Source organism: Maylandia zebra, linkage group LG8, assembly GCF_041146795.1.
Source record: "Maylandia zebra isolate NMK-2024a linkage group LG8, Mzebra_GT3a, whole genome shotgun sequence".
Classification (NCBI taxonomy): Eukaryota; Metazoa; Chordata; class Actinopteri; order Cichliformes; family Cichlidae; genus Maylandia; species Maylandia zebra.
The window spans coordinates 7,901,459-8,383,574 of record NC_135174.1 but is presented as its reverse complement, the minus strand read 5'-3'; the positions used below and the strand labels follow the sequence as shown (position 1 = coordinate 8,383,574).

General features: G+C 40.3%; 7 protein-coding genes, 1 long non-coding RNA gene and 1 pseudogene across 14 annotated transcripts in view; 3 read left to right on the top strand and 6 right to left on the bottom strand.

The window, feature by feature from the left end:
• Window positions 1–154,047: 154,047 nt before the first annotated feature.
• spata20 (spermatogenesis associated 20) lies at window positions 154,048–211,048 on the bottom strand. 2 transcript variants are annotated; one of them, XM_076887259.1, is made up of 16 exons: window positions 210,762–211,046; window positions 209,658–209,786; window positions 209,503–209,567; window positions 209,262–209,416; window positions 209,026–209,169; window positions 208,647–208,848; window positions 208,400–208,530; window positions 207,186–207,290; window positions 206,032–206,106; window positions 204,468–204,680; window positions 204,073–204,265; window positions 200,409–200,577; window positions 190,709–190,917; window positions 181,015–181,214; window positions 177,589–177,669; window positions 154,048–154,952 (listed from the first exon to the last, which is right to left on the bottom strand). In XM_076887259.1, exons 1-16 carry the CDS (start codon window positions 210,956–210,958, stop codon window positions 154,758–154,760), a joined length of 2,463 nt encoding a protein of 820 aa, XP_076743374.1. In that variant the 5' UTR covers window positions 210,959–211,046; the 3' UTR covers window positions 154,048–154,757. The 2 variants fall into 2 exon arrangements, with proteins under 2 accessions (XP_076743374.1, XP_076743375.1); XM_076887260.1 differs by lacking the exon at window positions 209,658–209,786 and having other exon boundaries at window positions 210,762–211,048.
• Window positions 193,568–289,148, top strand: LOC101477581 (uncharacterized). 2 transcript variants are annotated; one of them, XM_076887261.1, is made up of 5 exons: window positions 193,568–193,801; window positions 286,210–286,324; window positions 287,050–287,323; window positions 287,472–287,594; window positions 287,722–289,148. In XM_076887261.1, exons 2-5 carry the CDS (start codon window positions 286,224–286,226, stop codon window positions 288,073–288,075), a joined length of 852 nt encoding a protein of 283 aa, XP_076743376.1. In that variant the 5' UTR covers window positions 193,568–193,801; window positions 286,210–286,223; the 3' UTR covers window positions 288,076–289,148. The 2 variants fall into 2 exon arrangements, with proteins under 2 accessions (XP_076743376.1, XP_004557580.1); XM_004557523.4 differs by lacking the exon at window positions 193,568–193,801 and adding an exon at window positions 285,358–285,449.
• LOC112431157 (PI-PLC X domain-containing protein 1-like) lies at window positions 212,909–216,508 on the bottom strand. Of its 2 annotated transcripts, XM_076887258.1 has the most exons (8): window positions 216,420–216,508; window positions 216,257–216,323; window positions 216,033–216,138; window positions 214,762–214,886; window positions 214,536–214,667; window positions 214,012–214,176; window positions 213,687–213,870; window positions 212,909–213,292 (listed from the first exon to the last, which is right to left on the bottom strand). In XM_076887258.1, exons 3-8 carry the CDS (start codon window positions 216,136–216,138, stop codon window positions 213,063–213,065), a joined length of 942 nt encoding a protein of 313 aa, XP_076743373.1. In that variant the 5' UTR covers window positions 216,257–216,323; window positions 216,420–216,508; the 3' UTR covers window positions 212,909–213,062. The 2 variants fall into 2 exon arrangements, with proteins under 2 accessions (XP_076743373.1, XP_076743372.1); XM_076887257.1 differs by lacking the exon at window positions 216,420–216,508 and having other exon boundaries at window positions 216,257–216,396.
• LOC143419950 (uncharacterized) lies at window positions 220,214–221,426 on the bottom strand. The gene is made up of 4 exons (XR_013099976.1): window positions 221,054–221,426; window positions 220,850–220,967; window positions 220,681–220,718; window positions 220,214–220,259 (listed from the first exon to the last, which is right to left on the bottom strand). It is a non-coding gene; the product is annotated as an uncharacterized LOC143419950 (long non-coding RNA).
• LOC101478512 (pepsin A-like) lies at window positions 232,128–236,468 on the bottom strand (annotated as a pseudogene).
• On the bottom strand, window positions 243,426–276,065 carry pkd1b (polycystic kidney disease 1b). The gene is made up of 40 exons (XM_076887256.1): window positions 275,996–276,065; window positions 275,497–275,615; window positions 275,198–275,345; window positions 274,416–274,681; window positions 273,557–274,318; window positions 272,365–272,496; window positions 272,038–272,213; window positions 271,776–271,912; window positions 267,367–271,034; window positions 266,727–266,879; window positions 266,448–266,588; window positions 266,000–266,276; window positions 265,690–265,792; window positions 265,436–265,564; window positions 265,165–265,315; window positions 264,521–264,658; window positions 263,543–263,687; window positions 262,779–263,465; window positions 260,213–260,366; window positions 259,862–260,117; window positions 259,565–259,760; window positions 259,266–259,433; window positions 257,653–257,793; window positions 257,279–257,489; window positions 257,056–257,179; window positions 255,347–255,490; window positions 254,936–255,257; window positions 254,649–254,760; window positions 254,401–254,558; window positions 253,741–253,943; window positions 251,132–251,329; window positions 250,896–251,050; window positions 248,684–248,884; window positions 248,075–248,249; window positions 247,779–247,961; window positions 247,601–247,705; window positions 247,379–247,513; window positions 247,097–247,299; window positions 245,437–245,548; window positions 243,426–245,336 (listed from the first exon to the last, which is right to left on the bottom strand). The coding sequence occupies exons 2-40, from the start codon at window positions 275,569–275,571 to the stop codon at window positions 244,458–244,460; spliced, it is 11,823 nt and encodes a 3,940-aa protein (XP_076743371.1). The 5' UTR covers window positions 275,572–275,615; window positions 275,996–276,065; the 3' UTR covers window positions 243,426–244,457.
• Window positions 281,815–284,506, top strand: LOC101477864 (ankyrin repeat and SOCS box-containing 12a). Of its 3 annotated transcripts, none has more exons than XM_004557524.2 (3): window positions 281,815–281,909; window positions 282,767–283,537; window positions 284,167–284,506. In XM_004557524.2, the coding sequence occupies exons 2-3, from the start codon at window positions 282,775–282,777 to the stop codon at window positions 284,316–284,318; spliced, it is 915 nt and encodes a 304-aa protein (XP_004557581.1). In that variant the 5' UTR covers window positions 281,815–281,909; window positions 282,767–282,774; the 3' UTR covers window positions 284,319–284,506. The 3 variants fall into 3 exon arrangements, with proteins under 3 accessions (XP_004557581.1, XP_004557583.1, XP_004557582.1); XM_004557526.2 differs by having other exon boundaries at window positions 281,853–281,909; window positions 282,770–283,537; XM_004557525.5 differs by lacking the exon at window positions 281,815–281,909 and adding an exon at window positions 281,950–282,269.
• A 4,988-nt stretch (window positions 289,149–294,136) lies between the features above and the next one.
• On the bottom strand, window positions 294,137–468,079 carry slc39a11 (solute carrier family 39, member 11). 2 transcript variants are annotated; one of them, XM_004557522.4, is made up of 10 exons: window positions 468,036–468,079; window positions 465,168–465,285; window positions 463,018–463,056; window positions 435,149–435,307; window positions 367,223–367,364; window positions 312,123–312,290; window positions 296,561–296,630; window positions 295,064–295,162; window positions 294,822–294,980; window positions 294,137–294,715 (listed from the first exon to the last, which is right to left on the bottom strand). In XM_004557522.4, the coding sequence occupies exons 2-10, from the start codon at window positions 465,273–465,275 to the stop codon at window positions 294,637–294,639; spliced, it is 1,023 nt and encodes a 340-aa protein (XP_004557579.3). In that variant the 5' UTR covers window positions 465,276–465,285; window positions 468,036–468,079; the 3' UTR covers window positions 294,137–294,636. The 2 variants fall into 2 exon arrangements, with proteins under 2 accessions (XP_004557579.3, XP_076743370.1); XM_076887255.1 differs by having other exon boundaries at window positions 367,244–367,364.
• A 12,158-nt stretch (window positions 468,080–480,237) lies between these two features.
• LOC101477013 (somatostatin receptor type 2) overlaps window positions 480,238–482,116 on the top strand; it is a 3,892-nt gene continuing 2,013 nt past the window's right edge. The window contains exon 1 of the mRNA XM_004557521.3: window positions 480,238–482,116. This exon is cut by the window's right edge and continues 2,013 nt beyond it. Coding sequence (XP_004557578.2) covers window positions 480,647–481,660 — 1,014 coding nt within the window. The 5' untranslated portion in view covers window positions 480,238–480,646 and the 3' untranslated portion in view covers window positions 481,661–482,116.

Here is a 482,116-nt window from a genome sequence, read left to right as displayed (position 1 = left end):
CCAATCACCAATACTCAATGGAAGCTAAAACAGCTTGAATATTGCTTACTTTGTACATTGCAGAACTGGGACGATTTTCTTGATGCAACCTAGTGAAATTCAGGCTTCACAACTCTCCATTATGCTCATGAAAGGAATTCAGATCAAAGTCAAGAGTGGCTCTGAAAGAGGATGTGAAAAGCCACGTCGCCTTGATTAAAACTCACTCTTCCCTGAAGTTCAAGTACGGCAAAGGCCAAGCCCGACATCAGCAAGGTGTTAGGCACAGGAAGCAGCTGAGAGACGGAGCGGGAGCTGGGCCAATGCAGTGACATTCAGCTGAACATGTGCGTTTGTTCCTTCATTAAAAGGTTCCAGCGAGGTGCAAGAAAAGGCAGTCGGGATGGAAACAGCAGGAGAAAGTAGAAAGGAAAGGAAGCAGATAAGGTAGGTGAACATGAGAAACGGGGCTAAAGAAAGGGAAAGGAGCCAGGTGAGAAAAGAAAGCCAGATACTGCTTTGAAATAAGGCTCGATTTATTCTGTACTTGGAAGAGGAGGAATAACAGAGTTGAAGGAGATGATAAGAAATGGGGAGTCTACCATCTAGATTTGTGGACTGTTATCCACCCATCCCTGACATGCATATTTTTATGTCAAGTACAAGAGGATATTCAGAGCCATGAGGAAATAATACCACAGGACTGAAGGATGCAATTATTATTACTGACATGACCACTATCATGAAACAGAGGCAAATTAATCAACTCTTATATGTCGCGGATCCCTGAAGGCGAACATGAGGTCTTGGACTCTTATTAATGTGAATCTAAAGGCTACAAAGACAGAACAAACCAGTAGCTGGGCAAAAACAAATTAACTTCCTGGGAACCCCAAACCTGATCGTGTCAGTGATGGGTCCCCCCCCCCCTTTACAATAGGACTCCTGTTCTAAAACCTCAATTGAGGATTTATGTCAGATTTTAACAACCTCAAACATACGAACTCATGAACTCTACAAATCTAAAAGTTTAAATTCAGCCAAACTTAGTTGGAACGAGGTGAGAAAATAGAAACTTTTCATGTCTGACAGGAAATCACCAGGGAGATGATTATAAAATGGCCGCTGTGAAGAGAAATGCTGACATTAAAATCGCTCTCTCCTTCCTTGGTTTTGCTTAACTTCAGTGGCCTCGCTATATTACGAAACCATTTTCGCCTTTACCAATCATGACAACCAGCCTTGTTTTTGTCTTTGCCTCCTTGGGGTTGCAATGCCTTTTCTTCCAAGAGTAAACTTTACAAAGCCGGCACATGTGAATGTGCACAAAGCAGGAAGGAAGGTATCTAAGCGTGAAAAGTGAGGTTCATCTGTGTTCAGAGACAGCCGCTGCTACTGCCTCACCTTTTCTGCTCGTCTCCCATCAATCCCCCTTTCTCCAAATGCGTCAAAGCTTCTTTTTCTTTCTCTGTGATCACTTTTTTCCCCCTTTCCTGTCTGCACTCCCTTACCCCAGCTTTTTTCAGGGAGGAGACTGACAAAAATAAAACCTTTTTTTGGAAAAAAGAGTGCTGAACATGTCAGAATAAAAAAAGAGAGAACTGAAAGTGAAAGGATGTTCATGAAATATTGAGGGTGACTGCTGCAGCCCTTTGTAATTCACAATCCATCTCCGTCATTGTGCATAAATATGTGCATGCATGCTCACGGATATGCATGCATTTATACATCTTTATTTATTTGTCTTCCTTTGCAAGATCCTCATGAAAAATGCCACTTTGTGAGAAAAATCGATGACAGTTCTTTGGCTGTTTTCCTGTTCCACATCTGAGCACGGGAATGTTAATGTAGTGGTGTATCTACAAAAGCCTTTGTCTTATATGAAAATCTGAGATTATAGTTTCCTTAAAGAAGGAATCTAGAAGTGGTGGTCCAGTAGTACACTGCACAGTATCTAAGACAAGCAGCTAAACAGGACAGGTGTTTTAGAGAGAAGTCTTGGATTTGCCATTTGTATTTTTAAGGTTTAGAAAAGATTAGGCAGAACAATGTCGTGTTAAAAGTTGGAGAAAATTCATGGTCATGAATAAAAATTACCCACAGTTATTGATCTGTAGAGGCAGAGATGATCAAAGATCCAGATTTTGGACAATAATAACGATTGCTGGCTTCTTTGAAGTTTCAACAATTTCAACTACAAGTTTAGCATTAGCACATTAGGATGTATTCCAAGATAGTAGTTTTTGCTGCCTGGAAAGGGTAGTTAAAAATTCCATGTTAAGCATAAGTTATAAGGTAAGACACGATTCATCAAACTGTGAAATGCCTGAATAAAACAATATCTTGAAACATTGGAACAGCTGTTTTCAACTTAGCCTCCATCTTAGAAAAAACAGGCAGCTAGTCTCTAAGAAATAAAAGAAGTGTCCACAGAAAAAACAAAGAAGATTTGGTTCTATCCATCCATCCATTCGCCTCCGTTTGTCAGGGTCACGGGGGGCGCTGGAGCCTATTCCAGCTGTCTTAGGGCGAGAGGCGGGGTACACCCTGGATACTTGGCCAGTCTGTTCCCGGGCTAACACATAAACAGAGAAAACCATTCACACCTATGGGCAATTGTTTCCAGTTAACCTATCCCCGTTAACTGCATGTCCTTGGACTGTGGGAGGAAGCTGGAGTACACGGAGAACGCACATAAACGCCACACAGAAAGAACTCAGGACCTTCTTGCTGTGAGGCAACAGTGCTAACCACCGTGCCGCCACAGATTTGTTTTTAAAAGCTAACCAAATAAGGGCTGTAGAGTTAAGAGGTTTGTAGAAAGGACGGGTAACTTTTGCAGCTTTATTTGCTTAACTTATGAGTAGAAATTATACCAGAGGGTCATCTATATCACTGGCACCTGGGTGTTTTCACCATAGTGATCAACTTCGATGTCTGATTCAAAACACCACCATACTTTAAACCTCCACCTCCTCCACCTGTCCACCATGAACCATTCCAAATCGAGCCCTTCATTCGAGAGTGCTATTTGGATAATAGCATTATGTCAAAGCTTTTGATGTACCACAGTGGTGCACAAGTTTTCCTTTGGCAGTGTGTGTAATGCATGGGATTCTGGCAAGTGAGCACAGGTCTGTCACTCCTAACTCCACTCTTTTTGAGCCCCTATCACTAGACTTCCGATATCCTAATGGAAAGCTTGTTATTGGGGGCTGGCATCAGAGAAGAACAGTCATAGAGGACTTTCCGGAATGACAATATATTCTACTTTCATTCTGAATTGTTTTCAGGCTGTCAGCGCTGCCCTTTGAAGAGGTTGTGGTCATCTGAAATACTTCCACGAGATCGGGTTACAGGTGGGGAAAGTTAATTAACAACCTGTCTCAGTGATGAGTAACTGCAATCATTTGACGCTGCAGGTTAGTGCAGGTTGCTTTTAATAAATGCATTTTGTAAATTTGTCCGTTTTGCTGAACTGTTCCAATGTCTCCAAACCCAGAAAGACAAAAAGTTAGACAAAACAAATCAAACAAGGTCATAAAATACTTTGCTCTGCTGCATGCTGTCAACATGTTTTTCTGAGTTATTAGTTAAAATGAGCACTGTGCTCGTAAATGTGTTGCTTCGGGCATGACTCCTAGCGAAAGGCTAATGTGTTAAAGAGTAGCGTCCCGGCTCACAGTGTGGAAAATCCTGCTTGTGGAAAATCCTGCTAGTGTAACACTGCGGATCCCAACCGCTTGCTGACAAGCTTTATCAGTAGCCTGAGTCAGGAGGTTAAGAGAAATAGGAGCATATTGTTGCACTGGCTGTATCAGTGGTTACCACGGGTTGTAAAAGAGCTCAGAGAGAAGGATGGATGGGGGGGATAGGATGGATTTCTGGGGTTGGGTTGTAACAAAAAAAGTGGAGAATGAAAGAAAGTGTACATGGGGCCAAATGCGAAAGACTAAGAAAGAAGAAGGAGGCAGCGAGGAAGTCGGGGCCAAACTTATCAGTTTAATGTCCCTACAAAGCATTTTGCCGCAGCACCTCAGCAATCATTTGTGTGCGCAGGGGAGAGTCGAGGGCTTGACAGCTGACCAAACAATTTCCCATGAGGGAATATGGGTGACAGCAAACAACATGAAAGTTTTAGTAGCTTACATTATTGATAAATTCATCCCTCGCTCCAACTTGCTGTCTATTTAAATCCGCTGCAACTTTCTTCCGAGCTCCTCGCTCATGAATATGGATGCGTTCAGTACACCAACTATTATACTGAGACAACGCAGACTCAATTTTGATGTGAGAGTGGTGAAAGAAAAGGCTGAGTTCACTATCTGGTTGCCTCGTTAAGATCCGTACCAAAACCAGCTCGTCTTCCAAAATGTCCCCTTGTGGATATGCACAGCATCATTTAAGCTGCAGTCAGCCTGTTACATGTGAGTTTTACATTGAAAATGCGGGGGTATAGGGTTTCTATTAAGCTCGCAGCACAAGCAGTTCCTCCACATGCATACACACAGACACACACATATATAACTCTCATCAGCCAGGAAACACCCCTGTATCTTGCCACTGCGGACTGCGAGTTGCTTAGCAACGCAGGCTTTCATTGGGAAGTATTGTGAAGTCACATCTCTATTGCTGTGGTATCTGTAGCTGAGGCGATGGGCAGAGTTGTCGCAGCTACCGAGCAGAACTTTGAGGGAGGTGTTGGAAAGTCTGAGATGTCTAACATTTTTTTTTAGCAACATCTTCAATTACCATCTAGAAAATGAACTATGCTCCATTAATTTTTAACCTCAACTATCTGCCAAGGCTGGTTTATTGCATTTGTCATATAATTGGATTTATAGATGATCTACTTGAAATAACCATGAATGACTAGATTTACTGTTTTTGTGCATCCGGCCATAACTACCACACAGAGAAGAAAAATATTAGTCTTCTGTCCAATTAAATAAAACTAAGCAAATGTTTTTTTAGAGTCAAGGAAGAGAGAATAAAAGGAGTGGGAGAGAGATTTTACACTACTATAGCAGCTGCCTTGGTGACGCAATGGGAGGAAATATCAATATCTTCAGTACAGTCAGGGTGCAGGCAGAGAAAAGACTACACTGTACTACAGCACACCTCAGGTTGGAACAGTATTTCGTTCCACTGCTGCTTCAGATATGCTAATTTTTGCAGTATACTTTTATGATGTCCATTATTTTCTCAGTCAAAGGTTGGTTTTTTTTCACCCACACATCTAAGATTGTCAAACCAGCAGTTATCCAAAGGCAGAGTAACCTCTCGTGTGCCACTTATGTAACAGGGAATCTCTAATGCCGAGTGTAATCGCCATCCTTGGCGGCGATTACGCCACTTTGCTGTTCACGCTTGGAGTAATGCAGAGGGATTATGCTGTTGAGTTCACCAGTGTGAGTAAGCACAAGGTGAGAGCAATATAGTTAAATCGTCAATCTCTTAGAATCTTCCAGGCAACTGGAAGAGAAACACATTCAGAGAAAACCACCTACTGCCACATAAAATATATGGATAGTTAGACTGAACCCTAAACTGGAGTGACAGAGTTTTTGTTGTTGTTGTTGTTGTTGTTGTTTCTTACTAAAATATCCTGTTTGCTGATTTATACTCTGGACAATCTGGACATCATAAAGATACAACAGCTCTGTGTTAGAGTCACACCCGTGCAATTGAGAATTAACAAATAACCTAACAGGCACAGGCACAACATCCAAACTCCTCCAAGAAAAGTGCCAACCACCCGAGGGTTCAGTCGGCAACGGCTGCGCCATAGTGATTTTTCTAATATATGTAATGGATTTAGTGAGAGTTTACTTCACCAGTTCACCTATCAGTTGTTCTCACCAAGATATTGCTTTCCACCACTGAGGTCAGCTTCCTAGGCCAGTGTTTCCCAACCATAGGTGTGCCTTGAGAAATGTTCAGGTGTGCTGTCGAAGATTATCTGGTTCCGCCTGATTAGTACTCTGAGCGATCTGGGTGAGTAACAACAATTACAATCTCTTCCACTAGAGGGCAGTAGTAGCGGTTCTAATTAAATGGGTTGCCGACTGCCAGTCAAACAGAAGAAGATGAGGAAGAAATTACATAATAGTCATGCTGTGAGCAGCGTGTAATAGCAATAGAAAAATATTTAAAAAGAAAAAGTAGACAATCTGACCCGCGTCCTGGAGAAAATTCCAACCCAGATGAAGGCCCTAGCATGAGTAGTGGTCAAAATAATCAAAAAAGGTATACTGGGGACAAACCGAGCCAATTCCACTTTGCCTGGAACGCGGGGGAAAATTCTCAATATGCTTTTCGTGACATTTTTGTTTGGTGGTGTGCCGTGTGATTTTTCAAATGTGAAATATGTGCCATGGCTTCAAAAGGTTGGGAGACACTGATCTAGGCTCTCAGAGATCAAATGTCCAAGGTCTAGGGTTAGGGGTTAGGGTTCTTCATACAAAGATAAGACAAGGTTTTCAGTCCTTTCTAAGCCCACCATTACATCCATAACAAAATAATAAACTAAATTTACAGGAATGTATTATAACTTTCTATATAGGAGGCAAACTGTATAATTTAGTCAAACAATTTAACAAAAGAAGAAACTCATTCATATGACTGCAATGATCCTTTGATGGGAAAGTGACAAAAACCTCACACAGAAAACAACAATATAGTCAAATCTATTAAAGCACAGGTAAAATAGACACCACACTTTACAACTACCACATGCATGCACACACACAGACAGAAACATCTGCGGTCAGTAAGCGCCCTTCAGACTATGAACTAGCAGATGTGTGTCCGTCGGGTAAGATGCAGCACCATCTCTGTCATTCTAATTGACATGATGCACTGGCTCATTCGCGAGTACGGTATGAGTGAAGGCAAAAGCTTTCGCACACCAGGGGAACAGAAAGCACATATACAGAGAGTATATAAATTTGTTTGAAGGCAGAGTGACCTACAGAAAGCAGAGAGCACACACATACGCACACATACGCACACATACGCACACACACACACACACACACACACACACACACACACACACACACACACACACACACACACAGAGGTGGATCCTTTCCCAGTCCTTGGGCTTAAAGAATAGCTGCAGTTCCTTGAGTTATCACTTGAGACTGGTTTCAAAAACAAGCCTTTCTTTATAGATATGTTTTCATGCCTTTCATGTTGTTTGAAAAGTAAAAATGTTTGGTCTCTGTGACTAATTTACCACTTAATACCTCATACCAGTCAGCTCCAGTCTTGAAAGCTGAAAAAATTTTCTGCAGACTGTTACAATCCGTGCAACTGTCTTATGATCAAAAATGGCTGCCAAATTTAAATCTTTCTCTATGAACAAGTATGAAAACAAAGCCAGCAACACAAAGCAAAGATGCAAACCAGCGTAATGGTGATATTACTGTAATAAAATCACTAACCGGTTAAGACAGAGGATGGGAGTTAACAAAAGGCAGGCTGGCTGCTGGGCTGGGGTCAGCATGCACTCAGCTTTAACGTTACTCTGGGTTCTGGGTTCCTGGCTAGCTCTGTGTTAGCATGCAGTCTTTGCCAGTTGCAGTTAGCAGCATAATGATTGGTTGTTTCTCTCCTAGATGCAGTTTGCACCTTACCATCATGCTCATCCTTTTGTGCAATTATAATAAAAGTAATGTCAATATCTCCAGTCTTCAAAAGCAATAGTCTAACCACCATTTTTATCCTCCTGCACAGCAACTGAAATGATCTGAGAGTAGCTCATCTGTTTGATGAGGGGTTTTTTCTAACCACCTAGCATGTAGAGAACTGATGAACCCAACTAACTATATAATTGTAACTGTATTGTAATTATTGAATGTAGTACAGTAGTGTGTTAGGTTACTGCATTGCTGAAAAATATAATGTGATTACTGTAACACATTACACCCAACACAACTACATGCAATCAGTCACCAAATGCAGTTCTAAGCAACCAAAACCACTTTTTCCTAGAAGTAGGGAGGTCCACATTCTACTTTTATTCTGGTGTTACTGAACTAATATTTATACTAAAAGAAGTCTGTTCTTCAGTTTTGGTTTGTGAAATCATTCGTTTTTCTGTACCCATGCCTGTTTATGCAGATTTCTAAACAAGCTTGCTAGCATTAGCCAGTAACTTAGCACTCCACTGTTTCCAAACTTGGTCACTTCTGGCTCCAAATAAAACTAAAGACTGAGGCTTCGAAACATGGCTACACCAATTTTGAAAAACAGGCATAAAAACAGAGATGGAGAGCTGATGAAAGATCACATAAACAGGCAAAAAGTGATTGAGATAAATCAAAATGAACAACGAATAATTGATCTGAAGGCTAAATAAAGCTTTAATCCTCTTGAGGGAGTTTTCACATACACAAATGCAGAGCATATGCTTTCGCCACAAATAGCTGAAATTGAAAACAGCCTTTTGTAGGCTGACATCCAAACATATCCTCAGAAGTTTTAAGATGCATCTGGTATGGAAGGAAGTTTAAGTGACAGACAAGTGTGTTAAACGAGGCAAGAGGTCAGGCAGTGTTTCAGTTTCCTGGAGCTTCTCGATAATTAAGCATTTACACAATCATTCCCTTGGTCCTTCTCTGTCTCTATCGCTTGCACCCGGTCACTGCTATTGTATTCAAATATATTTAGAGCCCCATCTCCTTCACTTCACTGGAATTAGCACCAAATGCACGCACACACACATACACAAACACACACAAAAACATGCACACCTTAGGAAACCCATTTAAATGCCACAGCAAACAAATAGACCCTTAATTCTGAAAGGGAGAGAAAAAGGAAAACACACCTTGTAAAGCACAGACAGGTTAGCGAGAGGTCAGCTAGCAAGAAAATGAGAGAATAAAAGGCCTACAGGACAAAAAGGAAAAATAGAAGTGAAGAATTGAAAATATGCAAATGGAGGGAAATGACGATATGAGAAAAATGCAGCACAGTGCCAGAATCAGCATGATTAACAGGAGGTCAGCTTTATCAATGCAGCTAATCTGGCCCCGGAACAGAACACAGGCTAATAGCAGGGAAGTTAGCGGAGGCACGCTACTGTAATCTGCACAAACGCACACAAACACACACACACACGCTCCCTCTCTCTCTCTCTCTCACACACACACACACTTAATAAAAATTAGCACACATGAAAGCTTTCATAGGCAGGATATCGAGGACGTTCATGTGTTGAAACACGGTCCAAATATTTAGAGGGCTAGGAAAAGCTAATTAGCAATCAGTTCTAACAATGGGAAATGATATTTAAGCTTAAAAACTGATGTAACTCCTCAATAGAAACAGTAAAATGCTTTGAACAGAAACCAAAATTGTATAATGTTGATTAGAAGATAATTCTGTATTATCCCTGGTACCTGGGGCTGGGTTTCCAATGCCTGACCTACTTTTCTGAAAGAACAAAGTCCAGTAAGTGGACCTGAAGTGAACCACTGCTTCAGAGGATGTCACGCTGTACTTCATGCTCACCTACTACACTGCTTTCCTCAATTCCCTTTATTTAACTTGACAAAGATTGTGACTTTAATCCTGAATACATTTTTTTTCTATGACAAGGTTGAAGTCCCTCTCACACCTGTGTACCAGCAACAATGTGCACTGTCGCTCCAATTTCTCAGTCTGTGCCTTCCTCTCATGTGAACATTATTAAAGGAGCCCAGAACAGCTTGTTCTGCCTGTCTCCTGCTGTCATGTTCAAAATAAGGATTAAAGGAGTATTAGAATGGTCTGTCGCAAATCACGGACAGTAGCATCTCTTTCTGACTTTGATAACGGCGATGTCCCTGTGAGGTAGATGGAGGCTGATAAGCTGGTGAATCACAAGGAAACATTTTTCAAACTGCAGACGCTGGGGGAGAGGTAATGGAAAGGTTTAGTACTGAAATATATTTCTAATGTTGAGAGAGATGTTAAGTTTAGTTCTTGGGTTGTAGGCACACTGCCACACACACACACCTACAGTACAGATAGGTGCTATCTTACTCAGAGCGGAGCAGTTAAATATAGCTACTAAGCAGCTACATGGGGACCAGAGCTCATTTCAAGGTGTTTTGTTGGAAGGGCAATTGTTTTTAACCATCTTTATGCAAAACATAAGGCTCCTCCTCATAGCAAGTGCCTGTTGCTTTGCCAAAACCTCAGGTTTCGACAAAATGCCCCTTCATTTTTGCTAAGGGATACAAAGATGTTTCTATCCCTTTAGAAGCTGGAACATTTCAGAACCTTATTGAGAATGAAGGAAAAGGAGCCTTTGACTAACAACATGGGAAAATGGTAAATGGACTATTTCTTGTGTAGCTTCACTCTGCTTGAGCAATGAAAACATTTTATACATCTAAAAGAACTGGGAGGATCATAAGTTGTTGCCTGCAGCTGGCTTTGTCTACTACCACAGTCTGCTCTAAACAAAATAAGTTTAATAGCTATGAAAGCATCCTGTATCAGTATGAAATTTCCACAACATCAGATGTGATGTGACTGCATCAGCATTAACTTACTTTAAAGACACACAGCTAACACGTGCTGTATTACAACACCAGCGTAAGGTAACCCACGCAACAATCACACCATTTAACTTAGTTTTGTTACTAAGGAGTGACTTAACTTCATGTGTCTGAGACTTTCCCTACCTTGACTGTAACCACTACAGACTTCAAATCAAACCTTAAGCAAAAACCAAGCCTTAAAAACCTCATATTTACTGTGGCCAGCTTTTCCTCCCCATACTTCAAACGCATGGGTGTATTCTCATCGCCAAGACATTAGCAAGAGAGGTAGACCCTTTCTTGCCATCAAAAAGTATATAATAAGTGGGGCAGGCAGGGTGGTTTGATGTCTGGTGGGCACTGAGTATCCCTAGTCTCCACTTGGTTGCAGCTCGTGACCACTACTTCATGCTAATGCACACAGATACAGTCATTACAATAGAGACCTGGGAAGCCACAGGCCCAGAACAGCAGTCTTCACAGAGCAAAGCTCTGCTTTGTCTCCCCCCCTTGACTCTACTTTCTCCTCTCCTCCGGTCTCTCCTTCTAGCCAAGCCAATCCTCTGGCACTGAGCAGCCCATTATACAAAGCAAATAAGCCATGGCTATAGGCTCCAACTGCTTCTCAGAAAGGGGAGAGCAAGGTAGGCGAGGGGAGCGAGTTTGAGGGAAAGAAAGAGCCTATAAACCCCAGTGACTCTAAAAGCTTTGCCAATCTCAGAGAATGCCTTGTGGATATTAAGTGTTGGATGACTCAAAACTTTCTCTGTAGCTATATAAAAATCCCAGGTCTGTGTTGTTGTTGGCCCCTGCCAGGATCAGAAAGGGAAAGAAAAGGAGGAAGAGAACAAGCCGACTTCCATAAGGAGGTTGCGAATGCAACAACAGCAAATTTAAATCTTTGAGCTCACAAGCTCCTTTTGAATGTCTTCTCCCACTGCGGTGGTGCTATCTTTGTCATAAAGTTCAAGCGTGTGGCAAAAGCCAAGCGAGAACAAACAGTTATTGAAGAGCAACCCTAAATAACCTCTCCCCCAGACCTGCACGCCAGTACAAAGCCAGCAGCCATCAGCTGTCAGCTCCAAACCGCAGCCGCCAGCCAGTCCAGAACACGTGGTGTCAGCTGGAGCATCTCTCCACCTAAAAGCACACCACACTGTGAGTGCCATAAATCTGTGCTGGTATTAATACACCACCAAGGCCCTGATCTTCTCTGGCTCTCTCCTGTGCACCCTCGGGCAACGCGGCGAAGGTCACACACGCACAAATCAGGAAAAAAACAAAAAAAGTTACGTGGCATGCAAACAGTATCCATTTCTCCATGACAACAAACAAAATGTTTACACTCCCGAGAAGGCTGCTTCTAGTTATTGGCTAGGATCCGGTTTCTATGGCAACGGAGTCGGCATCTTTGTGTTTGGGCATGCGAGTGTGTGTTGATGTTATGTACAGTACAGGAATGTGTAAACATATGGCTGTGATTAGACAAACACACACATGCAGAGATGCAGCAGGAATATCATGTGTCTCAAAATTGGATGTTTGACCAATGGCATGTCTTTAAAGCGGCATCGAGTGCTTTGATTGGCTGTTTTTTTTTTCCTTCTTAGTTTAACAAAACGGAAAGCTTTTTCCCTCCCGAATGGAAAGGGATTTAATAATAATTAAGTCATTCATACAAAAAAGACTCTTCTTTTAATCTTTAGACATATCTCTTTAAAATGCCTCTTAACTCGTGACAAAAAGAATAAAAACAAACTAAAAAAATGGCTGGAAGCAATATACGATTTTTCATTTTTTTCCAGCCAACTGAGCTACGACAACAACACCAAGCACACACCCAGCGAGACGAACACGTGCACACACACAGAGTCTGTGTGCAGCCCGCACAGAGAAGTGCAGCGGGGGGAAGCAGCCACCGGCGAGCCCCTGTAATGAGGGAACACCAGCAAGCAATAGGGGAAAAAACAGAAGTGGGTGGAAAGAAAGATGGATGGAGAAAGAGCTGGGGAAAGATTAGGTGATGAAGGAAAATCCAAAGAATAGAAACAAACAAGAAGCAGTCTTTAGAACATTGAAAAGACGTAAGGAGTTCACCACAGCTGTGGATTTTCAATAAGTATCAATAAGGAGTTCCTTGTTCCTTTGCTAAGTCACTTTATGCAGACCATACTGAATGGAAACCGGTGGCTTAAACTGACTGCCTGTAATATCAAAACCTGTATTTTGGGGTCTCTTTTGGTAAAATCCATAAAACCTTCTTGGACTGAGTCAATAGCCTGATGTTAATTCCAGTTTTGGCATCCAACGATTATGAAAACATGGATATGGAAATAATGAAGGGCTCACGTGCGGAACAAGACAAAAACAGGAAGTCAAGTCAACTGAGTAATACGAGGAAAATATTTTCAAAATAAAACAGGAAACAAACCCGCAAAATACAAAGGCCGTGGAAATGTACGCCTGCCCTCAGTGCAAGGCCGCGTAGGAGTTTTACCAACATGCACCAGAAAAAGCATGCGCAAGCACCAACCAAACCCAACCATCTGAACCGAGACCAACACGAGGGCACATTTCTGCATTTTTGTCACAGGATACTTTAAATTTATGGAAGCTCCAGTAGGAAACACACTTGCTGCTTCTGCAACACACATGCCCCAAACAACCATTTTGCAAACATCTGTATCATAAAACAATGATACACACATTAACTGAGCCTCATCTGTAACCAGGGGAATAAAAGCTGTGGGAATTATGAGGAGCAGTCAGCTCTCTGGGGTTCCCAGGGCTGCACTGTGTGAAGTGGCCGATGCCTTCCCAGGTGTACGCGGCACAAACAATGTGCCTTTGACACAGAAACAGAGACTAGCAAGAGGGGAGCGAGACAGAGAAAGGGAGATCTACAGCACAATTAGAGCATGCATTTCTTTGTTCTGACAAACACTGGGGAGCCAATACTCCCTTTTATTCATTTATTTATTTTACGGAAAAAATGGAACCAGGACATGATAGTGAATAATTACATCATGACTTATCTTTCCTCAGTGTTCAGTCTTCACTTTTAATGTGACAGGGTAATGAGTCTGCTTCATATTTGAAGGTCCCTCTGGTGGCTTTGTGAAGTTTCTGATTCAGCTGCGTTTGAATGAAACTGAATGCTCAAACACTTCCATAAGCCCATCACTACTAGATCCTTTGAAGGCATTTTGTTTCATGAGTTTTCTATCACATATCTATTTTCTGCTTAGGTGTTACTACCCAAACTGCCGGGCACCTGTTTGATTTGCATTTGTTTGATCTGTTTCTCAGTGAAACAGACACCTGCTAACGGGGACAACAATAGTTCTGACCATAGTCAGAACCGTGTAGGAAGTGGGTTTTTGTTCTCCATCTTTATGAAGCTTTAACGCTCATGGCAAATACAAGGAGAAGTTTTCATGAGCCTGGTGGTAAAGATCAAGATTGATTACAAGCAGCCTTGAAGTGATAAAGTCTCTGGACTTGTGTGAAGATCATTAGCGATTCTGCTAATAGCCACAGAGCTAAACATGGAAGTCAGTTAGATGGGATAGATGCACATTACAGATAGATTTCTGAGTGTAGCGCCTAGTGGATAAGAGGGCCCTAATAACAGAGTGAAAGAGCCAGCTGGGGAATGCTAATTAGCCACATAGGCTAACAATCAGCCCTAATGGGTGCTGAGTAAATACCAGCGGTTGGCTAATAGCCATTAATGTCCTGCAGCAGTGCGAGATAACTGTAGCATCACGCGTTTATTTGGAAGTATGTGTGTGTGTGGAAGTGTTTTTGTTCTCCTGAAGCCCAAAGAGCCTCTCAAGCATGATGAAAGGCAATATTGTGAGTGCATTTTCCTCAGTCTTTTATAGCAAGAAAATGAGCATTGCATTATTTAATTTGTCATTGGTTTCTATTTTTTACTACATTTACTAAGTCATTTTAAATTCTGTTTTTGCCAAAGTGACTGTATATTTGTTACATATTATTAACTGTCTGACTTGTTTTTAATATTTGGGCATAGAACACCAATGTAATTTTGTGTATCACTTGGCAGCATTGAGCTAAAATCTCTTTTTAAAATTTGAAAAAAAAAAAAAGATAACTCAGGAATTCATCAGTGCACTCACAGAAATACAGAATACCTTCTTGAGCAAATGACTGAATGACTGATAATTTACCCGATGATGGCTTTTATTCTATTTAGTTGCAAACAGATTTTTATAAACTTTAACCAAAAACATTAGCCAGGAGCTGATTCGCTTAGCTTAGCAAATTGGAAGCAGTGGAAAAGAATCAACCTGGCCCAGTCCAACGATAACAAAATGTTGCATAATGCAAGGACCGACTGCCAGGAAACTATTGGAACCTGGAAGTTCCTGAAATTGGCCTAAGAAATGGTCCCACATATAATCATGGTAAAAACCATTAAAACTTTTTGCACTGAGTCACCGAAGAAGGTTAAAGAATTTAAGTAGAAAGTTTTAGATGTGCTCCAAGAGAGAGAGATTGATTAGCCACAAGTTGCATGGCTAATCAAGCTAGCTGCTATTAGACTATTAAACTAGCTTCCGCCATATTTACCATACGTATACTGTACGTATACACATACATATATGAATTTGCACTAACTCCTTAGGTAAACAAGTGTATAATACACCAGTTAAAGTCACACAATGACCCTTTTTAGCTTTAGCATGTTTAACTTGTCCATTCTTTGCTCTACAATAATTTTGTGCCTGTTGAGTTAAAAGGACGTATTTATCTGGAAATTCTTGTTCTATGTTGCCCTTTTTCTACCATTTCTGTACAGCTAGTTACTCTATAGATTACCTTTAGCATCCAAATATTTTCTCCAATGGCTCTATAATATATTTGCTATTGGGAACCAGTGCAAGCCAGTGCAACGTATATTTCCTTCTGTACCCTAGAAATTGCCTTTTGAATTGCAGTATTGAAAGCTGTTTAAGTGACTCACACGACTCTTAACTGAAGTGCCGGCAGCAGCTAGGCTAACCTCTTTCAGTTGTTCCAGATTAGCATCAGTAAGACGGCTTGATTGCAGCTAATTCACTGGGATCACACAACACAAGACACTAATGGAGCTCCTAATGAGTGATCTGTCCGCAAATGAGAGCTGAAGGCCACTTTGTTAACTTTTAAAGGGCTCTTGGCTTTGAGAAATAAAAAATAGGGGGGGAGCAAAGATGACAGGATTTGACTGAGCTGTAGGATGTTAATCTATAAAGGACGGTTCATAAAAACGAAATTTTACGAATCATTTACAGGCTACGCCGGTGTTAACGGTTAACAACATCTCTGACCTTGATTGACTGGTACTTTTTGGCATTTTCATTACCGCCGTTAATTTCTGTCAATGAAAATGACCCTTAGTCTGTTTCTTAATAGCTGTGTGTATCCTCTTACCTGAATAATTGCTTTCTTAAATGCTTTTTTCACAGACATGGCACCCCAGGGGCGCCATATTGCTATACTGTTTTGGCCTAGGGAAAGAAAGTCTGTTTATTTGCAGTGGCACACTGGAGTATATCGATCAACAGGGCCTTGCTTCTTCGCCTTTTCTAAATGTCACACGCGGTCCCTCAGGAGCCATAGGTGTGTGATTCTTACTCTGAATCTGAATAAGTACGCGGGACCACTGTGTGCGGTAAGACCATCTCTTTTACTTCCTGTATTACCATCTACCGGCATGCATTGCCAGTGCGTAACACGTAATTACACAATCAAACAGTGAACACATACTGCCCATACAACAAATGTACCAGAGACAATTATGAATACACCACATCTCCCCTTTTAAACAAAAACAGAATATTCCTTTTCTCAGGACAGAACTTCTCTTTTTCAAAGCCATACAAGAACATCTGGCAAACAATCTGCATTACATTTTTAACCTTTTGTTTTTGTTTTCTTGTTCTTTTCTTTTCTTAACAACTCTTTTTAGCTTTATTTTACTGTGCTCTACAAAACCCTTATAACACAGTTACATAACAACAACCTTTTTTTTTTTTCTTACAGATCTAACTTTTTAGGTTTAACTATTGGCCTCCCTGACTTGGTTCTGACCACATCAGTGTTAACAGGTGTAGCAGGGATCACACTGGGTGTTTGAGGCTTCTGCAACACAGGCACATTAGCAGGTTCATGCACAGGTGAACTTAAAGGAATCAAATGCACACGATTACGCCTCACAGTCCCTTGTGGTAACTCCACTGTGTATGATCGGGGTGTAGAGTGATTTTGGATAACAGTGCCTGTAGTTTTGACGTCAGTCACCCAAACTTGCTCTCCTGGGGACAGGCTGCATAAAGGTTTTGCGCGGTGGCGCCTGTTGAAGTTTGCCATGTCCATCATCCTCTTCTCCCTTTCCTTTCGAGCGAGCAGTGCGTTGTCCGGCAGTGTGGGCTCCAGCTGCGATGGAAGCATCGGCAGTGTGGTTCGCAGACGTCTGCCCATTAAAAGCTCTGCAGGGCTGTATCCGGACTGCAGTGGTGTAGCTCTATAGGCAAGAAGAGCTAGATAAGGATCAGCTGCTTTTTTCAGAAGATTTTTTACAGTCTGCACAGCACGTTCTGCTTCTCCATTACTTTGCGGAAACTTGGGACTGCTTGTGATGTGTTTGAAGCCGTATGCTGCTGCAAAGTCTGTAAAGATTTGACCTGAATACTGTGGTCCATTATCAGACATGAGGACCTCTGGGATGCCGTGACGGGCAAAGAAAGATTTCAGGTGAGTAATGACATCGTTTGATTTTGTCCTGTTTAACAAAGCAATCTCAACAAATCTAGAGTGATAGTCAACAGCGAGAAGGTAAGTTTTCCCTCCCAGCTCGAAAAGATCTGTGCCCACTCTCTGCCATGGGCGGGCAGGGTATTCTGTTGGCATGAGTGGCTCACTGTTATTGTGTCTTTCTTGAATACACGTTTTGCACTTGAGCACCATCTCAGAGATTTGTTGACTCAGCCCGGGCCACCACACTGTTTGGCGTGCACGAGCTTTACATTTTACAACACCTTGATGTCCTTCGTGTAGTTTTTCCAGCACCTCGTTTCTCATTGCTGAAGGAATGACAAGCCGTGTGTCTTTTAACAAAAGGCCGTCTTCAACAGTGAGCGTGGCTCGGTCAGGCCAGTAATTTCGCAGTAAAGGCTCTTGTTTTGCATGTTCTGGCCAGCCTTCGGTGCACATGTCCATGACGCGAGCACACACACTGTCGCTTTTCAGTTGTTCCTTCAGTGTTTGCATATATGATGAACTGACAGGCATGTTTGCTACAATACTGTCGACATATATGTCTGTGCTTTCCATTAGCTCTTTGTCTGACAGGTTCATTGGTTTTTTCAGAGGTGAGCGGGACAAAGTATCTGCTGTCCAGAGCGATTTCCCTGGGGCGTACTGCACAGTGTACGAGTAACGCATGAGTCTCATTCTGAATCGCTGGATCCTGGGTGGCAAGAGATCCAGAGCTTGTCCTCCCAGTAAGGAAACGAGAGGTTTGTGGTCCGTTTCAAGACAAAAATGTTTACCAATCAGGAAATCACGAAAACGCTCACACGCCCATGTAGATGCCAGTGCCTCTTTTTCCACTTGTGCGTATCGTTGTTCTGTAGGAGAAAGGGACCTCGATGCATACGCCACTGGTCGCCATCCTTCTTCCCACAGCTGCAAAAGAACACCTCCGAGACCATAGGATGAAGCATCTGCTGATACTTTAATGTCTCTGTTGGGGTCATACATTGCGAGCACTGGGGGTGAGGTCAGGGCATCTCGTAATGTTTTGAAAGCTCTCACTTGGTCAGTTCCCCAATACCATGCGTTCTTTTTGGAAAGAAGATCTCGCAGGGCTTTGTCTTTTTCAGCTAAATGGGGGATGAACTTGCCCACTTGATTCACCATGCCCAGAAAACTGCGCAACTCTGACACATTAGTTGGCTCTGTCATTTCTGTAATTGCCTCCGTTTTCTTCGGGTCAGGACTGATTCCTGTATCCGCTATGATGTGACCCAAGAAAGCAACCTTGCTCTGGGAGAGCTCGCATTTTTCAACATTCAGCGTTATGCCTGCTTTTTCCAGTCTTTGCAGTGTAGCATGGAGACGGGAATCGTGCTCCTGATGGTTACGTCCCCACACCAACACATCGTCAATGTGACACACCACTCCTTCGAGACCCTCGATGACCTCCGCCATCATGCGCTGAAAGTGTTCGGGCGCTGAGTTGATCCCAAACGGTAGGCGGTTAAAGTGGAACCGCCCAAAGGGTGTGATGAAGGTGGTGAGTTTGGCAGACTCATCGGACAGGGGAATCTGCCAGAAGCCCATGTTGGCATCCAGTTTGCTAAACACTTTGGCTCCTGCGAGCATTCCGAGACTTTGTTCAACCGATGGCAGCACATATTTTTCCCTGCACACATACTCATTTAGTCCGGTAAAGTCTACGCAAAGTCTTAGCCTAGGGCTGTTTTTCTTTGGAACAACAACCATGCCGGCACACCAATCCGTTGGTTCCTCAACTCGGGTAATGACACCAAGCTCTTCCATTCGTTGGAGTTCCTCTTTTACCCTTCCCATCAGAGGCAGAGGAAGCCTTCGAGGAGTTTTGAGTGAGTACGGCACAGCATTCGGTTTGAGTTTAATGTGATAGGCCCGCTGCACTTTCCCTAGACCATTGCAAAGTTTAGGGTAAGTAGTCTTCAGAGTGTCCATTGAAACCGCGTCAACTCGCACCAGCAGGCCAAGAGCTGTAATGGCGGGCAGGCCTAGCAGTGGAGTGCTCAGGTTTCTTACAACATAGACCTTCTCTGTTGTCTGTTTCGCTCCGTAGTTGAGCTGTAGCTTTGTAAAACCTGCAACGTCCAGTGGTGTTTTTCCAGGGCCTAACAAAGGTTTTTCTGGCTGCTGGAGAACTGGTCTGTGTTCGTTAGCAAAAATCTTTGATAAGTCCGAGTCAGCTATTACAGTCACATCTGCTCCAGTATCCAGTTTGAAAGTGATTTTTGCATCTTTCACTTGTATGTTGGCTGTCCACGCCTGGCCGTCACTGGAAACTGAGCCTAGGAAGAAACCTTGCTCCTCTTCCTCCTCAATACTTTGCACTGTCTTGCTTTGTCTGCAGACTCGCTGGTAGTGACCTTTTTTTCCACATAAATGACATTTTGCATCATTTGCTGGGCACTCAGGTTTCGGATGTGGAGAGCCTCCGCACTTGTAGCATTTGTTACTTTGTCTCTTGCTATATTGCTGTTGTGTTTTGACAGTTTTATTTTTGAACATGTTGAACTTTGTTTTGTCGTGCTTTTGTATCACTCTGTCAACTGTTTTCGCATTTACATGCATTACATTTGTTTCACTTCTCAAAGCTGACTGTTGCTTTTTGATTTCTTCTGACTGCCTGGCCATATTTATAGCTTTATCCAAGTCCAAGTCTTTTTCCATCTGCATGCGCTCAGACAGCCTCGTGTCGGCCAAGCCCACTACTATTCTGTCTCTTATCAGCTCATCGTGGAGCGGTCCGTAGTTACAGTGCTCTGCTAATGCATGCAAGGCAGTCACGAATGCATCAACAGTCTCATTCGGCTCTTGTTTGCGCATATTAAAACGTGCGCGCTCATAAACAACATTTTTCCTGACAATGAAAAAGTTGTGGAAGCTATCTCTCACTTTAGCATAGTCCCGTTGGTCTACATCACTTAACTTTAGTCCTCTCAGGACGTCATCCGCTTCGTCTCCCATACAATATATGAGAGTGTTCACTTGATTTTCCTCCGAGCTCGCAGACAGATTACTTGCCTGACGGAATCTCTCGAAGCGACGGACCCATCTTGTCCATTCGTGTGGTTTGGAAAAATCAAAGGGCTCCGGTGGTTGGATGCTAAACGTAGCGCTGGGAGTGCTAGCCGCGGTGCTAACTCCTGCCCTCGGACGATCGTCTACGTCGTCATTCGGCATTTTGTTTCCACCTTTCCCTTCTCCTCACACTCGGCAGATGTATGGAGTCTTACGAGTCACACAGCACTTCTGACACCATGTGTGATTCTTACTCTGAATCTGAATAAGTACGCGGGACCACTGTGTGCGGTAAGACCATCTCTTTTACTTCCTGTATTACCATCTACCGGCATGCATTGCCAGTGCGTAACACGTAATTACACAATCAAACAGTGAACACATACTGCCCATACAACAAATGTACCAGAGACAATTATGAATACACCACAATAGGTACTTCTGCTAACATGAGATGATAAAGCTAACTCACTAGGTTTCGTACAATAACACTTGTAGGCTTCATATTCTTTCTTGGTGACTCTCAGTGAAGAAGGAACCTAAAAAAAAAACAAAAAATAGTAATATGTGTGCGTAAGCAAAAGTGTCAAAAATCCATCAGCACTGACAAAAGAATAACTGCATGTTGCTCATAAAGTGACAAGTAAAGGAGATGAAAGCAACAACGTGGTGACCATAAGATAGACAAAAGACAAAAGCACATCCTTGCCCACACATTCACACACAAACCCTCTCCTCCTGTCAGAGTTAAGTATCTCCTGACACGTCAGCAGCACCAATCAATTCCCATTTGCATTGGAGCTAGGCTTCTCATTAAACCGCCGGTCTACTTTTTCTCCCTCTGGGACTTTACATCAGTCTATCACACACTTCATCTCTCTCGTCTTCGTCTTTCTCCTTGGTTTAGAAGTGGTAGTTTAATCCCTGAATCTTTTCATTCAGAGGCAAACACAAGGAGGACGGCATTGATCTGCAAACAAACACTCAAACAGCGAAGGCTATTTTAAGACATAAATGTGCACGCTCGTATCTGTAGCGTGGTAACAGCTTTATTTTCTTCTCAAACCCAGCATCTATGATCCGGGATGCTGACATCTGCGCGCATGTCCCTATCCACCTCACTATTAATGCATTAAATTATCAGCTTGCATTCCATGTGTGATCGATAAGACTATCTCGACGTTGTGCACAGAGTTAACAGAGCTGCTGTGAAACCGAAAGGCTTTATGGAAGCTGTTGCCTGCCACCATTTATATGCACCGCTGCATCACTACAGTCGTCTTGTTGTCTTTTCCACAAAAGTAGTAAATGTGTGTGGGCAGCTACCTGGGAGCAGTGATGTGGAGGCAGCAGGTATAAAGCTGCAGGGGCCCGAGGCGTACAGCGCTCTTCCACTGCAGGGATGGAACGTGTTTAGAGACTAAGACTCTCTGTTCCATTAGCTCAATGAGCATTTCTTTCCACAGTGCCATCCGAAAAAATCCGCTCCACACAAGGTGAATCCTAATTAACAGAGGATTCCTGTAAAGCTTTGGGATTTACCATCAGGTTTGTTGGAAACTCTGAAACTATTCTGGGTATTAAGCCAAAAGGTGAGTGCTGGGATGTGATAGCAAGATGGGAGGATGGTGAAAGATAATCTTTTGTTAAGCTCTGTTGATTTTCCTTTGTTTACTTTTTAAAATTCATCTAAAACCTGAAACCATCGAGACTTTCTTTCATTTTCTGGAAAAACTAAGCTTAAAATGTGAGCCTCTCTGGGTGACAGGGCCACAGCTGTCCGTTCTTAACAACGAATACGTGCAGTTTACTAAAAAGATCCCAAGCCCAGGGTATTTTGTCATTATACTAGTCAGGCCAACACAAAAGGCTTTAAGAGACCACTGCAGTTCCTTTAGTGGGCACCTGAGGCTCCAACATGGAGTCAGTCTATGTTTAAATGCCCGTGCCATACCATGAAAGCAACATGCTTACATGATCTCTGTGGCTAACGCATCCATTTGATATTGTAAAGCAACAACATCAAACTCATTTTACAGTGTCGGCCATGTACAGCCCACATCTTTAGGTCATTAAATCACTCTGATATATTAATATTAATATAAGATAAAGAAGTGCAATTACATTAGTACATCTTAGTTTTTCTACATTACAAAGAAATGTTGCTGTCGTAAATTAAAGAAATGTACTAGAACGACTATTTGGCTTGTAAAAAAAAACACTGTAAAAAAACAGTATCAATAACTTAATTACTTTGGTGCAGTATAAATGACCATGAAAAACTGTAAAACATAGGAAAATATGGTTAAAAGTCCAAAATTGGGACTGGGCTAGATCTTTGATGGGCTGATTCTGGGCCCCGGGCCTTATGTTTGACACTCCTGTTGTAAAAAACAGCAGTAGTTGGCTCCTGTCCGCTCAGCTTCGCCTCGGTTAAACTACCTTTGGGACCATTTTTTATGAAATTATCTGATAAACTATCCAAGACATTTGTGCTGCAGGTTTTGTGAGGCGGTCTTTGGTGATCTGTGTACTGTTTCCTGATGCTTTAGCACTTCACCTTCTCAGGCAAATATGGTAACTTTTAGTGCCAAAACAACAATATCGTGGCAGGCAGTGTCTATGTATGGCACTGTCCAGGATGGGTATACAGTGGGGCAAAAAAGTATTTAGTCAGCCACCGATTGTGCAAGTTCCCCCACCTAAAATGATGACAGAGGTCAGTAATTTGCACCAGAGGTACACTTCAACTGTGAGAGACAGAATGTGAAAAAAAAATCCATGAATCCACATGGTAGGATTTGTAAAGAATTTATTCGTAAATCAGGGTGGAAAATAAGTATTTGGTCACCTCAAACAAGGAAAATCTCTGGCTCTCACAGACCTGTAACGTCTTCTGTAAGAAGCTTTTCTGTCCCCCACTCGTTACCTGTATGAATGGCACCTGTTTGAACTCATCATCTGTATAAAAGACACCTGTCCACAGCCTCAAACAGTCAGACTCCAAACTCCGCCATGGCCAAGACCAAAGAGCTTTCGAAGGACACCAGGAAAAGTATTGTAGACCTGCACCAGACTGGGAAGAGTGAATCTACAATAGGCAAGCAGCTTGGTGTGAAAAAATCAACTGTGGGAGCAATCATCAGAAAATGGAAGACATACAAGACCACTGATAATCTCCCTCGATCTGGGGCTCCACGCAAGATCTCATCCCGTGGGGTCAAAATGATCATGAGAACGGTGAGCAAAGATCCCAGAACCACACGGGGGGACCTGGTGAATGACCTGCAGAGAGCTGGGACCAAAGTAACAAAGGTCACCATCAGTAACACACTACAACGGCAGGGAATCAAATCCCGCAGTGCCAGACGTGTTCCGCTGCTGAAGCCAGTGCATGTCCACGCCCGTCTGAAGTTTGCCAGAGAGCACATGGATGATACAGCAGAGGATTGGGAGAATGTCATGTGGTCAGATGAAACCAAAGTAGAACTTTTTGGTATAAACTCAACTCGTCGTGTTTGGAGGAAGAAGAATACTGAGTTGCATCCCAAGAACACCATACCTACTGTGAAGCATGGGGGTGGAAACATCATGCTATGGGGCTGTTTTTCTGCCAAGGGGACAGGACGACTGATCCGTGTTAAGGACAGAATGAATGGGGCCATGTATCGTGAGATTTTGAGCCAAAACCTCCTTCCATCAGTGAGAACTTTGAAGATGAAATGAGGCTGGGTCTTCCAACATGACAATGATCCAAAACACACCGCCCGGGCAACAAAGGAGTGGCTCCGTAAGAAGCATTTGAAAGTCCTGGAGTGGCCTAGCCAGTCTCCAGACCTCAACCCCATAGAAAATCTGTGGCGGGAGTTGAAAGTCCGTGTTGCTCGGCGACAGCCCCAAAACATCACTGCTCTCGAGAAGATCTGCATGGAGGAATGGGCCAAAATACCAGCTACTGTGTGTGCAAACCTGGTAAAGACCTATAGTAAACGTTTGACCTCTGTTATTGCCAACAAAGGTTATGTTACAAAGTATTGAGTTGTATTTTTGTTATTGACCAAATACTTATTTTCCACCCTGATTTACCAATAAATTCTTTACAAATCCTACCATGTGAATTCATGGATTTTTTTTTCACATTCTGTCTCTCACAGTTGAAGTGTACCTCTGGTGCAAATTACTGACCTCTGTCATCATTTTAGGTGGGGGAACTTGCACAATCGGTGGCTGACTAAATACTTTTTTGCCCCACTGTAAAGTTATTTTGAGCTTGCTAGCTTATTATTATATAGGTCCGTTTAAATTCTGCTACATTTAGATTACATCCAGTAAAGTGAGTACAAATAGAAGTGTAATGGGAAAATAAACATGGATTGTGGGAATATTATAAAAGAAGAAAAAAAAGGAGTTTTTAATAGAAAAAAATTACATTACATATTTTGATTTTGGACTTTGACCCTAAAACAATTGCTTGAAAATTATTTCCAGAGGTAATAAGTCATTATACTACATCTGTTTTAGGATAAGCCTTCAGCTGCAAAATTACTACTAACTGTAGCTGTCAAACAAATCCAGACGAGTCAAAAGTGCAATATTTCTCCCTAAAACACAGAGGGCTATGGGAGCAGTAGTAGAAGATGAGAATACTCAAGTGAAGTACCTCAAAATTGTATATGAGCAAAGTACATGAGTGCTTATTTTCTACCACTGCAGACACTACAACCTTCACATTTCCACTTGTAGCTTCTTCTCAGATGGGCTCTGAGACATTTTCCAGCATTAAATGCCTAAAGAGGTTGAAGTGCGATGATACTAGGAGGCATGTTTTCTTATTTCCAGTACTGTCAATTACATCTGGTGAAACCAGGGCCATTAGTGTTTATGAAGGTTGAGGTGTTCATAAATAATAATGTTTGACTTCCGAGACTTGAACTTCCATTTTGACTTATGTAATTGTAAATATCATGTTATTAAGAAATGTTTTCAGGATCACCATATTTTGGAAAGCTGTTTGGTGAGCATACATAAAGCATACAGGTGAACTGTACTCACTAAAGAGTAACTGATCTGGGTTCAGTATATTACTTAAGCATTGACAGCAGACTGGAGCAGCCTGGGATTCGCTCCAATGTCCTTCTGATTGGTCGACAACCCATTCTACCTCCTGAGCCACACCCACCCCAGATAGAAGGTCAAAGGTGGACAATTTTCACAGAAAACAAAGCCATTTTTTATCTAAGCTTTTCTTTTAGTGTTTTTTATTTTGGCCCTTTAGCATGGGAGTCTATAGGACTTGCTTTTGAGTCTCATCAAGCTATTCTAGGAATTGCAGTCTTTCCCCTTTATCTTAAACTTTTAGCCTTTGGGTTTGCTGATTTGTGTGTACCATTGTAGAGAAATTCTTTATGCATTCTTTACACAGAGTCAAAATGTCAGCGTCCACGCTCCCATTATACGCGCCACAGTTATCTTTCTGTTAACTACACTTATCTATACATCAGAGTTATTGGAGAGAAGACCACATACCCTTGAGCATATCCGTACCCCTAAACCTACCCGGGTCACACAAATGCAAAGTGATGGATTGTTATAACAGAGATTAGATTAATATCTAATCTACTGCACCACCATTCCTTTGGTAGTAGAAAAATTGGAGTTTAGAAAAGTCAAAATGAAACTCGGTGACATTTCCACAGGTGCACAAAGTAAAGAAAAGCTGCCAGCATCACTTCCCAAAGAGGCAGACGCAAAAGCAATAATGCTCTGAATAAATACAATTTCGTCGCTCTCACAGATCATGAGTTCTTGTATCCAGAGACGGACAACGAAGGCTGAAGTCCCTCCGCCCCTTTGTCTGACTGTCACTTTCTATCTGCGTCTCCATCCATCCCTCTCCCTCCTTTTCAACGCCTGTCTCTTTCTGTCCATCCCTCTCTGCATCATCCTTCCTGTGCAACTTCTCCCGGCTATCGCGGGACAGGTCGCTGCGTATTTCCACGTATCCTTCATCCCTGTGCCCCACCTCTGACTACCTCCTCTGCCTATAACTCCCAGACCATTGATCACAGAATGAAATGTGCCACGGTCGGTCAAAGCTCCTAAATGAGGTGACTCAGTTCACGCGTAGAGCTAGTGAGACCCGAGAGGCGTCGCCGTTATTCATCATGCTCATGGTTTTGGTTTATTTGTGGAAAAATCTGTGCTTACACGCTGAAAGAAAAGACAATCAAACATCATGATTATCATTGCGGATTGTGCGGAAGTAATCAGAAACAGCTCTCCCTATTTCCCCGAGAGCTGTAGTACGTCTGTTGTGAGGCCAACAGACAGAACCAAAGAGCAAACACGTCCATAAAGACGGTCGCACATGCACAGATTGATCCACTTTATCTCTTCTTCTTGCGCCTTGTGGGATGCTAAGATCCATCATATAGCATACAGCTGTTGTGCGTGTGTGTATCTGTTTGTGTATTTGTGTGAGAGTAAGTGTTTAATCATCCCTAAAGTACCGCAGCGCTGAAAGCATCTCCAGACACCATCTTGGTTTAAATTGCAAGTCTGGAGGAGATGCCAGATAGTTTCTACAGCCAGTCACGTCCTCGATAAATCTGAAGTGTCGCAAGATTGACAAGTTTAAGAATAAAGGTTGGAACTACTTTGAACTCATTCATCTCTGCACGGCTACATGCTCACAATGATGATCCTAAGATGCTGATGTTTAGCAGGTTTTTTAAGTTCACAACTGGCTATGATGTGATCCTGAGGCTGACAGGCGTGTACTTAGTACTGGAAGTACTAAGTACGGTAACTTTGCGTACATTTGAAAATAGTCGTATTGCACAAAAGTCTAAGAAAATGGAAAACAGACTTAAATTGGAATATAGTATGTATATGTGACAAGTACAACCTGAAAACACCAAGGAAACAAGACAGCTTAAATTAGAATGTAAGACGAAAACAGACTCTAACAAAAAGCTTGAAAACTCAACTTTTGTTATGGCTACCTTTATTCTTCCACTCTCTTAGGCAAGTTGTCTTGCAGTTTCTTTAAGTAGTATTCAGGAAAAGTTCTCTAGGCTCTTTGAAAGACATTCAAAGGACACTGAAAGACCTTCAGAAAGCTGAGAGCTGTTGCTCAAGACCAGTTTGAAAGATATAATGCAGTCAGTCTAAGTGGACTTCTGCACAAATTTTGAAACACACTATGGAACTATGGCCATGATAATCTTTAGGCCATAGGTTTTAAGATCTAAATTCAATATATTTACTGTTTTTTTATGATCCTAATCCGAATATCAGTAAAAACCATCCTTATAATTTTGCAAACTCTGTAGAAAACTGTTAGTATGATTGGGAAATTCTGGTCATCCTATATTTCAGACATGCTCACTGGTCAATGGATATGAATGACAGGTTGTTAACCAAGGAGTGTGCCGTTTCAGTCAGAGCCACCCATCACCATCATCATATATCATCAGCTCGTCTGACTGGTAACCAGACTTCATAAACCGGTAGATGACGTCACAGCGTCCACCTTTTATTCTGTTTATGATCAGAACCTTATAAAACTGTGAATGAAAGCTATATGTAGCCAATTTAAAAAAATAAGAAGCAAAACAAAGGTTTGTTAAGTTTTAGAAATAGGGTTTCTTTTCACACTCAAACTTCAAAAGGATCAAACAGCATAAAAGGATGAAATAAAAAGTCTTTGAAAAACTTAAAAGAAAGCCATAACAAGACATCACTTTGCATGAAATTACCATTCAAAGCTGTCAGCGCAGGATAAAAGACGGATGATGTGTTTTAGGTGATGAACGTCAGAACTGATTGTCAGCCAGCGCAGCTCCAGTGTGTTTGTGAGATTTCAGAGGCAGGGGCTGTTGTGCTTTTTGGGATAGCTTTGGGAAGAAAGAGGGAATACCTTTCTTTCTCATCCCATGTTTTTGTTATCCGAGCCTTTTTTGTTGCACCCCTTTGGTTCTCACATAAATAAAACTGCAAGCTCTGCAACTCCTTTTCCAAAAAGGTAAAGATTTTCATTACGTGCACAAGCAGAAACTGTGTATCAGCAAAGAGGTATTTGCAAAAACACATACAGTAGACTTTAGCAAAGACAAACACACACACACAGACACACACACACACACTGCCCAACTGCATCTGGTTTGCGTTACCACATTGACGGTGGGGAAGTGCATTGGCACCCTGTTCCCATTGGTCCTTCGCTGCCGGCAGTGGTTTTAATTGGCCATCTTAGTGCCAGACCCTCAAGCTCATGACACACGCACACACACACACCAACACATACACACCCCTAGCTAGGGGCTGCAAGGGGAAACTTTCTAGAAAAAAAAAAGAGCAAGAATAGTGGCCAAAGTTTCAAAGTTGAGCTAATTGGGAGCCATTTTCTCCTCCCTCTCTTGCTCGTGTAGACACAGGCGTTAGACTAAATATTCTGCACAATTAGCAGAATTATTAATGCCCCATGCGCATGAGCGTGCAAGAGAGAGCACATGAGCGAGAGAGAAAAGGTTTGTAGTGAGAAAGAGATGCAGCGGGTACGAGCTGAAAAGTTAAAGTATGTCAGGGTTACCCCCTATTAGGTGCACCTACACACACACACAAACACAAGCACACGCAGACACGCTCATTTGGGGTCTCCCTGAGTCAGAGCCAGGCACAGTTTTTGCCTCTGGTCTGTGATGGAATACACACAGCTGGAGACCACATGGCCACTGGTGAAACACCAAACCAGCAATGCGAGCACCAGAAATTTAGGTGAGAGATTTCATTTCAGCAACATGCTCCTTTTAATGCATTTAATTTCACTCTACTCATAAAGAAATATTTGCAAACTTCAGTTTCAGCAGTACATCACTGCTGCGGGTTTTTTCTGTGTGTGAGTTTTGTTTGTTTTTCCAGGCTTGTTATCATGCAAAACTATGAATCATTGCTCTATGAATCAGCACAGAAATTCATCAGAAAAGCCTCGTGCATGCTGAATCATGGCCATAATCTACAAGCTCCCAGTGAAACTTTTCTTCACTGCAATAGCACCTTCTTGCACAGCTGCAGCTAGCCTCAGCAGGGCTATATTTCCCTGGGAACAATACATGTGACAATCAATCAATATCTGGGATCTGATAATGCTCCGTTACCACCCTGCATCCCTCAGACTGGGATATATGGAGTGTGAAATGGCATCCCTCTCTCTCTGTGCTGCGTGTGTGCTTACTGATTGTTTAACTGCAGAAACCAGAGGAAGACACAACAAAGATAATGAAAGGATGAGAATATGAGAAAACTCTATCTTGCTTGGCACGCTGAAGAATATTACTCCATTTGTGCTGAACAATACCGATTCCAGCCGTGTGTCTCTCTCTACATGCAGTCGACCGCTACCAGCAACAGAATTTAATGAGAAAATTATCATAAGTACAGTACATGAAGTATTTTTAATATATCAAATACTGCTCACCTGTTGGCACAGACTGTGGGTCGGAAAACAGACTGCTCATCCAAATCTAAAATGCTTTTATTTTCACACGAATTATAAATATTCAGCTACAGGTGCTAAAATTATCATATAAAGGCCTGGAAATTTAAGAAAAGGCAAGCTAGGGTCTGTCCAAAGGAAAATACATCAAATACCTTCATTAGATATTTTTTCTGTCCCAATAAAAAACAGTGTATTCTACAAAAGTTTCATAGGGGTCAAACAAACAGCTTAGAGAAATCACAAAAAGGCGAGAGGTATATCTCAAACCTCAGTTAGCATGTTACATTTTATGGTTCATGACAGTACAAACAGAAATACTTTGATGTCACAGGACATGTGTATCTCAGTCACTGAGTCCAGACCTCAACAACCAATGCTGTTTTGGACCAATATAAAGAAGAGTGGGGCGAAATTCCTTTACAATGCTGTGAAAGACCGATATCATCCAAAAATGATATTTCAAGTTATTGCAGCTAAAAGTGGTTCTACAAGCTACAAAATCATGGGTGTACTTAATTTTTCACAGGACTGCAAAGATTCCTGTCAAAACTCTTTGTCATATTTATGTGAATATGTGTGAATATATACATATAGAGCTTCCAAATTAGGCAAATGTTTCCTTATTAGTCTGAAGCTTCAGCTGAGATCTTGTATCAAGCAGTTTATTGGTGATGTGGAGAGTGCAAGACTCACAAACAAACCAGGTGAATGTAAAACTGACCTTTCTGTTCAGGTATGAAAGCACAAGAAGAAAATGCACAAAAGGACGAGAATCCAAGAAAGTGCAAAACATTAACTAAGAGACACAAGGGGACACAGACTGAAGGGAGACCAAGTACAACCTGGAAACACCAGGGTAACAAGACACAGCTGAAATTAAACAAGGTAATGACAAAAAAAAAAAAAAAAAAGACAGTGACTAAACGGAAATCAAACTTTAAGGAACAATTATATTCTAACACCAGTAGAAACTGGAATGAAGAAGCTTTAAAGACATGAAAGTCAAAATGTGAATAAAAAATTGAGAAAAAAATTATCAACATTCAAAGTCGTAAACTCAAACCCTGAGTCAAAACCATGGACTGTGACAGAAAGTCAGACATTTAAGTGTATTTGCTCCTGGTAGATGAGTCATGATATGAAAAAACATGTTAAAATTGGTCGACTTTGATGGACACATTTACCCAGATTATTATGGATCACTACTGTTTGTCTAAGAAATGCCATAAAATAGCTAAAAACCAGTGAAAGATCAAAAGCAAAGGAAAACATTCACAGTTAAGCAGGTGGAACCAGTAAATTTCTTAAATAAATGAAGCCATTAACTGACTAAATATACTAACTAATTAACCTACAAAGAATTAGAGTTTTGGTCTATATGCACAACATCATTTTTAGAGGCAAGAGACAGCAAAGTAATCTAATACAAAACTGATATTTTATTAACCTGAGCACCTTCCATTTTTATATAATTACAAGACATGCTGGCGAACCTGCACTGAGTTATAAGAAAGGAGTGAAACAGCAAAAATCAATTATTTTTATTATTTTTTCATCAAGATATTGACAAGCTCACACAGCCTCCAGTTCCATCTATTTTATGAGAAAAGAATTTGGTTCAACCCAGCACAACCAGCTTTGGATCCAAGTTGCGACAGGTGCTGCTCTTCACAAAGGAGCAGGCTACAAAAAGCTTTCAGAGCTACCTTTGAAGCCTACAAGTAAATGCAGGTAGTTTTTACAGCACAAGGCAAGATTTTCATTGGGGCATTCCTCTAAAAGATCACAGAGAGCAAAGTATAAAGGTTTTCCCTGGACTGGAGAGAGCAAAAGAGAAGAATGAGCAAGGCAGAAGAAAGACAGGAATTGTAAAGTGGAGTGGAGAAAGTGGCAAGAGGAAGAAAAGTCCCAAAAATGAGAGAACGAGCACAGGGTAGAGACAAGAGACTGAGAGAGCGAGAGAGAGCTCTTTGAAGTGTCGAGCTGCTGGCTTGGCTACTGGTGGCACTTCTAATGAAGGCTGGGCTGCTGCTGATGTGTGCGTGCGCAGTGTGTGTGTGTGTGTGTGTGTGTGTGTGTGTGTGTGTGTTTGCGACGCGCACCGGGTAGACTGAAAGGTCTGTGCGGCGATTGACTCGCCATAAAAGTTCAACAGCCACAGGGCTTTGGAGGGAGGCCATGCTACACCACAACACGCTGGCCCCAAAACCTGCCTCATGCCGGCTCCAAACACCCACCCACACACCCACACACACACACACAACATCAACACAGGCCCACAAAGCATGCAATGCTGAGATCATCTATAAAGCCACAAATATGGGCAATCAAACATCAGGAGTAAAACACATTGATACTGACATGCACACAGACCCACACACACACGTTCTCAAGCTGCAGCCACAAACTTGGCGAGCTCGGGCAATCTCGTCATACGGTCAGAGCCATAACGCTAATGCGAAAAAGATGGAAAGTATGACAATCATACATCCCAATGGGTAGGATGCAAAACAGAGTGAATAAAAAGTAGCACATAAAGCATTAATAGAAGAGCAGTTTGAGTTAAAAACAAACCAAACCAGCGCCGGGGCCAAGCTGCGAAACTGGGAGTAAAAGGGGATCTGGACCGCTGCTAATTAGTCCATCATTTACCGGACACTCCAATGTGCCGTCACCTCTGTCTTCAGCCATCACACCACTATATTTATTCACACATGCACACGGAAAGGCACATTAATGATGCTCTATATTCTCTAGTTCAAAGGTCACGCTGCGATACAGACACAGCTGCACATTTTAAGGATTGAGCCTATTGCCCCAGCTCAGCACAAAGTGCAGCATTATTAAGAGCCAACCATAACAACGACGAGCTTAGTTGGAATATCGTACTAGACAAGTAAAATGATATCTGAGTCTTTTACCACCAAATATAATACTGGGGCGTACTGGGTGGTGGGGTTCTGGGTTTGGACCCAGGCAAGGCTCTTCTGTTTGGAGTTTTAATGTTCACCCTTCTGTAGTTTCTCCCTCCATCCAAGATGGTGCTTATCCTGGTCAAGTACACCCTGGCAAATGAGAATTGTAATCTCAGGGGTTTTACGAATATAGCCTTTGAAAGCTCCATTGGATCATTTTAGTCGTCACCATCTTTGTTTTTGAAACCAGAGTTTATGATCATAGACTGAAACTGAGGGGCACTGCAAGTTCATACAATAGTGACTCGCCAATCGCAGTGCAGGCCTCCCTTAATGAATAATCAGCTTTATTGTCCTCTATTACCAAGGTCGTAGAACAAGGGATTGAAACTGTGCTATTCCCCCTACCACTGCTCTTCTCCTCTAAAAACGATGGTTTAGGTCAGCGGTCCCCAACCCCCGGGCCTCGGACCGGTACCGGTCCGTGAGTCGTTTGGTACCGGTCCGTGAGAGTTGAGGCTCAGGTGTGAAATGTATGGTTTTTAGGGTTTTTATCGGTTTTCAGCGTTATTTTGTTATCGTTTTTATCGTTAACTTGGTTTTCCTGGGTCTTTTCATGTGTGTTATGAATAACTCTTCTATTTTTCGGTACCGGTACTAGTTTTATTTTGTTGTATTTATCCGCGACACCCTAAAGGCCGGTCCGTGAAAATATTGTCGGGCATAAACCGGTCCGTGGCGCAAAAAAGGTTGGGGACCGCTGGTTTAAGTCATGGAAGCAGCCAGGTAAGCTGAACTACTCCTGAAAAGTTAGAAATTTCGCACATGTACAAACTGGATATGTATCAACACCGTTGCCATTTATTTCTGAGTATAGCAGCCCCTCAGTGGCTGAACAACAATAGTTTTCCTACAGCAGATACAAATGCCTTATATGTGATATAAGGCATTTAAAAAAAAGGGGGGGGGGGGATATTGCACAGGAATGAGCAGCAGTTCAAACTGAACAGTACAAAAGGGGTTTTTTTGGGGTTTTTTGTTGTTGTTGTTGTTTTTTTTACTACATCTTATTAATATTTTGCTCTTTACTATTTTTCTGTTTATTTTTGTTATTATTATTATTTTTTCTTCTACTGTACCATTCTGCTGAGTGACTGTCTTCTGCTTGTCAAATACATTTCATTGCGATGTTGACCCTGTGCTAACTTGCATATGACAAATAAAACTGAAAACTGAAACTGATATAAGAGGTCACAGAGTTAGTAGAATCAGCAGAATTCAATTCAGTTTTACATAACATCAAATTGCAACAACAGTCACCTTAAGGTGCTTTATATTTCAAAATAAAGGCTCTACAATAAAACCCAACAATCAGACAACCTCCTGTTTAGACAAGCATTTAGTGACAGTGGGACGGAAAAACTCCCTTTTAACAGGAAGTGGAAGACGGCTCAGGGAGACAAAGCAAAAGACAAGAGTCAGAGATCCATAATAGCTTTTTATTAAATGCAGAGTTATTTATAAACACAGAGTGAAAAGAGGTGAGTGAAGAAGAAATTATCAGTGCATCATGGGAAGCTCCCAACAGCCTAGGCCTACTGTAGTGTTTAGGGTTAACTGATCCAGACTAATTTTAAGACTAATCTTAAGACTAACCTTAAAAGTAGACCAGGTGTCTGTCTCCCGAATCCAAACTGGGAGCTGATGGCTCTTCCTCCCATTCTACTCTTAAATATCTAGGGAACCACAAGAAAGCCAGCAGACTGATCGAAGTGCTCCATTGGGGTGATTCGGTACTATGAGTTCTTTAAGTTAAGATTGGGTCTGATTATTAGTCTTTTATATGTCCATAGAGATTTAAATAGAAGCTACTGCTGCTACTTTTCATATTACAACAGGTATCATCAGAGTATCCAGTTAGAGAATATAAAACTGATGTTTGTCATTCTGGTCGATCTGGAGAATCTAAAAAACAGAAGACGTTCTGGAACAATGCATTACCGAGATACTTCCTTAGTGTCTTCAATTATTCCTTATTTATTATTTAGCACTGCAAATCTTTTTGGTAACGTACACTACTTATCGCTCATGATCCAACATGTCACATTTTATGCATGGAAAGAAATTACAGCTGTCAGCGATGACACAAAGCGGTGATGAGTAGTGTCTGAGATCTCAATTTACAGCTCATTAAAGGGAAAATAACAGAGAACAGTAGAGCTAGAGGATGGCACAGGCAGAAAACAGCGATTTTTGACACGGCTCCATAGGTACGTGGTATTTTAAAGCTGTGAGGAGAGAGCTGAAAGAAGGAATAAAGACTTTGTGAGGTGTAATTTTTCAATTTATCTACGTGGTCAACACTTGAAGCAGCAGCAGAAGGAGCAGCAGCAGCTCACTCCGAATAATAACTCTATTCAAATCTGAATACACAGACGTGATGACTCTCGCTTCCTGAGGATATCATTATATGCAATTTCCAGTCGCAATTGCCTATAAATCTGCTTAGAAATTGTATAAAAAGGGATGGTCCTTGTAGCTCCAGACCTTGCCTGAAAATGATCATGTTTAAAACTTGTATTTCAGCATCAGAGTAAAAAGTGAAAGCCGCCTGCACATGAGTCATTGTAAATAAAGGCCTTGAATAACAAATTCAGCTTTAAAGTGAGCTGATTACTTATTTGCTCACATTGAAAATGGCTAAAGCCTTAAACAATAAGGCCAGAATATGTACAAGTAAAAATGTTAGACTGCTCTAATTGCTCAATTTTTGTAAATCTCTTGGTGAAACAGTTTAGGCTGTGAGCAGCGAAGCTATACTTGACTGCTTTTCAAATGTTCTAAAGCAGCAGTCCCCAACCTTTTTTGCGCCATGGACCGGTTGATGTTCGACAATATTGTAACAGACCGGCCTTTAAGGTGTCGAGGATAAATGCAGCCATCCCTTGCTATATCGCGCTTCACCTTTCGCGGACGTGCTGTTAAGCGAATTTTTTTTGTGCAATTTTGAATGCTTTTTTTTTTTTTTTTTTTTTACAGCACATTGTGTTCTGCGTCCCGATTGGCTGTAGACCATTGTCAATTAATCTCATGTCGTGTCTCCTGTACAGTACAGAATGCGTTCAGCTTGTCACATTTACATAAATCTTCTATCGCCTGGTTTATTTATTTTATTTCTTATTTTATTTTTTTATCACCTGGTTTCATTCTATAATACTGCACTTATATATCTACAAGGTTTTAACATTGAGAGCATTTAAACAAGAGAGAAAAGTTTGAAAATGTTCATGCCTGTCTGAGAAAAGTGTATAAAGTGTGTAGTGAAGGGTTTTACAGCCTTAAAACATCTATAATAATTGTAAAAAATAAAGTTGGCTTCTTCACGGATTTCACTTATCATAAATAAGATAAATGAGGGACCACTGTACAACAAAATAAAACCAGTACCAGTACCAAAAAAGAAGATTTATTCATAATACACAGGAAAAGAACCAGGGAAACAGAGTTAACAATAAAAACGATAAAAAAAAATACTAAAAACCGATAAAAACCCTGAAAACCATGAATTTCAAACCTACGCTGACCGGTACCAGTCCGTGGCCCAGGGGTTGGGGAACGCTGATCTAAAGCAGCCAATCAAAAGAAACATTTATAAAAATATAGACTTGGAATTGAGCATACGACTAGAGCCTAGAAAATAGGCAAAATCAACACTGTTAACATGGTTGAACAGCGTTTTTTCCCGTCACTACCTTACTTTATGGGCCATTATAAAGGCGAGGACTGATATATAGTTGGACAGGCCTTTCAGTCGTGCCACCCAGAAAGTGTTAAATTGCTCTGCCAATCACTCAAAGGAGTTCTGTTTATTTCTGGTGGTACAAAATAATTTCCAAGAAATTGTGCACTAGAAGAAGAAGAAGAATAAAAGTCAAAGAAAAAAAAACATACAAGTTGGACTTAAATAAATTTTCATCTTTTCTCATTGCCAGCATGCTCACAGCCACGATAGTTGATGCCTGGTTAAAAATGATGACACTGTCGCTGCATGTCACAATCAATCAAACTCTTTCCAGATTTTTATGATATCTCTTATATACACGTAAACACAGTCACTGTAGGACAACAGTACAACAAGAACAGGACAACAAGAAAGAAAAGGTGGACTCAAACAGAGCAGAAGAGAGGAGGAATGGAGCTAATAAGCAGAAAAAAATGTACAGGCTAAAACAACTGAAGATGAGAGGGAGGGAACAGCCAGCCATTCCCCATGCCGCTGTTTACATGAAGTCTAATGCATCTCCAGGGAGTGGAGGTAATTAAGATAATTTGTAATCAGTCACCAAACACAGCACCATTTCTCCTCCTCCTCCTTTACAGCCATTTTTCCCTGCCCTTTCATTAACACCCCCACTCTTCCTCCTCCTCCTTTTCCTTCACCTGCTATGTTTTTGTGAATTGCTTTGACAACTGAGCTTTTGATAATGATTATAACATCGTTTTGCCTCCTTTGCTGCGTTGCCACGGTACAGTCCCAATGCATCAGCCTTCAAACATGTAGCCTAAAGCTCACTGTAACGTTATCATGACTGACAAATCCGCCCACAGATAGCGGGGAACTAAGTATCATATTAGCTGCATCCACCCATGTTGGCCAGTTGGGCGCTGACTTCTTTATTTAAACCGTTTTGTATATCCTTCCTCTACAAAACCGATCGGCTCTGCGAGCAGTGATGATATCATTTGTTCCTAGAATGCTTGATGCTGGGAAAAACAGCAATCATAGAAGAGAAAACAAAACACGTGTTTTGACCATGTTTTTGAGGCACTGGCATGTTAGTGGAAGGAATTGACAGAAAATCCATTTAAAAGTAGATTCGGAATGAAATACAAATAAACACAAGTCTGTCTTTAGTTATTGGGGCTTGAAATGAAGATCAGCATATGATTCATAAACCACAGTAATGGATCCTTTCCTTAGTACTGTTTGTTCTTTCAATAAAACTATGCATGCAAAACCAAACCACCCACAAGTTCTATTACTTACTCACCGCTCTGATTTGGTCCCTTCAGTCGTTTTAAAACGGGGGTATTTACACAGAGTGAGAGTTTGCAGGTGGGAGTCAACGGCAAGGCCGCAGCCTGGGACATCATTGATGAAAGCTTCCCACACAGCAAGGCTGATGACTGGGTCGAAACCCTGCAGGCTGTCGGCACATTAAGCTCCGTTTTCACCAGTCAATCCAAGGCCAAACAGAGCGCGACAACTTGACTCTGGAGGTCACATGACTACACTTAAAGTTATGTTTACCATCCAAATTTAGTCCATTCATAGGCTGTTTCCAGATATTTCCAAAGATCCTTGATCCTTGTTTCTCCAAAATGAGGCGTCAAGAAAAGATAGAAGAACATAATCATTTTGCTTGGAGGTAGATCAATAAATATAGAGACTGACAATGTCCAAAGATAAAACCTTTAGACATCCAACAATAAGCATAAGTACATATATTCTGATGGCATAGGGTTAGGATTAGGTTAGGACCCTACAATAATAAAAAAAAATCTGAAACAAAATCATACGATTTTTGAGAGAGACTTTGCGGAAGCTCTCTGCATTTGTAGAGGACATCAATTAGACCATGAAGAGGGATATACTAAAAGTAGGTTAACGAAATACTCTAAAATATCTATATATACCATTTTACCATCACATATTTGAAAGCCACTGAATGAACGGTGGCTCTGAAACGTGTCCTCCAGGTGTCCTGGCATTGTGGTAGCCTAGCTAAGCTACTAAGAGCAAATATTCAAGATAGAGTCATATGATTTCCAAGAGAATGGCAAATGGACTATGTCTTATATAGCGCTTTTCTACTCTATCTTGAGAACTCAAAGCACTTTACACAACTTGTGCATTCACCCATTCACACAAGCATTTTATTCCCCCCACTGTTTCTGAGTACCTAACTAACATTCACACACATGACCTGCTCTACCACCTGATCCACAGCCATCCCGATTATGAGTTATATGATTATCAGCGAGGAATTACAGCCATTTTCATACACAGTCCACTGTTTTCAGGGGATGATCAAAGCATCCTTTCCATGACAAACAAAAAAAACACTGAAAGTGATTTGCAGCAACCATGGCAACCATAAATCATAGCGAGTAAATGATAGTTGGTGACTTCAAGTGCTGAAGGACAAAACAACTGCTGGCAAAGCCAAATGGGCGGGACCTGTGGTGAACCAATAAGGGTGAAGAACACCATTAAGTGATGTATGACATTTGAAGCTGGCAGTAGGTTTCAGTCTATATGCAGCTTACTGCATGCCCATGAAGACCACTCAAAATGACACATAAATGCGGGATTTTCTCATAGCCTATTTCCTTAAAGGTTGCACCTGGAAACAGAAGGCATGGCTAATCCTTCGGGTCATGGTATATCGTACAGTAAGGTGGGGTAGAGGAGGCTCGTATTTAAAGCAGTGGGGAATAATAATGAATACATAAAAACCACGTGCCTCATGTAGGAGGGTACTGCAGAGCTTTTGACAGTGGAGGTTGATGCTAAAGCACCAGCAGACATTGAGGGTAAAATTGACGGTATTTCTCTGAAAGAAAACAATATTGATATTCAGTCTTTGCAATTCAACCTAACCATTTTTTTTGTCTTTACACCCACCCTCCATCCTTTCTTCTCACTCCTTCATACCTCACTTCCTCCCCTCTTCCCACAGCTTTTGTCAAACTCGTTACAAAACTGTCAGCGAGCAGCGTTTTTGGAAGCAGCAATTAGAAGGGAGCAAAGACTCTTCAAGGGAGGGGGCACGCGCAGGCGTCTCTAGTATTTTCCAGCAGGAGCGACCTCAAAAATTGTCTTCATCGCTTTGGATAATGCGTTCTTAGAACAAAAATAACTAGCTGGAGGTTTGTGTTCTACCCATCGGATTTCCATAAAACTCCACCGGTGAAGCACGACGACTGATGTCTGGGTTTGTTTCACCTTTTTACGGGATGCTGCAGTTGTATTCACTTCTGTCTGAGCACATGCAGTGCTCCTACATGCAAATCTCTTTATGCGCACTCGCATTTCTGCAACTAAGCATACCTTGTCGCCATACAGAAACAGGACTCTCCTCCCACACTGTGTCCCTGTGATGTAACATTAGCCATCAGTCTGCCCTATGTTCGACCACTTAATCCGTGATTCATACAGCAGCTGGGCAGCGAGCATGACCGTGCATATGACACAAATCACATCCTGTGATCCCAGTCTCGTGCGTTAGTGAGATGTCAAATGGTTAACAGTGAGGGGATCAGCGGTGTCTGCACCAAGCCATTTTTCTGGAAGCCATTCGGCTGCCACCACTTTCTGGTCGTTTATTTCAACTCAGAGGTGAAGGTGGATGAATTATTGATCTCTCTGGGGACAGTGGGCCCCAAAGAACTGGAGGTCAAGATGAGAAAGAATAGACTAATAATGAAAGAAGAATCAAAAACAAAGGTAGGATGTTACAAGAAATAATTTGCTGATCTCCACTTGTAGGTGAAGAATTGTATACAGTATCCAAATGAAAGATTCTCTATTGATTATATCCACGTGTCTACAGGGATCACTAGATAAATACTTGGTGCCTATATGAGAGACGCCTCAATATAGGAGAGAAAACTCAAGACAAAGACAAGGTTTTTTTCAGCCAGAAACAAATAATTTGTTCCATCAGCAGTCATGTTGTTCTTGAAGCTAGCCAAAGAAAAAGCAGAAAGCATGACACTTCATGTGCCCCAGAAGGGAGCGGTGCTGTCATGGTGTTATCATGCTAATGGTCTCACTTCCCCAGTCGCACCTGTGCTTGACACTCACACACTACTTACATAGGCACACACAGAGCAGAAAGCAGGCAGCAGGGAATGCACCAATCAGCAGCCAAAATAACACTAGCTTAGACCGAATAACAACCTGCTCTTTTAACAGCCTCAAACTTCTGAATCTGAAGGATTTCGTTGACTTTTATTAAATGTGCATATTCACTGTATTTGATCATAGTCTGTTACATTATTGCCATTAGATACAATTGTGTAAATAGTTATTTATGGCCGTATTGCAGATAATGACAACAACAAAGAGGTATAGCTAATGCAAAAATACATTAATCACATGGTTGTGGTGTCATAGTTTGGCCATGTGGGGGGGGGAAAGGAAAATAACTCTTTCCTGGAATAAGTGGTCGTCATTTCAAATCAATTCTTCATCAATTTATACAATGCAATACATTTATTATCAAGTTAAGTTTGCTGTTAGCCAGATTTTGGTTATTCATCTTTATTTGCACGTGATAGCATTAGCCAAATTTTGTCTAATGGCAAACAAATGCTCAGACAATGTCATTGGTCAGTGTCGATCCCAGACTAACATTATTGTTATGGATACGAACAACACCGACATTGGGATATCAGATTGTGCATAGAACTACCTTTAACCTGCCTTTTTTCTAGTGGCCAGCAGGGGGCGATTCCCCAAGTTGCAGAATGAAATCTAGTTGTATAGAAGTCTGTGGGGCATTTTCCTGTCTATGACCTCATTAAACACTGTTGGTGAATTTATGGTATTAACTGTTAGTTTCATGTCTAAGTGAACTCAAAATGCTGTTTATTCTGTATGTTATGGTCCACATTAGCATCTGCCGTGTGACCGACAAGCAGCTGCCTGTGAGTGTGCAGTATCTCCCAGCTTCAGCACTCACTCATCACGCTTGATTTCCAAAAACAAGAAAGGCTCAGTGTGAAGATTCACAAAGGGAAATCACTAATAAGTGAGTGACATAACGGTGCTCAAATTTTATTTGCAATCCATATGCACAACACCATACGATAATGATATTTTGGTCAACACTTAATTAAGACCAAAATTTGATTCACTGGCAGCTGTTTTGACATGTAAAAGTGGTTAATACTATTCAAAACTATTCAAAAAGCTGCTCTCTCACAGAAATGACTGATCATGCTAATCCATTATTTCCCCTCTTTCACAAGTGTGAACACGACAATTTTCTGCACACAGAAGAGGGGAGGCAGATGAACACGGATGAGTTAAATGGAGACAAGTAGGGATTCATTTGTTTTGGTTCAGCAGGGGAGGCAAGACCTTGGCACACAAAAGATTAAAGCCCACTCCAGCGTGATGAGCTATAACCAATTAGAGCCATTAAAAATCATGAGATTCATGTACATGCTAAAATATGCAGAGTGCTTCCGAACATGAAGAGCTGAAGAACCTGATGAGGGAGAAGAGAGGCTGACTCTCCAGTAGAGCTCAGTGATTTATTTATTTATTTTGGCCAAAAAACGATAGAGGAACTAAAGTCAGAAGACATTGTTCCACTGCCAGTCCACGGCTTTGTCAGCCAAAAGCTATTTATTCATCTGATTTCCCCTTCAACCCCGTCAGCTAACAAATGCAAACAAATACACAACACAACTGGCGTCTTTTATTGCTGCCACCCACCCTGACAAAACCACTCCTGCATTTTTTTGTGTGTTTGTGTGTGTTTTACTCCAAGTCAGAACATCCAGTTGCCATGTATGAGGCAGTGTTCTGCATTTTCTTACAGGAAACGGTGGAGTGAGGCAGGAGCGAGTAAACAATGTTGGCAATAGAAAAGAGTTTGAAGTGGGCCAAAATGAAGCCATGTAAAAGTTAAGAAGGGCAGGTGGAGGAGGCTGATGTGAAAATTGTAATGATTTTATCTGAGCTGAGTTTATAGAGCAGGTATGGAAGAGAATCCCTGAGCAACTCCCTTTCATGTTGTACTGAGATTATCCTGGAACATAAACACGCCCCCTAATGAACAGCTAGCTGCTTAAAAACAAAGGCATCAGTTCATTAGACAGCAAGACATGAAACCCTTGCTTTTAATATTGTTTCCTCTAGGAAGTACAAATGCACTGGTGGATTTGATCTTGGATATTGTCTTTCTCTGTGTGAGATTGTAATTTTGTGGCGCATTCTGTAATCATTGCTCTTCTTTGTATTTTCATGTTGAAGAGTCATTTTGAGTCTGGCCGCTCGCTGTTCTCAGTGGATAATGGTCTTTAATATTCTGTTAAATTGAGCATAGCATTAATTTAGACGAGCTCAGCTTCCACACATTCAACTGGCAAAGCCAACACAGCCCTCAGTTGCTGCAGGCCTCTTTGCAACCCACTTTCACCTAAGCTCCTAAACCTGTTTCTGACCAAATCGCTGTCATGGCTGCTGTCACTGATGCCTGCTCTGTTCTGCACCGAGTCTAGCCTCGGCTTCAGCTCAGAGCGTAATTTGATGCAAAAGATGCTTCAAGTGACAGATATGTGACATTCAATGCACTGCTGTAGATCCCTACCTACCCTATGCCTCCTTTATATCATGAAATTTACATGACATCAACCCAAAGATACCGTGTGTTTTGCAGGTGCTTAAATGTTTTATATCCACAGGCAACAATATAGTTCAAAATCACAAACCTAAAGTAAACAAACAGTTGTCGGAGCAGAGTAGAGAGAAAGACCAAAATATAACCAGCTTTATGCATTATGTATTAAGCACTGACTCTGTTTTCTGAGATAGACCTGACAGTTCAGCTCAGAGGTCAGGGCCATAGTCCATAGTAATAAAAATGGATATAGAATAGGCCACAATAGCAAACCATAAATGCAATTAGCAAACTTATTTTTTAGGGCCGTTTTAAATTATTAAAACATAGCAACGCTTGAGAGTTATTCATAAGTTTGTAGGAGGACGATAAAGAGAAAAAGTTTGGATCTAATATAGCCTAACACTTTTTTTCTTTGGAAGTGCTGTAAAGTCTGGCAGAGATCGTATTGACTGTGTTTGCAGCTTTGATATTTGACAGGAAATGTAGAAAAAGTAAATCCATCAGTCCCAGGAACATTGTTGTGTGAGACATTATTAAATGAGCACAGCAACAGTTTCCCCTGCCAATAATTCAACCCCACCGAGGCTAATCAGGTGTCGAGTAAACAAAAACTTTCCTTTTAAATGTAAGAGGCAGAGATGAATAATTCATGAATTAAGGTGTTTGTGTGCGTGTATTGTTGACCTAGTTACCACCGTCTGTTGTTTTCAAAGAGTTGGTACCAAGTACTCCACCAACATCTGAACCTTCTCGTGAGTGCGTGTGTGCTCTTGAACTGGTTTGATGTGTTACACAGTTTTTCCCTCTCAGACAAGCCCCAAAAGTCCTGCCAGAAAACTAAAGTGATTGATTGATTGAATCTTTATTTTGAACATGTTGAAAAAGTATAAAAAAAAATAGAATTAAAAGAGACAAATGAACAAAGCAAACAAAAGGAAAACGAGCAACCACAACTCCAAATAACGTCCATGTTCAAAAAGGAGCAGGAAGAAGCATAAGCTTATTTAATCCCACCCCTTTTCCACTATCTAGTATCAATAGACTACAGAAATACCTCCTTGTAATTACATTATATGTTATGTGTAATTTTTTTTTTTTTTTTTTTTTTAATATATACACATATATGTTTCTATCTATCCATACCTACGTATATACACACATACGCACATATACACATTTTCAATAACCCCATTAACACCTGAAGGATACACAACCTACAATTTTATATATATTTAATATATATATATATATATATATATATACACACATACATACACACACATACATACACACACATACATATATATATATATATATATATATATATATATATATATATATACACATATACACATATATACACATACATACATACATATACACATACATATATACCCATACCAACAAACCCGTGCATGCGGGAACATGAAAATATTAGACAAGAACACCCTATCAAATCTCTACCTTTTCCCTGTACCCTGTAAAAACCATATCCTTAAACTGCTTTTTAAACTGCGCCATGCTTGGACATTGCTTCATATCTTTACTTAGTCTGTTCCACAGCTTCACTCCACACACAGAGATGCAAAAACTTTTTAATGTTGTACGGATACGAGGATGTTTTAAATTTAATTCCCCCCTCAAATTGTATCCCTGTTCCCTTTTAGAAAACATTTTTAGAATATTGTCAGGAAGCAGGTTATTTATTGCTTTATATATAATTTGTGCTGTGAGAAAATGAACCAGATCTGTGAATTTTAGAATTTTTGATTTTAAGAATAGTGGATTTGTATGATCTCTGTAACCAGTTTTATGTTTAAAGTGTCTTTCAAATATGTTCTTTTATCTGTTTTTTTAAGTAGTTGCTATTTACCAATAGCACATACCCCTAATATTACAACAATGGGATTTTTACACTTCAGCTCTGGACATAATACCAGTTTATAGTTTGGTTAGACTAAAGCTCTAGGGACAGCGGCTTGGATGTATGTAGCTTACATACCATTTATATGTTACTTTTAGCTATTTCATGCATTTATTGATTTTTTAACTTCAGCAATTACGTTGTTTATTAGAGGGTTAATCATTACTTTGATTTACTATAGATACTGTTATTATATGCTGTTACATTTCATCTTAATAATATAACTTTTGTGCACTATGTTTGGTGGCTTTCTTTTGAGCAATTTATTTAATACTAAAAAATAATTTAATGCTAAGTCATTTTTAAGTATGTATTAATTAAATCTATTTGTGTTTAGGAAGTAGAATTGGCTATATTATCTATTTCAACTACTGTATTTTTCAGATGATAACGTAAAATTCTTTAATTTTTTTGAAAATCGGCAGCTGCGAGAGAATTCAACATTAATGAACCAATGTTACGAAAGTGGAGAAAGCAAGAAGATGACCTGCGCCAAGTAAAGAAGACCGAACAGAGTTCCAGAGTGAACAAAGCGAGATGGCGACAGTTAGAGGACAAAACTGAACAGTGGGTTATTGACAGAGAACAGCAGGTAGACGCGTCTCTATTCATCTCTATTCGTCTCAAGGCAACAGCGGTAGCAAGTGACATGAAGATCAAAGACTTCGAGGAGGTCATTCCTGGTGTTTCCGTTTCATTAAAAGGTATAATCTCTCCGTCCGCACAAGAACTACCATCTTTCAACAACTGCCAAAGGATTACGAAGAAAAGCTGGCAATTTTCCCCACCTACTGCAAGAATTAGATCACTGAAAAGAAGAGAGTTATTGTGAATGAGTTGAATAAAATTTGACTAATCTGATTGTTTTGTTTCGCTTAATGCGCCTTATGCCTGAAAATAGACCCATTCGTTGATATTGCGCCTTATAATCAGAAAAAAAAAATCTGATACTTTAGCTAATAATGTCAACCATTTATTGGTCATGTATAGCTAACAGTTTAAATTATTAGCAATTATCGGATTTAGCCACTTTCCTTTCTGCCACATGGTAAAATAAAGACTGTTCATTTAGTTCAGTGAGATTCCAACAGCAGATGGGTGTCATGTATCTGAGGAGCCTAATGCAGACCAGTGAATTTCAACACTTAATAGTTATGGAAGTATACACAATGAGCTTGAAAAGCTATAAAAGACTCTGTAAAAGTAATTGTGCATTGCCTGTATTTGAAGTTATCGATTCATTATGGTTGTGAGGACACTTATACAAGTTCGTGGAAGTTATCAAACTGCACAGCTGATGCTATGTGTGAGTTTGTGTGTCTGGGTGCCATTTGCTCCTCTTTCTCACGACAGCTGCTGTACAAGTTCAAGATTTTGTTTTGTGTGAAGTGTTTGTGGCTTGGCATTGCGTGCTGTGAATGCAGTGCTTTTGCCATTACCTTAAAGCCAATTCTCTCAGCAGTTTAGGTGGGCACCGTGCCTTTACATACATGTAAAGCTCACTGTGTCCCTCCACTGTTGGCTTTGACTGCAACAGTGACTGCTCAGTGACTCGGAGAACGATTCCAGCATTATGTTTTTGTCTTTCAGGACTATCCACGGAGCTTAGCCAGAGGATATTTTCATACCTTCCTTCATATTGGAGGACATACCTCCAATATTTTTATCTCCATTTTAACATCTTCCTTGTTAAAAACATGCACTTGTTTTATGTTGACAAAGAAAGTGAATCCTCAGAGTTTAAGGCAGTAAATGTTGATGATACCTGGAATATGACAACTAAAATATAATCATTGTACCAATGGTAAAGGCAACGACAGTATTAAAGTGCCAATACTCAAGTAATACTTAGCATTACATTTATATTTTTTGATAGCACAACTTAAAATTCCTATATTGTAATTGTGATTGTGGAGGTCTGGGTGGTGCATGCTGAGAAATCTTCCAAAGACAACCTGCCACAAACCTGCAGCCTCTTATCTACCATTATCATGACCTGTTGTAGCTACCTAATCTAAATCTAACCCACATCACAGTTGGATTATAACTCAGAAACCAGTTCAATCCTATTTAAGGCTAAAGTATTTTCATAAAACCATATACTACATAGCAACCACAGATAAGGCAGAATGATAGATTTCATGAAGGCCAACAGACTTCATTAAGAAAAAATTGAAAAAAATTGAGATATTTAAACTTTTTACTTTGACTTTTACTTTGAAGTTCCACTGCTTTACATTTCAACACAGGAAGTGCGTGCCTTTGGTTTAGCGTCCAATGATGCTTGGGAGAACAGGCCGACTCATCCGCCCAGCAGCCTGGAGCTGAGGCTGGGACTGAGGAGAGTGAAGATTTCTGCGCTTTTTGTCTGAACGGAGGAGAGCTGCTCTGCTGTGACCGCTGCCCCAAAGTTTATCACATAGGCTGTCATATACCTCCTCTCAGCAGCTTCCCGCTGTAAGTGCTGTGTGAACATACAAATCTGGATATATGACATATGGGTTTAATGTATTTTTTCATGGACTGTGGTCCTGTGTATTCCACAGAGGTGACTGGGTGTGTACTCTGTGTAGAAGTGAGCAGGAGCCCGTGGAGGTTTACGACTGTGAGATCATGGACTCCTGCGAGGGAGTCAAGGCACCTTATACACTATCCAACCTGGACCAGAGGGTAAGGCTGGTTTAATTCCTAAATTAAAGCTATAATGCTTATTTTCATTCTTATTATAGCGTCAATTATTATTGTAGCGTCCTCATTGGACCTTTTCCCCAGAACTGTTCAAATACACGTAGGTAAAGAAATGAACTTTGTGAGGTCTAAGTCATCATAGGTGATGATGCCAAACCCTATGATAGCACAATACGTAATTTCTGTTCTTTTAAAATTGTTGTCCAAGCATTGGCAAACATGGGATAGAAAAAAAGAGAAGTAATTATAACTATCATGCTCAGAAATGCTTCCAAGAAAAAGCATTTTTTGCTGTTCTCCAGTACAGAGGGTTAGAGTTGTGGCTTCAGACCTCACCGGGTATAATGTACAGTCTTCAGATATGAAGTAGATTACATTTGTTTCCTTATGGATGCACACAACTCTTAAGTAACCGTACGATCTACTCATCTTCAAACCATCTTCCAACGGCTGCTGACTTCATTAATTATTTCCATAAATCTTTCTACTCAGTAGCTTCCTGGCAGCTTCACTATATGTCATTGGTCTCCAGTTCGCCAATTTATCTTCTTTTTTTCCACATTACATCCTCTTTAATGCCTCAGTTCATGTATGCTTGACTCTCATCAATAATTTAAGTCAACTGTATCATTTGGCAGTGTCAGCTCCTTAATTATGAACAGCATTCATATGTTTGTAACCCTTAACAACGGAGCCTGCACTTCCTCTGAGGGACCACAACAAGCTTCAGGCCACCGCAGTCCTCTTCGGAGTTTTGAATATCCCAACAAAGAGATGTCACAAGCCATTAAAGAGAGCAGTGATCCTGGTTCCTCAGTTGTAATGTATAGTAGTCAGTGCAGGTCTATTAAAGTAATGAGCCCATGACCAGCACGTGATTTATAATCAAGGAAACTCAGTAATGGCGCACTGATCATGCCTGGCAATTAACTGCAAGATTAGCCATCAGGAAGTGTGGTCAGAATGGCAAAGTTGTCTTATATACAATGCTTTCTATTGTGTGTGCGTGTTTAGGATGCATATTTCTCTGTGTTTGTCTGCATGGATCTGCATGTGTGCGGCTGGATGTCTGCGTCTGTGCTACAGCTCGGGGAAGGGAAAAAAAAGAAAGGTAGCCAAAATCAGAACCATATGCGCTGTATTCACAACATGCAATAAAGTCCCCCATTCTAACCAATCACAGGTCTCCAAAGTAATATATTACCCAATTTTGTGTCTTGTCTTTGCACAGTGGCTTAGAGAGAAGCAGAGAGACACAGCCACAGCTACTGACAACATGTTAATCAACTGGGACTGCACCACAATGCCACCACGACGAGACGAGGCTCTAAAATGGCTGCCACCAGAAAGGCGGATTACTGCGCCGAGCTGTTCTCCCTTTATGCTGAAAAAAAAAAAAGACGTTCACTTTGTGTGGGCTACAAACTACATTTGTAGTGGGAGGATTTTCTGCAAGCGAGGCTTTTACTCCCCGGGTGCTTCGATAGTTGCTGTCAACAGGAAAGATAGTAAAATTGTCTCGTGAATGTGGAGTGAGGCCATGCTCGTCTTCATGCCAGCTCTTTGTCCTGTTGGTCCTTTCTTTTTCTCAAAGACCCCACACACACACATGCACACATCTCTCGTGTACCCACGGTGCACACAGACACACACACTCTCAACCATGGCGGCGTGAATATGATGCTACACTCGAGGGTGGTGTATACACACTGTCCATCCTTGTATCCACTAGCCCTCTGAGGAGAGCAACAGATAACATAAGAAGAGAACAAAACAAATCACAGGCCAGAAAGGGAAGTCAAACAGAGGGAGAAGGGAGGGGAGAAAAGAGGGACAGTGAAGCGTAGCAGAGGAGTGCAGAACAAATCTCTCCCTTAGGACTTTCCCAGTGCTCGGGACTCGGACTTCGCTACCATCTGTCTGCCCATCATTCCTCCACCTGGCATCTCCTTGAATGCTTCTTAAGGAGAAGCAGTAGTGATTACCGGTCATGATGGCATGATTGTTTTCACTGTGGGGAGGGTTTTAGTGTGTCTGTGGATGTAATAATGGGAAACTAGTCCCGCTGTCAAGGCAGGAACTGTCATAAAGTCTGACAGTCTCGGGACATTGCGATCAAGAGAACGTGAGATACATTTGCAAAATTTTAAAGGTCTGTAGATGTCAACCAGCTGAAGACAGACTTCTAAGCCGGGTCTCGTGTGAATCCTGTGATAATATAATAATTCCTGCTTCATTCTCATGGGTCCGATTTCAAGATGCGCGCAGTGTTGTGACTAATGTGGTCCTGTACATGACCTCGGCCTGCACTTTCAGCTGTATCTGACGCAGCGCTAGGAAAGGGGAAAAGCAGCAACAGTGGATGGGACTGGTACAAATTCCAAATATGGGGTTCCAACTGAGTACTTGATGCTAATAATAGGAGCGAAAAGTTTGATAAACACAAAACGTACAAAAGTATCACAACACAGTTCATCCACCATCCAGGGAACCTTTGTTGGCCAGTACAAAGTCCACGTGTGCTGCACTGCATTAAAATAAGACCTGAGTCTTCAGAGAAGAGAATCATTTGCAAACCCTGAGACCGGGACACAGAAAAGCACTGACCCAGTCATAGTCAAGCGCATACAGTAGTTGTTTAACGCAAAGTTTTGTTTAGTTTCTGATGGTGTGAAGATATTCAGCTGTATTGACTCGTGTTTTGTGTCCCTGTTATAATCAGGCTCCCCCCCTAGCAGGTGCTTTCACTTGATGTCCCTGATATGATTTGTCTTACTTCCTGAGTTTAATTGTGGCAGCAGGGGCAAAAAACTCAAACACAGCATCTTGAAGACATATCGCATAACATGTTTCATATCATAGCAGAATTAGCAGAGAGGGGTGGATCTACTGTGGTGGCATGTGGCACCCTAAAATAATCCCTTGCCAGTCCTTATGCCAGCCTAGCCTAGCTAGCATAAAGACTTTGAAGCTAGCTAGTTAACAATGAATATGAATTATAAAACTAAATATATTGCATATATGTCCACCCTAAACACTTCTTTGAAAAATCGAAACTGCTTTAGTTATTGTTGTCAGTAGCAACCAACGTCTATGACTGGTACCATAGCGCATGTTGAATCAATTGATTGGTGGTTATACCCTGGAAATGGTGTTTTCAGTGCTGTTAACCCAATAAATTGTGAGGTTTAACATTTTTGTTAAAAAAATATATCATTTTGTTCATGACAGTGTGGATCTTGGGGATGATACTAAACCCACGTTGCACTCCGATGCGTCCATCAGAGTGTGAATGTTAGGTACAAAGTGCTTGGGCATAGAAAACTGTGCTTGTATGAATGGATGTGAATGGGGCAAGTTGTATAAAGCACTCAGAGGACTCCAGTAGAGTATAAGAACCACTCCATTTACCAGGATATAATCGGTGTATATGACTTGATATCTTAAGGTCTGATATTTAGCTCAAAATGTTTTTTAAATCTTGGTCATTTGGTGCCATGACTGCAGTTTAAAGCTGTGCTAAATTGCATTTTTTGTTCATTACTTATAATTTTATAACTAAGCTGCAGTTTCATTCAGTTCTACACAGTCTATGATAAAATATGAGGATATATTTGGTAACAGAAGCCTTCTTGTTTCTTGTAAATGTTTTAGACGCCAGCGGTTCGGGGCAACATTTGACCGTTTTTGTGTAAACACTCAAAAAGTTCTGTGGTTAATCCACAATAAACTTGACAATTCTTTCCTATTTTTACATAAATATATCTTCAATTCTTTTTTATATTTTATACTTTTAGATTTAGATTTATTTATTTATATTGTATTAGCCCGATAATAAGTCAGTGCACTGAAATTTTGTTCTGATGTGCACTAACTGGTATATGCTCATAACTGTAAAGTGGCTGCTCTATTGTATTCTCCCCCTCAGGAATGAGCGGACTGTGGCTGCATTTAAACAAACACTGCGTAAAAGAACAAAAAAGATGGTAAAAATGTTCAAATCTCAACCAGAGCCAGGGTCAACTGATCTCAAATTAGTTAGCTCTGGTCCTACAAATTGACAGGTGCACTAAACAGGAAGTCTTGGCCTGGTTATCAGTTGCCCATTCAAACATTCACCAGCTACATCGGAAGCCACAAAACACACTGGCTGTTACCCACAGAGGTTACATCATCAGAAATCAGCGGATGGGTTTCAAGATTGGCCTCCGACCGTTTTAACTCATTGGTTTTGTTTTCCAATCCAGCTGTAGGGAACCCGCAATGTGTAAAGTAATAAAACACTAAAGTTAGCAACGAGCAACAAAAAAAACCCCAAAACATATTCATTCTAAATTAGCAACATTCTGGTCTTACCCTGACTGCCCTCAAGTCTCAAACAAATATACAACTGAAGACAAAAATCTAACTTTGTGACTGGCTTTAGCTTGTGCTAACGTTGTGTGATCCAACAGAGCGAGGATGTGAAGCGAAACATAAGTCAGTCCTCCCAAGCATGATCAGCTGACACAGATTAGATATATCCGTGAATATAATATCGCCCGCTGGGTTCGGAAACTAAACGAGACAGACGTGTGGGGACGGAAAACAAACAGAAGGATCTGCCTTTTGCTCCGTGCACGGACCCCAAATTTGCCCCCGGCCCGTCATGAGCTTAGCCGGTCCTAATGAAATGCACATACAGTGTCGAGACAAAATACCACTTTAAAACCGGCTCCAATAACGATTTCAATTAATTTGCCGTCTCTGCTAGCACTGTTAGTTTTCCTCCTGGAGCGGCGTTTAGGATTAAAGCGTTTATATAAAGATGTTTAAAGCAGAGAAATGGTGAGCATAAATCCTGGCGAGCTGTAAGCATTGTCAGAGGACGAGAGGGAGGAAGGAGAGGCCGAGTGAGTGATGAACTTTATCTAGATTACTGTGGGCGCGCGCTGTGTGTACGTGAGCGTGTGTGTATGTCAGATGAGTCATCCTCAACCTTAAACACCCCCCCCCCCCCCCCCCCCCCCCCAATAATCACAACATCAACACAGCACAAGACGCTCGCTGCTGGCACAAACATTCCCACACTAATCTGACTGTGGACGGGGGACGCGAGTGTGTGTGTGCATCTAAGTGAGAGTGCATGCAGTGTGTGTGTGTGCGTGTGTGTAGGAAATAGTTTTGGTGATGATAGCTCTGTTATTGTTACAGTTTGGGCTTGCTTCAGGGATTATCTAATGCAGTTTTCACCCAGCACAATCTCTTCTCTATCGCTCTATAAACAATGGCGAGGAGCTAAAATAACTGCCCGTGTGTGCTTTTCTCTACGTGTGAAATTTCTAGACGTACTTTGGTCGCGTTCGTTGATTGCGTGGTGGTTAAAACCATCCATTTGTCTTGCTTCTATTAACCGTGTACATGAACTAAGCCACGACTTCATGAGCTTTAAAATAAAATCAGTAACAATAAATGCCAAAAAGCTGAAGTTTCTCTAAGGCCGACTTCACTCTGGCTCCAACGGGGAATCAGTCCTGATATAAAATAACTTATAGCTTATTTTTCCTTTCATCACAGCTGAATTCTTTATAACTTTAAACCCATATTTTGTCAAGACTGAAACTCTGGGTGAGGCTGCTTTGACTGACTGCAACTCATTTCTGCTAATTTGAATCAATGACCTGAAGCTCTCTTGTTAATAACACCATTGCCTTTTGAAGCATTTGAAATTGAATAATCTAACAAATATTATGACTTCCTGGAAGGTACAGCTTGTACAAGACGTTTAGGTTGCAGTTTTGTGTAGCCCTGTCTGCAATTATTCGGGCTTGCAGTATAAAGAAAAAAGTCTACTGTTATAAAAAAATGGTTAAGATATAAATAGTTGATAAAAGGTTTAAAAATCATATGTTTTGGTACAAATGCATTTCATTTACAGTTAAGAGTCCAATAATTAAAAGGGTTTCATGATTTAGAGTTATTTTCTGTGCACAATAAATATTGTGGCATGCAGAGGAAACTTTACAAAGAAGCTCACAGAGAGATTGTTATTCAACCCCAAGCTGGTAGGGGGAGCTCTTTATTACAACACACACTGATGCTACACTGTGCTTCGAGGGTCATCAACAGCATAACAGAACTCACCCATGGTTGCATTCATTCTATAAAACAACAACTGTAAGTGCCTTTGAACCACAGTACAAACACAACATTCAGGATAACAGTTAAAAGTAGTGTAACTATAAACAACAAAACAAGAACATCCAAACAGCAGCACACGTCCCAAGGCATGATGGGAGAGAACTAGCCGCTCCCCCAACACGCCACACAGCCCCCACCTGAGTGGTTAGCTGTCCCCAGCAACCGGCATGTCCATAGCAAAGTCTCTGAGGTGTTGGGGAAGGCGACGGCTTCGTTGAGGACGTTCCGTGGGTCCCCCAGCTGCCTCCGAGGCCAGGTTGGGGGCCTGCAGTTGAAGCTGGGACCCTGACGTCTCCCTGGATGGACTCAAGGGCTGATAGGGTGCCAGGCGATCGCGATGGAGTACGACCACCCTGTTCCGTTTGACCAGCCGCACCCTGTAGACCACGTCGGACAGCCTCTCAAGAACAGTGCAGGGTCCAACCCACTGGCTCATCAGTTTGGGAGAAAGCCCTTTCTTCCTCTCCGGGCTGTAGACCCACACATGCTGACCGGGCGAAAGTCCTTCCCCCTTGCAGCGGGTATCATAAGCTCGCTTCTGCCGGGAACCTGCATCTCGGAGAGCCTGCCTGGTCAACTGATGCACCTCTCGGAGCCGGGCGAGGAGGTTGTGGAGGTAGTCCAACCCGGGGTCCCCGCACACTTCCGGCCCGGGGGGAGATCCAAACACCAAGTCCACTGGGGTACGAAGCTCATGACCGAACATCAAGGCCGCTGGAGTGCACTTAGTAGACTCCTGGACTGCAGAACGGTAGGCCATTAGGACCAGGGGAAGGTGTTGATCCCAGTCACGCTGCTGGTGGGAGGTCAGGATAGCAAGCTGGGTGGCCAGGGTGCGGTTGAAGCGTTCCACCAACCCATCGCGTTGGGGGTGCAGTGGCGTCGTCCGGGTCTTCCTGGTACCCAGCCGCTGACAGACCTCCTTGAACACCGCCATGATGTGGCCATGATGGTCTCTGACCGGCTCCAATCCAACACTGAACCTGGGAAAGGGCAGGGTCCTGGTTCTGGTTGTGTTGCAGCTGTTGGGGATCCATGGCCTCCAGACCCTCAGTATCCCCCGCGGCAGACTGGACCTGAAGACTGCTACAATGCCCACCTGGAACAGAGTCATTCTCAGGGCCGCCCTGTGGTGACGCGATCACTGAAGTCATGCCCTCCCGGTCCTCCAAGCGTTGGCAGTACCTGCACTGTTTTTCCTCACAAGGGCGTCGGGAGAGGGCATCTGCATTGGTGTGGAGACGTCCCGCCCGGTGACGGACCTCAAAGTGGTAATCTTGCAACGTCTCCAACCACCGGGCTAGCTGTCCCTCCGGTTCTTTAAAGCTGAGCAGCCAAGTGAGGGACGCATGGTCTGTGCGCAGGAGGAACTTCTTCCCGTAGAGGTAGGGTCTGAAATGGCGGAGACCCAGGATGATGGCCAGCAGCTCTCGACGGGTGACACAATAGTTCCTCTCCGGTCTGCTGACGGAATGGCTGTAGTAGGAGATGACCCGCTCCCCCTCAGGGCCTTCCTGCGACAGTACAGCCCCCACCCCTGTGTTGCTGGCATCGGTGTCCACGACAAAAGGGAGCTGCAGGTCTGGGTAGGCTAGCACCGGTGCCTCAACCAGTGCAGATCGGAGCCGATCAAATGCCGCGGCACTGTCCTCACTCCAATGGAACTCCCGGCCCTTCTGTGTGAGCCAGTGCAGGGGGCTTGCAATGGTAGCAAAGTCCTTGACGAAACGCCGGTAGTATGATGCCAGGCCAAGGAAACTCCGCAACTCAGCAATGTTGCCCGGAATGGGCCAGTCTTTCACAGCGGCCACCTTTGCAGGGTCAGTGGAAACCCCTGCTCCGCTCACAACGTGACCCAAGAAGGTCGTCTCCTTTCGGAAGAGATGGCACTTTTTGGGGTGGAGGCGAAGGCCAGCCTGGCGGATAGCGTGGAAAACAGCAGTCAGGTTAGCCAAGGCTTTCTCGAAGTCTGTCGCGTGGACGAGGAGGTCATCCAGGTAGACCACACAGCGGTCGTGGGGGATGTCAGCCAGAACCCTCTCCATTAGGCGCTCGAATGTGGCTGGGGCATTGCAGAGGCCGAAGGGCATCACCTTAAACTGCCACAGTCCCTGGCCAATGGAGAAAGCAGTCTTTGGGCGGGCCTCTGGCGTCAGCTCCACCTGCCAGTAGCCACTGCGCAAATCGAGGGAACTGAACCAGCAGGACCCAGCAATGTCGTCGAGGGCATCGTCAATCCGGGGCAATGGGTAGGAGTCCTTGCGTGTGATGCTGTTGAGTAGACGATAGTCGACACAAAACTGCCAGGTACCATCCTTTTTCCGAACCAGTACAGCCGGGGCTGCCCAGGGGCTGTTTGAGGGTTCGATGATGCCCGCCTCTGCCATTTCCCTGATCTTCTGCTCTGCTGCGGCACGCTTGGCAAGGGGAAGGCGACGAGGGCGGAGGCGGATGGGCCGTGCAGCCCCAGTGTCAATGTCGTGTTGTACCAGGCTGGTTTGCATGCAGTCCTCATCCTTGGCTGCAAAGATGTCGGCAAACAAGTCGAGTATCTCTCGCAGCTGCCATCGCTGATCAGCCTGGAGACCCTCGCAGCTCCTTTGGTATAGGTCCTCGACAGCTTGCTTGGTCTCTGCAGACAGTTGCGGTACTGCTGGTGAAGGGGAGGCCCCTTCCCCCGCCAGCGGCGACAGGTCCTCAGGCTTCCTGACGCTGGCTGAAAAGGTGGAGGCAGGCAGCGGGACTTCCGTTGTGGTGTGGAGCTTCACAGCCTCCGTGCCCAGGTAAAGGATTGCTCGGGACACGTCCACTGTGGCCTCCCATTTGGCTAGCAGGTCCAGGCCAATGATGCATTGGTCCTGGATGCTGGCTAGCCAGAACTGGTGGTCCACGGTGCAGTTAGCAACAGTCACCGGGAGGGATCTTTCCCCCTTAACTTTGGCACGCTCCCCCGTGACTGTGGTGATGTGGAGCTGAGTAGGCTGCCAACCCTGCGGTATTGGGCCATCAGAACCAGGGAGGACTCCAGCCTGTACTAAGGAGAGCGTGGATCCAGTGTCTATCAGGGCTCTACAGGTGGTGCCGGCAAGGTCACAGTCCAGATACAGTCCCCGTGTCTGGCCGAGCCGGCCAACCCGCAAGTGTGATTTGGAGGACAGAGTGGTGGCAGGGGGCAGTTCCTCCGTTGTGCCACCCCGCCTTAGTTTAACGGCAGCTGGGGTGCCAGGCTTTGTGGGCTTGGTGCTGGACAGTAGCGTGCGATGTGGCCTGGTTCTCCGCACCGATGGCAGTTACCCCTGGATTGGCCTCCTGCTCGCCTATTCCCTCGCCGAGATCGCCAGGGTGGTGTGTTGGTGGTTTGGCGGGCCTCCTCCGCCTGGTCGCTCCTTTCGTAGTCCGTTTGGCGCACTTGGTGACTTATGCCAGGGCTGCGTGCACCTGGGCTGAGCACATGCTCCACTCTTTCGGCCTCAGTTAGAGCTGCCGCCAGGGTTTCTGGTGCATGCAGACGGATGTGCTCTTGTAGTCTTTTTGGCTGGAGACCCCGGACAAAAGCCTGGAGAGCAAGCTCTTCTTGTGCTGCAGCATCAAAAGCAGGGTACCCTCTACGTGCATAAAGACATAGGTCAGCAGCATAGGCACCCAGACTCTCCTCTTGTCTCCGTGGGCGGTTAGCAAGTTTATCTCGGGCATCATCTGCATGTGTACGGAGGCCAAACCTGCTCTGCATTGCTCTGGCAACAGCAGGCCAACTTAAACGCTCTTCTGGCTGAAGATCTGTGAGGATCTGCAGGGCCCTGCCTTCCAAGGCGAGGGCAACTTGGACAGCTGTCTCCTCTGTTGACCAACCGTTTAGCTGAGCAGCCAGCTGTACCTGGATAAGGTAGGTCTCTGGAGGTGCCTCCCCATTATAGCGTGGCAGCTTCATGCTCCCCCGGACAGGAGCCCCTGATGGCAGCGGCGGCTGGTCACTCGTGGTCTTGGAGCCTGCAGCATGCCTTGGCGGCTCCGACAGCTCCCCAGTGGGCGGGGGTGTGAGGCTCCATCTGGTAAGCCCCACAGGTCTTCCCCTGGCTGGCTTGCTGCTGCCCGGGGATCTCCCCGCTTCTTCGATTGTGCTCCATTCACTGCTTCCAGGTGAGTGATAAGCTCCTCAATCTTCCTCAGCTCCTCTTCCTCTTTCAGCATAGTGGCCATGCTCTTGGAATCCCACTTCTGACACCAATGTGGCATGCAGAGGAAACTTTACAAAGAAGCTCACAGAGAGATTGTTATTCAACCCCAAGCTGGTAGGGGGAGCTCTTTATTACAACACACACTGATGCTACACTGTGCTTCGAGGGTCGTCAACAGCATAACAGAACTCACCCATGGTTGCATTCATTCTATAAAACAACAACTGTAAGTGCCTTTGAACCACAGTACAAACACAACATTCAGGATAACAGTTAAAAGTAGTGTAACTATAAACAACAAAACAAGAACATCCAAACAGCAGCACACGTCCCAAGGCTTGATGGGAGAGAACTAGCCGCTCCCCCAACACGCCACAATATGTTGGGGTGTAACCTAAGATTATTTACCCATCTAATGTCAGTTATCTCAATATTGTATTGTCATTGGTTGTTGTGCTGACGAGCCAGTCAATGTCACTCTTCTCTGTTATGGGGGCGGGACGAGTGGTAAGTTTGTGTGAATCTGTGGGAGCGGACACAGAAGCTAAGTCTGAAGAGAGAGATATCGTAAGGCAACCGTGGTGTGGATTTTGCATCTAAGTGTATCATTGAGGTCGACTACCCGTGGTCCTGATATTACTTATTTGTGATCTGCAAGAGGTAAATGAGACTGTGTGCCTTGACATTTGGACTGTAACTATTCGTTATAGTGATAAAATAGCGTGATATGTGATGCTAACTAGCGCAGCTTACCGCGTTATGTGCTGTGATGCCATGCTGTATGTTTAGCTCTGTGATTTTCAGTCAAAGCATGCTAATGCTAAATCGTTATGTGATAGCATTTGGTATTGTAGCTCAAGTGTTTTAATATGTTTAGAAGCCGAGGGACGCTCTGAAAGGAGAGGGAGAGAGAGGTTTCTGCCCGGATGGACCCTGCTGTTTTCTCACCCCTGGCTGTTTCCTCGCCCCTGACTGTTTTCTTACCCCTGACTGTCTTCACTACTGGTGAACTAACTGCCCGTTTCTGATTGCCCCACTAACAAACTCATTGGACTCGTGAGTACTAACTGGAACTAAAGTGCACGTATTTTGTTTATGGCTCAGTTTGAGTGAAGCGGCCATCAGTTTTAGGCCTCACCGCACCCGAACTTCGAATCAGGCCTGCAACAAGCACGTGCTACAGGTGTAGTGTGGACAGGTTAAAGTGTGTGTGTGTGTGTGTGTGTGTGTGGGCCCACTGTTACAAATTCGGTTTAAATTGAGTAAGTGTGTAGTTTTAATCAAAGTTATTATCAAAGGTTGAAATTCATCCATTTTAAAGGTGTGAGCTGTTGTAACTGAAATAACAGTTGGCACCTAAGAAAAAGGTATTTTGTGTGGATAATCTTTTATTTATAATCCATGTAGTCACATTTACAGTGTTTTTTTGTTTGTTTATTTTAATTCAATTCATTTTATAAAAGTAACTGTTTATATTAATTTCTTTGCTGTCTAAATAAATACCCGGTGAGGGATAAATTTGTGTAAAGTACAGTTGTGGTGGTCCTTATTAGTTAAATTAGAGGGTATCAGGTATCATTATTAGTAGCACTACGAACCCAGGCCCAGTCTCATTGTACTATATACTCTAGCTTTACCATAGCTACGTGGGACCTGGGTTACATTTGGTAAATGAAATTCTACTGTCACCTTGGTCTCTCAGTGCTAACAGCATTACAGTTTATGGATACACCTTGCTAATCAGGCTCGCTGTCATTACCTGATGCCCAAGCACACCACCTTCTCACCAACATACATCGTTCAGGCATATAATTATGACCACCTGCCTAATATTGTGTTGGTTTCCTTTTCTGCAGACCTGTCGACGCATGGACTCCACTAGACCCCTGATGGTGTGCTGTGATATCTGGCAGCAAGATGTTAGCAAAAAATCCTTTAAGTTCTGTAAGTTGTGAGGTGGGGCCTCAATGGATCAGCACATCCCACAGATCCTCAACTGAGAGGCAGCTCAAGCAAAGGCGCTTTAGCACGCCCCGTCTTATCTACTTTAGCATCGCTTGACCATCCGATATGAAAGTAAAAGACATCACAAAGTTCAAAGCAATACACCATCTGACCTTTTAGAAAAGCAAGTATTTATGACTCTCACAGATGATGCAGCTCATCAAGCCAATTACTGCTGGAGTTTTCATCTCAGCTCCTCATATTTTTATATGGTTTTAAACTTTTAAACATTTAACAGCATCTTAAACCCACATGTGAACCAAGAGCTGAAGGTTTTTATAACAAGTGGTCAGCGATATATACCAAGAGATATGTTAAAAGAAAGTGAAGTTAAGATTGCAGCGTCCTCTAGTTAGTCATTTTTATTATCTTTATTTTAAGTTATTTTATTGACCGATTAACTTGCCCACAAATCGGATTCTTTTATGTTTGGAGCATTAACATTCTCAGCTGCACATTCATACATTTTTATTTAGCTGACTGTGTTAGAAACCTCAGGATTTATAGGCATAAAAAGAGATTTTGCATGTGAGTATTCCACAAAGCTGAACAAATAGGGGCCGTATTTTAAACAGCTAAAAGGCTTCTATCACCCCACTTTAAATCAACTTACATTGCCTGCCCTGGTGCATACAACAGTGAATGTATGAACTGCATGTAAGTGTCTCCTAAAAACACTACTCAGCCTGGGTAAACTGTTTTTGAGTGTCTTTAGACTGCACTGTACTTGTCTCTGGCTGACAAAAACACCACATGCAGTGGTGCTGGTGACAGGTAGGGTATATCTTATGTATATGTGTGTGTCAGTGTGAGTGTGGCAGCATTAGTGTGTAGATGTGTAGGGGCACGTCTGGACAGAGTAGGCCTGTCTGCACTGTAAAAAAAAAATCCTAAAAAAACAGTAATATTCCAGCAGCTGGGGCGCCAAAATAATACCAGAAAATAACAGAAAATAACTTTCTCATAAAAATACGGTTATGTTCAGTAATGACAATACAGTTTGTTGCCCTAATTTTACATGGGATTTTGCCTTTTTCAAGTGCTTTTAAACATTAAATTAGGAACATTTTAACGTGATTAAACAATGAAATTACCTATAAACAAGGTCAATGAATGCGGCAATATGAATAATAATACTTAAATGTACAGAAATATACAGTTAACAGTTGGTTTAAATAATAATGGATTGCATTCATATAGCATTTTTCGAGACCCTCAAAGCGCTTTACAATTCCACTATTCATTCACACACTGGTGAAGGCAGCTAGAGTCGTAGCCAGAGCTGCCCTGGGACTGACTGAAAGAGGCGAGGCTGCTATATCGCACCATCGGCCCCTCTGGCCATCACCAGTAGGTGGTAGGTGAAGTGTCTTGCCCAAGGACACAACGACCGAGACTGTCCAAGCCAGGGCTCGAACCGGCAACCTTCTGATTACAAGGCGAACTGCCAACTCTTGAGCCACGATCGCCCCAAACAACGTTATTTGATGTAAAGTTTATAAGAATCATTTTATATATTTTTCCATAGCATTACATTTGAATTTAACAGTTCAATCTTTCAAATAACGGACAAATACTTGTGAAATTATGATACATTTGTGAATGTATTTTAACAATCTACATATGCACATGTACAGACAAATACATTTAAAAAAACAAGAAAATTATGTTTTATTACATTTACAGTGGTTTTACGTTATTTTACATTTGAAATGTGAAATCACAGTCTAATTATGTGAATTTAATGATATTCTAGAAGAACAGTACAAAACTGTAAAATACTTTCATATAACAAATTTTTTTTACAGTGTGGTGTTTGTGAAGAGGGTGCGTGTTTGTTGTGGAGATGTGGCGCTGTGCAGAGTGGACGGCGAAGAGAGCCATTAGTGGAGGACGGCTGCTGATTAGAGTTGAACTTCTACTCTCCTTCACTTATCGCACACACACAGACACACATACCCTGCTGAGATAGCAGGTGGGCAAGAGGCTAAGACATGCCAAACATGTATGTGAGTGTGCGTATATGTTATCTGGGCTGTTATGAATCTTCTTGAGCCTGGACAGCGTGGCGTGTGACTGAAGGGCTAAAGTTTTAGAGGTTGTAGTGATTAGGAAGAAATAAACAGTAGCAGCGGGCAAGAGATGGCACTGCGACAAGGCCACAGCAACAGAATGGACGCCTATGACCCAGGCGGTTTAAATAATTTAAACTCTAAATTTATAACAAAACATCTAAATGTTTCCACAGACAATAGACAGCGTCCTTAATGGTATCTTCTCCCAGAAGGCTATTAACCACCTAATGTGAATTTTTTTTTAAAACATATTATATACAGAACAAATCTGAAAGGTCTAGAAAGGGCCTTACACTGGTTTCTTTCTCAATTCCAGCAGGGAACAAATCCTCTGGTAGCAAAAATAAGGTTTGGTGTACCGAAATCGGTAACACTTTATAATATGGCCCAAAACTAAGGAATTAATTCCCCTGCAACTAACAGGAAGTTTAGTGTATTATACTTGAATTTACGATGTAATTATATTTTCCTACAAATATATAAAGGCAGGGACACTAGGAAGAGGTTCACAAGTCAGGTTTTTACAGGAAACAAAGAAATAATTAAACTAGGAAATTTAAACAAGTGTGCAATTTCATGGTAATTTGGGGTGTGGGCATTTTAAGGAGTGGTCTTGCCTTTTTACATGTGCTACTTAATACCCATTATGTTTGTATGTATGGTGGGTGTTCTATTAATGAACTGTGCTTTTATTTTACCAATGTAAGGGTGATAAGGACTGTTCTCTACCAACTAATGAGACAAAATAAATCCCATAAAAATTTGAAGGCTTATGTAACCTCATAATGATGGAGCCAAGTCTAACTTATTATTTTTTCCTTCATAATAACTGTTCAGACATAGCTTTCAAAAGGAGTGTACAAGAAAGTAAAAATACTAGTTAGGCAAGGTGAAGCCACTCCACAGTACGGCCTGCAAGAAGTACAGTGTACTTACGATGTAAAATGAGAAAATGCTGTTTGTTTATCAGCAAAATTACAAACCAACTTTACTTAAAATTACTTACAATTAAATTATTTCTTCATTCCTGCAAACTTCATTAAGTTTTCCAATATTTAAAATTACTGGTTTAAATTACTTGACACAGAAGTTAAAATGACTTACAAAGTACTTAAATGTTCATTATAATGATTTCCTTGTTTCCTCTTACCCTCCTTATTCTAGTGAACTTACCTCTGATTATTTGTTGGTAAATATAATTACATAGGGATTTCATATAAATACATATATATTTAGTTATTTATTTATAGGCTGTATTATAAAGTGTTATCTAGAAGTGTATGGGAAAAAGACCCAAATACTCACTTGATTTACAATATCAATAAACACTTTACTGATATGTTAATGATCTACTTTGCTAGTTTCAAGTCGCAGTTAATAAGGCATGATGTCAGTTTTTCATAAAACAGGATAATGAAGGGTTAATGTATTGATTAACTCGTGACTGAAGAGCTGCTACCATAAGAGTGTGCAGTGTCCTTTGTTTCTCAGTTAGATCAACACCTTGCTCGTCTGGTTTCATAAAACAACATGGGTGACATCAGAGTGGCTAAGCCAATGTATTACATACAGTCTATGCTCTCTAATAGCAGTGACAAACTTTTTTGCAGTTACATCAGCACAACATAAAGAAATAAAGAGGAGATAAGTGCAGACACTTTTCCCCCTTTTCTTTTTAAGCATTATGACACTGAAGAACAGATGAGCCAATTACTGCTTTACAATCTTGGTCAAAGACAGGAAGCTGCCACTTTTGCTGTATGAAAATATGTCTTTTCTATATGCAGAGCCTCCCAGGTTATGAATCGAGCTGTCCTGTGTCTCCCTGTTGCCTGACAGGAATGATCAAAGAAGGCGTTCACCTTTCATACATCGAGTCATATCAGATCACAGATTTCTGTGTCGGGAGCAAAGCGCTGTCACAGCTCCTGCGGCCTTCCTTTTAATATTCATCCGGCTTCAGCTTCAACTCGTGTCGTGCCATTTGATGTGCTGAAGCAGAACCCGGGGAGCGCTCTGGCACCTCGGTGCAGAAACTTTATTTAAAAACTTTGGCTGTCTGCGTGGGCGGGAGCTGTTCCCGCCCGGCCACAGCTTCGCTGGTCTCTTCTCAGAGATCTCCGGGGGGAAACCAGAAATAATGACCCGTGACCTCAGAGGCAGATGATGGAGGTTGTGGGACGGCTCTGTGACGTAAAATGTCTTGATTAAGTACCCCTGTTTACTCAGCTGACTGCCAGAACACAGAATCGGCAAATGGAGGCAAAGCGGGAGAAAAAGATGAGGGGAGAAAATCCTGAGATGTGGACGGGGGGCAGAAATGCAAATATAGTAGAAAAACCGAGCCAAATAGCCAGGCCAGAATGGGAAGGAGGTGGGAGGACCAGAAGATGAAAGAGAAAGTGGCTACGATTCAATTGACCCTCTTAGGGACGAGACTGTGACTGAACTTAGTGCTTCCCCTTTGATCATGAGACATGGCGAAAATCGCTGCAATATGGGCTATGAAAATGTAAGAAGAAGTTGCAGCGGAGACGGGGATAGACGGTGGTAGAGAGAAATCAGAAACCAGCACAAAGCCAAGCAGAGCGGGAGTGCTGCACTTTCCTTTTCTTTTTTTTTTAAAGGAGGGGGAATAAAAAGAGTAATATAAGGAAAAAGAGGCAGAAATGGAAAGTATATGATGTCCCGCTCAAGCAAAACTCATTCATTTTAGTCACCATATTGTAAATTACACTACGGATCTGCGAGAGCCGAAGTAATGAGGAGCTTCTGAGAGGTTCGTAGGAAAAACATACTGAGTTAATTAATAGAGAAAGAACATTGCTGGAAAGGATTTTTACGGCTTCAAAAAGCTAAAAGGACAGAGTTCAAACCATATTGTTTTAAGTGGAACAACTGGAAATTACAAAATGCAGAAAGTAAAGCCAGATTTTTGTTCTTGGCAGACTAACCGCTCTCTGGTAACAGTTCCAAAGGTTTGGTGCCAAAATTTTGATGCTTGTGGAAAAACATCAACACTTGTATTAATTATCCAACGTGATCCTAACATAGTCAATAATAAGCTGTTACTGACACAAATGCTGATTGATCGGCTAAAGATGAGAATAAATTAAGTGAAGCATTCTAGTGTCCTCAAGAATGGATAAAGATCAGACCGTCACACGGCACATCAAACAATGTATATTTGGATGCCTTTTATTTTGAAGGAGACTCAAACTCTCTTCCTAGGTAAGAGGGATAGGACTGTTTAAAGGTCCACTTGTCACGAGCCACGCGAATTCAAATTTTTCAGTCTAACATGCAAAGGAAGTACGAAGACACGAGACATGAAGCAGACGTATGCAAACCTACAGTGTCATACTCTCTCATATCATGGCCACAATTAATTTTTATCACTGTCACAGAAATCACACAGTGTGATTTGTTTAATTTGGTTCATTTGTTTCAGCCCTTTTTCTTTTATTTTTACATTGTAATCCAAATAACGGTTGAATCATGTGATTCAGATTGTTTTAAAGGTGCATTTTTCCCTGTCTTGAGTTGACTGAGTTGTCTGTCTGCTGCTCCACTCCTCCCTGGTTAAGCAAAAGAGGAGGCTGAGGGTGCAGCCAGTCTAATACATAGGCCTAAACCATCTAAATAAACACCATGAAGGGGAAAGGCTTTCTCTGTATCAATTTTAGTTGGTGCACATTTGACCTTTGACCTCTCTCAGTATATTGAACTAAAGGTCAAAGTGATAATAATGCTATAAAGAGCTATTTAATACCATGTTACTTACTGCCATTGTTTGTATTGACAACATATAGGCATATATGGAGTGATGATGGGGATCATCACGTCACTTTGGACCTCTGACCTCTTCTTCGAGGTCAAACAAGGTCAAGCTTTCATAAAATGTCTTTTACCTTTAAAACTGTGCGTAAAGTTCTACTGCTTTTTTTGTAGTTTGCATCAAAATGTGTCACATTTGACCTCTGACCTCACTTTTACACTTCATGGCTGTCTGTTTCAGATTTACCCCAAAATGCGTTTTATATTTAAAGGAAGTATCGAGGGAAAGAGAATGAGCTGCCTAGTTATAAACTGCTCAAGTTATTCATGTCCAGTTATTTACAAATCAGTAGCTGTTATTCATGATCTGCTCCTACATAATGTTGGTGAAACCAAAGTAAACATCTGTCATTTTTACTGTGCTACAAACTTCTTCAAGTCAGTTTAAAAAGATCAAAGAAAACAAAATTAATATATGGAAAATACAAAACTAAAACTGCCCAAGGTTAGCTTCTCTGTTTCCAGTGCTCTGTGGTTTTTATACTTTGAATATTTTGTAACTTTTTTGGGTTAAATAAAACAAGTTGTTTGAACAGTGCACGTGTCAGAGTGTGCGCTGAGAGCACAACACCCCAACTTTTAAAAAGAGATGGGTGACCTTTCTTACAGTGCTGTTGCATCTTAACACAAAAGCTGCGTTAAGTAATATTCTCATGTTAACAAAGAAACAAAAGAGTTTCTGTGATGTTTCTATGACGCAGCAGCAAGGATTCAGCTCACGATTTGGTGGAGAACGAATTGGAGCTAAAAGAAGAATGAACACATTCATCAGCTGCACGCATATTCAAACCACAAATAAATGTTAACATTGCTCTGTGTCTGCTTATTGGTGAAGCCATAAGAGAGTGGGGTAAGGGGTTAAGAAGTTATTTAATCATTTGTTTTGAGTGCTAGTCGGTTGGCCTTGATCTCTCAGCAATCTGTGATGAAAAGCTAAAAGTCTGATGCTTTTAGATCAATTCTTCTTTTGATCTCTGAATCAGAATGCACTGCGAATGAATCAACAGCAAGAAAAGCAAAAACTGAAGACACGGATGTGGATGTTCCCATTAAAGCTTTGGAACAATGTTCTGTCATCTGCTTTTTTGCCTCTTTTGAATAATCTTTGCAGGCTGCCATCTGTAGCTTTAACATGGTTCTCACGCCACACACGGGGACCTTTCTGGGGGTTTTCCACAACCTCCTGACACAGGGCACTGCCTCCCACTTCTTTGTCCATACATGTATGTTTGGAGATGGACCTGTGGTCCACAAGGTACAAAGTGAGCTATCGTTCATATGCCACTTCCTCTCCACTTCATCTTCTTTTTCTCATTCTCTTGTGTTTCTCCCCACAGACACGTTTATGTCTTTCTGTTCTTTATGTCTGTCTGTAGTGTCTTCTGTGCTGTTTCACCCTCCTCTCCTCCCCCTGCCCTCTCTTCTCCCAGTGCCCCAGTCCTTCAGCCTCTATCTCTATCTATATAAGCACATCAAAACAAACTATAACTCAAGATGGACCACCGCAGCCTCCCACCAGTTCCCATTAAAAGACACAGGCACGGAGAAGAGAGAAGATGGGAAGGATGAGGATGGGGACAGAGTGGGAGTTCTGGGAGGGAACAAATGGCCAGATAACACTGACATAATGAGAGAAAATGAGAGAGATGACAGCAGAGCGGATACAGGAGGTGGACCGGGAGGGGAAGGGAGAGGGAAAAAAAACAGGCGAGGTGAGATGGGCTGCGGAGCTGTGTAAAAGTTAGGAAATGAAGCACATCAAATAGATTTGACACTATAGAAAAAGGAGGAAGAGGAAGAGATGGAAGGTGAGAGATTAAAGAGAAATAGAAGCGACTGATTCAGGTGGGAGTTGATTAGTGGACTGGAAATTAGGAGAAATTCCCGCACAGCTAGTGAAGCACAGCAAGAAAGGGAAAGAAAGGGTGGATAAGGGGAAGGAAGGAGCACTGAATGAAAAAAAAGAGGATCCAGCATGGCCGGGGGGAAATGTAGAAAGTGAGATGAAAGAGTAAACCGTGGAAGAGTTGGAGGGAGGGCAGGATGAATGCATTCAGTGTGGTCTCCTGGCAATTTGTGAAATAGTGACGAAATGTGATCTATTTGTTCGGCTACGTGGACACACATTTTCCGTTTTGTTGTGCCACTCGGCTTGACTTTGAAACTAATGTATTACAAGTGGGAATATGTCTTCTGCCAGAACCACATATGTTTGGTTTGGTTTTTTCAAGACTGTTGTCTGATCACCAGGAGTGCAGTATTTTAACCCGAACCACATTTTTCTAACCCAAACCAAGTAGTTGACCAAAACTAAGCATACATACACTGGATACACACATACAGAGTAGACAGTGCTTTACTTTTGTTATAAAAGCAGTGTGATCTGATGCAGAGCTGCCCTCAGACAAAGTACAGCCACCCCCACCAGTCAACCAGGAAATGTATCCAGGCACAGGATGCAACAACAGCCAAGACTCTACAAACCTCAGCTCTCAATATCACACCACATGCACTCGATAATGAAGTTCAAGTTCACACTGGGAATGGATTACTTTCTATAAAAGGCTTTAACTAAGAAATCCATGCACATTTACGATTTTAAAGATATTGTTCATCTTCTAAAATTATGGATGGATGAAGAAACACAGCAAAGACGTCTTAAACTTCATTTTTCTAGCTTGATAGGTAAATTTGTTGACCAATAGTATCGAACGACGCTGTCCTTTTTTGAAAGGTTTTCTGAATAACTATCCATACAGTGTTTTCCACACTCAGAGTTTACTCCAGGCATATTTGATAGTTAAGGTATAAATTATATTGTGATCTTTTTTTTATCCTTCTGAGAGAACAACACCTCCTGCAACTGATACAGGGAAAAAATCCCCTCACTTTCCTGACCGACTTGTTTGCCAGCCAAGTAGATGTTCCATCAAAATAACTCAGCTGTACAAATGTCGTAGTTCGACAGACCCCAGTGCTAACCATAACCTGCAGATAGAGTAGAATTAGATCGCCTCACAACACTAACTAATGCTATGGTGCAGAACAAGGACCAGAATTTCTTAGGCCGTTCAAAAAGCCAGTAAAATCCAGTATTGATCAAGTGCTACCAATTGGTAAGATATCTACATAATGCCTTGTGCTAGACGTGCTTTTTGATTGATACGTGTTTTTGAATCTTTGTGTTATCTTAATTCAACAAAGATATGCAAAGAGTAACTTTTTGTGTATGTGTGTCCAACAGAGGTGTAAAAATCTGTTCTAGTGCTGACTATTCATCAGGATATAACTGTAATTTTCATTTGCATAACAGGACAGTATATTTCCTGAGACTTTATCAATGCAGCCTTGTTGCTAAAGGGGTGGCAACATAGTTGCTCAATCAGTCAGTCTGTTTTAGTCCAACAGAACCTGGTTGCTTTGCAATACAATTTTTCACAACTCCTGATCACTCCCACAGGAAGGTTTCGGAATGTAATGTCTCAACAAGTACCCAGTGTATTAAATGGTCAATACAGCAACGTCAGGACAGAAACTCATGCAATTGCAAAACTAATAGCATTAGTTTTGCAATTGCAGCTTTAGCTGTACTTTTTGTTTTTTGCTAAAATTAACATGCTAATAATGAGTTTAACATAATCAGCATGTTACATTCCCATGCCAAGTCATGCCAAGATGATTTAGCAACACCTAACCTGCATCAATGCCTAATGTTGTTTATTGCGCCATGGTATTATAGATTCCTGTATGCCAAGTTCTCTGGTCTACAGACGTACGACACACAGTCACCATAGAAACTTTGTGTGTTCACAAATATAAGCACATGTCTAATGGATGTTAATACAGTATAAAACCGTGTTATGCAACAACCTGCAGAAAACCTATAAAAGTTATCGACTTCCAGCCTCAGCGAATCATAATCCTGGGCAGGGATGTAGCTTTAATGGCTGCTCCTATCAGATTATGAAACTGCAGCCAACATCCCAACGGTAGTCTCATGCTAGTGGAGAGGCGAGGAATGTAAAACGATTCAGTCCAGGCTATGAATGAAGTTGAAATGAGGCTGATTAGATCCCTTCTGCTTTGTTCTGCCCTCTAGCCAAGGAAACACCAAAATGACTTGTTATTCTTGTGCTGGAGCCAGAAACCACTCAATGTCTCTTATTTTGGACTTCGAGATATCACAACAGGGTATCGGATTGTCTGCGTCAATCAGAGGGCTCAGAAGTATTTCCTGATATCAGGATACGATTTGATCACATTGCGTGTGTGTGTGTGTGTGTGTGTGTGTGTGTGTGTGTGTGTGTGTGTGTGTGTGTGTGTGTGTGCGTGTGTCTGAGAAGTGGCCCTAAGTGAAGATGAGGGGGAATATAAAAAAAGAAGAGAAAGAATATAAAGGAGAAGAGGCCTATTTAGGGTAGGAGACTGCCAGAGCCCTCATTTAAAGACAGCAAGCAGGTTTTACAACCAGCTAAGGAATGCAGACATGAATCGGCTTTTATTATTTTACACAGAGCAGTGGTGAGCTACCAGCAGCAAATATCTCTATCTCACCACATTTAAAGCTTTCTTCGCCCATTTAGCCTAATGTTTTTAACCAAACTTCAGTACTTCTGTTTCCATATTTTTTGTCATACACCTGTATGCATGCAAAAACCTTATTCTTCCACAACACGGTCTCCTCAAAAATGTAATAAACTTGTGATCCAATCTCCATCCATGTATCCATTCATCTAGTCTTCTAAGGCTGGGTACATCCTGTACAGGTCTCACTATAGTACTATAGCGAAGTCACATCACAGGAGGTGGCTCAGCTTTGCTTTCATTATATATTATATTCATTATATGCTAAAGACCATATCTTATTAGTTGTTAGCAATGAGGCTATGTGTCACTGCCTGCTCACTCAGCCACTGCGATAACTTAGAAAGTCAGTCATTAGAGTACCCTTAGCCACTTCCAAATTAGCTACCTAATGTGGTGAGACGTCAATCTGACCTTCCAGTTCTGAGGCTCACACATTGTTATTAGTATAGGGTCAGGCTACATGAGGCAGAATCCTTCAGGCTTTTTCTATTTTCACTGGTTGCCTTTACTCCTACCATTTTTGCTCGGTGCTAAGCACCGTGTCTCTGATTCTTGCTTGATTGTTGTTCAGTTTGTTGGTAGGGTGTGTCTGCGAGAGAGAAATGTTGTAGCAGAATGTTAAAATTAGTCTTACTTTAGCATGTTAGCACAGTAGCTAGCATTAGCCTAGCATTAGCCTAGTCTTTATATCATTCCGACAAAAAGAAATACTCTTGCATTGCATTTTTCTGTGCAGCTGAAACACTGGGCATGCTTTCCTATATATGTGATGAACTTCTTACATATAATATTAATACATGTATATATAATACACACATATATGCATATATAATAATAGTAATGATACATGTAATATGTAAAGAACTATCTCATAGAGATAGTAAATTAGTAGTTACAGCTTTCCTTTATGCCCTTTAAGGAGTATAAATTCATTATATTTTCAGTCTATAAAGTCCAGTAGAGTTTTTATTGTTTCTGGCAGAGTGGGACTCATCCACTCAGGAGTCTCATTGTAAACCTACACAAAAGTGATTTGCAACAAATGGTTGATGAGTGAATTTGTTGCAGCGTGGAAGACAACAATCAAACATTAGGCCAGTATTCAACAATACACATTTAAAATGAACTCTGAGTGATTAAGCTGGGACTTCAATTTCAATACAGTTAGCTTTAGAAGCAAAGGAAGCGTAACATTCCCTGGTTAAAGTTTTTCATACATGGGCAGCAAATGCTTTTTTCTCATTAATGTGTGCCGATAAAAAGATTACACAAATTTTTTGTGGTTAGGACTGCAGTATATTAGTATGCTCTATGGTGCATTACAATTGCCATTTACACTGTTTCCTGATATTCTCCACACAAATGAATGATTCTACTATTACTGGATATTTAAAAAAATAGATATACAAGTCATTGTACTTCGTTAGATTTCCAAAAGAGTAAACAGCTTAACTTTTCAACAACCAGCATTAAAACTCCTAAAAGCTAAAGTTAAGAAATCTGATCCATCTTTTTTTTAATAGCATAGGGTCCATCAGTGGTGTATTTAGGAAATAAGTATACAAACAGAAAGTCTGCTAACAACAGGATCATAACTCTTAGCTTATAATGAGAAATGGATTGATGAAGTGAGGGCAAACATTTTTGGTGGCTTTTAGGTACAATCAGCAAACTCAAAAAAAGCTCAAGGGTCATGACCCATAGAGTCTGATCCCAAACTATATGAATACCTTTAATGATGGTGATGATGAAAAGGTTTCATAAGACAAGTCAAAGTATCCACCCTGTGGATGTGTGAGCATCAGAAGTGGACCATGTAGCAATGGAAGGTGGTCTGGTCTGATGATCGATGGCCTCATGTTTTCTTATACCTCATGTGTTTGCATGCACAATATTAGACAGATGATTGCAAAAGGGTTAGATAACATTACCCAGTGAAAATATGCCCAAAAAATAGTTGCTACGTTCCATATTAATACCCCATTCACGCTTAAGCAAGTTGCTGATTACAAAAATGTTGGTTCAGAGTGTGCATGATGGAGTCTTCCTCTGTCTGTCTAAACGAGCTGCCTTCTTGTCGGACCTCAGGCAAGCTAATAGCCTGCAATAATTAACTGAATACAATATTCAAATTTTATTCAGCCTAACAAGAGTTAACAGGAGCTAACAGTCAGTTATTTATAATTCTCAGATAAATATTAATTTATATTATTCAAGGATATGCTTGAATAAATGAAGCATTTTAGGGACAGTGTAAGTCAGATATCTAGCACTGCTCCTGGAAAAAACACGCCTCTAAGACCGGAACTTCGTGACCTACGATAGAAATGTTAAAATTAAAACTCCTTTATGTAATTTGCACTGATAGCACTAGTGCTGCTACAAATGGTGAAGTTGCAAAAAGTTGCAACATAAAATATTCACACTGCAAAGTGCCCATCAGACTGTTAGCGCTCACGTAAGAAAGCTGAATAGCCTGTCTGCAAAAACAAATAATGCTACTTGTTTATGTACTTCTATGTACATCTTAAGCCTCTGTGAGTGTATCATCATTACAGACCTCACTGTATATGATATACGTTCCCCTCCACTGGTGCATGTGCATAGTATATATCCATGTGTGAGTGTGTGTTTGCGTGTAAGTAAGTGTGATGGATGATTGTGTCTGGGCAGCAGCATTGAACGCCGAGCCAAGAGAGTCTGTAAGGGGTCGACTCAGGCCGTCTGCTAGGGGTGTACTCTCTCTCTCTCGTTCTCTTGCCCTAAACACATATAGTAGCGTGTCAGCGATGATAAAGCGAGGCTACACAATGCAGAGTTCCCCCAGGTATACTTAGCAAGGCAAACCCAGCCTCACAGACAAAACGCTGTCATTTCGCAAGACAACAATAGAACGGTATAAAAACAAGACAACGCAGACTTCACTGGCAAAATAACTGAATGAGGAAGTAATCCATATTAACCCGACTGTGTCGGATTTTCAGTGGCAGTAAGTTACATACAGGGAATCCCACATATCCACATACACACAGTATAGATACTCCAGAGTTCTTAGATGACACAATGCCTCCGTTGAGCAGGAGTACCTCTTGGATTCATGTCATTTTTGGTCATGTTTAACAAAAAAAACATCTCTAGTGCAGTTTTATGTACAAGACCCTGTCAGGGATTCAATCATATCTCTTTTATACCTTTATACCGATGTAACATAAGCAGCACATTTCTACCTGAGGTGAAATAGGTGTGTCATTTCTTGTTCATCATTCAGTTGTTCCTGTTTAGTAAAGTTTTACAGTAGGTATAAATTGTCTGAAGCCTTTTTTAAACTAGCCAAAATTAGTATCCACGTGTTAGTGATTTATTGCTGTTTCTTGTTAATGGCTCAGTCACACTGGAGTAAAAATAGGACAGCAACCTCTGTGTGACCAGGAAAGATCAGTCATGGCACAAGTGATTTTTTTTCCTGTCAAAGACCAACTGCAAGTAGTAGTGAAAACTAGGTGATTGCCCAGAACTTGAGTGTGCAACACTGTAACCTCCTGGTGACCACTTATGATCACAAAGCGATTGCACAGGTTACCTGGTGGTAAGCAACCTGTCTCCAAACGACTCAGACTGACTGCAATCACTCTCAGACAGTTTGCAGACAATTTGCAAATAACCACCATCTAATTTATAAACAAGGACAGGTTGCCAGCTCGTTCCAATCAGTATGAATGAGCCTGTGTTGATGGGTGCAACTCTTCTTCAAAAATTCCTATTGGTTGTATTCTGATTATATGAATAAATATATAAAATAAAGATAGCAATAGTGTGTCAGGAGCTAGCACTGGTCATCTACTAATTGGAGGGTTGATGGTTTGATGCCTGGCTGCTCCAGTCTGCATGCCAAAGTATTCCTGGGCACAATACTGAACTAGCATTACATAGCTAGTTAGCGTGTTCCACCTTGAGCAGATAACTCGAACATGTTACTCTCATGCCCAAACATGGTAACTTGTGGCTCCAAAAAAATAAAGATGGCGACAGTGGAAATGGCTAATTAGGCAGTAGTGCTATAAGGATGTCTGAGATTCAAAAAGCATGGCGAAAAGTTATGGACACATTTTGGTTTCTACACAAAAAGTAATGAGCTCATGTTCCCAGTCTGCAAATAGTTTCCCGGTAATAATGTACTGCAGCTACTTTCTACAAAAGTAACAGTCACACCAAATTAAATTTCATTCACTTCTATTGCAAACTTTAAGACGGTTATTTCAAAACCTTGGTAAATTAAAGCCAAACTATTTCTAATGCTAGGATACCACTGAGCAGTAAAATTTGTGCTCTTTGTAATGTAGCTGAACCAACCCTCTAACCAAAGGAGATAAGTTGCAAGGTCTGTTCTTATATAATAATTATAGCATACCATGGAAAATTTTTGACAGCCTAAACACACGTATATAAAATCACAGCTTCTGCCCCTCACGTCTTACTTCATCGTCCAAAAATGCATCGGAGCTGGCCTGTTGCTAATCGTTGGCTTTTGTAAACCACACTTCAGAAACAGCAGCAGTCAGGCTACGTTCCCCTCAAAGACTAATTTGTTAAAATCACTGTGTAGCCATGCATTTAACACAAATCCTCCCGTTCATTTAACACAAAGCTCTTCCCATCCATCTCTACCTTCGTTTTGTCTGTCTCTCATGAACCATAATTTATGCCAAAACAGATGCTGCTACGTCTGCTGCTGCTGCGGCGTTTTACGTGTGTCTTTGTATGAATGTGTGTGTATGTGCCTGTGGGAAGTGGAAGTAAGCAGAGCGAATAATAAGCATAATCACTAATACAGGAAAATAAGGAAATTCTTTGACACACATGCCTACAAAAGTTAGTCCAGTCCCAAACACACACACATAAAGACATCCTATCAAACATGTATTCAATCATTCTTGAGTTTACATGACAACAATATATATTTCATGAATCTTGTGCAACCACTCTATAACACACACACACACACACACACACGCACATAGCATCCCCCCACGCATGTGCTCTAATATTCCTGAACCTCATTGACAGTGATGTTGCTGACACAGGCCTCTGTGGGGGTTAAAGGCCTTTGGTGTTGCTGAATGGGCTCCTGCAGGACACAAATACCCACGTACACACAATCGCATGTAACACACAGACGTGCATGCAAACCAATTAGCATCACCTGAAGGCGTGGAAGGATGTGCGTGCCCTGTACCTGCCATAATCTCACCCCCTTATTCTTCAGCTTTTGCTTGCACGTGTATAAGAGCAGATGAACAGACGGCTTTGATCGGAAGCATCGTGAATGCTAGCTGACTCCTGCATGTGTATATATGTGTGCGTGTATACACGTGCGGGTGTCGGTGCATGTATGCGTTCGTCTGCAGGGCTTTTCATGTTCTTCAGTTGTCTGCACAGCAGAGCATCAGCAGAGATAAATATAGTGAGCAGAAAAACGTATACGGCAAACAAAAACATGTCAGATGTGCACAGACCAACGTAAACGCTGCAAGATTCTGTTAATAAGTCAATTAAGTGTCAAAAAGCAATTGTTTTTCAGTTACCAGTGGCATTGTGTCTTTATTTTTTATTGACTGAACACCTACTTTAAAGGTTACCAGCCCAATGAATGACAATTGTTATTAGACTACATATATGACCATTAAGTGGCCTCCAACACCTACTAACAGGATCAGTACCAGTTAACAACGCATTCAATGGTAGTGCATCGAATGCATTAGGAAGCAGCAGGGTTGTTAGAGGAATTATTGCAATTATTGATTATAACACATTAGTTGGAGGCTCATCTTTTGTTCTTGCTCTTCATTTTGAATCACTTTTGCTAGCTCCGTTTTCTAGCTTATCACAATTTGTACCACTGAAGATTTTACATGCATTCTGCTGTGTGCTAAAATTCTCCTATATAATCAGTCATTTTTGTTTACCAGTTATTGCAATCACTGCCTAGCTAGCATATAAGTAATTCTGCTAGAATTTAAAAGTATGGGACAATCCAAAACATCTATGTAATTCACACTTGGGATCTGTTGCTATAGGTTACTGCTATTTTATTCTAATGTTCATTTTTGTATGAAAGTCCACTGTTAGGACAAGCTAGCTTTTAGGAGAACAATACTTTTGGTTTTCAGTGTTTTAGACCAGTGGCCCCCAACCTTTTTTACACCATGGACTGGTTTAAGTCTGACAATATTTTCACAGACTGGCCTTTAAGGTGTCACGGATAAATACAACAAAATAAAACCAGTACCAAAAAAAGAAGATCTATTAATAACACATGGGAAAAGACCCAGGGAAATTGAGTTAACGTTAAAAACGATAAAAAATAAATAAATAAATAACTTTAAAAACCAATAAAAACCCTGAACCTCAACTCTCACGGCCCAGTACCAAACAACTCACGAACCTACAGTCACCGAGGAAAAAATGTGTATTCACTGACCGACTGGAGGCTGCTAGCTGTCATTAGTGAAAATGGTGTTAAAGAAAACATCCAAAATCAACATATTTCAAAAGGAACAACTTTTATTTTTGAGCCGGTGAGTGTTTGGAGAGAATTCACTCAAATTACTCACAACCTCGGCAAGCTGCTGGTGACCAAAGCAATGACGAGGAAGCTTTCGGTGCAACACTGTAAATCTCCTTGTGACCAGTTTCACACTAGTGACTGCTAACAACCTCTAGCCAGCCACTTTTATCTAGCAACCAGTGACTTCCTGGGGTAACTAAACTGTCAGTAGGCAGCAATCAATTTCACAGCCAGAAACCTTCAAGGTCCACTTTCAACTGGTAGGACAATCCACATGTTGCCCCAATGACCAGTGGTTGCTAGTGGTTTGGCTTTTCTAGCTTATCCTGTGGCGGACTGTAATAGAGTGAGTTCTAAATATGGGTCAACAGATTGAACCCTTTGCCGTGTTCCTCAAGTAGCTTTCAGTGGTGATGCGGTTTTCTGCTGCCTGTAAGAGCATTATTTAAGAGTCTTTTCTTCTTTTAAAACCAGTCAGCTAGGAACAAAATAACAAGTCACTCAGAGACATTATATGCAGCCAAGTTCTGAATTAATTAGCACATTTGCTATAGCTAATAATAACATTTGCCAGTCAACAAAACCTACGCTTTACGGATTAGAAAGGAGAAACTGCTTTTCTTTCTCTGTGTCCTATATGGATGTTTCAATAAGCATTCTAAGTCATTAATATGCCACCAATCAACTGTGTGAATGGCCCATAAGTCTCATATCAACTTTTATTTAAAATCAACTTTAAAATCAACGCATACATATAAATGATCCCAAACCCATTTTTAATATTTTATTACAGTCTAGCAGACTGTTTACATTTCATTTCTTTCTCTATCCACTGCATCTGGAGCTGAGATTATATCGTTCTGTCATTGCCTTGTTTTTAAAATTAATTGTGCTGCTGGTGGCAACCATATCTCCCCAAAGGGAACAACTAAGTTTCCTAATCTTATCTCTCATGACTCAGATCACTTTAGTTCATTTCAGCTTCTCTTGGCCAAATCGTGTTTCCCACATTTTTCCCCAGACAGGGTTTCTGTCTCATCCTGAACACTTTCCACAGCCTTAAACTGTGTTTTCCCTTTTCCCCTTGCTGCTCGTCTTAGCTCCTTCCTGCCTCCCCATGTGGCTGCATGCTGCGCCCACAAAACCCTGACAAATACGGGAGTGCTAGACCACTGTGCGTGCACTTCTGCGAATTTCACACACACATGGACACCCATGCAGATCATCTCAATGAGAGAAATCTGGTGTTAGGTGGGCAGACTGATGAGAAGACTTGAAGCGTATAGAAGGGTAGGAAGCACAAGAGAGGGACAGGAAGAAGCTAAAACAGAGGGGCAATAGTGGTGCACAGAAAATAGGAAGAAAGGGAAAGTAAGGAGTTGATTGAATTGTTTAAGACAAAGGAAAATAAAAGATACCTCTCCGCTCAATACACAACCAATCCACCCTCCAGCGCATTCAGAGAATGAGGAGGCTAATAAACACACAACTAAACACCTCAGCTCTCAAAGCCAAAACAATGGCTGCATCCTCTGCATAGGAAAACCTACAAAAGAATGCTGAGGAAGGAGGAAAAAAAACACACTGGAAGAACTCCCAGTATGTACATATATATATAAAGTCTTCCATCACCATAGCAACCCTGGCTAAGGAGGGAAGGTATCATACCATAAGGTCGGAAAACAAAATCTATTGCAAAAGGAAAGCATGGAGGGGAAAAGAGCAAAATAAAAGTGCCTCAAATTTGGGGAATTAATAGATTGATTGATAATTGAAAGAAGGAGAGAAATTATGGCATGTCAGCAAAAAGATGAAAAAGGCCAAAGGGGCGTCGAGTCTGAAACAAAGTTGAAATGTGACAGAACCAATAAAACATGAGTCTGTCAATATACTGAACACTGTGTGCAGCTTTACTGCTCAATGTAAAGAGAAAATGTTTGTGAAATATTCACAGTGTGTTTTTAATCTTTAGAAAATGTAATAATGTAGTTGAAGAGCGGGTCACCAGAGACCATACAAAGCCACTAAACCACCACAGGCAAAGAAATGCTGGCAATGTAAAGTGGGCTGGTTCCAAGAAAAATTAGTCTTAACTTCAAAGCAAGTGATTGAAGCAACTACCAATGGGACTGCAGGGTAGTAAAAACATTTGAGGGTTACCTGGGCAGCCTGCGCTTTGAAGGCTTATACTAGGGATCAACCATCAGCTTCAACATGATGCACGACAAGTGAATTGCTTCTCATGTGGATGCAGATAAAAGGTCTTTCATGGCCTACAAGAGATGGCAAAATAGACCTGACCCATTAAGGACTCATGGGGTTTCCTGAGGTGCCTGGGATCAGTTTTTAATGGATCATTTTCGGTCCTGTGGGGTTGCAGGATTGAGCCTCTATGAATCTGGTCTGTTGCAGTGTTCTTGGTAAGAAGCCTCTTTTAGGCAAAGAGTATGCCATCAAAGTTACGTGCAGATGCATCCTCAGGTTCTGAAGAGAATACTGCATTGTAGCGAGGTGATTGTTGTTATTTGCTTCTGTTACCCAAGGTTTTATTGTTGTGGCCAAGGGCGTAGATTTGGTTTTGGCATTGGTGGGGACGGATGATTCAACCACCAAACCCTGCCCTGTTTCTTTTTTTTTTTTCCTTTTTATTTTTGTTTCTTGATAAAAGGAGAAATATACTTGCCTACATATGCTATTCTACATGCTTTTAAACCATTTAAAATTACAATTCATAGTTTTATATGTGAATTATATAATGTTAAATTACTATTAAGCAAATGACTAAAGTATTTTAGACTTTAGTTTACTTCAGCCATATTCCATACAAATCAGGTATCATACAAAAATAAAAATAGCTTCAAATACAGTCATGACAATAAAAGAATATGACTTTAAGGATTTAACATCATTACTTCAGTTATAGTACACCAACATGTCTTATACATTAGCACTAAGGGAAAACTGAATGATCTGGTGGTTTTTGTTAATAAAACTACTCATCTAAGATTACCACAAAGTAACAGATCTCTCAGCAAAATTATGCAACATTTTAGGCACACTATCAAATCAGTGAGCTGGGATTTTTTATTCTAAACATGAACTACTGTTACAGCAACAGACATGGACACAACAACTCAATGTCCACTATGTGAAGGAGCCAAACACATGCTTTCTCCTCTCGTTAACTGAGATAAACTGCTGGCATATTTGTTTTACATCTATACTGTCCAGTCTCTCCTGGTGGACATGGTACAGCCTCTGTAAACTAATATCCTGGCTTGCTCGAGGCTGCCGTTTTCTCTGACAGTTTCAATCAAAATTAGAAATGCTACTCTGAGATTGAGATAACTAATAGTGCTGCCTGATGTGCAGTTAGTTTCCAAATCACGTTATTAATGGTTACATACACTTTTAGACTGATGTGGGCCAAAGCCTAGCATGGCCTGTAACGTTATTATGACACATCTTATGAGTGAACTTAACTTTAAGTGACTTACAGGTTTCTTTGAAAAATACTTTCTCATATCCAGGTTCTTCCTTTTTGCTGCCATACTCCTCTCCTCCTCGCAGCGCAGGTTTGCCGCTGCTAAAACTAAACAGAGCTCCCTGAAAGGCACAGCCAATCACATTGGCCATATTTGTCACATGAGGTAGGACTCTACATCTGACTCAGTAGAGAACGTAATTTAGCTCTTTCTGCACCGCTGGGTGAATGAGACGCTGACAGATCTTTTTTTTTTCTTTCTATCGGGTTTGATTTCTTTACTCGAAGAGATCAAATTATTGGTGGGGATAAATTCAATAATCGCTGGATATTGGTGGGGACATGTCCCTTCTGTCCATGCCAAATCTACGCCCTTGGTTGTGGCTGATCAGCATGTATGAGGATCTTGTCGTCAGCATAGAAGTGTTATGAAATGTATGCGCTAGCATTAGAGTTCCTCTGTGTAAGAGCAGCAAAGCTTAAAGGATAAAGGAAAACATGTGCCAACATTACACATCAAAGTCTCCTCAGAGATAGAAGGGAGTACTACTGAACATGTGAAGTAGATCGTGTTAAAGCTTTAGTGCAAACCTGATTGTGTCAAGTGATGAACTCAAAAGAAAAATCCAGTGTCGTGGAGTTAGAACCAAGTAAGCCAACTCTATAGTCATCTCTATAGAGGTGAACTGTTGGCGGTCAAGAGTGTGATGTTAGGTATTCTTTTCTTCACAATGAGGCATTTGATAAGGGGTGGCTGCAATCAGCACAGAGTAAAGTCTGACCACACGTTTGTATGACCACCTTTGTGCATTTGAACTGAAAAGTCAAATGCAAAAGTCAAATTTTAAAAAGTAGCTTTTTTCAATTTTCTGGTGTTGTCTTAACTCGCAGTGTTTTTGTCCTCTCAGAGCCACCGTACTTTTGGACAATCCACAGAAACAGTCCATTAACGGACTAAGGATGTATCAATTATCTGACCAACACAGATTAGCTACTAAGAATAAAGCAATGCAGCAATTTCTATGGCACCCCAATATATGAAATGTCAGGTCTTGCCTCTGTTGTGAGATTTTTTTTACCGTTACTGTTGTTATTAGGTTTTCTTTCTTCTATTATTGGTACAATTCCTAAACTGTTTAACCGTTGTCAGTGTTTTATCACTGATACCAATTTAGTTTGGTGTGTCAACATTTTCAAAATTAGCCTAAAGTGCAAAGAAACTGTGAAGGCTCATGGTAATAAACCAAATTAACTTTACAATGTAAACATTCAGACTCACTGAGAATCTCTGTGAGCCACCCAAAGTCATAAAATCAGCAGATTTTAAGCATGCTGTCTAATAGTTTGTCATCCCATGCTAGCAGTCCAGTCCCATGGTTAAAAAAGAACAAATCACGAACACTGAAAGGTTATTCTGCTTCAAAGACTAACGCTAAACGTAAAATTCTGATTCACCTTCCAGCACTTCTTTGCCTTATAAACTCTTACTGCTGCCTTTTTTCTTTCATTCCATTCCTTTTTATCCTTTCCTCCTCCGGTGATCATATTGTATCCTCCCCTTCCCTTTTCTTATTTTCCCTCTCCATCTCCTTGGGGTAAGGACGTATTGAATAATTCACAACGGGTCCTGATTTATAAGAGTGCTTGTAGTGCCCAGACGCTTCAGTCTCGCTCATCAGTCTGTCAGCTCATTACGGCTAAAGAACGGCACGGCGGCCTAATCTCGAATGACACGCCGCAGTTTCCTAACTGGTGTACAACATCAGCACAGTGTGTTCCAAATGCACTGGTGTAAGCAGTTGTGGCTCTGTGGCGGATGAAAGGCCATGATCTGGCTCTTCATAGTAATGTTATCGCACTCAGACAGCCAGGCACAGTTCTTCTCGGGGAGCAGAAAAGCAACTACTGTTACGTGAAAGAATATCCAAACTCCAAGGTTTGGCAGTTTGAGCGCTGATTGAGGTATTTCATGGTCTTAAATATAACCACCCAGTCTGTGAAATACATTAATGAAAGAGGAGGGAGTGTTTCCCATTTCGTCTCTCCCCCCACCCGCATTTCACCGGCCGCGCTGTACATCAGAACAAGCACTGCTGCAATTACAATCCCACCTCTTCTGAACACCAAAATAGAAATACATTTCATAGATTCTAGCTCCAGGGAACACTTGTATGGGAAAATTTGTGTTGCTGACTTGTAAATGTCTACACCAGACATGAAGAAAGTATAGTAGTGGGAGGCAAACTTATGATTACACCAGCCAATCTTATACACACATCAAATGGGATAATGTGGACTTAATTGAAGTATAGGGAAATTGAACAATTACTCATTATAATGGGGCTCCCTCTTGAGGACCACTGAGAATCCCAGGACTCTAACAAAAGCACTGCACACCTTAATAACCTCTTGTGAGCGAGATGCAATAAAAATGCATCTCGTATAAGTATGCAATGTAAAGACGTGGCTGGAGGATGAACAACTGTATTCGGCTCGTATATAAATCTAGCATCTAATACATTTTCTAAAATGAATCCATTTAAATCGATTAAGGAATCTATTTCAATTTAGTGCTCAAGAAACGAGCGATTCCACCGAGGTCTACCTAAATAGAAGACAATGTTTTTTTTTATTTCTTTTTCCAAATGGGTCACAGAATCTTTTGTTTAGTGAACGGTATGGTAGCCTGTTCACCGCCTAAGAAAAAGATGAGCAGCATTAATATGAAATGAAGATTAAAAATGTACCTGAAACATTTAGAGCTATTTGCTTCAAGTACTTTGGGTCCTGATTTAATACTACTAAGGTCAAAAGCTTAAAGGAATAGGTTCATAACTTGGGAAATGCACAGATTGTGATTCTTTCCAAGAACTAGACAAGAAGACTGATAGTAGTTGAATAGCTTTAAGCTAAATGTGAAGCTGTGGCCAGCAGAATGTCCTATAGTAATAAAGTCCAAATACCAACTATCTGCAGTTTCCTCGACATGTGCAATAAATTCTCGGTGTCTTCAGCATCTCACCACATCTGCCCACAACATAATCCACCACATATCTTTCACGTTAGGCTAATACCAGAAGGTAAAAGTAAGTAACTAGCTTCTTATAGCATAGCATAGCATAGCATAACAAATGATAAAACAGCTATCTTTGCTCTGTCCAAATTTAAGAGAGAATTTCTCAAACAGTATGTCTAAATTAGATTAACATAAATTAATGTGTAGTCCTTTAAAGTTGCTGTTCTTCATGGAGCCTTTAAACATGGATCACATGACAGCCTGCCACCCGAGAAGTTAAAATATCTTGGCTAACCCCCTGGTGACTGTTTGCAGTATAGGCAATGAACCTTATATTTCGGTTGTCTTGTACAATGCCCAAGCACAATTGTCATGCCTCCCAAAAACCCACAGGATTAAAAATATGGCAGTTAACCTGTGCATGTTTTTATTTTTAGAGTAAAGTAGGAGTTCAAAAATCAAAAACAAGGCAAATATTCATTTATTTTATCCAGTGCCTTGTTGCACTCCTTCAGATACCAAAACAAGCCATTTTAGCCCCCCCTCCATCCCTTTAAAACCACAGTCCTCATTGGCTACTCCTTGCAAACAGATGTTTCTATGCTCACAGCTTTATTTAGGATATCTCTTGCACATCATACAGAGCCAAAAAAATGGGGGAAACATGGTATGAAACTCAACATGAAGCCAAAGCTTTCAGTTCATATAGATTAGTCTTAAACACACAATGGCAGTGTTTAATATGTGTTAGGGCAGGTATCATAGAAAATTGGAAAAAAATATTAATATTAATAAAATATCCCATCATCATAAAAATATTATCAAGTTAATGTAAGTGTTAAAAAGTTGGATTCTGATTAGTTATATTAATCAGAATAGTTATTATAACTGACAAGTATAGTGGGGAGGGTACCTGGAAATGCATAAGAATATTCATTAATAATATTAATTATTGCAGCAACTATTATTTTAGAGGTTTTGATTAGCCTTTTCAGTGTTTTTGGTGATTTAGGTGTTTTAAAGACTAAGGATGCTTACTAAAGCTACAGTAAGCTCTAAGAAACATATCAAGCACATTTCCTTGATCACAGCATGTTTGCAAAGCCATTTGTTGTTGAATTTTACGTGAGTGGAATGACACAGTGTGCGAGCATGAAATAAACAAAACCACAACCCACTCACACAAACCTCCATAAAGAACCTTCAAGCCCTGCAGATGCTGCATGTGGTGCGCATCTGTGCGCGTAGTGGGACAGGTCAAAAGGTCCTTTTTGCTAAGGTCAAGATATCGTGTTTAGTCCAAGGAGGACTGGATCAGATATCAAATGACTCATCAAGGGGTAACCATTTCCCTGTTAATCTCAAGGGATGATATGTAATAGGGGTGGATTAAAACAGTAATTCAAGATGCGGACTCCATCCCAGGATGCTCTGTTCACACAAACAGCATCTGCTCATTTTTAGGCTAAACTCTAAAGCTGGCTAACCTTTTCACTATATCAACATATTGGCCTAAAGTGTTCAGAGCTGATGTTTACCACTGATTGGAATGACGGTTTTAAAGAAAAGTGCACTGGAGCTAAAACAGCTTCAGATAGTAGATGAATTGAGGGGTCGCACAAGGGCGAAATGTATTTGGAACTATTATTTTATTTCATACACATATATGCTAACAGTCTGATCAGTGATCAGTTTAAACACTAGCTTTGCTAACACAGAAAAACTCAGAGAACGAGGGTTCAGCAAAGGACTCACTTACAGTACTGTCAAAAACTAAATGCCCCTAATAGAGATACAACCAATGAGCTGCTCTGCTGAACCAAACCAGCCAATCAGAAATGAAATCTAGTCCCTGGATGAACAACATCAAGACCGTATTTATGTAAGTGGTTCTCTACCTTCTGTTATCTCTGCTCTCTATTCCTCAACACAGCACTTCTTCCCCCTTCTCCCACCAAAATTTTTTTGCCTCAAGTGTTGGAATTTGCTGAAAACATGACTTTTTCACTGGTGGGGATTTTGGAGAGAAAAGCTTAACAGATGATGCTTCCTAGATGGCTGACTTTGTCAGTCTCTCAATTTCCTTCAAAATGTTCAATCAAAGCATTTTGACTCCAGTCACAGTAGCTGAAAAAACCCAAATGAGCAAAGAGGGGGGAGGATAACGTAATGAGGGAGTGATCGATGAAAACATCCTGAGACACTGGTAGAAACAAAAGCCATATATCTGAGGGACAGGTGCGCTGTGCAAGGAGAACAGCAGCAGTTTGCTTTAACAGGTTTTTTCACCAAGACAGATCGAGGGAATGAAGCTTTGGGGCAGTTCAATATGAAAGAGACCTCAAATCTAACCTTTCACAAACCTTCCAAGTATAAGCAGATAGTCAACCCTCCGTAAACTATTCTGGGATACATACGCTGCATCTTGACTGGTTCCTTTATTGGCCCCATCATGCTCCGACATTAGCATTAGGAATGCAGGCTCAGCATGTTCATTCACTTTAAGCCTGTTTATTGTTCTGACCTTGTGCTTGTATATTGTCATGGTTGTTTATTGCAGATTCTGCTTTAGGGAATGTTGTGAGTGATGTGTTTGTGGAAGTTTATTCTGGAGCATAATAGGGGCAAAGTAGCTTTGTCATATGAAGATTAAAAAAAGACCAAAAACAGCTGGATTGGATGCGGAAAAGTAGACGGAAACATTATGCCATGCCAGCAGAGGGTTGGCTGATCAAGCAGAAATATTTGACAACAAGTAAGATAGAGTTACAAGATGTGTATTTAATTTTTTAGATCCCCTAAGCACACCACAGGAGTGAAACGCCAATTAATGTAAGGTGTTTAAATTAATTTGAGCGAGAAATATTGATTTTTGTAGTTGGAAACTACAGAACTAAAACACACCTAATATTTTCCTGTAACACCTAGAAATTGCATCTATATAATACTAATTTGTTACTGCTGATAGGGTTTTATTAAATGGGAACCTTTGGGGGAAACATGCTACTATATACTAAATACCACATGGAAACACGTTAACAAGTTAAAGTCACACGATAAAATAGCAATAGAAAAATGCATCTTACTATTACACAATTGCACATCTTGCCGTTGGTGCTGCAGTATGGCCAACCGTGAGATGTTGGCCCCGTTTTAGAGATGGTGTTGTCATAACTCACTGGCTCTTGTTCAATTGGACCTTTGGGTTTTGCACTTGGTTAGACTTCTCTCAGCTTGCTTTTCATATGTTTTTATTTTTACCATCGTTATCAACAGTGTGAAGGAAAAACTCCCTTTTGACAGGAAGAAACCTCAGGCTAAATCAGCCATTCATTGGGTGTTAGGGGAGGGAGACAGAAGACAAAAGGACAAAAGACACACTATGTATTGGGTTGAAATACACTCTCCCTAAGCAGTAACCCTTCATGTTGAAAAATCTCAAGTCGGCAGCAACAGATATGTCTCAGTGCTATTATAACTTGATTATGGACCAAAGCTAAAAGACAATATTGCGTAACTGAGGCAAAATTGTATTATTTAAATGCCCCTGGAACAAAAAGCTCTGTACCACCAGACATGAACTACAGTTCAAATGTGCAACTGAAACAGAAAGAGGGTGAAACCTTACATCAGTAGCTATCAGTATCTTTCCAGGTAGGTAAAATTGCACAAAAAAAAAGCTCCGGGAGAGGACTTGAGAGATGTCATTGTGTTTTATTGTCTAAAACTGCACTTTCTAAGTTTGTATATAAGTAGTAAGATTAATAAGAGGGGAGGCAAAGTTTAATTTCCAACTACAAGCCCCTACTCCTTATTCCCCGGTCTTTGAGGGAGGGTTATGAAGTTAGTTGTGTACAGGCACCTTAATTAACCATGTAACTCAAAAAAACTGATTACATCTATAACTTGTTAGTTCCTCACCCTGATTTATATGGAATTTCCCATTTACAAGACATTCAAGCAATCAGCTTAATGGAGAACGATAACTGTAAGCTGTTGCTTTTGTGCATGTGTCTTTGTAACAGCTCTGATTGTTTTATGCAATTACAGAAAATCAATGAGCAGCCCTCCTATATGGGAATACTGGACTTAAAGGATTATGGTATTAATGTGATGAATTGTCTTCATTTACTAGATTTATTTCACTGAAAAACAAACAAACTTTAAAAAAATTGTATATTATTGTAAATTATCAATTCAGCTTCTTGCCTACCCTGAAGCATGTTTCAGTTATGCTGCTATAGGTCTGGGCTGTCGGGGCACTTCCAGTGATGCACTAAGCATCGTCTCTTCTCTCCCTCTCTGCTCCAGCCGGTCAACGCAGACGGCCGCCCACCCCACGTCTAGTCCTGTGGGAGGATTCTTCCTGTTAAAAGGGATTTTATCTTGTGCTTCCTCATGGGGGAGTCAATTGTTTAGTCTATATAATATTTAACTGAATATTGAGCAATACTATAAAACCTGATAATACCATATCACCCCAACAGAGCATTTAAGGTATTTAAATGTAGAATGGGAGGCAGAGTCTTCAACTTTGAGACTCTTCTGTGGAACCAGCTTCCAGTTTGGATTCAGGAGACAGACAGTCTCTCTACTTTTAAAGTTAGACTTAAAACTTTCCTTTTTGATGATGCGCATAATTAGGGTGGGATCAGACGACCCTTTCCTTATTTACACTGCAATAGTCCAAGGCTGCTGCAGGTTTCCAATAATGTGGAGTGTTTCTCTTTCACTCTGCATTTCCACAGTGTCTCTTTTGTCCGGTATTCCTCCCCTCACTCCCAACTGGTCGTGACAGATGGCCTCCCCTCACTGAGGCTGGTTCTGCTGGGGGTTTCTTCCTGCTAAAAGGGAGTTTTTCCTTCCTACCATCGCCAAGTGCTTCCTCATAGAGGGTCATGTGATTGTTTGGATATTCTCTGGATTATTGTAGGTTATTTACCTCACAATATAAAGCATCTTGAATTGACTGTTGTTGTGATGTAGTGATCTCTATACATAAAATTGAATTGAACTGAATTCAACTGAACTGAAGAATATAAGAGCTTATATATAAGCTTATATGTAATACATAAAAGTTTAGTATGATATAACACTATACAGTCATAAAACAATATAGCGTGTACCATTATCACGCCACAATAATGTGATGCACTGCTGCAAAGGCAGAGTTATGACAGAGTCATAAAAGATCATGAATAGAGCAAGTGAAGTTAGATATGTGGAGCTTTTGTTCAGCACACACACACAGGCACATAGGAAAGGTAAAGGCAAACAACTGGGGCTCCTGTGTGAGCCACAGGCACACGGTTTTATTTCATGAATTTAATTTGTGTTATTTCTTAAAGATGCACTTGGTTGCCTGCCTCACACAGAGGGAAGCTAGGACCCAGAGCAGGACAGCGAGGGAGCGTTTTAAATTAGAAGCAGACTTCTCTCTCTCTCTCTCTCTCTCTCTCTCTCTCTCTCTCTCTCTCGCTTTCCCAAAAGACAAAGAGACAAGGAGGAAGTGAAGAGAGAGGAAAGAAGAGAGAGAGAAAGAGTCTGGAACTGGTTCTGTAGCCACATCTTGTAGGAAATCCTGAACAGAGCAAGTTAACGAGGGACACCGAAACCACGAGCGCCGAGGCTCCCCTCCCTGCATTGTGTGTGTGTGTGTGTATCACAATGCACAATACAATCCCTCAGATAGTCTGCGTGTGCCCAGCGAGACACTACTGATAAACACACAATAAAAACAAGAAAAAAATTTCTGGCAGGAATTATGCACAGTACAACCTCACATATGGGAAGGACTGGCAAATTACACAATACAGACAAATACACCAACAGAGGATTACATATCACACAAACATACAGTGCAACAAACATGAACGTCACTGAACAAATCCGGCACACACACACATACACCTCCAGGGAACAGACAGGGTTTCCCTCTCAGTCTACATCTGCAAACTGTATGTATGGGACCATTGCAAAACTTACAGTGAGACCTCCCTGTGTGCCCGCATGTCAGGCCCAGCTATGCTGTGTTGGCCTATGCTAATATAAAGCCTAATAAAGACCAGATATTACACATTCATGCAACAGTATGCACACTTGTTCTAAACACACACACACAAGGGGTGGAAATAGACGGGTTGGGGGGTGATTGGGTAAAGCAATGGTGACTAAGAGAAAATATTAATCAAGACGAAAAGCAGATCCCGCTGTCTTCCTCATCCTGCATGTGGGCTGGTCGGCACCCTCGGGTGGAACACAATGCATTTTTCTCCCTGAAATGATATTGTCACATTTATGAATGTGTGGGAGCCACAGAATGCAATATGTGTGATGGAGGAAGAGGGTCGAACTGTTTGCATTTAGGTATCATTTGTATCCGTGTGGGAAGCAAGCACTGTCGATTTTTGGCATATTCTATTGAACTGTTGTTGCTGTGTGGCTGTTTCTGCTGCTGGTGGGGTTTCAGAATATATAGATTTTTATATTACTTTGTCACTTCATTATACTGTTATTAATCTAGTGTGACTTCATCTGAAGGAACACAATTATGACAAGCAGTATTCCCACACAGCACCATACTCCAGACAATGGATGTGAATAATATACTGTAATATAATATAAAAAGATAAGCAAACTTTTTCAACATTTTCGAGGTAATACATTTTAAAGCTAGCCTCAGTTGTCATAGCATAAACTAAGGTATAAAGACTTACTGATAGCATAATGTTAGCACTGTTCTTCAAATGTTTTTGACAAATATACAGTTCTCCTGCACATAGCAACTACATTTTTAAGCAGAGCAGACAGCTGTTTCCAGAAACTAAGGCTTTAAAAAAGGATATCGACGCTCACAGTACCTGCTCAGTATCAAACAGGCTAAAGAAGGCTTAGCTGTTAGCTAGTAAACAATATGGAAAAGACTGAAAGCCACTCTCGTTAGCAAGTGCTAGTGTTAGGTTTCCTAATGCCAGCATCTTATTCAAATATGATAACCTATTATAAAAAGTGGCAACATCAGACTTCAAAGCAGATTCACAAAGCAACAGGTGACAACACAGAGGCTACAGCCCTCTTTGCTTTATCAGTAGATACATTTTTTAGCTGGTGTCTTTTGTTACCTTTATATGGATCCGATTTCACCTATTATGTTAGCTAAGCTAACCTCCCGCTGGAGTACATTAATTAAGTACATTTAAGTTATGTATTTGTCCTCTTTCTTATCTGTGTGTGCGTAGTTCCTATACATATATATATATATGTATATATTTTTTTTTAATTCCCCGCTCACCCATGCGGGCGGTCAATCCTTCAAGCTCGGGTCCTCTACCAGAGGCCTGGGAGCTTGAGGGTCCTGCACAGTATCTTAGCTGTTCCTAGGACTGCGCTCTTCTGGACAGAGCTCTCCGATGTTGTTCCCGGGCGATCTGCTGGAGCCACTCGCCTAGCTTAGGAGTCACTGCACCTATATATATATAATGTTTCAAGTCCTCACATTTAATAATATGGCCATTGGGGGGGGGGGAAGCTAGTGACTACTGTCACTAGCTTCACATACAAAGCCATATCTTACACACAGACTCTATCATCAGGTGCTAATGTGACATTTTCTCTTTTCCAGTTTAACAGATTACACCTGTTTCACATAACCTTGCAACCCCGTTTAAATCTGGTAAGCTCTAGGCTCATAGGACATGATCCCATTCCCTTCTCAGCTGATCCCAGCGCAGGTGTAGTGCTTAAAAGGATGCTGAGGCTCAGCACTTCCACAAAACTCTGTGATCTGATTCAGGAGCAGCCATCACACAGTCGCCCCTGGGACATTAAACTCTAATGGCTGCAAACTGTAAATGTCACAGTGATTTGGGCCAAGCACCAAGGAGAGATAGCCTGATAGGGTGTTCGCTTGTGTGTGTGTGTGTGTGTGTATGGGTGTGTGTGGGAAAGAGAGAGACTGTCATGTCAGTGTCACTGCTTGTGCAAAACAGGTCACACGCAAACACTTTTCCATATATTTGATAACCAACAACACAGTCAAATATGTCTGCAGTAAGTTACAACCTACATTTGCTCATTCAGTGAACTGAACTGAAACTGTGTGTTTCCAGAATTATTACATCGGAGTAGCACACAGGGATCCAACCACCAGTGAGGGAGCGGTGATTTAGGAGAATTCAGAAAAATTGATTAGAAAACCCCCCAAAATGCACAATAAGTTATAATTACTGTTTTTAATGTGTACAGACCTCCTGCCTCTATAAATACACATTAGAAGACGTAGCTACAGTCTAATAATATAGCAGGTGCACAGAAACACAAGATTTAATGTGAGATAATGGAGCTAATAAGATATTAGCTCCACTACTGGTTACAACATTAAATATGTTTAATTTTACTGAGTCATAGAAGTAAATAACATTATGTCTGGGAGGGGACGAGGAGCACTCCTCATTTTAAACCTTACCAATGTATTGTTTTCTAACTATACCTTTAAATGTTATTTAATAGTGAAGGCTTTTAGGTTTTGAATCTATGGTAGGCAGAGGTGGACAAAAACAACATCTTATTCTTTTAGAGTTAATTGAAAACAGCCTTTTTCCCCCCAAAGAGGGGGGCTAGAAGTATAACTTCCAAGTGTAAAAAGCTTTCTTAAACCTTATTCTGGGGCACAGTTAGCATACGCCAAAGTCTCTTTCTAATTAGATTTAACAGGTGATTCAATATGTGCATTTTCTATGTCCCAGTGACCATTTAAATTAAAGTTAATTTAGAAAATCCTTAAAAATAGGTGCTTGGAGGCATAACCAATAAAGCAGTGGGGTGGTGAGATTTGTTCCTAGAATCGAGTATTTCTGGAAATGGATCAGTGTTCCAAGCTAGCTAGATATTATGCTAAAAGATTAAGTGTCTGTCCCTGGCTTCACTCTTCATCCAAAACTTTGGCTTCAATTCAATTCAATTCAGCTTTATTTATATAGCGCCAAATCACAACAACAGTCGCCTCAAGGTGCTTTATATTGTAAGGTAGACCCTACAATAATACATGCAGAGAAAAAACCCAACAATCGTATGACCCCCTATGAGCAAGCACTTTGGTGACAGTGGGAAGAAAAAACTCCCTTCTAACAGGAAGAAACCTCCTGCAGAACCAGGCTCAGGGAGAGGCGGGGCCATCTGCTGCGACCGGTTGAGGTGAGTCACTGTTTTAGTCAATGACTGTTCCTGACTTAAACCTAATTTATGGAAATCACAAGGTAAGTACCATCAACTTGAGTTGATTAGCATTTTCATTTAGGTTTTTTCTGGGGGGGTTTTTGTACCCCCATAAGGACATGCAGAAGTAATGTTCATTAGTCTTAGAGGGATTGCAGGCTTGGGTCAACACCCGAGGCTGTATTCGCTTTAGTTTTGTTCTCTTATGTTTGGCTTTGAAAATAAAAAATGTTTTAGCACGTGCAAATAGCTATGACTGAACAGTTGCTGTTCGGGGGAGGGGTTTAGGGAATGGTTCACTGCGATGACCGAAAACTCACTCGAGCTCACGCGACACATATGCTCGTCAATACTACACTTCATATGAAAAAACTATTTCTGCAGGTTTTTAATTACACACACCATAGGGGGATTAACCACAACAGCTACTCAAAAGAATTGAAAACACACACACACACGTGGTCAACCCACTATGAAAAGTTCATTAGCCTCCACTCAGCTGCATGTATCTATATGAACCGGAACAAACCAGACTTGCATGATCTGCTGAACGCAACAACACGGCTTTCGGCACAGAATCACAACGGTAATTGAGTGAGTTACTATCAGCCAATCTGCTGTCGTACAATGATGTTGTGTAATGAGTTAAATTTACATTAATGGGAAAGTTTTATTAAAGTAGAAGGTGGAGCTGTGAACACCCCGTGTGCACAGATGCAGACTTGCACACACGATCTCACGAGGCCAGCAGACATATCATGACTCTTATATAAGCTTCCTGACCCCAGAGGTATTTATATCCCTCGTTTGTTATCTATAATAAGACATCTTTCTCTTTTTTTCCCGCTCCTTCACCAGACTCCCCAGACCTGCTGCGGGAAAATCCTGATTAGTGTCCCAATGACTTGACATAGAGCGATTGAGATAGCGATGCAGACAGAGAGGGAGGAGCAGGGAGGAGGAGGGAGGTGGAGCGGCGAGACAAAAATGTGCAGAAAGTGGCAAAAGAGACGCGTTTCGGTGTGTGGCTGTGCGACTTATTGACAAAACTGGCAGTTTTGCGGCGGGCTGATTTGACAGTCGACTGATTTGGCGCTTTACGTGTTTATCCCTGAAGTGTGCATGAGTATGTGTGTGAGCTGGTACAGAGATAAGGTCAGCGCTCAGGTCTGGAGTGTGTCAACAGCACCAGATTCCTTTTTTTAGTAACACAACCTAAAAAGGGCACTTCTATCAGACATGGCATCTCCTGCTGCTCATCAGCTTATCAATCTGTCTGGAGAAAAACACAGCTAGGAAAGGGGGGAGGTGTAATTATCAAAAATAACTATGAGAAGAAGGTGGAGCAGAGATGGGTAAAAAAAAAGAAGAAGCAAGAAACAACAGACCTGAGAGGAAAGAAGCTGAAGAACCAGGTCACATATTTTGTCAAAAAATAGGTTTTTAGAAAGCTGGGCAGCTGAAATTTCACAAAACTGGGGCGATATATGATGACTGAAGAAGAGGGTAAGATGGAGAAGGAAGTAGTGGACACCAGTTAGCAGAAAGGTGGAGGAGAAAAAGATCAAAGCATTTGTCATGACGTAGACCAGACGCAGCGGCAGTAAGACAGCTTAATAACTCGGTACATGTGTCCAATAAGATTTTGCTGTGTAAGAGTAAATATATAGCTTACCCATGCCATTCTCATCTCTCTTCTGTACCCCCACCCCCTTCTGTTGCCACTCTGTGCAGCCAAGCTCAATTCTTCTACAATACCCTAATGAGAAAAAGCTGGTAGGAAAATCCTGGACTCAGTCCTACATAAACTTACAGCCATCTCACGAAACAGCCCAAGAGAGACTGGGGGGAAAAAACACATTAACAGTGCAAAATCAAATATATACTTTCATTATTCTGATAAAGTAACACGTCTTAAGTATAGAAAATACATTATGTTAAACTCTATATTTGCTTCTACAGTACCTATGAAATTTCCGTAACAGGTGAAGTTCAATTCAATTCAATTTTATTTATATAGCGCCAAATCACAACAAAAGTCGCCTCTCGGCGCTTCATAGATACAGAGAAAAAACCCAACAATCATATGACCCCCTATGAGCAAGCACTTTGGCGACAGTGGGAAGGAAAAACTCCCTTTTAACAGGAAGAAACCTCCTGCAGAACCAGTCTCAGGGAGGGGCGGCCATCTGCTGCGACCGGTTGGGGTGAGAAAAGGAAGACAGGATAAAAGACATGCTGTGGAAGAGAGACCGAGGTTAATAACAGATATGATTCAATGCAGAGAGGTCTATTAATACATAGAGTGAGAAAGGTGACTGGAAAGGAAAAACTCAATGCATCATGGGAATCCCTGGCAGCCTACGTCTATTGCAGCATAACTAAGGGAGGATTCAGGGTCACCTGGTCCAGCCCTAACTATATGCTTTAGCAAAAAGGAAAGTTTGAAGCCTAATCTTGAAAGTAGAGATAGTGTCTGTCTCCCGAATCCAAACTGGAAGCTGGTTCCACAGAAGAGGGGCCTGAAAACTGAAGGCTCTCCCTCCCATCCTACTTTTAAATACTCTAGGAACAACAAGTAGGCCTGCAGAGCGAGAGTGAAGTGCTCTAATAGGGTGATACGGTACTACAAGGTCATTAAGATAAGATGGGGCCTGATTATTTAAGACCTTGTATGTGAGGAGCAGGATTTTGAATTCAATTCTGGATTTAACAGGAAGCCAATGAAGGGAGGCCAGAACAGGAGAAATCTGCTCTCTCTTTCTAGTCCCTGTCAGGACTCTTGCTGCAGCATTTTGGATTAGCTGAAGGCTTTTCAGGGAGTTTTTAGGACATCCTGATAATAATGAATTACAGTAGTCCAGCCTGGAAGTAATAAATCATCAACAATATTGCTAATGCCTTAACAAACACACTCTTTAGCCATAGCAAGTTATCAGCATTGCCTAAAGAAGCGAGACCTATCTTTCTATAAATAAAAATTAAGTTGAAATTTATATCAATAGCTTTTAGGAGACCCACAGTCATTTCCTACAGTGTGTGGGAATGGGAATTCAAATACTCTGTGGTAAATTTTCTATTGACCTTTTCCCACATATACACACATTGCAAGGATCAATGTAGTGGTCCACCTACACATTACACATACAGGAGCTGCTGCGCCATGGAAACTCATACCATGAAGCTCCTGGTGCACAGTTTTTGTGCTGATGTTAATGCTGATGCATGTTACATACTATGTGCTTCACTACTCGTGACCTCACAACTTTACATGGTCTGTCACTTACTGGCTGGGTTACAGTGGCTCCTCCTATAGCTAATCATGGAATATCTCGAGGGGAAGAAATTTAGCAAATGGATTTATGCAATAGTGCTATGATTTTACTGTACGACACTGCGAACTCTTTGAAATGACTCATTTTATTCCCAAATGTTTGTAATGCAGACTTTGTACACATGTGGTAATTGAACTGGAAACACCTGAATTGAAAAATTAAGAGGTGTGGCCCAGTGTAGTTCACCAATGAACGCTAAATATTTGTTAAATTTTAGCAAATTGAATCCCTCTTTGACTCTTTTACTCATCCAGTATACATTTTTATGTGATGTAAAAGTGTCCTAGTGTGCACAACACCAAGATAAGACCAGACTTGGAAACAACAAACCTATTTCATGACAAAAACACACCATAAATACAACAAGGCTACAAAGAACGTGAGCAGTTTCAAACAAATAACAAAGCGTTGCTAGCTCTACTCGCTAGTTGCACTCATTATGACAGGAGTAGCAAATGGTGGATGTAAATTGCTGTTGCGGTTACATAAAACCAGGGTTTTAAGCTACAGATATAAAAAAAAAGATAAGATAAATACAAGTGCTTTACAAGTTACAGATAACTTTAGCTAATATTATCGTTCGCGTGTTAAGAAGTTATCTTATAACACAACAAAAATCATGTTTGCTGCCTACACACTTTCCGGACCAACAAACCAACCACCATCAAAGCAACAAGAAAAGCAGCCAGTTACCCTTGGACTTGATTATTCAACAAATGAATCACCCACCCAATACCCAGTTCACAAAAGCTGAACCAAACAAATCATTCATTTGACTACTTAATTATGCCAGTTAGCCCGTCTTTCATTGTTGAGGGGTCATAAATGAGAGTAATGTTTCTAACAATTAAAAGAAACTGAAAAAAAGAAATGGCTAAATACTAATAAATTATCAAAACAAAACACAAACAGTCAACCAGCTAACCATTTAACCAACTAGTCACCACTTAAACAAGCTGGTCAACCAACCAGGAAAATGGCCAACTAGTTAACCACATAAAAAACCAATACAACAGCCAACTAACCATTCATGCAACCAACCAATTAACTCCACAATCCTTCAACAAATCAACCAACCAGCCAATGCGTCAAGCGGTCTTTGATGGAACAGTCAAACAGGCATAAACACAACACTCCAATCAGACAACAAACCAAGTATCCACACAACCAGCCGGTCTAACCAAAACAGCATTCCTGACAATTAAGTGCAGATGACAATGACAGAACTGTTTTGTTTTCATACATCTTAATTGTGTCGGGACGCATTCTGCAGCAGCAGTAATTAACTGCGGGGTTTTATCTGCACTAATTGTTCTCTCTGTACAAATAATTGATTGAAAATCAGCGATAAATTTGTTGTCTGGAGACAAACACATGTGACTGTGCTTCTCAAAGCAGAAACAATATGACAGGGGAACTACTGTTGCTGCGGGCAAAAACAAAAGATTATGAGCGGGTGACATACACACACACACACAAACACACACTGTGAAGTGACGAGCTCTCGAAGACAGCACATCTGTAAAAGTCTAAGCTCCATCCCTTCCATGGATTTCACTACCTCCTGTCATCAGACCCTGCTGCTGCTCCTCTTTTCCTCTCACTCTCCTTTTTTTCCCTCTATTGAGGAGCTAGCCTGTGGTTTTTACAGGATTCACATTAATTTGTTAACTAGGCCACCAGAATCACAGGGGTGGAAGAGCACAACACATGTCTGACAAAAGGAATGAAGCAACACGCACATTAGAAAAAAACAAAAACAAAAACCCAAGCGAGTAAAAGCTGGCCGCTCCATCAGAAAGTTGCACAAAAAAAAAGAAAGGAGGAAACTGACGTTTGCTCTTCCATTCAGAACAGTAAACACATTCATATAATAAGGCAGAGGCACAACAAACACACACAGACAGTGAGTGTGATTCTTGCTGCTGTTGTCAGTCTACAGTAGAGTTTGTGGTTTGCTCCCGAATCGCTGTGGTCAGAGTCTCACCGGGTGTGTATCAGGTTAGCCGGCCCCTCGGCTGCCAGCACGCACACCGAGGTGGCTGCCAGGCCCGAGCCACAAGCACATTCATTGCATTCACATATACTTAAGTAACCTGGTACTCAGAGAAACCGAGTTACGCAGGTAAGTGGAGAAGCTGTGATGGTTCTAGCAGAGAACGGTCGAACCACAGCTCACAATTACAGACGGCGAGCAGTCAGACTCTGTTCTGATGTTTAGATTAGACTGCTGTGGTTTCTCACTGGACGTAAAAGACAGGCAGAAATGACTTCCCAGAGGTCAGGTGATTTTTTACTAACATATTAATTAGTGTCTGCGTGACGGCTAGTCTAGCCGTCATTATCTGCACCTTTGCCTGATCATCCCCTAAAGTGAATTCCCCCGTACGTACGGCGACTCACATAAATAAATTCATTTTGCATTTCCACTACTCCAGTTTCATCACTACAACATAAGAGTTTTGCACGTGTGTATAAGAGTTTTTAAAATAAAGGGAAGGGTTTTAATTCTAATCTTGCAAAAACAAGGTTAATATTTTGAGTTTTCACGAGAGCAGGTGATGTTAAGAAATAAAAGTATGTATTTATTTTCTGTTTCAAATACAGGCCTTGGGAATCTAAAATATATCTTGTGAACAAAGTGGAATATATTCCAAGGATGTTCTATTGATTTTACAGACAGAGGAGCACCTTATTATAAGGTATTATCCAGCAGAAGAAAATATGCGCAATATATTCGATAATCTATAAAGAAAGCTTGTCTGATTGTCTCACCTGGTTGGTGAGCAGTTTCCAGAGGTTGCTGTGTCAAAAATCTCCCTGTGATTGCTGTGATCTCTAGCAGATTGCCGCAGCCACCCATGGATTGCATGGAAGACACTGACTTGCCTTTACTCTTCTAGAAATACTGAAAATAGAAAAAGTGCAACGCAAACCACAAACAGAGGCCATTTAACAAAGTACCAAGTTGCTGGTTTGGCTGCAACCTGCAGGCAGCCAAAGCAATCTCCCCCTGCAGCAACCAGTAGGGGAGTACACCCAGACTGGTTGGCGACTGGTGGTTGCCAGGCTATAGGCTGGTGTGACTGAAGCCTTACCCTAACCTAAAAAACAACAGTTAAAATTACTGTCTTTGATTTCAGCCTAGAATTTATTGTTTATAAACTGAATAGAGCAATAGCAAGAAACATTGCTCAGGGTTCCAAATATACTTTAATACAAAGTACGGTGCATTTTGTAACCGTAAATCTAGATCAGATGCTTATACTTCTATGATTTCTGCGAGATTCCTTTGAAGAGGAAACCATTAACTGGGAGTAAGAGTAATTTTCTAATGAAAAATGAAATAATCACTTTCTGTGCCCTAAAGGAAAGCTTTTCCAGGAAAAAAAAAACCCCAAAAAACACACCAGCTGTTTAAAGCAAAAGCTTTAATAATCCGCCTATGTGAAACTATAGAAGTGCAGCAATCAGCAACAGAGCTGAAAATGTGTTGCGGGCCAAGCACAAAGAAGGGTTTTCTTTGTGTTTAACAGCTTAAACAAAGCTCTTCATTAAGAACAGACCTCATACCGAGTCGTCTACTCACACCTTAGTGCAGTCTGAGCTCTGCCTCGGACTCGCTCCCTCTCTCCTCCTCCTGCCATCTCTTTCTGATTGTCGCTCCTGTTATTCGTCAATAATTGGCACTTTCAGTGTGGCGGTGGCTGAATCACTGAATTTCACACACATACTGCAGAGTGTGTCGGGAGTTTACCATTGCCAGGAAACTGATCTATGGCTGTTTTTCAGTGAATCAGTGTTTGGAGCGGGTTCAACACATTATGCTAAAAGAACTGTCACTTACTTCAAACAACCTTGGTGCCTTTCGAATGTGTGTCGAGTGTGTTTACAACAGATGTTAGCCGAACAGTAGGTCTGTGTGATACAGACAACAAAACAACGCTGCAATTATGCCGGTAAATATTGCAACTGATATTTGGACAGGGATACAATAAACGCTCAGTCACTTCCTTCAGCCGAAGCCAAGAGCAAAGACTCGGTGACTAAGAGCGATAAATCCCTATCAGCTAACATTAAATCCTGAATGTAACAAAGACTTTCTCGCACAATAACAAAGCCCTACACCCACATGCACACGCCTACATAAATACCAGCCACAGCGCTGAATGATTTTGACTGCTCTCATTAGAGTTCTCTGGTTTGCAGTTATGTAAGTGTTCGTTCTAAAGCTTAGTTTCCGTCTTAAAAGTGAGACCGAAGAGTTCGCTCTCATGTCGTCCAAAACTTTTGGCAAATGTAACGGTGAGTTCAAAGAAAGGTATCAGAGGAAACATATTTTCTGTAACCACTGCACCTCTTGACTGAACTCCTCAGCAATTTTGTGTGAATTTTTCCAACAGTCTTTTGTTCACCAATAAAATATATTGGAACGTGGCCAGTGACAGAGAGCGGTAGAAGTACAGCAAGAAGATTTCTGGACAGGAAAAGAAAACCAAAAGATCAGATCGGGAGATTCCAGTGCAATCTGTGTGAGCGTCTGCAGTTTCCAAAGCACACAGACCACGTTTGGAACTAGCTAGTCGTCCATCTATCCTTCTGTAAACTTGAGAATTGCTTCTAACCAGTACCAGAGAATTCATAAACTGAACCTAAATCAAATACAACTCCAAATGAATGCTAATTCCACTCTGTGCTTCCTAAAGATTTCCCAGTTTGTTCAGAAAAAACTATTTCATGAGGGGATCATCAAATATGTCAATGCTTTTCGCTTGCACTGCTGCCCCAAGTGGCCAAAAATCAATTAATGCAGCTTTAAATTCTAATTAGACTAATCAGGAAATTCTAATCTAGGATTAGAAAGATTATTGTTGGACTGAGCTGAGCATCTTGTTACGTGGCATTAATTTAAGGTGGCAGCTGTTTCATAAATGTCACGGTTCTGGGTCGGTTCGACCCAGCATTCTGAGTTTATTATGTTTTGGTTTATTCTCGTATGATTGTTTTGTTACCTTTGTGATTTGTTGGTTATTATTTGAATTCTATGTTTCTGTTTATTCGTGTTTAAGGATTTGTTCTTCGGTTGTGTCTCACGTTTAGTTTAGTTCAGGTTCCATGTGTTATATTCTGTCTGTCTCGCAGTGTCGAGTCTGCGTCTTTGTGTAGTGATTTCTTGTTTCCTGTTTTATTGTGAAGGTCTGCGTCTCATGTGAGTGTGTTCAGTTACCTCCCTTGTCTCGTCTCGTTAATTACTCCCAGCTGTGTCCCCCACCTGTGTGTAATCTCCCTGTGTTTCTCTGAGTGTATTTAAGTCGTGTCTTCTGTCATTGTAGTTGCTGGTCTGTCTGTGTATCCACCATGCTTCATCTGTGTGTTCTCCCCTGCTGTCCGTCGTCATTTACCGCCGTCGTGTTCAGGTCCTGGTTTGTGTTCAGTAGTTTAGTTGTTCTCAGTTTAAATAGTTTTCAGTCCCGTTTGCCGTTTCTCCATTTGCATTTTGTGTTCAATAAACCACCTCACCTTCACGAGTGCCTGCGACTGGATCCTCCTTTAATCTTTCCACACGGCTCATCTCACTCGCCGTGACAATAAAACTCTAATTCTAATGTTCGATTGAACTTAAGGAGCTTTGCATGACTTTCAGTTCAAAATAATCCTTATTTATTTTAAGCTAAGCACCCGCTGTTTGAAACAAGCCATTTTGCCTCCCCAAGTCTTCCGTTTAACCCAGCTTTCTTTTGATTGGCTACACCTCACAAACACAGGGTTTGAAAGGTATTTATGTGGGCTTCTGTGCTCATAGTTAATATAAGTTTAATCACAAAACACTCAGCAAACACAGAACTCTCATTACTGATCACAAAATCCTGTGTTCTTGTTGAGGTTATAAGCTGTTGCTGCTCACCAGCTTGCTAATGTGTCACATTAGTGTTCCTGTTCGTACTGGTACAAATGCAAACAGAAACCAGCTCCTGAAGTCGGGCTGGAGTATTTTAACATTGTGTGGTGATATTGTATTGATACAGAGAAACCAAATGTCAATAATAATATTATTAAATACATTTAAAAAACAACATTTTCCAGGCGAACTTAGATTAAATCGACTCAAAACTGGACACGCTTAGCTTGACAAAGCTACCTCCTAATAAACCACTGTAGATTTCAAGGTGATTACATGCATCACCTAATAAGAGGCAACCTTTCTACAAACAGTCTGACTTGGACTTACTGCAGTCAGTTTCAGAGACTGTCAAAGGTTTGCAGATAATTGCTGTGTGGTTTATAAATGCAGGCAGACTGCTGACATGAGTATTTGTCGATGAACACGAGTACGAGGACTCAACTTGCTGCCAGCTGTTTGTATTCTGGTTAAGCTACTATAGAATGGGAAGGTTGCTCGGCATAAAAATGGCTATAATATCATATTGTCGGTGAAGTATCATAATAATATCATATGGGGGACTCTCTGGTGAGTTCTAGCCATACCCTGAAGGTAAGTCATTTTCTGGGGAGCTCCCAAGTAGGCGATTACCCTCTGGAGGCCCTAGAACTCTTTGGACTTAAAGTCCCTTAAGAGTGTCGTGCTCTACTGACTGAGCTAACCAGGCTGCTATGTACGTGCTACAAATCCACTGTGGATCTGTCCATTAGCGAGCTGCATTCTACATACAAACTTTTAAGCTACGTTTAAGCTTCAAACACACGCTAATACGATCACGTGTGCAGCTTTGAATATGCATACAAATACACACTCTGACAAACACACACATCCCTTGCAGTGAACAATTCACATGCAAAATACATGCAAGTTACATCACATGGTCCCCGAGATACATGACTCACAGACTAAAGATCCCTGCACAACACAATAAGAAGTTTTTGCACTGCTGAGTAAATACTTCATTAAACACGATGAGTGAGTATGTAAGAAGGGTCCAGTGAGAGACAGCACATATTCAGATTCTTTACACACAAATGTATGTTCCAAGTGTCGACACAGCAACCTAACACGCCTATGAAAGAAGTTCTGATGGGATTCACAAAGAGCATCAAACTGCCAGAAGTTGGAAAATCCTCCAAGCAACTTAAGAGATGGTAGGTTTGGGTGTAGGAGCAGAGGGAGAAAATATGAAAGCTGTGTTTCTGGCGGGAGCAGGCCAACTTTTTCACCTCTTAAAAAATGCTCTCTGAAATCGCACACGGCTCTTCAGCTTAGCCTCCCTCCACCTCGCGCTCTCTCTTTTTTTTTTCTTCTTCTTTTTTTTTTTTGCCGGTTTTGGAGAAGATGGCATACACCCCTCCTCGCTCCTCCAGCCAGCGTGAGACTTTTAGCTGCAGAGAGGAGGGGAGAAAAAAAAAAGGAGAAGCAAGGGGGGTCTGCGAGAGGGGAGGGGAGGGCGGGAGACATTTTCTGCTGATTAAGTAAGTGTGCGCTTCGGCTTCCATTATTAGACAGACGCATCACATAAGACAGGCAACAAATGTGGAGAGTGAAATCGGAAGAGAAACATGAAATTGGTAGCATGCTTTGTCCAAATCCTTCCACTCCTTTGAAGCGCAAGTGGTTTATCAGGCTGCTAGTGATGCCGTTTCAATGTGATGACAAACACCTAGCCTTGGCCAGGTGTCCTCCCTCACTGTTCTGGGCTGTGTAATCCTCTGCTTAAATCAGTGTGAGCAAAGGATAGAGAGCACTGGACCAGTTCCCAAACTCTCCCCTCCTCCTCCTGCATCTTGGCACAACATCCAGCTCCCCGCCAGAGAGGAGACACCTACGGGAGTCCTGGGGAAATGTGTGTGTGTGTGTGTGTGTGTATGTGTGTCTGCGTATGTGCACTGCTTACACAATCTCGCTCTCTCTCTGTCAAACATACACACACACATACAAAAGCTCTCACTCTTTATCATACGCAGATTCTGCAGGAATCATTAGCAAAACCTGCAGAGGGAATTTCACACAGGCAAGCAAAACATCACTCAGAGCGTGCACCCCAGGGGTCTTCAATTAGACCTTAAATACCTCAGCGAGCATCCAGGGGTCCTAATTACCCCTCAGACTGTTGAAAATGGCCGCGGGCCACCTGAGACCGGGGGCTTAGTGAGGATATGTGTGTTTAGAATAGATTCTGGCCCTGAGATCAGTCAGGCTTTCCTGTGTTGTTGGTCTACAGCGTCAGACAGAGGAAGCAGTCTTGGGGCATCCGAGTTGGCTGCTGCTGCTGCTGCTGCTGCTGCTGCCGCTGCCGCTGCTGGTGGTGTGCTGTGGATGTATTTATAGCAGGATAGAGACGGAGAGAGACTACTGCAGGATTAATTCTCGAACCAAGAGCACAGAAAGAAAGAAAGCGAGACCCCGGTGTGGAGAGGCTGCTGCAGAGGAGGACCGCAGATCAACAGAGGAAGAGTTAAAAATATGGCCAAAGTTACATCTGCTTGCCTCCATGCAAAGCACCAGGGTACGCACTGATTCACACACTGCAGTGCACACAAACACACGCGCAGGGGGAGATGGATCGATCGCAGTAATGTTACACTGCATTACAAAAGCAGTGACCTTTTCCTAAATCGGTACAAATACACATTAAAGGGCAAACGGGAAGCCTGAGAACACCTAAATACAATCTTTGGGGCCTGAGGGATGCCTGTGCACACCCGTACAGGGGAGCAGTCAAACATCACTGCAAATCACCCAGCAGTTCTTTCAACACTTTAAAATCCATACTGCAAAACAGATCCATCAAACCACAGACCTCACCGGTTCGAAAAGAGCCAGTCGCCATCAGGATGAACTTTTTTTCTTTTTTAAATCAGTTAAAATGACAGTATTTTAATACCGTAACCCTAAACCACAGTGTGACACTTTACTGAATAAAATTAGTTTGTTTTGTTTTGATTGCTTCGATAAATTAAGTATTGCATTCGATAGTATTGATCCCAGTGCAGGTGTTGGTAACTGATCGATACTTTGTTTCTATCTTATGAATTCAGGTTTTTTTGGGGGGAAATTCACTTAAGTTTTTTTTATTTATATAACACATTTAAAACTGAAGTTGTCCCAAAGTGTTTTAGAGACAGGTGCATTTACATTCTCCAAAAGAACCCAGTTTCCAAATTTAAAAAGCTGAAAGGTGTGTTTTGTTGTGTAACTAAATATAACATTGATTCAGATAATGTGTTCAGAATTTGCAAATTGATGATAATTCATCTCAAAAACCATGACACACTGCTCTGCTCTTCATATACCTTTTTCGGTAAAAAGCATCGGTACTGGTGACTATTTACGTGGTATCGGATCAGTACCAAAATATGCAGCAGCACACAGCACTACAGGCCACCAAGTCAACCTCAACACTTGCTATGTAAGCTGCTTTAACCTGGCCACATCTGCAAGCCACTTTGCAACCCACCTCCAGCCCAGCTCTTCCTAATACTTTATGACTGTCATATCCATTGTTACTGATCTGTGTTGCAGCTGTCAAAGATAATTTCGTAAAGAAATTATCGCAGTCTTCTTAGGACTACGGTGGTCCTGGTTGATCTGGTTATTTTGGTGACTGGTTACTTTGTCTGTTTCAGACAAAGCAGCCAAACATATCTTCACCATAGACTCTGAGCTAATGATACCAAACTTGATTAGCAAGCTGTATCCATAAACTCCAGCTCACAGACAAACATACTGAATTATTAGTGCTAAGTACATTAATACACCAAGGAAATATTGAGATTTAATTCACCAAAACATCTTAAATGGTTACTGTAACACAAAGAGGCTGTAAATAACAATAAAAGGAGAAACAAATGAAAATCCCAACTGGAATTTCTTGGAACCTCACAATTACAAAACAGAGAAGTATAGAATAATGTTGCTCAAACTTTAATTTCTCCCAACTATATGACATCAACGTCAGATAAAAATCCAAAGAAGGTGGGTTTTTGGATCCTTTTTTCCTATCAAATAGGAATGTGCTGCTTTAATGTGGAGGTCTCACTGGGAGGTCCACGAAAAGTAAATGTTTGAGAACCCATGACTTGGATAACAGTATCAAGGATCTCCACTGCTCCCTGTGGAGTCACTGAGGACTCTTGTGCCCCCGCTGCTAAAAAAAAGTCTATTTGTAAGCCCTTTTTAAAAGATTTGACATTTACAGACATGGAAATTAGCTGTGATCTCTGGGAGATGGAGACACACACAAAAAAGGAAAGGAAAAAGGAAAAGAAAGATGAAAGAAAAGCGAGAGAAGGAAACATGAAGGGGAGGAGGGGATAAAAGAGTACAAACAAGTGCGAGCAGCAGCATCGCGGGCCAGCGTTCCTGGGAGAGGAGGAGGACAGGCTGCCACTGCGTCTCAATTAAAACAGTGACAAATTAGGAAGGGGGGTTGGGATGAAATGCAACAGACAAGGCTGAAGAGATGGATGGATGGGAGGGAGGATGGAAGGAACATGACACCTAAAAGAAACAGCAAAGGCGGTCTGAAACCCCCTGAGCAGAGCGGCCAGGGAAACATTTATTCCCATAGCCCACTCACACATATAGACATACACACACACACACGTTACCTAAACTCTAAGCGAGACAGACAGACAGTGGGAGACAGAAAAGAGCCTCCTTTCTCTTCCTCCTCCTGCCTCCTTGCTAGCAGGAGAACGGAATCGGTGCAGGTCCTGTCCATTTATGAATCAATAAAACCCTTCAGTGGCAGGAAGGGTTCAATAAGGCTGTGTGACATGAACCGACTCCACCCCTCCACCGCTATCCACCCCAAGGACGGGGCCACCGCTCAATAAACACCCACTCCAGGTGTGTCTGTGTATCAATAAACACATTACAACTTCCAGACTCCATCCTCTAACCCCACCCATAAGAAATGGATTATTAACAACCAACTTGTGTGTGTTCTTAATAATCAATCAAAGAATAACACCCAACTCGGAGGAATCAGAGCATGATGTGGGAACACACACACGTCCAGTCAGGTGTGAGAGGATGCGGTTCCACTGGGACCCACACACACATCTGAGTCACAAAAATAAATGTGACGCTTTGTTTTGTTTTGTGTGTGTGTGTGTGTGTGTGTGTGTGCAAATCAGGCCATGACGCTTGCTCACTCCATACATCAGCCTGCACACACACACACACACACACACACTGATCTGTGTGATCTGTCTGAGCAGGCCTGTCCTGACTCTAGCAGCCTTGTGGTCACTGGATAAACCCTTGTGAGGTGCACAGCAAAGCAGGTGTTTCTTACCTGCCACAGGTGAATGCGCGCATATGCAGACTCCAAACGCGTTGAGTTAAAAGAAAAAGAAAAGGATATGGGTTGCAGACCATTTTGAGGCACCAGCTCCGGGGCCGGGTGGTTTGTTTCAGGTAGAAGAAGACCACGGGGGCCAGGGTGGGGTAGGGCAGGCTATCCCCGCCGTTCGCCGACATTTCCTCCCCGGCTGCAGAGATCCCATCCGGTGCCGGGGACGCCGGCTCCACCGCAGATATCTCGCCGCTCTCCCCGCCTCCCGTCCCGAGCCCGGACAGGTCGTTGAGCCGGATGAAAGTCCTCGGCAGAGAGGAGCGACCCTCCGAGGCCCCGGCGTCGGGGACCCCGGAGAGATTTCCCCCATCCTCGGCCATCATTCACCTCCTGCAAGCAACGGGGTCGATCACAGACATATGATTAGGATCCATTAGTCAGTGGAGAGCGCGCAGAGAGAACAGAAATCGGCAAAATAGATATTTTTAAAAAATAGCTGATTAAAAAAATAAAAATAAAGGTACCAACTTTTGGCTACAGTGAAAAACACCTCGCTGCTCATAGGCGCACAATTAAATGCACAATGAAAGGCGAGCAACAGTATGGAACAGCTAGGTGGTGTTGGGGGGGGGGGTTATTTGAGGAAATATGGCCAAATATTATCGAAATGACTGCTCAGATATGATCGTTGTATTGGAATATCATCACAGAAGCCGCTTCATTTTACATGGATTAAACTCGGATAAGTGAATATCTACTGTTCAAAGCTGGAGGGGAGACGAATAGATCAGAGCTCCTAATGTGCGGGGCTCACATTCCTTCAAATCAAAAAAAAAGAAAGAAAAAGAAAAAAAGAAAGAAAGAAAAGAAAAAAATCTTGCAACGACAGCGCTTGCTTGCTATTATTGGCTTCCAAACTTCGGCAGCATCACCGATCTACCGACAGCAACACTTCCCACTCCCCCGAGCTCCTGCTAGCTCTCGGAGAGCGAGAGGAGCATCTTTCCCTTCCATTCGTTACCTGTAATGGACTCGGGTAGATGTTCCCAAAGCGCGCTCAGTCATCGCATGATCAGTTTCTCTCTTATTCTTTTTGCGTGTTTGTGTGTGCCGTGGCTGTAAAGTCCACGCCGGTCTGACGGAAAGAAAGCAAGAGAGAAGAAACGCGAGGGATGGAGCAGACGAGAGATGTTCTTGTAGGTTTGTGGAGCGTATAGTTTCCAGCTGCTGGTGCGCTGCAGTGCTCCTTCTGCAGCTCGGGGTCCGTCTGAGACACGCTGCGCCCCCCTGGGTCGAGTCTCCGGTGTCCAAGAAGCCTCTCCGGGGTCCTCAGGCACGCATCATAATCCTAAATCGTAAAGATTGGGAGGGAGACAGGGAGACTTTTCCCTACTTTTCAGTTCTCAGCCTTCTTTCTTTTCTTTTTTGTCTCTGTTTGTGTGAAATTTACTGACGCCGCGCACAAACTTCTCTTCGCTCCCCTCCTCCTCCCCCTCCTCCTCCACAGCGCTGATGGGCAAACCCCTAAAAAGGGAGAAAATCCTCCACCGAGCTTTGCTTTTCCCCTCCTTTAAATGAACGATCCCGGCACTTTCATCCACAGGCGGCTTTCTTTCAAACGCAGATCCCGCTCCGGAGTTTCAGCACATCCATGGAGATGCTGCTGCTGCTGCCACTGCGCATCCCGAGCGCAGACAGCCGTCCAGCCTTGTTTCTTTTTTAATATTTCCTAAATATCACAAACACCTCCTTCCTCCACTGTTGCGCGCATGATGAAAAGCACCGGGCTGCTCCCGCTCCTTGCTCTCGTCTCTCTCTCTCCTTTCTCACTGTACTCCGTCCATCAGCGAGGTTCACACAGCTGGATGGGGGGTGGTGGGGGGAGTAGAGGGTGGAGGAGGGAGGGTGGTGGTGTGGGGGGGTGGGAATCCTAACTTCTCACTGCCCGCCCCAAAGAGCGCCACTCTAAGCCAATCGCTGCGGGGCTTGACTCGGAGGTGCCCGCCCCCACTGGTCGAGCAGGAAGTCGATTAACAAGTGCTGGGAGGGGGCGGGGCGAAACAGCTGGATTCTTAATATCGAACGCGAGCCAATGAGAAGCGAGGGAGTGATGGCATCTGCCTTGCGATTGGTGGTGGGCTTTATTATGGGAGGATTTTTAATGAAAAAAGTTACCACGGTGCAATGTTACCTGACTGTGAAGGCATGGATGGTCAGACAGACACACAGACCTGATGAGTCACTTTAAAATTTCATTAAAATGTTACCTGGAAACCAAAATAAATGCTGAAAAATTCTCTTTATACATTGAAAATTGGAGTGCTTGTTGAGCCTTCTGACAAATTAAAAGAAATTGAAAAATTAAAAGAAAAAACATTTTTTTTATTCTATATTACTGATATTTTGAAATGTTTAATCATATTTGCCACACCTACTTCATTTTTGTTTTGTTTATTTGTTTTTTAAATCAGTTGCTTAAAAATGTTTTTTATAGGCAATTTTGTTTTTTCAGTGGTGGAAAAAAGTCACACTGTTTTTCAAGAAGCCTCAAAACCTCATATGCGCACACACACACCATTTTTATTTATTTATTTATTTCGTTAAGAGTTGCATAACTGTATGAAATCTGTCATTTTGCACAATAACAACCCCTTTCTTGAACAAAAGGTCCCTTGAGTAAAAGTTTTATGTATCCTAGTTAAAACTATCCCAGAACTGGGACTCTAGACCCAACTCAGGGTCCACACGAATCCCTGCAAACTTGGTCTGGAAGCAGCTGTTTGCAGAGAATGAGCAGACTCAGCTATCAGGCAGCACATCTTTTAAAACAAGACAAAGACATCCAGGATTCCATCTTTTGTCTACAAAAAGGAAGCATAAATTAATATTAATAGATTATTCATGAGATGATGTCTTCATATATTTTGGCATCTGCTGACCAGTGTGTGCTGATGGCCACTAGAGGAAGACGTTTCCCTGGGCCGTCTGTCTTTCACATAACTACAGAAATACACCGGGTATTAGACCGTGATGCAGCGCTCAGTTTTACACTCCAGTTTTGTTCCCTTTTTAAAGTGCATCAGTAAAATTTAAGAACACTTGTAAAGCTAAAATAAATGTTTAGTGTGAGTATTTGAATCCTAAAACCAGGGACTAGAATTGGGACTGTTTCAAGTATTTTCTCAGTTATGAAGTGATAAAAATCCCCCAAACCCTGTGTAAAACAAGAGTTTAGAATCTTCAGAAATCAGATTTTTGGTCACAACATTTCAGAAAAATTGCATTCTGAAGAATTTGTAATGTAGATAAACTTCTAAGGTGGTTTGGTGATGATGCCTCACAGCTAAAACATTTATCTTCATCATCTGCACTCTGTCTACTCTGCACTGACTTACGCTTCTTTGTATCTTCTCTCATCCAGAGACCTAAAATGATCTCTTCCACCTTCACAAAAGAACTCCCAGTTCCCTGAATGGACCCGGAGAAGATGCAGAAATAGGAGATTTCTGGAATGCACAAGTCTTTATCATCAGGTGAGTAAATGCCACATCTTCTAATGTGACAGTTGTTGTGAGAGTTACTGTACATGGTAAAATGCAATCAAAGTCTTTATTATAATGTTTCTGACTCAAAATAATACAAAGTAAATGTGCCACCTCTTCGGTGGAATCAATCCCATTAGAAACACATTAGATATCAGTAGCAGTAAGTCAAGTAGAAAAGTAGCCAAAGAAATCCTCAACAAAAAAAACGCTAATTCAGAAATGAATCACCAGATTTTATTGAAATGTATCATTATATAAAGTACTATGTATACAAACTTTGGCACTTTATTTTTTCATTTTTATGGCCCAGTGATTCACATTAAAAACGATTCTACACACTTGTATTTTTCAGTATTGTGTAATTCAACTATACATCATTAACTAATTGGTCACCAATTGTGTTTTGCAAGATTTTTTTTATTAGTGTGTGCTAAAATATGGGACTTTGCAGGAGTGCAGGACTTTATTTTCATATTCTATCCCAAATTACTGACCCTGATTCATTTTGATGGCAAGAAAGACCAGTGAAAATTTCAGGCTTTTATCCTTAATAGTCATTGAGATATTAATATTGAAATGCTAGCAATTTCAATATACCAAAAAAAAAATTCTAATATAAAATTTTTATTCTAATCTAAGAAAAAAAAACTGAAATTAAATGATACAAAATTGTTTCAAATTATTTTCAGGCTCGTCAGAAGCACCACTGCCACTGATTGGCTGTTAACACATCGAACAAGGGGGCAACGCATCTGGCTAAAGAAGAACTCTGTAGGGAAACAGGCACATGGCTTCAGTATGCACTTCCCTGATGACCTTCTGGGCTCAGTCTTCACTTTCAAGTTCAAATTTTATTCGCCACATGCAGTGGCAGGTTGCCCTGCAGTGGAGTTCAAGCCATAATGAATAGAACATGAAATCCATTCAAAAGGGGGATAAAGTAACCAATGTGGTCACTAGACTGAGGATACCAACTGGTCTGGTTAATCACAAGCCTTCATATCCATTTTCTAGTGCTGTGCCATATTGCAGATTTTGGTATTGATACCAAGTAAATACAGGCCAAAAGCTCGGGACTTCTCGTTTGGCAGCTCCACCACCTTTTGTCCTCTCACATCCTCAGGGGGAGGAGCTAAACTGTGAGTAAGAGACACAAGTAAAGAAAGTGAGGAGATGCATTAGCATGAGCTAAAGCATCCTTAATGTATCTAAATTACAAAGCTGTTTCTGCTTTCACCGATTTTTTTCTTCTTTTGTTTTTTTAGTGAACCACAAAAAAGTCTCCCGCGCATACCAGCACACACAAACACACACAAACAGACACTTCAAAACGTTATTCACTACTTCCAGCAGCATACTTTATTTTCATTACAGTGCATAATCATCGATCTGACAGAAAGCGCAAATCAATGAGGAGGACCAATTTCTTTTTCATAGAATCTGTTGCAGCTAGCGCTTGCATGCGGCAGCGGCAGATATTAATCCCCTGGGCTATTTACGCACAGCTCATTGGGAAGGCATGAAGACTAAGTATCACATGCACACACACGACCTAAAAAACACCTTCATGTGTGCACGGGGCGGAGGGGGATAACAAAGAGAGAACAATTGGGAGCGCAGCAACTTCCAGCATCTGTCAGCAGACCTTGTTTGGATTGATAACTTAACTGTGTGCTTGCTTAATTGTGTACCCATTGGTATTGATCCAGCACTGCTTGTACTCATTAGGCGGTAATGACGTTTGGCCTGGGCACACATCTTTAAAGGCACAATTACGACCAGGTTCTTGGTAAAGCGCACCTAAAAGTTTAAACACAATATGCATTAATAATAAGCAATACAGTTATGCATTTATTATTCATAAAATGGAAGAAACCACTGGCAATACAGCACTGAGTGCACCGTGAACACTTCCCAAGGCGAGCTTTTATGAGTGCTTGATGAATGATGTTTGTTAGCGCCGGCCACTTCGAGGTACGACCCCAATTTATCAGAGTGAGTGATCTCTGTTCTCCGGAGAAAACTTTCTCTCGTGGCTCCTCCACAGGCCTCCTGACCAGCAGCACTATTTGAACAGCCACACAGCTCACTCGTCACCTTTAGCAGACTGGAGGATTACAGAAAAAAGAGTCAGGAGGAAGGTTATACTCAGAGATAGATTGTGTCAGCAGGGAAGTTGGAACATAGAAATCGTTTGACAGTGAAAAATGTGTAAAGAAAGGGTTACACTTTATTGGAGGCAGGTAATAAAATCAGGTTAAGCCACTTGACAGAGTCAATCTATAATGTAATTCTATCAGCTTTTTATTAGCCACGCTGGTGAAGTGCCTTTTAGGATCTTTTGTCGCGTCTATTGTCTTGTCCATCAGCAAGTCCCCCACCTTGGCAAAGGCTCAAAGTCCCAAAAGTGAGACTTGATCGCTGGCCTTTACATTAACTAGTAGTTGCTTTTGTCCAAAGCAGCATACAAATAATGTAAATGATAAGATGCATTAAACTCATTTTTGAAATGCTATGAAGAAATGTCATGGTGTCCTGCAGTGGATTAATCCTGCTGACTTTGATGGATTTATCTGTAGACATGCTATGAGATGAAAATCTTTGGTTTTCAATTGAAAAAAAATGATTTACGTGGCTATGAAAGAATTTGGACCTACACTCATGGTCCTCAGAGGATGAATCCTAACATCTTTAATTACAGAAACTAAAGTTTCTGGTGAACTTTGTGTTTGGTCGGAATTGCCCTCAAAGATCCAATAAAGTTCCAAATGGAAATTATATTAAAGCCAATCATGTTGCGCTTACACACGTCTAAGGAAGAGGCCTGGGGTGACTGGAGTCCTTGATGATCCTCCCCGCTTTCCTCAGGCACCGCTTCCTGTAGATGTCTTGGAGGGAGGGAAGCTCACCTCCAAAAAACTTGTTTACGTGCAGCTCTCTTAAGTTCCTGCCCAGAGCGTTATCGTTCCCAACGCGTAACATACTGACAATTTTTCACGCCCCTAGTAACGCGAAAGATACCCTTCCGCATTGTCGTGAAACTCTCTCGGTTGTCAATTGAATCCAATAAAAACATACAATTGGAGCAGAGGCTCCAGCCGTCTATTCCAGCCCTAACCCTAAACCTTAACCCTAGCCTTAACACTATCACATAGTGTTTTCCAAAGTGATTCAGGATCTGAAAGTGAACAGATTTAACGTACATAATGCTTTGTTAGGTTGATTTTCATGTCACACGTAAAACACATTTATAGATTCATTCCAAACCACTCTCATGCCTCCCAAAGCATATCATACCAACGATTTGTCACAGTTGCCGGGTATGTTACCCGATTTTGCTTTATCTCTTGAATAGCTGGCCTTGCTTTTTAATCTACAGGGTGGGCCAATTATATCGATACACCGTAATAAAATGGGAATGGTTGGTGATATTAAAGTCCTGTTTGTGGCACATTAGTATATGTGAGGGGGCAAACTCCTCAAGATGGGTGGTGACCATGGTGACCATTTAGAAGTCGGCCATCTTGGATACAACTTTTGTTTTTTCAATAGGAAGAGGGCCATGTGACACATCAAACTTATTGGTAATGTCACAAGAAAAACAATGGTGTGCTTGGTTTCAATGTAACTTTATTCTTTCATGAGTTATTTACAAGTTTCTCTTTGTTCACAGCTATTGACATGTCGAAGAGGTTAACACGTGAGGAGCGGATCGAAATTGTGTTGATATCTGGTGAACGCAGTAACCGGGTCATTGCAGCAGATTTCAATGCAAGACACCCTACGAGACCACCCATCTCCCATGCTACAGTTAGCAAACTGCTTGCTAAGTTTCGTGAAACTGGTTCAGTGTTGGATTTGCCAAAATGTGGACACAAGAAAACTGTCACTAATGAAGAAACATCAGTGGCTGTCCTAGCTTCATTCAGCAAGAGCCCACAGCGTAGCACTCGCTGCATGTCACTGGAGAGTGGCATTAGTCGAACATCCCTTCGGCGGATATTAGCTACTCACAAATGGCACCCTTACAAACTCCAGCTACTGCAGCATCTCAACAAGGATGACCCAGATCGGCGCACAGAATTTGCAGAATGGGCAAAACAAAAATTGGAACAGGACCCTCAGTTCACGGAGAAGATTTTGTTCAGTGATGAGGCAAACTTTTATGTGATTGGTGAAGTTAACAAACAAAACCACCGCTATTGGTCTGACACTAACCCACATTGGATGGATCCCTCCAAGACTGTTGGAACAACAAAAGTGATGGTTTGGTGTGGTATATGGGGTACAACGATAATGGGTCCATTCTTCATCAATGGAAACCTCAAGGCCACTGGATATTTGAAATTGCTACATGATGATGTGTTTCCCTCTTTATGCACTGAAGCTGGCGCGTTCCCTGAGTTTTTCCAGCAAGATGGTGCACCACCACATTATGGGTGCCTGGTCCGAGCATTCCAAGATGAACAGTTTCCTGGAAAGTGGATTGGTCGTCGTGGGCCAGTTGAATGGCCCCCAAAGTCTCCCGATCTGACCCCCTTAGACTTTTATCTTTGGGGTCATCTGAAGGCAATTGTCTATGGTGTGAAGATACGAGATGTGCAGCACCTGAAACTACGGATACTGGATGCCTGAGCTGGCATTTCTCCTGCGGTGTTGCTATCAGTATGTGAAGAGTGGGAGAAGAGGGTTGCATTGACAATCCAACACAATGGGCAGCACACTGAACACATTTAATAAGTGGTCAGAAACTTGTAAATAACTCATGAAAGAATAAAGTTACGTTGAAACCAAGCACACCATTGTTTTTCTTGTGACATTACCAATAAGTTTGATGTGTCACATGGCGCTCTTCCTATTGAAAAAACAAAAGTTGTATCCAAGATGGCCGACTTCTAAATGGCCACCATGGTCACCACCCATCTTGAGGAGTTTGCCCCCTCACATATACTAATGTGCCACAAACAGGACTTTAATATCACCAACTATTCCCATTTTATTATGGTGTATCCATAAATGGCCCACCCTGTAGAATACTTTGGTATACAGAGAGTTCGTGGTTGCAAGGTATGCTGTTTGTGTAGCTGTAAAACAAGCCCAAATCATCACCCCTCCACCGCCTTGCTCCAGAGGTGGTATGAGGTGATTGTGTTCATATGCCGAGCTTGTTTTTTTTTACTAAATATGGTGTTGTGCATCATAGTAAACATTTCCAGCTTGGTCTTCTCTGTCCAAAGGACATTATTCCAGAAGTCTTGTAGTTTGTTCAAATGCTGGCAGGCCTTCCACACAAGCCAGACTTGTTCAGTCTTTTATCGATTGTACTGTCATGCACTTGATTTAAAATGTTAACTGAGGCCTGTAGAGTCTGTGATGTAGCTCTTGGGTATTTTGCAATTTCTCTGAGAACTGAATGGAGTGACCTTGAGGTGAATTTGCTGGGATGTCCACTCCTGGGAAAATTTGCAACAGTCTTGAATGTGTTCCCGTTGTGAATAATCTTTCGCTCTGTTGAATGATGAAATTCAAATTGTTTGGAAATGGCTTTATAACCATTGTGAGATTGATGGCCATTGTGCTAACACACACCTGAATGCTCCAGACCAGCAAACTGCCAAACCTTTTGCTTTTATAGAGGTGCTCACAGTTGCTGATGATCTATTATTCAAGTCCATTTGATTATAAGCGCCTGGCTGCTACTTACTCTCTTAATTCCAATGGAAACAGTAAAGGCATTGTCACAGCGGCACCCACCGGTATATTTATAGAACGTACCCAAAAGGAGACACGGGAGAAAAAAGACTAAGGTTTAACAAAAAGCGAGCCGTTTATTTGGCTGAAAAAAGAAGGCAAGGAGATTCGGGGTGAGAACTAAACCAAAACCTAAACTGGGAAAATTAAACTATGAAAACTAAGATATGAGACATGAACATGGAACCGAACAGGAACATGCAAACATAAATATGAAAAAGTCTAAACATGAACCTGAATAGTAGCAAAAACGCTGTGACCTGATAAGATTTGACATGGAGATAAACAGGCCACCCAACTAATGGACTTAAATACACAGAAGGGTAATGAAGGAAGTGGAAAAACCTGGGGAGACACAGCTGAGACAAATTAACATAACACCTGAGGGGGAAGTAATACAAAACACACTGATCATGGAAACACTAGACCCTTCAAAATAAAACAGGAAACATGGAGAGATGTAAACATGACACATGAGCTTCACAACGTGGACACAACACAGACATGAAACACATGACAGACTGAACAGGAAACATGACACATGAACCAGGGGACAATATTGGCTGAACTAAAACTGAACTAGACCCTAAATAAAATCACAAACTTAACATAAGAAAATCAAAAATACAGAATAAATTCAAAACGCTGGGTAACAGACCCAGCCCCTGGGTTTACATGCGGCAATAACAGCACACTCTAAACACAGTGGAGATTTAATGCCAGTTTTTAGTTTGTTTATTGAAATTGTTCCACTTTATTAGTTTCATTTATTTTTGTATTTGAGTAAATGACCCAGCCTTAGCACACAGGCTAATGTTCATCTGTTTCCTTAGGCAGTCTTAAAATGGCAACCTAAATATAGAATAAAAAGAAACTTTGCAAATATCACAAAGAGCCAATACATACATTAAAACAGACAACATACCATAAAAAATAAATTCAAAATTAAACACAATAGAAATCACTAACATGGAGACAAATGACGGAAAGCAGAAGAAAAGGTCAGTAAGCTGTTATGTTCATATGTACGACTGATAAAAGTGAAAGTATTACCAGATCAGTAAATGAATGTATTGATCTCTCTGATAGATCTCTCTCTGGTTAAAAGCAGTCCTTCCTGATGTCTGCCATAATATGTGATCATTGACTGATCCTTGAAAATGACCCATAATAATTTTGACCTTTTTTACTCCCAGTTTGCAGGTCAAAATTTCTCCTTGACCAAGATTCTGGCCCTTTAAAATCCAGCTGGAAAACTAACGGCTCAGCATCTCAAAAAGGTCAACCGCTCCCGGTCCTCACAACATGAATACTAATCTCACCATCAGCCAAAGTGTGTACACTACAAGTGCAACTTACATGACATATCCTAGGGTGAACTTTTTCTGTTTAAGGGACTCCAAGTACTGACAACAGGTCAGCTGATGTATTTCACACAAAGCTTCTCAAAGTAAGGACATCAAAGGTTAACTATCATCATTCTGATATTTAAAAAATATATATATTGTTTTTATAAGAATTTCATAAACATCATAGATTTTGTTTTGGTCACATTATCTTAAGACAGTGTGTCAGACACAGATACTGAGTCCTTTCTGCCATAGAAGCTGAGCTCGCCTCCCTGTACACACAGCAAAACAATTCCTTATTCAATAATCTAATACCTGATAATCACTGATTATCATGCACTGTGCTATAGTGTGTGTGTGTGTGTGTGTGTGTGTGTGTGTGTGTGTGTGTGTGTGTGTGTGTGTGTGTGTGTGTGTGTGTGTGTGTGTGTGTGTGCGCGCGCGTGATTGCACTCTGTGGTATTGAACCTTCGTTAGTATCCCCCCTGGAGTCTCTAGGTCTAAGAAATATCTAGAGGAGGTAATTACTATATTGATCCTTAAGCTTATTATTCCCTTATTCTTGTGTTGTTCTTATTGTTAACCCTTTGCTTTATAGGAGAGGAGACTGTCCAGTCACTCAATATGACAACAGACCTTTGTTCCAAACAAGCAACAGGCGCTTAGTGGAGCCCAGCATTCAAAATAAGGAGTTTGCTTGTTTTCCTTCTGCCACACAGGCACTTAAAAATAAATGAATCCAGTAACAATAGGCCTGCACCGGGAAATGGAATTGCTAGATCAGTTTCATAATAATCATTTGTTTACATTCCCAATGGCACAGCTAGACATTTAGTGGTTGTACACTGATAGCCAACAATAATAAAAACGCCTAACTTAAATGTCTTCAATGAGTCACCAGCTTGTGAGAATCTATCATTTTTGCCTAGGACAAACACTGAAGAGTTGCAACAATAAATCCACATATTATTAAGATTTTTGACAGTTTTCCTTCATGCCTTCAAATAGACTTTAATCATATACAGTGCCTCCAGAACGTAGTTGCAGCGCTTCATATGTTCCACATTTTGTTATGTTACAGCCTTATTCCAAAATGGATTAAATCCTTTTTACACACAATTGCCCATATAGACAAAGTGAAAAAGGTTTGCTTGAAATTTATTAAAAATCAAGAATATGACAAATATATGAATTTACAACCTTTGTAATGAAACTGAAAACTGAACTCCTGTGCGTTCTACTTCTACTCATCTGTCAGATGTTTCTACAACTTGACTCGAGTCCACCTGTGGTAATTTCAGTTGATTGGACATGTGTATGGAATCTGACATGGACACACCTGTCTATTTAAGATCCCATAGTTGACAGTGCAGAACACAAACCAAGAATGAAGTCTAAGGAATTGTCTGTAGACCTCTGAAACCGGATTGTACCGAGGCACAGCTCTGGAAAGGGTACAGAAAAATTTCTGCAGCACTGAAGGTTGCAATGAGCACAGCGTCCTCCATCATCTGTAAATGGAAGAAGATTGGAACCACTAGGACTCTCTCTACAGCTGACAGCCCCGCCAGTTAAGCAACTGATGTAGAAGGCCCTTAGTCAGGGCTCAGACTTGAACCCTGACTCTGGAGAAATCTGAAAATGGCTGTGCACTAACACTCTCCAATCCAACATGGTGGAGCTTGAGAGGTTCTGTGGAGACGAATGGGAAAAACCTCCCAAAAGCAGGTGTACCAAGCTTGTAGCATGATACTCGAAAAGACTCAAGGCTGTAATTGATGCTGTAGGTGAATTTAGATAATGGAAAGATACTGCTGTTGGGGAGATCTAGGTTTGCATTAATATTAAGATGGTCAGTATGTCTAAGGAGCTTGGAAAGAAAAGGGTCTGACTTCTTTAAGTTTCACCTCTCATTCGAGAAGCTTCTTCAGTTCTAAGAGCACCAACTGTCTGCCATCTATAATCCAGTTTTGAGATCCCTTCCCAGACGCTTTAACCCCCACTTACATCCTGGGCCATTTGACCTCAGTAAATCATGACAGGGTGGGGATACCTTTCATAATGGGTTAACCCGAAACCTTGGCTGATCGTGATCCACACCCGTTTTCACACTTTGGCTCGTGTGATTCAAGATTTAAGATTCTTTATTTGTCACGTGCATAGTTATACGAGTACAACACACAGTTAAATGTGACCTGATACACTCCTCCACTGTGCAAAAAAAGAGACAACATTATGTACAGTAAGTGAATATATACGAAGAGGACATTATGTGCAGTAAGTGAGTGAATTATATACATTAAGTTAATTTAATTAAATAAAACAATCTGGAAATTTACAGTTCAAAATCTGAGAATGTACATTGTGTGAGTTGGGTGTTAAAGTGTCTTGTGCCGTAGTGAAGCCAGAAGCATCAGGCATGATATGAGAATGTGATTACAATCCTGAGTCCTGTCTCAGTCACTTATGGATGATGATGGGGTGTGTCAAGCTGTATCTTTGACACAGCTGTTCCAATACCAGGATGTGATATTCTGTGTGAGGATGCTCTCCACAGCGCCTGTATAGAAAGTCCTGAGGATCTCTGGAGAGACCCTGAACTTCCTCAGTTGTCGTAGGTGGTACAGGCGCTGCCTAGCCTTTTTGGACTGGACCTGAATGTGGGCAGACCATGTCAGGTCTGAGGAGATGTAGACACCGAGATACTTGAAGGACTGCACCCTCTCCACTGGATCTCCATTGATGACGATGGGCTGTGCTCACTCCTTCTGAAGTCCACTACCAGCTCCTTGGTCTTGCTGACGTTCAACTGGAGGTGGTTGTCCTGGCACCACGATGCCAAATTCTTCACTTCATCCATGTAGGCCGCCTCATCGTTGTTGGAGCTGGCGCCCAACACCACTGTGTCATCAGCAAACTTCATTAGGCAGAGGATCAGCAGGGGGTTCATGACCCTCTTGGGGACTCTCCACCCATTGCACTTAGAACTGAAGAAGCTTCTCGGATGAGAGGTGAAACGTTTTCAAAGAAAGTTAAAGAAGTCCAGACCCTTTTCTTTCCAAGCTCCTTAGACTACGATGACCTGGATATGGACATGGTCAATATGTGTTTTGACTATGAACACCAAAGCAGAACAACGCATTGTAATACGATATTCAATATTATTCATGCCACCTGTCAAAAATGCAATAACTGAATATCCAATGAATGTCTGCATGTCATGTTAATCGACAGAGCTTCTCGACCGCCTCCTGATAAGAACAAACCTAATAACAAAAAGCATTATGGAAAAGAAAACTGTTATGAAACCTTTTTGCTGTCCTTTTTTCCCATGCAAAACCTAGCAGAGAGACCAAAATCAAAATAAAAACAATAACAGTTCAGTTTAACTGACAGCATGTTGAAACATGTCAAACTGGTTTCTTTTAATCACTAAAATCAAGCTGAAGTTGACTGTGATGTTTGTGGTTGCTGTGAAATCCAGGAAGTTGTTATTCACATTATGCTGTTTAACTTTGTGGTATTCATTTCTTTCCTTCTTTTGTTTTTCTTTTTTTCCTTTTTTTGCAAGACAAGCAGCCCATTGCTGTATTTCATGCCAACAAACCTGTAACCATTTAGAGTTGGCAATTGATAATATTTCAGTGCAGGCCATTAAAGGCCCTGCAAAGGTACTTTTAAATCATAGCTATTTTCGCTAAAGATTATTCTCATGGGCAAATACGTTCAGGGAGGTAAAAATCTATATTACTTATAAACACCAAGCAACCTTAGCAGGAATATGTGGGGCTGTTTCATCTGGCAGGACTATTTCACTACAGCCATTCTGACGTTCAGTGGTAGCTAAACACAGGTGTTTCAAATAGCATTAATAAGGTTCTGTATTTAAATACACCAAAAGCTTAATTAATGTGATTACTAACACCTGTGTTTACCTGCAGTTGCAAAGAAAGACACAGAGTCCTCTACAAACTAAGTGCTACTTCCATAGGACTTCAGAAGATGAGTATCGGCCAGGTGCGGCTGATTAAATTTACTTGATTAATTGATCATCAGTGAGTGGGACTGCTTCTATAAAATCTGAGGTTTCTGCAGTTTCTCAGGCTGGAGCATTCAGGTTAACACAATGCTACAAGCTTTCAAGAAGTGAACATCCCAGCAAATCCAACCAAGGTCAACAAGACAATGATCTCGAGCACAGCAGCAAATCTCTAACAGAATGGCTGAAAAGGAAAAGAATTAAGATGTTGCAATGGCCGAGTCAAGTCCAGACCTCAATCTGATTGAAAAGCTGCGGTGGGACCTTAAGAGAGCTGCACACAAACAAATGCCTGCAAACCTCAATGAACTGAAGCACCATTGTAAAGAAGAGTGGGCCAAAATTCCTCCACAAGGATGTGAGAGACTGATAAAGTCATACAGAACACAGTTACTTCAAGCTATTGCTGCTAAACTTTGTTCTACAAGTTAGTGGATAATGACATGCGCTTGAGTTTTTCACCTATTGCTTCTGCATTTTGTCTTAATTTTTGCTAAATAAATAATGACAGTGTAATATGTCATGTTTTAGACTTCATTTGAGGTTGTATTTGCCTGATTCTGAGGCTTGTTAGGGAGTGGATAACTTTTTATGTTTTGATGCATAAATCACTTATTACCCAAATGACCTAGAATGAAGTTCTAGGTCATTTGGGTCATTCTGGGTCATTTGTCAAGATAAATAAATTAATGAAGTTTAAATCAAAGCAAAGTCTTTCTTAAAGACTTCCTCTGGGTCACTTTTACGGCAGTGCTTCTTGACAGTTATTTGGACATAAATACAGCAAGTATAAAATCATCAGTGAAATTTTGAACTTAAAAAGCACACTTACCTATTTTTTTAGGACTGTAAAGTTGGTCATTTTAACATAGGGACTGGTTTGCCTATGGAGCCAGTCAGATGGCACCTAGAAGAACTTCAATGTTTACCACTTCAACATGGGGGAAGTTTCCCCTATCGTCAGTCCTCTCAGAATCCCATGTTAAAATCCCATACTTTACCTCATGAAGAAGGATGCATGGTATGAAAACAGTTTTGCCCTGTATTGATACTCTGTCTCATTCACAACAACTCTAAAGAGGATGACTATTACATAACTCATCCATGTTTAATTATCTGAGAACTATTATAGCTTGCTGTGTGGTACAGCCTGTCCAAAGAGTTTGTGCTTTAGTTTTGGCAAGAAAATTTTTAGTATTTAATCAGTCTATTACTTGGCAGGACTTACTACATATCTATGACTGTACTTGGCACCCATACAGTTTATGGAAGAAGCTTGCTAACTAAACTTGCAAAGGTTAGCTGATAACTTGGCACTCTTACAAATATGGTTACAAAAAACCAACATGACATGGGATTTAAAAACTGGAGTCCAAAACCAATGGGCTAAATCATGCTGAATACACAATACATTGTGAAGTACTGTTTTCTTGGTGTTTTGAAACAGGATGTGACAAGGATAGATCTGACTGTGAACGTGCACGTTCATTGACTAACAATGTGATTAACAAATTGTACCCCAGGTAATCCTCCTTATTGAATAACCAAAATTAACAAAGTTAATTTTTTGTTTTAATCTGAAATGAGTGACCCATAAACTCATTAGCAAAGTGTTCAAGTCAGCTGAAAGGATACTTTCATATAGACTTCTACAGGACTAGAATTAGAGCCGTGCAGTACTGCAGATTTTGTTACTGATCTACTACTCTTACCGATTCTTTAAACGTATAAAGGCAGCTTATGTTGAGAGCAGTGTGTCATGATAGAGCTGAAGCATTATTAATTTCCAAATTCTGAATACATTTTTAATGACCATTATATCACTCTGATTTTTCACTTTTTGCAATAATTAGTTAAAACAACAAAACACATCTTTTAGCTTTTCATGTATTTTTATTTTTATTTTATTTTATTTTTTTTGGAGACCATGAATGAACCAGGACTTTGGGTCAAATGTGTGTTTAAATGTGCTAAAAAGATGTTTTTTATAGTGCATGTTTGAGGTATATGTTTTAATTTCCCAAAAACAAGTAATTAAAAAAATTTGTGGCATACATACTAAACTAAGAAGATAGAAACAGTATCAATCATCCTACAGCACTAGTATTGATCTGATACCAATGCTAGCGTTGGATTCGATACTGTAAATATTTTTGATCGACCCACCCGCCTATAACTGGAAGTCCTTTTGCAATCACAAGAATTACGAAATCAGGACTAAGGCTTTTGTTTTTTGGCTTCACATTTCAGACTGTGAAGCTGTATCCTCCTTTAAAGGTATCTATGCCTCAGGTGCTGTTGAAATTTGACCTCTTTGCTAACAAGGGTGTAAAGCTGTTTTGAATCTGTTCATTATTTTTGAATGAACTCTGTATAAGATAAATATGTGCATGGGCTTAATAGTTGGTTAGCATATCATTGAGAAAAAGGAGGGGTATGTCTGTGTACGAAGCACTTTCTGTGCTAAGGGCAAAGTTGTGCTAGTCAGATTAGCTTATGCTACACTAAGCTAACCGCTTCATTTAGTGTTATTATATTAACATACAGACCTGATGAGGAAGGTTCAACTTATCATTTAATGCTCAACAAGAAAGCAAATTAGCTCATTTCCCAATAAGCTACGCTTCTCCTTTAGGCGCAGTAAGTTACATTCTTATGATGTCATTCATGTACTCCTGGACAGTGGCTCGACTACCACACACAGTGACCAAACACACGCTCATCTGCTGGGGAGGCCAGGAAAGGAACAGGCTGGCAACGGAGGGCAAGAGGTGATTGCCTCTGGTCTCACTTTTCTATTTATTTGCTGAATGATAAATAGAAGAAAATGAGCATGTCAGTTTATTTTAGCCCACATGCAATCCAAACAATAAAGTAATACAATGCACTCTGTGTGACTCATGTGGTGTGTCCATGCGTGTGTGTGGGCGTGTTATGGGAGCCCAAAAACGGTCGACAACAATATCAGTCATTTAGAAACAAAAATCTGTTCTAATTGAGAAGTATTAAACAAGAGAGCCCAGACTATACAAAACCTGAAAAGGTCTGAAGCTTTTCCATCCCTGCTTGCCCACCAAAAAAAAATTACACGTGATTTCACTGATACTGATTCACATGTTGGTAACCTTGGTTACAGAGCAGTACAGCAGAGAGGAACATTCGCAACACTTCAGAAATTATATGCCTGTAATGACATGGAGGCAAAAAGAAGGAAGGAGAGGAAACTGCAGGGGCAAGAGAGAGATGAAAAATAGCAAGAGATAAACGAGAAGATGGGAGGCAGAAAAAAAAGAGAAGAATAGGAAATATGAGTATTTGAAGGATGAGATGGTGCATGAGGAGGGAACGACGGGGTTTAAGGAGGAAATGGAGTACGAGGAGGTGCGCGAAGTACGAGAACGATTAGAATAAGAATAATGGGAAATGATAAGTAAAGGCATCAGATGAGAGGAGAAAGAGACTGCAAAAGAGGGGGAAGATGTAGATGGTGAAGAGAGAAGTAGACGGAGGGACAAGAGGTTTAAGAAGAGTAGTCGAATGAGAATTGCTGTGGCAAGGCTGTGATGACTAATAGATAGGTGCTGAGACAGGAATTCCTCATTCTGCTTTTTTCTCTTTGATTCTCTCACCCTTCCCCTCTATCTGCCTAATTAAGACTGCATCTTATTTTCCCCCTAAATATAAGCCACCAACACAAAGTCACATTTGCAATATGTCAGAACTGAAGAAAAAGTTGAGACGAACTAGAGGGAGAAACAGAAGGGGCCCTCAGCGCTTCCCTCCCTGCCTCCGTCTTTCATCTTGTTCCTCTTTGAGCATCCTCCAGCTCTGTCAGTGTCGGCTCCCGCAGAGCTCCACTCTCCCGCTGGGGGTCTTAGAGAGTCAACCCAGGACGAGCAGCTGTCCCTGGGGTGAGGCAAGACTGTGAAGGGGCCCCTGCTCTGGAGCCTGCGCTACTGATAGCTAAGGGCACAAACTGTCTCATGGGAATACAGAGATAGTCCAATGCTGCCAAAGTGGCAAAACTACACTAAAGCTACCAGAAGATAAAAAAGAATTTATATATTTGCTAATCTGTTGGGTGTCTATTGCATCATGTCAGTTTATTATGCCTGTTCATGCATGTTATAGATATATTGTTATGAGTGTTTAAATGCACTCCAATAGTTTCTGGGTTAGTTTATGTTGTGTCTAATCCTATATTGCAGGATACGTGAATAAAAAGCTGTGTAGTGTAGGCAAGAAAGAAACCTGTGCCTCAGGAAACCAACTACAATATTTTACATTCACAAAATTATTCCATTACCATCAATTCTCACATACAGTGTGTGAGCAAATTCAGATAAGAACAGCACAGTACTGGTCTCGAAAACAAAAAGCTTCAATGCTCACGTTTTCTGAACTGATAGATGGACATGGACATATGAAAGTCTCTTAAATCTGTAGTTTTCTTTAATAGCCTCCAGGGAACGAAGCAAAAAGAGGTTCAGATGGAAATAAGGCTCAGCATCCTCAATTAGTGGTCTCAGTAAACACTTTCATGATGACTTTATATTTGATGGTGCTAGGTTCAAGTTTTATTGGATACTGAATTTACAATGTTTGCTTAGCAATACCACAAAGTACAGCTAATGCTATGCTGCTGTTAGTTTGAGAAAGTATTGTAAAGCATTCAGTATTTTTTTATCTGATGAAAATTTATACAGGAGTGTATTCAAAGAAAGAGGTGGCAAAGAATATAGGATAAAGATGAAGGCTTAGAGTGATTTGGCTGTGAAACCGGACACTAAGAAGGAGGAGAGGGCTTACATCGACTGAAAGGCAGCAAGATCAAACCGGAAAGGATGCACAGCAGATTAGGGTGGTTAAGGGTGAAGAGGGAAATGTACTAATGAGTGAAGAGAGTGTGCTGAGAAGATGGAAGAAGTGTTTTGAGAAGCTGATGAATGCAGAAAATGAGAGCAAGAAGGACAGTTAATCCAATCAGGAGGTGCAGGGGATTAGTAAGGAGGAAGTGAGGACACCTATGAAGAGGAGGAAGAAGTGGTTGGTCCTGATGACATACCTGTGGAGATACGTAGATGCCTAGGAGAGAGGGTGGTGGACCTTTTGACCAGATGTTGGATTGTTCCTAAAAGTCTTGGAAAGTGAGGGAAATGGAGAAGTCTAATGGTACAAGGTTTCATGAACAAGCTTTCACAACAATGTCACAAGCCATACAAACAAACTCTTTACATTCACCAAAACCACCCCTGTTCCCATCTTATGGGGACTTTGTTGTTGCTCTAAATAGAACTGTAGCTTGTTGTGTCAAACCCCAACAACACCTTGTATCTGAGTGCCTCCAGCAGCTTCTGACATGTTCTGTTACTCCATGTAAGTTCTGTGGGGATTTTTCACTTACAAAACAAATATCAGCCTCATTATATAACTCGAGGATGACTGGTCTTACGGTTGCACTAGAAGGATCCTCAGGTGACCAACTAGTTCAGCCTGTACTTGTGATTGGGCAAACAGTATGTTTCATTTCTCACAGCTAATCCAAGCTAATACCTTGGACACCAAGTCAAAATGTAATATTAACAACCTGACACATATTTTATTGCAATTATTGCATGTCTACACTCTTACACGTGGCAGCAGAGACCATTCTTGCCCCGTTGGTGTCAGATTGGCAGTGAGAGAAATCTCAGTGCAAGTCTCACCCATTCAGTGACGGTCACAGTCTGGCTATGTGGGTTAAAAGCTGGCTGTGCCTGTTCATTCAGGGAAAGGAAAAGCGATTGGACCAATCGATCACTACCACAGGGGGTAATGTATTGACAGACTAACATTTTTCATACACACACATACTCTCTCAGAGACATTATTATCTTTATTAAAGTCTGTCTTTGAAATTCTTTCTTTCAAAGTCGGGCTTTAATAAAGACTATAAATCTCACAGTTTTAACAGTGTCTGCAATCCATGCACTACTTTATAATTTTGTTTAAAATGAATCCTTTTTCAGTTCGTTTACTACTAGGTAGCACTAATTAGGTAGCCTAACTTTGCGTGTGCAGGTCTGTGTGGGTCATCTGAACCTCTCTCCCCACAAATGATCCACAGCTGCTACCGACCAACTGTATCTGACAAGGTGTCCGTTCACCTGCCTATCACAGGTGATCATCCACGGCAACCACACAAAGAAGCACATGGTTCAACACACAGACACAGACAACAGAAAAAGAGAAGACTGCACAGAATCCTCACTTTCACACAGCCATTGAGAACCAAATCCTCATGACTAGACCGTCCCGTCTTCCTCAGCCTAAGAAACGATCTCTCTTCATCATGAGATGAATAAAAACAGATGGAGGTGTTTACCTCCCGCACGTGATTGAAAAGCTTCTCAGCGGCCTTCCCCGCAGTTCCTAATTTAACCGCATATTTTGGTTTTCCATCCCGCATATCGTAAAAAGCAGGCAGCTTTTTATGCCTCCCTGTGAAGATTAAATAAAAGACCGGGGCCCCTCGCCATTTGTCTCCAACCATTTCCACAACCAAAAACAGCGAGTGAAAGAGAGATCGATATTTCCATTTGTGTGATGGCTCGGGTGGGTGTTTTGAATTATTTGATGATGGAAATGTGCAGGGGGTAAGGCATGTGTTTGTGAGAGAGGGGACAGCAACATTTAAAGAACAGTTTCTTGTTTTACAGAGCTTCTTCGCTGGCTTTGGACATATATGCTACATTCCTAGATAATTTAATTTTCATGTCTCCATTATGGTTCACAAACAAACTATTCTTTTTGCCTTATCGTAATTCTTACAGTCTTACAATGTCCTTATAAAACTTCTTGTGAGACTTAAAACACCTTTACACTGAACAAATAAAATGAAAACACTTCCAACAGTCTGCAGCCACATGTTGGAATCCAGCCAAGTCTCAAGTTTAGTGCCGTGTCCGTTACCATGTTGGTTTTTGAAGCCCACAGTGACCATACTGGACACATGGAAAGAGTGCTAAGTTATCAGCTACCAAGCTACCAAGCTCAGTCAGATTAGGGTAAAAATTAAACAACAACTCCTTGAGATGACGAATAGTTGGTGGTTGTCTGGAGATTGCATTGATATTTTTTTGCAAGTGACTAAGGGATGAGCCAGAGATTGAGTGTGCAACCCCCTCAACCCCTGAGTACCCACTTTTGGGCAAAGTGATCGCACAGGTCACCTGGCGGGAAGCAACAATCGCATTCTGGCTCCGACTGACTGAAGTCACTGTCAGACAGCTTGAAGTCTATATGAACACAGACTGATTTCGGTGTGCTAGCAGTTGGACTGAGTCAGTCTGCACCAATGAGCACGATTCATCTGCAAAGAAATTTCTTTGGAATAGGGGACTCAACTCAGCTGGTTGTATTCCGGTTTTATATTCTATCCATCCATCCATCCATTTTCTTCTGCTTATCTGGGGCCGGGTCGTGGGGGCAGCAGCCCAAGTAGAGAAGCCCAGACCTCCCTCTCCCCAGCCACCTCCTCCAGCTTATCCGGGGGAACACCAAGGCGTTCCCAGGCCAGCCGAGAGATATAATCTCTCCAGCGTGTCCTGGGTCTGCCCCGGGGCCTCCTCCCGGTGGGACATGCCCGGAACACCTCGCCCAGGAGGCGCCCAGGAGGCATCCTTGTCAGATGCCCGAACCACCTCAACTGGCTCAGTTCGATGTGGAGGAGCAGCGGCTCTACTCTGAGCCCCTCCTGAATGGCCAAATTTCTCACCCTATCTCTAAGGGAGAGACCAGCCACCCTTCAGAGGAAGCCCATTTCCGCTGCTTGTATTCGCGATCTCGTTCTTTTGGTCACTACCCACAGCTCGTGACCATAGGTGAGGGTAGGGACGTAGATCGACCGGTAAATTGAGAGCTTCGCTTTGACGCTCAGCTCTCTTCGCCACAACAGACCGGTATAGCGTCCGCATCACTGCAGCTGCTGCACCAATCCGTCTGTCGATCTCTCGCTCCCATCACTCATGAACAAGACCCCGAGCCACTTAAACTCCTCGACTTGGGGCAGGGTCTTGACCCGGAGAGGACACTCCACACATTTTCCGGCTGAGGACCATGCCCCCAGTTTTGGAGGTGCTGATTCTCATTCCCACCGCTTCACACTCAGTTTTATTTCTATTTAAAAGCAAAGTTGCTGAGCACCTTTGTGATTTGAAGTTATATTGCTCTCCTGCAACAACTACATGATTATTTGTGGAGGTTTCTGAATCTGAGTCAAATCTATGAGGGTCGGAATATCAGTAGTTAATGTAAATTTCTGTGCACATAGAAAGTAACAGATTTGCGACAGTTTTTTGATTTTTAATGATTTATCACAGTTAGTCATTGTGTTATCATATTATGTTCAAGTGTAAACTGATAGCAAACTGTAACTTTGTCTTATTGTTGTTTTATTGATTTTGAAGCAACCATTTCAAAGGCAAAAAGTCCACAGGTTCACTGTACATGGTCACTATAAGCATGAAAGTAGTGTGTTGCTACAAAACCTGCTACATAGTAAACAATGGAAGAGAGACAGACCATCATAACACTTAAAAATGTGGGTCTTCCCTACAACTGAGTACAGTTTCCTTCACCATCAAAATGCACTCAGAAACTGGGGCAAACTCTGACAGGAAGAGGTCCGGCACACCCAAAGCCACACCTGAATCAGAGGACAAGTTAACAGCTTGCGTGATAGGCGGCTCAGAGGACAACAGCTTCAAGCACAGCTTAATAATGGTCGTAGTAAGCAAGTCTCAGTCTGAACTGTGAAGAGAAGACTTTGCAGGATCACGCAGGATCTTTGTACGGCGTGGAGTAGGTGAAAGGATGGTACCCCAGTGTGTGGCATTAACTATCAAACATGGAGGAGGAAGTGTGATGGTCTGGTGCTGTTTTGCTGGATCCAGGGTCTGTGACTTCTACAGAGTGAGGGGCACCCTGAACCAAAACAGCTACCACAGCATTCTGCAGTGCCATGCAGTACCCTCTGGCATGCGTCTAGTTGGTCAGGGGTTCATCCTACAGCAAGATAATGACCCAAAACATAAATCTAAGCTATGCCAGAGCTACCTCAGGAAAAAAGAACAAGACGGTAAGCTTGAAAACATGGAGTGGCCAGCACAGACTCCAGACCTAAACCCCATTGAGCTGTTTTGGCATGAACTGGAAGAGGCAAAGCAACCTACTGCCACACATTTATGGGAACTTCTGCAACAGATATTGTAAGAACTTTCTGAAGAATATTTGATTTCTATTGTAGAAAGAATGCCACGGGTGTGTTCAGCTGTTATATCTGCCAAAGGTGGCTACTTTGATGAGTCAAAAGTTTAGAATACATTTTGGTCTATAAGTTGATTCCATGATTTTTTTTTCTTAACTCCAATTGCTTATTTCTACTATGCTTTCATCTCAGAGTGCAATGAGACATTAAACTGCATAATTTTCAAAGAAAATGGAAAAATTGGGGTGTTCTAAAACATTTCACCAGTAGTGTATTTCTGAGATCTTTTTGTGTGTGTGTCATTAGGATGTTTTTTCCAGTGGAATGATGCTACCTTTGATCCTGTGCTGCATTTCACAGCAGTCCCCTAAAGCTGTCAAATAATTGAATCATTATGTTATACTTTAAAGATCTAGATGTAGCCTAGATGTAAATAAATAAATAAATAAATGCTGGTGTTGCTGGTTACCCTCACCCCTGTAAAGTATCATTCTCTGGAGACTAGCTCCCCATCAGATATGTATGCTCATCCTTCCTGATTTGCAGGATACTGGAGGCTGTCCTGTCTGACCTTGGATAAATCCTCAACCTCAGGGCTCACACAAAGAGGAAGACAACAATTTTCAGTGCATTCTGTGTAATTACAGCCACTTATTAGCCTAATCTGCATATTTTTGGACTGCGAAAGACAACCGGAGTAGCTGGACTTGATTCTTTCTGGAGTTTCTTTGGGAAACTCCAGAAAGAATCAACATATCCAACCCAAAACTTTGTTGCTGTGAAACTGCTAACCGCAGCAGCAGCGTGCCACCATGGGACTAAACAGACAAATATTGTGGCACAACCACCGTGAAGCAAATCGAATGTTACGAGTACATTATGGCATTTAAACCTCGAGCTAACTTTCAGCATCGCAAACAGCCCGTGCTTGATCCCTTTCTGCAATAAAAACAAATGTATCATGAAATAAAAATGAACTGGAGAGCAAATGTGGCTTTTTCACCCCAATGAGAAACAAAAAATTTCTCATATAGTTCAAACGGGCATCCAGAGTTCAAGTGGTTTTTCTTTTGTTCCCGCGCCCCCATCTCCAGCAAATTATTATGTAAATGAGGCCATCTCATTCATCATGGGACTGTGAAGAGGCTGGCTAGGCAGGAATGTCATCTGGACAGAGATCAGAGAGAAGGAGGGGAGTGGTACCAGGGGAACAGATGTGTTATCGTAGGTGGGAGAACATTTCCATAAGCCACTGAAAACCTCAGGGCTGTCGACACACACACACGCAGAGAACTGACTCCATCAGATATAAAGTCTGATTCGAGGTAACCCTGGATTCATGTGTGTGTGTTTTCTTTGGAAATATGAAGGGTGTAACCTGGTCCTCAGCGGGTCTCTCCTGTCAGAATGGTCGCACTTCATTAACCTGCGAGAGAGGTAGACAGGAGTGTGTGTGTGTGTGTGTGTGTGTGTGTGTGTGTATGCACGAGCATGCGTGTGCGCGTCTGTGTGTATTGACAATTTGGCTGGCCTTCGGCGTTCTTTAATGGTCTGGACAGAGTTACGGCCACAATAGCGAGAAGCCACGCAAGTTTTCGCTCTCTGCTGCAACATGTCCAGAAGAAAAATGATCTGCAGCTTTTATCCATGTTCTTTGTGGTCACAGCACTGTTTGGAGTTTAGATGTCTCATCAAAAAGGAATTCCACTTCCACTTTATCAATCTTTTTTCAAGTGGCCGGGAGCCTGTGAAGCAGCTTGCAGATGTGACATGCCTGCTGAGGTTTAAATCATGCTTCTGTCATTAAATATATATATATTATGTAATGAGTTATGGGTGAAATTAAGGGTTCGTGTAACTTGGTGGAATAATGGAAACACCCACTCAGCCACATGAATTTAAAGGATGCTTCTGGTTCATTCTAATCTAAATCTTAGTTCTGCCTAAATCTTCTCTCCAAATGTTGTTTTCTTCATGAAAAAATGGGACATTTGCATTAGAGTTCAGAAGTAGATATTAATGTAGATACAGTGCTGTGCAAAAGTCTTGAGCCACCCTTCATTGCTTTATGTTTTGAATCCAAGGAGCCAGACTATCTTGTGATTTAAAAAAATGGTATTCAGTAATAGTTCTCTTGGATTTCTGGAAGACTTTTAAGGTTTTCCACTGGACATTGGCTGTTTTTAACATTTCCAGAAGAATAAATTTTTGGGTTTATTTGTTAAGTCACCTAGGACTGGCCTATATATCATTACAGCATAAAAAAAGACACCTAACTTAAGGAATGAGCTAGAATAATGCTCATAGGCAACCACTTAACAAAGAAGCAGTTTTTTTAATTGTATATATCTAAATTCCAAAGATAACACAATAAGATGATTCCCAGAGAGCTGAAAATGTGGTATAGCTGCATGATGTGCAGTGTGTCTAAGAAAACTAGTGAGGTAGAGTACAAAAGAAGAACTGTATGTGAAAATGATGTCCTCTGAAAGAGGAAGAAATACAGCAAAGACCTGACACAGGACCTGAGAGATTTACCTGACTTTTCACCAAAGCCTCATCAGAAATGGTCTCAGTGAAAGTGTGGCTGTCAAGAACTCATTCATGAGGAAATGAAATGGGGCAAAAACACTGAGGTATGTCAGTTACAACAGGTCTATAAAACGATGAATCCAAATTGGAAATTTTTGGTTAAATTATCATCAATACGTGCACAGGAGGTTAGTCAATTTGATGGAATTGCAACACAGAAAAGTACTGTGAGATTTTGATGCAGTACTATCTGGAAAGTGTCTGACTGGCAACAGCTTTGTGTTTGTAGCATGACAGCAATCCTAAACACACTGCCAATGCAGTAAGAGTGGAGCCATTACTGAGGAGTACTTAAAGAAATTGCAGGAAAGCTTATGTAAGAGAGTTCAGGCTGTGCTGAAAAATAATGCTGGTCATACCAAATAGTGACTTTCATTAGAATTGTACAAACTCTGGTTTTCCATGTATGTTTGCACATTTCCATAAATTGCCTCCATTTCCTGGCAAAAATTAAACAAATGAGGGATGTTTCCAGATTTTTTGTACAATACTGCCTTAAATTCATAACATCAGATGGAGTTTTATTTTATATTTAGCATGTATTTGCCCAGTAATATTTAGTAGTCTAATTAAAAACACAAGCAGCACAACTAACATAAAGGAGAAATGTGACTGAACTTTATATCAACAAAGTCAGCTTTACCCAATTTTGAGGTTAAATGCACATAATTTAACATCACAAAAAGTCATTATGAAAACCTGTTTGTAATTTTCAGAGCATTTTTACACAGTAATAATATTTCATGTGAGATGAAGGCAGTGTGATTTGTTGCATTGCCCCACACACTGCACATAGTTTCAACATTTTAACAGCAACACTGCACATAAAACCAGCCGGAAGCCATTAATCTCTACAGGAGTCTAGTGGCCCTCTGCTATCTATGTTGCAGCACTGTTCTCAGCCCGCCAAACACTGGAAACCACATCACAACAATCAAAGCCTAAACAAACACAGCTCAAACAAAGATCACATTACATCTGTGGTAATAACTTGAACTTATAAGTCTTTGCCATAACAACTTTATAGGATGATTGTTGTGATTTTTCAGTAGTTCCTAATGGACCAGAATTAGTGTGAGCATGGAGGGAGATTGTCAGTTATTAAACTAATCTTTCGTTTTACCGACTTCAGGAAAATCTAACAAATAGCGCTGAACAAGCATTCAAAATAACACTGAATTTAAAAAAAAAAAGGAAACAGATACCATGGCAACGTTATATTAGAATTGTAGTATTATACTTTTTTTTTTTACCCTTGATTCCCATAGTAGAACATAGGAACAGGTAATCTGGTAAATCTGGTAATATGTAAATAGCCTGCTATAACAAAGATCTTCTGTATAGACAGGCATTTCTGTCCCATACATGACATTTTAGGGTTAGACTGTTAGCTGGCAGATACAAGGACAATTTAAGAGTAAAACATCTTGCTGTTGTTTAAAGTCATGCTTCCACAGCAACGTATCGAGGAGTGTAACAAATTATTTTCTGCAGGGAGAAAATAAGTAATGCCATACTTTTCTAAAAATTAAAAGAGTAATATGTGATGCATTAGTTCGCTAACATGAACTAATGTAAGTCTATTGACCATAACCAACAAACCATCCCAGTGACATCTGTACTGCCAGAAGATGCAATGTTCTAAAAACTTTAATTTTAAGCACATATTTCTCAAATCCGGCTTCACAGACAGGGATGATTCCATGTCGGTCCTTGACAGCAGAGCTTTATACATGTAGTGTTTCATGTCTACTTTAAGGGCTTATGTAGAAAAACGCCTGTATCAAAATGTAAGGTCCTTCAACAGATGCTGAAACTCGTCAGCCTCATAAATAGAATCAAGTAAAAGGGTTATCTTAGTCATTACGATTCATCCTCTAGCAATCATAAATCTCCGTGCCAAACCTTAAAGCAATCCCAAATGTTTCTGAGTGATTAAAGGTGGGACCAAAGTGGTGAAGATCATGACCATCATACAAACTAATTGCATTACTGAAAAGAAAAAAACAATATGTCTCTTATCTGATGGTTGTTCTCTTCCCAGCGCAGTATATCTAAGCTTCAATCCTTCCTCTTTTGTTAGCGGCTGTTTGTGGGATATGGCTGTGCAGATTGTCTATACTGGTCTTTCACACAGCCAAAGCAAGAATCAAACAGAAAGTGCCATATGCTAACAATAATCATCCGTCTTGGCATCTGTCATACAAAATCTGTTCATATCGTTCCCATCAGAGAAGCTTAGCTAGTTGCAATTTCACTGACAGTGTAGGAGCAACTTTTGAAAAGGAATGGTGCTCTGAGGTGATTTGCTGCTGATAAGGAATCTTATATGGAGCTTGCATGCAATGCTATGGTACATTAACTTCTGTACAATTGAAATGACTTTCACAATCAAAAGTTTAAAAGGATGCCAGACCAAATGTGTGCACACATGTATGGTAATGATATGGCATCTCTTAATGTTGCAGAATAACCTTTTGAGTTTGCTGTTCAATGTTTATTCACTTGATACTGGAATCCTTCTGGCCTTCCTCCTTTCTCAAACAGTATGTGTTTGCTTTACTTTGCTGTACTTTTCTTTAGAACTCCTTTTTGGTTAAACAGTCTGAGCTCTTGGACTCTGTCAGTGAAATGATCTGATTTAACTTAAAGTTTTGCAACAAGCAAAAACAGCCAAAACAACAGATTGAATATAAAAGATGGATGCACTCATTGTGAGGTCACACACTGCCTTTTGGACTTCAGCATTTTGGCCATAGTTGGATGCATGAGCAGAGTTTTCACAACACGTTCTCATCCCAAAACGACGATACCAACAATTTGTCACATAGCGTCAGTATGTTACGCTTTTGGCCCAACCCACCTGTATGTTACTCGTTTGGAAAATGAGAACTGTTTGGAATGAATCTACACATGTACATTTATTTTCCTATCTCATCATGAATCGCTTTGGAAAACACTATCTAATATGATTAAGGTTGTGGTTAAGGTTAGGCATAAGGTTATGGTTAGCATTAAGATTAGGGTTAAGGCTGGAATACACGGCTGGAACATCTGTTACTGCCGCGAGCATCATTCTATTGGATTCCACCCACAATCTGGCGTATATCATAGGGACAGGGGAGGTTAGCTTTCGCATTCCTATGGGACGCCTCGGTACGTCACAAATCGTCGGTATGTGACACATTGGGAATGAGAACAGTCTCAGTTAACATCAAGCAAAAGCTGGCTTTGTTGTCAATGTGCATTTACCTATTAATAAATGCCTTCATGGGTGTTGCTGTTAGTACAATTAACCAGACAGCAGAACACATTATTTGTTAGATAATACAATCAAAAATTCTCAAAGGGACACCAACACCATGAAGACAGGTAACATGTCTAGTCCATCCATCCATCTATCCATCCATCCATCCTCTGCTCATCTGAGGTAAGGTCACAGTAGAAGCAGGGTGATTATTATTACTGGCATCTTTCTCCCAGAAGCACTTTCAAGCTCCTCCTGGGAAATCCCATAGTGTTCCAAGGCTGAATAAAATATATATTCCAATAAGGCATAACGTTATCAATACTGTGATGGCCTGGTAGCACTGCTTTTGGCACCTTTGTCTTCCCCTTCCTGCAGCCCTGTGGTAGTGGGAATAACAGGAGTATATAAAGCTAGCTCCTGCAATGTCTCACACTGTGAGGGTTTGCTGTGTGGCAGGCAATGGTAGGACCCAAATGCAGGACTTGGACACAGAAACTAAATTTAAACAGCAGCTTTATTGTTAAAACTCCTGAAATCAGGAAAACATAACCTTGGCATGAACAGGAATTAAGAAACAAGGTAACCTGGAAATACTAGGGAACATTAAGACACAAGATGTCTGTGAAGGTTCTCAGTCATCCAGGTCATCGTAGTTGTCATGGATCGCTGCGTGGCAGGCGGGAGGAGGACCCAATCGCAAGATTCACAAACACGGGGATGAACTCAAAAGCAGCTTTATTGCTGACAGGCAGAACATAGGAAATACAGAACTCAACTAAACTGGGAATCAATAAACTAACACTCGTAGGGAGACACAGGGAATCCACACAGGAAAGTGGGAACACACGGGGAACACAGCTGACACAGATAACCATAACGAGACAGGGCGGGGTGAACATAACACTGACGGGAGACGGGCAGAGTCAAACAGGAAGTACAGAGGTTCAGACAGGAGGAGAGAGAGCACGGGGAAAACACAGACATAACGGGCTGGGGAAACATGGAACAACCACAAAGGGAGACGAGGGCTCATAAATACACAGAGGGCACACAGGGGGGAGAGAGAGCACGGGGAGAACTTAGACATAACGGGCAGGGGAAACATGGAATAAAACATAAGGAGAGACGAGGGCTCACAGATACACAGAGGGGCACACAGGGGGTAAAAGCCACGAAGGGAAAACACTTAGGGAACAACACAACAGGGCAACTCAGGAAACATGGCCTAAATAGGGAACAAAATACAAACATACAAGAAAACTAAGAATACTGGGCCAACATGGCCCAGGACCATGACAGTAGTCAAAGGAGCTTGCAAAGAAAAGCGTCTGGACTTCTTTAAGTTGCTTGAAGACGTTTCACCTCTCATCTGAGAAGCTTCTTCAGTTCTAAGGTCAAATGGTGGAGAGTCCCAGATATAACCTAGTGGGAGTAACCCCCCACAGAGGGACAAACGGACCCCCTGATGATCCTCTAATCGCCTGAGCCAAGGTGTGAAACTGGGTGTGGGTCCCAATCAGCCAGAGTTTCGGGTGTGTTCATTGTGAAACCTGGCCCCACCTTATCATGCGAATTCCTGAGGTCAGATGGCCCAGGATGTGAGTGGGCGTTAAGGCGTCTGGGGAGGGAACTCAAAACTGGATTATAGATGGCAGAGAGTTGGTGTCGTAAACCCCCGCCTCTGTTCAAAGATGGCCGCTCACAGTGGACATAGATGGCTTCTTTCACTCCTCTTTCAAACCATCTGTCCTCTCTGTCCAAAATGTGAACATTGGCATCCTCGAAAGAGTGACCTTTATCCTTAAGATGCAGATGGACTGCTGAGTCTTGTCCTGTGGAGGTGGCTCTTCTGTGTTGTGCCATGGGCTTGTGAAGTGTCTGTTTGGTCTCTCCAATGTAGAGGTCTGAGCATTCCTCGCTGCACTGTACAGCATACACCACATTGTTAAGTTTGTGTTTTGGCGTTTTGTCTTTCGGGTGAACCAGTTTCTGTCTGAGCGTGTTGCTGGGTCTGAAATGCACCGGGATGTCATGCTTGGAGAAAACTCTCCTGAGTTTCTCTGATACACCGGCTACATAGGGGATGACAATGTTGTTGCGTCTGTCCTTCTTATCCTCCCTCGCTGGTGTCTGGTCTTCTTTTCTGTGCCTCTTTGCTGACTTTAAGAACGCCCATTTAGGATAGCCGCAGGTTTTGAGTGCTTCCTTTACATGTGTGTGTTCCTTCTTTTTTCCTTCAGGCTTAGAGGGAACATGTTCTGCCCGGTGGTGTAGGGTCCTAATTACTCCAAGTTTGTGTTCCAAAGGGTGATGGGAGTCAAAGAGGAGGTACTGGTCCGTGTGTGTGGGCTTCCGGTAAACTTCGATGTTGAGTTTGCCGTTCTCTTCAATGTGCACGGCGCAGTCCAGGAAAGGCAAACAGTCGTCCTTTGTGTCTTCCCTGGTGAACCTGATGTTTTTATCCACAGCGTTAATGTGCGCAGTGAAGGATTCCACTTCTTGTGTCTTGATTTTGACCCAGGTGTCATCCACATATCTGTACCAGTGGCTGGGTACTCTTCCTTTGAAAGAGCCAAGAGCCTTCCTTTCCACTTCCTCCATGTAAAGGTTGGCTACAATAGGTGACACGGGGGAGCCCATGGCACAGCCATGTTTTTGTCTGTAAAAGCCTTCGTTGTATTTGAAATATGTAGTGGTGAGGCAGACACAAGGAGCTCACACACAGCCAGGAAAACAATGATGACATGACAGGGACAGAGGAAGACTGAGGACTTAAATACACAGGACAACGAGAAGATCGGCAACAGGTGGAAACACAGCTGGAACAAATCTGACTAACGAAACAGGGGAAGCAAAACTGAACATAAGACACATGAGAAGAGGTAGCATAAACAAACAAACAAACAAACAGGAAGTGACACACAAACTGAAATCCAGACAAGGACACATGAGCTTGACATTAGGACAGGGGATAAACATACATGGAAGTACATGACAGACTGGGGAGACAAAGGCTGAAATACTAAAAGAGGAACATGGGAACAGGTAAGGGAGACGAAACACAGGGACACGACTAAGACACAGAGCAAGAGGAAGAGGGACATGGAGAGAGAGGGAGAGTGAGGGACACAGAGGGAGAGGGAGCAAGAGACAAGACCTGCTGGGGAGACTAAGGAGCACGCTGAGGACAGAACACAGAGATGAATACTATGGTGGGACAGGACATATCAACAAGACTGGCATACACAGGAGACACTGAGGACAAAACAAAAGGAAAGGGAAACACTAAGAGAGCTAAACCAGAACCACAAGAGATAAACACAATAATCAGAAAACTCACAGATGTAATAACACTAAACTAGGAAACTTAAGACACTATAGGTATGCTACAATAAAGATTAACCAACATTCAACGGCCCACAAACACAAAACACTGGGTCAAAGAACCAGATGTACTAAGAACCACAAAAACACACACACACACACACACACACACACACACACACACACACACACACACACACACACGCACACACGCACACACACACACACACACACACATTACACAGTTAACTATTTCTTTGTTAAATAAACTGAACCAGCTAAACCTTGTTTGTGTACCTGTATAGCCAAAATAACCTCGACACATCAAAGCATGGACTCAGCAACAGATCATGTAAGTTGGAGCCTCCATGGATCAGACTTCTTTGTCCAGCACATTCCACAGATGCTCATTTTGTATTGAGACTGGATTGAGATTAGATAGAGATTTGGATTGAGTAATTTGCTGTGCTGTGCTCCTCTAACCATTCCTGAACCATTTGTCCTTTGTGGCAGGGCGCATTATCCTGCTACAAGAGGCCACTGCCATCACAGAATACTGTTTCCATGAAAGGTTGCACATGGTCTGCAAAAATACTTAAGTAGGTGGTACTTGTGAAAGTAACACCCGCGTGAATGGCAGGGCCCAAGGTTTCCTAGCAGAACACTGTGCAAAGGTTCACACTACCTTCGCCAGCTTGTCTTCTTCCCATAGTGCATTCTGGTGCCAGGTTTTCCTGGCAGCTGGCCACAGAAAACATAAGTCAACAGACCAGACCACCTTCTTCCATTGCTCCGTGGTCTATTTCTAAAGCTCATGTGCCCACTGATGGTATTTTCAGTGGTGGACAAGGGTCAGCAATGGTACCCTGACTGGTCTGTGGCTATGTAGCCCCAAAACACAACAAATTGTGATACACTGTGTATACACGGACCAACCTTCGCTCCGCACATGAATCTGTGAGCCTTGGCCATCCATGGCCAATGTCATTGGTTCACCTCTCCTTCTTCCTTGGTATAATTTTGATAGATACTGACAACTGCAGGCCAAGAAAACTGCACAAGAACTGCATTTTTGGAGATGCTCTGACCCAGTCATCTAGCCATCACAATAGGCCCTTGTCAAAATTGCTCGCATCCTTACGCTTGCCCATTTTTCTGCTTCTAACACATCTACTTTGAGGATACAAAGTTCACTTGCTCTCTAATATGCCACTCACCAACAGGTACCATGATAAAGAGATAAACAGTGCTACTGACTTCACCTAATAATGTTACGCCTGATAAGCGTTCTTTGTTCAGCATTCTGGCTCTCTTCCCAGAAAACCTCCAAAGTCTTGCATCCATGCCCGAAGCACCTCAACTGGCTCCTTTTAACACAAAGGAACAGCAGCTCTACTTTGAGCTCCCTGCAGTGTCTGACGTCCAAGTCAAATATTGGAGACATTGTTCAACACCTGGATTACTGGCACACAAATCTGCCAGTCTATCTAAAGCTCCATCTTCCTATCACTCATAAATAAAATGTCGAGCAACATGAATTCCCTGATTTGGGGCAGTCTTCCTCTCCAACTCACAGGGAGCAATATCCAGCATATCCTGCCACTGAATAACTTTTGGAGTCATCCTCAAGTGGTCATTGGAGGAATTGGAATTTTTTGACCCTTCTTAATTTTACAAGCCTGGACACATCCACTCCATAACACTGGAATAGATCTGGAAAAAAATCTTAGACTTTCTCAGGGCTACAAAGTCACAAACTGCCCCTTAAAGCCACAATGCAGCATAAGTGTCCAGCGTCACACTGTCCCACATCGCATTTCCCTTCAGTTCTGGTCCCATGATAACAGATGGCCAGAGCCTGGTGACATGTGTCCACAAATGTCAACAAATGTCGTGCAAATGTCAAGGCCGCAGACAAAGAAGGCAAGCAGGGATAGTTGAGTTTGTGTGTGTACGCACTACATGAATGTGGAAGGGAGATCTTTTTGGGAAGGCAACAAAAAAAATGGCAACATGACAGTATATATGATATAGACAACACAAAGAAATCATGAGCCCCTTACGACCCCTCACCTCAGCTTACAGCAGCTCAGCCGACCCCTCGTCTGTGGCAGGTTTAAGCCGATAATGATCACACACCATCATCAAAAGTGACAGGTCCTACCGTACACTGACAGTGATTCCAATTAGGAGGACGAAATGAGCAGCAGGCAGTAGAAAATTACCAGACTGTCTTGTGCAACAGATTGATTTTTTTTCCCCCCCTTACCAAGTATGACGCAAGACCATGACACTGAGTAAGAGGAAAGAGGACAGAACTGTAGAGGACAATGGGAAACCACGGAGGCTTTAATGAGCACCTCTTTCTTTCCACTTTCATCTAACTGGGCTAACATGATGAACTAGTCGTCCTGTTCCCGCTTAGCCTCCATCGCTCTAGTTACCTCCCTACACGCCGCACAAACCAGGCCTGGTACCTCATGATAAATTTACAGCGGAGCAGGTGAGAGGGAGATGGAGAGCACGAGTTTGCTCTGTTGTAATGAATAAATGTCGATTTGTTCTCTCTGGTTTCTCTTGCACTCTTTGTCTACCAGCCCACCAGCAGCCACAAGCTGGCATATGCACTGTTTTTATTGTCCTTTTACAACAAAAAGTGAATTAAAACCTGGGTTAACCCTATATATGGCTGGAGTTTAGTGTGCTTAGCCACGTGATGAGTAAAAAAGGATCATTTAGTGCATTCAAGTTAAATGCGGTCAACTTTCAGTAATTTAAAGTCTCTTTAATAAAATGGGTTTTCAAAAAGAGCAAACTCTAATCAGCAGCAGCTCTAACTGAACTTGTCTGACTGTGATTGCACAGCAGGCCTTGCATCAATGGGCATGCAAACAAGCAACAGGCTTTGTCCAGACAAATGAGCTGAGGAGAATTTAGCCATCTCAGGCCCACCCACCATATCTACTGTGGTGGTTGGGCCCACTGGGGCCCACTGTCACACTATCTACTGTGGAACTGCTCCTATGTGGTGTTTAAGAAACAGTCAGCACTTAAAAATTAATAAATTAACACAACTGCTCAACTGCTTGTTAGCGCACATATCTAATTACCCAATCACCCAATCACAAGGCTGCTTACTTAGTACATTTAGCAATGCAAACATGGTCAAGACTGAAATTCAAAATGAGCATCAGAATGAGGAAGAAAGGTGATTTAAGTGACTGTGGCGAGGTTGTTGGTGTCAGACATGCTGATCTCAGTATTTCAGAAACCCGTGATCTGCTGGGATTTACCCACACAAACATCAGTAGCTTTAAAGAGGATGGACTGAAAAAGAGAAAATGTGCAGTGAGTAACAGTTTTCTGGGCTGAAATGCGTTGTTGATGCCAGGGGTCAGAGGAGAATGACCAGACTGCTTCAAGCTGATAGGAAGGCAACAGTAAATCAAACAATAAAATTCAATAACATTTGGTTCATGGGTTCAACATAGGGCCAAATAATAACAAAAGTCATCTTAAATGCTTTACATTGTAAGGTAAAGATGCTACAATAATACAGAGAAACTCCAACAATCAGATGACCTCCTATTAATAAGCAGTTGACAAAATAATAGGAAGTAACCCCTGGCAGCAATCTGCTGTGTGTGGTTGGAGGTGAGGTGATGAACACAGGACAACAGACACACCGTGAACGAGAGCCTGAAATGAATAATAACTAATGATTAAATGCAGATGGTGTATAAACACACAGTGAATGAAAGGAGGTGAGTGAAGAAGAAAAAATATGTGCATCATGGAAGATCCCTAGGATTATTGCAGCATAACTAAGGGGGGGTTCAGGGTCACCTTCTTCAGCCCTGACTACATGCTTTATCAAAAAGAAAAGTTTTTAGCCTCATTTTAAAAGTAGAGGAGGTTGTCTGTCTCCTGAACCCAAACTGGGAGCCGCATCCACAGAAGTGGGGCCTGAAAACTGAGGGCTCAGCCTCCCATTCTACTTTTAAGTATCCATAGAACTGCAACTAAGCCAGCAGTCTAAGAGCAAAGTGCTCTATTGGGGTGATACAGCACTGTGATGTCTTAAGATAAGATGGAGCCTGATTATTCAAGAAAGGGATATTTTTTGGCACACTTTGGACTTATCAGCTGAGCAGTGTTTAAACACCACAGCCGACCTGAGTATTGTTGAATATGTCCGTCCCTTTATAATCACATTGTACCCATGTTCTGATGGCTGCCTCCAGCAGTATGCAACGTCACAGAACTCAAATCACCTCAGACCTTTTTCTTGAAATCATTGTCATGTGGCCTGCAAAGTCACCGCTTGTCAATCCAGTTTTTGGGATCAGGTGGAATGGGAGAGTCGCATCATGGATCTGCTGGAACTTTGTGATGCCATCATGTCAACATGGACCAAAATCTCTGAGATTAGCGCTTTGTTGAATCTGTGCTCTGAAGAATTAGGGTAGGTCTGTAATTGAGAAGAAAAACAAAGGCGTTCCCATAATAACAGAATGGATTTAGGAGTTTCATTGCTCACAGCTCTTGCATGTTCTGTCTGAATGATGACTGGTTGATTATGTGTTCTGCTGCTCCTACATTCAATGAAAGCATATTAATCAAGAAGACCGATGAAAGACTTTTTCAGTCTGCAGAAGAAGTTAATCAGATGTTGGTTATATCAGCTAGGGTGGTTATATGACACTGACATATGGCAACTTTTTCATGAGTAAAAGTAGACAAATAAATTAAAGTTATTAATAATATTTTATATTAATTGTCTTTTTTCCAGGCATTAACAGGTTTCCATTGGAGAACCCTGTCTGAGAAACATGGGGTTTCATGAGATAAATTATAGACTGGTGTAGAAACTCAAAAAGATTTGTTTTTCTTGCTGTCATGAGGGAAAGGGAATCTTTGCTCACATTCTTTAATGATATCTCGCCTGGAGCCGTGCTTTATGTCCACTGGGCAGCTTTATAGTGCACTGTAGCAGCTGGAAAAGGCAACACAACAACAGAAGGGCAGTGATAACATTCACACAAAGTGACTGAATGGGAACAATAAAACAAGTTACTGAATTTCACACCTCACAAAGACGACAGTCAGTGTTCTGCCCAGCACTCCAACCATAATAATCTAAGGTACAACAATAAAACATCTATATGTGGTCAAAGTCAAAATGTACAAAAACTGAAATATTTTAATTCCTTTTTAAATGGATTGTAGACCCACCAGTGCTGATCCAGCCAATTAAAAATGATGGAGTTAGGGAATCTTGAAACCATAAAAGCTGTACATGCCAGGTCTGTGCAATTATTTGTAATAGAACAATAATGTCAGCATTTAAAGAGGACGTTGAAACTGTACCAATAACTGTGAGCGTTCCCACTGCAGTTGCCAAGGTTCCAGCTGGAAACAGGAACCTGCTGGTTTTTGGAGAGTCCTGAGGGAATGTCAGAATGTTAAAAGAGTAAAAGAGCATAGGCACCATGTGTCTATATATAGTTTACACTGTTTGCATAAGTGCATTTTAACTATACAGGTAGGCGCTTCTCCTGCAACGCTCTTGGTTTGGTACACTTTGCTGGTGTTTCTTCATTCAACTTTTGCCGGCACGTTTATCTCAGTTTTCTACTTCCTGTAGTATCTTTCTGCGTATCCTGTGCATGCAGTCTGATATTCTTCTGTCTGTGTTGTTCCGACATCATCACAACAGTGTTGGTCCAGAATTAGCATTTCAACTGACCACCCACATTTTCTGAGCAATCAGTTAGCGTTAGCAAAGAAGTTAGCTAATGCTATTGAAAGCTACCACTACCAAACCAATGTGAGTAACCTAAATTTGGCTAACCACAAACCCAAGTTGATAATAGTATTATTTATACATTGTATAAATGGATAATGAATAAAGAAAACACCTGGGATGATTACCATTTGTTCCAGAAGAGAGATTATATAAATAAAAGCATTTCTTTTCTTTTTCCTCCACATTCTAAAGCTTGACATTGCAAAAATGGGCATTGTTGAGCCTGGATTTTTGTAGTGATGTAGGAACAACACAAACAACACCGTCAGGCTGGTAGCCGTTAACCTCTGGTCTTTCAGCTGAGCTGCCAGCCAAACTTCTTGATAAAAACTTTGCAGTGCAAGACCTCATGGTACACTCGCTTTCTCTCTACCTGTGACCCGGTAGGTGTAGTTTGTTCTCTCGTGTAGTTTGTTCTCTCCACCCTTCATCCAACATGACGGTCTAGCAGTAGCCTACAGACTTAACTGTTGGGTAGGGAGGCAGAGCAAGCCATCTATTAATCAGAAGGTTTGTGGTTTGATCCCTGGTTTTTCAGTCTGCATCCTAAATATTCTTTGGCAAGATACTAACTCCAAGTTCCTCTCCACTGGATTCATCACAGTGTGAATGTTCATATAAGCACTAAGAAAAAAGTGCTTGTATGAATGGGTGAATGAGCCATGTTGCATTAAGCACTTTAAGTACTTGGAGTGGAAATGCACCATATAAGAAGATTTAGACCGCAATGACCTGACTAACTGAGAACTTACACGGCTTTATGAGAACCAGTCCGTTACCCCAAAACACACACAGACACACTATGGTTTGCTGAGCTAAGCTGCAAATCTTAACATGGCTTCGTCCTCCATTGCACCTTAATAATTTATTTACTATTTCCAGTTTTTGTAAAGCACTTCTGTGGTGTTACCATGAGTTTGCGTTGACTTAACGCAGCCCCAGAGATAGAGAATGACACTTGGTGGATCTGGCACACTTCTACCTCTCCGAGGCTTGTGGGGTGCTCGGACTAACCATGCTAAATTCTTGGAGACAGTGGTCTGAGGGGGCACAAAACCTGAAACGCTGACTACAAAGTGGGACTAGCCTGATATGCAGTGACTCCATCATACTTGTAGACTGTTTCTACAGATGTGGTGTCAGTTCCATGTATTTCCATATATAAAATAACTGGTGGTACCAGCATGGCACCACAGAAATGGTGGGCCCAAAGCTGGGACCATTAATGCTAGTGTCTAGGTAAGAAATTTGCTCATTATTGGAAGATGGAGCCCATGGATTCTGCCCACCATAATTCAGTTATAATGGAAATTACCTGAACTTCTGCTCGTAAACCTGTTGAATAGCAGGTTTGATCTTGAAAGACACCAAAGCAGAACTAACTGCACGAGTAATTTTTGGTGGAAATGATTTATCACATCGACTTGGATAATCTACCTTTCAGCAGATCCTAACAGTTGTTCCCTTTATGGGCGGTCCAAGTTGTTTTGGTTGTACACAAATGAATACGGGAATGACAATGATGGCTGGCTTTTGTCTTACCAATGTGTAACAAAGTTTTCATTGCTATAATATCAGCACTGACATATCAACATCAGTAGTGACACTGCTATTAAGAGAAGCTAGGTGCTGCAACAGATGTTGTGTTCTGTGTTCTCACGTTTAAAGGAAATTCATACATTCTGGGAAAAAACAAACAAACTGTGTGACACCATAAATAACCAAAAATACATGGATGCATGCTGTTTGTGCTGAAATGTCAAGATCAAGTATGTTGTTTCCCATCTAGGCTGTGTCCATGACTCTATTATCCCTCCACCTCCAACCCAGCCATCAGTTGGCCTGACAGTGTCTGGCTGGATGCACTCTGCTGCCCATGACTGCTTTTGACATGCTGTTGCCTCTGATATAGTCTGAGCCATGATCCAACACTCCTGCCTACACAATTCTGTCATGCACATAAGTTAGCTAAAATGTCAAACTGAGAAAGCAAGGAGGAGCAGATACAGAAAGGTAAAGGAGGTGACACTGTGGCAACAACTCAGTGTTTGAATGTAATGTTTTTCATCCTCCTGCCTCTTGAACTTTGGATCAAGTGATGATGAATTTTGAACAGAGAACTCTTTCTTCATCACTAGACTAGACTAACTCATCATTGCAGAACATCCATCCAACCATTTCCACTTATCAAATTTACAGCCTGGAGAGGTCACCAGTCTGTTACAGGACAAACACAGTTCCCATACAGACACCCATTCAACCTATGGCTAATTTAGAATAACTAATTAACCTGAAATACAGGAAGCTGGGTTATCCAAAGTTTGGCTGGACTGCTGAGAGAAAGGTTCATCAGCAGCTTTAAATTTCTCCAAGTATGTAATGTATGAAAGTGTGTGTGTGTGAACATATGGAAGACGTGTTTGTTTTTGGGACATCTACGCTTATATTTTATATCTGAGGATCTTTGTAACTATGTTTAAAAATCTTTATACAAATAAAGTTATTATCGTATGATTATTTTTTATTGCATACAGCCTCTCTGAAATCCTGAAATGGACAACCAAAGTTCTACAAAAGGATTAGTGAGCACTGCTCCACACACTAAAACTTTAGAAATGAAGGAAAACAAAGAAGCAAAGAAAGAGCCAGAAAATACATTGAATCAATTGATGGCGTTCCAGGGAGCTCTTGATGAGAAGAAAAAGAAAATGAAGAAGGCAAACAAAGAAACTGAAAAGGCAAAAATGGCAATGAGGGAAAGGCAGAGAGCACTAGAAAGGGGAAACATGCAGTAAGCAAAGAGGGAAAAGGAAACAGCAAAGAAGACAACTGAATAGGCAAAACTGAAAATGAGGGACTGAAAAGTCCAGTGAGCTCTGGAAGAGGAAATACAGAAGGCAAAGGAGGAAAATGAAACAGTAGGGAAGGCAACAGAAATGACAAAGAAACAAATGATAGAAGTTTAGAGAGTGCTGGGAGAGAAGAAAAAAGAGATCCAGAAGCAAGTGAAAGCAAGTGAAGCAGCAAAACATGCAACTGAAATTGCACAACTGCAAGCTGAGGTAGCAGAACTGAAACCCGAAGAAGCAAAGATGGGACTGATGGAAATGCAGACTGAATTGGAAGTAGAGGACAAGGAAATAAAAACAGGCAAAGATGCAAACTGAAATCACAAAAAAAGAACTGATGGAATTCCAGAGAAAGCTCAAGGAGGCCAAAAAAGAAATCCAAGAAGCAAAGACAGAAAATGTAAAAGTGAACCAGGAAACTGAAATTGCAAACAAAAGGAAGTCATGGAAATCCAGACAGCACTGAAAGACGAAAAATTAGAAGCAAATATGGAAACTGGAATAGCAAAGAAGTACTGAACCGAATTTAAAGAGAAAAAAAAACTTTCTCCTGGCAACACATCCAAAGCATTAGATGGATTGCTGCAGTCTTTGATTGTACTTAAATAAATGAACTTCATTTTAATGCGTTAAAATCTTTTGTATTAGCTTTATTAGTTAAAAAACACTAACTTTCAAGTCCACCTCACTTGGCACATGATCTGGTTCTTATATAGTGCTTTTCTACATTCATACTCCAATGAGAACACATTAAGCAACTCAGGGCTCAGTATTTTGTACAAAGACACCTTTTGCATCAGGATACTCTGGCAAACAGACTGGAGCAGCTCGGAATCAAAACACCAACCTTCCAGGTTAGTAAATGACCTGCTCCGCCTGCTGCCTGAGCTATAGCCCCCCTACCTGCTCAACCTTAGCACCTCAGCAACTTCCCTTGTAGTGTGAAATAATGGTGCATCAGCTCGTTTGAATCCTTGGGACCCCGCTCTCCCAGTTTAACTCTATTTTTGCTTTGTGTAATCAACAAAGTACCAGCCTGGGCTGATAAGCGGTACTGATTTTCTCCAGGAGGTTTAGGTCTTATCAGACAAGTTCCAGTGTTGTGATACCTGTTTTGACTGTCTCTCTCTCTCTCTCTCTCTCTCTCTCTCTCTCTCTCTCTCTCTCACACACACACACACACACACACACACACACACACACACACATTTACAGTGTTGATTCCATATTTCAGATATCTGAAGTGTTTTCACAGATTCACATAAACACACAATGCACGTATCTAATTATTTACAAGTGACAACAACATTTTTATTTTTATTAAAAAGAAAGTTTTTTCTCAAAGATTTTTCTTTTCCTTTTAAACAAAGCATCTTAAACAGTTTGAGAAATGAAATGTCCTGTAAGAACACATCAGGAGTGGAGAGAAAACCTTAAGACTCGTGAGCTGGGTGACAGAAAGTACGCAACACCTCCCCCTCTGCTGAATGTTCCTCCTTTCCTCCAAGTTGGTGTGTTGCTGTTCCCGGCCCCCTGTGGCCTCATTATAACACAGACTGAAACACAGCAGCCATGTCTGATAGCAAGGACAACAGCACACGCACACACACACAGACACACATAACCTGAGAGAGCCTTGTTTTACAGACACTTGCTTTCATCTAAAACACAGATCGTTCCACACACTTAATGTCCGTTCAAAAACCAGAACGGAGTCACGAAACACATGCACGCTAAATAATAAGGAATTATATAACAAGACAAATACAGCTCTATAATTTTAGCTTCACTTCATTGTTTACATCCAACCCACACAAAATGTAGGATATACATCAATTCTCTCTAAACATTTGGAAAATGCAAATCGCATTCAAAACAGGAAACGCAACTATGGCAGCAATGTACATCATCATATTTTCCAACAGGATCTTTGAGATGGTTTCAGCTCTGCTTGGTCTTACCATCTTCATGTTCATATCCAAACTTTTATCAGCTTTTATCAGTGGAGAGGCATGTCACCTGCTCTAATAAACCTTTTAGGAGGCTAGACTGGTTAAAAATATTTACAGGTTCACTGCTTTCCCTCTTGATTATTACAACTCTCTTTATATAGCATTTGGTTAAAAAACATACCAATAAAACACTCAATTTTAAATTGTTCCACAATGCAGCTCGACCCTTTTATTAAGTGGTTGCAGACATGCAACCGCTAACCACATGACGTTAACTTATCTGTCATTTTGGATGTGCGACAATCATGGCAACAATGTGAGCCCCAGTCCTACAAACCTTTTTGTAGCCCTTTGCTAGCTCAGATTTTTACTGTTGCTAGGCTAGTTGTTAGCAATTATTTACAGATAAACATGAACATCTACAGGCAACTGTGGAAATGTGTATATACGTATACATGTATTTTATGTTCACGTATGTGTGCTTATGTGTGAATGTGTACATTTTTGTACATGTATGTGCATATTTGCATGTACACATATTTTTTACAAACATACATGGATGTCTTATAATGTTTTCATCTTATCTATTTTAACTCTTTTTAATTATATTATCCCTCTGTTCAGCACTTTGGCCGACACTTGATGTCTTTTAAATGTGCTATATAAATAAAGATGACTTGACTAGATAAGGACTAGGAGGTTTTTGCTGCAGTGAGAGACTCTCTAGGAAGCCTACAAGAACCACTGCCAAACAGTCGAGGAATATGCATTTTAAGCTAGCAACTGGTGGCTGTATCATGGCCAAAACAGCATGCAACTTTTGAGCAATGTGCATGACATCGCGTGAACATTTTTGTTGGAAAAACCATTGTTGGCATGCAGAGCAGGAAGACATTTCTTGAGGTTGACCACCAGGTGTGCATTCATTTCAGGTGAGATTTTGGCTAACTCCTCTTTACAGAAACTTTAAATCCTTTCATGGCTATCACTTAGCAACTTGAAGCTCCCTCCAAAGATTTTCTATAGGATTGAGGTGTGGACACTGGCTAGCCTACTCTATAACTTTAATGGGCTTCTTCTTTAGTCATGTTAGAAGACCCATCTTTACGCCACATGCTGGTCCATTGGCCCCTTAATGCGGTGAAGTTGTCGTACCCTTGGTGGAAAAACAGCCCCGACTTTAGATGTTATTCCAGCTCCGTGCTTGACTGTGGGAATGGAGCTCTTTGTGTCATAACCTTTATGTAATGTGTTTTTCCTTCTGGATTTTTGGTCAATATTCTTTCTCTTTCTCTCTATTAAAATGAAACTGTCATAAAAATTAGAGACTGTTCATTTCTTTGTGACTGAGCAAGTTAACAAATTCAGCAGGTGATCACATAATTGTTTCCTCCCTCTGTATGTGCAGACTTAGAAACCAGTCTTCTTTTTTTGTGGATTTGAAACTAAATCTCATAAATTGTGATATATTATAGAAATTAAATTAAAATTTAATTAAAAAGTGCAGATTAAGTATTTTTATTTAAAAATGAGTAAAATATCTTTCAAAAAACGATTAACAAAAACCTTATTAAAACATCTCTTCCTTTATGTGCACAGCTGTATTACTGTGTCATGCCTTTTGCGTATGCACTCCATTTAGCCTCTTTCTACAAAGGTGCTGCTCAAAATGTACAAGTTTATCATTCATATCATGACTAAGATCTGAGGCATGCAGATTACAACTTCATAATTAGCGGGCCGTCAGGTTAGCTGGGGTCAAACACTAATCTCAGTGCTAATTAAAATTTAGCTTGTGCAGCTCATCAAAACAATTAGTGGAGAACAATAATGAGAGGAGTGATGGAAGGAGGGGGACTGTGTGTGCTTGTAGACTAGGATTCAATAAATGAGACAGAGGCTCCAACATGCTTTCAATGCCAATGGCACAGCAGTGGAATGGCCAGTGTGTATATGCCACCAAGACAGAGGGGTCCAATCCTGGGAGAAGATGAGAGGAAAGGGAGGAGAAGGAAGCAAGCGAGAGAGAGCGGTGTGGAAATACAAGAAAAGGAGCATCCAAATGTTTCAACAGACAGAAAGAACAACCGCTCACAATCTGATAAGTTAAGAAAAGTGATGCTGGGACATTTCATTCAAATCTCTCTCCCTCTGCCTCATGTTCTTCCTCCCCACAGCCTTGTTTTCCTCTTGGCTACTTCTTCTTCCACAGAAGCAGCCGTCTGCCAATATGATCCCTCCTCAATCTTAAGGTGACACGAAAAAAAGGAGGGGAGGGCGGAGACTTGGCTGACAAAATACAGAGACAAAAGTAAACAAGTGCAGATGGTCTGCGTGTTGTTAAAGGACAGCGGTGGATGCGAGGTGAAGGACACGAATCTGCCGCCACCATTGCGGAAACTTTGCATTTCTCCTCTCGTCTTTTTCTTCTCGCTTTGCTTCCGCAGCCCAGAGGACGACCCTCAGAGACTTGCCTGCCTCGACATCGGCGGTCCATCTGTGTCTCCCTAAAACACACGCAGTAATACACACACTCCCAAGTGTTTCACACAATGTTTACATTACATTGGCCCAGCCTACAGCGGGAAACAGACAGCAAGAGAATACACAACTGACGGCTTCTCTCTGTACGAGTATTTATAGTACAGAGAAGAAAAACGCTGCTGGGACAGACTCACTCACTCCTTCATGGAATTTCCCCATCTTGGACGTCACAGACAAAAACGAACACCACAAAAATGACACTTATTCTGGGCACCTTTATAGCTGCATTACATAACGCAGCACATTCAAACAAAACAGAAGCATCAATCCAAAAATCAAACACCCACTGCTTGTAGGAGAAATAGATTTATTATTCGGGGGTTGTGAATATACATGCTCTGTTTTTTTATGATGTCTAAAGGTAAAGACAACATTCACAAGGCGGATCTTTTGTGCAACAGTTTCAGTAGACTCGCTCCTCACAGATAAAAGCATCATATGCAATGGTTTTTAAAATGTATGTACACGGTTACACACAAATCAACCGCCGCCAGGCAGGTCTCCTCTGTCAAATCCGTGTGTCGTGAACACAGGAGCTGGAACGCATGCCGGAGAGGTCCCTCTGCAAAATGTTATCGGCCCAGTTCATTTAAAGGGCTCTCAGCTTATCCTCTATTAGGGATCTTCTGGGGTAACGGTAAAGCTACAACTTTTTGCAAAGTTGCTACAGGTTTTTCAGATTGCCACTGTTGCTTAGCTCATCTGAGCATTTCTACACATTGATTTGAATTAAAACCTGGAGCTGATATTTGAGGTAATACCTGGTATTGCTGATAAAGAACAGGCTGGAGTAACAGATGTGGAATGGCTAGCAGGACGACACCCTCAAGATTCCTTAGCCCTACCCCTACCAACATCAGCTGCTAAAGCACCGCCATCCAGTGATGGCAAAGCCGGACTCACTAGCCACATCCAACAAAAAAAGAACTAGGCTTGAGCTGCAGGTCTTAGAAGAGCAGTTTTTGAGGATAACATGCTCGGTCAGTTTATTCAGCTGTCATTCTATCTGCGTGTTTGTAGTTCCGTCCAGGAGTAACCGGCGGAGCTCCTGTGGGTCGGTGACGGGCAGAGAGCACGTGAAGTCCTGACAGACGTAGGCTGTGGCTACACCGCGCAGCTGCGACATGGAGGAGAGGACGGGCAGGCGCTGGCACAGGAAACTCTCCGTGTCCCCATCAGCGAGCATCAAGACCTGAAAGAGCCAAGCAAAAAGTATGTGGCATCAGATTACAAGGACAGAACTGATCAACAAGGTGCAGTAAACATTTCTTTGACCATAAATCAGTTCGCCATTATGATAACATTTATGCTTCAAGATTAGGATAATGTTTGCATATAGAAGCGTACGTGCTGAATCTCTAATTAACAAATCGGGATTAAGAGAGGTTAATTAAACTCAATCCAAGCTCCAGTTAAAATAGTTAACATCTCATCTCCAGCTAGTACTTGGTAGACCATCCTCTGTCTCAAACAAGCCACTTTAACTCCTATGGTCTTCGCTTTAAATCAGGCTTCTTTTGATTGGCTGTCCCTCAAAGACAAAAGGTTTGAACAGCAGGTGGGTGTGGCTTCTACTCTGGGGTGTGGCTTCTATGCTGACATGTGCCTGATATGACCATATTAGTATGCTGCTCTCACTGACATCAAACAGAAGACATGCTGTTATGCTTGTAAATTAATAAAAGTGAACTGAGTTGAAGTATTGTGCATCTGCTCAAAGGCAGTGATTTCAGTGAAGCTAGCCCCTCCTGTATGCTAATTCCTAATGCATACACACATTTTGTTTTAGCATCATGGAAAACTGGAATTCTGTGTGTGGGACACAGGAATTACAGCTGAGAAGCAGAAAAATCAAACGAGTGCTGGAACAGTAAATAGAAACCATTTGTTTTAATACAAAAAAAAGAAAAAAAAGAAAGTCAGTTGTCGCCATTTGGCCAAGCGTGAAAATGGTTTGAGTAATTGGATTGTCATTTTTATGTTACTTCCATCTGTGTGGCAGCAGTCCAGTCACTAAAGAAGAGTGTTACTGTCCGGGAGAAAGATGTTCAGTGTAATTACATCTTTAAACCATTTCTGTGTCAACGCATCATCTCGGCACACAGCGCGGCCTCGTGCTGATCATGATTGCTCTCTTTATTCCTTTAATACAGCTGTACTACTCCCATACACTCACCCAAAATAACCCACCCAAAAACACCACATTCAAACGTGGGTCAGTGGCTGCTATGCTGTCATGCCCACACCAAGTCAAGAAATTATTATGTGTGTGTCTGTGTGGGGGATACATGCGTGGTTCACCAGTCCTGCCTGCAGCAATGACGCTTTAAAAAAAAGACAAAAACCCAAACAAATAATTTAAGTATGTATTCACAAGAATGTGAATTTGGGCTTCAGGTCACCAGAGAGAGAAAAACCGGCTGCCTGTCTTTGTGCATGTCTGTGTGTCACTGCAGTGTTGGACAGGCAGCAGAGCGAAGTTAAAGAGAGCTGCCCTGTCTGGTCCCTGGGCGGTTTCCTGTCAGACACGTGTCATTTCCTCCTGGCCCTGCACCACCTCTGGTTCACAACGGAGCGAGAAATGACAATACAAACAAGGAGCGGAGGGAAAAATGAGAAAAGGAAGGAGAAAGGAGACGAGATCGGACGACTGCAGGAGGGTAGAGGTGAAACTTCTTGAGTAGACTGACATGACCGTCGGTATAATAAGCTGACAACCAGAGGCAGTATAGGAAACAAACACTGGTTACAGGTTTGAATGATCGACAGAGTATCTGCAGTATATAAACATCTAAGACAAGCTTGAGCCAGGTAGGTTAAACCTCTGCACTGTTTTATCCACACAGCAGATGAACTTAATCAGGTCTTGTTTGTTTTTCCAATAATAAATTGTACGTTTGCTAGTAAGACAAATGACCACCTTATCCTTTAGCACAGCCTGAACTATCTTAGGAAAGCTTTCCTGTTGTTTGTTCAGGCAGTCTTCAGGAACATCTTGATGTATGCAAAATCATCCAGGTAAGGAAATCCCCCAAAGTAGTCTTATGGGTCTTCAGGAATAGTTCTCCAGACGTCCCCTTTCTCTTCTTTGGAGGTCGACTGCCTTTCGTTGTGTTCTTTGTCGAGATGCCGCACTGCTTCAATAGTGCTGAGGTCCAGGCGGGGAGGCCAATCCATGACTGACAGTGTTCGATAGTGTGCTTTTCTATCCAGATTCGCTGTTCCTGCACTGACCGTGTGTTTACACTGTCATGCTGAAAAATGCAGCCATTGCGATTCACATCCTTCCCAGTTGGTATTGAATGGTGGGTCAAAATCTGAAAGTACTTTCCTAGATTGATAAATTGCATCAATTTTGACAAGTTCTCCAACAACAGCTCCAAACCATGACAGAGCCTCCACCGTGTCTTACAGATGGCTGTAGACACTCACTATTGTACATCGTTGCTGACTTCCTGCCGACATTGGTTTAGTCCTGTTAGTCCAGATCTTGTGTAATGTGGGATACCTCAGCCTTTTCTCCCAGTTTCCCTTCCTTCAGAATGTCTTCTTGACAGCCACCATTTGACAGAGACCATTGTGCTGAATGCTCAGTAAACAACTGATGCATCTCTCTGATATTGTGTCAGGTCTTTAATAGATTTTTTCCTAATTGTTAAGGTCGTCACTTTCAGATACTGATACAATTCACAGAGATGTATAATTCCTAGATGATGCATCTTAATGAGTCCAGTTACCCTCCGACACTTCCCTTTTGCACAACTATATGGTTGACAATGAATATCATTCCCATCAAAGTCAGCTGTACTTTGCATTTAGTCCAAATTTGCTAACATGCTCAACTCTAATGGCAAACCTGTTAAACACAAACCTGCTAATCATCAGCATTACCCAGCTGTCCCTGTGATTCCTTAAATGCTGCTGTGCTGCAGTACTAACTCTTAGAGCTGCTAGCAAAGCATTTAATAAAAAGATCGAAACACTGTTTTGGTATCAGTGATAAAACAACATTAATATATCAGAACTGTGATCTGGGAATATTAGAAAGGTCATCCCTTCACAGAGTACATAATGATCAGTATGAAGTATGGATTAAACATAAATAATGATACAGTAAAATATCACGGTCCTTCATCTTCCTATGGGTTACCCAGTGACTAGAAACATCCATATTTAAATTGAAATAGGCAGTAACTCTGAAGTGCATACAGCAATGTGAAGCACATTAATCAACTTCACACATTATTAACACTGATTAATAATGCTAATACACACACTGACACTGCACTGCAATATACAGTATAGATATAAACAGAAATCCTGCTCTTTGCCTTTCAGATGTATGTTTCTTCTATCTACAGCTGTTTTGACACAGTCATCAATAATGTATTGTTATTATTCCGATTAATTCAACCTGTAGTATGCGAGTGCACGTGGGGGTGTGTAGGACATGTTAATGTGAGCTTATCCGTGTACTGTGATCCACTCCGTACAATAACGCTGCACCCTGTTACATGTCCACATGTACAGGTGGCTGTAATAAACTAGAGCACACAGGTACTCCCGATCCTGCTTTCATCGCTAATTGTTCTTTAGTCATTAGACAAAATTGTCTGCTGGAGGAGACTCTCCTCTTCTGTAAGCGTGCCAGCCAGCACTCACCCGGGCCACCATGCGGAACTGTTTGCATCCTCTTCACCCCGTCTCAATGAGCCTTCTCATTCACTGGCTGTCTCAGAGCTCCCCAAGTGCTCCACTCAGCCATTTAGATGCTCATTTGTGCCGATAGCCATCTGCACTTCAAAAGCCAAAAAACTATCAATAGATTACGCCGCTCAAATCCATCCATCCATCCATTCGCTTCCGCTTATCCTTTTCAGGGTCGCGGGGGGCGCTGGAGCCCATCCCAGCTGTCATAGGGCGAGAGGCGGGGTACACCCTGGACAGGTCGCCAGTCTGTCGCAGGGCCAACACACAGGGACAAACAACCATTCACACTCACATTCATTCACACATTCACACCTAGTGACAATTTGGATTATCCAATTAACCTATCCCCACAAGCTGCATGTCTTTGGACGGTGGGAGGAAGCCGGAGTACCCGGAGGGAACCCACGCAAACACGGGGAGAACATGCAAACTCCACACAGAAAGACCCCGGCCTGATGTTGGAATTGAACTCAGGACGTTCTTGCTGTGCGGCAACAGTGCTAACCACCGTGCCACCGTGCTGCTGTGTTGAACTACTTCTGTGTCTATTACTAAATATGCTGTGTGGTAAAGAAAATTCTTCCTTAAGGGGAGCATGAAAGGATGCTGCCCACATCTTATCTTCTCAAAATTCATGCAGGCTTACGTGTTTGAAGAAGCTCAGATGATAAATAATTTTGGCACTAAAAAACAGAAAACTGTGGAAACATCACACCGAGCACCGGAGAGAGCTGTCTACAAACATTTTTGGGCATTAAATCAGGGGAAGACTGGGAAGAAGCATGATGGAGTGTGTTCATATTGGTGTGACCGTTGTCATAGCGACCAGAGGAGGATTTCCCTGCCAAACTGAACCTTTTCCACCCTGACTTGATTCTTCTTTTGGCTTCATGCCGTCCCTCCCTGGGTTCAGACCACATCCAGCCACGTGGCCTCAACTTAAAGGTCGCTCAGTAGTCTGTCTGTGTCACAACAACACGATCTGCACAGACCCCTCGGTGCTGGAAACGACGCGCGCGCACGTGTGTGTGTGTGTGTGTGTGTGTGTGTGTGTGTGTGTGTGTGTAGCTGAAACAAAGAAACAGAGACAGACAGATCCAGATTACGTGTGAATGTACACACGAAGGCTTGTGGATGTGACGGACTGAACGCAAAGTCTGTGTGTGTGTGTGTGTGTGTGTGTGTGTGTGTGTGTGTGTGTGTGTGTGTGTGTGTGTGTGAAGCTGTAGCAGACAGCACAGTTGGCTACACATGAGAGTGCAAACTCCCACAGGGTTAATCCCCTCATACTGGGCAACCCTGAAACAAATACACACACACACACACACACCTCCCACCCGTTAAATGTCCCTACACTGACAGCTCCCTCCCACTCTACATCTCTCATTCTGCCAAAGCAGAAGAGCTCAGACATTTAAAAAGAACATGCCGTACCTGTGCTGACAGCAACTCGCAAACACACACGCAGCTTCGGAAATCATTTTATCATACTTAGCATCCGCACAACTTGGGGGCTAAACTCACACAATGATCGCATCGAATGCGTGCTTTCAGGAGCCGCTGTCACACCTGAGGAAGAGCAATCACAGTTCTACACGCAGTCAAGCGTGAAGAGAATTACTTCCCCCATCCCTCTCACTTTTGTTTTGTCCAACTTGCACGCACACACGCACACACACACATGCATGCATGCTCACTGTGTGCTGCTCAGTCATCACTGCAACCTGACATCTGGACTTCTGCCCCAGGACAGAAACAGACAAATTCACGCTTTTACGTACATTCTGTGACAGTGTGCTGCTCATATCACCAGTCATCCAGTGACTTTAACTTTACCCTTGGGTTCATTTATTTATCTTTTCAACAAGAGAGAAGGATGAGAGGAGGTGAGTGTGCCAGAAAGAAAACTGGACAGGAGACATTTGAGAGGAAGGAGAAGGTCAGAGAAACGGGAACGGATTCGGCTGATTTGGGAGCATTAAGCAGGATTGAGCTAAAACTCTTCACAGAGATCAAAATCTGCCTTTTTCTACACTTAACTATATAATATCCAGAACAGTTAACACACTTCAACTAAGTGCACATTTTAATGCAAGGCTTAATATTCAGTTTAAACTCAGACTCCAAATATGATCACCTACACCACATTAAAAGCAAGAATCTGGAAGCTTTCCTTATCCTTCCAAAAACAGTTATGACACACAAGGGCTCTGACGAGGATCTGAGGCTTTCCTATGGATTAAAATTTTGGACCGCCTCATATTTGAGGTGTTTTGTCTTCTTCAAGCTAACGCTTAACAGTTTTTACAGTGTAGAGTTCCCACTGTCCTGCTCACAAAGACCACTGCTGTCAAAGGAAGGGTGTGTTAAATGTGCAGAAATGTTTAGGTGGGTGGCAGTGGTGGGGGTGTAAATCAGCTTATCATGTGCATGAATATCAGGAGTTTCACAGCAGGTTACTGAAATGTGACAATATCATTGATGTTCTCCCAGTTTGTTTTTTTTTAATCCAGAGAATTAAAAAGACTGACACGAAAATGTAGAATCAAGCTAATGTCCAAAATTATGCACATTACTTGACACAAGAGCTACGAATACAGACATAAGGAAAAAAACTACAAAATAAGCCTGCGCACGCACGCACACACACACACACACACACACACACACACACACACACACACACACACACACACACACACAGTCTGACCCGAGTTAGAATGAGTGGGCGAGCCTGTTCTGGCAGTGTGTTCTGTCTTTTGTCAAGCTGGGCATCAGTTTTCAGCTGCTGACAGTCTCTACAGGACCCTCTTCACTAAATCAAACTGTGTCTGCAGCAAGATGTGAGAATGCCTTGGGATCTGAGCAGAATTAACAGCCTCTCTCTTCAATCAGGCCCTGACACCTACGGCACACTTCATCAGCTTCTGTTGTGTTTAAGATGAAAGAAGATTCTCATTTTTTAATGTCGTAAAAGTCACGCCAAGTTAGAAATGCTAAAGCGATAAAATCTGACATATGAGTGATACAAGGACGAGGCCAGTAGTCTGAAATATCCCAGATATACAGGCGGGTGACTAATGAAGGAAAAAGACTTGAACCCTTGACCCCTGTATGGAGAGGATCTTCTGGCTCTGTTATGCTGGGGTGGGGGTCTGTCTCCTTAGAAGGAAGGATGACTGTAAATCCATACAAAGATGTTCTGAGGAATCACCTTTACCTTTTTGGAAGAATGTCGTTCATTACTCCAGTAACATTTCAGCGATTGGGTGATCTTTCTGGAGGAACAGTGGAGCAGATCTGGTTGTATGGAAAGGCCCAATCAAAGGTCCTCCCTTACTAATGTAACGGGGAACATTATATCAAAGACATCACAAAATGCATAAGTGTCCTACTTCACATTTAAAGAAGAATGTTAAGCACGGCTCCACAACACGGGTGGAGAATCATCCTGGTGCTACACGTTTGAAACGGCAACGGTTAGCTTTAGTTTGGTTAATATTAGAACCACCAAGAGGGTCATTTATGTAGCTGTGTATAAAACTCATCATCTCATACTTCATTACTTATCCATTTAGTGCTGGCTAAAATGACAAATTATTACAAACACCTCTACTTAAAGCCGCCAAGAGAATTTGACCCCCAACAGAAATCACTGTAAAAATGCTGCACTTTACATTTACAGCACACCTGCATTGTTGACAGCTAGATGTGATTGATAGATGAATACACAGGGCACTGTAGTTAGATAAAAGATGAATGGTTACTACGGTGCTGACCCGGGGCTGGAAGTGTAGAGAATTGGGCAGATTTCTACTGTCAGAGCAGAGAGTCCAAAGTAGTAATCAGAGCAAAAAAAAGTGAAATACACAGCAGATCAGCTGAACTGATTTCAGGCCTGAGGAGCAGAGCCGAGGAGGGCTGCAGACTGAGGTGGAGCAATGTGGGTGGTGGTGAATGAGAGAGGCTACAAGTCCACTGAAGGAAAAGCAGACATGACAAACTTTCACTGTTTTACCTTTATAATAATTCATTTATTAAAATTAACTTAATATTTTGCTGTTGCAACAACTGGGTTATCAGTGAGCGCTCCGTTTTCGATCCTGTCTTTATATTAATTACATTCAGTTTCCAATTCAATTCAATTGAAGTTTATCTATATAGCACGAATTCACAACAAAAGCCGCCTCAAGGCGATTTTTATTGTAGGGTAAAGACCCAACAATAAGACAGACAAAACCTCAACAATCAGACGGCCCCATTTCAACAGTAGCAGAACCAGGCTCAGGTAGGGGCCATCTGCTGTGACCAGTTGGGGGGGTAAGAGGAAAACGATACGAAAAAGAGAAGACAAATGAAACCACAACATAGGGAGACGGGACAAAGCAGGGTGAGGGAGAGAGGAGACTACAATTAATGCTGCAGTGGCGTAAAAATATGTGAAGAGTAAAAAAGGTGAGCGGAGAAGAAGTGCACAGTGTATCCTATTAAGTCCTTCAGCATTCTGAGCCTGAAGCAGCATAGCTAGAAGATGGTTCAGGGACATCTGATCTAGCCCCAACTACAAGCTCTATCAAAAAAACCTAATCTTGAAAATAGAGAGGGTGTCACACTGGGAGCTGGTTCCATGGGAGAGGAGCTGACAGCTGAAGGCTCTACTTTTAGAAACTCTGGGAACCAGAGTGCTCTGTTAGGATCATGTGCATGTATGACAGGACCTGATTATTCAAGATGTTGTATGTGACGAGAAGGATTTTGAATTCAATTCTGGATTTAACTGGGAGCCAATGACAAGAAACTAATATGGGAGAAAACAGAAACAAGCAAAATGAACTCTCATCCTCTCAAAGCTGGGGGCTTTTTAGGGAATTATAAGATCGATAAAACCTGATAATAACAAACATCAATAGTCCAGCATAGAGATAATCAGTCCAACATATTTGTTTATGTGTGCACTGAAAAACATATCCTGATCAAAAGTGTACTGAAGGTTATTCTAATATACTGTAAATTATTATATTTATAGATTAAACAAAGCATATTGTGGTGAATTTTACCTGCTCAAATCTGTATCAACTTACATCAACAATATGTGGTTGTTGAATAGTGGTATTGTAAAGCGCTTTGGGTGCCTTGAAAAGCGCTATATAAATCCAATCCATTATTATTATTATTATCAATCAGAATACTACAGATGTCTGCAAATTATTATTATATAATAATAATTATAATAAAAATATTATATTATCATAATCGGCCTTTGTCAATACTCAATATCGACTCATAAGAAAAGATTTACATTCTGTTTTGCTTTTGCAAAAGCAGAAAAAATAATAGAGATGAACTTTTTTTTGAACCAAAAGAAATCTAGATTCTTGTCAGATGTAACTAATTTAATCCTTGACAGAGAGCTTGGCTCTTGTTTCAGGTGGCTTTACACTCAGGGTCACTGGAAGGCAGATGAACAGTACATCTGTGCCCCTGAGAACCACTAGCCACTAACTGGATGTGTGAGATGAAAGACTGCTGGACTCCATCTGAGGTGTTTCATTAGCTCTCAGTCGTACAGTGGGCCAGAATTGGAAATAAGGTCTAAAATTTTGCTTCTTTCTAATTCACTATGGGAAATTGTGTGAATTTCAGCACGTGTATGGATACTAGCTCTGTGTGTGAAAGATTGATCAGCTAGAACATATTTGTATGTCTTTTAATTTCAGCACAAAATGAACAAAGTGAGTTTTCAATTATTTTTCTTAGCCTTTCCAACAACACCATTCTGTTTACAGGATATCTTTGTATACTGAGATTTTAGCTTCATACTGCTGTAAAAAATGTGAGCAGAACTGAATTATTCAAGCGTTATTAACCCTCTGGGGTCCAGGGTATAATTGGCCGTTTTTGACTACTTTTGATTTTACTTCTATATTTCACCTTTAAAAACTGTTCATCTTGCTTTGTTTGGTATCATTCTCTTCAGCACAGCCCTCATACCTCATATCTGGTGTCATTCCTAAAACTTACCCCCTCTTCCTAAACAACCAAATGCCACATATAATTTTGTGATTCGTTGACATGGTACACTTTAACACCAATAGGAAAGGGGTGTTTTTCTTTAAAAAAAAAATTTTTGCTCCAAAGGGGAGAGTGGTTGCTAGCACTGTCCTTAGAAAACACTGTTTATACCATTTTATTCAGACACAAAGATAGCGTGTATTTTTCTTTTATCATAACTCTCGTTTTACATGGCCTATCAACACAATTCAAAAACTGGTATATAGTTTGCAGTCCACACTTTTGACAAGTTGAAATGGAGGCTGTGCATCGTTCCATCTTGTTGTCTTAAATTGGTCATGTGATTTTGACGCACTTGTGCATCCGTCGACCCTAGAGGGTTAAAGAAAATAACTACTAATTTCTAACTTTAGTACTAATAACTACTTCATTCTTCTTGCAACTTCACAAACTGACTGTTTTAATTTTATATAGCTAATTTAATGTCTAATCAAGTGTGTTAAACATAAGGCCCAGGGTCCACAATCAGCCCAGCAAGGACAAGGACAGCAAGCAAGGAAAATATGAAGAGGGCAGAAAGTTTTAGAAGTTATACAACTGATAAAAATCTTCTCTATAGCCATTCTTACTACACCAAAGTAGTTAAGTAACAGATAAACAATTAAATGACAGAAAAGTTCCTGTTTTTTTTACTTTCTACCATAGAAGTTTCAATTAAAACAAGAAAACTTTCATCAATCAATAAGCTGTAAGTTCTATAAATATGGGACAGTCTGGGCAGTGAGCTGCCAGAATCTTTTCTGTATTTTTAGATATTTATCGTGTAGAAAAACTGAAATTGAACTTCTTTATTTTATAGTAAGATGTCTCAGGAATTAAATGTGTAGTTAAATGTGTAGTTAAATGTCTTTACACAATGTATGTTTCACTCGGCGATCAAAGTGGCCTTCAATGGAAAATGAGTTTGACATCCCTAGTCTAAATGCTCTTTTATATCCTCTTACGCTGCTTTTGTAAATTACCTTTGATGTCTTTTGAAATTTTATGTAAAGCACTTTGAATAGCCTTGCTGTTAAAATGTGCTAAAGAAATAAACTTGCCTTGCCTCCTCGATAGAATGTTACAAGGTCCAGATACTAGATACCATTCATCAGTTTCAGATAAGAGATCCAAGTGAAAATTACATGATACTGGCTGAGGCAGATGAAGAAGTACACCAGTACAGGAAGGAGACACAGGCAGCCAACAGGAACAAAATCCAAATTGTTGCTTTGAAAATAAATTATCTGAAAGAGACAGACTAAGACTGAACTGCTTGTAGAGAATTTGCTTGCAGTTCGGAGTAATGTTGATGCAGGATTTTCTTCAACACAGTTCTCCACTAAATGCAAATTGATTCTTGGCACTGTCAATGAACAAAATGCTCAGAACTGCTTTCCTTCCTTTGACTGCCAGGGAGATGTTGGCTCAGCTTAGAGTGCTTCCAACTATTTATGGGCACACAAACTTTCGTTAAAGCAGTTTTCTACTGTTCCTTTCAAAAGTTTACATGAAAGATTGAGTTTTCATGTTTGGAAATGTTGTGCTGAAATGCTACTTTTTCATATCTATACATGCTACCACAGATGATGTATTTTTTAAATAATTAAAATAAAAATGATATCACAATAGAAATACACTGTAAAAATGTGATATTAAGTTTTTTAAACTGGCTTTTGAGTTTTTTTTAAAAATGTAAAAATGTATTATTACTTAAATCCACCACCGCCAAGCTTGGGTGTGAGTAGAGCCCTCTAGTGGGTTGCCACACATGCCCAGCCCCCCGAACACCCAAACAAACAGTCCACTAGTCCAGGACCCGGGGCTTAATCAAATGTCCAGAACGACTGAAACGCGGAGTCCGAGAACTGGCTGTGGGCTCACCAGGCCGGGAAGGACAGGCCGAACCCTCCGCTTGCCGGACAAGCGCCGACGGGCACGGTGGGATCACAGAGGGAGGGTCAGAGTCCAACGTTCCGGCAGCAGGTGGGCGGCTGCGGCGGAGGGCTGGCACCACAGGCGCATCCTGCAGAATGTGTGCAGGCTTAAGTTGGTCCACTGAAACTACCTCCTGCCGGCCCCCAAAATCCAAAAGAAACCCCCTGGCCACCACCTCTGCTGTCGTGAAAGCCAGGGGAACCACCCCTGGCCACCTGGTGGTGCGATCCACCACAGTCAAAAGGTGTGTGAAACCCTGTGACTGTGGGAGTGGTCCGACCAAATTGTCGTGCACATGGTCCGAGGGGCACCTGAGTGTGCCTGTGGACCTTCGAGCGTTAGCACAGAACACACGCAGCAGCCCAATTCTTTACCGCTTTCCGCAGGCCCGGCCAAACAAACTTGTCGCTTACCAGCTTGACCGAAGCCTGTAAGCCCGGGTGAGAGAGAGCATGGATGGAGTCGAAAACACGACGGTGCCACGAAAGGGGAACGACGGGGCACGGGCGACCCATAGACACGTCGCAAAGCAAACGCGGACCGCCATCCCACACCGGCGTGTCTTCCAGCATGAGGCTCGTCTTTCTTTATAAGTTGCAATAGGAGAACCGTTAGCCGCAATCAGCTGCAGTCCGTGGCCTGCTGCTAAGCGGTCCGCGGCGGTGGGCGTGATGAGGCTCTTCTGGGAGCCAGAGTCCAGCAGAAAACAGCGCCCGGAGCGTGAGTCTTCAATGAAGAGCAGCCTTTCCATATCGTCAGCGACTGCGGCAGGCAGCAACGCGCTCTGGCGCCAAAACGCTGATGGTAGAAACAAAAATCTTTCCCGCGGTGTGTAGCGGTTCCTGCCGTTAGTGCCAGCTTGTCCGCTCTGGAGAAGGCTGTTGGGGGTGTCGCCGGCAGATCCACGGCCGAGGCATGCACTCCAAATGTGTGGGAAACCAGCAGGATGCGATCTGCCTCTTCAGCCAGGGAGCGGTACTCCTGCGCCGCTAGAAACGGGGAGCTGGCGAGGCCAGTTCTCACAGTGACAGGCAGTTGTCTGGTAAAGAGATGGACGAAAAGGAATCCTCCGTCGTCCGAACCGAGCAAGGACAACATGTTTTCCGTGAGTTCAAGAGCCGTGCCTCTGCCCAGCCTGGAGAGGGAAAGAAGTTTCTTGGCTTGCTCCGCACCGGAGAGGGTGTATCGCCGCGGGAGTAGGTCCTTAAGGGCGACATATTTCCCTTGCACGGGCGGGTCCCGGAGGAGGGCCATCGCACGGCGGGTGGCTAGCAGGTTGAACGATGCCACCACATGATGAAATTTCGTGTCGTCAGCCGAGATGCCGGGGAGAGCAAACTGAGCCTCCACGCGGACAAACCATGACGAGGGGTCGTGGAGCCAGAAGTCCAGCAACTGGAGCGCCACGGCAAACGTAGCCACAGCAAACATAGCCACAGCAGGAGCTAGAGGGCCGGCAGTAGCTGGCCGTCCAGGGCGAACTCCATGGTTCGATGCGTGTTCAAGGTAGGGTCACCAATATGGAGGCATGGGACACACAAAGTTGTAGCATTTTCAGCACAACATTTCAAAACATTATTTTTGATTGATTTAAACTAACCTAGACTACAAAAGGAGAGTGTAAGTAACACCAAACAAGATGTGTTTGTCAGCTTTAGTCTGCAACTGTATTGCAGTCTACCTAGTTCCAGGTTTGGAAACTTTAACTAAAATTATTACATTTTGTCGTAGCATGCTGTGTAGAGGAATCATTTACTCAAAAAAAATCTCAGAAGTTAAATTTATGCTGCGAGTTTTCCAAGACAAAAGCAAATCTTGAGTTTTATTTCAATACAGGAAAGATACACTGATGGGTATCAAGTGTCAAAGTAAAACTTGCTAAGGGAGATTTAACCAAATATGAGTGAAATTGCATGTATATATTTGAACATGTAAGTATAGTTTTGACCTTGTGTGCATTAGAGGAAATTCTTAATAAATTCAAACTTGTGAACACAATACTTGTTTTTTTTAAAGGTAATTCTTTGGAAAGAAAAAAAAAGTTCAAAGAAAGTATTAAATATATATATGCAAACTTCTGTCCACAACTGTGGGAAAAATCTTTTTACAAGCATAAGAACGATCAAACAAAAAAAATTTTTCATCTTGCTACACCTGTGATTACATGAGAAAGAATTTCACAGCTTATAGAGAGGGAAAGAATGACCCAAAGGGATATACAGTTGCAAAATGCCTGTATTTATGTATGTGTAAATGTGTATCCACACACAGCATAAGGATATTTACTGAGCTGAGATATGGACAAGCACGAAGCATCAAGCATGGCTACAGCACTCAAGATACCACGGGCAGAGGATTATATCGCACACATGCCACTAAAGCTGTCAACTCTGCTGAATCATGAGTGTACATGCAGCTTCACCGTTGCTTTATGAAGATGAAAAGAAAAAAAAAAGTAACATTCACTTAATGGATGAATGTGTAATGCTTTAGATTAACAAATATTAGAAGAATGGAAGGAGGTGAATGTAATGTGAAACTGAATATCTAAAGGATGTTCATTTGCAAAATAGCAGAGACAAAGCAGGAAAAAGAGGATAAGTGGCTACCTGAATGCATTAAAGTAAGCATGAAATGCACTTTTCCTCTACATGAACCATCTGGGGCCATCTGGGGCCTTTCCCAGACCTGTCAGTCAGACTGTTTTCTACTCTGGATGGTTACTGGGCTTAACAGGTCATCAAGGTATTGGCGGCTCAGGTGGTAGAGAGAGTTGCCGAACAATCAGGAGGTGGATTGATTCCTGGCTTTACATGTCGAAGACGCTGAAGATGCCCATGTTGCCTCTGACGCATCCATTAGACTATAAATGTTGGCTAAAAAGTGCTTAGGAATAAATAAAAGCACTGAAATTGTGTGTTTTTAAGTGGCTTGTGGTAGAAAGCACTTTGAGTGGTCAAAGTGAGCAGAAAGTTGCTACAAGTATGAGTCTGTTTAACAGAACAGAAGAAACAATTCTTAGCGGACATATGCAATCTTTTAAGGAGCTTTCATGAGTGACCGAGGCTCAGCGAAACAAAGAGACACAACAGGACACAGAGTGAAACAACGGAGCTTAAAGATCACTGAGGACCCTGGGCATGCCTAACTCTAATCCTCTTTTTTACAGTCGTGTTACCATTGCAAGTTGGCTAGTAGATACTGTCTCTTATCTCCACCCATCCCCTCCTTTCCCTTTCTCTACTCACACTCCATATCACCCTGCTAACTGTTCCCCCATGTCTCTAAGGTCTTGTTAGGGATTCCCAGTTGTTCGCAGACATTTTCAAAAGGACTCTCCTCTTAATAGGCCACGGTCCATCCTTCTACTCTACGATTTGTCCTATTCTCTCTGCCTCACTCTCGTCTTTCGAAAGGCACAGGGAATGCGAAATATATCCATCTACATTTAATTCCATTTAATAATTCTTACATGGTATTTCTTAAACCATAAAAAATCTCTCTGTCCTAAGCATATTTTCTAACGCTCACATTTTACAGTCCTCCATAAGACGTGCCACAAACACTTTCCAGATTATGGGACACATATTGCTGAAGTTTTTACTTAAATACACTCGAGAGAGGAACAGCAACTCTATTGCTCTCTGTGACAGTTTGCTTATAATAGAGTTACACAAAGTTACTTGGCTAGTTTTCTGGGGGGAAGGCTGATGAATAAGCAGAGCTGACAAGACACAGTCGGGCTCAGTGGGAACTCACAATGGGAATTACAGTTCTTGTAAAGCATTATTCAACTCATAAAAGATCATGTGTAAATCTTGGGCTGACAGAAATTCATAATTTGAACCACTATCAATGCCACTGCCAACATGCTTTGTTGCTTACATTACTAAGCAGCCTTGAGATCACAGCTTGATGAATGTAAATCTTCATGTTTAGTGTTGAATGTATTCCATTTTCTAGAAATGTATTCTAAAAATGCTGATCAGACAGACCAATGGAGAAATCTTGATTTTTCTTTTTTAACCACCAAGATTAACCAGCACACAGTTCAAAATGAAGCTTTCTTTCAACAATTCCAACCCTCTTTCAAAAGTAATGTTCCTAGAGAACTAAATTGCATTTACTTACCTTACTTACCAAACATTTTTCTCTATAGCAATAAAACCTTAAAATTTTAAAGAGAGACATTCATCAGGTTGATAATGGCTTTTTGACCTTGAACCCCCATCCTGTCTCATTGCCTTGATCATCTACTCTACACCTATGTCTAGTTTGCCCCAAGTGTATAAATAGTCCTCTTTTCTCCTTTGTCCCTGGGTCTGTTAAATTCCCCAAGTATGTTTGAACTGTACGATCTCGTGGGTGTTTTTGGACTTTGTTTTGACAATTCTCATCTCTGCATCAGCCCTAATAAACGTTAACTCCTGTTTAATCAGCCACAAACACAGTGAAGAAATTTAGTTTAATGACTCAAAGCAGTGAATGGACCCTAGCGAAGACCTTCTAGTTTCAGCTGCCTCTGTTAGGACATCTGCCATAAACACAGCTATGTGTCTAACTCCAGCACCCAGGTGGATTTGTTTAAAAAATGAATTAAACAAATAAATAAATAACTCAGTAGTCATAGATTATTGTCATTGTTATGAAGGGAGAAACTATCAACAAAAACAACCTTTTGGTACCAGGTTGAAACATGTTTTTTTAATCCTGAAGGTGCTCAAGTGGCAGTTTTTGGCACTTGCACACACGTTGCCTCTTGGGTAAAACATGTTATCATTTTGATAATGTCATCTCTTTGTTATAAACCACAAAAAGTCTCGGTAAGCATTACTATGTGGAGATTTGCAAAAGACGCTAAACCATTCTGACTCACAAATGTGCCCAAATGCAGACATGGTAAAAGAAAAAGGACGCGAATTACTCAGTACAGGTTGAACATTATTGGAGTGCAAATATGGATGTAATGCTTTCGAATCAGTGACTCACAGAGGTCACTAACATGAAGATGATACAACAACTTTGCAAGTGTTGTTAGAATATTAGCCTTATTTTGAGAACACATTCTGACTGCACACTTTTAGAGCAAAGAAATTCCACACGTTGGTGTTTTCAGTCCCAACGTGGCTTTGAAGAAGAAAATTTAGCCACCATCAATTTATCATTTATACCTGTGTTTTTCACACTGTTAACATATTTTCCACAAGATAGACCTCATGTCCTAAGTAGAGGAGGCACACTAGAAAAACTGTTTCTAGTCCTACCAATGTAAGACTAAGATTCATGTCACAAAACACCACTGTAACACTGTAGTGTCTATCCCTATCCTTAGGCCCAATTGCTAAAAAAGACTGCATCTCTATTTGTATTGCAAATCCCATACTACAATTCCTGTACTTACACAATCAACAAACCCTAACCCGACTCTAATCAAGCTAGGTTTCTGTGTAATAGAAAAATTAACCACAATTTATTGCAGCAATTACAATCAAGAGCGATGTTTCGGTTTAACGGAGGCCTATAATTGATTCCAACAAGCAAAAAGTGAAGAAGCAGCTCCGAGTGCTGGAGTGAATTGAGAAGTGCAGACTCTTGCGGTGAATTAAAATAGTAAGTATTTTAAATGAAGTGTGAAGAAATAAAAATGTGCGTGTGTGTGTGCGTGCATGCTCTAGATTAGCATGAGTTGAGTTCTGAGCACCTCATTCACCACAATTAGTTTGTGGCGGTCTAAAACCAGGAAAACAGGCAAGGAGTAATTGGATTTAAATTAGACATGTTCTCTGCTCATAGCTACCTAATGTAACGTGGAGCACAGTCCTCTTACTCTTCCTTCGACTTCTTCCCTTTATCTCATTTACCAACCCTCAATTTCTTCCCACTCCTGATGCTTATATAACCCACCCAGCTGACTCCATCATGCACTTTACCCCTTACTTGCATTATACCCATTCCCTTCCAGTTCATTTGGTGTTTTTACGTGTCATCTTGTACATTATCTGTTTTAGATCATGTTTTCTACTTTTCCTTGTTCTTGCTACCAGAAATGAATTACTTTAAAGGAACAGATCAAAGAATGTGTACCAAGAAAGTGTCGAGGTTTTTATTATTTCATAGGTTTTAAAACATTTCACAGAACAGAATCATTTCTCTTAAGAGTTTTTAAATGATCTTTTATTAGCTAATGACTCTGTGGACAGCATTATTTTAGTGCTTTAGATCTAACCAGTTTCACAGGGTTCTATTCTATTACTTTGCCAGGTATCAATTCTGTGCTGATGATTTCCAAATCTACCTGCTCCTAAAAGTATTACATATTTTGTCAAGTGACATTAAAGTCTGAATGACCTTAATTTTTTTTTTTTTACTTTAATGAGAAGTATGAATTACAATAATAAAAACCAATTAGTTCCAGCGATGATCCAAAACTGGACCTGTGTCCAATGTCTCCAAAGGTTGATTCTGTTGATCTGGACGTAGCGTTTTTAGTTTCCATTATAAATAAGCTTGGTGTGAAAATGGGCTGTAACTTAAAGACTGAACAAACAATTCTTAATTCATTTGTTCAATTAGGTTTTTACCAACTAAGGCTTCTAAGGTCAAGCACTTCTTATTTATTATTAACTTTTGGAAAGTTATACATGCTTTTATTACTAAGAGCCATTTCGTTCGTGACCGACACAACACTACTTTTGTCAACTTTTTAAAAAAAATAAAATTGGATTGGATTGTTAAATTGGATGCTCAAATTAGACATGGCTAAAGTTTCAAGCCATATTTAAGCATATGATAAAGTAACCCCTGTAAAGCCAAAACTAAGGCTTTACGTTCAGAGTTATTTAGTACGTCAGCACTAAATCCACACCCATCTGCTGCTCAATCCCTCTGTTTAAAAAATGTAACCAATCAGAAGGAAAGCTATGTTAAAAGTAAGTGGAAAGGCGCTAAAAAAAGCTGGTTTCTAACAGCAGTGAAGGGCTTCACAAAGGTTCACTATAAAATAAGCATTATTCTAAACACTGAACCATTAAACTGGAACAGTTTGCAGCCGAGAGTGAAGTGGTGGGAATGAGAATCAGCACCTCCAAATCTGGGGGCATGGTCCTCAGCCGGAAAATGGGTGGAGTGTCCAGTCCGGGTCAGGGACGAGTTCCTGCCCCAAGTGGAGGAGTTTAAGTATCTCGGGGTCTTGTTCACGAGTGACGGGAGAAGGGAGCGGGAGATTGATGGTCCATCATGTTGAAGAGAGAGCTGAGTATAAAGCGAAGCCCTCAATTTACCAGTAGTTCTACACCCCTACCCTCAACTATGGTCACAACCTGTGGGTAGTGACCAAATGAACAAGATCGCGGATACAAGCGGCGGAAATGAGCTTCCTCCGAAGGGTGGCTGGCCTCTGCCTTAGAGATAGGGTGAGAAGTTCAGCCATCCAGGAGGGGCTCAGAGTAGAGCCGCTGCTCCTCCACATTGGAAGGAGCCAGTTGAGGTGGTTCAGTCATCTCATAAGGCGGCCTCCTGGGCGCCTCCTGGGTGAGGTGTTCTGGGCATGTCCCAGCCAGGAGGAAGCCCCAGGGCAGACCCAGGACAAGCTGGAGAGATTATATCTCTCTCTCGGTTGGCCTGGGAACGCCTTGGTGTTACCCCGGACAAGCTGGAGGAGGTGGCTGGGGAGAGGGAGAGGTGTGGGCTTCTCTGTTTATGCTGCTGATTAAATTGCTGATTAAATTTCTTGATAATCAATTAACAGGCGAACTGCTTGAGCACAGTTTTATTTTTTCTTAATTTCTTCCTTTTCCCTTCCTCTAGTTTGTAATCACATCACGTACATGTGAACTTTTGTCCTCACTTATTTATCTTATATTTGCATGTGAAACTGTGTATCTCCCAGAATGTGTTTATGTGCTCCAAGTGTTGCTTGTGAACAAACTGTATCAGAAAGTCCGTGAGTGTATTTTACATCTGCTGTAGGCAGTGATGCCATTCCTCTCAAAGTGTGATGTCTCATCTCCAAAAATAGGTTTATGTGCATGTTTATTGTTGTGCAGGACCATCAAATCTCATCCTGGCTGAGACAGCTTCTACTGCCACTAAAGTTGGCTCTTGCCACTATATCTGGACACACACAGATACTATGTGCACACACACTCTGTCCTCTGCCTCATTTACTCCCTCTCAGCCTCCCCCTTCATCTCACTCTGAAGGCTCATTAGAACAAAATCTGTATCTGACGTGTCACTCAAACAGACTCCAGGAGTCTTTGTTTCTTTGCTTCTAAAAGCACAAATGCACAGTTATACTGTAAACTGTTCCATCTTTACATTCAGTATCTAACAAGATACCAGTGAAGCCTCTTTTTTTCTATTCCATGTCTTCGAGATAAAAAATAAATACATAAAATTTCCTCGACTATAATGTTTCTACTTCTTTTCTGTATTCTTTTTAACCATATTACTGTTTTCAGTCCAAAGAACATTTTATTCTTTTACTCTAAGTGGTGTAGTGCTGATCACTTACTGCCTCACAACAAGAAGGCTCCTGGTTCACCTCTCTGTATAAAGTAGGACATTTCCAAGTGTTGGATTGATTTTTGAATCACAGTGTAATTTGACAGTGCATTTGCGGAGCTTCTCGATTATCTCATCTCCTTAACTTTTTCCCCACCGGGCATTTTTGTCAATGAAAAACTTGAAGTGTGCTGAAGAGCACAGGAGTGACAGCTGAGTCATTTTACACAAGAAAAACAAACAAACAGGGACAAATTTCTCATACGTCACTACACAAGGGCTCGTCTGTGAGATGGCCTCCTCATGCGCGATTACAATACGAGGCTACAATTTAGCCTACATAGTCACTGCTGCTGCCAGCATTTATCCACCCACCCGGTGGGGTGACCATGATACCCCATCAGCCTTACGTGGCTAAGGGGTAAAAAATGGTGACAGAAAGAGAAGCTGGAATTGCACAGGAGGAAATGACACCACCGAATGGGCCGATCACAGCTGCACTGACATGACGTGGTTACCATTCTGAGGGGCTGCAGCGTAAAATCAATGAGCAATAAAAACTAAATTTTTCATGACCAACTTTCTCATTTAAATGAACCCAACTTGAAAATAAACCTGTCTTTATTATTGATGTGACCATTTCTCCTGACTGAGACAGTACCCCATCAGAGAAATCACTGTCATTACCCTGAATATAACATGGCTGAGCATGTGACAGTACACAGTGTACATCAAGCCTTAATAATACATCCATCCTGATAATGGCTCCATCCAGCTCGGTCCTGATCTGTGTCTCTCTGCGGGGATCTGGAATGGCTTGATGTTACTGCAGCCACTGCCTGATACTGCACAACTCATCTATATTTCAGTAGGGCAGTGTGGAGTGTGTGTGTGTGTGTGTGTGTGTGTGAGAAAAGACAGGGCGAGAGATGGAGTGGACAATCACTGCTTTAATTTAGTAGTCTAATTCTGGTTGCAAGCTGGGCAAATAAGTGAATTTAAAGAGAAGTGTTATAGTGAGAGCTGTGAATCTGTGCTGGAGCCCTTTCTTTGTTGAGTTTCACTTACTCAACAAGCTTGTAAAGATTCTTTTTACAATTTAACCCAGCGGTCCCCCACCCCCGGGCCTCGGACCGGTCCGTGAGTCGTTTGGTCCCAGGCCACGAGAGTTGAGGCTCAGGTGTGAAATGTATGGTTTTCAGGGTTTTTATCGGTTTTCAGCGTTATTTTATCGTTTTTATCGTTAACTCGGTTTTCCTTGGTCTTTTCACGTGTGTTATGAATAAATCTTCTTTTTTTCGGTACCGGTACTAGTTTTATTTTGTTGTATTTATCCGCGACACCTTAAAGGCCGGTCCATGAAAATATTGTCGGGCATAAACCGGTCCGTGGTGCAAAAAAGGTTGGAGACCGCTGATTCAACCCACAAAGTGACAAAAGCAGCAGAAAGCTACAACACCAAGGAGCTTTCCTGTGGATGCACTCTGGACCTTAACATCCATAACAGACAGTGACTGTCTCCGACCTCACCCTCTCAAAGTCAAAGCCACGCAGAAATTTTTCTTCCATGCTGTCAAGATGTTCTGAGATAGAGGCTGGCACCAAATCACAGGCATGTGTGAAAGCATGGCCTTTTTAAGTCAACTCAGATCTGACCACATCAGACGTAAAGGCAAATAGTCACATGAAATTTTCAATTTCATTACACCCACCCCCCCCCACAGAATGACACAGAATACTAGAAACTAGTATTTTCACCTGAGATTTTTTATGTATTTTTTTGATAAACAAGTTACAGTAAGTAAAAGGTCTCTTTTATCTACATTCTGTTACTGGCTCATCTTCTAGCTTTGTTTCCTTTTGTGTCAAAATTTTCTAAAAAAGACATTTTTTTAACGCTCACAAATTGGAAACCTCTGGTGCTTGTTTGACAATCTTTTAGGTTTTACTCTAACATGTTCAGTTTACAAAGAAAGCAGGTTAAAGGCACTCCCACACTGGATTTTCACCACGGGTAACCTGCCATTATATACAATTTATGCTGTTGTTGTTTTTTTAACATTTATTATATTTAGTGTGAAACACAGAGAAACATTTTTTTGTCTGAAAGCACTGAAAAATGTTGGCTAGCCACAGTGAATTTAAGACTGACTCAGACTGACAGCTGTCCAGTTCTTAACTACCAGCCTCCATCAGGGCTAGCAGGAAGACAAGTAAGGCCTTCACCGACTGCAGAGTTAAGATTTAGACCTACTGGGCCTTTCAATGTCAGCAACGGGCTTTAAGGTCAACTAATGCCCCCAAAGAGATAGCTGGGAAGTTATTACACTGAGGAGTGGAAAAGAGAGAAGCTCAGGCTGACCTTTAAAAAACCACACTTAAATCAGCCAACGCCACAGGCGCTGTTCTACGTTGGGCTCACTCTGCTTCTGTGTGTCAGTGTGTGTGCACGTTTAGAAGGTTAGTGCAAATCTGCTGCCTCCTTAAAGACACTGACGCTGGAGTAAATCAGCATGCGTCTACAAAGCTGAAAGCTGATCTTTGCTTTAGCGATTGGTGATATATTTTTCTCAGTTTGTCGAAATGATGCATCACTTTCAATCAAACATGATGTTGAAAGCTTACCTTATACGGGAGGAAGAGGGACTTGACTGCTGCTAGGAGACTTGTGGTATCTGGAGCATCCCTCTGGCCACAGATCACAATCTAAAAAAGATAAATAAAAAAAAATAGAAGAGGGAGGGTGAGGAAAAAAAGATTATGTGGATGAAAGAAGAAGGAAGAAAGAGGAAAGAAGTATAATAAGACCAAAGCAATGGGGGGGAAAGGTGACACGTGGGACGAGGAGATGGAGAGGAAGTGATATAGGTCAGTACTGTATTTGTAGCACTAACAAGGGAGGCAGGTGTTTTCTCTGGGATTGCCTTCCCCTGCTTTACTTCTCAGTTTGTTACCCTCGCACTGTTACCCTGACCTGTCACCCTGTCATCTATGACAGACAAACCCCTAACTAATCCTGTTTTAGGCTCCTGTTATTCCCTTCTCTCACACGCTTTCAAACTTAAAATTTTCTTTGAGTGTTACAGAAACTTTGGGCTAACTCCTGCTGTGCCTGCTAGTTTTGGTGGTTTCAGGCTAAACTGAGGGTGTTAATATTTCAAAGCAGTTACATAACTGAACAGCTGAAATAATCCCTTAAATGCACAAGTCCTGTTTAAAAACAGGGGAAAATGATTAAGAGTCTGTGTGTCCAGGGATTAGATGTGCAGGGAGCTTAGAGAGGTGCTGTCCTCAGATGACCTACGGGCCATGAAATGGGGTGAAAAATATGTATCAACAAATTAGCTGCTTGCTTAAGGAGGACTCTTGTAAACAAATGTTTATCCAAACAGGGTTTATATGATGGGCGCTGAGCTTCCAAGTTAATAATGAAAAAGTAGCAGCGAGAGGAGAAACAGCACAGGACATAAATATTGTGAATGGTGAGGATATTGAAGGCTACTTGGCTCTAACTCCACTTTCATTAGTCAGTAAATTACACACACAGCCACTTTGTTGACAGTCTAACTCATGATTATTACTGGGATCGAGGTTTACCAATGAAGCAAAAGAAATACAACATTGTTTAAAAAAATTCTTATTTTTTTAATTACTGCAAAACTTTCATACATCCCAGTTTCATTATATATAAAGTGAAAGATTTTTCATCCTTCATTTGATTTAGAACACTTCCTCAGCTTAAGGATGTGCGTGACTACTTGACTAGATGACTAACTGTCGCTGCTGGTTGGTACCAGACATTCTGCTCATTTAATCTAATTGTTAACATTTCAATCGATGCCAGCAATTTATTGTGTCGTAAAGGTTATGCATCCATGAGCCACCAGATGGAGCTGCAGCCCCAAGATCGCTGTAGAAACCCCCATAAATCTGTAAATCTAGGCTTGATCCTTTATTTAAGTCACTGCTAGTCAAGCTGGTTTGATAGTCTGATCGGACAAAGGAGGGAGAAAGGTTTCACCCACCACAGCAGGGCTGTAACTAAAGATTATTCATGTAGTGATCTAATTTGCCTTTTTCTTTAACTTTCTAAAACGGACCCATTCAGACCTGGCGTCACAGCTCCAGGGTGCGGGCGCTAATCACGCACTGCGGTAGTGCTGTTGTGGGAGGAAATCTCCACTTTGCACAATCTACATTTAATGTTTATCTTAATCTCTCATTTCCATTTTCTTCCGTCCTCCTTGTTTTGCGGTCAGTTACAAAAACACATTTACGTGGTACTAGCGTCTGATGCGTCGACAATAAATTTCTGCGCAGGCGATGTCGTCGATTATGCTGAGGAATAGTTGCAGCCCTACACCACACGCACACTCCTGTGCAGCCCCTCATTTAGTCGACTAAGAAATTAGTTGCCAGGAGCTGAGATCAATCAAAAACTGATTTACAATACAAAAACAACTTCTGAACACAATGTTACTTATTACTTTAAAAGCAGACACAAATGTGATATAAAAACAAAATGGACTTGACTGAACTAAAAAGCTCCCTGCTATCTTTTTTCATTAAATGAAAAATCGTTTTGATTTCAGGGAACAAAAATCGTAACTTTTTTTTTTTTTTTGTTCAGTAACAGATGTTTAACAGTGATAACGTAAATGTGGGTCACAAACTGATCCAGGTGGGCCGCGCAGCATAATTTACAATAAATACCTAAAAAAATATATTTGATTCTTTCAAACAAATTACATTTCAAGTGCACAGAAAAGCATCGTTTTAAAAGTCACACCTTTTAGACTTTTATACAACTTAATCCTGTTTGATAACTTTATAAAATTAGATGCACTTATTATTTAACCCTACAGGATAAAATCCTTTAGGATTGGTTTCAAAATCAACACATTTTTATTTTAAAAGTTTTGGGATTCTAAAGAACTTCTGAGGGTTTAAGGGGTTTCAAAATAACTTATTTTTTATTATTATTATTATTATTATTATTATTATTATTATTATTATTATTATTATTATTATTCAGGTTTTCAGACCATTTCCTGATCTTGAACTCATCTCACATTTCATAGTAACCAGGAAACTTAATTTGGAAAGAAAAACTAAGATTAAAACAAATGAATGACAAAACACGCACAGGAAACGTTTCATTTTTCATTTGTGAGACGATCAGAGTGACTAAAAGTTTTGTGTGTCCCATTTCAAACTGTGCCGTGGAAGTTTAGGAATGGCTGAAACACAATACAGTAAAGTACAGTACAGTAGGGCTGCTTGCTGTGATTTGCAATCGGAAGGAATAGTATACGTTATCTCTGTCTTTCACTTTTTGCAATATTTGTTATTATAAAAAAAGTTAACAAACAGACATGACTTTAGGCTCTGGTTGCTTCATGGCATCTGTAGTTTGACCAACTAAAGAGAGAACTTTATTACCCAAATATGCAAACATCATCAATCAATAAAACTTTATTTGCAGTGCTGTGGAGAGATGTAGTGGAATAGTTTCATACTGATTCACGTTCACTTTACTGCATGGTTACTGAGTATACAAGAGAATCAGTTAAATCTGTTTCACCAGCTTCTTGTTCAGCTTTTGTTTCTGCTATGCCACATCATTTTCTTCAGTTTTTGTTTACCGCTAAATGCAAATTGCATGACAAACTGTGTTTGCACAATACATCATTCAAGCAGAAACCTTTGCCTTTAGTGGGTGGATGCAAAAATCAATTTGGGCTGGCAGCCTGGCAAACACCTGCTCTCCAAGCCAACCTGGCTTTTAGGACAACTGTCTTTGGCTAACACCAATCAACAGTGGCACTTTAAATGCGTAATATTAAATCAAGACTACTTTGACTATCCTACCAATACCAATTGTAAAGTATTATCTGGTTGTCATAGTAACTAAAACCCACCAGTAGCCCTGATTCCTACATGCAAAACTCAAAAGACTTTAATAACCGGTGAACTCACAGGACAACATAAATCCTTCTGGTGCCTGAACTTGTTCCCCTTCATGATCATGTGTGTTAGTTTCAAACTCACCTGTTTAAGTGTGTAGTGCTGGGCCATAAGAGCTCGCACCATTTCAGGCAAGGCTATGGGAACAGTGGTCAGACGGTCAGAGAATGCCGTCAGTAGCTGCTGGGACTTCTGGAGCCACTCCTGTCTTCCAGTGTAGTGGGACAGACGAAGGAGGTTGAACGCTGAGACTGAGTTAGCACTGGGCTCAGCTCCATCCTGATCTGAGACGCAAAGACAAACAAAAGATGCTCAACAGTTACAGTCTAAGACCTTGAATATACTCTGAATCAAGAAAACAGAGGAGTTATTTAAATGAAACCGAGTATAAAGTTATAGTCACACTAAAACCGTGGTCAGAGATTTCAGCATGAGCATATTTATTGCACAATTGTGCAAAGAATTTGCAAACTCACTGGCTTTGAACGACTCCTCTGAAGATACACTTCAGTTGTTTGGAGACAGGCTGCTTTTCACCAGGCAACGTGCAATAAAAATACTCACAGCAACTACTTGCAAATTGTTCACCGATAGCAAAAAACTTCAATGCAATTACCAGGCGACCAGTGATTATTCCTAGTTACAGAGATGTTGCCATCCTATTTTTACTCTAGTGTGACTGAGCCATAAGACGGGGATTAGGACTTGATACAAAACAGACTCACTCACAACACAACTCATTTATTGTTATCTGAAACAAGGTCCTGGGAAGGTGCACAAAAAACAATAATCAACTTAAGCATTATTTTGTCTTTTAGATATTCTTCACTAAAGTTGGCTTCAATTTTTGCCCAGTGACTGCATTGAAGTCTTTTGCTGTCGGTGACCGACTGAAACTGAATGTTTGAACATTCAGTTGTGGAAACACAGGTATTGCCCACTAAGTTCAGCAAATTGTCCTCTTTTTTGTTGTTTGTTTGTTTAAAATGCCAACATCAATCAACAAAAGCTTCTTTTTTATTTTTCAATTTTATTTTTAATGAAAAAAATCATTTTAAAAAAATAATAAAAAATGAATGCAGGTTTAGGAAATTTCATGCTTAATTTTTCAGACTCAGATTATGCTCAGTGTTTTATAAACTCTATGGCATAGCAATGCGTTGTACGTTATTTTTAACTAATGTGATTTGTCTAAACATGAACAAACATTAAAAGTTTCGCTTTTAAATCCAGAATGATGCCATGCTTGTAATCCAAATGTGGATGCAATGCCTTTCTGTGTGATGTGATGGACACAACAGATAACCCTATGAATGGCTCTGTTCAGTGACTGGTCCTTATCATTCATATCAGTGTCTAATGAGAACCTGGAAGGTGATGTTCCCATAACCTCTGCCCTTGCTACATGATTGCTTCTCAGGCCTGAGTTCTGTGTTTCTGAATGTGTGTGAGTGTGCTTTTTATTGTCCAACACAATTTACTCTTTAAGTTAAACTGCACATTTTGAGCAAAACCTGGAAATGTAGAGTTGTAGAGTTCTGACTTCTAAGTATTTACAGCAAAATGGCCCTACACAGCCACACAGCTGTCCTGTACACTGCATATTCAATATGTTTTATAATGAGCACGAATTACCATCATCCATGCGTGACTGAAATGCAGAAATACTTTGATTTGCATGTTTCTGGACTCCACAGCAAGGAAGTTTCAGCACACACACACACACACACTGTAAACACACACAGAGGTTTAACCTGAGAGTCTGTTTGCTTTCAACATTTCACATCTCATCTCTTAAGGATCCCCATGGAAGGAGGGCAGATGAAGGCGTGACAGTACTGCTTCCAAACAGACACACACATAGAAAACTTGCTGTCAGCACAGAAACACACACTCACTGCAGTAAAGCACTACTTAAGACTTTTATCAGTTTTTTAAAGTCTACAAAAACAGCTGAAGCAGTCTCAAGTTGATGTATCCTGTATTTTTCTGTCTTTTTAAATGGGAATACATCTGACAATGCACTGTGACCACGAGAGACAAAAAGTGTTTTCACAAACAACTGATTTTCAACTACAAAACAAAGACGGATATTGTGCATAATTGCAACCTTAGTCTTCAAAAACAAATACACACAAGGGAGGCTGAGGCGAGGGGATGTAGAGTGGCAGCATAGTGGGGTAATCCGTCTTGCGGTGACAGGCCACGCTGCTGGGACCGGCGTCCACACTGCAGCGGGTGTAGCGTCACTAATGGGCTTCAACCCCACACAGCGCCGCCACCATAATGGCTCCGTCAATCCTCTCAGATGAGAGAGCTCTCACGTGTCAGCTTCGATAAACACACACAGATGCAGGTGTGACGGCGCGCAGGGACAAGCGCTCCAAAACACACAAGCTCAGGCTGCCATCATCTCTGATCTGTCCCACATTTCATAATAAAAATAACAATCACCAAAAGATCTGCATTTCCAACTGAAAAATGATGAATCCTGTCATGGAGGAAAAGAAAAGATGTAACGTGAGATCCATTTGGAAGGGAGAAAGACGAGCCTACTGACTGTATTAGTAAGGAGAAAAAAAATTAACTGAGTCGAGATGACAAAAGAGTTATGAATAAAAATACAAGTGGGAGTAGGAAGCTGTTGAAATAGATGGTCCCTGTCAGACAGAGCAGCTTGGGAGCAAAAACAAATAGGCAACTACATCCAAATTGGAATCTACAGCCTGGCAGATCAAAGGTGCATGTCAGCACGTAGACAAAGTGTCAGTTTCTCTGACATGCCAGCAGCCATCAGTTACAGAAGTGGATTGGCAACTGAAGAAAGGCTGGAGTGCACATCCAGGCCAGGACCATTTATTTTTATATCCCCAGTCCTTTGGTACAAAAAAAAATCTCCTTTTTCTACAGATTTGCAACATTAAAGAAGTTCTTGAGGAAAAGTTTTTTTGTTTTTTACGAGCTAAGCAAAAAGTATAGACCAGGGATCGGCAACCTGCGGCTCCGGAGCCGCATGCGGCTCTTTAGTCCTTGTACTGCGGCTCCGCGTGGTCTGGGAAAATAAATTAGAAGTATTTAGCTGAAGTGTGTTTTATTTGTGATTAGTTATTTTTTTAACTTGTAGTTCTAAATTGGAAGATTATTGTGATATTGAAATATAAAATAAAATTATATTTTATTATTTTTTCATCGCTCAAAATAAGCGTCACACTCGCGGAAGCCGGTATACCCGCCGAAGCGCCGTGCATTTATCGAGACTTTCAACCCCAGGTAGGCCAATTATGGATCTTCGGATCCACATTATGTCAGCAGCTGTTCTCCACCGTGAACTATGTTAAAAACAAACACCGCTCACGCCTCACAGATGACAGCTTACAGTCCTGCGTAAAGATGAAAGTGACTTAATAAAGCCCCGATTTTCAGACGCTGTGCGCGGAGGTTCAGGAGCGGAAGTCCCATTGTAAACATACCACGCAGACCCGACGATGTTTCCATGAACGTGCTTTTCAGCATCTTTTTATTGACCACTTTTCACACACGGTTGCTGTACGCATACAGCCGGCTGTAGCTTTTCAGCTCACAGCCCGACACACACCAACACAACAGCCGAGAGCACAGACGTTAAGGCGGCGAGGCGAGATTGCGGGTGCCGCTCAGGTGCGTCCGCCTCCCCTGCAGCGGCATTGCAGACGATGCCCCGCCACACACATCAACCTGGTAAAATACATATTTAGGCAGAATTTTGCAAATATCTATTTTTCATCTTTTAGCAGCATAGTGCTTTTTTTCCAATTGTTTTTTCAAAGTCAGGTCAAGGCTCCAAAAGCCCAAAGGCGATATAAGGGGGCCTCACAACAGTTTTTGTTTGCTGGATCATTTTAGTTCAGCTGGGTGTCTTTCCTTTTGTTATATTTCTTTAAGAGTTCAAAATGTGTTAATTACATAAATAAAATGTAATTTTCTCTGTAGCACTTCATGGATTTCATAAGCAACACACCTTAGTTGAAGCATAAAGGTAAAAAACAAAACAAAATAATATATGCAGTGTTATCTTCATTTTAGATGTCAAAAAGTATTTGCGGCTCCCAGTGTTTCTTTTGCGTGGAAACCGGGTCCAAGTGGCTCTTTGGGTGTTAAAGGTTGCAGACCCCTGGTATAGACCATTATATTTTCAGACACTGTACAGAATATGTATATATGCGGATGGGTTTCTTGGACATTTGTTTATATTTAACGGCGCAGCGAGTCTCTTTACAGAAACTCTTTAAATCTTTTAGCTTTCTTGGCTAACAGATTAGCTACCTGCTTAGCTACCTGAAGCTTGAGCTCCTTCCACAGACGTTTACAGGACTGAGGTCTGGAGACTGGCTAGCCTTGTTTGGAAGAACAGATATGTTGAGTGTGACCCAAAGAACATATCTGTTCTTCCAAACATGGCAGGTTAGGTTGATGTGAGTGAGTTTCATCTGACCGCAGCACTTACTCCAAGCCTTCTCTGAATTATTTAGCTGTTCAATGGGAAAGTTAAGATTTGGTCTTGCCGACCATGGCGGACAGACTGGAATGGAAGAAACTAATTCTGTGGACAGGTGTGCTTTACACACATAACACATTGAGATCAGGAGTATCTGTAATTGACTGATTGTTTGTAACGTGGCACACAACCAATCAGTGGGAACCAGAATTCTGGCTGGGCTGTAGGGAATCAAGTACTTCACTTTCACTTAATGAGACGCAAATCTATTTATAACTTTTATGTAATGTGTTTTTTCTGAACTTTTGGTTAATATTCCGTCTCACTTAATTAAAATGAAACCATCATAAAAAATAGAGACTGTTCATTTCTTAGTAAATGAGCAAACTTACAAATTCAGCAAGTGACCAAATAATATTTTCCCGCACTCTAAGTAACAGCTAAGAAGGCACTAATATTTTAATCACCAAAACTAAGCACAAACTTCTGGGATGGCCAGCAACCCATAATAGTAGTTACATAATTCATTTAAAAATTCTCCAACAGCACACACACTAAGGGGGGGGGGGTCAGTAGACACTATAACTGTCTGTCTTGGGACACCTATCAGTCAAAGTGACTGTGCCCCGAACGTGACTATCCAGCTGGAAAAGTTGGAAAAATTCACCCAATTCAGGATTGAATCTCTGAAACAGCAGGCTGTCAGTCTGTCTGCACAGTGCTACTTCTTCTACTTCTATAGTAATACACTGTTTCATCACTACCTTTTACATAAGAAGATTTTAATTAGCAAAACTTTAGGCATCTAAAGGAATTATTTCTACAAAACTCCAAACTTTCCACTGCAGGAAAGGTTTAAGTTCTTAGTGGAAAACAAGGTTAGACAACATTTTTCATTTTTAGTGGCCATTCGTGTACCTTGTTCAATCTATTTCTAACCTTTTTAATCATTCAATTTATTCTCTACAGTTATATGCCAATTTTAGATTAGATCAGATATTTTCAGTGCATTTGTGATAAATAACGAACAAACACATAAATACTGGCCTTACACAGCTTGTCCACTAGGGGCCTGGCCCAAATGTCCCACATCTCATCACAGCTCCATCAATCACTTATATTATGTTAGATATTGCTGAAAATATTGTCCTCAAAGGTTTCCTGCACCATGCTGATGCTAGTCTAATGCAATGCCACCTGTTTTGTCATTTACCAGGTTCAAAATCATTGTAAAGCTGAGGCACAGGACCAGGTCAAAGACAAGACTTCAGTCACTGGGAAATCAGTAGGATTGTTTCTGGGTTGGGTTTCATTTCCTCAAGCAGAAAACAGATTTTTATTTATCGAATAGCCTGAAACAAAACAACACTCTAGTACTGTTTGTAAGGAAAACTATTTGCGGCCCAATTGTGCTTATATTTGTAATCAACATGAAAAGGCCCATACTGAGGAAGGAAAAGAAACAAACCCTACAAGGCTAAAAGGTAAGTACGAGGGCAGCAAGGAAGAACATGTAATAATTGGAAAAGAATGAAGATGTAAGCAAGATGAGAGCAGGCAGAAGCAGAAGGTGGGTTTGAGATTCCCACTGCAGATTGTCGTCCTGTTCCAGCCTGTCAGGAGCAGATGGACTGAGAGACAGAAAGAAGACATATTTGACAGGCCTGGTGATCAAAGTAGCCGAAGAATCAGAGCATCAGTCTTTGAGTGCTTTCAAGTTGAAGAGGTTCAGCTTGAATGAGTGAGGCTTTTACAGTGCTGAAGGTAGATAGGAGGAGGTCAATACTCCTCTGCTCCCCTCTTTTATCCTCCAGCTATTCATCAGTCTATCCACCAATCTGTGCCTTCTTGCCTTTTCACTAACATTTAAAGTGTAGCAATAGAGGGAGACTGACAGAGATATTACAGACGAGGCTTCCATCGTGTTAAGATCCAAATCGATCAATAAGGTGGAAGATATACATAGGCGAGAAAGAGATGGACGGTACATGAAAAGATGAGCAATTAATGATTACGCTCATCCAGTAACTCAGCATCCATTCATGCCTCCTCTGTTTGTTTAACTCAGTGTGGTCAACTTCTGCCAATTTCCAATTCTGCAGACACATCTCAAACTTAGTATTTATTCATCTCTCTGAGCTACATCCTCACACTTTGCCTGAGCCGCAGCGGTATTCTGCAGTAGTGCTATTAATCTTTCACCTGTTTGTCAATCCAACCTGCATCTTTAAACACACTTGCCACATGCCCCACAGTAGCAGCACCAGTTTGTTATTTATGTTCTAACAGCTCAACAGAACTTCCAATATTACAGCAGATGTGTGTACATGCCTGTAGCACTTTCGGCCTGTTGCTTAGTCGACTGGCATCATTTTCTGATGTCACATTTGACTCCATGTGTATCCAAAGCTTGAACCCTTCTCAGTTTGTTAATCACTTGACTTATTTTTCTACTGCTTGACAGGAGCAGCTGGAAGTAGGGCTGAACGATATATCGCATTTGCGATAATATCGCGACATGATCAAGTGCAATTTTCTAACCGCAAAGGCTGCGATTATACTGCGATTATAAGGCTGTCCAAATTACTACCATATCCCAGAATACATAGCGTGGCCCAGCCAAACTCCAGTTTCCAGCAATGGCGGCCGCTACTAAGTTTTAAAATTACTCATACTAATCTTTCTGGGTCACAAAATAAACTTTTAACATATTTTCAGGCGAGAAAGTAGTTGTGTAAACATCAAATATCTGCTCGGTTTATCAAGATATCCCATATTTGCAAAAGTGCTTCGACGTTTTCAGAGGCGTCTGCTACCCACCAGCTCGACAGCTAGCCGGGAGCTCGAGGATTACTGATGCGGCCGAGAACGGCACAACTCCCGGCACATCATTTTCAGATCACCGCGGAGTTTCGCTGCTCGGGTTAAACGTAATATATATAAGTCACTTAGACAACCTAAAAATGTTATTGTTGGGCTTTTTGCAGTGTTTTGTTTGTTCGTGAGTAAATCGGTTTGGCTGAGATTAAAGTTATTAGATTAGATAAAATAAAACTTTATTAATCCCCCGGGTGGGTTCCTCCTTGGTTTTCACACAGCTGACTAAACGTCAAACAGAAAACTTATTAAACAGAAGTATGAGACAGTCGAGAATTTACACCAGTGTCTGGTTATATTTTAGATAGCAAGAAGCAGACGGCCGAGTTTATTAAACTCCACCGAGACAGCGGTGACGCTAATCAGAACTAGACCGTCCAATTTCACGCCTTTAAACTTTAAAGGCGTGTTTGTGTGTGTGTTTATACAATTGCTATTATGTTTGCACTTTATGTGTAATGTTACTGACTGCAGAGATCAGTAAGATGTGTGTATTTTTTATTTATTAGTTTTATTTATTTAATATTATTTTTTAATTGAATGACTGTCTAGTAGTTCACAGATGTCGAAAAACTGAGTGTGGTAAAGCCACTGATTTTTTTTATGTATATTTCTGCAATCTGCACATTGTACTGACTTTCATTTTAATGTTTACACCAGGGTTCCTTGTCAGCACTTTATGCTCAGATGTTTGTAAGCTAAAAATAAACTATTGTGTATGTTCAAATATACTGTTGTGATTGAAGAAGTTAAATAAAAATGTCAGTCATCAATTCATGCATCACCTCATGTCATCATAACAGAGGTCTGTCTTCCAGGAAAGAACAGTTTAAAATTAATGTAATATAGTATTGGCCATACTATATGATGTATTGCTTGTCTTTGTTTAATAATACAGAAGACAAAGACCTTAAAAAATAATCGCATATCGCATCGCAATCGCAATATTGGGGCAAAAAAATCGCAATTAGATTATTTTCCATAATCGTTCAGCCCTAGCTGGAAGCTTAAAAAAAAAACATTACATGACTGCTTAACAAAATTACCCTAAGTTTTCTACAGACATTTGTGAGCCCAGGAGAATGGACGTTAAAGACTTTTCCTGATCACCTCTGTGCTCATCTAACAACACAATCACTGCATTCGAGCACTCGTGCTCCTTTCAGTTACTAATCTGGGCAAATCTTCAGGTCTAATATCAAAACTGTTGTTCCTTGAAGACCCACTTAAAGCTATTCAAGACCACAGACTTCCATTTAACACACTTTTGACTCCATGGCTAATTTGCCTCTTTGTATAAACTGTATATTATCCATAGGATTTAAAGTCAGAGGAGCTGACTATAGGGTTCATATAGTGGTTATAGATCGGTCGGTGTGTGTGTGTGTGTGTGTGTGTGTGTGTGTGTGTGTGTGTGTGTGTGTGTGTGTGTGTGTGTGTGTGTGTGTGTGTGTGTGATCATTAAGGTAGCTACATTATATCTCTTATATGTAGTGTATGTTGAAACTTTACAGAGCAGTTAGATTTCTAGAGGGTTAAAATACAACATTCAAAAACACTAGCAAGTTTTTAAACAGAAGAAGTTAGTTATTCAGTATGAGTCACAAAAAATGCTAAATACAAACTGTGATGTTTTTGTTGGCTTTCATATTTTAGAAACAAAAGACGTATGAATCACTATAGCTCAGAGTACAATCACTCAAATTGTCCGCTCTATGACACTGTAAAAATCACACTCCTTGCGGATTCCTAATTGCCACAGGCGACATTACCATCATGCTCTGACATGATGGTAATGTCTTCCAGAGTTATGTATTTAAATTCACTACTAATATTGTAGACACAGGTAAGATAACAGAGATTTCAGATATCTAAGTAGTTTATTTTCATTTTATAAGAAAGAAATCATGTTTGCCTCAACACCCATACTGAGATGATCTACCAATCTATCAGCACCTACATTTCCACTCCAGGTACCTATTCTGTCCCTGAAACTTCAAAGAAAGAAAAGGTTCCTTTACACTGTTGTTCATATGTGATTCCACTTCAGTCTGAAGAACCTCAGAGATTAGGCAAATTAGTTCACTGATGTAGAAACAGCTATTCTGACAAGACTTTCTAAAAACATGGCAAACCAGACGTTCCAGCTGTGTAAGCCTCTCTTGTCTTGCTCAAACAGAGCAATCAAAAGCTGTGCTTGGGCCAGATTTAAATGTTATCTTTATAAAAAGTAAGTTATCCTAACAAAAAGCAGTCACCACTCACACATCCCTAAACTTCCAGAATGTGCCAACCCCCCTGAGCAGGGACTTTGCTGGGGGTAAGATATTGTAGTTCTTATTGAAGTTAAGTGCATTGAGCATCTTCAAATGTTCCTATGGTAAAAAAAAAAAAAAAAAAAAAGCAGCTAATGCATCCATCCCTCACCCTCTTTCAGCTGCAGCAGTACTGTGCTGTCAGTGGGATCACTGCAGAAGTAGCCTCCGCCCTGATCATCCCAGAACAACACGTCCTGCCTCAGCTGCAGCTCCTCAGCCCACTGCAGCCACTCTGTTTGTAGCGTGGCCTCGTACAGGTCCAGCAAACCACATATGATGAAGGCATAGTCATCCAGGAAGCCAGAGATAGACGGAGATCTGCAGAGCGCAGAGGGAGAAAGTGAAAATCAGAGGAGCAGGAGAGGAGAGTGGGAATCAGGACAATTTTCATTAAGAATTTATTGATCGATGCGTTGACATGAGTTACTTTTAGTGAACTAGTTTTGCTTTGTTTTTTTCTCCATTCCATGCTTTACTTTTTTATACTGCCTGAGGAAGACAAACAGCCAGATGCTAAAGAAATGTGGAGGGACTGCCTTACAAAGGCATTACAAAGAGCCTGAAGGAGATACTTGGGACAATCCACGACTACATTATAATACACATAGTTAGCTGAGTATAATCACTTCCTGAAGCATTTTTCTCAATGTGTAATTATTCATCTGTGTTTCTATAGTAAAGGCAAAGACATTCGCATAGGCACACAACTGCATACATAAGATGTCTGACGTTTGAAGTAACTCTTTTTCCTCCTCCACTTCATTCAGACGAGTTCTTTTGTCCTACCAATTTCTCCCAATTTTACAAATCATTCTCTGTCAGTGAAATTGATTCTGATTTATTGTTCAAGACTTGTCCTTCACAATGTTGCTACTGAGTCGCTGCAAATCAGCTTCTAAATTCGAGGGTTATTCCACCCCGTGCTACTTTTCCCCTCCAATTCTTATGACGGCACCCCGTCTGAGTGAGTGCATGGGGACAGACAGTGACAGGAGGCCAGACAGTGCTGTGACATGAGAGGCTGATGGCTGGCAGTCAAGAGGCTAAAAACAGGAGGTGCACTTGGAGAAGATAAAGTGCATGACTTTAAGGTCATGGAGAGGTGAGGAGTCAGAGAGCAGCTTTTCTTCCCCAGAAAAAAGGTTGATTCATGAGCCAACTCATACACAGAGCAAAAGCACTTGTTCTAGCCAACTCAACTCAGTATAGGACTCTGCAAAAGTCCTGACCCACCCCCTCTTTTCTTTTGTTTCCATGGAGCCAGAATTTCTTGTTATTTTTAAATTGGCCTTAAGCAAAAGTTCTGAGGCTTTCTGAAGTGGCTTTGGCCACTTTATTCACTCGTTTCAGTCCCTGTAAACTTACAATTATCATATAGATTATTATGTAAAATCTGAGGCCATGGTTCTCAGCCGGAAAAGGGTGGAGTGCCCACTCCGGGTCGGGGATGAGTTCCTGCCCCAAGTGGAAGAGTTCAAGGTTCTCGGGGTCTTGTTCGCGAGTGATGGGAGAAGGGAGCCGGAGATCGACAGATGGATTGGTGCTGCGGCAGCAGTGATGCAGCTGGTCGAGCTACGTCCCTACCCTCAACTATGGCCACGAGCTGTGGGTAGTGACCGAAAGAACGAGATCGCGGATACAAGCGGCAGAAATGAGCTTCCTCCGAAGGGTGGCTGGCCTCTCCCTTAGAGATAGGGTGAGAAGTTCAGCCATCCGCGAGGGGCTCAGAGTACAGCTGCTGCTCCTCCACATTGGAAGGAGCCAGCTGAGGTGGTTCGGGCATCTGACAAGGATGCCTCCTGAGCGCCTCCTGGGTGAGGTTTTCCAGGCATGTCCCACCAGGAGGAGGCCCTGATCTATGTTTACACATAGCAAATAAATGATTTTTCTTATATTTTCTATATAATTAAAGGAATGTGATTTCTTTTTTTGTCAACAAGGAGGCCGTTGTTTTTTGAGTTTGAAACATAAATAATTCCTTCCAGCAACTTGATGTAAGTAAGTATCCAAAACATACAAGTTTCATTTATATAATTTTTAAGGGATCTTATACCTGTTTTCACTCTTGTATACTTTTCATACAAGTTTCACACAAGACATAAATCTTATAAAGTTTGTATCTATATATCTTTTCCATATGGGGTACACGTACTGGAAAATTATTTACTAGGACTCACCTATCACGCGACTGGAGAGCGCAAACTCCGCCATTGTCGTTTTCCATCAAACACTCGTTAAAACAGCAACCTACAGGTATGTTAGCGCACTCATCCCTGACTGTCCGAGGGAAGGGCGGGGTCACACGTTGAAACAGACGCAAGGCAGCCCAGGCGGGGAAATTTTTCTTTTACATTTTGCGACTCATATTATTTCTCTATCTGATAAGAAAACTATTCAATCAGATAGTTATTTGTGGTGAATGAAATACAGTTACACTTTCAAGCACTTTTAAGCGCCACATCTAAAAATTCAAGCACTTTTCAAACCTTGAAAAGACAACATTAAAATTCAAGCATTTTCAAGTATTTCAAGCACCCATACGAACCCTGTTACAAGTCCTTTAAGATGCCCAGACAAATATTCCTTGAGATTGATAAAGAAATTATAAGAAATCTTGACCATAAGAATTCAAGCTGTGCTGAAGAATAAATCTGGTCATTCCAGTTATTGCTTGACAGAACTGTGAAAACTCGTTTTTTGCCTCATATTCTGTACTTCCATTTATGCTTGCACGTTTCAGTAAATCGCTGCATTCATTTCCCACTTTCCTTACAAAATATAAAGAAATTTTACACTGGCTTAATACTTTTGCACAGTACTGAGCTTATAAAGCAGATATATATACAGTAGGGGTGCAACGATATTCGTATCGATATTGAACCGTTCGATACAGTGCTTTCGGTTCGGTACGCATATGTATCGAACAATACAACATTTGTAATTTATTTTATCAACTTTCCTTCTGACGATGCTGTCTGTGTGGAGCGCTCAGTGAATCTGCGTTCGACTACTCCGCCTAGGCTGCACTGTCGAGCGCAGATCCACTGAGCGCTCAACACAGACAGCATAGTCAGGAGGAAGAGCGCAGGGCAAGCTAGCAAGACAGAAGTTAAGCTCTCCTTGCAAGATGGACCTCCCCCACCCTCATTCAGATCTGGCGTTTGGAATTATTTTGGTTTTCATGTGACGTATGACCCTGAAGGTAAGCGAGTCATGGACTAAAGTAAAACAGTATGTTGGATGTGCCATGCAATGCTTAATTAACTAGTGTGTTAGCGCAGTTAGCTCGTTAACGTGTTGGCCGTCTAGCCCCATGCACGGGGCGATCGGCGGTAGCTCGTTAACGGAGATTTGCCGTGTTGTGGCGTTAAGGTCATTTCAACGAGATTAACCTGAAAGCACTAGTGGGAACACAACGAATATGACTGCACATTTACGCCGACATCATCCTAGTGCAAAGACAAAAACAACAAGCATGCTACTAACTTTAGCCGAGTCATTTAGACAGCCGTTAGCACAGGATTCTCCTTATGCTGCTGAGAATATAGCCCAGAAGAAGCGGATAGTATAGCTTTTATTTTGGAAAGAGACATTTCTCTGTAATAAACTCTCTTTTCCAAAGATGAGTGATTCCTCAATCAGATACAGGGCTTGCAAAATCGCTAGCCCGACGTCCCGGAGCTAGCGATCTTTCCAGTCGGGCTACAAAAATCTCTCTGCCCTGCCCGTCGGGCTATTGTAGGAAAAATATATGTCAATGCTTTTGCATTCTTTCAGAAATGTAGCTGGGTAATTATGTCATTGGCATCGGTGAGCCACTGTCAATATGTGACATATTGAAATCGCGTTTGAATTTGCGCTTGTTTTTTTGCTTTCACTTTGCAATGACAGCACTGATCTGTGAGTGATGATAATTTGTGCACCAATTCCTCTGACATCGTCTTATTAATCGTTAGCTTACTATGCAAACATGACAAGTGAAATCTCCCGCAGCAAGCTTAAACATGTGAGAGGTTGATCGCGCAGAGAATCGCTGAAATTATGTGAGTGCGTGTGTAAAAGTAGCAGGATTTATATTTCAGTTCTGCTGAGCCAAATAAGACAGGTCGGGGTGAAGAAGTGACAGCCAAAGAAAAGCTTACCACAAAACGGAGAAGTTATGACAAATGAGACTATAAGGCAAAAAGAAAGTGCAGCTTTATGGTTTCATGGACAAAAGAATTTCTGTGGCTGCAATATGACGAGCTAAATAACCAGGGCTGCACATAAGTGGTCCGCAGGTGCGCATTCGCTGTCAAAATAAAAAACGCGCACAAGGGTTAGGGTTAAATTTAAAAACTGTACTTTTGAGTTAAAATATATATTTATAATTTTAATAAATGACAAATTAAAAAGGCATGAACATTTTTTTGTATCGAAAAAATATCGAACCGTGACACCAAAGTATCGAACCGAACCGAACCGTGAATTTTGTGTATCGTTGCACCCCTAATATACAGGGCTCTAGAGTGCGACCAATTTGGTCACAAATGCAACCAAATTTTTCAGTGGTGCGACTAAAAAAAACAAACATTTGGTTGCACCTGTGAGACCAAATGTTCGGGTAGCAAAAAAAAATAAAATAAAATAAATATGCAACCTTCCCTGTGGTCAACAACAGACACACATTTTGCCCCTATCGTGGACTAAACCAATCAGAGATAGTCAGGGGCGGGACCTCTCTGAATGGCCGTGGTCCAGTTGAAAGTGCAGGTGGAAGTGGGAGGTGAGTAGCTTGAATAAAGCGATATCAATTCATTAAATCCTGACTTTTAAATATAACTGTGTTTTGCCAGAAACGCCACAAAACCATTTCAACAACAACCAAACAGCAGATGAGAGCAGGTACACGGATTCTACACAAAGACGTAAACACAGAGCGGACCGACGCATCAGAATCAGCTTTGTCTTTCTCGGCTTTCTCACCCGACGGACCGTAGACGGACACGCTGTCGGAGCTTAGCGATTCTGATGCGTCCGGTCCGCGCTGTGTTTACGTCTTTTTGCGCTGATTCTGAGCTGCAGGTTTTGTCTCTCCAACCAAAATTCACCAAAGAAGCAGCAAACTACGCTTCACATTTGATCAATGTCGTCACAAATTTTGCTGTTTTGCTTCCACGACTATTAAAATCACACTTTATGCACGGCTAGCTCTCTCTATCTCTTTCTGTACTTCAAGAACAGTTTCTCGTCTCCAATCTCTGTTTTCTGTATTATTCATTCGCTTATTGCCCACCAGTCTACCGTTGTTTACAGTGCTGTGGCTGCTGTCTTTTTCTTTTCTTTTTTTCACTTTTTTCACTTAAATGACCTCGGACAAGAAAGCCTGTTTTTTCTGTTGTTCAATACTGAAGAAATTGAAACTTTATATGCAGAACATTGTAGAATATTTTTAAGGTTATCTGCTATAAAAAGCCAGACCAGGAAAATCTCCTTCATGTTTTTCTGTGTTTTATTCTCAGTTACTTTCACACAAAGGCATCTGCTGTGATGTTCACAATTGTGATGAAGTCAGTACTGATAAATGATCAGAATTATAATATTTCTGACTGTCTGAGGCTAAGTTGAATCGAATCGGGACTTTGAAAACCGGAATCGAATGGATAATAGAAATCAGTGATGATACCCAGCCCTAGTGAGCAGCCTAGCCACGACAGAAGTGGATGTAGCTGTAATAGGAAAAGAACTATTGCTAACTTTTCTGTTAAGTTAAGGCCTGATCCTTCTGAAATTCATAGCCAGTACTCTGACACGGTGTCATCAATCTTTGAATGCTGAAAAAGCACAGTGTATCCAGAAAAACACATTATATTATATAAATTATTATACAATTTGTGTGCGCCTAACTTTTGTGCCGGTACGCCCATGGCAAAAAGTTAGTCTAGAGCCCTGATATATAATAATGAGAAGTTTATTTCCCTAAAATCTTTGTTGCATGAGCCTCATGAAGTCTGGGTCTTTAGAAACACCCACACTATGCAGTGATTTAGAAAACTACTGCAGTATTGGCACAGAGTGTCTGCTGGTGCAAAGTCTTTAAATTGAAAACTTAAAAAAAACAAAAAAACATTTTAAATTACATTTAACATCAGACACATCAAATATTGTTTTTCAATAGAACACAATCTCAACCTTCCCTACACTCACACACAGACATTACTAAGCCAGCTTCTGAATCATTTTTGTTTTCTTAGTTTAAAATACAAAACAAAAGAGGACAACAGCCTTTTCAGTCACACAGCAACATGTCATCTGGCTGGGGTGACTCCAGCCACAGGCGAGCGCTAAAGACGACCTCACTAACACACAAACACAAAAATGTAAAAAGCCTTTCAGAAATACTCGACAGCCTTTTTATTCACACCTTCAACAGCCCGTGTTAAATGAGTCATTTCCCTGAGAGCAAAGATAAAACACCTTGTCAGTCTACTGTATCATAGCACCGCGGGGGACACTTTTAGAATGATGGCTTCATCATGGTTCCCAGATACACAGGCACTCACTTCCCACTAAATAAAGCTTAGATGGAGGAACTTACTGGGGTGATGTGGGTCACAGAAAGGCAACGGGTCCCATCGTTTTAACAACAGCACTGACCTTTATGTTCGAGTCTAATTTAATATGTTTGCTCGTCCCACAGAACGTGCTGCTTGAGGAGTCAATAACATATGAAAAAACACAATTGTGAACAAAGGAGAGACAAAAATAAAACACACAGAAGGAGATTCCCCTTTCTGAGCCATTAATAAAACAATGTAGCTAACCCTAACAGAAGCCTATGATACTCTGCAGACCCTTGAAATTAATTTGAATGCCCTCATCTAATTGCTCTTTATGCGCCAGCCCATCAGCGTGTGTGGGATTGCATATAAAACTGTAATTGAACGGCAGTGAGGTGGAAAAAGAATAACTGCTTATGACACTATTAGAGTGCAGTCAAAATCACATTTGATTATTGGCTCAAAAAGTTTGAATTTGCATTACTACATATTATTGTGATCTTTGGAAAAACAAGCAAACAGACCCACACAGTAATGACAGGCTCATGCTTAAAAAGCCAGATTCATTTTAGCACAAGAAAATAACATTTAATTTAAACTGCAACAGTCATTGAATGAAAACAAACCATCCTTAAAACTAACATCATTAAAAATCAAATCAAATTGGTGGGCATTGGGGGGGGTGGGGCTTGGAGCCTATCCCAGCTACCATAGTGCGACGGGCAGAGTACACCCTGGACAGGTCGCGAGCCTGATGCAAGGCTAACATTAAACTAAAACAAAATAAAATAAATTAGGGGGCTCCACTATAGGTCAGCTGGTTGACCAGGCAATACATATGCCCCAACAAGGGTCTGGGCTCCATTTCTCCCCACACAATTTCATCTGGCCCCACCCTTTCTTCCTACTTTGGATAGTACAGAGTAGACTGCAGTCTAATAATTCTACAATGCCAAAAAAGAAATCTTAAAAAAACAACTAATTGAGAAGTTATCTCTGCTAAGTGTAGTGCTGAAGAGGCTACAGCAGCAGCCTGAGTAATGAGTCAACATCACCAGTGACCCACTTGCCATGGCTATACTGGATCCATTGTCATGCCTTCCTTTGGTTCCTAAAGACCTTGGTGATACTCTTCATGATCAGCTCCTCAACATTACCACGGCCTATTAACCCAGTTAGCCCGAGCACCTACTATTCCTCCTGGTAAATTAGCGCACGGCCCATATGTGCCTGGCCTGGTGTGACAGAGTGATTTACCAATGTACAGAAAGTAAACCAGCCCTGAGAAAAGGGCTTTGGTAAGCACTCTCAGTGCCGACCCCATCTTGAATTGGAACATTATGAATGAGACACAGGCTGTGGAAGACAGAGGCTCGTGGTGTCTATCTGTTTATATGTGTGTTTAAAATTGCATGCATTTCATGCTGTGATGTGGGCTTCCTGGCATATTTTTCTGCTGATTCGGCCATACTGCATACTCACTCATTCGTAGTAACTAGGACATAGGGCTAGCCAACAGAACGGGGACACCTGGAGTGATGGTGTAGAATCAACAAGAGACTCTGTTCGTTCCGCTGTGTTTGTCACACTGATGAGAAATTCTGTTTGTATTTGGTCGTCTTGGCCATTTCAACACAAAAACCAGAGCTTAAGCTTAACAGTATTAGCTTAACTCTGTGCCATCTTCCACTTCATGTTAGGCTTAACTGTAAAAGGTTAAAAATCAAACACGGCACCCCGTAAAAGAAAACAGTCATTCTAAGACAAAACAGATTTTGTACTGTTGCTATGTAGGCTGAAAAAAACTCATCACGAGTCATTCAACAGGCGTCTTTAACCCAGTTAACACAGGGCCAGTCTTGTCTCAGATAGACAAAATGATAGAAACTAAAAGAGAAAAACGAATTACTGACCTGCAGCATGTAAATGTGGCTTTGCTATAACCAGGTTACTAGAATGCATGTGAACATGTTCTCTGATTTCTCAGAGTAACCTGATTTATCCAGATATAACCGTTTCCTGTTTGCATATAAACAGCCATCTCAGTACAGAACTACTGCGTACCGCTCCTCTACTACAAAGTGGAAAAAAAAAACATTTTCCACATCCTATTTAACAATGTCACACAGTACAAAAGGGACAAAGCTGTCTGTCATTTGGCATTGAGAAGCTCAAGATTATAACCTCATATCATCTCAATCATCAACATCTGGAAAAATCCTGGTGTGGAGGATCATCCCTTGCAATTAGGCCTGGGTCTCCAGTTCTAACAGGACAGTCTTCAAAGACCACACAGTCATCAGCCTGAAGGTAGAAAGACTGAGATTCTAGACCACAGAGTGAGAGATTAGAAACCTGACGTTATGATGTGACGTCTAAAGGCCCCTGAGAGAACTTCCAGCGGAAACAACCAGAACTCTGATGTGTTCCAGCAAACTCAAACTTTTTCTGGCAACGCGTTGATTACAACTCGGCCACCTTGGGAACTCTGTCTGCCACCCAAAAATGAAAATCAAGTTGAAGGATCACCGCTGGAGAAGATCCAGTAGATGAAGGCACAAGTGTCCACTAAAACCTAAAAATAGCAAAATGCTCAAAACAGTCTAGAGGCACAACAACAGGAATATGTTAAAGGAGAAATCAACCAAACCCAAAATCAGCTAAGGCTTTTCATTTTTGTGGGCCCAAATACTGGATCAGACCTTATAAATCTAGCAAACACTTCAAGAAAGCGAAGGAAACTCAGACAAATACAGGAGTATTTCCTTTGTGGTCTTCTGCTTTCTCATAAGAACTAAAACATTCAACAACTCTCTCGGCCGAGGAGGACTCAATTTAGCACAACTTGTTTAGTGCAGTGGGTTCAGCAAACCTTTACTTTCCATAAATCATATTCATTTCATTTTGGTTTCACTCCATAACCTTCCCGCCTCACCTGCAATGACTCTATGCCCTACCCGTGAGGCTCGCTAAACTTCAGGAAAAAAGCACACATGCAGTGTCTCTGAGAGAATTTTGTACTACAGATGCATCGAATCAGGAATAAAATTCTGAGACTCTCAAAAATCCAAATCAAGGTTAGGACAAACATCCTCTGACAGCTTTCAGTCACAGTTAAATATTCAAAAACTGCAGGACTGTGTGGGTCTAGTCTGACATGTATGTGAACAAAAGCATCAAGCAACCAGCTGTCATCAGATTCTCATTCTGACTATGATCGCTGAATTAAAGCTTTTAAAAACTGAGCCATCAAAACTTTCTCTCGCTTACATCTGTTGCACCTCCATCTGGTCTCCACGGTAACAAGATCGAAGGATGGTCTGCTGCTTAGCGTCCCACAGGTGCTCCTTTAGGAAACCCCCAGCCTTCACTGCTCTCTCCACCAAGTCCTTGTCTCCCAGCACAGCTCCGACGCGAGCGTAGGCCGACAGCATCAGGCCTAACAGGGAGAAAGTAACGGTGATGTCGTTGAGGGTGAGTGTATTGAGGTCACCAAGTAATAAAATGACATACTCACTGCTTAGGTATCAACATGTAGCCCCTGCCACACTTCCAATTTAGTTATCCCCCCCTCTCTCCTTTGAAGTCCCCCTGTTCCTCCTCTTGTCCCTATCTGCATCCATCCTTCCTCCCGCTTTCCCTCCACCCGTCTTTTATGTAGTAAATCAAAGCCTAGTGAGTGCACAGCCTCGCCTTCAAAGTTTTGCAGCAGAGGACAGGTGATTAATGGCAAGGTTTCTTCATTAGAGAGGAGACAGAGAGTCTTGCGTCTAATTGGAAAGTTCTCAGGATCGCCGAGCTTCATTACCTCACTAACACACACTGTCTGAGACGTCAGCCCCGGGAGCCAAATTCGTGGGTGCACTTGTGTATGTGTGCTCTCTTGTAATTAATCGAATCTGAGACAATGTGCAGGACAAACAGTGCTAAGGAGACATCACATTAATCCCAAATGACAAGTGTCTGTAATAATCTACGCACACTTTGACACTGCAGAAAAACGGCGTGCTCGTGAATATGAGCGGTATTTACTGTAAATATATGACAGTCTGATAAAATTGCTTGTGCTAACTTGACATAATCAGAATCAAACTGTCTTGTTGAGAAAAGAAGACGTGCTCATAATCTATCAACTAATATAATGTAAGGTGTCTGTTTCCGTTGTGGAATTAATGGTCACATTGTGAAACATCCCACAGAAAAACTTCTCCTTTCTGGCACGCTGTGTTACACTTTTGATCATGTCTGCAACCTGAATCCCTGATCAGACAGATCACTGCCTCTGATTACGAGGCTGAGCTGTCTATCGATACTTAGCTAATCCAGCCAAAGGATCGATGAGCTCATGCCACAGCCGTGCACAATTTACAAGACCCGCGACTCCTCCTGTGTTAATGGTCAGAATTTAATCAGACTTACACACAGTGATCAACTTATTGGTCTTAACCCAAACTGTGCCCAAAGGTCAACATCACTTTTGTCATTTTGAGGCAATAAGCTCAGAACTGTGACCGATCGTGAAACGCTTGAACTACTACGTCACTGACATTGTTTTTTGTGCATGTCCTTCATAGTGACATAGTTTGATGTTTAAAGTCACAGCTTTTCCAGTGGTGCACTCTAGCACTGTTACCTAAAGGTCGCTGTCCAACTTTCTCCTGCAGCATGGAGGGAGACACAGTGCAGGTCCAACAATAAATAGTAACTCTAAGTTTGAAGCTTTATATTAAATTAATGGCTAAACTTTGTATGTAACAACAGATGACATTTGTTGATTTGTGTTAAGAAAGAAAGTGTAGGTTGGCAGTTACTCTGTGGGACAGATGAAATTCAGATGAAAGGCCCCTAACTCACCAGTCACACAACACTAACTGACCAATCAAGGTAGGAGCACACAAATAACTGTGTTTACTGCTGTTTTGGGAGGTAAAATTACTGGTTTTGTCAATGGAGTCTGACTGAGTGCACCGCCTTCTCTTCAGGTAAAAGCCTGGAAATGTCCTAAACATAAAGTACACTTAAACAGATATTGATCCCTTTTTGTGGCTGAAATCCATGTTGGCGCTGACTGTGTCCTCAGCAGTACATGGCTATAGTTTCTGTGCTGTGTGCTGTCTGTTTGAGTTTCTGTCACTGGCATCTACTGAAGAAAACAAACTGACCGTGGATCACAACCTCAGCCAGCCTTACTTCAGATAAAATTATCTATCCCCAGCTAAACAGGCAAAATTACTTCTGATATCTCAAATTTGGTTTTGTACAAAATGCAGACATATGTATTGGGTATCACCACTCTAGGAGTGTTTGGTCCATTTAAGGTACAAAAAAAAAAAAGATTAAAGGACTAAAGAGGGGGGCTGAGAAGGGAGTAAATTTTCTATCGTCCAAAAAATGACCATATTTAGGCAAATTTATGAGAACAGGAAGTTACTAAATGAATTTCTAATTATTTCTCATCTTATCTTACAGAGCTCATAGTGCTCCAATAATGCTCTGCATTTAATCATTAGTTATTACTAATCTGTGGCTCACTTTCAGTCTGTCTTTTGTCCCATCTTCCTCCCCTACTCCCAGCCAGTCACAGCAGATGGCCGCCCTTCACTGACCCTGGTTTTGCCAGAGGTTTCTTCTGGTTAAAATTGAGTTTTTCCTTCCCACTGTCGCCAAAGTGCTTGTTCGCAGAGGGTCGTCTGATTCTTGCTTTATTCTCTATTATTCGTAGCTTCTTTACTTTACAATATAAAGATCCTTCAGGGGACTGTTTTGAGTTGACAGCTATATACTGCTCCTTAGTGGAGAGCATGCTCTCCTGCTGCCTGGCTGTTTAGTACCCAGGGGCCACAAAAGAGATCAGGAAGGCTGTACAGAGGGTAATTAACACCACCTCAAAAAAATCACTGGCTGCCCTCTGCCACCCTTTGAGCCCATCACCAGCTCCTCCCATCTCAGGAAAACCAGATCTATCACAGGTGCACCCCGACCACCAATTTCCTGCCCCGCTGCCCTCCCGCACCTCCAGACTTACAAACAGCTTCTTCCCCTGGGCCATTCTCACATGCAGTCTTTTCTTTGCTCTACATCCAAGCACTTTGCAACTATTTTGTTCTCTATTGTGTGCCTTTCTCTTGTTTTGTATAAATCCCTCTTGATTGTATATATTTCTCCTGTTTGCTATTTATTCCTGCTGTGTACAGTTTAGATTTTGCTCCAGCACAGTTGGTGTGGAGCACCCACAATTTCGTTGTATGTGTACATTAACAATAAAGGGCTATTCTATTCTATATAAATATAATTGAATTGATTAAAAAAAAAAAGAAAACAGGAACAGGTTTTCACAAACAAAGACTTGTAGTGTGCCCAAAAAGGATAAAGTGATTTCAGTGACACTTCACTGTATGAGTGCAAAGCTAACACAGCTGAGTGTTGCACTCTGTAGACGGTCGCAGCACATTCCTCTCACAGTCAGCTACATATGACTTATTAATGTGTATTATTGCTCCAGGTCTGCCTCGTTTTAATAAAAAAGAACTTGTGGTCTGTTGACGTCCTGAATAAAATGATTGAAAAAGGTGCTGTTGGAGTTCTAAAAACGCTCCTCATGAGTTATTGATTCCAGAAAATGGAAAATGTGAATTTCTTCCCTACCTAAACCTGAAAAGTAAAGCGATATAGTTCCTTGACTAAAGTGAACGTGTGTTTTTAGTGGTCTTTTGTTCCCTATAAATTTGCATACATTTTTAACACTCAGTGGCCTTAATATATATAAAGCTGCACCATTCACCCTCAAATGTTTTTGTTCATATCATCAAGCCCTATTACTGCTGTCACTCATTACGATTACTCATCTATTAAACAGAAAAATCAATGATGCTGAGCCTAAGAGCCATTTGAATGACTGGAAGTGACCATTTCAGTGCTGTAGTGTAAACTTTACCATTCCAGGAGGCCAACATCTTGGTGTCCAGATGAGGGCGTGGCCGACTCTTTCTCACTACGGCCATTTTGGCTCTGGCAGAGGCCAGGAGCTCATTGACTTTCTCGACAGTGATGCCAAAGCGAGCAGCTGTTAACTCGACTGAATAACGCACGATCAGCACATTCTGGCCCTGCAGCTCCCCGTGGGGGTCCTGGCAACACACAGTACAGGGAATAAGAGGGTGTTCACACATACTGATCCACACTGACTGCAGCATTTTTCATGTTAATGGTCACTGACACTATCAAGTCACCTTAAAGTCCTCTGTGACTGAAGTATAATAAACCATTATCATTCTGTGCATATTCACTTTCATTCATTGAGCAAGACCAACACAACTAGAACAAAAGTACCTGTTCTGGAGCAACATTGCCTTGCTCTTTGACCCCATAGTGATGCATAAAGATGTCAGCCAGCGTAGCATTACCAGCGGTGCCCTCCACCACGTCTGGTAAGAGCTCCCGAACTTCAGAGGCTGTCCACACGCAGAAAGCCCCCTCTCGCTTTTCTGGTCCCCCCGAAGCCGGGACAGAGTCTGCATCCTCTGCACTGTAGAAGCCCCCAGACTGTTTCAGAGAACGCACAAACACACAGAGAGGGCAGGAGGAGGGAGAGGTGCTTTTTAAGGACGAGAGACAAAATGCACTGTTGTAGATCAGTTGAGAAACATGCAACAGTATTCACGACACTCTTTCTGTTGCTGTGACATGATGATGAAAAACAACTATCTGAGAACATGAAAAAATTATTTTAGACACTGAAATTTCACAAACGCATTAATTCGGAAAGCTTCGGAAAGTAAAAACACATGAAAACCTAAAACCGCGGCAGTTGGTTGGAGGAAAAGCAGGACGGTTTAGCATCCTTTTCCTAAAATGAAGACTTAAACACTGCACTGCTACTGCACTTTTTTAAGATCATAACTGGCCTATTAATGTGGTTGGGAAACACAGAGATTTGCCAACCACAAAGTTTAACAGGGTTTTAATAGATCTACTGTAAAAAACACATAATGACTCTCAATTAATTTCAACCCCTATGATGCAAGATAAATCAAGCTTCAGGTAGTTAAAAAGGAAATACAGAGACTGAAGATCACTGGGACCCACACAGCTCACAGGGAACCAGCTGAAGTAAAAAAGTACTCCAGTAATTTAGCCTGAGGACAATCACGGAGTCTCCCTCACTGTGGGAAGATCCCACCCACTGTATTACAAAAAAGCAGCATGAAGTCTGTAGAAAATGATCTTTGCAGCACCAATTCATTAGCCTGTAATTGCATAATAAATCTTAGGGAATATTATTATTGCAACAAGTCTGGTTTTAATTGTGTGCCCAATTCACTTCTGTCGCCTCATTTAACAAAAGGGGGGGAAAAAAGGCTTGACCCTTAGACGAGAAGCAAGAGTTTAAGAGGCTATTCATCAACGGGGTCCCACCTCGTGACCTTGAGGATGCATGAACAAAAAGAATCCATAGAAAGGAACTTAATACAGTGTTGGCTTTAATATGCCTGTGCATTGATTCTCCAAGTCTGTGAAAGATGTCTTGACACATGCTCAATCATGCAGGTAAGAAAATCCCCAAAAAGTTTTTTGGGACTGTAGAAAGATAAACATGGTTAGTGTCATAAATATCTCCCTTAGCTCCACAGTGTAGGGGTTTACACATTTGCTCAGCTGGAAACATAAATCCTCTTTGGGGTTATATCAGGAAGGACATAAAAGCTCTGCCAAACTAAACCTTTAAAGTTACCTGCTGTGATGACCCTTCATGCCAAAGAAGCAGCCAAAAGAAACTATTTCTTGTGAAATAGTTTCTTTATTTGCTGATTTACAAAACCATCACAATGACGGTGAAGTTCCCATTACCACAAAAACAACACAGCAGTTGTGCACACAGAAATGGCAGACTCACCTTGTCGCTCAGGTCTCTGGAGACGTAAAGCAGTACATCCTTAGCCACTTCTGCAAAAAACTGCTCACCTGAAACCTGGAAAAACAGAAACGCACACAAGTCACCTCCCAAAGCAACATGATTTAACCTTAACATGACCTCACAGGTACTGTCACGTGGAGTGGTCTGTGCAGTATGCAATGAGAGTTCTATTTGTTTGAGTTTGTATGTTTGTGTCCTAATTAGGGTTTGTTTTTCAGTCTCTGACTTAAAAGCAGGCCAGCCCAGCAAGCACTCACGGGAAAACTGAAAACTATGGCATTCAGATTCTTAAGTTGTTTGCTGCATCATAACTCAGTGCTGCCCACTGCAGTGAAAAACACTGTCAAGTGTTTGAAGTGATGTACTAAAAACAGTAGAGTACAGTCATTTTGACTGAGGGCTAAATAAATAAAATGAAAGTTACAAAGTACAGTCTGACCACTCCTGGATTTTTAGGACCTATGTTGATACAGACTTTGAGGAAGCAAAAAAAATTCCAGCATTACATCTACAATACTTTTTTTACTGTACTATATTAGCGATGTGTGAAACCACTTGAGATGACTAGATGTTTAATCACTGCTGCCCTTGATAGTGATCATCAAAATTACTGCGTAGTTTAAGAAATTCATCCATTTCTTATTCAATTCTGGGTCACAGGGCGCCTGACCCTATCCCAGATGTCATAAAGTGAGAGATGGCGCATTTGCCGCATTAATTAATTTTTTTTTTTTTTTTTTGCTATGTCTGGTTTTATTACTATGTGCATATTAGTATTGTACAGCACTTTGGTCTACCAGGTGTGTTTTTAAAGTGCTAGATAAATAAATAAATGATGATGAAAGAAATCTGTTATCACAACTCTTTGGGCTCAAACTGTAAGAAATAAATGTGTAAAATTACAGAATATGTTCTGGTAGGCCATTGCCCAAACAATAAGCCTCACAATAACAGCACATGTGTTGTCACTGTGAGTGTTTGATTTGACTCTGAAACAAAGTAAATGTTTGCCATCTCTTATGCTGGAGATTTTAGGTTGGGGGGTAACATTAATTATGCAGACAAGAGAGAAAGATCAGAGCTAATTACACTGTCAGATACACAAACAGCCACACAGAGACAATTGCACACACCTGGGAAGCTGTTATGTAGGCAACAGCCAGCTGAGCCTGGTCGTACAACATCTTCTCAAAGTGAGGAACATGCCAGGAGGAGTCTGTGGAGTAACGATGAAAACCCTGAGATAAAGAGACATAAAGAGGGAGGCTGCTTAATTTTACTCACTAAAATTAGTTGAAAGTATCAGTACTACAACATAAGTATATCTGACTTGAACTAAAAACACGATTATATTAAAGAGACCAAGAGTACATCTGTGTGTTTTTGTGTCTGACATGAACAAACCAGGCTTGCACATTAGAGAAGCACCACTTCTGACAACATTCTGACAACTTTTTATTTAATTTTCTTGTTACTTGATGAATAAAATGTCCTAACCGTACAAAATGCCCTTTGTAAGAGCTTTCCTCTACAGTTTTGATTCAGTCTGTCATGCATCTCTATGACTCGCCACTGCATTCTGTATGATTTGATGGGTTGGGCATCACTGACCACATGCACAAAATAGCACTAACATATTTTGGTTTTCTGGGTAAACTTCCAGGTTGTCTTGGTATCCTTGTCTGTTCGAGCACAAATGCCCTTTTAAAACTGCTTTTTTGATGAGTTCTGACAGATGTGGGAAAAACAGCATTTTATTAAAACACACCTAAACTTAAACATGCCAGTTTCTACTAGTGAATTTAAAATGATCATAAAATGGAATGGATTGAAAGAGACCTGTGGATGTTTTTCATGAGAGGCTTCTAATATTTTATGTTATGGATACTTGTATATAGTACGTTATGCTGCAGACCTCACAGAACAGAGCAGGCCTCAAGGACATTGGATGTGGCATTAATTATGCTAGAAAAAGGTTGAGCCAGGGTAGAGTTGGGTTGCAAAGCAGCATGCAGAGTCAGCAGAAATGGTGGGGACAAGCTACATGACAGCTGCCAGTGTCACAAACTGTATCAGCTGAGCATCAGCTGAACTAAAAGCATCTGCCCTGTCAGCCAGAATTTAGGGTTAATTTATAAATTTTTCTGACAGTTAATTTACTCCCTATTTTTCATGAATCTTTACCACTCAACCTGGTGGTTTGAATTTTGTTTTTCTGTGTTTAATATTTATTCATATATCAATTTTTTTACAATACTTTGCCATTCATAATCCTGTTACAAAAAAAAAACAACAACAACAAGAAAGAAAAACCCTGAATTACAACACTAGTTTGGTTTGTTTATACCTGTGCAATGTGGTCATGGATGCCTCCCAGTGCCATCATGCGAAGCGTGTGCAAGGCCATCTGGAGAGCCTCGACCCCTTCCGATGTGGAGCGATTCACAGTCCAATAGGACATGAGGAACATCAGATTCACTACAGATGCATAGGCAAGAGAGAGAAACAGGAAAAGACTTGCTGTCAGGTAGTCAAATAAAGAATTTTCTACAGGCCTTAAAGCTACAGAGCTGACCACTTGGGCTCATGTCGACCTGGTGAGGGGAACTTTGGAGCGTCTCTAAAGCCTCCATACTCTTCCTCATAGGAATGGGCGAGCTGCTGGAAGCAGCGATTAGCCACGTCTGGAGCCAGTGGAGGACTTTGGCCTGCGTTTGCAGTGATGGTTGTGCCTTTTTTCAGGGCCTCAATGATCCTCTCCCCACTGGACTCCAAAGCAGGACGATTATTCTGCCACTTTAGAACACAAGTCATACTTTATGTCATTCATACACTTCCACAGAGACAGCACAGGAGGGTAAAGAGAACAAACAAAAATATAATTTAAATCTCTTTAACGACTTTTTTTCATCCCTACTAACAATGCATGAAATCTGATATAATAATGTTCCCTAATTCTTGAAGTTTTACTACCTGATCTATGATTCTGGTGAGGACCGTCTTGAACCCAGGTCTACCTCCACGGTCTCTGGGAGGGAAGTAGGTGCCTCCAATGAAAGGTCGAAGTTCAGGAGTCAACCACACACTCATAGGCCAACCACCACCTCCACTTGTTGCCTGGAAATAATTCCCAGGCAAAAATTATAAAGGGGCACTAGCAGAGTGAAGCTGAAAGAGATTTTCATGTGAAAATGTAAATGTATACAAACCTGCACAAAGGTCATGTAGACCTTATCCACATCAGGCCTCTCTTCTCTGTCTAGCTTGATGCAGATGAAGTTTTCACTAAGGATTTTGCCAATTTCCTCGTCCTCGAAGGACTCCCTCTCCATAACATGGCACCAATGGCATGTGGAATAGCCCACTGGAGGTCAAGCAAAAGAAAATTCTTAATGTAGTGATCCAGATATCTGTAATCTATGTCTCGGAGATTTTTTTTTTAACTCTTACCGGATAAAAAGATGGGTTTGTCTTCATTCTTTGCTTTGTCAAAAGCATCCTTCCCCCATGGATACCTGACCAAAAAAGGAAAAAAGAAAAACAAAACGTGGCATTTGGCCGTGCTTTCAGAAAGTATGTCCATCTGAAGTTTAAAAAGCACTCACCAGTCGACAGGGTTGTGCGCATGTTGTAGCAGGTATGGTGACCTCTCCTTAGCTAACCTGTTGGAGTGTTTGTGAGAAGTGGATGATGGCCCTTCACTCCCTGACGCCATACTCATGAAGACAGATGGACTGGACACACAAGATGCTTATGAATGTGGATCCTGATTCTTATTAGCAAAACAGAGCAATCTTGATGTTGCTGCCTCGGTGTGGGCCCAAATACAGTGACTAAATACCTTACACAATGTTAAGCCAGCCCCAGGATGTCATTGTGTTACCCTTGAGTAATACGATAAAAATACAGCTACAACATTCAGTTCAAATTTCTCTATACATACCCGTTCCTTACAGAAACACTGTCAATACCCTGTGTAGTATATCGACAAAAGAATATATAAAATAATATACTAATATTGATAGGTAATTTTTTTCTAATTACAATTCTTGAGCGTTTCTGGGGCTGTACAAGCTTGTTCAGCAGCTCATTAAAGCTGCAGTAGCTGTCAAGCAGCTGTTAGTCCAGACTGGCAGCCGTGGCGAATTCCATTTGAATATTCTCCAATTTATTATGACTTAGCTAAAAAATAAAAGTTCATACCCCGGAAAACGTCAACAAACAGCTTTCACTTTATGAGTCATTTTTGTTGAATTCGGGTGGAAAAGCTGCACATATGTGCGTGATTTTTCACGTGTAACTTAGAAGCACAATGCTAGAATTTTCATCGTTAGCGGAGGGTGGTCGATGAGTTACCAAGAAACCAGCAAGAAAAGCTAACCAGTTAATAGAAACCAAAACATATTGTCAGCCTTTGTACTTACACCGAATTGAAATGCGTGGCATTATGATTTTAATCAAATGTTTGCCCCTACGGGGGAATGTCTCTGGCCACGAGTTAGCCTTAGGGACATATTAATATGAATGATTTTATATGGGAGTATGGTGTGGTTCGACACTCGTTAGTGCTATTGTGCCACAAGCAACAACCGTATCATAATACAACAGGTCGTGACTTTTATGCTAAGCCCGCTATGCCTGCTGTAAAATGTCAAAGCAGTGTTTACGTACAGCTAGCATTAGCTACACATTAGCTGAGGCAGCGTTACCTGAGGTAGCAGGCCGCCCGGGGATGGAGGAGCGGTGACCTGTCGCTTGGTGGGTGGGGAATTTGTCTGAAACACCTTAAGTCACCCTGTGATTTCTGCTGTGGACTATACGCTCCCGAATAAGCTGCAGTTAACACGCATGTAGGTCCCGCGCGGCTATGTTTGGACGCCGAGCGACGCCATGCTAGTCTTAACATCCTAATCCACCAAGTGCGTCACTTTAGCAAGCTAACGTTAGCTAGTTTGTGAAGAGACAGCAGTCAAAACTTCCAGGCATGAGTTAAACACTTTTTTTTGCAATACCCTCACTTGACAGATGGAGGCGCGACAACAAAGCAGGAGTGGGGATCACAGGAGATAATGTATTTGTTTTGGTGATACAAAATAAAAATGACAAACTGTGCAGTAACGTCTTCTCCCAAGTTTGTTATTTTCGTAAACGAATTTAAATTAAATATAAAATCTTTACATTACCTAAAGGAAATAAAACACAAATTCTAATGTATTATAAACCATCTTCGCATTGCATTGGATATGTGAGATAAAATATATATCTGCACTTTTTTCCTACCTCCTTGTGTATGTGGCTTATAATTTAATATTACACCCTGTTCATATGCTTATTTTTCTACACATTTTTTATTTTATTAATTGTTATTAGTCTTGAATTTATACAACACAAAATGTGTTTGTTTTTGTATTTGACACATTAAATAAAAATTTAAAAACAATTTATTGTTTATTTAAAAAAGCAATACAATACTTATGTACAAGCAAAATATTTAAGCCTCTAGTAACTGTACAATATTTATATCTTTTCAATGAACCGATGAGTTATCTATGGTTTAAAGTAGAGATGGACCGATCCGATATTACGTATCGGTATCGGTCCGATACTGACCTAAATTACTGGATCGGATATCGGAGAAAAATAAAAAATGTAATCCGATCCATTAAATATCACGAAAGCAGCTCACAAAACTTGCCACACGCCGTAACTCACCTCAGAACGTTAGCATGTCGGAGCAGTATGCATCACGTGATAGAGCAGCTGTGGCATGCAGGACCTGTGGTGGTCTGGATAGCATTTGGAGCTTCGCTAGCAACCCGGCATTTCATCTCCGACAAAGTTATCCCGAGAGAAGTAAAGCAAGTGTGTAAGTCCATCTCTGAATGTTTGTAAAGCATTCCTGCATTAAGCTTAACAAGCGATATATGGAGCGACTGCCTCTTCTTGCTGCTACTTCAATCATGAAACTGCTTAACGATCAGCTGATCGGCTTTTCTGTCGCGAGTCCGTGTCTCTAGTTTGCTTTTGGCTCACTTTGCACCAGAAAGAGGAAACCAGCGGATAAACAACAGCAGCACGTTTAAGCTTGATCAGCTGTTGTTAGAATTTATTTAATATTACTTTCTACTCCAGGATCTTTTTCTACGTAGCTGACGCTGGTAACTGTGCAGGGGCGGATCTAGCAAAGTTTAGCCAGGGGGGCGATAGGGCATTAACTGGGAAAAGGGGGCACAAAGACATACTTTTCTTTCTTATTCTCATTTAAAATGTCTAGCTTTTAATAAATAATTATCTGACACCCAAAGTTTTAATTTGATGCAAAATGAATAGAAGTCCATTACTGTATATAGTAACTATTAAGTCTAATATATATACCCTAGTAAGCTATAGTACTTTTTCCTTTGGGAAGGTACCATCTGTGCAGTCTGCAATTTTGTTGAAGAAAGATGTTGAATCTATTTAATATTTCTTGAAAAATAATTGATTTCTGTGCATTTTTTTTTTCACACTGCATCAAATTAAGGTTGATTACGTCGATTAAGCATCATGAGGTGGAGCGTGAGGGGTGGTTCCCTATTTTTTATTTATTTATTTTTGTTGTTGCTGGGAGTTGGAACCCTATTAGTTAGGTTGCTTAATATTTATGCTAAGTACTCTTTAAAATACCAGAATAGGGAGGATGGTGTAGGTTTAAGTTTATTAGATTGATCAGTATTGCTGAACTATGAAATTTTTTTTTTTGCATACAGGTATAACAGAATAGCTTTAGTGTAGTTGTTGTTTTAAACTTGAGTATGAACTTATACAAAATGCAGCAAGATATTTAAAAAACAGCTTTGTTGATTAAAAAACACTATATCGGATTCATATCGGTATCGGCAGATATCCAAATTTATGATATCGGTATCGGTATCGGACATAAAAAAGTGGTATCGTGCCATCTCTAGTTTAAAGAATAAAACACACACACACCGTCATATTCAAACTAAAGAAACACAATACTTTTTCAGTTATGGTTTCATTAGTGCAGAATTGAGCTCAACAACTGTTGACACAAAGTCCTTGCGAGTTGCCAAGTCTGAGGCAACGATGTTCACACCTGATTGCTGCTTCAGCCATTTCAGGAGCTTAGGCAGACCCCTCCTAATAACGTTGGGGAAACTGTCGCAGAGACGAAGGATGTAGATGAGTATCCTATGATCTGCTGGAAGAGTCATGTTCAAACCACATACAAAGAAATCTGTGGGGAACAAGTTGAAGCTTAGTAATTATCTCAAATTATATTGTGTATAACCTGGCTGTTTAAAACTTTTTTCTCTCTGAATAGATTTTTTTTTTCTTTTATTAGTAATATAAACATACAAACAAAATGCACCATATATTACAGATTCAGAGAATAAACATTTCTTACATATTAGCAACTTTCATATATAGTGAAAATAAAATATAAAGATGGGGTCACATAAATTAACAGATTATTAACTCACTAAATCAAAATCTTCTACAAAGGAAACAAAACTCTGAATAGATGTTATTTTGGATATTTACATCCCAAGTAATATTGTTTTTTGATCACCAAAGATGAATGTCTTGCTGTCTATAACTTATAACATGGCATAGTTGAGAAAACTCACAATTGGAAGTCTTTTCCTTTCCCAAGGCTTCAGATATTTTTGATTTAACTTGTGCACGGTCCATGCTATTGGCGTAGTAATAAGTTATTTTTTTCCACATTTCAGGATGGTAGTTTGCTGGATAGTCATATGAAACTATGACATTTTTGCATTGGTCCCAGCAGTTCTGCAGTGTGGGGATGCCCTGTTGTAAGATAATGAATATCTTATTTTGAAACTATAAGCAAAGGTTACAGTAAGTACTTCAACAATGAGACTTATTTGACCTACTGATCTAAGAATAAATGAATACATTTTTTAAAAAAGAAGAAAAACTGTACACTACCGGGGGGACGAGTGTGCTTCCAAACATGGTCTTAATGAAGCCGATAAGATGGTTGTGAAGTTTATCTTTAATGTTTTTCTCAAAACCATTGAAGTTTGAAAAAGCCAGGATGATGACTTCTTTAGGATGGGCCACTGTCCAGGCATGTATTTCCCCGAGAACAGTCTGAACTCAGTGGGAAAATTAGCTGGCATTAGATAAAAGAAATCTTCTTTATAGGGTTCCTTCATGACACAGTAAGTGAGCACATGTGTTATAAATCACATTAACTAAGGCTAATTACCAAAATAGAACAGACACTTCATAAAGGAAATCAGTAACACCTGTGTTTATTTACCTTTGGTCATATTTTAAAACTTGAACTAGTTTTAAAACAGGTCTTGCCTAAAGCTTAGTAAAGGTCTTCTTAAGTTAAAAAAAATCTGCTAAAAGTTCAGTTATTTTTATATCAAAAAATTTGATATTTTAGTCTTGTACTTTTGTATATATAGTCTTGTACTTTTACATAATATGCTTATTATTACCTCAACATCAGTGCTTGTGTACAGCCCATGGTAAAAGTAAAGCCTAGTGGGATGGTGGTCATTACGTTTGCGAGCGATCCTCAAGTCAAAGTAGCGAACTCCTGCTTCCAGTTGCATTGTGATGTTGTATTCCTGTGATAAAAACCAACATCAGTCAAACATTCCATTCTCTGTTTGTTACGTTCACCTATAAATTTGATAGCGGCAGGTCAGAAACTCCCCTTACCTGGGTCATTCCCCATGTTCGTACTATTCTGCGTAAGCAATAAATCCAGCTGAATCGTTTTAGATTGTCAGGCTCTATAATAGCAGAGCTGGCATCCAAATCATAACTCACAGAGTCATGGCTTCCTACGAATGAAACACACAAATGCCTTACCAATGTTGTTTTAAAATGCTGTACAGATTTGGGAGTTGTTTTTTTATGGTGTATTTATGGGATTTTTTTTCTCATGTAGCTCTATAGTCCTCTTTTAAATGTAATGTGTATGGGCACAAATTATGGTCATAAATATTTTGTACTTGTAAATCAGGATTTGTATGTGTAAAAAGAATTTGTGTGTGCATAAAAACATTTGTGTGTGGACTTAGCCAAAACATACAAGTGAAACTCTGCACTCAAGTTTCAAGTTACTAGTACAAATTTTGACCCTAGTTTTCTTCCTTTCATCTGATTGGTCATTGTCATGTCAATCACAAATTTAACAATCCAATCAGAGAACAGATGGGTTTGGCTGTGGAGGGGCGCTTTTTTGAACTGCAGGTCCTTGAAGGGTAATACAGTTTGAAGCTGGAAGATCTCTATATAAATATCCGATAGAAACTAGGTCCCCTAAATTTCAGTAGCTGTTGAAAGGATAAAGTTGTGGTATATCAGTGGTTAGAAATACCATTATTACTTTAAAGGTTAAAGGTTAATTAAAGGTCCTTTCACATTGGATGCATGTGCTGCTAATGCTAGCTGCTAACTAAAAGCCAAGGATCCAAAATTTGTTGCGCTGGCTGCTGAGCTCTGTGGGGTTTTGCGGCAGCTCTACCTGTACTAGATGCACCTGCTCCTTGTCGTTTCTATCTCTGACTTTATGTCCTCTACAAGAGTTTCTGTTTTTTTTTTTATCTTCAAATGTTCAATAGAAACATGTAACGCTAATTCATAACGAAGAAAGCTTTGTAACTATCCCCACTAGTGAAGACTGTCATTTCCACAACACTGCCATTTGGGTACAGTCTCCACACTAGCCAAGTACAACTACTGTATTTCTTGCAAATAATTAACAAATTAATTAACAAATGCAGCAGAAACCACAACCTTTTTCATTCATTTTGTTTGTTTGAATTCTGACTGAATAAATGCTACCACTAAATGCTATTGGAGGTGCCCCAAAAAAATCTGCAGTGTAGATTGCAGAAAAGTATTTCTGTTAACAAAATGGTCCGATTTGACACACTGTACATGCTGTGTTTGATGTTGGACACAGTTGCACTGTATACATTTACCTGGTATGGCTAGTTTGAAGAGAGGAATTGTCCAAAGTTCAGATGGTAGTTGTGACATCCAGTCAGTGTAGTTCGCGATCTTTATATTCCCTTTCTTTGCAGACATCTACACAAAACATTTTTAAACTTACAGGAGAGTCTCTTAGAAATTCAGTGGTTCTAGGCAACAGTGAACACATTAAGCACAAACATAAAGGTCACAAGTTTTAAGAATTAACACTTACCCTGCCAAAGTCATGCACCAGCTGTAGTTTACTTCGTTATTCCTTCAGATTTGACAGTGTACACAAACTGACACAGTCAGACAATCAGAGGCTTAGCTTTGTCACTGCTCCTCAGAAGGACTTCATTGTTATGTTGTAAGAGTTAAAACGTCAGCTGTCTTACCGGTTTTGCAAGGATGCAATCAAAACAAGGAATGTTTGATCAACAAGATATAACGCCCCAATGAAGCTTCCTCATACCCTCAGTATTCACTAGGAAAAAAACAAAGGCTTTCACTACACTTTTAATTCTGATATTAGTGCAGACTTCAGTAGTGGATTTCAGTCTGCACTCAAAAAAGTAAACTAAGGCACTTGTTTGATGAGTTCGTTGATAAGTTTAACCGATGTCTCTAGCAATAAGATCTCTGGAAATTATTGAGAAAAAAACCAAGGGCTGAAACACTTTTTTGTACTAAAAAGGTTTGCAGGGTGCATATTTATCAAGAGTACCATTACAAACTGTTCAGAAAAGAGATCATTACCTGCAGGACAGACATCAGTAACAATATTTAAATTTTTTTGATAGACATGCTGAAGTGACGAAGGAAGCCTTAAAAGAATCTTTAATACAAATCAGTACTCTGTCTCCTTTGGTTTTCCTGTCAGTTTGACAAATGCCGCCCAATGTTATGTCCAAATCGGAGAGATTTTTGTTTAGCTAGACTACAGCAAGGACAAAAATATTGAAACAGCATTCACACATTATTAAATGTAATAATCCTTTTCTGTTTTTTGAAATCATGTAGGCAAATTATTTCAGTAGGGCTGCTTGGCACTTGTTGTCTCAGCAGGCTGTTTATTGATCTTTATGAGAATATCTGAATTATTTTAGCTAGACAGGCAGGCAAATGGCCTGTTATTGCCATTAATTTGATCTATATATGTCTAAATATTTGCTGAACACTGCTAAGAAAAACTATATTAGAGAGAAAACCTAGTCAAACTATTTCTTGGAGAAGTAGCACTGTTTTTTCTTTAGCTTCAGAGAGCTACTCCTTGAAGCTTCTGCCTCCCTCTCATTCACACACGTTCTGTCTTGCTTCTATTGACTTTCATTCCTCTTCTCACCAGAGCATGCCTCCATCTCTCCAGGCTCAGCATTATGATCTTCATAATGCTGTCTGCAAACAGTATAGTTTACAGAGACTTCTGCCTGATTTCATCAGTCAACCTGTTGCTACTGTAAAGGCTCAGAGCAGATCCCTGATGTTGTCCCACACCGCCTTAAATCCATCTGTCTCTGACCGAGATCACTGTCTTGTTAACACTGAAAGTCTTATGCCACCCTCACATATAGTGCTTCTCTGCCACTCCTGACTTTCTCGTGCAATACCACAGTTTTGCCGTTGACACCCTATCATATGCTTTCCCTGAATAACAAAAGACTTAGTGCAACTCCTCCTGACCTTCTCTATACTTCTCCATCAACACTCTCAAAGCTAACATCACATCTGTAGTGCTCATTCTAGGCATGAAGCCGTACCGTTGCTCACTGATGGCCACCTCTGTTCTTAAAAAGAGAAACTAGCTGTCAACAGGGTTAAACCACTGAGGAGGAGGCCATTCTTAAAATGTATTCAAACATTAATTTCCACTCTTGTAAATTACAAAGTGAACTCATGCGTAATAAATCACATATTTTCTCTTGTCTGTACACAGATTGTTCTCTGCGACATTCTTAAGCCATCTGGTTTGACGAGTAGTCTAGCCTACTGTTGACATGACTCACCTTAACTTGTGCTACCGGTAGATCATGTTTTTAGCATCCACAGCTATCAGATTGGTACATATGGGCAAAGTAGTTACTGTTTTGTGTAATGTATTGTGTTGTAGGCTACAGATTTATTGTAAAGGAAACAGGTTGGAGGAGAGATACACCGGAGCCCTATAAACACTGTTTATGGAGTAATCAAGTTAAGATAAAGTTATTCTGTTAAATGTAAGTTTTGCATAGAGGGGTTACTATTTGGGAAGCATTTTAGATGAGGTGTTAGCAGCCTATAAAAGACAGATTTGAAATGCTTTGTTCTATATGAACAATGACCACAAAACAGAAACAAAATATTTTAACTTTTTTTTATTAGACTTTTGATGTTGCAAAGCCGACTATAACACAAAAATTTATAGGCTTTTCAAGGACTTGACTTCAGGTTGATTATCTAGCCTTGGCCAGACCCAACATATTCTGGCCTCTTTTGTAGATTGAATAATACTGTTTGAGGAAGACATCACTCAGGGTCCACATGTTGCCACCTGTAGCACCGAAGCCTTAGCCTAAACACTACCATTTGCAACATCCACATGTAATTGATTAAAAATATTTACTTTGTTTTCTGTTTTTTTTTTCTGTGTACTTTTACTTAGAAACTGTGATCACACTGATCACACATAAATTATTGCAAAGCTCTGCATACCAATAATGTGAATGCTGAAAGAGCATTTGGGTCTTTGGGTTGTGGTGGAGTAAGATATTTACATCATGGTAGCTGAAACGTGCAGCAAATGTGTGATGCTGTCAATATGGTAAGGTAAGCTTGGTAAGCAAGCTGCCCCAGTCTAAGTTTACTCCTAATGGGTAATTGCTGAGTGATCGGAGGGTGAAATTAATGCCTTTTCATGCTATTATTAGCATTTTACTCCCTAATATGTCTCCCAGAGCTGATAGTATGACATTCATATTCATTAAAGAAGGTCATCATTTATGAGTTGATATCATTCACCCCCAAAATTTTGTTTTGGAGACACATGTTTTTCACACAACAATTACAATACCAGTTGGAAACAACTGCACTGTTATTATTTACTCAGCATGGCTAGTTTAAACAGAGGAAGATGGCCTTTGTGACAATCCGCCATTGAAGCATTTATTTTCCCTTTGCCTTTTTCTGCATAGATCTATAAAAAACATTTTTAGTCTCTTATAAATTCAGTGACATTAAGCAAAAATGAACAAATTAAGCTCAGGCATAAAAGTCAAAAGTGTTTGGGAATAGCACTTACCCTGCCAAAGTAATGCTCCACTTGTAGCTTAAATCTTTATCACTTTAGATTTGAGAGTGTACATGAACTGACACAGTCAACCAACTGAAGATTAGTTATTGCTCCCCAGGAGCACCTCATTTATATGCTTTGAGGGGGATAACGTCAGCTGTCTTTCAAGTTTTGTTGTGAAGCAATCTGAAAGAGGAATCTGGTAAAATCTCCTTATGCCATCATTATTCATTAGAAAATACAATGAGATCACAAATGCTTTCAACACACTTTTAACTCTCTGACTGGAGTGGACAAAAAGCCATAAATCAGTGGTTCATAAACGGTCTCTTGAATGCCGCTCTGCAGAAGCCCAAAACAATCTGAAGCGGTCGTCAACAATAAATTATGATCTACACTGAATTTGACTCTTAATAGATTTTTATATAACCATGAGCCCATTCTTAAATCCATAATTAGTGTTTTTATATAATTATGTGCCCCCAAAACATTAAACACCTTAGTTACACCACGGATGACTTCATCCTAGATCCTAAATCAGGCACACAGATCATGTTTGTGAGTTTCGTTCTCTTTCGACAAATACAATAAGAATAAACAAAAACAAATTTGTTCCTACAGACATGTGAAAACAGCACCGCGGTCAGTGGTTTCATACACAGTAACCTGCATGTCAAAGTGTTCTTGGGCAAGAAGCTGAACCCTGAATTTATCCAGATGGATCCACTGGAGTGCGGGTGTGTGAGTGTTGTGTTTAAAGTGCTTAGACATTTAAAAAAAAAAAAAATACTTGTATAGATGTGTGTGAGTGAGGCTTGTAGTAAGGAAAGCACTTTGAGTCCTCACATTAGTAGAAAATGTGTACAGTAGTGATGGGCAGATGAAGCCCCATGAAGCACTGAAGCTTTTCATCCAATTGGTTCACCCCAACGCGAAGCTTCATGAAGCTTCATTTGCTCTAGCAGGACACCTACTGGACGTAAAAATAATAGCTGGCATGAATTTGAAGAGTGTGGCATTTTGCACACAGCCTGTAAATGTCAACAACAAAAGGAGTGTGTAAAACATGTATATTGTAGTGATGGCAGTATACTGTGTATATTTATAGTGGCAGTATGGGAAATGATTATTTGGAAATGCTTGAAATGGAAATGATCATTTACTGTGAGGTGAGGTGTGGTTGGGGTGTGGACAGTGGTTGTGCTTTTGTAACGTTGAGGTATGGACAGCTACACAGTCCTGCCTGTTCACATTTTATTCTGTAAAAACTAAATTTTCACTGCTTTTATGACCTTTTTAGTGGGGAGAACATAGCTAGGATTTAATGATTTAACAAATCTTTTGAATCCTTTGTCCTCCACAATGCTAAATGGCTGGGAGTCCTCAATCACCATGCTGACCAGGTCTTCATCTATTTGAGATTGTTCTCCTGAGGAAAGACAATAAAGACAAAGCACAAATATAAATATCACACACGTAACTTATAACAGTTGTATAATATTGTTATATCATTTAGTAACATTACTGCATCCTATATTATCATTGCATTTGATGGCTCACCTGGTCTTGCTCCACGATCGGTGTCCCCCTTATTCTCATGCAAAGCTCTGTAGTGCCTAAGCATGGATGAGGTGTTGCTGTTATATCCCAGCTCCCTGGCACATAGCAAACACTTCACCTTGTACAAAAGTCAAGACAGCTCAACATAAATTGTATTGCACCATCAGTATCATGAAAATACATCTTCTGTAGAAATTTACATACCTTGTTGGGAGGAATAAGATCAAAATGTTCCCACACAGGGGAGGACATCCTCCTCTTCTTAGCTGGCTCCATTCTCTCCTGACTTTCTCTCCTCACTCTCATAAACCTCCATACGGTCTCCAAACTCTCACTAACCGCAACTCTCCATCAAACACCCACATTTTTGAATGAAGTCTGAGGGGTTTATATCGCTGTCATATCTCGCGGCAAAGTTCGAACCACTTCATGAACCAGTCACGTGGTACAGCCGGGCAGCGAGGCTTCGGACGTCATCATTTTCAGCTCCTCCCATAAATGAAGCAAGCCTCGATACGCGCTTCGCGGAAACGCCCCCTCCATTACTCGACACACGCTCCGAAGCCTCGATACAGAACGTCCCATCACTAGTGTACAGTGGCTTGCAAAAGTATTCTACCCCCTTGAACTTTCCCACATTTTGTCACATTACAGCCACAAACATGAATCAAGTTTTTGGATTCCACGTGAAAGACCAACACAAAGTGATGTACACGTGAGAAGTGGAACGAAATCATACATGATTCCAAACATTTTTTACAAATAAATAACTGAAAAGTGGGGTGTGCGTAATTATTCAGCCCCCTGAGTCAATACTGTAGAACCACCTTTTGCTGCAATTACAGCTGCCAGTCTTTTAGGGTATGTCTCTACCAGCTTTGCACATCTAGAGACTGAAATCTTTGCCCATTCTTCTTTGCAAAACAGCTCCAGCTCAGTCAGATTAGATGGACAGCGTTTGTGAACAGCAGTGTTCAGATCTTGCCACAGATTCTCGATTGGATTTAGATCTGGACTTTGACTGGGCTGTTCTAACACATGGATATGTTTTGTTTTAAACCATTCCATTGTTGCCCTGGCTTTATGTTTAGGGTCGTTGTCCTGCTGGAAGGTGAACCTCCGCCCCAGTCTCAAGTCTTTTGCAGACTCCAAGAGGTTTTCTTCCAAGATTGCCCTGTATTTGGCTTCATCCATCTTCCCATCAACTCTGACCAGCTTCCCTGTCCCTGCTGAAGAGAAGCAGCCCCAGAGCATGATGCTGCCACCACCATATTTGACAGTGGGGATGGTGTGTTCAGAGTGATGTGCAGTGTTAGTTTTCCGCCACACAGTGTTTTGCATTTTGGCCAAAAAGTTCCATTTTGGTCTCATCTGACCAGAGCACCTTCTTCCACATGTTTGCTGCGTCCCCCACATGGCTTGTGGCAAACTGCAAACGGGACTTCTTCTGGTTATCTGTTAACAATGCCTTTCTTCTTGCCACTCTTGCATAAAGGCCAACTTTGTGCAGTGCACGACTAATAGTTGTCCTATGGACAGATTCCCCCACCTGAGCTGTAGATCTCTGCAGCTCGTCCTGAGTCACCATGGGCCTCTTGGCTGCATTTCTGATCAGCGCTCTCCTTGTTCAGCCTGTGAGTTTAGGTGGACGGCCTTGTCTTTGTAGGTTTACAGTTGTGCCATACTCCTTCCATTTCTGAATGATGGCTTGAACAGTGCTCCGTGGGATGTTCAAGGCTTGGGAAATCTTTTTGTAGCCTAAGCCTGCTTTAAATTTCTCACTAACTTTATCCCTGACCTGTCTGGTGTGTTCTTTGGACTTCATGATGTTGTTGCTCCCAATATTCTCTTAAACAACCTCTGAGGCCGTCACAGAGCAGCTGTATTTGTACTGACATTAGATTACACACAGGTGCACTCTATTTAGTCATTAGCACTCATCAGGCAATGTCTATGGGCAACTGACTGCACTCAGACCAAAGGGGGCTGAATAATTATGCACACCCCACTTTGCAGTTATTTATTTGTAAAAAACGTTTGAATCATGTATGATTTTCGTTCCACTTCTCACGTGTGCACCACTTTGTGTTGGTCTTTCACGTGGAATTCCAATAAAGTTGATTCATGTTTGTGGCTGTAATGTGACAAAATGTGGAAAAGTTCAAGGGGGCCGAAAACTTTTGCAAGCCACTGTATTCTCCTTCTGTATCCCAGTTATGAGATCCAGTTCTGGCTTTGGATTTGAGTATGAAGTATGTATCCATAGAGTGTTTTTGAACTACTTTTTTTTTGATAGACTCACATATTATGTCACTTCATGACATATGACATCACTCTCCTGTGTGTTAAATTGAAATAGTAATATCAATAAAAGCAGGAAGTCTAAGAATTGACTGTTTCCTTTACAACAATTTCATCCACTTGCAGTTACTCTGTTACATAAATACCGTTGCATTTCTTCCTATCTGTTAAAGTTTCCATCACATTCCACATTCATCTCCATAGCTCGTGACTTTGTGAGAATCTTCCTGTTGAAGATAAGCAGCAAAAGATGCGACCCATGAAAGCAATGTGACCCATGACTAAAGCCTTCCCACATTTCTACACAGCCGTTTAAAGAAAACCAGAGTTTAGAAAATTGCTTCCCTGCAGTGTATTGAATACTAGAGTCAATCCTTGAATACAAGAGTCCATTGACTAAAAATGCAATACATGTTGATGTGCAACTTGTCACAGTTTGAGATCCACTGCTATATATAAATACAGCCTGGTGGAAAACTGTGCTATACTAAACAGTGTGCTCATGTTAAACTATCTTGTGAACACCATCCACTGCATTTGAGTTTAATGGGGCAAAGGGGTAAAGGGCTGGAACATTAAATCCCTTTCAGGTGAGATAAAATAAAAATGATGGTCATTTCATCCATGAAGGAAAATAAAAAGTAAAGAAAAAATAACAATCTTATTGTTCTTTTGGCTGCTCCCTTTAGGGGTCGCCATTGGCCTCTGTTTAAACACTATCCATATCATCCTATTCTGTCACACTAACCATCCACATGTCCTCTTTCACTACATCTTCTCTGTGGTCTCCTTTTGTTCCTCCTGCCTGCAAACTACATGTTCAACATATCCAACATCCAATATATCCACTTCCGCTGCTCTGCATCAAACCACCTCAGCTTTGCCTCTCTAACTTTGCCTCCAAACTGCTCAACCCGAGCTGTCCCTCTGTTATACTAACCTCTAATACTTTCTCTCACGGTCAGTGCCAATAAAACTTAACATCTATAATTCTGCCAGCTCTAGTTTTGCCTGCTGTCTTTTTTGTTAGCGTCACTTTTTCCAAACCATACATCACAGCACATCGTTACAGAAAATGGTTAGTCTTACCCTCCACATATGTTCTGTTTTCTACTTATGGTGCATATCTGACTCAAAAATACATTCCTATTGTGTAAATCTGATGTTTTAAAATAGGAAATTAATTTTATTCTTTTGCAAACGACAACATGAACTCCTTAGTAATAATTCACATCCTTCTTGATTTGGGGACACACAGATTGTCCTCTGCTACAGTCTTGAATCATCTGGTCTGACCAGTAGTCAAGCCTACAGTGGACACAATTTGGTGACCTTGTGACTGCCCTTAACTTGTGCTGCTTGTAGATCATGTTTGTTAGCATTCACAAATATCCTATGCCATCCCATTGCTGTTTCATAACTTCAGCTGTTTTGCTTAATGTTAATCATTGTATATTAGGCTACAGATACAGCTCAGCCTTGCAAGATAACTCACATGAAATGATCAATTTTTTCTTTTTTATTAACTGTTTTGTAAGTTAAGTCTAAAAAAGTCTTTGGTAGAGTTCTTCGGGTAAGTAGGTCTCAAACTTATAGGTCAAGTAGGTCTTGAAAATTAAAAATACAACAGTTTTGTTCTATTCATTGTACACTATTTACAGATATTTTTCATTTTGTCCGGGCTTTTATGTTTAATGGTTTTTGAAATATTCATGGTCAAACACTGCCTCACATTTCAATACGCATAAAAAAGAGCACCGAAAATGGGTAGATGTAAAAAAAAAAAAAAAAAAATTCACAGGATTGAGGCTCTGGCATGAACTCTGGATGTGTGTTTTTTCTATGTTTTCGATTCACTGGAGGAGCATGACTTCTTATATCTCAACAGCGCCATGTGCTTTTATGGCTGTCATTATATGTTCTTGCTCCTTGTCTGCAAGTTAACCAGGACACAGTAACAACAGAACAAATTCTGACAGTAAATCAGATTTGCTAAGTTGGACAGATACTTGCTGGTAGGCTTTTGGATCACTTCAAGCTTGATCCTAGTCTTTATCAGTTGGGTGTTAGACCAGGGGTGGGCAACTCCAGGCCTCGAGGGCCGGTGTCCTGCAGGTTTTAGATATCACCCTGTGTCAACACACCTGAATCGAATGATGAGTTCATTACCAGGCCTCTGGAGAACTTCAAGACATGTTGAGGAGGTAATTTAGCCATCTATGTTAGATCAAGGACACATCTAAAACCTGCAGGACTCCGGCCCTCGAGGACCCAGATATATTAAAATGTTATATTATGTTATTATATGCTGTCTTTTGTAAATTAATGTCCAGAAGATTGAAATGTCCCAAATTCACTGGGAGGTCAGTGGCTTTATTCCTGCTTTCCACGTCAAACTGGAACTACCCCAGTTCACTAACAGAGAACCAAATGGAGCTGCTCCAGGAACACATAGAACATATTAAACTGCCTAATGACTTATATTTAAACAAAATACATGACAAATAGAGTTAACTCCTTGTGGGCTGTTGTGAAATTTATACCTGGAGAATGCTGCTACAGTCTTAAGACATGTGGTTTGACCAGGAGTCTACCCTACGGTGGACGAGGTTTGCTGACCTTATGACTCTCATTAGTTTGTGCTTTTTGTATTTTTTGGCATTCACACGTATCTCATTGACACATTGGCCTGTTTCACAATTTCAGGTGTGTTACCTAATTTTAAATGTGTTGCACTGATTTCCCCTTCACACTTTAAAAGATTCCCAAATTCTGGAAGAACCCAAGGCTCATTTGTCTTATTTAGATAAGCCAGCCAATCAAGATATTTGAAGTCTCATCTGTAGCGCCATCACTAAACCTGACTCCTTTCCACTCTCACATGGATAACTGGATATACAGGGAGTGCAGAATTATTAGGCAAATTAGTATTTTGTCCACATCATCCTCTTCATGCATGTTGTCTTACTCCAAGCTGTATAGGCTTGAAAGTCTACTACCAATTAAGCATATTAGGTGATGTGCAACTCTGTAATGAGAAGGGGTGTGGTCTAATGACATAAACACCCTATATCAGGTGTGCATAATTATTAGGCAACGTCCTTTCCTTTGGCAAAATGGGTCAAAAGAAGGACTTGACAGGCACAGAAAAGTCAAAAATAGTGAGATATCTTGCAGAGGGATGCAGCAGTCTCAAAATTGCAAAGCTTCTGAAGCGTGATCATCGAACAATCAAGCGTTTCATTCAAAATAGTCAACAGGGTCGCAAGAAGCATGTGGAAAAACCAAAGCGCAAAATAACTGCCCATGAACTGAGAAAAGTCAAGCGTGCAGCTGCCAAGATGCCACTTGCCACCAGTTTGGCCATATTTCAGAGCTGCAACATCACTGGAGTGCCCAAAAGCACAAGGTGTGCAATACTCAGAGACATGGCCAAGGTAAGAAAGGCTGAAAGACGACCACCACTGAACAAGACACACAAGCTGAAACGTCAAGACTGGGCCAAGAAATATCTCAAGACTGATTTTTCTAAGGTTTTATGGACTGATGAAATGAGAGTGAGTCTTGATGGGCCAGATGGATGGGCCCGTGGCTGGATTGGTAAAGGGCAGAGAGCTCCAGTCCGACTCAGACGCCAGCAAGGTGGAGGTGGAGTACTGGTTTGGGCTGGTATCATCAAAGATGAGCTTGTGGGGCCTTTTCGGGTGGAGGATGGAGTCAAGCTCAACTCCCAGTCCTACTGCCAGTTTCTGGAAGACACCTTCTTCAAGCAGTGGTACAGGAAGAAGTCTGCATCCTTCAAGAAAAACATGATTTTCATGCAGAACAATGCTCCATCACATGCGTCCAAGTACTCCACAGCGTGGCTGGCAAGAAAGGGTATAAAAGAAGAAAAACTAATGACATGGCCACCTTGTTCACCTGATCTGAACCCCATTGAGAACCTGTGGTCCATCATCAAATGTGAGATTTACAAGGAGGGAAAACAGTACACCTCTCTGAACAGTGTCTGGGAGGCTGTGGTTGCTGCTGCACGCAATGTTGATGGTGAACAGATCAAAACACTGACAGAATCCATGGATGGCAGGCTTTTGAGTGTCCTTGCAAAGAAAGGTGGCTATATTGGTCGCTGATTAGTTTTTGTTTTGTTTTTGAATGTCAGAAATGTATATTTGTGAATGTGGAGATGTTATATTGGTTTCACTGGTAAAAATCAATAATTGAAATGGGTATATATTTGTTTTTTGTTAAGTTGCCTAATAATTCTGCACAGTAATAGTCACCTGCACACACAGATATCCCCCTAAAATAGCTCAAACTAAAAACAAACTAAAAACTACTTCCAAAAACATTCAGCTTTGATATTGATGAGTTTTGGGGTTCATTGAGAACATGGTTGTTGTTCAATAATAAAATTATTCCTCAAAAATACAACTTGCCTAATAATTCTGCACTCCCTGTAGTAGGGTTGGCCAAACAAAACTGGACCTCCTGAAAGGATACAGGCAGGTGCCTCATTTCCCATTATACATCTGAAATATCTTTCTTTGTGACGCCTGATCACCTACTACAGTATACTGTAAAGCCTTTAAGAGTCACTATCCAAAGGCTAATCAATACTGCACTGTCTAGTGCCTAGGCATAACAATATTACCACTGGTCAGGTCAGGGCTGTTTTGGTAGCAAAAGAGGGACAAAGAAAAATATTAAGCAGGTCGTCAAAACGGTTTGCCTGATCAATGTACTTAACTGTGACACTGTGACTTATTCTTCAGCATGGTGAGATTACACAGATTTTGCAGGAATTTTTTGATAGATGTGAAAGTGCATGTTAAATGTGAGTTTGGCAAGGGTGTTGTCACCTATTTAGGGAAACAATGAGGGCATGGGCATGTGTGTGCCTTGCTGGCCAAGGTTCAGGCCATTCTGGACTTTTCTGTGCCCAACACATGATGTTAACTCTGCTAGTTTCTAGGCATGTCTGGATACTATTTCTGCAAGGACTTTGTGAATGTGGTTGTGCTTTTGACTGATTTTCAAGCCCTGACAACCCTTTTGTGTGGACTTCTGAGTGTTGGGATTAATTTAATTCAGCCAAGCATCTTCTATGCAGTGTCCCAGTGCTGGCTGCCACTGATTATGCTTGTGCTTGTGTTAAACTAAAGGTTGATGTCAGTTGTTGTTTCATAACTTTGGCAGTGTTACCTTAATATTGATTACTGTGTTGTAGGCTAAGATTTATTTTATTTATATACATATTTTATACGTGACTATTATCTGTTAAGTAAATAAAAGAAGAAAGCAGTTTTGGATTCAACCAATTCTCAAGAATAGAAGCAGCAGGGAGAATTTTATGGTTTCATCCATGGTTTCATGTGTGTGACATTTTAAGATTTCAGTGGGGCAGTTTGGTACCAGAGAAGGTATACAAATAATTTCAGAGAGCCAACTGACCCAGAACAGCATGTAGCTGTGTATATCATATATAACAGTGCACATATTGAGCCACAAGCACACTTGTTGCCAAATGCAGTGGTCTGTTTGGTCAGATTCAAATCTAACTTGATTGAATAAATAAATAATGCGAATTTGTACATCACACCACTGAAGAAAAAAAGATGCCCAGTGTTAGACTAAAGTTTGCTATTTACCAAAGATTTTGGCTTTGATTTTGGTTTGTACAACCTAAACACTCAGAAAATGCCTAATAACAGATGCAATAAATGTGATACCTTAAACACGTGCTGCACTGTACTGGATGAAATGAACTACTGCAATACTACAAAAGCTACAAGTGTGAAAAAGTTGGCTACTACTGTTTGTACAACAACACACTTTCCACATTGTTTGTCTGCTTGCCTTTACCCCACTGGGCCTGACTTGTAACTGAGAGCGAAATTTAAAAATGACCAGTAGGTGGCAGCAAACGTTAAGAATCTATCTACTTTATCTACTGTTATTAGCTTTTATAATTAATAATGGGTTTTTTATGTCTTGAATTGACACAGCTCATGGTTTATTGAACATTTTATTGATTACATTACATAGTAAACAATAAAACCTACAATCATACATCCTGCAGTAATACGAGATTAATTATGACTAATTAACAGCCTGACCTGACATCATTTGACTGAGCCACACCCAATCCAAACAACAACAAAACACTCACTGGCATGAAAAAGAAGCACTGACCATGAAGTCCTTGTCCATATAGGGCAGGATATTTTTGTCTCTGTTATTGATCCGTTTTTGGTCATTTTTTTTCTTCATCCCTACCTATCAAATCAACATTACCAGCACCAAAATCCCCACAAAATAATAGATCCTTAATTAATTATGTTAAGTTTGATATTCATAGCTATTTTGTGACATTTTACATTAGAATTTGTTTTTATCAACAATCCTGTTTATCTTACCTCTTTGTGTTTCTACCGGGACACACTTTCTGCATTCCTTGCCTTTATGGTTTAGTCCACTGGGCCTGACATGTAACTGAGAAAGAAACTAGCCAGATGATATCAGCAAACAATATGAGCATTCACTTAGATTTAAGTTTTTAATGGTTTAACTATTATCACCTTCTTAATTTATAACCATTTTCTAAATTAAGAACTTGCTTTTACTACATAGCTCATAGTTTATTGTTTATTTAACTGTATGTATCTAATTTAATACATCCATATGATTTTAATGACTAAAACCTCAAGTTCTATATATAAACTGTAGGTTTCATGCATTTCAATGCATCATAAAAAACTTACAGAATAAGTATATGAAAATTATTATAATTATTCTTATGTAATTATACCACTCAGTTGGTGACTGTGTGGGGATGGCTGGTTATGGTGCACCTGAGTTTATGCTTGGTATTCCATATGATGAAGCAATTGACATGTGGTCTCTGGGGCTGGTAGCTGTGGAGCTTTCTATAGAGGTGCCACTCTGCCCTGGGGATATGGATTATGATGTTTTGAAATTTATCATAGACATCAGGGTCAGCCACCAGATTATGTTCTGGACTCTGGCTTGTGCACTGATGACTATTTCATAGAAGACAACTACAACGAACAGCACTGGACATTTAAGAGTGAAAAACAATTTCAATACGAGACAAGATTACAATCCCAGAATACTCGATGTATTGATAACCTCGAACAACTACTGAAAATGTTCAACATTTATTTGTCAGCCTAGTTAAACAGATGTTGGCCTTGGATGCAAACCAGCACATAACACCCTCAGAGGTTCTCCAGGATCCCTTTTAGACCCTGGCCTCTCTGCGAGTTCCCCCTGCACTGACATGAGTAGCACAGGGGGAAAAACTTTGTGGTCTTTCAGCAGCTTTCAAGCTGGAAAAGAGAAAGACCACAAAAATCAATCTCAAGCACAGTTTCTTTTACCCCAGATAAAAGTGAAAAACACACAAATAGGGGTTGGAAAAGGCAACTAACAGCAAATTACACTCCAAAGATTAATTAACCTGCTTTGGCTGTTTGTTTGTTTTTTAATTTTCACTCCCCCCCCCAAAAAAACCTCTATGGGAACTAACAATTCTTGTGAAAAACAACAACAAACAACAATGAATATGGTCTTGAACTTGGGCACAATTTTTCTTAACATCCATTTAGTAATCTCTATGTCAAGTTCTTACTAATATTCAAAGCAGAGCAGCAGACACCTTACCATCACATTAGTCCTTCAGTCAGACTCACACCACCATGTTCACACTGATAAATTCGATGCAAATTGGAAATAAATTGGATATTAATTAATAAACCTGCTTTAAGCATCATATAATTATTGTTTGTAATTCTTTATAAATATATAAATAGTGCTAGGGCCCAGAATGCAGCTAAATCTATTTTTGGTTAGTATGTTTAGTTATTTTATTTTAAAATATAACATTTTTTAAGACTATTGTTGGTTTTAATCTAGTTTAAACCAAACCAGCCAATCAGAATTTTTGCATCCAAGTATGTGATTGGTTGGTTTTGTGGCACACTTATAACGGTGTACAGAGAGTTGAGTGTGCATGAAGCAGAGATGTTGTGAGCGCGAACGACACACTGAGAGCAGGTCCGCAGCTGTCTGTCAGCACACAGAGCAGAGATCTGAGGAAGAGCAAATGCGAACAAATGAGCGAGAGGGGCTGTAATTATGTGTGCATATGAATAATAGCAAACACTGAAATATATGTCTTGCACATAAGAATGAATTTTGTTCGCTCAAATTAAAATTCTCTTCACTCAAAATAATTTTCTCATCAAAATGCAAAAATTGTGCTCGCATTTTTTTTTAACATGCGCTCAGAATAGAGGCACAAAAATAACACCATAGACTTCAAAGCATTTAACACTAAAACTGCCAAGAGGGTCTTATATTGCATGTTTTCTCTCATTTTAAAAGATGAAAATTAATGTAATTATTTTACAAATGAAAAAATGTTATTAAAGGTAACAAATCACATTCTAACTCCAGTACAAACAGATTGTTTGCTGAAGTGGACAAAGTTTGCCAACTTTAATACTCTCCTTGACTTGTACTACTGGAGTATCATTTTTAATACATTCACATGTATCCCACTGACACACGTGACACAAAGTATTTGCTGTCTCATAACTTCAGCTGTGTTGCTTGATGTTGGAGAGATACACTGGAGGCCTATGCACACTGTTTATGGGGCAGTCTGGTTAAGACAGTGTTATTCTGTGATATGTAAGTTTTGTATTGTAGAGTTGTTGAACTGTGTGTTTTTATTTAATTATCATATCAAATTAGATGTTATCAGCCTACAAATGGGAGATTTGAAATGCTTTGTTCTTCATGAATAAGGAAAAAACAAACAAATACAAAAAAAAAACAAAGACAAAATTGTTTTAACTTTTTAAAAACTTGATTTATTTATTAGACTTTTGATGTTACAAAGCTGACTATAACACAAAGATGTATGTTGAAGGACTTGACTTCAGGTTGATTATCTAGCCTTGGCCAAACCCACCGTTTTCTGGCCTCTGTTGAAGATGGAATAGTACTGTCCGAGGAAGACATTGCCCAGGATCCACAGGTTGCTACCTTGACCACTGAAGCCAGTGAGGCAGCCATAGCTCTGGGACTAAGGAGGAGATGTAACAGAAAAAAAATAAATACAATTTAGGGAATATGTAGAGAAGTTATAAAACATACAGTGGGGCAAAAAAGTATTTAGTCAGCCACCGATTGTGCAAGTTCCCGCACCTAAAATGATGACAGAGGTCAGTAATTTGCACCAGAGGTACACTTCAACTGTGAGACACAGAATGTGAAAAAAAAATCCATGAATCCACATGGTAGGATTTGTAAAGAATTTATTGGTAAATCAGGGTGGAAAATAAGTATTTGGTCAATAACAAAAATACAACTCAATACTTTGTAACATAACCTTTGTTGGCAATAACAGAGGTCAAACGTTTACTATAGGTCTTTACCAGGTTTGCACACACAGTAGCTGGTATTTTGGCCCATTCCTCCATGCAGATCTTCTCGAGAGCAGTGATGCTTTGGGGCTGTCGCCGAGCAACACGGACTTTCAACTCCCGCCACAGATTTTCTATGGGGTTGAGGTCTGGAGACTGGCTAGGCCACTCCAGGACTTTCAAATGCTTCTTACGGAGCCACTCCTTTGTTGCCCAGGCGGTGTGTTTTGGATCATTGTCATGTTGGAAGACCCAGCCTCTTTTCATCTTCAAAGTTCTCACTGATGGAAGGAGGTTTTGGCTCAAAATCTCACGATACATGGCCCCATTCATTCTGTCCTTAACACGGATCAGTCGTCCTGTCCCCTTGGCAGAAAAACAGCCCCATAGCATGATGTTTCCACCCCCATGCTTCACAGTAGGTATGGTGTTCTTGGGATGCAACTCAGTATTCTTCTTCCTCCAAACACGACGAGTTGAGTTTATACCAAAAAGTTCTACTTTGGTTTCATCTGACCACATGACATTCTCCCAATCCTCTGCTGTATCATCCATGTGCTCTCTGGCAAACTTCAGACGGGCCTGGACATGCACTGGCTTCAGCAGCGGAACACGTCTGGCACTGCGGGATTTGATTCCCTGCCGTTGTAGTGTGTTACTGATGGTGACCTTTGTTACTTTGGTCCCAGCTCTCTGCAGGTCATTCACCAGCTCACCGTTCTCATGATCATTTTGACCCCACGGGATGAGATCTTGCGTGGAGCCCCAGATCGAGGGAGATTATCAGTGGTCTTGTATGTCTTCCATTTTCTGATGAATGATCCCACAGTTGATTTTTTCACACCAAGCTGCTTGCCTATTGTAGATTCACTCTTCCCAGTCTGGTGCAGGTCTACAATACTTTTCCTGGTGTCCTTCGAAAGCTCTTTGGTCTTGGCCATGGCGGAGTTTGGAGTCTGACTGTTTGAGGCTGTGGACAGGTGTCTTTTATACAGATGATGAGTTCAAACAGGTGCCATTCATACAGGTAACGAGTGGGGGACAGAAAAGCTTCTTACAGAAGACGTTACAGGTCTGTGAGAGCCAGAGATTTTCCTTGTTTGAGGTGACCAAATACTTATTTTCCACCCTGATTTACGAATAAATTCTTTACAAATCCTACCATGTGAATTCATGGATTTTTTTTTCACATTCTGTCTCTCACAGTTGAAGTGTACCTCTGGTGCAAATTACTGACCTCTGTCATCATTTTAGGTGGGGGAACTTGCACAATCGGTGGCTGACTAAATACTTTTTTGCCCCACTGTAAATAAGGAAAGGAATTCTTATCTGACTGATGTAGGCAGAGGCTGGGAGAGTGAACTGCTGTCCATTGATGTTAAAGGTCACATCAGGCATTTGGTCAATGTTGTTGCAGCTGACCATGTACTGATGGAAAAGGAAAGTTAAAATAAGCTGCCTGTAAAATATGTAAATTTTGAAGAGTATCAGTTTCACCAGACCAAGTGGTACTTCACTCAACATATTTCTCCATATTTTTTGTTTTTTAGCACTGACCTCTCCATTCTGACTTCTTGCTCCCAGCCAAGCATTGATGTTGTCAATGTCACTTTAAGGTCCAACAATCAGAGAGGTTCCAGTGTCCACAATAGCCTCACAACCACCATTACAAGCCACAGCCTGACCATTACCAGAAACACTGTAATGGACAACACAGTATGCATTAGGAAAGAAACTTCTTTGGCAATATAGCTCTATCATGATTCTGAAACAAATATAGGGCTGTAACTTTTGGTTTTACCTGTCAACTGTGATCTAACAGTACAGTTCTTTGGAGAGAGGAATCCAGGTGGAATTGAGTACAAATTAATATATGAGGCATCTATAGATAATTTCCAGAGTCAGGTAGAATCCCGCATAATACTTATGAGCTCAGATACAGGGAGAAGAGGTTCTGGTCAGTCAAGCCTGCATTCATGTTATCAAACACAGGTGACGCACCAGAGGCAGACTTGGGTAGGCCAGACCAAGGATACCATCAGCCTGCATGTACTGCATGAAAGGGGCCTCAGTTTGGCTCAAACTAAAGATCTGATTTGTCACAGTCAGACCAGCAACCTGCCAACCAAAGATGAAGCCAGTACAGTTTGAAACCAATGGTGATGGTTTTTTGAAAAGTTCTTTTTCATACCATTCTATTGATCTCCATTTAAAACCAAAACCACTCCAAATGTTATTTAAAGAATCACATGTGAAAAACCCCTTCATTTGTGTTTTATATGTTCAGATTTCACATTCATAAATACTTTTTGAGGCAATCGCAGTTTTTACTGTGAAAGCACTGTAATACCTTTACAATTACTATTAAACAAGTGAAAGTTCTTTTCCCTGGTTTATAAAAATATTTTGGAGCAATACTTTCAGGCTAACATAGTTTTTATTTTGTAGGGATTATCATGGCGTTTTTTCATCTTTACATTTACTGTTAAACAGACTGATGTTTTGGGGTTGTTTTTGCTTGTTTTAAAATTCTCACCGTCACAGTGTCATATCCCAAGAAGCCAGTCATGCTGCCAGTGCCATACGTCATACTGAGAGGTCTGCCATACTGTCTGTATGTGCTGCTCCTACCAGGGTCAAAAAGAAAACACAGTTTATGGCAAAATGCTGTACCTCAGTTCTATTACCTAACTACCAAATCCTAAATATAAAAACCATCCATCCATAATCTGAGTTCTGATAACGGGGGCAGCAGTTTGAGCAGAGAAGCACAGACTCTCCCCACTCTGGCTACCTCTTCAACTCCAAGCCAGCCAAGAATTATAATCTCTCCAGCAGCTCCTGGGTCTTAACCAGAGTCTCCTCTTTGTAGAAGATACTTGAAACAGTTCACCTACATTGTGTGTCTATTAGAAATGTCTCAATCTTGCACACCAGATCAGGCTCCTTCCCCACCAGAGAAATAACATGTACCACTAGTTAGTTTATTGGAAGTGCCAGTCATCGTCACCGAACCCCTACGGCCCTAACCTGGGCCAGACTCCAGGGTGGGACCTTGGTAACTCAGTCTTGGGAACTGTAAACTGGACCCTTGACCCTTATATATTTTTTTGTCATTATAAAGGTTTTCAGAATCACTCTCTGACTTTGTGTGGAAATGCATTATGTAATCATAGATTTACATACTGCAGGCTGCACTGTTGCAGTAGATGGAGGGAACCCACAGGTTAGATGAGCCAGGGTCAAAGATGACTTTAAAGGACTGAGGTGGAGTTCCAATTGAGATGACTCCATAGTAAGACAACTGGAGAAGAAGAGGAGACATGAAGGTATACTCTCAAGACGTTTGTCATGTTCTCTGTATGTTGATATGCATGTTCAACGTTTAGATGATGTTACTCACACAAGCATCATTGGTCATGGATTCAGGGCCCACAGCAAAGCTCCTATCAAACTTGGCCATGGCATTGTATGGGTATTTTTGCCTATACTCCTCCCATAGACCCTGTTCCTCCAAGACCACCCTGGCCCTCTTACCCTTTTCCAGAGGGATCCTAGGAGTCATCAAAGGGAGCAAATTACATTTTGCCCATTAGGATACATTTAGAAAACTTTATTGAGCTGTGAACAGATGTTTTTTCATACCAACACCCTCTTAGAACTGCATATATAAATATTTTATACTATACGTATCTTATATTGCATATGATAGATGGCCATGTCGATCTATTACTATTTTTATTTCAAATAGTAAAAGTAAAAAATAAATAAAAAGAAGAATGAAATGAATGAAATATAGTTTGGCTGACTTACTGAACGAGGCAATCAGACAGTGCCACCATGGCAAACACAGCAAAGGCCCACTTTATTGTTTCAACTCTACCGTCTACTGCAATAGAAGATAATGTATATAAGAACAACAGAACACTTTACTCCTGTAGTCAAATATTAGGTGTACAACCCTGTTAATGGACGTGTATGTAGACTCTAAAGCATGATTGCACAGAGATGCACTCTGCATAACCCTAACCCATATTTTTCACATTAGGCTAAATCCTAAAACTTTCTATTGAAATGTAAAGAGGTGTTTTTTCATATCAGCAACCTCTTAAAAGTTTTACTATTTATGCTTCTTTTATTTTAGCGGACCTGACAGTGTGTCATATATGTCTGTAACTGTTTAAGAGAAGGCTGTAAATGGATGATTTATAGTCTGACTTACTGAACGAGGCACTTGGAGAGTGATACCATGGCAAACACAGCAAAGGCCCACTTCATTGTTTTGACTCTGCCCTCAACTGCAGTAGAAAACGATGCATATCAGACCAGAAAACTTTACTAAAATAGTAAATGTACAACTTTGTGGAAGGACCTATCTGTAGACTCTAAAGCATGAGTGGCATATATTTTCATACAGGTAGAATGATATTTTTATGTAATCCAATAAAATAATTAAAAAATAAATAAATCTCATAATATATAGCGCTTTTATTTACTACATTTATTTAAAAAGTGAAACAAAGTCTACATATGTATGTGTGCACCAAGTCTCACCAAGTCTCTGTGAAAGCGATAGCCAATCCTTTTTTTTAAAGGTCATCATCATTGTTCTGAAGTCCATAGGAATAGGACTCCCCAGGAACCTACGCCAGGATCCTGTTTGTGGACTTCAGCTCTGCCTTCAACACCATCCTTCCAGACCATCTCCGAGACAAGCTTTCCCAGATGAATGTGCCTGATCCCATCTGCCGGTGGATCACTGACTTCCTGACGGACAGGAAGCAGCACGTGAGGCTGGGAAAGAATGTCTCGGACTCCCGGACCATCAGCACCGGCTCCCCTCAGGGCTGTGTTCTTTCTCCTCTGCTCTTCTCCCTGTACACCAACTGCTGCACCTCCACCCACCAGTCTGTCAAGCTAATCAAGTTTGCAGATGACACCACCGTTATTGGGCTCATCTCTGACGGGGATGAGTCTGCCTACAGGAGGGAGGTTGAACGTCTGGTGTCCTGGTGCAGCCACAACAACCTGGTGCTGAATGCCCAGAAGACAGTGGAGATTATTGTGGACTTCAGGAAGCACACAGCCCCACTCCCCCCCATCATCCTGACTGACACCCCCATCACCTCTGTGGACTCATTCCGCTTCCTGGGTACCACCATCACCCAGGACCTGAAGTGGGAGCCCACCATCACCTCCGTCATCAAGAAAGCCCAGCAGAGGATGTACTTCCTGAGGCAGCTGAAGAAATTCAACCTGCCAACACGGACGATGATGCAGTTCTACACTGCAATCATCGAGTCCATCCTCACCTCCTCCATCATGGCGCACCGTGTGGTACGCTGGAGCCACTATGAGGGACAAACAGAGACTGCAGCGTGTTGTGCGCTCTGCTGAGAAGGTGATTGGCTGCAGACTCCCATCTCTGCAGGACCTGTACATCTCCAGGACATTGCGGCGTGCAGCTCGGATCTCAGCTGACCCTTCTCACCCTGGACACAGTCTGTTTGACCTGCTCCCCTCAGGCAGGAGGCTCCGGTCCATTCGCACCAGAACCTCTCGCCATAAGAACAGTTTCTTCCCCTCTGCTGTTGGACACATGAACAATAACCATATGACTGTTCCCGCTACTAACACATGACCCTACGCTGTGTTCACTGCATCATTCCATGTTTGGCACTGATCACCACCTGCACTCATGTATATATCTTTCAACGTAGCACTCTTAATTCTTATTCTCATGTATATATCTCATGTATAGCTCATGCACATATCTTTCTACGTAGCACTTTTAATTCTTATCCCTACTTTTATTTTTTCATGTCTATTTAAGTGCTATTTATGACACTATGTTTGCACTGAAGCACCGCAGCAATTTCCTAATGTTGTAAACCTGCTCAACATTTGGCAATAAACCCCTTTCTGATTCTGATTCTGATTCTGATTCTGATAAAATGGAGCATGATAAAAGGCCAGTGATAAGTAGCTTTGGTTTTTAGGAGCTTTTATTTTGAATATCTAATCCACTTCCTTTAAAACCTGTAAGCCCTCAAAACTTTGAATGACAGTCATATAATGAAGTATTGGCTTGAAGATGTGAGCATGTTTTTTGTGATGAATAATAGCTGTGTTTGAATGGTCCTGATAAACAGAGGGCACACTGACCCTCTTAAACACTCACAGAATCGGCCTTGATGAGTTTTAGCCTGAAAAAGAAAGGGTGGCATAGCCAAAAAGCTATGTTGCTATGGCAACCACAATCAGTGAGAAGAGGGAGAGGTGCGAAAACCCCTCGTCTGCATGAGAGGGAGACACAAAAAGACACAAACATGGATTTCCCTCTCAAACAAAAGGTTATGAAGAGAAAACTACAAATCATAATGAAATATTCTTTCACGTGGCAGCAACTTCCCGAGTACAAAATACTCTTGATCAGAGGGAAGTTGAAGCAGCACAAACATAGCACAGTTGATTGACACCAGTTTTGTTTGTTTCCGTTAATGTGGGGGGAGCTGGTTGACCTCTGATGACCTCTAGAAACTTTTATTAATATCTTTTAAATGATAGCAGCACAAACAACGATTTTTACAGCACAAACGTGTGACACCACTTTTGTTGGATTTGAAGGTGGGGCCAACTTGACTCTGAGTCGCAGTGTAAAGACAGCCAGTGCTTCTGATTTTCAGCTGAAATTTGTGGGCTACGTTCTGTAAGAGTGTGGAGAATGGAGGAGGTTAAGTTTTGGTGACATTCATGAGAGAACTATAAATCCTAATTCACACCATGGAGACCTGCTCCAAAAAGCTGACGTAGATGTTGCTGGTTCTAAGAAATAAGCACTTCAAGTTTCAGAACATGTTTACCGCCTTCTTGTTTCAGTATAGAAAAAGAAAAGGCTCTAAAAAGTGCGTCATCTCGCCCTTGGAGTCATCTTGTCCCCTTTTTGGCCCATCACAGACATCGACCTGTTTTCCCTGCGGACATACTGATGGGATTCCTGATCGTGCTTCAGTAAGAAAATTGTTTATGTTCGTGGTGTGATGTGATGTGCATGTAGAAACTGTTTTGATGTGCTTGGGTAAAAAATGATTATTTTGTCGCTTGACGCGGCGCTGATTGCACCAGCCGACTGCGCCACGCAGAGTCTCTGACTTGAGCTTGTTGGTCTGTCATCTGACTCACACAGGGTCTCCTCCACATAGCCTTCATTTACAAACTGCTTTATCAAACCAAACATTACAGCTGACAGCTGGATTTTCCTGTTTCAGTGCCACCAGCCAAACAACAAAGAACCACTTACTGCTTAAGAGACAGAGAATAAAAATGGACAGTATATCATCAGTTTCTTAACATAAAACTCACTGTTGCAGCAAGTGTAAAAAAGTGATCCCCTTAAACTAACTTTTAGTGCTATTGTCGTTATTTTGCCACATCTTTACCTCTCAGATCGATGTGGATGAAAACAGAGGTTCTCATATTTTTCTGGAATTCCCCTCTTCAGAGTTTATTAACAATTAAAAACTATCCAAACTGGATTTTACTCTTAATAGATTTTATATATGTAAGTCTCCAAAGCATTAAAATACTTTAATGTCACTTAATATTTTTCACTTTATTATCGGCAGCCTCCCTAGGATAACCACATTAATACATCCCAAATGAGGGACATGGAGTGTGTTTGTGAGTTTGTAATGCTCAGAGGTGGTCCCAGTTTGTTTTCTTGGCTGATGTAAAAATAAATGCACAAATAAATAAAGGCCATATACACAAAGAGAGTGATGAAAAAGCTGAATTCAGTTTTTAAATACATACAATAAGCATAAATGCAAGCAGACGTTTGTTCAGCATTGTTCCTGCACATGTGTAAGAGCAGTGCATCCTCCAGGGCGGCTGTAGCTCAGTAGGTAGGGAGTGGGCCATCTACCAATCAGATCAGTGATCACTAACTTAATGCTAAAGTATCCCTGGGCACTAAACTGATCCCTGAATCATTTCACGTGTTTCCCCTGGAGTCAGAGTGTGTGAGTATTAGGTTAAACGTGCTTAGGCGTAGAAAAAAAATCACTTGTATGAATGTTTGTGAATGAGCCTTGCAGTAAAGAAAGCACTTTAAGTTCTAGAATTTAGTATAAAAGTACTACATAAATACCAGTAAATGTAATCCCCTTTTCACTGTAATTACAGATGCAAGCCTGACTTTGGTTTTCAGTATGAAATCATCCAAGATGAACGCCTTCCTAGCTTTTAGTGAAAGCCAATACTAGAGTCAATCCTAGAATACAAGAGTATAAAGTGGTACAACTAATTCATCTTCATTGGCTCAACGCTTCCATATCCCCACCATAGGCTGAGTGTACTCAGGTTAAACTGTCTTGTGAAAAGGGGTTTGGAACATGAAATCCCTTTCAGGTGAGATAAAATAAGTCACGCAGATGAAAAAAAAGAACATACAAACAAAAATCCCAACAAATGTCTTCTACTTTCAACCGCTCGCTTTAGGGTCACCGTCTGCCCCCATCTCATCCATATATCCACTATAATTTGTCTGCATCTCAGCTTTGCCTCTAACTTTGTCTCCAAACTGCTTAACCTGAGCTGTTATATGTTATATATATATTTCTGTGTGTGTGTTTGTGTATAAAGTTATGTTCTCTTTGATAAATTCCTACGCTTGCAAATCTTTGATGTTGTAAAAGAGGGAATTTTCTCATTCTTGACAAAGTGAACAGATAATAAATGACATCTGTAATCAGTACATCAAGATCGTTCTCTGTTATTCTCTTAAGCCATCAGGTTTGATGAATAGTTTGGCCTACAGGGAACAAAGTTTGCTGACTTTATGACTCAGCTGAAATTATGCTTTGTAAATGTCTTTTTTTTTAGCATTTATAGTTTCCCCATTGACACATGTGACCAAAGTATTTGCTGCGTCACAGCTTCAGCTGTGTTGTTCTGTGCTGTTCATTGTGTTGTAGGCTACAGATTAATGGTAACACAAACATGTACAGGTTCTTGAAGGACAGGGTGATTTCAGAGTAATTATATAGCTTTGGTAAAACCCACTACAGTCTGGTCTCTTTTAAAGATGGAATAATATTGTCTGATGACATCACCAGGTTCTCCAGGCTGTGACCTCCAACACTGAAGCCAGTGAGGCAGTCATGGTACTGAGACTAGGAGGGAGATGTAGCAGAAGAACTCCAGCTTTAAGGAACATGAGAAGTTAAAAAATACACATTTAATTAGGAAAGAAACATGGAAGAGTGAATATCCCACATGCTTGGACAGCATTCCACAGTAATGAATGCACAAACTAGTTTTTTAGCCTTACTTTGAGACAGGGTGTTTCTAACCTTAGCGATACTACACAAATGCAAGAAAGCATTTAAACGCGTTTGTTTAATATTCCCAGGGCGGCACGGTGGTTAGCACTGTTGCCGCACAGCAAGAAGGTCCTGAGTTCAATTCCTCCATCAGGCCGGGGTCTTTCTGTGTGGAGTTTGCATGTTCTCCCCGTGTTTGCGTGGGTTCTCTCCAGGTACTCCGGCTTCCTCCCACCGTCCAAAGACATGCAGCTTGTGGGGATAGGTTAATTGGATAATCCAAATTGCCACTAGGTGTGAATGTGAGTGTGAATGGTTGTCTGTCCCTATGTGTTAGCCCTGCGACAGACTGGCGAGTGGCGACCTGTCCAGGGTGTACCCCGCCTTTCGCCCTATGACAGCTGGGATAGGCTCCCGCGACCCTGAAAAGGATAAGCGGAAGCGAATGGATGGATGTTTAATATTCACCGAGGAAACGAGCCTGATTGAAATGGCTGTGAGATTCCTCACAGCGTGACTGGAGGCCAAGATAATGTCTTCCAGAGTAACTATCTGGCTTGATAACCTGTTTTTATGTCAAATTACAATAGGTTTTATCTCAGTTTTATCTGAAGTTAGAAGCAGAAAATTAGAGGGGTTTTTTTGCAGTCTAACAAATTGGTGTGTGCCATCTTTTTTTATTGGTAGATAAAGCAGTTAAAGCATATGATGTTTGCTCTCATAGAAAACATCATGTTTGCACTGTAGTACTCTTTCTTGGCATGAAGCCATACTGCATCTCACTAATTTTCATCTAACTTCTTAACCAAGCATAAACAAGTCTTTCAGATAGCCTCATAGCATGGCATGCACTGGGTTCACCAATAGGACAGTTTAATCAAAAGATGAAGACTACTGTAACAAATGTGAAGGTGGGACAAAATGAAAACTAGAACAGCAGACCTGACTGTGAACAGGGTCAAAGGGCCCATTATTAAATCTTCAAATTGAGTAAAAAACCTTTGTCAATAGGGAAACTATGAATGCTAAAACACAAGATATATAATTAGCACAAATTTAGCTGAGTCATAAGTCAACAAACATTGTTCACCGTGGGCTAGAAAACTGGTCAAACCAGATGACTTGAGAGAGTATCCTGTACACAAATAAGTAAGGCTGTGATTTATAACTAATGACTTCATTTGTAAAAGAATAAGACAGTTCCTCTTTTATTCCTCACACACACAGGTGACTGTTGCTTATGTGCTGGGACAAAGTAGTTGCTGTTTCATAACTTTAGTTGTGTTACTCGGTGTTGTTCATTTGTCTTAGGCTACAGGTTTATTGTACGATATGCAGATTGGAGGAGAGATACAGTGGAGCTCTATGAACACTGTAATAGGTCAGTGAGGTTAACAATAAGTTATTCTGTTATATGTAAGTTTTTTATAAAGGGGTTGTTAAACTGTAGGCTTATTTGTATTATATTTGCATTTATATTAACAACGAAACTTTAGCAGAATATAAATGATGTTAAATGCCTAATACTCACTATTCACATAATCTTCTTTTAAGATCACCCATCCTCCATTTCTGTTCATATCTACACCATGGTAGAAGTCAGCTCTCTCTCTCTTTTAGACTTAAAGTCCCTACTCTTACATAAAAACTCCTGCCTTTCCTTCTCTCTGGCTCCCTCCTAACATGCCCCCCCCCCCCCTTCTTCTTCCTTTGTCTTCTGCCAGCAGTAGCACAGTTTCCACCAGCACACTCTTGGCCAACAGTACCGGAGGCGGTCATTGTTAACCTGGCCCCTATTAATCTGGTATGGAAATTTTATTCTTTATGAACCAGAATTTGAAAGTTTGTTTTGACTAAGATTTTATGCCAGATGCTCTTCCTAATGGAACTATCCCCATTTATCCAGCATTGGTTCCACTGACTGGGTTTGTCACTCCAGCACTTACATGTCAGAATGTGTTGTTCCTTAAATTATCTCTATTCCTTCGGTTAGGTAACAATATAACATGTGTATGTAAAATAGTCCTAGGCTATGTTAACACTTAAAGCAAACACACAGAAGTACACACATAACCTTATGAGGGAACACTTTCTCTGTTCAAAGATGTGGAGCATAAAGTCCAATTAAACTGTAACATTCTTTTAATTAGGGATGTTTTCTAGTTTCCTGCTCTTTGCTATTTGGAATTTTTTTTTATGTATAAGCTGACCTGCTGCTGCTCCTGCTTCTTGCCAAACAATTTCTTGGTTTATAATTTAATATTGCTATCTGAGGGACTTTTGCTTGTTCCTGGAGTGGATTTCAAACATATTGCAATGTCTGAATCAAATGGTCATGCCTTTATTCATCTGCAGAGCAGAATATCTACAGCACAGTGTCTTTACCACTTAGAGTTATAGAATGTTGTAAAGTACAGTAAAATGTTCATAAAATGGACAACAGCAAAAACGTGTGTCTTCATTTTGGTCATTTTTTTCAAATGATTCTGTTTTCCAGACACAGACATTTTTCTTCTATTGTGAGGTTTCTCACTCAGTCTCTGGTCCTTCAGAGATCCAAGCTTTCCTCTTTACTGGAATCCCATCCCCGATAGATCTTCTTAAGCCTTCTTCACTTTTGGGTCTGGGATTAAAAGCAGAATTTTCTTCTCCGTTTCCACATGGAGAAACTTCCAACAATTGGAATGTCCTCTGAGCAGCATCAGCTGAATGAGAGCTCCCAGAATGCCACGCTCTTCTTCTGGGGAACTTTTCAAACTGAGAAGCTTTTGAATACAATACACTGATTCCAGGTGTAGGGTCGGCAACTTCGCAAGAGTGCACAACACTAGCTGGCTGAGGTTGAACTGCTACTGACTCAAACTCGGAATAGGAGATATATGTATTGGGAAACATGTACACTGAAGGGACAGAGGACTGGAGTGTAGATGGCAGGGAGACTAGTAGCTTGGGATGATGGAGACTGGTCTTCCTGTGAGTAACTTCTCCTGTTATCCTTCCTTCATCTGCGCCTGTTGGTATTCCTAACTCTCCAAAGATTCTTTCACTTTTCTTCTCATAATTCATCCATGTCTTCCTTCTCCTGGTCTGAACCTCATCCAGTTTAATTTCTAGGTTGTAAATGTCCTCACTTATCTGGTTGACCCGATCAAAACGAGATAACAGAGCAGTAACACGGGGCAGCAGATTGTCTAGGTACTGCTGGACTTCAAAACCAAGCTCAGACACTGACGAGTCCTTAGACCCATTGGAGAGAGCCGAGGATAGAGGACGTGGGGACGAGAATGCGGAGGGCGAAGAAGGGGAGCGGGAATAAGAAACGGTTGAAGACAAGGTGGAGAGACAAGATGCCTGTGAAAACCTGGAAGGAGGGATGCCCATGCCTTTGAACTTCACCCTGTGTCTGAACTAGAAAGGGGAACAAATGTGCAGAATCAGTAACAACAGCTACAATTTTTAGTTACTCAGCCTTCCTGATGGAATGCTTCACATTTAGCAGTCTATTCACCTGTTTAGCCTTAGTGAGTCCCATCCATAGCTTGAGCCTTTTGATGAAGAACTCCACCATTTGATAGTCCTGAGGTTTAATGGTTGGATGAAACAACTCAGCCTGCTCTGCCCTTTAGAAGACGAAAGAAGATGGTTTATTAAAACTTAAGATCCCTCTGTGGCTCTATCTTCAGTAAATTTCAGCAAAACATTCAAAACAACATGCCATTTAACAAAACTTCCTATGATACAATGTGGCACTCAAAATTTTGTCAACCACTTATATTTTTGTGGAAATACAGAAATTCTTACTGAAAACATTACTCTATTATCACAAGAGTAATAGAAATTCAAAGATCACTTCAACAGTAAGGTGTGTAATACTGTGCAGGGTTACAAAGTGCAACTTCTTTGCAATGAAAGAGGTTTTATTTTTGCCATCGCCAAAGAACTTTATCCATTTGTGAAACACGGGGTTGGTACCATCACGGTTTGGTAGCGCTTTTGCTGAGTTTAGGCCAAGATAACATAACATCATATACAAAGCCATGAATTATGAGGTCTGCCAAGAATTTTCAAACAAAGATATCAGGACATCTATAACGTAATCGAAAAAGAAAGTTTGGCTTGCTATCAGCACTCAAAAGCCTGCATCTCTGATCTCATGGGTATTGCTGACTTTGGGATGTTTAAAAGATTTACAGATCATCTTCCTTTTTTTTTTTCCCCATTTACATTATGTTAAGGTTCAAAATATTGGGGATGGAGACAAGAGAAAAAAACCACAATAACAACACTGGTCCGGCCGGGTTAAGTCAAACGATGATTTAATGAACACACGCGTGGGAGATGGACACCGTATGCAGACAGCCTCAGATCTCAAAATGGTGGAGCATTGCTCAAACTCTTATAGCCTCTGGTGCCTCCACCTTATCATAAAAAGCCTAAACATTCACATGCTTTCTCTCACACAGCGCCTAAGCTACAACCTTGGCTCCCTGTTTATCTGCTCCTGCTGAGATTGGGCAGAAAACCTCTCCAGTATATTCTGTTCTCTTCTAATCAGACAAATAAGGCGATGACTTTCTGCAAACAGTATTTCTTATACCTCAGCAGTATAATGCATCATAAACAATATCATTCATCCACAATAAATCAGCAGTCTAATGTAATGCAAATCAGTTTAACTAATGCAATAGTTATCAGCTTCTTCTAATTCAGGAGAATAATGCAAACTAAAACTACATAATAATTCACAATCTTTAATTAGGGGTATAAGATGGCATAAAATAATATTATAATCTAACAATTACAATCAAATGAGCTGAACATAACCCGTAATACAAAATATTACTAGAACACAAAACTCAAAATGCTGGGTCAAAAGGACCCAGAACCGTGACATTATCTTTCTATCTTAAGATGGAATTTCTAGGTAACCAGACACCTAGAAGACTTTCACAGCTACAAATTGCCAAACATCAGATGTCAGTATGGCAAGATTATAAACTTGTTTAAGGCCTATAAGGGCTTAAAGGGCTATTTCTGTCTTTAAAACACAGTTTCTCAAGGGCTAACAACTTCGACAGTCTACAAAACTCTGTTGTCTTTGAAAAAAGAACAAAACCTAACTTTGGTTAAAGCAAACATAGCATCTAAAGAAAGGTAATGTTGTGTACCTGTAAGTATGGATAAGAACAGCTCCACAGAGTCTAGCCAAAACCCAAACACCTCCTCCCATGAGAAGCAGCCCATAGAGAGGGCCCAGGATGGGGTGGACCTGGCAGATTTTTTGCAGGACGATCCGACCATGAAGAAAGGACAAGACTGAGACACTGGTGTCTTGTACTGACAGGAAACCTTCTACTGATTGTGAAAAAAGCTGAAACAAACCATATCAAATATCTTTCATCTCGCCTTTTTAAATATCTTTGCTTAAGCTGATGTTTTTCTGCTCATACCACATTCCCAAGGTGAGTGCAGAGCAGCATCAGCAGCAGTAGTAGGACAGCCAGAGCCAGCAGCTCCCTCCAGGCTCTGTGCAACACTCTGCCTATCGCAGCCCACCTCTGCACAAACCGTAAGGTTCCCAGCAGCTGGAAATGGGAATGAGTTGGGTTTTTTTGTTTTTCTTTTTAAATCAAAGTGAAATATCTGTGGACATGTGTTAGACAATACTTCACCTTTAAAACAAGCAGAGTGAGCAGGGTGGCTGCACACTGAGAGGACCTTTGTGACAGAAGGGCAGCACTGTGGAAGTTGATGAAGTTGTCTGGTTGGGACCGCAGCTAAATAGCACATAAAGGTTGTTGAATACTAATTTTGTTTTGCTTGGAGGATTTTTAAAATGTTATTCTTTACCTGGGAAACACATGACGACGCACAAGACAGGAAGCGGAGCTGCAGGATAGCTGTTGTCAGCAACAAGAAGGCAAGGAGCAGCTGGAACCAGTGATGGCATTGATGCAGATACTGGGTGCGCTCAGTGGCCACAGACCACAGCTCCCCAAGTACAGTCAGGAGAGCAGAGATGAGCAGAAGAATCTGCGGTATAAAGTCATTGGATTGGGTGAAGAAGTACTTTCTATTAACTATTAAGCTCTAAATACCAGATTATGGTGAAAGATTTTCATTTGAAAGACTGCAGGATTTGTTACCGGAAGTGCCGTCTGCAGGTCCAGTCCTGACACGGATAAAGGGATGAGGAGTGGATGGATAGAGAGACAGGATGTGATGGCTTGTGTCCGAGTCTGCTCAAGTTTTACGTACACGCACAGAAATAAAGCAGACTCTCTGTGGTACTGAGTGAACTCTATAGAAAGAGCTTCAAACCTGGAGCGAAGGAAAAGAAATCATCAAATAAAAACTCACCTTTTTATTTTTGTCCTTTTTTTGTCGACTGAATATGTAAATGAATGCAATTCGATAAGCGTGACCCATGCGTAAATAAAAGCTTTGAGTTCATCATTACGATGGAGGGTAAATGTTATGCAAGAATCTGTGGGCCATAAACAAACAGATAAATAACGACATTAGAAGATGATTGGACACCACAGACAAAATGTGCACCACAGTTTTTGGTCGTTTGCGTGTTAATGCTCCATTTGATTTCAGAAGAAAAACAACGTTCCATTGTTTTGCTTTTTGGCAACTTCTAATGGGCTCACACGCCTCATTATTTGCAAAAGAGTCAATTCAACAGTATTGATGAACACACTCAGCATGTCTGAGAGAAGCACTCATGTTGCTCTGACAATTCCACTTACTGTTTCCTGCTTCTTCCTGCCGTGTGAAGGGCAGTGAGGAGCTCGGGTATCGTTCCACTGTTGTTTGACTGAAGGTGAACCGCCTGGCTACCGAGCGCATGTGTGTACTGCAGCTGCGTTAAGCCCACGAGTCGCAGTGAGGGGTTTTGGTGGAGATGTGGCACCAAGGTGTGATTGATCCACAGCTCTGTGTCAAACCAGCTGCAAGAAGAAAGAGTAGAATAAGCTGAACAGTTGCACTCCGGAGGCAACACAAACACTGTTTCATGCAGTCCACCAAACGTGTATTGACACATAAATGAAAGTAGTCCCCAGCAAAATTACCAGGCAGTAAATTTAAGGTGAGCAATTATGGACTTACATAATATATTGGGTACGGTGTCCTTGTATTGTGCTGCTGTCCTTTGTTTCTATATATAGGCGTATGTAGGTGTGCATGTGTAAGGGTGCGGCTGTGTCGGGCATCTTTAGGCATGGTGGGTGCTGACCTAACGTCGTCGGGGAGCTACATAGCAGTGTGGCTGAGAGCTCCACAACGCAGGATTGTTATGCGTGACTAGCTGTTAGTTTCCCAGCAAGCCAGTAAGTGCTAGTCTGCCGCGATTCTAGAGTTTTCTGAAGGCTGCCTTTGTGTGCGTTTACCAGGAGGATTTGCGGGAATGAGGAAGCAGCCGGTGGATGGTACACAGGGAGCAGAGACACGAAAGGGAGACACGGAACGGGAGTCGGGAACACACAGGGATTTATTGGTTGTCTTTATTTTCTGCACTGTAAATAAAAACGCTCTGTCATCATCACCAGAGTCCTGCATTTGGGTCCTCCTTTCTCTCATCCCCACGGGCTGCCAGCGCAGCCGTGACACTAATAGAATAGAATAGAAAAGCCCTTTATTGTCATTGTGCACGTACATCAAAATTGTGACTAAAACTAAAGGAAGACTTGAAAAATCATTTTAGATAACTGGAAAAAACCTGGAATTTTAAAAAAAAATTAAATGAACTGTTAAATATTATTTTGTATATGATCCTTTTTTTCCTTTGTTCTTTTTAAATGTACTTAAAATAAGTAAAAACAGCTGCACAATGCAGACTTTTATGATTGGCCTTTTTAAAACCATTTTAATACCTAATACTTTTAATTTGTGTATTCTGTATATAAAACAATAAACAAACAAAACTATTTTAAAACAGTTTTTGATCATAAATTTAATTTGTTTTACAAATAAAACATATTCAGGAAAATCGTTCATTGTACTCCAATTGTTATTTTTTTAAATGGTTGTAACAAGGACTTGGAATTAAGTGCTTAATTTTGGTTGTTTTTTTTTATAGTAATACTATGCCATTTAAAATCTTGTCTTTTTTAAAATATGTCACTATTGAAAAAAATAATTGCATTAAAAAAAATTCAGATTTGGCGACAATTTACACACATAAAAAACCAAAATCATTTAATTTCATTACGAGTGATTTCCCCAGCAATCACTGTTGAAACGACGTTGTTCTGTTTCCACTGAAAAATGAAAAAGCTGCTCCACGGTTAGGATAGCTAAAGAAAACACAAATGCACATACTTGTTGTTTGCTATGTCATGTATAGATACCAAGAAAAAATGTAATTACTTATTTGGGGGGACCCAGAAGGTCAAAGTTCACAACAATCAGCTCTTATCATGTCTGATATAAACAGCATAAATCTGACACAGTTCTTTCAGCGAGTTGGGACCAGAATTGCAAACACGTTACTCTAGTGCAAACTTGCATAAAAAAGTGCAGTTACAAAAGTGCATATAAATGGTGGAAACACAGAGATTTCTTAAGCCACAAATAACAGGAAATTTAAATCAAGCGTGCAAACAGATTTTCTAATGTGTGAAATGCACAATTTACTGCTGATTGTGCCAATAATTGACGCTGAAAAAGAAACGTCTTTTGTTTCGCTTGTTATTCAAATGAACTGTTTAGAAAAACAGCACCAATTTTGTATTTCACCTGTAAAACTGACCACATTTATTAGCGCTATTTGGGGATTGCCCTCACATGCTATTTTGCCCTCTTAAGTAAATCTGCCCCTCTGTCGATTAGCTCAGCAATCATTAAACATCTAAATGTTTTCTGACCTTTTGAATTTAAAGAACTCGAGATTTGTCCCCACATTTTACACTGTGTGGCGACAGTGTGCTGTGTTTGTGTGGCGTTTGGTGTCACCCTTACTCTTTGAGTGAGGTGAGGTTGGGAAACCCCAAGGGTGACGCGTGAAGACGTTGTTTGATGGTGGCGTGCAGAAGCCTGGCCTGTCCCTGCTCAGTTGCATCCTGGTAGTTCACCATCAGCACCAGCAACAGAAATAACAGCTGCCACACACACTGCTGCAAAAAAAAGAAAAAAAGTGTGACGTCTGGGAAGAAAAATTCCCAGACAGAAATAAATCTTAAATATTTTCTCCTCACCCTCATAATTGACTGCAGTGCTTGGACTTTGCGAGCCTCCTCTTTCGCCTGCAGCAGGCCGTAGCCGCATGGCGGTCGGACCTTCCCGCTCTGCTCTCCAAACGGCCTCACCACAGTGGCCTCCTGAGCCAGCTGCTCCTCCACCTCTGGATCCACAGGTCTCCACAGGACTGTGTAGATCAAGGCCAGCACGCACACCTGAAAAACAGGTGTCAAGAGAGGTTGGATGGAGAGAGATTGAAGTCCTTGCCCCAACTTCCTGTCAGGACATCTGAGAGAGGGTAGAAAGTCTGAATATCCACCCTTATGTGTTAACAATGAGTGTTAATCAGCTCTTTCCAGTTTGCTAACAGTACATCGCCTTTATTCATAATCAAAGAGATAATCAAAGGACAAGTCTGATTAGGGTTGCCAACCGTCCCTTGAAAAACGGAATCGTCCCGTATTTCGAAACAAAAGTACACGTCCCGTATTGAGCTAATAAGGGACGCACTTTGTCCCGTAATACAGTGAGAATCAAAAGTAGTCTATAACTTTTAATGGAATTAACGCTTTGTTTGAAAACATAATTCCCAGCCCCTCTTCTGCTTTGTGACCAATGAGCTGACAGCACACTTATGACAATTCGAGTATGACAAGTCAGATTACCGCTCATCTCATTGGTCGAGGAAAGGTCGCTTACGGAGAAAATACCGGAAGACAACAGATGACCACAACAAGAAGCATGGCCAACAGGGAAACAAACGCCGACACTGCGGTGCAAGTCTCGGACGACAGTACACCTAAAGCTGGGCAGACACTGTGCGATTTTCAAACTGCACGATTGACTCACAGGGGTTAGAAGTTGGTAGGTCACGATGCAGGTCTCACACTATACCGCCCGATGCTCTGATGCGACCTGAGTGCTCACACTGTGCCTCCATAAAATGAAGGTTATAACAGAAAATCTGTCGCTCGCTCTCTCTGTCTTTCACTCACACAGACACACCACCACATCAACTTTGCTAAATTGCTAATGAAAAACATTAATCAGGCAGCTGTGATTGAGCAGCAGTGTAAATCCAACTATTTTCACGATTGTTGTGGTCGTGATAATTTTGTGAGGCCACATCGAAAAGGCTTGGATGAGCTTTCCAAAGTTCTACAAGTTGTGCCTCCATCGCTTGTGTCCAGATCACAGGCTGCACAGCCGCGCTGCTCCGTCTTTTTCACCGACGTTTACGTGTGAGCAGTGTGAGCGGCTGTGGTGACACCCTCACGAGCGATTGATGATCGGGAGCTGGTCGTGAGGTGTTAATCGCTTCTCGTTACCCCACGTATACTACACGACGCACGATGAAGGCCAAAATCAGGCCGATCACCAAATCGGTTGCACGACTCAAAAATCGTCTCAAAATGGGCCAAAAATCGCACAGTGTGAGCCCAGCATTAGAGCAGCAATGTTTGTTCGCTCAGAGAAAGAAAAGAAAAGGCTGCAAAAGTACAGGGAGGAATGGGAAAAGGAAAACACCTGGCTGGAAAAGTGCACGATAACACCTATAAAGCGCACTGCACTGTGTGCCGGTGCACTTTTTCCATAGGCATGCTTCTAATGGTGGGCACATGAAGAACACGAGGGGCGTGAAAGCTCGGGGAACCCTTAACCAATTTTTTGTCCGCCAGGCCACGGCAGAAGCAGATATGGTATGTAAACACTGGTTTGTTTTTTTTAAACCCTCTGGTTAAGGTTATGATGGGCATGTGCAGTGAATATCAGCGCTATGTGGCCAGAAGTGTGATAATATAACTTATTTTGTGTAATAAACAACTGCAAGGATAGATGATTACAACAAATAGATCACTAATACATAAAAGTAATACATAGATTAATAATGATGATGACTTAAGATGCGTAATCATGGGAACAAGCGTGTTTACAAACAGGAGCAGCTGATTAGCATTAGAAAAGCTGAAATAATACCTCAACTGAAGCCAATTGTACTAAATGCACTATATGTGCACTGTTACAAGAATGATTTTGTTCTATTGTTTTCTATTAATTTATATAATTTTAAGTTAAGCAGGACAGAGTTCTTTTAAAGAAAGCTTTACTTATATTCTCAAAAGTTAAGCATGACAGGCTTCTGTTTAAGAAAGAGACCTGTTTTATTGTGTTAATGTTGTCATTTTGAGCTAAAAATAAATGGCTAAATGATCATTTGTTTCCCATATGGTCATATCACAAAGAATATGCATCTGCTTAAATCAAGTTCAAGTCAAATGGTTAAAAAATAATTTCACACACAAAAAAAGAGCTACCACACTGGGAAGGGTGAAGACAACTGGGTCGCCCGGCCCTGGCCACGAGGTGTCCCTTATTTATTTTTCAGGGAGTTGGCAACCCTAAGTCTGATTAGACTGAAATGACTGTTGGAACGTCTGAACTTTGTGTGAGTGCACATGATCCAGCTTCAGCATTGGTAGATTAGTGTGTGACTGCAGGAGTGCGTGAAAGATAAAAACTGTCTCGTCAACTCAACATTATACAAATGCAAGTCATGCAAGTCAAAGTAGTTATAATCTGCCAAAACCCTGAGAGGTGAACAAACTGGACCACATGCTTGACTCACCTTGAGAGGTTCCAGCAGCAGAGCAGAAGTGAGAAAGGCAGAAAGAGCTGATACCAGCCACATGAGTACTACTGTCCTGGAGAAGCAGCTTCCATAGAGTCCCATCACAGCCAGACACGCTCCAAGCAGCAAAGCGAGCAGAGGATAAATGACACGCAGCGCCCAGCGAGGAAGTAGCCTGCCTGGCTGACTCCGAGCAACACCTGTTCAAATAAAATCTCCAAATGTGAATAAAAAATTCTAGATAGGATGTTTTTTGTCTCATAGTCTAACAAAAAGATTCCAAACCAGGGTTAACTGTAAAGGGACTCATGGAAATAGTGATGACTACCTCAGTTTCTTATATTCAGCTTCTCCCCAGTACAGTGCTTTGTAATAGAGAAGGCCTTAAACTTATATATAGTTAGCTAAAATGATAATTGTGAATTGTATTTGTATATGTAGTATGGGCGACTGATTGCAGATACGGATCTGCCCTATGGACCTGCTCCATTACTGGGCTGTTGCATTAGGAATTAGGTGCCCACACAGATCTGTTTCCCATTCTTAAGCCATCCCAAAACACTTTATTGAAACAGTATCCACTCATTGAAGGAGTACTGGAGTACATTTGACAATACATTTGTGGGTACAATTAACAAGAAAAACCTTTTATGGTACCTATGCGTGTCGTGTAGAAGGAACATGTGGAGTCAGGAGAAGTGCTTGGCAGGAAGGTGCTTGCCATCGAGTCTACGGATGGACACTCATAGAGTCCAGTGCCATACTGGGAGTTATCCTCACTGTGCTCTGACCAGCTGCTGCAGGAGGTGCTCCGCCTAAAAAAAAAAAAAAAAAAAAGTTGAAGTGATACAGAATGTTACCTGTCAATAAAGAACATCATAAAAATAAATCTTTATTTTCCTTACATGGTTGAGACTGAGGATGTTGTTCTCGGAGAATCCCGCCCACTATCTGAGTTGCTGTTTTTAGCATCTGCTGTGTCGTCTGCTGCTTCAATAGACATGAGTAAATCCTCCTCTGGTACCAAACACAAGAATACAGAATCAGATGTTATTCAGAAAACTTGGTGTTCCCAGAACAGATTTGGAATCATTTTAATTTAAAGAAAGTCGGCAAGAAACAGCAAGAAGCAAAGTGCTGGAGACCATTCACGTCAATAGCAGAAATTAATTACGCTTTAACAGTTTCTTACCGGAAAGAGTAAGAAGTGTTGTCAGATTGTGGCTGTGAACTTGGACTTGATTGGAGTTCATATCTGGGGATTTGTGCGGCGTCAAGTGAAGCTGCATCAAGGCCTTTTTCCGCTTTAGCTGACGAGCAGATGAAGCCTTGCAGGGGTCAGGGGCTAAGGTTGGCTTGGAGGGGCTTGAACCCACTGGTAGACTGAGTAGGCTGTCACATGATGGCCACGCTACGATGCCATCTTCTTGATGTGCTTCGTACTTCTTGGGCACCAAACCAGAGGCAGCCCAGAAGTCCAGGATGCTGGAGTCTAAGGCCTTACTCTCCGGCAACTGGAGAAAGATAGAATAACAACTGGAGTTATTCTAAGAAAAAGACAGGAGTAAAATAACAAGTATACTGTGTATGTGCATGTCCTTACGGATGAAGGACTGTCAGTGACTCGGCCAGAGGAATCTGGCAAAGACAGAAAAGTAGGGCAGGAGAACTCCAATTGGCCAAGGAATACGTCCATCTCCACAGAGTGACAAACAGGAGAGGGAGGGACTGACATGTCCACAGTTACCTGAGTCACATGTAAACATACACCTGCAGCGTTAACATTTCTGAGTGTACTCTCACACAAGTGCCCAGATAGCAAGCAGGTCTGGCCCGGATCTGGTATCAAGCCGGCACTGCTGGCGGACTTCTGGCATGATAAGACGTATGTCATCCAGATATGGGCCAGGCCTGGCATAGATGGCACTGTCTATGTGATGGCATGCCATATCTGGCACGATTATGGTTTGGTTCATGTGGCCCAGGCCCATAGAAAACAGCTCTGGCTGGGATCCGGTATCAAGCTGGCACTTCTGACTGACTGGTGTCATGGCAGGATGTATGTCAACCAGATGTGGACCAGGTCTGGCAATGATGGCACTATTTATGTTCCTATTTTCTTATTTTAGTTAGAAGACCCAAATGCCATGTTGCAATACTATACTGGTATGGTAGCCAACGTTTCAAATGCAGGTTTGACAGGTTTGTGAGTTTACACTTTATCCAAAATCTAGTGAGGGTTTACTCATCTTTGCCAGTGGGTGACTGTAGCTCAGGTGGTAGAGCAGGCCACCTATTGATCGGAAGGTTAGTGGTTCGATCCCTGTCTGCATGTTATAAGTGTGAATGTGTATGAATGTAGTTAGTAAGAACTCAGCTTAGAGAAAGTGTGTGAATGTGGGATGTTGTATAGAGCACTTTGAGTAATCTGGGAGAGTAGAAAAGCACTATATAAGAATCAGTCCATTCACTGTCTGAACAGAGTTTTGTCATGTTACTTTTGCACTATCATGTTCCAGCACATGTTGGTATTACATGGCTTGATTAAGGTACACATTAGGCTGACATCTGGGGCCAGAGCTGAAACTGTTATAGGCCAGCACAGGGCCAGCAGTGTGTCTACAACTGGCCTTGTGCTGGCCCATGTGTGGGCCATATCTGGCAAACCAGATCTGGGCCACCAAAGGGCCATTGTTCTTTGCGGTATGTGGGCCATGTGTAAGCACATTGTGTGGGCCAGATCCGGGCCATACCGATTTTGCTATGTGCGTGAGAGTGTTTAACAAACAAAGCATGGACGCACAGCTGACACAACCTCTAATCAGCAACTCTCTGATGGCACAAGTATTCTGTCTAATGTTTTGAAATTAATGCATGGCCTGTATTTATATAGCGCTTTACTAGTCCCTAAGGACCCCAAAGCGCGTTACATATCCAGTCACACACACACACACACACACACACACACACACACACACACACACACACACACACACACACACACACACACAGGTGATGGTAAGCTACATTGTAGCCACAGCCACCCTGGGGCGCACTGACAGAGGCGAGGCTGCCGGACACTGGTGCCACCGGGCCCTCTGACCACCACCAGTAGGCAACGGGTGAAGTGTCTTGCCCAAGGACACAACGACCAAGACTGTCCAAGCCGGGGCTCGAACCGGCAACCTTCCAATTACAAGGCAAACTCCCAACTCTTGAGCCACGATCGCCCCTACGATCTTCAAGTTACTTTAAATAGGTTCACTAGTTAAAAAAAAATAAAAATAAAAAGTTGATACTGTTTTTAATTACCCGACTGTGAGCTTTTCTAAACAGGAAGCAGAGGAAACACTGGAGAGGAAACACCAGCACAGCAACAGTCATCCCCACAGCAACCGTCTCCACGTTGGCGAGCAGATGGGCTGAAATGGGTCCACTTGAGTATAAAGAACACATATCGATTTGATCAATAATCTACTGGCTTATATCTGGAATTATTAGATCTTCGAGTATTGAGTACTCTCAGTCACTTCACCTGTGCCCCACAGTGCCAACAGCTCCATACCACAGAGCCCCCAGTGCCAGGTAGAGATGCAGCATAAGGGCACCGCAAGTAACTCTCTGTCCCCTCGTGAAACAGCTGTGAGGGGGGCGTTCCAACAGGGATAGCCACAGGTGGCGGTCGACCATGCCAAATATCAGCTGGGAGGTGAACACCCTTTTAAATAGAGTGAGCTCCTCTGGACCTTTTGGGACAAATGGAACGGTTCAAAGACAATGAAAGAAAAATATTTCAGTTTACAGGAAGAGAAAGCACACAAAGTGGAACTTTGATAGGTCTGCTTAAGAAATGGCCTTAGTGCTTTTCCATTTAAACAGTTGAGTTCAGAGTAACATCTGTAACCTTACAAGAGGCAAGTACTTCCTTCTCCACTGTGCTGTTCGTCTCATTGTCAACAGAGAGCCAATCATCTAGCAGGAAGAAGAACATGTGGTCTGTCTGAGGGTCCCACACCACCACATGTTGCACATACCATGATGGGTCCAAACCTGTATTTACATGCATGTGAACACGCGCACACACACACACACACACACACACACACACACACACACACACACACACACACACACACACACACACACACACACACACACGCAGACATGTCTTAAACACTTACTGTTACTAATTAATCACACATTTCATTCACTAGAAAAACTGTTTCTAGTTAATCCCTATACTTACACTTTAAATACAGGAACACTTTATTGAACATGGTGTTTTGTGTCTGTCCACAGAGGCAAGTATGGACTCTACCATGCAAAGAAAAGGTAGCACTTAATAAAACATGACATAGGGTGTAATTTCCCCAAAGTTTACTGTGTATTTCTGATACAATTTATCCAAAATTAAGTTGTCATTTTAATTAGCTTAAAATATTTACCAGGAAGTATACAAGAATGAGGGAGTAACAATTTGAGGTCTTACTGGTAAGAAGAAATAAAGTACTGTAAGCATTTGTAAAGGACACCTTTGAATATTTTAATAAAGCAGACACAAATCATACAGTAAATAAATATGTTAGTAGTTCCTTTTTTCTCTTGCCTTACATTTTAACCACACAATAAGGACGCAGGTTGTAATGCTGAGTGGACTAAGTGCTGCATCCTAAACCATAATTACACAATAAATTAAGCTGTGTGAGCAATATTATAAAGTGAACTAACCAGCCCACGACTGCAGAGTTGTAGCTCAAATTTAAGGCTCAATTTGATGAAAATTACAATAGAATTTAAATTTGTAGGCTGTATTATAAAGTTCTCCCAATTAAAAAGGGATTTTTTTTTGCTCCCAAGCTCAGATGGAAAACTGTCCAATAAAATATTTATTTTCCTTTTGCTAATCGTGTACACTGACTATTAAAGAAGGGGACAATTTCTTATTTATTTCTTTATGAGTGCGCAATTAAAAACTCAGCATCTGTGGTGGCATGAGGGTGCATTGGTGTACATGGCATTAATGAGTAACTCTAACATCTTTGAAGGCACCATTATTCATGAATAATATATATACCGTTTTGGGGCACCATATGTTGTCATCCGGAAATTAAAGGCAATGCCAAACCATGCTGAGAATGTATAGTTCTGGAGCAAGAGTTGGGTGCTCAGCTTTCACACCTGTAACTCACACCTGTCACCCAGTAAAAAACTTGGACATTATGACTAAAAACAGGAGAAAAGAGGCCGTAAACTGTTAAGCAACTTCCCTCCTGAGTTCCCAAATGCTAACAGAGGGGTGTTAAAGGAAAATGTGATCACGTGTTCAAAGGGACTGTGTGTAAAACACAACAAAATAAAACATAAAACAAAAGAAATATCATTCTTACATTTGATTTGTTTGCTATTTTGAAAATCATTAAAGGTAGACTAGATTGCCTGGTGCTTGATTTTGTACACCTGAGGGAACAGAACTGGAAATAACTGAAGAGGCCTGGTCCAGTAATTGTGACCACATAATGTACCTGTGTTATCATGCCAGATGCGAATTTTCCAGACTTCGCCCATGTTGTCATCTGTCTCCACATGAAACTGGTCCAGGCTGCCACGCTGGAAAGCTCCATCCCTCTGCAGATGGTGCGAGCCGCTCTTTTTCAGACCATACAAACTAATGCCAACATGTGCCGTAGTCCCTGAAGGGTAGCACCACAGAAACGATCACTTTCCATTTAATTTTAAAGCATTCAAACAGGATAATTCAGCCATTACATGTAATGTTTGGCTTTTCATTTTCTGTCTCTTTAATGTCTTCTCTTTGGCTGACCTGCACCGGGCCTCCAGCCAGTCTTTACCAGCACTCTGTAGTGGTACAGCCCGGTTCGCCCACACAGTGGTACCTGACTCAGTCTCAGGCTGTCTAAGTGGTCCAGTTTGTGGGCAATGAGCCCCACCAGCAGGTGAATCAAAACCAGGGCAGCACAGATAATCCCTACCACCATGTTCCTCACAGGTTCTCCTGACTGCAGATTTGAATAGGGGGAGAAGGAAAAGAGCAAAAATCATGCATTTATTTTATTTTAAAATATCTACATCTGCTGTAATCCTCTGTGTTCTCACGTACAGGTGGTAGCAAAACAACAGCCCCTGGATGAACAAACAAACTGGCCCCAAACATGGTGAGGTGCTGGGTGAGACATAGCGCTGTGTGGAGTGTGCTGCCCTCCAGTGGTTGAAGACCTTCCCGGCTCCAACGCCTCTCCTTCACATTGTAGTACTGGCACAGAGAGCTGAACACGCACACAGACACATTGACTGGACCGCCGTCAACCAGAGATGAACTCAGGTTGACAGAAAGAGGCGTATCTGTCCCATTCAGACTGTTGTAGAGGAAAATTAATTCATGTGAAGGTCATCTTTATTCATCAAAATGAGCAATTAGAGCAGTGAGTTGCAGAAGAGAGCCGTGACTCACAGGGGAGACAGAAAAATGGTTTCTTCCGAGGAGCTGGCCAGATGAGAGAGTGTAAGAGCCCACTCTCTCATCAGGGAATCCTGGGATGCATTGGTCCTCGGCACTGCAGAGCTTGCTTCAATCTTGACATGTCCTACAGGCAGTGGAGCTGCTCCTAGTGGTGGATATTGCAGTTTAAAAGCAGTAATTTTATTAATAATAGCACAAACATATATTGCAGGTTTAATAAATAATTATGTACAAGAGGCACTACATGGTTGGTCCTGAAAGATACCTCCTATCCTGAAATGTGTACACTCATGTTATTAGTACATTTATTAATGAAAATGCATTCATATTTTGTAAGTATAGTAGTCATTGCATTGTTCGGGACTGACAGTAAAGTAACAGCAACACACTGATTATTTTTAAACAGTATTATTTTATTTATCTAAAAAGATAAAAAGCTATTCCCTGACTGTGATGTTTGCCCCCTGAGGTAGTCACTATGGACTGTAATAAACTGACTAAAAACTAGAATCATGCACAACAGACGTACAGTGCTATTCTTTTTTTGTTTTGCATATTTGTCACACTTCAATGTTTCCAACAAATTTTAGCATTAGACAAAGATAACCTGTAAAAATACAAAATAGATGGGGTTTTTTTTTTTAACTTTTTAAATCTACCTTGCCCTATTTGAAAAAGTGGTATGATGTGAGACATTCAGAAATGGAAGAAAGTTTGAATAGTGGTGAATGTTCTCAGGAGTGGCCGATCTACTAAAATTAGTTCTAGAGCACATCACTGACTCATCCAGGAGTCACAAAAGAACCCGGAACAACATCTAGCAGCTGCAGGTCTCCGTTAAGGTCAGAGTTCAAGATTTAATAATAAGAAAGAGATGGGCAAAGATGGCATGGGAGAGGTCCATGGCAAAAACCATGGAAAACATCCTGATGATCCCCAAGACTTTTGGGGAAAATACAGTTGAACTTTTTGGAAGGTTTGATTCCTGTTGCATCTGTTTTCATTTCATAAAAGACCAGGTTTGGATAACTTCTTTCTCTTAATAAATGATATCATTATTTACTAAAGTAAAGACATAATTTAAATCTTTGTCTAATATTATGATTTGGCTTCTTATATGAAATGTACAGGTTTGATAAAATGTGTAATGTGTAAAAAATATTGTGTAAGAAATGGGGCAAATATATATTTTTATAGCACAGTAGCTTTGGGTCTGAAAAGCTCTAAACCTGTATATTATTTAGCAGCCACCAGGAGGCTGCAAAAAATGTTTGGTCCTTTTGAAGTATATAAGAAAATTCCCTTGGCGTTGTATTCATTTTGGGTTATATGAATAAAATATTTAATCCATTTTATAAATTTAGGTCATAGTACCAGAAAGAATGACTATCCTGGCTAGAGTTAAACACTCTCACCCACATAGCAAAATTGGTATGGCCCGGATCTGTCCCACACAATGTGCTTACACATGGCCCACACAGTGTTGCCAACTTAGCGACTTTGTCGCTATATTTAGCAAGCTTTCAGACCCCTTAAGTCGCTAAAAAAAGACGTGAAAGCGCGTATCGCTTTTACTCTCAACAAGCAGCGGGTGCTGTAACACAGTCAGTTCTTTTACTCTTTTACTCTTATGCTGTTTTGTGGATCACAAGGTTTAAAACTACTTATAAACACACACACACAAAGTAACTCCACCACAGTGCCTATTTCGGGTCACTTTTGCCGGTCCAAGCCCGGGTAAAGGAGCAGGGTTGGAATTGTGACATTAAAAAAAACAATAATTGCTAAAAGAAATTTAATTTGTGCTGTGCTGGATCTATTTAAGAACTAAATAGAAATTAACCAGCAGTGCCGGCTTGATACCAGATCCGGGCCAGACCTGCTTGCTATGTGGGTTGGCTAAGGTTTGTGATAGTTAGCTAATAAGTGTATGGATTTTTGCACTGAGATCCTGGCTACTAGCTCGGCACATCTGGTTTCAAAACACAAGAATAGTGATGATGACATTGCTCATCTCAAGGCTTCAGACTAGAGCACTTATTTACACCTATTTTTCCTGGTGTAAAAACATAAATGCATCCTGGTAATCAAGATAGCTAGTAAGCGCAAGCATTAGCTGATAGCTCCCCAGCTCACTCTTCTTTACCTGGTAAATGTATTTATTTATAAACAACAGCCCAGGATGTTAAACAGTTATATCAGCCTTGCGAATATTTTATGAAAAGAAGAGGTTAATGTCTTTAAAATCAGACCTAAAAAACACACAATGTTCTAAACTCAATATGAACTTTTGTAACTGTGTTTGCAAGAAAACCCCACAGAGCTCCATTAAGTATCAGGCTATAAAAGCAATGAGCTGTGATATGCTAAAGGACCCCATAGAGTTTAGGAACTGTGTATTGACTTAATAAGAGGCTTTAAACTAAGAAATAGTAGCTTTTGTGTTCATATTTGTAATGGGTATTTAGCTAAAACTTCTACACTCATGAAAACAGAAACAGGTAACAAATCTGGAGCAGGACAGACCCAGAGTAAGAAAAAAATAAAGAAACTGTACCTGGCGCCAAGGTGAACTTGAAGGCGATATATAAACCTGCATTTTCATCCAGGCTATCTGGAACTTTTACTGTGAAGTTCAGCTGTCCTTTAGTCGGTAGTGTTACAGTAAGACATGTCCCATTCCTATCTTTACCTACTCTCTCATTTCCATGATCCAACGAGTACTTATTTGGCAGGGCGACCTGAATGGCTTGTTCAGGGTCCAAACCCACAATGGGTATGGGCTGACCCTGAGGAGTGCTGAGCTCCATGGCCACAAGAGTGGTGGAAATTGGAGGATTGGCTCCTTCCAGTAAAGCGTTGTTATCCAGTAGTTTATCCAAACCAAACAACACCTGCACCACCTCAGACTCTGTATTCTCCAGATGAGCTATCAGGGAGGAGGGCATAGTAAACTGACAATGATGAGAAGCCTTAGATTTGTCAGGAAATGATGACTGCCTCGTTATCTGGTTTGACTGGCAGAGGAGATCAGAAGGGTCTCCTTGGAAACCCACTGAGGTGATATAGTTGGTGGACAGCAAAAAAGGCACCTCGCCAGAAACATATGAACGCATCAGTGTGCGCATTAGAGCTCCAGCATGACTCAGTGCTGACAGGGAGATTACTGATGCTCCCTGCAGAGTTCCCGAGTAGGCTGGGTAAAAACCACTGGATGATTCAGACGCAGCTGCCAGAGTACTACCTGGAAACACATAGAATATGGTAAATTTGATGTCAGTACATGACTATTTCATGCAGGAGATGGTGGTTGGCCAGCACCTATAACATTAAGGATGTTTCTTCCCTTATCTGCGGCTGACAAAACGGCAGGATCCGTCTCTTTCTCTATTACATGGATCATCTTCCCCACAGTTTCCAAAACTTTCTTCTGAGAGGTTTCACGTACCAACTCACTGGGAACAGCCTGGAGTAAAGAAAACATGCAATGTCAATGCAAGCAAAAAGAAAAAGAAGACGACTATGCTTCTGTTGGGATTAAATAATTTGCAGTGCCTCAATAATTCTATGCTTTTTAATAATAAGTGTTATAAAGTTATATAGTGTAGTATTAAGTGGACACAGCCCTGAAAAATAAAGGCATTAGACCATGTGTCCTTGGAGAGTAGAAAGCTGCAGACTCTCACTCACGCTTGCCTGGGGAAATGTAGATAAGAGGGGACCATCTCTAGTGGAAAGTTACTGAGACGCTATTGTTTAGACTAGAATGAGAGAGCTTCTGTAATAAAACTGTCAGGGGCACACCACCATTTTGAGATCCACGGCAACGTGTCATGCAAGACGCATCTCCCTTCTAGAAGTAATAAAGTGTTAAATGGTCTACTGAGCAGTGTTTTGTCTTCCATCGGATGCCTCTGAGGAATCAGTGTTGATATTTACACTTCACATAGTACATAAAACATAAAAGTCATGCTCTTGTTACTAAATCTATAATTATGATCCAGTAATATAATGTAAAAGGCTGAATTTCTGCATAATAAGTAGGTACGTAATTTATTTATTTTTTGCATTGTAGTATTACTACTTTTGTCATGAACCCCCCACAGCAAGATACCGAAGCCCAAAGTTGCTCCATTTCACGTCTGTGAGCTAAATTAAGCTTGCAGTGGGGGAGTGGTGCTGACCTTTTCCTTCAATTCTCTACCAGAAAGCCAAGTAAATTTTTCCAAAATGTCAAACTGTTGCTTCTTCCCCTCAAGCTCACAGTTTTTGTCTGGGCATTGTCTGTGGGTTCCTTACCACAGACTGCGACAGTGTCGCACTGATCTGATCAACATCTAGTAAGGTGGACACAGGGAGAGAGGCGAGAGCTTCTGTTACATTTTCTCGGATCTCCCTCCTATCCATGAGTTCCTCGGCAGTCCACTCAAAGTCCATCTGGTGAAAGGAGTGAAGTGCAGACTCAGGATTCAAAGTAACAAATAATAGTCAAGTTTTATTACAAAACTAGTAGCTACAGGCCAGAAAAGGAAATCAATAAGAGGTAATCCAAGTAAAATCGTTTTCCAAAAGGGAACCAATAGGACACAGGAATACAGAGATTTAATTTTCAAGAACATCGAAATACATAATGAGTGGCAGGGCAATCGGGATGTTGGGTACAAGACGGCATCAAGACACAATGTAAGACCATTCACCCAGGAGAGCTCAAAACACCAGTCACATGATTGCCAAAGAAGAAAAGGAAATGAATAATCACTGAAACATGAATTAACTTGACAGAGGGAAAACACAGAAGGAAACACTGACGGGACTAATAGAATTTTAATCTTATAATCTAAACTAAAACTCCAAAAAAAAAAAAGCTCAAGAAAAAATCTCTAATACCAAAATCCACAGACCATGACACATGCACTGGAATATGAACATTTTACATACACTACCTGATTGAGCTTGCTGGTGAGGGCAATGCAATACGGGATGATTTCTTGAGGGTTACCATGTTGGACCAAAGCCCACAGTTCAGTCTGGCTCTTGTTTCTGAGCCACTGACTGGCAGCTTCATTGACTGCAGGATTTTCCACTGTTAGTGTTCTTGGGAATGCAGAAATGCAGGGCCACATCAGTTCAGTGCATTAAACTTTACAGACACTGGGCCTGAGATGTATTATTCATAAAGAATTCTCTTAGATTTTAACTAACACGACTTCTCACCTGTTCAAAGCCACAGACTTTGCCCCAGAATGGTTCTCTACAAGCAGAATGACTCTGATAACTGACACGGTTTCTCTTTGTCCAGGACTTCCCACTGGGACCAGCGTGCTGAACGTTGACTGTGTCCCCCTTGGGAGAAAAATTCAGACAATCCAAACTATAACTTTGTGTTATGAAAGGCTTAATTTTAAAGGAATAACTAAGCCTGCATGTACTTGGATGTCTATTAATAACTGCAAGCTGAGGCCATTTACCTATAGAGTGTGAGCACAGGGCACACAGTGCTAATGAGCTGACATAATGCCACCTGGAAGGTATAGATCAACTGAGAGACTCTGCTTTCATCATCTTGCCATCCTATCCCAGAGAGAGCAGATGTTAGACACAACCATAAACAACAACGTACATTAAACTCCAGCTGTGTGATTTTAACTTGTTTCATTAAATTTGTCAGCTGGGTTGAAAAGTGTGAAAAAAAAAAACATTTACACTTTTAACCTGTCAGATGAAAACATCAATGCAAATTAGATTGTGTAGCCCTGTCGTTTTATAACTTAGTGATACCTGAACAGTTGTAGGTGACCTTTGTCTCCAGTAGTTGTATGTCTGACTCTGGACTCAGATCACATAGGCCGCCGTGTGGTGGATTGTTTGTTTGTATCATCAAGACGGCACTGCCCCGTTCCCCACTGTGAGGCTGGGCTACATCTAGGGCAAAGTAATAACTCTGTCCTGGCTGAAGGATGCCTGATCGCACCACCAAGCGAGAATATTTCCCTTTAGTGGTGACCTCATCAAGGACAAGGGACAGACCACTTTGGTCATGAGCTCTCCATTTGTACTGTAGAAGACACGTTCATGAATCACAGTAATAACAAAATATATAGGCATATTTATATATTTCCCAATTTAAAAATAATCAGCCAGTCATTACTTTAATTTATCTACTAAAGAAATAATTAAATACAACCTCACACAATATTTCTTTTGCATTTAATTTGACAATAGTTACCTGTGCCTGGTCATCACATTGTCCACAACGTCCAGAAAGGATAACGGGGGCGTTGTAACTGATGTGGTTAGCAGATGAGCGAACAGAACAGGATACACATTCTATAGTCACAGGAAGCAAGTGAGCGTCACTGACAGTTACCTGAAAGAAATAAGACATAAGACAAGGTTTGATGGTCATTCAGCGCAGTAGCTTCTTCCCTCAGTGACAAGTTCATCCATACCTGCTTATATCTCCAAAATCATCTGATTGCAAGCAATATTCAACATAACTCCATACCGTTTGGTTAACAGAGGAAGGTTTCCTTCCTTCCTTGTGCACAGTAAGGGTGAAAATGTAGATTGTGCCAGGGTGTAGATGATTGCTTTGTATAGTCATCCTACTGCTGGTCCACCCGATGGGCTGCTTTACAAAAGAGGACTCTTTGGAGTTCTGCAAATTGTTGTTATAGTTAGACGCACGATCTGATATCCTCGTGTTGGTGTTGTTCCCAGATCATCATACTAAATGTTGTTCCAGGATCAACATTGCAAGTGACCAATCAGATTGTTGTGACGTCATACTTTTGCGACTTCGGGAAAAACCGGCGTAAAACAAAAAACTGTACTTAAGCTGCGAGAAACCACCTCTGTCCGCCGATCAACGGACCCTAACCCTAACCCTAACCGTAACCCTTTAATAAACAGTAAGCAGAATTATATTGTCCTTGCAACATTGGAATTTCATAAATGCACGAATGGCTTGGCGCGCAAAAGAATAACGTCACAACAATGTGATTGGTCACTTGCAATGTTGAACCTGGAACAACATTTTCATGATGGTCTGGGAACAACACCAACATGAGGATATCAGATCATCCATAGTTAGACACAGAATGAATGCAATACAATAGAAATCTTAAACATCCAAAGCTGCCTACCACTGCCATGCAGCTCCAGTGATACTGAAGGGCATCTTCTACTCCTGGCTCAATATCAGGGTCATAAGAGTCAGACCCATCAAGGACAAGGTTGTTTAAGCTGGACCACCATCTGTGGGAGCCTCCCTTGATGAGAGCTACTAATGGTGAGTGGACCACTGTGATGTTAGTCTTCAGTTTGAGGAGGATGGGAGTTTCCTGGAATGAAAGTGTGAATACCAGGCAGTAGCTCCCTACATTAAGCACATGCTTTGGGATTGAGAGAAAGGGTGTTGCATCCTCCAGATTTTGGAGAATGACTTTGTTTCCGGAAATATCAGTGTTGCCATAGGCACAGTCTGACTCGGTGAATACCTCCCACAGATAGAGAGTCTTGTAAGAAGAGCAATTAATATTCATACTTGCTTCAAAGAAACTTGTTCTAGACCTAAATATAGTAGACTGGCTTTGGACCAGGGAGGCCTGTGGGCTGGAACATTGAAGATCCTCCACCTCTATGTGTAGCTGTGAGGACACATTGCTGACACTGTTGAAAACTGTGACCATAACTTTGTATTTGCCGGTGTTATAATAAGTGTGGTTAATAGCACTTGACTCTGTCACTAATAATTCCTTGGACTCTCCAAAGTCCCACACATATTTAATATTGCTTCCTTTGCCCACCGTTGCAGAAAATCGGACAGGATGTTCAACAAATATTTTCTTTGAATGACAGACGAGCTTTACTTTCCTAACAGGCCACTCGACTGTAGCAGTCAGGTTTACTGTCTGAGAGCATTGTCCATTGCTGGCTGACACACTAACAAACAATGAACCACTATCCAAAGGAGTAAAGATGACTTCTTTTCCCATGAGCCAAGTGGGCCTTGACCTTTCCAAGTGAAACATCCAGGTGTAGTTGACTGGAAATCCACTTTGAACCTCTGCTTTGAATTGGGTTCCTTTCTGAGCTTCTAGAGTAGTAGAACAACAGTTTACAAGTTGCAAACCTTGAACTTGCTCAGTGATTAGAATGCTAGAGGACGCCTCTGCACTACTGACCTGGTTGAAAGCTTGAACTGTAACTATGTGTCTCCCGACTGGAAGACTTGATGTGGTGTATTGGCCCTCAAAAATATCATGACTTAGAGTCCAGTGTTTGTTTTGGAAAGTTATAAGAAAGCTTACATTGCTTCCTTTGGAGATTGTTGGAATAAATGTTACTTGTTTGTTACTACAGAAGGAGGACTTGCTATTGCCCAGCACAAGACCTTTGACTGCATCCTGGACTCTGACATTGTGTGAAACCATCTGCCAACTTATCTCATTGGAAACATTCAGATACACCTGGTAGGTGCCTGCATGTGGAAATCTGTAGATAAATGTTTGACTGGTTGAGGTGAAAATGTTCTGTTTAGCAGTTCTAGCTTTCCAGTCCCAATGCAGATCATTACCCTTGTGAATAAACCCATGAAAGGAAAGAGTAGCACTTGCATTGACATAAAATGGATGTGTCTTGTTGTCAATTTGAAAGTCTACATCTTGGACTTCTTCCTGAACCAAAAACGGTTTGGTGTTGTTACTCTGGCTAACAGCGTTCCAAACTACAACTGTAACAAGATAAGAACCCAGACTTGGAAAAGTGTAAAGCAGAAAAGGTTCCTGTGTCTGAAGGGGTAAAAGGTTAGCATTCATATGCCAAAGATATTGTAAGTCTGATCCGGTATCCACAAAAACAGAGATATTCACTACTTTCTTCCATGCCACAAAGTTTGACTGTACTGTTATGACTGCATTTTTTACACCTTCAACTACTACTAAAGAAACACTCTTGGTAACCTCACCCAACACATTGGAGGCTCTAAGCTGAACTGAAAGATTACCAGGTGTTCCAGGTAACAAATGAAAAAGTTCTCCTTCACCTGCAATTTGTTGGGTTGTTTCACTCTGTCTGGCAAGCCAATGGAAAGTAATGTTGGAGCCTTTGGTGACTGAAGTAGTAAACAACACTTCCTCATGAGTTGGTATATATTTCTCATTTATCAGGCTTTGACATTCAATCTGAAGTCCCTCTATTCTTTCAAATGCCTCAATTAAAATATCTGCCTCTCTTTTACTCAATAGATTCTGTGCTATAGCGCTTACTCGATACACTCCTGGTCTCGGGAAAGCAAATCTAAACTCATGAGTTCCCTGACTGGTTAAAGATATGCCTTCTACTGTCCAAAAGTAGCTGGCACTGCTAATTCCAGCACTGCTAACTGCTGTGATGACAGTTTCCTCTCCTACCACAGAATAAGGGTGGCTGGTGTGAAGTGAAAGATCTGAAACAGGGAGTAATACGTTCACTGTGAGGGTTGTAGAGTCCCGGCTAACAGCGTTAAATGCTGTTGCAGTGACTGTGAACTGACCCAACAAAGTAAAGACATGTGAGACGTTATGTTTCTGCTCCACTGGTGACCCATCTCCAAAGTTCCACAGCACTGACACATTGGTGCCAGCACAACTGGCAATCCAAAATGATGCTACTGTATTGACAATCAGTGCATCACTTTGGCTATTGTGCCTAATAGAAAGTCCGCTCACTGGTTTTTGAATGGTAATGTTAACTTTGGCTGTTTTGCTGCTGACTTTGTTACTTGCTGTTACTGACACCTCTTCAACACCTTCATCTCCAAAGACAAAACACCTCTCAGAGTTTTCAGTTACAGCAGCAAGATCATAGGAGTTACTAAACCATTTGAACTGGTAACCCATCATCTGTTCAGGGGACACTAACACACCAAAGCATATTTGTTCGCCAACTGCCACCACATTCTTTGAGCGTTGCATCACAACATTCGTTATCGGACTTTGAACACAGACACTCGTATTAAATGAGCTACGTGTGAAAGAACTAAACACAGTCAGGTTAACATGAAAAATACCATGGCTTGGAAATATATGCATGGCTGTGGACTGTCCTATCACTACAGTTACATTTGAGTCTTTAAACAGCCAATGAAAAGTCAGACTGGATATGTTTCCATTCACCAGAGCTGTAAACTGCGTGTCTTTTCCACTCATGATGCATTCTGTCGGGAGAACACCTCTAATAGTCAAAGCATAGACCTCAACAACGATAGACTGAAAAGCTTTGCTGACAGAATTATAGACAGTCACTTTTACTGTATAGTTCCCTGGAAACTTATAGATGTGTGAGATGGAACCATCTGTAAGATTCTCCTGCTGGGACCCATCACCAAAGTCAAAATCCCAGAGGAGGTCAGTACCAGTAGAAACCTCAGCTTTGAAATCTGTAGCAGAGCCAACTTCACTTGATCTGCTGCTGGAGACAGTTAATCCAGAGATTTTCTCCATAACTACCACCACGTGCCAGGCACTAATGGATGAAACTGTGTTATTAGCCAGTACTGTGATGTTGTATACTCCTGCAGATCCAAACCTACGGCCAGTTCTAGCGTGGATGCTTTGGACAGCTTTAGAACCATCTCCAAAGTCCCATGTGTAGAAGACAACAAAAGCGGAGGGTTCGGTGGAAGCTTCCAGGTCGAAAGTCTGGTTGACAACAGGCACCAAAGTGGAAGGGGAAATGAAGAGGCTGATTAACAGAGGGCGGACATTTATCTTCATGGATGTTTCAGTGTTGTCATATTGATTGGAGACTTGAACGTGAAGTGTGTAGTCCTCTGGATTAAACACAGAAAATGAATTTTGCTTTATTGTACTAAATACTATAAGTGCATAGCAGTCAACCACAGTGTCATTTGTGGTACTTCCTACTATAGATTTGAGAAAATTTCAAAAATATTATCCTTTCTAAAGTGGTTAAAAAAAATATGAATCTCCATTAAAAGAGAAACAAATGGTTTAAAATATCTACATATGATTCTGGGGTCTCTGCCAAAAAGGCAACAAAGAGAAAATGTAAAAGTTAAATTAAATTAACTAAAAGTTAATTTAATGTTTGCTTAACTGGCTGTTTAAAGCACCATTAAACTCATATTAATTACCTTTTTGGCCAGCGTTTGTTGGAGAAACTAATTGTAAACATAACACTGCTCTACTGCGAACACATAAAGTCAATATGCTGAAGGAGTTTGCAATCATTTGCCTCATTACACATCAAGCAGACATATAGGAACATTAGTATTTAGAATCTGGTTTGGTTTTAACCAAAATGTGCAGCACTCCCAAATGCTCTAATATGTCCTCCAGACTTTCTAACAGTGTTGATGCTTGGTAGGTAGAATACAGTGGGTTTACTGGAGTTAGTTGCTAAAATCAGCTTTTTTGTTAAGAAATAGGAAGGTCTGATTAAAAGTGGCAGTGAACCAAAACATTAAAGACATGGGATGTAAAGTTAAAATAGTGAAAAATATTACAATAATCAGCAGTGTCAATAATTTAAGTCTTCTGTGTGTGTTTACCTGGGATCTGATAGCTGTAGTTTACCGAGTCCTGGATATACATTTGCTTCTCTCTTCTTGCCACATGTGCTTCCATGGCCTGACATGGAGCAGGCTGCGTGTGGATGACACTGCTACTGCCATCCCCAAAATCCCATCTAAGTGACAAGTTGCATGAAAAGCATACAAAAAGAGCTTTATGAGTGCATTTTCAGTGTGAGACTTTCTTGTCAATAAAAAATTCAATAAAAGTCTTGGGAGAGATGGCTACAGAAGTCCTTACCTAAAGGTAACTGGAAGGGAGATATCAACTCTGACCCTCACAGTGTAGAGGTGAGTAACATCCACAGCCACAACCTCACTGGCTGACAGGAACTCTGGGTCAGCTAGCAGCGTGATTTCATCTGCAGTCAGGAGGATTTGCTGGCTCTGTGAGCTCACGGGGTTGGATGCTGTCACCTACAGATAGTTCACTGATTACTAAAACTGCTTTTTCAATCCTTTTTTCTATTACGGTAACTGTAATCATGAAATTTCTATTTGTTATATTTGCCAAATAATTTATAACAACTAATATCTGAGCATAGTGCACTTCTTTTTTTTTTTTTACCAGCAGCTTATACTCAGCAGGTTTCTTGAACATTACACTGTAAGATCTCCCTTCATAGGCAAACTCTTTCAGGTCGTCAATCACCCATGAGAATTTTACTGAAGAGCCGCTCTCCACTGTGGCTGTAAATGACTACAAAATAAAACATAAAAAATGTCATTACATTAAACTAAGGTAACTAACATTACTTTCATATCCATGTTTAACTGTGATTGCAACTCTTACTAAAACACTAACTAAATGTAATACAAAATAGTCAATGGCCTCCAATTTAAGCACTTAAGACGGCTCAACCACAAGTGGTCCAGTCAACCACAAATATTTGATGGAGCTTTCCATACAGCTACTGAAATACAACTGATATGCAAGGTATAAAGAAGATGCACTGACACACTGTACTCCAGGTACAGAAGCACACTCACAGGCACACCAAGAAACCCCAGGTTAAGATTAAGCAAGGGAATCAAGTCAGTCAGTGATGTGTCAGCCTGAAACACTGTGGTGATGAACAAAGCAATGTGACCAGTGCAGAGAGCTTTCAGCAACTGATGGATTCAAATAGGAATCTTTGGTCCTATGCATTGTGAGCTGAAATATCTTGGACTTGATGAAATATTACACCAATGATCCACTGGAATTGTAAATTAATGTAGATAAGAAACATACTATACTTATCAACTTTATGTTACGTGTAAAGGTTCTTTAGGTATTCCTGCTATGAATTCTTGAAGTTATACTTGCAAATTTAACATTTTTTGCTAAAAACAAACAAAACCAAAAAAAAATCTGACAAAAAAAAACAAACCTCTGGAAAAGTTTTTAAGTTGCCAATTTGATTTCTCTGTAGTAAGAAAAATAAATAAATCTAAAATTGCCAGTGGCTGGAGTTATGTAGTATATTAGCTTTTTCCTGTGTTGGCCATCACACACACATGCAACCCTTATGTGGATAGACGGTTAAAATGATGGATGGATGGATGATTATGAACTACTGTCTGGGGACCATATGTGTCCTCCAGAACTTGGATAACAATTCATCTAGTTGTTATTAATTTCTTTTGGTTGCATTCAAACTGGCATAACAATTAACATAAACTGCTATTTTGAGACTCACACAAGCTATTTCGTTAAAATATATTGTTAAAAAAAAAACTTAGCATCTTTGTCACTGTTTCCTTTTTGGTGGTCTCACCTGCGATGTATCTACAAGCATCCTCAGGCATCCATGTGGCTCAACACTAAGCCCCGTCACAGGCTCGTAGCCACAAACCTTCACGCTCAAACTCTGAAAACTTTGCACATCCATCACACTGATGTTCAGGATTTGAATTCCAGGTGATGATAAGACCAGAGTCACAGATGAAAACCAGGCATCCTGGGATTGCTTCCTACAGCCAAGTAAAGACTGAAACATATTTTCAGGACAGGATGGAAGAAACGGAACTCCAGTCTGGAGCACCGGGGCTGACCATGAGCTGCTGGCTTTTTCTCCAAACAGGGCCTTGAGAATAATGACAGTTGGGGCATTGATTTGGACATGAATCTGGTTCTTATCATCTGGGAGTGGGTGAATGACCTCAAGTTGGAATTTAGACCTAAGATTGGGATTAGGGCCTGTAGTAAGGGGCCTAATACCACTGACAGTGGCTGTCTCTGTCGGAGTATAGTCAAAGATGTCTTCATGCTCCGTAGCTCTGTGAAGGGTGTCCACATAAAGCATCCTTAGATTACACACAACTCCATCCACCCACTTGCTTCCTTGGGGCAGTAAAGTAACTCCTTCCAACCAGCCTCCCCACTCCATCCCCCTGAAGGACAGGTAACTTTGGCTCCAGGGAGAGTTTCGAGAGGCTTCACTGTTTAGGCAATGTAGAAATGTTCCAGAGTCAAGAGTGTGCTGTATAGCCACAATATCATCAGGGTAAACCACGATGGCTCGCTCTAAGAGGGACAGCTATTGAAAAAACGAACATGATAATGTGTAAAGAATTATTGTGGCATACGTTTTAAAAGGTGCATTTTCCAAAAAGGTTGCAAGATAATCAACAAACCCTTATGGTGTTTAGCTCGAAGGTGGGGTTTATTTTCAGAGGCAGGTCTGCCACCACGTGATAGAACGGTGGTAAGTCGGAGTATCTTGGGGGTAAGGCAAAGCCCCGATTTCTGATGGCAGAGTCGTAGGTGCTGCATGGACTGGTGGTGAGCACGCATGCCTCCAGTAGATGGCACCAGTGCTGCCCTGTGCTGCAGCCCCCTGTAGTGTTACACAGCGGTACTGCTGAGCAGCAGCTGAATGGATTAAGGAGAGAGCTGCAGCCTGACAAATAAAAAAGCAGATTATCACCTACAGTATCAGACAAATACATCCTACACCTCCTTCCCATTAGCACCTACTCAGCTCGACTCAACTTGACTCGGTTTTTAGCGTTTTCTATCAGGTGGTAACTTGGTTAGTAGTTGTACCTAGTCAGCCTGGGTTCCCATCAAGCTGAGTCAAGCAGAAAATGTGATGTCGATAGACTGCGTGCCATCACTGAGAGTGATGTCACTGAATAACCCAAGAGCCTGCATCATTTTCTGACTCTCTTCTTTTAGTCTTACAAAAGGCCATAAAGTGACCAGCAGGTATACATCACCTCAGTGTCCTCCAGTTTGTGTTGTGTTTGTGTTGCGTACAAATGACACACACTGCACACTCTGCCTTCCTATAACTATCCCACCAACATTGAGGTAGTACTAAATTGTACTGAAAAATATCCCAAACTGAGTTGAGTGGATCTGAGCCAAGTAGGTGCTATGAAAAATTAGGCTTTAGTCACAGCTGTTTCAGTACCTGGAGGTACCAAGTGGTAGTTAGGGTTGCAGTAGGGCCGAAGTATCTGGACACGAGCCAGAGAGGACACAGGACTGGGCTGGACCACCAGTTCCACTGATAGCAACTGACCTGCATGACTGAACCACAAGCCTGGGAAAAGCTGCATCTGTGGGAGACATGGGAGCCTACTTATATACAAAAGTTGTGAGTGTTTCATCCTCTCCTTTCCCTAGTTTGGAATCACATAGCAGCCGTTCATCTTGTAATATCCTATGAGTCCTTGAGTCAGGAGTCAGTGATTAAGCACAATACTTTACCTCTGCTGTGTGCCGTCCGATGTCTGGAACACTGGGAAGAAGCTGCACGTGGGTTTCCGCATATATGCCGGTCATGAGAGCCAATCCAATGAGGTAACTGTCTATCGATGGTAAAGGCGCTACAGGAAGATGAATAAAACAAAATCACCTCGGTCTATTTCAAATGACATTTTTTATATATTTGACCTGACCCATTGAGGCATGGACACTAACTAACAACAGATCCTTCAAGTCCTGTAAGTTGAGAGCTGGGGGGCCTGCATGGTATCCCACAGATGCACAATTACACTGAGATTTGGAGAACTTGGAGGCCGAGTCAACACCTCAATCTTGCTGTCGTACTCAAACCATTCCTGCTTTTCTTTCCAAGCTCCTTAGACCAGTCAAGAAATACTATTTCCATGAAATGCTGTGTATGGCTGGCAATAATGCTTAGGTAGGTGTTATGTGTCAAAATAACATCCACATGGATCCACAAGGATTTCCAACAGAACGTTACCAAAAGCTTCACACTGCCTTCGTCAGCTTGCCTTCAACCCATATTGCATCCTGGTGCCAGGAGTTCCCCAGGTAAGCGATGAACACATTAGTCCCTAATATATCCCACCCACTAACAATGTCATGATGACGAGAATAATTAGTGTTATTCACTTCACCTGTCAGTGGTCATAATGCATGCTTGGTCGGTGTTTAAATTAGGCTTTGCCAAATTATCAGCATGTTCAGTCGAGCTGTGTTTTTCTGTTTCCAGAGCTTGAGCTTTGCTTGCCCTCTGCTTTTGTTTGTTTGCCAGCTTGCCTGCCACCTGAAAACTACCATACTGCCTGCATTCAGTTCTCCTTCCTGCTTTCACATTCATGCGTGTTTCTGGTGTCCTTTAATGAAACAAAAATCTCACCATTTACTTCCATTTCACAGATGAAATGGTATTGTCCTCCACACTGGGCCTTCCTCCACCTTCCCAGTGTTCCCAGTGCCATCTGAGTGCACTCCCCTGGACTATCATCATCTTTGTCCCGCCATATTGGACTTTGTGACTGAACAACCCCTTCCTGGTCAGAGTCCTGCAGCCATACCCACACAGTGGTTTTCCTAAAATACAAAATGTTACACATTCTGTGTTAAAGATTAAAAACAGGCTGAAGAAGCATCTCCTCCTGAGAACCAGGGTCATCATTTGTCCTCTGCAGTAGACACACAAATCACAAAAAAACAGAAAGTTCTCAGGAGAATATGATATGAATGACTGTGTATATTGTTTGTCAGACTCACAGTGGAAAGGCATGAAGAAAGAAACTTTGAAGTTCTAGGCTGTCAGCAGCTGCTAAGTCCCCTCCCAGGGTCGTTCTGCATGAAGCCCGTGCTTCAAACCATGACACTGCCATCTCTGACAGCCAATAGCATCGTAGGCTGGTCAGGTGAACCTGACTGCCTTGCGGGCAGGGAATGTTCTCTGGAAAGCAACAGCAAAACTTAGCGAACCACATGCAAGGAGTGCTTTCTTACATAACTCATGTGAATCACATCAGTGATTAGCTTTAAATCCAGCTGAACAAAGACACATTTGACAGAATCACATTTCAGCTTTTAGGTTTAACCTTGACGTTGTGTTTGTGAGACTTCAAAGCACCTGCTGGTTTTATCAGGAAATTTGAGCTACAGCACTGGTTTTAGGAGAGAAGCGCTACATGCTCCATGTGTAATGTTCTGTATGAAATACAGTCAATTTAGTGGGACAAACATTCCTCTTTAAAAGTTCTCTGTTACAAGTAAAATGCACACATTCAAACTGTGACAAGATCATCAGAAAAACTTTAAACTATGAAAAATTGAAGTATCCATTAATAATAATAATAATGGATTGCATTTATACAGCGCTTTTCGAGACCCTCAAAGCGCTTTTACAATTCCACTATTCATTCACACACTGGTGGAGGCAGCTACAGTTGTAGCCACAGTTGCCCTGGGGCAGACTGACAGAGGCGAGGCTGCCATATCGCGCCATCGGCCCCTCTGGCCATCACCAGTAGGCGGTAGGCGAAGTGTCTTGCCCAAGGACACAACGACCGAGACTGTCTGAGCCGGGGGTCGAACCAGCAACCTTCCGATTACAAGACGAACTGCCAACTCTTGAGCCACGATCGCCCCATTAGTCTCTTTTTACTCCTTTACTCTTTTTAGTCTCTTCTATCCTTTTTACTGGGCTGACACACATCATAATTCTTAATCTGAAAGGTAAGTACAAATGTCATATTAGCATGCAAACCATAAAGATTTAAGATTTCCCTCTGAACTGTTGCAATTGACTTACAAAATCAAATAAAAAGTAATTTTTACCTCATAATTGCACTCAGGTACAGGATCTTCTTTGCACTCAAAAATTATTATTTTATAGGCCTTATTACCATGAAGCGTTAATTTTAAATAAAATGCAGCTGAAATATATAAAATCAACAGTTTATTTATTGATAAAATTACCAAATATATGGTTGGTATAAATTCAATGGATACTTTTCAAACAAATTTCATTTGATCAGCTTCCATTAAATTTAATATTTGAAATACTTGCATTTCTTAAGTAACAAATTATATGGGGAAGAAATGCATGTAATTTCATATTTAAAGTGAACATTACATTTTGGGCATTTTTTTCTTTGTTGAGTGCAGTCGCACAGAAGGAAGCCTCACATATTAAGTAGATCCTCTTGGGATTAAACCAGGAATCAAATATTCAAACTGCTACAATGTCGAGATTTTGGGAAAAAAGTTAAATAGTTGGTAAAAGCTGGTAAATATAATATAATATTGTTCAACCCTTCAGTGATTAAAAATGTATCATTATCAACAAGAATTTCTTGAAATACATCAGTGAAACTGTTGTTATTTCCAGACTTTAGTCTGGTAATTATTATTAAACACCAATAAAGTTGGTGTTTAATAATAATGATTTTTTTTTTAGACTTACAGGAGGTGGCAGGTAATAGTTACATTGTGATAGCAGGATTTAATTTTGAAAGTCTGTCATTTTAACACATGTTCATAAACTCCTAAATAATGGAGCACTATCATTTGATGAAGAAGGAAGTTTTATTTTGAAAAACAAAAAACCATAGCTTTAAAGCATCTATGAAAATATTTCATATTTTGAAAAAAAAGGTTAGTTTAAAGAACACTTTTTGATTGGCTGGTACAAAACTAAACACAATGTCATCTGTCTTCTTCAAAAATAGATGTTTAAGTTATTTTCTATTACATTTAAGTATATTGCACTTTGTCTTTAACTCGGTTTAACTCACTTTAATAAACACCAACGTTATTAAGCTTTATTAAAGCTTTCTGGACTTTCTTGCAGTTTGTTAATGTGCTGACAAAATTTGTCCACAAACAGCCACCAAGCTGGCAAAGTCCTCGCTAAGTAAGTACGCATTTCCAGGACTACGTTTCTGCCGCACACACAAGGTGAAAATAGGAGTCACATTCTCTTTAACAGTAAACAAACAGCAACATATACAATAAAAGCCATAATGCACAATCCTTGCTGTATACTGACAACACATGTAAAGTGGATGAAGAGTGCTACAACAATACTGTCGTATTCTGTGATCTCGTCTTCAAATGTAACCAGACGTTTTCTGAATTTTGAAATTATTTTGAAATGTTGAAGCTGATACTGCAGTTTTTCCAGAACACAGCTTTTCTTTTCCATTTAGTAACCTGGTACAAACTTAAGATTCTCACCTCCAGCAGTTGTGATCAAAACCATGCAAATAATCCAGGGTAGAGAGTGTTTCTGCGGCACAAGCGTGGCTCTCATCTTGCCGGGCAAATCACGCATGGAAACAGAGCATTGTAGAAATTAATTCTCTCCTTGTATTACACTAGATTTGAAGATTCTCCTCATCTTAAATTTAGTGTCTTATCTTCCTTTCCATCCACTTCTGTGCCTTCTGCACACACACACATCTCCACTGGGCCCTCCTTTCCTCCTCCTGCACAGACACTATGAGTTATGGTGGTACTGTTGTTTTAAAGGCCTCTTCTCTGTTCTCCGTGAGCGCCTGGGTGACTTTTACTTTGTCTCTCAGCAACAGCCATAGAAGCAGAGTGGACAGAGGAGGCCTGAGCTGCTCATTACCATGTTGTAAAACCTCCTGGCACTCAAAGGAAAGAAGCAGACTCCCTCAGGCTGGATGCAACTAAGGGTCCTGACAGAAACGAGCCTCACAGCCCAAAGAGTCACTGCAGTAGTTGTTTTAGCTTCACAGCACAGTGTGGCCACAAGATTTTTTTTTCTGTTAGAGCTAGAAAGGTCACTCTCCTGCAGTGTGTCCACACACTGTTGTCTCAGCAAGACCTCACCACTTACCCAACAAAGGCTCTGTGACGCACACGCAAAGACTAGATTTGAAAGACAGGATGCCATCCGGGTTGCCTGGAGAATGAACAAATCATGTAGAGCAGGGGTGGGGAACCCCAGGCCTCGAGGGCCAGTGTCCTGCAGGTTTTAGATGTGTCCTTGATTAAACACAGCTTATTTAAATGGTTAAATGACCTCCTCGACATGTCTTGAAGTTCTCCAGAGGCCTGGTAATGAACTAATTGTTTGATTCAGGTGTGTTTACCCAGGAGGAGATCTAAAACCTGCAGGACACCAGCCCTTCAAGCCTGGAGTTCTCCCAACCCTGATGTAGAGGGTGGCGATAACGTTGCATTAACTTAGAAGTTTCTGTATTTTTATTTTTATTTCTTTCTTTCTTTTTTCTTTCTTTCCCAAGAACTTAAAATTCTATAAAGGGACCAAAGTCACTGGTTTCTGTGAAGTATATAATAGTTCAGTATTTATGGATTCAAATGGTTTTCTACCACAAAGCAGAAAAGAAACAACTCTTAAGTCAATTTAAAAAAAACTTTACCGATACAAAACTTTAAGATTCAAATTTTGCTAATGTTCTACAGCATGTTGGTCAGCATGACATGTTCGTATAATGTTCGTGTTCTTTTTGGTTCAGGCACATTGCCTCCTACAAATGTTCAATGTTTTTAGTCTTATTTTATTGTGGTAAATGTACGAGTGTTTCCCACTTCTATTTGTATTAACTTCCAATGGGTTGTTATATTTTGTTTTATTATGTTATGTTTAGTTATGTTAAGAATATGTGATCTGAATTCATTAGCGCTAGATATTAATAATGTTGCATCCAAGCAAGACTGGGGCTGTGTGGTGTCATCTTATATGGAAAATACTCCTGGTTCAAGACCAGTAGGATGCATGCCCAGCCTAAAAAAAGGGAAAGGAATGTTGTGCCAAATCAAATGTGGATCCATCGGCTGTGGTGACCCCTGGGTGATGTAACCTTTCATGAAGAGTGAAACTAGCAAAAAACTTTTTTTGAGAGAGAAAAACATCACTGAGGTTAATGAGGGAGGTGGAAACACAGTTGCAGACAATTAACCAAAGGAGATGGGGAAGTAATGCAAGCCACAGAGAACAACACTTACCAAAACATAACAGGAAGAGAGACACAACCCAATGGAGAATAAGATTAACTTAACACAACTAAACAGGGAAGGAGAAAAATAAAAAGACCGACACAAAGACGAGAGTGAAGGAACAGAAAGGGAACTGTTAAGGGAACTGACAAATCTAAAGTCATTTATAACTAACAGAAAAACTACAGGCACAAATAACAATACCAGGAATCAGATGGGCTTACTCATAAGCATAAGGCCTTACAAAACAACATTATTGACATGTACATTAGTCACTTATCAAAACCCAAAAGGAATAATGAACTAACAGCAAACTGAAAACCATGGGTCCAAGAGCCAAGAAGCATGGCAAATATGGGATTTTATTCCATTTCATTTCACAATGTCAGTTTTCACCATGACTTTATGTATTTTTAACAAATTTTCCTTATATTAACTCAGCAATGAAGTGAATAAAATTTCATGTTATGATTGAAATGGTCCATTAAAAAAGTGCCTATGCTTTACCAGTTACATCAGACTGACCTATAGGTAACTGTGAACTGAAACAGTTACAGCACTAATAAAACTACAACTCAAAATCAAATTAAAGTTCCTGAAACTGTGGACTGCAGCTCATAAGGGTTCCCCAAAATAATTATCTGCATTAAAAATCAGATTTGCAAAAAATCAGATTTGATTTAAGTCAGTTAATAATACTGTTTTTTGTTTTTGTTTTTTACAATTTAATAGACTATTTATATATTTTGCTATTGCATCTGTTAAATATCTTTTATGCTATCTATATTTATTTTAAGCTTCAGTTTGCCATTGCAAATAAAAGTCACTAGGGGGCAGCAGCGGTACGTCACACAAACACACCATCGAGGAAGAGCAGAAAACAGGAAGCAAAGAAGGAGGCTGTTGATGGTGACATATCTTAGGTAATGTTAAACGAAGAAAACATAAGGGTTTAGCTTCGTTTCTTTGAAATAAGCACTGTTAAAGGATGGAGATGTTTGCGTACTAACGGGATATTTGGAATTTAATATCTATTTGGGTTTTTTCACTGTGGTTTTAGGGTGAATATTAGCGAAGCTATTTATCGTCCGCGAAGTAGTACTGATAAGAAACACTATACGTGTGTGTATGTTGTATGTCGTGTAGAGATGCGATGGGTAACTTCCTTAATATTAGAGGCATGAGTCGGCATGTACACAGTGTAAGAAAGTTAAACTAAATCTGTCCCATTTCTTCCTACAATACAGCCTCACGGGGGAAAATCGCAGTACTTCTAATAAACGGTTGGTTTAATTATAAAAGCCTTTATTCCTTTTTATGCCGAAGGTTTCCAGAAGGTTTTATTTATCATAAACAAGCATAGATTGATTAATTGGATGCATCGTTCGGACGATTAGTTTTGCGAATATAAAATTGTAAAGATTTTGAATGAAGTTTGGTGGAAAAAGTCTTAATGACCAGCTTAAACTTTAACGCCTATATATACTATTTTTTTTTCCGGAAATAGAATAATAACTTTATCTTGCCACTTTTATCCGAGTCAGATCTGAAGCCTTATTTATATTTCACCTGAACTTTGGATTCTATGTTTTGTTGTTGTTGTTGTTGTTGTTGTTTTCTTTAATACAAAACACTGGTTGCTGATTTGGTGCCCTAAGGACACCAAATCTGTTTTGAGAACAGATGACGTTGACAAACAGAAATGCACTGCGGTGTTTGTATGAGGACCATACGTTTGTATATTTGGTGTGTTATTTATTCTCTGTCTTTGCATTTGCAGCAGGTTCTATGCTCAAGCTAAGGACCGCTGAAGAAGAGAAAAGGAGTTGTGAAATTTCCCAGCTGAGGCAGGCTGTGTTACAAAACAATGACAGACTCCTTGATGAGATGCTCTGCCAAGAAATCTACAAGAAAGTCATCAACTGCAGAGGTGGCTGGGGCATTGCAGGCACACCCCTGCATGCTGCAGTGTCTAAAGGCCACCTCAGCTGTCTGCAGGTCCTTCTAGCTCACGGTGCCATCATAGACTGCGTGGACGTCAAGGCCCAGACGCCTCTGTTCGCAGCCGTTCGAGGGAAATACCTTGACTGTGTCTTAACTCTCCTCAAAGCTGGCGCCAACCCCAACGGAAGCTCGTCCAACAACTGCTCGCCGGTCCTCACTGCTGCAAGGGAAGGCGACGCAGAGATTCTAAAGCAGCTACTAAAACACGGCGCTGAGGTGAACTCCCGCGCCAAAGTCTTACTGTGGACCTCGAGTGCCAGAGTCTCCAGTGGGCCGCTTTATTTGGCTGCTGTTTATGGACACATGGAGTGCTTCAAACTGCTGCTCCTCTACGGGGCAGACCCAGACTACAACTGCACTGATGCCAAGCTGCTGAGCTCTGACAAGCAGCCCAAAACTGTGCTGGAGATGTGCCTTAGGCACGGCTGTGGCGTGGAATACATCCAGCTTCTGATCGACTTCGGTGCAAACGTCTACCTCCCCACGCTGATCATCGAGAAGTCAACGAAGCAGAACGAGGCTGTGGAGCTGCTGCTGCGAGAAAGAGGTGTCGGACAGATTCTTCAGCGCTTTTTCACTTCAGATCTTTAACACTACTGATGACGATGTAACTGAAGGAGTGCTAAAGTTTTATCTATGAAATAAATACATTTATAATATGACTTCTAACATTTATCCTCCAGGCATCTCTCCTCACTATTGCTTTACATACTATATGTTTGACTAGCATTTGTATTTAACATTAACACACTTTGTAGGTGTGATTTTTTTTTTTCCCATAGTAAAAGCTAAAATTCTTAAATAATGTACTTACAATATGTATACAGCAGCAGTTATATGTTCCACTCAGTTTTATTTATATAGTGTCAAATCACAACAGCAGTCACCTCAATATGTTTTACATTGTAAGTTAGAGATCCTACAATCAAACAACCACCGTTGAGTAAGCACTTGGTGACAGTGGGAAGGGAAACTCCCATTTAACAGGAAGAGTCTTCTGCCAGACCCAGGCTCAGGGAGTGGCAGCCATCTGCCACGACCAGTTGGGAGATTGTTAAATATATGTTGGATGTCTTGTTTAGTAATAATAGTTACTGTAAACTTCATTAAATATAAATAATATTATTATCATTCATGATATATTGTGGGTATAACTTTCTTCTGTTTTGTCTCCAGGAAATCCAAAAGCTTTGACCTCACAGTGCCGACTTGCTGTGCGGAGACACCTCAGAAAGATCAACAAGATCAACTGCATCGACCAGCTGGAAATGCCCACAAGTCTCATCAACTTCTTGCAACACAAAGCAGCACCAGTCACTGTTCTGTAGATAGTGAAGGTTAAGTTATTTTATGACCTGTGTTTTGTTTTGTTTTTTATTTTAGCTTAAGCTTTTATTTGCAGGATTTGAGCCCCTTTGTCCTCTTTTTAAAATGGCTTCTGTGTGAGTATGCATTGTTCTTGCTCTTAAGACTGATTCTTCAGCTAAAAGAATAAAGGTGGATTATTGTTGTGGAATTGTAGTTCTTACACTTTACCTGTCCAAGGTGTGCCCAATCTCAAATGAACTGTTACAAAGGTTGTTTGCACTGGAGTTCCCAGTGCAGTCATGTTCTTCTCCTTAATGATTATAGTCAGAACAATATTTTCTAATTCACACGCAAATTTTACTTTACACTCGATTCGTCAGTTATGGAGTGTCGAGACCTGATGGAGGATCTGGTATCTACCTCAGGATCGTGCAGTCTCACCTCTGAGATCCATCACACAGAGGCTGATGTTGGTAAATGTGTACAAGCCCAGTTCCAAAGACAAAGTTGTTATGCTTCGTGACACTCAAAGTTGGGATTAGGCTGTAAAAGTAAGTGGTACTAAAAGAAACGCCTCGTTTGTGCCTCTGTCCCACTGAGCTGTCAACAAAGACTTTGATCCTCAAATATTTCCAAAAGAACAGTGACCTTAGGCAAAGTCCTGTTGCTTTGCACATTATCACAATTCTTTGTGATGATATTATATAAATAACTGCCAAAAACCAGGACAAAAAAATTTAAGGGAGTCAGACTACTCCATTCATCTGGTCTGAAAACAAATACTACATGAGAGGGGAGGAACTGACATATGCATAAAAATGGACACAAGAAGAAAAATTATATGAAGTTAGCTAAAATGAGAGACATTAATCTCCAAAATTAAACAAACTAATTATTATCTTACAAATATAGATCAAAAGAAAGGCAAGAAAGTTGGATTTCTAACATTTTCTTGTGACAACACCATGCAAGAATATTATTTTGTCAGTGGTTATTTTGTCCTGTCTCTCATCTATTCAGTATGTTGACATAGGTCTTCATTGGTGCTTTGTGACCTTTTACCTTTTCCGTTCAACCATTTAAACATGAACCTCAAAAATTGAAGGAAATAACCTCCAACACTGCTGCTGCTGCTAACTTCTAATCTTTAGGTGAGTTGATACCTAACAGCTTCAGTTTGTAATCCTGTTGCTTCTTAGCCTGGGACATTCTGCAAAAATATCTTCTAAGAGCACCACCCATCCAAAAAAACAAGAATATTTATATCTGATATATTTTTAGGAAGGGTGCAAGAAGGATGTGATTTGTACTTACTGTGTCCCAAAGAGCAGATCACTAGCAAAAAATCTTTAAGCACTTTTATTTAGGCTTTTGCATGAGCTGTTTCTCAAAATCAGAAAGAGTCAAAGAGACAGTCAAAGAATTCCCCAAAATGTTCAGATGATGACATTTTTTGTAGAATATCTTAAAAGATTTTATACTTGTGGAAATTGCTTCTCAAAAAATACACAATCATAATCAGCACAAGGAAATTCAGATTAGGTGATATTCAATGGAGCATGACTAAAGTCAGATGAGCACTGAAGTTAGGATTTATCTTCTGTGTAAATCAATATGTGAAAAAGATGTGGCCACAACCATCTAGAGATATATATATATGTAGATGTGGGAAAAGTGAAAGGATTCGTGTTCAGTCTCTGGCACGATGAGTCAGTGCTAAACCTGCAGGTTGCTGTGCCAAAAGAAAGAAAAACAGAAATCTTCTTGTTAAACCATTGAAAAAACAAGGGGGAAAGTCCATTTAAATAAGTTTAAAAAACATGTTTATAATTTCAAAAATTGTTAAAGATTCTGTCTCAGATAATGTAAAAAAAAAATTAAAGCTTTTTTTCTTTGTTACTCTCATGACAGCAACTAAACAGGAAATGGGTCAAACACTATCTCCAGAGCAGGAGGAGATGGCCTTTGAAGGTATTGCTGATATGCTTAGCAATGTTTTACAGCTGGATGAACTTAAAATTGACAGGTGAGCAATTCCACAACCAAAAGACAACGAGTGTCCTTTAGCGTTCCATTCGACATGATTACGTTCCAGTTTTAATGATGACATTCTGTTCAGCAAGATGAAGTTCCATCAACAGGATAACACTCCATTCAAGACGGTATTCCATTCTTAAATAGGACATTCCGTTCTACATGATGACATCCCATTCTTCATTCAGTTTTAAATAATGACATGATGACGTTCCATTCTAAACTGACATTTCATGCTAACGATGACATTCCCATCTGCATTATGACATCCTATTAGACACAATGACATCCCATCCTACCTGACATGCTACGTTGTGCCATTCCATACTAGTTTATGAGGTTACATTCTAGACGATAAAGTTCCATTATATATGATGACGTTCCATGCTACATGATGATATATCTATAAGATCTCTACATCAAACAAAATACAAAGCAGAGACATACATGATTTCAATGTAAATTCACTCATTTTGTTAATCAGTTGAGTTTTCATGTAGAGCATTCTTTTAACACTCTTTTGTTGTTAATACCAAGAGCTTTGTGTTTAGCATTAAACATTTGCAAAGTTAGTGATCATAGGAGCAAACTGAACCTTTCAAAAACTGAAATAAAATGGGCAGTAAAAGTTAATCAATAGTTAATTAAAATATAATAACAGCATGAGCTAACTTCCTTGTAGAGTGCTAAACTAATGGGAAACAAATATCCTCTCAGTTCCCTGCAGAGATTCTCTGGGCTCAACTCAGCTGAAGAGCTGAACAATTACAGAGACCACGTCTTGTACAGTGGAGAACTCAATCAGGTCGCATCTATTGTGAGAGAGGTGGGGAATGTTCTAGGTGGGCTCAGCAAGGTGCCTCATGCTGTCGGACTGGGAGCTCTCATCATTTCCTTGGCCTTAGACGTGGTGGCCAAAAGCCTAAATAAAGAAACCATGGGCACAGCTGAAATGTTAGAGAGGGTGTTCGCACAGGAGAAGGCCAAGGAGGTAAGAACTTAAGAAGTTAGCACTTAAAAGTGGTGTTCATTTGGATGCGTAATGTAGCTTACTAATTCACTTTTTTCCTTGTAAAAAAAAAAGTCCTGCTGATCAACATACAAAATTTGCCTTAACATTCCCCTCTTTAACTGTGCAGGTGCGAGATCTGATGCACGAGTATTTGAAGCGTATGCAGATCAACCTGAGAGACCCACAACTTCAACTCTCTGACACCCGTCAAATTGAGATTGCTCTTAGTGCCCAGCTCACACGGCTAAAGGTACAAAGCTGCCAGCTTTCATTTGTAACAAATCATCCCTGAATAGGGGATTTTTACAGAAGTATTCATGTATAGAAATGTTCGTAATTAACCCTATGATGCCGTGTACTCCAATTTCTTTTCTAAGAACTCCATGCTGATAGATGAACATATGGACACTCAGTTTCTGAAGCAGTGGGTGAATGGAGCTGCCTTCCACACACAGATGCTGATCCATCAGGCTCGTCTAGAAAGTGCAGGAGAACCTGATGGATCCAGAGCCGTGCGTGCGGCAGGGATTTATCAGCAGGACATGAACCGTCTGATGGAGAAAATCAAGACCTTGATGAGAAATCGTGATGATTCTCAAAATGCCAATAAGATAATAGAGATTCTGTTTTCTAAACCTCAGATTACCTGGACGAGGGATTATTTTTCAAAACTGCAAGCAAATATTCCAGCTCTTGTGAGGCAAAATGCTGACTTTGTTATCAAAACCTGATTTTGATCGTCAAGCATCGAGCCACAAGTAATAAACTAAAATATTTGAAACAAGTAATTTTTTTGTGGCCAGTACAGTTATGTAAGGGTCCAGTCTGATCTACTGGCCTGGGAATCCAGTGGAGGAAAATATATTTCTATCTTGGCCAGTGAAACCAATCCGACCAAGAAAATCAGTCGCCAGTCAGTTGGTCTTCCCAATTCTTATGTCCTAAATCTCTTTCATTTTTACTGCAATATACTGCTCTCTGATGGCTTTGTGTGTGTGTGTGTGTGTGTGTGTGTGTGTGTGTGTGTGTGTGTGTGTGTGTGTGTTTGGTTTAGTGTTTTTTTGTTTGTTTTTTAGTTGCTCATGTGAAGCACTTTGTAATTTGGATTTTGTTTAAAGTAAATGGATAAGCCATATACAATTGGAAGGAATATGGGTAGAGTTTGGTTTTAAACCTTTGTGCCATCGCACCTATATTTGTTACTTTCTCAGGACTTGAATAATATGTTTACTATCTTGTAAATTGGTTTTATTCAAAAGCCCATCTATATTTGTAAAAATCATGATTTAAGCTCTGCATGGAAGGGAAACGTGTCTAGCATTATATTCCTTGGCTTTCCTTAGATGAATTGCTTAAATGAAAAAGTGACCCACAGACCTATTCCAGAAAGTATAACAACCCCGTTTATGATCTACATTTTTTACCCTTGCATTGATGCTACATTAGAGTCATAAAACAGAGTTAATGCCCATAATTATTAGAGAGTGGATACTAAATTTGATGCTTTTAGAATCACCAAAATGTAAACTTGAAAGATAGATTTTACAAGTACTGTAGTTTATGTGTGGTTTATGTCTGCTTTTCCTAGTGTGTGAATGACTCTGCAACAACAAAATCATACATTGTTTCTCTTCATCATCATGTTACTTCCTTAAATGGGTCCGCAGAAGGAGCATGCTGCCGGCTAAATAAGCTAGACTGAGTTACAGCACAATGGTGGTTCCTCATCAGTGTTAATATCATTCACTAAAAAATTTATTCATGATTTTGCTGATGAAAACACAACAATAAATTTAAAAAAAAACTATAATGAAATGTCTCTGTTCCTTCTTTGACAAATAAAAAAGAGATAAAAACAGAGAGATGAGCTCCAAGCAGAACTAATGAATTTACGTAGAGAGGGGGGACAAGTTCTCCCTGTCCAGTCATGTTTGACGCACACAATTTGATCTGATTCTGCACACAACAAACGGGTTGGAAGGAAGAGACACTTCCTGTTGCAAAATGTCAATGGTTAGGAGGAAGACGAGAGCAGACAGATGGACACATTTCACATTTTATGTGAAGGAAAATAAGACACTTTGTAAACCGCATGAAGCAACTTTCACCGGTAAAAACACGACAGACTTTTACACTTTGTATTTTAGTCAAATCAACTTAAGATTTAGTCATCAATAATCTTATATCTATTCAGCAACACCCATCTGCTCTTCAAACCTTCTGTCTGTAAGACCCAGCCAATATTTTCACATTAAAATTACAACAAAATTCTTTAATTAAAAAAACCAAAACGTGTCAATGTCAATAAAAGTTTTAGTTTCTAACCATCTAGCCTGCTTCTACCCATCACCACAGCAACAGAGCAACTGAATAAAAAAACACTCCCAGTAAGAGCTGTCTGTACACAGAAGAACTGCTTGTTTAGGTCAATCTTTAAATTTGAAAGACTGCTTAACCCTTGTATGGTGTTCGGGTCTGTGAGACCCGTGTTCAGTTTTTTTCAAAAGAAAAATTAAACAATTAATTATTTTTTCACGTGTAAATGTGTTGTGTCTTTCCACTCACTCCACTTGATTATAACTGATTTATTTATAACATTTTATATAAAAGAAAAACGAGAAGCACATTAATTCATAAATGTGATCTAACAAAGGTAAAGGGAAAAAATTAACCATGTTTGCTGTTCATATGTCTTGTAATTGGGATGAAGTAAACATCTGTTGAGTAATTTAACATAAAATTGTTTGATAGTGTTAATTTGGAAAGCCAAAACTCTAGCGGGTCCACCAGACCCATGAACACTGGCTGAGTAACAAAAATACGAACACCACACAAGGGTTAAGTTTGCTGCAGGCTGACAGCACCTGTTCTGTCTCTCGGTAGCATGAAGGGACAGTATAAAGTAGAGCACAGCACCACATTTATTTTGAAGATTATTTCATTGTTCTTTTCTTGAAATAGATTTACAGAGACGTTTTTAATACATATATATCAGGCTCAAAATTAAATTGAAAAACTAACGTAAGTTTAAACCTAAGGGCCGTCTTTAACAGATGGATGAAAATCTTTTGTAGTCAATGACTGTCACTATATGTTTCTTATGATGTCACTTGTTTGTGGGTCTCTCTGACCGACACTGGTTTGAAATGCTGTTTCCAGAGAGACACATGTCCAAAATGTGCTCATACTGTCTTGTTTTTTTCAGATTACGAGTAACAAAATGTGCTTGCATTATTAGTAGATTAGGGGAAGAACTTGATCACGTTTGATTGTTGGGGTTTTGTGAGTTTTTAAAACCTCTACATCATCAGAGTGATATCCCCCCCGTCCCCAAAAATCCCAAATACAGTGGCTTGCAAAAGTATTCGGCCCCCTTAAACTTTTCCACATTTTGTCACATTACAGCCACAAACATGAATCAACTTTATTGGAATTCCACGTGAAAGACCAACACAAAGTGGTGCACACGTGAGAAGTGGAACAAAAATCATACATGATCCCAAACATTTTTTACAAATAAATAACTGCAAAGTGGGGTGTGCGTAATTATTCAGCCCCCTTTGGTCTGAGTGCAGTCAGTTGCACATAGACATTGCCTGATGAGTGCTAATGACTAAATAGAGTGCACCTGTGTGTAATCTAATGTCAGTACAAATACAGCTGCTCTGTGATGGCCTCAGAGGTTGTCTAAGAGAATATTGGGAGCAACAACACCATGAAGTCCAAAGAACACACCAGACAGGTCAGGGATAAAGTTACTGAGAAATTTAAAGCAGGCTTAGGCTACAAAAAGATTTCCCAAGCCTTGAACATCCCACGGAGCACTGTTCAAGCGATCATTCAGAAATGGAAGGAGTATGGCACAACTGTAAACCTACAAGGCCGTCCACCTAAACTCACAGGCTGAACAAGGAGAGCGCTGATCAGAAATGCAGCCAAGAGGCCCATGGTGACTCTGGACGAGCTGCAGAGATCTACAGCTCAGGTGGGGGAATCTGTCCATAGGACAACTATTAGTCGTGCACACAGCAAACATGTGGAAGAAGGTGCTCTGGTCAGATGAGACCAAAATGCAAAACGCTATGTGTGGAAAACTAACACTGCACATCACTCTGAACACACCATCCTCACTGTCAAATATGGTGGTGGCAGCATCATGCTCTGGGGGTGCTTCTCTTTTATTTAGTATATTGTACATACTATTGTTTGAGTACTTACGATTGTTTTTGTTTTTTTTGTACTTTTTATATTTTACATTTATATTTATTATTGATACTTGCACCAAGGGAGTGGCACTCCAATTTCGTTGTACTCTGTACAATGACAATAAAGGCCATTCTATTCTTCAGCAGGGACAGGGAAGCTGGTCAGAGTTGATGGGAAGATGGATGAAGCCAAATACAGGGCAATCTTGGAAGAAAACCTCTTGGAGTCTGCAAAAGACTTGAGACTGGGGCGGAGGTTCACCTTCCAGCAGGACAACGGCCCTAAACATAAAGCCAGGGCAACAATGGAATGGTTTAAAACAAAACATATCCATGTGTTAGAATGGCCCAGTCAAAGTCCAGATCTAAATCCAATCGAGAATCTGTGGCAAGATCTGAAAACTGCTGTTCACAAACGCTGTCCATCTAATCTGACTGAGCTGGAGCTGTTTTGCAAAGAAGAATGAGCAAAGATTTCAGTCTCTAGATGTGCAAAGCTGGTAGCGACAGACCCTAAAAGACTGGCAGCTGTAATTGCAGCAAAAGGTGGTTCTACAGTATTGACTCAGGGGGCTGAATAATTACGCACACCCCACTTTGCAGTTATTTGTAAAAAAATGTTTGGAATCATGTATGATTTTCATTCCACTTCTCACATGTGCACCACTTTGTGTTGGTCTTTCACGTGGAATTCCAATAAAATTGATTCATGTTTGTGGCTGTAATGTGACAAAATGTGGAAAAGTTCAAGGGGGTCGAATACTTTTGCAAGCCACTGTAAATAGCACAATACATTTTTAAGGAATAAATTACACAAAATACTGCATGTAAGAATTTTTTTTTTTTTTGATGAAACATACTGAAATATTTATATTTTTATTTATTTATTGTCTGAAAGTTCCGTTTCAAAAGAAAAAAATCTGACAATTAATTGAAATTGAAGAGATATAAAGGGACAATATAAGAGTAAGGGTTTCCGTACCCTGTCGCTACACAATGTTTTACAGATTTGCAGTCAAGGATTGCAGGAAGATATGGCCAAACGGTCTGGAACAAACTGCAGTCTCTGGTCTCACAGGCCTGCCAGGAGGCGTGCCTTGACCGCAGGTGGGAAGTAAGTACAAATTTGGTACTGTACTTAAGTAGAATTTTGAGGTATCTGTGCTTTACGTATTTACTTTTTACTTTTAGTCTCTACATTTGGATACAAATATCTGTATGACAATGGCAATTTGCATATTATTGATCATGAAACTGTTCTCACGGCCCATTGTTAGTCAGTGTTGCTGGTTTCAGTCACTATGCAAATGTATAGCAGGATAAACAGGTTGACTTGCACTGTGGTGAATTTACAGGGTTTTCCCCCTTCCTGATTTCCTATTTTTTTGGTATTTTTGTCATACTTAAATGTTTCAGATTTAAATATTGGATAACACACGTAAACACAACATGGAGTTTCTAAACAAAGGTGTGTATTATTAAAGGGAAAAAAATCCAAGCCTATGGAGCCCTTTGTGAAAACATCTTGATGATGCCCAAGACTTTTGGGAAATTACTCTGTGGACTGACTAGACAAAAGCTGAAGTTTCTGCAGGGTGTGTGTCTCATTACGCATCATACCAGCAGTAAAATATGGTGGTGGTAGTGTGATGGTTTGGGGCCGTTTTGCTGCTTCGCGATCTAGAAGACTTTGTGGTAAATAGAACCATGAATTCTGCTGTCTACCAAAAACTCCTGAAGAAGAATGTTCGACCTTCTGTTTGTAACCTCAAACTGAAGCACACTTGGGTTCGGGAGCAGGACGAAGATCAAAAAACACACCAGCAAGTCCATCTCTGAATGGCTTAAGAAAAAAAAAACAAAGGACGACATTGGCTTAGTCAAAATCCTGACCGGATTCTGATTGAGATGCTGTGGCATTACCTTAAAAAGCTGGTTTATGCTTGAGAACCATCCAATGTGGCTGAAATAAAATGATTCTGCAAAGATGAGTCGGCCAAAATTCTTCCTAGTTCTGTAAAAGCCTCATTGCCAGTTATCACAAATGCTCGATTGCAGCTGTTTTTGCTAAGAGTGGGCCAACCAGTTATTAGGTTAAGGGGGTAATCACGTTTTCACACAGGGCCGAGCAGGTTTGGATTTTTTCCCCTTCCCTAATAATAAACACTATAATTTAGAAACTGCATTATTTGTTTATCTTTCTCTAATGTGGTTCGGATGAAACAAGAGGAGGAGGGCAAACACTTTTTCACACCACTGTATATAGGTTACATTTTTTATGGCCATTTTGCTGTACACTATTGTGAGAGGTACTTTCATAGATTACAAAAGGTTAGTCGATGAACAAATACAAGATCTTATGACACGGTAAAATCAAAAGGTCTGAAAATAGACTACTGTTCAAATCAAATCAATACCGACAACACCACATCTCAAAATAAAAGCATCATAATCCTGGGACATTAGATTGCATGTTTGAAATATTTAGGTTAAACATGTAGCTGCAAAGTGTCATATTTGAAATGCCATAATTCAACACACCATAATCATACTGTCTGGTTTCTTAATGATGACAAGACGACTGATGTAGAAATGTTGTAATTATTTATTTTCACTCCCATACAACAGCAAGCCAAACACCAGAGTTCAAGTATCGTGATCATTAGGGAAATGGACGAAACAAAACCCAACACATTCATTTTAACTTAACAGAACAGAAATTATCTGTACTTATAATATTGTTTCTAAACTTAAAAGCTACAAAGTCCCAACAAAACATTCTCCAGCCCTGGAATATGAATATTCATTTAAATATTCAGAAATTAATTCCTTAATGAAATATCAGACATGAAAAACATGTCAGCTGCTCTCAGGAAATCACTGTTAAAATGTGAATGACAAAAGTTAAGTTCAAGTATGATCATCCTTCCAAACCTGATCAATTTTATGATCAACAATTAAAACTAAATGCATAAACAGTGTTTGAGAATCAAACACTAATTTTGGTCCCCCTTTTACTTAAAATACAAGTTGCATCATGATGACGACATCATGTCCTGTGAGGGATCGCCGGTCCTCACGGTGATCTCAGCCTAGACCCACATCTAGTGACATCATCACTACAAAGCCTAGGATGGAGGTCCAGGATGCCAGCTTTCCGTTTCCACTGGTGATGCCAAGTTGAAGCAAAGGGTAATAGATTAGACCTCTTGCACAAGTAATCTAGCTTTGACCCCCCCACCCCAAAAGTAACTCCTCCTTTTCACTTTTACCTGACTTGCGCCTCAGGTATGATGTCATCCACCACCACATAGACCATCGCCCCGGCAGCAAATGCCAACGCGTATGGCAATAGAGGTTCTGCCACAACAACAGCTACGGCGCCGAGCAGCCCGGCAATAGGCTCCACCATACCGCTAAGCTGACCATACCTGAAGGAAGAACACCAACAATGAAGGAAGCTACACACTGTTTGAAGATTGATACAGTGAGTAGAAACCTGTGGTTTCCCTACCAGAAGGCTGTCCATGTTGAGACCCCTGACCCGCGGAGGGGCAGGCTCACTGCTAGCCCTTCAGGGAAATTCTGGATTCCGATACCAATGGCCAAATTTCTGATGGAACACAAACAATCAGTCACCCAACTTTTCTTTACAAGGAATATTATGAAATATTAAATCAGAAAAAGACTTCATGAAGGTGGGCTGAGGGCCCAGCGTCCTCTACTGGGCCCTGTGCTCAATGCCCAGTGCCACATAGCCCGATTGGCATTTGCCATTGAATACCAGAATTGGAAGGTCAACCGCACAGATCAGAGGAGGTTCACCCTGAGCTTGCTCCCAAGCTTCAGAAAGGGTCTGGATAAGCAGCGGGGACCAATTTGGTTTGTTTGCCATGGGTCAGTGATGGTGTGGGGAGGCAGGTCCATGGAGCGGGACCCAGAAGTCCACAGGTTAGGCAAAGCCACCCTGACTGCTATTACGTATTGGAATGAAATCCTTGGACTCATTGTCAGACCCTACACTGGTGCAGTGGGTCCTGGGTTTAACAATATTTTTTAATAAGTGCTGCAGCCTGTGTTTAATCAGTATCTACACGTGTAGTTTAACTCTATTTTATAACTGCTTTTGGTAGTGTGTGTAACTGAAACTGCAATCACGCTGTTAGCAGATCAAAGTGTTACCTTGTTTCTATTTGTTAAAGACCTGATTGTTTTCAATCTTAATGCCTTTTCAGATCCACAGATAAACATGCAGCTGCTTCAAGAGACAAGGCTGCTGGCTTAGAAAAGGTTTGCTGGGATCTCCAACTGTATCGCCAGTACCAGAATATAACCACTAGGTGTCAGCAGCACACAACAGAGAACAGTTATGGGATTGCATGGAAACACACTAAAGTAATCAAACCCATCTTCAAAGTGGAACTTATTTCCAATCATTTATATACTATTACATTGTTGGATACTCACATTAGCCATAGCCAACATTTCAAATACTAAGGTTAGTTCTTTAAACGCTCATCTCAGCTTTGTGTGATATCAAGATGAGAGGATACCCTGATTGTGATTATTTCAGACACACAGCACTGAAGTCCCCTCGCTTGCTGTTAAAATCTTGAGTTTACGAGGAGCGGCCAATCAAAAGAAAGCTCGCTGTAAAGGGAAATGACCTAAAACTGAGAACAAATTATAGACTATGGGTTTCTCCCCCTTCTTTTGAACTGTGAATTGTGCAAAGCTCATAAAATCAACATGGAGCTAAAAATGAGCATAAGAAAAGCCAACCATCAGCTTCAGTATTTAACTCAACTATCTGAAGTTTTTAATGTAGTAACAATAACCAGTCAGAGCTTGTGAACAGATAACCTCAACCATAACTGTCTCCAGCTGCAATGACGGATAAAATGCTCAACAGCCAAATTAACAGACCAATCAATAAAGCAAGAATCCATTTTTCACAACTTCAGAAAGGCCGTGTGTTGTATTTGTTTCTCGGGTTTTACATCAGTCTTACCTGGCACTCTCAAAGGTAGCAGATGTTGTCTTTCCTACAGCTCCAAAACCAACACCTACTGCCAAGCCCTCTGCAGAGACACAAACAGTTGATCTTTGTTAGTGTATGTCCCTGGGCTTCTCTGTTACACAGGAATAAGAACAGTTTAAGGGGATGGATGAAAGAAGAACATGTTGGCAAACTGTAGATGATAACAAAATACGTGAAGAAAATCAGCATGGACAGAAAGTCTGTGTACTGTGAAAGAAAAATACTAGGTGCTGTCTTTTCAAACAGGAAACCGATCTATTAACAGCAAAACGCCTGTGGAGGTTCCCAGTCTGAAGGATGGTCTTGCTGTTTACAAACAGATTTCTATTATGAAACCTGCTATACGTGGATATGCAGCCCTTGTGGGATGGAGACTGTAGATTGAAATATGATTGCTGAACTGCTGATCTGTGACTGAGTGTAAATATAAGAAATTAGGTCTTGTGGGGGTTTTTTGGGTTTTTTTCCTTATAAGGTGCTGTGAATTGTCTGCTTTAGATGCTACAGACAGTGAGGCTATAGAATGGGAAAGCCGCTTTATCTGTGCTGTGAGGGCTTCTTAAAGTTGGGACCAGTGTGTAGAGCCAGTCTGTCTGCCTCTCTGCACACTCTGAGCAGCAGCCCTCTCCTCTGATGTCCCATTTGCCTCATTTGTCATGCCTGCCACATATATTTAAAGTACACACTATTCAAACTGAAAGTGAAAAGGTCACAGGGTATCTATAATGAGTGTTTGTGTGTGTGTGGCCTGCTTCAAACACTGACAAGCAAACACATCCTGTCATGCCATTAACAGCTATGTTGTTACAAAGCTACAACCTGCTGATTCATAGTCTCTTTATTTATTTATTTTCTTTATGCACAGCGAGGATTTATAGAAACAAGGCAGGAACAAGAATCAAGGGTAAAACTGTGCCTGGAGGAGGTTTGCACAGCACTTAGAATCACGTGTGACACACTGATTAAATTACAGAAACATTTAAAGCACCATTAACAAATGTTTTTCTTTACTAATTTTTGCTGTGTTTGTTAATCCAACCTTTTATCTACAGACACAGCGCGTTACCTTCTTAATACTAGCTTGTTAGTAACCAAATTAATGCTTTTTAACAGAATTCAGCCTAAACTGTACTTTGAGAGGGTCACAGAGGGTGTGATTAAAATAAAAGATAACATCATGGTTTCTGCTCTTTTGCCAACTTCTATTCATTTCTTTACATTTTATATATTAATATAGAGCCCCTCCCTGAGCCTGGTTCTGCCAGAGGTTTTCCTTCTCACTGTCACCAAAGTGTTTGCTCATAGGGGGTCATATGATTGTTGGGTTTTTCTCTGTATGTGTTATTGAAGGGTCTACTTTACAATATAAAGCACCTTGAGGTGACTGTTGTTGTGATTTGGTGCTGTATAAATAAAACTGAATTGAATTGAAGTATGACTGAGCTCCAGGAGGCCCAAATTACCTCATGTTCTAATAAATACGCTTTTCTTTTACAATCCACGGTAACATTTATATTTAATTTTTTTTGTGTGCAAAACTCTTGAGCCACTTCTCATTTCTGTATATTTTGTTAGGAAAATGGGAAGCGCGTGCAGCGATGTACTGAAACAAACACATGGAAATACAGAATATAAGCCAGAATTTGTACAATATTTAGGAGGTGAAAGTCAATATTTGGTATGCTCAGCTTTTTAGGGACATTAAAACTCTTCTTTGGATGTTGGCTGCCTTTCGTTCTGTTCGCTTTCAGGATGATCCCACACTGCTTAACAAAGTTGAGGTGCGGCCAATCCAGACTGATCGTGTTCCATTATGTCATTTCTCGTATGCTTTTACAGCACTGGCAGTGTTTTTGACATCATCATCATCATCATGCTGAAAAATGAAGCCGTCAGATGCTTTCCAGCTAGTATTGCATGGTTGAAAAAAATATTTCCTTTAATTTTAACCTAACCCCCCCCCCCGCCTGGCTAAAAGCCAGAAATCCTGACCAAGCCTCCGCTCCGTTTTACAGACAACTGTAGGCACTCACTGCATGTCTCTCTCGACGTCCTCCAAGAATTGACATTTGACTCCATAAAACCTGTTGCCGCTGATTTTCACTCCAGTTCTCGTGTCATCTGTCAAACCCCATATTCAACCCGATTTCATTCTTTAAGTGCGTCTTAAAGACGACAGACGCTCAGTCATTGAGACCATTTCTGATGATGATAATGAGTGATGGTGATCAACTGAAGAGCCAGGTGTATCACTCAGGTCCTGTCAGCTGAATTGATTTCCTCTGACGTCAGATACTGTTCTACCGATAATCATCAACTCAGCCACATTTTATTATGTTCTCTATTTGTCAAGTTGTTAAAGATTTTTTAAGGACACACTGCATACAATGAAACATAACACATTTTCAGCTCTTTGGGGATCACCTCTTTGCTGCCAAAATACTGTTTGATGTTTGTCAGACTGTGTTTGCGAGTTGTCTGTCATTCGAGTTAGGCAAGTTTTTTTTAATGTTCAGCTGATTCATAGGTCAGTGTTAAGTGGCTTAAAAACCAGGACTGAAAATGAGTGAGAAAAACTCTCAAAAGCCTGGAGAACTGGCGCTCAAGACACAACACAGGGTACTTCTAGTAATTTGTCCTGTTGTAGAAACAATCTTGAAAGAACATAGTTTTCTGATCTTCCCTTGGTAATTTCAAAGGGTTTAAAACACTTTTTCTTCTAAAAGTATTTCACCTCTTGTATACAAAAACAAGTAGAATGTGAATAAGAGAGATAAATGAAGCAACAAGAAGATAAACTAAAGAGGGGAAAGCTAACACAGAGGCCAAAAAAAGTAACAGGATGTTTTTCTAGGAACCAGGTGTCCCTGCAAAACAGACTTCTCCAGCTGAGGTACCACTTCATCACAATCTAACACCTGTTATTACCTCTCATAACAACACAGACTAGTTCTTATCAACCTCCCGCTGCCTCATTACAGGCAGACACAGTGTAGTGGCATTATGGGGAAAAAACCACCCTTTGGGTACGCTGTGGGTCTGCTTCACTTAATCCTCGGAAACAGTCTGAAATGCTGAAGGGCCAGTAAAAAATCTGGCACTGAAAAACCTTCAACTGTGTTTGAATAAAACATAAGCTGTGAGAGTTTCACTGTTTGGAGCTGCTTGTGCAAGGCTAGAGGCACACTAGAAGTTTTCAAAATGAGCTGCTTTAAATACTAAGGAAATTACATCAGCTACTTGGATAACACCTAAATAATCAGGATGAGTTTCAGCATTGACACTGATTATTTGCCAGACTTTTATCTGCTCTTTTGAATGAAGAATTAGTTTTCTGACAACAACTGCTGACCTCTCGTCCTGCTTCACAGCTGAAGAGTCCACTGGGCTGGAAGCTTTTCTTCCAAAGCACAGTCCAGAGCTAGCAGGGGAGTGGTAAACACTCACACACCTGTCAGGTTTTATCCCTGAGCCCTATGTTTTACTGTCTTTGCTTGCATCTCGTGGCATTTAAATGCATACCTTGTGGATTGTTAAAATACTGTGGAGGGAAAAAAAAATTCTTGTACCTTCCTGACGTCCTCCACAAATCAAGTCTTAGAAGAAAGGCTGAGTAGGAATAAACTGCACTGTTTTATTTTATTGAGTTTTTTATTTATTCTTCATTGAAATCTTTTGCCGTGCACAGAAAACAATAGGTCACCAACCTCGATTACCATGGAAATTGTGAATCATATGCTATGGCCTTTACAGTCACCATTCTGTGTCAGCTCACACTCTCCACCACTGCCATCGAACACTAAAGGAGGGAATATTTTCTGGAAACACGGCGTTCCTCCCCTCAGTTTAAATTCAGAGAACAGAGTTTTAAATAGAGAAACTATGAGAACGAGCAGTCAAACTGTTCATACAGACAATTTCTCACTCTATGGTGTTACAATCATACTGCTGAAAAACAGTTAAACAAGGAACCTGGACAAAGGCCATAAAGTCACAATATGTTCTTACTGTGCCACAGAGCTTTTGTTAAAAACCAAACCATTACTATGCTCGTTTCCACCTCCATAATTTTATCACTGGACTCTGTTAGAGTGGCTTTGAGTGATCCACAGTTTAATATGACTCCTATTTATCTCTTACTGGCCCTTGGTTCAGCCTTTCGGTTTCCTGCCTCCTTCCTTTAAAGATGCCAACTCTCATTTTAAAAAACCCCAACGTGTCTGCTTTACTTCAATCATTTTTTGAAGTTAATTGGTGACAGAAAAAACGAATTACATTTAAAAAAAAGAATAGAAAAAAAATTAAAATGTATTTACATTTTCAAGAAATAATATTATATTTCGAATATATTATTTTTGTTTTTTGCTTTGTTCTTTTAGAATATAATTGAAGAGGTTTTCTAGTGCAGTGAAATTTAGATAAGGGTACGCTTACATACGTTTACTATGATTACACAAACACTATGTAGGAGTAGGTAATGAATAATGGGGGTATTAAATAACTGGATATGTATAACTTGAGCTTATTACATAACATTATACTACAGTATATTTCTCACTATGTAGGCAGCTCATTCTCTTTCTCATGACAGCACTTCCTTTAGAGACACGTTCTGGGTTTAACTTTAAAGAAAGGTGGACGTGAAATGTAAAAATTGGGTCAAATAAAATCAATAAAATGCTATTTATTGCCAATACAAAGGCAGAAGAGTTTTAACCATGGCTTTAAAGATAAGACTTTTTTCATGAAAGTTTGACCTTATTTGACTTTGAAGGAGAGGTCAGAGGTCAAAAGTAATGTGATGTTTAGAATCCTCATATATCATTTCCTAAATGCCTCAATGTTGTCAATACAAACGATGGCAGTAAGAAACATAGCGTCAAATAGCTTTGTGTGGCATTATCAGGTTGACCTTCAGATCAATCTATGGACCTCTAAGGAGAGGTCAGAGGTCAAACGTAACATGATATTTTACATTTTTATGTGTTTGTTTTCTATATGTCAAAAGTACTCACCACATTCAAGCATGATCATTTCTGAGGCTTTTTGTTAAATACTGACCAATAAATCATTACGCTGACCTTAAATATCTTGGTTTCTTGGCTCTCTGCTGATATATCCTTTCTCTTCCTGCTGGAAGTTGGAAATAAACATCCCAGAGTCTCATTCCCTCTCACCCACTGCATTTACACAGATGTGTGTGGAAAGCCATTATGTGCAGCTATGATACATTTGTGCCACACAGTTAGCTTCTTTGTGAGTGGACAGATAGGTGCGAGTCCAATGTTGACTCATTCTGTTCCTTTCTTTAAAAATGTCAAATGTGGCTTCTATATTTGGTTCTAATGGCTCTAAAGATCATTTTCTAGGTGATTTAGTCATTGTGTGCGGTCCGGTTCACTGGAACAGTCTTACCCACATCTGCTTCTCTACTGCTTATTCTTTTCCCTTTCCTGTTGATCTCATGGTAGACCTGACTACAGTGACTTGCTACCCATTTTGCAATACAAAGTGCAGTTTAATTATTCACTTTTAATTCAAGAAATTGATTAAATAGATGTTTTGGACATGGGGTTATACTTTAGGATCACTTATTTGTGTCATCTGATAGCTAAAATTAGTGACTTTAACCTCCTAGGACCTGGTGTCCACATATATGGACATCACATTTTGGGTTGCCTAGACCACAATGCTAAACTTTGCTCTACAAGGACCTGATATCCCACTTACGAGGACATTATACTGCCACTGTTTTATCGAAATTTAAAACGAATGTCTTCATATGTGGATATCAGGCTCTTGTAGAGCAAAATCAGATAAAAAGATAATTCTTTGTTTTTACATTCATCAGGTCCCAGTCAGCACAAATTGCAAAGAGAAATTTAAAATGCATGCCATGAAAGAGTTCGGGTCTCAGGAGGTTAAACCTGATTGGCTGTCCTTTCTAAACAGAAGGTTTTAAGACCAAGCTGGTTGGACACATGTTTACTGTGAGAAAGTGATCTGAAGCCTTAGATTTTAGCTTATGGGGCTAATCGTTCATATGCTAAACTATTTAAAACATTGTAGTATTGTATACATAAGACATATTATACATAAAATAAGGTGCTGTATATTAACATAATATGTAACATAATATGAAAAACTTTAACAGCTTAAACAAACTTCAGTAGAGAACTTTAAAAACTGGACGAGATTGTTAATGTAGCTAGGGTAGCTAGAGCAGCGGTCCCCAACCTTTTTCGAGCCACGGACCGGTTTAATGTCAGACAATATTTTCACGGACCGGAAATAAATACAACAAAATAAAATAAAGGACCAAGAAAAAAACTGTGGTATTTTGTAAACATAATAATAAACCCAAATTCACTGTGTAATTGTGTAACTTTATTAGCAGCGTCCTCCTGAAATGCACCAACAACATTGACAGTAACATCCTCCTCTCTGCCCCTTAATGCTCTCTGGTCACTATGGTAATGTGTAAATATTTCTTTCAAAGTAAGACACACAAAAAAACAAATATAAAGTACATGAAAATATATAATAAAAAAACCCTGAAAACCATAAATTTCACACCCGAGTCTCAACTATCGTGGCCCGGTACCAAACGACTCACAGACCGGTACCGGTCCGTGGCCCAGGGGTTGGGGTTGCAGTTGTGTATGTTTGTGTGTGTCTGCATTGGCTCAGCAACCAGCTCTATCCAATTCCTACCTAATGTTTTATGCTCTTTTAAGCGACTGTGACAATACTGCTGCTGACAGGCCATTGTCACAGCAGCCGCTTCCTTTCATTGCACCTTCATTTAATCTCCACTCCTCACCCACGGACACACTACTTTTCCCACTGTGCTATTTTTTTTTTTTACATTATTTCCCGGTGAGAAGTTTATTCCAATGACATCAAAGTCAAGCTGCGTCTTTTTTTTTTCTTTCAATCCTCGCCTTTACACGAACAACAAAGCGACATTTCAAATTTGCTATATCCTGCTGCATCACAAAATGCAAACTGCTTGATGAAAACCATGATTTAGTACCTTGTAATACTTAACATCAAAAGACACACAATTGGTGGCAACTTTTGTATTTAAAGTGACTCCAAAGGCCTGGAAGAAACTAGACAAACAGCGGCCTTGATGAAAGTTCTGTTGTAAAATGCACTGAACTTTAAACGATTGTGCATAACAAATTCCCACATAGTGCCTGAGGGTCTGTATTTACCTCAAACAGGTTTAGAAAGACTATGTTTGAACAAACATTAGTCATCAGCTACTCTCTTCTGATTAGCTTCTTTTTGTTTTTCACTGAATCAGCATATAAACTCAAAACTGCCTCAACTGTTGCTTTGCTAATTTAGGGAGCATGCACATTAACATAGCACTCATTGAATCAGTCTAACATGAGAGCTCTGAGTAATCTTTCTTTAATTTCCTTTTGCTTGGCTGTTCTTTTAATATTAAGTGTCACTCAAACTTAATTGAACATTTTAAAATATAAAAACCTTAAACCAGCACAAACGGTGCAGTCTTTCCCTTTTCTTTTGGCGAGTTACTAAAGTTAACAAAATGTGGAAGTGACTGGAAAAACAGTTACTCATAGCAGCCCATTTATGTGTGAAATGACAGCTGTGCTGATGGAAATACTGAATCTATCATGTGAGAAATTACAGTACAGGCCAACAAAGCATCTTATCTGACATAATCAACAACTAATCTGTTTACAATTACCCATGATGCACACAAGCAGCAAATCCTTATGCCACAGAAGCTTACTATACCAAGAGATGCTTAAAAGTGGCTTTATTTCTTTTTTAAATGATAAATGAATCCTTCAAAAAATTTTGAACCGATTTTATGTTAGCCAATCAGTCTGGATCTAGATTATAGAGAAAAAAGTAATACAATGTACATACATCCATAATTTATGTCTTTAGAAGAATGCCAACAAATCCTGGATAAATACTGTATATTTACTGTAATTATGGATAATTAATGGATAATTACTGGGCAGACAGAGAAAATCCCAGACCTATGTTTTGATATATATATTTTTTTTAATTTTGGAAATTTGCATGCTGTGATTATTATTGATTACAGGGACAGCTTATGGCTGTTGAGGCTCTTTATCTCCATTAGTAAAAATGTACTAAAAGCAACATAAGAGTTAACCTTATAGGGAATGTAATCATCCATCCATTCTCTTCCACTTCTCCCGCTGTCTTAGAGCGAGAGGCAGGGTACACCCTGGACAGGTCGCCAGTCTGTCGCAGGGCAAAGACATAGACAACCACTCACATTCACACCTATGGGCAATTTAGAGTTTCCATTTAACGTATCCCCACTAACTGCATGTCATTGGACTGTGGGAGGAAGCTGGAGTACCTGGAGAGAACCCACACAAACACAGTGAGAACATGCAAACTCCACCCAGAAAGACCCCGGCAAGATGGTGGAATTGAACTCAGGACCTTCTTCCTGTGACGCAAGAGTGCTAACCACCGTTAGCACTTAATCCAATTTTCTTTTCCTGGTTGACTTTTTTCCTAACCCAGCTGCTAGTACTAGCAATCAGTGAGCTCCATCCATCACACTAACAGGGAGGAACGCTAATGGTGGCAAGAAAAGGTGGCCATACGTCTCCGACTCAGCCTCTGCTGCGTCTTCAGAGCCTCTTTGAAGATCAGTACACTCCATTTTGCAGCTGCTGTTTGTGTTATTCAAGGAAAGGTTCACGCCGCATACTGATAGCCTCCCTTCCTACAGGTAAAGACGGGCATCAACATGAAAAATAAGTACATTTTTTGCACCGTTGAGAAAGGCACTCAGTGAAAAGCAGATTTTTTTCCACATAAAATGTGACAAATTACTGCTCAGTATTAGAGTTTTATGTAAAATAGTTTTCTTTCATCAGTCTGAATCAAATGATGAGGTTATTATAGCGCAAAGCCTTCAGTGTTTGTAGTCGATGTTAAATTGCATGATTAGTTGGTGAAGAAGCACTTCAAAGAAGCAAACAGGTCCCTCTTATTGCAATTTAGGACTGCAAAATTACCCATAACACCAGTGGGCCTTTTAAACAGGATAAACACTGCTAGTTTATTAAAAATAATAATAAGAATAAAAAAATCTTAAAAGGAGCAAAGTACATATTGCTAGTTTTATGTGCTCTTTCTTTGATGTTATTAATAAAAAAGGTACTTTTGGCTTCTTTGTTGTAACAAAGTGTTTGTATCTATCCCTGGACTCAAACCAGCAACCTTCTTGTGGACAGTCACATAATTTTTCCAGTGCAGTAAATACTCCACAGCACACTGGTTCCTAATTTTGTGTCTTATGAACCATTTAAGAAACAATCATTTCACACAGAGTTCAACTGGTGACATTATTGTTACAAATAGACAAATAGAAATCAATCAAGCCTGAAGCAGAAAATCATCCAAGCAAGTGAGCTCATTCTTATTAATTACACACTTTAATTTGAGCAAATCATTGCTTGCCCACATCTCAGCGTTCAGCTCACAATTCTATTCTATGTTTCCACATTTTCATATATAAGAACTCTCAAACACAGGACGAGCACAAGGAAGTCACCTGAGACCTTTGGTAACAGGCTGTTATAACCACAGTAAAGAGGTGAAGTAACATTATTCGAGAATTTCTGCTGTGTTTTTATATAAAACTCTCATTTTCAAATCCTTTCAAATCCAAGGTAAGCAATTTTAACATTTAATAGTTAGAGTGGATATCTCATCAAAGGGCAAATATGCATGGACTTTTGAATTATAGTTTATTTATAATTCTGTTGAGGACTTCCAAGACATTAATGTTTTAACTGTGATGAAAGAAATGTATTTTAATAAACCTGTCAGCTCTGCTGTATGATTCCCCAAAGTTGATTTTAAAAAAGCATGTAGCACTGATTGACACTCAGTGCATTTTTACTTTCACTTTAAATATAGATAAAAGAGAGAATATAAATTATTTGATTTACTATTGCTGCCCTACATTTAAAAGAAATAAGCGTTCATTCAAGACACGAAACCACTGACAAATATCTAAACCGATCTGAGTTTTTCCTCAAATACACTTTCAGACTGCAAATGTTCTAATGTTCAAATTCATGTCTGTTTGCTAAACAATTAATATTGTGTCACTTTAAAAATGAAGCAGCAATCTGACAGCAGTTTAATACATACTAGTAAAACCACTAAAGTCAATTTTTCATGTGTCTGCATTACTTATAGATAACATGGAGATACTCACTCAACAAGTTAGAAAGTAAAATCAACTTGCATATTCATCACATGCTCTTTTTTATGTCTCATCCATCCAGAAAGTTGCAATTATGGTAGCCTACTTAGTGAGTTTATTTGCTATGATGTCTCAACCAATATCAGCAAACATGGAAACTGTTTTTGTACTTTGTACTGCCGTTATAATTATAATTTTAAATGTTATATTTGGAAAGTAGTTTGAAAGAAGAACCTAATCTAACATTTGCCTCTATATTGTCAACTCCCGAAGAAGCAGTAAACCTGAAATCAGTGGCACATGTCACATGACCATATATCTATACGTATATTGAGAGAGATACATTATTCAAAAATGAAAAAAAATAAATAAAGGGCAGGGATAGCTCCATGGGTAGAGTGGTGGCCCCATGATCGGAAGGTCAGGGGTTTGAATCCACTGAACGGCTGAGGTAGCCCTGAGCAAGGTACTGTCCCTACACAGTGCCCATGGGGACTAACACATACACATTACTATTTCAATCTATGTGGATAAAGGTCTTTCTGAAATTTAATATTAGTGGTAGTGTTAGCATTACTAACCAGGAACTGGATCTCTCAAAATAAGAAAAAATGTTTTCTCTAATGATTTTTTCCTTTTTCTTTTTTGCTTTAAAACAGACAAACTTATACTGAAATATAAACATGTGAAATACAGTTGGAGATTTACACCACCGGTCAAAATGTTAAAATGCCCCAATTTTTCCAGTTATTTAATGCAATTCAAGTTGTTCCCCCAAACTGCTCCCCCTCAAAAAAAAAATCAGAATTATACAAAAAGGCTTTTTTCAGGGACCGGTAGTGTAAATAAAAATCACTGTTGCGTAAGCTAATTTGAAATGAAGAGTCTAAACACGAGCATGAGCTATTTTGTTTTACAAGCTGTATTCTTTTTGTATTTAGTTTTTGCGTTTTGAGTTCAGTTTGTGGCAAAATAGTTCAGCTCTGGAAGCTTAAAAAGTGCTACGATTACTGGCACTTTATTGTACCCCGCAAGCACCTCACATTCCTCTTCAGCAATGTCACAAGTCAATTAAAATAATAAAGTAAATATGGCCTCTGCTTTTATGAGAAAAACAAAAGGGAATGAGTGCTGGGAGTTAAGATTATTTATGCTGACAACACAAAATTCACAAGCAGATTATAAACAAACAGCAGTTAATTAATAACTGAATTAACTATTACTTAGTTAATTCAGTTACCGACCCTGCTGTTAATTACTTTACCATTCTTTTCTTTTTAAGTATGAACCTTATCTTGACTTAAGTTTTTACATAGTGGCTGATGGGGGGGGGGGGGAGACAAAAGGCACACATTTACCGCCGTTTCTCTCTGATGTATGACTGACAGGTTATTAACTTAATTAGCTTATTGGACTTGACAAAACTGTGACTTGTTGACCTCTAGTAGTGTTTAATAGTGCAAGGCCTCTTGCAGAGCAAACCTGTCTATTTGACTGATTTATTTTTTTTCATCATTAATATTCCAACAACTTATTTGAAGCGAGAAAGAAAATCAATATGTACATTCAATGAGCGTTCCGGCTGACGCACTACAAAACAGCCTGAGCTGGGAAACAGGCTTTTGTGTAATGAGCTTTAAAAAAAAAGCTGCATTGTTGGTATTCTGTGGAGCTCAGCAGCAGGTGGGTGAATTGTAAATTCAGAGTGACTATACATACATGGTTTACTGCTACACCTCGTGTAACATTTACAGCTTGCTGGCATCCCTAAACGACTCTCCTGCTCTCTGACACAGACAGACATGCACACTTTATATTGATCATCATATGGTTGTTGTTTAAATGAGTGTCTGATGTATGAACTATTCTTATTTTTTATTTGTATTGATGCACAGTTCACACCACAAACAGACAACCATGAGTTTGGTCTGACAAGGCTGCTGAGTAGTGCATTCACTTCATCTTCTTATGTCTGTGGAGTTTCTTCTGCTACCTCGCAAACAATGGTCTCTACTTCAATACAAAGAGCTGGAAGGGGGGGAACAGTGATTCCACCTTTAGGACAAACACAATTAAGTGTTTTGCCAGTGAACGCATTAATCAATTCTTAGGCAGTGACAGTAATGTCTCAATACGAGCTAGAGTAGCAACACAAGTGTATTGAAGTGATATTATCGATCACAAGAGCCATGATTTTCTTTCCTTTTCATTCATTGACATTTTAGTTTTTTGGGTAAGTTAATATAACAACAAAGGGGCCAATAAATTGTACAGCAGTGCATCCTACACCAACTGTTTATTATTCAGTTTAGATGCCGATAGATAAATGAATAAGTGTTATATTGACACAAATGGACCGGGTGCCTCTTCCAAAGTTTACTTACACATGTTCAGAGTGCAACACGTGAGTGGACTGTTAAATCATGTCTGTAAATAGGGATTGTTGGCTCAGTGGACGTGGACTAGCGATTTTTTCTTCTTGATCGAATGTAAAGTATAAACTTTAAATATTTAGCAGAGTTCCTAACAATCGATGCTGAGGTCGTTACAAAAAAGAAAAAACAATACAAAAATGAATACATCAGTGTACTGCACATTATTCTAGCTTTTGTAAAAAGTAATGTAGTTTGTTACTTAATTACCCACTGGTGAAAATATTTCATTACACTACTCCCTATACTACTGTCATGTTACTCCGTTACGTGAACTGAAATGCACTGTCACAATGCTACCACTTACGAGGTTACAGTCACACACACACCAACACAAATCCCTATACTAAAGAGGGAACACAACATCTTTCTGTTATGCATGAACACAAAACCATAAAGCAAATTTGAGAACAAAAGACTTCAAAGTTACCAGAGCCATTCTAGAAACATTTACAGGTAGAAATGGAGGCTGCGGTGTTACAGGCCTGACTGCTTGTCATTGTTACTCAATACAGTAACATAAAGTACTAACGAGTTATTCAATGATCTTCAGCATTGCCTGTTGAAGATCAAATCAAATCAAATCAAAATTTATTTATATAGCACATATTAAAACAACAGTGTTGACCATAGTGCTTCACAGTCAATAAAAACATGAGACAGTTAAAACAAACAATAAAAGAGGACAACAAACAATAGGTAACAACGCAACAAGCTAAAACAGCCAACTAGACAGAATCAAAAGCCAAAGTAAAAAAATAAGTTTTAAGACGTAATTTAAAAGACTGGATAGACTCAGCAGTTATTCCAGAGTCTGGGTGCCACGGATGCAAAGGCCCGGTCGCCTCTCGACTTCATTCGAGTCCTAGGTTGTGCTAGGAGCCTGTGGTTGGACGATCTAAGTGCTCTGTTGGGATTGTATGAATGGAGTAAATCAGAAAGATAACTGGGCGCTAAATTATTCAAAATATTAAAAGTGAACAAAAGAATTTTAAAATCTATACGATATTTAACAGGGAGCCAATGTAATTTGGCTAAAATTGGAGTTATGTGTTCATGAATTCTCGTACCTGTTAAAAGACGCGCAGCTGCATTTTGAATTAACTGGAGCCGGCAAAGAGAGGAGTGTTGGAGGCCCGAGTAGAGGGAGTTACAGTAGTCCAAGCTGGATGTAATAAATGCGTGGATAAGCTTTTCAAGGTCCTTTAAAGGAAGGAACGGCTTTGCTTTGGAAATCTGACCAGGTTCTGGTTAGCAAACACTCAGCTTTAACATCACCCTGGATTCTTTGCTAGCTTTGTATTTAACACAGAGCTGCATGTAAAAAAAAGATGTTAGCAGCACAGTACAATTACTTTTCAAAGTTTACATTTTCTAGTGTCAGAAGAAAAAGGCACATTTGATGTTTGCTTTTTGTTTTTTTCTTTCTGTCCAATCATCTGACAGATAAATGAAAAAACTTTATAGTGCAGGTAACATGATTGTATATAATGACTGCATTTATTCCAGTAATTCATTATATTACTGTATTAGCTAAAAATGTCATGTGATTACGTTAATCCACTGTGGATGATCACAGTATTGGACAATGATTAATTGTGCTGATAAAGTTCACCACTTAGATTAGCATGCTGCTATATAGTAATTATTTAGTCATGACCCAAACAACTGAAGAACTTTTCAGTCACTGGCTACACTTAAAAAAAGGCTCAATGGTGCCACTAATACAACAACCAGTGAAGCTGGACTATATGCTGCCATATGCTACTACTAGCAGGCTAATACCATGATACATTAGTATCTTTGTATCATGTCGCCTAAAATTCAAAGTTGGCATGAATGCGACGATCAAGATGTTTCAAATTAAACAGCATTGTTTTTCAACCATCCCGGTGGCATTACAAGTGAAGTCTTCTGAAAGCACACCAAAATATCCATATCCAATAACTATTTATTTATTTCAGTCTTTACTAAACTGGTGGACTGTTGAAACAACCAAATAATATCGTTGCCATACTGAAAAGTCCAAGTTAAATCAAACTGCCAAATGAATTTTAGACAAAGTTTTCAAGCTGTGTTGACAGCAAGGTCAAGAGCAACATGAACCCAAATTTATTACTGCCCTTAACTATCGTTTATCATTAGCATCATTAGCGGGTGCTTAGTCAGCCCTGTAAAAGTTCTGTCGTGCAACTATTGCTCATGATTTGGGAAAACATTTCATCATCATAATAAAATATTTTTTCATCACTTAGAGTCAACAAGAAAACCTGAGCAGAAGCTTCTAGGTGCTGCGCTGCCTGTTACAGAAAGCTTTGCTTCCAGGTCACAGCTGATGTTGTTCACATACATATTCCTGCAGGCACATATTCATTCAGGAACTCAAACCAGAGCCACAAAAATGACTGTAACAGTCACTCAATGAAAAGCAAAGATTGTATTCTGGGTATTCAATTAAGTTCCAGATCTTAAACAATGTATTGGATGCACAGTTGTAGCAAAAAGAGAAAAACAGACATAGTGCTGGCACGAACTGATAAAGAAGAAGACTGCTTATTTGAATTCAATTTAACACCCCTAGAAAAGAAATAACCGATACATAGTCGTCGTCTTTGTTGTGGAGGGAAAAAAATAACAACCGTTTTGCAGATATAAACCACAATAAAGGCGAAGAGTATTTATCAGTGAGTGCAGGCATTCAGTCTGTTTACATTGATGGAAGGTTATAGCTAAAATGTGTTTTTGCCCCACAACAAAGAAAAACACTCTTGATCATTAAAAAAGAAGCCGTATTGTTTGAATTCAATTTACGTTCCCAAGCAAAACTTCATGTCCTGTGGTTTGTACTCACCCGGGATGTTGTGGATAGTGATGGCTAGGATGAGGAGAAGAACTCGCCGCCAGCTGCTGCCTCTCTGTTCAGCCACTTCCTGTTGTTTACTTCCTGTTTCATGTCCATCCGAGTTGCTCGAAGGAAGTCCTTTCCTTCTCTGGTAGACGTCTCCATTCTCAATTTTATCTGTTTAACAGAGGATAACAAACATTAGACAGCACTTCTTTTTCACCACTCAAAGTACTTTCACACTGCAGGCCACATCCACCCATTAACACAGGATTCATTTGAATTCTATGTGTTTACTGCAAAGCCCTTTAATTACCAGAAACAGATGGACTGATTGGTTTTCAGCCGAGGGTCTAACTACCAACCTCCAGATTGGTGCACCTCCCGAGCCAGAGCTGAACCCAATAGAATTTGGTGGAATTGCAATTATTAAAAGTTTAGCACATAAATAAATAAAAAACTCAGAAGAACTCAAAGAATCCCTTTTTTAAGAAACACCGACATGCACACTGGGATTACAATCTTTCAACCTGCCTACAAGTGTTGCTTCCAAACATGGCTGGGAGACTTGTTTAAGTACTTTTTGACCGCAGGCTGGCTTTAATTGCTTGGTGGATTGCCCCACAGCGCCAGACACCCTTCTCTTTGACTGTGGCTATTCTTGTGACTTTTCCTGAAACAAAAAACTTTGAGGAAACCTTGTCCAGCAATCAGCAAGGCGTGAGGACGTGTAAAAGTAGGAAGGGAGGGTTTCCTCATTAACATTCGGCTTCTTCATTGTTCCCTCTTATTTTTCATTATTCATCCATTTCATAGTGGCAGGGTCGACCGCAGCCCTCATCCTTCCTGATATGGCTTAAATGATACTCCTAATTATGGCATATGGCAGCAGATTTTAACCCTATCTTTGACTACGATCATAAAGAATAGGTAGGGTTGGTAGAGAAGGATTGGGAGTCAGCATTCACAGCTCTTTCTTGATTTCAGTCACACGTTGAAGCCTTGTTTATATAACACTCAGATGGTTGCGTGGATTTACAACAAATCTGCTGTAGAGTTGATCCTTGATTGCAATAGAACAAAGGTGTCAAGAGGTGCATCCTATAAAGACACTCAGAACTACATTAATCAGGCTAATTAAGGTCTTTGAAATGCCAATCAGCGCTTATGTGAGTCTGAATGTCAACGTTTCAAACACAGAATCCTTATAATTGTGACTCACGTGAACATGCACTTAGTTTTCTGTTATTCAACGAAAACTTGCGGTGATGCGCGACACATAGGAAGCAATTACCCACAAGATCAAAGGACAACTTAAATGACAAATGGGTTTATTACAGAGAAGATCATCTGCCTCGGCTGGCTGCTTCAAGCCTGATTAGCACGTCAGTCACCAAATTTGTATTTACAGGCTGACAGATGAAAAGTAAAACTTTCATTAAAAGAAAAATGCTCAGGATTTGTCGCATATCAGTCCAATTACCAGCAATACAACATCTGTCAGTGTCATAAACCAAAGTTAATGGCCCAAGACAATTTAATTTGCACAAAACTCCTGATGAAGGTTACGCAGACGGAGCAAATTACATTATGTTGTTATAAAAAAACCAAAATAAGCCCAAAATGGACAGACGCCATCAAACAGCTGAAAAATGTTGGGTACAGCATGAACATAATGATGATTAGCTGACTAAATGGTGCAATGCTTTTAATATTTTATAGGTTTCCAATCAAAGGAGACTGTCTAGAAGCAGAGGCGCTGTAGATGCACTAGGAATGGTTTAAATTACCAAAACCCCTCCCTGCTCTTCTCGTGAAATGCCATGAGAGATGCCCTCGAGTGGATAATTCAGTTTGCAGTGTTTAGTCTCGGCCGCCCTCCCCATCCCTGCATCGGTCTCTTTTTTTTTTCACCTACATTGCTGAACACAAGCAATTGACCTCTATTAATGTGTTCCAAGTGTCTTGTTCTTACTATGTAGGGGGCTGTAAATTGCAATTATTGGTGAGTAAAGGTCAAACAATCTGGACTTTAGCTTGCAGTGCACTCTCTGTAACAACCTCAGCCAAGCAGAAGGGAAATTCGCTGTGTATTTCTCACCCATTTAACTTCCCAAACTATTTGACTACTGGAAATTTTCATGATTTAAAAAAAAACATTTTTTAGCTGAACACAAATACCCAAATATGCACAAGTGCCACAAGATAATTGTCTTAATAAAGATAATCTTCTCTTCTACTCTAAATGTTATGATTCAATACATATATGTATATTAGACAGGGTGTATACTCTGAAAGTTTCTACTCAAGTCTTTTTTCTTTTTCTGCTCCTTGTTAAACACAACTATGTCTGGTTTGTTGGCCAGAAGCTGCTTCTCTCAATCGCATCTATAAAAAAATAACTCAAATACCAAAAATCCACTTTGGACACTAAATAAGCCATTTCTAGTTTTGTCCTTAGTTGAGATACTTCCTTGATGTGTGTGGCCAAACTTTTGACTGTGTGTGTATTTAATTAATTAAACTTCACACAAAAAGAAAGATATGAGTAAACCTATTAGGGTTGGTAGTGGCGAACATGAATGAATACATGGTTACGGATGTGACTGGCATTCGAACCCCTAAATTTGCTAGTAGCTGCTTTCATCAGCCCTCTGATTGCCATTCATGGCCTTGATACTGATAGGGCTCACTGTCTTTAATAAAATATTTAACCAGAACCTATTCTGACCAACATAATCACTCTTTGTATCAGTCTTTTAGCTCATTTGGTCTACCAAAGAAGAAACCATGAAATGACCCTTTGTACGTTCAATAGGGATCCTGTCAGATTGTACCCTTTTAAAATTTAGCTATTTACAGTTTGAGACAGAGTTAAAAAAAAAGAAAAAAGAATGAGGCAGGTGGAAGAATACATCGTGGATAAATATCTCTCAAGGTTACTTGCTAACTAAGGGCATAAAGGTGCCTGGTGACTGAGAGTATGCAGATATACTTTTCATCAGTATTCCCTTAGAAAGGACTGTTCTCCACAAGGACACACACGTTGACCTGCCATTATTGGACTTGAATGAAGTGAAAATAAAAAGACTCGCTGCTCCACAGAAATGCCTGCTGTCCTAGTAAAAAAAAAAAAAAAAAAAAACACCAACCAACCACGAAATGCAGTTTATTTTGTGAACATTTCACTTTTTCAAGATTGTACACAAAAAGCCTGTAGCAGCAGAGGCAGTTGTTTCCTGAAGGCCAAAACTTTGAATACTATTGCAGCCACAAAAGGATTCATAAAGAAAGCAAATACAGCACTGAAAATCTGACCTGATTATAGCCATAGTAAACGAATGTTCAGTCATCATTACAGATGTTGTAAAAGTCTATAAATCATCACAGTTTTTAGACTTGTTGCTTGCACAGCTAACAAGTAGACAGGGGGCGCCATTTTTGCATGATGATGCTAAAGAAACTTTCACGCCTGATTTGAACTGTGAAGCAAATTTGTCATTCCGCCTTAAATCCATCAAGCCTTCTTCATGAACATCTCCGATTTCCAAAAACATTTATGGTAGGAAACTTTGAACATAATAATGGCTGCTATAAAATCTCCATATACCATACTGATATCCATCCATCCTCTTCCACTTATCCTTATCAGGATAAGTGGAAGGGCTGGATACACAATACACAGCTAAAATTTCACAGCACTGATTCTATATGTTCAAACTGTACCATAAAGGTTTTTGCCAAGTTGGAGATAGTGAAGCAGGAAATGTTCTAAAAATTGGCTGTTTAGCCACCAGTGCTGTCCATCAGCCTCCTATTGCTGCAAATGTATGTACTCCATCGTATAAATGTGAAAATCCTCGGTGAGTTACTTCTCGAGTTACCACATTCACAAGATTTTCAGAAAACTTGAGCAAGATTCAAACTCATCCAAGATTTTTGGTAGATGCACACCTATGATACCACAGATGTTACGGTATCCGTTTGAAAATTTCACGTCACCTTGTTCTCGTGTTCACAAAAGTTGGGTGTCCAAACTGTCTGCCCACGTGCCTGCTACCCCGTGTGGTGACAACAACAGCATCATAAAACAACACAATAATAAAAATTAGATAGTACTTATCGATGCTATACATCTGCAAATACTGACATTTATATAAACAGCTATGGCTAGAAAGGAAAAACCTCCTTCTCTCCCGTGGAGTCCCAGAAAGTAATACAATATTCCAGGAATGTTACGTTTTGGGTCTCCTGTTTGTCATTCAGGCAGCAGATCTGAGACTACTTGGCTTGGGCACATGTTGTGTGACAGAATCCTGAGACTGAGAAAAAAAGAGAGACTACACGGTTTGTCACAGTTTTCATCCGGAGGTAGGAAGAGTTGCCTCCTGTTGCTGTAGCAGCAGATGAGTCAGGACGTGACGGTGCCACAGCCTCATCTGCTGCTCCATGCCAAGTTAATGAAGAGTGTGGGTCTTCAAGGAGCAAGCTGGGTTAGCTAAGTGGCTTTCAAAGATTTTGGTCACACCCGTTATGGCAACAAGTATTTCTGAGGCGCAACTTAGCACAGCATAACATGTCACTGTAGTCAAGTCATTCCAAAACATATCTGCTGTTCTCATCATTCGAGGACAGGAGGGGAGACGGGAGAGAGGATGACTGAGATGAGAAAACAAAAACAGCTGTTTGGAGAGGTGAGGGAGAGGAGCGTATCAGATCGATAAGATACACAATTTGACAGCAACTGTTTGTCAAATCTGTGGCATTTCAAAAGAAGCCTCAATTTTCAGAAGTGAACAAAGCACCGGCACCTCACATTGAAGGTCTTAGTTTTTCCTCGGGGGTTTTGATCTTGCTGCTGGAAATAAAAAGCTGAATGAACGCTCACTTTCTTTCTCTCTCTCTCGCTCTATTTATGATTCATTTTTGTGAAAAGCAGCTGACACACCTGATTGAAACCTTTTTTTGTATAGTGCAGCGTCTCACATCTTATAACAATTTTACTCTGAAATAACCTGAAAATGGTACAGTGATCAGTGGAAATAATCTTCGAGCGCGACACAGAGAATCAAATTAAAAGAAACGCAATGACAGCCAATCAAAATAACAACACATTGTAAGAGGCACAAAAGAAAACTGACAACACAATTGGGCAGGTTAACACAGGGCCTGAGAGGTCTTCATTATGGCAGTGAGCAGCCTCTCATGCTGTCTGAATATCAGTCCATAATGGTTTGCTTTAGCCATCAGCTGTTCTTTACTTCTCACTTGGACACGCCACACATTTGCACTACCGAATAACACTTTTGGCCTTTTCGGGATGTATCTGCTAACACTGCGAAAACTATATAGTTCATTTACTTGCTTGCTTGATAAACTGTCACAAGAGAAGCAATGATGTGCATTGCAAGTATCTAGAGGAAACCCTCCATACTAATTTAAATATTGCTCATTGTTGCTCAAGTCACTGGCCTGTAACACCTCTTACAACATATCCAGGATATCGTCTGATTCATCTTCACATAAAATCAACCATCATGAAAGGTGGTCACATAAACATGACTATAGTACAACCAACCACTGTGATAATGCCTTGCTGCTGCGTGTCACTGTGTGTAACAGGAAAGATGCTGGATAGCATTACTGTGCTTTTACTTATACAAATGATGCCGAAAGATGCATCAGCACTGCTGCCCCTTCATTAAGATACAAGAAGATCTAACTTTAATTAGAAGTCTATGTAGTGTGGATGAAATTACAATTGCCTTGTTCATTAAGAAGCAACACCAGCAAAGTTTTGTGGTATAAGAGCAAGTAACAAATATAAAAGCATATGCTAATTAAAATCTGTTAGTAATCTTGTAAATCTTATATATGGTCAGCGAGTACAAGGCCCTGTTTTAGGATTATATTATATCATATGCTTCCATGCTTTCATTGTGCTTCCAGAACAATGAAAGGGATTTAAAATTGCTTGCAAAACAGATTGGAACACACTCCAATCTGACACACTGGGCAGTTTTGAAAAATGTGAATCAGCACATAGATTTTGAACTCTATTTTCATTGGTTTTATAGCTTTGGGCTACTGTTAAATACATTACAGACATTATAAAGAAGTAGAGATATAGACAGAAAAGATAAACAATGAAATGAGAGTTCCTAATTTCCAACTATCAACTACAGAAATGTTTTTTTTTAATTTTACACTGGCTTCAAATGTTTATTTTTTAAATGCCATTATCTGTAAATTAACAAAATGTTTCTGTTTTATAACTACAAAACTTTCTGGACCATGCACTACCTTTGTACATTTGTAGCACATTGTAGCAAACACATTTATTTCATATGATTTAAGCTCAGATTGTTACAATTACTACAGCAGCATTTCTTTATCATGTAGAAAAAGAAATGTGCCATTGACATTGCATGTTTTCTTGCATTTTTTAATTGTGTAGTTAAACTTCTTTACACTGATGGAACTGGGCGTTTCCCTGGTCCGGCCCACTTAAGATCAAAGTGCGATATAAAATGAGTTTGATATAGACTCTCTTTTAGGGTCTTCCAAGAATGATGACTCTATTTTCCACAACACTTATTGGACAGTATGGGGTGATTTCAAATGTGTTCATCTACAATCTTGAAGGTAACCTACTCTGGTGGAGCAAGAGAAACAGCTTTGTGGGTTTAACTTGACCTCACAGTTTTCTCACAAAGACCGTAAATCCTGCTTCATAGTGTATTTTATAGAGCGCGTCCACAATGAAGCTCTCCCTCCAGGGAACAAACTGTAAACCCTTTGAGAAACATCCTGAATTAAGCAATGTTTCAACTAGAGATGGCACGATACCACTTTTTTATGTCCGATACCGATACCGATATCATAAATTTGGATATCTGCCGATACCGATATGAATCCGATATAGTGTTTTTTAATCAACAAAACTGTTTTTTAAATATCTTGCTGCATTTTGCAAGTCTGCAAGTTCATACTCAAGTTTAAAACAACAACTACACTAAAGCTATTCTGTTATACCTGTATACAAAAAAAATATTTCATAGTTCAGCAATACTGATCAATCTAATAAACTTAGACCTACACCATCCTCCCTATTCTGGTATTTTAAAGAGTACTTAGCGTAAATATTAAGCAACCTAACTAATAGGGTTCCAACTCCCAGCAACAACAAAAATAAATAAATAAAAAATAGGGAACCACCCCTCACGCTCCACCTCATGATGCTTAATCGACGTAATCAACCTTAATTTGATGCAGTGTGAAAAAAAAATGCACAGAAATCAATTATTTTTCAAGAAATATTAAATAGATTCAACATCTTTCTTCAACAAAATTGCAGACTGCACAGATGGTACCTTCCCAAAGTAAAATGTACTATAGCTTACTAGGGTATATATATTAGACTTAATAGTCACTATATACAGTAATGGACTTCTATTCATTTTACATCAAATTAAAACTTTGGGTGTCAGATAATTATTTATTAAAAGCTAGACATTTTAAATGAGAATAAGAAAGAAAAGTATGTCTTTGTGCCCCCTTTTCCCTGTTCATGCCCTATCGGCCCCCCTGGCTAAACTTTGCTAGATCCGCCCCTGCACAGTTACCAGCGTCAGCTACGTAGAAAAAGATCCTGGTGTAGAAAGAAATATTAAATAAATTCTAACAACAGCTTATCAAGCTTAAACGTTCTGCTGTTGTTCAGCCGCTGGTTTCCTCTTTCTGGTGCAAAGTGGGCCAAAAACAAACAAGAGAGACGGACTCGCGACAGAAAAGCCGATCAGTTGATCATTTAAGCAGTTTCACGATTGAAGTAGCAGCCGGAGAGCAGAGGCAGTCGCTTGTTAAGCTTAATGCAGGAATGCTTTACAAACATTCAGAGATGGACTTACACACTTGCTTTACTTCTCTCGGGGATAACTTTGTCGGAGATGAAATGCCAGGTTGCTAGCGAAGCTCCACATGCTATCCAGACCACCGACAGGTCCTGCATGCCACAGCTGCTCTATCACGTGATGCATACTGCTCCGACGTGCTAACGTTCTGAGGTGAGTTACGGCGTGTTGCAAGTTTTGTGAGGTGCTTTCGTGATATTTAATGGATCGGATTACATTTTTTATTTTTCTCCGATATCCGATCCAGTAATTTAGGTCAGTATCGGACCGATACCGATACGTAATATCGGATCGGTCCATCTCTAGTTTCAACCACAGGAGAAAGAGTCTGATTTTCATTTCAGGTCAATGGTAACACATGACATACACATTCAGGCGACCACTTTGCAGTGGTTCAAGTAATGTGGTGTTTGTCTCTAAGTGCAAACATAGGTGGAAATGTGTATTATTTTAATCCACTGGTGCTTAAGCTCTTATGGAGAAGGTCACTTGAGGAGGTTAACAAATGCACTGCACACATTTTATACATCTGACGTTGTGCTGATGATTGAAGTGCTTTTTATTTGGATTTCTTGTTTATAAAGTTTGTCCTTGGCTCCATATGAAGGCCTTTTTTAATGACCAGTCTCTTGACACGTTCTTCACTATTTGGTTACACTTGCTGGTTTGGTATTTTGATGATAGTGCTGCTTTGAAATGTGTTTTCCTCCAGTTTTTATGGAGGTTATGTCCACAGAAGGCACACAGGCTTCTTTGAGATTAATTAACTTTTCTACTTTTCCTTTGGTCTGCTTCTGTGGATTTCTTTTGCAGTTAAAGTTAAACTTGTAAAAATGTATCAAAAGCCACAAACAATAATGTTTAAAGGGCTGTATGAGATTTAGCTGTTCTGTGTAAGTTGCATATGACAATGAAATCCATTTACTTCCCAGGCTAAAGCTTGTAGAAACAACTGGTGATTCATGGACGAGAAGCCAACGTGAAAGAAAATGTTAACAGGTACCACTCTTTATTTTCCCTGTAACACAATGAGTAAAGTGTGTGTGTGTTTTACATATACAGTGCTGTGCAAAGGTTTTAGGCAGGTGTGAAAAAATGCTGTATAGAGATCACTGAGTAAAAGAAAGACAAAGAAACAGCAGGAGGACAAACCGGCCAGAAACATAGAGGTCAGGTCAGGTCAGCTAGTTGTGTGGAAAGCACGCTTCATTTCTCTTAGTGAAACGTCACAGATGAGTTGTTTTGTGTTAAGAATTTTCTGAGATGTGGATCTTTCTGTGGCATGTATTTTTTTTAAAATTTGGTTTATTTTGTTATTTTTTTCCTCAGTCTTTGTCAGATAGTCTACGTACCTTGAGTCATTTCCCAGCCCCCTGTGCTACTCTCACTGCTTTATAGTCCCCTGTCTATTTATGCTTTCTGTTGTTGGTCTTTCATGCATTTTTCATATATAGACTGTTAAGCTTCTTGGCCTTTTGCTTTTGTAAAATCAGCATCTTCAATAAAATATGTGTTGAGTTTTGCACCAAGTCAGTGTCTCTGTTTGGGTTTCTCTTATCTATAACACAAGCTAACAGGTCTCACACAGGTCTCTGACAACCTTCCATTAGTGAGACAGCAGACTAAATTATTGGCATTACTAACTCCAATGTAAATACTGATATTAACACACAAAGACATACAGTATACACATATGACATACACTAGAAAACAGAATATCCTACAAATTGTGATTATTATTATTTAGATGCAGTAATGCATTAATTAGCACATATTCATCTTTCCCCTCTCTCTCTCTCTCTCTCTCACACACACACGCTGTGACTCGGTCTCTTCATCCTGCAACGTGGCAATCAGATTCTGATTCAGATTTGCGTCGTCCTCTATGCAGTATCTACAAATAGCTATGTTGTCCTTGTGGTTAAAGGGCTTAAGCTGAATAGTGTGAAGCCAGACTCTGTCCATGTGCATACATGAAAAGCCAGAAACTGGAAGAGCAGCAGCTGCGCATCACACTCCAGAGCCAGTTACAACACAGAGAAGATTAAATCAGGGTGAAGCAGCATGATAGGTGGAGTTGGGGTGCAGGAGGGTGACAAAGTAGCTTGCAGAATTGCAGCAACTTGGGGCAAATTAAAACAAATATAGACTCCAATCTGGCGCAGTAGATAGATTTGGTAAATACAGTGGCTTGATACATGATTCCAAACATTTTTTACAAATAAATAACTGCAAAGTGGGGTGTGCATAATTATTCAGCCCCCTGAGTCAATACTTTGTAGAACCACCTTTTGCTGCAATTACAGCTGCCAGTCTTTTAGGGAATGTCTCTACCAGCTTTGCACATCTAGAGACTGAAATTCTTGCCCATTCTTCTTTGCAAAACAGCTCCAGCTCAGTCAGATTAGATGGACAGTGTTTGTGAACAGCAGTTTTCAGATCTTTTTATGTTTAGGGTCGTTGTCCTGCTGGAAGGTGAACCTCCGCCCCAGTCTCAAGTCTTTTGCAGAATCCAAGAGGTTTTCTTCCAAGATTGCCCTGTATTTGGCTCCATCCATCTTCCCATCAACTCTGACCAGCTTCCCTGTCCCTGCTGAAGAGAAGCACCCCCAGAGCATGATGCTGCCACCACCATATCTGACAGTGGGGACGGTGTGTTCAGAGTGATGTGCAGTGTTAGTTTTCCACACATAGCGTTTTGCATTTTGGTCTCATCTGACCAGAGCACCTTCTTCCACATGTTTGCTGTGTCCCCACATGGCTTGTGGCAAACTGCAAACGGGACTTCTTCTGGTTTTCTGTTAACAATGGCTTTCTTCTTGCCACTCTTCCATAAAGGCCAACTTTGTGCAGTGCACGACTAATAGTTGTCCTATGGACAGATTCCCCCACCTGAGCTGTAGATCTCTGCAGCTCGTCCAGAGTCACCATGGGCCTCTTGGCTGCATTTCTGATCAGCGCTCTCCTTGTTCGGCCTGTGAGTTTAGGTGGACGGCCTTGTCTTTGTACACTGAAAAAAAGGGACTGGCCATCTCTTGGATTTATGTAAGCATCTTGCATGTATTTAACACAATTACCTCATGTTTTAAAGATAAATGTAACTATATAGTGTAAAAACTACATGATATGCAGAAAGGGTGTATTAAATTGTTCATATCATGTTCAGGTGAAGTAAGTCAATAAGATAGCAACGTTAAATCTCGTGAAACCACGCGTGATTTAATCTCGCGGGCTTTCGATCGTGGTTCAAAAAGGCATCCATCTCAGTCAAGTCGAGCAGCCAACTCTACGTTTTTGGTATTTCTTGATTTTTTGAATTAATATTTACCATATTTCAGCCAAATGTAGTTAAACGTCTAGAGTGTCGCCTTGTAACATGCTAAAAAAGAGCCGTTAGCTTATTTGCTGTTTTATCTGTTGTCAAAGAATTGGCGCTTTTTCATTTGAATTTGTCTTTGGCACAAGAGCCGTAATATCACATTAAACCTAATTATGAGGCACTCATAACATAATTTGGTTTTCTGTGTGAATAGATTTGCCAACTGACTCTTCAGTTACATTGTGTATTTACTGCACCGTGGTGTTAGTGAGATTTTGGACATTGAACAGCTTTAGCTAATATCATCAGCGGCATTATGCTAGCTTACATCCCTACCCCTCCTGCCCTCACCTGCTGTCCTTTTGTTTTTGTTTTTTTGCTGCACATTGAGAGATGACCTCTATTCTGCATTTCACCAGGAGTCAGCTGATGGATTGTGGGTTCAAGGTGTTATGGTAAGAAAGTATATTCTATTTTCGCTTAAGGTTTCTGTAACTTAATTATAATAGGTTTTGTATAATTATTAGGTGCATGCATACACAAATAGACCACCCTATTAATACAACTGAGAAATCCAAAATCTGCCATAGGTTTAACTTATACCTGTATGTATTGTCAGAAAGGTGATTACTGGACTCACATTAATGCACACTTGAACTAAAATGAGGTTGTAACTTGTGGGTTCTTGGGTTGCAAATCAGAAACAAACATCTTTGGATTTTTTTAATCCCATAAGATCTGGAAACACAGTTTTTATTCAACAAAACATTACTGATTAACCAAGCACAGTGCCTGCTGTTATTTCAAAATAATTTTATGTCATTTCAGATAAAATGAAGCATTCCAGTGCATCCCAACCATGCCTTTACAGTTAAGGTTTCTGACGGAGCTGAGTTTCTCTCTGACAGTCTGCTGAAAGTGTTTGCAAAGTGATTGGGGGAACAGGACACAAAGCTAAAGGATGTAGCTGCCATGATGACAGTAAGAACTTTAAAATTCTTTAACTAAAAAGTGTATATGTATTGCATTAGGTCAGTAAAAGATTTTTATGCTACATCCATTGAAACAGTCAACTATTACCTGTGAGTACTGATTCCACTGAAAGGATGCCATTCTTTTTTGTCATGCATTTACTGGCCCACTGAGAAAAATTTATCTTTTTTTAAAAATATATGTTCTGGAAACTATATATCCATAAAGTTGATGTCAAACAGGAATTTTTGATATTGCTTTGTAGATGCTGGTGTTGCATGTTGACTGGTTTAAAAAGTCAAGAGTTTTTGTCTGGGATCATTTTCTTCTGTGCTACTGAAAAGTTCACAAATCTCTGTTTTCTTTGTTATAATAGTCAAGGATGACATTAATGCTCGGAGTCCCTCATCAAAGTGCTCCGCATCTGTGTGAAAGACAATTGCAACATCTTGGTGCAGGAGTTCATGGTGAGTGTTTTATGAGTAGATTGTGGCTTTGCAACATTTAAATATGCATTTAGTTATCCACTTGATCCTCATTGGACTGGTTAGGACCAGTAGTCCTCTTTAATCATTTGAAGTTCACATGAGGCCTGGTAGTGAACTCGGCCGCCGGCCCTTGAGGCCCCACGCCCACCCCTGTATTAGGGGTCACATCAGTGTGAAAAAACTTTAAATTTGTCATTCTAGTGAACAAAGGAAAATCCCACCAATATTTATATTAGCTTTTGTTTGAAAAAAAATGACCAACTGACCAACAGCTAACCAAATTGTGGGGAAAGTCTAAATTCTAACATCTTCTGAGTGACATAACCTGGATTTCTGATGGGCCGGTGTCTTTCTAACAAAAACTAATGTAAAGAATTTGAAATTATTATGTTTTTCACTCTGTCTTAGAAACTCTGTTAGACCATGAATGGCAGCATGGCAGGCAACTCTTTGGCTATAGCTATTTACTATGTTGCTTGCATTGGTTTAAATTACTCTAACATTAGAACTGGTAGATTCAAAAGAGATGAGTTTAAAAAGGAATCTTAAAAAAAATGTTTTGTGTTTAACCAGGACTTGACTGAGGCCACTGCACAGATTGAGAAAACCACAATGAACATCTGTCTCCAGAGGATGCACCAGGCAATGACTTTTCTGATGTTGGCATCATCATCGAGGGTGTAGTAGTTCTTCAAGATCTGGATAATGTGACCTTTGCAGTAGCCATGCTGTTTGGACCTTTTTTATTCCTTCAACATGAGTTACCCATCACAACTCTGCTACACTTTTGAGGTGATTCAAAGGGTGGTAATGGAGTTGGGTGCAACTCAGCTCTCAAGAAAAGCTCACAACTAAGACAAAACTGCTCCTGCAAGGAAAGCTCACGGTTATGCATGCAAGGTGATCAGCTCTAGGTGAGAGGACATTTAAATCTCACACTTGTTCTGCTGCATTTTTGAAGCTCAATTCCAGGAACAGATCGCAGGGTTCATTTTTATATACTCTGCAACTGCCATGAGGACAAGCTGTTTTTTTGTTCTTGTTTGTTTTTCCTTTTGCTCTGTACAAGTTCTCTGTTTGTCTGTTTGGCAGCATTTTTAAATTTCTCTTTGTATTTTTTCTTTCTTTTACTAGTGAAGAGATGTAGCGTGAACAGTTATGCAGTCTAAATATCCCATATGGGTCTTGTGAAATGGTATTTTCAGTTTCATTCAGTTGAAGTAAAGAACGTTGAATATTTCTAAGTGTGCTGTTTTGAACCAACATGTCACAGTATGATCAGTGCTGTAATTTTTGACAGTCACTGTATCAATGTTATTTTTGCGTCTCTTGAATAAAGGTTTTGACCTGCAAGTGCTAATTTCTTTAGTTATTGGGGTAAAATGGGTAATGTTAATAGGAAGGTGTTTGCCAATTCAGTAACCTAATTTAATGTTAATGGAAACTAACATTATCTCAAATTGTTTAGTCATAATTGTTGTTTAACTGAATCTTGACGTTAGAGGCCTTAGAATGTTTTGTATTGTTCTTTCCCAACATTTTTCAAAAGAAAGAGTCTAATTTCTTTGCTGTGATTGATTCCAGAGAACACGGAAGAACTGACATTATTTAACTGTTGATTTATATAGATTCAGTGGAGGAGTAATGTCAGTTTAATTCTTTACCTACTGTCAATGCAGTGAAATTAGACATTTTGTTTTGAAAGGTTACTGGTGGATGCCAGCAACCATCTTGGAAGAGAACAATACAATCTGTTATAAGGCCTCCATTTGAAAATTGTGTATTTGATACTAGAATATAATAGCAAAATGTAATTTGAAGATAACATGTAGCATTTAAGTGACCAAGTAGTATTGGGTAAAAGTTATTGAATCGTGTTGGGATAAAGTGAAAAAATTGTGAAGGATTAAAATATTCCAAGAGCTCAAATTACTTCATCAAAACATGTTTAAGTCACATTTTATCAACACAAATTGCACAGGTTTATTGAACATGAATAAATTGTGTTAATTTAACTCAATTGTTTAAGTTGCTGCCGAAGCAAAACATCTGTGTGCAACAAATGTCCACCATTGAATTAACCCTTCTTAGGCCCTGGGACCATTTTTGGTCCCTTTAGTTTTTCAGTTACAAGCCATTTGCACTGTGTTGAATGGAATATAGCCAAATTCTCTAAAAAAAAGTTTGGCATAATTTCATTTCAAAATTCAAGTCTGACTTCCTTAAGTAAATCCAACAACATATTTTTTTCAGTGTAGGTTTACAGTTGTGCCATACTCCTTCCATTTCTGAATGATCACTTGAACAGTGCTCCGTGGGATGTTCAAGGCTTGGGAAATCTTTTTTGTAGCCTAAGCCTGCTTTAAATTTCTCACTAACTTTATCCCTGACCTGTCTGGTGTGTTCTTTGGACTTCATGGTGTTGTTGCTCCCAATATTGTCTTATGCTGGGCTTACACTGTGCGATTTTTGGCCCATTTTGAGCCGATTTTTGAGTCGTGCGACCGTTTTGGCGATCGGCCAGATTTTGGCCTTCATCGTGCGTCGTGCATCGTGTAGTATACGTGGGGTAACGAGAAGCGATTGACACCTCACGACCAGCTCCCGATCATCAATCGCTTGGTCGTGAGGGTGTCACCGCAGTTTGTCACACTGCGCACGCGCAAACACAAATGTCAGCGAAAAAGATGGAGCAGCACGGCTGTGCAGCGTGTGATCTGGACACAAGCGATGGAGGAACAACTTGTAGAACTTTGGAAAGCTCATCCGAGCCTTTTCGATGTGGCCTCACAAAATTATCACGACCACAACAACCGTGAAAATAGTTGGATCTACATTGCTGCTCAATCACAGCTGCCTGATCAATGTTTTTCATTAGCAATTTAGCAAAGTTGATGGTGGTGGTAGAGAAGCGTGTCTGTGTGAGTGAAAGACAGAGAGGGAGAGCGAGCGACAGAATTTCTGTTATAACCTTCATTTTATGGACGCACAGTGTGAGCACTCAGGTCGCATCAGAGCATCGGGCCGTATAGTGTGAGACCCTGCATCGTGACCTATGAACTTCTAACCCCTGCGAGTCAACCGTACAGTTTGAGCAGGAGCTGAATCGCGCGACTGAAAAAAATCGCACAGTGTCTGCCCAGCATTAGACAACCTCTGAGGCCGTCACAGAGCAGCTGTATTTGTACTGACATTAGATTACACACAGGTGGACTCTATTTAGTCATTAGCACTCATCAGGCAATGTCTATGGGCAACTGACTGCACTCAGACCAAAGGGGGCTGAATAATTACACACACCCCACTTTGCAGTTATTTATTTGTAAAAAAATGTTTCATTCCACTTCTCACGTGTGCACCACTTTGTGTTGGTCTTTCACGTGGAATTCCAATAAAGTTGATTCGTGTTTGTGGCTGTAATGTGACAAAATGTGGGAAAGTTCAAGGGGGCCGAATACTTTTGCAAGCCACTGTATGAAGGAGGGCATACGTTTTAGACTTTAACCTGTCCTTTACAAGGTTAAGTTTCACAGTGTCCCTATTGCTAAAAAATTCCGCCATGGCAATTCATATTACACCAAAGTAAACAACTAATAGGTAAGAAACTAAATGAAATTTATGATTTTTTCAATAGTGGGCTCACTGCTTAAAAACAAACAAATCAGAAAATATAACACAATGTCAAGGATTTGTTTGTGACTAAACTAACGCTATGCTCCATTTATAGGTGTTAGAAACAGAGAGATTAAATTTTAAGAGTAATGTTCCTTTAATATTGTTCTGTGCTCCCATATGTGCGTTTTTTCCTAGTTTGGCTTCAGGGAAGCATAAAATGTTACCACGGACTGCAATATGAGAACCCCTGCTGTAAAACTTGCAAACATCTTCTTCCCTCTCTTTGAGACTGGCTTGCTGACCCTAAATCATTCTTTCTTCACTTCAGTGCTCATCAGTAATCGCCATGCTTCTCCTCTATCCAGTCCTCATCTTCTTCTGTGTCACGGTTCACCTACACAGCTCTGCCCTTGCTCTGGGTGGCTCTGATTTTCTTAACAACAGGTGAACGTGAATAAAAGCAAGACAAAGTAATATCGTACATGCATCATTTACCGTGCACCACATAATATTAGGTATCACATTTTCAATGCCAGATTCAGTAACTACAAAAAACTAAATTAGTATCTGTGAGCTAAACACGTGAGTTTCATTGCCTCTGCCTTGGTTATCGTTATGCAAATGTATGCAAAACAAAGACCTGACAAGACACGATGAAAAATGAACGCTGTTGTCAAGGACTCAGTACACACGTTTAGGCCATTAGTTCTTAATCTTGTAGGATTTTTGTCTTTAAATGCGTGCATAAAATAGTATCAGCTGCAGACACCTTGGTAAAAGGACATTAACTTGCACATCATATTTCCATGGTCTAATTAGTACAGTAACTGCTTTGCCTCTCTTGAGGGAAAGGCTCCTTTTTTGTGAAAACAAAGAAAAATAAAAGAAAGTCTTCACAAACTGTAAACTATTTTTGAATTGAAACACAGTAGCCTGCCCTCCTGCCTCATTCATGATCTGAACACAGGACTTTAGAATTCAAATGTGTGGTTCTTCTCTCTTTCTTTGGCTCAGCTCAGTTGCAGTTCATTCATCTGAACAATAATAAATGACAATGACGTCTTTGACAGTTTCCTGTTGTTGGATAAACTTTCAGAGCGAGAACAATGTGATTGTCAGAGCTCATCTAAATGGAACTGGTGAAAAGAAGTTTTGAGTATTGATCTGAAAAGTTGGCAAAGTCTCGTTCAGAAGATTAGAAACTCTTTTAAAATGACAGCCCTGACAGGGATGATTGACTGACATGGATATGGCTCAGAAACGCACATCCACAGAGTAATTACTGGCTGAACTTTGGATACCAGTGCAGGATACTCCGGATTCAGCAGAGTTGAGAGTTATTTGCAAACTGGGCTTTTTCCTTATTTGAGTTGTAGTTTATCATATGAACTTTACTAATTGAGTTAAATTCTCGAGTCGTCATGGTGTTTTGGTTTATTATTCTAGGCTCATGCTTCATGTTCAGTACATGTTTTTGGTTCTGTGTTTAGCTACTACTTTATTTTGTTAATGTTCAGCTGTGTGTCATCACCCTACTTTTATCCATTATCCTGATTACCCTCTCTGTGTATAAATAGTCCCATCTCACTTTAGTGACTTTTTTAGCTTTTATGTTCTCTCCCCATGTTGTGGATTTCTGTTGGCTACAGTTTTAGACTCTGTAAAACCTGCATGTCCAGTTCAGTATGTGGGTCCTAACTCAATCCATTATGAAAGCTTGAGACTGACAAGTCGCTACCATATGACCGTGCAGTGTGCTTTGGTTTTTAGTTAGTCTTTCCTTGTGATGCTTTGTGATTTAACCTAGTATTTTATAACATTTTACAAGCTACACATACAAAATACACATCATCAAGTATGTATCTTAGAAATACTAGAATTGATGTTATAAAGCCAGACTGTAAATAATAGCTCAATTTAGTCAAGATTAATCACAATTCACATATTATTGTAATGTTTATATTTCTATCTTAATTTTTTTAAAATGTATCTCTGATAAAAGAAATAAAATCGTAAATAAAAATCAAATATATATTTACACGATACAGTATATGCCATCATGCACCATGTACGTGCTCTCTTACACATTAACACACCAGACCTTACACACATCTATCATGCAGCCTCGATTCCCACCTGTCATCTTTCATCACCTTGAGTAGTCATTAGCAACAGTTGCCTCAGCAGCCGTTGCAACGTCATGCTGCTAAGACACAATGAGCAGTGTAATAGTGAGTGATTTATTACATTTCATCCACTAACCAAATCAGAATAAAATAACAGTGTAACACACGTGGTCTGTTTAGTCGGTCTCTCTCTTGAATGTTTCTGGAAAATTGTATCTTTTTATCATTTTATTTCACTGTTCACTAAAACATTAAATGTTAATGAAAATGTAACCATTTTGCTACATGGTCTTAAAGCCAGACCGATTGGAACATTAGCTCTAAAATGCTAAAGGGAGCAACAATGCATTTTGAGTGGAAGTTTTTGTCTGTAAGAAAAAGAATATGTTAGTTTAGCTTTCATTTTGAAAAGGTTCTTTTGGCCACAAACAGTCCTTAAACAAGACCAGTTTTAAAAGTATTTTTAACTTTGGGATAATTGGCTTTTTTCCCCAAAGAACAATCAACAAAAGATCAGCATGGGTCCACCTAAAATGAAAGACCTAATATCAGACCCTTGACCTGTACACAGATATATTTTATACACTCAGTGGAGCACACATGGTGCCCTTAGTCATGTTACCAAAACGTGTAATAAATGGATTTTTAAGCTGAAATGGAATAGAGGGAAACAGTCATGCCCTGTTAGATCAAGAAAAGAACAACAAAAAAAAAAGTAATGCTAATGCTAATTTAGAATTCTTTAACAAGCTGGATGGAGAACCTGAAAAAACTTGTAATGTAACATTACTTTTTAACATGAAGACTATGCTAATCTGTGACTGTGTCTCCCGGCCAGGTTTGTGTAAAGCGTCTCTAAGTTCTGCAGAGGTCTGGGTCCCTGTGTTAGAATAGCAGAGGAAGTGTTTGCACACATAGACTTCATTTATGCATCTGCCCAAGTGCATTTGCTCACTCATTCTTCTCACTCTTATTGTCAAAAGTCAGTCACAGCTGATCAGCTTCTTCTGCTTGACCAGTTGCTGTTGTGGTTCTCCACAAAGTTTTTCATTCCGGGTTCAGATAGACTACACAATCTTGCTGTTGGTGATGTTTTATGCATTGGAGTGTAGCAGGTAAAGAACAAGCTGGTGTGCTGCTCTGTCAAGCAAAGGTCATTGCTAACTACTTAACAAGATAATATGTGAAATGGAAACTCTCTGAAGAGGCAGCTAATTGCTGTATTTCTATTTATTTGTTATCAAGTAGGCCTCGATTTTATTTGCAAATGAGGACGTGTTATATGGTATTATTTAATAATTATTTTAAATTAGCATGGGTAAATCTGATATAACCTAGCTGTAACTCCAATCCTCCCCCCAAAATTGTGATGTCCCGCACACTTGCTCTTTTTCACCTGCTGTCCTGAGCATTTACCTGCCAGCAACTACCAGCTTCCTGGGAGCTGCCCAGTATAATCAGAGTGCTCCACTGCTGGCTACTGAGAGCTCTGGGGCAAAGAAGTCATGTTTTAAGGTTATTTCACATCAGGTCTTCTCACCTCTCTGTTTGAAAAAAATGGTGCTCTAAATAGTTTTACTACAAGAAAATTGTACCAGTATCCAGACACGAGACTAACCTAAAAAATGACATGTCAAAGGAGGAGAAATCTGTTATGGTTAGACTGGCAGTGGATGGCACTGATTGCAGATATTATCAGCCAGAGAGAAGCTAATGTTCCTTTGCCTAACATGAGTCATGCATTGTCAGATTTTGTCAGTCAAGAATGACCAGAAAGGGTCAGGTCAAATCGATTTTAAACAGACATTGAAGAAATTCAGAGAATATGTATACCGCATTGGTGGAGTGAAGACAGGTGAGATAGAAAGGTGGGTTTTACTTGACGGTGAATCCAAAACTGAGGCAAAGAAAGAGACAGAACTGGGAAGAAGTATGAGTGAGAGTGATAAGGATGTATAGAGTGGAGAAGAGGATACTGAAGTTAAAGCAATATAAATAATGGAAATAAGAGAAGGTGCATCAGATGTTGATGCTGCTATGAAGACTGCAAATGTAGGATTTGATTTAAAGATCAGAAACACAAGCAACTAATAATAGAATCCAGTAAAGGTCACAGTGTAACAATGTAAAAATATCGTATGTGCAACAAACTACTCGAGACATCTCAGAATGGTCTTATGGGGCTCTGTAGACAGAAAATGTCTTTTCACTAAAGTAATTAAATCACAATAAACCTGTGGACTCATTATTTAAGCATGGAGAAGAAAGAATGTTTTGCAGGGTGGAGTTGAGACAGGCTCTTGGTGGCAGGAAAGAGTTACCAGAGGACTAGGTACAGCTGTGGAGGAGAGGGAACCTGTGAAGAAGATATCTGGTGAACCCTCTGGACAGAGGAGACCTAGTGGTTGAATGAGGAAGTATTGAGAATTGGAGGTAGTATAGGATGTGGGCTGTGAGGGCAGCGGGGCATTATTAATTGAAGACACCAGAGACTACTGTTATCCATGAAAATCTCAGTTACAATGCAGCTTCCCACCACTTGGTGGGAGTTGTTTAATCAGCCTCAATAAGCAAGCAGAAGAAGACACGCTGCCTGCCGTTTGCAGTTAGCAAAAGATATGGAGAAGTTCTTAAAACACAAAACTGAAGATGGAAGTAATAACCCCTCCTCCCAAAAGGCAAAATTGTTGCGGAAGAACAACCCTGACTTCCTGAAATATGGGTTTGTGAACGGAGGAAACGAGGCGGACCTGAGAGCCCAATGTGTGGAGTGTGGACTCATGCTACCCAACGAAGCACTGAAGCCTTTGAAATTACAACGGAATCTCAAAACCAAACATCCCATGCTTGCAAGAAAGCCGGTGGAATATTTCAAGAGAAAACAAAACACTTTGCTGATGCAGAAACTGTCTCCTGTGCCACTGACTGGTAACTCAAAATGTGCTTTAAAAGCTAGCTACGTCATACCAAGACTTGTGGCACAAAGTCTTTCACTTTAGCACAGGAGTTGATTTTGCCTGTAAATATGTGCCGTGAGATGATCGAAGAGGCTGCTGCAAAGCTACTGACCATCCCACTCTCAAACGACACTGTGAGACCGTATCACGGACACGGCCTCGACAGACAGCATCAGCTTCTGGAAAGAATAAAAAGTAGTCAATTTTTCTCTTTTGCAACTAGACAAGTCCGCTGGTGTCGCGAATGGTGCATTGCTGCTGGTTTTTGTTCGTTATCGCTGGGACAGCAGTTTGCATGTAGACATGCTGTTTTGTGGAGAGCTACCAACACAAGCCACGGCCTTCTTCCATTCACAACTTCATATCTGTGAATCAGGATTTTCCATTGTGGCCACATCCAAGACCAAAGCCTGAAACAGACTCAGAGCAGCACTGGAAGCTACTCTGAGAGTAAGCCTTTCCCCAATTCCACCCAGAGTGGATCTGATCGTGTCTCAGAGGCAGACTCAAGTGTCTCATTAAGAGGTGAACATACAAGGGGAGATGCAGCTTGCCAAAAAAAAAGGACTGTTGTGACTGTTTGTTGTTGTTAATTTGTCTCAAATATAAAGAGTAACTTCTGGTTCTGCCAGTGAAAAAAGGTTTACTGCTGAAGCAACGTTTAAATTCACTCACAGATTATGAGGCTATATTTTCATTTGGACAGTTTATTTATTTATTCATTCATTTAAATAGAAAATTATTTTGATAGTATTTATTTTATCACCACATTATTTATCCAATTTCTATTTTTCCCTTTTTTTTTGTCTCTTTTGCTGTAGTAAAATTGAATTATTAATTATTTTTGTGTTACTAAGCCTGCCTTGAGCCTTTCAATTTATTTCAATTTTTTGCTGTGGCAACCCCTAAAGGAGGCAGTGGAAAGAAGACGATGAACACATGCACACATACTACTACACACTCCGATATGCATTCACTGAAGGGAATGTCTGCTGGACAAAGCAGGCCTGTTCCTTCACTTTCTGTACATTTATTGTTCCTTAAACCTTTCTTGTTCTTTTCATTTTCTCCATCTTGGTATCCAGAGTGAATATGCTGGTACTTCAGGAACTTAAAAATTGCTGCTCTTTGTAATTCCTGTCTTAAACTTGTAATCCGCCATTTGTATATAGTTGTGGCCCAGCTGTTACTTTTCAATTTGTTTAAATCAGTTATATTCCCATTATATTATAGATCTAAATATTCAATTTTGAAAGGCCTCAGTCTAAATTTGCAATTAATTCAGTGAACTCCTTTCCTAATGTCACAGCTCCATATTGGCATGACTAAATCAGAATTAATCAATTAAACTTGATAGCTGTCAGCAGTCATCTGATTCAACGCCCCATGACGGAAAAGCACACCATGAGCAAAACAATAATAATAATAATAACAAAAAAAAAAACACACACACAAAAAATGGGGAACACCTCCACAGGGAGGACATTATTGCTTGTATGCTTCTCCACAGAGGGCCAATTAGATGATGTACACACTCACTTGGCAAACACAGTTGTAGCTGATAGCAGCTGCAGTCCATGCAGGGGTTCCAGCTCCAGTGGCTGGCATCGTGTGTGCTGGCTCATGCACTTGGCTTTATTTGTTAAGGCCAACATTGTTTGCTTACTTTTTGTTAGCTGCACAAGCTTAAATATGCTTTTTTTCTTTTTAAACAAGTATCTCAAGCTTTTGTATTTCGTTATTAGTATATATGTTATACTATTAGTTAGTTTCAAGAGTGGACTTTTATTATTTGTGTTTAGTTTCTATAGATGGGAGTGAGATGAGCAGAGGCTGGCCAACGAGCCAGGAGTAGTTGTGGTTAACAAGGAACAGAAAAGGGAAAAATGATAGAATACAAACAACACTTTCAGAAGGCAAGTATACACCCATTCTCAATACACATGTGCACCAATATACACCAATGTCACTTGATGTCCGTAAAGAGTCTACAAAATGGGCAAAACACGACCTATCCTAGTCTTAGCCATTAAAGGTTATTTGGCCATAATGCAACACATGGTGGCAGAAGGGTGAGGACCTGATCACTTAGTAGTAGTCAATGAGTTGCAAACGAGCTCCTCTGTGTAATGCATCGCAGTGACGCATCCAAGGTCCAGGTCTGCTATGCATAATTGAATGCCCGCCGACCTTAATGACCTGAAGCAACCTTGTAAAGAAGAGTGAGCCATGATATCTCCACTAGCTTTGAGAAACTTATGGTGGTTCTACAAGCTCATGCGGTGTACTTAGCTTTCGACACACTCTGCTTCTGCTGTTTGACTTTGACTTCAGTAAATAATTAGTTTAATAATTGTTCAATAAATAATGAGACAGTGTATTATGTCATGTGTCATGTAAAAACAGTTAAACATCTGTCCAGTAAATATCTAATATATTTAATGAACTTGTTAGCTAATTTAAACATGGTAAGAACTAGATCATTTTTCTTATTTCCTTAAGTGTAAAACCTCAGATTTGAAGTAAAGTGTGCGCTCTTTTTACCATGACAGTGTATATTTTCTTTATTTTGTTTTTATCAGTAGGAGGGATTTTGTATTTGTGTCGATAGATGAAGACTTAAATAAATAATAAAGGGCAAAATACAACATGGATAGTATGAAATATTCTAAAACTCATGACAGCAACTGGAGAAAATAAGAGCAAAAAGGTAAATAAACTGACGCTGACACCAACAGACGTGTGAAGATCACTCTGTAATCATTTGGCAGGGCACTGTGTTCTCACTTGAGAGAATAATGGGCACAAATATACATATGCTATCCAAAAATGTCCAGAAAATAGAAGCACAGGAGCATACACATAACACTTTACATGCAAAAGGCGTATTTAATTGGGATATTAAAGGATTACTGAACTTTGAAACTATTTTGCTCTGTGAGCAGTCAAACTTGACAGTGTTTCTGTGGCTTCACAGGTGCCATTAGTCGTCAGTGGAGCTCAACAGGTAATGTCTTTGTGATTGACTAAATTCAACGTGCATTTCAAAGTATGCATCAGTGTCTTTTAACCCTTGACACTGGTTATGTTGTGTAATTAGCAATGTCAACTCACAAAGTTGGTTAAGAGCTATAAAGCCAGTAGTTCGAATGTGATTGAAAGCATCCTTCATGCTCCATATCATTTTGGTAATTATGTGGTCGCCTCTTTCAGTGACATTTACAGAGTTTCACTGTCAAAGTCACACAAGAGGCTTCAAGAAAGTAAAGGCGCAGGCTTGTAACAAACCATCTCTAAAATAACAACACTGCATCACACTGACAAGCATGTAGCAAGTGTTCCAAATAATTGTCTTTTTGACCAGAGTGTCCAACAGATAAATGATCTTTGATCTGGTTTTTCAGTTTTCCTTCTGCTCTACTGTCTTTAAAGAAAAGTACATAAGATGGGATAAAAAGACATGTGTCATAAAGATAAAACTTTACTGTGACTTTACAGATTACTCTTATTTAAAACACCCAATTCCAAAAAAGTTAGGAAGCTGTGCAAAGGGTAAGAGGAAACAAGATGTGCAAATCTCAAAATCCCAAATTTTATCAACAATAGAAAATAGAGATCATATCAAATGTTTCGATATGTTATTATTTCATGATAGATTTGATGGCAGTAATGCAACTCAAAAAAGTTAGGACAAGGCAACAAAAGCATGAAAAAGTAATTGGTACTACAAAGACACAGCTGGAAGAACACTTCGGACCCAATTAGGTTACTAGCAACAGGTCAGTAACATTGCTGAGTACAAACATAAAGTATCTCAGACATGGGCAGAGGTTCAGCAATCTGCAAAAAACTGTAGCTACAAATTGTGGAATAATTTCAGAATAACATTCATCAACATGAAACTGGGAGAACTTTGAAAATATCATCATCTACTGTATATGGCATCATTAGATTCAGAGAATCACTGCTCACAAGGGACAACGTTGAAAATGATCTCTAGGCCCTCAGGTGGCACTGAATCAAAAACAGGCAGGATTCTCTCATGGAAATCACTGCACTGGCTCAGGATCACTTCCAGAAATCACCGTCACACACAGACTACTGTGCCACCCACAAATCCAGGTTAAAGCTCTAGCATGGATTTGTGAACACAATCCAAAAGCTCTGCCATGTTTTCTGTGCCACAGCTCATTCAAAAAGGTCTGAGCCAAAGTGGAAAACTGTGGTCAGACAAATTGAAATCTGAAAGATATGGATGGTCGGGCTGAAGTATAGTACTTGATGTACTGTAATGCAAAGGTGCATATCACTGATAACAAACTGTTGGCAACATTTTTCAAAACCCATTCACACATCCACTTATATGCCATACTCTCAGTGGATGCTACTGCATAAGAAAAAGCTGCTCCTGACACAAAATGCACAATATTTTAGCTGCTTCATTTTATGAACGCTGTGCTTTATGTAAGTGTTGTCACATCCACTGATTTCAAAAAGAAGTGGAGCAGAGAGGATTGGGATGACAGACAGCAGTATGTGAGAGATAGGCACAGTAAGAGGACGCAAGGGAACGATAACAGGACAGAAATGGAGTGACAGCCTGTGAGAGCAAGAAAGAATAACGGTGAATGACGGAGAACGAGAGAAACTGTGAGAACGCAGGAACTAAAGAGCCAGGCTTTCATGTGTTCACTGCCCATTGTTGCCAGGCAACTGTTTGACCCTGTTTGGCTATCATGTGAGAGTGTGCGCACACTCCCAGCACACGCAGGAACATAAAATTAACTATATCACGAAAAATCCATCAACACCTCCACTGAGAAAAACTGTCTTCTCTCATTACAACTAATTACGTAAGCAGTGAGAGGAAGAAATACGGAGACAGTGTGTGACACTGCATCAGCTCACAGCGGAGGCTATTGATCCAATTAGGCTTGACATCTTCTCCTCAGAGATACTTCAGCAATCCATCTAACATACACCCATTTCTTAGCTCTTTAACAGCCTAACTGTTTTTGTTAAACTGTAAGGACAAAACACATCTTTCAGTAGAGCAATATAAACGATAAAGAGACAAATGAGCAGAAAACAAAGCTGTACTGATGCACGAACCTTATACAACTACAGCGCTCAGCAAATTTATTAGACCAAAGTCCAACGTCAGGTTTATGCCAGGGCTACACTAACTAACAGTATCGGTAATACCAAAATTATGTTTAATGTTTCTGTAAACCACCAGCATGCACACGCTGTTTAATCAAAATTATTTCAGTACAGAACTATAATTTGAAAAATGACAGTTATTTACTTCCTGAACAGAAAAAACAGCTTTAGTGGTTTAATATTATTTCTGACTTCACAGAGAAGTCCAGTGTGCCGGCTCAAATTTGCACATCTAAATTTGTCATTTGCTCCATAAATAGCAATGTCAGTTTTAGGTTTTTAGGTTAACAGATCGGTAAAATATATATGTTTTCTTGTTCTTCTGAGAGGTGCTCTCATAAACTTGTTAGGCACTGTATTTCACTGGGGACAGATGAAGCCAACTCTGAATTTTTCCTTTTCACAAGGTGGAAAAGGAAAGTCTGTTAGGTTGAGACTATTACATTCATTTGATGGGTTGCCATGGAATTTTGTAAATGGTCTCCCGAGGATGACATTTACAGGTTATGTCTGAGATTAATGAGATTTCCAAATAATTGCCACTTTGAATAGAGAACTGTCCTTTCTAATCTACCATCACTTCAAAGTCCTTTAGCACAATTATACATAATTCAGAATTTTCACCTGACTGCCAAATCACACTACCTTTAAATGCTGAACTAGTCATTTTTTAAGCATTTGTTTCATTACTTATGGAGTTTAGAACCTAAACAGGTGGTATAACCTCAGAACAAACAGATGTCAATTTCTCCAATTTAGTGTGTCAAGACTAATGGTTAAGTTTCAGCCTTGCAGCAGAGCAAGTGCTTTGTGTTGTGTTTCAGCTGCGGTCAAGTTAAATGCATTTTGAATCACGTCTCATTATCCCATTGGGGATTCAGTTATGGTCCGACTCTGCTTAGGATTACTATGTAAGTGTACTTGCTTGGGTTGATATCAGGATCAAGCAGCAAACTCAGGAGCTAAAAAAGCTGAAACCAAGGCCAAAAGCTGACAATATAAAAACAGTGGCCTCTTGATGGTAGATCCAAACGGGAAACCACCCATGTAGACAACAATGTTAAAAATGTCCATTTTAACAGCATGTTTACAGCCAGATACAAAAAGTGATACTATTGTGCATTGGTAGTACCCTCATCCATTATCCAGTGGGTACATTTTGGATAGTGACAAGGCTTAAAGTTGGGGTGTACCTGCTTCTATTGACAGGTGTGCCAGTGGAACTGAATCTCTTGGCTACATTTATAGTGTTTTAATTACTTGAGTTAAAATAAAATTAGCCTTCCGTGACAAATGGACTGTAACAGTTTGTGCTTCACTTTGGTGACTGAACTTATTTTATTACACTTTTACTTGCATTTATTATTTATTTATTTATATCAGTTTACTATCAGTCCCACCTAAAATCAGTATTTATTCCTTGAACTTCAAATCATCAATAACCACAACAGCGTAAGGGGGAAACCTTGGCTCCTGGCACAAGGAGCCCACCATATAAACATAATTAGGACAGAGGCTTTAAATGAGGCAGATTATAATAAAAATACTAAGAACTGAAGAGGAAATCAAGCACAACAGTACACAACACATTCTCTCTATTTGTTGCTTGTGGTACCCAGAGACTATAGTAAACATCAAACCAGATTTAATCTAGAGTTATTTTCCAACAGCGCCTCAAGATTTCATCTATAGTATATTCCTGCTAGACTGATTGTCCATCTGCCTCTGTTTCTGTTTCCAGCACTAATCCTATATTGTAGCTGTGTTTTCAAACATTTTCAGAAGGCACAGAGCAGACAAGGCCAACAAGTAAGCAGAGAAATAGACAGTCAGTAACGGAAAACCATGACATGATCAGCATACTATTGGCTACCTATTAAGCACACAGTTTCCAGTCATTGCTATAACATATGCAGATGCAGAACCCATACATGGAGGGGGCCACAAGCTAATGTACTAATAATGCATGGTTTGGAGATGGTAGTACTGAAAAAAGACAGAAGGTAGTTGATGATGTTAAGATTTTAAATTGCAGAGACCAGGATGGACACAGAGAGACAATACTGAGATGGTTTGGACATTTGCACAGGAGGGATAGTGGATATATTAGACAAAAAATGTTAATTAATGGAAGTGCCAGGGAGAAAGAGAAGAGTTCACAGAGGAGGGTTATTGGATGATTTACAGTAGTGAAGGAAGACATGCAGAGGATGGATGTCAAAATAAGAGGACAGGCTGCAATGAGGTAGATGATCCACTGTGACTCTTACAGGTATCAGCCCAAGAAGAAAAGGAAGATGTCAGCTTTAAATAACCAAAAGTCATCAAAGGTCACTTCCTCCTTACCTTTCCTGCCCTCCTTTTCTCACATCTTTCTCCATCTCTGACTGAAGTTATCACACATTATTGTGTGTTATTTGCTTGTTTGACAGTATTTTTCACAAACCTGCCATCTGATTCATTAACTAATAAACTAAGGTGTTAGAATAATGTTCCAGATCACTCCAGTCTGCTTCAACCTGTGCCTAGGCCAGCGCTTCGTCAAAGAAGGTAAAAAAGGCTCAATGATAGCTGATATGATGTATTATCATATCAGCTATTCCACAAAAGGATCTGATGTTCAGTGCACTTCCATGTGGCATCTAGTTGTTTGTGGCATTTTTGTACCTGGAGTTCATGATTTCAGGTTCTTCCCAAAATTCCTGCAAGAATACAAGGTTATGTGCACACGATTATTTCACTGCCTCTATTGAAAATTACTACACAAGTTTAAAGTCACGCTAGCAGCTCCGTGAGGCTGTACTTAGTGTTGCATAACAAGTGTTTTAATAGAAGGTAATTTAAAATTTAATATTCAAGCACTAATGTTAGTAGGGTGATTTTCATAGACTTGACAGAGCTTCTCCTGATGCAGCACAGTTATTTAACAGGCTTTGTACTACTTACATTGATTAAAACTACTCTGTGCAGGTCCATGGAGTGCCCTTGCAATTAATTCACCTTCACCTTTCTATAATCTTTTCCCCCATCATTACTGCCTGCAACTTATTATTTTAATGGTACTAATTGGCAATATGCTGCAGATCCAATACAGTGCGAGTTTCCCAAAATGTTAACGAAATGTCTGCTATTTATTTGCTTTCCTGTTCCGGTAATTGCCAATCAAAACAAGTGAGGAAGGACTACAAACAAACATGGTGTCATAATGTACCAGTAAGCTGTATAAAAATGATATTTATAAGACTTTTAGGTAATAAAAATGGAGAAATATTTAAAAGCATAGAGATGGCTGCAGACAGAAAAGCCGTGTACATAAGATGAATGCAGGTAAATGTGCTGGAAAGGTTTTTGTTATTTTTATGAAGGCACCTGTGTGAATGTGTTGCTTATGTTACCTCAAGGGTTACTACAAACAATGCTTCTTTTGGTAAATGGCCTGTATTTATATAGCGCTTTACTAGTCCCTAAGGACCCCAAAGCGCTTTACATATCCAGTCATCCACCCATTCACACACACATTCACACACTGGTGATGGCAAGCTACATTGTAGCCACAGCCACCCTGGGGCGCACTGACAGAGGCGAGGCTGCCGGACACTGGCGCCACCGGGCCCTCTGACCACCACCAGTAGGCAACGGGTGAAGTGTCTTGCCCAAGGACACAACAATCAAGACTGTCCAAGCCGGGGCTCGAACCGGCAACCTTCCGATTACAAGGCGAACTCCCAACTCTTGAGCCACGATCGCCCAAAAAGACTAATTATAAGATTTGTCTTTATTTGTGCTGCTTCAGAGAGAAACAACAGAGAATAGTTTGAAAAAGGGGAAAGATTTGCTCAATCAGCCAGTTTGTGAGAGAAAAAACCCCGTTGTGGATGCACATGTTTTTACATGTTGGACAGCATGCTGATTCAGTGGTTGCTAAGAACCCTGCTGAGATGGAGGAACTATAAAGACATGGAGATTTAACAGAGATGTCTTCAACTAATTAACTGCTGCAGTTTGCAATCCCTCCAAACTTCTCAGGATTGACGCAGTCCAGCAGTACAGGAGTACGAGGAGGAAAACAAGTTCAGGGCAAGCTCTTGGTTTTTAACTCTGTGTGAAACACTGAGCAGGGAAGAAAAAGTGAGGTAGATGAGAGTAAATAATACAGGAAGAGAGGTGCGCATGTGGTGAAACACTACATTAAGTTCAGTGTCTGAGATTTGTCTGTTTACCCCTTTGGTCTTCCTCTACAGGGAACATCCATTTCTCTATCACCTTCCCAAAACCTGCCTGATTCCTTCCTCTGAGGCTTAATAGAAGACGAAGAAGCGTTAGTGTCCCTCATCAAAAGAAATGAACTGGGCCAAAACACAGCAGCAGGAAATTCAGCGGCAGCAATGAGATTAGAGGAGCAGCTTTTGCCCACAAGGTTGTTTGTTTGAATTTAGAGCACCTGAAATTTTTAGAGTACTTCCATAACAGCTCTCGGGAAAAGAAATGTACCCTTCTGGGGGGGGGGGGGGTCTTATGTTTTATGCTGACATGTAAGTTTTAGTTATTATTGTGCACCAGTGGTGTCTTGTAGATCGAAGTTCTATGTGAGTGGGCTCTAAAAGTAATTTGTGCCATTGTTCGAGTGGACTTACAGAGACATAACCAGCTGGTGGGTGGATGTTGTCCATATTTATCAGCCAGTAAATTGAATGTACATTTCTCTGAGCAACCTCAGTCTGCTATGGTATCAACCAACTCACCATAACAAGCATTTCAATAATATTTTGTCACACCTACAGGATAATCTACGGAATTTCATACATTTAGATACATTATAACAGAAAATAGTTCCACAGTATTGAAAACTGGATTACTAAACACTGGCTAACATGCAATTGGTGTAACAGAATATAATGTGCACTCACTTTATTAGGTACACCTGTTCTCTTGGCAGTAATTCAGTGCCTTTAGAGAAATAGGTACAGTTAAGACAATCTGCTGATGTTCAAACCAAGCATCTGAATATGGAAGAAAGGTGATTTAAATTAATTTCAGAAACTGTTGACTTTCTAGGATGAGATGGAGCACCACCATCTCTGGGGATTAAAGGGAAAGATCCAAAAAGGAAAAACTATCCATTAAGCAACAGTTCTCTAGGTGAAAATGCCTCAGTGATGCTGGAGGTGAGAGAACGGGATGTCCAGACTGTTTTGAGCTGAAGGCAACAGTAACTCAAGAACCATGGGATGCAGAAAATCATCCAATGAATGCACAGATCATCCAATCCTGATAGGTTCCAACAGCAGATGACCACACCAGGTATCACCTATGTCAACTAATAATGGGAAACTAAGGCTGCAATTCCAAAATTGGACAATATCTCAATTTCTTCTGCAACATTCAGGCGGTAGAGTAAACAACTTGAAAGTGTGTCTCACCTCATATCAGTGATTCAGGCAGTGGTGTAATCATTTGGGGATATTTTCTTGGCACACTTTGGGCCTTTCAAACACAGATCTAGCACAGTTAGTTTAGTCTTTAACATCTGTACTGAATGAAAAAAAGGGTCCAGGGCTGCTCAACAATGCTTGGGCCATAATTGCTAAGCCATTTGTATGCCACTTAAGGTTCAAACGCAGAATAACTAGCAGTCGGTTTACCTAATCTTTGCTAAAAGTTGCTTGGATAAAGTTTAAGAAGACTGGCCTACATATGTTGGATGTAAATCCAAACCTTTTTAGTTTATTCTCAACTTAACTGTTATTAACTTTGCCCAAGCTTTGCTAAAAATGCCATTCATGCTTTTTGTCATATTTGGTCCATATGCATTTTTTTACCGCATGGACCATTTTAGAGTCATAACAGTACTGCATTTTGCCAAAGTGCCACAAATATAATGGTGATATCCTTGAGCCATCAGAACAAGAAATGGCCCATATCTACATACTGTCTGAGAGACTCCAACTGTCATGCAATTATATTCAACTTCATCTTAAGTACCTTTTATTTCTTTAGAACTAGTTAGGTACCAATACAATCAGATTGATGTCAACTCTGATATTAGTGTCCAACACTAAAAACAAATAACAGATTATTGATCTTTTTCTGTCAGAGACACTTATTATACAATGAATTAAAGTCAAAGATTGAAACTTCTCTGAAGTTTCTTCTGATGAAAGATAAATCACTTTTGTCATAAGCTTTTCTTAAAACCTTTATTTATAGATTTATTTTGGTCTGTTTTCAATTATAAATGTTTAGAAATGTGTTTTTAACTCTCTCTTATCTTAAAATCTGCTTTGTTGAGCATTTCATTATGGCTGACTGGTAAGTTCTTTAAAAAAAACCCTTATTATAACAATTAGAGACACAAGGTCAGACAGGATTTTCTTTTTTTTATTCATGAGAATTCAGTAACGGGTACTGCATCTTAAGCAGTGACTTAATGTAATGTACAGGTATATGATGTGGCTGCAGCATGCATTAAGATTTCCCTTTGATCACAACTATGGCATCACTGCCCCCTCATTATAAGAGATTGGGCAAACGCTACAAATGACATAACCTAAGGTCTGTATTTAATGAAACACGTTTTTTTTTACGGAAAGACATCAATTCCTGACAACTACAACTATACCATTCTGGAACCTGCAGCATACTGTGTTCTGAAGAATTCACACGTAATCCCATTTGTCATTTCAAAGTAAATCTAAAAATTTAAACTGAAGCACTAACAAAATAGAGGCACACTTTGATTCCTCCCAATCTCAACTGAATTATTTAGGATGCTATGCATTAAGCATGAATGTGTATTTGTGAATACATGCATCTTTGAATCGAAACATGCTTACCAAGGGCTTTTTGCCACTTCAAATGCCTGGAGAGGAGCAGGAGGCAGAGAACTGATCTATTAAACATGTCCAACTTGTGCAGTTGGAGAAATGCATCTACTAAAGCAGTGTTTCCCAACCATTTAATTTTAATTAATTGGTCCAAAAATACAATTTAATAATTACTACAAGTAATAAAATCATTGTTGGGCATCTGTGCTTTCAATGCAGTGACTGGTAGAGTAATTACTCTTTTATGTCAGTGGGTGGCAGTGGGTAGCGCAATATCACCTTGTTAAGTTAAGACACAGTTAGTGATGCGCGCTTTACATGGCAGCTGCAAGACGTACAACAAAGGAAAAACTGCGGACTACGAACTGTGCCCTGGACAAAATTCTAATCCAGAAGAGCCTAGTACCAGTGGTAGTCAAAAGACAGCAAAAACGGTGAGCTCGAGGCAATACAGTGAAAGTTATCTTTTGTTTGGATTTACTTTTCACTGGAGATCGGACTGCACCGACTCCGTTATGTTTCAGCTTTTATGCTCCTTATATCTGGAACAAACTCCCAGAAAGCCTCAGATCAGCTGAAACACTCAGTTTATTTAAATCCAGGTTGAAGACTCACCTGTTCTCAGTTGCATTTGAATAAAGCACCAAATCCGCACTTAAGCTTAAATGTCAAAACTTACATTTTAACTACTGATTTTATCTACTGTTCGGATTTTATCTGTTTTGATTTTATATACTGTTTTGTTTGTTTGTTTGTTAATTAGTTAGTTTGTTTTTTTTGCTTGTTTTAATCAATTTTAAATCATGCTTTTTATTTGTTTTTGTTTCTAATGTCTCTGTAAAGCACTTTGAATCACCTTGTTGTTGAATTGTGCTATACAAATAAACTTGCCTTGCCTTTGGTGTGTGGAGAAAAGCTCTCAAACAGTGCCATGGTCCCAAGCAAGCTTAAACGCCTGTATGTCTTTCTTCAATTCCTGCCAGAATATCATCTTTGTGTTCATCTAGACAGGCCCAGGTTTCACACTGAGTGAGTATAAACAAACTGAGAGACTAACTTGCCATTATATGTACTGTATTAGGCTACAATGTGTCATTTTGGAGCAAGTTTGGTTGGTGGTGTATAAAATGTGCCGCGACTCAAAAAAGGTTGAAAAACACTGTACTAAAGCTAGTAGAGCGAAAGATTGGCTCATTCTGTTTTAACCAAGAAACAAAACATGATCAATCCAAATTGTACCAACGATTAGGTATTCATAGCCACAGGTGTGGCATTGGTATGAATATTTCAAATAGCTCAATGAATCCAGCTGCCATCAGTTTCTTTCCTGTGCTATTGTCACAGATTTTTGTGTGATGTATCAAATGTATCAGCTGTGTCAACTACATTTTAGACAACACGGAAGTATACTAAAGTAAGGACACCATCATTCCCTACTGTTTATCAAAAGAATTAGTAAGCAAGCCAATGTCTTGCTTCTGCACTGCACTTTTATTGAACACTAATTACACAATAAATGTCATCAATCTCTTCATATTTTTGCAAGATGATAAATGTTGTATCCAGCATGGATGGAGGTTTTACTCCTTGGGGAAAAAAGTTAAAGCTCTCTGTTATGTAAGTAAAAGTGGAAATTTTTAATATGGCCATGTCAGGGATGGGGCCTTGGCCGGACAGCTCTAGAAGCCCAAAACACCTTACAATTGGGCAGCCTATAAGAACAAAGCTGGCATAAAGGGAGGGTAGCCTCAAATTAAGAGAAGCCAGAAAGTCTTGTTTCAGACACAAAATGAACTGAGAGGCTGGTTCATTTAGTTGATGATTAGTTGATGTGAACACTGTGCTGGTCTATCATTGTGAAGAAAAAGCTTAGCATAAAAGCAGAGCTGCTGATTTATCAGCCGATCTACATCCCTACCCTACGAGCTTGGAATAGTGACCCAAAGAACAAGAGTCTAGATACAAGGCAGAAATGAGCTTTCTCTGAAGGGTGGCTGCCCTCTCCCTAAGAGATGCAATGAAGACTTCATCCATTCAAGGGCATCTGAATTTGAATGTCTACTGGGCGAGCTGACAGCACGTCCTACAGAAAGGAATCCCTGAGGTAGATCAAGGGTAGACTGGACAGATTATGTTTCTAGGCTGGCCTGGGAATGCCTCTGCGTTCCCTGGGATTAGCTGGAGGAAGTGGCTAGAGATAGATACCTAACTTCTACCAGTAGTTTGTGTACTCTGCACACCTATGGTACCCTTTGCCGCATCCAAGAACGCAAAGCCTGCATATCGGAAGGCATTTATCTCAAACAAGCTGCATACACCTGGTAGCTGGGTCGGATCATGTTTAGACCATAAACAAAGTGCTCTGATGTATGCAGAACCAGACTGAGACCATCTCCTCCAAAGGGTCTTGGTGTGGTTGTTTAGATCCACACCTGAGTGCAAGCTGCAGTTTAAACCAAATAGACTAAACACTGCAGGTGTAAACACCCTGAAATATTGAATAATGCAAAGCTGCTATTACTCCAAATGGCCAAACTTTCTCTCTTTAAGTTGTCTTGGCTCAAGAACTAAATATTTAGACAAACTCAACATCAACTCATAAGTGGAACTATTAAAAAGTTGACTGACTCAGCATCTCAGGCACTACTAGCTCTTTTGCACTCACATTACACTACTATTCATACCACATATTCCCTTTCTTTATTATACACACTTGTAAACCACTGCACACATTAAACAATGATATCTGCAGGCCTACTTGTTGTTCCTAGAGTATTTAAAAGTAGAATGGGAGGCAGAGCCTTCAGTTTTCAGGCCCCTCTTCCGTGGAACCAGCTTCCAGTTTGGATTCGGGAGACAGACACTATCTCTACTTTCAAGATTAGGCTTAAAACTTTCCTTTGTGCTAAAGCATATAGTTAGGGCTGGACCAGGTGACCCTGAATCCTCCCTTAGTTATGCTGCAATAGACGTAGGCTGCCGGGGGATTCCCATGATGCATTGAGTTTTTCCTTTCCAGTCACCTTTCTCACTCACTATGTATTAACAGACCTCTCTGCATTGAATCATATCTGTTATTAGTCTCTGTCTCTCTTCCACAGCATGTCTTTTATCCTGTCTTCCTTCTCTCACCCCAACCGGTCGCAGCAGATGGCCCCGCCCCTACCTGAGCCTGGTTCTGCCGGAGGTTTCTTCCTGTTAAAAGGGAGTTTTTCCTTCCCACTGTTGCCACAGTGCTTGCTCATAGGGGGTCATATGATTGTTGGGTTTCTCTCTGTATCTATGAAGCGCCTTGAGGCGACTTATGTTGTGATTTGGCGCTATATAAATTGAATTGAATTGAATTGAATATCTCAAACATAATTTAAAAACCTCAGAGAGATGGTCAACGATTCTAATCCAAGTGATTTACAATACTGGATCAAATTACACCAACAACAAAATGTGCCACATTCTGCTATGCTTTACATGTTCATTCATTCTTCTTTGCCTTGTTTTATTCCATTCACTAATTCTTCTGTCACGTCAGCCACTCCCAACCATTAATCAGTTGATATTCTCCGTGTCTCTGCACATTTGCATCTACTTCCTTAATTAATCCAGTCATTATTTATACCGCAGGTTTACTGTTTACCCTTTATCTCATCTCTGGGATTTCTGCAGCAGTTCTCTGTAGTCTGTTTGCATACTGATATTGTGGAATGATAGCAATGCCTAAAATAATTTTACGCATTCTATATTGTGTACGAGTGTTCACAATGTTCAGTGTCTGGTAAAATGTTCATTGTTTAGCAAAATAGTTGGTGGTGAGCAACGATGTTGTTTTGATTTTTATGACCACAACTTTTGACAGCAAAGCCAGGCTGTTTTGATTGAACGTTCTCCTTCATATGCCTGACATTGTTACAGTGTAACTGTACTGTACTGGGCAATGAAATTATGTTGCACAAACCTGTGATTCTGGAGAAAATGGTGAGCATGCTCCTGGCTGCACTTCTCTGGGGTTAAAAATTGTGTACTGAACTCCTGTTTACCCACTATGTTGTAGCTGGAGACCCAGCTCTCATCCCCAGTGATGTGCTCTGACATGAAGGCTCGCTCAGTTTGAAACAGAAATTGATCTTTGCTCTCCTTGGCAGAACAGGATTCCTAAGAAAGTTGCATGAGAAGATAATCTCCAAGGGGAGACTGCAAACATCAGGTATGGTCTTTGAATTTTGACAAGGTTGAATTCACGGAAGGTCTTGATTCATTCAGCCCTTTGTCACGCGATGAACCAATGCAAAATTCATGTGGCACAACAGAGTTTTTTTTTTAAAAATGAGCTATTATCAGCTATAAATAAGATCTTTTTTGACAAGACTTCCAATAGACTGATATTGGCAGATGCCCACAGTTATGTGAAAAAGAAAGTTTTCACCTTGCAGACCATTTGCAGTAAATCCTTGCTGCGTCCGTGGGAATTAAAAAGGTAGCAGACAGATGCTGCTATTTGATTAACTCATCAGCAAGTATGACTACAGGACCACCTCTGGTCTGGAGTATTCAGATGTGTGGTAATACAATGCCACAATCTTCTCAGAAGTGGATGTCCCAGCAAATTCACTTCGAGGTCAACAGGCCTAAATGTTAAAGTTTGTAACAGCACCATTAGAACAAGACTGAGAAGTGTGGCTTGTATGGAAGGGTTTCCAGAAGATAGACTCTCTAAAAAGATTACTGCAGCATGGCTAAAATTTAAAAGCTGCATTTGAGCAAACCACACGACTTCTGGAACAATGTCCTCTGGACATATGAGAAATGATTGACCATAATGCACAGCACCATATTAGCACAAACCAAGCACCAGCGATAGTGGTGTGGCTGATTCGAGCTAGTTTTGCAGCCCACGGTCCAGAGCACTTCACAGTCATTGAGTTGATGATGAACTCCTCTGTTGATAAAAAATATTGTGGACTCAAATGTGGGGACATCTGTCCAGCAGCTAAAGGCTGCTGAAACTGGGTCATGCAAGAAGACGGTGATCCCCAAGAACAGCAGCAAATCTATAAAACATGGCTGAATCCAGACATCAGCCTCACTGAAGTAATGTGGTGGTATTTTAGGGAGCTGTGTATGAATGAAAACATAACTCAATCAACTCAACCAATCCTGAAAAGAATGATGTAAAAAACCTATGAAGTCATACAGAAAATAAATACCAGAAGTCACTTCTAGCAAAGACAATACTTCAAATTCATGAATCATGTGGCTATGCTACTCTTTAGGAATAATTAGCATGTTGTTGAAATGCAAATTTAAATGTCTGGTGTTGTGCTTAATTGTTCTGTGGAGGAAGTTCTTCTCTAAAAATAGAAGATTAATTCCCACCTCTGAACAGATGCCCATCTCAGCAATGGAAATGAAGCATAATTAAACTTCCAAGCAGCTATCAACCTGCTTGGGAGATTAGAATAAAGACAAAAATGTAATGCACACCTTCCACATTCATATACCACACATCTAAAGGACTGGAATGAGCTTTTGGTTTGTTCATCTTCTGTGATGACTAAAAGGACAACAACAACTGCTTCCAAAAAGTCAAAAGGTAAGATTTCAAATAAAGATAAAGCCCAAACCAAGAGGAAATATCCATAAATTAGTCAAGAAATTAAAAAAAGAGGTCCCCAAAAAAAAGAGCCCAAACACCAATCATCAGATCACCAAAGGACACTGAAAGATAAAGGAAGCATTGATTGAGAGGATGCATGTAATGCTAAAATAAAATATTGATTATAGCTTAAACATGAGTTTCTACACATGAACCTAAAGAGACATTTATCAATAGCTTTTGTCTGTAAAAGAATCATAAATAAAAGCAAAGCCTGACAAGGTCAATCTTTCAATAGACATGAACTGGAACCTTTCGAAAAGCTTTAAAACCGGGCACCCTAAATGTCTTTGAAAGTTTTTTGGAGTTGAACGCACTATTACTCTAGACATCTAACCAAGAGCGGTGTCTAAAGTATAAAAGAAAAAAGCTGTCAATCATCTTTTGTACAGCTTGCTTGCAGAAGCATTTGCTGATATCTACAGCATTTACACCTTCCTCCGCTCCTAACCCCATTAAGGTGAAGTTAAAGAAGACTCAGTGGCCTTGAATGCAAAAGAAGCCTTTAGATTTGAACCTATAATGACACCAGGAGCCCAGAGGCTACAATCATCTTCACCTCTGCAGCTGTTGTACTGTGCAGGAAGACAGGGATTCTGATATTAATCTAAAATAAAACATAGTTACTCTTTTGATCTGTTGTGAAATACTAGTACTGGGCAATCCTGCAGTTTCTTTATATTTTGCTAGAAAAATGGGAAATAAGTACAGCTTATTATTGAAACACCCAAAGCATAGTGTTCAAGGCAAAAACATACTAAAGAACTTGAAAATCACCATTTGGCAGGATGACTGCTATTCTTCAACACAGCCTGAACTCTCTTAGGCAAGCTTTATGTAATTTATTTCAGAAATAATTCTACAGACTTCATTTCAAAGCTTTTCTTTGGATGCTGGCAGGTTTTTTTTTTGTCTTTTTCATCATGACCTTTGAGGCATCTTTGTTATGGTTTTGGGGACATCAATCCATGACTGACAGTGTCCCATTGTGTGTTTTTCCAGGAATTCTTTTTTGGCAGTGTATTTGGGATCAATATCAATATGACAGATGTTTTCCAGGTGGTATTGTACGGTGGATAAAAATGTAACGGTACTTTTCTGTTATCTGTATCATCTGCTGAGACTGCACTCAGTACTAACAAAGAAGAACGTAGCACGAACAGCAAAACAGGAGGACGGAAGAAAATGGGAACGAAAATTTAAAAAAAATGTGAAAGCATTTCAAAGAAAACAAACAAAGTTAAATGCAGGCTGTGCAAAAGCAGAGATTTCCTTCCATGATAAAAATGTAAAACTCAGTTAAGTTAGTGCGCCGTGTTGATACCTTGTTTTTGGTAATGTTTGTACAGTAATGTCTATGTTGGCTTACCTGTCGGAAACTTCTCAGGATGATGCTTACTAAGCGAGCACCATTTGTGAAATGTGATAGTTAACCGTTAAACAGGAATAGCTCCACTGTCTCCTAGTTTTAATGAATTTAATTTGTTGTGGGGTGAGACAACAGGATGATATTCACAGACTTGAGCAAATGAGCTACTGGAGCCTATAACAGGAGGTTTGCCCATAGGAAGCAACCATAAGAGTTATTGAAATAATCGTAGACTAATCGACTACTACGAAAAATTGGCAGTTTAGTCGACAACCAAAATCTTTAGCTGCAGCCCTGATCCCTCCATCAAACATGTTGACACTGACACAGTCTAGTTCTTGTGCAATGTAACATACTTCTACCTTTCCTCCCAGTCATTCTTCCTTAAAAATAGCTTCTTGACAGCCATCCTTCCACTGAATGAGACCATATCTGATGATGTTTCAGTAGACAGCAGATGGATCAACAGAAGGGCCTGATGCATCTCTCAGGTCTTTGCTAGATTTTCTCTTCTTTCCATATACAGTTCACCCTCTGTAGTTTTTTAGGCATAACATTTTTTATTTTGTAATATTTTAAGTACACAGTGGACGCCATGCTGAGATATGCCAAGTTTTAGCAAATAGCTCTTTAAGAATACCTTGTTGGTGTAAAAGAACTATTTGATGCCTGTCAAACTGTGTTATAATTGGTATTTTTGTATATTCAATTTCAGAATATATTTATTTATTTGCAAATAGAATGGCAGTACCAAACTCCGAAAGATATAATTTAAACCTGATTGAGTAAGATGCCTGTTTTCAATGCTTGAGTAATTCATAGGTCAGTGTTTAAAAAATCTTTTGGAAATGTTCAACAATTCATGGAAAATCTGTGGGAAAAAGTGCAGTCACTGTCAAAAGAAAACTTTCAGAAAGCCTGCTGCTCACTAACACAAGTCTGTGTCCCTGGAAGCAAAATACGAAGAAATTGTAATTCTCTACTGCAGACTAGCTATGTTGCATCCTGAATAGCACGTCGGGCCTGCAGTGACTTAGAGACCTTTTGATGAGGGCTGGTCTTATGCTCCTTTCTGTTTACTGTATTGGCTGACTGACTTCAGTGCCCTCAGGCAAGCCATGAGGGAAACTAACTGATCCATAAGCCACACCGAAGGCAGCTTGAAATATATATTTACTCATTTGGTGGACTTGGCGACTAAAGCAGGGATTCACTGTCAGTTTTGAGTGTTTTATCACTTTTGTCACTTTTTGTCTCTTAACACATTTAGCAGCCATTTAGGTGCTGTCCTTACAACAGTGAAAATGAAACATGTTTTACACTGTATAGAAATGCCTTTTTATCTTTAAAGAAACCAACTGAATAACACGGAGGTCACTGTGACAATGACGGAAATAAAGAGGAGTGAGTGAGTCAGAAAGTGACTCACAGGAGCATACGCAAACACGAAGGAATTCAAAATATAACTCCATCTTCCAAGCACTTTGCAATCGCTCAGCAACATCCAGGTTGAAGTCAAACTGTTCCTGGTAGCAAGAACAAACTTCCCAAAGTTTTATGTCAGCAGGGAAAACAGTGTGGTAATTAATAAGAATACAGGCTACACTGTTCAATTTTCAAAGACCAGCCAATGCTAATGGTGACCCACTGAGGTGGCACTTGTTTTATTTTAGTACCTATAGTTCTGGTGCAGTGTGCTCTAAAAAAAAGCGTATGTTGCTTTGTATTTTACAAGACTATAGCACTAAAGCAAGCACATGCAGGTTACTGCCACAACTTAATATTCCATAAAAACTGTCTCAGAGTTTGAAATAATGTTTTGTGTTTAATCAACGCCTTTGGGCACTGCCATTTTTGTTGTCTTGTTAATTAATCCGCTAGATTTGCTGGCATGCAATTACAGTGGGGCAAAAAAGGATTTAGTCAGCCACCGATTGTGCAAGTTCCCCCACTTAAAATGATGACAGAGGTCAGTAATTTGCACCAGAGGTACACTTCAACTGTGAGAGACAGAATGTGAAAAAAAAATCCATGAATCCACATGGTAGGATTTGTAAAGAATTTATTCGTAAATCAGGGTGGAAAATAAGTATTTGGTCACCTCAAACAAGGAAAATCTCTGGCTCTCACAGACCTGTAACGTCTTCTGTAAGAAGCTTTTCTGTCCCCCACTCGTTACCTGTATGAATGGCACCTGTTTGAACTCATCATCTGTATAAAAGACACCTGTCCACAGCCTCAAACAGTCAGACTCCAAACTCCGCCATGGCCAAGACCAAAGAGCTTTCGAAGGACACCAGGAAAAGTATTGTAGACCTGCACCAGACTGGGAAGAGTGAATCTACAATAGGCAAGCAGCTTGGTGTGAAAAAATCAACTGTGGGAGCAATCATCAGAAAATGGAAGACATACAAGACCAATGATAATCTCCCTCGATCTGGGGCTCCACGCAAGTGTAACCCACATCAGATTTGTGGGTTGTGCTGCTGCATAAGGTTGGAGGTGTAATTTTCCCTCCCCGCCGCTAGGAGGCGAGTATGCCTTGAGATGACTTTCTGTTAGTCAACTTTTCCTGTTGTGGAAGCCATTACTCACGAGGCAACCGCTACTCACGAGGCAACCGCCAAATTAGCTGAAAGATCCTGGATCTGAGATCTGTGAAATACGGCCGTGGGAAGCTGCGTCAGCTGGACGAGCTATCTCACCACGAGCTCCGATTGGTTTTTGACCAGGACTGGATCATTTGAGATCTGAACCCTGTGGGTTCAGTGGCGAGCCAATCCCAAGAGAGTGACTGTCGACGGACCCGAGTGCGGTGTGGCCAGCCGTGGGATCCATCTTCAGCGAACCTCAGGACTATTACTACCTTCCTTGATACAGATAAGACTAACACTTTAAAAATCTACCCGGGTAGTGTTAGAACCAATGGACAGAAACACACACACACACACAAGGAACTCTAATTTCTCTTTCTAAAGAGAAGTGGACTGAGCAACGGGAGCGGAAGCTCTTTAATTGAAACTCTTTGGAGAATTTCCTTAAAGAGGATGTTGTTTTGATTTTATTTTTGGGCCCTTTAATGTGCGTTTGTGCACTGTAGGAAGCCGGCTTTAGACAGGCAGGGTTTGTAAACTTTACAACTTTCAATACAGTTTCTACTCAAATCACATCTATTCTATCATTGTGTGGTTCCTTCTCTGCTGATCCTTTCAAGGCTCCATAGTCTTACCTAGAACTTTCTGATACTGGTCCAAAGTCGTTGAGACAATAATTTAATGCATATCTCATGTTGTTTAATTGTAATACCTGTTACAAAAGTGGCGAGCCAGCCAGGAGCCTAGTTAAGTGTCAGCAGTGAAACATATCTCAAGTTTGGGGAATTGTATAAAAAAAAAAAGGTTGTTTAAAAGTTGTTTGTCATTGCCAAAGATGGAGTTCATAGCTAACTCAGGTATCAAAGTCCCTAATGCAGTGATTGTGAGTGGGTTGCTTGAATCGCCAGAAGATGAGGAGATTATAGACTTTCTGAAGAAATTTGGTTCTTTTAGGCTTGTTTCAGTAACTGATGCTGAATCAGAGTTTTATAAAAACCTGATTATTGAATATCAAGATGGTGCCGCCATTGAAGCCTTATCTTCTCTTTTGCCTTACACACATGAACTCAAAGAGAACCCAAGTGTCAGGTATCTTGTTCAAGCTTTGGCTAGCATTTACACTACGAAGGTTGGCTGCAATGTTACCAAAACCTACCTCAATGAGATAAAGAAATTGGCAAAATTAAGTGGGAAAGACTACGAAGAAGTGCTGAGAGACATGATGTCAGAGATCAGTGAGGCAATTGGAACTGACAGCATTGATGAGGCATCTGTAGCCAAACCGTTCGACACATCTCTTGAAACAGTTGAAACCTCAGAGCACCGGATGTTCAGAAGTCCCTCCTTAACAGATTCCGGTCAAGATTGCCCCAAACCAAAGCCACCCACCATCCTGAGGCAAAATCTACCCATCAGGGAGAGTGACCTCCATCCACCTGAAGTTCAAAAGGTCATCGTTGAACACATTGTAAGGAAAAGTGACTGTAACACATATCCACATTTTCCCATCAAGCTTCACCCATTTTCAGGAAAAACCCCAAGACCCAGTAATGAGACCGACTACGACACATGGCGATCACATGCTGAGCTTCTCAGGAAAGATCCCACTCTGTCCAATCTTCAGAAGTCTCGGAAAATGGTTGAAAGCTTGCTCTCCCCTGCAGCAGATATTGTTAAAAGGCTAAGTCCTGAAGCTACCCCTGAAACTTACCTTCAACTGCTGGATGCAGCCTTTGGAACTGTTGAAGATGGCGAAGAACTTTTCGCCCAGTTTATGAACACTCTTCAGGATCCTGGTGAAAAGGCTTCGTCTTACCTCTGCCGCCTCCAGGCTGTTCTAAACCTTGCTGTTAAGAGGGGAGGAATTGCTGCTGAAGAAGCAGACAAATATATTCTCAAACAATTCTGCCGCGGTTGTTGGGACAACATCTTGCTCTCTGACCTCAACCTAGAAGAAAAGAAAAGTCACCCTCCAGCGTTTGCAGAGCTCCTGTTACAGATCCGTACTGAAGAGGATAGACATGCAGCCAAAGTCACACGCATGAAGAAGCACCTCGGCTCAAATCGACAGCGGGCCATTACTAGCTCGCAAAGCACATGTGCCTGCAGCCAGCAAGTAGTGATCCCACCCGAGTCCAACACGTTGGCGGAACTCAAACAGCAGGTCGCATCTCTTCAGAGCCAGCTTACCGCATTGATGTCAAAGAAACCCCAAAAGACCTCGAAACCCAAGGGGAGCGCTGAGCACACATCCAGCCAACCACTACCACCTAAATTTAACCCTAGAGCACCAAGCTGGAAGCCCTCCAACCCAAAACAGAATGCAAGGCCAAAGGCTTGGTATTGTTTCAAGTGTGGTCAGGATGGCCACATTTCCTCAGCTTGCACTAACGAACCAAACCCCACTCTCGTTGATGAAAAAAGAAGTCAGCTAAGAGAAAAGCAGCGTCTTTGGGATGCAACCGACCATCTAACTCCCAATGAAAATTTTTAGATGTAGCCTCAGTTGTAGGGCAAACTGAGGCTGTAGCAGCTCACCAGCGCCCTGTTAATAAAGACGCTACACCTAAATTAAGTGCTGCTTTGAACCAGTGTAATGTCAGGAAACACCTTTCGAAGGTTTCCCCAAAACTGATAGGTACAAAGAGTACATGCCAAGTGATGATCCAAGATAAACAGTTTAACTGTCTGATGGACACAGGTTCACAAGTGACTACGGTTACCAAGTCCTTCTTTGATCAACATCTGTTCAAAACACAGATAGAGCCACTGTATGATCTATTGGAAGTTGAAGGTGCCAATGGGTTACCCGTGCCTTATTTGGGCTACATTAAAATCACCATCACCTTCCCAGAACAATTCCTGGGGAAGGAGTGTGATGTCCCAACCTTGGCCTTAGTGGAACATCTGGCTTTCATGTACTGATTGGTACTAACACCCTTGATGTGGCATATAACATGCACAAAGAGAAAGGTCCAGTGATCCACCACACTTCAGCAGATGGCTACAAGACTGTGCTGAAAGTATTACAACTGCGACATGAACAATGTCATGACAGTAACATTGGAGTGGTGAGGATGCATGGGAAAGACAAGAAGGTTGTTCCGGCTGGAGAAACTGTTGTTTTAGAGGGAACTGTAGCAGTCAAGGGACTCCAATCGGAGAAGTGTGCCATTGTGGAGTACCCTACATCATCTCTGCCTGGAGGACTTCTAGTAAAGACCTGCCTCCTTAACATACCGACCAGATCCCCATGCAGGCTACCAGTTGTGATTTCTAATGCGTCTGAGCACGACATCACTATTCCGGCCAAGAGCGTGATTGCTGAGCTCAATGCAATCCAGGCTATTCTACCGCACAAACAGAGTGCGACGGAGGGTCAGGAGCCAACCAAGCTACCTGGATCCAAGTCCCCTGATCAACCTAAGCTGGTCTTTGACTTTGGGGAATCTCACATTTCTCCAGAGTGGAGAGACAGAATTGTGGAAAAGCTAAATGGCATACCTGAAGTCTTTGCCATGAATGATATTGACTTTGGGAGGACAGATAAAGTAAAGCATCACATCAAGCTGTCTGACCAAACACCATTCAAGCACAGGGCCCGGCCAATCCACCCAAACGATGTGGAAGCCGTCAGAAAACATCTTCAAGAACTTCTTGATGCTGGAGTGATTCGTGAGAGCGAGTCTCCATTTTCATCTCCTATTGTTGTGGTCAGGAAGAAAAATGGTCAAGTTCGCCTCTGTATTGATTACAGGAAGTTGAACCTGCAGACAGTGAAGGATGCGTACGCACTCCCAAGGATGGACGACACTTTCACAGCACTCTCTGGTTCCAGGTGGTTCAGTGTTCTCGACCTCAAGTCTGGTTATTACCAGATTGAGGTTGATGAAGCTGATAAGCCCAAGACTGCCTTTGCCTGCCCGCTTGGTTTTTGGGAGTTTAATCGCATGCCTCAAGGAGTGACGAACGCCCCAAGTACCTTCCAGAGGCTGATGGAAAAGTGCATGGGCGACATGAACCTGAAGGAGGTTGTAGTTTTTCTGGATGACCTGATAGTCTTTTCAAAGACTTTAGAAGAACACGAAGCCAGACTCATCAAGGTTCTCAACCGGTTGAAGGAGTACGGGCTGAAGCTGTCTCCAGAAAAATGCAAGTTCTTCCAGTCTTCGGTTCGTTATCTGGGACATGTGGTGTCGGAGCGGGGAGTGGAAACAGACCCAGAGAAGATAGCAGCATTAAGGACCTGGCCAGTTCCTCACCGCCTAAAAGAGCTGAGAGCCTTCTTGGGATTCTGCGGGTACTATAGGAAGTTCATCAAAGGCTATTCAAGCATAGTAAAGCCTCTGAATGACCTGACATCGGGGTACCCACCTGTTCAGAAGCATCCCAAGTCAAAAGACAAGAGTGGGCAGTACTACCACCCAAAAGAACCATTTCTGGACCGTTGGACACCCGCTTGCCAGCAGGCCTTTGAAATGATTATAGACAAACTGACAACATCCCCAGTTCTAGCCTTTGCAGATCCCACGTTGCCCTACATCCTACACACGGATGCAAGCTCCACCGGCCTCGGAGCGGCCTTGTATCAGGAGCAGGAGGGGCAGCTGCGTGTTGTTGCCTACGCTAGCAGAGGGTTATCACGTAGTGAATCCCGCTACCCGGCTCACAAGCTTGAGTTCCTGGCATTAAAGTGGTCTGTGACAGAGAAGTTCAGTGACTATCTGTATGGCAATCAGTTTACGGTGGTCACTGACAGCAATCCTCTCACTTATATACTTACTTCTGCCAAGCTCGATGCAACCAGCTATAGGTGGCTGGCTGCACTCTCCACCTTCTCTTTTAAGCTCCAGTACCGCCCTGGGAAACAAAATGGAGATGCTGACGCATTGTCGAGACGCCCTCACGGCAATCTGCGTGATGACCTACCATCTCAGAAAGAGTGGGACAGGATACGTCGTTTCACTCAACATCACCTATCTGACCCAGGAGACATTGAAATGGTTAATCCAGAGGTCGTTCAAGCCATTTGTGAGAGACAACTTGTCTATTGCGCCGACAATGCAATGGACTGTGATGGTAGTATCTCCCTGGTTGAAAGCCTGGCCATTTCTGCAGATGCGGTGCCTGACAGTTTTGGTCATGAGGACGGGCTTGGAGGACTACCCATCATCCCAAACCTTTCAGAAGAGGACCTCAGAGACAAGCAACGAGCTGATCAGTGCATTAAGCATGTCATTTCCCAGATTGAGCACGGAGTGAAACCACCATCTAGTCTAAGAACCGAGCTTCCAGATCTGCCTCTCTTGTTGAGAGAATTGAACAAGTTTGAGCTCCGAAATGGCATCCTCTATAGAACACGCCTAGAAGAGGGACACCCACAACATCAGTTAGTCTTGCCTGAGGAACTTCGGGACGTGGTATTGACCAGTCTGCACGACGACATGGGTCACACGGGAAAGGAACGCACAGTGGATCTAGTCAGAGCTAGATTCTACTGGCCAAGAATGGCTTTGGACATTGAGAAGAAAATAAGGACGTGTACCAGGTGTGTGTGCAGGAAAGCTCTACCCGAGAGAGCTGCACCTCTGGTGAATATAACAACGACGCGACCACTCGAATTAGTATGTATGGACTTTTTGTCGGTTGAACCAGACAGAAGCAACACAAAGGACATCCTCGTGATCACTGATCACTTCACCAAGTATGCTGTAGCTGGACCGACACAAAATCAAAAGGCTCGAACAGTTGCAAAGTGGTTGTGGGACAATTTCATCATCCATTATGGATTCCCAGAGAAGCTGCACAGTGACCAAGGTCCTGATTTTGAGTCGCGGTTGATCAAGGAACTCTGTCAGATTGCGGGCATCCGCAAAACGCGAACAACACCATACCACCCGAGGGGCAACCCAGTGGAACGCTTCAACCGCACTCTATTAGACATGCTTGGCACTCTGGGAAGTCAAGAAAAATCTCACTGGAAGGACTTTGTAAAGCCGTTGGTCCACGCGTACAACTGTACCAGAAGTGAGGTGACTGGGTTCACACCATATGAACTAATGTTTGGACGCCAGCCAAGGTTGCCTGTCGACCTCGCATTTGGGTTACCAGTGAAAGAACAGCGACACAAGTCACATTCCCAATACGTACAAGACCTTAAATCTCGCCTTGAGCAGAGCTACAAAGTTGCCACAAGAACTGCTGCCAAGGTAGCTGAGAGGAATAAGATTCGGTTTGATAAGCGAGTGAGTCCTTCTGCTTTAGGCGTTGGCGACAGAGTACTCGTCAGAAACGTGCGTATCCGAGGAAAGCACAAGCTCGCTGATAAGTGGGAGTCCACAGTCCATGTGGTAGTAAAGAAAGCTGGAGACCTCCCAGTCTATACAGTTAGACCAGAGAACGGCGAGGGTCCCAAGCGCACGCTGCATCGTGACCTCTTACTCCCATGCGGATTTCTTGCCGCACCAACGGAGGAGCGTGCTCAGCCCAAACGAGCTAGAAAGCCTAGGACACGTCAGAATACTCCCAACAGCACAACGGAGCTTGACCAGTCTTCAGACGAGGAGGACATTGTTCCCATTGCCTGGTTCGAAACACAACCAGTCTCTGAGACGACTGGGGGTGCTGCAAGGCAAAATGTCCCAAGAGACCTAGGTTCCAGTCACGCCAAGAATAACCTGACATCAATCTCCGCTGAGTCAACGGATGTTCCGGAAGGTGCCAATGTTATGCCTGATGCCACATCAATTTACCATGAAACAGATCAATGTGGCGATGAGCAGACTCCAGATGATGGTCAGACCTCACCTCCTGCTGCGGACGTACCAGCACCTGAACTCCATGAATCTGTGGGAGAAGCAAAGATGGATGATAGTGCATCCACTGAATCTGAGGGACAAAGGATGCCGCTGGATAGCAGTTCAGGAGAAGATGAGTTGTTTAACGAGGCCAAGAATTTAAGTGAGGACCAACCTAAAGAGATCCCAGTCCTCCCGGACAGGTTGGAGGATGTGATGAATGATCCTGGAACTGAAGGACAAGAGGAGAGTGATGAAGTAGAGGAACGGGTTAACGCTGATATCCATGTCAGGAGGTCTGAGCGGGATCGTCAACCACCAATGAGGCTCGACTACACTGAATTGGGGAAACCAATTGTCACCGTGGTGAAGTCTTTCTTCCAAGGGTTGACCGATGTGTGGAATGACATGGTAAATGAAGGTGAAGCACCTGCTTCTTCCCTTGCCTTTCCCCCCACGAAACATTTGTGTGAACCTTGTCATGCACAGGGACGTGCAAGAGTTCAGGAGGGGAGAGTGTAACCCACATCAGATTTGTGGGTTGTGCTGCTGCATAAGGTTGGAGGTGTAATTTTCCCTCCCCGCCGCTAGGAGGCGAGTATGCCTTGAGATGACTTTCTGTTAGTCAACTTTTCCTGTTGTGGAAGCCATTACTCACGAGGCAACCGCTACTCACGAGGCAACCGCCAAATTAGCTGAAAGATCCTGGATCTGAGATCTGTGAAATACGGCCGTGGGAAGCTGCGTCAGCTGGACGAGCTATCTCACCACGAGCTCCGATTGGTTTTTGACCAGGACTGGATCATTTGAGATCTGAACCCTGTGGGTTCAGTGGCGAGCCAATCCCAAGAGAGTGACTGTCGACGGACCCGAGTGCGGTGTGGCCAGCCGTGGGATCCATCTTCAGCGAACCTCAGGACTATTACTACCTTCCTTGATACAGATAAGACTAACACTTTAAAAATCTACCCGGGTAGTGTTAGAACCAATGGACAGAAACACACACACACACACAAGGAACTCTAATTTCTCTTTCTAAAGAGAAGTGGACTGAGCAACGGGAGCGGAAGCTCTTTAATTGAAACTCTTTGGAGAATTTCCTTAAAGAGGATGTTGTTTTGATTTTATTTTTGGGCCCTTTAATGTGCGTTTGTGCACTGTAGGAAGCCGGCTTTAGACAGGCAGGGTTTGTAAACTTTACAACTTTCAATACAGTTTCTACTCAAATCACATCTATTCTATCATTGTGTGGTTCCTTCTCTGCTGATCCTTTCAAGGCTCCATAGTCTTACCTAGAACTTTCTGATACTGGTCCAAAGTCGTTGAGACAATAATTTAATGCATATCTCATGTTGTTTAATTGTAATACCTGTTACACAAGATCTCATCCCGTGGGGTCAAAATGATCATGAGAACGGTGAGCAAAGATCCCAGAACCACACAGGGGGACCTGGTGAATGACCTGCAGAGAGCTGGGACCAAAGTAACAAAGGTCACCATCAGTAACACACTACAACGGCAGGGAATCAAATCCCGCAGTGCCAGACGTGTTCCGCTGCTGAAGCCAGTGCATGTCCAGGCCCGTCTGAAGTTTGCCAGAGAGCACATGGATGATACAGCAGAGGATTGGGAGAATGTCATGTGGTCAGATGAAACCAAAGTAGAACTTTTTGGTATAAACTCAACTCGTCGTGTTTGGAGGAAGAAGAATACTGAGTTGCATCCCAAGAACACCATACCTACTGTGAAGCATGGGGGTGGAAACATCATGCTATGGGGCTGTTTTTCTGCCAAGGGGACAGGACGACTGATCCGTGTTAAGGACAGAATGAATGGGGCCATGTATCGTGAGATTTTGAGCCAAAACCTCCTTCCATCAGTGAGAACTTTGAAGATGAAACGAGGCTGGGTCTTCCAACATGACAATGATCCAAAACACACTGCCCGGGCAACAAAGGAGTGGCTCCGTAAGAAGCATTTGAAAGTCCTGGAGTGGCCTAGCCAGTCTCCAGACCTCAACCCCATAGAAAATCTGTGGTGGGAGTTGAAAGTCCGTGTTGCTCGGCGACAGCCCCAAAACATCACTGCTCTCGAGAAGATCTGCATGGAGGAATGGGCCAAAATACCAGCTACTGTGTGTGCAAACCTGGTAAAGACCTATAGTAAACGTTTGACCTCTGTTATTGCCAACAAAGGTTATGTTACAAAGTATTGAGTTGTATTTTTGTTATTGACCAAATACTTATTTTCCACGCTGATTTACGAATAAATTCTTTACAAATCCTACCATGTGGATTCATGGATTTTTTTTTCACATTCTGTCTCTCACAGTTGAAGTGTACCTCTGGTGCAAATTACTGACCTCTGTCATCATTTTAGGTGGGGGAACTTGCACAATCGGTGGCTGACTAAATACTTTTTTGCCCCACTGTAAAATGAGGTGCTAAGTTTGTGCTACCCTAAGAAAATCCCAGATTTGTGTTTTCTTTTTCAGATTCAGCCCTTATTAGATGAGTGTCAGAGAGGGGCTGGAAGAAGAAGAACCCAGCTTTAAATAATCGAGATAATTGAGAGCATCCTGTGCAACAACATCATGGTGTGGTACGGGAACTGCACAGTACAGCAACAGAAAGCCCTGCAGAGGGTTGTGCGCACAGCTGAACGCACTATGGGAACATCTTTACCAGCACTGCAGGACATCTATGCTGAAAGGTGCAGATCCAGGGCCATCAGGATCATTAGGGACTCCAGCCATCCTGCCCACAAACTGTTCAGGCTACTGAGGTCAGGAAAGCACCTCTGTAGCCTGAAAACAAGAACAGAAAGGTTCAGGAGGAGTTTTTACCCACAAACAGTGAGACTCCTCAACCAAAACACAAACCGGACGACATGATGGACAATCTCACACACAGTACATAATTTGCATTTTACTTTTCTCTCTGAACCTTATCCGTACCTTATTATATATATCTGTACTATGTAAATAATGTATATTTTTATAGTTTTTTCATTTAAATTATTACAGTACAATATCCTGCACGTCATGGATATATACTTATAAGCACAAACATATGGACTTTTACATTGTTTTTTATATTATTTTTTACTTTTTAACTTTTGTTTCCCCCCCCTCCCTTTTTTTTAGTTTATGTAAAATCCTTTTTAGCATGTCTGCACAGTCGGGGGGAGTACTTTTTTAGCCAGGAAAAACATTTCACTGTATGTTGTACCAGCTATAACTACATGTGACAAATAAATAAAGAATTGAAATTGAATTGAATAATCATCCTATCCTGGGTAATTTAAAATTGGCATTACCTGCATACATATTTTTATCTTTATCTGACAAGTTGTTGAATTCTTATGTTAATGTAACTTTGCCTATTTCAGAATTTCTTTTTTAATCTTATAAATAAATAAAAACTTTACATATTAATGAGTCAGGCCCTTTGGGTCACCTTATATTGCATGGAAGGAAGGTATTTTTCTGTTTCCTATACTCATACTCAGGATATCTAGACGTTTTGGTCCAGTTCAATCAAACTCTGCTGTTTTTTCCCATTTGATTTGGGTTGTTTGAGCTGGCAAAAAAGCTGTCAATCAAAATCTGACTAAATAACTCAAGCAGAGAGACCCTGCTTTTCAGGCTGTCTCTATTCTGGTTTGACTGTATGCTGAAAACAAACAATATTTTTTTAAGGGTACAAGTAATTCATGATTTAAAAAACCCCCAAAACCTTTGTAGGTGATCTATGATAAATGACAGGAGGTTGTGCACTCAATACCTCTTAAAAAGTCAATGAAATGCAGCATCAACACTTTGGGTATAATTAAGATTTTTAAAAAGTCCTTGTTTTCTTCCTTCCTTCTACCTGACCATTACTTTTCATGAGTTACGGTCTTGACAATTGGTGCTGGTGAAGATTTATTTCTTAATTGGGTTCATTGTGACACCAAAGAAAAATAACTACATAAGGCTTATAATTAGCAGCATGACTCTATTTCATTTTCACCATTTGCTCTGGTAGTCTGGTTCGAAATCAACAATGTGTATGATTCAGCAGAGCCCCTGCTGTGCTTGGAATTCATAAGAACGCAGAGCGACAGTTAACAGCTTTTCAGTGCAGGAATAAACAGAACATAACATGTGAATGAAAAGCGAACTTATCTAAACTATTACCATTACCAAAAATAGTACCAATGGAGTTTCCCTGAAGGCAAGACGCATGTTTAGCGCGCCACAAACGCAACAAACCAGCTGCTCTGAGCACAGTCGGCACAGTATAAACAAGCACTAGTGTTGTATTATCCTAGTAAGAACTTATAGGTAAGTACATGTAACAAATGTTATACAAAGCCAGTATATCTAAATATATTGTGTATTTAGCTAAATACCGAAATACACAGACTAATATCTAAATACACAGACGTTCACATTAACCACCTACATTGAGGATCCAGCCACAACCAGGGTGCCTCCACCAGGCAACCTGTGCAATCATCTTTAAATTGAAAGCGATTCACCAGAGGTTGAGGCTGTTGCACGTTCACCTCTGGATGACCAGGTGTTTGTTGTAACCTAACAGCAAAAAAGTCTGACTAAACCATATCAGACAGTCTATTTCCCTCCAAGTGAGCCAGCATTTATGTTTGCTATTTTATGTTATGTTTTTGCTGCATTTATTTGCTCATTAATTTTCTACCTTCGTTAGGCAGTTGTATGTGGGGTGTCACTGCTCAGTTGCTATAATATTACTCTGATATGTTAGAAAATGTTTCTTACTCATGTTTTCTGCAAAACAGTACAAAATTAGACTTGTCTCTGTCTTGCACGTTGGAAATTATAATTTATGTTAATTACAGAACAACCTACCCATTATAAACCGATTCAGACAAGTGTGACAATTTACAATTAGTATGTAGGACATTACGTTATAAGGGAATAGCATTCGGAAAGATGATTGCTTAAAGGAAGGTTTAGTGTTGCAGCCAAGGATAATTTCCCAAGAGCTGTCAAGATGAAAACAGCATTCAGCCACAAGAGCACCCAGTGAGGATTACAGGTGGTGAGATAAGGCAGGTAGAAAAAGAGAAACAGAAAAAACAGGACAGCAAAAAGAGAGCCATCATAGAAGCGCCAGGTCAGGTTTCAGACAGCCAACCAAATGCAGTCGTTTTTCCTCGATTTTGCTTTCTAATGCCTGAACCTCTTTTGCAACTGCAACCAAATCATGCATTTGAAACAAAGAGACTAAAAAGGTTGCAGCTACAAAGACTGCAGCCCAAAAAACAGCTGATGTGGGTATATGAAGGGAGGCTTGCCTGAGAGATGTCCAGCTCTACCTATGCTGATGGTCATATCATCAGAGTCCAGGAACTGGAACGGGGTATCCTCTGCTTTTTCTTTGTGCCACTTGGAGTCAGAGGGCAGAGCCAAGGCACTGTGGGGGTCCGTACCAACACCCTGAAGATGACAGAAAAAGGTTTTAGCTTTGGTTATTGATTAGCCTAGAGCTGTGAATGTCTGTATACATTTGAGTTTAGAATGTTTTGCAAAGTTGACAAATCAACAGAATGAATTGTGCAGAAATGCAGTGCATATAAAGAGACTCAGTGTTCAGTGAGCTGTAGATGAACTTTCTTAGCATCACCATAACATTTTCATTAGTATTTCTGATTTCAGTGAAGTATTAGAGATGCATGTTTTCTAAATATATTTGCCCTACCTAATTAAAACTGAATATATAAAATCGCAGGACCATCTTTTAGGGCATTGTCACTTAAAATGCTTGTTAGCACTCTGTCTAGTGCATCGCTTCACATTGTTGACAAAGAGCTGACATGTTTTTCTACTCTGATTAAAGTCCAGTGAATGCTGTGTCTGAAAATGATATAGGAAACGTCACACTGTTGTTGTAAAGGGAAGCAATTCCAATTAAACCACCGTTGAAGCTCAAAATTAGCATACATCTCAGCTTTGGTTGGAGACAAGTGAATAAATAGTTCAACTTAAGATTACATAGACCCTGAAGGGAATAGGGATAGAAATAGAAATGCTTCAAGTGCAAAGTAAAGGGCTTAGCATGAAATAACTTATTCAACAAAATAACAGCAGTGATGAACTTTGTAGCTTGCATGTTTTTAAAACAAATCTGGCTTGTGTCACGATTTGTTGAATAGAGAAGTTAAGACCCAAGTGCAGGACGGAGGAGGCAGACCAAATTAACAAAAGACGAGCTGTTTATTTAGGCTAATCCATAAAAGCTCAAAACACAATCCATGCCATGAAGCACAATATCTAACAGACCTCAGGAGAATGTGGAGGAAAATCACAGTGGGCAGGATAACAGACACTGCAACAACAACTGAGGAAAAGACAGGACTATTTATACACGCAAGGTGATTAGGGAAATGGAGACAGCTAAGGCAAACTACACACAGGTTTAGTCAAGACAATCAGCCGCAGGAGGAACTCAAACAGCACAAAACACAGGAGACAACTAACAGAGTAAAACAAGAACTGAATTTAACAGAGAGAAACACTAAAGGGGCTGATAAACTCCATAAATACTAAGTTATGTTGGAAATGTGGGAACACCGCTTATTAAAAATAATATTTTTAGAAAACTATCATTCCGGGGTAAAAGTAGGGGCACTTAAAAATAACAAAACCCCACAACAAAACTCACACAAAGCAGGCAGAGACACTTCATGAATATCTTCATAAGGATTTGGTGTTTGTGTTTTATTCCTGCTTCCTTTCCTTTCCTTGTTTCTTTCTGTTTTTATCTCAGAAAACTGTAAAGTAATTGCGTAAAAGTAGCTGCATGTTGAAAATCTTCCATTAACAACAAGCAATCTCCTGCACGCGCTCACTAACTGTTCAGGGAACGCACATTTTTCCTTAGCGGCGGGTGGTTCCCAGGCAGTCATCCACTGGTCTCTAGACCAATGTGACTGAGGCCTTAGTCTACACTGTTCACATAATATAGTCTACGTGATAGACAATTTTTCAAAATGACCACAACTCTTGAAAAAGTTATTAACAGTAAACCTGTAAGTAGCACAAGTTAGAATACACTAAGCTAGTCATTATCAGCAGTTTGTGCAAGAGAACGAAGTTAATCCTTTATCTCCGTTACAGTCCAGTCCTTATGCATCCGTGAGTGATGAATAGTCCAACCCATGTCATTATCTAGCCAATTAACTTATTTCAGACATTTCCAGTCTTCAGTGCTGCAGTGTCAGTGAAAGCAGTAGGTGAGGGTTAGGAGGAGACAGGTGTCATTGACAAGGATTTTATTTCAGTGCTAAAATTTGTATACTGAGGAGATCAGAAGTTCTATATCCATATTATGCTTTCCAAAATGCACAAGTTAAAATTAATAACAGACGAGCGTTTTACAGCTGAATACATTTCACGTTCAGACAGACTCATCTGTCAGAGGGGAGACGGCTGACTGCAATTAACCCAAACACCTCTGCTTTCACTGTCACAGTAAATGTGTTCAGCTCCATTGTGCTACCAAAGAAATGGCAGCAGTGCTGAGAGCATAGCACATGAAACCAGTAGTCTTGGTTTGTCTACATGCAGTACAGAACGTTAGATTTTCACTCGATTTCTTTTAATTCAGCTCATTTAGATGCAAAGTTTTTGGTGGGAGAACTGTTTCAGCGCTCATCCAAATGTTCTTGAGTTCTTCAGTCTCAGCTGACTGCAGGTTTCCCCGCTTTAAAAACTCTACAGTTGCATAACGATCAAAACCAGCATCATTGTACAATAATGAGACACAAGATCATTGATGATTGTTGATATGCAAACTGTCTCAACCATTAAGCAATGGCCATGAGTACTATTCATGTACTATTCATAGAGTCTGGGGAATGGCTGCAATCACGCACTGTAAAGATGGTGAAAGATGTACCCTTAGGGTCCCTGTTCAGTTCAGAGATGGCTGTTTCCATTTTACCCAAATGGCTTCCCATCACTCTCTGCTCGAATCATCCTTCCTGCTAAGTATGTGCATATACTCATTGTTGAAGAGTGGCCACTGGACTGTAGCTGTAAATAGAGAACAGTGTCCCGGCGTGATGAGGCAGCTCTTTTGTGCTGTGCCATTTAACCAGAGGGAGAAGCAGTTAATTCCGTCTATTCCTTTGTCACAAGGGGTCAGTAGCTCAGAGTTTTACTGCAGAAGCCTTTCAAAATTTGCATCTCCAACTAGAATTGAACCAGCAACATTTAGCTTTCCAAGTGAGCGTGTTAACTAATGCAAAGGAAACACACAGGTAAAAGAATACACTATATACATGACTCTGGCCGGGGGCCCTGAGCCTTAGGGAATACCAGCTTTAACACTTGTTTTCACTTGAGCTCTTTGTGTGTTATATCTTTGCTCTTCTTCACAACTAATTCAAGAACCAAAGCAGCACATGCAAGAGTGGAGTTGCAGCATCCTGATGACATCTAAATTTATGCTGCAGTGGAGGATGTGAATCACACCCTAAATACTGATCCCTATGTGTTAGTTTATGGTATACATCAACTTTCAAGTGTCCCCATTACTGCTGATAACTTCAGTTTAATAGCGCTAGCCTTTTGGGAAAACCTTCAGTTAGCGGAGACTGAAGAAGCCACTTGGATGAGTTATGAAATGTTTTTCCCACTGAAAACACTCGTGTCCACATGAACCGACACAACTTTATGGGAAAGCGGAATAATGATGATGCAGAGATGTTTTACACAGCCAGAGTAGCATAACGGCAAAATGACAGTCATCAGTCATCTTAATCAGTTTCATTGCCTTCACAGTTAGTCTGTTGCCATACTTAGGAATAAGACAGGCATAAGACACTTAATTAACAATCATTCAGGGCTACATTCTTCCGAAGGATAAATAATCATAAATAAGCTTTTTGTGATCTTTGCTGGCTTTTTTGAAGAAAAAATGCTTCAAAAGTGTGTCTGAATCTCTTTCAGAAGAAAAGCAACATAAAAGGATGAAACTTTAACAGCCAACTTAGTAAAAGTACAAAATAAATAAACCGGGTTCCATGTCAGGCACTATCCAAAGCCAAAAATAACATTACACTGAATGAGCACCACAGACAGATGGAGGCTTAATTAAGTAGTTTTAAAAAATGGCCACTTTGCTGAAAACAGAGTCCATATATTCATTAGCCAACCATTAGATGAGTAATGTCCAAAAAAACCAGCTACTCCTTCCCCGTTTTCAAGCAAAAGTGAACAGAAAAATGACCCGTGCTGACTACCACAGATAACTTATATAGACACCATGAAGTACATCGCTTATGTTCTCTACATGTTAGTACTTGAACCACCAGTAAAATGTCATACAAATATTTTTAAGATAAATTTGAAACTTTAATGTGGGAATTTTCAATCAGTCTTAATAATATTTTCAAATTCGGAACATTCCAGTATGTGTGTGTCAATCGTTCCCTATAAAGCTGCAGAGAGTCTGACTACAAAGCTCCTGTCACCGGCGAGTGTTAAAGTAAGCTCCACTGGTAGAATAAATCCATATATGAATCCTCTTCAATCCCAGAAGAAAGCACATCAAAACCAGCATGCGCTGCTTACAAAAAGTATTCACTTCCTGTTGAAGGCTTCATGTTATATTCATACAACCAGAACCCGGTTTGCATCCAAAAACTGCTCCAGCACTGCTGATTCTCCAGATGGGTGGCACAAAAATATAAGTAGAAGATAAGCAAGAACTAGATGAGAATGAAATTATGGAGTTAAAGCAAAGTGGATCACATGATGTAATCCACGGCATCAATTTTGCATTGATTGAGCCCCATTTTCTAGGAAAAAATGTTGTTTTTATCACTGTAAATTATAAAAATTATGTAACGTAGCAAGTACAATGTAAAATAAAATAATAACATGCACTAATGCCTTTTCTGCTAATTGTAGATGGAAAACAAAAATGCCCCTTAAGGTCTAGACACTGGTTTCCCACAGTTTTGAGCATGCAACACCTTCATGTCACCCAGTGGGAGACAACCTGTCTCCAAACAGTTGTCTCCTGGATCAGACTGACTGCAGTCAGACAGATTAGCAAAGAGTTGCTAATGATTGCTGTCTAATTTTAAAATAAAGACAAAATATTAAGCCAGTCTGTGTCTCTTTGCCAAAGGGCACTCAACTTAGCTGGTTGCCAGTTGGTTATATTCTGGTTACATTCTTACATAAACGCAAGATTGCCATGCACCTATTTCCCAGTTAAATTGCCTCAAGCAGCAACGACATCATTTGTGGAGCGATTTTTGAACTTTTTTTTTCAAATGTCTGATGTTCTTGCTGAACTTAATGTGAGAGTGAATTTCTGTTTAATGTAGAAAGCAAACGATTTGCAATAGATGGCAATAGACTCCATCTTACTGCCATTTACATCACTGTCTTGACGCACCAAAGTCACTTTGAAGACAGCAGCTGATTGCGAGCGTGCACAGACCTGGTCTTCGCCTTCAAAGCAACCATCTCAAAGGCAACAAGACTGCAAGTTCACTGCACATTTTCAAAGCGGTTTTGATTGTCTGTGGTCTCCAGCCCACTGCTTTCCTAGTGTGATTGTAGCACTAGATGGTTTATTTCAAATCCAATTCCTTTAAAACACAGGATGCGTGATACAACTGGCCTCACTCGCTAATATGCGCATCACAAAGTTCTTGCGCATCACAAAAAATAACCAGGCAAGCTAAATGACAGTAATTTGTCACACACTCTTTTTAGATTTGCCTTGAGATGGCATGGAAAATGCAGCCATGGTGGTGGAGAGTCGCCTGCACGGCTACAGGAAAAAAAAAGAAAGACAAAGTCTGATTAAAAACATGAAACCCACTGTGTCTGAATTTCCTGAATGTTTCTTCGAGATTGATGATGTTTTTTAGGAAGGAAAAAAAAAGAAAAACTACAGCATGGCTGAAATAATGGAGTTGCTGAATGTAGTTTCCACTGAGACACTCACTGTGCCACAGGTACAAAGAGAAAAGGCTTGACACTGAAGGTGATGTGAAAATAAACACTAACAGGCCACAAGAAAAAGCTGAGAACAGGTGGAGGACAAGGAGCAGCCGATCTGTCAGCCTGAGATGAGAATCTCAGTGCCAAGAAATTAGACTCTAAGTGCAGCAATGGAAACCATTTTTAGTAAATAATACGAAAGAATAATGCCAATAACCATATGTTTTTAAAAGAATTAAAGTGTGCTCCTTTTCAGTTAATAGTGTGCGTTCATTACATGTATTTATTGTTCCACTGATGTTCATTTCATTTTGATTCTGGCCAATTTTAGCTTGCTATTAGTTTCTAAGACAGCCGGGCCTTCATCACTTGTTTGTGAAGCTGTGTTGAAGGCACTTCTAAAATGTGTTTAAAATGCAGGGTTGTCAAAATAAATAAATACATATAGAGTCAGTACCTACATTAGTAGCTGAAGTAGTACTTTGGATTGAATTTTGTAAAGCGGCTGCTTCAACAACACTGAAGTATTTAAACACTGAACCATAAATATAGCCCACACACATTTGAGAGCCACATTAGCCATCCGCTAAGTTATCGTTAAGTTAGCATCTAGTAACTATGGCTAATAATAAAACCATAATGTTGTTGTTGTCTGTAACAATAATAGTGTTAATAAGTTCTTTTTGTCTAAAGAGTGTCACGTTTCTCTTAAAGTCCTACTTTTAAAATAGAAGCACCAGATGCACAGCACCAACTCATGCAGCCTATTATATTTAAATATCTGTCACATATATACCTTATTTACAGTTATGCTACTATGTTTATTGCATTACTTCAGGCAACTTAAAACAGTGCTGTGATCGATGTTACTGTTTACATTTTTCTGATCTTTATTTCCAAAAAGGCACCTCTTACTGTTTTTAACTTAAATGACGTTCGTATTGAGTATGATTAGTATTATTGGTATTACATATAAGTGTTTTCCTGGGTTTGAAACTGCAGTATTGTAACAAATCAGGTAAGAAAATACTGATGAATCACAGTTTTGTGCGACATGTTTTTACACATGGTTTATGCAAATATTTGCCCATGTCCTCACCTACACCACTCAACAGAACAAAAGATTTTTCACCATTATCATACAGCATAAAGCAAAACAACCTTTAAACTTACAGAATTTGAAGTCAAAAAATTTTATGCACCAATTATTTTATTATTTTGTTTGTTTTCTTGTTCATTATTCAGCATCTGCAAGAACTGGAAAATTTAATCACAGGTACTGTGCAAATAACAACTTTTGTGCTTGCTAATGAATTATTTTATTTTCTTAAACAGGTGTGAGAAATCAGTGTAGAAACCAAACACTGTGTTATGGAAACTTACCTCTGAGCTACAAATTAAATTCAATCTGTCTTTTTCATTCTTGCTCTCTGGTTATTATGTATCCCAGCAGCAATAAAATAAAGATACAGCCTGCGGTGGGGGAGGCAGGAAGTTTGGTCAGGAAAACAAAATGAAAAAATAAACTAATGAGTGAGTTGGGGCATGACATTCAGGGACGTAGTGTCACTGTTTGGCTGAAAACACTGACTGCAGCCTAACAGCCAGGCACAAACAGCTGCTGTTCGTGTGTACCCATCAGTCCATCCATAGATTTTTGTGAAATAACAAGCAATCAATATGAATCCTACAATATGCTTGGAAAATAATTGGTAATATGCATTAGGGACATTAGCACATATTGTATAACCTAAAAAAGGCAATTAAATATTGTCAGAATAAAACATAACATTAAAAATTATAGTCCAATAATAACATAATAATTTAAGCTTATATTCCAATTAGGTGATTGTTCTTTCTGTGTTTTTTCACATTTACAGGGGTCTTTATAAGGTAACTGTGACCTCGGACTTTGTGCTGGAATGAGTGCAAACGTGTGAAATCGGTTCAAAGTGTGTGTCACACCACAGAGGAACTCACTCACCATCTCTGAGGATGCTATTAACCCACAGTGGCCTTTGGTGACAACCCATGATACAATGTCATCAGCAGATGTGGGTTCACTATCAAAACACTTCCAGTAGCGGCAGCAGTCTGGCTCTGCTGGTGGCAGAAAGTCACCCTCCCTCTATCTCTTCTTATTCCTCTGTCTCTACTGTGTGAGCATATTTGATGACACCACAGGCATGACACAGAGCTGCATTACTATTTGTGGTTATTACTGCAACCAACATTTGTAGAAAAATATAATACATGCAAGGAATGGAGGAGGGACTATGAAGCAGTACAAGAATAGAAGAAAAAGGGAAATGTATCTTTGGTTTAGCATCTTCAAAGAATAAATGGCTTATTACACTGCTGCTTGTGTTTACATTTTTAGATTATTTTCAATTTCCGGGATGTAATTGCTTTCCACATATTTCAGTTTCCAATTAAAACAAACCTGCAGAGACTTAAATCAAGCTCCAGATTCTCCAGACTTACATGAGATTACTTTCTGACCAATCGCTTCAACAGACAATTGAACTTAGCTAAACTACAGAAAAACAGAAAGAAAGAAAGAAATCCATTTTCTTGCTTTCCTCTTAGATCTTTCATCAAGCGTAAAAAACAAATTTAGGCAACTTGAGCCAACGACTGATTAAATGAGTGTCTGTTAGCAAGATTAGGTAAAAACTACAGAAGTGAATTTCCTTGAGATGTGGAGCGTGGGGAAAGAAAGAAAGCATTAAAATCTCAGTTCTGGGCAACTTTCAATACAGAGCATTTTGGCAGAGGAAGCACTTTGTGAGTGACCTTCTGGCTTGTGTTTTCTGTGGTGTGACTGATGTTTAAGTGGATTCAAGGACAAGCAGCAAATGCAGACAGGGGAAAGTAAACTGTGCTTTCAAAGCTGAACATTTTCCAAGTGTTTTGATTCTTATTCTGGTGGAGTATACAGTTAGGTCGATAAATATTTGGACAGAGACAACTTGTTTTCCCAATTTTGGGGCTGTGCATTACCACAATGAATTTTAAATGAAGTGCAGACTTTCAGCTTTAATTCAGTGATCAAAAAGATTGCAAACAAATGTAAAGAAAGCATTTTTAACACAATCGCTTCATTTCAGGGAATCAAAAGTTACTGGACAAATGACATCACTGAAAATAAAATGTTCATTCATCTAATACTTGTTGGAAAACCCTTTGCTGGCAGTAACAGCCTGGAGTCTCTTGAAGGCTGAAACTCATGGACATCGGCAGATTGTCGGTTTCCTCCTTTTCAATGCTCTGCAAGGCCTTTACTGCAGCAGCTTTCAGTGGCTGTTTGTGAGCCTTGTGAAAAATGAAATGCATGGTCAGCTGGGATAAGAAGAAGAATTGTCTACACCTGCCCACGAAATAGCCTTTGAGTCAACTTTCCAATTAGCTTTGGTCCCTTTGAGGGTAGCAGAGCTGAGACTCCTTCAGTTTGAATGTTGCTACCCTCAAATGAAAGCTGAGAGTCTGTCCATTATATAACTATAATTGGAATATGTTTCAGTAAACAGTTAACTGTTTTTATCTTCTTCTCTTACTATTTTCACTCTCTCTTTATTTACTAGTTGTAAAAGATTAAAATAACAACTAACCTAAAATGTTCATGTATTTTTTAAGCATCACAGTGATATTTAAAGGTTTTTATCGATATTCAAATCATTTCATTTCACTGATCTTGCTTCGTTTACCTCCCCAGTGCCAATGGAAATAGCTAAAAGTTGACTATCGTTCTTTTGCTCCCATAACTTACTTAGTTTACTTTCACACCACACTGTACTTTCACAGTGTTTACTCTAAAATTTTAAAATGAGCTTTCTCTTTAATTATGAATGTTTAGTCAAGATGAATTTTATAAAAAATAATGAAATGGTGCCATTATTGATGGCTGGATCCAAGCAGTCAATTATTTTATTAATGGTCTTTGCTGTTAGCGATAATTCTCAGCTCACTGCAAACAACCAGAGACCTTTTCTGTAACCACATCACAATTTCGGACACGCTTCCACTGGTAGATGTGGAGGTTCGTGGGTTGAAAATGAATGTAGAAAAATCCAGACATTCCTCAACAGCTGTCTCAGAGGGATTCTCCACATTTGCTGGCCAGACACCATCAGTAAACTGCCAACCAACATCACCAGGCAGGCTCTCAGGTGGAACCCCCAAGGCAAAAAAGCAAAAGAGAGGCCGCCCATGAAACACCTGGCGATGAGACCTCGAGGCAGAAGCAAAAAAGTTGGGCTACACTTGGACCCAACTCTAAAGAATGGCCCATATCCTGGGAGGAGTGACGAGCAGCAGCAGTAGTAGTTTTTTTTTTTATCTCACTTAAGATTAGATTCAAGCCAAAGCTATAGGTGCAGACTTTGGGCTGTCTGACACAAATATCCAGGTTTTCGAAGGTAAAACATTATGAAATGAAAAGACAGGGGACTGATTAAAATGTATGGCTATAACTGGACATTTAACATAATTTACTGTAACACTTGCCAGCTTGTCTCAGTCAATCTACCCACTCCTCACTGAGCTGAGAAGAGCCTGCTGATCCTCATGTACTGTAAAAATCTATATGGCTATATGAAAGTCCCCCAGCTATCTGATGTTTTTATGATTCATTCTGTGTGAAAGCTGAAGCAAGAGAGTTGTCTCAGAGGACTTGTCACACAGTTTGATGAGGGAGGCAGTCAAAGCAGCCACTGCCCTGTTTCCATCAAAAACACACCAGCAACCTGTCACATATTTACACACAGGAGCCCACTCACACCACAACCCGCTTGATGAATGTGGCCTAAAATACAGTATACACTCATGCTATCTCCACTTCACACTGGGCTCGGTGTGTTTGATCATGGAGACCCAGTTTTTTCAAGCAGAACTAAACCTAGCTGGTGCTCACTCAAGGAGTTGTCAAAGAAAACTATTTTCTGCCACGGAAATTTCAATCATAGCAGTAGAAGAAGTCTCCTGAGCCTCATTCCACACACAAGGATAACTGAGCAGAGGTTTGGGTTACTTTAGAAGGATTAAGATTTGTTGGCTGCTTACAGTAACAGAACAGAATATCTTTAACTCGAGTCTTCACTTCCCCGCTCTCTCCTCTGGCCGTTCCTCACAACACACCCTGGATAGGGAATGATGCTGGTATGAGCAAGAAGTCAAGGAAACCATTATGGGAAAAGGGAATGACAATCACTGAACTGAGGAGGTGGGTTTTAAATTATATTTGTCGCCATTTTACAAGGCTGTAATTGCACCCGTTCCCCAACTCTCTGTGAATAATACTCAGTGCCATCAATCAATTCAATTCAATCTAAAAAGCGCCAAATCGCAACAGCAGCTGCCTCAAGGCATGTAATATAGTAAGGTAAAGTCCCTCAAATAATACAGAGAACACCCCAACAATGAAACAACTCCCTATGAGCAAGCACTTTGGCCACAGTGGGACAGAAAAACTCCCTTTTAACAGGAATAGCCTCACTTTGTTTATCCTGTCACTTTGGATAGTAGCAGCTCCCGTTTCTTGAGAAACTAGAGGGAGAAATTCCTACCATAATTCCTTAGTGAATATTAATACACGCAGTGTGACAAAAGGGCTTCCACACGTGTGGTAAATGGCCTGCATTTGTATAGCACTTTACTTCGTCCCTAAGGACCCCAAAGCGCTTTACACTACATCCAGTCATCCACCCATTCACACACACATTCACACACTGGTGATGGCAGCTACATTGTAGCCACAGCTGCCCTGGGGCGCACTGACAGAGGCGAGGCTGCTGGACACTGGCGCCACCGGGGCCCTCTGACCACCACCAGTAGGCAACGGGTGAAGTGTCTTGCCCAAGGACACAACGACCAAGACTGTCGTAGCTGGGGCTCGAACCGGCAATCTTCCAATTACAAGACGAACGCCCAACTCTTGAGCCACGATCGCCCCATTGTTCCATTTTTAAATGATTTATTTGTTTAATTATTTGGTTCATATGCAAATATTGTCTATATTCCTCCTTCTATTCATTTCTATATTTTCTAAAATCCTGGAAAATCTGTACTTGTTTTTTTTATTTTATTTTACTTGTAATAAACAAAGATAGATGCAGTAATGTGCATTAGTCTTGAGCCACTTCTTATTTTTGTATATTTAGATTATTTTTAAAGTGGTCTTAAGAAATAGTTCTCCAGTCTTCTGAAGGTCTTCCAAGATTTTCTTTTGAAATTGGCTCTTTTTTTTTACACATTTTCAGTCCAGTACGTGTACCTGACCATTTTCAAAAGATTGTTTTGTTTTTGTTTGTTTACTTGTTAAACCACTTAACACTGACTGTCAATCATTCAATCATTAAGGCACATAAAAGGCACCTCAAGGTATGAAATAGTGTTGTGTCTACACACAAAAGACATCTTTGCAAAGAACAAATTTTAAGTCGCGTCTTTTGGCACTTTGTTACTAGCAGCCTATCATAAAAACATTCTGGGTTTTTTGTTGATTTTTTTTAGATAAATCTACAAAAATGCCAAAGATAATACAGTTTGACAGGCATGCTGTGTGTCCTTAAAAAAAAAGAAAGGACAAGTGGAGGGCATAGGAAAAAGTAGAGGGTGTAAAAACATTTTCCAGCAGATGAACAACTGAAAGTGATGTCTTTAAGAAACAGGAACAAAGCAAAACCCTGACACAGGACCTGAGAGATACATCTGACCCTTCTGTTCATCCAGTGGAGTCTCAGTGGAAGAGTGGCCGTCAAGAAGCCTTTCTTAAGGAACAGAAGCAGGAAAAAAAAGGCTGAGGCACGCCGAATTACACAAGGAATAGACTGAAAATCAGTAGCAGCAGGTATTAACTAACTCAAATTTGAGGTTTTTGGTTAAAATCATCACCAGTGTATACAGAAGAGGTCAGAAGAGAGATACAATAGTGACTGTTTACGCCCATCTGTAAAACATGGTCAAGGCTCTGCATCATTGGAAAATTACAATAAAGTATGACGAGATCTTGATCTACCATGTAATACCATCAAGATTTTTAAGCATGACAGTGACCCCAAACACACTCCCAATGCACTAAAAGCATACCTTGATTTACAAAAAAACAAAAAACACAAACACAAGGGAGCACTGCCCAGAGCTTGGAGTTCAACCTCAAATAGTGTGTGATCTTCTTGACAGAGACAGACATTCAATATCCAAAGAAGAGCTTTGAAATCTACTTCAAGAAGCCTGGAGAAAGCTTGACTCGAGGAATAATCTGCATCTAAGGGACAAAGGTCACTCTTTCGAGGATGCCAATGTTCACATTTTGGACAGAGAAGACAGATGGTTTGAAAGAGGAGTGAAAGAAACCACCTATGTCCACTGTGAACGACCATCTTTGAACAGAGGGCGGGGCTTATGACACCAACTGTCTGCCATCTATAATCCAGTTTTGAGATCCCTTCCCAAACGCCTTAACGTCCACTCACATCCTGGGCCGTCTGACCTCAGCAAAAAGGATGGGGCTAGGTCTCACAATGGGTTCACCCGAAAACTTGGCTGATTGTGACCCACAACCTGTTTTCACACCTTGGCTGTTGTGGAGGATTAATAGCTGGACACTCCCATAGGGCTTAAAATCTGGAACTCTGCACCAGTTTCTCTTAGAACTGAAGAAGCTTCTCGGATGAGAGGTGAAACGTCTTCAAGTAACTTAAAGAAGTCCAGATGCTTTTCTTTCCGAGCTCCTTTGACTACGATGACCTGGATGCCTGAGAACCTTCAGACGTACGTCGACTAATAATGGTGGCCATAGCAATTATCTTTCAAGCTCATTACAATTGTACAACAACAACTTGTTATATACTGTATGTCGATGTTTAGTCCATTTTTCAATACATTGCTTTTTTGTTTAAAGAAAATAACAGGTGGCTCAAGACTTTCACAAAGAACTATATGTACATAAGTGTCTACATAAGGGTCATGGTTCGGGGATCTTGTCAAAATTGAATAATCAAACTGAATTATGGATTTATACACACAGAAAATTAGTGTCAGATTTTGTTCTCAGTGAAATACCCTCGGTAAAGCATCAGTATTTTACAATCCACTGTAATCTGAATGAAACCTAGCACACTACAAACAAATGTTTAATGATCTGCTTTAGATCCAGACCATAAGAGGTCAGGTTTCACTTCTGCTCAAAGTCCAAATCATAAAAGACTCCTTCAAGCGAAGCCTTAAGAAGTTAAGTTTTATTGAATTAGTCATATAATGTATGAGTGCTATCATAACAGCTGAGTTATTCCTTAAACAGGCACTGTGATTTTCAAATTAGACAAGCTTGAGAGGAGAACATACATTAACAGACTGCTATGAGACTTAAAAGACAAAGGTTAAGCTAAGGTTGTTTTTAAACAGTTTCACATTTTCACTGAAGTAAAAGAGGTCAATTATTATGAAGCTCAAACAGCAGGTAACAAATGTTGCAATAAGTTTAAACAGTGGAATCGTACGTGTATCTATATATTTCCCCTAAAGTATAAAAGCATAAGCCTGGCCAAATTTAATATTTTTCCCATAGTATCATGAAATGTACAAGCCCAAGCTATAAATGCACCTTTGTTTTGTCAGATTAACCACACACACACACACACACACACACACACACACACACACACACACACACACACACACACAAAAGCAGAAGTAGTTATTTCAGTGCAGCTCTGCTACACTACTCCTATATTTCAGTACATAATGATACAGCTGAGTGGTCCTTGACAGATTAGAGGTAATGCAAAGGTTTTTTGTAAGATAACTAAAGAAAAGAAAATGATAGCAAAAGTAGTTTCAAAATAATAAAGATCTAACTAACCCCACCTAACAACAGGTACTCCATGCAAATATACATTAAGAGGATATTTTGCTGAGACTTCCATCATTCAGGACAGGTTTAATTGAGCAGCACTGATTATGCTTGGACTCATTTAGTTATGACCTGTAAACACAATCAATATGTAATCTGGCAACTAGAAATACTTTCCTGGCTTCTGTGTAATGATGCTTACTTTCAATCCAATGCTTTACAGGTGCAGAGCAACAAACAGGAGCAGCACTGAAACCAGCTGCAACTAGGTATATACTGAGACACATAATGCTCGGTATTCAGTGATAAACCTCCCACATATAAACACACAGGGTACAAAGTTACACATAAAATTTCCCCCAAAGTATAGCAAGATATTTCAAAACTTGGACCTGGATCATTCCTCCTTTTGAAAAAAGTTTCCTATTCAAAACATATGATTTTATTTGCTGTGACAGACAAACAGCCCACAAAATGTTTGATAGTGTCCAAAGAAAGTATCACAAATTGACATTTTTACCTTTCATCTGACAGTGAGGTCACCAGAAGTGTGATTAGTGGAGCTCCAACACAGTAATCACCACAAAAAACCTCTTCGTTCACAAAGCTATTAAATTAAATACAGCCCATAGCACACATGAATTGATACTGGGGAGCTGTAATGCATTCTCCTCTTTCATTTGCCTTTTTAACAAATTTGCATCTAAATAAATGCTTTGTTTTCCCAAATTACCAGTCACTCTGTCACCCTCTTCACTGATAGACATTTCAGCCAATGATGCTGGCCTCAGAGACGCAGCCATTGAATGGCCGTTTCTAGGCTGGCTGAACGAGTGGCATTTAGAAATAATCAAGGGAAAGATACAATGAGACAGTACGCCGTTTTCCAGAACATCCCATAATACCTTGGGCAGCACTTAGCGCATTAATATGTAAATGCATCAAACTAGCAGGAGTATACAAAACACGCATTTTTGTTTCAACACACTGCAACAAATTTAACTCTAAAAGATATCCGTAGCCTATAATACATCAGTCCATTTAGTGTTACCAGAGAGAGAAAAATTATTCAGTAAAGTTCAAAACTGATAAGCGAGCCCACTCAGTGAGGCTTACCATATCATTAACACAAAGACAGAGTCAGTTAGTCCCTGGACAAGGAGGATAAATGACCTTCTCCGGCAGCTCGGTGCTTGAATATCTCAGTGTGTCTCTCTTGATAGAGCGGTGCAACGCTGAGAAAGTAGACAGAGCAGAAAGTCAAATCTACTGTTGATCATAATCCATTTCACTTGTGCTATACATCAGCGGTGTTCACACCCACGTGCACACGCCGTTTTCACACCTTGGGAAATCTGACGGCGTACAGGCGCTCGTCGTCATTCTTTCTTTCTTTTCTTTTCAGAGTACTGAAAACGTCTTGGTCACTCAGTGTTGAAAGTGTCACAGTGCGTTTTGCCAGGTTCAGGTGAGGTAAGACTTATTATTTCTTTACATTAGAAATGCCAGATAAATTATACAATGTGGTTTTGTAACCTCACGTTAAATAAAGACAAATATTTTCTTTCTTCGTTTTTCTTTTGCTAAAACAGAAACAGTCAGAGAGGAATCTTTTTAAAAGTTTTGTAATGTTAACAAGTTAAACACAGACCCAGAGGCCAGTTGGTAACCTCCAATTTAGCAGATTGACATTGTTTGCAAAGTCTGCATGGAAGTGCAATTCAAACTGGCAACAAAGAATCCTTACATTCAAAGTAAACGCTGAAGGCAAATCGTCTTTTTTTTGGTTTGCATCACACTCTTCAGAGATTCACAACTACTTGTAGTTGGCGAGTGTTTGCAGAAAAGCTGACATCCAAGCCTCGGGTGACTGTGTTAATCTGTTAATAGCCAAGCAACTAAAAGGACGGTTTTAGTGAAGCATCACATCTTTGTAACCAATTTCACTTACTACAGCAAGCAACCTCATGCAACCATTTTTCCGTAGCGATCCAGGAGTCACTGACCAGTCCTGGCCTGCATGACTGGAGCTTACCAATTGATTTCAGCAACCTCCAGCATTCACTTACAACCGGCCGTGGAAAGCAAATTTCCCCTAGCTACTGGTGGTTGCCTACTGGTCTCTTGGCCTGTGTGACTGGGGCCTTGGACTAGAAAAGCTTTGGATGATTTAGGGTTTTGGTATAACAGCTCATGTCTGTCTGAAACAAACAATAATAAAGACATCCTCTCTCATAAATATTTCGATCAGTCTACGATGTGAGCTTATGTAAGCATACAACATCGTAAGCATATAAACTTTGCAAAAAAAAAAAAAAAAGGGTGTTTGGTCAATTTTTGCTTTGTTGTAACGATACTTCTTGGCAATATATTTTATACTTAGCTCTGCTGCTCAACCCACAAATGAATTTTCCTTACACACCTGGCACCTTTTAATGGGAAATAAACTGGTTTTGTAACAATATTAGATTTACTGCCAAGAGCCAAGAAGCATTGTTGGCTCTTGGTTCTTTCTTACTTTTAGCTCTGAGTTCATATACACATGTACACCATGGACCTGTCCAGGGTGTATCCTGAAGACAACTACTTCAGTGAATAGTCACCTAATACTGAAGCTTATTTTAGAAATAGCTTTATTACTGCACACATTGAGCAAATCACACTAACTGTGTTATGAAAGAGCGAAATGAAAATGCCAAACTACACAATGGGCTTAAAATTAAGTTTTGAACTCATTGTCAAGTCCACAAAGGAAGATTTAATGATCAGACTTTGGTTAAATTTATTCTCAGGGTATTACATTTACTCACATCAAATTTGAGATGCAATTTATGGTCAGTACTTTTATGCAATAGTGATTCAACGTACTGTCATTCAATAACTGCATGGTGTTATTTGTAGGGGAAGAGTGCCATTCCAGTGCTGAAAAACGTCATTGGATATTTCGTTTTATTACTGTGATTAACAACTGTATCAAGTTAACAGCTGCCCTTCTGACACATTTCTGGCAAAGTAGCTGCTTGACGAGTGTCTAATGTAGCATTAAACCATTCTCACTGTGCTGCCCACTCCACACGCAAAATCATTAAAAACTTTTGTTTTATAACTAAAACTTTTGTGGGAAATGCAATGTGTCATATTACAATTAAAAACACTGGAATAAGATTAAATGCAAGCCAAGCTTAGTTGAGCTAACATATGATGAGATGTGATAAAAGAAAATAAGGTTGGTTAATTTCCGATACAGTTTGTGGATCCCAAAAGCTGGAAAATGTCATGGCAGCAACATCAATAACAAACTCTTATTTAAAGTAAATACAGCTAAATAAAATAAGCTCAAAAAGGTAAAACTAACTACACAAAACAATAAACAGAGTTCAATAGAAAAAAAAGTGTTAAATAAAATAAAGGAGATTAAACAAGTCTATATAATTCATGCAAACTACAGGAGACAAAGAGGTTTTCTGGAGGGCTCGAACAGAAGGCAACTGGACTTAGGGCAACTAGTGGTTGCCAGATGGTTGTCAGCTGGTTGCCAACTGGTCTCTAGGCCTTTCATGAGTCCTAAAGCTATGAATACAGCCACCAGAGACCATTGTACTTTAAAGCGCAAATAAACCTTGGGACTGCAGCTCGCACAGATGAACAGTTTTCATGGGGATGGCAGAAAGTGTTGGACACTTCATATAAGCTTATTGTACTTTCAAAAGCCGCTCATGCGTGCACACACAAACACACTATAGCAACACCTTTTAAAAATGTACCATAGTCATAAAACAATACGCAAACCCTACAACCACTGATTACAAGACACTGTGTGTGTGTAAAACTGTGTGAATATGTGCAAGTGGGCCAACATCCTGTCAGATAAAATGAAGTCTGGGGGTCTGGCACCTAGCTCTTAATTAACGGGCTATTAGAGTGGTGGAAACTAAAGTATTGACATCATCATCACCACCACACCACATAAACCACCACACACATGCAGGTACATATTTGTGTGTAATTAGGTGTGGATCCTGTTGACATCTGAGTGGGGATGGTGATAATGATGATCATGAAGTCAAACTGACATCCTGTAAAGAGGCCTAGAGACATGATTATAAAAATAGAAAGAAAATACATTTAAACCTTCAGGCTATGTGTATGATGTCAGTGAACTATTCTTTTAAACCTTTAAGTAACAGTTGTTAGATATATCAAAGGAACTGCCTTCAGAAAAAAATGTCTTCTATTGGCGAAATCTTGATGAGAAGATTATAAATCAGCATTTTCATTTTGGTTGTTCTCTACAATGCTATTAAAAAATTGCATTATCAGTAGGAAATATCTTACAACAAAGTATATTCTGCATACCTCTATATTCCATGAACTTTTTTGATTCAAGAGTATTGATGATGATGATGATGATGATGGATTGGATTTATATAGCGCTTTTCAAGGCACCCAAAGCGCTTTACAATGCCACTATTCATTCACATTGTGAATCAATGTCATTATTTGACAGGTGTGGGAGAAAAAGGTGCAGCTGTTTACATGATTGACATCCTAATGTGTGGAATATGGTGGCAGCAATCTGCAGAGGCAGTCGTGTCTGGGCTTCAGATCATTCAGTCCTCAAATCAGGCCATGCACCAAAGTAAACTCACTTATGTTCAAGTGACATTTCAATCCATCACTTTCATTAAAAGGGCCGTTTGATGGCGACTTTGATGGCTGTAAGGACCTGCAGCAATTATAAAGTTTACTTTTCTCATTGAAAACCACTTTGTCTGCAGGGCCTTTGGATAGGAAGAAGAAAAGAAAGAGAAGAAGATGAAATCCAGCATATTTCTTCCAGGAAAACATCCGCCTATTACTGGTTATGGTATTTTGATCCTGAAGGCTGAAAATCATCTGTCTTTGTAATAAAGTTTCAGTAATGTTTTATTGATTTTTTTCACCTCTGCTGAGTTTACAGAATGCCAGATTTATGTTTCTGAAAGATTTATCAACAGAGTTTCATATTAGTGTTCTTAAGCCTGTGTCACTTTGGTTACAATGACAGCCAAGAAATCTATAATATACAGATTTTACTAAATAAGCAATCTCTCAATGTTAATTTTTAATATCCTTCTCCATACATTTTGATGGGTACACATGTGGTCTTGAGAGAGTTTAAGTCATACTTAGTTGGTAATAAGTGTGACAAGAAAATATAACCCACACCATAAAACCACCTCTAGCAGACTTAACCATTGATACAAGATGTTATGGATCTGTGCTTTCACGTTTAATGGAAATTTTAACTTTAGTTTCTGAATATCACAGCAACAATCGAGACTCAGCAGACCAAACAACATTTTTTTAATCTTCTATTGACCAATTTTGATGAGCCCGGGCAAGTTGTAGCCTCTTTTTCAGGATTGGGACCCATGTTGATATGTGTGCTCAGAGACTCACTTGTATCAGTTGGTTATTTGAGTTAAAGTTGTGTTTCTACCAGATTGAAAGAGTTTGACCAGTCATCAGCAAAACATCTTTCTTCAGAAAACTGCTGCTAACTGGATATTTTCTCTATTTCGGATCATTCTCTATAAACCCTAGTGTTGGCAGTAAATCACCAGTGCCACATTCAAAGTCACTTAAACGCCTTTCTTCAAAATTTCAATGCTAGGATTGAACTTCAGCAGGTTGTAAAGCCCATGTCTACATGCCTAAATGCATTGAGTTGATGTCATGTAACCAGCTGATTAGATATTTGAGATAAATGGCAGTTGAGCAGGTGTATGCAATAAGGTGTCTGGTAGTGTCTATGTATAACAGCCACAAGTACACTCAGAGCCAGATTTCACTGCAGCCAAGTATGCTGTGCATGTTCAATTGGTTGAATATTTCATGTCAGACATATCACACAGAAAAATTATAGGTCTAAAACAAGGAAAAATGGATTTGTGAAAAATTCAAGGAAATACGTGTCAGGAAAAATAATGCTAGTAGTCGTGCTCAGAAAAGCGATGAAAAGGAAAAACAAAGATAGAAGGCGGAGACGTTATGTTTAAACTGCTCTTCTGTCAAGCACTTCATATACTAACCATGCCGACTGGTTTGAAGATGAAGCGCGAGAAAACATAAAGCGCTGAACTGAAAGGGAGGAAATTCTTTTAACAAACACACAAATTAAATGAGGCAAACACACACCAGGAACAGGGCTCGCAGGGGTAATTAGTCGAATGCTGGCTGAAATAATTAATGAGTTTAATGAAAGTCTGTTTGTACAGTATATGACAACAAATCCCGAGGGTCCAATATCCAAGCCCACTCAGTGTTCAACATCTTGTGTATATGTGCATATGATTTCCAGACAGACACAAACAAGAAAATGTGCGTCCAGGGAATCCTACGCATTTTTCCATTTAGTGGATGAAGTTTACTACTGTATTTACTGCTGGTTATGTTCTCAAATGTGATGGAGGCATTTGGCTCAGGATCATGTGCCTCACCTTTTACACGTACACCGACTGCTTAGTTGATTAAACTATACCTGTTTTTATCATTTAAATGTAAGTTAATACACACACACATATGTGTATATATACGTATATATACATATGTGTGTGTGTGTGTGTATATATATATATATATACACACATACGTATATATATATATATATATATATATATATATATATATATACACATACATATACATATATATACACGTATATGTATGTGTATATATATGTATATATATATATATATATATATATATATATATATATATATATATATATAAATGGGGAAAATGAAAAACAAAGGATACGCAGAGGACTACAACTTGGGGTTTGTACTTTGAGAAAACACCAATCACTGTCAGTGCAGTCAATAAAATTCACAGTCTATTCTAAAATCTGTTTACTATATGTCAGATTGTTCACCTTTACCTCCCTGCCTCTGGCTATGGAAACAATCAAGCAGGCACTGAGCTTAACAGTGTGGAGCAGAGAGAGATGGAAACCAGCAGTCCTCAGGTACACAGCCAACACTGGAGAGCTGGTCAGGGTGGACGTTGGTCTGGTGCTGACCTCATTTAACCTCTGATCCAGCCTGTGGCCAACCTTCTTTTAGGCAGGACTCTTCTGTTTTTGTTTTCTATTTCAAGCTGGGAACTTGTGAAAGATTATCAACTGCAAAAATTTTACCTGAGGCTCTTCCTTAGCCATCATTATATGTCAGTTTTTAAATATGAACAAAAAGTGAACAACACATGCAAAACCCAAGCACAAAGAAATAGAGAAAACCCTTTTAGGGCCTTTATAATTGGTATAGAAGTCAATAAATCATGGGCAGCCGTGCTTTAGGCAACTTGCAAGGGCTGAACCAACATAAGCCAATAACTGATTTGCTCTTCTGATGGAAAACACTCAGGGCAGGAATTCTGTCACTTACATCCGAGCGAACAGGAATGCATAGTGGGCTCGGAGAAAACAAATTTAAGAAGAAAACAGCAAGACTGAATGATAATGAAACACAGCAATTCAACATGTTTATGCATGATTCCAATATGCTGGCTGTGTCTCACCGAGAGCAAAGCCACAGCACGTAAAGAGAAGACCAGAATCAACTCGCTCAAGTGACAAAATGATCAGACATTAAGAAACGCACACATAGCTTTCCGGGTGACTTTAAAACACTTGCATCTCAAGGTCTGCTGAATTTTATCTAATCCCGGCACTTTTTCCGTGTCTGTTTTTTCAGGATGTTTCTGTCATAATTTTTGATATGTGCTCTGTAATAATGAGAAAGCTATTTTAGTGACTGTAATAACTAACCACACTATATTTTTTGCAGGGATACTTTTTAACAGATCGAATGGCTCTATTTGTTTTCACACATCGTACCTACACCATTTCCTTTATCCATGAAAGATATACAGTCATTTTTATATAAAACAGAGTTATCTCAACTCATCTCCATCAGCTGAGCTGCTTTTATTGTCACTTTGAGTATTAAATATCTGCCTCAAGGCAGCTGCAGTAATAAATCTCGATACTCAGGGCAGCTTTGGGTCAGAAAGAAGAGCGGATTGTCCATTAATTGGAAGGTCAGTGGTTTGGTCCCTGGCTATCTCAGTCTGCAGTTCAATGTATCTTTGGGCAAGATATGGGGCAAGATATATCGGGTGTGAGACTGTGAGTGGTTAAAAAGTGCTCAAAGGTATGGAATAAATGTGCCACATGAATCTGTGTGTGAACATAGCTTGCCACATAAAAAGTACTCTGGGAGCAGAGGAAGACCAGAAAAGTGCAAAATTAATACCAGCCCATCTTTGGATAAGCATGCTGAATTTAGATGAAATAAAATTTGCTATATAAATAAAATAGACATTGAAATTAGAGTGGAAAACCCCAATGAAAACACATATACAGTATTGGTCAAAAATGACCCCACATACAGTACTGAGCAAAATCACTGAGTCACCCCTTGTTTCATTGTAATCTGCTTCCAAGGAGTCAGGCTTTCATGCAATTTTAAAATGATCTTAATCAATAGTTCTCCAAACTTTCTGAAGGTGAAGGTGAAGTTTTTACTTTGTAAAATTTGGCTACTTTTTCATTCAAGCATGAAACTCAAAGAAGGAACCAATGTTGTGTCTACACATAAAAAACGACTTAGTGAGGAACAACTTTTAAATTGTACCTTTAGACACAAAAAAACACATAATTTCTTATGAATAATGCCAAAGATTACAAAGTTTGACAGTTTGACCCTGGGTCAACACACCTGAATTAAATGATTAGTTCATTACCAGGCCTCTGGAGAACTTGAAGCCATTTAAATCAGCTGTGTTGGATCAAGGACACATCTAAAACCCGTAGGACACCGGCCCTTGAGGCCTGGAGTTCCCCCACCCCTGCTTTAAGTGTTCCCTCTGATGAAACTGGATAAGTGGAGGACAAAAAAAGAAATGGCAGGCCCAACAAAGACTTGACAGATCTGGCCCTTCATCTGATCAGTGTACTGTTTGCAAAAGACTGATCAGAAATGGTCTAAGTGGAAGGATGGCTGTCAAGAATTGATTCATATGGAAGGGAAACCAAAAGAAAAGGTTGACATATGCCACATTAAACAACAACTAGGAACAGGTTTGATTGAGTGAACACTATAAACACACTGCCAATACAGTAAAGCATACTTAGACAGAAAAACACACAGAGGAACACCGTCATAGCAAATATTAACTTGCAAGTTTTTGCCTTATTTTCTGTATTTCCATTTATGTTTACACGTTAGAAGAATTAGTTGCACATATGTCTCATTTTTCTGGCAAAATATAAAGAGCTGACGGGTGGGTTGAGACTTTTGGCACAGTACTGTAACTTTATAATATACAGTTGGGGTCAAAACTGAGTCAAAGTAAAAACTTTGAAGGCGCTAACTGCCACAGCAACTGCACAGCAGTAATCTGTGATGAAACTAGTTTCAAGCCTGCTACTAAAAATATATAAGTGCCACATCATATTATGTGGGCAGAAACGTATTTAATTATAATAGGAAACTCCAATGTGACATTTCCTGTGAGTGACAAAGATGTTTTTGAGAAACCTTTTCTTAAATATGAGAAAAAGCTTTTTCAGATGATTTATATGTGGCAGCCGTCTCATGTATTTTAGTCTAACACCTTACCAACGGCATTAAAAACCTTTTACTGGTTTCTATTTTCGCTCCAGCCTATTATCCTGATGCATGTCTGCTGCTTTTAGGTCCTTTGATTTGAAGGCACAGATGAAGAAAAACATCCTTGAGCGCTCTCCAAATACTCTTCAGGAAAGAGACTTCTCGCATCACTGAGGAGGAGGCTGAAGAAACACAAAGTTCCTTCATCTATCTGCAACAATGCTCCTCTAATGTGCACATAACCCACCTTATTCTTCTAGAATCCCATTAGCTTTCTCCTTTGATGACATTTCTTCCATCCTCTTATTCATACTAAACCATCACACCTAGTACATTAGGCGTAATTAATTTCCTATGCACACGAATCCCGCCGACAATTGAAGCCCATGGCTCTGAAAATGAAGCATCCAGTTCAATGATAATAGAAGGAACTAATTGCATACAAAGAAAACACCCGAAAAGAGCGGCAAGTAATCTCCATTAAGAATCAACACTCATCGTTTTAGTTTTGCTGCATTAAAAGGTGCAAATTCTGCAAAATAAACAAACACAAACCAAATGTAATAATAAATTTGGGGTCGTGATGGCTCATTGTGAAAGAAAAGCTTGCGGTTTTCTGTTTTAATCTTTCTAATTAATGCCTGAAAAACACAGTAGAGAAGCAGCTGTTTGTTCCTCTGTGGTAATACGCTTGGTATAATGGATGTTTATTTAGCCAGGGGAGGAGACAAAACCACGAGAGATCTTGACTCTGCCAGATAAATCTTTTCTAAGTTGATCCCATTCTGTCAAAGCCCTGTCCTCATTTCCTATCCTGTCATCATCAATATCACGGTTTTTTTCTGTCAATTAGAAGGAATGTTTTAACAAAATAACATGACTTCAAAAATATGACAGCTAACCAAAGTCATCTGAGTAGGCTAAAAATGCTCAGAGGTGAAATTTACTGTCTTACTGACAACTGAATAAGATTTGTTAACGTGCCAATTTTTAAACAGTAACACACAAAAAACATTTTTTTCACTAAAAACAATCACAATCTGCCAAGAACAGGGTGGGTCAAAAACAAGCAGAATCGATAGGGTAGTGATTAATATGTTAACCAAAATAGTACAGTGTAAGCGTAGGAACAGAACCAGTGTGGCAATTCAAATCGATGAGAAGGAGCTGAAGGGGAATCAATATGTTTTTCAAATAGCGGGGAAGCTTTTCTGTTAGGAATTGATGAGGACTGTGTGGGGTCTTAAAGGTAGCTGTTATATCACAACTGAGGTGGAGCACAGAAATTAACCAGAGGCCGTTTATTACAAACGATTTTGTCAAGATTTAGCTTGAAGGTGGACATCAATGCAAACCAGTACTTGCAGTAAAAGAAAAACTGAGCCTTATTGTAAACCTGACAATAAAGTTCAGAAGTCTCAACAAAAAAGTATTTAATAAAAAAAGTACAGAAACGTAAAAAAACAACAACAACACCAACAGGGGGATTACGAGTACTGACAACTTGCAAAAGGAAAACGGTAGATGAAACACAAAAAATAAGACAAGACTATTTAAACACAGAGGGCTGGTTAGGGAGGTAGAGATTGAGGCAGCTTAATTAGGTCTATGAAGAAATGGGAACTAAAACCCCAAACAACACACCACCAGTTAACAATTGAATAGGAAATGAGATAGAGGGGGGAACACAGGGATGAACTGAATTAACAAAAAGTAAGTAGAAAACCAAGGATCTAAAACTAACTAACTAATATTTTTAGTAGATACATCTATGGTATAAATTTCAAAAATCTACGTCGCCTCATTCTAAAATGATCACATTCACAAACGTGCGTCAACGTCACCCACCCGGCAGAGTGACGGCACTACAGATTTTACTGTTACTGTGCAGTGAAAAAGTAGTATGCTGCCTTCTTTGTGATTCCTTTCTTTTTTCCATATTTTTAACACTTACCATGTTTCATATCGTCGGACACATTTTAGTACTATTAAATGTTATTTAATATTATTTTAACATTAATGTTATTAAGGAAAAAGCTACCTGGCCCTGTGTGGAAAAGTAACTCCCAATTGTTAAATCACGAATGAACTGAAACCACGTATTTTTAGGAAGACTGAGTTTAATTTCACTAGCCAGAGTGCCAGTTACTGCCGCACCTGTTGATCACTTAAATAGAACCAGACCGACAAAGTGATGTGGGCTAAAAAAATCCCAAAAGGTAACATATTTAAAGGAATTCATGAAGAGATGACAAAACAAAGTTAAAGTTATTTCCAAGGCTTTTGGACTTCGGCGAAACATAATATCAACAAATGGAGAAAACGTGCAACACTGGTGAACCTTCCCAGGAGTCCCCAGCCTACCAAAATTACTGTAAGAGCGCATCAAGAATATTTTGGCTCATCTTACATTTGCCAAAAACATCTCAGTGATCCCCAAGAAAATATTCAGTGGACTGAGACAAAAGCTGAACTTTCTGGAAGGTTTCTGTCCTGTTACACTTGGCGTGAAATTAACAGCGCCGTATTGATGGAATCATGAATTCTGCCGTCTATCAGAAAATTTTGGAAGGAGAATATCGAACCATCAGTTCATGCCCTGATGCTCAAGCAGACTTGGGTTATGCAGCAGGTCAATGATTTAAAACACGTCAGCAAGTACATCCCTGAGTTTTAGTAGTTTGGACTTTTATTAGTTTGGACCTGAAAGGTATTGTGGAGTGGTCTAGACAAAGTCTAGACTACAATCTGATTGAGATGCTTTGGAAAGACCGTAAATGGTTAATCGTAACCAATTAACCAACTAGACAATACCACCTCGTTAAATGTCAATTGGCCAGCTGGTTTATTTGTGAAGATGTGATTGGTCCACTTGGATTTTTTTTCTGTGTGCTGTTTTTTTATTTAAAAACAAACTGATGAAGGCCACAAGCTGAAATGCGTTGGTCACTTAAAGTAATAGGGAACAACTTTATTAAGTGTCGCTGGAGTCTTCCCATCATCAGATCTTTGTCTTCTCCATGCACCTTGGAAGTAGGTGAAGTTCTTCCACAAATATTTGTTGCTATCAAAGACCATAAACAGGCCATTCTTGCTCTAAAAAGGCTGAAAAGTCTAAAAAGAAGAGTGGGCTACGACATGTAAAAGACTGAATGCTAGTTTTTGACTGCAGGTCTTGCTTCCAAAAGTGGTACAACGAATTTACAGAGCGCCAGGTAGGTTTGGCTTCTTCTAGTGCCCTCTAACTCAATTAGAGAGACAGATATTTTGATTCCATTAGTTTCTTTTACACTGCTTTTAATAAATCATTTTGGTAACACTATATAAAAAAACACTATTATTAAATAGTAAATCCATAAACATTATCTGTAACACCTTCATTTACCCTTTGTTTATCAAAGGGTGTGAATGACAGCGGTCCAAGTGTAACAATGATGATGCAAGCAGTAGTGTTAGTGAAGGTCAATGTGTTTAAATACCAAAGCAATGTACAGTGCACAGGAGAGGTGGCAGGCAGGGTGGAGTGGTTGGAGATGAGTGTCAGGGGTGATTTGTGACTGACGGAAAATATTACGAGTGAAAGGTAAGATTTACAAGATGGCAGCGAAACTATGTTGTATGATTTGAAGACGTGGTGCTGACAAGAAGATAGGCGGAGCCAACAGAGGTGAAGTTGCTAAGATTTTCATTGAAAGTGACCAATATGGACAGGATTAGAAATTATTATGTCAGAAGGAAAGCTCAGGCTGAGCAGTTTGGAGACAAAGTTACAAACGCAAGGTTGAGATGCTTTGATGCAGATGAGGGATTGTCGATATACTGGACAAAGATGTTGAATATAAAGCTGCCAGGCTGGAACAAAAGAGGGAAATCACAGAGAGGGTTCATAGATTTAGGACATTTAGGACATGCAGAGCGTTGGTAGAAAACAGGGTGAGCAGATGATGTACTGAAGGGAGATGCTGAAAGTATGAAATTATCTTTATTTAGCAGTATGGTTTAGGACCAGAACCTTTTAAGACTCTGGGCAATGAGAAACAATGTGTAAATGTGTAAAACAATGTGTTAAAACAGGAGTTTTTTGTGCATATGTAAACTGCAACATTTTTTTAATACGTGAAAAGTATTCATCCTCAGTATCATTTACAATTTACATAAATCCTCATTTTGTCATTTTGTCATGTCCCCTTGGCATTTTGGCCTCCTTTTGTCTTATTCCTCACCGACTACGTTCGCCTTACTCAATTGAGTTGTCTGTTAACGAGTTTTCGGTGTTTTTCTATTCCTGATTATAGGGAGCAGCCACCAAACGCGTCCACTCATTCCGCCATGACACCCGCCCATAAATCCTCATTTTTAAAGGATGGCACTAACAAAACATTCTCTTAGTAGTTGCATAGGTTGTTTCCTCATTGCATCATTTGGGTGCTTATTTGTTTAGTTGTTGTCTTACAACCTTATTTTGTGTTAAGACCAGAATAGAACGAGAGGATTATGATTGAAAATGTAAACTAGATTATAAAAGGCAGCAAGAACAAAAGAAAGTGTACTGCAGAAAAAAATTAATGGAAGATGAAACCTCTGTTGCACTAGCGCATTACAGGAAGCGCAGGTGGACCAATAACATCTGTAGTCCCAGCTGGCCTTTTCACCAGCATCAGTATCTCAGAAGTAATAGAAACAATACAGTAATAAACATCATGCTCAGCCTTGCCCACACTCATTTTGTAACTTGGAAGAGAGCTGTAGGATGGACGTTGTGATCAAAGATTTGGTTTTTTGTTGTGTTTTTTACTTGTCCCCGAAACTTGTTCATTATCATATCATATTCTTAGATTATAATCAACATCAACAAATAGGAATTAAATTCCTGTCATGAATAACTGCCATCAATCAAAAGAACTATGATTTAAGGTGAAAGACCAAAAAACTGGGAGGTTTGCTCACAAAATGAAAACCACTGACAGCTAGAGACTCAAAAGACCATTTTATAAAAGGCCAATGGGAAATGCTGGAACCTGGTACTTCAATAGGAGTTACATGTAGCAACCACTTTACATCAGAAGCGTTCACCTAAGGCCTTAGTAACAGACCTAGAGACTGTTAAGCAATCCCCTAGCAACCACAATTCACAGGTGAAATCTGTGTGCTGCCCCAAAAATTGGTCACTAGCGGATTGCAAAGACAGTTTAACTTCAAAGTAAAAGTCATGCCTTTCCACCAGACCACATTTCCAAAGGCACAGCTTTTAATTTGACAGTACATCAACTAACTTTCTGAATTGTCCATTTTCTTTAGAAACCACTGGTTACCTGGGGGTTGCCAGTCAGTTGCAGACCAGTCTCTAGACCTGTGTGAGACTGGAGCCCAAAACAACAACAATAATAGGATACTAATGTAGCTGCCGTGCTGCTAAACGTAAACAGAGACAGATCAAAGGACAAAAAAAAGAGCCTAAGGCGTTGATCCAGCTTCCAAACTTTTCTTCCTAGATGACCAATGCAACCACATGATCGACCAGAGCCAGTCCAGGAAGGACCACACCACAGTATCTGGAATCCCTACTATGACAGGGTCTCCTATCCCTCTGCCCTTCTTTAATTGCTAAAAATGTGATGAATGTGTTTTACTTTATCTACTGACAGAATATTTACTCACTGCCAGCAGCAGAAGAAATTTTATCTGAAACATGGAATCTCTCAGACAAGCGGTTATATTAGTTGGAAAAAAACAGGTAAAACAGTGTGGTGTTAGATGTATTTAGGGTTTGTTTAGATTATCAAGTGCAATATTGAATATCGTAGCAATTATAGAAGATGCATGCTACTGTAAAACACATAACATCAGCTTTTTGTCTCAGCTGGCTGTAGTTTACATGACTATGGACAAAATATCAGCTCACTGTTGCAGGAGTTAAAAACATAAAGAATGAGAAATGTTCCTATTTTAAAGGTTGTTTTCAGAAAATACAAAGTAACAGTGCTCTCAAAGATTTTAGGAGTTAACTTTTGTATTTGGTGAGGTTATGCTGTTTTTGTCAGGCCTGAAAAGGTCAAGACTGATGTAGCCTTTTGGAGCACAATGACCTGTCTTTGACGTATTTTAGCTCTGGAATGAGGCTCGAGGACAGTAGCTGTGTGTACCAGTACAGAGACTCTACAGGGTGGGCCATTTATATGGATACACTGTAATAACATGGGAATGGTTGGTGATATTAAAGTCCTGTTTGTGGCACATTAGTATATGTGAGGGGGCAAACTCCTCAAGATGAGTGGTGACCATGGTGGCCATTTAGAAGTCGGCCATCTTGGATACAACTTTTGTTTTTTCAATAGGAAGAGGGCCATGTGACACATCAAACTTATTGGTAATGTCACAAGAAAAACAATGGTGTGCTTGGTTTCAATGTAACTTTATTCTTTCATGAGTTATTTACAAGTTACTCTTTGTTCACAGCCATTAACATGTCGAAGAGGTTAACACGTGAGGAGCGGATCGAAATTGTGTTGATATCTGGTGAACGCAGTAACCGGGTCATTGCAGCAGATTTCAATGTAAATCGAGACCACCCATCTCCCATGCTACAGTTAGCAAACTGCTCGCTAAGTTTCGTGAAACTGGTTCAGTGTTGGATTTGCCAAAATGTGGACGCAAGAAAACTGTCACTAATGAAGAAACATCCTAGCTTCATTCAGCAAGAGCCCACAGCGTAGCACTCGCCGCATGTCACTGGAGACTGGCATTAGTCGAACATCCCTTCGGCGGATATTAGCTACTCACAAATGGCACCCTTACAAACTCCAGCTACTGCAGCATCTCAATGAGGATGACCCAGATCAGCGCACAGAATTTGCAGAATGGGCAAAACAAAAATTGGAACAGGACCCTCAGTTCACGCAGAAGATTTTGTTCAGTGATGAGGCAAATTTTTATGTGAATGGTGAAGTTAACAAACAAAACCACCGCTATTGGTCTGACACTAACCCACATTGGATGGATCCCTCCAAGACTGTTGGAACAACAAAAGTGATGGTTTGGTGTGGTATATGGGGTACAACGATAGTGGGTCCATTCTTCATCAATGGAAACCTCAAGGCCACTGGATATTTGAAATTGCTACATGATGATGTGTTTCCCTCTTTATGCACTGAAGCTGACACGTTCCCTGAGTTTTTCCAGCAAGATGATGCACCACCACATTATGGGTGCCAGGTCCGAGCATTCCTAGATGAACAGTTTCCTGGAAAGTGGATTGGTCGTCGTGGGCCAGTTGAATGGCCCCCAAAGTCTCCCGATCTGACCCCCTTAGACTTTTATCTTTGGGGTCATCTGAAGGCAATTGTCTATGGTGTGAAGATACGAGATGTGCAGCACCTGAAACTACGGATACTGGATGCCTGTGCTGGCATTTCTCCTGCGGTGTTGCTATCAGTGTGTGAAGATGGGAGAAGAGGGTTGCATTGACAATCCAACACAATGGGCAGCACATTGAACACATTTTATAAGTGGTCAGAAACTTGTAAATAACTCATGAAAGAATAAAGTTATGTTGAAACCAAGCACACCATTGTTTTTCTTGTGACATAACCAATAAGTTTGATGTGTCACATGGCCCTTTTCCTATTGAACAAACAAAAGTTGTATCCAAGATGGCCGACTTCTAAATGGCCACCATGGTCACCACCCATCGTGCGGAGTTTGCCCCCTCACATATACTAATGTGCCACAAACAGGACTTTAATATCACCAACCACCCATGTTATTACGGTGTATCCATATAAATGGCCCACCTTGTACTTCTGTATCAGGGGGGCAGGCGTAGGATGGGGGTTTTCAGAACTGGATGATCATGCTTGCTGTAATATGTGTGTTCGTCTATTTGCCTTTCCATAATAAATGTATCATACTACCCATCTGTGTCTCCTAAACAATTATTTCTGCATCACAGCAAATTTGATCTCATCAAAATTTCTAACCCAAAAGAAACATGATTTTTAATGTAATTTTCCCACAGTGGTTATATTTATTTTCAGTAATGTCTCAAGTTCAAAAGCGGGGGACAGTTTTCCTGTGCTCCTCTGGCTGCCACAAAGTCTCAAACAGCTTGGCGCCAAGCTTTGTTTAGCGGCAATCAAATTAGGGCCTTTGTAACCTGACTCTGGACGGTTAGCAAATGCTAAATTGAAAATTTGTGGTACGGAATTATGCACCCTTGTTGTTGATTCATAAGCTCTGTTTAAAAAAAAAACTGGCAGCAGAGGAATGGAAGAAAACAATTGGAGAGAAGTGTAAAACACTTAGAAAGCTCCTGTGTTTGTGGATGTGTCCGTGTCTGAATTCATACCTTCACAGTACACCGTGAGCTTGTGAGGATTAGCAGCCGTCTCGTAAAACGTAGCGTCCCTACACTGAGTCTCAATGGTAACAAATCCCCTCAAGCAACCTGCCGGCCATTTCGTCTGATCAAAGATAACAAGTTTTGCAGAAGGGCACTGGGCAAGTATTCCCTGAGCCAGGAAGCCTGGAGGACAGCTTTGATCTAACAATTGCCTTACCATCAAAGCGCTGCTGAGAGCATCCTCTGCGAGCATCTGTGTGGGTGTGTGTGAGTATGCGATTGTGTAGCTTAAAAGGCACACTCCTTGGCCCAAGAGGAAGGCTATCTCCCACAGGGATTCCCTGTCCTGCTGTGAAATAGTCTCAAAAGCGTACAAACTGGCTTACAGGACTTTTGAGTCACGCTACCTGCCAACTACTTACATGTAAAAACATCCGCTGGCTGCTCAATTCTGATATTTGTGGCACATCTTAAGCTAAGAAGCTACACCCAACCGTGGGGGAAAAACAATCCTGTCCAGACGTCACTGTACCCTAATCTCCTGACGATGCGGAAGGAAACATTTTTGCATAAGCAGCGTACTGAACTGCCAGCAGCAATAAATAACCGGAAAATAACTGTCACATCCAGACACACCTTCAAACTGCTGAAGTGCTCAAATGCTCTCAACTGGAAGCAAGAGAGCTGATAAAACTAGTAAAACCGCACTTTACATAAATACAGTACAAAAGAGAATGACAGAAATAAATCTGTAAATTGTTCATTTTGCACAGTATTCATAGAAATATTCATTGTACACCTTAACTGTTAAATGAAATTCTAGTCACAGGTGCTCCTGCTGAACACTGAAGTTACACTAACTAACTCCCTCCCACACACGTTTTAATCTAAAAATGTAATCGCTCTTCCATAGTTCTAACACTTTTTATTGCTGCATTTAGCTCCTTAACATACATAAAGGGACATAAGATTAATTCCATACTCATGGAAGAAAAAAAACACACTTGCATAAAAATGTATATTACTGAAAGGGGTCAGTGCTCCCTACAATTGCAGTAAAAGGTTGCATAATGGCATATCTTGACTCTAAGGGAGGTGTTTGCATTTGGCGATGGGAGTGAAAAAGAAGTAGAGGAGAGTGGAGAGTCCTTTCTGCACCGAAGGGAACTGAAAAGAGCCTACTTGTGTAAATGGCTAACTGTGTGCAAAGTAATGTGTGTCAAATTGTCATTTATGTGCTTTAAGACATATGAAAGGTGACTTAAAGGTTTAGTGTAAGTGGGGTTTTTTTTAAGTCGAAATGGTAAAGATAAGGTATTCATTCATAAATGTTTGCCAATTACATGAAATCATTCATCCTTGTATGTAATCAGGGTTAACCGTGAGTCAGAGCTGTCCTGCTGGCGCCCAGCTTTTCCAAAATTGAATGGATTTAACTATGGAGTGAGACTTTGTGATGTGGAACTTAGAGAGGCATTGTGTGGAAAGAAGGGGACATATCCAAAGTGAATCCAGTGCAAGTTAATAGTGTTTTTTGTTCTTTTTTCTTTTTTACAGTTACCCTGAGAAATACACCAAATCATTTACAACATTTAGATTTTACAATATTTCAAAAGTCTACTCTCTCTGAATATGGACTAATGCTTTAAAGAACAACAGGACTAAGAATGTAGGACTAAGAATTCACACAATGTATTTTTTGACTTCTCATTAACGGAAATTTAAATTAAATATTCTTAATAAAACATTAGCAATTTTGCATTTCACATCAGGCCCCAAACACATGGGCCCAGAGCCCTTGCAGGTCATGTAGCCTTAAAGTAGCTTCCATAAGGGATTAGAGGACAGTTGAAATGGGTGCAGATGTTTTGTAACTTCTTACTTATAAAAAATACACCTCAAGAATGTCTCCCAAGAAAATCTTTAAAGGTGAAGTGTCTCTTTTTCTGGGCGGCATTGTACTTTTCAAAGTTTCACTATGGCTCACTGGTTAGTTTGCCAGTGTTTGCAGGAATGTTGGCATCCACCATGTAAACTACTGTAGACCATGACAATCTGCTACCAGAATGGTTGCTGGTGTAGCACCCTCTTTGCAACCAATTTCACTTTCAATAAAATTACTGCAATGGAAAAAAGAACAGGCTGAGCTTAGAAATGGATTTGCAAAGCTGTGTAAGACTATTAGCATCAAACGGTCACAGCAGCAGAGCAATACAACTGAAGCATCACAAATAAAATAGTTTTTGTTCAGCTCAGTATGCTCTGTTCATATTGTTTGCACAAGCAACAAACACATCTATTGTGATCGCTGCTCATGGCTGACCAATTGAAAACTGTCTGAAAATAATATTGCATCAGCAATCTGACTTAATGGGACAGTACAATGTATTGTTTGCATTGTTTTGGGGGGTTATTTGGTTTATTATTATCATTATTACTTGGATGAATTCTGCACCAACAGTCAAACACCAGAGAAAGACTATGGATTTTAAATGAGGTTTCCATGGTGATAGGATTCCCTCAGCAACGTGACTGAGAATACTGAGATTTTGACTAATGCTATCACCTTGTTATCACACACACACTTAAGAGTCTGTCTCATTTGTATATCTCAAGTGTTTTCTGCTTAGAGCACCTTATTACAGTTTCTACTGGTACAGATATTGTTCTCCTGCTTTCTCGCTCTCTAACACACACACACACACACACACACCATCACCACAGTGTGATCCACTTGGGGCCAGTGGGTTTGGAAGGTGACATTTCAAAGGGGAATGATTATTCATAGGTAAGCTGGACAGCACTGTAGGAAAAACACACCCACACCTGCACACAGACCCACAGACGGGCACACAGGCTGGCTTGCGTGCCTTTTGCCATGTGATATTCAGCACGGAGCATGAGTTCTGTGTCCATTTGGTGAATAAATGAGGTGGAGAACTGCTGTTAGCTGCATGAATCATGGGACTCCGCTAGGCCTTTGCAACCTGCAAAGCCTGTCAGGATCTAGCCTTGGGAAAACACTACTGCATCAGTACGCACGCAAACGCGCACGAACGGCAGCACAGATGCATCCACTGAAGCCATCACCACCGTCACCTATTGAGTGCAAATCATCTACATCCTGTATAATCGATGAAGGTTGCTTATGTTGCAAGGTTGAGGAAGGCTCTTGATAGTTAGCATCTGCTCATTTAAATGTAGTACACCAAAGTAATCAGAAGTTAATCTGAGGGTATTAAAAGTTTTAACTGATGCTAAAGTGTTCCCTGCTTTTTATCTGAGTTCTAAACAAGCAGCAACCTAACAAGCTAAAAATACAACAAAAATGAAAAATGCTTCAGTCTAAATTTGATCCCTACACTCCTACATTAAAATATTTAACCATAAAGCAGAAAAAAAATCATATTTAAAGCATTCTTTAGAAATGATAGCAATAGTCTTTCTGCCCCTTGTATATAAAACTCACCTGTTTAAACTCTGAATGTTAACGGTATGACTGTTAAGAGTAACTGGTTGATGCTAAGCTTAGCTAATCCAGCTAATTAAAGCCACAGAACTGGACATTTCAACCATATTTTATATGTATTTCTTGGCCTACTGTGTGGTTAAATGTACACAGAGACTATCTAAGAAGTCTGTGTACAGATGCTTCTTGCTAACCAAAGTTGCTAGCGTAAGCTGATAACCTGACAATAATTAAGCACTCCTTGCTTTCTTCCAAATATGGTTATTTTTGGCTTCTTCATGGCAAACTTAAAGTCAAAATCTGACAGCCTTTGTGTTTAACCTTTTAGCTTTTAAAAGTGAGCATATGGCATGAGGATAATGAAATGTGTTAGGTCTAATAAATGTAACATTACTCAGCTGCTATCAGCAGCAGCTACACTTAGCCACAACTGGATGTGATGGCTAACAGGCATCAAGCTTTGTGTCTTTAGCAATTATTTCAGGCTAAAACGGCTAAAATGTCACATTAACTCCACATACAGTGGCAGATTTACACAGAGCTTACAGAAATCATGCAGATGTGGGCAAAGTCCAAACTACAAGTGCCAGCCTATTGTAGTCTTTAAACAGGACATCTTTACACAACACATCTTAAACTTTCTATTTTATTCTTACCCCACACAGTATTATCACATTAATAAGCAGTGCCAGTGATTAAAGGGAATGTGGTCATTTTCAGGGTACAGTTTTATGATGTAAGTGAGGGGTGTGGATATATATATATATATATATATATATATATATAATTTATTTATCTTTTTTTTACAGAATTTTGTGGGATAACTTACTTTTTCGTAAATCGACTGCATACAGATAACTACCTTGTACCAGTCACCCTTTTCCCCCTCTCCAGAGATCCTCTCTCTCGCTCTCGTTCACAGCAGGAGTAAAGAGAAGCTGTCCAATGACGTGGGAACACTCAGAGGTGGTCTTGATGTGAGGGAAAGGACCATTATTAATGCATCACCTGACGCACCCTCTCACCCGGACAGCGTTAGGACAAATATCACTAGTCATAGTGCTCTACTTTTTCATTATTTTCTTCTACTTTTGAGAGTTAACAAGGCCCACATACAGCAATTTACCTAGCTCCTGTCAATATGTTCTTACGCGTTCCCTGAAGGACCTAGCAAATTACTATAGTTAAAAAACACACCATAAAGCAGGGTAGAATTTTCATGACATTTTTCTCTTTGGGAAAAAAAGGATGTGCACTTTAGTGGAAAAGAAAGAGAAAGTCTTTTTTTCAGCAAAGCTAGCAGACAAAGGCTGAGCCCGGAAGTGCACCTAAGCAGCAGAAAAGAGAAAAACCTCACACCTTTAGTTACATCTAATGTGTCAAACACGACATGGACTTGAGTCACACTCCGTTCCTGAATTTGACAATTACAGGTTGCAGTTAATGATTATTTCATCTATGAAAAATAACTTTAAGTCAAAGCTTAAAATCAGCCAACATATTAAATTAATCATATGGACAAAGAACATTATAATCGTATTTATGAAAATGAACTGAATGATAATAATAACTGATTACATGACTAAAGTCAGCCTTATAAAATAAATCACTTTGAAGCAAATTTTTTAGTGATAAAGCTAAGAGGAAGCTTGAAAGCTAATAAAAAAAACATTAAATGATAATTTGCATTTTTTTGGGGGGGGGGGGTGGGGGTCACACTAATCATGTGGAAGTCTTAAAGACTCTAAGCTAAATCTCTTACCCAATTAAAAAAAAAGGTTTGAACAACGTAGAGAGTTGAAAAAAACTAAAACCAAGTGTTTCGAGCAGTCCTGCCTGAACTTTGGGGTCCATTTAATGTTAAAGTTTTTTTTTAACACTATTAAGATTCATTACAGAAGGCGTTTTCTTGAGGATTAAAATACCACATTTTAGACAAAAGGCATCTTTAAAACAGTATTTCATTAAAAGAAAAAAAACACAACCCAAACTTTTAGCCTAAAATGAAACGAGAATCGATACTGTAATTTAATAAAGTTGTCTTTGCATCCAAGATGTGACTAAATGGTCTACTGAGCCAACACAGTTTTACACTAGTTAGCACAAAATAGTCACATAATTTAGCTTTAATGAGTCATATTCATGGAAATATGTTTTATTCATTATTCTTGGGCACATTTAAATTGAAAAAGTGAAATGTTTTAACCACAGGAGGTTGTGATAGATCAACAGGTCACAATGGTTTCAATGGTTTTGTTTGAATTGTTTGAAACGGCACCAGAGTTTTTATGTTTCATTTCTTTTCATACTGTCATTTCACTTTAGACTTACATTTTGTTTCACTTGGTGAATACTTTACTTTTTTCCCCAACACTTAGCTCGGTGACCCTGAGAGGTCAAACGGACTGCAATTTAAGAAAACACCAACATATGTGAAAGAAAAAGTGAAAGATGATGAAAAGATGCACATGATTCAATCACATGATTCATATAATACCGTACATACATGTTTGCTAGTAGCTGTTACCTATTAGCTTCTCACTTCCACGGCTGTTCCGTCACGTTTTTGTTTCACTTCTGTTTTCTTTCATGGTTTTTTTTTCATGATTTTTTTCTGCAGCTTTGTTTTCTGTTTCTGTTGTTTTATTCAACTTTTGTAATGTTGTTTTTTCTTTTTCCATTGTGTTCTTTTTCTATTACCGTTGTGTTTTGTGTGGTCTTGCAGTGTTTTTCTATTTGCTGGTGTTTTCATAAGTAGCAGTCCATTTGACCTCTCAGGGCCACCGTAAGGTTGAGCAATCAAGACTCACTGGTTTGGTTTCAGAAAATGAGCTTTGGGTTATGACACTGATCTTACCACAGCTTTGAAATTGATGTTTTCGTGGGTGATGAGTCCCAAGACTGTGGTGTTGACATTTAAGATAGTTCAACTAGAAAAACATCATTTTTCCAATTATTCTTGGTGTCATGAACAGGGAAATGTCTGTTCTGCAGAACAGGCTGGCAACTCAAATTCTCGCAAATCACAAATTTGCAATTTTAAGACTTAGTATTGAGCCTGTAGCACAGACAGTTCCTGCTGGCGATTGCATAATAAGCTGCTCCAGCAGAAAATCAGATGTTAATTACATGCAGAAGGAGTTCAAACTGAATAAAAGGCAGTGTGCATTCTTGTTCCTAACACTAGACCACCAACAGATGGTTGTATCCTCAAATACACACCTGCTCACACAAATAGGGAGGTGGACACACAAATAAAAGATCCCCCTGGAAATCAACTTCCTTAAAAGGTTCAACATGTAAAAATTGGTCTCAAAAACATAAGCATCATTGGTTCTTATTGCCATTGATTCAGAAAAACTAATATTCCTCTCAAGTCAGGTATAGTACTCATATACTTTTTACTAGATGTCCCCAACTGTGGAACAGCTTACTTCAAAATAGTAGGGAATCAAATTATTTGAATACTTTAATGAAACACTTCTTCACACTTCTAATAACACTAGTTGAATCTAAAGTCCTCTGCTACATTAGCTACAGGCAGATATGAAAACAGTTGTAAATGACTTTAATCAGTATCAAATCAAGCTTGTTTGTTTGTTTTCTTCTGTGCTTGTGAAGTCATTTAAGCCTTTAGGCTGCAGATTCAAAAAAGATTTAAAGCTTCAGGTTTCAGCAGGATTTGAATGATTTTTCTAAACACATTAGGGGGAACTGTAAGTCTACGGTAAGTGAGAGTAAGCGATGCGGTGTCGCTCGTGTCAGTGTCAGCTGGGTCTGAAGACTAAACATTTGGAAATGAAATGGAAACAATCTGGAGCTATAGAGTTTCAAGGAAGAGTGCGTACAAGACTCCTGCCCGCTTATCATCTCAGCATGAAGCCATCAACTTAAATCTTCCAGTGTAACACACAGCGTGACTCACAGTGCAATGCATGTAATGTAATCACTAGGTTTTGACAAGTTAGAGGAATGCATGGAATTTACTTCTTGTTCTTCTGGCTGATAACACAATAGGAGTGCAGTGCTAAAACTCCGAAGTATTGTTTCTACAATAATTACTTACATCTTTCAAAATTTCACCATGTTTGAATGGAGATGATCCCATTTTTACCACGCTAACACAATTTTACTGCTCCATAAACTGGAAGCTAGTCTTTGTTAACGCATATGACAACTGTTATGCAGTTCTAACTGTATAGTTGTTGTATGAATTTTTTCCATGTCACAAAATTGCAACTAAAGTCACATTTTTGTTTGATCTATTTTAGCAGTTCAAAGTGTTTTCTTGTATTACTTTAAGTGAGATCCAGCAGTGATATTTACATGTAGCATTAATTACCTTACATTACATTGTATTGCATATACATTATATGTAAAGTAAGGCATGTACAAGTGACATAAGCAACACGGTTCACTTATGGCATTACAGTGTCACTTATCGAAAATTACAATAATAAAACATGACCCCGGCATCTTAACTATAATTAAAATGGAACCAACACAGATCATCTCATTATAACAAAACTATTTAGCGAATATCCATAAGCACTGCCCCTCAAAATATCTTATATTTTTCAACACATGCCCTTAGGATGGTGCAAAAGTGATAACTGACAGTTCAAGACTATAGAAAACAAACTGGTTTTTGTATATTGTATTAATTCAGAAAACTAAAATGATTGTGTGTTCAACTCCAAGCGACGATAATATTTCTGAATGTGCAGGTTCTTCCACTTAGTGTGGTGATCAGAAATGGGCAGTAACGTGTAATCAGATTACTTTTTCAGGTAACGAGTACTTACTCGCTACCTGTTACTTTCCCATAAGCATGCTGCGTTACAAACTAAATCATGACGGTTTAGTAACGCAGTGAGAGTGTCTCATGACAATGACGTAGGCAGCAACACACGTCTGTTGCCGCCCATGCAGCGTACATTACATTACTGACATTACTTTAAGTTTGATTCCATAAAAAGTGACAAAAATATTAGCGCCCGCTGTACACTCTGTGTGGGAAGAAAACTTCTTTCTACAGCAAAAAATTAAACTTCAAATCTGAGCCAGCACCTAGCATGCTGCCACGGGAATGTGAAACTCACAGAGAAACCCCCGGATCCCCCCACTGACATGACCACTGTAGCACCTGGCAAACCTGGCCCCACTCCTGCTAAACAGGTGAAAACAGATTTAAGAGCAACAGGACTTAGTGCTGCTGAATCTGTGATTTTATTTATTTTTTGCTGTGTTTTGCTTGCATCTATTTGACAGAGTGTAAACACAAAAATTATTTTATTTTATATGCTGGAATATTAAGAAAATAGGTTTAAATGTTAATCAAAATTCTTAAAGACTGTTGCATATAATTTAATTTTTGCTTGATGCAGTGTCCATAAAGTTAAAAGATTAAAACTAATAAAACAAGTTTTAAAAAGAGACTTTTTCATTTGATTGGACAGAAAGTTCTTTATTAAGTATTCAGGTTGTATATCATGTTTTTAAAAAGTAAATAAGTATTAAAGTAACTAATTACTTTTGAAAATAAGTCAGAAGTAGTAAGAGAAGTAATCAGTAATTAGTAACTAATTACTATTTTCAAGTAATTTGATCAACACTGGTGGTGATACAGAATAAATTAGACTAAACTAAATAAATTATTAAGATTAGCTGGGATTACATGAACACATGTTGTTTAAAAATGCATAATAATTTAAACAACCTGGACAGCAGGTTCATACTATTATCATGCCGCACATGTAGTTAGTGAATTTTACATACTGGCGTGCTGTAAACCTCTGCCACATCTTTCATCACTTCAATCACTACTTACTTAAGTGGTTAATCTAGATTGAGTTATGGCTTAAATCAAAATCAATAAACAAACTGTTGTAGATTATGGTGAAATCTTGTAATATTTACAAAACAAGAGGAAAAGGCCAAGAAAAAGAGAAGGTGAGAAAATGTGGGAAAAGCGTAAGACGTGCACTGGGCCATCCTGATCAATAACACAGCAAAAGGGACTAACAGCAGGACACACACACACACATACAGTTGTGGTCAAAAGTTTACATACACTTGTAAAGAATATAATATAATGGCTCTACCGAGTGTCCCGTTATTTCTAAAACTCTGATTTTTCTCTGATAGAGTGATTGGAACAGATACTTCTTTGTCACAAAAAACATTCATGAAGTTTGGTTCTTTAATGACTTTATTATGGGTTAACAGAAAAAAGTGATCACATTTGCTGGGTCAAAAATATACATACAGCAACATGAATTAGCAATTTTGGTGACTTACAAAGTTGTCAGTGAACTGAGCTTCATAGCATGGCCTCTTAACTTCTTGTGAGTGATTATGAGTGACTACAGCTGCTGACTTCTCTTAGGCCAGTTAAATAGGGCTCATTGGATACAAACGCCCACAAACGCTACAATGGGAAAGTCAAAGGAGCTTAGCATGGATCTGAAAAAGCGAATTATTAACTTGAACAAGTCAGGAAAGTCACTTGGGGCCATTTCAAAGCAGCTGCATGTCCCAAGAGCAACAGTGCAAACAATTGTTTGTAAGTATAAAGTGCATGGCACTGTTTCGTCACTGCCAAGATCAGGAAGAAAACGCAAGCTATCACCTGCTGCTGAGAGAAAATTGGTCAGGAGGGTGAAGAGTCAACCAAGAATCACCAAAAAGCAGATCTGCCAAGAATTAGAAGCTGCTGGAACACAGGTGTTATTGTCCACAGTCATACGTGTTTTGCATCTCCATGGACTGAGAGGCTGCCGTGCAAGAAGGAAGCCCTAGTTCCAAAAGTGGCACCTTAAGGTTCGACTGAAGTTTGCTGCTGATCACATGGACAAAGATAAGACCTTCTGGAGGAAAGTTCTGTGGTCAGACGAAACAAAAATCGAGCTTTTTGGCCACAATGCCCAGCAATATGTTTGGAGGAGAAAAGGTGAGGCCTTTAACCCCAAGAACACCATGCCTACAATCAAGCATGGTGGTGGGAGTATTATGCTGTGGGGCTGTTTTGCTGCCAATGGAACTGGTGCTTTACAGAGAGTAAATGGGACAATGAAGAAGGAGGATTACCTTCACATTCTTCAACATAACCTAAAATCATCAGCACGAAGGTTGGGTCTTGGGCACAGTTGGGTGTTCCAACAGGACAATGATCCCAAACACACATCAAAAGTGGTAAAGGAATGGCTAAGTCAGGCTAGAATAAGGGTTTTAGAATGGCCTTCCCAAAGTCCTGACTTAAACCCCATTGAAAACATGTGGACAATGCTGAAGAAACAAGTCCATGTCAGAAAGCCATCAAATTTAACTGAACTGCACTAATTCTGTCAAGAGGAGTGGTCAAAGATTCAACCAGAAGCTTGTGGATGGCTACCAAAAGCGCCTAATTGAAGTGAAAATGGCTAAGGGACATGTAACCAAATATTAGCACTGCTGTATGTATATTTTTGACCCAGCAGATGTGATCACTTTTTTCTGTTAATCCATAATAAAGTCATAAAAGAACCAAACTTCATGAATGTTTTTTGTGACAAAGAAGTATCTGTTCCAATCACTCTATCAGAGAAAAATTAGAGTTTTAGAAATAACGGGACACTCGGTAGAGCCATTATATTATATTCTTTACAAGTGTATGTAAACTTTTGACCACAACTGTATATATATATATAATGGATGGCCTACCACAACTAGGCAGGTAGTCGATGCGTGACTGTAGAATAACTCGTGGGTTTTTAATCTTATCTGTGCCTAGCTTTGCAAAACTTTTGGCAAATCCAAATACCCAAGACATTTACAGCAAAGCATTAAAACTAAAGAGCCAATTACCTCTTTTCAAACACAGACTCTGAGTCGTTCAATCGAACTGAATGGCTTCAGAATGTAATTTACTTGCTACAAAAATGACTGAGAATTTTTTATACTGTCAAAGAGCTACAGGTTCTGGACAGAAATTTGGTTAAAATGAACCTGTTTGGATCATTTCCAGCTCTGTGGATGGACAGCCTGGAAATGGAAATAAAACTGCATCTATACAAGTGATGTGTCGGTCGCGAATGAAACGACTCTTATTCGAATTCACAAATTTGGGTGTCAATGACAACCACCCATCCCCGCCCACCTTGTTGGGGTGGCAATACACCATTAGCTGAGGTGCAAAAAAATGATGTGGTCATTGTCACCCTAACTGTAGTAATAAGCCAAGCAATTCTGATGATCAATACAAGAACAACATTTCAAACGAGCTGAAAATCAAGGCGTTATATAGCTCATTACTCTGTCTCTTCCACATTTCCTTTTAAACATGGAACAGCCTTTTAGCTTTAGCCTAATCAAAAATTACCACTGAATTATGAAATGTTGACCATAAACATTAGCTTTTGGTTGTTAATTTGAAAAATTTTAAAGTATCCACTGCTGTGTTATGCTTTCAATTTTAGGGAAGGTGAATACATTTTTTGGAAGGGGAAACCCTTGCCCATACCAATCACGCTCACCAGACAGTAGTTGTTGTAGGTTTATGATGACACTAAGTGCACCCAATTTCTTTGTAAAGCAGATTCGAGCGCGCGCACACAAACGAAACTTTGGCAGAGTTTGATATCAGCACTGCAACAGCACTGACTGACAAGGATTAATCAGGTTTATTTATTTAGGTGGTAAAGCGGTTCATTTCTAAAATGTCTAAATCTGTTGGTTTACGACACTAACTGTCTGCCATCTATAATCCAGTTTTGAGATCCCTTCCCAGACGCCTTCACGCCCACTCACATCCTGGGCCATCTGACCTCAGGAAATCACATGATAGGGTGGGGCCAGGTTTCACAATGAGCTCACCCGAAACCTTGGCTGATTGTGACCTACACCCGTTTTCACACCTTGGCTCGTGTGATTAGGTAGAGGATCATTAGGGGGTCCTTTGTCCCTCTCGGTGGGTTACTCCCACAGAGCTTAAATCTGGGACTCTCCACCATTTGACCTTAGAACTGAAGCTTCTCGGATGAGAGGCGAAACGTCTTCAAGCAACTTAAAGTAGTCCAGACGCTTTTCTTTCCAAGCTCCTTAGACTACGATGACCTGGATGCCTGAAAACCTTCACAGACATATCTAAATCACAAACTATTTTGTGTGTGAATTGCAAACCTACATTAACAGATCTACTCTCTTACTGAGCACCACAAACAGGTGATACATACAACACGGACTTACTATGGGTTCTTGGATATACTGGCTTTTATGGAGCTCTTCACTTGTCTGCTGCGGCTGGAAAGAACACTTATGAAATCTAGACAGAGAAGCAAATCAGTGAGCTGGAAAACACTTAAGAGTCTGGCGGTAATTTACCTGTCACAAATATCATTTCACACACTGGATGTAGGAAACGTTTGGCTATCACATAGTATAAATGACACTAAAATATAAATTTGATACAAGGCAGTATCTTTGCCTCTCTCTTAGTCATCTTTTGAAGCCATTGACTACACAGCATATCAGAGGAGTCATGCTGAGTCATTGATCCTTGGGGGCTCTTTGCGTCGCTTTTAAATGACTGAAAATCTGATTGATTTCTACATTTTGAACTCAGGAGCAAAACACACTGTCCTTGGAGAACGCGGAGGCACAAAACAACACATTCTTTCTACTTGCAAATGAAAACTACAGTCAGCAGAAATCAGTGTCCACACGCCACTTTTTTAATATTTGTTCAAACTTCCTGTGATTTCTGGGCTAATAAAATGCCTCTGAGGACCATTTAGCATCTCTGTGTCTCCCTTTTATTCTAAACCATCACAAGATAGCATATCAGTGTTTTACCAGAATCCATTAAACAAAAGGCACACACAGAGGGGCATCACAGCCCAGCCATACGTCTCAGATAAGGGAGACATCACTTATTCACGTGCAACCATAAATCTCGAAAACACAGAGGAGATAACAAACAAACGGGACGGAGCAGAGTGAGACATTGCAAACTCATTAAAATGACCGCTGTGACCCCACTATGCAAAGAGCTGGAAGCCGGGACATTGGTGATGTATTACGAGGAAGAAGGGAGCAACGGTGTTCATACGATGTGCAATTATGCTGGCTTTACTTCAAAAAGGCAGGTGGAAGAGTGAGTTAAAGGGCAAGAGCCAGAGAGAAACGTGCTTAATAAAACCGTGTGCACAGAGAAAAAGATGGAAGCATGTATGGCCAACTAAAAAAGCTCAACAAATCCATGACAGACAAAAGAATGAAAATAAATAAATAAAACGGTAATAAATGAACACTGATAGAATTTTCTGTGTTGTGTGTTGCTGTGCATGCGTGTGTGTACATCTGCTGCGTGTTTAAGAATACACAGTGATTAATTTGAATACTGGGGGGCGTGGGGGGGGGGGGGGGGGTAACAGGTTTGTGACAGGTGCACTTAAGAGTTTGAAACTGGTGCCATTCTTATTGGTTATAAGGTGTCCAAATGAATTAATGTGCTTAATAGAATTACACAAATGTGTACGTGTGTGAGCCCTTTGCATTAGCGTGCACTGGTGAAAAAAAAAAAAAAAACTAGAAATTTCCTTTAAATACTGAAAAAGTCATTTTAATTTTCAGGAGACAGAAACGTTAATAAAAAGAAGTTTGTTGTTGTTGAAAAATGAATGGCACACAAAGACTCGTGTCCTAATGTAAAAGTTTTCTGATTATAAATTGAAGATGTTCAGGGTGATTTATGATGCTATTCTCTGTCAAATCTATACTGTAACACTGGTGGATGCTCATATTAAAGATTATACACTACACGCTACATCCACTCATCAAAGCACACACTTGCAGGCTGCTTTTATTCTTTGCAATTTAAACGACCACGTGCAACGAACTTGTCACCTCAATGCCAATGAAATGGCAGATCCAGCTTTGGACCAAGTCTCTGACCACTTTCAGTCAAGTTCCTGCCTCAAAAGCGCATTTTAACGTGGCTCAAGAGTTGAGAGTTCGTCTTGTAATCGGAAGGTTGCCGGTTCGAGCCCCGGCTCGGACAGTCTCGGTCGTTGTGTCCTTGGGCAAGACACTTCACCTACCGCCTACTGGTGTTGGCCAGAAGGGCCGATGGTGCAATATGGCAGCCTCGCTTCTGTCAGTCTGCCCCAGGGCAGCTGTGGCTACAACTGTAGCTGCCTCCACCAGCGTGTGAATGTGTGTGTGAATGGGTGGATGACTGGGTGTGTAAAGCGCTTTGGGGTCCCTAGTGGGGACTATTAAAAGCGCTATACAAATACAGGCCATTTACCATTTACATTTAAGTGCAGTTTGCAGTTGGGGTTCAAGCTAGCAATTTCATACATTCTGTTTGTGATAATATAATCGTTAACTATGATAAATAATCAAAAAGTGTCTGTTGCCATCCATTTTTATTTACAAATACCGAATTTCCCATTCATCAGAAATTATTATCATCTACTTAGATTCTGAGTTCAGCCAGAACTTTTTAGATTTCAAACAGAGATTTAAAGAGATTTCAAATATCTCCACAAACACTGACATAGTTGCTCCAGGACAGCAGTTTAACGGCAAAATGACCCCAACAAACATTTGGCAATCAGTCTGAGTGTGACTTGCATGCTCTAATTTATGGTCCAAGTTAGACCGTGATTTTTTGGGACAGGTTGCCTCCCATCAGGCGAGCTGTGCACTCAACCTTCAATGTGTGACCATTTTCAATCAGACTGAAAGCAGAGGTTGGACGGTGCTGCAACCTCTGGGCAACCAGATGTTCGCCACAACAATTTGTAATGTAATCACCCAGCAATCAACAATTTTTCCTAGTTTCAAGGATGTTGCAGTCTTTTTTTTACTCTGATGAAACCAAGACATAAAATAAGGTACAAAAACACCTTTGTTACAAATAGAGAATCCATCCATCCATTCATGTGTCCCTCATTCAGGGTTGCAGCTGGGTTGGAATCTATCCCAGCGGTCATAGATAGATAGGAGATACATAGAGAGGAGGGGTACACAATCTATCACAGGGTTAACTGGGGAAAAAAAACATAAAATCACCCTCAGTCTTTGTAAACCTTCCAGATCGACAGTGGGTTGCAGCTGTTTGCAAGTGAGTCAATTCTAACAATGGATCATCAACAAGGCAACAGCAATGTAGATGTAAAACCCTAATTAATGTTCATTCATGTCTTCCTACATGTAGCCTTGAGGCACATAATTCCATCTTCATGGTTCTTGGGCAGATCTGATGATCTTATCTAAAACGAAATTAATTAATGAAATACGCTAAATATAAAAGTATCTAAGCAGGCAAGACACAATAAGGTTAGCTCATTATGTTGGCAGAATGCAACGTAACAGATGCAATAGTCCACAAAAGCATAAAATAAATCAAATTAAAAGGGCAACGTATTTATAAATAACATTTCCAGCCTGGGATTCAGAGTAGAGTACTTACTAAGCAGCAGTCTCTATTTGATATAATCATCACGAACTAAATGAGATGAATATACATTTTTCTTTAGAATAGAATAAAATAGAACAGACTATCTTTTTATTGTGCATGTACTTTGATCATACCACTCTAGCAACATATATCTTATAATTAATTAATAAGTGAAAGATCACGACATACAATTGTGAGTGAGCATGACGACACAGGAGACATCAAACTCCTTGTATTACTTAAAGTCCAAGAGATTTAGAGATGGTCACCTTTTTCGATATTCAGATTCTGATATTTTCGATTGTTATGCCAGCAGGCGGTAAAATGTAATCCACCTCTAACTTGAGGAAGTGGCAGTGAAAATCAAGTAGAAGCTATATGCTAACCACCATGAAGGTGAGCATGTTAATTACAACCAGTGGCTGGATCATTTGTGATAGCGACATTAGATACTATTGCACAAACAGGAGAAACATGCAAAGCCAAAGAGAAGTAGAGCAGTCAAAAAGGTCCAATGCAAACTTCTCCAGGTAAAGCTAACATGTCACAGGTCTACTGTAATGATGCACTGTATCGTATATCATATCTGAGAGTGCAATGTAGACAGAATACTTGGAGTTTTTAGTGAACATAATAATGATAATTTTGCTTAAAATGTCCATCCCTAGTTGTTTGTTAGTTAGCTACGTTTACCAAACATGTTTAAAATGTCCTAATTATGCTAGCTTCTAGTTGCACGGTTTTATTCTTGACCTCTTAATGTATAATGTCTGGTATTAAAAATAGCTATCATAACAGCTATTATCATATAGTGTGCCTTGGTGCTGCCCAGGAGTTGTTCCACTATGTTTTAGCTCCTCTCTATTTATTTGAAACTTTTCCTGCCAGTGGACGACATGAACGAAGTACTGAGCACGACCATAAAAGGTGATTCGGATGCTCAACTTGGAGTTGGGAAAGGGTCAACTCAGGACCCATATACTTCGCATCGCTAGCAGCTATTTTGCCCATCATCACTTGAAGTTAATGAAAGTCACTGATATTCTATGGTGGCCGCATTGCTGCTTGTCACTTTCTGGGTGGACGCCGCAATCGGCTCACATCTCATATCTGGGGGGAAAAAGTTAAGCTCATTTAAATCTGTACTAACCTGAACCCACTTTATTTCCTATTAGAACAACATCAGCCAAAACCAGGAACAAGCCAAGAAAATGTGCATCGATTTGTTTTATCTTGTTCTGGTTTGCACCCTTACTCGTATTACATTTTCTGGTTTCCAGAAGCACCAACTGTTTAAATGATCCAATCACCAGACATACATATAAACACACACAAGGATGCAGGTACTGGAAATTGTTCAGGGCTGTGTAGACGACGGCACTAATGCGGCACAGATTCTGAATTTATTTCCACCAGGGTCAAACTAGTAAAATATGCATACCCTCATAATGCTACAAGGCCGTGTGAAGAACAGAGCTCATCAAACGGCATGTGCCACATTATCAAAGCTCAGTTTGGTTTAATGGTAACCCAGGCACAGCCATTCAGTTAGATGCAGTGTCTCTTAGCATCCCTATCTAACACAGTGGATGACTCCCAGTGTCAGCCATTTGACAGTCTAATGGGAGACAGGAGGAGGTTATTGCAGTCTGGATGAAAGAGAACAGATATGTTAAAAATCCAGGCAGTGAAATCTGGTCACAGGGTTGTCAGACTTGCTTTGAATATCCTCAGTTAAGATATTGCCTCTACAGCATATGGTGACAGGAGCTTTTATTACAGAAAGCAATATACCTTTATTTTTAGCAATTTTGTATAAAAGGGACTCCTTTCATTCTAACAGGTCATTTTCAAGATTTATATAAAACCAACAGTGTCTGCAGCCATTTCAAATTAAATCTTCTCCAGTGTTTTGTTGGATGAAAGAATAATAATAGCAGCAACTGGCTAACAGGTCTTTTATTGCAAAGAATTGGAAGGTACACCCCTATGCAACACCAGCTGCATGAATGGTTTGTATGTTGTGCTTAGGATCTCTGCTAAAAGGTAGCTTCCCAAATTACTAAACGACCATCTCGATAATATTTTAAGGGAAAATCAGTCCAAAAAAAGACCTAACAATCACAAGGATCAACAACTTTGATTCTTAGTTTAATACTACTTCAATTGCTGTTAGAGTAAGATGAGGCAGCAAAGCTACTTGGGTAGGAACCGAAGATTTCACACCATGTTAGGCCTCAGTCACATGGAGGTTAGAGATTGGGTAGTTACCTTCTGGCAACCACTGCTCGCACGGAAAAAGTGGTAACATTATTTTTCAGTTTGTACTGCACTTGTCAAAGTTTCTTCACCTCTTGGAGAGCAACTGTAGCAATCTTCTTGCAATCAAAGCAATTGCAAGGAGGCTCATTAGGCTTTACATAGCATCATCCTCACGATTTCTTTTGCCCAGTATGAGCCAGTAAGTTGGGGAATATGCATTTTTCTATTGTAACCAGTGGCTGCCAGATGGTTGCTAACTGGTTCCAGGCGTGTGTGAGAGAGGCCTCGAAAGTTTGGCCAACTTGAATTTTCGTTGTTTTTTTAGCTATTGAGATGGTCATTTATCTACTTTACCACCAGAAAATATCTCTCAAACCGCCTCTTCAGCAGAGGAAAGAGAAAGATAGAGCAATTCAAATCATCAGTTAAGAGAACGTTTTAGATGAAAGTCGTGTTACAAGTGTAGGCTGTTAGGGGAGTTCAGCTGCTCTGTAGGTGTACTGAACTGAAAACCACAAATAATATATCTGTCACAGTTGTAGATGAGGGGCAATTAAGAATAAACACAGCAAAAGCAAATCCAGCGAAATCATCATCCTCAAGATTTTCAGAGTATATTGCTGATCTGTACCTTTAAAGTGGACCTGTAATGCTGAATGCTTATTGTTGGACTTTTACTCCTGCCCATTGCGTTGGCTGCTGGGGGCCAATATTCACAGATTTCGAACAACACAGTTTTTACACGAGTAACGGGCCTCTCACATACAAAATAACAACAGTTGTTTATTTAGTTGATGAAAAGAATGATAAAAAAAATTACTCAGCAACAAAATTAATATGGGTTTGGTGAGAGACTGCATCATGGCAGCATATTACTCTAATGTAACATGCTGAACACATTATTGGAAACTTTTAACATCCATCATGATTAGGGATGGGTATCGAAAACCGGTTCTTGTTGAGAACCGGTTCCCACTGTTTCAATTCCTTGGAACTGTTTGCCATTTTTGCAAACGATTCCCTTATCGATTCCAGTCGCCCCGAATGACGTCACCACGTTGTGGAGCGTCATTTACCTGGCAGGAAACATGGTACCTAAGCGGCTCAGAAGTTTGATTATACTTTACAAGAACGGATGACAACAGGGCAACTTGCAATACTTGAAAAGTAGATATTTCATTTAAGGGAGGAAACATTACAAATATGCAAAAGCATTTGCTCACAAAACACGCAATGACCTTAAATGAATGTCATGTTTTTAATTCCCTTCCGGACTCGTGAATCTCAACCCAGCAGCAGCGGTAACGTTTGCACGTCCTCTCCCGTTAATGCGGCAGGTAAATAATCAACTAACAGTGCATATTATGTTAGCGCGATCTGCCTTATTACAAAACCTGCCATTACTGTGCATTTAGGTGACCATGATGAGAGAGACAGAGTCTGGCTCAGATGCTGGCAGTTCTCGCTGCAGTCTACCGGTAGCATCTCCTTTCAGGCCAGGATAGACGAATGTCACCGAGCAGTGACTAAGTTTGTGGTCAAAGGCTTGCACCCATTTGCCACAGCAGATTTTAGGTAAGTGAATGTGTTTAATTGTAGGCAGGGACATTACTGGATATTCTTGTGTAATTGCTACAGAATAATTTATGTTATACTTTGTTATTGCTACAGAAGAATATTTATTTTATTATTTTACATTTACAATTTTTTTCCTGGGGACGCTGTGACACCCCATTGAAGAGCCGTAGGCTGGATCTCTTAAGATCTCACTGTTGGGTTTGTAAGGCCATGTTACTCCTAAATTTCTATCTTGTTCAAAGAGAAGATATAAAACAAAGTTCTAAGCTAATCGGCCTCAGTGTTCTCCTTAGCATCCCCAGGCTTCTACCTTTCTACCTATAAAACCCGAAAGCAGCCAAATGGCTGGTAGGCTTTTAGCTAAGCTTTAGCTTCAGCCAAGTGGAAGCTAAATTGGCTAGTCATTCATATGTATATTAGGTCGTTACCTGGGAATTCTGGAGGGAGGGGAGTGGGGGTGTGTGATTGAGGGCGTGGGGGAGCTGCTAAAAGCTGTGAACTTCCTTTTGTGTTTCATCTTGATGCATTCTCAATCATCCAGGGAAATAAATCTCCAAAAGTCACCAACTTGGAGTGTTTCAGTTTGCCATCTTAGGGAGAAATCAACACACATGGGTGTATGTCCTTTGTTGCTGAGATTTATTGATAAAAACAGTACAAAAAACCAACCATTTGTACACATATTTACAAATAATAATAAAAAGTGAGTGAGTACAATTCAACATTTTCAGCAATCACTCACAATCCTGGCACTGCCATGGTATCTGTAGTCTGCATTTACCACATGTGTATCTTTTGCAGTGAACACATCGCACAGTGGCATGATTGTTCTTGCATTTGTGTTTGACCTGACACGTGGCTCTTTTTCCAGGGCTAGGTGTGGAGCGAACTTGTCAGTCTTTGCTCGATCACAGCGGGTGGACTTGTCATCAAAGCGTAGGTGTTGCATGATGTCTTGGAAGCGGTTTCGTGCCATAGTTCCAATTATCTGTGGGTTTCCCAGGTTTGCTGACCAGCAGTCATTTACAGATGGCACCATGTAAACCCCCCGCAAGATCACAATTGCAATAAATGCCATTAGTTCAGGGAGGTCCATGAACCAATGAACATGCTCCGTTTGCTGTGCATGTTGAATAGTCCATTCTTGAATGCTACGAAGCATGTCAAGAGTGATGAAACACAGGAAGCTCTGAAGGCGACTCGAGATACTTCTCCTGGCCTTAGCCGTTGGCTCTCCATCTGCAGCGTACGCTTCTATTGGGGTGAAAGGGAGACAGGTCCCCACATGTTCTTCACGCCACACTGTGCCATCTTTCGCTGTCTCAGTCCCCAAACAAGCTCTCTTTTTCGGTGGAGAAGCAGTCTCCTCATCTGCAGTGTGAACAAATTCAAATTGTGAGCAAAATGGGAAGGTCAAACAAAATCACAAATGCATGCATAGATACTAATTATAATTCCAGTATCTCCTCCTCTGTATCAGAATAATGTCTGAAATATCTTACTTACTAACTACATCCACTTACTTGTTTGAAATGAAATAGGAAATAACATGAAATGAAACTAACTGGAAGACTGATCAGACAGCTCTGAGTCCGAATCCGGCTGAACTTCTAGGTCTTCTCCATCCGAGTCACAAGGGTCGACTTCCGTCAGGATCATTTCCAAGGCCTGCTGAGTGGTGAGTCTTCTCTGCATTTTCTTTCCTTGGAGAGGAGGTCCGTACACCACAGAATTCTTCAGGGCAATGAAGGATTAGGCTAAGTGCAGTGAGATTGTATCATATATATACCCTTGGTACAATAGTACCAGTGCTCTGATTGGTGCCTCTGATTGGTGCCACAAATAACAAATAACACTCCCCAATCGTCCCACTGGGGAGAGACTTTCTGAAAATGTAGTAATGAGGCTGATGGAACCATTCCTAGACAAGGGCAGAAATGTTACCACGGACAATTTTTTCACATCGCTTTCACTTGCGCAAAAACTTCTTAGACGGAAAACCACCATCCTCGGCACAGTCAACAAGATTCGCAGGGAAATTCCTCAATCCACTAGACAGACAGATCGCAATGAATTCACCACTCAGGTATGTTACAGGTCTTTTGTGGTTCTATGTTTATGTGTTTCATTGTGTGTAAAAGGGCTATGGAAATAACAATTTATCTTATTTCTTAGGTGTTTTCAACCTCTGCTGCCACGCTGACGGCGTATGCGGCCAAACGGAAGAAGACAGTCTATATTCTTAGCAGCATGCACAGCGTGGTTCAGACTGATAACACTACCAAAAGGAAGCCAAACACTGTCTCCCTTTACAACAAAACAAAGTGTGGCGTGGATGTGATGGACCAGATGGTTCGGGAGTACACTGTCCGCAAAGGAACACAGCGCTGGCCAGTTGCCGTGTTTTATAACATGATTGACATGGCAGCACTGAATGCACATGTGCTGTATCAAGCATGCACCGGGACGAAGGAAAGACGGGTGGACTTCCTGGTGGCGCTTGCAACAGAGTTGGCTCACTCTCATGTAGCTGCGAAGAAGGCAAGAAAAGAACAGTTGCTTTGGACACAACCCTCCACACCTAGCCCTGGAAAAAGAGCCATGTGTCAGGTCAAACACAAATGCAAGAACAATCATGCCACTGTGCGATGTGTTCACTGCTACAGATACACATGTGGTAAATGCAGACTACAGATACCATGGCAGTGCCAGGATTGTGAGTGATTGCTGAAAATGTTGAATTGTACTCACTCACTTTTTATTATTATTTGTAAATATGTGTGCAAATGGTTGGTTTTTTTGTACTGTTTTTATCAATAAATCTCAGCAACAAAGGACATACACCCATGTGTGTTGATTTCTCCCTAAGATGGCAAACTGAAACACTCCAAGTTGGTGACTTTTGGAGATTTATTTCCCTGGATGATTGAGAATGCATCAAGATGAAACACAAAAGGAAGTGCACAGCTTTTAGCAGCTCCCCCACGCCCTCAATCACACACCCCCACTCCCCTCCCTCCAGAATTCCCAGGTAACGACCTAATATACATATGAATGACTAGCCAATTTAGCTTCCACTTGGCTGAAGCTAAAGCTTAGCTAAAAGCCATTTGGCTGTGGGGGAAGAATCGATAAGAGAATCGATAAAGAATCGAATCGTTAAAACAGAATTGAAAATGGAATCGGAATCGTGAAAATCTTATCAATACCCATCCCTAATCATGATAAATGACAGAAAATAAAGGAAAACATTCAAGAGAAGTCAACAGTTTAATAGAGCACAAAATGACATTCTAATTGCTTGTTTTTGAAAAATTATAAGTGCAGTTTATCTCGTCATGCATCATCTTTGCTTCTCTCCATTTTTCAAAATTGCATAAAAAATATCTCCTTTGTTTTTTTCTGTTAGAATTTTCCTTTTTTAATTTTTTCTAGAACACGAAAAATTATTATCTGTAAATACATTCTTGTATATTCAATCTAAGTAGCTGGCTGTTTGACAAATTATTCCCTCCAGTATTTAATTATGTTAGAATCCTAATACCCAGCTCAAATGAGATTTGAGCTCAAAGACCGATGACAAACTGGTCAATAACCACAGCTGAGAAGAAGAAAATCACAAGTCAGCTTAACCACATTATTCCCTGTGGTATGTTAAGACGGTCCCTGCTAATCAAAGCTCAACAAATCAGCTAAAGAGGATTTAAAGAAAAGAAAAAAAAGCAGGGAGAGAATTTCTCCAAACAGCCATGTTTACTTCATTATGCAGTACAGTGTGAACAAGCAGAAGGCAGATTTCAGCTACATTTCATTATGCATGCAAAACAATGTACTACAGCCAGCTAAGCTCTTCTGTGCGGATGGTTAATAAAGATGCAAGATGCCTGAACGAGAACAGGACGGGGACCTTCTACGACAGAGGGGAGTGTTTGACAGCAAACGTGGGTGGTATAAAAAACAAGGAAAAGTTAAAGGAGCTAAGAGCTCCGTTCGAACTTCTCCAGATGGCCGTATTATTATAGACGTCCTCTTTTGCAGGGATAGTGTTTGTGAGGTCATGCGTGTAAACAGAATCAGAGCAAGCCCATAATGTGCCAGGTCAGTGATGGCCCATCCAGAGAGTATACAAACACAGAATAAATATATATACGAGGAAAGGAATAAACATGAACTTGATTTATTGTTGTTTGTATGAGCTGAATTTGTCTTGTCAGTAGAAACAGCTGTGTGAAGCCTCCGGGATGTAAATGTTTCGATGTTTTGGGTCATTCAGAGCTTCTTTCAGCTAAAAAGCCTCAGTTAGTATCACAGCAACAGCCGGGGAGTCCTTCAACCCGTTTCTGATTTGTTAACCACACGCTATCTGACAAAATCACCACACATTAGTGCTGTGATTTGGACTGTATTTGACCAATTAAAGACACACTCAGAGGGCATAATGTCTTTCTTTTTCACTCTACACGGTAAGCTGATCGTGACTAGGTGCTACTGCTTTCTATCGATTCACAGAGAGGAATACTCCACACTGACACGTTTTTAGTTTTTCTGCTCTACCTTCTTGAAAAAAAAAAAAGACGCTGCTAAATCTAAATCGGTAACAATTAGGTGAACTGAAGCGTGACGATCTCTGCTCTGTGTGATTCTGACCCTGTTATTAGGGCCAAGCCCCACCACTGCCGCAGTCATATCTGAAGGCGTTTGAAGGTATTTTCCTGGCATGTTCACCGATGGAATATCAAGGCTCTTGTTATTCCCATTTTCAGAGACAATTCTGATGATTAGCTTTTTCACAGGAACTAAATGTGTGAGAGGGTTGGTGTAATAGATAATGGAGGAGTGGCAGTTCTTTCCTTAATCAATCTGTGCTCAGCTGGGTGTTTTATTCATTGATTTCCTCTTACTGTTCGTTTTTACTGACATTTCTGCTGTTAGACCGTGTGGTACTGTGGCAGCAGTTTATTTTTACTGTGTTTGTGCCCTACCAAAAACATGTACTAACCTGGCATTATCACTCTTAACTCCACCATGACCAACAGCACAGAATACCCTGTAAACCTTCAGGCCTGTTAACAGCAATAAATGGTTGTATTAGTAACACACTCTACTTATTAAGGCCCTTGGTCACGAGTCATCAGTTCTGCTGACAGCTCCATCTGAGTGGGAGGAAGAAAAGCAAGTAGGTGATATTAGAGAGGCCAAAAGAAGATAATGCTTCTTAAATGAACCGTCCTAATTTGAATAGGGAATGGCTTTTATTTAATGGCTCCTTAATGGAAATGTGCAGATACAGTCCATCTTAATGGACTGAATCCTATAATAAAGTCAGCAGACTGACGACCACAATAAAGTTCGTTTCATGGGTTCAGTTTTCTACAAACAACTCTTGTGACCGACTGAAGAAATTTGCTTGAATCAGTTGGTATTTCGTGTGCATCCATGTCACTCTCTCACCCAGTCACTCAAGTTGAAGGCTAGAGTTTTAAAACTATTGTGCAAAGTGAGGTGTTATTTTACTGTTAAAGAGATTTATTGTTTGGGACTTTCACGTTGAGTTACCATGACTAAAAATCCCAGTCCAGTAAATGTGTTTGCTGTGCTTTGGTCATTGTTAATCCTCCCCTCTTGGCTAAGTGCCCCCTGCACGCTGTGGACACAAACCGAGTTCTGGTGATATACTGTACAGTGTGGTGTAATGTTCCCACCTCTGGCCAACACTTCCTTTATTCCTGAGGGCTATATGTTGTTATGGTGATGGGTAGCTCAGGTTAGAACAAGGAGGTATGAAAGTAGCGCTGTGTTACTTCAAGTGTGGAGTCACATCAGAGTCTCTTCACGTGTATTGTTAGAGAAGCACATGCGAGAGTTTGAAAACCAATGAGTGACAATGGAACAGGGACGCTCTGCTCCTTTTCTTATTACTCTTGCTCTCTTGATCCTGCCTTAAACTCCATCAATTCTTTCAAGGTCAAGTGCCACTGCTTTCTAAAACCATGTAATCCTGCAATGACTTGCTCCCATAACATTTCTTCTCTCTTAGTCTTCAACCAAAGGACAAAAGATGGACAAAAACTGACAAGAGCTTTAGTAGAACTGAATTCAAGACTTCCATTTCTGTGTTTATCCAACTACTAATAAAACTCAGAAGAAAGCAAAAACAGGTGATTTGTAATCATAGGTTCTTACTGACATAAGGTCAGGTCAGTTTCTATACATTGGTTTCAGACTGAGGGCAGAAGAGCAAGGCTCATACACAGAGTCGAGAAAAAGTGGAAGAATTTTAGACACGACACAGCAAAGTCAAACTTCCATGAAAAATAGTGCAAGGTAAGGTGATGTTACTGAGATGAACCCTTTGGATCAAAATAATGTGGCCACAGAGTAAAACACTGTTATATTATCACAGTACGATTACCATGATAGTGATACTCAGTCCACCACAAGACAATCATAAACACGTCATGATATTGGAGTGACTCAAATAGAGGACATAACCCCCCAAAAAACAGAGACAATAAAGTGAAAGAGTCTTGAACCACACCTCATTTCTTTACATGTTTCCTTCAAGGAGCTAGGCTTTCTTGCAACTGTTATTGGACCTGATCATTTGCAGAGGAATGGCTTTTGATTGTTTGTTTCTTAAGTCCATTAACACTGACTCACTAAAGTCATTAAAGCATAAAAAGGCACCTAACTCAAGGGGTGAACCAGTGTTGTGTCTACACAGACAATTTAGCAAAGAACCAATTTTAAATTGTATCATTAGACAGTTTTGTGTTACTAGCAGCCTGTCACAACAACATATCATTGTTCCCATTTCTTCAGATGAATTTGTGAAAAATACAAAAGACGACACAGTTTTCCTGGCATAAAATCATATTTTTGCAACAAGAATGTGATTCACTAACAGTTATTACAAACACAAAAAACCTGGCCTATCTCTGCATGGTGTGCAGTGTGTCAGCCGGTGCTGTTGGGGATCTCAGGGATCTGATCCACCATGCAATACCATCTGGAAAGAGTCTGATTGGCATCAACATGACAATGATCCTAAACACACAGACAATGCAGTAAAACCATATCTGGACAGAAAAACACACAGGAGAACACTATTGGTCAAGGACTGGCCTCCCCAGAGCCCAGACCTCAACATTACTGAAGCATTGTGGGATCATAGTGACCAAATATAGACTTTCAAGCTCGACAGAACTGTTTGTGCCTTAGATACTGTATTCCCATGTACGTTTGCACGTTTCAATAAATTGATGCACACATTTCCCAGCTTCCTAGAAAAATATATAAATATTTGCACAGTAATGTAGTGCTTTATCACCGTGGTTACATAATATCATTGTTTTTCAAATTTAATAATGTGCCAGTTCACCTAATTAGCCCTGTGATTAGCTTTCTGTCATTTTCCCTTTGTGAGTTTGTTCTTCACAACAAATTAATAAACTTCCAGTTGTCCTCATGTATTTCATAATTGGCACCACAACCAAGAACAGTACCACCAGAGTATTGATAAGGTATCTAAAGGGATAATGGGATGATACATTGCCGTATTCATTATTTTGCGTCATTGCTACTACAAAGAATAGAAAACAATTCTGCATTCTTATTTCACAAGGGATGGTTGGAAGGATGGAATAATGAAAGCTGTATATAATCCCTAATCAAAACATGGAATAGGATAGACTTATTCCTAGACTACAAGTCACCTTCACCATTTCACATACATTTATTTCATCCTCCCTGCATTCACATTCAAGTAAATCCAGTTTAGAAACACCAGTTAACTGAAAACTGATTTTTTTTCTACTGTGGGAGGAAGCTGGCGGACCCGGTTGCTCTTTGGTTTGCACTCATTGCTCAGACACACTTAACCTGGTGCATTGTGCTTGTAGCAGTGATTGTCCGGGCTGAGAAAGAAATTTAATGTCAAATAAATCAGTAAATAATGAAAGCAGATGTGTTGTCTTCAGGACATCTGCAACAATAACACCATCTCATTTAATCTAATACTAATTACTCAGCAATTACTTGGCAGGTGTGGAGGTTTATGGCTTTCATTATTCCAGCTCGTGCTTTTTTGATGGAACAAAAACAATCCACCCACAGAGGGTTTATGAATAAACACTGAACCTGCATTACATGCTTCTGAAAACAATGTATTCTAAGAAACTCAGTTATTATTCATGCCCTTCATATTCCTTTAGTTGAAGAGGTGTAAAGCAAAGATGCATGCGAAGAAAAATGTCTTACTGGAACAGATTCACGCTGTCTTGGTCATTTGGTTTTATCACCAAGCTGAAAGGCTCTGTGAGGTCCTTCCTGCTGTCTGCCAACATCACTTCTTTTCTGTGTCATCGTCACCCTGTTCCCATCTCGTACCTTATCACCGTCATCGTTCTCTCCCTGTCAGCCCAAACCCCCCCTCTGTGTCCATCTTACCCTTTCCCAGTTGTTCTTCTTATTCAGCTTCCGTGTTTGTTGAAGAGCCAGTAAAAGTCAGGCCAGCAGCAGCTGTCCAAACACGGATAGCCCCCCACAGGTTCCTAGTTGATTTCCTGCAAGCTATTACTATTGCCCAACATTTCCACTACTGTCACCATGGTGCCAGTCGTTGGAGGGGGGCTGAACTAGCAGTGCGAATATGTGATAAAATGAAAATGAAGGAGAGCTTCAGGGAGCTGAGGAGAAACTATGAAACTGGAGAATAAGAAATAAAAATGCCCATGAAGAATAAAATGACAAATGTAACGGTTTAAGAAAACAAAAGTCTGTGAAGGTTCTCAGTCATCCAGGTCATCGTAGTCAAAGGAGCTTGCAAAGAAAAGCATCTGGACTTCTTTAAGTTGCTTGAAGACGTTTCACCTCTCTCGGATGAGAGGTGAAACCTTCACAGACATATCTAAATCACAAACTATTTTGTGTGTGAATTGCAAACCTACATTAACAGACCTACTCTCTTACTGAGCACCACAAACAGGTGATACATACAACACGGACTTACTATGGGTTCTTGGATATACTGGCTTTTATGGAGCTCTTCACTTGTCTGCTGCGGCTGGAAAGAACACTTATGAAATCTAGACAGAGAAGCAAATCAGTGAGCTGGAAAACACTTAAGGGTCTGGCAGTAATTTACCTGTCACAAATATCATTTCACACACTGGATGTAGGAAACGTTTGGCTATCACATAGTATAAATGACACTAAAATATAAATTTGATACAAGGCAGTATCTTTGCCTCTCTCTTAGTCATCTTTTGAAGCCATTGACTACACAGCATATCAGAGGAGTCATGCTGAGTCATTGATCCTTGGGGGCTCTTTGCATCGCTTTTAAATGACTGAAAATCTGATTGATTTCTACATTTTGTCAAAAGTCAAAAACGATATGTAATAAAAGTCCACTTGTGGTTCTATGTATGCTGAGATCAACAGAAGACAAATGACTGCCAAGACATTCAAAGATCCTGCAGTCTGTCCATTTTACAGTAAGATTGAACAACAGGAACAGCAAGACAGATGGTCGAGCTAACTACTAGAAACTGCTAAAAAACATTGCTTTAAACACTTGCAGACTGAAACTCCAAACCTTTACTTGCTAAAGACATAACAGTCCAGGCATGCGGGGCAGTTTACACCAATACTCTTCACAATATTCAGTTTGACAGACTCAAAAACATGTTTTAGGGTACTGGACCACCACATGCTGCCAACTCAATGCCTCATCACTTAAGACTATCAAACACAATTAGCAAGGCAAAGAAGCAGTATGAACGCTCACTTGCACTATTCTAGGTTTGAACCTGCATGCTCTTTTCTCTGGCAGCTACAGTTTCTTCTCCATCATCCATCCTCTTTCACTTATTCTTATCAGGGTTACGTAGGGTTGGAGCCTTTCTCAGCTACAATAGGGTACAAGCCAGGGTACATCCTGGGCAGGTTGCCAGTCTTATGAGGGTTAATGACATCTAATATGACACTACATACTGCTTCCCATCTGGGTGAAGGACACTCACAAAAGAGAATATTAATCTCAATAGTTTCAAATTCTAGTTTTAAAAAAGGATTCAATGAAAACATTCTTCCAAAAAATATTCCCTCATTTATTGAAAGGGAAAGTTGCTGTCAACTGTCCACCATCTAATCTAATGAGTGTAAAGGCCAGGGCATATGGGTTACATCATTTTCATACTCATCAAACCACTCGTTGACCCTTCATGCCCTGTGAATGGGATTCTGGAAAACTAGTCCCATCAGCATCAAGACGTTTCATCAAACGTTGATCACGGGTGATCACGCTGAAGAACTTTCCATTTGTTATCAGTGCCCCACCATCTAAGAGGACAAGTTAATCCAAAACAACCACTCAACCACTGCATTCATGATCCCCCAGATCTTACTGAAGGTTTCAACACTCAGGTTTTTTATTTAATCTGTTTTCCGATAGACCAGATTTGACAAAAAAACCTGAAGTTAAAAAAGAACAGGCAGCATCACAGCTGCTGTTCAACACCGTCTTCCATTCCACTCAAATGTGAAATAACACTCACCGTGTCTGATTTTTGAATGCCCACCACCTAATTATCTAGCACTTTGCTTTAGCAAAAGGTTTTTTTTTGTATTTATAGTTCTATGACTAGGGATGGGTATCGTTTAGGTTTTATCCGATACCGGTGCCAAATCGGTACTTTTGAAACGGTGCCGGTGCTTAAACGGTGCTCGAACCGGTGCCTAAAGAATGGAGAACACAAAATTGGTCCATAAACCTCTCATGTTCAGCTGGTTTTTGTAAAAAGATAACAATGTTAGCCTTTTCTGCAGCTATGGGGCATATATGGTATCACTCTTGGCTGGAAGCAGTGCTTAAACAATGGAAAAAACACAAACTTTGTCCAAAAACCTCTCATGTTTAACTGTTTCCCACTTTTTCTTTGGTCATTTTAGCCTTTTTGGCCAGGGTGAAGGGAGTATCTGCCATCAAACAAGAAGACAGCAGCATGTAGCTATGGTGATGTTTGCTAGCTCACCTTACCTGCATTAATGTAATAACGTGGTTAGCCTACTCAACGTAAATTACACACGAACATTAAGCTACTCACGCAGAAAAGAACGGCTGCTGCTGCATCATCATCCTCATCATTTCTGCTACACTGGCAGGGCTAGGGGCCAGGACTCTATTCTTCGGGTTTTTGGGGGATGTTGCTCCGGGTCCGATAACTGGCAACCCACCCGACGTGCACGGTGTGAGGTCTCGCAGCAAGCTATCAAATACGGCGCATTTCTCGGCTTTTAAAAAAACGCTATGCGTCGCCAGCTGTTTAATCGGATTCTTGGTGTTACCTCCTTTGACAGTATCACAGTATCACCTTAAAGCACTTGTTGCTGCTGAGTTTGCATATTTTGCTGTGAAGTACAGCCAGACTTTTGACCGCTTCGCCTTGGGCATTTTTAATCTGTAGCTCTGCTCTAACAGAACGTACGTACCTGGCCCCGCCTACTATCCTCGGAAACGTAAAACGATTGGCTAGAAGTGTATCACAGCTCAGGAAAAAAAAGCACCGAAATAAAGCACCGAAATGTGCGCTGCTTTTCGGTCTGGTTACTACCGTTTATGTCAGAACCGGTGCCATCATGGCACCGGACACCGGTACCCATCCCTATCTATGACTAACCATTTTCTATCTATTTTGGGTCCCTTGACGCTCATACTAACACTGGTAGGGACGCTGTGTATCCACCTGCTAATTTCCTGGATTTAATGATGTGAAATTAGGGACCACGTTTGTAGAGAAAACTCGCCCACAAATCGAGCACAGCAGGTCGTCTTACATGGTAATTAGGAAGTGTTAAATTAAGCTTAAGCTTTAACAAATCTCTGGGATTTGCATTTCCACAAGCAGGTTTGTAAAGTTGTCAAGAGTTTGATGAGCCCACCTCAGAACACATATATGTATCATAAGTCTTACAGCAGGAAATTGGACCAGATTATGAAAGTGTTCTTGGGAGAACACCAGGATGTATTTCATGTTGTTTCCAAGCGCATAAAAGAGTTGTCTAGTTGATAGCTATCTACAGTTTACAATGTACTCTGTGTGTTATGGTGTGTTGAGAATACAATAGATTAAAAAGTCTTTACAGCTCTGAACTCTTTTCACAAACATGTCCCTGCTGAAGCTCTGAGAAATGTTTTTGTTTGCCCATTGCTGTACTTGCTATCTCCTGCCCTATTACTAAGACTACCAGTGGAGTACAGGTATTAAACTGCTGCATGGGTGGCTTACGGAAAGGAAGGTCAGCAGCCCAATTAGCCCCTGCTGAAATGCGAAGAGGTGAAGTGATGGAGTGAAAGACAGGCAGTAAATTATAACAATAGGTGTTTCTTTTTTCTCTCTTCTCCCAAGCAGTAGATTGCTTTTTGTCCTGGTCTTACAGAAATGATTTTTTTTCCTCCAGGAGGAGAAACATTTATCTCATTTGATTTAGGATGGGAGCGTTCACCATCGTTAAATGATCCTAAAATAAAAGGAGTTGCAGTAGCAGTAATGGGACAATGTGTCAGTCTGCACACAGCAGGTGAGGAGAACAGGAAGTCCAGTCATATCTGCCATTTAACTGCTCAATTTTCAAAGTAAAAACCCTTTTTATACTACCCTGTTATACTACTGTCCTGTCGTGACCATTTGCATTTTTTCTTTTTTTTGCACAAACAAGAAAATTAGAAAAACTGTTCTCTAATGTCCCTCATTTATTCTGCAGGCTGTATCTGAAAGATGGCTGACAATTGGCCACAATCCTCTCGTGAAGCCTGAGTGGTTTTGCATAAACTGGAGGGTGGATCTCCCTTTGAAAACGAAGAATAGTATTGGCCTTTCATTCACAAGGTATGCTATCTCTTAAGAACAAAAACCCATCAGGAAAACATACTGATGCCATAGATCAAGGGAGCTTTGGGTTGTTTTGCAGTAGACGTTTATACAATCCACCGTTTGACAGAATGAAGGTTTGAAGCCTTTTAAGGTGCTTCCACAGTGGCTTCCATTTTCCAACCCAGAGGCTATGTCTATCATTTATATACAGCCTATTACTCTTCCCTGATTTCTTAGTATTGAGACGGTCCCTAACTTCATTACCTTTCCCTCACATCAAGTTGCCAGGTTTTAATATCGGATTATGAGGTTCAAATATGCCACGCAACAACAGTCAAGCTTTATCCTGCACAATGACACAACTCTGCTGATAACTGAATGAAGGTTATGAAATCTGAACTTAACTGATGGTCTTAATATCAAACCCTAAAAATACAACCCTTGTGTGTTTTCTACATTTTCAAATGTGCATCGTAGATTTGATCAAAGACGCACAACCAAATCTTTGCTTTTCATCACCCTCGCTTTCACTGTTCGTCATCCTCACAGGGATATGTGTGTAACGCTGTGTTTATGCGAGTGCGTGTCATCTTATATGAGTGTGCATGACAGCGACGTTATGCACTCCTTCATATGTAATTCAAGTGATTGCTTCTGTCCTGGTGTGACTGCAGGAGCTTAAGGCAACAGCTGTTCTCTGCTGCTCTGACTGTTGTGGCCGCATCCCACATCTCCCCACTCCACTACTGTCACTCCACATTCCTGTGCTGGCGCATGTCTGAAGGCTCAGACCTGTTTTTTGTATCATTTGAGATTGCAAAAATCTGCATTAACAAGACATGGGCGTTTTTGGAAAGGGTTAAAGGATCGTTAATAAAAGTCCAGCTGTACAGATCAGCTTTGTTGTAATTTGTAGAGGTTTGCAGATCTCTGTCAATGTTTTACACATATTCATATTCTCTCTGTTTCTTTTAAAGAAAGATGAGAAACAGGCTGAGTTGACAAAGTAATAAATGACAAACCAGCTACAGAATTAAGCTTTCCATCATTATAAATCTGTTGGACTGAAGTTATTTACCTTTTCCTGTCCTAAACGTCGCACTCGTGTGAATCTAACTTATTCTGTGAATCTATTCTTCTTGGGACGAAGACTAAAAGAAGACTAAAGCATAAAGACAATAGCCAAGTGGATCAAGTCTGTTTCCAAATGTCTTGCTGACACTCATTCAAGCTGCAATCTGGGCAGTTATTAGGCTGGGTCAACACCTTTGCCATGTTTCTCGAGTTGTTCTCCAGCAGTTTTAAGCATGATGGGATCTGCCGCGGGTGGGGCCACTGCCATCTGGGGGAGTCGATCCAACGCGGGATAGTGCTTGCCAATGTTTAGGTGGGCTGTACATGTCAAAGCGATAATCACTTGAATGCCAGAACCCGAAGCTGTCAAGCAGAACACTGGCTTTTAACGAGATGATCAATATCATTCACTTCACAGGTCAGTGGTTTAATGTTGTGGCTGATTGGTGTGCATCTCTTCTTTATCTACCTCCTCTATCTATGCTCAGTGCACTCCCAGTATTGAAAGCTCCAAAAAATCCAATTCCTTTAATGACAACTTGACGCTAGCTCCAAAAATGATTTAAGCTCCCATTTTAAAATCACCCATTTCTATATTTACCCATTTAGAGTTTTATTAAGCCTAAAAGTGAGCTAAAAAGTTAGCTTAAAGTTTGTTTTGACTGAGGTGTCAGTCATTTATATACCATTGAAAGAAGTAGAAAAAAAGAGAAAAAATAAGCTTATAATTTGATTGTCTATGGAAAAAAGCATGCAAATAACATAGTCTGAAAGAAACTGTAATAGATGTCAGGGTAATGTCTCCATTAATGGAACCAGTTCCATGATATTGCTTTGATTTGTTTTTCATGGTTACGTTACCCAAGCTCTTTTCTTGGGTCTATCAGGCTTACAGGTGTGCTGGCCTTTGGCAAAAAAAAGTGTATCAATATGCAAACAGTGAAGTATTTCAAAAGCCATCATCTACAAAAGTTCCCAAGCAGGCAACAAAGAATATTGATTAATCCTCCGAGATGCATTCTACTAGCTTTGGCCCAAACTCATTTTCTCTGTCATGTTTTCTATTCTTCAACCAGCAGTTGCTCTCAGCAGCAATTATGCTATTATCTAAACCACACAAAAGACCAGTGCAGGCAAAGTGGAACAAAACACAATCTTGGTCCTTTTAACAAGTATGTGTTGCCTCAGGTAACATTAGGCATTTCTGCAGACCTCTCAAAGGAATATGGGTGGCAAATCTGTGCCAAGATTCAACTTTTTCGTGAGTAGAAAGCTCTGTTCTCTGCTATTGTATCATAGAATATCTGTATGCATGTACTAAATTTCAATACTTTAATTATAAGAAAACTGCCATGCTACTCTATGCCCCTTGTAGAAATTTCATCTGTATTAACCTCACTGACCTAGTCCTCAAGGTTTCAAATTCAGATATGCCCTATCTAGGTTAAGTGGGTATTTCTGTTTATTTCTGCATGGAACTCAATTCTTCACATTCACACCACAGTATGTCCTCCATTTCTTCTTCTTTCCCTCATGAATTATCAATAGCTTGCTCCCGTGCGTGGTGATAAGTCTTTGAAAAGTGACCGTGAATACATATAAGCAGACATTAAGAATTGATCAGCACCTGCTACATTCACATCACCACAAGATTATTTTTTGTGCTCTCCAGGAAACATAGAATACTGTATGTGTCAGAGTTCCTACCAGGAAGGGCATGGCAAGGTCAGCGAAGTAAACAAACGCGGCCCCCAGTGTAAATCCTACAGCCACAGGCACGAAAGCAAATGAGCCGTACTTCCCAGAATCCTCCGCCATGTCGATGGCTGGGGCCAGCAGTGACCAATAGGAAGCAGCCAGCATTACCTGAAATACACAGAAAAAGAGGGCAAAGAGGAAATTTAAAAAAAGAAGAAGAATATGAAGCTTGGATTTTTGTGTACTTTTGGTTTCAGTCCAAAAATGCTGTCAGGTTAGAGGGAAAAGGATGGAGGATGCCCTATAGTGCTGTAAAGTCATGAGTCACCTCTCAATTCTTTATATTTTGTTAGGAAAATGGAAATGATGAAATGATAAACATATCCATCCATCCATCCATTCGCTTCCGCTTATCCTTTTCAGGGTCGCGGGGGGCGCTGGAGCCTATCCCAGCTGTCATAGGGCGAAAGGCGGGGTACACCCTGGACAGGTCGCCAGTCTGTCACAGGGCCAACACACAGGGACAGACAACCATTCGCACTCACATTCATTCGCACATTCACACCTAGTGGCAATTTGGATTATCCAATTAACCTATCCCCACAAGCTGCATGTCTTTGGACATGATAAACATATACTACGTGGAAATCCATGGAAATAAATTATATAGGGCAATTCAATCCTTCAACACAGCCTGAACACTCCGAGGCAAGTTTTCTTGTCATTTCCTGAAGTAGTCTTCAGGAATAGTTCTCCAGGCTTCTTGAAGGACTTTCAAAGCTCTGTTGGATGCTGACTGTCTTTGGTCCCGTTCTCTGTCAAGATGATCCTACACTGCTTCACTAATGTTGAGGTCTGGACTTTTTTCTTAAGGTTTTTCACAGGAGCCAAACGTTATTGTAAGCTTTTTTTTTTTAGTGGTCTTAAGCGATAGTTCTTCAGGTGTTCAGAAGTGCTTTCAAAGTTCTTTGGATTTTGGCTGCTTTTTCACTCATTTTCAGTCCAGTCCTTGCAACAGTAAATCCTTGCACTCAACTCAAGGGATGAACTAGTGTTGTGTATATTTGTAACTGACGATTTAGCAAATAACCAACTGTTAAATTGTTACAATATGTTAAACATAGGATGACAGGCAAAAAAAACTACTTATCAAAAACTCTGCATATTTAAGCAACAAATGTCCAAAAGGAAACGCAGTTGATCCATCTACTGTTCATTGAAGCCTTATCAGAAATGCTGTGAGTGGAAGGGTGACTTCCAAGAAGCATTCTTAAGAAAGAGAAATGGGGAGAAAAGACTGAGGTATGCCAAACATGATGACTGGGGTGAAAAATCGGTGGCAACAGGTGTTATGGAGTGATGACATTTTTGGTTCAAATCATTGTCAATATGTAATGGGTACAACAGTGAGTGTCTACAGCTATCTGTAAAACACAGTGAAGTTCTATCAGAGTTTGGAGCTGCATTTCAGACAGTGTTAAAATTGATCGGCATATCAACAACGCCAATACACCAACTGATAAAACCATACCTAGATAACATTTTTTTTAGAAAAACACACATAATGGAACACTTTCAGTCATAGAGCGATGCCCCCAGAGCCACAACCTCAGCATTATTGAAGCAGTGTAAGATCATCTTGACAGAGAATGGCAAAAAAGGCAGCCAACATCCTTCAAGAAGTCTGGAGAGCTATTCCTGAATACTGCATAAAGAAATTAAAAGAAAGCTTGCCCAAGACAGTTCAGGCTATGCTAAATAAAGATGATGATGCCAAATATTGACTTTCAACTCACCAGAATTGTACAAATGCTCGTTTCCCACAACCTGTATCATGTTTGTATGTTTTTAATAAATCAATGCACCAATTTTCCATTTTAAAGAAATAATGGATGACAGGACTTTTGCACAGTACTGTAAAGCTGTCCGTGTAAGCCAATCAAGACATAAATTTAAACTTGGCAGATAGAAAGTTATAAAACAAAACTATCAATCAAAATTTTTCCATTAAAAATCTTCAATCCCAAGAGCTGTTTTATAAAATCCAAAACAGTGTGACCTATAGAAGCTATCATTTATTAATATCAGATTTATCTTATGGAGATTTTTTTAGTTGGTTTCATTTTATTGCTTCTTTTCTGTCGCAGCATGGCAGATGAAACTCTGTTGGCAGCGACACTGATCTTTTCAAATTCTTTCAGGTCACCTGAATTGCCTATTTGAAGCATTTCTCTGATCATTCATAACATCAAGACACAACACTCCAGTCTGAAGATCTTCAGTAACAAATGGTGCATAATAATTAACAGTGAACATCAATGTTAACAGCACTTAAAACTGCAATTGAATTCTTTTGAAGTTTGTGGATATGTGTGCTGCCATTGTCACTGTGTGTAATTGTCCAGTATTCAGTACCTTAGTCTGTTTGTATAAGCTGTCAAAGTCCAGACAGAGAGAGCAGCACACAGCAGTGCAGCTTTTCAAGCTTAATGTGTGTGTACACAACACATATTCAGCTTCTATTGTGCATCACTGAAAAGTTGCCGAAGCACTTTTTTTTGTCTTGGAGACCCCTGTTGAAGTTATGTAGAGGTGCTTATCAAGCATTGTCAGGTTTGTATAACAATGCCAAAGTTGACTAGAATCCTGGGAGATAAAAGGTTTTGTCTTATTTGTGTTGAACTATCCGAGCTTTGCAGCAATCAAGTGACTGAAAGTGACAAATGATCATCATTTCTTACTCATCAAAAAGATCCCATTCTATTTTCCATCTACACTATAACCTGTCTGACACACTCAAACACGTTATTTTATCCATTTGCCTAAATGTGATTTCTTGCCACTTTCAGATTGGCAGTCAAAAACTACCTGCACTTACTTTTAAAGCTTTCATGACAGAAATGCCATTTATTCTGAGTGCAGCAGCTTTCAAACTGAATACCCAGTCAGCAGCACCATGGAGAGGGAACAAAGTTATGAGGATATAAAAAGAAAGCTCAATTTAAAAGAATATAAATTGCATTTCTTTGTGCCCATGACAGTAAAAAATTATGTCTACGGTTTAAAAAGAAGCCAGAAAGAAACCTAGTGAGAAATTGAACCAAACTAAAAATCCAGTTGAACAATATGGCATTTAATGAAATTAAAGTTATTTCAGTGGTAATACAGTACAATACACTCATTACAAAAACAGCCAAAGAAACCCTTAAAAAAGAAGAAGAGCAGATCTACAGCATTCATTAATGCAATCAGGCCTTCTTTACATGATCTAACTGATCATTTCCAAACTCACACCATGTTTTTAGCCATGTTGGATCCTGATGATGTTTATCAAAGACCTCCATACTAATCCCAGCCCTAAGGGAAGGGTTAGAATCAGGATTTAACACCAGTGATGACTTAGACCTCAAAATGTTAAAAGGCAGCAACATTTCAGCAACTTTTTATTGTAATGTTAGAATTTTCTTTTAGTTACCCTATAAAATGCAAATGATTGGCTGACTTCTTGGTTGAAGAAGAATGACCAATTTGATACACTCACATGTATGACTGAAGTTTTTTCCTCTTCTTCTAACTGGAAAAACTTAATGAGAAGAAGGGTTTTGCCAGTGAAACTGATTACAGGGGCCACGGCACTGAACTTAATGGGGGCACTGGTTTTAAATGTGTATGATTATACCAGCAGCAGCCTGATTGCTGATTACAAAAGAAGCTCCCTTTCTCTGCTGTTCCACTTCAATTGCTTTCCAATTATAACTGGTAGTTTTAAGCAATCTGGTTGCTAAGCAAAAGCAACTGGTTCTAGTGATAACTCAAAAAGTAGGACCTTTTCGTTTGCTCCTCTGTTAACTTGGAAACTTCTTAGAGGCTTGGCTCATTTTGACAATTTGACCTCACGCCTAGTTGCACCAGCAGCATAAGCCATAATCACACCAGACATTTTTCTTTTTTCATCTTCAACACTAGGTTTCATCACATTCAATTTCCATTCCCTGAGTAAAAAGAATGCAATTTTGCAATCTGGAGAACATTATATAGTTTTGTGCCAATTAAATTAAGCCCAGTGAGCTATCTAAATATTACAGCAGCAATCCAAAGTCAAAGTACAATGAGTAGAAACGCTTTTGCTGCACACAGATATCAAGCCTCAGGTGCACAATCTTTGCATTTGTTATGTGAATGAGAATTCAAGCACGGTCAACCAATTACATTTCAAACTCTGTTCACCACTATTTATCTTACATCCACTGAAGCCTAACAAATAGTCCAATATTAGCTGTTTCGAAATGTATTAGTATCTGCATTTATAATGGGCGAAAAATTAAAATGTAAAAAGTAAAGAAAACATGGAAGAACTCTTCAACCATGTTGATGTTGTGTAGTTTGTCCACCAGAAGGCCCCCTACAAATTTCCAGAACATGTGTTTGAAACACACAAAAACACAACTAGCTGATCTGAGTTAGACAGCGTAAGTAAAAACTAAGTACTCATAACAAACGTTAGGGGACTATCTTTATATATAAGTTCTGAAAGAAAGAACTATCAGCTGATATCAGCATCAGTCTTAAAAATCCTATTGTGATTGGGCTCTAACAGCCACTATATAATATATTAAATAGGTGGAAGTGACTTGAGAATAGTTTTGACAAAATGAAGAAAAAGGCAAGAAATCAAACTACGGACATGTACAATCAACCTATTTACAAACTTGTGCATAAGATGACTGGTGTTATAAAGAGAATTACTAACTATTATAAATTATTTCCACACTTAAAGTACAAACTACAGTTAGCTACACCTTAGTGGCAAAGAACTTGAATTAAAAACACACACATATATTTATAAATTCACATTTATCCATTTAACTCGCATTCATTTATTTTTTCACATTTAGACTATTTGTCATATCCTTACATTCTTTTGAGTGATGAGCTAAGTGGATAATAGTTATAGCTTATAGCTATTTTTAGCACAGAGACATGAAAGTTTTTACTCTGTTGATACCGAGTTTTATTTCAAGCTACATTTATAAATTCTACTTCTCAAACAAATAGTACTGATTAATGAAAGGGGTAAAATAATTAACAAAGAATATAATCAATGTAATCATTAACTGAGTTTGCTGTAATGTATCTAACTGATGCTCTAAAAACATGAATTTTCTTTGATTGTCATACTAAAAATCACTTCACGAGCTTCTCAACATAGCCACTTAAAAAGAACACACTGATTGTGAAATCGTGCATAATGGTGTTCATACTATTGTTCATGCAACTTTCATATTCAGTTGCTAAAAAAATGATTCAATACTGCTTTTAGTTTACAAAGTTTAGTTACAAAGATCATTGTTCCTTCTTTTGTTTACAGCAGAAGGTTATGGGATCCGTTGTTATTATGCTATTTATGTGTAGAGTGCACTACAGCAACTCTAGCCTAAAGGATGTCTTTAACTGTTTAGGTGATTTCTTCAATCAATAAGTCTGACAGCAATCAGGCCTGGCTGTCAGTAGTGAAACTGATTTTTTTTTTTAACTGTACTTAGTTAATTCATGAGCTAATAAAGACAGACAATAATTTTTCACAAGTTCAGATAGCATTTTAAATCATCATTTAAAAATGGCTTTTTGTATCTACTCGAGTTATCTGTCTCTAATATTAAAATCTATTTGATGATCTGAAAGTGTGACAAATATGCCAGAAAGGGACAAAGTAAATTGTGTACACAAGGTAAAACAAGATTTGTACAATTCTAACACACTGGAAAAATATTTTTCAACATTTTTTTAAGTAGTCTTAAGGAATAGCTCTCCAGGCTTACTGAAGGTCGTTTCAAACCTCTTCTTGGGGTGTTAGCAGCCTTTGAATGTCTACTCAGTCAAGATGATCCCACTCTGCTTAAATAATGTTGAGGTTCATGCTCTGAGGTGACCAATCAATGGCTGATAATGTTCTATGCCAAAAATGCTCTTGTGCATTTTTGCATACCTCAGCCTTCTTTCCTGGTTTGGGTCCCTTCTTAACAGCTACTCTTCCATTGATGCTGCTTTCACATATATATATCTACTAGTTTTTAGGCCTGGCACTTCTTCTTTGGACCTCCACTTATCGAGTTCCTCAATTTTGTTCAAATGACACACTGAACACCATGCTGGGATATGATAAGTTTTTGGCTAATAGCACTTCTTGGAATCATCTTGTTGGAGCAAAAACAATGTGTTATGCTTGTCAAACTGTTTTATCTTTGATAAATGGAGACAAACTGTGTTTTTTCTTTGCTAAGTTTCCAGTTCTGTGTAACACTGGTTCATTCTTGAGTTTGGTGCCTTTTTATGACTCATGACTCATAGGTCAGAGTTAAGTGGCTTAATAAACAAACAAAAAGAAACAATCCTCTGAAAATGGCAGCCAATGTACAAAGAAAAAGGACCTTAAGAAAGCCTGGAGAACTATTGCTCAAGACCACTTTGTTCAAGGGAGAATTGTGAAAAGACTACAACGCTCTGGCCGTAGCTCAGGAGGTAGAGCAAGTTATAAGTTCTCTACTAATCGGAAGGTTGGCTGTAAAAAAGTGCATGTATGAATGAGCCTGAATGGGTAAGTTGTACACAGAGCTTCAAATCCTCAGACAGCGGGGAAAAGTGCTATGTAAGAACCAGTCCATTTACTATTACTTAAAAATCAAGATGATGTTATTTTTACTTTCTCTTGGTTTCTCTTTTTACCTTGTTTTAAAGAAACTGAGTGAACTGTATGTTAAGCCCACTTTCACCTTCACTCCCTCAGGCCTTAATAATGTTACACAACACATCTATGTAACACACAGCAATCACTTTCCAGAAGTATTTGGACTGACATTCATGGTCTCCAGAGAATGTTTCATAATGGTTTTGGTGACTCGTAGTCTGCTTGTTCTGGACCCTAATGTCTTTATCTCCAGGTGCAATTGTGACAACATGTCAAAAAAGCATATCAAATGTTTAAACTGATAAAATGTACCATTTAAAGAAAAAGATCATTTTGAATTTGATGACAGCAACACATCTAAAAAAAAGTGTAGCATCCGCCTTTCTTTTAACAACAGTCTAGAAATCTCTGGGAACTGCGGAGACCAGTTGCTGGACTTTCAGGAGAACAATGTTTCCTATTCTTGTCTGATAGGATTCAGCTACTCAACAGGCCTCAGTTCTCCTTGTTATGTTTTTCATTTTTTGATCTTTGTTTGGTAAATGGACTGATTCTTATATAGGTATTTTATATTCTGCTTAACCACTCAAATTTCTTTATACAACATGCCTCACACAAATTCATGCAAACACTTTTTTCTACGCATAAGTACTTTCTATCTAATATCCACATACATTCACACTGCGAGGAGGTCAGAATCTTGCCCAAACTCTTTTAATTAGCAGTGGTATGGTGTTTGACCCTGTCTTGTTGAAATATGCAAGGTCTTCCCTGAAAAGGATGTCTGGATGGCAGCTTATGTTGCTATAACACTTATACATACCTTTCATTATTGTTGGTGACTTTCCAGATGTGTAAGCTGCCAAATCTATAAGCAGTAATGCCCTCCCATACCATAACAGATGGAGACTTTTGAACTGAGCATGGAACCATTAAGAAATAACAGCAGTGCAAATGATTGTAAATCCAGTAAAATGATCAATGTAGCCATTCTTCCATGCATAGAAGCAACGAAGCACAATGTCCAGGCATCCATGAAAAAGAGAATTTAAAAAGCTTTGATCTTAGGTTAATGTTTATCCTGAAGTCTTAGTTGTCATAAGAGTGAATCTTTTTTAAAGTGTTAAAATATTTACAGTCTGGAATACAATTAGTATACAGGCTGTAGTGTAAGATATAGCCTACTAATTTCTGTCTATATTTATATTGCAGGTTGAACTTTAATATACACTGAATGGAAGAAAAAATAGGTGGAAAGAATAAATGCTTTACACAGCACCAGAATGAATGTTGATTTGCCCGAATCTTGAAGGGCTATAATACCTTGCAAAAGAGAGCATTAATAACTTTTTCTTCCATTTAACCAATGACAAACAAAAAAGGAGACAACACAAAGTAGCTTAATCTGTGCTCTCATCATTAAGGTCTATTTTATAGACACAATAGGGGCTTGACTCTCTTTATAATATGTGGATGCACCATAATCAATTCTGCAATCAGTGATTACAGTTTACCCTGCTGAGATGGGCTGAGTCATGTTCGCAGTGAACATAAATTTTAGAAAGTAACAATGAATATCAGAATGATTTGGGATACAATGTCCTGACAAGTACTGTGAGAGTTGCTCTGTAGCATGGACTGAAAAAATGTAACGTTATTGGTAAGTCTATCTAAGCCTCTAGTCACACATACCTAGAGACCACTTGGTTAATATGACAACCACCTGCCACTTGGAAAAAAAGAAAAAGAAAAGAGGTGTATTCCCCTACACATTTTTGGTGACTGGTTACTTGAGGTTGATGCTGATAGCTCAGTTTGCTTGGGAAAAATGTGTATTCCTTGACTGGTTGGCCAGTGTTTTCTCGAGGTTGCTAGCAGTCGCACTGTATACACTGTATACCTCTGGAAAGAGCTATATCCTGCTCAGAAAACTTCCATGCAGTTGCTTTGGTTACTAGCAGATTTCAAAAGTCGACCATAGTCTGCATGGAAAATTTATGGAATAATCTCCAAGCAGTAGTGACACTGAAAAGTGCAATGGAAACTGGAAATGGAGCTCATTCACATCATCAAAGTAAGTACTTTCCACTTGTCATCCCACAATCTGGCAAAACATAAATCCAGTGACGTATTCTTCTGAATCCCAGTTTCTAAAATAAAAAAATTGTTTTGGCCAGTAAGGTTTAGAGGCTCATTTAACCAAAGCCAGTGGCAAACAGATCTGATTATTATCATGGAGACAGGCATAAAACACATAAGATGAGCATTGACTGGCACTGTTAAGTACTTGGCATCTGAGACCCTCCATTTAGATTAAATTGTGCATGTTTTCATCTTACTGTCTATACCCCTTTACCATCTACAGCCCTGTAGCTTTACGGATAAGGATTATAGTAAATTGAGCCTCAAGGGTGTTCTCCTTAGATTTTCCTCTCATTATGTGTATGTTCCTAATGTCATCATTCCATTCTAATAGCCTGTACTCCCTTTCAAGGCAAAATCCACCCATCCCACATCCATCCTGCTTTCGTCTATCCAACAGCTATTAATGTTCAAAGCCATCCACTTTGTCCCACTTCATTTTCTCTCTTCAAATCATAATAGACCTTGTTCCTTGGTACCCACACCTAACTGTTGATTTGCCATCATCTCTCACCTTATCCTCCTCATACTGCACTTCAACCATCATTAAATGCACTGTCCTCAAGAGTCCTCAGCTTATTATTTTTAGGTCTCCCTCAGTCGTCATGGGAACATTCAACCGTACTGGTTTAGCCAAAGGAATGTGCTTTTCTAAAATGCTTCTGACACAAATTAAGCTAGATTTGGTTAATGTTGGGTCACTGAAACTGGAAATGATATTTAAAAAAAAGTTGGCTGCCTCTAGTTTTCCTGATTTGTTACTAGGTCACAGACCAAATGAGTTAAAATCCACTTCAACACCTTAATACTGGCCATAATCCCAGAAAAAAAGAGGTAGATGCTCATTTTCAGGAGACCAATCTCCCTAAACTATTCATCCAATTTTTATGAAATCGTGCGTGTTTGAACTGTAATTTTATAAAGCATAAAATGTCAAACTCATGCCTGATCATCCACATCAGACTGTTCTGCAGCTTCCTATTTCCTCTTGTTGAACTGCAATTAGGCACTATGGCTGCTGTCCATGAGATCCTGCTGGAAACTCATTGCTATGAAACAAATCTCTGACAAAAAAAAATCAGCCCTAGGCTGACCATCAGTCATTGCATCACTCACAAATCTGAACCGTTACAGCAGTGAGTCATTTTCACAAACTTCTTGACTCACAACCTTCCAAAGTGTTTTGTTCATCTTAGTAAGTGGGGCAGGGGGAGCCACCGATGTGTCGAGAGATTTTCAGAGATGTGGGTAAAAGACATAAAATGTTAAATGCCACACCTGGCTGAATGATACTCAAGTGAAAGGGGTTTTAGTTCTGGCACGTTAGAACAGCATTCAACCATTTGCATCATTATATTAGACTGCATCTTTGTCTTAAAGTGAGAGACAAATAATATTGCATTCTTAATTAGATATTACAAATACAATCTTGTAAACACAAGTTCTGATCTCGTTAGCATTATCCTATAAACCGTACACTGCTATGGGCAGCACGGTGGTGTCACCTCACAATAAGAAGGCCCTGGGCCCTCTGCATCCACACTATCGTTTTCAATCATTTCTGAACAGTTGTTCATCCACACTGAAAAGACAGAAAACGCTTACGTTCCTGTATTGCGCACGCGTGAAACGTAAGACAATTCGACCTGCATGATTTCTGTCAGCTGTTTATTTACTTTCCGGAAACGTCGGGGCAAAATGTCGAGGAAAGGGACCGTCTTGAAATGGACTGACAATGAGGTGGAGTTGTTGCTTCGAGCAACACAAAAGTACAAAGTTGCAAAAGCGAGTGAGAATTAAAGAATGTAAAGAAAAGCTATCCGGAGCATGTACAGACAGATATTAATCTTTAATAGGGCTGTCGAAATTGAGAGCAAACAAAACAACTGCTGTATATATAGCACCACTGTGGTTTGTGAATTATTTTTTACCCTCGTTCTGTTTGTTTGGTATGTTTTGAAAAAAAGAATCTGGGCAGATGCAATAACCACTGCAGTGTAATTTAGGCTTAATCATATGAAACTACCACAAACAAATGAGAGGATATTAATGGGGCAATTTCACTCTACTATTTCATAGTATAGCTTGAGAGGCATTCAATGGGTCCCCTTTTTCCTGTTTTCATGGAGTAGCAGGAAAGCTGTTATAAAACGTTCTAAACATGAAACATTTAAATGTTGCATTGAAATCCAGGTCAGTGAGGAATAAAATAAGAAGATGAAAGAGAAGATAACAGCACTGACAGGCACTGAGCCACGCTTGCTGTTTTTTGAGGCTATACTTTGACGCAGCCTAGTTTTCACAGCAGTCCATCTGATATTTAAAAGGATATGTAAATGTTTGGCATGTTTGTAGGGCTAGATGAAAAAGTCAAGGGATCACCAAAGTCAAAAGGATTTTTCCTCTAGGAATCAACTCCTGTGCCAAATTTATCAGAAACTGTCAAACCCTTTTGGAGACATTAAAAGCAAAACGAAAACGTCAGGGAAGTCAGTAGAAATTATCAGAGACATTTCACTCCGCTCTCTGGAACAAACTGATTGACCAAGTGATTGGCCAGCATTAGCCTTCCTTTTAAGCCTCACCATGCGCATGGCTAAAAAACACTTCCATGCATATTCTGCAGAAGTCAATCCCAATGTCACCATATAATCAATTCACTCTGAGTGCTTTCTACAGACAATCAGTGCTGTATTGATTAGTTCAAAAGGTTCGTCTGCAATCAAATGAGTTGCACTATGGAGAAATGGTGATCCCATTTTTGAAAAAATAAGCTGTATCAATCTGACAGATGAAAGAGAATTCAAAGTCTTACTTGATTTAGTATAATGCCTTTAACAGGTCTGCATTTATAGAAATTAATGTGTGTGCATGCACGTCCCTTGAGATCAGCATCCAGTTGCTCCACTGATCAAATGAGCATTTAACCTTGCTCCCCTTCCTACTGTGGTGCTTTGTTTTATGAACACAGTAGAGGCCATGCACAGGGCTACATGGAGAGATTAGAGGATGTACGGGATGGGCCATTTATATGGATACACCGTAATAACATGGGAATGGTTGGTGATATTAAAGTCCTGTTTGTGGCACATTAGTATATGTGAGGGGTAAACTCCTCAAGATGGGTGGTGACCATGGTGGCCATTTAGAAGTCGGCCATCTTGGATACAACTTTTGTTTTTTTCAATAGGAAGAGGGCCATGTGACACATCAAACTTATTGGTAATGTCACAAGAAAAACAATGGTGTGCTTGGTTTCAACGTAACTTTATTCTTTCATGAGTTATTTACAAGTTACTCTTTGTTCACAGCCATTGACATGTCGAAGAGGTTAACACGTGAGGAGCGGATCGAAATTGTGTTGATATCTGGTGAACGCAGTAACTGGGTCACTGCAGCAGATTTCAATGCAAGTTGTATCCAAGATGGCCGACTGCTAAATGGCCACCATGGTCACCACCCATCTTGAGGAGTTTGCCCCCTCACATATACTAATGTGCCACAAACAGGACTTTAATATCACCAACCATTCCCATGTTATTACGGTGTATCCATTTAAATGGCCCACCCTGTATTTTAGGGTGTTCCTTCTCAGAAGTGCAAAATATGTGAGGAGAGAAGGAAAATAGATATCACTAGGATGTAAAATGTGCTGCATTTTGTAATGAGATGCACAAAGAGAGAAGCGTTAGAGGCAGAGAAAGTCATCAGTTTCAGGCTATTATTCCAAGGAAATCAAAACATGGAAATTACAAAAACTCTAATGTGTGGTGTTACCTTTCTGTTTCACCCCAAGGACTTCTATGATTTGTATATTCGTAGTTTAATGGTTTTGATCCAGGCCATGTGCAAATAACTGAATGAACCAAATAAGCCTGTTACACAATTTTATAACAATGTTTTTAACATTCTGTCATAAGAGGCAAGTTTCACCTGTAAACTTCCATTATTTTCACAAATCATCCAATCACTATTCATTTGTGTGAAAGTCTGAAATGACAGACTTTTAAACTGTTCAAGAGTCCAGGCTTTTGTGGATTAGTACAGTATATTTTCAGTGCACTGATTAAAATAGAGAAAAAACTGAAGCAACAAAAAAAATAAAATAAACAAAAATGAAAAATAATTGCAGTGTTAACTCAACCATCCCCACTTTGCCCCAGCAGTCCAGCTTTGTCGCCTTTTCAACAAAACTGCCTCACTCAATGAGAGGAGCTGAAACAGTAACTCATCCAACTGCAGGAAATTAACAATTGCACACAAAATGAACATATTGCAGTGCTTTATCTCTTATCCAAAAGACAACTGTAGTGATTCCTAAAATTCTTAAAATAAATCCATCTCCCAAATCTTCCCTTCTCTCATCACACTTGGTGCATTCCCCCAACAACGTGACCATGAAAGGAGTCTGCTTTGCCAGTTTGGCTCCAAACTATTGGAAATACCAAGTGCAGTCTGGGGGAGAGATGATAAACACAAACAAATCACATATACAGCTTTAAACTTTAATGTGGCTGTTGTTAGAATTTCATGTGACAGACAACACCATCCTTACACAGCTTTATATGCAATGTGCTGGATATTCAGACATTACAGGGCCATCTACTGTATAATATTCCATAACATGTGGCCTTGATCTTGGGAACTGATTACACCAGTCCAAACAAAGTGTTCCTTTCAATGTAAATTTCTTGTTTAAAAAAAACAAACAAACAAAAAGTACAGAAACTGAAGAAACAAACACATTAAACAATCTGAGAAACATACCAAAGTTTCCCACTGTTCAACAAAACCTGGCAGCAATCTGGCTTTTGAGGTAAGATCAAACATTACAAGTTCCTATTGAGAGTCGGGGGAGAAATCAGAAAGTGCCATTCACGCTGTATTTGAAAAGCCTGCCACTTATCCCCATCCGTGAGAACGCTTGAAGAAACCATTTCAGAACGTATCAGTAAATGCAGAATGTACAGAGTGTGTTTGGGAAGTTTGCCGACCCTTTTAGAGTTTTGATAGATTTATAGAAAATCATTTTACAATGGATTCAAGTCATTTATTCCCCATCAGCCTACAGACACTACTGCACAGTGGCAAAGCAAGGTGCAAATATCTTGTTTAGTAAATATCCTCAAATATACCTAAAGTAAATGGTAAATGGCCTGCATTTGTATAGCGCTTTTCTAGTCCATAGGACCCCAAAGCGCTTTACACTACATTCAGTCATCCACCCATTCACACACACATTCACACACTGGCGATAGCAAGCTACATTGTAGTAAGTAGCATAAATAAAGAATAAATATGAAACTCTAGAAAGATAACAGAGTTAAAAAGGTTGAGGAAAGCACTATACTGGTTTGACTACATTATTTTAGCAAAGTGGAAAGTGGGAGTAAAATGCAGTATTTTCATCTCAAAAAATGAAAACATGTTTCCGTGTCGACTGTATCTATACAAACTGGATTATAACCACTGAACCAGAGCATTGATGTCCGCTGTAGACATTAACCTTCACAAGTAGATGTCTGTGTGCCATGTTATGATACCAGATGCCACACATTTAAAGGGTAGTCTAACACAGAATTAATCTTTTTTTTTTAAATCTCTTTATTTGGATTTTTTGATACACAAAAAACAACAAAAACAAAAACCAAACAAACAAACAAAAAACCCAAAACAAAAAAACAACGCAAAAAGCAGTCTGAGACATATAAAACTAATACAGTATGATAGATAGTAAATAATTGGGTCTACTGTGCATTTACACATTTCTCCTGACAAACCCAACCTGCCATCGGAGTGGGGCTGCCCCTCTCAGTATAATTTCCCTCAGATCATCAGGTAAGTAATCCATTAAAGGGCGCCATATATCCAAAAAGATATCATTGTTACGACCCGGCTCAAAAGCCGCAACATAAAAAAGGAGACGAATACCAGAGTATAGGTGATAAGAGGTATTATCTTAGAATGGAATACCAGGTTGGCTAAAATGGCTGGTGGCACCAAGGCAAAGACAAGTGAGCTCCCTGGAAGCTTGCCTCAGGTATGCTTTTATCCACACCTGACTAGGTGTGGCCAATTAGCACCAGTTGAAAACATTGGGGCTGCAGAGGGACGTAACACTTCCTCCCTCAAAAGGGTTCCTCTAGGACCCCTAAACAAATTAAAAGCCTGTCTGAAGCCTTGATCCCTCAAAAATAAGCTTGAGCCAAAGCACAAACTTGAGCACTTTATTACCAGCTCTAACACAAAACTAAATACTCACAATTCTTTAGTTGGCATTTTAAACATGGATGCCCCTGCATGAGGATTTGAAGTTGCCACACTGAACACACAAAAAGTAGCATGTGACCAACACAAAGCAGCACAACAGTCACAAACCCAAAATGATTACCTGACCTGCTACAACCCAAAACCAAAAGTAGCAACAAATAATCACAACCAAGTGATCTGTTGTCTCCACCACACAAATGGTCACATACAAGTGGCCCTATACCACAACAAGTTACTTTAATCCACAAGGTTCAGTAAGCAAGCATACTAGTGACCAATCACAAAATGGAGAGCTATGGCCACACAATGATCACATCAAGGGTGGCTCAGCACCCCACAGTGTTATTGCCATCCCCTGGCCAACAACACTCACAAGTGATCCAACAAATGTAGCCATATTCCCCACAACACTAAAGGTCACAGCACAAAACACTCACCTCATGAGGATGTCATTAGTATCCATCAACACTGACATATTAGATGCACATGTACATGTGCATCTAATATGTCATTAATTAATTAATATGTACATTAGGTGTACATGCCATGCCAACTTAAAAACAGCCTACCTGCCTCAGCCACAAGACTATAATTAATGAATGGTCTCAAACCTCTTGCCAAGTTTGGTGCCACTGATTTACTATGTGCAACTCCCAGCCTAAAACGCTAAAAACAAAACTTGACCTATCTAGTCTTCAGTGGTGTACCGGGCTCAAGGCAACTTTAAACGCAAACTCGAGAGCAGGCAGCAGACCAGAGATATAGTCTCCTACCAAACTCTGAAGCGTACCCCCACCCAGGATAACCACCAAACACAATATACTAAAACAAGAAAGCAAAACAACAAACAAGTGCTTCGATGGAAGGGCAGCACAGCCACCCAGCTGAAACACACTTACTAAAGGGACGCTGCTCAATCACAGTGAACACCTTCACTCACCTACTTAAAAGCGATACAAAAAACAGATATTCAGTCTCCACAAAAATGTCCAAACAATCCCGGACGAGCCCCCACTTATGTTACGACCCGGCTCAAAAGCCGCAACATTAAAAGGAGACGAATACCAGAGTATAGGTGAGAAGAGGTATTATCTTAGAATGGAATACCAGGTTGGCTAAAATGGCTGGTGGCACCAAGGCAAAGACAAGTGAGCTCCCTGGAAGCTTGCCTCAGGTATGCTTTTATCCACACCTGACTAGGTGTGGCCAATTAGCACCAGCTGAAAACATTGAGGAGATTAGGGGCTGCAGAGGGACGTAACAATCATCATGAATTCATCTTTTTTTAAATGGCTCATAAATTTACAGAAATCTTTATTTTGTCCAAAAACATGAGCTGAATTTCTCCTGATTTTGAAAATGAAGCTAACATTTTGTTCCCGTTTAAATGACTTGGAAATAAGCTGCAAAAAAATATGTCTAAAAATAATGTTTTACTTCATTTCTTCTCCTGGCCAACTGTGCTGCACTGTTTGTCTGTAACTAAAACAGTTTGGAAAGCTGTAACTTTGCCAATTTTTTTTTCTGCCAAGCTGGAAGCAGCAGGTTTGCATTTTACCCTGAACAATATTGTTTGTTTATTGTATTCTTTTTCACTTTCTTGTACTGAATAGTGGGGGCGACCGTGGCTCAGGGGGTTGGGAAGCGTATCTGTAACGGGAAGGTCGCTGGTTCGATCCCCGGGCTCTCTGTCCTGGTCGTTGTGTCCTTGGGCAAGACACCTTACCCTACCGCCTACTGGTGTTGGCCAGAGGGGCCGATGGCGCGATATGGCAGCCTCGCTTCTGTCAGTCTGCCCCAGGGCAGCTGTGGCTACAACTGTAGCTGCCTCCACCAGTGTGTGAATGCGAGAGTGAATGAATAGTGGCATTGTAAAGCGCTTTGGGTGCCTTGAAAAGCGCTATATAAATCCAATCCATTATTATTATTATAATAGCTCACACGTTTTGTTCACTTTGGTAAATTCATCTGTGTCATAATTTCTGAACCTGTTGCCATATTGGACGACATGTTCTGTCACTGGGAGCTCAACAGCAGTAAAAACACAATTCATATTCTCCATAGAAATTCTGAACATGATCCATAATGCTAATATACCCATCCAAAGTATCGCAACGTAACACAACGTTCTGAAATGATAGAACGTGCTCTTGCAGAAACCTCAAGTATGTATGGAAGTTGTTCACTGTTGCATGTGCACAGAGTTAGGGCATTAAATACTGAAAAATCTTAATGGGATTCTTTTCATCAGTCAATATCAACATAAATTTGTATCAGATATATATCAAATCACTATGTCTCTCAAGCTTAAAGGTCATTTTTTTACTCTTAAGTGAAGATAAAAGGTGAATTTTGGCTCAAATATAATTATTTTTCTGTGAGACGTTCATATTACATTATTATTATAGCATAATACAACTGTATTTTAAATAAATAGCAAAGGTATTTATAATAAACCACTAAATTTGTCAGTAAGCTCCAATAAATGAATTAGATATAAAACATCTCTGGACGGTATTTGCTTTTAAGGGAATAGTACTGTATTTTCTATATATTCATTATGTTTCTTTGGGGTTTTTTCCCCAAATGTGCTTTTGTAGTTTGCAGTGCAGTAAAAACTAGTGTAAAGTGCAGGATTTTGTTACTTTTTATTTTTATTTATGCAGCTATTGTACATGTGTAACAGTAATTTCGACATTCATTTAAATCGTTAGTAAATACCAAGTGAAAAAAGTTTTGATCACAAACTTGTTTTGTTTTTCAAAACAATTTATACTTACTCATGAGCATTTTACATATTTTCAAATTGTTATGCTTTTAAATGATTCTAATCTATTAAATTTGAAGGACAGGTCAAAGGTCATTGTGACATATTTTACATGTTTATACAGTACTTTCAATATTTTGACAACACACTCGACACTTGTAAGAACCATAGAATTTAAGTTGGAATTCTTTTTATCAATTTTTTACCGATACTTAACTATGTTGACCTTGATGTATATATGCCAAAAATTCGATTGTTAACATGGCCCTGCTCTACACCCTACATAGTTTTATGAGAGTTCACTTAAAACTTTTTGAATCTATAACGATGATGTGTATGTGTGGCTCTGCCTCAACCAAATTTCTTTGGCCCTTCTTTTCAAAAGAGCCCTGGCCTGTGTCTGCTGACATTATCACGTGTGCTGCTACCGCCTGTTCATCCTACACAAAAATTATCTTCATTGCTTTTATCAGCCAGGCCCAAGTAGTTCCTTTACTATTAAAAGTAAGTACAAAGTCTTGTCTTTTTTTCCCACTTTCCCTTATTTATTTTTTAATTCCAAATCAAATCTTTTTATAGTCATGACTCACCTCATAGCTAGTGGGCTTGGTTCAAGGCTTCAAATTGTTTATACAAAGATTTTCTGAAATGTCAGTGGAAATAAATAGGAAATTCACTTCCAGAATCGGAGCCATTAAAAAAGTGGGCGGTCACTGTCGAGCTCCATACGTAAAGCTTTTCTCTGTCAGGTTAACAGCGCCACATGTTTTTGACATTACTGAAAATCAACCCGTAGGGATTTATAAATATCATGATGCAACCCTAGACCAGTCTCTAGCCACATAACTAATCCTACTGACCCCATGACCACACTGCCCTGAAGGATGTTAAAACAGCAGATTTGCACTCAGTAACCTTGTAAGCCTGATCTTACATCGGTCTTGAAACCCACTTCAACAACCCCCTTTTCGCCTTCTCATATTTCTTCTTTTTCATTACTTTAACGCCTCATTTAAATAACAGCCGTATAGTCACTCCATGTGAGGGACCAACATTGGGGAATTTAATTATTTTGATGCAGTGACAGAGAGAGAGAGTCTCTTGCAGTAAAAAGCTGGAAGGACATCCTGAAAGAGTATAATCTTTTTAGTTTCTATACATGCACCCAGAGGAAATACCAGAACCTTCATAGTTAGGTAAGAACTTTTAAGGTGCTTCAGTCCTTCACTAAATTTAGAAATCAGTTATCGGTTATCAGATCTATTCTCTATCTATATATCATGTTTGCTATCAGCAACACATTCAAACATTTAAAAATGTACTTCCTAAATCTGTCACCCGTGTGTGTCCACGTCTACGTAACAGACAACACAAAAACCACATGCCACGCTTGTTGAGCATCCTGGGAGGTGCCGTCTACCTCTCAGCATGTCAGTGCTAATTCACATTACACACAACATAAATCTGGCGGCGGCATGGCAACACAACTAATCCTCATATGGACAAATGCCCAAACCTCTCCTAAAGTGACTTCAAGCTCATTTTCAACCTCCACGCAGCAAACACACAATTTCACTCCAGGACTTTTTGCGTGTTATGATACCCAGAAACCCCACAGTGCTTCTGGGTATCATAACACGCAAAGAAACCCCACTTGGTGTAATTACATAAATGTTCTTTAGCAACAAATCCCTCTCCATCAGGAGGCTTTGTAGATAACAAAAAAACAAACTGTGTTTCACACATGAATTACATCAATAAATATCTCAGCGTCATCCAAATGTGTGGGCAGTCAGGTGGAGTCTGACTGTGACTGCTGACAGCAGGAAGAGGGAGAAAGTTTCTTTGGATGAGGTACCACATTCAAATTCCTCAGACAGACTAAAGTCACCAATGTTTTCATTGGAAGTCACAAGTAACTGTGCAAACTGTCAAAGTAACCAACAAAGATCTTTTTCAGCTGATATACAATATAGTTACACTGATATGACAATGCATGACAAAAAATGAATATAAAGTACTATAATGCACAGAAAGTAAGGTGATGCATGTTGGAAATGTGCATTATCTATTAAATGAGTTATATTCAAAACTTATTACAAACTCTCTCAAAAAAGACTGGATGTTCTCAGCCGAGTTTTCATATAAAATGAATTTTATTAACCAAGTGGATCCAACAAATTATCAGCAAATCAACTGGTCATAAACAAAGGATAAAGCTACATCAGTGTGTCTTAGGAATTCTGAGCTACATCTTCTGATGTTCCTGGTTTCGCAGTTGACTTACTCTGACTGTTATATTGTCATTTATGTAGCAGATTAATGTTATATGATAAGAAATCCCACACTTAAGTTGCCAGCTAAACAATCTACATGACAACTGAGTAGCTCCATTCACCAATTCAGCCATAAAATTAAACAAATGTCATGAAAACATGCTTTTCTTTTCTTTTTTTGACAAAATTATTGAGCATTCAGTCTCAAAGGATCAGAATGAGCTGCACACCTTTGTTCCTTCTTGAATATGGTGCAACATCTTTGATGCTTCAATAAAACTGAACAGGGGGCTTGAAACTAGAGCCTGCACCTGTGTCCGAAGCATCTTGGCCTGATGTGCACTGACTGCATTTAGAGAGTAGCAAAGATCTGCTAACTTACAAGCACAGAAAGAGTCAGTCTGCACAAATGAGCACAACTTGTCTGTGACACATCTCTTTGCAACAGGGGACTCTACTGTTTTGCTAACTGGTTGTATTCTGCTTATATTTTTAGATAAAAACAGGGTTGCTGAGTGCTTGTGTCACTTTCCAGTTAAATTGCACACCTGCAGTGACTATGTTGCTATTTGCTGAAGAATTTCATTTTCAAATCTATGTGATACTGACTAGGCTAAGTCTATAAGTAGCTAATGTTAATTTCTTTGTATGTTGACGGCAATGGATTTGTGATTTTCACCAATTTATCACAATTAATTACTGTATTATCACAGAGATGGCATATAATTGCCAGTTTTGATATTTAATATTTAGTTGATAGACTGCTTCCATCATACTGTCATTTTCATGCACCAAAGACAATAACTCACTGCAAGTGGTCAGAGACTGGTCTACATCTTTGAAGCAACCACATCAAATGTAACAAGGTCACAGCATTTTTGCATACGGTCATAATCTTTTTTTCTCCAGTGTGATCATGTACATGTACACATCCCATGGACCTCACCTAATATAATATATCAATTAAGTGCAAGTCCCACTGGTGCACCCCACTTTCCACATAGAGAAAGTACGGACATAACTGTCTGTTTTACACTGGATACATTCATTTTATCCTGATGTATATTTATTTGTATCACAACTCTTTAAAACTGCTGTTGATATGTTGTAAAAATCTGGAAAAATCCTGTGCCTCATGTGCAAACAGGCCTTATAGCTACAACATGAAAAATAATAATATCAAATACCATACTCAACTGACAAGCTATATGACACTCTGCTGTTTTAATTGCTGTATACTCGGTGTCATTACAAATTCTCTTTTTCAGGGCTTTTGTGAAGAAGAGTAATGCTGGGCTAAATTCAAGGGGAAACAGCTTGACAATCTTCAAAGGCATTTGGGACCTGTTTAAGCCCATTTTACTTTCTGAAACACTTAATAAACAGGAACCACGAGTAATGGAACTCATTTCTCTTGTTTTTCCTAAAAATGGAGATTACTTTTCCGTGGGTATATTTCTGGGCTGTTTCATTCTGTAGGTCTATAAAAGGTAGTGCACTGCTTTTATCTTCCAGTCACTGGGACATTAAACACCTAAAGAATCCTGTCTTACACAATTGTTGTTTATCCAGTGTACGATGAGTTGACACTAGCTTTTACTTTTTGAGGGAAATGTAATACCACTCAGATTTTGTTCACTGGCAGCAATTTGTTCCACTGGAATAGTTGCTGTGACCTTTTTACACACCATCCAATGAATATTAATAATATATGAACAAACTCGACCATGATGAACTAATTAGACTGGCCTACTGTTCTGTTATATCAGCGAGGCATTGAATAGGAAAATGATTATTTAAATTGTTCCGGTTATTAACTTAGAGAAACTGATGACTCAGTGTAAATTGCAGGCCATTAATGTAATGTATCTGCATTTTCTAACATTTTGCATATGCCATAACCAAAATAAGAGGGACTTGTTAAAAGAAAAAAGTTTGTACCACCCAGCTTCCCAAAACGTAAGACAGTTGTGTTAAACACTCATAAATGTGATGCAATGATTTGCAACAACCATTTAAAGTCTATTTTTAATTGAAAATAATACAAAGAAAACATGTCAAATAACTACTGTGAATGTTATGCCATTCAGCCATCACCCATTGTGAACACTTTTCAGAGAGGTCAGGACAAGGTATTGGTTTACCACTGTGTTGCATCATCTCTTCTTTTACCAAGACTGTGTGAGCATTTGGTAAAAGCAAAGACCAGTTAACATCGAATGGGGTACTTAGTTCAAATTCCTGCTTCAGCTGTTCAACGGGGAACTGTATATTTTGTTCATTTTTTTCTGATATGTCTTAACAAACCAGCCAGTTTCAACTTAAACAATTTACCATGTTACAGTTGTTTCAGAATGAGGTTTGATAGTGTCTCGCTGAAATAAGCAAGGTTTTCCCACAAAGAGTCTTCATCTGGAGGGCAGTATGCGCAACTCCAACAGACAGCAATTGAATTCAATGTTATTTATATAGCAATAAATCACAACAGCAGTCGCCTCGAGGCACTTTATACTGGTATAGGTAAAGACCCTACAATAACAAAGAAAAAACCCCAACCCCAACATGACCCCCTATGAGCAAGCAATTGTGGGAAGGAAAAACTCTGAAAGGGAAACTTTTTAACAGGATGAAACCTCCGGCAGAACAAGGCTCGGGGAGGGACAGCCATCGGTCCCAAATGGTTGGGGATGAAGGGAGGGAAACAGGACAAAAGATACAGTGTAGCAAAGGGCCAGAGATTAAAAATAACTAATGATTAAAGGTACAATCAGGTGCAATCAAGATGTTCCATAGCTTGGCTCCTAAACATCTTGCCTTTTTAATAAACTATAGTCACAAAGACAAAGTTCAGGTCTTTTCCTTGGTCCCAATTTTGAAAAACAAGATAGTGGCAATATCCAATCCCAATCCAGGAGATTGCAGGAATCCAAAGGTGAGAGGCATATGCCTAAACAAACTGGTGCTGTGTCAGTAGTGATCTAGATGCTGTACCAGTCTGTCGCGGTAAAGAGCGTGCTGAGCCTTGACGTGAAGCTGTCGATTTACAGATCAATCTTTGCTCCCAGCCAGAAGCTCGGTGTAGTGACCAAAAGAATGACTGTGGATACAAGCAACAGAAATAACATTCCTCCATAAGGTGTCTGGCCTACAACTTACAGCGAGGGTGACATACTCAGTTCAGCAGGGGCTAAGAACAGCGCCACGACTGCCCCACATTGAAAAGCCGGTTCAAATGGTTTGGGCATCTGATCGGGATGCCTCCAGGGCACCCGCTCAGTAAGTTGGTTCCGACATGTCCTACAAGCAGGAGGGCCCAGGGCCGACCCATGACACGCTGGAGAGATTAGGCCTCTCAGCTGGCTTGGGAATGCCTCAGTGCCACCCTGGAAGAGCTTGAGGAAGTGGCTCGGGAAAGGGAGGCCTGGGAGTATCTGCATAAGACTGCTCTCCCCATGACCCAGACCTTGATAAGTGGCAGAAAATGGAGAGATAGATGGGTTGCTGGCTTTAACATCAAAACAAGATTGCCTCCCCCCCACATTATAGTTTATATGTTTCAAACAAATGTAGGGTTTTAGCGATGTACTTATAAACAAAAGCATAATGCTGTAAGTTGCATTTTGCACAGTACTCGATTTGGGTTTGTGCACGTATATTTGTATGTGTTTGTGGGGCGGACGTTGAGTGGAAAGGGTTGCATGATTTTACACCAACAATGAGAGCTGAAAGATGCTGTTTTGAGACAGCATGACGTGATAGTCTACTGTCACAAAGTGTGTGTGCGTGCATGTTAGGACAGCAGATGTTAGGCATGGAAACAGGGTGGCATCTGAATCATGAGACACACATGCTCTTCAAACACCCACTGAGCCTCACACACAGACAGACGCACACAACTCAACATGGCTTTTCTGCAGGGCAATGTATTTTCTATTTAAAAATGAGTACACAATGTGTTTTTGTGTTGTGATATTGGAAGAAAAAATATCACAAAGATTATGTGTTATTAGAGAGTGGAGTAACTGCAGTGGTGATGACTAGCTGCTTTCATCTCATCAATTCTTAACCATGTCATTCAGCATCAGTATTAGCAATTTACAATTAATTATATACATTCCACTCTCTCAGCTTATGGAGGGTTCACGAGTCACCTCAAGATGTGTAACTGCCATAGCATTTGTTTTATTAGGGCCTCTTCAGCAAAGGACAGAAAGAACTGAGTTTTTGGGTATAAAACTTTCACTGCAAATTAAAATGTTCTGAGCTTAACGTCAGCACATTCATCTGGATGTCAAACTGTTTCAGTAATTTATTACAAAAGAGGGATTTTAACATCTGACAGCAGTAACAAAATTATATTTTTCCTGCGTGCTTTTTGAAAGATGACAAGAAAAATGTGCTTAGCTTTTAAATAGATTTTTTTTTTTTTGTAAAGAGACGCAAAGCTTTTTGAATCACGAGGCTCAAATCAGAATCAATTTTCAGTTCCAGGCCAATATTCATTTCAGTTAATAGAAAATGGGGTTACATTTTACAAAAACGCGAAGTGCTACACTGCACCGTTAATAATGTTTGTGTCTCCTGCAGTGGAAAAAAGGCTCTGCAAAAACACTTCTTCTAGTTAGATGCACTGTTTTGCCAGAACCCAATACAACAGCAGCTAATGTGAAATAAAAGGATGAGTTTAGTTTTTCCCACATTGGCCAGTATTTTCAATATAGTCACACTGCAGTATAGAGATAACCCAACTGCAGGTCGGAATAATACAATTGGAGCATTTATGGGTTCCTGGCAAAAAATGACAAGTGTAAAAAAAATACTAAATCTAAAGGGGCACAAGTGCATCCCAGCAAATACGGCTGAAACTCCAGCATCATCTCACCAACAGATGTCAAGAAAAGACAACAGTGTTCAGCATCAAAATGTTTGCTGGGATAAACACTGGATCATTGGAGCATATCAACGAATGTCTCGAGGTTTGATGGATGAACATAATCAAGGAAAGTAAGACTAACACAAGAGAGAAATGTACATTTCAAAGTAAAACAGGAAGTAACCAAAAGACAAATGCTAAACAACGAGACAAGAAAAGAAAATACTACAGAGAAAAGAAAACACAGGAGGGCAAAGGAACTGACATTGAAACAAGACAGAGAGGGAAACCGTCAGGGTGCTAAAGACACAACATGAACTCAAGAAGACTGTAGCATCTAGCAAGAGTCAGCCTTACTAGCATCCATGGTAGCATGTTTAATACCAAAGTAGAAGCTTGAACAAGCCATTTAAGTTGATAAAAGGTCAGTGAAAACTTTTAAAGACAGATAACAATTCATTTCCACTGAACTGCCATCACTTAATGCTGTGTAACATTCCCTCCCACTGTATGCTTCCCTACTTTAAAATGGATTGACCTTACTTCCCTCTCCGCACAGCCAAAAAGCAATCCAAGCCTTGTCTTCTTTGAAAATCATAAGAGAAGAGTCCCATCCTGCCTTCCATCTCCACTCATTTTGCTTTTCTAAATGGCTGAAGAGTTTAATTTGTTCTGATAAAAGCCAAATGCAGCTCTAAACCTCACACGTGGCAAAATCCGAAGATGTGGAAAAAAAATACTTTCTTGCTCCATCCGTTCATCTTATAATACAAACAGGGATAAAAACTTTTATATTTCTTCTGTAAGTTGCTGACTGCAAAGTCTAATGTATTCATTTGAACCAAACAGATAGCTACAGTGCCTCAAATCTAAGCTAAGTGTGGCACATCCAGAATAAAATTGTGTTTCTTATCAAAACTATATTATTAAAAAATGTGAATTATGCAAAGAAAAATAAGAGGACTGGATAGATTGTAACACTATCTCACCAATAAGCCAAAAATTACGCTGTGAAAAACATATTTTAAAAAGATTTCAGTTCCCATAATTGCAAAGAAGTTCAGCAAATGTTTGAAGCAGCCCTCGGCTCTTTTCTCCTTATGAGCCATTTCATTAGAATGTATAAGAGCAACAGCTAAGCCCGCGAAGTAATTGAAAAGCTGTTAAGACCAAAATGAAGATAAAGGAGGTGGGGGCCGAGATTGGATCTATCTTTCTCAAAGAAGCGTGGACAATCTCTCATCATTTGGCATTCATCTTATCAGCTCACTCATCTGAGCTCGTAATTAACAACAAGCTCTGAACCAGTTGGAGGGATTGCAATTAAGGTCCCAGTCTTATTCAAAAAGAGAAAGAAACAGAGATTCCACAAGTATGTGTCGGCTATTTGCAATGCTTGACTCAAATTTATCATTTCACCTTGTTTGGGGTGAAATAGTATCAGACCACACTGATGACAGATGAGTTGTTGTTCGTTACGTAACCGCAGTGGCTAGTTTGCATGCATTAGTCAACTATTACTGCGCACAAGATCAAATGTTAGAATGACTTTATGAATAGATCATAAAGTCATCTGTCTCCCAGCCTCACATCCATCTGTCTCATGCCTGTTTGTCCACTACATATTCCTCACATCTCACTGCTCTCCCTGAAAATTAACGCTTCCCTTTTTTCCACTCTTTACATGTAGGATGGCTGCTCTCTCTCTCTATAGTGGCAAAATAAAGGACACCAAATAGTAACCAGTTGTCATGGCAGATGAATCTGAATTCGAATGTAAATCTTATATACAGTTTGTGTTTTCCATGACATCTTCCTGCGTGTTTCACAATAAAAGCCTAAAAAAAAAAAAAGAAGGCTCCTTGTCTACTGAAATGGTATATGTGCTTTTAATTTTTAATGTGGAGTAATGAGGTAACTTTTGCAGAGGAGGAGCAGACGGACTACAATTCAAACAAAGATATTTAAAAGAAAAGAAGAGACCAAACACTATGAGATGAAACACAGCATTCATGTAAATCAAAGAAAAATAGAAACGTTGTTACTAGTTTTGGTTAACTTTGGTTTTGTTAGATTTTAAAAAAGAATAAAAGCTCTTTTGCAGCCAGTACTACAGCTCTTTTGGCTTACATCCATCTGATCCTGCACTTTACCTCACACTTTCAAGCTGGAGCACTTAATTAAAAAGTTTAATCACCTTGTTCTAAAGTTATCGCATTCACAAGATTTTCAGAAAACCTGACTTTTGACCTTGAGGTTGAGGTCACCGGGATTCGAATTTCATGTGATGAGTGAGAGCTTTGACTGAGTGCCGCCTCCAGGAACCACTGCCAACCAGTCATTTACCTAGCAACCACTGGTTAGATGACGTCCAATATGGCAGACAGCTTTAGACAAAGTGTGCATGACATTACGTGAGAAACCTCAAAACAAGGAGTGACGTCTATTTTCTCAGTACTAAATGTAAAGAGAAGAAACTGAAACCAAAGTATCAATCTCATCATGCTATTATAAATCTGATACCAACACCAACACTGCTAATGATAGTATCGATCCACTCATCCCAACAAGGCCAGCTGATATATGTGATCTATATCTATAAACTGCTCGTACTGCAGGGATTTAAACATCGTAATTGAATGAGTGACAGTGCTGTTAAGGGGATGCATTTTCAGTTGTAGGGTGATACCTGCAGGGGAACACTTCTCTCAGATTTTTAATGAAACGACATGGCAGCTGGATGTGTCAGAGTTTCTCTCTATGAGGAGGAAACTTGCCTTGCTGCAGTGGAACGTTTAAAAGCCAATCACCTCATAGCAATGTATGTGTGAGTATGTGGTTCAGCTCAAATGAAACCTTACTCACCCCAGCTGCAAAGCCTAAACTTCCATCCAAGATGCGCTTCTGAAAAGGGCAGACAAGAAGAGAGATTGTGAGTGAGGCAGGGAAATCGATATCGTAGTAACCCTGACAGTGGAAGAGCCAGCAGTTCAGTGCATTCCTCACCATCGACTTAACTCGGCAAAATGGGCATGTGTTACCGGAGTCAGAAATGGTAAAAATACATCAAACAGTGTGCAGGTTTTGCACAGTGTTTTCATGCTTTCTGATTCATTTCTCTGCGATTTAGCTGAATAAATTTACGGTTTATCATATCACTTAAAGGTTGCAGAAACAAATATTGACATCACTAGCTGCTAAAGTGTTCTGGATTTTCTCACTGTGTGTCCACATAGACTTAAATTCTATATGTGGTGAGCTGTCGGGTGATGGTGAACACACCAACACATAAATAAATTATTCAACTGTGTGTATCCATTCCACACCTACAAATAATTTTGTCACAAAAAGTCCAGCTGTGCTGTAATTGAATGCAGCTGATATCCAAGCAGAACACACATGTATGAGACTGTGTGTTAGAAAAGACTGATATCAGGTTTTTAAGACCAATACACATGCAGATATTTGGTGATTTAAAAATGTGATCTTGGAATATATCCACCAACATTTTTTTTTTTTTGACATACAAAACATAAACAGATTCTCCTAAAATGTGTTACCTGTGGTTATTTATTTACTCACTTGTGCTCTGCCTGACTTTACTTAGATCAGCTGGTTTTTTGAAATTGTGCGATTCCAAATATGTGTGCTGTCAACAGGGAAGTAGCAGAGTGGCTTTTCCTCTCTCTGATGGACAAACTATTCAACATCGATACTCATTTAATGGGTTAAGACTGCTTCCTCCATCTAGTCTTAATTTTTTTTATTTCATTTGACGACCACTATAAATGCTGGCACTGATAGCTCAGCAAACAGCGAATATCTGCCGCTAATAAATTAAAAATTGACCTGGCTGCAATGCATTCATTTTAAACTCTTAACATTATTGAATTTTCCACCATAAATTACTACACGTGGATGAGAGAGTGGCGTGCTGAGTTAAAATCCAGCATGGATGCCAACCACAGACACACATATCTGCTGATTAGCGCTAATCAACACTGAATAAGATAATTAAGTGAAAATGTTATAAAAGACACCAACAGCACAAGCATAGATGAGACAGCAGTGACTCATATTTAGCTGAGGTGATTGCTGCCTATCAGAAACACTGCAAACGTTAAGCCTGACTAGTAGCAAAACTTCACATGTCCATAACTTAAGAACTACAGAAGTATAGAACCTTTTGTTAAAGAAAAATTTGAAGTGCAGGCTTTGAAATGTACTGAAAGTATAAAAATAAAAAGTCACTTTTAAGGTTATTTCTACCAGCTAGTTTATCATTTTAAATTTGAATTCTAATGAATTCACTCGACTTGATCTGTTATGTAGAACAGAAGCAAGAAAGAAAAACAGAAGGAACCTAAAAACTAGCTGTATTCAAAAACGCAGATTGTTACGGTGGCCCTGAGAGATCAAACAGACTGAAAATATCCGCAAATAGAAAAATGCTGCAGAATCACATAAAACACAAGGACATTAAATGAAATACAATGAAAATAGGAACAAAAATGTCTGTTCTGTCACATTATTGTATCCCCAGAAACACTTCTGCTTTTTTTAGCTTTTGTAGTGTTTGGGGGTTTTTTAATGTTGCTTTTTAGTTGTGTTGCTTTTGAATGCTGTTTAGTTGGACATTTCAACATGGGAGTCTATGGTGATTTACCCACTTGTAGAGCCAGTCTCAAGTGGCCCTGGTAGGAACTCTTTGTTTTTGTAGGAGCTGCCAGCAAACAGAGAAAACATGAGACATGGAAGGGCCCTGTCTAGCTGGCTTGCAGCAACCAAACTTTCAAAATAAGAGAAAAGTAGTAGATTCATTTGAGATAGCACCGTTCTTTCAGATTAAAAAAATATATAAAAATTATAAATTCTAAAATTTGTCACCAAATGTAGGCAACTGTAAATTGACCAGGTCACACTAAGTTCATGAGTGGAAAACTCTAGCTCACCAAATAATTTGCTAGTATTTCTTTAGAAGAGCGATTCCTGGAGCTCAGAGTGACACTCATTACCTGTCGGCTGGAGAAGACGAACACCAGAGCAGCTCCGGCAGCAGTCAGACCCCATGTGAACAGAGTCCCCAGCAGGGCCTGGGTCACAGGGCTGTAGCCTTCTAGCATAGTGACAGACCTAAACAAACAACACGGCCACACTAAAAGTTAGCCCGTGGCACATCGACATTATATTCAAAAAGATAGGCGACAGAAAGACTGCAGAAAGACTTTGAAAACTAGAGTAAAACAAAAAAGGCTGCTTTCAGGTAATCCTATAAGGCAACAAGACTCCTCTTAAGTCAACACACATGCTAATGCACAGCCCTCGTGTGACTGACTCACGCCTCACACCTTGTTTTTTCAGCACACAGTGGAACAAAAAGATGTTTCAAATCCTGTTTGCTTTGCATTTTAACATCCTGGATTTCTTTTTTCTATTGCTGCACTATGATTATTATCACTGCCGTCCTAGGGTTTCAATCATCAACACACCAAATGATTTTCATGTTAATATTCAATATTCACTTTTTAAATTCCAGTGAAATCAGTTAGTAGTAGTTGTTAGTAAAACTTTTATTTAAATATGAGTGCCTATAAGCTCTGTCTGATAATAAGCCTGTTAACTTTTGGTAAGCCCAATATCTGCCTGAAAAGTTCAGCCCCTTGTGGTCAATTCAACTTATTCAATTCAATTTAGTTTTATCTTCTCAAGGCACTTTGCTCTGTCTCTACCTTCCAATACAATTTAAACCACATTATCCAATGTGCAGTCAGGGCCCACCACATTTGGGGACCCATCCAAGGCACAGATGAAAAAGAGATCTCTTAAACTTTCAGATCATCAAGACATGTATATATATATTTATCATAACAAAATAATATAAAGTGTAAAATGCAGTCCTCCTTTTTGTTACCTGCTCCTTTCTCACCTCCACTGCTAAAGAAATTAGTCTACAGCTAACTGCTGTATTTGCACTACTTCCAAAATGAATGAAACAAGTAGAAGGGGAAATATCAAACAACAGAGGGTAAAAAAAAACAGGCATATGCAACCTTTATGGAAACTGCCTATTTTGTTCTTTTTTCTTCTTCTTTTTTTGTTCAAGCAATTCAAGATGAAGACGCTGCAGTTCACTTTAAAGTTGTTAAGACAACATTCAGCAAAATGACAAGCAAGATAATTCGGGTGTACACAGGTGGAGCCGTGTGTGCATGTGTATGTGAAAGGACACACAATTAAATTATAAAATACACATTATCCTTTTAAAAAAAGCTTAATTTTTTTAAATTGTTCTTCATTTTCCATTTTATATAAGACACGTTTTACATCGTGGGCCACATATAGCCCACTTTAGATGTAAGTGGACCACACAATTTAAACTCTTGCAAATAGGTTTAAGCACACATCTAATCAAACGTTTAATATCTGAGATATTTTAATATTATATGTCATTTCAACAATAAAAAAAATGTTGCTTTGAGCTTAAATTGAGGTCACTTTAAGGTCTTCAAGGTCATTTTAAATCTCAATTTCAAATTGTAAAGTTAGATTGTTATTGATCCTTTTTAGCTTAAAGTGTATATTTACTCCCCTTACCTCAGTCTTAAAGTGTATATTTACTTCTTACTCTTCCTATATTTATTGTTGGGGGTTTTTGCATTGAATGGACCTGGAGCCTCGTCATCTCGTCTCTCTATATACTGTACTGTATATAGCAGAGATGACAATAAAGTTTACTTTGACTTTGAACTTTTAATGAATATTTGAATTAGATAAAAAGTTCTTACTTCACTGCACAGACTGTCCTGTGATTATAAAACTTTATTTTTTTGTAATTGAATGTCTTTTTGTGTTTTGTTTTATTTTGCTTTGCTCCTTTTTAAGGTGAACCCACTACAGAAATCGTAAATTTCTATAGTAGATCGTGAAAAAACAGGAACTTTCTGTTATTCAATTGTTTACCTATTAGTTGTTTACGTTGGTGTAGTGTGAATGGTCATGGAGGAGGTCTTTATCATTAGAAAAAGCTGTACAGCTAAAAGTCAAACACATATGCCCTCCATTATATTTTCCAAACCCATCCAGTGGGTAGATTGGAGTCTTTGGTGGGCTGATTCTGGCCCCTGGACCTTATTTTTGACACCCATGAGTTAATGAAAAGAATGATTGGGATGGCTACTTTAAAAATTTTCCCCAGAAAGGTATGATGCTGTCTATAAAAACTATTCTCTGTGTTATACACGTTGCTTTTTGTCATATCTAACTATTGAAGAAAGGATGAAAGAAAAAAGCCTGATCATGAAAACATGTCGGCTAGAGCTCCTAAACATTTGTGCCCAGGTCTCTGTAACTGGCAGGTGTGCCAACAATACTGTCAGACTATGTGAGACTGCAGCAGTAAAACCCTGGTAGTGTTACAATGAACAAGAGAGGAGCACATAGGAAAAATATTCGCCTCGTACGGGTGGATTCATTTTGGAGCGTAAAGTTAAACGTATTCCTTTCGTGTGCGTATACAATCAGCTTTAAATGACAGCTGACTCTTGTCAACAGCTGTTAACTATTTTTTCATTTTCTCGTCTTTTCCTTTTCCTTTGCTCTGTTCTGCGATATAACCGGTCTTCGTGGAGACCTTCTGGCGAATCGAGTTTTAAATACCAATACACGTGAGGAGCACAAGGTGCAGATTACAGAAAACAGAGGTAAATGAAAGCAAGCCGGCTCTCTTAAAATATTCGCTTTGTTTTTAAAAATATCAGTGTCATATTTCCAAAACACGCTGTTTCTGGTATTGTGAAGCGAAAGTAATGAATTCGGCACAGTTCAATTTTATCCTAAATCTATTGTATCGCTAATTTCTTTATAAGTCTTTCAGGTTTACTCACTTCTTTCCAGCAGCACTCCGAGTGCTCTGTATTTACTTCCTACTTCCTAGTACACGTGTCTATGACTCTATTAGCCCCGCCTCTGCTCGCAGGCTATTGGCCATCAACTTTAACAGTAGTAATCGAAGACAGCGTTCATTATCATCAATATTATTATTATTTTTTTATTATGATTTTTTTTGTTATTATTAGTAGTAGTATTACGTATTTATTTATTAATTTATTTAAAATTTAAGCCAACTTTATTTATAAACCACTGACTTAAGTGCTGAAAATACGAATATAAATATTTCAGGAGAATATTTTAAATTTAACCTTCCAAATGTAATCTGTGCATTGTTTTTTGTTTGTAATTGACTGATTCAAACTATCCGCTTTTTTGTAGGTCATATAGGCAAGGAGTTTTCTCACACTGGTGGGATAGACACTCGCTCTTTTGGCCCCCTTTTGTTTTCAGAACTGCCTTGTGTGTGCCTGGCATACACTGAAGTTGGATTCCTCTGAGATTTTGCTGAGAACTCATTCCACCACATCATGAAGACGCTCTCTATTGGAGGGTTTTTTTAGTGCAATGAACTCACTTTCGTATGTGTTCAAGAAAACACACTGAGATGATTTGAGCTTTGCAACATTATGCAGCTGGAAGCAACCATTCAAAGATGGCAATAATAGGTAGGCTGTGGCATTTAGGTTTGTGCTAAAAAGCCCCGAATGTGCCATAAAATACCTCGATAGTAGAGGGTGGGCCATTTATATGGATACACCGTAATAACATGGGAATGGTTGGTGATATTAAAGTCCTGTTTGTGGCACATTAGTATATGTGAGGGGGCAAACTCCTCAAGATGGGTGGTGACCATGGTGGCCATTTAGAAGTCGGCCATCTTGGTTACAACTTTTGTTTTTTCAATAGGAAGAGGGCCATGTGACACATCAAACTTATTGGTAATGTCACAAGAAAAACAATGGTGTGCTTGGTTTCAATGTAACTTTATTCTTTCATGAGTTATTTACAAGTTTCTGACCACTTATAAAATGTGTTCAATGTGCTGCCCATTGTGTTGGATTTTCAATGCAACCCTCTTCTTCCACTCTTCACACACTGATAGCAACACCGCAGGAGAAATGCCAGCACAGGCATCCAGTATCCGTAGTTTCAGGTGCTGCACATCTCGTATCTTCACACCATAGACAATTGCCTTCAGATGACCCCAAAGATAAAAGTCTAAGGGGGTCAGATCGGGAGACTTTGGGGGCCATTCAACTGGCCCACGACGACCAATCCACTTTCCAGGAAACTGTTCATCTTGGAATGCTCGGTCCTGGCACCCATAATGTGGTGGTGCATCATCTTGCTGGAAAAACTCAGGGAACGTGCCAGCTTCAGTGCATAAAGAGGGAAACACATCATCATGTAGCAATTTCAAATATCCAGTGGCCTTGAGGTTTCCATTGATGAAGAATGGACCCACTATCGTTGTACCCCATATACAACACCAAACCATCACTTTTGTTGTTCCAACAGTCTTGGAGGGATCCATCCAATGTGGGTTAGTGTCAGACCAATAGCGGTGGTTTTGTTTGTTAACTTCACCATTCACATAAAAGTTTGCCTCATCACTGAACAAAATCTTCTGCGCGAACTGAGGGTCCTGTTCCAATTTTTGTTTTGCCCATTCTGCAAATTCTGTGCGCCGATCTGGGTCATCCTCGTTGAGATGCTGCAGTAGCTGGAGTTTGTCAGGGTGCCATTTGTAAGTAGCTAATATCCGCCGAAGGGATGTTCGACTAATGCCAGTCTCCAGTGACATGCGGCGAGTGCTACGCTGTGGGCTCTTGCTGAATGAAGCTAGCACAGCCACTGATGTTTCTTCATTAGTGACAGTTTTCTTGCGTCCACATTTTGGCAAATCCAACACTGAACCAGTTTCACGAAACTTAGCGAGCAGTTTGCTAACTGTAGCATGGGAGGTGGGTGGTCTCGTAGGGTGTCTTGCATTGAAATCTGCTGCAATGACCCGGTTACTGCGTTCACCAGATATCAACACAGTTTCGATCCGCTCCTCACGTGTTAACCTCTTCGACATGTCAATAGCTGTGAACAAAGAGAAACTTGTAAATAACTCATGAAACAATAAAGTTACATTGAAACCAAGCACACCATTGTTTTTCTTGTGACATTACCAATAAGTTTGATGTGTCACATGGCCCTCTTCCTATTGAAAAAACAAAAGTTGTATCCAAGATGGCCGACTTCTAAATGGCCACCATGGTCACCACCCATCTTGAGGAGTTTGCCCCCTCACGTATACTAATGTGCCACAAACAGGACTTTAATATCACCAACCATTCCCATGTATCCCTATAAATGGCCCACCCTGTACAACACCAGCAGCAGCCTGAACAAGGCAGGATGGATCCACACCTTCTTGTTGTTTGCACCAAATTCTTAAGCTACCATCTGAGCGTCACAGCTGAACATGAGACTTGTCAAACCAGACAATGTTTATCCAAACTTCTATTGTCCAATTTGATGAGTCACTGTGAATTATAGCCTCAAATACCTATTCTTAGGACCAGGTTTGTTTTTTTTTCCTTTTTTTTTTTTAGGACCAGGTGTGGTCTTCTGCTGATGTAGCCTAAGTTTAATGTGTTGTGTGAGATGCTGTTCTGTATACTTGCGTTCCTAATAGCTCAATGCTTATTGGAAGGCGTGATACCAAAGACCATTGTCCACTGACCTATGGCATCAACAAGACATTTTCCTTCAGAGAATTCCCACTCACTGGATAATTTCTCTTTTTCAGAAGATTCCATGTAAACTCTATAGATTGCTGTGTGGACACCAGATATTACAGTAACGCGTTACAAGTGATGCGTTACTGTAATCCAATTACTTTTTTCAAGTAACGAGTAAAGTAAGGGATTACTATTGCAAAAAAGTTAATTAGATTACTGTTACTTTCCCGTAAGCACGCTGCGTTACTGTGTTACTAAAACCGTGATTTTTTTGCCAGAGTGTCTCATAACAATGACGTAAGCAAGTGCGACGTTCGTGGCAACAGCTGTGTGCAGATCAACAAAAGATAATATATCGAGTGCGGGAGAGTATGAGCGTGCAGCGTTTAAAGCGTGGAAATACTGACCTTACTTTGAGTTTGATTCTGTAAAAAGTGACAAAAACATTAGTGTCCGCTGTTCATTGCGTGGGAAGAAAACTTCTTTTTACAGTGAAAAAAACCCTTAACTTCCAAGCAAGCACCGAGTGCGCTGCCGCTGGAATGTGAAATTCACAGACAAACTCGTGGATTCTTCTACTGAGCGCTGCGGCTCACCTGCACCAGGGCAAACCTCCACCTGCTATACAGGTGAAAATAGAGCAACAGGACCGCTGAGTCTTTGATTTTATTTATTTTCTGCTGTGTTTCACTTGCATTTATTTGAAAGACTGAGTGTAAACACAAAAAAATATTTTATTTTATGTGCTGGAATGTGCAGAAAATAGGTTTAAATGTTAAACAAATTTCTTCCAGTCAGCGAATGTTGCATATAATTACATTTTTGCTTGATGCATGAAGTTAAAAGATGAAAACTAATAAAACAAGTTTTAAAAAGAGACTTTTCCATTTGATTACATTTTGTAGGATGGATTATGTAGAAAAAGTAGAATTGGGCTGAAAGATCTATCGCTTTATCACCTATTCAGGTTGTAAATCATGTTTTTAAAAAGTAACTAAGTAACTAGGTAATTAATTACTTTTGAAAATAAGTAATCAGTAAAGTAACGGGATTACTTTTTTAGCGAAGTAATCAGTAATTAGTTACTGATTACTTTTTTCAAGTAACTTGACCAACACTGGTGGACTCTGTCATTTTCTCAAATACTCAGACTAGCCTGTCTGGCACCAACAACCATGTCACATTCAAAGTCACTTCAATCATCTTGATCCATGACTACATGCTTAAACAAGCCAAATTTCTGCCTTGTGATTGGCCGATTCAATAATTTAGCAAAAAGTGTCATTTGTAAAGTCAAAGAGGTCTAACATGTTTAGTTTCTGGGGATTTAGAACACAGGCAGTAGTTAGACAGCAGCATGCTAACTTCTATTAAAGTGTTGGAGCCTTCTTCAGTTCTTTGATCATTTCTTTCTTTCTTAAAGCTTTTTCACAAATGAGGTTTCAGTTAATTAAATAGATTTTCATTCCATGCACCTTTTTATCTGGCAGAACACTGACATTTTGGCTTGGATGGCTGCAAAAAGACCTAAGATTATAGGATTACAAAAGTCTTTGGGGAAATGAATCAACTTCTTACTTGATTTGTTTCCCAGTGCATTTGTGGTCTCAGTCTTTAGTTTCAAGCCTTATTGAACAAAGAATTATGCCCATTTATTAAACCATGGCCTTACTTCAAGCAAAGTGAATAATAAAGCAGGGTATACTTTAGGGCATGGCTGTGTACTGCTACTGGGTCCATGTGCATTTTTCCAATTTAAGAATGAGGAGAAAGCTGCAGCAAAAGTGCTAAAGTGGGGATTCAGAACCATCATCAGAACCCAGGAATCAGCCAGCGATTGAGTACATTCAAAACATCAGCAATTTCTGATATTCAAAACACTTATTTAGTTGGTCCCTGATCCTCTACTCAATAGGATTTGGTGCTCTCATCGCTGCTGCCCAGGCTCAATTCCCAGTCAGAGAGTGATGCTTGGCACTATACTGATACCCACTCATGAGTGGGCAGAAATTAATGCTGAGACTAATATTCCTCAGTCCTCATATCTTGAGTATGTGTAAGACAGTGGATTCATGTGTTTCTGTGAGTTGGACAGCTCCATAACATTCAATGTTTTCTTCAAAAGGTTAACAACTATAAGTTAAAGACATATCAAGGATAAAACTATCTGTTAAAATTGTTCTTGATGTTAACCCTGAAAACCAGTTATTTGATGGTCACAAATTTTGTTTAACACTTCCTCAAGTGATTCAGTGCTTTTGAAAAGTCAGTCATTTAGGGTACTCAAAGCACTGATGTAGTGGGTCCCTGATGGGCTAATGGCTATAATGCAGCTCACTCAGTGCATCAGCTTGGGTTTAATTACTGGTCAGGGAATCAAAGATGGCATGCCAATATACTGCTGCCCACTGAAGACTTTTTGTGTGTCTTAGTCCAATGGTGCAATTCAAAACTGAGTCTAATCTTACTCAGAAATGCCCTAAAATTAGATTAATGCTCCCTTGAAAAGTGAAACTTGCATAACAAGTTGCTACACAAATGCAAGTTGGACAGTTTGAAAAGAACTTGTGTGATTTCTAACCACAGGAACCATTTTCAAAGTGAGTTTGATGTCTCCATGACAAGTTTCAGTCAAGCATTATGTTCATCTCATAACTCACGGTCCTATTTAGAGGAAGGAATTACAATCATATGATTGATAAAATGCATGTTGTTGTCAGCTTCTTAGTCAAATCCACTGCATGTCTTGTCATGTCAGGCTTCAGAAAAATAGATTTTTTATCCAAAATGCCAAAGTCAAAGCAAACCTGCTGGTGAGATCATGGTATTTATGTCAAACTGATATGCAGTCTGTCACATTCACCCAAATATAAAGTGGAAGAATCAAGTAGTTATGTCTAGTTGGTTTTCTTGTTGACGTGCCGTCAATTTAGTCTTTTTAGAAAAAAAACAAGATAAAGATGTTCAGAAAGTGAATTAAGCAGGCTTGTGTGTATAAATACACGTATATAGTTAAGTTAAAGAGATGACAATATCAGTAACAAAACTTTATATATGACCTTGGATGTAAGTCTTGAGGAACATCTATTTTTTGGTCCGAGGTTTTATTTAAAATTTCCTGGATAGAGTTCAAATGTCAACCCTGTAGCCTGGGTTTGAATAGGACTCAGGAATTGAGGTTTGGCACCTGAATGCACAGGTGCACACTAAGGTCTTTTTGTCCATCTTAATGGCACAATTCTAATCTTCATCAGTCATGGCTTGACCAAGATTGATACTTTCTTAAAAGGTCAGAGATGTGTAACAAGCTAGCTGCAAGAGGCTCAAGTGAAAGTCACGAGACAACAAATCAACTTCTCGCTTAAGTTCTCGACTCGGTAAACATTTTCCCGGTGAGTTTGTGGTCTAATTTAAAGGCTTCATGTATTCTGTATTTAGCGATATTTTGTAAAAAAGGGTCAAAAATGAACTTTCTACCTACAAAACATCAGTAAATGGAACAAAAAGTGGATACAATTTTTAATGAATCAACTTAAAAACAACCCAACCAAATGGAATGTTAAAATCTATCATATGCAAAATAATGTTTGCAGATGCAGGATGTTTACTGGTAATAAACACTTTCTTTAACTGTGTACTGTGCTGTCACTTCTGAAGGCTCCAAATGTCTTAATTCATGAATTTCAAACTAATTTCACATCATTTTAAATGGGACAGACCAAACTCCCATTTCTGTCATAGTAGAGTAGTTTAACTGCACATTCAATCCCAGAGATATCTAAATGTAAGAAAAAGAAGTGCAATTTCAACAGTGTGCCTCAGTTTTTCCTGCATGATAAAGGAATGGTGTTACTGAAAGAAATCTGCCAGCATGACTCTTGGGGCTTAAATTGTAAGTAATAGATGTGGAAAATTACAAAATAAAAGTCTCACAAATTGTCCTGTAAGTATTCAGCGGAAAGTTATTTTTTATATCATACAAAATCACTTATTTTATTTTTAAATATTTTTTATTTATTCATTTGTTTTATTTATTATTATGATTAATGTGAAAAAAACAGACATTTCTAAGCAGATAGTGAAAAAACAGGAGCTTTTCTGTCATTTAATTGTTTCTCTATTACTTTATTATTGTACTTTAAATGTCTTTGGGGAGATCTTAATCAGTAGGACAAAGGTGTTTATGAAAAAACATTTAAAAGTCGTATACTTTTTGCCATCCCTGACATCTTTCAATGCCGTCCATTGTGATGTGATTGCAGTCTTTGTTGAGCCAATGCTGGTCACCCGGCTTCATGTTTGCTACCTCTGCCTTAATTAATGTTGGGATCTTTGCTTTTCTGAAAAGAAACAGATTATGTTGATGTTGCTTTTCCTTTAAGTTGCCACTCTCATCTCTGGGAATTCCCAGGTAAGCTGACCTTTGATTGGGGTTTTTGTGCTTTTTAGTACAGAATTTCTTAAAATCTTCCGTGAGCGCCAAATCCCTGACCATATAACGCTTCTCACTGTGATGTGAATTATTAACGGATCAGTCATCAGTCTTGCTCTTTTATGTTTCATACCCACCAAACCACGTAAATTGACAATTAAGAGGACCCTATGTGTTTTTTTTGTTTTCCAGTATTTAACAACCCCAGTGGGGGCTCAGGCATTTAAAGCTTTAACCATCTTGTTTTATTAGCCTGTTAGTTGAGGGATGCATTTTTTTCTTTCAGTGCTGGCAGTTGATAAAACTCAGTAACTTTGCGATGTTGGAAATCATCAGCTGATAAAGTTCACTTCAGTACGTTACATTACATTTAGTACTGTGTGTGCATGTCTAGGGTTCTGCTGTTACTTATTAACTGTCATGTGGTTGCATTGTGGAATGATTTAGTTAATGCAAAAATAATCCATTATTATTAGAAACAAAATAAAGACCCAGTTACAAAAGCTATATATGTGGCAAAACATCATAATTTAATATGCAAACAGGCTTGTAGTGGAAAGTCGAGGCCATGAGCTCTTCATCAAACAAATGCATGATATCCTGTGTCTCAGGTGGGTTGTTATCTTTTTAAAGGCCTTGTTACTCCTTGTCCACTAATTTCGGTTCTTTCAGGATGATCAAACATCTGTTGTGCAAGATGGCTGTCAAAGAAAGCAGCCATCGTTCTTCGATTCTCAAGAACTGACATCAAATACTCAGTTTTCCTTCTGAGGTGTTTGATCTCTTCAGTTTTTATGCTAAAATGACTTCAAAACACTCCATATTGGTAACATGCCAAAGAGACAGCATGCCAGGTATTTCTAGGGTAGTTTTGCGTGTGAAAACGGGAATGGGAATAGTTCAAATCACCACGTTTTAGGAAAGAACTCTCAAAATGCTGCCCTAGACAAGATAAGCCCCTGACTAATATTCCCTCAAATATTTTAAATTTCTATGTTGCAATTACAAAAGCTACAGATTTACATAACTCGTCAATGACGCTAGATGTTTAGTCATTGTTTCTGGGAAACAAAAGCAGGATGAACATATCCTGGTACTCACAAACAATAAACAAGACAATAAATCATGTGGAGTTTCCAGATTTTTCTATTGGCTTCCTCTCTTTTCCAAGCATGCTGAAAGTATTTGGTGCAGCATGCTATTCCATCTGTAAGAGTTTTTACTTATTGTCTTATGAAATAACAATGTAAAAAATGCAGTAACACTGTCTGACTCATAGTTTACTAGAATAATTAGATCTTGCATGCACGCTGCAGATGGTCTCTGTGCTTTATTTGAGTCTTTTTTAGTAACTCTAGCAGCACGGCTCCGTGGAACATTTGTCCGCCTGTTGCTTGCGCACAGAAAATGAACCCACATGGAATTTTGAGCAAAGAGCCACGATACTCAGAGTATGGATGCCACCAATTTGACTGAGAGCTACCATCAGATTTGCTGAAGATATACAAAGCCCACAGAGGATGTATTTTTGTGCTAACAGCAGGTCAAGCTGTTCATAGATTGCATAAAATGTTTTGATGTCTGCCAGATTAGCGCAACATATTCACTATTCACACATGCTAACTCCTGCAGCTGCTGGTAGTCCCGTGACTACTCAACCTTCACCTTTTACTTTGGCAAACTGCCCGATGGATCCCAGAAAGCTGATTCTTTTCATTTGGACTTGGGAAAAGCATTTCATCACTCATCCAAGTGACTTCTTCAGCCTGACTGATCACTACAGATAGTCCTGATTTATGTGATAAACATGAATGAGTTTGGTAACTTTCATACAGTTAGATTTGTGTAACAGTTTCCTTCATTATTAAATTTCTGAAAATCTAAAGTTATCTTCTCATTATATCAAAGGAGCTTGCAAAGAAAAGCGTCTGGACTTCTTCAAGTTGCTTGAAGAAGTTTCACCTCTCATCCGAGAAGCTTCTTCTTCAGAAGTCCAGACGCTTTTCTTTGCAAGCTCCTTTGACTACGATGACCTGGATGACTCAGAACCTTCACAGACTTCTCATTATATCCTGATAATATGTGCTAATCATCAGTATATCACTGGCAAAATATTTGCGTTAGAATTCTGACGTTTTTCTCGGAATTCTTTTATCTCAGAATTCTGACTTTAGTTTCACATCAGCAACGCCAGAAAAATGTCTCAAAAATGTGAATGTGCATTTCAGGATAACAACGTAAAGTATTTATTCAACACTTTCTGCCATTCTAATCAATGAGTGACTGAACTAGCTGCTTTCTTCCACATGTAGTTTTGTGTGCCATTTGTAGTTTTTCCTGTTCTTGTAGAAATGCTTCTTCTTCAGAATGTAAGGAGATATGCTGTTGTCATCAAGTTCAGAACTGCAACCTCTGCACATACACTGCTTATGATTCCTATGGTACTAAAAAAAAAAAATCTTAAGTTTAGTATTGAAAGGCATTAGAAGTATTGTTTAAGGTGACGTCCCTCAATGGGAGTAAATGTGGGGTGAGTATCATAACTATTCAATTACTAAATAAGACACTTGCTAAATCACTTGTGGCCTATTATGATTATGTGAACACTTTTTTTGCTATTACTCACCTATATTAAAAGGTAAAAATTAGAATCTACAAACTGCTTAATAAATAATTATAATCCTCCACTTCATTTTGTAAATCTGTCTGATTAGTCACACATATGGATGGTGCTTTGCTTCTCATTAGTAATCCTACAATGATTTTTTGTCTCCATTCAGCAGTTTTTCTTCTGCTCTCATCCTAAACTGAGATGACTAAATTTAACATTTTTTTCTTTTCCTCACTTTCATTTAAAAAAAAAAAATTGTGCTTCAGTAGTCTTTTACTGCTCTGAGATCCAGACTAATTTGCTGCTAAAGATGGATGTAAAAAAAAAAAAATCACGTCTTTGCCAGTGCGTGCCTTTCTACAGCGGCTGAGATTTTTAAATGAAGAGCATGAGTATGCAAGGCTTTTATCAATTTGATGAAAAGAATGTGAGTGTGTCTGTGTGCGTTTGTGCTTACACACACAGCTGTGACTCTGCACAGAGTTTATGCATCAGGCATCTGGAGTGAACTATGAAGAAAGTCCAGAAGACAGAGCATTATCATTCCCAATGCGTAACGCACCGATGATTTGTCACGACCCTAGGCGCAATAATAACGCAAATGGTACTCTTCCATGTCCTTATAAAACCCTCTGGCTTCTCAATTGAATCCAAAAGATAGGCGTTCACGGTGATAACACACTCCCAGAGCAGAGGCTCCAGTCGTCCACTCCAACCTCAACCCTAACCTTAACCCTATCACGTAGTGTTTTCCAAAGCGATTCAGGATCTGTACATAAAACACATTTAGAGATTCATTCCAACCGGCTCTCATGCTGCCGAATGTGCAACGCACTGACGATTTTGTGACATTGGTCGGTGTGTTACGCGTTCTGATGAGAACGTGTTGCAGAACAGGGCGCTTTGTTCAACCTGGTTGGAGGGCAAAAGTGTTTACAGGTCCACGCTACACTCAAAGACACAGTGAGAAGCCACTGTCATAGTGGGGGGTGAGTAATAGTTTCACACACATTTTCAAACAAGACTGGGAAAAGGGTTCCTTTTTTGAAATATCACAGTAAAAGGTAAGTCCTAGAAGGAAGATTCATGTGAGACATGAGAGTGGAAGTAACATGTGTTACAGTAAGTGCATGACAGTTGTGTAAGATGGGAAAAAGAAAGATTTAGGAGGAAAATAAAACGAAACAGAGTTTTCGAAGCTTTTCTGATAAATGGTGAAGTGGCCTTTAACCTCGAGTTTACCCGTGCGAGGGCTGACATTCATCTGTTTCCTCGTGACTTATCCTTTTGCTGTAGATAGCGCTGTCGCACGTGGACACGGATGTCAACATGTCCGCTTAAACATGTCAGTGAAACGCAGCTTGTGAAATACGACCCTGTCAAACGTCTCCAAATTTAGCACCGTTGAAACAAGGGGTGTTTTTTTAAGAAGGCAGAAGGCTTTGGTCGGGGCGTAGAGGGAGGCTTTGTTCTGTGAAGTGCCAGTCTCTGGGGAGACATTAAGCCAGAACCTAATCATGAGTTCAAACAACAAAAGCATTTTTTCTGCAGTTAATTGGAACCAGTTTAAACGACAGACAGGCGGTACGTCTCGGAGAAATCTCAGGGGAAATCTGACGAATGAGCTGATAGATGAGCTGATAAGTGTCCTTGTCTAGTTTTGATTGAAATCCGGTTCTGGTGTTGATGGTAGGTGGCACAACGTGCTGGAGGAATTTCAAAGGGTTATTTCAGCTATGCGTGGCTGAACCACAACAGAACACAGGTCAGTACTCTTCTGCCGACCTCTGCCTTGTCCTCCTACCTCTTTCTCTTCACCACCTTTTCTTACTTTTTTTTCATTGTCACCTTTTTCCCACTTCTACGTAGTTTGAAAAAGGGTTGGAGGAGCATAGAAATAGGATAAAGAAAGGGAAAAAAGAAGTTGCAGCATCCCGGTCAAATGTCAAAAAACAAAAGCCCTGATTTCTGTTTCCTGTCGGCAGATTTACTCGGTCTGGGTTGCAGAGGTGGATGGCCGCAGGCAACGAGCTGGTTGTTATTATCTTTGCTTGTTTAGGTTTTGCTCGTGTGACCCCCCTCCCCCGCTGAACTGTGCAGGCAGAAAAGAGAGGTGGATAAAATAGATGGTGGAAGGGGGGAGGGGTTGGTGAGGTAAATAGAAATGAAGAGGGAGTGAAGACAGAAAAAAAAGTTATTAAAACAAAAGTGTTGTAGCAGATGGGAGCATGGGTTTACCTTGGAAACAGCATTACAGCAGAGGAACCGGGGGAGGCAGAGCCAAGCTGGAGTTTATCACAATCTTTGGAGAGTGATGAACCAGGGGAGGAAGGGGGGGGAGGTGGCACACTCCCAGCACAGTGAGGGGTGGAAGAGATATAAAAGGGCTCCCAGGGAGAAAGAGTGGTCAGGCAAGTGTGTGAGCTGCTGTCCTGCTTGTTTCCACACTGCTGCACACCACTGTTTCATGCTAGTGTGTGATGTGAGGGAGCCGTGTGCCGTCTCCACCACAAAGGAATAAACTTTTGCAGTTATTTGTGCCAGAGGATAAAAGGAAGTAACGACTAACTGGAAGAGGGGAGTTGATGAGTTTCTGAAGCCTGGCACTCCTCAAGTCTGGAAGTTTGATTTTTTTTTTCTCTTTCGGTTGAGTTGTTTACTCATCGCCCTCTGAGAACCTCCACAGCAGAGAGTCAAGAGGTGACTCTTGAACTGCGTGCAGAGGAATTTAAACAGAAGCTGAGATTTTCATCCACCCTCCGCAGTGACTGTTCGAAGTGTCACTTTTGTGCCCTTGTGTTCCTTTTCTGATCAGCCTTTGGAGTCACAATGAATGCCTCATTTTTATATGACTACAATCAGTCCTTAGTGGATCGGGAATTTTACTGGGAGGGAAATCTAGATGGTTTCGGCATCACGATGGCCTTTCTCTACCTGGTGGTTTGGGTCATGGGGCTAGCTGGAAACGCGCTCGTTATCGTCGCCATTTTAAAGTTTGACAAGCTGTCCTCTTCAACCACAGTGTACATTTTCAACCTTGCGCTGGCCGATGGACTATTCATGGTTGGTCTTCCCTTTATAGCGAGTCAGAATTTCATGAACCGCTGGATTTTTGGAGATGTGGCGTGCAAAGCTGTCATGGTGCTGGACGGCATCAATCAGTTCACCAGCGTCTTCTGCCTGACGGTGATGAGCATCGACCGCTACATGGCGCTGGTGGAGCCACTTCGCTTTGCCCGTTGGAGGACCCCACACTGTGCCAAGATTGTTTCATCCCTCCTCTGGCTGTTCTCCCTCCTCACCATCCTCCCGATGGCGCTTCACTTCTCGACCGATCACGGCTTTTGTACGCCGGATCTCGGCTCCGACGCCCGGTGGCTTGGCGTCCTCTCTTACACCTTTATTTTGGGTTTCGCTTTACCATTTACAGTTATGACAGGTTTCTACGTGGCAATGCTGCTCGCCTTGTGGGGTCAGAAACTCCGAACCTCAGCGGTGACCCTGGAGAGCCAGCAGCTGGAGCAACAGGTCACCAAAATGGTGGTCGCGGTGGTGGTTGTGTTTGGTTTGTGCTGGCTGCCGTTTTACACCTTCAACTTCTGTTCTCCATACCAAAACAGCTACGCCGTGACCTTCTACAGGGCTTTCGAGTTTGTGGTCCTGCTTTCCTACTCATGGAGCTGCGCGAACCCCATCCTCTACGCCTGCCTCTCTGACACCTTCAGGAGGCACTTCCGCACCCTACTCTGCCCCATCACCAAGTCTTCTTCCAGCATGCAGTGCATCACTGACCAGCAGAACCTAAATGACACAGTTGTGTGTGATGGCACCAGTACCCCATAAAGCCAAACGAATACTGGCTGCATTTTAATTCCCTTCCTATTATGATGCACTGCACGGTACTTTTGGACTTCTTTCTTTTTAGTTACTCCAATAATGCATTGCAGGTACCTACAATGACTTAGGAAATCACTGTATGTGCAGCCACTATATTCTTTGTTTATTTCCACAATTGTTTGCCTAATCCGAGTTAAACTTGGCTGGCTTTCTGCTGACAACCCGAGTAAGTGAAGTGCTGACTTTCAGATCATTTGGATGAGCGATTCTCATATTTTGACTAAAAGTTGTTCTCTGCTACCAGTGTTTGCACTAGACGGACTGCTGACTGCTCCACTCTGTGTGTAGGGGGGATAGGCATACATACATACACAGATATGTTAATCGCTTTTCTTTGAGTGGGTATTCATTGACATTAATGCATTAATGCAGCTACCCTGGGCTGAACTAATCTCTAACTGT

Bases quoted from the DNA above. Each gene is read 5' to 3' on its own strand.
- spata20 (XM_076887259.1), bottom strand. From the start codon at position 210,958: ATGTTAAGACTAGCATGGCGTCGCTCGGCGTCCAAACATAGCCGCGCG. The intron at 209,417-209,502 runs GTAAGAGTTAAA...CTTGACCTCCAG, and splicing joins CAAACCCATCTTTTTATCCG to TGGGCTATTCCACATGCCAT. The intron at 206,107-207,185 runs GTGTGTGCAATT...CTGTTTTTCCAG, and splicing joins CCTACATAACAGCTTCCCAG to GTTTCAGGTGAGCAGTTTTT.
- LOC112431157 (XM_076887258.1), bottom strand. From the start codon at position 216,138: ATGTCTGCAAAGAAAGGGAATATAAAGATCGCGAACTACACTGACTGG. The intron at 214,887-216,032 runs GTAAATGTATAC...TTTCATTCGTAG, and splicing joins CTTCAAACTAGCCATACCAG to GAAGCCATGACTCTGTGAGT. The intron at 213,293-213,686 runs GTGAGTTTTCTC...TGTTCCCCACAG, and splicing joins AAAGGAAAAGACTTCCAATT to ATTTCTTTGTATGTGGTTTG.
- pkd1b (XM_076887256.1), bottom strand. From the start codon at position 275,571: ATGACCGGCATATATGCGGAAACCCACGTGCAGCTTCTTCCCAGTGTT. The intron at 271,035-271,775 runs GTAAACACACAC...TGTTTAATCCAG, and splicing joins CTACAGCTATCAGATCCCAG to AGGACTACACACTTCACGTT. The intron at 257,490-257,652 runs GTAAGGTTACAG...TTGTCCCAAAAG, and splicing joins GAAGGAAGTACTTGCCTCTT to GTCCAGAGGAGCTCACTCTA.
- LOC101477864 (XM_004557524.2), top strand. From the start codon at position 282,775: ATGCTCAAGCTAAGGACCGCTGAAGAAGAGAAAAGGAGTTGTGAAATT. The intron at 283,538-284,166 runs GTGTCGGACAGA...TTTTGTCTCCAG, and splicing joins GCTGCTGCTGCGAGAAAGAG to GAAATCCAAAAGCTTTGACC.
- LOC101477581 (XM_076887261.1), top strand. From the start codon at position 286,224: ATGGGTCAAACACTATCTCCAGAGCAGGAGGAGATGGCCTTTGAAGGT. The intron at 286,325-287,049 runs GTGAGCAATTCC...ATATCCTCTCAG, and splicing joins GATGAACTTAAAATTGACAG to TTCCCTGCAGAGATTCTCTG. The intron at 287,324-287,471 runs GTAAGAACTTAA...TTAACTGTGCAG, and splicing joins CACAGGAGAAGGCCAAGGAG to GTGCGAGATCTGATGCACGA.
- slc39a11 (XM_004557522.4), bottom strand. From the start codon at position 465,275: ATGCTAGAAGGCTACAGCCCTGTGACCCAGGCCCTGCTGGGGACTCTG. The intron at 296,631-312,122 runs GTGAGTACAAAC...GTGTCTCTGCAG, and splicing joins CACTATCCACAACATCCCGG to AGGGCTTGGCAGTAGGTGTT. The intron at 294,716-294,821 runs GTAAAAGTGAAA...TGGCATCACCAG, and splicing joins ATACCTGAGGCGCAAGTCAG to TGGAAACGGAAAGCTGGCAT.